General features: G+C 38.8%; 3 protein-coding genes, 1 non-coding gene and 2 pseudogenes across 8 annotated transcripts; 1 reads left to right on the top strand and 5 right to left on the bottom strand.

The window, feature by feature from the left end:
* The first annotated feature begins 11263 nt into the window (after positions 1 to 11263).
* On the top strand, positions 11264 to 336529 carry TEX11 (testis expressed 11). Its single transcript, XM_041740423.1, has 29 exons — positions 11264 to 11284; positions 11704 to 11859; positions 12548 to 12632; positions 16878 to 16957; positions 21961 to 22041; positions 22133 to 22252; positions 40598 to 40678; positions 68032 to 68117; positions 83955 to 84009; positions 87258 to 87353; positions 111124 to 111205; positions 120684 to 120762; positions 150338 to 150489; positions 153062 to 153147; positions 175864 to 176001; positions 203759 to 203861; positions 222996 to 223120; positions 224973 to 225058; positions 228049 to 228105; positions 237984 to 238024; positions 239277 to 239363; positions 248699 to 248769; positions 250205 to 250321; positions 272554 to 272626; positions 307893 to 308042; positions 309627 to 309735; positions 310647 to 310767; positions 335555 to 335719; positions 336318 to 336529. Exons 1-29 carry the CDS (start codon positions 11264 to 11266, stop codon positions 336387 to 336389), a joined length of 2775 nt encoding a protein of 924 aa, XP_041596357.1. The 3' UTR covers positions 336390 to 336529.
* Positions 179625 to 179731, bottom strand: LOC121483631. Its single transcript, XR_005985762.1, has one exon. It is a non-coding gene; the product is annotated as a U6 spliceosomal RNA (small nuclear RNA).
* Positions 184021 to 184818, bottom strand: LOC121482862 (ras-related protein Rab-32-like). Its single transcript, XM_041740854.1, has one exon. The coding sequence runs from the start codon at positions 184809 to 184811 to the stop codon at positions 184134 to 184136; it is 678 nt and encodes a 225-aa protein (XP_041596788.1). The 5' UTR covers positions 184812 to 184818; the 3' UTR covers positions 184021 to 184133.
* LOC121482859 lies at positions 221422 to 222443 on the bottom strand (annotated as a pseudogene).
* On the bottom strand, positions 300948 to 301788 carry LOC121482861 (annotated as a pseudogene).
* A 16825-nt stretch (positions 336530 to 353354) lies between the features above and the next one.
* Positions 353355 to 408233, bottom strand: DLG3 (discs large MAGUK scaffold protein 3). Of its 5 annotated transcripts, none has more exons than XM_041741840.1 (20): positions 407848 to 408233; positions 404494 to 404544; positions 403975 to 404099; positions 403586 to 403755; positions 403131 to 403267; positions 402653 to 402797; positions 401880 to 402039; positions 400118 to 400274; positions 399594 to 399696; positions 379990 to 380104; positions 366117 to 366293; positions 365818 to 365893; positions 364905 to 365004; positions 361190 to 361231; positions 359832 to 359882; positions 358862 to 358963; positions 358089 to 358261; positions 357578 to 357687; positions 356837 to 356928; positions 353355 to 355558 (listed from the first exon to the last, which is right to left on the bottom strand). In XM_041741840.1, exons 1-20 carry the CDS (start codon positions 408202 to 408204, stop codon positions 355452 to 355454), a joined length of 2550 nt encoding a protein of 849 aa, XP_041597774.1. In that variant the 5' UTR covers positions 408205 to 408233; the 3' UTR covers positions 353355 to 355451. The 5 variants fall into 5 exon arrangements, with proteins under 5 accessions (XP_041597774.1, XP_041597775.1, XP_041597776.1 ...); XM_041741841.1 differs by lacking the exon at positions 364905 to 365004 and adding an exon at positions 362968 to 363013; XM_041741842.1 differs by lacking the exons at positions 361190 to 361231; positions 364905 to 365004 and adding an exon at positions 362968 to 363013.
* Between the last annotated feature and the right edge of the window lie 10635 nt (positions 408234 to 418868).

Genomic DNA, 418868 nt, shown 5'->3' with positions numbered 1-418868 from the left:
GAAAAGTATAGAGAACAAGGTAATGAACACACTTGTATGCCTACCACTAAGTTTTGTTGAATCCTAACAGTTTGCTATATATGCTTCAGATAGTTCATTGTCTCAGAGAACTAAAAGATTACATGTACCAGTTTTTCATCTTTTAAAATTTTACATAAATTGTATGATTTTGTATGATTTTTTTCTGCAGTTTGTCTTTTTTTGCTTAGTATTGTGTTTTCTCACATGGATATTTTAGTTCTAGTTCATTTTTTTTCCATTTTTGTTTAGTACTATTACTTTAAATATAAGTATGCCACAATTTATTTACCCAGTGTCCATTGTTGGGTGTATAAGTTGTTTCAAATATTTAATATTATAAACAACAACACTGCAGTGAACATTGTGTTTCAGAGAGTTCAGCAGTTTTCTTTTTCTTTATTCTTGATTTTTAAAAGTAGTCTCTGGGCCAATGTGGGGCTCTAACTCACGATCCAAGATCAAGAGTCACATGCTGTATGGACCTCACCAGCCAGGTGCCCCTAGCAGGAGTTTTCAAACATTTTTGATTACCATCCATGGCAAGGAAATATATTTTACATCACATCCATACATTATATCAAAAGTTTAATGAAATAACCCTTATTACATGCAGTACACTATGACATTTTTATTAAAAAATAGTGGTTATGACCCACTAAATTTGCTTTTTTAAAAATTTTTTATTTATTTATGATAGTCACAGAAAGAGAGAGAGAGAGGCAGAGACATAGGCAGAGGGAGAAGCAGGCTCCATGCACTGGGAGCCTGATGTGGAATTTGATCCAGGGTCTCCGGGATCGCGCCCTGGGCCAAAGGCAGGCGCCAAACCCCTGCACCACCCAGGGATCCCCTAAATTTGCTTATTTTTTGAGCACTGGTGGGTGAGGCTTTAGTGCAGTTCTGTCAAATTGAAATAGTGCAAACACAAATACTTTTATATTTTTTATTTTTAAATATTTTTTATTTATTTTTAAAGATTTTATTTATTTATTCATGAGAAACAGAGAGAGAGAGGCAGAGACACAGGCAGAGGGAGAAGCAGGCTCCATGCAGGGAACCCAGGACTCAATCCCAGGTCTCCAGGATCATGCCCTGGGCTGAAGGCGGTGCTAAACCGTTAAGCCACCCAAGCTGCCCTACTTTTATATTTCTTAGGAGCCACATTAAAAAAGGCTAAATAGATTAAATTTTAACAATACAAATTATAGGGGCCTCCTGGCTGGCTCAGTCAGAAGAGCATGTGACTTGATCTCAGGATTGAGTATGAGTCCCTCACTGAGTAGGAGTCTCCACACATTGGGTGTAGAAGTTACTTAAATAAATAAACTAACTGAAAAAAAATACAAATTATGTAGCTCAATATATTTAAAATGTTATAATTTCATCATATAATCAATATAAAAGTTATTAATGAGATATTTTATGTCCTTTTTTTGTATAAAGTCTTTGAAGTCAGGTATGTATTTTATGCTTTAAAACATCTTATTTTGGACTTGCCTTGTTTCAAGTTCTCAGTAGTCACATGTGGCTAGTAGCTGTTCTGTAGTGGCAGTGCTGTTCTAGGTTATACATTTAGGAGTGGAGCTACTGGGCCAAAAGCTGTGAGTATCTTTAACTTTATAAATATTGCCAAATTGCTGTTCAGAGTAGTTTTTGCAATTTGTACTCCCTCTCCCTTTCTAAGAATTGGTATTGTTAGACTTAAGAGAAGTTGCAGGTGTGAAGGGTGTTGTTTTTATTATTTTATTTTAAGATTTTATTTATTTATTCATGAGAGACATAGGCAGAGGGGAGCCTGATGCAGGACTCGATCCCAGGACCCTGGGATCATGCCCTGAGCAGAAGGCAGACACTCAACCACTGAACCACACAGGCATCCCAAGTGTTGTTTTTAATTACCATTTTATTTTGGAATACTTTTAGATTTACAGAAAAATTACAAAAATAGTGCAGAGTTCCCATATAACCCCCAGCCAGTTTCATTTTCATTTATGTTACCATCTTCCATGAGTGTTGTTTAAATTTCCATTTCCCTGATAGTAGTATAAAGTTGGGTGTATTTTCATAGATTTATTGCCCATTTGTGTTTTCTATACATATAACCTTTTCAGTCAAGTTTTGTAAAAATAAACCACAAAAACAATGTGACAACTCTAGGTCATTTTCTTCTTAGGGAGAATTGACATTAACACCCACCTTTTTGTATCAATGGTTTAGGCAATTTCAAGACCAAGAAGAAATTGGTCTAAGTTACACCAGTTGGGGCAAAATAAGTGTGACTCCTTTTCTGCAGGCCAAATCTTCAACTATTTGAAGATATTGATGTCCCTTGGGAAGTCTCTTCTTCAGATTAAGCATTTTTTTTTTAGATTAAGTATTTTCTGTTCGTTTAGTCATTCTTTATATTCCATGGTTTCTAGTCCCCTTATCATCTTGTGTGCTGTTCTCTGAACATGCTCAATTTTTTCGTGTTATTCCTTAAAGTGTGGTACCCATAACAACACAATATTTTAGGTTTTGTATGATCAGCACAAAATAATCCTCTTTAGATTTAGGAGTGATCATCATTCTCTTATTTTTTTATTTTAATTTTTTAAAGTTTTTATTTATTTATTCATGAGAGACACAGAAAGGGAGTTAGAGACACAGACAGAGGGGAAGCAGGCTCCCTGCAGGGAGCCTGATGTGGGACACGATCCTGGGTCCCCAGGATCACGTCCCTGGCTGAAGGCAGTGCTAAACCGCTGAGCCACCCAGGCTGCTCTAAAGATTTATTTTAAAGAGAGAGAGAGATAGAGTGAGCACCAGTAGGGGAGGGGCAGAGGTAGTGGGAGAAAGAGAATCTCAAGCAGATTGCCTGCTGAGTGTGGAGCCCAACATGAGGCTTCATCCCAAGACCAACAAAATCATTACCTGAGCTGAAATCATAAGTTGGTAGCTTAACCAAATGAGCCACCCAGGCACCCCTTATTAAATATTTATTGAATGAATAGATGAAAGAACTCTTGACTATTCCAATCATATTGCTATCACCAGGGATGACCCTGTATATTTCTGATGGAGATTTGGAAATATGCATTGATACATTAGATAAAGCTTTGCTGTGTTATTCCCTCACTATTAAAAACAATTCATAAGAAAAAAACGTGAGGGGCGCCTGGGTGGCTTAGGTGGTTAAGCATCTGACTTGTGATTTCACCTCAGACCATGATCTGAGGGTTGTGAGATTGAGCCCTGTTTTGGGCTCCAGGCTTGGAGCCTGCTTGCGATTCTCTCTCCCCTTCTCCCTCTGCACCTCCCATCTCTCTCTCCTTCTGTAAAACAAAACCAAAAAACAATTCATAGGATGCTTGTTTATGACATTTTATTTAGCATTCCTCTAGTGTATTCTGTTAGGATTGGAAAGGCTAAAGATATCTTGTATGGAAAATTAGCCATTTTTAAATTATATTATACTTTTGATCTCTTTTGTAGGCAAATTTTATTTTATATATATTGTGTATAGTTTACAGTAGTTTATTTTTTTAAAGATTTATTTATTTATTCATGAGAGACAGAGAGAGACACACAGGGAGAGAGAGAGGCAGAGACACAGGCAGAGGGAGAAGCAGGCTCCATGCAGGGAGCCCAATGTGGGACTTGATCCCGTGACTCCAGGATCATGCCCTGGGCCGAAGGCAGACACTCAACCGCTGAGTCACCTAAGCATCCCTAGTTTACAATAGTTTAAAGATAAGAAACCACAGAGACAGTTTACTCAACTTAGACTCTTTCTTCAAATACCTCTTTTGGTAAGAGTTGCTAAAATGTACTCAGCCAGGGCACCTGGGTGGCTGAGTGGTTGAGTGTCTGCCTTCGGCCCAGGTCGTGATCCCGGGGTCCTGGGATCAAGTACTGCATCGGGCTCCCCACAGGGAGCCTGCTTCTCCCTCTGCCTATGTTTCTGTCTCTGTGTCTCTCATGAATAAATAAATAAAGTCTTAAAAAAAAGTAAAATGTACTCAGCCTAGCTAATGTACTTTAGCCTTCCAAATGTGTTGCTATAGTCTATCAACTGCATTCCCAACCTTTCCAAGTATTGTTTCTGGTCTGATTTAGATATGAATCTACTCGGCAAGTGTCTTGGATAAGTCTTTCTTCCAGTGCCTATCACATTGTTAATACTCAGTAAACAGAAATCAATAATTAAATTAAAGTTACTTAAATAGATAGAAATAGCCTTTGGTAACCATGGTAATTAAACCAGATCCTTGCTGAATAGAAGATTAATAAAAAAACAAACAGTGGGGCTCATATCTTGTCCATTGTAAATAATGTTGCAGTAAATATAGGTGTGCATATATCCTTTTGAATTAATTTCATTTTCTTTGGATAAATACCCAGTAGTGGAATTATTGGATCATATTTTTAATTTTTTGAGGAACCTCCATACAGTTTTCTGCAGTGGCTGTGCCAATATACATTCCCACCAATAATGTATGAGGTTTTCTTTTTCTTTCCTTTTCTTTAAGAGAGAAAACACACGCATCCATGCAAGCAAGGAGGGGGGTGGGGACAGGGGTAGAGGGAGAGATAATCTTTTTTAAAGACTTATTTATTATTATTCATTTTGAGAGAGAGAATGCACACGCACATGCTTGAGCAGGGGGAGGGTTAGAGGAGGTGGTTAGAGGAAGAGGGAAAGAATCCCAAGGAGACTCTACACTTACTGGGGAGCCTGAGATCATGACCTGAACTGAAACCAAAAGTTGGAGGTTTAACCAACTGAGCCACTCAGGTGTCCTGAGGGTTTCTTTTTCTCTACATCATTGTCAACATTTGTTATTTCTTGCCTTTTTGATTTTAGCCATTCTGACAGGTGTAATGAGTCCACTAATAGATGAATAGATAAGCAAGATGTGTACACACACAGTGGAATAACACAGCCATTAAAAGGATGAGGTTGTGCCATTTGTGACAACATGGATGGACCTGGAGGAGGGTATTATGCTAAGTGAAATAAGTCAGACTGAGGAAGACAAATACTATATGATTTCACTCATATGTGGAATCTAAAAAAAAATCACAAATGAATCAAGAAACAAAAAGCAGAATCAGAATCTGCAACACAGAACAATCTGATGGTTGCCATAGGGGAGGGTTGGAGGAGGGGGAAGGGCAAAATGGGTGAAGGGGAATGGGAGATACAGGCTTTCAGTTACAGAATTAATAAGTCATGGGAAAAAAAGGCACAAGATAAGGGATATAATCAATGATATTGTATGGTGAGATATGTATGGTGATATTGTATGGTGAGAGGTGGTAGTTATACTTTTATTTTAAAGAGAATTTTTTTTGTTTTGTTTTTTAGATTTTATTTTATTTTATTCATGAGAGACACACAGAGAGAGGCAGAGACCTAGGCAGAGGGAGAAGCAGCTTCTCCATGGGGAGCCTGACACGGGACTCAATCCCGGACTCCAGGATCACACCCTGAGCCAAAGGCAGATGCTCAACCACTGAGTCACCCAAGCATCCCACGGTGGTAGCTATACTTGTGGTACATAGAATAATGTTTAAACTGATTGTACACCTGAAACTAATGTAACATTATGTTAACTACACTGAAATAAAACTTAAATCTTCCACCAAAAACAACAACAGTAGGGCTCAGCTACAAAGGGTAGCAGTGTGTAATGAGAATAAAAGAGTAATATTTATAGATACTTGGCAAATTAGACGCTTAGGGATAGGATTGGATGAGTTGGCAAGTTGAGTTTGGTTATGGGCCTTGTATTACAAGAGTGTGAAAGATATAAAATACCTAAATTAATTGCATCATTTATACAGTGTGCATTTGGTTGAGAGGACAGAGTTGTGGCTCTTTTGAGGCATTCTTCCTACTGATGTAGTTTGACCAGAATTAAGCTGGGAATTACTTTTTGGTTAGCATTATATTGTAAGCTCTTGCGCCCCGCACCCCCCGCCCCCCAGCCAGTTGCCCTCCAAAACTTTATAGAGCTTTGTCTCCTGTTGAGCCCAGGCTTAAGTTTGCTCCAGTTTTGGAGCAAGTTTTGTCCAGGGCTGAAAACGATAGCAGTATTGTGGAGTAGGAAAGAAGTTGTTTTGAAGTGAAGTTCTATTGGCAATCAGATTTGGTATTTAACACGATATGGGCATATTCGAGATACCTGTTGAGCTTTGGAGCTAGCTGTATCATTTCTGTTTGTCATGATTTTCATGGAGTTAGCCTGTTCTGTGTCCTTTTCTAGTTGCCCTCCAGGACCAAGAAATATAATACACTGTTGTGAATAGTTCTCTTTGAATTGTGGTGCATGCAGTTCCATCTGACTTCTGCATTTTGACTTGTTGCTTGGATTCTCTCTCTCTCTTTTTAAAGATTTTATTTATTTGAGATAGAGGAGAAAGAGAGAGCAGAATGGGTGGGGAGGGGCAGAGGAGAAGGGAGAAGCAGATTCCTCACTGAACAGGGATGCCAGTTTGGGGCTTCATCCCCATGCAGGGCTCGATCCCCATGTGGGGTTCTCTCCCGATGCAGGGTTTGATCCTGGAACTCCAGGATCATGACCTGAACTGAGGGCAGACACTTAATGAAGGAGCCACCCAGGCACCCCACTGCTTGGATCCTTTTGTATACTGTGTTTAGCAGTTGGGACCTCCTGGAATATTGTATAAAAATGATTATCTCTCTGACCATAGAAAATACTATTTACAATGTGATTTTTAATCTCTGAGTAAATCTGTTTGCCTGAGTTTACCATGCCCTTTTGACACTGTTTGGATATTTGGCTATGCCCATTCAAACTAACCTCAGCTGGAATACTTTTTCTTAGCCCACAATTAGAATTATAACGTGGTACTCTTAATGGTGTTAGCTCATTTTTTCTCTCCCTGATGTTTTTTAGTTGTCAGTCTTGGTATATCACTTGCTTCAGGCCCTTCCTGATAGAGCTAGTATAGTGGAAAGTACAGGATTTCAAATTAGAAAGCCTGAATTCAAATCCTAGTTTGCTATTCTTTTTGTATCACGTTTGAGATTTGAGAAGTCACTACACTTGTTAAATTTCAGTTTCTGCATCTTATTAAATAAAAATATCTCCCTTGCAGAGTAGACTGATGATTGAGAATGCATGTAAAAATGCTTTGAGACTGTAAAGCACTATACAAATGTTAATTTTATTGTTATTTTGGTGTTTTTTCTCACTAAAGAAGTTGCAGATAATCATTGTGACTTGGTAGTAAAATCTTGAATTGACCTTGACCCTGACAGGTCTTTGAGCTGCTTTGGCTTTCAAATGACTGGTTGAACTGATGGAGGCCGCAGGGAGAGAATCCGCAGGACTTTTGATAGATTTTTTCCTATGTTGTAATGGTGGAAGCTCCCTTTCTCAAGGATAGGGAAAATGCTTATTTTATTTTTTTATTATACTGTACCTAGAATGCTGTCTACCAAATCAGAATTAATTGGTACTGGTTAACATGGCTTTCTCAATAGAGTGACCCCTTCAGGATGAATCTTATTTAAATTAAATTGACTGATATCATGGTGTAAATCATAGTTCATTTCAGTAGCTAGGAAGATAATTTAAGAATTTTCTTTCAAAATATACAATTTTGCTAGATATAACCTTAATACAGCATGTTGTCTTCAGATCTCAGGAATAGGCTGTATTTATAAAAACTCTTTCTTTTTTTTTTGTTTTTTGTTTTAATAAATTAATTTTTATTGGTGTTCAATTTACCAACATACAGAATAACACCCAGTGCTCATCCCGTCAAGTGTCCCCCTCAGTGCCCATCACCCATTCCCCCCCACCCCCGCCCTCCTCCCCTTCCACCACCCCTAGTTCGTTTCCCAGAGTTAGGAGTCTTTATGTTCTGTCTCCCTTCCTGATATTTCCCACACATTTCTTCTCCCTTCCTTTATATTCCTTTTCACTATTATTTATATTCCCCAAATGAATGAGAACATACACTGTTTGTCCTTCTCCGATTGACTTACTGCACTCAGCATAATACCTTCCAGTTCCATCCATGTTGAAGCAAATGGTGGGTATTTGTCGTTTCTAATGGCTGAGTAATATTCCATTGCATACATACACCACATCTTCTTTATCCATTCATCTTTCGATGGACACCGAGGCTCCTTCCACAGTTTGGCTATTGTGGACATTGCTGCTAGAAACATCAGGGTGCGGGTGTCCCGGAGTTTCATTGCATCTGAATCTTTGGGGTAAATCCCCAACAGTGTAATTGCTGGGTCGTAGGGCAGGTCTATTTTTAACTCTTTGAGGAACCTCCACACAGTTTTCCAGAGTGGCTGCACCAGTTCACATTCCCACCAACAGTGTAAGAGGGTTCCCTTTTCTCTGCATCCTCTCCAACTCTTTCTGAGCTTCTCCCAGAAGCAAGTCTCTCCTTCATAGTGTAAGTCAACCATTTAGCTATGCGATCTCTACTACTTACTCAGCTTTGCTGATTGCATTTTAACCTAAAGGACTGCAGTGCTGTCATTGCCTCAGCTGATATCAATCAAGTTATTCAGCTAAATTACATTGAAAATATGTTTTGAAAGGACCAGGATTATAGTGACAGAGAATGAATTATATAAAACATTAAGAAAACATTCACAAATCAAAATTAATGTCTTTACAATCTCATGTGTTATGTAACCACAAATAATAATTAGTAAAAATACTAAAGTATTTTTGAATTTTTTTAAAAAAAGGAACTCAAATTTATATTGGGTTTTCTTTTCAAAAACATTTCAAGAATGTGTTTTTAAATAATATTTGGGTTCTTAAAAATAATTTTTTAAAACATTTTATTTATTTATTCATGAGAGATACACACAGAGGCAGAGACACAGGCAGAGGGAGAAGCAGGCTCCTCACAGAGAGCCCAATGTGGAACTCATTCCCAGGACTGGGATCATACTCTGAGCCAAAGGCAAGATGTTCAACCAATGAGCCACTCAGGCATCCCTTAAAATTTATTTATTTATTCATTCATTCATTCATTCATTCATTCAAGAAACAGAAAGAGAGAGAGGCAGAGACACAGGCAGAGGAAGAAGCAGGCTCCATGGGGGGAGCCCTACATGGGATTCGATCCTGGGACTCCAGGATCATGTCCTGGGCCGAAGGCAGGCACTAAACTGCTGAGCCACCCGGGGATCCCCCCTTAAAAATAATTTTTAAACTTTCCTAATTATTTTTTATTGAGGTATATTTGATATACACCATTATATTAGTTTCAGGTGTATAGATAGCATAATGATTTGGTAATTGTACATATTGTGAAATGGTCACCACAAGTCTAGTTAACATCTGTCACCATGCATGGTTATAAATGTTTTTTCTTGTGATGAGAACTTTTTTGATTTACTCTTTTTGCAACTTTCAAATATGCAGTACAATATTATTAACTGTTGTTACCATGCTGTACATTATATCCCCAAGACTTATTTACTTTATTATTAGAAGCTTGTACCTATGACTCCCTTCACCCATTCTCACTCCCCCACCCCGGGCCGCCAGCAACCACCAATTTGTTCTCTGTATCTATGAGCTTGCTTTTTTTTTTTTTTTTTTTAAAGATTCCACATATAAGTGAGATTATATAATATTTATTTTTCTCTGACTTAAGTCACTTAACAAAAATGTCCTTAAGGTCCATTTATGTTGTCACAAATGGCAAAATTTCATTTACCTTTATGGTTGAGTAATATTCTATTATGTGTATGTATATACAGCACACTTTGTTTATTCATTCATCCTTTGATGTACACTTAAGTTGTTTCCATATTTTGGCTATTGTAAATAATAGCCAAATGCGATGAATGTTGGTGGGGGGGACATACATTTTTTCAAGTTAGTGCTTTCAGTTTCTTTGAATAAATACCCAGAAGTGGAATTGCTGGATCATATGGTAGGTCTGTTTTTGATTTTTTGAGTAACTTCCATACTGTTTTCTATAGTGGCTACACCAATTTACGTTCCCACCAATAGTGTACAGGGATTCCTTTTTCTTTACATCCTTGCCAACACTTTGTATATCTTGTCTTTTTTTTTAAAGTATAGGCTCCACACCCAATGTGGGGCTTGAACTCATGACCCTGAGATCAAGAGTCTCATGCTCTACCAGCTGAGCCAGCCAGGTGCCCCAGTTTCTTGTCTTTTTGTTATTAGTCATTCTAACAGGTGTGAGGTGCTAACTCCTCATGATTTATATTTTCATTTCCCTGATGACTAATGATTTGTTGAGTATCTTTTTAGGCACTTGTTGGCTTCTGTATGTCTTTGGAAAAATTTCCATTCAGATCCTCTGCTCATTTTAAAATTGGATTGTTTGTTTATTTGCTTTTGAATTATAGGAGTTCTTTATATATTTTGGATATTAACCCCCTATCAGATATATGATTTACAGGTATTTTCTCCCATTCTTAACTTTCCTAATTCTGTTATCAATATTTTGAGGGAGGGCTATAATATATATGCTTTTCAGCCTAATACTTGCCTAATTTTATAAGAATCAAGATATTTACTGTCAGTCTTTCCATGATCTATTTTATAGGAGTAGGGAAGCTTGAGGTTTTTCTTTTTGCATATTGTCACCTGAGTTGTACAAAATATGTATGGTATATTTTCCTTAATACCTCTACTCATGCAGTGGGTACTAAAGATTCCATGAGCTGTAAAAATATATTTGAGTATATTGGAGCATAATTTGCTTTGTAAAGTCTTTATTATTTTTTTATTAAGTAATCTTTATGCCCCACCTGGGGTTTGAACTCACAACCCTGAGATGAAGATTTGCATGCTCCAACTGAGCCAGCGTGGGCACCCCTTGCTTCATGAAGTCTTAATGTGAATCTATTTTCGGATGCTTAATTGAAAGTTTCTCATTTAGCAGGTTATTGTAGCATGTTAAAAATTCTTTCAGAAGGTACTCTTATAGTATTGTTATGAATATTAACATTCTTGCTAGTTGATGCTCAGAAATATTGTAAGAAATTAGAGACATGTAGAGGTTATGGAGACCTCTGTTACATGAGTTTGGAAAAACCTCAATTTGATAATATGAAAGGCATGAATTGTGATTTTACATCATGCTTCGGTTTTAAGGAATTCTATGGCCTAGTAAAATTCAGTTATATAGAGTCTGGAGCTCAGATTGTTTAGAAAATGGTGACATCATTTGTACAGATTCAATAACTGGTTAATATTGTTGCTAATTGGGCATGTCATTTTTTTCTCACAAAGTAAGGTCAAGACTTCAGAGCTAGCATATGTTAGTTAATATCTGTCTAATGCTTAAAAGTATTAATAAGTATTTGTGTTTTACAGGGCACATATCTAAGTTTCTTTTCAGAATTTCTACATTTCCTAGTTTTGAAGACTTTGTTAATTTCTATTTTGTAGTTTTAAGATGACCTATTTGTGAAGTGTGAGTGTATTTTATTTTCTGAGAATGAGTGATGATTAAGTTATAAACAAGTGACTCTCAAGGAATACAAATTTTATTTGAAAATTGTGCTCTACCTTTAGCTACACAAAATTTTGTCTCCAATTTAGTTTTACTCTAAGGATAATTCAAGTTTCTTCATGCCATATTCATTTTGCCAAAGATCTAGGAACATATTTTAAAATGATTTGCTACTTTTAGCCCATGATGATGTAGTTCATAGCCCTTTTATTATCCATTGTTATTTCAGAAATTGTTGAAAACCTAATTGTAAAAGATAATTCACCTAGCATACCCGAGGCAATTAACAGACTCTTCACTGACATAGCAAATATCAACAGGGAATCTATAGCTGAAATACAGGATGCTCAGGTTGGTATAAAATTAGTTTTGTTTGTGATAAATTTTTTGGAAACATTTTATTTTTAAGGAATCTCTACACCCAAAGTGGGTTCGATCTCACAACCCCCAGACCAAGAGTCACATGCTCCACTGACTGAGTCAGCCAGGTGCCCCTGATAAATTTTGATGATTCGCCATTTTAATTAATGTCCTATATAAGTAAAAAATAGTTTTCATGATTAACCATTATAAATACATCGAAATATATTTTTGGATTTTCAAGTCTAATGGCTTAATAACAACTAAAAGAATAAATGATACAAAGCAGCATAATTAATTGCTCAATTATGTAAAACTTAATGAATATAGGAATTCAAAGAGGAGAGAAATCATTGTAGACCGTAGTAGTTGCTGAAAGCTTCATGTATGTTCCTGGTGAGACTAAACTAGATTTGAGTTACATAAAGACAATGGGAAGAGGTTTTTAGGTAAAGCCAATAATACAAATAAAAGTGCATGGATAGGAATGAACAAATTGTGTTCTTGGGACGTTCGAATAACAGTGGGTACATTTTGAGGAAGCAAGGTAGAATGGGACTAGATTATGGAGGGCATGTAAATGACCCACAATTGTCATATAAGCATAAAACATGCAAGAAAAATATCATTGGAGGTGGACGGTATTTTAACTGGCTAAGAAAATGTTTCTCTTACCCAGGTTGAAGAAATGGCAGTAAACCTGTGGAACTGGGCAGTTACCAAGAGAGTAGATTTGGTTATAAGTGAAGAGCAGAAAGCTAAACGTACGTATACATTTTGTTACTTGTGTTATGAGTAGTAGTTTTATTATACATTAGTTTGTGTTCCTGAAGTTTAAATAATATTTTGACTAGTTCAGGATGGATATTTGTTAAAATAAAACTAAATAAAATGGTCCATACATAGAAGTTTCTTGAGCAAACATCCTGAATTTTATTTTTCTTTCAGAGATTAGCTCCTGCTTAATAACAACATCACTGCAATAAATAGTTTGATGGTAAATGACAAAGATGAGTAAAGGGTGGGAAAATGAGAACTTGAGGAAATATTAAAGGATATGGATTATTTTCCCTGAAAGAGATGATCAGAATCTTCATGATTCTGAAGGACTATCAAATTGTAGTTTCCTTTCTCTATTAAAAATAGAATGAGAAATATTGCTATGTGAGGGATTCAGGTTTAAAAATCAGTGAAGAATAATTTCCTCATGAGATGGATTGATGAACTTTGGACTGAGTTACTGAGAAAAATTATAGAAATTTTTTCTACCTGTGAGAGCAAACAAAAAGAATAACAAAACAAAACCCCCAAACCAAAGTCATCTACTTGGATACATTATATGTCGTTTACTGTCTGGCAGAGTTCTGGCGCTTTAGCTAAATGGCTGTGTCTAGAGTGCTGACAGTTACTAATTTCCACTGATAGCAACAGTTAATGCATTTATGGAAAGTATATTGCCCCATTATAAAGGGTATATCAAGGCAACAAGCCAAAACGTGAATCTCTGGACTGCCTGGCTTTGTAAGGACAAATGAATTTTGTTTGTATGCAGCAAGAAGAATTCATTGCTAAGTGTTTATCTTTATGAATATAAACAAAACTATGTACAATTTAAGTGTAGGTCTAGGGTACTTAGTGGTTAATATAGTCAGTAATATTCTTTTTAGTCCACTCTTCTATTAGGATGTTTAGAGAATAGTTCTGCCTCTTTAACTTTCAGATAAATGTTGATATTGCTTCTAGGAGCCTTTGATCCTGTAGTTATGGGGAGGGAAGAGTTAGAAATTTATCTGTTGGAGAAACTTAGTATATAGTCAAACTGTGTGATATTAAAATGTATTAATTCTAAATTCCTACTATTCTGTATATCAAGGAACATTGTTCTAGCTGTTTTTCACTACTTGTCGAATAGTAGAGATTTGGTGGATGGACCTCTCCCAATGTACGGACTCTGTGCATTAGACATTTGGGTGCCTATTCTGTGTATAATAATTTTAAGATACAGTGGAAAACAGAATATAGTTCAGGAAGCTTCTGATTTAAGAGTTTTATTCCAAAAATATGTTGATTAATCAGTGTGCCTGGATTATGATATGTGATGAAAGAGTTGTCAAGATTTATAAGCTACAATTTTTTGTTACTGGGAAGAATTATGGAACAATGAATGGAAACAGGAAAGCCAGAAGTAGAGGAATGAGTTGTAAATTTTAGTTGTAGACCTTTTGGATTTGAGGTGACAAGAAGTTTGGAAATATGAGACTGGAGCTTATGAGAAATGTCAAGTTGCTTAGATATTTGGTAGTTATTCACATGGAGGTGATTGTTGAAGCCACATGAGTAATTGAGTTCTCTGAGGGAGAAAATAAAGAGCAGCTATTCTTAAATACTGGTATGAGTAAGGATCCCCTGTGGAGTCTGTTAAAATGCAGATGCTCATGCCCCACCATTGGAGGCTTTGATTTATTAGTTGTAGGATAAAACTTGGGCATGTATATAATTTGAAAACTGTTCTTCTCATGCATACCAAATTTTAGGAACCAATGGTGTCAAGAGAAAAGAGTGAGATTTTTACCTTGACGTTAGCAGTTAAGGACTGTGAAGAAAAATAATGAGGCTAGGAGACCAAAAGTAACAGTCAAAATATTCTAGAGGAAACTCACTATCCATTTATTGAGTACCTACTCCTTATAGGATTGTCATAACCTTATTATGGCAGGCAGTAATTGAAAGGGACAAGGTAAGACTCCAGAACAAAAATACCAGGCATACATTATGCTTGAGGAGCTGGAAGAAATGGATAAACAATAAAAATAAAGAATTTACAAATGCCAGACAATACAACACTGTGTTGTCTGAAGTCAGTTGAAATATCAAACTTTGGGCACTGATGGAAGAGTAAGGCAGATGTAAGGAGTTGGGCAGCAAGCACCTAACCAAGATGTTTATAATATAGAGGGGATAAGAACAGGCTGGTGAAAAGACAAAGATAAAGCAGCAGCAGCAAAGAAAACATCTTTATGCTGAAGTAGCATTCTGTCTGGGCCTTAGCTGCCTTTGGCCCAAAGGCTTATTGAACAGCCAGATCAAGAATGTAGGGATGGGATGAAGGTCTTAGACTAAGGCATTTCCCATACAGAGGATACTGCGAGGTAAAGGAAGTAGCATTTTTTTTTAGAAAAGATTTTATTTATTTATTTGAGAGGGAGAGTGTGTGCTTATGTGCAAGCACATGTGAGCAGGGGGAGGAGCAGAGGGAGAGGAAAGAGAGAATCCCAAGCAGACTCTTTGCTTAGTGCAGAGCCTGATTTGAGGCTCATTCCCATGACCTTGACTGAGATCATGACCTGAGCTGAAACCAAGAATCAGAAGCTTAATGGACTGAGACATCCAGGTGCCCTGGAAATAGTATTTTTTTAAAAAAGTTATGATCATTGTGAAGTGTTGCTGTGAAGTCAGGGAAGGTGATCTTTGGGAGTGCAATTTTAATAAAATGGTAAGGATGCAGAACAGATTGTAGGGGCTTAAGGAGATAAATGAGTAACAAGAATTTAGAAGTAGTAGATGGATGGTTCAATTTAAGAAGTTTGGGGATCCCTGGGTGGCTCAGTGGTTTAGTGCCTGCCTTTGGCCCAGAGCATGATCCTGGGGTCCCGGGATCGAGTCCCACATCGGGCTCCCTCTGTGGAGCCTGCTTCTCCCTCTGCTTGTGTCTCTGCCCCCCCCCCCTTTCTGTGTCTCTCATGAATAAATAAATAAAATCTTAGAAAAAAGTTTGTCTTTGGGGACGTTTGGGTGGCTCAGTAGTTGAGTGTCTGCCTTCAGCTCAGGGTATCATCCTGGGGACCCAGGATCGAGTTCCGTGTCAGGCTCTCTGCATGGAGCCTGCTTCTCCTTTTGCCTATGTCTCTGCCTCTCTCTGCGTGTCTCCCATGAATAAATAAATAAAACCTTAAAAAAAAGAAGTTTGTCTTTGAAAAAAGAGAAGTGGGATAGAAGCTTGAAGCACAGTGGGGTTAGTTGATGTTTTTCAGGGAAGAGAGATACGTTTGAAGGTAGAAGGGAAGGAGTAAATTGAGAAGGAGGTACTGAAGATATCTTTGGAGAGGGAAAATGATTGAGAGATCAGGTTCCTTGAGAATACCAAAGAATTAGTAAACCTTAGAAAAAATAAAGGAGACATTTTTAAAACTGGAAATGCAAGACAAGGTACTATGATTAGGAGTTATTTTATTGGGAGTCTTTTTCAGAAACTTTATTAAAAGATGAATAGAATTGATATTTCATGATGGGTAATAAGAATCTGATTTCAGTTATCCCATAATTTCATCTGGGCAAATCTCTTTTACAGTGGAATATTAATTGAAAACAGTATTGAATGGCTGCTAAGATCTAACATCAAAGCAACTAGTTAGGTTATTTATGAAGTCATCTTTAAAAATTGGGCATGGTTTATGATGAGAGAATTCATGAAAAAAGAGGGCTTATAATTATTCAAACTTTCCTATTTTCAGGGAAAATGAACTGTATAATGAAGGTAACCTAATATATATTTTCTAAGTTATACTTCAAGAACTTTTACATCATCTACAGTTAAGAATATATTTAGAAAGATTCACTATTTAGGGGAATAATTTAAAACTATTCTCATGCTCAGAAATTTTGTAATATGTTGAATTGCTTTTGATTCCAGTTTTACTTAGAATTATTTTGCTATCAGCATAATACATACAAAAGCATCACATGGAACTAGGTATCTTCAATGAGTCTTGAGAATGTAAGACCTGCAGAACTTAAAGTTTGAAAATTAAATATCTTACTGGAGCATTAAGCAAATAATGCATTTTATATTTTTCAGCTCATTTACTTTTGATAATTGATTTTTTAAAATTGAGTTTACAGTTATGTTTTAACAAGACTGGTTTCACTTTGCTCCTCTTTTCTTTTTATAAGTGTATATAAAAGGAGAATGAATGTTTTGTGTTTATGGGTATCTGATTACTGTTTTGCAGTATGGCATGTTGCTTGCAAGTTGGTGTGCATGTGTGGAGGTTCAGCTGCTTCAGAAGAAGCCATTCGAAGACAGATTTTGGTAAGTCCTAATTAAATGAGGAGAAAAGTGCAGATCCAATGAGATAGTCCTTACTCTTATGAAGATGGTTGAAATTAGTGTGAACTGAGAAGAATGTTATATCCTTTAGTGCTATACATGTTCCTTTTATGATAATTGTACCTATTACAATTGTAGGTCTCAGCAGTACTATCATTATTGCAGTGATTCAGTAGACTAAGTTTTATTTTTTTTTTTATTTTTTTTTTATTTTTTTTTTTTAATTTTTATTTATTTATGATAGTCATACAGAGAGAGAGAGAGAGAGAGGCAGAGACACAGGCAGAGGGAGAAGCAGGCTCCATGCACCGGGAGCCCGATGTGGGATTCGATCCCGGGTCTCCAGGATCGCGCCCTGGGCCAAAGGCAGGCGCCAAACCGCTGCGCCACCCAGGGATCCCTAGACTAAGTTTTAAACTTAAATTCAGGAATTATGATAAGTCATAAAAAGTAATAGTTCTCTACTCCATCCTTCCCTACCTCTGTCTTGTTTCCTAGAAGCAAGTGTTTTTTTTTAAAGTGGAAAATATTTTTCCAGTGTTCTAAAATAGTATTTTATTGAAAAACTCAAATGTGCATACAAAATAGATAAGACAGTACGATGATTTCCCCATTTACCCATTACTCAGCTAGAGTAATCACCAATTCCTGATCACTCTTCTTTTCTGTATCTCCTCCAACAGCAAACCCCTGACCCCATGGATTATTTTGAAGATTTTATTTATTTATTCATGAGAGACAACAAAGAGAGAGACAGAGGCAGAGACACAGGCAGAGGGAGAAGCAGGCTCCATGCAGGGAGCCTGACATGGGACTCGATCCCAGGACTGCGGGATCATGCCCTGGGCTGAAGGCGGCACTAAACTACTGGGCCACCAGGGCTGCCCCCATGGATTATTTTGAAACAAATCCAAACTATATCATTTTGTTCATAAATATTTCAATATGTGTTTCTAAAAGACAAGGTGTCTTTTTAAAAAAAAGTACTTGAGAGAGAGAGAACATGAGTGGGGTGGAGGGATAGAGGGAGAAGGAGAAGTAGACTCCCTGCTGAGCAGGGAGCCTGTCTCTGGTTTGATCTCAGGACCCCAAGATCATGATCTGAGCCAAAAGCAGACGCTTAACCAGATGTTTAACCCACTGAGCCATCCAGGCGCCTTGACAAGGTGTCTTTTTTATTCAAACAAACCAAATGCCCATGGTCACACCTGCTAAAATTTAACAAAGATTTCCTAAAATCATCAAATATCCAGTCTTCGTCTCCTGCCTCCATGTTCCCACACTTTCAGACTCTTATATTCTCACTTTCTCTCTTGATCTTGCTTACTTATGTGCTCTCTCTTTGCTCTCCTTCCCTCTAATTGGTTCCTTAGAACCAGGATTAAAGGAAGTCTACACCTTGTATTTTATTAATATGTCTCTTTTAATTTATATGCTTCTTCCTCCTTTTTAAAAATCTGTTGAATACATATTTGTTGAAGAAACAAGGTTGTTTGTCTGATAGAGTTTCCTAAATTTTGGATTCTGATAACTGCATCTTCATGGTATCATTTAATATAGTCTTCTGTCTCCTGTTTTTCCTGTAAACAGGTAGGTAGATTTAGAAACATGATCTGATTCAGGTTCAGTTTTGTCAAGAAGAATTCATAGGCAGTATGGTATACTTCCATCGTATTAGTGTTCTTTGATGATTATTAGACCTATGTCCATTACTTCTGTAGGGGTTTACACATTCTACTTCTATATTCCTTCTTTATTAACTGGGATAGAGAGAAACTTACCTTTATCAACTATTTGGTTACTTTGAAGTGTACCTTTATAAGAGAGTCTTGACCTCTTCTTTTTTTTTAAGTTTCCAGAATGAATTGGGTCCCTAAACTCCTTAAATAGTTATCAGGTAGATACTTTTTTTTTAAAGTATCATTGTGAACTCTTGGATGTTAACATTTGTAATGCATTTCAATATATTTTAGTTATTATTCTTATTGAAGTACCTATCTTTGGCCAGAAGGAGCCTCTTGAAGTGATTCTGAAGCCTTTTGACACTACTCCAGTAATCTTTAATAGTGAAACTGAAACTGCAGTAAAATAAAATTTGATTTCTGATAAGATAACCAGTCTTATTTTGTATAGTTCCTGCCCTAGTCATTCCTCAAGAGAGCCCTATTTCCTTTTAGTGGAGAATGCTATTTAGAGACAACAATCTGGAAATTACAAGTGCTCATTGCTGCTGCATTGGTCTTTGTTTCTAGGCCTTTTTACTAGACAGAGCTATGAAATGTATATGTTTTTGAAAGAGAAAACATATAATGAGTAAATAGTGATTAAAAAAAGTTTAATTTTTAAAAAGATTTTAAAAATTTATTTATTCATGAGAGACACAGAGAGAGAGAGAGACAGACAGACAGACAGACAGCAAGAGAGAGAAGCAGGCTCCATGCAGGGACCCCGACGTGGGACTCTATCCTGGGTCTCCAGGATCGTGCCCTGGGCTGAAGGTGGCGCTAAACCGCTGAGCCATCTGGCTGCCCTATAATAATAAAATCTTGATTTGTCAGTTTTGTATGTGATCTATTTTTTTCTGCTATGACAGATGAAGATTTATCTTCTTATTATCTCTTACGTCCCTCTATTCCCCCTTTCAGTTTTTGTTAATTATATACTATTTTTAATTTATCTGATGGCAGCCTTTTTAAACTTTATTTTTTTTTTACTTTTTTACTTTTTTTTTTCTTTTTAAACTTTAAATGTAGTATATTGAAAATTTTTCTTGCTCCACCAATTTTGGAGAGTATATTTTTACTTTCTACCCTATGAGGATATCTGTACCTTTACATTCTCTCAGCCTTTCCCTTAACCTTTAACCTGTTAACTTCTAGTATTTGCATTTTTGGCTTTGTTGATTTCAAAGATAGAAAATTAAAAGTATTTTACTGTGACTACTCTATGATTCTGTGGGTAATGCTATTTCTCTTTGTTTCCATCTGTTCTCTTAATTTTATTTCCTTAAATATTCTGTTTGTTGAGTGTGATGTCTTTTCATGGTGTTGTTTTTCCTCAATTGTTTGGTGATTTTTGCTCACATTTGAGTTGAGATTCCTTGATAGTCTTTGAATACCGTATCACACTATTTACTCTAACCCGAATTCAGTGACTGGATGTTTTGCATTGGCCTGTGTTGTCAGCCACCTGGAACTCTATTTTTCTCCAGCCTAAGTGATTATACTCACTGTTCCTTCCTGGGGAGGAGGGAAGATACATCTTGGTGGGGAAGCCAGTTGCCTGATATTACTCCTATTCACATCCAGGAGGGTTCCATATTTTGCATTCTTGTGCATTTTGATATGTGCATTTTTTAAAATTAATTTTTATTGGTGTTCAATTTACCAACATACAGAAAAACACCCAGTGCTCATCCCGTCAAGTGTCCACCTCAGTGCCCGTCACCCATTCCCCTCCAACACCCGCCCTCCTCCCCCCTTCCACCACCCCTAGTTCGTTTCCCCGAGTTAGGAGTCTTTATGTTCTGTCTCCCTTCCTGATATTTCCCAACATTTCTTCTCCCTTCCTTTATATGTGCATTTTTGTTTCATCCCACTTGCTGTCTATTTTTAAGAGGTTCTTCATAATTTTAGGTCAACTGAAAATGCTCCTCATTTTCCAGGACTCTTATTGAATAAGAAAAATATGTGTATATCTTCTCTTATTTCTAAGGAATATATATATATATATATATATATATATATATACACATATATATATGTGTGTGTATATATACGTCCTTAAAGATTATTTGTATCATTATATATATTACATAATATATATAATTTCTAGGGATTTATAGTGCATCAAATTTATACTCAAAAATTTATATAAAAGTTTGTAGTATACATATATCCTACATGTTTATTTATAGTAAAATGTACAGTATATTATATATATTTTATACATGCACATATACACACACACATACACATCATTTCTGGGGATTTGTAGTAGAACAGAGTAGAGCTGTATAGTGTGTGCTCAATCCTCCATCTTGATTCAGTTCTTGTTTGCTTCCATAGCATTTGTGCATATAATATATCAACTATTTATTTAGATGTCTGTCAGTTGTAATATTGTGAACTTCTTTAGTGTGTCTGGCTTGTAAAGTATACTTAACAAACATTTGTTGGATTAATAAAAATTTTGTTAGAGATGTGTTTTTTTTTTAAAGATTTTACTCATTTATTCACAAGAGCCACACAGAGGGAGAGAGAGGCAGAGACACAGGCAGAGGGAGAAGCAGGCCCCCTGCAAGGAGCCCAATGTGGGACTTGATCCCAGATCCTGGGATCATGCTCTGAGCCAAAGGCAGACGATCAACAGCTGAGCCACCCAGGTGTCCTGAGATGTATTTTAAAAAAATATTTTATTTATTTATTTGAGAGACCGCATGAGAAAGAGCATGCATAAGCAGGGGGGAGGGGCAGAGGGAGAGGGAAAAGAAGGCCCCCACACTGAGCAGGGAGCCAGATGCAAGGTTCAATCCCAGGACCCTGGGATCATGACCCAAGCCAAAGTTAGACACTTAACTAACTGAGCCACATAGGCACCTCTAGAGATGTAATTAAAAACTAGAACCAAAGTGTGTTGAGTTATAATAATGCTTATTGTAAAACTTGCTTCAAGTGTATGAAGGATTAATTTTTCAGAACTTTCTGTTCCTATCTAAATTATCTCAATATTTTCTTTTAATAATTCTTAGAAGATGTGTTTTTGAGTCTATTAAGTTTTTGTTATTGCTTTTCTTGAGACCATTTCTTTTAAATTATATAGTTCAAAGCAAAACATAGAATTAATTAATAATTACTGTTATTTTTTTCTGGGTATTACACTACTGAATATCAACAGAGGATTAAATATTTTATCTAATACCCTTTTCAGCCAGTTTGGAGGAGTTGTGAATTGTTAAAAATTATTTTCTAACTTCTCTCTTCCAGATGAATATGAAAACAGGAAAAGGGTGGGTGGATGTTGGAAATGCTGTGATTGCTGATGAATTTTTTCAAGCTGCCATGGCTGTAAGTTACCATTGGTTTTTAGCTGCGGCAATTATTAGTAACAATTGTGGTTATTTTCATCATGACATTGTATTACGGTTTTATTTTTCAGGGCCTGGAGCAGTTACATGTCAAATTAATGCAGAGAAGCTCCACTGAGATACACATGGCTTTGCAAAAGATTGCCATGGAGAGGGACCTTTTCAAAGTGCTTTCTTACCAAGCAGAAGCAGTAGGTATCATAGTCACCATAGCCTTATAGTGGGGCATTTTGTATATGTAAATATAAAGTGATGATATAGAACTTATTAGAAGAAGGTCAAGTGTCATTGGCCTTTTATATAGGATATTATATTTGACCTTTTGTCTCCATTTTATATCTGAAAGTAACATTATTAATGGTGATTGGTATCTGTGTGGGGGTGGATGAACTCAGAAAGGCTAATATATAACTAAACATCATTTTCAATCACTGCATGTAATGTTTATCATTTATTTACAGCAGTAGCCTCGACTTGAAACACCTATCTATGACTCTCTTACTTCAGACAGTCTGTCTGAAATAGTAGCCTAAAATAGTAATCTTCTCATTGTTCCAGGTTGTTTACTGATATTTTCTAAAAGTCTGCTACTATCAGTGTTTAAAGTTGTACTTTACCCCTTTTTGGCTTGTGGGTTTCCTCCTTTGTCACCGTGCAGTTAGGTATTCATTTTTAGTTGACAAAATGTAGCCATGACAAGTTTGCTCTCTGTAATTATGTAACTCTAGAAATGAAAGAAACTATAAAAATCATATAGTATAATCCGCTTTATTTTTTCCTCTTTATTTTTTAACATTAACATTTTTATTGAGATATAATTCATTTACTATAAAATTCACACATTTTAAATGTACAATTCAGTGATTTAGTATATACACAGAATTGTGCAACATTCATATTAGTCAAGTGAGCAGGAGGAAGGAAATAATAAAGATTAGGGCAAAAATAAATGATATAGAAACTAAAAACATAGTAGTGTTGTGCCCAAGATTGCGAATCCGAGAAACCACCAAGGAGCTGACACCGATGCAAACACATGAGGGTTTATTTACAAGCTCAGGCTTGGGTCCAAGTACACCCAACACAGTGGAGCAGGAACTTGGACCCCGAGGCTAAAAGGCGTAGCAGCTTTATAGGGGCCAGTGGCCAATGGGATTGTAACATACGCAGAAAGTTGCACAGTCAATGGCGGTCCAAACGCAGGTGGCCAATTGAATTACGATTCACCTTATAGTGACCATTTGAACTGGCCTATCACTCTGGTCAGAATTGGCACGCAGTTTTGGCGGGCACAAGACGGGGTTACATTTTTATGAGCCGATTTCTGATAAGGGTGTGCCCAGTGGCTTGACTAGGGTGGGGCAGCGCCTTAAGCAATAAGCAGGTCATGTGGGGGTCATACAGGAGGTGGCAGGTGCAGCACAAGATGGAGTTAGTCCTGCTCTGCTTGTCCAGGGGTAGGGGATTTTTGCTACATTTCCTGGGTCCCACAGTAGAACCGATAGCGAAGCCAGGAGCTGGTTCTTTGAAAAGATTAATAATATTGATAAACTTCTAACCAGACTTATCAAAAAGAAAAGAGAAGAGCACCTGGGTGGCTTAGTGGTTGAGTGTCTGCCTTTGGCTCAAGTTGTGATCCCAGGGTCCTGGGATCGAGTTCCGCATCAGGCTCCATTGCAGGGAGCCTGCTTTTCCCTCTGCCTATGTCTCTGTCTCTCTGTATCTCTCATGAATAAATAAATAAAATCTTTAAAAAAAAGAAAAAAGACCCAAATAAATAAAATCATAAACGAGAGGAAAATAATAACCAATACCACAAAAGTACAATTATAGGAGAATATTATGAAAAACTATATGCCAACAAATTGGACAACCTAGAAGAAATGTTTAAATGCCTAGAAACCTACAAACTACCAAAATTGAAACAAGAAGAAAGAAAAATTCAACAGACTGATAACCAGTGAGGAAATTGAGTCAGTAATCGAAAAACTTCCAACAAATAAAAGTCCAGGCCCAGATAGATGCCTTCATAGGTGAATTCTACCAAACATCTAGAGAAATGTTAATCAGGGCACCTGGATGACTCAGTGAGTGGAACATGCAACTTTTAATCTCAGGGTTCTAAAGTTGAGCCTCACGTTAGGTGCAGAGATTACTACAAAATAAAATCTTTTTTAAAAAGGGAAGAGTCAATACCTATTCTTCTCAAACTATTCCAAAAAAAACAGAAAAAGAAAGAAAACTTCCAAATTCATTCTCTGAGGCCCTGATACCAAAACCAGATAAAGACCACTAAAAAAGAGAACTACAGGCCAATATCCCTGATGAACATGGTTGCAAAAATTCTCAACAGAATACAAGCAAACCAAATCCAACAATACATTAAAAAAATCATTCACCACAATCAAGTGGGATTTATTCCTGTGTTTCAATGCTGGTCAATATTTGCAAATCAATCAACATGATACACCACATTAAGGGTAAAAGAAAGCATAAGAACTATATGATTAAAAAAAAAGAACTATATGATCATTTCAGTCGATGCAGAAAAAGCATTTGACAAGTACAACATCTATTCATGATAAAAACCCTCAACAAAGTAGGTTTAGAGGGAACATACCTCAACATAATAAAGGCCATATATGAAAATCACACAGTTATTATCATCCTCAATGAGGAAAAATTGAGGGCTTTTTCTCTATGGTCAGGAACAAGACAGGGATGTCCAAGTCTCACCACTGCTATTTAACATAGTCCTGGAAGTCCTAGCCTCAGCAATCAGACAACAAAAAGAAAGAAAAGGCATCCACATTGGTAAATAAGATGTCAGATTTTCACTATTTGCAGATGATATGATATTGTATGTAGAAAACCCAAAAGACTCCTCCAAAAAACTGCTAGAACTGATACATAAATTTGGTAAAGTCACAGGATACAAAATTAACATACAGAATCTGTTGCTTTTCTATATACCAATAATGAAGCAGCAGAAAGAGAAATAAAGGAATCAATCCCATTTAGAATTACAAAAAACTATACCTGGGAAACAACCTAACCAAAGAGGTGAAAGACCCGTACTCTGAAAACTATAAAACACTGATGAAAGAAATTGAAGATGACACAAAGAAATGGAAAGACATTCCATGCTCACAGATTGGAAGAACAAATATTGTTAAAATGTCTATACCACCGGAAGCAATTTACACATTTAATGCATTCCCTATCAAAATACCATGACCATTTTTCCCAGAGTTAGAACAAACAATCCTAAAATTTGTATAGAGCCTCAAATAGCTAAAGCAATCCTGAATAATAAATGCAAAGCTGGAGGCATCAAAATTCTGGACTTTATTATTTATTTTTTAAAATTTTTATCTATTTATTCATGAGAGATACAGAGAGAAGCAGAGACATAGGCAGAGGGAGAAGCAGGCTCCCTGCAGGGAGCCCAATGTGGGACTCTGGGACCACATCCTGAGCAAAAGGCAAACGCTCAACTGCTCAGCCACCCAGGTGTGCCAACTGATTTGATTTAAAAAAAAGGTAGAGTGCGTGGGAGCATGTGAGGTGGAGGTGTAGAGGGAGAGGTAGAGAAAATCTTAAGCAGACTCCACACTGAGTGCAGAGCCCCACATGGGTTTCAATCCCAGGACCCTGAGATCATGACCTGAGCCAACACCTAGTGGAATATGTAACTGACTGTGCCACCCTGGCACCCCTTAACTAATGTGATTTTTAAAAAAATACTCCATTTATTCATTTGAGAGAACGAGAGAGAGCATGAGTGGTGTGTGTGTGTGGAGGGGAGCATTAGGAGAGGGAGAAGCAGACTGACATGGTGCTCAATCCCAGGACCCCAAGATTATGACCTGAGCTGAAGACAGATGCTTCACTGACTGAGCCATCTGGGGCCCCAACTAATGTGATTTTTAAAACCTTTTTATTTTGAAATAATTATAGATTAATAGAAAGTTGCACAAATATTATGAGAGTTCTGGAGTACCTTTCACCCATTTTTTTTCAGTGGTGACATCTTGTGTTAATATAGTGCAGTGTAAAACCAGGAGATAGACATTATTACAATCCATAGGCCTTATTCATATTTCACCAGTTTTATTTGATAAACTACATGTGTGTCTGTAGTTATTTTTTTATTAATAGATTTTTAAAATTTAAATTCAATTACTTAACATATAATGTATTATTAGTTTCAGTGGTAGAGGTCAGTGTTTCATTAGTCTTATGTAATACTCAGTGCTCATTCCATCACGTGCCCTCCTTAATGTCCATCATCCAGTTACCCTGTCCTCCTGCCCCCCAGCAACCCTCAGTTTGTTTCCTATGATTAAGAGTCTCTCATGGCTTGTCTCCTGATCTTATTTTGTTTTGTTTTATTTTTTCCTCTCTTCCCCTATGATCCTCTCTTTTGTTTCTTAAATATGTCTGTACTTTTATATAGTTTTATCACATGGGTAGATTCATGTAACTACCACTACCACAATCAAGATATAGAGCAATTCCATCACCACAAAGATCCCTTGTACTTCCTCTTTGTAGTTATACCATGGCCAATTCCCCCCATTCCCTATTTCAGGTAACTAACATTCTCCACCTCCATAATTTTGTCATTTGGGAATATTATATAAATAGAATCATAGTGTGTAACCTTTTGATAGTGCCTTTTTGAATTTAGCATGATTCCTTTGACTTCCATCCAAGTTTTGTGTTTTAGTAGTTTGTTCTTTATTTGTAAGTTGTATTCTATGGTATGGATGTACCACAGTTTATTTAGCCATTCACTATGGCAGGAATTTGGGTTGTTTCCATGCTTTTGGCTATTGCAAACAAAGTTGGCATGAACATTTTTTTAAAAAGATTTTACATATCTATTCAGAGAGAGAGAGAGAGAGAGAGGCAGGGACATAGGCAGAGGGAGAAGCAGGCTCATGCAGGGAGCCCGACGTGGGACTCGATCCCGGGTCTCCATCATCACACCCTGGGCTGAAGGTGGTACTAAACCACTGAGCCACCGGGGCTGCCCTGCATGAACATTTGTGTAGTTTTTGTGTGGACATAAATTTTCAGTTCTGTGGAATAAATGCCCAGGAGTGCAATCCCTGGGTAATCATTAGTGTATGTTTAGTAGTTTCTTTTTTTTAAAAGATTTTGTTTATTCATGAGAGAAACACAGAGAGAGGCTGAGACATAGGCAGAGGGAGAAGCAGGCTCCACGCAGGGAGCCCCATGCGGGACTCGATCCAGGCATCCCGGGATCACCACCCCCAGCCGAAGGCAGATGCCTAACCGCTGAGTCACTGAGGAGTCTCAGTAGTTTGTTTTTTAAGAAACAACCAAACTGTTTCTAGAGTAGCTGCGCCATTTTAATTCCCACAAGCAATGTATGGGAGATCCCATTTTCTGCATCCTTGCCAGCGTTTTGTATTGTGACTAATTTACTTTAGTTATTCTATTAGATGTCTAGTGATATTTCACCATGGTTTCAATTTGTACTTCCCTAATGGCTAATGATGTTGAACATTTTTTCATGTACTTATTTGCCATCTGTGTATTCTCTTAAGGGAAATGTTAGTTTGTGCTTCTTAGCTATTTTTTATTTGGTTGTTTGATTTTTTTTTTACTGTTGATTTTTGAGAATTATGTATTCTAGATTTGAGTGCCTTGTCAAATATGTATTTGTCTTTTCTTTTAATGGGTTGCAGAGCAAAAGTATTTAATTTTGATGAAGTTTAATCAATTATTTTTAATGGATTGTGCTACTAGTGTCATGTCTTAAAACTCTTCACCGAACTCTAGATCTGAAAGACTTTCTCCTGTAAGTTCTATAGCTTTACCTTTTATGTTTATTTTTTTATTTTTTAAAAAGATTTTTATTTATTTATTCATGAGAGACATACAGAGATAGAGAGAGAGAGAGGCAGAGACACAGGCAGAGGGAGGAGCAGGCCCCATGCAGGAAGCCTGACGTGGGACTCGATCCGGGGTCTCCAGGATCACACCCTGGGCTGAATGCGCTGCTAACCCGCTGAGCCACCAGGGCTGCCCCTACCTTTTATGTTTAAATCTATGATTGATTTTGAGTTAATTTTCTTTTTTAAATAGGCTCCACACCCAAAACAGAGCCGGATCTCACAACCCTGAGATCATGACCTTAGCTGAAATCAAGAGTCAGATGCTTAACCAGTGGTGGAGCCACCCAGGTGCCCTAGCATCATTTAAAAAAAAAAAAGACTATTCTTTCCTCATGGAATTGTCTTTGCACTACTATAAAAAAACAATTTGACTCTAAATGTAACGATTTAGGGATCCCTGGGTGGCGCAGCGGTTTGGCGCCTGCCTTTGGCCCAGGGCGCGATCCTGGAGACCCGGGATCGAATCCCATGTCAGGCTCCCGGTGCATGGAGCCTGCTTCTCCCTCTGCCTGTGTCTCTGCCTCTCTCTCTCTCTCTCTGTGTGACTATCATAAATAAATAAAAATTAAAAAAAAAATAAATGTAACGATTTATTTCTGGACTCTGTTTTATTCCATTGATTTTTATGTCCTATGTCACTGCCAGTCTCGATTACTATAGCTTTGTGTTAAATTTTGAAATGGGGAAGTGTGAGCCTTGCAACTTTGCTCTAATTTTTATAAATGTTTTTGTCTATTCTGGGTCCCTTACATTTCCATATAATTTAAAATGAGCATGTCAGTTTTTACAAAGCCTGGTAAAATTTTGATAGGAAATGCATTTGAATCGGTAGTTCAATTTAAAGGGTATTGACATCTTAAGAATATTAAGTCTTCTGATCTGTGAACATGGGATGTCTTTCCATTTTATTTAGGTCATTAATTTCTTTCAACAATGTTTTATAGATTTTAGTGTACAACTATTGCAGTTCTTTTGTTGAACTTATTCCTAATTATTTTGTATATTATTTAATTGGAGTTCCATTTGCCAAACATATAATAACACCCAGTTCTCATCCCATCAAGTGCCCCCCTCAGTGCCTTTCACCCAGTCACCCCATCCCCCGGCCCACCTCCCCTTCCACTACCCCTTGTTTATTTCCCAGAGTTAGGAGTCCTAATTATTTTTTTGATGTTAATTTAAATGGAAGTAATTTTTTAAAAGACTTATTTGAGAGAAAGAAAGAGCCTGTGTGTGCATGAGTGGGTGGAGGGGCAGAGGGAAAGAATCTTCAAGCAGAGTCCCCCTTGAGCACAGAGCCTGATGTGGGGCTGTATCTTATGACTCTGAGATCATGACTTGAGCTGAAACCGAGTCAGATGTTCAGTCGACTGAGAGACCCAGGTACTCCTTAAATGGAATTTCTTTCTTCTTTTTTTAATTTTAATTTTAATTTATTTATTCATGAGATACACAGAGAGACAGAGAGAGAGGCAGAAACATAGGCAGAGGGAGAAGCAGGCTTCCTGCAGGGAGCCCGACTGAGACTTCATCCCAGGACCCCGGGATCACGCCCTGAGCCAAAGGCAGACACTCAACCATTGAGCCACCCAGGCATCCTAGAATTAATATCTTAATTTCAGTTTTGGTTTACTCATGGCTAGTGGATAGAAATACAATAGATTTTTGTATTTCGTACTCTGTAACCTGGCTAAACTTGTTTATTCATTTTAATAGGTTTTTTTTTTGTGTATGTGTGTGTGGATTTCTGAGGACATTCTTTCTATACACAAGATCATATCATTTGAGAATAGGGATAATTTTATTTAGGAATTATATTTAGGAATAAATTTAACTAAAGTGTAAGACTGTACACTGAAAAATATAAAATATTGTTGAAAGAAATTAAGAAGGTCAAAATAAATGGAAAGTTAGCTTATATTCATGTAATGGAAGACTTAATATTGTTAAGATGACAGTATTCCCCAAAACTGATCTACAAACTTAATTCCATCCCTATCAAAATTCTTTTGCCTTGTCTTTTGTAGAAATTGATAAATTGATCCTAAAATTTATATGTTCATGATACCTGAAATAACTTGAAAAAGAACAAAAAGATTTTATAAAATAATAAAGTTAGGGGACTCACACTTATTAATTTCAAAACTTAACTGAGGTATCAAGACAGTGTGATTCTGGCATAAGGACAGACATACAGATAAGTGAGTTGAGAGTCCAGAAATAAACCCCTGCATTTATGGTCAAATACCCAAAAGAGATGAAAGCCTAGAGCTCTTTAGAAGAAAAAAAAGGTATAAATCTTTGTGCTGATTAGGCAATCATTTCTCTTTTAAAGCACATGCAAAGAAAAAAATTGCTAAATTGAACTTCATCAAAATTTAAAACTTTTGTTCATCAGAAGATACTATGAATAAAGTAAAAAAACAGAAAATATTTTTATGTAATATATCTGAGAATTGTCTAGCATCTAGAATATATAATGAGCTCTTAGAATTTAACAATGAAAAGACAACCTAAATTTAAAATTGGCAGAAAACTTGAATATATATTTCTCCATTGAAGATAAACACATGGCCAATAAGCACATGAAAAGATGCTCAACATTATTAGTCATTAGGGAAATGGAAATCAAAACCATAATGAGATGCTACTTCACACCCACTAAGGTATGTGAAATAATGAAAATGGAAAATAAGAACTTTGTAAGTAATTAATTGGAGAAGTTGGAACTCTCCTAACTACTGATGGGAATGTAAAATGGTATAACTGTTGTGGAGAGTAGTCTAAAAGTTCTTCAAAAAATTAAACATAAATCCTACTTGATTGTGGTGACTAATCCTTTTATTTATTTTTTAAGATTTTATTTATTTGAGAGAGCCCGTGGGCACATGCACATGGTGGGGAGGGGCAGTGGGAGAGGGAGAAGCAGGTTCCCCACTAAGCAGGGAACCAGATGTGGGGCTTGATTCCAGGATCCCAACCGAGATCATGACCTGAGTTGAAGGCAGGCGTCTTAGCCAACAGCCACCCAGGCACCCCATGAATAATCCTTTTAATATATTGTTGGATCCTATTGGTTAGTATCTTGGTGAGAATTTTTGCATCCATGTTCTTTTTTTTTAGAGGTTTTATTTATTTATTCATGAGAGACACAGAGAGAGGCAGAGACACAAGCAGAGGGAGAAGCAGGCTCCATGCAGGGAGCCCGATATGGGACTCAGTCCTGGGACTCCAGGATCATGCCTTGGGCCGAAGGCAGGTGCTAAACTGCTGAGCCACCCAGGTGTCCCTGCATCTATGTTCATCGGGGATATTGGTCTATAGTTCTCCTTTTTGGTGGGGTATTTGTCTGGTTTTGAGATCAAGGTAATGCTGGCCTCAGAGAAAGAATTTGGAAGTTTTCCTTCCATTTCTGTTTTTTTGAAACAGCTTCAGAAGAATAGGTATTAATTCTTCTTTAAATGTTTGGTAGAACTCCCCTGGGAAGCCATTTGGTCCTGGACTCTTGTTTATTGGGAGATTTCTGATTACTACTTCAATGTCCCCGGTGGTTATGGGTTTGTTCAAGTTTTCTATTTCTTCCTGTTTCAGTTTTGGTAGTTTATACATCTCTAGGAATGCATCCATTTCTTCCATTTTGCCTAATTTGTTGGCATGTAGTTGCTCGTAATATGTTCTTATAATTTTTTGTATTTCTTTGGTGTTGGTTGTGATCTCTCTTCTTTCATTCATGAGTTTATTTATTTGGGTCCTTTCTCTTTTCTTTTTGATAAGTGTGGCCAGGGGTTTATTGATCTCATTAATTCTTTAAAGAAATAGTTCCTAGTTTCATTGATCTGTTCTACTGTTCTTTTGGTTTGTATTTTATTGATTTCTACTCTAATCTTTATTAATTCTCCTCTCCTGCTGGGCTTAGGCTTTATTTGCTGCTGTTCTTTCTCCAGCTCCTTTAGGTGTAAGGTTAGGTTTGTATTTAAGATAGTTCTTGTTTTTTGAGAAGGACTTGTACTGCTATATACTTCCCTTGTAGGACACCTTTGCTGCAAACCAAAGGTTTTGAACAGTTGTGTTTTCATTTTCATTTGTTTCCATGAATTTTTATAATTTTTCTTTAATTTCCTGGTTGACCCAGCATTCTTTAGTAGAATGCTCTTTAACCTCTATTTCCAAATTTCCTCTTATGGAGTTCAAGTTTGAAGGCATTGTAGTCTGAAAATATGCAGAGAATGATCCCAGTATTTTGGTACTGGTTGAGACCTGATTTGTGACCTAATAGGTGATGTATTCTGGAGAATGTTCCATGTGCCCTCGAGAAGAATGTGTATTGTGTTGCTTTCGGATGGAATGCTCTGAATATGTCTGTGAAGTCCCATTTGGTCTGGTCCAGTGTGTCATTCAAAGCCCTTGTTTCCTTGTTGGTCTGCTTAGATAATCTGTCCATTGCAGTGAGTGTGGTGTTAAAGTCCCCTTCCATTATTATATTGTTAACATTGTGTTTCTTGGTTAATTTATTGGTTTATATAATTGGACACTCCCATGTTAGGGGCATAAATATTTACAATTATTAGATCTTCTTGTTGGATAGACCCTCTAATTATGATGTAGTGTCCTTCCTTATCTCTTATTATAGTCTTTGGTTTAAAATCTAATTTGTCTGATTTTGGGCAGCCCTGTTGGCCCAATGGTTTGGTGCTGCCTTTGGCCCGGGGTGTGATCCTGGAGACCCGGGATTGAGTCCCATGTCAGGCTCCTTGCATAGAGCCTGCTTTTCTCCCTCTCCCTCTCCCTCTGCCTGTGTCTCTGCCTTTCTCTCTCTCTCTCTCTCTCTCTCTGTCATGAATGAATAATGCAATCTTTAAAAAAAATCTAACTTGTCTGATATAAGGATTGCCACTCCAGCCTTCTTTTGCTGTCCATTAGCATGATAAATTGTTTTCTACCCCCTCACTTTCAATCTGGAGGTGTCTTTGATTCTAAAATGAGTCTCTTGCAGACAGCATATCAATAGGTCTTGTTGTTTATCCAATCTGATACCCTGTGTCATTTGATCAGGGCATTTAGCCCATTTACAATTATAGTAACTATTGAAAGATAGGAATTTAGTGTCATTGTGTCACCTGTAAAGTCACTATTTCTGTAAATAGTCTCTGTTTCTTTCTGGTCTGTTACTTTGGGCTCTCTTCACTTAAAGGATCCCCTTTAACATTTCTTGCAGGGCTGGTTTGGTGATCACAAATTCTTTTAGTTTCTGTCTGTCCTAGAAGCTCTTTATCTCTTCTTCTATTTTGAATGACAGCCTTGCTGGATAAAGTATTCTTGGTTGCATATTTTCCCGCATTCTGAATATGTGTGTGTGTGTGTATCTATATATCTATATATCTATATATCTATATATATCATGCCAGTCCTTTCTTTCCTGCCAGGTACTGATAGGTCTGCTGCCAGTCTAATGTTTCTACCCTTGTAGGTTAAGGACTTAATATTCCAAGCTGCTTTCAATATTTTCTCTTTTTCTCTGATATTTGCAAGCTTCACTATTCTATGTTGAGGTGTTGACCTATTTTTATTGATTTTGAGGGGGCACCTCTGTGCCTCCTGGATTTAAATGCCTGTTTGATTACCCAGATTAGGAAATTTCTCAGCTATAATTTGCTCAAATATACTTTCTACACCCTGCCTCCATTTCTTTTTCTGGGATCCCAATTATTCTAATATTGTTTCACTTTATGGTATCACTTGTCTCTCAGAGTCTCCCCTCATGATCCAGTCGTTCTTTATCTCACTTTTTCTCAGCTTCTTTTTTTCTACATGATTTTATCTTCTATATCACTAATTCTTTCTTCTGTATCATTTATCCTAGCAGTTAGAACCTCCATTTTTTATTACATCTGATTGTCTTTTTGATTTTGAATTGATTAGATTTTAGTTCCTTTATTCCTGCAGAAAGGGATTCTCTGTTGTCTTCTGTGCTTTTTTTCTTGCCCAGCTAGTATCTTTATAATCATTATTCTGAACTCTAGTTCTGACATTTAACTTATATCCATACTGATTAGGTCCCTGGCAGTCAGTACTGCCTCTTGTTCACTTTTTTGAGGGGAGTTTTTCCATCTTTTCATTCTGTTCAGAAGAGAATAGATGAACAAGAGAGCAAAATATTAAAATAGCAACAGTGGCTCTAGAGACATATACACTAAACTATCAGAAGAGATGCAAAACTAAAGGAAAATTCAAAAAAGAGAGTATAATCAGACAGGTGAACAGAACAGAGCAACATACTAGATCCTGGGTATATTTTGGTCTGCTTATTAGAAAACTAGATTCCAAAATTGTAAAGAAAATATATATATATACAAAAATAAAGTTAAATGCGATGAAAGGTTAGAATGTAACTGTAAAAATGAAAATGAAAGAAGACTTTAAAAAAGAGTTGATAAAATAAGAAATTGGTTGAAAAGGAAAAATTAAAATAAAATGGAAAGACTAAAGAATCATAAGAAAGAAACCACAAATTCTATATACCATTTCCCCTAGTGCTGAAGTTTTACAGTTCTCTATGATGGGTAATCTTGGTCTTAACTGGATATTCTTGCTGATCTTCTGGAGGAGGGGCCTGTCGTGCTGATTCTTCAGTGTTTTTGCCCCAGGTGGAATTGCATGCCATTGCCGGGCCCAGTATAAGCAGCTCTGGATTGCTCTATGTGGAAGTTATTCTCTGAAGGCTTTCCACACTGCTTTAGATGATGAGAATGAAAATGGCAGCCTCCCAATCTCCAGCCCTGGAGCTGAAAGATTGTGCCTCCCACTCTTCAGTGCACCCTTAGGGAAAAACAGTCAGTCACTCTTGTCTCCCTGGTTTCCATCCACACTCTGTGTTTCCCCAGCTTGTGACTAAGAGTTTTTATCTCAGGCGTGTGACCCCATTTTGGGAGACTCCTGTGGTGTGCACCTCACTGTTCTTCCTTGGGGGAAGAAAGAGGGGGCCTTGCTATGGTTCTGCTGCTTGCTGGAACTCTGCTTGGAGAGCAGTCTCCTGACCATGCCATGGTTCATGGTTTCTGGCAACATGGAGCTGAAAGTCCACTCTTGGGTTCACTGATTGCAGCCGGCTGGCTTCCCTGCTCTGATGCCTGGGAACTCTGCTGCGTTCAGGCACCCCTGTTGTTTTTGTAACCCCGGGGATCCCGAGACCACAGTGTCCCACCTAGGATTCTGCCCTGCTTCACCACCTTAGCACATATCAGCCAGGGACATCAATGGAGCAGACTTCTAAAAATTCTGATTTAGTTCTCTGCTGCTGTATCACTTTCTGGTAGCTGGCTTATGGAGGCTCCCTCCTCCCAAGGTTTATCTTCTGATATATCATCACCTCAGATTCACTTCTCCGCACCTCCTACCTTATAGAGAGTGGTCACTTTTTTATTTGTAGAATTGCAGCAATTCTTTTCTTACATCTCTGGTTGAGTTCACTGGTGTTCAGAATGATTTGATAGCTATCTAGCTGAATTCCAGGGACCAGATAAAACTAAGGTTCCCTACTCCTCCCTTATTTAAAGTCTAGTTAGTTATCATATATTGTTAAATTGGTTTCAGGTGTAGAATTTAGTGATTCATCACTTATATGTAATTGTCAGTGCTCATCACAACAAGTGTCCTCCTTAATGCCCATCACCCATTTAGCCTATCCCCCCACCTTCCCTCCAGAGAGGGAAGCTGATCAAGTCTCAGCTTCCCTCTCTTTTTTTCCCATTCCCTTATGTTCATCTGTTTTGTTTTTTAGATTCTACATATGAGTGAAATCATATGGTATTTGTCCTTCTCTGGCTGACTTATTTTGCTTAGCATAATAAATATTTTAAAAATTTATTTATTTGAGAGAGAGAGTGCAAGTGAGCATGAGCATGGGGGAGGGGTAGAGGGAGAAGCAGGCTCCCTACTCAGTCCCGCATCAGCAGGGAGCCTGATGTGGGACTCAATCCCAGTACCCTGGGATCATGACCCAAGCTGAAGGCAGAAGCTTAACCGACTGAATCACCCAGGTGCCCTTTACATCTCAGATTTAAATTCAACTAAAAGCAATGAAAACACTGGCAAAAGTTGTCAAAATGAACTTTATAGCTTCTTATTGAACTTTATTAGAAATTACAACTAGCTATAATCTAGATAAAAATCTCTTTGAGTCCTCAGTAGTTTTTAAGAGTTATAGGCCTCCTGAGACCAAAAACAAAATAAGAAGTATTGGTATAGGATTAGTCTGGAGCTGTGACTGGCAGCATCAATATCATCTTGGGTGAATGTCTGGGTGGATCAGCTAGTTAAGCATCTGACTCTTGGTTTCAGCATAGGTTGTGATCTCATGAATCATGGCATCAAGCCCTGTGTTGGGCTCCACACTCAGGTAGGAGTCTGCTTAAAGATTCTCTCCCTCTGCCCCTTCTCCCTAGTTGTGCACATGTGCATGCACTCTCTCAAATAAGTACATCTTAAAAAAATAAACGGTTATTTAAAAAAATCATCTGCGAACCTGTTAGAAATGCAAATTATTGGATTCCACTCTAGGCCTGAAGAATCATGAATTCTGGAGGTAGAGCTCAACAAAATGCATTTTAGCAAGCCTTTCTTATAATTCTGTTTCATGCTGAAATTTGAGAACGATTCATACTGCATATTGTGTCAGAATATTTGACAGAAGAAAAATTGAGTTGTAGCTACTCAGAGAAGGATGGTTAAGGGAAGGTTATGTTCAAAATAGAGTATATAATAAACATATTATAGGTTGAATATAAAAAGCCAGGGAGAAGAAGATTGGAGGAGTTGGTTAATGAGGAAGGGGATTAAGTTATGGGTCATATATCAAGAGATGGAAATGAATCTGATCAATATATATAGAGAGAGGGATAAACAAGCATTTATCTAGTGCCTGCTGTTTGTATGTATATATACATATATATGTCAATATGTATATAAGTTAATGCTCTGCAATAGAGATAAAAAGATCTATAACATTAGTGTGTAGTATCTCTTATAGGAGCTTAAGGTAAATTCTGTGGTAGATACACATGTGTAAACAGGTGCATTACAAGGTAATTGCTTTAAAAGACATATGAATGAAGTTCCACAGTGAAATACAATATGAGCAATTAACTGTGCTGTGACAATTCAGACTGTGAACTTTTTGGTAAGGAAAGGGGCACGAGGGGGATCCCTGGGTGGCTTAGCGGTTTAGCGCCTGCCTTTGGCCCAGAGCGTGATCCTGGAGTCCCAGGATCAAATCCCACGTTGGGCTCCCGGTGCATGGAGCCTGCTCCTCCCTCTCTCTCTGTCTCTCATGAAAGGATAAAATCTTTAAAAAAAAAACAAGGAAAGGGGCATAAGATGGGTATTTTATTATTATTATTTTAAAGATTTTATTTATTCATGAGAGACACAGAGAGAAAGAGAGGCAGAGGCACAGGCAGAGGGAGAAGCAGGCTCCATGCAGGGAGCCTGATGTGGGACTCCATCCCGGGATTCCAGGATCACGCCCTGGGCTGAAAACAGGTACTAAACTTCTGAGCCACCCAGGGATCCCCCAAGATGGGTATTTTAAATTGAAGAAGAGAATTAGATGTTGGATAAGGGAGCATATTGAATTTTGGTTAAGGTGGAAGGTGAAAGTAATTTTTGGGAGGGTTGCAGTAGGAGAATATAGCATATTATGGGAGTACTTTTGAAGAATGTGAAAAAAAAAGGCTTGAATATCTGAGTGGGAAATCTCCTTAGTAAATCAACAAAGAAAATATAATTTTTTATAATAATAATTTTTAAAAAAGATTTTATTTATTTGCAAGAGAGAGATAGCAACAGAGATAGTGAGAAAGAGTATGAGCAGGGAGGAGAGGGAGAAGCAGGCTCCCTGAGCAGGGAGCCTGACATGGGGCTTGATTCGAGGACCCTGGGATCATGACCTGAGCTGAAGGTAGATGCTTTACCAACTGAGCCACCCAGGTGCCCCAGAAAAATTAACTTTTACTGAGTATCCACTACGTACTTGACATGATGCTAGGAGTTGTAACATTTTTGATTGTTGAGCTGAAGTGAAGGTTTACTTGAAGTTAGCATAAATTTTTAATGGATCCATTCAGCATAATTTACTGTTGTTTGATTATTTTGTTATTATCACTTAGTAGTATATTAGGTGATGGTCAGTCTAGCATTTAATTTCTTGCATAAAAGTAATTACCCACTGATGTTTAGCAGTTCAGATTCAACCTTGTAGTTTTTCTTCTAACGAAGGGCAAACCTAAGTTCTCTGGTCCATAAAATACTTTATAGATCTGCTAGGATATGATTTCAAAGAGGCTTCCTCTCTTCAACAGGGAGTACCACATAACAGCAAATAACCTCTTTTATTACAATTCTTGGCACTAACTAATGGTAGCTTTGACTGCTAAAATTATTAACATTTTTCGTATGCTGTCTTTTTTAAGAAAGAGAGGAAGTGGGGGAGGAGCAAGGGGAGTGGGAGAGAGAATCTTAAGCAGGCTCCAATGCAGGGCTCCATCTCATGACCCTGAGATCATGACCTGAGCCAAAATCAAGAGTCAGACACTTAACCAAGTGATCCACCAGGCATCCCTTTTGTATACTGTCTTAAAGTTTACAAAATTCTTTCACATCTGTGATCTCATTTGATTCTCAATCCTATGTAGTAGATACTACTTATCCTTTCTTTACAGTTAAGGAAATTGAGACTCATAGAGGCTGTGACTTGCCTCACTTCACTGAGCAAAGAAGTAGAATTGTCAAATAACTGTGGTATACCTGAAACTAATATAACATTGTATGTCAACTGTATTTTGATTTAAAAAAAAGAAGAGGAGAAACTGGGAATCCAAAGCCCGTATTCTTTTTACTACATCAGTATATGCTGGGCATCATCCCAGATGTAATGAATCAGAATTTACAAGTGATGGGACCAGGGTATGTGATCTTTGAAGAGCTCCACTGGTGAGTCTGATGCTCGCCAGAGGTTGCTAGAGCATTACATCATGCTGCCTCTTCTTTAAGACTTCTTGTATCTGAATTCTCTATATTTTGGGTTTGAAATATTGATTTGTGGCCCAATAAAATGAATACATTTTCAAAACTAGCTTGAATTATTAGAGATTTCGTTTCCACTAAGGTAAAATCTGATTAGTGATGAATACTTTATAGATTTTTTTGCAGCATTATATTGCTTTATATAAGGACAGAAAGCATTTCTGATATGGGGTTTGTCACACAGCATTTCTCTTTTTTAAAAAAGACTTTTAAAAAATATTTCTATTTACTTCTTTATTTGAGAGAAAGAGAGAGTGTGAGCAGGGGGGAGGAGCAGAGGGAGAGGGAGAAGCAGAAGGAGAGGAGAAGCAGACTTCCTGCTGAGCAGGGAGCCCAACACGGGGCTTAAGCAGTTGCTTAATGGACTGAGCCACCCAGGCGTCCCTCAGCATTTCTCTTTTATGATAAGATTTCCTCCACCTTGAGAAATGAATCAGCAAGTATTCATCAATCATCTGTTTGCATAGATGTGAATATTATTTTGTAAACTCTAGATAATTGAGATTTGGCTTATTAATGCTCTAGTGTTTATAATTTATTTTTCTCTTTTACACAATCTAGCATTAAAGCCTTAGATGAGGGTATCTACTCAGCAAGATGTCAGGCTTAATATTCTGCAGGTAGATAGAAGAAAAAACTAAAGAGAAGCTGTCTTTTTACATTCTTAGTCTTTTATTCTCTCTGCTCAATTGTTTTCTTACCCAAAGCATAAGAATACTTGATTCCACATAAGAAAGAGAAAAGAACACAGCAAATATAGGGATTTTCCCCCTATGAAGTACTTCATAAAATTATTTTCTTATATATGTCTATGTTTTTTTTTAATATGCCGTGTCAGCTAAATTTTTAAACGACTGAAACAAGCTTCTTCTATAAGTGCCTAAGTAACGTGTGAATGATGTTTTCATTCATTTGAGGGTGTTCAATCAGAACAACAGAGCTGACAAGAATCTTAGAGATAATCTAGTACATTGTCCTCATTTTATGGATGAGGAAACTGAAACCATGAGAGTGTAAGGTTCAAGGTTATATATAAGAAACATCAGAGTAGCTCTTCTGACTCCAAGATAGGATTGCTCTTAGCTGCCTTAAATAGCAGATATTCACAGCAGTTCAGACTATGAAGTTACTGTGAGCCTGTTTTAGGACAAAAGACTCCCATTTAACATCCTTCTAATGTGGAGATAAATACTAATGTGGAGATAAATACAAGAGCTATTCAAGCTGGGGAAGCATCTGTTAGACATGGCATTATATTATAATATAATAACACAAGATTGTACACCAATTTTGCCATTTCCAGAAAAAAGTAAATGACTCCCAACACTATCAACTCTTGCGTTACCCAAGATAATTCTTACTTTTTGTATTTTGAGCTGGCTATTATGTTTAGCTAACCAGTGTTGCTAAAAAGTTTAGAAAACAAGTTAAGACTGTTTAACACGAGTTAAAAATATGTTAAAATTGACTTATAGATAAATCTTATTTCATTTTAACCAATTGATATATTTTTTTTCATTTTCTCAGGCAGTTGCTCAAGGGGATTTTCATAGAGCATATACATGTATGTTGCGCTGTAAGGATATGTTGATGAGGTTCCCCAAAATGGTGAGTGAAGTCTCTGCATTTATTCTCCAAGAGTTTAGAAATATGCTATATGAAGTTCTAGATAGAACTAGATACTTCATGCAACACTTTAGAGATTATATCTGAGGTCAGTTCTGCCCATTTAGCTGATCTTTGAAATATTTTCTTTGTTCTGTACTGGAAAGGGTATTTATTTATGTTTTTAAAGATTTTATATATTTATTCATGAGAGACACAGAGAGAGACAGAGACATAAGCAGAGGGAGAAGCAGTCTCCCCATGGGAAGCCTGATGCGGGACTCAATCCCAGGACCCTAGGATCACGACCTGAGCCAAAGGCAGAGGCTCAACCACTGAGCCACCCAGGTGCCCCAAGAAGTTAAAAAATTTTAAAGCAATTTCATATTTATAAAAATATTACAGTAATACAAAGAAAGACTCCTTTTACCCTTTGCACAGAGACCTCATTCAAGTTTCTCCAAACTATCGTGTATACAAAATGGAATCAATCTGGAATTGTACCTAGTCTCCTTCAAACTGGAACAATTCCTCACTTTAGCTTGACTTTCATGACTTTGGCAATTTTGAAGATTACTGACAACTCATTTTGTAGAATGTGACTTAGTTTTTTAATTAAAAATTTTTATTGAGATAAAATTGGTATATTGTGTAAGTTTGAAGTATATAGCATGTTGGTTTTATACACTTATATATTGCAATATGATTACTATATAATGTTAGCTAACACCTTTATTATGTCATAAAATCATTTTGTATTGAGAACAGTTAAGGTCTAGTCTCCTAGTAATTTTGAAATTTATAATACAGTGTTGTTTACTATGATTACTGTGTTGTGCATTAAATCTCCAGAACTTATTTATCTACTAATTGCAAGTTTCTACTCTTAACATCTCCCTAATTCCCCCACCATTTATTTGAGTTTGTTCAGAGCTTCCTCATGATTAGAACAAGTCATGAACCTGGGCCCAGAAAATCACTTAAGTGGTTTTATATTCTCCTCATGGCTTGCTATTGGGTGGCAGACAGTATTGATTTATTCTATTATTGGTGGTGCTAGTTTTGATCTCTTGATTTAAATGGTATTTTAAGGTTTCTTTACTATAAATGTATGTATTTTTTTCCCTGTGTTATTCATAAATATTTTGTGGGTTGATACTTTGAAATTATATGAAGTCCAATTTCTCATCCTTTCACCATCCATTGTTATTTCTTACCTAAATTAGTATTGTGATGGTTGACAACTGGCTATTTTGCTAATTCCATCTTTTTTTTTTTTTTTTTTTTTTTTTTTATTTTTTTTTATTTTTTTTTTTTATTATTTATTTATGATAGTCACAGAGAGAGAGAGAGGCAGAGACACAGGCAGAGGGAGAAGCAGGCTCCATGCACCGGGAGCCCGATGTGGGATTCGATCCCGGGTCTCCAGGATCGCGCCCTGGGCCAAAGGCAGGCGCCGAACCGCTGCGCCACCCAGGGATCCCTCCATCTTTTTTTCTATATATATTAGTTGACATTCTACTATAATTAAAAAAAATATTTTATTTATTTATTTGACACACACAGAGAGCACAAGCACGGGATGTGGCAGGCAGAGGGAGAGGGAGAAGCAGGCTCCCCACTGAGCAAGGAAGCCCGATGCAGGGCTCAATCCCAGGACTCTGGGGTCATGACTTGAGCCGAAGGTAGACACTTAACCAACTGAGCCACCCAAGTGCTCCTTGACATTCTACTATAAAACCTTTTTTTATTGTGGAAAAATATATATAACATAAAATGTGCCATTTTAACCATTTTTAAGCATGTAATTCATTGGCATTAAGTACATTCACAGTGTTATACAACCACCACCACTATCAGTTTTCAAAATTTTTCATCACTCCAAGTAGAAACTCTGTACTCATCACATTATCACTCCCTATTACCTCTTCTCCACAGTCTCTGATGTCCTCTAATCTACTTTTTATCTATGGACTTTCATGTTCTAGATATTCCATATAAGTGGAATCATATAATATTTCTTTTATGTCTGGCCTACTTAATTTAGCTTAATTTTTTTTAAGATTCACCCATGTTATAGCATGTATCAGAATTATATTCCCTTCTACAATTGAATCATATTTCATTGTATGTACATGCCACATTTTATGTATCCATTCATTAATTGATGGATACTTGGGTTGTTTCCACCTTTTGGCTATTGCAAATGTTGCTTCTGTGAACATTGATGTATAAATGTCTGTTTGAATCCAATCCAAATTCATATTTTTGTGAACTCTTGGGATTTTTTTAAGGTTAATTAATTTATTTATTTTAGAGAGACAGAATGAGTGCGGGGAGGGACAGAGGGAAAGGGAGAGAAGCAGACTCCTTCTGAGCACTGAGCCCAATATGGAGCTTGATCTCATGACCCTGAAATCATGACCTGAGCCAAAATCAAGAGTCAGATACTAAACCAACTGAGCCACTCAGGTGCCCCTTAAGCCCTTGTTTTTAATTCTCTTGGAAAAATATCTCGGACTGGAATTGTTGGGTCATATGGTAATTCTGTGTTTAACTCTTTGCAGAAGCAGCAAACTATTTTCTGCAGCAGCTGCACCATTTTACATTCCCGCCAGCAATGTATGAAGGTTCCAATTTTTCTATATCCTCACCAATATTTATTTTCCGGGAAATTTTAAAATTATTATAACCATCAGTAGGTATGCAGTGGTTTCTCATTATGCCTTTTATTTGCATTTACTTGATAACTAATTATTTTAAACATCTTTCCATGTGCTTATTGGGCATTTGTATATCTTCTTTAGAGAAATGTCTATTAAAGTCGGTATGCAGTGGTTTCTCATTATGCCTTTTATTTGCATTTACTTGATAACTATTTATTTTAAACATCTCTCCATGTGCTTATTGGGCATTTGTATATCTTCTTTAGAGAAATGTCTATTAAAGTCCATTGCCTATTTTTTCCTCTGCCTATTTTTTTGCCTATTTTTATTTAAAAATTTTTTTTAAAAGATTTTATTTATTCATTTGAGAGAGAGAGAGAAGGAACATGAGCAGGGGAAGAAGGAGAGGGAGAAGCAGATGCCCTGATGAACAGGGAGCCCTGTGCAAGGCTCAGTCCCAGGCCACTGGGAGCCAAAGGCAGACACTTAACTGACTAAGCCAATCAGGTGCCCCATCCTTTGCCTGTTTTTAAATTTGGTTGTTTGTCTTTTGGTTGTTGGATATTAAAGCCTTATATGATTTGCAAATATTTTTGCCCGTTCTGAGGGTTGTATTTCTACTCTCTTCATAGTGTCCTTTGATGCACAAAATTTTTAATTTTTTTAAAGATTTTATTTATTTATTCATGAGACACACACACACACACACACACACACACACACACACACACACACACAGAGGCCCAGCAGAGAGAGAAGCAGGCTCCATGCAGGGAGCCTGATGTGGGACTTGATCCTGGGACTCCGGGATCACACCCCAGGCTGAAGGCAGGTGCTTAACCGCTGAGCCACCCAGGCATCCCAAGTTTTTAATTTTGATTAAGTCCAGTTTAACTGTTGTTTTTCTTTTGTTGCCTATGCTTTTGGTGTCATTTAGGAAACTTGCCAAATCCAGGGTCATGAAGATTTTTGTGTTCCTTTGAGAGTTTTACAGCTTTGGCTCTTAAATTCAGGATTTTGATCGATTTTGAGTTAATTTTTCTGTGTGGTGTGAGGTAAAGGTCCAAGTTCATTATTTTGCATGTGGCTATCCAGTTATTCTAATACCATTTGAAGAGATTATTCTTTCCCCATATGGTCATCCACCCTTGTCAAAAACCAAATGACCATATATTTCAAACTTTATTTCTGTGCACTCAGTTTTGTTCTGTCAGTCTATATGTCTATTCATATGCCAGTACCCCACTATTCTGATTATTGTAGTTTTGTTCTGCTGTACATTTGAAGTTGGGGAAGTGTGAGACCTCCAACTTTGTTCTTCTATTTCAAGATTATTTTGGGTCTCCTGGGTCCCTTGAGATTTAATGTGAATTTTAGGATAGGTTTTTCCATTTCTTCAAAAACGGTCGTTGGGATTTTGATAGAGATTACACTGAATCTATCGTCATCTTGGATAGCATCGTCATCTTGTGATACTAAGTTTTCCAGTTGTAGGTGTGCTGACAATACTGACTCCATCTTTGTCCCTTAGTCTTGTTCATTGTCCCTTGTTCTTGTTCATGTCCATTCAGTGACCTCTCTTGGGGCTACATGTTTTTGGGCCCCTTGGAGATTAATACCTTAGAAATACCCACCAAAGCTGGAATGTGGGGAGGCTTGTTCTAGCTTCTTATGAATGTGTTAGAGATAGTATAGTCTTTTTCCCATCTTGATGAACACATACAGCTGTGATGTCTGTTAAATGTTAGTTCTTGGGAATCCCTGGGTGGCTCAGCGGTTTAAGTACCCGCCTTCGGCCCAGGGCATGATGCTGGAGACCTGGGATCGAGTCCCACATCAGGCTCCCTGCATGGAGCCTGCTTCTTCCTCTGCCTCTGTCTCTGCCTCTCTTTCTCTTTCTCTCTCTCTCTCTCTCTCTCTGTTTCTGTCTCTGTATCTCATGAATAAATAAAAATCTTAAAAATATGTGAGCTCTCAGGTGCATGCAAACTCTTTGAAGTGTATACAGACCCTTTGGTCTCACTACAGTGCACGCCCTTGTGTCCCCTTGCTCAATAAAATCTGTAGACTAAGGTCTAGACTTTATGGAGAATAGCTGCAGCTGCCCTGATCATCATCTGCCCAATCCTGTCAGTTACCCACCCTAAATAAAACTGTAAACTGTATGGAGTTGCCTATTTCATTTTTCAATCTCAAAGTGCCTTCTCAATTTGAAGGACAGTCTCTCCCCACCTTCTAACACCAATCCATGAACATAGGGATGTTTTTCCATTTATTTAAGTCTTCTTTAATTTATTTCAGCTATGTTTTGTGGTTTTCAGCCTACAATTCTGTACCTTTTTGGTTACATTTACTCCTAAATATTTTATTCTTTTTGATGATATTGGAAATGGAATTATTTTAATTTCCTTAATTGAGTATTCATTTCTAGTATATAGAAATACAACTGATTTTTGTGTGTTTTGTGACCTTCAGATTTGCTGAATTCACTTATTATCCATAAAAAGGCTTTTTAAAAGAAGATTCTTTAGTATGTTCTATATATAAGATCATGTCACATGGGAGTAGAGAGTTTTACTACTTCGTTTATAATCTGGATGCCTTCTGGTTTTTTTTTTCTTGTGTAATTGCTATAACTGTTACGTCTAATGTTTTGAATAAGAATGATGAACGCTGGCATCCTTGTATTATTATTGATCTTTTTTATTATTATTATTTTTAAATTTTATTTATTTATTCATATGAGAGAGAGGCAGAGGCACAGGCAGAGGGAGAAGCAGGCTACCTGTGGGGAGCCCGATGCAGGACTCAATCCCAGGACCCTGGGATCACGCCCTGAGCTGAAGGCAGATAGTCAACCACTGAGCCACTCAGGCATCCCTTATTCTTGATCTTAGAGGAAAAGCTTTTAGTTTTTGACCATTGAGTATGAGATTAGCTGTGGGTTTTTCATATGTAGCTTTTAAAAAAATATATTATTTATTTGAGAGAGAGAGAGAGAGAGCATCAGCAGGGGGAGAGAGAGAGAGAAAGAGGGAGAAGCAGATTCCCCACTAAGCAGGGACCCTGACATGGGGTTCAATCCCAGAATCCTGAGATCATGACCTGAGCTGAAGGCAGATGCTTAACCCACTGAGCCATCGAGGCACCCCCATATACAGCTGTTATTATGAGGAAGCTCCTTTCTGTTCCTAGTCTGAGTGATTTCATTGTGAGAGGTTGTAGGATTTGTGAAATACTTTTTTTTAGATCAATTTAAATTTTCATGTTTTTTTCTATAATTTTTGATATATCATTTTCTTTAAAAAGTTTTTTAATAGTATTTTCTCTGGATTTTGTTTTTTAATTTTTTTATTTTAAAGTTTCTATTTATTTATTTGACACAGAGAGAGCATGAGACAGCACAAGCAGGGAGAGAAGCAGAGGTAGAAGGAGCAGCAGACTCCCCACTGAGCAGAGAGCCTGATGCAGGGCTCGATCCCAGGACTCTGGGATCATGACCTGAGCTGAAGGTGGATGCTTAACTGGTTGAGCCACCCAGGCACCACATTATTTTCTTTTTTGAGAGAAGACTGCATATATCATATACATCATCATAAATATACTGCAGTGTATATTTCTTTTTTTTTAAGTAGACTCTACCTTCAACATGGAGCTCCAACTCATGGCCCTGAGATCAAGAGTCACTTTCTCTACCAACTAAGCTAGCCACATGACCTCAGTGTATATAATATAATAGAATATTTTCTCCCTTATAAACACAGAACAATGATCAAATTAAATAAATTTAACATTCATAAGCACTTTAATCTATAATCCATAGTCTAATTTGTTAATTCTCCAAATAGTTTACTTTATAGCATTTTGTTCTCCCCCCACAGCAGTCCAGGATCCAGTTCAGGATTATACTTTGCAATTAGTTGTCTCATCTCTTTACTATCCTTTAATCTGTCTTTATCTTTCACGAAATTGGCATTTTAAAAACAGCTTTATTGAGATACAGTAAATCATATACATTTAAATTTTCTAGTTTGATGACTTTTGTCGTATGTATATACACATGAAACCATCATCACAATATAGATTATGAGCCTTTCCATAACCCCCCCAAATTTTCTTTCATCTCCTGTTCCTCCTTCCCCACTCCCACCTTTTTACCCAGGCAGCCACTGATTGGTTTTTATCTTTATAGATGAGTTTGTATTTTTTTGAATTTTTATATAAATGGAATCATGATTTATCTCCTTTTATTTCATATAATGATTTCGAGATTCATCCATGTGCTTGTTTATGTCAGTAGTTTTTGTTTGTTTTGGTGGTGAAACAAGAAAGGAATTTATTTCAGTGAGGCCAATATTGGGAAGAGAGGGGGCTAGTATGTGAAAGACTGTCTCCCTAGTAGTTTGTTTGTTTGTTTTTTAAACTTTTATTTCTTTTTTAAAGATTTTATTTATTTATTCATGAGAGACACAGAGAGAGAGAGAAAGAGGCAGAGACACAGGCAGAGGGAGAAGCAGGCTCCATGCAGGGAGCCTGACGTGGGACTCGATCCCAAGATTCCGGGATCATGCCCTGGGCTGAAGGCAGACCCTGAACCACTGAGCCACCCACGCATCCCTAGTAGTTTGTTTTTTATTGCAGAGTTAAATTCCATTATATGGATAGATCACAATTAGTTTACCTATTCACCTGTAGATGGATATTTAGATTATTTCTAATTTTTAGCTCTTTTTAAAAATCTAATAAAATGAAATTGCTTTAAACATTCATGTATAAATCTTTTTGTGGACATGTGTTTTTATTCTAGGTATTCTAGGAGTGAAAGGCTGGGGTTATATACTAGTTGTATGTTAACATTTAAAATTTTTTTAATGTATATATTTATATAAATTTCAGGTATTCAACTTTACACTTTTTATATAGTAAAAAGTGATCAGCACAAGTTTAGTTACATCATCCTTCACCATATAATTGATCTCCTTTGTCTTTCTCTATCTGACTTATTTCACTTAGCATAATACAGGAGAATGGAGGAAAGAGAAAATAAAAACCAAAACAGGATTTCTGCACTGTCTAACTGAAACCAGAACTAGAGATACTTTCTCTGTGTGTACCACAGAATTTATGCTTAGTTTCTGGCTGCATTTATTTAGGCTATGGTGTACCAGAGGAAAAGAGTGATGAACTCACCAGCATCTTGGTATTACTTTGAATTCTGGTATTCTTCCCCAGTCTGCCTTCTACTGTTTTCTTTTCAGAGCCCTCAAATAGTTTCATGCAGTTGGTTTTATAGTTACATTAAGTGGGAGAGAAAGGATGGAATGTACTTATTCCATCTTATCTAGAACTAAGCTCGATTTATTTTGATGTCCTTTTCCCAGATTTTGCCACTAAACGCCCCTATAAATTGACTTCTATGCCTTTTTTTGACATATTGCCATCACCTGGAGTAAGTACTTCTTTCCTTTTTGTCTATGTAAAGTGTTCGAGTTCATCCTGTACTCCTCACTTAAGGCATGGAATTAGCTATTTCTCTCGGTTATTTTGGTTCCTTTTGGTGGAAACTGTTATTTAGAAGGCAGGATCTGGGCAGTAGGTGTGCTTACTGCTTTTGGGATGTCACTGGTGTTAGACCCTCTCAGTGAACAGAATGTATGTGTTTGTTTTTATTTATTCACACATTTGTATATATAGATACATATATATTTATATACAACATATAGTACATATATATGTTATTTATATGTACACACTCACATTTCCATCCATTATTTATCTGTAACATCTCTGTATAGCTATTTATCTATCCATGTATTTAATCTACTGAAAGCCATATGTTCAATTTCAGTCTAATGCCAAAATGTTCATCCTAATGTCTTCCCTTTCCATATTTCTAATTTTCTTCTCCAGTAATGAGTAACCTAGCTTCTATTATCCTTATTTTGCTTATTTAATTTAGTATCCCCTGTATATAACCAACTTCTCATCTTCTCTGCCACCCTCTCCACTGTGAGGATGCCTTCCTCTACCTGCTCATGCTGTGGCTCTTCATTTCTGTGCCTTCCTGTGTGGATGCACACTCTCCTTAACCTGCTCCAACACCCTATGCCTGGCTATTACTCCATGTAGATGCTTTCTTACCCTCCTCAGGCTCTGAGTCTCCATACTTGTCCCATGGGCGATGAACAACACATTCTTATACTAGCTAATCGCATGGAATCTTACCAGGGAAACCACTCAGTTCCAGAGTTTTTCCTTTCTGGGAAATAATAATACTATAAAAATAAATTCCTAAAATCCTGTAATTCAAGTGGCTATTCTTACAGAGAAGAGAAAGCACACAAAAACTGGGTACCAAAAAAAAAAAACTGGGTACCAGGAATAGCTGACGTGACATCAGGATGTCTCTAGTCCTTGGAAGAGGATTTTATGAAGCTCTAAAAAAAACAAAAACCAAAAAAACCTACTCTGAAGAAAGTTAAACTTAGTTAACTTCTGTTTTTTTTTAAACTGTAAATTTTATTTATTTATTTGAAACAGAGAGAGAGGGAGAGCACAAACAGGGGGAGTGGCAGGCAGAGGGAGATGGAGAAGCAGGCTTCCTGCTGAACAGGGAGCCTGATGAAGGGCTTGATTCCAGGACCCTGGGATCATGACCTCAGCTGAAGGTAGATGCTTGACTCACTGAGCCACCCAGGCTCCCCATTTAACTTCTATTTTAAAGTAAACGTATGCCACACAACACTTACAGGAACTTGATGGAGGTGTTGTAAAATTAAAGAAAGAAATGGTTAGAAATAACTGGTTTAATGTCTAGCTTTTATAGGTGCATAGTGAAAAATCAATTGATGGGAATAATTAGGACATAGTGGTATTTTGTTTAACTGAACTTTATTTAGTGAAAGTTAGAAAATTCTTCCACTTTGAGCATTTATTTAAAAAACTTTTGCATATACTTACCTACCTTGGTAAGCAGAACATAGAGACCCTCTTTTTGTATTCGAGACTCTTGTAATTACTCAAAACAAGACTTGTGATCTATGTACAACATTGTAGAAGGAGCTACTTCCTGGTGTGGCTAGTGGTGAGATATTTACTGCTCTGAAAATCAGTGTCCACAACTGTAAAATGAGTGTATAAAAACATAATCTCAAATGTTCCTTCAGTATAAAAATTCCTAGTGCTTGATTTAGAGAAGCCCTGGGCAATAGCTGGGAGTGTGTGTATATGTATTTTTTATAGCAAAAATTTCTTTTAGCAAATTGCTTACTTAATTATTTTACCTGTTTCTCCTCAAAGTTTGAGACTTTAGTTGGAATTTTTTCCCATTAGTTGATTCATGTGTTCAGCTTGTTTTTATCTTTTATTTCTATTTTCAGATTGCTCTAGAATTTATTTTTAGTATAGAATTTTTAGATCATTGTAAAACTTTTCATTTACACAAGGCAAGTGGCCAGTTGGTCTCTAAAATCATTTGAAGTAATTAGTTCAAGATTCATTTATATTTCATTGCTGCTCTGTTAGGGACCAAAGTTTCTAAATGAAATGTAGGCTGCCTAGACTTTATTACCATGATTTTATTCTCTTTTGCCTTTTTAAAGTTACCATTTTGTAGCCAAATATTTGAAACATATGATTTTACATAAGATTTTGTACATATCTCTCTGTATAAAAATCTAATCTCATGGCATACAATTGCATTATGCCTCTGGAAGTAAAATTCAGTTTTCTGCCAATTACAGGCTAGGTGGGATATAATTGCTTTCTCTGACCCTGTCCACCCACTGCTTTGTTTATCTGGGAGAGCATAAATCACTTAAGAGTATAAACTTTCATTCTATATTCAATAATCACTCATTGGAATCTTTGTGATGGCATGTTCCACTAAATTTTAACTGAATTTTATACTTTTTAAATAAATACCTACAGCATATGGAAAGCTTGACTGTAGTAAGGCTCTTTATTTATCCGTTAGAACACTAATGCTTTTAACAAACATCAGTATTTATTTTTAGTTCTGGCTGTTACTGTTACTGTTTTTTTTTAAGTTTATTTACTCATTTTAGAGACAAGGAGAGAGGGAGAGAGAGAGAGAACAGGGGTAGTGGGGAGAGGCAGAAAGAGTCTGAAGCTGAATCTGTGCTTAGCGCAGAGCTCCAGGTGGGTCTCGATTCTACAACCCTGAGACCATGACCAGAGTGAAACCAAGAGTTGGATGCTCAAATGACTATGCCACTTAGGCGCCCCAATCATTGTTATTTTTAAATATGTATGGTTTACTTTTTATTACAACTTTATATGTATAATTTTTATTTTTTATCCCTGTATATATGATCATCGTTTAATGAGGAAAATAGTTCTACAATTCTTGATAAAAAATCATGAGTCCCCTCCCCCCAAAATAAAATAAAATCATCACACCTTCACACACCATTTTTAAAAAAGATTATCTATTTATTCATGAAAGACACACAGAGAGAGGCAGAGACATAGGAACAGGGAGAAGCAGGCTTCCTGCAGGCAGACTGATCTGATGCGGGACTCAATCCCGACTCCAAGATCACGTCTGAGCTGAAGGCAGACGCTCAACTACTGAGCCACCCAGATGCCCCACCTCCTACACCAATTTTTAATCTTGCAGAACTACTTTCAGTTATTTTAGTTGGTTCTTTTGGTATTTACATTCATATCTCTGAATAGTGTTCTTATACTACTACTACTTGATGTTTTTTTACTACTTAGTTTTTTTTAGATTCAGGTATCATCTATTGACTTTCCACTTTAGAACATGAATTTAAATCCTTGTCAGCCTCCCCTCCCCTGCTACTCATATCTCTACTTCCACTCTCACTCTATCATCCCTATGTAGTTATGCCATAATTTTGGTTAGATTAATATTCAATGGTTATACTGCTATGTTTATGTAAATGTTGTTTGTAATTGAATCATATAAGGTACTATGAACAACTTTTTCTTCCCTGCACATTTTGTTTTCCCTGGAGTTAATTGGACCGGTTTTCCACATCAGTAAGTATTACATGTGCTTAATATGATCTCTTCCCAAATATTGTTTCTCCCCTAATTATGTAAACTTTTCAATATGTTAAAATATTTTAGTTATTTGATCATTTTCATTTGTTCAAGTAAATCTATCTCATAGTTTCTGATCTGCTCTAATATGGATAGGTTGCTGCCTAGGCATGTTACAGAATTGTTTGAGATATTCTTCCTCTATTGACTTGGGAATTCCCTTCAGTTCTCTATTAGGTTGGATCCCTATTTCTTGATTTCTGTGTCTTTTTGTGGTTTTACTCCATCATTTTTGTGGGGGCATATCCTGCAGTATCTTCTTGAGAATAGTTGCATGAGATATAAAATCATTTATTTATTTATTTATTTATTTATTTATTTATTTACTTTTTTTTTTTTAGAGTGAATGCATGAGAGCATGAGTGGGAGGGGCAGAGGGAGAGGGAGAGAGAGAATCTTAAGTAGACTCCATTCTGAGTGCTGAGCCTGATGCAGGGCTCAAACTCAGGACCCTGATTTTATTACCTGGACCAAAACCAGGAGTCGGATGCTTAATGGACTGTGCCACCCTGGTGCCCCTGAGATATAAATTTATTTAAAGACTTTGCATGTATAAATATATTTTATTTTACCATCACACTTAATATATAGTTTGACTAGATGTGGAACTATGGATTAGAAATAAAATAATTTTAAAGCTTCCATTTCATTGGTTTCTAGCTTCTGATGTTACTATTAAGAAACATGGTGGGTCTTTTAGTTTTTTTTCCAATATACTTATTTTTATTGAAGTAAAATTCATATAACAAAATTAACCATTTTAAAGTTTACAATTCAGCAGCACTTAGAATATTCACACTGCTATGCAACCATCACCTCTGTCTAGTTCCAAAACATTTTTGTCATCCTTAAAGGAAACCCCATACCATTAAGTAGTTGATCCTCATTCCTCCTTCTTCCCCAGTTGCTAGAAACCATTAATCTGTTTTCTGTCTCTATGGAGTGACCTATTGCAATATTCCATGGTATACGTATACCACATTTTGTTTATCCATTCATCTGCTGATGGACATTTGAGTTATAGCATCAACTATTATGAATAATGATGCTATAAACATTCATACATGTGTGATTTTTTAAACTTAAAAAAAAACTTTTGTTGAAGTGAAATTCACATGGTATAAAATTAACCATTTTAAAGTGAACAAGATCATTTAGTATATTCAAAATATTATGTAGCCATTGCTTCTATATAGTTCCAAAACATTTTTATTTTTTTAATAATACATTTATTTTTTATTGGTGTCCAATTTGCCAACATACAGAATAACACCCAGTGCTCATTCCGTCAAGTGCCCCTCTCAGTGTCCGCCACCCATTCACCCCCACCCTCCTCCCCTTCCACCACCCCTAGTTCGTTTCCCAGAGTTAGGAGTCTTTATGTTCTGTCTCCCTTTCTGACATTTCCTACCCATTTCTTCTCCCTTCCCTTCTATTCCCTTTCAGTATTATTTATATTCCCCAAATGAATGAGAACATATGTTTGTTCTTCTCCGATTGACTTATTTCACTCAGCATAATACCCTCCATCGAAAGATGAATGGATAAAGAAGATGTGGTTTATGTATACAATGGAATATTACTCAGCCATTAGAAATGACAAATACCCACCATTTGCATCAACATGGATGGAACTGGAGGGTATTATGCTGAGTGAAATAAGTCAAAACATTTTTATCATCCCAATGTAAAACTCTGTAACCATTAAGCAGTCACTCCCTATTGTTTACTCTCCCTAGATCCTGGCAGCCCCAAACTACTTTTCTATATCTATGGATTAAATTTTTTAAAAAAGATTTTATGTATTTATTCATGAGATACACACACACACACACACAGAGAGAGAGAGAGAGAGAGAGAGAGAGAGAGAGAGAGGCAGAGACACAAGCAGAAGGAGAAGCAGGCTCCATGCAGGGAGCCCAATGAGGGACTTGATCCCGGGACTCCAGGACCACGCCCTGGGTGGAAAGCAGGCACCAAACCACTAAGCCACCCAGGGATCCCCATATGGATTAAATTTTTATGGTTGAATAGCATTCCACTATATTGACATACCAGAATTTCTTTATCCATTCATTGGTTGATGGGCCTTGGGGGTTATTTCTACCTTCAGACTACTGTAAATAATATTGTTATAAACATTTGAGTACAAGTATTTAAGTACCTGTTTTCAATTCTTCTGGATATATATCTAGGACTGGAATTGCTGGGTCATATGATAATTCTATGTTCACCTTTTTAAAAAAGATTTTTTAAATTAATTTTTTAAAAATATTTTTTATTTAACAGAGAGAGAGAATGAAAGAAAGAGAGAGAAAACAGGAGCAGGGGGAAGGGAGGAAGGAGAGGGAGAAGGAGACTTCCCTTTGAACAGGGAGCCCTATGTGGGACTCCATCCAGGGACTTTGGGATCATGACCCGAGCTGAAGGCAGATGCTTAACCAACTGAGCCACCCAGGTACCCCTTTTTAAATTTGTTTTTAGAGAGAAAGAAAACATACACAGGGAGAGGGGCAAAAGGAGAGAGAGAAAGAGAGAGAGAGTTTTAAGAAGACTCCATGCTGAGCACAGAGCCCCATGCTTGATATTGTGACACTGAAATTATGACTTGAGGCAAAACCAAAAGTCAGATGCTTAACAGATTGTGCACTCAGGCACTCTTCTATGTTCAATTTTTTGATGAAGCATCTGTTTTCCACATTGGCTTACCATTTTGCATTCCCATCAGCAATGTACAAGGGTTCCAATTTTTTCACATCCTCATTAATGGTTGTTAATTTCCAATTTTTAAAAAAATATTTTATTTATTCATGAGATACAAAGAGACAGAGACATAGGCAGAGGGAAAAGCAGCTCCCTGTGGAGAGCCTGATGTGGAATTTGATCCCAGGACCCCGAGATCATGATGACCTGAGCCGAAGCAGACGCTCAACCTCTGAGCCACCCAGGCACCCTAATTTCCAACTTTTAAAGTTTTTTTTTTATAAGTTTTTATTTAAATTCTAGGTAGTTAACATATAGTTTAATATTGGTTTCAGGAGTAGAATTTAATGATTCATCACTTACACGTAACACCCAATGCTCATCATAACAAGTGCCCTCCTTAATACCAATCAGCTTTTAGCCCCTCAGCCACCCACTAGCAACCCTCAGTTTGTTCTCTATAGTTAAGAGTCTCTTATGGTTTGGATCCCTCTCTTTTTCTTTCCTTTCCTCCTCGTTCATCTGTTTTGTTTCCTTTTTTTAAAAAAAGATTTATTTAAAAAGTTATTTAAAATATTTATTTTTTAATATTTATTTATTTATGTATTTATGTATTTATTTATTTATTTATTTATTATTTCAGAGAGAGAGTGCAGTGGGAAGGGGCAGAGAGAGAGGGAGAGAGAGAATTTCAAGCAGACTTCCCATTGAGCATGGAGCCCACATGGGGCTCAATCCTAGGACCCTGAGTTTGAGGAGTATTTTTTTTTTTTGATGAGTTCTTAATATATTTTGGATACTAATCCTTTATCAGACAGGTCATTTGCAAATATCTTTTCCCATTCTGTAGGTTACCTTTTAGTTTTGTTGATTGTTTCCTTTTGCTGTGCAGAAGCTTTTTATCTTGATGAAGTCTCAATAGTTCATTTGGGCTTTTGTTTCCCTTGACTCTGCAGATTTTTCTAGTAAGAAGTTGCTATGGCCAATGTCAAAGAGGTTCCTACGCATGTTTTCCTTTAGTATTTTGATGGTTTTCTGTCTCACATTTAGGTCTGTCATCCATTTTGAGCTTATTATTGTGTATGGTGGTCCAGTTTCATTTTTTAACATGTTGGTATCTAGTTTTCTCAGCACCATTTGTTGATGAGACTGTCTTTTTTCCATTGAATATTCTTTCCTCCTTTGCCAAAGATTAGTTGACCATATAGTTGTGACTCCACTTCTGGGTTTTCGCTTCTGTTCTATTGATCTATGTGTCTGTTTTTGGCCAGTACCATACTGTCTTGATGACTACAGCTTTGTAATATAGCTTGATGTCTGGAATTGTGATGCGTCCAGCTTTGCTTTTCTTTTTTGAGGATTACTTTGGCTATTTGGGGCCTTTCGTGGTTGTTCCATATAAATTCTAGCATTATTTGTCCTAGCTCTGGGAAAAATGCTGGTGGTACTTTGATAAAGATTGCATTAAATGTGTAGATTTCTTTGGGTAGTGTAAACATTTTAACAGTGTTTGTTCTTCCAATCCATCAGCATGGAATTTTTCCCCATTTTTTTCTGTCCTTTTCAGTTTCTTTCTTTTAAAAAAGGTTTTATTTATTTATTTGACAGAGAGAGAGAGCGTGCACAAGTACGTGGTGGCAGGCAGAGGGAGAGGGAGAAGCAGGCTCCTCACTAAGTAGAGAGCCTGCTACTGGGCTTGATCCCAGGACCCTGGGATCCTGACTTGAGCTGAAGGCAGACACTTAACCAAAGGAGCCACCCAGGTGCCCCTCCTCTTCATTTTCTGAAAGCAGGTTCCTGAACAGATATTTGCTATACTCATGTATATTTCAGAATTATTTACAATAGCTAGGAGGTGGAACTCAAATGTCCATCAACGAATGGATTTTTTAAAAGGTGGTATACACATACAATTGAATATTATCAGCCTTTAAGAAAAAACATTTTGTTAAATGCTGTAGCATGGATGAACCTTGAGGACAGTATGCCAACAGAAATAAGACAGTGATAAAAATCCAAATATTGTATGATTCCATTTATATGAGGTATCTAAAGTAGTTAAACTTATAGAAACAGAAAGTAGCATGATAGTTGACAGGGTTTAGGAGAAGGGTTGGAAATGAGGAATTGATTAGTGGGTAAACAGTTTCAGTTTTGCAAGATGAAAACGTCCATAAATCTTTTGCACAACTATATGAGTATAGTTAAAACTATTAAATTTTACACTTAAAATTGATAAGATGGTGACTTTTGGTATGTGCTTTTTACAGCAATATTTTCCCTGTACTGTCATTATTGGAGTTTCAAAAGGGCAGAGATAATTGTGTGTACTCAGTCTGATGTCTTTTAAAAATTTTTTTTGATTAAAAAAATTTTTTTATTGGAGTTCAATTTGCCAACACATAGAATAACACCTAGTGCTCATCCCATCAAGTGCCTCCCTCATTGCCCATCACCCAGTCACCCCAGCCCCTGCCCACTTCCCCTTCCACTACCCCTTGTTCATTTCCCAGTTAGGTGTCTCTCATGTTTGTCACCCTCACTGATATTTTCACTCCTTTCCCTTTATTCCCTTTCACTAAGTTTTATATTCCCCAAATGAATTAGACCATATAATGTTTGTCCTTCTCTGATTGACTTATTTCACTCAGCATGATACCCTCCAGGTCCCTCCACGTTGAAGCAAATAGTGGGTATTTGTTGTTTCTAATGACTAATATTCCATTGTATACATAGACCACAGCTTCTTTATCCATTCATCTTTTGATGGACACCGAGGCTCCTTCCACAGTTTGGCTATTGTGGACATTGCTGCTATAAACATTGGGGTGTAGGTGTCCCGGTGTTTCACTACATCTGTATCTTTGGGGTAAATCCCCACCAGGGCAATTGCGGAGTCGTAGGGCAGATCTATTTTTAACTCTTTGAGAAACCTCCACACAGTTTTCCAGAGTGGCGTACCAGTTCACATTCCCACCAACAGTGCAAGAGGGTTCCCCTTTCTCCAAATCCTCTCCAACATTTGTTGTTTCCTGTCTTGTTAAGACACTGGTGTGAGGTGGTATCTCATTGTGGTTTTCATTTGTATTTCCCTGATGGCCAGTGATGCGGAGCATTTTCTCATGTGCTTGTTGGCCATGTCTATGTCTTCCTCTGTGAGATTTCTGTTCATGTCTTTTGCCCATTTCATGATTGGATTGTTTGTTTCTTTGCTGTTGAGTTTCATAAGTTCTTTATAGATCTTGGATGCTAGCCCTTTATCTGATATGTTATTTGCAAATATCTTCTCCCATTCTGTAGGTTGTCTTTTAGTTTTGTTGACTGTTGCTTTTGCTGTACAAAAGCTTCTTATCTTGATGAAGTCCCAATAATTCATTTTTGCTTTTGTTTCTCTTGCCTTCATGGATGTATCTTGCAAGAAGTTACTGTGGCCAAGTTCAAAAAGGGTGTTGCCTGTGTTCTCTAGGATTTTGATGGAATCTTGCCTCACATTTAGATCTTTCATCCATTTTGAGTTTATTTTTGTGTATGGTGTAAGAGAATGGTCTAGTTTCATTCTTCTGCATGTGGATGTCCAATTTTCCCAGCACCATTTATTGAAGAGACTGTCTTTTTTCCAGTGGATAGTCTTTCCTGGTTTGTCAAATATTAGTTGACCATAAAGTTGAGGGTCCACTTCTGGATTCTCTATTCTGTTTCATTGATCTATGTGTCTGTTTTTGTGCCAGTACCACACTGTCTTGATGACCACAGCTTTGTAGTATAACCTGAAATCTGGCATTGTGATGCCCCCGGCTCTGGTTTTCTTTTTTTAATATTCCCCTGACTATTCGGGGTCTTTTCTGATTCCACTCAAATCTTAAGATGATTTGTTCCAACTCTCTGAAGAAAGTCCATGGTGTTTTGATAGGGATTGCATTAAATGTGTAAACTGCCCTGGGTAACATCGACATTTTCACAATATTAATTCTTCCAATCCATGAGCATGGAATATTTTTCCATCTCTTTGTGTCTTCCTCAATTTCTTTCACAAGTGTTCTATAGTTTTTAGGGTATAGATCCTTGACCTCTTTGGTTAGGTTTATTCCTAGGTGTCTTATGCTTTTGGGTGCAATTGTAAATGGGATTGACTCCTTAAGTTCTCTTTTTTCAGTCTCATGGTAAGTATAGAAATGCCACTGATTTCTGGGCATTGATTTTGTATCCTGCCACACTGCCAAATTGCTGTATGAGTTCTAGCAATCTTGGTGGAGTCTTTTGGGTTTTCTCTGTACAGTATCATGTCATCTGCAAAGAGGGAGAGTTTGACTGCTTCTTTGCCAATTTGAATGCCTTTTATTTCTTTTTGTTGCCTGATTGCTGAGGCTAGGACTTCTAGTACTATGTTGAATAGCAGTGGTGAGAGTGGACATCCCTGTCTTGTTTCTGATCTTAGGGGAATGGCTCCCAGTGCTTCCCTATTGAGAATGATATTTGCTGTGGGCTTTTCGTAAATGGCTTTTAAGATGCTGAGGAATATTCCCTCTATCCTAACACTTTCAAGAGTTTTGATAAGGAATGGATGCTGTATTTTGGCAAAGGCTTTCTCTGCATCTATTAAGAGGATCATATGGTTCTTGTTTTTTCTCTTGCTGATATGATCAATCATATTGAATGCTTTATGAGTGTTGAACCAGCCTTGCATCCCAAGGATAAATCCCACTTGGTCATGGTGATTAATCTTCTTAATGTATTGTTGGATCCTCTTGGCTAGTATCTCTTTGAGAATTTTTGCATCTGTGTTCATCAGGGATATTGGTCTATAATTCTCCTTTTTGGTGGAGTCTTTGTCTGGTTTTGGAATTAAGGTGATGTTGGCCTCATAGAACGAGTTTGGAAGTACTCCATCTCTTTCTATCTTTCGGAACAGCTTTAGTAGAATATGTACGGTTTCTTCTTTAAACGTTTGATAGAATTCCCCTGGGAAGCCATCTGGCCCTGGACTTTTGTGTCTTGGGAGGCTTTTGATGACTGCTTCAATTTCCTCCCTGGTTATTGGCCTGTTCAGGTTTTCTATTTCTTCCTGTTCCAGTTTTGGTAGTTTGTGGTTTTCCAGAAATGCGTCCATTTCTTCTGGATTGCCTAATTTATTGGCGTATAGCTGCTCATAATAAGTTTTTAAAATTGTTTGTATTTCCTTGGTGTTGGTGGCAATCTCTCCTTTCTCATTCATGATTTTATTAATGTGAGTCTTTTATCTCTTCTTTTTAATAAGGCTGGCTAATGGTCTATCTAATTAATTCTTTCAAAGAACCAACTCCTGGTTTTGTTAATCTGTTCTACTGTTCTTCTGGTCTCTATTTCATTGAGTTCTGCTCGAATCTTTATTAATTCTCTTCTTCTGCTGGGTGTTGGATCTAGTTGCTGTTTTTTTTTCCAGCTCCTTTAGGTGCAAAGTTAGGTTTGTATTTGAGTTCTTTCCAGTTTTTGGATGGATGCCTGTATTGCAATATATTTCCCCCTCAGGACTGCTTTTGTTGTATCCCAAAGATTTTGAATGGTTGTACCTTCATTCTCATTAGTTTCCATGAATCTTTTTAATATTCCCTAATTTCCTGGTTGACCCTTTCATCTTTTAGCAGGATGGTCCTTAACCTCCACGTGTTTGAAATCCTTCCAAACTTCTTCTTGTGATTTAGTTCTAGTTTCAAAACATTATGGTCCAATAATATGCAGGGGATGATCCCAATCTTTTGGTATTGGTTAAGACCTGATTTGTGACCCAGTATGTGGTCTATTCTGGAGAAAGTTCCATGTGTACGTGAGAAGAATGTGTATTCATTTGAGTTTGGATGTAAAGTTCTGTAAATATCTGAAATCCATCTGGTCCAGTGTTTCATAAAGCTCTTTTTCCTTGGAGGTGTTGTGCTTAGAAGACCTGTTAATTGTAGAAAGCGCTATATTCAAGTCACCAAGTATATAAGTGTATTATTATCTAAGTATGTCTTAACTTTGGTTATTAATTGATTGATATACTTGGCGGCTCCCACATTCGGGGCATAAATATTCATGATTGTTAGGTCCTCTTGTTGGACAGATCCTTTAAGTATGATATAGTGTCCCTCTTCATCTCTCACTACAGTCTTCGGGGTAAATTTTAGTTTATCTGATATAAGGATGGCTACCCCTGCTTTCTTTTGAGGACCATTTGAATGGTAAATGGCTCTCCAACCTTTTATTTTCAGGCTGTAGGTGTCCTTCCGGCTAAAACGAGTCTCTTGAAGACAGCAAATAGATGGGTCCTGCTTTTTTATCCAGTCTGAAACCCTTCGTCTTTTGATGGGATCATTAAGCCCATTCACGTTCAGTTACTATTGAAAGATATGAATTTAGTGTCATCATGATACCTATTCAGTCCCTGTTTTTGTGGATTATTTCTTTGGGCGTCCTCTTTCTTTTACAGAGTCCCCCTTAATGTTTCTTGCAGAGCTGGTTTGGTGGCCACATGTTCTTTCAGTTTCTGCCTATCTTGGAAGCTGTTTATCTCTCCTTCTATTCTGAATGAGATCCTTGCTGGATAAAGTATTCTTGGCTGAGTTCTTCTCATCTAGGACCCTGAATATATCCTGCCAGCCCTTTCTGGCCTGCCAGGTCTCTGTGGAGAGGTCTGCTGTTATCCTAATGCTTCTCTCCATAGAAGTTAGGGATTTCTTGTCTCTTGCTGTTTTAAGGATCTTCTCTTTATCTTTGGAATTTGCAAGTTTCACTATTAAATGTGGAGGTGTTCAGCGGTTTTTATTGATTTTATGGGGGGAATCTCTCTATCTCCTGGATTTGAATTCCTGTTTCCCTTCCCAAGTTAGGGAAGTTCTCAGCTATGATTTGTTCAAATACAGTTTCTGGACCTCTGTCCCTTTCAGTGCCCTCGGGATCCCCAATTAAACGTAGATTGTTCCTTCTAAGGCTGTCATTTATTTCCCTTAACCTATCCTCATGATCTTTTAATTGTTTTTCTGTTTTTCCTCAGTTTCCCTCCTTGCCATCAACTTGTCTTTCATGTCACTCACTCGTTCTTCTACCTCGTTAACCTTTGTCATTAGGACCTCCAGTTTGAATTGCATCTCATTTAATCAATTTTTTATTGTGGCCTGATTAGATCTAAATTCTGCAGTCATGAACTCTTGAGTCCTTTATGCTTTTTTCTAGAGCCACCAGTAGCTTTATAATTGTGCTTCTGAATTGGCTTTCTGACATTGAATTGTAGTCCAAATTTTGTAACTCTGTGGGAGAGAGGACTGTTTCTGATTCTTTCTTTTGAGTTGAGTTTTCCTTCTAGTCATTTTGCTCAGTGCAGAGTGGCCAAAAGCAAGTTGTACTGGAAAAACGAGAAAAAGAGAGAGAGAAAAAAAAAACGTGTGTGTGTGTGTGTGTGTGTGTGTAAACAAACAGAAAACAAAAAACAATGGGGAGTATCCTCTGATTCTATATACTGTAAATCTCTGGACTTCCCCTGGAACTTTCCAGCGCTGCTTGGTCAATAACTTGCTTTTCCACTGTTCTTCTAGCTGGTCTTCTGGGGGAGGGGCCTGCTGTGCTGATTCTCAGGTGTGTGCACCTGGGGGAGCTGCCCTGCCCCCTGCCAGGTGCAGGGCTCAGTGGGAGTTGTTTATCCTGGGAGGCCCCTACTCAGTCCCAGGTACAAGGTGACACCAGGAGCAACAACAGTGGCGCGGCCAGCTATCCAGCCCTGAAGTCAGCTCCTGCAGTAACTACCGCAGCTCCCAGTCCGCAGGGGCCTGGATGCTCCGGGGGGTGGGGGGTGCCAGTCTGCACAGCTCGGGGCCGCCAGGGGGCAGGAGCGTCCTTGCTGTCCTGTGTCCTCCCGGCCTCCCCTGTTCTAGGGGGAGCACCGGATCTTGGGCTGTGTCTCCCAGCACCCTGGGCTCTGGGGCCTGCGTTGTTGGAATCATGTTCCTGGGGCCATGCAGCCCCCTCCGTGCGGAGCCCCCACCTGAGCTGCCACTGGAGCTGCTCCTGGGGCCCACCAGGCCCACGCTCCAGCCCTTTAGGGAGCTCCGTCGCGGGGTGTGGCGGGCTCTCCCCCGGGCGCAACTCCTCTGTTAGTGCCCTTGGGAGCCTGAGGGCATCCCCGCCGCTCCTGGGGTCCTGCCCGAGCTCCCTGCTAGCGCCTTTCCGTCCGGGAAGGTTGGTAAAGCTCCTGCTTCTCTGGGTCTGGGCTTCCTGTCCTGGGGGCACTCCCCGCTGGCCTTAGCCCGGCCCCTCCCCCTTGGATGCTTTTTTATTTCTTTATTATTATTTTTTTTTCCGTCTTCCTACCTTGATAGAAGTGCGAACTCTTCTCACTGTAGCATTCCAGGTGTTCTCTCTTTAAATCTCAGACCGAATTCATAGGTTTTCAGGATGATTTGAAAGTTATCTAGGTAAGTTGGTGGGGACGGGTGACTTGGGGACCCTACTCTTCCACCATCTTCCAGTCTGATGTTTGTAATAGGAACTTAATGCTGGCTTATTTTGGTTTGTTTTATATTGTTTTTTTTTTCTGTTTTGCTTCTCTGTTTTACTTTTTCCACATTCCTTTGGTTTAGATGAATCCCCTGTGGGTTTTTTAGAATTACATTTTTACTTATCTGTGTTTCCCAGTACTGTTTACTTATAAGTCCACCAGTCCTTTTAGGGTTCATCCCAATCCAATTTTGCCTGTCTTGATTATATTGCAAATATCCTATTTCCAAATAAGCTAACATTCACAGATAAACATTCCAGGTAAACATTAATTTTGGGAGGACATTATTAACCTAGTATAGTCTTCTTTTTTAAAGATTTATTTATTTGAGAGAGAGTGTGTATAAGCAAGGGAAGGGGCAGAGGGAGAGATTCTCAAGCAGGCTCCCTCCTGAGCATGTAGCCTGACTTGGGCCTCCATCTCTTAACCCTGAGATCATGACCTGAGCCAAAACCAAGAATTGGATGCTCAACTGACTGAGACACCCAGACACCCCTAGTCTTTTTTTTAGGATTTTGTTTTTAGGTAAGCTCTATACCAGATGTGAGGCTAGAACTCACAAGCCCAAGATCAAGACTCTCATGGTCCAATGACTGAGCCAGCCAGTCACCCCTAAACCTAGTATAGTCTTGGTAGGACAGGTCCTACTTTGTTCTTCTTCACCATTGTCTTAGCTTTTTTGAGACTTTGCTTTTCCATATTCATTTTAGAGATAGTTTGGTAAAAAGCTATTCGGATGTTGATTGAAATAGCATTGAATTTCTAGATTAATTTGGAGAGCATCACTATCTATATAGTTTTGAGTCTTCCTATCCATGAATGTGATAAATCCTAATTTATATAATTTTTATTTTTTATTTTTTTCTTTTTCTTTTTTTATTTTTTTTTATTTATGATAGTCACAGAGAGAGAGAGAGAGAGAGAGGCAGAGACACAGGCGGAGGGAGAAGCAGGCTCCATGCACCGGGAGCCTGATGTGGGATTCGATCCCGGGTCTCCAGGATCGCGCCCTGGGCCAAAGGCAGGAGCCAAACCGCTGCGCCACCCAGGGATCCCTAATTTATATAATTTTTAAAATGTATTTCAACAGTTTTGTACTTTTTCGTATAAAAATATTTCTTTTTTTTATAAAAATATTTCATATTCATTTGCTATCATAAGCTATAGCTCAGATTATATTTTCAAATTGTTATTGATGTATAAGAATTCAGCTGGTTTTATTTTTATTTTTATTTTTTAAAAGATTTTATTTATTTATTCATGAGAGACATAGGCAGAAGGAGAAGCAGGTTCCCTGCATGGAGCCTGATGCAGACTCGATCCCAGGACTCTGGGATCATGTCCTGAACCAAGGCAGACGCTCAACCACTGAGCCAGCCAGGTGGCTGCAGCTGCTTTTAAATGTTCATTTAATGAACAAGAGGTAGTGGAAGGGGAAGTGGGCGGGGGGCTGGGGTGACTGGGTGATGGGCAATGAGGGGGGCACTTGGCGGGATGAGCACTGGGTGTTATGCTATATGTTGGCAAATTGAACTCCAATAAAAAAAAGTGTTCATTTAATATCCAACAACTTTTCTGAACTCTTACTAATTTAAAAAAATTTCTATAAAATCTCTTGGATTGTTTGAGTTTTCATGTTTTTACCATTTCTTTCTTTTAGCTCTGGCTCTGTTGCTTTCTATTTCACATTGTAAATTATTAAAAGACAGACACCTTTCTTTAATGTGGTTTGGAGAATAAATGTACCTTGAACAGTATATGAAAATATATGAAAGGAGACTCTTACATAGTGTTTAGGGAAAAGAAAACTCTTGGTTTCTCACACAGAGTTAGTGCTGATAAAGGGAAAAACACATGTAGAGAGAGAGAGGAAAGGGCTGAATTAGAAGATTTATGATATATAACAAATCTTTCTGGCTTAGGTAATATAAACAAAATTAATGAATGTGAATTTAGGAATATCATCATACAGTTAAGTTAATATTGACTATATGGTACTTTGTCAGTTTAAACATTCTCTGATTTCAAAAGCCAAAATGCTAAATTTATTGGGGAAATTGAGCCAGTTTATTTAAGTCATTAATTCCTTTTAAATGAATGACATGTTAGCTCCTCTCTAACCTTTTGTTTTTTTTTTGTTTTTTTTTTTTCTCTCTAACCTTTTGGATCATTTCTTCTCATTATATGATTTCTTGCCATATACTTTCAGATCCCCTATCTAAACCTTAAGCTCATCAAAAACACAGTAAAAAATTCTATTGACCTTTAAAATAAAAATCATGAGTGTCCTAACAATATAGTTCTATCAACCCCCTTCCACATAAAATACAAACTCTGAACTCTGGATTTAAAGGTCATTTATTAGTAGCCTCATCTGGACAAAGATATAATTAAAAAAATAAAAATCATCCATATAATCTCATGTTGGCATTGTAAAGGAAGTATTCAGTTGGAGCTGTCTTTCTCAGGTGGTAGATTTAGCAGTGGCTGGAGGTTGTAGAGATCCCATGGGTCCTGGAGCTTCCATAAGTCCCTTTCTATATGGCCAATATAGCTACAGATTTCTAGATCTACCTTCTTTGTATTTTTTTCCCATTGTATATTGCTTGCAAAATGAGAGGTTAGAACTCCATGGAAGGCTGGGAAGATATTTTTTTATTTTATTTATTTTTTAAAAGACTTTATTTATTCATGAGAGACATAGAGAGAGAGATAGGCAGAGACACAAGCAGAGGGAGAAGCAGGGAGCCAGATGTGGGATGCGATCCTAGGTCTCCAGGATCAGGCCCTGGGCCAAAGGCAGCGCTAAACCACTGAGCCACCCGGGCTGCCCTGGGAAGATATTTTTAAAGAGATATTTTTATGAATCTTAGTACCTCATACCTCAGACAGGGTTTTTTGTCTGTTTTATTCACTGATTTATCTGTAATGACTGAAATATAGTGCCTGAGAGTTAGGAGATTGCTTCGTAAATATTGTTGAATGTAAAAATGATTGGGTGCATAGAGCAGTATTGGTGTTAAAAGATTTTTTTTGTCATCACATTGAAAATATGCTGTGGGTTTATTAAAAAGATATTTTAGTATTTTATAGCTTTGTTGTTGTAAGTTTGTTATTATTTTGTATTCTTTTTCCCTAGGAAGTAGTGTTTAATGTAAGCACACTTGAGGTATTGTGAGGGCAGAGACAAATCCTCGGAAATTGAATAAAGACTTAATACACTTAGATGTTCATCAAAAGTTTTATTTTCCGTTTTCTTCTGTACAAGTTAGTTACAGGCCTCTCTGCAGCAAGTGGATGTGAGCTGCATTATTCCAGTATAGCTGTATAATTGATGCGGCCCTGTGTGAACCTATGGGATCTGGGGCATGTAATGAGTTAAGCTTTTTCTGCTGAAATGTCAAGAATGCATTTAAGTACTTCTGGATTCTTGCCAGACCCACATTACCAAGACTATTCTTTATGTTAGATTCAAATATACAGTAGCTCTAAAGTGCTCAGGCGTGCATATTGAATTTCTTTCTGAATGTACTATAATTCAAAAGGAAACTTTTTTTGAAGGAAGACAGGTCTTTACACATTATTTATGAATAACTGGCCTCAGATCTTGGATTCTTAATTGAAGAAGTTTTACTCAGGTAAAACTTACAAAGGACTCCATTATATGTGTATAATCAGATTCTGGATAGATGATGTTTATAAACACTGAAGGGATATTTGGATAAATTATTTAAATTATTTAAAATTTTCTCTTAAGCTATTTCCCAGTATTTTGACAGATGAAAATTATGTAAGATATGGCACTGATGCAGAGACTGAGATGCTGACAGTCCATAAAAAGTGTTTTCCTATGGCACCATTCACATACTCATTCCTACTTTTATCTCAGTTGTAATTTATGTAAAGAAAACTTTTGTCAAAGAGGGTTCATTGAACTATTTCTAATAAGCACTATGACTAGACAATGTGTTGGACACATTTCAGAACTGCAAAAATTTTTAAAAGTTGTCTTGATTTTGAAAAAAAATCCCAATCCCCTTTTATGGTGATTTTTTTTCTTTGACTATACTCATTGGTCTAATGCCTCTTATTGGATCTGGCAACCTACAAAGGAGGTTGTCCTTTTGCTGGACAATGATTAAGTTTCCCATTTCCTCTTCCAAAGTAACTTTCAAGTTCTAACATTAATGTATTGTGTTACTTTTCCATATATAACTAATACCCCAACTGAGTGTTTTGTAGCTCCTCTTTATATAATTGGGAGGTTTTAATAAGGAATAGTGGGTTATTTTGATGTACAGAATACTTTATGTATGCCTTAAAGACCCTTGAACTATTACAAAGTTTTTAATGTTAAAGAAATAATAAATCTGACTTTTTTTTTAATATTGCAGACCGGATATCTTCACATTCTCTGTTACAACTTTGGAGTAGAAACCCACAAGCAGAATAAATATGAAGAAAGTTCTTTCTGGCTTAGGTAATATAAACAAAATTAATGAATGTGAATTTAGGAATATCATCATGCAGTTAGGTTAATATTGACTATATGGTACTTTGTCAGTTTAAACATTCTCTGATTTCAAAAGCCAACATGCTAAATTTATTTCATTTAACATGTGATGTTCATTCTTGTATGTTGCCAGTTGATAGGAAAATGTATTCTATTCTTAATATAATGTAAGAGTATGTTCTTTCATTCCTCCTTTGTATCTCCATCAAGAATATGAAAAATTGTTTTGCTTTGTTATATATTGGTGTCTGCCAACCTCAGAGTATAAGGGTGGGTGGGTAAAGAGTAGCATCAGGATGAGTTTGGGGAAACCAGGAAGAACTTGAGTTCTAGCCGTGGTTATTATATATGATTTTAATCTCTGCTTGATTATATTTTCCACCTCTTTTTGGGATATAAAAATAACTTGGTAATGTATTTTCAAATGCCCTGAAAAATCACATTTTAACGTATTTTAACACTACACATTTTAACGTAGTGTTAAGAAAACTATTGGGAGCAAAAATAATTATCAATGTTATTAACAATAGGAATTTTAGCACAGTGGATAGTCTTTCTAGTATTAGATGAACTCAGTCAAAATTTGAGTCATCTATGGCATCAGTGGGAAATTGGTAATACTGTGATACCTACTTTTTAGAATTATTGTACAGTTTAAATACATTGATGCATGTATTGTAGAGTGTTCAGTAACTTGCTTGGGAGACAGAAACGGTCAACAAATGGTAGCTATTGCTGCTATCTCTAGGTAATATGTTTGCTTTTTTACTATAAATGAACACTAATGTGGCAAGTCCACTAGTTTATTCTAATATTTATTACAGTGAAATCAAATGTGGATTACTTGTTGACTTCCCAAGTAACTATATCATAAAGAAAACAGCCAGATTTTCTGTCATATACTGCTAATATTTGGAAAATTTTTTCTTTGTGCTTTAATTATCTATGTGTTAAGAAAACTATTGGGAGCAGTTGGTTATACCATAGGAATAAATAGCTGCTAATTAAACACATTTCTCTATAAATTTTACACCAGAAGGAGGCAATGAAGAGTGAGTGTAGTTTCTTATAGGCTTAAGTCTTTTGAAAACAGTGACTAACTTAAGGTAGAGGTTATATACAATTTGAAAGTACCCATTCAGTCCTTTGTAAATACCACATTCATAAGTGCTTATTAACATTTTACTTTATGTTCTTTTAAATTTTTTTCACAGTTTTTAAAAGATCTTTTAATATGTTAAATGACAAGAAAGACATAAGAATCATTGAAATGCATTTGAAGAATTTAAGGAATTGAGTTTTTTCAAAATTGACTGTAAATAAGAAAAATTAATGGAATGAAACAGAGCCAAAGACTATGCATAGGGCAATTCCTAATTGGTGATCTCTTATTAGGGACAGTGGGATAAATTGGAAAAATGACAGAAGACATTTGAATTGGACAAAATCATGGAGAATTGGATAAACCCTGAAGATGTTCTATAAAAAATAATCTAGTTGATCTTAATAAGTGAAATATACCCTCCTTCTTTGACTTACAGGTCAGAGACTGCTTTAGATTCCTGAAGAGTCCTTTTGTAGGTTATATTGAGAGTATTTCTTAACCTTTTGTGTGAAAGCTCTGTGCTTTTTCCTTTTCAGAATCCAAAGAAAGCATGGTTTCTTCAGCATCCGTCTGAGACCATGATTACAGTTTATATTTTCTTTAAGAAACCTCACAACCTAAACTCAGTGCTGCTAGATTTTTTGGACGTGAATAAATAATTGGTTAAATAGTATGTTAGAGTAGGAGTAATTTTTGAGTTCCTCTTCTAACATTACTTTTAATTTCTCTAAAATTAATCTAAAACCTGTATCAGTTGGTAGCTAATGTAACTTGCTTCCTATTAGGAATCTTTTTTACTCTGCATGTAGTATCCTCATGTGAAGTGTGTCTTTTTCCTGCTTGTATAATACTTCTTGTATCTCTCATTGAATCAAAAGAGGAGAATTCAGCAAAAATTATACTACTGTTTTCTAAATTCATAGTGCTTTGAGTTAGTGAACCAGATTATGTAATTTCCATGTTGGGTTTAAAAATAGCTATTATGTTTACAATAGGGACAATATTTATGAAGTATTTTTATTTATCAATGCTTAGTCTTTACTGTAGTTATATAGGAATATATATCACCAGAGGTCTTTTTTAGACAATTCTACTTTTTTAAATATTTGATTTATTTATTCACGAGAGACACAGACAGAGAGGTAGAGACATATGCAGAGGGAGAAACAGGCTCCTCACAGGGAGCCTGATTCGGGACTCAATCCTGGACCCTGGGATCACACCTGGAGCCAAAGGCAGACACTCAACTGCTGAGCCACCCAGGTGTCCCATAGAAGATTCTATTTTTTTAAGTAATCCCTACTCACATGTGGGGCTCAAATTTACAACCCTGAGATTAGGAGTTGCATGCTTTACTGACTGAACCAGCCATGTGGCCCACCAGAAGTCTTCTAATAAGGAAATAACAAAGGAAATATGTGTGTGTTATGCACAAATGTTAATGATTCAGTAGATGAGCCCCGGAGAAATTTGTATCAGCTTGAATGCTACTTAATATTTATCCCTTTATTTTCCCTTTATCCTCAGCTCAAGATCTTGAGAATTTGACAATATTATTTATAGTCAGGCAGTGTGATCTAAGGAACAATCACAGAGCTAGCAGTAGAAAATCTGTTACTAATCAGTTGTATGACCTTGGGTCATGTGCTGCAATGTCTTTATCTGAAAAATGGGTACAATGTTATCTGTATTACAGGCTTGTAATAAAAATGACGTAAGTAATATAGTAGGACTTTAAAAAGTTAAGGGTATTATATAATCCTAGACTGATAAATTATTAACTATAAAAATCTTATGCAGGACCTATTTTAATAGTAAATGGAATGTATTAGCACCATCTTGTGGAAATATAATGAATTGTATAACAGCAATTTCTTCTTTAATAACAAGAAGATAGTTTACTGAAGCTAACACTTTAGAGCTGTAAGAATCTTTACAGATCATCTAATTCAGTAATTTTGGAACAATGTTCTCTAGTGTTCTCTGGTTCTTCCGGAACGCTTTTCAGAATCTCCATTAAGAGATAAAGGAAACTTAGCCACAATTCTCTAACATACCCATCTTGATTCAGAGAAGTTAGGCATTAATCATTTTGTTAAGTAGTATGTCTATGCAAGATTTTGTTTGAAAAAAAATGATTAGCTTGCTTACAGTTTGAAAATGATTGCCATAGGTCAATTTCATCTTGTATAGATAGGGAAATGCACAGTTAGAGAGGTTTATACAGCGGCACTTAGTTGGGACACTAGATCTCCAGTCTTTTAGGAATAGTCTTTCTCCAGAAGTCGGTAATGATGTTCCCTCTTTGATTCCTGATTTTGACTGAGTCTACTCTCTTCTTTTCTTGGTCAGTCTAGCTAAACATTTGTCAACTGTTGGCCCTTTTCAAAGCATCAACTTTTGGTTTTATTGGTTTTTCTCTATTGTTTTTCAGTTATTTAATTTAATTCCCCCTGTAATCTTTATGACTTTTCCCCTTTGTGCTTGCTTTAGATTTAGTTTGCTTTTTTCCCCCCATTTTCCTAACATGGAAAGTTGAGATCTTACTTCTCTTTTAATGTAAAATTTCCCCTAACCACTGCTTTCCATTCCATAAATTTCGGTATGTTGGGTTTTCCTGTTCACTCAGTTTAAGGTATTTTCTAATTTTCTCTTGTGATTTATTCTTTGACTTATTGGTTATTTAGGAGTGTGTTGTTTAATTTCTACATAAATTCTTGATTTCTAATTTAATTTCACGTAGATGGAGAACATACTTTCTGTGACTTTAATTCTGTTAAATCTACTGAGGATTTCTAATATGCTCTATTCTGAAGAATGTTCTATGTGCACTTGAGAAGAGGGTGTAGTCTGCTATTACTGGGTGGAGTATGATATAGATGTTGTTAGGTTAGTAGGTAGGTAGTGTCGTTCCAATCTTCTGTAATCCTTTTTGATATTTTGCCTAGTTGTCCTGTCTTCTTGAAAGCAGGGTATTGAAATCCTCAGCTGTCATTGTTGAATTGTGTCTTTCCATTCAGTTTTGTCAACCTTTATTTATGTATTATGGGGACTCTGTTGTTAGGTTTATATATGCTTTTAATTGTTATATCTTACTAATGAATTAGCCCTTTTATCATTTTAAAATATCCCTCTTTATCTCTAGTAGCATTTTTTTGTCTTAAAGTCTGATTGATATTAGTGTAGCCATGCTAGTCTTCTTATGGTTGCTGTATACATGGTATATCTTTTTCCATCCTTTACTTTCAATCTCTTTGTGTCTTTTAATTTAAAGTATGTTTTTTGTGAGGGTGCCTGGGTGGCACAGTTGGTTAAGTGTCCTGATTCTTGGTTTCAGCTCAGGATGTGATCTCAGGATTGTGAAATTGCTCCTTGCCTGGGGGCTCTGTGCTCAGTGCAGAGTCTACAAAGTTTCTCTCCCTCTCCCTTTGCCCTCCCCCCCCATGTGTGCGCTCTCTCTTTTAAATCAATCAATCAATATTTAATAAAAATAAAGTGTGTTTTGTGTTAGCAGCATATAGCTGGATCTTTTTTAAATAATCCAAACTGAAAATCTCTGATATTTGATTTTATTTAATCCATTCAGCCTTTTAATGTTGATTTATTGTTGGATTTATATCTGACATTTTGCTTTTGGTTTTCTACATGTCTCATGACTACTTACCTATTCCCTCTTTTCTTCCTTTACTACTTTCTCAAGTGAATATCTTTTGAAAATTAGTAAATTTATTTTTTGTTGTGGTAATGAATATATACAACATAAAATTTGCTATTTTAATTATTTTAAGTGTACAATTCAGGGGGATTAATTACATTCCCAATGTTGTTCAACCATCATTGCAAACTATTTCAAAACCTTTTTGAAAACTTTTTCATTACCTCAAATAGAAACTGTAATTTTTGAACACTAATTCCCCATTCTTCCTTCCCCCTTCTCCAGTCCCTGGTAATCTCTAATCTACTTTATATCTCTATGAATTTGCCTATCTTATATATTTCATGTAAGTGGAATCATACAGTATCTGTTCTTTTGTGTCTGGTATATTTTACTTAGGAGAATATTTTTCAAAGATTTTCCATGTTGTGACATGTATGAGAACTTAATTCTTTTTTTTTTTACCAATAATTTATTTTACTGTGATAAAATGTACATAACATAACATAAAGTTTACTACCATTTTAACCATTAAAAAATTTTTTTAGAGATTTTATTTATTTATTCATGAGAGAAACAGAGAGAGACAGAGAGAGACAGAGACAGAGACAGAGACACAGGCAGAGGGAGAAGCAGGCTCCCTGTAGGGAGCCCGATGTGGGACTTGATCCCGGGTCTCCAGGATCACGCCCTGGGCAGAAGGCAGCGCTAAACCGCTGAGCCACCCGGGCTGCTCCATTTTAACCATTTAAAAAAATATATTTTATTTATTTATTCATGAGAGACCCACAGAGAGAGGCAGAGACATAGGCAGAGGGAGAAGCAGGCTCCCTGCAGGGAGACCTACGTGGGACTCAATCCCAGGACCCCGGGATCACGACCTAAGCTGAAGGCAGACGCTCAACTGCTGAGCCACCCAGGCATCCCGATTTTAACCATTTTTAAGTGTACAATTCAGTGGTATTAAGTATACTCACAGCATTGAATAACCATTACCACTGTATTTCTAGAATGTTTTCATCGTCCTAAACAAATTCTGTACCCATTAAACAATAACTCCCCACTCCTTTCACCCCTGGTAACTGGTATTCTACTTTCTATCTCTATGACTTGGCATTTTCTAGGTTCCTCATATGAGTAAAGTCATACAATATTTGTCCTTTTTTTATATTTGTCCTTTTGTGTTTGGCTTATTAACATAGTGTTTTCAAGGTTCATCCATGTTGTAGCATGTATTGGTATTTCATTTTTTATGGGTTAATAATGTTCCATTTTATGGATTTAACACATTTGTTTATCCATTTAGCAGATGATGAACACTTGGGTTTTTTCCATCATTTTTGTTATTGTGAATAATACTACTATAAACACTGGTATATAAGTGTCTACGTGAGTCCCTGCTTTCACTTCTTTTGTGTATATACCTAGGAGTGGAGTTACTGGGTCTTATAAATGGGTATCTTATAGTATGCCATTTAAACAACAGGGGCAGCCCCAGTGGCTTAACAGTTTAGCGCTGCCTTCAGCCCAGGATGTGATCCTGGGGACCCGGAATTGAGTCCCATGTCGGGCTCCCTGCATGGAGCCTGCTTCTTCCTCTGCCTGTGTCTCTGCCTCTCTCTCTCTCTCTCTGCGTCTCTCATGGATAAATAATTAAAATCTTAAAACAAATAAATTGTTTAACAGTTTCTAAAATTATATATTCTTTGAGTTACTTTCCTGTGGTTGTTCTAGGGCTTATAATATACCTCTTAATTTACTAGACATTACTTCAGATTTATATTAACTTTCTACTGAAAGAAGTTTTAATTCTATATAACTATTCCCTTTTCTCTTTTTTTGCTAATATAATTATATGTGTTATGTCTACATATGTTTAAAAATTCAACAATACATGGTTGTAATTATTGCTTTATATAATATATACTTTAGAGAAGGCTAGTGAAAAAAGGAGAGCATAAATATTTTTATAGAGTTTGTTTATATATTAACCTTCTTACCAGTTTTGGTTATCTTCATTTATTCTAATAGATTTAAGTTACCATTTAGTGTTATTTCCTTAATCTAATTATAACTTTATTCCCACTCGCTTTTTGTGTTGTCATAGTAAAATTATCTTACATATGTGATGCCTCAACAATAAAATTTCATAGATACTTATATAGTTGCTTTTTAAATAAGGAAGGAAATGAGAAGAAATATGTAATCATATTGTCTTTTTTTTTTCATATTGTCTTTTATAATTATCTAAATAATTACTAACACTTTTTTTCATATGACTTCACATTAATGTCTGGTGTCATTTGCTTTCAACCTGAAGAATGTTCTTTCATGTTTCTTGTAAGGCAGATCAGCAAGAAATTCTCTCAGTTTTTGTTTATCTAGGAATGTATTTAGTTCTTCTTTTGAAAAATTGTTTCTCTAGATACAGGATTTTTAGTTGACAGTTTTTTCTCTTTAAGCACTTTAAATACGTCATCCCTGCTTTCTGGCACCCACTATTTGTGATGAAGAATTAGCTGTTAATCTGGTTTCTTTTGAAACAATTAATCATTTTTCTCTAACTGCTTTCAAGATTTTCTCTTTATCTTTGACTTTCAGTAATTGGACCATGATGTGTCTGGGTATGGATTTGTGTGTGTATGTATGTGTGAGCCTACTTGGATCCCATGAAGCTTCTTGGATGTGTAGATTATTGTTTTCCCTCAAATTTGGGAAGTTTTCAACCATCATTTTTTAAAATATATTTTCTAATTTTCTGTTTCTTTCTCTTGTTTCTCCACTTCTGGTACTCTCATGCATATGTTGTTGTGTTGAATGATGTCTGACAATCTTTGAAATTCTGTTCTTTTTTCCCCACTCTTTTTTTCCTGTTTGTTCCTCAGATTTGTATAATCACCATCAATCTATCTTCAAGTTTATATATTCTTTTTTTTTTTTTGCCTGCTCAAGTCTACTGTTGAGCTTCTAGTGAATTTTTCTTTTCAGTTATTTTACTTTTCAACTTCAGAATTTCCATTTGGTTCTTTTTAAAAATAATTTCTGTGATTAATTATTACACTCGTATTCTCTGTGTCATTGCATCATCATACCTTCCTGTAATTTTTTTTGAAGATTTTATTTATTCACGAGAGACTCAGAGAGAGAGGCAGAGACACAGGCAGACTAGAAGCAGGCTCCATGCAGGAAGTCCAATGCAGGACTTGACCTCGGGACCCCAGGATCACGCCCTGAGCTGAAGGCAGACGCCCAACCACTGAGCCACCTAGGCGTCCCCTTCCTTTAATTTTTTAAATATATAGTTTCCTATAGTTCTATAAACATTTATGATTAATACTTTGAAGTATTTTTCTACCCACTGCAACATCTGGGACCTCTCAGAGGCAGTTTCTGTTGCCTTCCTTTTATCCTCTGTATAAGTCACACTTTACTGTTTTATTGCATGTGTTGTAATATTTTGTTGAAAACTAGACATTTTGGGTAATATCTTACAGCAAGTATGGATATCAGTTTCATGCCTTTCTGGAACTTACTGTTCTTTTAATTGTTTGGTCATTTGGACTAACTCTGTGAGGTAAATTTTTCTCACAGGGTATGACCTCTAATGTTCCTGCTCAGGATTTTTCCCCTTGTTTTTGTCTTTTTATGGCTTTCTAGGCTTCACCTCTGCATCCACATAAGCCACTTATTGGTCAAGGGTTGTGTTTAAGGTCACTTAGCCAGTTAGATATTCACTCTTTGCAATTGGATATGTATTTGTCTTAGAGATTGTTTTCACAGTTTAGTGAATTAACTATTTTACCCTGCATTCAGCCAGGCCCTGATCATGCCTGAGAGGGCAGCCTTGAGCATGTGTACAATCTCTCAGACCCTCCAAATATGAGTACAGTTTGATTTTTGTAAAAGATTTTATTTATTTATTAGAGAGAGAGAGCAAGCACAAGCAAAGGGAGTGGCAGAGGCAGAGGGAGAGGAAGAAGAGGGCTCCCCAATGAGCAGGGAGCTGGATGTGGGGCTCGATCCCAGCACCTTGGGATCATGACCTGAGCCAAAGGCAGACGCTTAACTGACTGAGCCACCTAGGTACCCCATACTATTTGATTTTTTAATAAAAACATGTTTTTTAGAGTAGTTTTAGGTTTACAACACAATTGAGAGGAAGGTACAGAGATTTTCCACATATCTCTGATCCCACGTATTCAAAGCCTCTCCACTAATCAACATTACTCACCAGAATGATACATTTTTTACTAAGGATGAACTTACATTGACACATCATAATCCCCTAACTCTGTAGTTTCCCTCCAGGTTCACTCTTGCTGTTGTATATTCTCTACGTTTAGACAAATGTAAAATGACATATATCTACCATTATAGCATTTTAGTGTCATACAGAGTAGTTCTACTGCCCTAAAAATCCTCTGTGTTCTGCCTATTCATCCCTCCCTTTTCCCTAAACTCTATAAACCACTGATCTTTTTGGTCTCCATTGTTTTGCCTTTTCTGGAATGTTATATAGTTGGAATAATTTATTTTTGGTGCTGAATAATATTCCATTGTCTGGAGGTACCACAACTTATTTGTCCATTTTCCTAATGAAGGACGTCTTGGTTGCTTCCAATTTTTGTCAATTATGAATAAAACTGCCATAAACATATAAACATCTACATGCAGCATTTTGTCTGGATGTAAGTTTTCCATCCCTTTTGGTAACTACCAAGGAATGTGATTGCTGGATCATAGGGCAAGAGTATATTTAGTTTTGTAAGGAACTACCAAATTGCAAAGTGGCTGTACAATTTTATATTCCCACCAGCTATGTGTGAGACCTCTATTTCTCCATATTCTCACCAGTATTTTAGACTCAGTGTTTTAGACTTTGGCCATTCTGATAGGTATGTACTGGTATTTAATTTTTGTTTTAATATGCATTTTCCTCATGACATATGATGTGGAATATTTTTTCATAGGCTTATTTGCCATCTGTACATCTTTTTTTGTGAGGTATTTGTTAAGAACTTTGGATCATGTTTTAATTGGGTTATTTGTTTTTTTACTGTTGAGTTGTAAGAGGCTTTTCTGGGTATATTTTGGATATCAGTTTTTTATCAGATGTGTCTTTTGCAAATATTTTCTCTGTGGCTTGTCTTCTAATTCTCTTGATACTGTCTTTCACAAAGCAGAAGTTTTAATTTTTTTTATTTATTTAAAGATTTTATTTTTAAGTAATCTCTGCACCCAGCCTGAGGCTCAAACTTACAACTCTGAGATTGAGAGTTGCATGCTCTACCAACTAAGCCATCTAGGCAACCCAGAAGTTTTAAAATTTAATGAGATCTAGTATATCACTTTTCTCCCATGTATTGTTTCCTTGGTATTGTATCTAAAAAGGCATCAGAGGGGGCATGTGGCTGGATCACTCAGTAGAGCATGTGACTCTTGATTTTAGGGTTGTGAGTTCAAGCTCCACATTGGCCATGGAGCCTACTTAAGAAAATAAAAAAGAAATTAAATAAATTTAAAAAGCATCACAATACCTAAGTTCATCTAGGTTTTATCCTATGTTTTCTTCTAAAATTTTTATGATTTTGCACTTTGTATCTAGTTCTATGATTCATTTTGAGTTAAGTTTTGTGAAAGATGTAAGGTCTGTGTCTATATTCTTGTATGTCCAATTGTTCAAGTATCACTTGTTGAAGAGACTGTCTTTGATCCATTCTGTTGCCTTTGCTTCTTTGTCAAAGATGAGTTGAATGTATTTATGAGGGCCCTCTATTCTGTTCTACTAATCCATTTGTATTTTCTTTACGCCAATTTCTTTTTTAAAAAGATTTTATTTATTTATTCATGAGAGACACACAGAGAGAGAGAGGCAGAGACACAGGCAGAGGGAGAAGCAGGCTCCATGCAGGGAACCCGATGTGGGATTCTATCCTGGTACTCCAGGATCACGCCCTGGGCCGAAGGCAGGCGCTAAACCGCTGAGCCACCCAGGTGTCCCTTTAGCCAATTTCTTGATTACTGTAATAATGTACTAACTTGATTGCTGTAGCTTTTTAATTTTTTTAAATTTATTTATGATAGTCAGAGAGAGAGAGAGAGAGAGAGAGAGAGAGAGAGAGAGAGAGCGGCAGAGACACAGGCAGAGGGAGAAGCAGGCTCCATGCACCGGGAGCCCGATATGAGATTCGATCCCGGGTCTCCAGGATCGCGCCCTGGGCCAAAGGCAGGCGCCAAACCGCTGCACCACCCAGGGATCCCTGTAGCTTTTTTAAAAAATATTTTATTTATCTACTTGAGAGGGAGAGAGAGAGATAAAGCACACAAACAGGGAGGAAAAGGGAGAGGGAAAGGCAGATTGCCTGCTGAGCAGGGGATCTATCCCAGGACCATGGGATCATAGCCTGAGCCAAAGGCAGACATTTAACTCCCTGAACTACCCAGGTGCCCCGGTTGCTGTAGCTTTATTGTAAGTCTCGAAGTTGTGTAGTGGCAGTCCTGTCTTGCAATATTCTGTTACCTATTATCATCTCATTCTATTCCATAGAAATTTTAGAATGTTGAACCAGTCTTGCATACCTGAGATAAATCTCACTTTGTTATGTTTAGTTTTTTAAAATTACTGTTTGGGTTTGACTTGCTAATATTTTATTGAGGATTTTTACATCCATGTTCATGATATATATTGGTTCATAGTTTTCTTATAATATCTGACTGGTTTGGGGTATTATTAGGGTAATGCTGGCCTCACAGAATGAGTTAGTTAGGAAGTATTCCTTCTGCTTCTATTGTAAAGAGATTGCAGAGAGTTGACAATCATTTCTTCCTTAAATATTTAGTAGAATTTATCAGTGAACACATCTGGGCTTGATGCTTTTTGTTTTGGAATGTTGTTAATTTTTGATTCAATTTCTTTGATAGCTATGGGCCTATTTAAACTATTTCTTATTGTATGAGTTTTGGCTGCTTGTGCCTTTCAAGTAATTGGTCCATTTAATTTAGGTTATCAAATTTGTAGGCAGAGTTATTTATAGTATTTCTTTATTACTCTTTAAATTTTCATGGTATCTGTAGTGATATCCCTTCTTTCATTTCTGATATTAATAATTTGTGTCCTCTTTTTTTCTTAGCCTGGCTAGAGGCTTATCAATTTTACTGATTATTTCAAATACTTGTGTTTGGTTTCATTGATTTTTTTCTCTATTTTTAAAAAAGATTTTATTTATTCATCTTGTGAATAAATAAGACAGGGAGAGAGAGAGAGAGAGAGAGAGAGAGAGCATGAGGGGTGGGAGGGGGCAGAGAAAAGGGGCAGAGGGAGAAGCAGACTTCCTTCTGAGCAGGGAGCCTGATGTGGGACTCCATTCCAGGACCGTGAGATCATGACCCAAGCCAAAGGCAGATGCCCAACCGACTGGGCCACCCAGGTGCCCCAATTTCTCACTCTCTCTCTCTTTCTCTCTCTCTCTCTTTTTTTAAAGATTTGTTTGAGAGAGAGAGCATGAGAATAGAGGGATGGGCTGTACCCACATGTCTCGTTCCAGTGCTTGCTCCGTCTATTCAAATTGTTTTTTCTTTTTTCTTTTTGGTATTGTTGTGCCCAAGATCACGAATCCGAGAAACCACCACCAAGGAGCCGACACCGATGCAAACATACGAGGGTTTATTTACAGGCTCAAGCTTGGGTCCAAGTGTACCCGACACAACGGAGCAGGGACTTGGACCCCGAAGTGGGTTACAGCTGGGTTTTTTATAGGCTGGTCTAGGGGATTTCCAGAAGGGATGGAAGAATTCTAAGATGGGACTTTCTACCATGGGTGAGGGCTCTGTTGTCTTTCTGATATGGGATTACCTGCCGAGGACATTGAGGACATTTCTGCAGTTTTTCCCCTTAAAGTTCAGCTCTTATTCACAGGGACCTAAGATGGCTGTACTTGTGCTAATGCTAAACTTTAGGTGGGATGGCCTTAATTTTTCTCAGCCTCCACATTATGCCTTATAATTTTTTCTTGATAGCCTCACATGTACTGGGTAAAAGGAACTGCTGTAAATAGGCCTTTAGTAATGTGGTGGTTAGGTTTTGGGAGTGGGTAAGAGTTCTTTAGTTCTGTGTTTAGTTCTTAGTCCTTTGGTGAGTATATGCCTTTGGACTGTGAACTTCACAAGTATTTCTCAGTTTTTTACTCCACCCCTAGGTGGTATAGTGTGGCTAGAGTAGTCTAGGGTTGAGTATTTCTCTTCCCCAGGTAAATTGGGTTCTGATAATACCTCCAGGAGATAGACTCTAGTTAACTAGTTTCCCCTGAGGGCAGGCCTTCTTAAGAACAGATTGGTTCCTTATCATCAACTCCTGACAAAGCCCAAGAGGATTTTCTCTGATATTTACCATGGGAATCTTGAGCTCCTGGAGGTAAATCTGACAATATGGTGGGTATGCCCCTAAGACTATATTTTCCTAGTTTTAAACTTTCAGACTTGTTCACAATGAGCCTCCAGCAACCTGTTAGTTATTGTTCACAATTTCCTGCCTCAGCACTGGTTCTCTTGGCAGTTTCCACTGGTGAGTCCCTCCTGTGGTAAGCCACAATTCCTTGTCCATCTCTGGGGCGGGGGGCAGTAATTTGCCTTTTGTCCTCCCTTCTCTTATGGATGGATCCAATGACAGTTGTTGATTTTTTAGTCTTTTTCAGGTTTTTATTTGTTAGGACAAAGTAATGACTTCGAAGTTCCTTACATGTGTAACTGAAAACTGGAAGTGTGATTTGATTTTTAAGCTTGGCTTCCTTACTGTTGTTTTGGATCAGAGTAGCTACATTTTCAGTGTTTGGTAAGAGGTTCTGCTTAAGCCCCTTGAGCCACTCAGGCTCCGGGTTCTTTGCTGATGTATCTGTTTGTGCCTTCAGGAATGCTTTCGAGTCTGCTCCACATGTCCTTCTGATCCCTCCTGGGTGTGTGCAGCCTAGTGCATTTCGTACATAGCCTTCTGTATCTCCAGGGGCGAGTGTGAGCTCCTGAATTATTCTTCTTGGTTGCCTCTGTCCCTGGTTCTCTGTGTTAAAATTCTTGCTAATATGCTGTTTCACTTGTTGCTACTATTACCACGAGCTACCAACTCCCTCTTAATTACTTACCACCAAGATCTCCCTTGTTTTTGACAGTGCCCTTAGGCAGGAACTTCTTGCTCCATTCCAAATAAGTCAGTCTTCTCAGGCAGATATGCTGAGCTCTTTTTTCTTTATTGCCTATTTCTCCTCCCTGGGGAGAACCTTTGTGTCACACTACTGGAGTTGGTGGCAAGAGCATGGCTTGCTTCTCCTGGTGTAAGAGTGGATATTGGGGATATAGCCTCTGACCTTCTAAGCATATCCTCCTGGCATGGAGCCTCTGCTTAAGGAGCCAGTCTGGGTGAAAATTATTAGGGTCCCAGTATTCTTGACCTGTCATACCTGAGGTAGAGCCTTTACCATAAGAGTGAGAACTGAGTGGGGAAAGGAATACCCAGTCCTCTAATTTTGCCTGCCCAGAATAGCACTTACACAACACAGGCCTGGGGAGGATAAGAGAGGCTGGCATGCCTGTCCTTCCTAGGTGAAACCATAGCCTAAGAGTCTAGGAGCTGGATGGAAAGGGGATTACTACCTTCTTGATAGCACCCATCTGGAGTAGTTTTCATCACAGGGAGCTGATGTGGATAGGAGCAGATTGTGACTCAAATGCCACAGACTCTCACTGTTCTCACTGAGATTTAGTTGTTTTTTTTTTTTCCTTAAATAAATGTTTTTCCATTTGTCATATGCCCTTAGGAAAATTTCCAAAGACTTTAACTGGTTGGTTGTTTTAATGATTTTTCCAGGCAAATGGTTATATAACTGGGGAGAGGGTCCAAGAGCTCCTTATACCAGCATTGCAGAAATTTCATCCTCACTGGTTGTTTTAAAAGCTGGAAGTAGGTTTAATATACCAAAGGAGACCTCTGTGAGACAGAACTTAGAATCACTAGGCCAGTATTATATCCTTGTTAGTGATCTGAAAACTCAGTTTGGTAATTCTGTCTTTTAGTGTTTTTTTTTAAATATTTTTTTTATTTATTTATGATAGTCACAGAAAGAGAGAGGCAGAGACACAGGCAGAGGGAGAAGCAGGCTCCATGCACCGGGAGCCTGATGTGGGATTCGATCCCGGGTCTCCAGGATCGCGCCCTGGGCCAAAGGCAGGCGCCAAACCACTGCGCCACCCAGGGATCCCTCTTTTAGTATTTTTAAAAAGGAATATTTCAAAGTAATGTCTTCAATTTAGCTCATTTCACCAAAATTTTTTTGACATCTTTCCTTGGAATACCAATTTTATGGTGAATAATTTTTGTTTTGCTTTTTAGGTTTTAGGTTTTGAAACCCTGAGGCTCATGTTAATATATTATTTGTGGTTATCAGAATGTCCAATGGATAATATGGTTTGCTGATTAAAGCATAGACTGAAAATAAAATTTCTCTACTCCCCAACCCCTCACTCCCATTTTCAGTACCAAACTAGGAAATATTAGAAATCACTTAACTGCTAAATTGGTTCATTCAGCTGCAAAATGGAACTAATAGTGCCACACAAGGGTGTTGTGAAGCTTAATAAATATTGCTAAAGCATTTGTTTCTGTGAAAACTCCTGTATTTATTTTAAAAATATATTCATATTTCTTAGACTTTAAAATGTGCTCATTAAGAGCTCATATATACATGTAAGCTATTTTTAATGCAGTAAAATATTATATAGATAGTATACATTAAAGCACTATATACTATATATATCCAAATTGAAAAGAATAATAATATAGTGTTGATATATTGGCTGTACATCCTAAAGAAATTATGGTTTTCTACAGTTAGAATTGCTTTATATAATTGATATTTATGTATTAATTGGCTAATAATCTATTGTAGTGCAAAATAGAAAATTTGGAATAAAGTATAATTATGCCATGTTTTCTTAGTGATATATAATCTAAAAAATGAAATTTGAAATGAATATATATATATATATTTTTTAATGATAGCCAAAGCTATGATATTGGGAAGATGGATAAGAATTCTGTTGGGCCAGAAATGCTGGTAAGGATCATGTTAAATATTGTAGAAGTAGGTGGAAGAAATATATTTTATGTTATTGTTATTAAACTGTAATGGTCTGTCCCCACTTTGTGAGTAAATTATCCTTTGGGCACATCATTAATATCTCAGTACGTTAGTTTCTGTAAAATTGATATACTAATAGAATCTACCATACAGGTAGATTCTTATATCCAAGAGTTAATATATGTAAATGCTGGGAACAATTTTAGCTTTTAAAATTGCATGTTAAAATTTTTAGGGTTTTCCTTAACTACCCATATAGAATATGCTTAGTATGGAAGTTACTTTTAATATTTAATCGAGTAAAATATGATTAGGTAAATGAATGTGATGTAAAAGTAATTTAATATATGCCATAGCAAAATGGAATTTTGTTTGAATATCTATCTTTACTTCTTACCTTTACGGTATCTCAATCAAAATATCAATGAATACCTATATATATCTAGCCATATGATAGATGGGAAATAACAGAGAAGTATAAAACATGACTTCTACCTTTAAAAAGCTTATGTTTGAAGCATAAAACTAATACAAGTATTGAATGAATATTATTCAGCCTTGATATAGAAGGAAATTCTGGCACATGCTACAACATTGATGAACCTTGAGGATATTATTCTAAGTGAAATAAGCCATTCACAAAAAAGATAAATATTGTATGGTTCCATTTAAATAAAGTATTGCGAGTAGTCAAATTAATAGAAACGTAAAATAAAGTAGTAGTTGCAGCAGTTTGGAGGGAGGAGAATATTGGGGGAGCTATTGTTTAATGGGCATAGAGTTTCAATTTTGGAAGATTGAGAGTTCTGAAGATAGATGATGGTAAAGGCTGCACAACAGTGCAAATATACTTAATACTACTGAACCGTACACTTAAAAATGGTTAAGATAGTCAATTTTATGTGTATTTTAACACAATTGAAAATAATAAAAACATTGTTATAGTGTCACATCATGGCATATTATATGAGAATGAGAATAAATGAGCTACAGTAATTGCAACAATATGTATGTTCTCACATATAATGTTGCGTAAACAAAACAATTTATAAAGTAGTAGTACATACTGTATGACTCCATAAATGTAAATGCCAAAAGCAAGTAGAGCTAATGTACATGGTGTTGGAAGACAGGTAATTTGTTACCCTTTTTTGGAATAGTGTCTGAAGAGAGTCTTGAGGTAAGCCTGTTGCTGTTTAATGTTCTGTTTTTTTATTTATCTGTTGTTAACATACATGTGTTCACTTTGTGAAAATTCAGAGCTGTGCTCTTGAGATTTTTGAACTTTTTCGTATATATTGTATACTTCAATTAAAGTTTCAGGGCAGCCTGGGTGGCTCAGCGGTTTGGCGCCACCTTCAGCCCAGGGCGTGATCCCGGAGACCCGGAATCGAGTCCCACATGGGGCTCCCTCCATGGAGCCTGCTTCTCCCTCTGTCTGTGTCTCTGACTCTCTCTCTCTCTCTCATAAATAAATAAATAAATAAATAAATAAATAAATAAATAAATTCTTTTAAAAAAGTAAAGTTTCAAAAATAGATTCTAAAAACTAATACAACCGAGACAATTTAGGAAAAGTAAGTGTTAAACTGTGTGGTACAGTAAAGGGAAATGTCAGGGTTGGCTAGAGTAGCTGAAGAAGCATTCTGGTAGGAAGGCCTTGAAAAGTACAGTGAAAATGCAGGGAGAAGGGGATACCAGGCAAGGGATCTAGATGAGATGATGTCTGGAGGAGGAAAAAAGGATGGAAGACTACAGAGTTAATGTGATTGAAATGTAATATTTATGTTGTGAATTATGGAGAGGTAAGATTATGAAGTAGTTTATGTAGTTTTTCTTTCACACTAGCAGTACTTTATCAAGGTATAATTTATATATACTAAATTGCACAGATCTTAAGTGTATAGCCTGATGAATTTTAATATATCTAGATAGTCTTACGACTACCATGTATATCAAGATACAGAAATTTCCATGACCCTCAAAAGTTCCCTTGGCCCTTTCCGATTGACAGCCATTCATACTCTCAAGATGAAACAACTATTCTGACTTCTCTGGCTATAGATTATTTTTAGTTTTTCTTGAGCTTTGTATAAATGGAATAATATAGTATCTCCTGTTTTGTGTATGGCTTCTTTAACTTAACATAATGGTTTGAGATTCTTTCATAATAATAATAATAATAATAATAATAATGATATTAAGTATCTTGTATACATCTTACTTGACCTTAGTTTTTTAATTAAAAAAACTCAGAAATAGGACACCCTAACTATAATTTCTCTAGGTTTACAGAGCTTTAGTAAGTTAAGATTATCTTTCCCTGGTCCTACTGTCCCCTCATTATATTTAGAGGCAGATTCTTCATGGAAATAGAGCTCTTTCTTTCAAAATCTAAATCTGTAGTTAAATATATAAATGCTGACTAGAGTTACTCCCCTTATTAATGTAAACGTGGCTGGAGAAATGGGCTTAAATTCAGCAATACGTATTGATTTTAAAACTTAGCTGAGTTGTGAGAAACCTTTATAGGAAAGCATATCTATTCCTTTTTTTATAAAAGATTTTATTTATTTATTCATGAGAAACACAGAATGAGAGAGAGAGAGAGAGAGAGAGAGAGGCAGAGTGTACACAGGCAGAGGGAGAAGTAGGCTCCATGCAGAGAGCCCAACGTGGGACTCGATACCGAGTCTCCAGGATCAGGCCCTGGGCTGAAGGCTGCACTAAACCGCTGAGCCACCAGGCTGCCCTGTTCTACTAAAATGATGGTGTATGTGCTCTTGGTCCAATTGGTTAATCTCAACTACGCTGTAAAGTTTTTGAGAGAGGGATTATGTCTTTCTATTTATCTTTTTTGCTGGAGGTCTCAAGCAATGCTACCTATACTGTGGGCAGTAAGATTATTAAATATTGCTGTGCTATTGTTTCCTCTATTTTTAGAGTGGGAATTATAAAGTACTTCAATACTAAAACACTGTTAGGAAAATAATTATATTAACATAATTGTATTAAATTTAAATAAGCTATTATAAAATTCTTAGTATTTGGCATGGGCAGTTTAATGATGAGACGTATTCCAAGACTCTGTGGTTACCTAAGGAAATGCTATTTCATAATAGTGACTTAAGTTTGAGAAGATGCCCATCACTGTGTAAGTGCTAATCAGCTGCTGCATTGCAATTTAACCCTCAACTGAGTGCTTTTTTTTTTTTTAATTATAGGCTAAAGTTCTGCGGTTACTAGCTACTGCTTATGTGGATTGGGATGACCAAGAATATTATGATAAGGCTCTCAGTGCTATAAACCTAGCAAACAAGGTATAAGAGCGTTCTACTTTTGCATATAAGCTAATGCACTTTTTGGAGCTTCAATTCACATTTTGAAATGTAGTTTAGACATTTGCTTTGGTATTCCTACTTTTTTACTTAATTATTTGCTCTTTATTTTTAATGTAATCACATTACAATGGAAAATTAGAAGTAAAAAAGAAAATGGTGGTATTATTTATACTTAATAAAAACCAAAGTATGATTAAATTGCTTTGATTTAGTGGCAATTCACAGATGATACCAGATAAAACAAAAATGCTTTTCCCACATTAAGAGACCTATGTATTTCTTTTATTTTTCATGTGGTTACCAGAGGGGAGTTGGGTAGGGAGAGGGTGAAATAGGTAAAGGAATTTGAGAGATACAGACTTCCAGTAACAAAATAAATAAGTCATGGAGATGAAAAGTATAGCATAGAAAATATAATCAATAAAATTGTAAAAATGTCATTTGGTGATAGATGATGACTACACTTATTGTGGTGACTATTAAGTAATGTATAGAATTGTGGAATCACTATGTTGTAACACCTGAAACTAATATAATACTATGTTAATTATACTTCAATAAAACAAATATCCATTTTTTAGCATCAGATTGTTTCAATCTGTTCTGCACAGAAAGGAAAAAATAAAATATATTTTCTTAACAACAGACTTTTTGAAAAAAATTTCTTTTGCATGAAATGGAAAGGGTTCACTCTGCTGTGAATTTTTAGGATAAAGAAGGAAATGGTGATAAAATAGGCAGGTAATGGGATTTTGTTTAAAAAACAGTCAAGAGCTCCTGGGTGGCTCAGTCAGTTAAGTGCCTGACTGTCAATCTCAGCTCAGATCTTGGTGCTCAGGGTCCTGAGTTCAAGCCCTTCATTGCTGTGGAGGCTACTTTAAAAAAATCAGCCAATAAATAAAAAATATTAGTGGTTCACTTTCAGCTCACGTTCTTACATACATACATACATACATACATACATACATACATACATACATATATACCTCTACCCTTTTGGACAAAGAATATTGATAGGGTGATGACCATTTAAAAAGAGAGTTAGGGGTGCCTGGCTGGCTCAGTGGGTGGAACATGTGGCTATTGGTCTTGGGGTTGTGAGTTCAAGCCCCCCACATTGGGTATAGAGATTGCTTGAAAATAAATCTTTACTTTTCATTTATTTATTTATTTAAAGATTTTATTTATTTATTCATGAGAGACACAGTGAGGGGCAGAGAAATAGGCAGAGAGAGAAGCAGGCTCCTCGCAAGGAGCCTGATGTGGAACTTCATCCTGGACCCCAGGATCATGCCCTGAGCAGAAGGCAGACGCTTAACCACTGAGCCACCCAGGTGTCCCAAAAATAACAAATCTTTACATAAAAAAATAAAAAGAGAGTCATTTAGGATCAATGTATTTTATTTAATAAGGCAAATAATTATACTTTTTTCCAGTTTCAATTTAAATTCCAGTCAGCATACAGTGCAATATTAGTTTCAGGTATACAATGTAGTGATTGAACACTTCAGTACAATACCTGGTGCTTATTACAAGTACACTCCTTCATCCATCACCTATTTAACCCATCCCCTTCCCCACCTCCCCTCTGGTTTGTTCTCAATAGTTAAGAGTCTGTTTCTTGGTATGCTATTCATTATTTCTTTTCCTCTTTTGCTCATTTCTTTTGTTTCTTAAATTCCTATATGAGTGAAATCATATGGTATTTATCTTTCTCTAGCTCTAGCCACATCATGATAGATGTCGAATTTTCATTCTTTTTTATGATTGAGTAATATTTGTGTGTGTGTGTGTGTGTGTTTGTGTGTGTGTGTGTGTGTATGTGTATACACATACCACATCTTCTTTATCCATTCATCAATTGATGGATACTTGGTCTATTTCAGTATCTGGGGTATGGTGAGTAATGCGCTAAATATAAGGGTGCATATATCCCCCCTGAGTAAATACTTAGTAGTACAATTGCTGGATCCCAGGGTGGTTCTATTTTTAACTTTTTGAACCTCCTGCTTCTTTCCAGAGCAGCTGCACCAGTTTGCATTCCCACCAATAGTAAAAAAGGGTTCCTATTTCTCCACATCTTTGCCAGCCAACACTTGTTGTTTCTTGTGTTGTTGATGTTAGCCACTATGACAGGTGTGAGGTGATAATCTCACTGTAGTTTTGATTTGTATTTCCCTGATGAAGGGTGATGTTGAACATTTTTTCATGTGTCTGTTGCCAATCTGTATGTCTTATTTGGAGAAATGACTGTTCATGTCTTCTGCCCACTTTTTAATTGGATTATTCATTTTTGGGGTGTTGAGTTTTTAAAGATATGTCATGTATCAGATATGTCATTTGCAAATATTTTCTCCCATTCTGTAAGTTGCCATTTAGTTTTGTTGATTGTTTCCTTCTCTGTACAGAAGCTTTTTATTTTGATGAAATCCCAATAGTTTATATTTTTGCTTTTGGTTCCCTTGCCTCAGGAGACAGAACTAGAGAGAAAGCTGCTATGGCTGATGTCAGAGAAGTTACTATCTATGTTCTCCTCTAGGATTTTTATGGTTTTCTGTCTCACATTTACATCTTTCATCCATATTGAATTTATTTTTTGTATGGCATAAAAAAGTGGTCCAGTTCCATTCTGGCATGTTGCTCTCCAGTTTCCCCAACACCATTTGTTGAAGAGGCTGTCTTTTTTCCGATTGGATATTCTTTCATGATTTATCAAAGAATAGTTCACCATATGGTTGTGGGTCCATTTCTGGGTTCTCTCTTCTGTTCCATTGATCTGAGTGTCTGTTTTTGTGCTAGTACCATACTGTCCTGATCACTACAGCTTTGTAATATAACTTGTCCAGAATTGTGATGCTTCCAAGCTTTGATCTTCTTTCTCCAGGTTGTTTTGGCTATTTGGGGTCTTTGGTGGTTCCATACAGCTTTAGGATTATTTGTTATAGCTCTGTGAAAAATGCTGTTGGTATTTTATAGGGATAGTATTAAATGTGTAGATCTATTTGGGTAGTATAGATATTTAAACAATATTTGTCCTTCCAATTCATGAGCATGAAATGCCTTTCCATTTCTTTGTGTCATCTGCAATTTCTTTCATCATTGTTTTATAGCTTTCACAGTATAGGTCTTTTACCTCTTTGGTTAGGTTGTTTCTTAGGTAGTTTTTGGTGCAATTGTAAGTGGGATTGTTTTCTTATTTCTCTTTCTGCTGCTTCATTAGTGGTGTATAGAAATGCAACAGATTTCTGTATGTTGATTTTTGTATTCTGTGACTTTATAGAAATAGTTTATCAATTCTAGCAGCTTTTTGGTGGAATGTTTCAGGTTTTCTATATAGAGTATCAGGTCTTCTTTAAATGGTGAAAGTGTGATTTCTTCCTTGCCAATTTGATGCCTTTCTTTTTGTTTTGATGCCTGATTGCTGTGGCTAGCTCTTCCAGGACTCTGTTATATAACAGTGGTGAGAGGGCAGCCCAGGTGGCAGAGCAGTTTAGCTCTGCCTTCGGCCCAGTGTGTGATCCTGGAGACCTGGGATCAAGTCTCAGGACTTGAATGAATTTGGGAGTTTTCCTTCCTTTTTTATTTTTTGGAATAGTCTGAGAAGAATAAATATTAACTCTTCTTTAAATGTCTGGTAAAATTACCTGTGAAGCCATCTGGCCCTGGACTGTTGTTTGTTGGATGTTTTTTGATTACTGATTTAGTTGCTTTGCTTGGTTATCAGTTTGTTCAAGTTTTCTGTTTCTTCCTATTTCAGTTGTGGTAGTTTATGTTTCTAGGAATTAATCCTTTTCTTCCAGCTTGTCCAATTTGTTGGCATATAGTTTTTCATAATATTCTCTTATAATTATTTCTGTTTCTGTAGTGTTGGTTTATTTCTCCTGTCTCATTTGTGATTTCATTTATTTGGATCCTTTCTCTTTTCTTTTTTGATAAGTCTGGCTAGATGTTATCAATTTTATTAATTTTTTCAAAGAACCAGATCCTGGTTTCATTGATCTATTCCGTTGATTTTTTTAGTTTCTGTATCATTTATTTTTGCTCTAATCTTATTTCTGTCCTTTTGTTGGCTTTAGGCTTTGTTCTTTCTGTGGCTCCTTTAGGTGTAAGGTTAGGTTGTTTTTTAAGAATTTTCTTGATTCTTGAGATAGGTCTGTATTGCTAGGTACTTCCTTATTAGAACTGCTTTTGCTGCATCCTAAAGCTTTTGTACTGTTATGTTTTCAATTTCATTTGTTTGTTCTTTGATTTCCTGGTTGACTCATTCATTGTTTAGTAGCATGTTGTTTAACCTCATTTTTTTGTGGTCTTTCCAAATTTTTTTTTGTTGACTTGTAGTTTTAATAGTGTTGTTGTCAGAAAAGGTGCATAGTATGATTTCAGTCTGATTTGTATTTGATGAGGCTTGTTTTGTGACCTAATATGTGATCTATTCTGAGAATATTCCATGTGTACTTGAAAAGAATGTGTATTTTGCTATTTTAGAATGGAATGATCTGAATATATTTGTTAAGCCCATCAGGTCCAGTGTGTCATTCAGAGTCCTTGTCCATTGATGTGAGTGGGGTGTTAAAGTCCCCTACTATTATTGTATTATTATCAGTGAGTTCCTTTGTATTTGTTACTAACTGTTTTATGTATTTGGGTGCTCTCATGTTGGGTGCATAAATATTTACAATTGTTATTTTCTTGCTGGATTATCCCCTTATTATTATATAGTGCCTTTCTTTGTTGTTACAGTCTTTGTTTTAAAAGTCCAGTTTTTCTGATATACTATTTAATTTTTAAAAATCTAACCGTTTGTGTGATGGATGTTTCTCCATCCCCTTAATTTCAATCTGCAGGTGTCTTTAGGTCTAAAATGAGTCTCTTGTAAGCAACATTTAGATGGGACTTGTTTTCTTATCCATTCTGATACCCTATACCTTTATATTGGAGCATTTAGTCCATTTACATTTAAAGTAATTATTGATAGGTATGTATATAGTGCCATTTTATTCATCGTTTTTTCATTGTTTCTGGAGTTTATCTCTGCCCCTTTCTAGTCTTGTCACTTTTGGTCTTTCTTTCCCACTCAAAGGGTCCCCTTTAATATTACTTGCAGGGCTGGGTTAGTGGTCCTGAACTCCTTTAGTTTTTGTTTGGGAAACTCTTTATCTTTCCTTCTATTCTGAATGATAGCCTTGATAGATAGAATATTCTTAGCTACAGATTCTTCCCATTCAGTATGTTGAGTATATCATATCACTCCCTTCTGGCTTTTCATGTTGCTGTTGAGAAATCTCCAGCTAGCCTTATATGTTTTTTTTCTTGTAAGTTAAGGACTTCTTTTGTCTTGCCATTTAAAAATTTTTTTCCCTATCACTGTATTTTTCCGATTTAATTACAATATGTCTTGGTGTTGCCCTGCTTTTTTTGATTTTGATGGGAGTCCTCTGTGCCTCCTGGATTTGGCTCTCTTTCCTTTCCCAGATGAAGGAAGTTTTCAGCTATTTTTCTTGAAATAAATTTTCTGTTCCCCTTTTCTTCTTCTTCTAGAACTCTTATATAATATGAATGTTATGATTCATGGAACCACTGAGTTCCCTAGGTCTATTGTCATGTTGCATAATTCTTTCTTTTGTTCAGCTTTATTATTTTCCATTATTTTGTCTTCTAAGTCACTAATTTGTTCCTGTTTCTTCCAGCTTGCTGTTCATTGCATGAAGTCTGTTTTCAGTTTTGTTTATTGCATTCTTCATATCTGATTCTTTATGATTTTTAAATTTCATTTATTTATTTATTTAAAAAATTTAAATCTTAATTACCATACAGTGCAATATTGGAGTCTGGAGTAGAATTCAGTGATTCATTATTTACATATAACTCCCAGTGCTCATCACAAGTGTCCTCTTTAATATCCATTACCCATCTAGTCCATCCCCACTTATCTCCCACTATCAACCCTCAGTTTATTCTCTATTGTTAAGAATCTCTTCTGGTCTGTTTCCCTCTCTCCTTTTTAACCCCCTTTCCATATGTTCATCTGTTTTCTTTCTTAAATTCCACATATGAGTGAAATCATATAGTATTTGTCTTTCTATGACTTATTTCACTTAGCATAATATACTCTAGCTCCATCCATGTCATTGCAAATGGCAAGCATTCATTCTTCTTGATGGGTGAGTAATATTCCAGTGTGTGTGTGTGTGTGTGTGTGTGTGTGTGTGTGTGTGTGATAATGCTGCTATAAACATAGGGGTGCATGTACCCTTTTGAATCTGTATTTTTTGCATCCTTTGGCTAAATACCTAGTAATGCAATTGCTGGATTGTAGGGTAGCTCTATTTTTAACTTTTTGGGGAACCTCCATATGTTTTCCAGAGGGATTGCACCAGTTTGCATTCCCACCAACATTGCAAGAGGGTTCCTCTTTCTCTGCATGACTGATTATTTTTTAACTCTTTTATCACTGTGGTAAGGGTCTCACTGATGTCCTTTATTGTTTTCTCAAGTCCAATGAGTGTCCTTATGATTATTGCTGTAAATTCTTTATCAGCCATATTACTTCTGTCTGTTCTACTTAGATCTCTGACTGTGGCCTTATCTTGTTTCATTTTGGATAAATTCCTCTGTCCTTGCATTTTGTCCAAATCTCTGCCTTCTCTGTGTTAGAGAAGCCAGTTATGTCTCTTGTTCCTTCTTCAGTATGGCCTCTTCTCTCCCTTTAGTTCTGGAGTTTGTTCTGTCAGTTTTTAGGTTGACTTATGTATTTAGAATGACTTTTTAGTTATCTAGTTGTGTTCATATTAAGTGTTGAGCCTAGGGACCTCTTACTCCCCCGCTATCCTCCTCTCCTCTATATGGATACATTTTATTTATTTTTTATTTTTTAAAAATATTTTATTTATTTGTTTGACAGGGAGAGAGCACAAACAGGGGGAATAGCAGGCAGAGGGAGAAGGAGAAGCAGTTGAGTCCCTGATGTGGGACTCGATCCCAGACCCTGGTATCATGACCTGAGCCAAAGGCCCATTAAGCCAAAGGCTTAATTTACTGAGCCACCGAGGCATCCCTTTACAGATACATTAAAAGTTTTTTTCAGAAGACTAGAAGCATAAAAATAAATAGTTTTATTAACCAGAATATTAAATTTCCCAAACAGACCGTTTATTTTAATTATATTTTCCTGAAATTTATATCATGTGGATGGGATTATTTCATGCTGGAAACCTTTTTTAGGGAAAACTTTTTAAACATTAATTTTTTAATTAAAAATATTAATAGAAATAAACAGTTTCAAAAACACATGTTTTTTGTATTTGCTAAGATGCAATTTCCACCCCCTCTCCCTCAAAAAAAGGCCAGGAGAACTGAGAAGATTGCATACCAGCTATATGCCTTCTTGCCAGCACATATTATTCACTGGATGCAAAAGTTGCAGTTTTTATAGCAATTATTACTCTTATTCCTGAATTACCACATTTAATAGCCTAATTATTAATCCTGGACATAGCTAAATTGGGTGCATTAGGATTTCAGTGGCAATATATACTTGAAAATATTTTATTTAGTAATAATTTCAAACTTACAGAAAAGTTGCAAGAGTAAGAATAGTTCAAAGAACACCTATATATATGGGGTGTCTGGGTGGCATAATTGGCTAAGCTTCTGACTCTTGGTTTCAGCTCACGTCGTGATCTCAGGATCGAGGCCTGTGTTGGGCTCTGCTTAACATGGAATCTGCTTGAGATTCTCTCTCTGTCCTTCTGCCCCTCACTCTGCTCATGCTCACTCACTTGCTCACTCTCTCTGAAATAAGTAAATAAAATCTTTTAAAAATAACACCTATAAATACCCAGATTAATCTGTTATTCATATTTGTGTATTCTCTTTCCATGTTATTGAGGGACTATAATCCATAATATGTTCATATTATTGAGGGATTTAATATATATTATATGCCCACAATAATGAGCTTGACAGCATTTTTTCTTTTCAATATAGGATTATTCTAGAATCAGATATTCTATTTCTTTGTCATGTCTCCTTAGTCTCCTGTACTCTGGAACATTTCCATAACTTTTTTTTTTTTTTTTTACTTTGTGTCATTGACGTGTTTGCAGAATACGGTAGCTTTCCATCTTGTTTTAACTGAAAATTCTTCTATTTGAGATTTATCTCATGATTAGATTTGGTTTATATTTTTGTGACTGGAATATGATACAAATGATGATATTGTGTCACTTCTCAGGATATTTCATCTGGAAGCCCATGAGGTCCATCTATTCCTCATTGGTGATGTCAGTATTGATCACCTGGTCAAAGGTGTTGTCCAATTTCTTCATTGCATATTTAATATTTTCCCATGAAACATAATTAATGGGGAGACTTAAAAATTATGTATATACCCTGTTTCTCATTAAAATATCCCTTCAGAGTTAGTGCTCTTGCTTAAGTCAGTTTTATGATTGTTGCCAAATGATCATTTTTTAAAAATTTATTTTTAAGTAATCTTTACACCCGATGTGGGGCTCAAACTCACAACCCCTAGCATCAAGAGTCACATGCTCTACTGATTGAGCCAGCTAGGAACCCTGGCAAATGATCATTTTTTTGAACTTTAGCACTTTTTTGAACTTTAGCACCTCCACATTTACCAGTTGGCAATCAACATTCTAATGTAAGCAAGAATTTTCCCTTCTCCCATTATTTAATATTTATTTATTTATTTACTTACTTACTTATTGGTTTGTTTCATTTATTATCAGTATGGATTTGTGTATTCCTATTTTTTGACTGATTTATAATTATTCTTTTTAATTATCAGTTTTATTGAGATATAATTGACATACAATAAACTGCACATATTTAAGGAATAAAATTTGATGAGTTTTAACATGTGTATTTGTACCTGTGAAACAATCACAGTCAGGATTGTGCATATATATACATCACTCCTCAAAGTTTGTTCATGTCCTTTTGTCAGCCATCTCTCCCACTTTTCTTAAGTAACAGCCTGATCTGCTTTCTGCATCATAGATTAGTTTGCATTTTCTAGAGATTTATACAAATGGAATCATAGAGAATATATTGTTTTATATGGCTTCTTTCAGCATAATTCTGAGATTTATTCATGTTGTGTGTATGCATATTTCCTTATTGTTGAGTAATATCTCATTTTAGGGATATATACCATAGTTTCTTTTTAATCTACTTTGTGTTTATTATTATAGTTACTTCTGCTTCCATTGACTAATGTTGGCATGGTATATCTTGTGTCCTTTTCACCACTTGTCTTTATGTTTAAAGAGTATGTCTTGTAAGCTGCATATAGATTGATCTTGCTTTTTTTGTCAAATCTGACAATCTCTGCCTTTTAACTGCAGTGTTTAGAATGTTTACATATGATGTGACTATTGATATGGTTAAGTTTGAGTTTATTATCTTATTTATATTCTAATTGTCCCATTTATTCTTTATTCCCAATTTCTTCTCTTTCTACCTTCTTTTGGATTATTAGAATACTTATTCAAAATAGTTAATAAATGCAGTGTAATTTTTCCCATGAAACTCCTGGAGCAACCTCCTGGAGAATTTATACTGGAATATTATGAAAAGAGTCTAAGGATTGTCTAGAAGAATAAACAGTAAGACTAGCCAAGGAAATTTTGAAGAGTAATTAGAGAGGCCTTGTCACATCACATGTTATTTGAGTAATTTTTAAGATTTATTTTTATTTCTTTTATTGGCTTATTAGTTATAACTCTTTGTTTTGTTATTTTAGTGGTTTCTTTAGTGTTTATACTATATAGCTTATCTTGGTCTACCTTCATATGTCATCATAGTATACTTCCGTATCTCCCAGCCTGATCTTTATGCTGCTGTTTTTGTGTATTTTACTTTTACATATGATATAAAATTCATAATACAGCTTACTACTTTTGCTTGTATTGTGAATTTTCCTTTAAAAGAGATACAAATAATAAAGTTTTAGATATTTACACATGTAGTTACCATTTCAAATGATTTTTATTCCATTGTATATATCAAAGTTTCCATCTTATGTTATTTTTCTTCTGTTTGAAGAACATTATGTTAGGATTCTCCAGAGAAACCAATAGGAGATATCTATATTTATGTCTATCTGCATCTATACCTCTTTCTATCTATCTATCTATCTATCTATCTATCTATCTATCTATCTATCTATCTAGAAAGAGAGGGTTGAGGGGAGATGATAAGTAATTGGCTTACATCCTTATGGAGGCTGGTGAATCTTAAGATCTTCAAGCTGAGTTGATAAGCTAGAGACTTAGGAAAGCTGATAATGTAGTTACAGTCTGAATCTAGAGGCCCAAGAGTCAGGAGAACCAATTATATTTTCGAGGTTGAAGGCTGGCAAGCTTGAAACTCAAGAAGAGCCAGTGTTTTAGTTCTAGTCCAAAGGCAGACAAAAGCTAGAGTCCCAGTTCAAAATCCGTTAAGTCAAGAAGAGTTCTCTCTTACTCAGGGCAAGGTCAACCTTTTCTTTCTGTTCAAGCTTTCAGCTGATTAGATAGGTCCTACTCACATTGTGGAGAGCAATCTTCTTTACTCAGTCTACTGATTTAAATGTTAATATCATCCAGAAACAGAAAGACCCAGAATAATGTTTGACATACTATCTAGGTACTCTGTGACCCAGTCAAGTTGACACATAAAATTAACCATTACAGTACAAATACCTTTTAATGTTTCTTGTAGAGTGGCTGTACTGATGAGGACTCATTTCAAGATTTATATGTTTAGAAATGTCTTCATATTCTTTCTTTTAAAAAGCTTTATTTTGAAATAGTTATAGATTCATAGGAAGTTACAAAAGGTAGTATAAAGGAAGAAATAATAAAAGCAATAGTGGTTAGGATTCAGAAGAAAATTTTAACACCTCCCAGCAGATAGCACAAAGAAGTCCTGTGTACCCTTCCCCAAGTTTCCTCTAATGGTTACCTGCTATATTACTATAATATATCAAAAAAAGTAAATTGTCATTGGTATAATGTGTGTGTAGAGGTCTGTACCATTTTTATCCTATGTATAGATTCATGTAACTACCATAGCAGTAAGATACAGAAATATTTCATCACCCCAAACATTTCTCTCATGCTGCCCTTTTAATTCACACTCATACATGCTCCGCTCCTAAGCCCTCACAACCTCTATTTTTCATTACTATAATGTGTCATTCCAAGAATATTACATAAATGGAATTAAGGAGTTTGTGACCTTTTGAGATTGGCATTTTTCACTTAGCATAATACACTTGAAATCCATCCAACTTTTCCTGTGTATCAATAGTTGGTTTCTGGGATGCCTGGGTGGCTCAGCGGTTAAACATCTGCCTTTGGCTCAGGGTGTGATCCCAGGATCCAGGATCGAGTCCCACATCAGGCTCCCCGCGGGGAGCCTGCTTCTCCCTCTGCCTATGTCTCTGCCTCTCTCTTTCTGTGTCTCTCATGAATAAATAAATAAATCTTTAAAATAAATATTTGGTTTCTTTGATTGCTGAGTACTGCATGGTATAGATGGAATTGGTTTGTTTAACCATTCATCTATGAAAGGAAATGTTGGCTTTTTTCAGATTCTGGCTATTATAAATAAACCTGCTATGAATATTTGTGTATAGGTTTTTGTGTGGATGTAAGTTTTCATTTTTCTGGGATAAATGCCTAGATGTGCGATTTTGGTGTTATTTGGTTTTTAAGAAATTGCCAAACTCTTTCAAGAGTGAGTGGCTGTAATGGGGTGCGTGGGTGCCTCAGTCACTTGAGCCTCCAGTTCTTGGTTTCTGCTCAGGTCTTGATCTCAAGGTCAAGCCCCATGTTGGGGCTCCATGCTCAGTGCAGACTCTGCTTGAAATTCTCTCTGCCCCTCCCCCCATGCTCTCTCTCTCTTTCTCTAAAGTAAAAAAATAGATCTTAAATTAAAATTTGGTAGCTTTATGTTCCATAAGTTATTTTTAAAAATTTATTGGTACAATGAAATGAAGAAGTCTTGAGTGCTTCGACAAGCCCCAAAAGTACAAGCAAAAAAGGAAAATTAGATAAAATTTGGCTTCATTAAAATGAAGTTTTGCTTCAAATGTATTTAGTTTTGTAGGAGCTGAACCTTAGGAATGAATGACTCACAGTAAAGGATAAAAAGAACACATTAAAGATGTAAAATACCCCCTAGATTGGCAAAAAATTAAGTCTGATAATTCCAAGTATTGACAATGATGTGGAACATTGGGAATTCTCATCTACAACTGATGTCAGTGTAAAGCGGTATACCACTTTGGAATTGGAAGTATGAATCTTCCTTCTGTGTTCTTTGTAAAGAGTGTTTTAGCCATTTTAGAACTAGTTTAGAACTCCTGCATTTTCATGTGAATTTTGGGGTCATTTTGTCAACTTCTGCAAAGAACTTAATTTATTTCTTTATTTTATTCTTTTTTTTTTTTAATTAACTTTTATTGGTATTTAATTTACCAACATACAGAAAAACACCCAGTGCTCATCCCGTCAAGTGTCCACCTCAGTGCCCGTCACCCATTCCCCTCCAACACCCGCCCTCCTCCCCTTCCACCACCCCTAGTTCGTTTCCCCGAGTTAGGAGTCTCTATGTTCTGTCTCCCTTCCTGATATTTCCCAACATTTCTTTTCCCTTCCTTTATATTCCCATTCACTATTATTCATATTCCCCAAATGAATGATGCTACTATAAATGGAATTATTTTCTTACCTTCAATTTTGAAATGTTCATGGTTAGTATGTAGAAATACCATTGATTTTTAAAATACTGATGTTGGAATCTTTCTGAACTCATTTTTTAGCTTTAATAGGTTTTTATTAAATTTCTTAGGATTTTCTTATTTTAATTTTAATTATTGAAATATAATTGACATACAATGTTATATTGCTTTTGGGTGTACAACATAGTGATTCAAAAATTATATACATTACAAAATGCTCACCATAATAAGGGTGGTTAGCATTTGTCACCATAAAACATTGTTACAATATTCCCTACATTGTACTTTTCACCCCTATGACTTATTTTCTAATTGAAAGTTTGTACCTCTTAATCTCCTTCACCTATTCTGCCCTTGCCCTCACTTCCCTCCTCTCTAGCCATCAGGTTTGTTCTCTGTATTTATGAATCTGTTTCTGTTTATTTTGTTTTCTTTTGTTTTTGAGATTCCACATATAAGTGAAATTATATGGTATTTGTCTTTCTCTGAATTATTTCACAGCATAATATTCTCTAGGTCCATTCATGTTGTTGCAAATGGTCAGATATCATTTTTCCCCCAGCTTTATATAAGTGCATTATTTCTATTACAGCTTATTTTTAAAAATTTTAATTCTAATATATTTAATATATAGTGTTATATTAGACTTAGGGGTATAATATACTGACTCAATATATCTAAACATTATTCAGTGCTCATCATAAGTACTCTCTGGTTCCATTGATGTCATTGCAAATGGCAAGATTTCATTCTTTTTATGGATGAATAATGTGTGTGTGTGTGTGTGTGTGTGTGTGTGTGTGTATCACATCTTCTTCATCCATTCATCAATTGATGGACACCTGGTCTGTTTCAATGCTTTGTATATGTTAAGTAATGTTGCTGTAATATAATGTAGGGGTGCATGTATCCCTTTGAATTAGTGTTTTTGTATACTTCATGTATAAATACAGTAGTGTGATTGCTGGATCATATGGTGTTTCTATTTTTAACTTTCTGAGAAATCTCCATACTGTTTTCCAGAGTGGCTGCACCAGTTTGCATTCCCATCAACAGTACAGGAATGTTCTTTTTTCTCTGCATCCTCACCAATACCTGTTGTGTTGTTGATTTTAGCCATTCTAACAGGTGTGAGGTGATATCATTGTAGTTTTGATTTGTGTTTCTCTGATGATGAGTGATGTTGAGCATCTATTCATGTGTCTGTTACCCATTTGTATGTCATCTTTGGAGAAACATCTGACGATATCTTCTGCCCATTTTAAAAATTTGATTATTTGCTTTTGGGGTTTTGAGTTTTGTAAATTCTTTATATATCTAGGATATGACATTTGCAGATAATTTCTCCTATTCCATACGTTGCCTTTTAGTTTTGTTGATTGTTTCCTTTGCTGTGCAGAATATTTTTATTTTGATGTAATCCCAATAGTTCATTTTTGCTTTTGCTTCACAGAACCTATCTAAAAAACAGTTGCTATGGCTGATGTCAGAGAAGTTACTGCCTGTGCTCTCTTCTAGGATTTTTATGGTTTCCTATCTGATACTTGGGTCTTTCATTCATTTTGAATTTATTTATTTATTTATTGGAATTCGTTTGCCGACATATAGCATAACACCCAGAGCTCATCCCGTCCAATGCCCCCCTCAGTGCCTGTCACCCAGTCACCATATCCCCTGCCCACCTCCCTTACCACTACCCCCTGTTCGTTTCTCAGAGTTAGGGGTCTCTCATGTTCTGTCACCTTCACTGATATTTCCCACACATTTTCTCTACTTTCCACTTTATTCCCTTTTACTATTTTTTATATTCCCCAAATGAATGAGACCATATGATGTTTGTCCTTTTCCAATTGACTTTCTTCATTCAGGATAATACCCTCCAGTTCTATCCACATTGAAGCAAATGGTGGGTATTTGTCATTTCTAATGGCTGAGTAATATTCCATTGTATATAGAGGCCACATCTTCTTTATCCATTCATCTGTCGATGGACACTGAGGCTCCTTCCACAGTTTGGCTCTTGTGGACATTGCTGCTATAAACATTGGGGTGAAGGGGTCCTGCCATTTCACTGCATCTGTATCTTTGGGGTAAATCCCCAGCAGTGCAATTGCTGAGTCATAGGGCAGTTGCAGTTCTATTTTTAACTCTTTTTTAAAAAACTACAATGTTTTATTTATTTATTCCTGAGAGAAACAGAGAGAGAGAGAGAGAGAGAGAGAGAGAGAGGCAGAGACACAGGCAGAGGGAGAAGCAGTCTCCATCCAGGGAATCCAATGTGGGACTTGATCCCGGGTCCCCAGGGTCACGCCCTGAGCCAAAGGCAGGAGCTCAACTGCTAAGCCACCCAGGCGTCCCTATTTTTAACTCTTTGAGGAACCTCCACACAGTTTTCCAGAGTGACTGCACCAGTTCACATATCCACCAAGTGCAAAAGCATTCCCCTTTCTCCATATCCTCTCCAACATTTGTTGTTTCCTGCCTTGTTCTCACTGGTGTGAGGTGGTATCTCATTGTGCTTTTGATTTGTATTTCCCTGATGGCAAGTGATGCAGAGCATTTTCTCATGTGCTTGTTGGCCATCTCTGTGTCTCCTTTGGTAAAATTTCAGTTCATGTCTTTTGCCCATTTCATGATTGGATTGTTTGTTTCTTTGCTGTTGAGCTTAATAAGTTCTTTATAAATCTTGGATACTAGCCCTTTATCTGATAGGTTATTTGCAAATATCTTCTCCCATACTGTAGGTTGTCTTTTAGTTTTGTTGGCTGTTTCTTTTGAGGTGCAGAAGCTTTTAATCTTGATAAAGTCCCAATAGTTCATTTTTGCTTTTGTTTCCCGTGCCTCCATAGATGTATCTTGCAAGAAATTGCTGTGGCCAAGTTCAAAAAGGGTGTGGCCTGTGTTCTCCTCTAGGATTTTGATGGATTCTTGTCTCACATTTATTTATTTATTTATTTATTTATTTATTTATTTATTTATTTATTTTAAAGAATTGGTCATGAGTGTTTTTTTTTAAAGATTTTTATTTATTTATCCATGAGATACACACACACAGAGAGAGAGAGAGAGAGAGAGAGAGATTGGCAGAGACACAGGCAGAGGGAGACGCAGGCTCCATGCAGGGAGCCTGACATGGGACTCGATCCCGGGTCTCCAGGATCACACCCTGGGCTGAAGGTGGCGCTAAACCGCTGAGCCACCAGGGCTGCCCTTGTCTCACATTTAGATCTTTCATCCATTTTGAGTTTATCTTTGTGTCTGCTCTTTTCTGATTCCACACAAATCTTAAGATGATTTGTTCCAATTCTGTGAAGAAAGTCAGTGGTATTTTGACAGGGATTGCATTGAATGTGTAAATTGCCCTGGGTAGCATAGACATTTTCACAGTATTAATTCTTCCAATCCATAAGCATGGAATATTTTTCCATCTCTTTATGTCTTCCTCAATTTCAGAAGTCTTCTGTAGTTTTTTTTTAAGATTTTATTTATTTATTTATGACAGAGAGAGAGAGAGAGAGAGAGAGAGGCAGAGATGCAAGCAGAGGGAGAAGCAGCCTCCATGCCGGGAGCCCGATGTGGGACTCGACCCTGGGTCTCTAGGATCACACCCCGGGGTGAAGGCGGCGCCAAACTGCTGGGCCATCGGGGCTGCCTTCTTCTGTAGTTTTTAGGGTATAGATCCTTTACCTCTTTGGTGAGGTTTATTTCTAGGTATCTTATGCTTTTGGGTGCAATTGTAAATGGGATTGACTCCTTAAGTTCTCTTTCTTCAGTCTCATGGTTAGTGTATAGAAATGCCACTGATTTCTGGGCATTGATTTTGTATCCTGCCACACTGCCGAATTTCTGTATGAGTTCTAGCAATCTTGGGGTGGAGGCTTTTGAGTTTTCTGTACAGTATCATGTCATCTGCAAAGAGGGAGAGTTTGACTACTTCTTTGCCAATTTGAATGCCTTTTATTTCCTTTTGTTGCCTGATTGCTGAGGCTAGGACTTCTAGTACTATGTTGAATAGCAGTGGTGAGAGTGGACATCCCTGTCGTGGTCCTGATATTAGGGGAAAGGCTCCCAGTGCTTTCCCATTGAGAATGATATTTGCTGTGGGCTTTTCGTAAATGGCTTTTAAGGTGCTGAGGAATGTTCCCTCTATCCCTCCACTCTGAAGAGTTTTGATCAGGAATGGATGCTGTATTTTGTCAAATGCTTCCTTTGCATCTATTGAGAGGATCTTGTGGTTCTTGTTTTTTCTCTTGTTGATATGATCTATCACATTGATTGCTTTATGAGTGTTGAACCAGCCTTGCATCCCAAGGATAAATCCCACTTGGTCATGGTGAATATCTTCTTAATGTATTGTTGGATCCTATTGGCTAGTATCTTTTTGAGAATTTTTGCATCTGTGTTCATTAGGGATATTGGTCTATAATTCTCCTTTTTGGTGGGGTCTTTGTCTGGTTTTGGAATTAAGGTGATGCTAGCCTCATAGAACGAGCTTGGAAGTATCCATCTCTTTCTATCTTTTGGAACAGCTTTAGTAGAATAGGTCTTGTTTCTTCTTTAAACATTTTATAGAATTCCCCTGGGAAGCCATCTGGCCCTGGACTTTTGTGTCTTGGGAGGTTTTTGATGACTGCTTCAATTTCCTCCCTGGTTATTGGCCTGTTCAGGTTTTCTATTTCTTCCTGTTCCAGTGTTGCTAGTTTGTGGCTTTTCAGAAATGTGTCCATTTCTTCTGGATTGCCTAATTTATTGGCGTATAGCTGCTCATAATATGTTTTTAAAATCGTTTGTATTTCCTTGGTATTGGTTGTGATCTCTCCCCTTTCATTCATGATTTTATTAAGTAGAGTCTTTTCTCTTTTGTTTTTAATAAGGCTGGCTAGTGGTTTATCTATATTATTAATTCTTTCAAAGAACCAACTCCTGGTTTTGTTGATCTGTTCCACAGTTCTTCTGGTCTCTATTTCATTGAGTTCTGCTTGAATCTTTATTAACTCTCTTCTGCTGGGTGCAGGTTTTATTTGCTTTTCTTTCCCAGTTCCTTTAGGTGCAAGGTTAGTTTGAGTATTTGAGTTTTTTCAAATTTTTTGAGGGAGGCTTGTATTGTATGTATTTCCCTCTTAGGACCGTTTTTTTTTTTTTTTTTCTGTATCCCAAAGATTTTGAATGGTTGTATTTTTGTTCTCATTAGTTTCCATGAATCTTTTTAATTCTTTTCTAATTTCCTGGTTGACCCTTTCATCTTTTAGCAGGATGCTCTTTAACCTCCACGTGTTTGAGTTATACCAAATTTCTTCTTGTGACTGAGTTCAAGTTTCAAAGCATTATGCTCTGAAATATGCAAGGGACAATCCCAATCTTTTGGTATCGGTTGAGACGTGATTTGTGACCCAGTATGTGGTCTATTCTGGAGTAAGTTCCATGTGCACTTGAGAAGAATGTGGTATTCAGTTGCGTTTGGATGTAAAGTTCTGTAAATATCTGTGAAATCCATCTGGTCCAGTGTATCATTTAAAGGTCTTGATTTTTGGAGATGTTGTGCTTATTATATCTGTCATTTGCAGAAAGTGCCATGTTGAAGTCTCCCAGTATAAGTGTATTATTATCTAAGTATGTCTTTGGTTATTAATTGATTGATATACTTGGTATCTCCCACATAAGGAGTATAAATATTCATGATTGTTAGGTCCTCTTGTTGGATAGATCCTTTAAGTATGATATAGTGTCCCTTTTTATCTCTAACTATAGTCTTTGGGATAAACTTTAATTCATCTGATATGAGGAGTGCTACCCCTGCTTTCTTTTGAGGACCATTTGAATGGCAAATGGTTCTCCAACCTTTCATTTCTAGGCTGTAGGTGTCCTTAGGTCTAAAATTACTCTTGTAGACAGCAAATAGATGGGTATTGCTTTTTTATCCAGTCTGAAACCCTTCGTCTTTTGATGGGATCATTAAGCCCATTCACCTTCAGAGTTACTATTGAAAGATATGAATTTAGTGTCATCAAAATACCTTCAGTCCCTGTTTTTGTGGATTATTTCTTTGGGTGTCCTCTTTCTTTTCCAGAGTCCCCCTTAATATTTCTGGCAGAGCTGGTTTGGTGGTCACATATTCTTTCAGTTTTTGCCTATCTTGGAAGCTCTTTATCTCTCCTATTCTGAATGAGAGCCTTGCTGGATAAAGTATTCTTGGCTACATGTTCTTCTCACTTACGACCCTGAATATATCCTGCCAGCCCTTCCTGGCCTGCCAGGTTTCTGCGGACAGCTGTGCTGTTAATCTAATATTTCTCCCCATATAATTTAGGGATCTCTTGTCTCTTGCTGCTTTAAGGATTTTCTCTTTATCTTTGGAATTTGCAAGTTTCACTATTAAATGTCGAAGTGTTGAACGATTTTTATTGATTTTATAGGGGGGCCTCTCTATCTCCTGGATCTGAATGCCTGTTTCCTTCCCCAAATTAGGGAATTTGTCAGCTACGATTTGTTTTCATACGTTTTCTGGTCCTCTGTCCCTCTCCGTGCCCTCTGGAACCCCAATTAAATGGAGATTTTTCCTTCTGAGGCTGTCATTTATTTCCCTTAACCTTTCCTCATGGTCTTTTAATTGTTTTTCTCTTTTTTCCTCAGCTTCCTTCCTTGCCATCAAATTGTCTTCTATGTCATTCACTCGTTCTTCTACCTCTTTAACCCTCATCGTTAGGACCTCCATTTTGGATTGCATCTCATTTAATTGATTTTTAATTTCGGCCTGATTAGATCTACATTTTACAGTCATGAAATCTCTTGAACCCTGTATGCTTTTTTCCAGAGCCACCAGTAGCTTTATAATTGTGCTTCTGAATTGCCTTTCTAACCTCGAATTATAATCCAAATCTGTAACTCTGTGGGAGAGAGTACTGTTTCTGATTCTTTCTTTTGTGGTGAGGAGTTCTTTCTAGTTATTTTCCTCAGTGCAGAGTGGCTAAAAATGAGTTGTACTTGTTAGAAGCACAAACTCTTCTCCCTGTAGTGTTCCAGTTGTTGTCTCTTCAAATCTCAGGTCAAATTTGTAGGTTTTCAGGATGATTTGAAAGTTATCTAGGTAAGTTGGTGGGGACAGGTGACTTGGGGACCCTACTTCTCTGCCCTCTTACCCCACGCCTTGAATTTATTTTTGTGTATGACAAAAGAAAGTGGTCCCATTTCTTTCTTTTGCATGTTGCTCTCCAGTTTTCTCAGCACCATTTGTTGAAGAGACTGGCTTTTTCCTATTGGATATTCTTCCCTGCTTTGTTGAAGATCAATTGACCACGTAATAGTGGGTTTGTTTTTGGATTTTCTAGTTTGTTCCATTGATCTAAGTGTTTGTTTTTGTCAGTGCTATACTGTTTTGATTACTACAGCTTTATAATACAACTTAAGGTCCTGACTTGTTATGCCTCCAGCTTTGCTTTTCTTTTTCATGGTTTCTTTGGCTATTGGGAGTCTTTTGTGGTTTCATACAAATTTAGTATAATTTATTCTAGTTCTGTATAAAATACTATTGGTGTTTTGATAGGGAATAGAATTTTCAATGAGAGAGAGCACACACATGAGCAGGGGTGGGGGTGCAGAGAGAGAAGCAGACTCCCTGCTGAGTGGGGAGCCCGACATGGGGCTCAATCCTGGTACCCTGTAATCCTGACCTGAGCTGAAGGCAGATGCTTGACCAACTGAGCTGCCCAGGCACACTGGGAATAGGATTTTCTATATACAATATCATGTTATCTGCAAATAGAAATAATTTTACTTCTTCCAGTCAGGGTGCTTTTTATCTCTTTTTCTTCCTTAATTGCTAGGCAAACATGTCCATTACATTTTTGAATAGAAGTGGCAAGAGCAGACTTCTTTTGCTTGTTCCTGGTCATAGGGAGAAATCTTTTAGTATTTTACCATTTGGTATGGTGTTAGGTGTGAGTTTTTCATAGATGCCCTTTATCAGATTGAATAAGTGCCCTTCTATTCCAATTTTTTTGAGCATTGATAGAGTTACTTTTAAGATATTTATTTATTTATTTATTTACTTGAGAGAGTCAGAGTGAGAGAGTGAGTAAATTGGGAAGAACAAAGGGAAAGAGACAAGCAGACTCTATACTGAGCACAGAGTGTGACATGGGGCTTAATATCTTGACCCTGAGATCATGACCTGAGCCAAAATCAAAAGTCAGACACTTAACTGAGCCACCCAAGTGCACCATGATAGAGCTACTTTGGATAACAGTGTGACATTACTTGATAAATTTGAACTTAACCATATCCAACCACCCAGCAACTTCACTCCTATGTATATACTTTGGAAAAATGTTTTTGCATTTGTATGCTAGTAGAATTGTACAGAAACTAATGCCATGATTGTTCAAAATAGGAATTGGGTTGAAAATAACTTTGGTATCTAAATTAGAATAGGTAAATTTTGATATACTCATGCAATGGAATACCATGCAGTAGTTCTTCTCAAACTTGAGCATGCATAAATATTAACTAGTTTTCCTATTAAAACACAGTGTTCTTGAGGTACCTGGGTGGCTCAGTGGTTGAGCCTTTGGCTCAGGTCATGATCTCGGCTCCTAGGATCGAGTTCTGCATCAGGCTCCCTGCAGGGAACCTGCTATTCCCTCTGCCTATGCTTCTGTCTCTCTGTGTCTCCCAATAAATAAGTAAAATCTTAAAAAAACAAACAAAACACAGTGTTCTTATTTATTTTCTTACTAAACAAGTACTAGAATTTATGTTGAAATGGAAACTTTTCATAATGCAAATCAATAATAATTATTTTACCCATTTTCTTAAAAATAATACACACATATACACAATTTATAGGGCCTACCCATATTTTATGATTCGGTAGATTCATGGTGAAACCTGCATTTCTAATAAGTTTTTAGGTAATGCTGATGAAGGAATCCTTTTTGAGGACTATGGTATATAGTAATTAAAAGAAATAAATTCTCTGTATCAACATAAATGAATCTGAAAATCATGACATTGAATGAAAAAAGCAGTCCAAGAAGAATTTATATTTTGTTTAGGTAAAGTCAAATGCAGGCAAAACTAAACAATATATTGAGTATCTATAAAGAAGAGAAAGGGAATTACTGCACAAAATTCAGGGTGGTATTTACCTTTGTGGGGAAGACAGGGAGTTATAAATGGGCAGTAGTATACAGGCAGCCTGTAATGATTCTGTTCCTTTACCTGTGTGATTAGTGCATGGGTGTTTGTTTTATCATTATTCTGTAAACTATGCATATATTTTATATAATCATGTGTGTATGTGATAAACTTCACACTAAAATATGGCAAGATTATCTTTAAAGCTCGCCTGAAAACTGGATGACAAATAAGAGGCAGGATAAGTTAAGGAAGAGCTTCATAAGAGGCAGCATATTACAGTGGAAAAATTATGGCCTTTAGAGTCAGAAAGATCTGAATTCAAAATTCAACTCTTACCACTTACCAACTATGTCATTGTGTTACTCCATCTGGGCCTCAGATTTCTCATCTACAGAACAGCATTTATAGATACCTTGCCTTGAAAATTCGTTGTACCTGGATCCTTTTTTCCAGTAAGTGTTTGGCAAAAAGAAAAAAAGACAAGTAGAAATCTAAGGAATAAGAGTGAGAAACAACAGTGAGAAAAGTTACAGAAAAGACAAGGATATATATTTTTAAAGATTTTATTTATTTATTCATGAGAGACACAGAGAGAGAGGTAGAGACACAGGCAGAGGGAGAAGTAGGCTTCCCGAAAGGAGCACGGGGAGCCCAATGTGGGACTTGTTCCCAGGACCCCCTGACCATGCCCTGAGCTGAAGGCAGACATTCAAATGGTGGGCCACCCAGGCGTCCCAAGGATATTAATTATAGGGAGAAAGTTGATGGATTTAATGGATAGTCAGTTATGATTTCTGAAAGTGTAGTTTCAAGAGACAAGGATAGATCTATAGTGCAAATGTTCATAGAAGTGAATTGATGATTATACAATGAAAGCAAAGTATTGTCCATTCTCTGGAGTTGTTTGGTAATGAAATCAAAGGGAAAATCAGAATGTCAACTTGTGTGAGTGTAGTAGACTAAAGGAAAACAGATCCTGCCAAGCTCTTGAAGACCTGTACATCTCTGAAGATAAAAGGGAATTGAATCTAAGACCTATTCAAACAATGTCTGTTAGGAAATGTGTCAATGCAATAAATTAAAATTTGCAACCTTGGTTTATTATTTGTATTGATGGCATCTCTTTTCGCAAACCCTTTTAATACCAGTGCATACTTTCCCTAACTTTCCATTCTTAAGGCATTTCACACATAAATTGCTATATTATTTGCCACGTTTGGAACTAAAGAGTACAATGTTCATATAGAGGCTAAATGGCTTTGTAGAAAGAATGGTTGTCTTCTGTGGACCTATACTTCACTTTTAATCTGTGCCAGCTGTTTAAAGATGTATCCTGTCAGGCAAAAGTGGAAACAGGCAAGAGACCACAGATAGTGTAGAACCAGCTAACAAGGATTTGGAAAAACCATTTAGAGTACATTGTTATTAATAGTAAATATAACAGGTATATCCTATAGTGAAGAAAATATGTTTTCATTTTATTCAGCCAATGTTTCCAAAGGACCTCAGTTGTTATTAAAATCCCAAAAGAAAGGAAGTATAATTGACATGTGGAGTTTTACTCATCAAATCAAGAATGTGGCCTTACGTTCATGCAGTTTAAGTGTTGATCTTGCCATTAAATGCTTGCCACTCAATCAAATGTTTAAATATTTTTTCCTTGTGTTATTTCATTTAGATTAAATAAAATATCAGAAAATATCCTCAGGGATAAACTGGATTTTATGATCTGATCTTTTATAATTTCGATTTTCTTTGATCATGAGTCATTCTGCTATGGTTGACTAAAACAGGCAATTGCTTGAAAATTGTCTTTTACATTCTACAGTTTTAATGTCATTGTGATTTCTCTATTTAAAATAGGAACATTTAAATCCATCTGGGCTTTTCTTAAAGATGAAAATCCTCTTGAAGAGTGAAACAGCTAATGAAGAACTCCTTGAAGGTATCATCTCTGTGTGTGAAGAACACACAATTTTTAAATATCATTACCAGTTTGTTGAGTATAAGGTCTCTTATAGTATGCTAACAGTAAGTGCAATTTGATGGTGACTGAGAAGGAAATTGATCACATGAGAAAAAGAGAAGCTTGTTAGCTAGGAAGAAAAAGAAGAAAGCGAATAGTTGCAAATTTAATAGGTAGTTAAAAAGAGCTGAATAAAAATTATCAGGGTTTGTTTGTTGGTTTTTTCGTTTAGCAAAAATTGCAACTGCTCTTTTGAAGTTGTGCACCATTGAAAAAGATTAACTTTGGATGGAATAAGCCTTTGCTGTGCTTTGCTTTTTTTTTTTTTTTAAAGATTTTATTTAGTTATTCATGAGAGACAGAGAGAGAGAGAAGCAGAGACATAGGCAGAGGGAGAAGCAGACTCCATGCAGGGAGCCTGACGTGGGACTCTATCCTGGGTCTCTAGGATTAGGCCCTTGGCTAAAGGCGCTAAACCACTGAGCCACCCGGGCTGCCCAGTAATAACACTTTTTAATAAATAGGATAGTAATCAAATTTGGTAGTAGCTCTAAATTTAGTGCTAATTTAGTACTTTTGAAACTTTGTGACCTCTAGAATTTTAGCTAATCACTAAAAGACCTTAGAATCTTAAATATATAGAGGATTCTGTATCTCTAGGTAGCAGTATCATCTCAGTATACACAGGTTGAAAAATGTTAGGAACCAGGAAGACAGCTCCACTTTTATATAATTTATATTATATATAAATATAAATGTGGAGGTGACTCCATATGTCAATATGGGGGTGAGTAAACCAACTAACCAATTAGAGGAATAGGCTTAACTCAAACCAATACAATATAGGAAGAGCAGAGGGATTATGGAGTCACCTACTTTAAAGTTCATTAATTTTAGATTAGAATCCCCCATTACAATATTTATCAAAATGCAGATAAAAAGCAGAGTTTAAAATGAAATTATTCTTTACGCCCATATTGTTTTTATTTAATCCACTCTCTTGATTTTCAGAGTAATGAAGTCACAATGTCAGATTACAAATTAGGACACTTCCCTGATTCCACATTTTCTATACCTTAAAATATTATCTTTTATTTTGTTGTATTGAGAGAATGTATGAGGCTTGCATTTTTGTAGTCTGTTCATTTCTTTGCTAGTGGGAAGTACTTTAATCTTAGAATGGTCAATCTAACTGCTGGCATTAGAATTTCAGTGGTATTTTTTGTGGTAGAAAAAAGTGAAAAAAAATATACAGAAAATTTTTTTATTATGAAAGGGTAGCACGTACCCCTTAAGGAAACTTTTGGAAAATATTAGAAATATCCATAGTCTCACCATTCACTGGAATATAAGTTCCTTGACAATAGGGATTTTTGTGTATCTTGTTCACTGCTGGGTTCTTAACACCAAGCATACTTCCTGGCACACAGAATACACTTCTTAGGTATTTGGTAAATGAATAGTCTTAACACAGTCTTTTTCTAGCAGCTTGATAATTTATTTTCAAAATTTTCTCTATTTTGGTTAAATTTGTTTGTTTTATAGAATTTTGACCATATAGTACATTCAGGCTTTATTTTCTGATTTTTCACTTCCTAATCTTAGAAACATTTTTCATACTAGAACATATTTACTTTTTCTGTGTTATTTCATATTCAACACTTTTAATGGTTTTTGTAATAGTTTATCACCTGCTTATAGTGGACACTCAAGAATATATTTCCTTTTTATTATTATTATAATCTACTGATTTTAATATATTTGCTTATAGACATTTTCCATTATTGCAGATGACTTTTCAGAAGTACACTTTTTGCAGTAGAGGGAATATGTAATAATAACAGTAGCTGTCATTTATTGAATGCTTACTAAGTGCTAGGTACTTTGCTATGTAATTTACATTCATTATCTCATGTAATCCTCTCAAAAAACCTAAGAGATTAGTGATATATTCCCATTTTACAGATGACGCAACAAAGGCAGAGAAAAACTAGTAACTTCCCTGTAGCCATATAGGTGGCAGGTGGGTTTCATTTTTTTTAATAAATTAATTTTTTATTGGTGTTCAATTTACCAACATACAAAATAACACCCAGTGCTCATCCCATCAAGTGCCCCCCTCAGTGCCCGTCACCAATTCACCCCCACCCCCCGCCCTCCTCCCCTTCCACCACCCCTAGTTCATTTCCCAGAGTTAGGAGTCTTTATGTTCTGTCTCCTTTTCTGATATTTCCCACACATTTCTTCTCCCTTCCCTTATATTCCCTTTCACTATTATTTATGTTCCCCAAATGAATGAGAACATACACTGTTTGTCCTTCTCCGATTGACTTACTGCACTCAGCATAATACCCTCCCGTTCCATCCATGTTGAAGCAAATGGTGGGTATTTGTCATTTCTAATGGCTGAGTAATATTCCATTGTATACATAAACCACATCTTCTTTATCCATTCATCTTTCGATGGACACCAAGGATCCTTCCATAGTTCGGCTATTGTGGACATTGCTGCTAGAAACATCAGGGTGCAGGTGTCCCGGCGTTTCATTGCATCTGAATCTTTGCAGTAAATCCCCAACAGTGCAATTGCTGAGTCGTAGGGCAGGTCTATTTTTAACTCTTTGAGGAACCTCCACACAGTTTTCCAGAGTGGCTGCACCATTTTACATTCCCACCAACAGTGTGAGAGGCTTCCCTTTTCTCCGCATCCTCTCCAACATTTGTTGTTTCCTGCCTCGTTAATTTTCCCCATTCTCACTGGTGTGAGGTGGTATCTCATTGTGGTTTTGATTTGTATTTCCCTGATGGCAAGTGATGCAGACCATTTTCTCATGTGCATGTTGGCCATGTGTATGTCTTCCTCTGTGAGATTTCTCTTCATGTCTTTTGCCCATTTCATGATTGGATTGTTTGTTTCTTTGGTGTTGAGTTTAATAAGTTCTTTATACATTTTGGAAACTAGCCCTTTATCAGATATGTCATTTGCAAATATCTTCTCCCATTCTGTAGGTTGTCTTTTAGTTTTGTTGACTGTATCCTTTTTTTTTTTAATTAATTTTTATTGGTGTTCAATTTACCAACATACAGAACAACACCCAGTGCTCATCCCATCAAGTGTCCACCTCAGTGCCCGTCACCGATTCCCCTCCAACACCCGCCCTCCTCCCCTTCCACTACCCCTAGTTCGTTTCCCCGAGTTAGGAGTCTTTATGTTCTGTCTCCCTTCCTGATATTTCCCAACATTTCTTTTCCCTTCCTTTATATTCCCTTTCACTATTATTCATATTCCCCAAATGAATGAGAACATACACTGTTTGTCCTTCTCCGATTGACTTATTTCACTCAGCATAATACCCTCCAGTTCCATCCACGGTGAAGCAAATGGTGGGTATTTGTCGTTTCTAATTGCTGAGTAATATTCCATTGTATACATAAACCACATCTTCTTTATCCATTCATCTTTCGATGGACACCGAGGCTCCTTCCACAGTTTGGCTATTGTGGCCATTGCTGATAGAAACATCGGGGTGCAGGTGTCCCGACGTTTCATTGCATCTGAATCTTTGGGGTAAATCCCCAACAGTGCAATTGCTGGGTCGTAGGGCAGGTCTATTTTTAACTCTTTGAGGAACCTCCACACAGTTTTCCAGAGTGGCTGCACCAGTTCACATTCCCACCAACAGTGTAAGAGGGTTCCCTTTTCTCCGCATCCTCTCCAACATTTGTTGTTTCCTGCCTTGTTAATTTTCCCCATTCTCACTGGTGTGAGGTGGTATCTCATTGTGGTTTTGATTTGTATTTCCCTGATGGCAAGTGATGCAGAGCATTTTCTCATGTGCTTGTTGGCCATGTCCATGTCTTCCTCTGTGAGATTTCTCTTCATGTCTTTTGCCCATTTCATGATTGGATTGTTTGTTTCTTTGGTGTTGAGTTTAATAAGTTCTTTATAGATTTTGGAAACTAGCCCTTTATCTGATATGTCATTTGCAAATATCTTCTCCCATTCTGTAGGTTGTCTTTGAGTTTTGTTGACTGTATCCTTTGCTGTGCAAAAGCTTCTTATCTTGATGAAGTCCCAATAGTTCATTTTTGCTTTTGTTTCTTTTGCCTTCGTGGATGTATCTTGCAAGAAGTTACTGTGGCTGAGTTCAAAAAGGGTGTTGCCTGTGTTCTCCTCTAGGATTTTGATGGACTCTTGTCTCACATTTAGATCTTTCATCCATTTTGAGTTTATCTTTGTGTATGGTGAAGGAGAGTGGTCTAGTTTCATTCTTCTGCATGTGGATGTCCGATTTTCCCAGCACCATTTATTGAAGAGACTGTCTTTCTTCCAATGGATAGTCTTTCCTCCTTTATCGAATATTAGTTGACCATAAAGGTCAGGGTCCACTTCTGGGTTCTCTATTCTGTTCCATTGACCTATGTGTCTGTTTTTGTGCCAGTACCACACTGTCTTGATGACCACAGCTTTGTAGTACAACCTGAAATCTGGCATTGTGATGCGCCCAGCTATGGTTTTCTTTTGTAAAATTCCCCTGGCTATTCGGGGTCTTTTCTGATTCCACACAAATCTTAAAATAATTTGTTCTAACTCTCTGAAGAAAGTCCATGGTATTTTGATAGGGATTGCATTAAACGTGTAAATTGCCCTGGGTAACATTGACATTTTCACAATATTAATTCTGCCAATCCATGAGCATGGAATATTTTTCCATCTCTTTGTGCCTTCCTCAATTTCTTTCACAAGTGTTCTATAGTTTTTAGGGTATAGATCCTTTACCTCTTTGGTTAGGTTTATTCCTAGGTATCTTATGCTTTTGGATGCAATTGTAAATGGGATTGACTCCTTAATTTCTCTTTCTTCAGTCTCATTGTTAGTGTATAGAAATGCCATTGAATGCTGGGCATTGATTTTGTATTCTGCCACGCTACCAAATTGCTGTATGAGTTCTAGCAATCTTGGGGTGGAGGCTTTTGGGTTTTCTATGTAGAGTATCATGCCATCTGCGAAGAGGGAGAGTTTGACTTCTTTGCAAATTTGAATGCCTTTAATGTCTTTTTGTTGTCTGATTGCTGAGGCCAGGACTTCCAATAGTATGTTGAATAGCAGTGGTGGGAGTGGACATTCCTGTCTTGTTCCTGATCTTAGGGGAAAGGCTCCCAGTGCTTCCCCATTGAGAGTGATATTTGCTGTGGGCTTTTCGTAGATGGCTTTTAAGATGTCGAGGAAAGTTCCCTCTATCCCTACACTCTGAAGAGTTTTGATCAGGAATGGATGCTGTATTTTGTCAAATGCTTTCTCTGCATCTAATGAGAGGATCATATGGTTCTTGGTTTTTCTCTTGCTGATATGATGAATCACATTGATTGTTTTACGAGTGTTGAACCAGCCTTGTGTCCCGGGGATAAATCCTACTTGGTCATGGTGAATAATTTTCTTAATGTGTTGTTGGATCCTATTGGCTAGTATCTTGTTGAGAATTTTTGCATCTGTGTTCATAAGGGAATTGGTCTATAATTCTCCCTTTTGGTGGGGTCTTTGTCTGGTTTTGGAATTAAGGTGATGCTGGCCTCATAGAACAGATTTGGAAGTACTCCATCTCTTTCTGTCTTTCCACACAGCTTTAGTAGAATAGGTATGATTTCTTCTTTAAACGTTTGATAGAATTTCCCTGGGAAGCCATCTGGCCCTGGACTCTTGTGTCTTGGGAGGTTTTTGATGACTGTTTCAATTTCCTCCCTGGTTATTGGCCTGTTCAGGTTTTCCATTTCTTCCTGTTCCAGTTTTGGTAGTTTGTGGCTTTCCAGGAATGTGTCCATTTCTTCTAGATTGCATACTTTATTGGCGTAGAGGTGTTCATAATATGTTTTTAAAATCATTTATATTTCCTTGGTGTTGGTAGTGATCTCTCCTTTCTCATTCATGATTTTATTAATTTGAGTCTTCTCTCTCTTCTTTTTAATAAGGTTGGCTAATGGTTTATCTATCTTATTAATTCTTTCAAAGAACCAACTCCTGGTTCTGTTGATCTGTTCCACAGTTCTTCTGGTCTCGATTTCGTTGAGTTCTGCTTGAATCTTTATTAACTCTCTTCTTCTGCTGGGCGTAGGGTCCATTTGCTGTTTTTTCTCTAGCTCCTTTATGTGTAAGGTTAGCTTTTGTATTTGAGTTCTTTCCATTTTTTGAATGGATGCTTGTATGGAGATGTATTTCCCCCTTAGGACTGCTTTTGCTGCATCCCAAAGATTTTGAACAGTTGTATCTTCATTCTCCTTAGTTTCCATGAATCTTTTTAATTCTTTCTCAATTTCTTGGTTGGTCCTTTCATCTTTTAGCAGGATGGTACTTAACCTCCACGTGTTTGAGGTCCTTCCAAACTTCTTCTTGTGATTTAGTTCTAATTTCAAGGCATTATGGTCTGAGAATATGGAGGGGAGGATCCCAATCTTTTGGTATTGGTTCAGACCCGATTTGTGACCCAGGATGTGGTCTATTCTGGGGAAAGTTCCATGTGCACTTGAGAAGAATGTGTATTCAGTTGAGTTTAGATGTAAAGTTCTGTAGATATCTGTGAAATCCATCTGGTCCAGTGTATCATTTAAAGCTCTCGTTTCTTTGGAGATGTTGTGCTTAGAAGACCTATCGAGGGTAGAAAGAGCTAGATTGAAGTCACCAAGTATAAGTCACTTAGTATTATTATCTAAGTATTTCTTCAGTTTGGTTATTAATTGGTTTAAATATTTGGCAGCTCCCACATTCGGGGCATATATATTGAGGATTGTTAAGTCCTCTTGTTGGATAGATCCTTTAAGTATGAGATAGTGTCCCTCTTCATCTCTCACTATAGTGTTTAGGGTAAATTTTAGTTTATCTGATATAAGGATGGCTACCCCTGCTTTCTTTTGAGGACCAACTGAATGGTAAATGGTTCTCCAACCTTTTATTTTCAGGCCGTAGGTGTCCTTCTGTCTAAAACGAGTCTCTTGTAGACAGCAAATAGATGGGCCCTGCTTTTTTATCCAGTCTGAAACCCTGGGCCTTTTGATGGGGTCATTAAGCCTGTTCACGTTCAGAGTTAGTATTGACAGATATGAGTTTAGTGTCATCATGATATCTATTCAGTCCTTGTTTTTGTGGATTGTTCCACTGAACTTCTTCTTAAAGGGGAATTTTAAGAGTCCCCCTTAAAATTTCTTGCAGCGCTGGTTTGGAGGTCACATATTCTTTCAGTTCCTGCCTGTCTTGGAAGCTCTTTATCTCTCCTCCCATTTTGAATGAGAGCCTTGCTGGATAAAGTATTCTTGGTTGCATGTTCTTCTCATTTAGGACCCTGAATATATCCTGCCAGCCCTTTCTGGCCTGCCAGGTCTCTGTGGAGAGGTCTGCTGTTACCCTAATACTCCTCCCCATAAAAGTCAGGGATTTCTTGTCTCTTGCTGCTTTAAGGATCTTCTCTTTATCTTTGGAATTTGCCAGCTTCACTATTAAATATCGAGGTGTTGAATGGTTTTTGTTGATTTTAGGGGGGGATCTCTCTATTTCCTGGATCTGAATGCCTGTTTCCCTTCCCAGATTAGTAAAGTTTTCAGGATTTGTTCAAATACATATTCTGGCCCTCTGTCCCTTTCGGCGCCCTCGGGAACCCCAATTAAACGTAGGTTTTTCTTCCTCAGCTTCCCTCTTTGCCATCAACTTGTCTTCTATGTCACTTACTCGTTCTTCCACCTCGTTAACCTTCGTCGTTAGGACCTCTAGCTTGGATTGCATCTCATTCAATTGATTTTTAATTTCTGCCTGATTGGATCTAAATTCTGCAGTCATGAAGTCTCTTGAGTCCTTTATGCTTTTTTCTAGAACCACCAGTAGCTGTATCATAGTGCTTCTGAATTGGCTTTCTGACATTGAATTGTAATCCAGATTTTGTAACTCTGTGGGAGAGAGGACTGTTTCTGATTCTTTCTTTTGAGGTGAGGTTTTTCTTCTAGTCATTTTGCTCAGTGCAGAGGGGCCAAAAAGAAGTTGTATTGGGAAAAGGAGAAAGAGAGAGAGAGAGAAGGAAAGAAAAGAGAAAAAGAAAAAAGAAAAAGAAGAAAAAAAGGAAGAAAGAGAAGAAAAAGAGAAAGAAAACAGAAAGGTGAAAAAAAAAGGGGTGGGGGAAGCAATCAGAAATCAAAAAAAAAAAAAAAAACACGGGGGAGTATCTTCTGATTCTGTATACTTTAAGTCCTTTGACTTCCTCTGGAACCGGTCCGTCTAGCTGGTCTTCTGGGGGAAGGGCCTGCTGTGCTGATTTTCAGGTGTTAGCACTTGGGGGAGCTGCTCTGCCCCCTGCCTGGTGCAGGGCTCAGTGGGGGTTGTTTACTCCGTGAGGCCCCAGGAGGAACAGCCACAGTGGCTAGGGCAGCTCTATTTACCTGGATTCAGCCCCCGCAGTAACTCCGGGGCTCTCCGTCTACAGGGCCTGGAGGCTCTGGGGCGGGGCCGCTGATCTGCTCAGTTCCAGGCAGGAGCGTCCTTGCTGTCCTGGGCCCTCCTGGCCTCTGCCTGTCCCGGGGGAGGCCGGATCCTGGGCTGTGTCCCGGCGCCCTGTGCTCCGGGGCCTGCGCTGTTGGATTCGCGCTCCCGGCCGCGGCCGCGCAGCCTCCTCCACGGAGCCGCCGCCGGAGACCCTCCGACCTGCTCCGGGTCCCACCGTGTGCGCTGCAGCCCTTAGGGAGCTCGGCGCACTCTCCTGGGCGCGCAGGTGTCAGTTAGTGTCCCAGGGAGCCCGAGGGCATCCCCGCCCTCCTGGGTCCTGCTCTAACTCCCTGCGAGCCCCTTTCCACCCGGGAAGGTTGGTGCAGCTCCTGCTCCTCTGGGACGGGGCTCTCCTGTCCTGGGGGCTCTCACCGCGGCCTCAGCCCAGCTCCTCACGGGGGCCCTCCCCCTTGGAGGCCTTTTGTTTCTTTATTTCTTTCCCCGTCTTCCTACTTTGATAGAAGCGCGAACTCTTCTCACTGTAGCATTCCAGCTGTTCTCTGTTTAAATCTCAGGCCGAATTGGTAGATTTTCAGGATGATTTGAAGGTTATCTAGGTAATTTGGTGGGGACAGGTGATTTGGGGACCCTACTCTTCCGCCATCTTGCTCCTCCTTCTGGCAGGTGGGTTTCAAATATCTCTGACTTCAGGTATCAAGCTTTTAACCACTGTGTTCTTAGCATACAGTATTGCCAAGTTGCTTTTCAAAAAGATTGTACGAAGTTACTATGCCATCCATAGAAGAGCACCTGTTTCACTACATTCCAGCATTTGATGTTACTATTTTATAAAAAGATTTTGATAAATTATTAGGTATATGGCATGGTATATGGAAAATGTTTAGAAAGTTGATTTTGGACAGAGGGAAAGTATTGAAAGTTGCTAAGCTTCCTCAGAAATGAAACTGATATGATTATTTCATTTTTTATCTTTTTTAGCTGTCATGGAAATATTACATCTTGACATGTCTCTAGACTTTTGTCTGAATGTTGCTAAACTGCTGATGGATCATGAAAGGTACAGTAGAATTAGTTTTCTTTTCTCTAAAGACATATTTTTAAAGATTTTCTTTTTTTCAAAGGTTTTCATTGATATATATTGAGTATATCCATTTATATCCATCCGTATTCACAGAGCACCACATCTGCTATTGTGCTGATCAAATTAGAAGATGGAATTGCTTACTTAATGATTTAAATAGTCAATAGTCAAGTTAATTTTAAAATTTACCTTAAAATTTGAAAAATAAAATGAGAAAGGAATAACGTAGTCAGGGCTGTATAAAATAGGAGTTAGGCCTAAGTTAACCTACAGGGCAATGTCATGTAGAACAGGAAGGCATGAGCAAGTGCAGTTCTATGAGTAATACATCTCTCTGGCTCTCTTTTTATGGGATTATTAATGTCAAAAGGGACTTTCAAGTATTTACAGACCTCTTAATGGTTCCCAGTCTTCAGTATGCATCAGAATTACTAGGGAATAAGTACTTGAAAAGATGCCCAACATCATTAGCCATCAAGGAAGTACAAATCAAAACCACAATGAGAAACTACTTTGCACCCACTATGATGGCTGTATTCAAAAAGACAGATAACAGATGTTGGCAAGGATGTAGAGAAATTGTAACCTTCATAACACTAATGGTGGGAATGTAAAATTGTGCAGCATCTTTGGAAACAGTCTCTTAGTTCCTCAATAAGTTAAATAGAGTTACCTTATGACCCAACAATTCCACTCCTGAGTTAAATAGGAAAGGTATGTCCATAAAACACATGTGATGTTCATAGCAGCATTATGCTTAATGCTTTACTGTGGAAACAATCAAAATGTCTATTTTTTTAAAGATTTTGTTTATTCATGAAAGACAGAGAGAGCTCTCTGACAGAGACATAGGCAGAGGGAGAGGCAGGCTCCCTGTGGGAAGCCTGATGCAGAACTCGATCCCAGGACCCCAGGATCATGCCCTGAGCCGAAGGCAGATGCTCAACCACTGAGCCACCCAGGCATCCCTTATAATTATAATAATTATTATTATGTTTCTACAAAACTGAAGCACAAAATTTTTTCTTACATACAATTGATACACATTTTCCAGTAATTTCTAAGGCTAGTTCTGCCATGTGGTAACATCAAAATCTTTCACTTTACAGTTCTTCCCCACTTCATCCTAACATTGTTCATTAGTCTGATCACTTCTAGTTCATAAGTATGGTAACTGGAAATGAACACAATACTACAGATGTGGTCTAACCAAGAGTATCTACTTTTCATTTTTTAAATGTTCTAAACCTGCACTATCCAATATTGTAGCAACTAGCCACATATAGCTATTTAAATTTAAACTAGCTAAAATTAAGCAAAATAAAAAAATTTAGTCCCTTAGTCACCCTAGATACATTAGGTCTCATTAGCCACGTGTGGTGAATGGCTATAGCTTACTAAACAGTGCAGATAGAGGACAATTCCGTTATCATAGGAAGTTCAACTGAGCAGCCCTGTTCTGGAGCCTGTTTCTTTTAATGAAGCCAGTGTTAAGATTAGCTCTTTTCTCACAACCACAACACATAGTGAATTTACTGGGCTTAGAATATTAGGTGTTTGCCATATCAGTTGCTCTTATCTCTGAATTCCATGTTCTTTACTTTTATGATTGAATAAGTACCCAATGGCCACACTATAAGGAAAACTAGTTCTTTCCTGTTCTGTGTTTTTCTCATGTGGATTTTTTCTCTGTGAGTCTCCTTTACTACTTACACAAAACATTTCTTGTCACTAAATATGCGGAGGTTTTCCCCCACACCAAGCAGTTATCTGTGACACTAGTTGGGTGTCCTACAATTCAACTCAATTCTGACACTATCTACCTGGCGAATAGCATCAGATCCCACAGGTTAAGGGCTTGGTCTCACAAGACTGCCCCCTCCCCACATACTTCAGAAGCCAGTTGCAAGCCTAGGTTATCATCTGTTTTTGACCAATTGGATATATATATATATAGATCAGAGAGGTTCTAACACCTCCCTCCTCAGGTTCAATTAGTTTGTTAGAATGGCTCACAAAGGGCAGCCCGGGTGGCTCAGTGGTTTAGCACTGCCTTCAGCCCAGGGCGTGGTCCTGGAGTCCCGGGATCAAGTCCCACATCAGGCTCACTGCATGGAGCCTGCTTCTGTCTCTGCCTCTCTCTCTCTCTGCCTCTCTCTCTCTCTCTGTCTCTCATGAATAAATAAATGAAATCTTTAAAAAAAAAAAAAGAATGGCTCACAAAACTCAGGGAAACACTTAACTTATATTTACCAGTTTATTGAGGGATATGATAAAGGATACATATGAATAGCCAGATGAAGAGATACATAGGGCAAGGTCTGGGAGAATTTTGTGCACAAGCACTTCAGTGCATATGGAGTTGGGGTGTATTACCCTCCTGCTGTAAATGTGTTTACTAACCTGAAAACTCTCTGGACTCTGCATTTTTGGAGTTTCCATAGAGACCTCTATATGTAAGCATGATCAATTATTAATACTATTTCCAGTCCCTCTCCCCACTCTGGAGGATTTGAGGTAGAGCTAAAAATTCTAAGCTTCTAATCATGGCTTAATCTTTCGGGTGATAAGCCCCCATCCAGAAGCCACCCAGAGTAACCTCAATAGAATGAAAGATGTTGAATTTATAGGAGTTTTAGGAGCTCTGTGTCAGGGATGAGGTAAAAAACAAATATTGGAACAAGAGATGTTCTTAGTGTCTTATTAGGAAATGACGAGGGTTTTATATCTCTGTGCTAGGAACTGGGGGCAGAGATCAATATATATTTTCTATTATCCCACATAAATATTTTTAAAAGATTTTATTTATTCATGAGAGACACACAGAGAGAGAGAGGCAGAGACACAGGCAGAGAGAGAAGCAGGCTCCATGCAGGGAGCCTGATGCGGGACTCGATCTTGGGACCCCAGGGTCATGCCCTGGGCTGAAGGCAGACGCTCAACCATTGAGCCACCCAGGCGTCCCTATCCCACATATATTTTATAAGCTATTAAGTTTCAATCTAATTTTTATAGCATTTTTTTCAGTTCTAATCCTGTGAATTTTGATTCTGTCATATAGTGTTCTTAACTACTCTTTCCAGTTTATGTTATCTTCAGATTTTGTGGGCATTCCACCTGTCTTCATCTCACTCACAGTAGCAAACTTTCTCTTAAAGGACATGATAGTATATGTTTTAGATTTCTGGACCATGCAGTTTCTTTGTCTTCTAATTTTTTCTTCAAATTTTTATTTAAACTCTAGTTAACATGTAGTGTAATATTGGTTTCAGGAGTAGAATTCAGTAACTCATCAATTACACACAACACGCGGTACTCAACACAACAAATGCCCTCTTTAATACTCATCACCCATTTAGCCCATCCCCTGCCCACCTCCCCTTCATCAACCCCGAGTTTGTTCTCTATTGTTAGGGGTCTCTTATGTTTTGCTTTCCCCTCTTTTTCCCCCCCGCCTTCTCATACATTCATTTGTTTTGTTTCTTAAATTCCACATGCAAGTGAAATCATGGTATTTGTCTTTCTCTGACTTACTTCACTTGTATAATACTCAATTCTCCATCTACATCTTTGGAAATGGCAATATTTCATTCTTTTTATGGCTGGGTAATATTCCATTGTGTGTGTATATATATATAACACATCTTCTTTATCCACTCATCACTTGATGGACATTTGAGTTCTTTCCATAATTTAGCTATTGTTGGGGCACCTGGGTGGCTCAGTGGTTGAGTGTCTGCCTTTGGCTCAGGTCATGATCCTGGGGTCCTGGGATAGAGTCCCACATCAGCTCCCCATGGGGAGCCTGTTTCTCCCTCTGCCTATGTCTTTGACTCTCTAATGAATAAATAAATAAAATGTTTTTTTAAAATTTAGCTGTTGTTGATAATGCTGCTATAAACATGGGGGTACATGTGCCTAAAGAGTTTGCCATCTGTGTTCTCCTCTAGGATGTTGATCGTTCCTGTTTTACACTTAGGTAATTCATCCATTTTGAATTTATTTTTGTATATGATCTGAGAAAGTCATCCAGTTTCATTCTTCTACATGTTGCTGTTCATTTTTCCCAACACCATTTGTTGAAGAGATTGTCTTTTTTCCATTGGATATCCTTTGCTGCTTTGTTGAAGATTAATTGGCCATATAGTTGTGGGTTCATTTCTGGGTTTTCTGTCCTGTTCCATTGATCTAAGTGTCTGTTTTTGTGCCAATACTATACTGTCCTGATCACTATAGCTTTGTAATATAACTTGATGTCTGGAATCATGATGCTTCCAGCTTTGTTTTTCTCTATCAAGATTGCTTTGGCTATTTGCAGTCTTTGGTGGTTCCATACAAATTTTAGGATTGTTTGTTCTAATTCTGTGAGAAATATTGTTGGAATTTTAATAAGGATGGCATTAAATGTATAGATTGCTTTGGGTAGTGTAGAAATTTGAACACTGTTTTCCGATCCATGAGCATAGATTCCATTTCTTTGTGTCATCTTCAATTTCTTTCATCAGGTTTTATCTTTTTCAGGGTATAGATCTTTTACCTCTTTGTATAGGTTTATTCCTAGGTATCTTAAAGTTTTTGGTGCAATTGTAAATGGGATTGATTCCTTGTTTTTTCTTTCTGCTTCTTCATTATTGGTGTATAGGAATGCAGCTTATAGGTGTATAGGAATGCATACAGATTTCTCTAGGTTGATTTTATATCCTGCAACTTTGCTGAATTTGTGTATCAGTTCTAGCAATTTTTTGGTAGAGTCTTTCAGGTGTTCTACGTAGAGAATCATGTTATCTGCAAATAGTGAAAGTTTGACATCTTTCTTGATGATTTGGATGCCTTTTATTTCTTTCTGGTGTCTGATTATTGAGGCTAAGACTTCCAGTACTGTGTTAAATAACAATGGTGAGAGCGGACATCCCTGTCTTGTTCCTGACCATAGAGGAAAAGCTCTCAGTTTTTTTCCCCATTGAGGATGATATATATGTGTGGGTTTATTTCTGGGCTGTTTATTCTAGTCCATTAATCTATGTGTGTGTTTTCATACCAGTATCATACTATTTTGATTATTGTATTTTGTAGTATAGTGTGAGATCCAGGAGCATGATACCTCCAGCTTTATTCTTTTTCAAGATTGCTTTGGCTATTCAGGGTCATTTGTGGTTCTATATAAATTTTAGGATTCTTGTTCTACTTCTGTAAAAGAAAATGCCATTGGTATTCTTTTGTTATTTTTTTGATATCAGGGTAATACTGGCTTCATAAATAAGTTTCAGAGTGTCCCCTTCTCTCCAGTTTTTTGGAGGAATTTAAGAAGGACTGGCATTTATTCTTTAAATATTTAGTAGAATTTGAAAGTAAAGACATCTGATCCTGAGCTTTTCTTCGTTGGAAGATTTTTTTATTACTGCCTCAACATCTTTGCTAGTTATAGGTATGTAAGGTTTTCTATTTCTTTCTTTTTTTAAAAAACATTTTATTTATTCATGAGAGAGAGACAGAGAGAGAGAGAGAGAGAGGCAGAGACACAGGCAGAGGGAGAAGCAGGCTCCATGCAGGGAGCCCGACGTGGGACTTGATCCCGGGTTTCCAGGATCAGGCCCTGGGCTGAAGGCGGCGCTAAACCGCTGAGCCACCGGGCTGCCCAGGTTTTCTATTTCTTAATGATTCAGGCTTAGTAGATTTTTAGGAATTCATGCATTCCTTTTAGGTTATTCAGTTTGGTATGTAAGTTTTCATGGTAGTCCCTTAAAATTCTTTTAATTTCTGAGGTTGTAATGTCTTTTTTTTTTCATTTCTGATTTTATTCCTTTACTGTTTTTCTTAATCTAGTTAAAGATTTGTCACTTTTGTTTATCTTTTCAAAAACCCCAACTCTTCATTTCATTGATTTTTTTCTATTGTTTTTCTAGTCTCCATTTATTTCCTTTTTAAAAAAGATTTTATTTATTTGAGAGAGAAAGAGCAGGAGCAGGAGGAGAGGCAGAGGGAGAAGCAGACTCCCCACTGAGTAGGGAGCCTGACTCAAGGCTCAATCCCAGGACCCTGAGACCATGACCTGAGCCAAAGGCAGGCACTTAACGGACTGAGTCACCAGGCACCCCCTATTTCATTTATTTCTGCTATAATTTTGTAATTTCCTTCCTTCTGGTAGTTTTGTAGTTAGTTTCTTCTTTTTCCTATTACCTTTAGTTGTAAATTGGGTTGTTGATTTGAGATCTTTTTTGTTATTGAATGTAAGCATTTATGATATAAATTCATCCCTTAGCATGACTTTTTTCTGTTTACTGTAAGTTTTGATAGGTTTTATTTTCATTTTCATTGTCTTAAGTTTTTTCTAATTTCCCTTGTGATTTCTTCATTTCATTGGTTAACTGTATTGTTTAATTTCTACAAATCCTAAATTTTTTCAGTTTTTCAGTTTTTCAGTTTTTCTTCTGTTACTGATTTGTAACTTTTAGACTTTTGTCATCAGAAAAGATACTCTGTATGATGTCTATCTTTTAAAATCTATTGAGGGACACCTGGGTGACACAGTCAGTTGAGTTTCTGACTCCTGATTTTGACTCAGGTCATGATCCTCAGGGTCGTGAGGTAGAGCCCCATGTCATGCTCTGTAGTGGGCATGTAGCCTTCTTAAGATTCTTTCTCTCCCTCTCCCCACTGCCCTCCTCTTGCTCTCTCTGTCTCTCTCTCTTTGTAAAAACAAACAAATAACAAACAAACAAAAAAATAAATAAATACATCTGTTGAGACTAAATTTGTGGCCTAACATATGGTCTATCCTGGAAAATATTCCATGTGCACTTGAGAATAATGTGTATTCTGTTAGAATGTGCTATATATGCCTGTTGGTTTATTGTGTTGTTAAAGTCTTATATTTGTTACTTCTGTCTGGTTGTTCTACCCATTTTTGAGAGGAGATCTTGAAGTGTCCCACTATCTTTGAGTGCTGTTTTACCTTCAGTTGTCTTAAATTGATGGTCTATTATTAAGTATGTAAATATTAAGTATGTAAATATTTATATCTTTATGAAAAGATGTTATCTTTATTTATTTTTTAAAGATTTTATTTATTTATTCATGAAAGAGACAGAGAGAAAAGCAGAGACATAGCAGAGGGAGAAGCAGGTTCCATGCAGGGAGCCCAATGTGGGACTCGATCCGGGAACTGCAGGATCACACCCTGAGCCAAAAGCAGACGCTTAACCGCTGAGACACCCAGGCGTCCCAGATGTTATCTTTAAAGATGTAAATTGTTATATCTTCTTGCTTTATTGGATTTTTAATTAATACACAATGTCCTTCTTTGTCTTTCGTGCCTTTTTTTGATTTAAAGTCAATTTTGTCTGATACTATTATAACCACCCCTGCTCACTTTTGGTTACTATTTGCATGGAATATCTTTTTCCATCATTTCACTTTCTACCTATTTGTGTCTTTGAATCTAAAGTGTCTCCTCTGAACAGTATATCATTGGATTCTGTTTATCCATTCTTCCAATCTCTGCCTTGTGATTGGAGTTTCATGCATTTACATTTAAATAAATTACTTAAAAGGAATGATTTTTTGTTATTTTATTGTTTTATATATATCTCATAGGTGTTTTTTGGTCCCTCATTTCTTGAATACTATCTTTAAACCTGAAAAACTTTTTTCATCAGTTCTACATTCTAAAGGAATTTATTGCATAGCAAACAGTTTGCACATAAGTGGACCATGAGCTGGATATGTCCAGAAATGTGTTTCATAGGGATGAATTAAGTGCCAACATTTAACTATTTTAAATAAGAATCTGAATTTCTGAGTTCTCAAAAAAATTGAAAAATCTGGGAATACTTGGTCAGTATTCCCACTGAGCAGCAATTATTTGGAGCTAAGTGGCCATTGCTACCTTTAGACATGGAGCATGTATTCTCCAGTTAGACATAGTCCACACGCTTCCTTATTTTCTACCTTATTTTTTGTGTGTCAAGTTGTCACTTGTCTTTTTTTGTGTTGTTATTCTTATAGCAGATATAAGAGGAAAGTAAATGTTTATGCACCCACATCTCTTTTAAAAGTGAGAGAATGTAAGCAAGACTGAGAGGGCATTTCAAAAAAATAAGAGAGAACAAATTTCTTTGTGATGGAAATAAAAGATTCTGGTGTGTTTAATATACAAAGTGTGTCTGTGTCTAATGAATACAACTTACAAGCTCATTATAACACAATATAAAAAAAAATATATATAAAAAAAAAAATAAAAAAAAATAACACAATATAAAGTAGAAACTATGGCTAGTGTACAGAAAAGTGATATGAAAACTTACTGAATAAAATAAGCAATCCTGTTATAAAATGCAATTTTATGTTATATATTAAGGAAAAAGATTGCCCAGGAGTCAAACAGTTTTACAGATGACAGTTTACAAAAGAGTGTCTATTGAGAGGCATGAAATATATTAAGTTTCAAATGCAAATCTAATCTGAAACGCTGTTGGTTGGCACATTGAAGATATGGTTGGTAATTTATTGGACAGGTTGCTTTAAAAGGGTTATTTGTTTTTTGTTGTTCTTGTACAGGCAGAAGTAAATAAGTAAATTTACTTAGGTAAAAGAAGTAATAGGGATCCCTGGGTGGCGCAGCGGTTTGGCGCCTGCCTTTGGCCCAGGGCGCGATCCTGGAGACCCGGGATCGAATCCCACATCGGGCTCCCGGTGCATGGAGCCCGCTTCTCTCTCTGCCTGTGTCTCTGCCTCTCTCTCTCTCTCTCTGTGACTATCATAAATAAATAAAAATTAAAAAAAAAGAAGTAATAAAAAAGCGTATTTATTTGTGGTGTCAATGAGAATTTTGATATGACAGAACTTTTGAACACAGTTCCTGTGTTTTACAAATGTAATGTTGATTGGTCAACATAATTTATGTGACTACAGAAGATGTTTCTGCAGTGGCTAGTTATTAAAATAAATCTTGATTTGAAATTTAAATACAAAGTTGAGGTCTTTTTTAAGAGTGTAAGATGTCTATTAATTGTATAATTTACCAGGAAGCACTTTGTGCTAAAAAGCTAAAACTGAAACATATGAATGGATGGATATTGTTTTGTGGCTTCAACAGGGACTATTGCTTTGTTGGGTAAATTTTATGCATAATACAGTAGTTGCATCTATTTCTTGGAGGTTAGGGGGCTTATTGGATGAGGTGCTGTCAAAGGTTGGGTTGCCCTGGAGGCAAACTTAAGATTGTGTGTAGGTGAAGATAGTTTATTAAGGGGTGCTCTTAGGATTAATACCTATGAGGGGAAGAAAAGGAGGCTGGACTAGATAAAGGGAGAAATTGGGCTAATGTAAAGTCACAAGGCCTCAGCTTACCTCACCGAGAACTCTGGCTGGGATGGTCCTTTAGAATTATTCTTGGTTAGAATAAGATGGCCATGTCTTATAACCCAGTGTTGACTAGTCTTGGATACCAGCTGCCCTAGAAAGGGGGCATAAGCTTGCGTGAGATGGCTTTCTTTATTTAGGGTAATTTCTAGTTTTTAAAAAAGATTTTATTTTATTTATTAGAGAGAGAGCACAAGAGAGTGCACAAGTAGGGCAGGTGGCAGGCAGAGGGAGAGGGAAAAGTAAACCCCTTGCTGAGCAGGGAGCTAGATGGGGTGCTCTATCCCAGGACCCTGGGATCATGACCTGAGCCCAAAGCAGACGCTCAGCCAACTCAGCCACCCAGGTGCCCCTCTTCAGGGTAATTTCTAAAGAGCAATCTGGAAATAAACACTTCGGTCCTGAAGGGGAGATCTGTATGATGCAGCCCAGTATTCAAGACAAGGTGCTAAAGAGATGTTTTGAACTGTTTGAAAGAATTCAACTTGTTCGTGTCATCCACGAGAAAATCTCTGCCTCAGCTCAAAGACTTGACCTCTTGGGTGACTGTTGACAACTCATGTAAACACTCTGAATCTCTCTCTCTGAAATGCATTCATAAGTAATTACACAAATGTAAATTGTAATTCATATGTTCTTAGTGAAGTAATTTCTTTGGGTAACTCATTGGCAAAGAATAATCTGACTTACTTCTCTATGCTGAAATTGGCTTCCAGAGATAGAAGTGATTACCTAAACTACATATTCACAGATTGAATTCTTAAAATGTTTTCTCATTTCCAACATTATGATAATGAAAAGCTATTTATTTTGCCTTTTTCAATTAATGTGAATGAAGAACTACAAATTGAACTGTACTATAATATGGTATTGAATGCTAGACAACTTAGGCATATCAGATGTAATGGACATTAATTGCTTTTGGTCAGATGTCATTCATTCATTCTACTTTCTGACATCTCTTGATAGCAGTACCTGAATTTTCATGTAGACATCTACTTTTTCCCTGTCAGCCCATGTGGCTATTGACATATTGGTATAGAAGAGTTTCAGGTTTCTATTTCCCAATCAACAGAGAAATCAATTTCAAAAGGAAGAGTTGATAAATTAAGTATTTTTACTTTTAAATTTTAAATTTAAAGTATAGCTTCTAGGGACGCCTGGGTGGCTCAGCGGTTGAATGCCTGCCTTCGGCTCAGGGCATGATCCCGGGATCCGGGATTGAGTCCTGCATCGGGCTCCCTGCGAGGAACCTGCTTCTCCCTCTGCCTGTGTCTCTGCCTCTCTCTCTGTATCTGTCTCTCATGAATAAAAAAAAAAATCTTAAAAAAAATAAAGTATAGCTTCTATTTTCTTGTTTGTACTATGCTATGCCTTACCATTGTTCAGTTAATAATAAAGTTGCATTATATATCCGGCAGTTGCTTTTCCTTATAGTCTATTTTACTTATTTATGTTGCATAATTGGCATCTATAGACAGTATAGGGAGTTCAGAAGGGTCTGGCTGAGACCCTTCCTTTTGTACTGCTTTGAACTCACTTTTGAATATTACAGTAAAATGTTTTAGAGCTTGCTCAATTCTACACATTAAGTGAATTCCTGAAAAGTTCTGTTTAGAGAAATTTGATATAGCAAATAGTATTTTCCCATAGACTTAACATTAAAAAATAAAAATGACTTACTCCAAAACGTATTTGGCTCTAAGATATAATATAGTCATATTTAGGAATGTAGCATTTTATTTATTATATAATGGACAATGATAATAGTTTTATAGCAAAAGCATAAATATGTTTTATATAGAGAAGTTTATTTTAGAAATGAAAGCTAAGTGTGTAGAACATTAACTGTTAGAATGTAGTACATTAGAAAATGATGCACCTTGATGCAAAGATAAAATTTTGAACACACTGATGGATGGATGGAAATACCATGTCTCTTAAATGGCCTTTTTAAAAATTTTACCTTTTAATAGTCAAGCTTCATTAGAAGTTAATGTGCAGACAATTCTAGGTTACACACTTATGAGATCGTGGTAATGTGTGGTGCTATAATAAGGGAAGACCATATGCTTTAAATTGTAGAAAAGCAATGAGATGGCTTGATACTCTGTTATTATGAGTCGTTATTCTGAAATTGTTAGATTATATCTATTTACTCTCTGACTTTATCATTTAAGTAAACTTATCAAAAGATAAAATAAGACTAATTTAGCATGCCTTTTTCTGAACAAATCCTTGCTGTTTTATGTTAATGCTTCTTGGACTTTAATGTATATGTGATTAGCTCAAGACCTTGTGAAGATAGAGATTCTAATTCAGTAGGTCTGGGATGAAACTTGAGATCTACATTTCTAATAAGTTTCTATGTGATGCTGTTGCTGTTTGTCTGTGGACCTCATGTTGAGTAGCCACGTTTGGGAGTCTATTGCTCTCTTTGTTTAAAAAAAAATATATATATTATTATATATCTTTGAGATATATATAAAAATAATATATATTATATAATATACATTATATATAATATAATATTATACATTATATATTATACAAAATACTATGCAATATTATATTGTATAATATTTATATATTATTGTACAATATTATATAACTTTGTATAAATATTGTATATTATATAACTTTGAGATATATCTCAAAGTTTTCCATCTTCAGTCTTCATCACCCCTTTAGTTTTCTGTAATTTATCAAATACTTCTGTAATTTATTGAAAACCTCTATGGCTCAGTAGGCTCATCTGTAAACCCAGGGGTCCTGAACTGTTTTACAACAACTGAGTTACTATTACTGTCTTCTCACCTTGAGCTTTCTTTCTTTTCAAAATTTTTATCTGTTTTATTTTTTATTCTATAAACATACCATGAGTGTAATAAAATTTTAAAAGAAAAAAGATCATATCTAATCTTACCACTTTACCTTTTATTGGTAAAATGGCTCAGACCCTTCCTTTTGTACTGCTTGGGTAGGATTAATCAGTTACTGTTCATTCCAGTGACAAGAATACCTAATTAAATAATCAAACTAAATATTCTGAATTGGAACAAGACTACCAAGGTAGAGTCAGAAACCTTGAAATAAAGTGATGTAGAAAAGTCAGTGCAACAGATAAAAATATGAACAAGATTGTAGGAGATCAGATTGACATTGCCAAACTAAAATCAAGAATAGAGAAAAGCAAAATCAGGCTTCTAAATTCAAGATCAGAATTTTTGAAAGTCAGAATTAGATATAGGGAAACCAGTTTGTTTAGGCTCATCAAGTAAAAACAACAACAGCAACAGAAAGCCTTGTAGGTTAACTGCTTTGTTCCCAACATTCCTGTTATATAAGACCTGATGTTATTTTTAAATAGTTTTTGAACTCACTTTTGAATATTGGAATACAATGTTTTAGAGCTTGCTCAATTCTACACATTAAATGAATTCCTGAAAAGTTCTGTTTAGAGAAATTAGCAAATAGTATTTTTCCATAGACTTAACATTAAAAACTAAAAATGACTTACCTCCAAAATGTATTTGGCTCTAAGATACAATATAGTCATATTTAGGAATGTAGCACTTTATTTATGTATTTACTTATGTATTTATTTAAAAGAGAGAGAGCACACATATGCATGTGAGCAGGCAGAGTGGCAAAGGGAGAGGGAAAAGCAGACTCCCTGCTGAGTAAGGAGCCTGACTTGGGGCTCGATCCAAGGACCCTGGGATCATGACCTGGCTAAAGTCAGATGCTTAACTGACTAAGCCACCCAGGCACCCCAGGAATGCAGCATATTTTAAAAATCATATGTTTAAATGAAATTTATTCTTATGATAATATAAAACAACTACTTACATGGGTTGCAGAAATGGCATGCTAACTGAGATGAGTAAGATAATATCCTGAAAATCCAGGAAAAGAGACAAATATAATATTGAAGGCCTAATACTCTCAACATTAATTCCTTCCTGGGATAGATCTAAAACATTATCACCAGTCACTAAGAAATAAAAGCAAACAACTACTGGCTCCTGGGATTTAATTTAATCATGCTCACATGGATGTTCTCATCTAACAGCCACTATCAAAGCTGAGTTTGGTAAGAATTATCACCATAGTTCTTTCATCTGCTTTCCCATTTCAGATCAGATAAACATAGTTTATAGGGCATCCACTAGAATTATTTGTTTTAATAAAAATTATTAATGAGTTTATTAGAAAAATAATTACAGTCTGTAGGAAAGGAAATTGGTACAGAATATATACTCAGTTCTTGCATCTTTACTGTATTTGGTTTGGATAGATGGTTTATGTGTTTTTTTTCCCCCTGGGGAGGGGTTGGTTTTAGGGTGTTTGAGATGGGAAGAGGAATTAAAGGGATTTTTTAGAGTTGATTGCTTCTTGGAGATAAGTGTTTGATTTCCCTTAGTATATTGGATACATTTAAGTTCATTTTATCAACAAAAATTGTGCCTGGTGCAACATGTTGTCTGAGGTCTGGTTGGAGATAAAAAATATATAAAAAACAAACATTCCTCTAATGAATTTACAGTCTGCTACAGCAAGTTAAGCATATATATGATCAGTCAACTGACAATAAAAAGCAGGATATGAGAAGTGCATGGTATAGTTATAAATCCTATATGAATTTAGAGGAGGGAACAAAAGATCACTGTGGCTCTATTGATTAGAGAATGCTAAACGGAGGAGATAGGGACTTAGAAAATGTATAAGATCTGCATAGGTGAATGAATAGGGGATTCCTGGCAGGAAGATTAGAGTAAGCAAAAGTGTGAGCACAAGGCAGGTTTAGAGACAGTAATTTAGTCCAATTTAGTATCTTGTATGTAAAGAGCATCATATGGAAGTCATAAACACTTCACTTACAAGTCTTATTGGAAAGAGTGTATGTATAAAGATAACCATAAAAGATAGCACATAGAAAATGAGGATAACTGACTAATTAGTATAGGAATTCAGAAGAGGCCTAGATCATTAATGGACTGGGAACATTAGAAAGGGTTGAAGGTGAGACTTCATCTGGACTTTGAAGTTGGGAAAGAATTTAGTAAAGGAGTAAGAACACTTGTAGCAAGTAGGTGGGGGACAAAATAATCTAATATATGATTAATGCATTAGAGAGGCTAGGGCATACATACATTTTATATAAAAGCTGTAATGAGATACAAAATTAGGTATATTGGGGTCGTTTGTGAAAATCCTTGAAAATCAAGTTAAGAACTTTATGATACAGGCAAATGAGGACCCATTGAAGATTTTCAAAGAGGGTAGTGACATGCTAATGGAAACATGCAAGAAGTTGAGAGGGATGAGATTAGAAGTAGGGAAATAAATTAAGAGTCATCATAGGTAGGTCACATATAAAGTGATAAGAACCCGAATTAGGTTGATAGTAGTGGGAATTCATGCTTTCTCATCTGAGTTCCTACAGTGTACCAGTTATTTTGTCGCAGGGCATTAGAGATACAGAAATTAAATTATATATAGTCCTTGGTCTCAAGGAGATCACTGCCTAATGGGGAAGAATAGCTCATAATTATGAAACAAACACAATCAGAATATTTTAGTATTTCCAAAGAGGGCCTAGTAAGTAGATGATTTTTAAAGGTAAAACTATTCTTGTCTACATATTTGGCATTAAAATTATATTGTTTTGAGTTATTGTTCTGCCTTTTGCTGTTTTTGCCTTTTTTTCCCAGCCATGTTAGTAACTAATATGCCAGCCCCACACTATCTTCAGAACCTATTTTTTAGATAATCTATCTTTTTTTAGTTCACACAGTTAAGCTGTGAACTATCCAAAAACATTCTTGCCATAAACTATACAAATAAGGAATCTTACTCTCAGAGATTCTGGTATAGGAAATGGAGGGAAGTGATAAAAATGAAAGACATGAAAAATAAAAGTTGCAGACTTCAGTATCCCACTTTCAGTAAGCCAGACAGAAAATCTACAAGGAAACTTTGGACTTGAACCATATGTTAGACCAAATGGACTCAATAGACGTTTATAGAAGAATGTTCCATCAAACAGAAGCAGAATACACATTCTTTTCAAGTGCCCATGGAATATTCTCCAGGATAGATAGTATCACAAAATAAGTTTTAGCAAATTTGAGAAGATTGAAGTCATACCACGTATCTGCTCCATCACAATGATATGAAACTAGAAGTCAGCAACAAGAGGAAAGGAGGAAAATCTACAAATTTTCAACAGGAGTGTGAAATTAACATCACACTCTGAAATGACCAGTGGGTCAAAGCAGAAATCAAAAGGGAAATAAAAAATATCCCCAAACAAATGAAAATGGAAACAACACACCCAAACCCATGGGATGCTGCAAAAGCCATTCTGAAAGGGAAGTTTATAGTAATAAATGCACATATTAAGAAAATAGATCTCACACAAACAACCTAAGTTTATACTTTAGGGAACTAGAAAAAGAAAAAGCAAACTAAGCTCAAAGTTGTAGAAGAAGGGAAGTAACAAAGATCAGAGAAGAAATAAATGGAATAGAAACCAGAAAAGCGATAAAAAAGATCAATGAAATGAAGAGGTGGTTTTTTTTTTTTTCAAAAAGATAAACAAAACTGATACAAATTTAACTAGACTAAGAAAAAAGAGAAGGGCAGTCCCGGTGGCTCAGCGGTTTAGCGCCGCCTTCAGCCCAGGGCGTGATCCTGGTGACTGGAGATCAAGTCCCACGTCAGGCTCCCTGCATGGAGCCTGCTTCTCCCTTTGCCTTTGTCTCTGCGCCTCTCTCTCTCTCTCTCTCTCTGTCTCTCTCTGTGTCTCTCATGAATAAATGAAATCTTTAAAAAGAAAAAAGAGAAGCCAAAATCAGAAATGAAAGAGGAGACATTACAGTTGACACCACACAGATATAAAGAAGAGAATATTATGAAAAATTATATGCCAACAGCACAGCCCCGGTGGCACAGCAGTTTAGTGCCTCCTGCAGCCCGGGGTGTGGTCCTGGGGCCCTGGGATCGAGTCCCACGTTGGGCTCCCTCTTCTCCCTCTGCCTGTGTCTCTGCTTCTCTCTCTCTCTCTCTCTCTCTCTCTCTCTGTGTGTGTGTGTGTCTCTATGAATGAATAAATTAAAAATCTTTTAAAAAAATATATGCCAACAAATTGGATAAATTAGAAGAAATGGATAAAATCTTAGAAACATACAATGTACCAGGACTGAATTAGGAAGAAATAGAAAATCTGAACAGAACAATAATGAGTAGGGAGGTTGGATCAGTAATCAAAAACCTCCCAGGCAGAAATGCCAAGGATCAGATGGTTTGACTGGTGAATTCTACTGAACATTCAAAGAATTAATGTGAGTCCTTCTCAAACTCTTCCAAAAAACCGAAGAGGAGAGAATACTTCCAAACTCATTTTATGAGGCCAACATTACCCTGATAATTTGTAAGGGCACTGTAAGAAAACTATAGACCAGGCAGCCGGGTGGCTCAGCAGTTTAGCACCGCCTTCAGCCCAGGGCGTGATCCTGGAGTCCGGGATCGAGTCGAGTCTCATGTTGGGCTCCCTGCATGGAGCCTGCTTCTCCCTCTGCCTGTGCCTCTGCCTTTCTCTCTCTCTTTCTCTCTGTGTCTCTCATGAATAAATAAAATCTTTTTTTTAAAGAAAACTATAGACTAATACTCTTTTTTCCCCAAAATTTGTATTTAAATTCTAGTTAGTTAACATATAATGTAATGTTTCAGAAGTAGAATTTAGTGATTGATCACTTACATATGACTCCTAGTGCTCATCATAAGAAGTACCCTCCTTAATACCCATCACCCACCTAGCCTATCCCCCACCCACATCCCTTCATCAACCCTTAGTTTGTTTTCTATTATTAAGAGTCTCTTACAGTTTGCTTCTCTTTTTTTCCCATTTCCCATGTTCATTTGTTTTCTTTCCCAAATGCCACTTATGAGTGAAATCCTATGGTTTTTGAATAGACCCAGTACTCTTGATGAATATAGATGCAAATATTCTCAACAAAATATTAACAAACTGAATTCAACAACACATTAAAATGGTTAAACAGCATGACCAAGTGAGATTTATCCCTGGGATGGGAGGATGGTTTAACACATGCAAAGGAAAAAATGTGATTAATATAGTACACTAAAAGAATGAAAGATTAAAAAATCATGATTTTATGTCAGGGATGGGCAAAATAGGTGAAGAGGATTAAAGTATACAAACTTCTAGTTATAAAATAAATGAGACATAGGGATGCAATGTCCAACAAAGGAAATATAGTTAATAATATGTAGTATGTACATAGTATAGTGACAGAGGTTAGCTGGATTTAGCATGGTGATCACTTTGTAATGTATGTAACTGTTGAGTCACTATATTGTACATCTGAAACTAATATATTGTATCTCGACTACACAATAAAAAAAATCATTATTCTCCCAAGAGATGCAGAAAAAGTGTTTGACAGATTATATCCTTTTGTGATATAAAACCCTTAACAAATTGTGTATAGAAAGAACATACCTGTGTGAGAATTAAATAAATTAATTTGTGTAATATTCCTGAGACATAGTAAGCATTCAATAGACTTTGGCTATTACTACTTTTTAAAAAAGATTTTATTTATTTATTCATGAGAGACACAGACTGAGAGAGAGAGAGAGAGAGAGAGAGGTAGAGGCATAGGCAGAGGGAGAAGCAGGCTCCATGCAGGGAGCCCGATGTAGGACTTGATCCTGGAACTCCAGGATCACGCCCTGGGCCGAAGGCAGGTGCTAAACCACTGAGCCACCCAGGGATCCCCTGTACTACTTTTGAAGAAGTAGTAGAACTACTCCCCACAACCTTACAGAACTGATTTTTGCCATTACCTGAATAAGCCTAGAAGCTGATCCTTTTCTAGAGCCCCTGGATAAGAGCCCAAGCCAGCTAATACCTTGACTTGGCCTTTTGAGACCCTAAGCACAATTCCCAGGTAAGCCTGCCTAGATTTCTGACCTAAAGAATTGTGAAATAATAAGTGAGTGGGTTTTTTAAAGAAGATTTTATTTATTTTAGAGAGAGTGCACAAACAAGTGGGGGAGATGGATAGAGGGAGGGGGAGAGAGAGCCTCAAACAGATTCCATGCTGAGCATGGAACCCAATGTAGGACTTGATCCCACAACTGTGAGATCATGACCTGAACCAAAACCAAGAGCTGGATGCTTAACTGACTGAGGCATCCAGGAGCCCCAATAAATGGGTGTTTTAAGCTGCTAAATTTGTGGTAATTTGTTACAGCAACAAAGCCTCTGGTACTTCTGTAAATGAGAGGGTGAAAGAGGTTTAAATAAGTAAACTTTAAGATTCCTTCTAGCTCTAAATCCTATGAGTATAGGATTCTCATTAAGCTGCTAGTTTGTGAACTAACGTCTAACAATCATATAAATGGGATGGCCATGTAACACACATAAAATACTTTGCTGGATACATATCTTTAAAGGTTACATATGGCAAAGCTACAGGTTGGGGGACTCTGTAATGCCAGATTAACTAGATTGCTAAGTGGGTTTTTGTCAACTGCATTGCAAATAGTAGCAGCCAAAGCTGAGTTCTTTAGCTGTAGCCTAAAATTAGGGTTCAATGAAGAGGTTACTTTCTATGTGTAGGTTATTTGTATCCTTAAATGGAAATGATTATTATTATCAAACCAGAAGATCAATGATACCTATATGCCTACTAGCATTATAACAATTTATAGTTCTTAGTTTAAAGAACTATAAAGATTCCTTTAAAGATTCTGTTATATATCCTATATTTCTAACACATAAGGGATTCTCACAATTCATTACATTTGGCTAACATATCCTTTGTTTTTTATGAAACTAGCTCCAAGGAGCAGAGATTTTGATATTACCTGTACATGAGTACTTAGTACATCCTTAGAAATGTAACTGTTTTTAGAGCAGTCTCCAGGGTTCTCTGTGCAAGGTGACAGTGAGTTCATAATGGCAACTCTAGCTGGCCTTCCTGTCCATCTTTAGCAGTTATGCAAAGTAATGCCCAGTTTCCTTTATTTTCTTATTTTTTAAAAAAACAGCTTTATTGAGGTGTGACATATAATTCAATGCATATATTTAAAATAAGTGGACAATTCAATAAGTTTTGACATATATATACGTGATAGGTACCATATATTCATGTATAGACACACATTTGTAAAATATATAATATGTTCATATACATATGATGAATATATATGTTCATAAATGTGTATATACACATACATATAAGCATGCATGTTTATATACACACAAAATTACATGCACAGTTATGAACTCATCATAGTTACATATGAACTATGCTCAGTTATGAACATAGTTAATACCCCCAAATGATTCCTTGTAACTTCTTCTAATGCTTTCCTCCACCCAGCACCTCCTTCTTTTTTTTTTTTTTTTTCCAGCACCTCCTTCTTACCAGGCAACCATTGATCATTCATTGATGGTTTATGTCACAATAGGTAAGTTTGTATTTTTCAGAATTTTATATAGATGGAATCAGATTATTCCTTTTAGTGTGGCTTCTTTAACTCACCACATTTGCCTGAGATTCATCCATGTTGCTATGTCTATCAGTAGTTCATTCCCTTCAGGGCACTGGGTGGCTCAGTTGGTTAAGCCTCTGACTTTGTCTAAGGTCATGGTCTTGGGATCTGGGGATTGGGCCCCTGCTTCAGGCTCTGCATTTAGTGGGGAGTCTGCTTCTCTCTCTCCCTCTGCCCCTTCTCCTGCTTGTGCTCTATCCCTCTCTCAAATAAATAAATAAACAAATAAATAAAATCTTAAAAAATAATTCATTCCTTTCTATTGCTGAGTAGTAATTTGTTGTATGGATATACTGCAATTTGTTTATTCAGCTTTTAGTTATTTCCAGTTTGGGTCTATTACAAATAAAGTTGCTATGAATATTCACTCACATACTTTTGTATGGACATATACCTTTTCTTGGTAAATGCCTAGAAGTGAAATGGCTGATTTGGATGGTACGTATATGTCTAACTTTTTAAAAAAAACTGTCAGGTGTTTTTAAAAGTAGTTATAGCAATTTATATTCCCACCAGCAATGTATGAAAAGCACCAGTCCCTCCACATCCAGGCCTTTTTAATCTTAGTAGGTACAGAATGATATCTTGCATTCTTGTAATAACTAATAATGTTGAACATCTTTTCATATGCTTGCCATTTGTGCATCTTTTTTTGTGAAGTGTCTGTTCAGATCTTTTGCCCATGTAAAAAATTGGGTTGTTTTCTTAATATTGACTTAGTTCTTTACTCTGTAAACAAGATCTCTTACTAGATATATGATTTCCAAATATTTTCTGCCAGTCTATGGTTTCGGTTAAGGGTCTGCCTTCAGCTCAGGTCATGATCCTAGGATCCTGGGATTGAGCCCCATGTTGGGCTTTCTGCTCAGCCAGGAGTCTGTTTCTCCCTCTTCCTTTGCCCTTCCCCTGCTTGTGCTCTCTCTCTCTGTCTCTCTCTCTCTCTCTCTCAAATAAGTAAAATCTTCACACAAAAAAGAATAGAAGTTCTTAATTTGATGAAATCAAGTGTATCAGTTTTATCTTTTATGGAGGTTTTGGTGTCATATCAAAGAAATCTTTGCCTAACCTAGGCCACAAATAATTTATGTTTTTTGTTTGAAGTGTTTTGGGTTCTAGGTTTTGCATTTAGGTCTATGATCATTTGATTTAATTTTTGTATGTCTGTGCATTCTTGGAATAAATCCGCTTAGTTATGATGCATTATACTTCTTATATATTGTTGAATTTGTATATGTGCTGCTGAAGCAAGCACTATATAATGTTGAATTTGATTTGGTAAAATTTTGTTTAGAATTTTTGCATATATATTCATGACAGATACTGATTAATAGCTTTATTTTCTTATAATTTCTATATCTAATTTTTGTATTATGGTTAATGCTGGCCTCATAGAGTAAGTTGAGAAGTATAACCTCCCTTTCAATTTTCTGAAAGAGTTTATATTAAATTGACATTATTTCTTCCTTAAAGATTTGGTAGAATTAAACAGTGAAACTATTGGATCTGGAAGTTTCTTTGGTGGCAAGGCTTTTTACTACATACTCAGTTTCTCTAATATATACAGTGTTATTCATGTTACTGATTTCTTTTTGAGTGGGATTTGATAATTTGAGTCTTTGAGGAATTTATTTTATTGAACATGTCAAATATATTGCAGAAAGTTCTTTATAATATTCCCTTGTTAACCCTTTCAACATTTTAAAAAATCTGTAGTGATGTCAACTCTATTGTTCTTGACATTGGTAATTTGTACCTTCACATTTTTTTTGATTAGTCTAGCTGGAGATTTATCAGTTTTACTGAACTTCCCAAAGAAACAGCTATTCATTTCATTGATTACTGCTTTGAAGTTTATTTCTTAATTATACTTACTTTAGGTTGTTTTATTTTATTTTTAAAGGCTTTGTTTATTTATTCATGAGAGACAGAGAGAGAGAGAGAGAGGCAGAGACACAGTCAGAGGGAGAAGCAGGCTCCATGCAGGGAGCCCGATGTGGGACTCGATCCCGGGTCTCCAGGATCACGCCCTGGGCTGAAGTTGGCACTGAGCCACCCGGGGCTGCAAGGCTGTTTTTTTAAAAAAGATTTTATTTATTTATTCATGGGAGACAAAGAGAGGCAGAGACATAGGCAGAGGGAGAAGCAGGCTCCTGGGTCATGCCCTGAGCCGAAGGCAGATGCTAAACCACTGAGTCACCCAGGTGTCCCACTTTAGGTTGATTTATTCTTGCTCTTAGGATTCTTTTAAGATAGAAGATGATATGACTGACTTGAGATCTTTTTTTGTTGTTGTTAAGAACTTACTACTGTTAATTTTCCATGAAGCATCACTTTTTAGCAGCACAAATTTTAAACGTTTTCATCTTCTTTCAGTTCAAAATACATTCAGATTTCCCTTTTGATTTTCTTATTTAGTTCATGGGCTTTCTAGAAGTATGTTATCTAGTTTCCAAATATCTGAGCATTTTCCTAAAGATCTTTCTGTTATTGATCTCTAATTTAATTCCATGTGGCCAGAGAGCATACATTGTATAATTTGAGGGTTTTTTTGAAGATACTGAGACTTGTATTATAGCCCACAATCAAATCTATTTTGATAAATGTTCAATGTGCACTTGAGAATCAGATATATTTTTCTGTTTTGGGGTGGATTTTTATGTACAAGGATAGCTGTAGATTAATCGTAGATGTTCTTTATTGAGTCGAGGAAGTGACCTTCTCACCTTTTTGAGATGATAGTTTTTTAAAATCATGAATTGGTGTTGAGTTTTCTAATGTAAGCCTTTAATGATAAAAAAGAAAAAACTTCCCTCTCAGTGATGCTGTATCTGCCTCCCACAAATTTTGATACATTGTTTTCAGTTTTACTGGACTCTGCTTGTGGTATTGATTTCTATTTGATCCATGTTACCAGAGAAAACACTGTTTGTTTTTACTTCTTTTAAGTTTCTTAAGGTTTTTTTTTTTCTTGGCTCAGAATGGTTTCAACATATATTCTGTGGACACTTGGAAAGATTGTGTTTTCTGCTGCTGTTTGATGAAGTCTGCTGTAAATTCAGTTAGGTCCTGAGAGTTGATAAGTATGTATCTTAGCTAGTTTTTTTCTATTTCTTTGAATTTTTGAGAGGGAGTGTTGAAGTCACCAACTGGTGGACTTGTTTATTTCTTCCTCTAGTTTTATCAGGATTTGCTTCTTGTGCTTTGTAGTTGGGTGTGTGTGTACAGGTTTTATATGTTCCGTTTTATTAGTAATAATCAGGGCTAACAAAGGCTCCAAAGCAAAAGCAATAAAAGTAAAGATAAAAGACACCAGGACCAGAGTCTGAAGGAAAGACACCAGAAACAAGCTTCCAAGAGTTCCTTCTCAATAGAGTTGCACAGGACATGCTTAATTCCTCTAGCAATGAGTGTGACAACTTGTGTGAACCATTATTTACCAGAGAGCTCATTAGAGACTAAGTCCCAAGGCTTTAAATGGGGATGCTCATGTAGGTACTCCTCCCTAGCACATACTAAGATTCCAGACACCCAGAAGGGAAGTAGATGGAATATAAACCACTTTGTTTGCATAGTCTAGGCCACTCTTATTATTAAGGGAAAATTTTATATCAGTGTGGGGAACTATTTACCAGTCAAGTGACCAGAGGTCAGCCAGGGACCAATTTTTCAAGCAGGCCTTTCTTTTTTTCTTTGTCTTTATTTAAATTCCAATTAATTAACATTCAGTGTAATATTACTTTCAGGTGTACAATTTAGTGTTTCAACACTCACATACAACACCTGGTACTCCAAGTACACTCTTTATTCCCCATCACTTATTTCACCCATCTCCCCCACTTCCTCTGGTAACCATCAATTTGTTCTCTATACTAAGAATCTGTTTCTTGGTTTGCCTCTCTCTCTCCCTTTTTTCCCCCATGCTTGTTTTTTTTTTTTTTTTGCTTGTTTGTTTTATTTCTTAAATTCCACATATGAGTGAAATAATATGGTATCTTTCTCTATCTTATTTCACTTAGCATAATACTTTCCAGCTCCATCCATGTTGTTGCAAGTGGCAAGATTTCATTCTTTTTGACGGCTGAGTAATAATCCATTATATATATACACCACTTCTTCTTTATCCATTCATCAGTTGATGGACACTTGGGCTGTTTCTATAATTTGGCTATTGTATATAATGCTGCTATAAACAGCAGGGTGCATATATCCCTTTGAATTCATATTTTTGTGCTCTTTGGGTAAATACCTAGTAGTGTACTTGCTGGATCCTAGGGTAGTTCTATTTTTAACTTTTGAGGCACCTCTAAACTGTTTGCCAGAGTGGCTGCACCAGTTTGCATTCCCACCAACAGTGTAAGATGGTTCCCCTTTCTCCACATCTTTGCCAACACCTGTTGTTTCTTGTACACAAGAAGGCCTTTCTAAGTATAGGCAATCTCAGCCTTGCTGTGTGTACTCGTTTCTGCACCCTGTGTCATTTACTACTGTATATATTCTTACTAAAACATAAAGGTATAACTAATGTTGTATACACTCTAAAGGCTATGAATTCTGTAAGTTAGCACTTCTAAATCCTTTTTAATATTTTTAACCATATTTCAAGATTCTTTTTTTTTAATTTCAAGATTCTATATTTATGTATTTATCTACATTTTTATTTCATTACCCGAATTGCTATTTTTAGCCTCAAAAATCTTGTTTTGTATTTCTTTTCTTTTATTCTAATATAATAAATTTTATTTTTATCCTTCATTGTATTGTTTTCCTCTAACAATTGTTTCTTCTTTCAATTATATATTGGTAAAATACTCATTTTCCTTTACAGCTAATAGTTTAGTCACATAGCCTAAAAGAAACAAAGAAAGTAAAGAGCCATTGGCTTTCAGGAGGGGTTGTTGACGGGCCTGTTCTTTCCTTCAGATTCCTAAGGCTTGAGGGTTCCAGGGAAAAGGTAAAGAGAACATCATGCCCAAGTAACAGATTCCTGAGAGCTCACACTAAGAGGTGAGGGCTATGGCTAAGGGCTGGTTCTTAGAGAAAAGGGAAACTTGCTGAAAGTGTGGATCTGATAGAGGCAACAGAGAGAGCCTGTATTTGCTGCCAGGATCAGAACCTACCTATACTGAGCTGTGAGTGCTCTGAGTGGCCTGGTTGGGTGAGTGAAAGGACTTAAAGAAACATGGAAGGCCTGAGTCATCCTGTCTGCATCACTCTCTCTAGATGGAGAATTTGTAGATGGTGGCATATTCCTGGGAGCAGTTCATATGACTTTATTAGATACTAATTGTCAGCATTTATTTTTTTAAATTTTTTTAAAGCTTTTATTTATTTATTCACGACAGAGAGAGAGAGGCAGAGACAGGCAGAGGGAGAGGGAGAGGAGCAGGCTTCATGCAGGGAGCCTGATGTGGGACTTGATCTGGTGTCTCCAGGATCACATCCCGGGCCAAAGGTGGCGCCAAACCGCTGGGCCACTGGGGCTGCCTGTCAGCATTTATTTTGACCACATCTTTACCATTTGTACAGATCTCTTATGGAAGGAAGAGGAATCAATTTAAATGATTTATAGTTAATTTTAATTAATGAAAACACTTAATAGGGGAGTTAATTTTCCTTTGAGTCACATCTATGACCATTGTTACTGTGACCTTAAATATCATTTTCACAGAAAGTCAGTAGAAAACAATGGGGAAAACTCTGGGGTAAACAGACTTGGATTCAAATTCTGAATGCTTTTTTTGTTTCTATCTTATACATTTTATGGCCTTTCTGAGCCTAAACTGCAAAATGAGTATGCTGCAGCACACTTTATGGTATTAATATAAAAATATAATAAGATAGTAGGTGCTTAGCACACTACTTAGCATAGATCCTATACCCAGTATTTGTAACCTTTCATTACTTTCATTAATAATTCTCCTTATGCTGGTATGAGAAGGTTTCCTGACCTCATCTTTCTAAGAGCAGTATCTTGTATCATGCCATTAAATATTCCGCATCCGTAATGTTTGAAGAAAATTTGGCTTTTCATGAGAATGATTTTTATAGTTTTTAAGTCATTTTTCTCCTGAATTGATGACAGGAAAGGCCAAAATTGACAGCTGTATTTTCCTTTCTTATAGATTTATGTGTAAAGAAGAAATCTATGTTAAATGATTTATACCTATTATAGTTGTCTTCTGATATTTGGACAGAATTTTTTTCTTTTTCCTCTTTCTTTTTAGGTGTGAAGAATACCAGGAGAAAAGGGATAATAAAAGTTTAAAAATCAAGCAGAACTTGAGGCAAAGGCTTCTGATTTAAGATGGGCTGGCAGGGTATCAAATTGGCAAAAACTAAAGTTTCATTATATTAGATAGAGGATGCTGGTGGGAATTTCAGTTCTTATATGCACCTCCTGACATTTCCAGGTTGACAGCTTCTCCAGCACCCAGTCTTTTGGAGAACAAATTGACAGGGTCAAAATTTAAAGTACTCATACTCAGCTGTTTTAATCCTTGGTATTTATATGTTACACTTCACATGTTTACAAGCATATTTGCTGAACATTGCTTGTAATAGTGAAACATTGAAAGCATCTTGAATATCATCAATAGAGGAATAGATAAGAAAAGGTATCTCTATACAATAAAATATTATGTGGGAATTAAAAAGGGTAAGGTAAATCTGTACATAATGAACTTTAAGACATGGTATTGAGAGGAAAAGAAGCAAAGTATGCATAATATGTCATTTATATATTTTTAAAACTATGTTTCTATAAGTACAGACAGGCATATAAGTGTACCAGGAAAGGACTGAAAAGGATACTAATCTTAGAAGTGTCTACCTTTGAGAAAGAGACTGAGACTGGATAGGGGTCCACAGAAATGTAAGCTTTATCTTTACTATTTGCACCTTTTTATTTAGAAACAGTTTTTTAAAAAATCTGATTAAATACACATAATATTTATCATCTTAACTATTTTTAAGTGTGTGGTTCACTAGTGTTAAGTACATTCACGTTGTTTTGTAACCAGTCTCCAGAGCCCTTTTTCCATTTTGTAAAACTGAAACTCTGTGCCCACTGAATAACTCCTGAGTCCCCTTCCCCCCCAGTCCCATACACTAATCTACTTTCTGTCTCCATGAATGACTAGTATAGATACCCCATATTAGTGAAATTATACAGTATTTGTCTCTTTCTGACTGATGTATTTCACTTAACATAATGTTCTCAAAGTTCAACCATTTTGTAGCATGTGTCAGAATTTCCTCCCTTTTAAAGGCTGAATACTATTCCATTGTATGTATATACTATATTTCATTTATTTATTCATCTGTTGATGGAGACTTGGGCTACTTCCACTTTTTGGCTATTGTGAATAATAATATGAACATGGGTATACAAGTATTTCTTTGAGACCCTACTTCCAGTTATTTTGGGTTTATACGCAGAAATAGAATAATTGGATCCTATGGAAATTCTGTTTTTAATTTTTTAAAGGAATTGCTCTATTGTTTTTCATAATGGCTTATCACTTTACATTGCTACCAACAGTATATAAAGTTTCCAATTTTTTCACATCCTTGCCAATACTTGCTTTTTGTTTGTTTGTTTGTTTGTTTGTTTTTGATAGTAGCCATCCCAGTTGGTATAAGGTGGTATCTCATTGTGGTTTTTTTTTTTTTAATTTTTATTTATTTATGATAGAAAGAGAGAGAGACACAAGTAGAGGGAGAAGCAGGCTCCATGCACTGGGAGCCTGACGTGGGATTCGATCCCGGGTCTCCAGGATCGCGCCCTGGGCCAAAGGCAGGCGCCAAACCGCTGCGCCACCCAGGGATCCCTCATTGTGGTTTTGATTTGCATTTCCCTAATGATTTGTGATGTTGATTATCTTTTCATGTGATTATTGCCACTTGCGTATGTTTTTTGGAGAAATGTCTATTCAAGTTATTTGTCAGTTTTTAAATTAGGTTGTTTGCTTTTTTTGTTGAGTTTTAGGAGCTCTTTTATATTCTGTATATTAACCCTTTATCAGATATAATTTGCAAATATTTTCTCCATATTATTCCACAGGTAGCCTATTTCACTCTTTATATCTTTTAATACACAAAATTTTTTAATTTTAATGTAGTCCAATTTATCTAATTTATTGTTTTTTGCTTTTGTTACCTGTGATTTTGGTATCATATCCAAGAAATTATTACCAAACCCAGTGTTATGAAGATTTCCCCCTGTGTTGTTTTCTTCTAAAATTTTATACCTTAGTTCTTCTGTTTAGGTCATTTGATCCATTTTCAGTTTATTTTTGTATATGGTATAATAAAAACATCCGATTTCATTCTTTTGCATATGGATATCCATTTGTCCCAACACCATTTGTTGAAAAGACTGTTCTTTCCCCCACTGTATGGTCTTGGCACTCTTGTTGAAAATTATTTGATTATATATGAGATATTTTATTTCTGAACTCTGTTTTATTCCATTGGTGTATATATCTGTCTTTATGCCAGTACCACACTGTTTTGATTACCTTTGTAGTAAATTTTGAAACCAGGAATTGCTAGTCTTTCAGCTTTATTTGGAGTCCCTTGTAATTCCATATGAAGTTTAGGGAAGAGTTTTCCATTTCTGCAAAAAATGTTATTGGAGTTTTCATAGGGATTACATTTAACCTGTAGATTGCTTTGGTAGTTTTGGCTTCTGAAAAATATTAAGCCTTCCAATCCATGAATTATTTGCATTTTTAAAAAATCAGAATATACTGGTGTACTATTTGTATAATTAAGCATAAATAAAATTTTTAAAACAAGTTGTTGGGAGAGAGAACTGGTAAATTTCTTTTTCCTCTTTCAATTTTGTTGAGATATAATTGACATTCAGCACTGTATAAGCTTAAGGTGTCTGTTGTAATAACTTAAGGAGGTCAAAAGGTACAAACCTCTAGTTACAAGATAAATAAATACTGGGGATGTAATGTACACCATGACCATGGTCACAGCACTACTATATGATATATTTGAAAGTTACTAAGAGAATAGATCCTAAAAATTCTCATCACAAGGGACTAGTAAATTTCTAACATCAGTTCATGTGTCTTTACTGGATCTCATGTTCCAATTTTTATAAATTGGCATCAGTTCTTTTTTAAAAAAAAAAGGTTTTATTTATTTATTCATGAGAGACACAGAGAGAGGGCAGAGACATAGGCAGAGGGAGAAGCAGGCTCCATGCAGGGAGCCTGATGTGGGACTTGATCCCAGCTCTCCACAATCACGCCCTGAGCCAAAGGCAGAGGCTCAATCGTTGAGCCACCCAGATGTCCCAAATTGGCATCAGTTCTAAAGGAAAAAGCATAAATTAGATATTAAAAGAGAGATGATTATCTGACTATAGATGTTCATGACAAGAAAATGTGGCTTAATAAATTAAATAGAAATTGAATTAAATAATTTATTGTTAATAGGCTTATTTAGACATTTGGTGATATTATGTAAGCTCAGATATAGTTTTATCTTGCATGTTTTGCTCATTCTCAAATAAATTTTAAACCCATTGATCAAAAACCAGTTATTCCATTCATGCCATTTAAAATTGTGTCTCATTGAACAGAGAATCTGTTGGATTTTATTTCATGAAGATTATTTGTGAACATTTTAAGTCATCAGAAAATATTGGGAAAGCTTTACTGCTCTACATTGACATGCTTTTACAAAGAAAGGAAGAACTGCTTGCCAAGGAGAAGATTGAAGAAATGATTATAGGTCAGTAGGATTTCTACAGGTTTTAGAAAGGTGTTAATATGCATATAATTCTTAGATGTCACAGAAGTGGCAAAATTCTTAGATCACTGGATCCCTTTTTCTCAACTCCTTTTTTTTCTCCCTAATAGCCATTAGCTATAATACCTCATTGATCCAGATTCCACAAACTAGAATGAGAAACAGCAAAAATAGCAAAACATCAGCAAAAATGGACAAACTTCTGAGCTTAAATCTCTCTTGTAGTGAAAAATTGTGAGGTTAAAGGCCTAACTTCATGATTTCAGTGTGATCTCAAATAAGCTGTGTGCCTTCTGGCAAGTTAATAACGTCTCTGGATCTTGTTTTTTTCTAACTATAAAATAGAGGTTGTGAAATACATTCCTAGTTTTTTGTTTTTTGTTTTTTTTTTTTTACATTTTTTTTACATTCCTAGTTTTTAACTTCCTTTTTAGCCCCAGCATCCTTTTTGTCATGCAATCTTCTGTGAACCCTATCCTAAATAAAATAGATAATAGAGTTTCTCTGTTTAAGCAGAAATGTAGAGCCAAATTTCAGCATTCCCCTAACCCCCTGCCTTTCCATAGAACTCCAAACCCTGAAGAACACAGATAGGATGATCCCTTTCATAGAAAATTCTCACCCCAATACATCCTTCTAATTCTATACATATACAGATTTATAACAGAATTGATAGTCACTAAATGTTAATACTGGGCTTTATTCTGAGTTATGGCATTTTGGGTAACTTGTTGCCTTCTTTCTTTTTTTTAAGATTTTATTTTTTGAGAGCGAGAGAGAGTAAGAGCAGGAACATAGGGAGAGGGACAAGCAGACTCTATGCTGAGCATGAGCCTGACGTGGGGCTCAATCTCATGACCTCAAGACCATGACCTGAGCCAAAATCAAGTTGGATGCTCAACTCAGGCACTCCTTTCTTTATATTTTACCAGATTTCTCAAATAGGTATCATATTTTTATAAAAAGTCATTGATTTTTTTTAAAAAGAAATCTTTGGATTTCTAGGAGCCTTTGAACTTTAGATTCTACAAACCATATTTTATTGGTAATATGGTTCCTACAGATCCTCACTAAGAATCCAATTATTTTTAGACCCAATTTTGATATGCTTGATTATCTGTCTTTCTAACCAGACCATTTTAATGGTAGCATATTAGAAAGAGAGAAAGGGTCTACAGGGAAAGACATAGATAATCTAACCACAAGGGAGGAGAAAACTATAAATTTTATAGAACAGTTTCAAATATTTTTAAAAATATAGCAATCTGTATGATATAATAGTTACTTACCAAAGGCATCACTGTGATAAAATAATACAATAAAATACAATAGTTGTTAGTGTTATTGACCTTGAATGGGCAAGCAAAGATTAAGTTGTGCTTCAGAAAACTTAATCATTACATTTAGAAAAGCATAATTTAGGGGTACTTGGGTGGCTCAGTTGGTTAAGTGTATGTTGATTTTGGCTCAGGTCATGATGTTGGAGTGTGAGATCAAGCCCCATGTCAGGCTTCACATTCAATGAGGAGTCTACTTCTCTCTCTCTCTCTCTCTCTCTCTTTCTGCCCCTCCCCCTGCTCATGCTCTACTGCTCTCTCTCTGAAATAATATCTTTTAAAAAAGAAAAACATAATTTAAACACATAATTTTTACAAAAATTAAGAATTTAAATGAAATAATTTAGACTTTTAAAAGTAAAAATGTTTTATTTTTAATAAAAGTTAACTGTCAGCCAACCAGAAATGTGTTTATCCAAAATGACTAATTTTCTTAAGATTACAGTAGCCAGTTTTATCGTGATATCCAATTATAAACTTATGCTCTCAAAGTAATATTTTAAATAGGCACATTAAATATCATTTTACTCTCATGTGAATAATTTTATCTAAGCTATGGAACAACCTATGTTTGCTGACTGGGCTTTGGGGTCAGAGACTTTTAGTGTTCTTATCAAGACTTTTGTGGAAATTAGTAGTGCCAAAGGAGTAGAAGAGAGGGGATTTAGAATTCTATTGCAGTTTAAACTTTACCTTAATGTGTGCTAATGTATTTGAACCCTGTGTCTAGACCAGAAACAATCAGACGTGAATTACAATTTAAAGTAATAAAATTTATGTGTAAACATGGTCTTAAAGTATTTTACAAAGGCTTTAAGGTGTAATTGGCCTTTCTTGTGAACTTGATCTGATCTTGTTAGTATATAATAATATAAACACTTCTTATTAACGATTTTTAGCATTGCTGTCTGTTCATTCACAATAACATTAAAGCACCAGATGATGATCAAATTTGGAACATGGAAAATACATTAAAAAGAGGCTAACTGGCAAACTACCACAAATTGATAGGCGAATTACTGTGATTCTAGCAAACTCTGATTCTATTATATAATCAATTTTGCTAGTTAACCTAAAATTGATGATGAAAACCTGTCTGAATAGGATTTTGTTTGTAGCCATTACTTAAAGATTATAGGTTCTGAATATAGTTAGCACTCTTATTTAATGTAATAGATCTTGAGTTTTGTTTTTAGAGCCTCAGTTTTCATTTTCAGGTCAGCGAACAGGAAGACAACTGACAACCGAATTAGTGGTCTGTTTACACAACATTCTGTGGAAAAAAGCTGCCAGAAGTTTTGAGGTTTGGGAAGAATCTATATTCTTTATCTTCTTTCTCTAGTCTAACAAATAAGTATGTTCACTATAAAAATCATAGATCATCAAATATTTTAATAATCTGCTTAGGTCCCATCTATGTATTAAATATAAATAATGCAGAATGTTAATGAGCATTGTATAGGAATTCATTTAAAACCACTAAAAACAAAAACAAAAAACAAACCACTAAGATTGGTTCATCCCCATTGGGAGCTTACAGTGTAGGGAAATGACATGTCTGATATTAAGATATAGGAAAATAATTCATTTTAACATGACAAAAAAGAAAGTCGGAGCTTTATTCCCTTTAAAAAACTATGATTTGAAGCACAGAGGATTTGTAGTGTAGTGAAAATACTTTGAATGATATTGTGATGGTGGATACTTGTCATTATTCCTTTGTGTAAGCTCATAGTATATACTACCCTAAGAGTGAACCCTAATGTAAACTACGGACTTTGGGTGATTATGATGTGTCCATGTAAGTCCATCAAATGCAGTAAGTCTACCACTTTGGTAGAGGATGTTGATAAGGTGGGAGGCTTAGTGTGTGTGGCATCAGGAGGTATATGGCCAGTCTCTGTACATTTCTCTCAGTTTTACTGTGAACCTAAAATTGCTCTTTAAAAAAAGTTGTACAATTAAAAAATGCCAAAAAGTGGTAATTTTTTTTCTCACAAAACAATCCAGATTTACTGTAGAAAAGTTTGAAACCTCAGATATTTTTTTTAGGAAGTAAAGAATAGGGGCACCTGGCTGGCTCATTTTGTAGAGCATGTGATTCTTGATCTCAGGATCATGAGTTCAAGCCCCATGTTGGGTGAATTGCTTACCTAAAAAAAAGTAAAGAATAGTTGAGAGCATAAGCAGTAATTTCTCAGACATCAGTTGTAGCAACATTTTTCTAGATATGTCTCTTGAAGCAAGGGAAACAAAAGCAAAATTAAACCATTGGGACTGCATCAAAATAAAACGTTTCTGCACAGCAAAGGAAAGGATCAACAAAACTAAAAGGCAACCAACTGAATGGGAGAAGATATTTGCAAATGACACATCTGATAAAGGGCTAGTCCAAATATATGAAGAACTGACACAACTCAACACCACCCCCAAAATAATCCAATTAAAAAGTGGGTAGAAGACACGAACAGACATTTCTTCAAAGAAGACATCCAGATGGCCAACACATACATGAAAAGAGGCCCAGCATCACTCATCATTAGGGAAATACAAATCAAAACTACAATGAGATATCACCTCACTCCTGTCAGAATGGCTAAAATAAAAAAGACGAAAAAGAACAGGTGTTGGGGGGAACCCTGGGTGGTGCAGCGGTTTGGCGCCTGCCTTTGGCCCAGGGCGCGATCCTGGAGACCCGGGATCGAGTCCCACGTCGGGCTCCTGGTGCATGGAGCCTGCTTCTCCCTCTGCCTGTGTCTCTGCCTCTCTCTCTGTGTGTGTGACTATCATAAATAAAAAAAAAAAAAGAAAAAGAAAAAAAAAAGAACAGGTGTTGGTAAGGATGTGGAGAAAAAGGAACCTTCTTTCACTGTGGGAATGCAAATTGGTGCAGCTACTCTGGAAAACAGTATGGAAATTCCTCAAAAAGTCAACAATAGAGGGCATCTGGGTGGCTCAATGGTTGAGCATCTGCCTTTGGCTCTGGTAGTGATCTGGGCATCCTGGGATCGAGTCTCACATCAGGCTCCCTCCCCACAAGGAGTCTGCTTCTCCCTCTGCCTATGTCTCTGCCTCTCTCTTTGTATGTCTTTTATGAGTAAATAAATAAAATATTTTTTTAAAAAAAGTTAACAGTAGAACTGTCCTATGATGCAGTAATCATACTACTGGATGTCTCCCCCCAAAATATAAAAACACTAACTCAAAGGAATACACATATCCCTATGTTTATAGCAGCATTATTTATAATAGCCAAATTATGGAAGCAGTCCAAATGTCTACTGATAGATGAATGGATAAAGAAGATGTGGTATATATATATATATACAATGGAATATTACTCAGAAATAAAAATGAATGAAATTTTGCCATTTGCAATGGCATGAATGGAACTAGAGAGTATTATGCTAAGCAAAATCAGAGAAAGACAGATACCATATAATTTCACTCATGTGGAATTTAAGAAACAAAACAAATGAGCAAAGGAAAAAAAGAGAAATCAAGAAACAAACTCTTAACTATAGAGAACAAACTGATGATTGCCAAAAGGTAGGTGTGCGTGTCAGGGGGAATGGGTGAATTGGTGATCGGAATGTAGGAGTGCATTTGTCTTGATGAGCACTGGGTCATGTATGGAATTGATGAAGCACTACATTGTGCACCTGAAACTAATATAACACTCTATACTAACTATACTGGAATTAAGGTAAAAACTTACTGTAAAAAATGGGATGTATGGTTTTAAAAAGTTGTGATGGATTTCTACTTCTAACCAAAATGTAACAGAGATCATATTTATGTGCTTGCCTGAACAACTAGTCCCCCCACTGCCAACCTCCCTCCAAAGAAAAGAAAAAAGACAAAATACATGAAAAAGTGTTTTTTGAGACACTGGACATCAGGCAATGGAGAGTGATCTTTGGGCAATGGTAAATAAACAAGGTGAGGACTTCAATGGTGCAGCTTACTCTCTTGAGTTTCCAGGCTGTAGCACAAGAAGAGGAACTGAAATGGATGCCAGCAGCCTTCCTAATTTAAGGAGATGGAGTTGAGAGTCTAAGGAAACCAAAGCAGCTAGAGTTCACAGGATAGACCACCAGGAAGGAGAGCACAACTCAGAAAGAGACCTCTAGCAGTCAGAGAGTCCTCCTCCATTGTTTGGCCAAATACTAATTAGGACAATATGGGATGGAAGTACCTGGAGCCACGGGGGAATAGCCATCTAAAAATATTAGTGGGAACAGTGCCTGGCACTCACAACTGTCTGGAAATAGAGCCTGTTCATATTAGCCAGACAGAAAAACTTCTAATTTATGGGGGCATTGGGTAAAGAACTCAGATTGATCTTGTCTGAATGGTGGAGGATAATTAGCCCTATACTGAGAATTGTTCCAGACCTACCTAAAATATCAAAAGTATGACCTAAAAGGATGGAATTGATCCCAATAAGCTTAAGTGCTTCTCAGAGTAGAGGTCAAGAATATTTATCAGAATATCAAACTATTCAGCACCCAACAAGGTAAAGTATACAATATTTGGTATCTAATAATAAATTACCAAGTATATAGTGAGGCAGGAAAATACTTTATAATGAAGAGAATGAGCAATCACTAGAATCTGACAAAGTTGGCATTAACTGAACATTAAAATACCTCATTTAATTTTATTCCATATATTTAAAAAGTTGAGACATAGATATAAAAGATCCAAATCAAATTCCTAGAGATGAAAACTAGGTCTAGGATAAAAAATATATTGGATAGTATTAACATCAAATTAGTAAGGTAATCATACTACTGGATATCTCCAGTAGTATTAGTAAAGGTAAAGATACAGCAATAGAAGCCATCCAAAATAAACCACGTAGGGAAAAAAATTAAAATAGCATCACAAGCTATGAAAAGACATCAGGTAGCTCAATAGATGGGTAATTAGAATCCCCAAATGAGGAGAGAGCATATATGAAGAAATAATGCTTGAAAGCTTTAACATTTAATTAATTTTTAACGGTATATTTAAGATGTTTAGCAAACCTCAAACATAAGAAACACAGGGCGACCCGCGTGGCTCAGCGGTTTGGCGCCTGCCTTCAGCCCAGGGTGTGATCCTGGAGACCTGGGATCGAGTTCCACATCGGGCTCCCTGCATGGAGCCTGCTTCTCCTTCTGCCTGCGTCTCTGCCTCTCTCTCTGTGTCTCATTAATAAATAAATAAAATCTTAAAGAAAAAACATAAGAAACACAGATAAAACTAAACCATGGCACATAATAATCAAATTGCTCAAAACCAGTGATAACGAGAATATCTTAAAAGCAGCTGGAGAAAAATGACACGAATACATACAGAGGAGCAAATTAAGGATGACGTTGGATTTTTCAGGCAAGCAAGAACACAGTAGAGCAATATCTTTAATATAACAAAAAGTACCTGTAAATGTAGAATTATATGCACAGCACAAATACTGTTTAAAAATGAAAGTAGTTGATAGAAATGCAAAATAGTATGGCTGCTATATAAAGCAGTATTGTGGTTCCTCATAAAAATTAAAATAGAATTACCATATGATCCAACAATTCCAATTCTGGGTATATATCCAGAAGAATTGAAAGCAGAATTTATAATTCAAAAAAAGGAGACAAAGTAATATTATTTAATCTAAAAGAAGCAGAAAAAAGACGAAAAAGGGAACAAATTTAGGTAGAACAAATGGAAAACAAATAAGTAGGAAAATGACAGATTGAAATCTCAGCATATACAAAAATAACATTAAATTAAAATTATCTCAACTCTTCATTAAAAAACAGACATTGTCAAAATAGGTTAAAAAGTGAGACTCAACTTTTTTGACTGCTAAAAAGAAACACAGTTTAAATATGAAGATACAAATAGGTTACAAGTAAAAGAATGGGAAAAAACAGAGACATTATTCTAAAATTTATGTATAAAAGCAGAGGAATGAAAATAGCTGAAAATAATTCTGAGAAAAAGGAATAGAAAGGGAGGAATTACTCTATCTGATTTCAAGACTTATTATATAGCTATGGTAATCTTGACTGTGGTATTGTCAGAGAAACACATAGATCATTGGAACTCAGTGGAGAACACCAAAATAATCCCATAGGAATGTGCTCAACTTATTTTCAATAATATGCAAAAGGATTCAATGGAGGAAGAATGATATTCTCAATTAATAGTGTGTAATTGCACATCCACAAGCAAAAAAATTAATCTTGATCTAAATCTTATACTTTATACAATAATTAACTCAAAGAAGAATCAATAGCAAGAGTTAAACTGGAAAATTCACAAATATGTAGAAATTAAAGAACATACTCTTGAACAACCAGTGGGTGAAAGAAGAAATCAAAAGGGGTGGGTAAGGTGAGGTAAACCAGGCAACAGGCTTTTAACTGAGGCTTACTGGAGGGATGGAGGGTGGGACAATGGATTAAATAGGTGATAGGTATTATGTAGGGCACTTGTGATGAACACTGGGTGTTGTATGTAAGTAATGAATCACTAAATTCTACACCTGAAACTAATGTTACACTGCATGTTAACTAGCTGGAATTTAATTAAGAACTTGGAAATGGAAACATAAGATACCAAAATGCAAACAGATGCAACAAAAGTAGTTCTAAAAGGGAAGTGTATAGCGTGACAAATGCTTCAATAAACAATCTAGTACACTTATCTTGATGAGCACTGAGTAATTTATGGAATTGTTGAATCATTATATTAAACATGTGAAACTAATATAACACTTTAGGGAAACTACACTGGAATTAAATGAAAAGAAATAAAAATATAAAAAAAAGTAACCTGACTTTATACCTTATGGAACTAGAAAAAATATAACTAAGCCAAAGATAGCAGAGAACGGAAATAATAAAAAGCGGAGCAGAAATAAATGAAATAGAGATTAAAAAAACAGAAAATTTCAACAAAAATGAGAGTTGGTTTTTTGAAAAGATAAAATTGCAAATGTTTTAGTGAGATTAACCAAGAAAAAGATAGTGGGGAAAAAAAGCAGACTCAAATAAATAAAATTGGAAATGAAAGGGGAGACATTACAACTGATACCACATAAATACAAAGGATTGTAAGAAATTATAGTGAAAAATTATGTGACAAGTTGGATAATTTAGAAGAAATGGACAAATTTCTAGAAATATACAACCTACCTAGACTGAATCTTGAACAAACAGAAAATGTAAACAGATGAGTCAGGACATTGAATCAGTAACCAAAAATCTCCCAATAAAATAACGTCCAGGACCAAATGATTTCATTCGTAAATTCTACAAAACATTTGAAGGAGAATTAATGCTAATTGTTCTCAAACTCAAACTCATTCCAGACACTTCCAAACTAATTTTACATGGCCAACATTGCCCTAATACCAAAGCGAGACAAGGACACTATAAGAAAAAGTAACCACAGGCCAGTAATCCTGATGAACAAAATCCTCAACACAATACTAGCAAACTGGATTCAACAGCATATTAAAAGGATCTTATACAATGTCCAAGTAGGATTTTTCCCTGGAATGCAGGGAAGGTTAAACATATGTAAATCAGTAAATATGATACACCACATTGAATAGAATGAAGGATAAAAATCATATATGATAAAAAAATCATATATGATAATCTCAGTATATGCAGAAAAAACATTTAACAATATTTAACATCCTTAAAAAATATTCAACATTCTTTTATGATGAAAACTCTCAACAAATTAGGTATAAATGGAATGTACCTCAACATAATAAACGTCATACCTGACAAGCCCACTGCTAACCTCATACTCAAGGGTGAAAAACTGAAAACTTCATCAAAGATCAGGAACAAGACAAGGATGTTCATTCTTACCACTTCTATTCAACATAGTACTGAAGGTCCTACCCAGATCATTAGGCAAGAAAAAGAAAAGGCATCTAAATTGGAAAGGAAGAAGTAAAAATAAAAATATTCTACAAGGCTAGAAAATGAGGGCAAAGAAAGAAAATCAGTTGGAAAAGAGAATTCTGAAGTAATTTTAAATCTGTTTAGTAAAGAAATACAGGCCCTCTAAAAAAAGAGGGACGCCTGGGTGGCTCAGGGGTTGAGTGTTTGCCTTCGGCTCAGGGCATGATCCCACGGTCCTGGGATCGAGTTCTGCATCGGGCTCCCTGCAAGGAGCCTGTTTCTCCCTCTGCCTATGTCTTTGCCTCTGTCTGTATCTCTCATGAATAAATAAATAAAATATTAGAAAGGATAAAATAAAAAAGAAAAGAATGCCATTGTATTTTGCAGCACCTGATTTTATGGAGCAAAACAAGACATTTTGATATAGGAATACATTATGAAATGATCACCACAATCAAGCTAATTAACATATTCACCTCAAATAGTTAATTTGAGGTGGTGAAAACATTTAAGATTCATTTTCTTAGTAAATTTCAAGTATATAACACATTATTATAGATACGATGCAGTAACTTAGTTCTCTATAAATTACTCATTTAATAATTGAAAGTTTGTATCCCTTGACCAACATATCCTCAATTCCCCCAACTCCCAAACCCTGATAATCACCATCCTACTTTGTTTCTATGAGTTGACTTTGTTATATTCCACGTGTAAGTGACATCATGCAGTATTTGTCTTTCTCTGTCTGCCTTATTTCACTGAGCATAATGTATTTTAGATTCATCTGTGTTGTCACAAATGACAGATTTTCCTATAGATCTATTATTTTTATTTCTTTATTTGCTAATATTTTAAGATTTTTATTTTTTCTTTTCTTTTTTGTCTTTTCACATATATATATTATATATATATATATATATATATATTTTTTATTGGAGTTCAATTTGCCAAAATATACCATAACTCCCAGTGCTCATCCCATCAAATGCCCTCCCTCAGTGCCCATCATCCAGTCACCCCACCCCCCCCGGCCTCCTCCCTTTCTACCACCCCTAGTGCGTTTCCCAGAGTTAGGAGTTTCTCATGTTCTGTCTCCCTCTCTGATATTTCCCACTCATTTTTTCTCCTTTCTTCTTTATTCCCTTTCACTATTTTTTATATTCCCCAAATGAATGAGATCATATAATGTTTGTCCTTTTCCGATTGACTTATTTCACTCAGCATAATACCCTCCAGTTCCATCCACGTTGAAGCAAATGGTGGGTATTTGTCGTTTCTAATGGCTGAGTAATATTCCATTGTATACATAAACCACATCTTCTTTATCCATTCATCTTTCGATGGACACCGAGGCTCCTTCCACAGTTTAGCTATTGTGGACATTGCTGCTGTAAACATCGGGGTGCAGGTGTCCCAGCGTTTCACTGCATCTGTATCTTTGGGGTAAATACCCAGCAGTGCAATTGCTGGGTCATAGGGCAGATCTATTTTTAACTCCTTGAGGAACCTCCACACAGATTTCCAGAGTGGCTGTACCAGTTCACATTCCCACCAACAGTGCAAGAGGGTTCCCCTTTCTCCATATCCTCTCCAACATTTGTTTCCTGCCTTGTTAATTTTCTCCATTCTCACTGGTGGGAGGTGGTATCTCATTGTGGTTTTGATTTGTATTTCCCTGATGGCAAGTGATGCAGAGCATTTTCTCATGTGCTTGTTGGCCATGTCTATGTCTTCCTCTGTGAGATTTCTCTTCATGTCTTTTGCCCATTTCATGATTGGATTGTTTGTTTCTTTGCTGTTGAATTTAATAAGTTCTTTATAGATCTTGGATACTAGCCCTTTATCTGATATGTCATTTGCAAATATCTTCTCCCATTCTGTAAGCTGTCTTTTAGTTTTGTTGGCTGTTTCTTTTGCTGTGCAAAAAAGCTTCTTGTCTTGATTAAGTCCCAATAGTTTATTTTTGCTCTAGTTTCTCTTGCCTTCATGGATGTATCTTGCAAGAAGTTACTGTGGCCAAGTTCAAAAAGGGTGTTGCCTGTGTTCTCCTCTAGGATTTTGATGGAATCTTGTCTCACATTAAGATCTTTCATCCATTTTGAGTTTATCTTTGTGTCTGGTGTGTCTAGTTTCATTCTTCTTTATGTGGATGTCCAATTTTCCCAGCACCATTTTTTGAAGAGACTGTCCTTTTTCCAGTGGATAGTCATTCCTGCTTTGTCGAATATTAGTTGACCATAGAGTTGAGGGCCCATTTCTGGGTTCTCTATTCTGTTCCATTGATCTATCTGTCTGTTTTTGTGCCAGTACCACACTGTTTTAATGATCACAGCTTTGTAGTACAGCTTGAAATCCAGCATTGTGATGCCCCTGGCTTTACTTTTCCTTTCAATATTGCCCTGGTTATTTGGGGTCTTTTCTGATTCCACACAAATCTTAAGATGATTTGTTCCAACTCTGTGAAGAAAGTCCATGGTATTTTGATAGGGATTGCATTGAATGTGTACATTGCCCTGGGTAGCATTGACATTTTCACAATATTAATTCTGCCAATCCATGAGCATGGAATATTTTTCCATCTCTTTGTGTCTTCCTCAATTTCTTTCAGAAATCTTCTGTAGTTTTTAGGGTATAGATCCTTTACCTCTTTGGTTAGGTTTATTCCTAGGTATTTTAGGCTTTTGGATGTAATTTTAAATGGGATTGACTCCTTAATTTCTCTTTCTTCAGTTTCATTGTTAGTGTATAGAAATGCCACTGATTTCTGGACATTGATTTTCGTATCCTGCCACACTGCCAAATTGCTATATGAGTTCTAGCAATCTTGGGGTGGAGTCTTTTGGGTTTTCTCTGTACAGTATCATGTCATCTGCAAAGAGGGAGAGTTTGACTTCTTCTTTGCCAATTTGAATGCCTTTTATTTCCTTTTGTTGCCTGATTGCTGAGGCTAGGACTTCTAGTACTATGTTGAATAGCAGTGGTGAGAGTGGACGTCCCTGTCATGTTCCTGATCTTAGGGGAAAGGCTCCCAGTGTTTCCCCATTGAGAATGATATTTGCCGTGGGATTTTCATAGATGGCTTTTAAGGTGCTGAGGAATGTTTCCTCTATCCCTCCACTCTGAAGAGTTTTGATCAGGAATGGATGCTGTATTTTGGCAAATGCTTTCTCTGCATCTATTGAGAGGATCATATGGTTCTTGTTTTTTCCGTTGTTGATGTGATCTATCACACTGATTGTTTTACGATTGTGGAACCAGCCTTGAATCCCAGTGATAAATCCCACTTGGTCATGGTGAATAATTTTCTTAATGTAATGTTGGATCCTATTAGCTAGTATCTTGTTGAGAATTGTTGCATCTGTGTTCATCAGGGATATTGGTCTATAATTCTTCTTTTTGGTGGGGTCTTCATCTGGTTTTGGAATTACGGTGATGCTGGCCTCATAGAACGAGTTTGGAAGTATTCCATCCCTTTCTATCCTTCAGAACAGCTTTAGTAGAAAAGGTATTGTTTCTTCTTTAAACATTTGATAGAATTCCCCTGGGAAGCCATCTGGCCCTGGACTTCTGTGTCTTGGGAGGTTTTTGATGTCTGCTTCAATTTCCTCCCTGGTTATTGGCCTGTTCAGGTTTTCTATTTCTTCCTGTACCAGTGTTGGTAGTTTGTGGTTTTCCAAAAATGCATCCATTTCTCTTTTTTTTAAAGATTTATTTATTTATTTATAATAGATATGGGGGGGAGCAGAGACACAGGAGAAGGGAGAAGCAGGTTCCATGCTGGGAGCCCGTCGTGGGACTCGATCCCGGGACTCCAGGATTGCGCCCCGGGCCAAAGGCAGGCGCCAAACCGCTGAGCCACCCAGGGATCCCCTGCATCCATTTCTTATAGATTAACTAATTTATTGGTGTATGGCTGCTCATAATATGTTTTAAAAATCGTTTGTATTTCCTTGGTATTGGTTGTGATCTCTCTTCTTTCATTCGTGATTTTATTAATTTGAGTCTTCTCGGTTCTTTTTAATAAGGCCGGCTAATGATTTTCTATCTTGTTAATATTTTGAAGAACCAACTCTTGGTTTTGTTGATCTGTTCTACAGTTCTTCTGGTCTCTATTTCATTGAGTTCTACTCAAATCTTTATTAACTATCTTCTTCTCCTTGGTGTAGGTTTTATTTGCTGTTGTTTCTCCAGTTCCTTTAAGTGCAAGGTTAGCTAGTATATTTGAATTTTTTCCAATTTTTTGAGGGAGGCTTGTATTGTGAATTGTGATGTATTTCCTTCTTAGGACCACTTTTGCTGTATCCCAAAGATGTTGAATGGTTGTTTCTTCATTCTCATTAGTTTCCATGAATCTTTTTAATTCTTCTCTAATTTCCTGGTTGGCCCTTTCATCTTTTAGGAGGATGCTGTTTAACCTCCACGTGTTTGAGTTTATTCCAAATTTCCTCTTGTGATTGAGTTTTACTTTCAAAGCATTGTGATCTGAAAATATGCAGGGGATAATCTCAATCTTTTGGTTTTGGTTGAGACTTGATTTGTGACCCAGCATGTGGTCTATTCTGGAGAAAGTTCCATGTGCACTTGAGAAGATGTGTATTCAGTTGTGTTCGGATGTAAAGTTTTGTAAATATATATGAAATCCATCTGGTCAAGTGTTATCGTTTAAGGCCGTTGTTTCTTTAGTGATGTTCTTCTTAGAAAAACTGTCATGTGCAGAAAGTGCTGTGTTGAAGTCTCCTACTATTAGTGTATTATTATCTAAGTATATCTTTACTTTGGTTATTAATTGATTGATATATTTGGCAGCTCCCACATTAGGGGCATAAATATTCATGATTGTTAGGTCTTCTGGTTGGATAGACCCTTTAAGTATGATATAGTGTCCCTCTTAATCTCTTACTACAGTCTTTGGGATAAACTTTAATTTATCTGATAGGAGGATTGCTACCCCAGCTTTCTTTTGAGGACCATTTGAATGGAAAATGGTTCTCCAACCTTTGATTTTCAAGCTGTTCATTTCCTAGGTCTAAAATGAGTGTCTTGTAGACAGCCAATAGATGATTCTTGCTTTTTTATCCAGTTTGAACCCCTGTGTCTTTTGATGAGATCATTTAGCCCATTCATGTTCAGAGTGACTATTGAAAGATATGAATTTAGTGTCATCATAATACCTATTCAGTCCCTGTTTTTGTGGATCATTTCTTTGGACTTCCTCTTTCTTAACAGGGTCCCTCTTAATATTTCTTGCAGAGCTGGTTTGGTGGTCACATATTCTTTCAGTTTCTGCCTATCTTGGAAGCTCTTTATCTCTCCTTCTATTCTGGATGAGAGCATTGCTGGATAAAGTATTGGCTGCATGTTCTTCTCATTTAGGACCCTGAATATATCCTGTCAGCCCTTTCTGGCCTGCCAGGTCTTTATGGAGAGGTCTGCTGTTAATCTGATATTTCTCCCCATATAAGTTACGAATCTCTTGTCTCTCACTACTCTAAGGATTTTCTCTTTATCTTTGGAATTCGCAAGTTTCACTATTAAATGTCGAGATGTTAAATTGTTTTTATTATTTTGGAGGGGGACCGCTCTATCTCTTGGATCTGAATGCCTGTTTCCCTCCCCAAATTAGGGAAGTTCTCAGCTATGATTTGTTCAAATATGCTTTCTGGCCCTCTGTCCTTCTCAGCCTTTCCTGGAACCCCAATTATACGTAGATTGTTCTTCTGAACCTGTCATTTATTTCCCTTAACCTTTCCTCATGGTCTCTTAATTGTTTTTCTCTTTTTTTCTCAGCTTCCTTCCTTGCCATCAACTTATCTTCTATGTCACTCACTCTTTTTTCCACCTCATTAACCCTCATCATTAGGACCTCCAGTTTGGATTGCATCTCATTTAATTGGTTTTTAATTTTGGCCTGATTAGATCTAAATACTGCAGTCATGAAGTCTCTAGAATCCTTTATGCTTTTTTATAAAGCCACCAGTAGCTTTATAATTGTGCTTCTGAATTGGCTTTCTGACATTAAATTGTAATCCAAATTCTGTAACTCTGTGGGAGAGAATACTGTTTCTGATTCTTTCTTTTGTGGTGAATTCTTCCTTCTAGTCATTTTGCTCAGTGCAGAGTGGGTGTATGAGCAGGCTAAGTCAAGAATATCAACCACAACCTAAGTAAATTTCACCCGAGATGATTCTTGTTAGAAGCGAAAACCCTTCTCTCCATAGCATGCTGGCTGTTCTCTCTTTAATTCTTAGGTTGAATTTGTAGGTGTTCAGGATGTTTTGAAAGTTATCTAGGTAAGTTGGTGGGACCAGGTGAGTGAGTACCCCTACTCTTCACCATCTTGCCCCCCATCTTGCAGAATATTTTTAAACTCCCACTTTCAACACCGGAGAAAAATATAATCTTGACCCTAAATAGTCATGGGCAATGTTGAACCTACAGAGAGCACAGGTTTTTTTTTTTTTTTTTTTTTTTTTTTTTTTTTTTTTTTTTTTAGTGAAGAGTGTGTTTTATTCCATTTACACCCAAATGACTTCTGTTCTTCACTTAAAATGTGAAGCTTCTTTTAGAGGGTACAAGGGACTCATCTACCATACCTTGGTGTGCATGAGCAATCTGAGTTTTTTTAGCTTAAAAAAGTTTTTGTGTTTTAAAATATTTTATTTATTCATGAGAAACAGGGTCCCACAGAGAGAGGCAGAGACATAGACAGAGGGAAAAGCAGGCTCCTCGTAGGAGCCTGATGTGGGACTTGATCCCTGGACCAGGATCACGGCCTGAGCCAAAGACAGACACTTAACCACTGAGCCACCCAGGTGTTCAGTTTAGAAAAAATTACCCAGGTTATCTCTATCAGATTTTTCCTAATAGTGTCTTAGCATTGAAAATATGTTAGTGCCTCAAAAGTAAAAAAAAATTGTACTCAAACACAGTGGCACTTTATCATAATCGTGAAAAACTTGGAAATCAATGAAATATCCAACATTAAGAAAATCATTGTATATTAACTTAATTGAATGTTATATAACCCTTACATTGACAACTGTGAGGACTCCATAGTAATATAGATTAACATTTACCAAATAAAGTCAGATGGAAAGAATGGAACATGAAACTCCAATATAAGCTATGATTGTAACTATATACAAATATAAAAGGACAAAGTTAAAATGGAATGCAGAAAAATGAAAATAGCTATATTAGCATGGTAAATTATGAATTTATTCTAAAAATTTTTATCATTGTTTTAATAACTAAAATTGTATTTTGAGTTTTCTGGGGTTGTTTACCACCCCTCAGACTTTTCATCCCACATGCAGATGTTGTATGGAATACTACTCAGCCATCAAGAAATGAAATCTCGCCATTTGCAATGATGTGGATGGAACTAGAGGATATTATGCTAAGAGAAATAAGTTAATCAGTGAAAGAGAATTATAATATGATCTTACTTATATGTGGAATTTAAGAAACAAAACAGAGATGGGATGCCTGGGTGGCTTAGTAGTTTAGTGCCTGCCTTTGGCCCGGGGCATGATCATGGAGTCCCAGGATTGAGACCCACAGCAAGCTCCCTGCATGGAGCCTGCTTCTCCCTCTGCCTATGTCTCTGCCTCTCTCTCTCTGTGTCTCACGAATAAATAAATAATCTTTTTAAAAAAAGAAACAAAACAGAGGATCATATAGGAAGAGGAGAAAAGATAAAACAAGATGAAATCAGAGAGGGAAACAAAGCATAAGAGACTCTTAATCATAGGAATCAAACTGAGGGTCCCTGGAGGAGTAGTGGGTAGGGTATTGGGGTAACTGAGTGATGAATGTTAAGGACACCTGATGTAATGAGCACTGGGTATTAGGTAAGACTGATGAATCACTGACCTCTACCTCTGAAATTAATAATACATTATATGTTAATTAATTGAATTTAAATAAAAATTTAAAAATTTATTGAAGTATAATCAACACAATTTTAAGTGTACAATGTAATGATTAGGTATATGTATACGTTTTGAGTCCTAACTATTTATTTATTTAACATATTCATCACATTTTTTTTTACTGAGAACACTTAAGTTCTGTTCTCTTAGCAAAATTCAGTTATACAATCCAGTATTACCAGCTATAGTAATCATGTCATACATTAGATGACCTTTTTCATCTTATAACTGAAAGTTTATACCCTTTTACCTTTTTCATCTTATAACTGAAAGTTTATACCCTTTTACCACCCTTTCCCCATTTCCCCAACCCCAAGCCCCTCAAAACCACTATTCTATTCTCTGTTTCTAGAGTTTAACTGTTTTTTTTTCAAATTCCACAAATAAGTGATGATAACATGAAATATTTGTCTTTCTCTATCTGGCTTATTTTACCTAGCATATTGGTCCTCCAAATTCATTCTTGTCACAAATGGTAGGATGTCCCTCTTTTTATGGCTGAATAATATTCCATTGTGTACATATACCATATTTTATTTATCCATTCATCAGTAAATGGACACTTAGGTTGTTTCTGTACCTTGGCTATTTTGAATATTGCTGCAATGAATATAGAAGTAGAGATCTCTTTCAGATCATGATGTGGGATTGCTGGAGTATATGGTAGTTCTAATTTTAATTTGAGAAAGCTCTATACTGTTTTCCATGATAATCTTACCATTTTATATTCCAACCAACTGTATACAAGGTTTCTCTTTACTCTACTAGCATTTTTTATCCCTTTTCTTTTTGATGATATAACTCTAGTAGTTGTGAGATATATTTCATTGTGCTTTTGATTTGGATTTTCCATATTATTAGTGATGTTAAGCACCTTTTCTTCTACCTGCTGACCATTTGTATGTCTTTTTTAAAGATTTTTTAATTTATTTGAGAGAGACCATGAGCAGGGGGAGGGACAGTAGGAGAGAGGAGAGAATCCTCAGGCAGACTCCCAGCTGAGTGTGGAGTCCAACCTGGACCTTGATTTCACAACCCTAAGATTCATGATCTTGTGCTGAAATCAAGAGTCGAATGCTTGGTGTGCCTGGGTGGGTCAGTTGGTTAAGCGTCTGCCTTTGGCTCAGGTCATGATCCCAGAGTCCTGGGATTGAGGCCCACATCAGGCTTCGTGCACACTGGGAGCCTGCTTCTTCTCCCTCTCTTGCTCCGTCTACTTCTTCTCTTTCTCTCTCTGTCAAATGAATACATAAAATATATATATGTATTTTTTTAAAGAGTCAAATGCTTAACTGACTGAGCCATCCAGATGCCCCATATGTCTTCTTTGGAAAAATGTCTATTCAGGTTCTTTGCCCATTTTTATTTTTTTATTTTTTATTTTTTATTTTTAATTAATTTTTATTGGTGTTCAATTTACCAACATACAGAAAAACACCCAGTGCTCATCCCGTGAAGTGTCCCCCTCAGTGCCCGTCACCCATTCCCCTCCAACACCCGGCTCCTCCCCTTCCACCACCCCTAGTTCGTTTCCCCGAGTTAGGAGTCTTTATGTTCTGTCTCCCTTCCTGATATTTCCCAACATTCCTTTCCATTCCTTTATATTCCCTTTCACTATTATTTATATTCCCCAAATGAATGAGAACATACACTGTTTGTCCTTCTCCGATTGACTTATTTCACTCAGCATAATACCCTCCAGTTCCATCCACGTTGAAGCAAATGGTGGGTATTTGTCGTTTCTAATTGCTGAGTAATATTCCATTGTATACATAAACCACATCTTTTTTATCCATTCATCTTTCGATGGACACCGAGGCTCCTTCCACAGTTTGGCTATTGTGGCCATTGCTGCTAGAAACATCGGGGTGCAGGTCTCTCGGCGTTTCATTGCATCTGAATCTTTGGGGTAAATCCCTAACAGTGCAATTGCTGGGTCGTAGGGCAGGTCTATTTTTAACTCTTTGAGGAACCTCCACACAGTTTTCCAGAGTGGCTGCACCAGTTCACATTCCCACCAACAGTGTAAGAGGGTTCCCTTTTCGCCCATCCTCTCCAACATTTGTTGTTTCCTGCCTTGTTAATTTTCCCCATTCTCACTGGTGTGAGGTGGTATCTCATTGTGGTTTTGATTTGTATTTCCTTGATGGCAAGTGATGCAGAGAATTTTCTCATGTGCATGTTGGCAATGTCCATGTCTTCCTCTGTGAGATTTCTCTTCATGTCTTTTGCCCATTTCATGATTGGATTGTTTGTTTCTTGGGTGTTGAATTTAATAAGTTCTTTATAGATTTTGGAAACTAGCCCTTTATCTGATATGTCATTTGCAAATATCTTCTCCCATTCTGTAGGTTGTCTTTTAGTTTTGTTGACTGTATCCTTTGCTGTGCAAAAGCTTCTTATCTTGATGAACTCCCAATAGTTCATTTTTGCTTTTCTTTCTTTTGCCTTTGTGGATGTATCTTGCAAGAAGTTACTGTGGCCAAGTTCAAAAAGGGTGTTGCCTGTGTTCTCTTCTATGATTTTGATGAACTCTTCTCTCACATTTAGATCTCTCATCCATTTTGAGTTTATCTTTGTGTATGGTGAAAGAGAGTGGTCCAGTTTCATTCTTCTGCATGTGGATGTCCAATTTTCCCAGCACCATTTATTGAAGAGACTGTCTTTCTTCCAATGGATAGTCTTTCCTCCTTTATCGAATATTACTTGACCATAAAGTTCAGGGTCCACTTCTATATTCTCTATTCTGTTCCATTGATCTACGTGTCTGTTTTTGTGCCAGTACCACACTGTCTTGATGACCACAGCTTTGTAGAACAACCTGAAATCTGGCATTGTGATGCCCCCAGCTATGGTTTTCTTTTTTAAAATTCCCCTGGCTATTCGGGGTCTTTTCTGATTCCACACAAATCTTAAAATAATTTGTTCTAACTCTCTGAAGAAAGTCCATGGTATTTTGATAGAGATTGCATTAAAAGTGTAAATTGCCCTGGGTAACATTGACATTTTCACAATATTAATTCTGCCAATCCATGAGCATGGAATATTTTTCCATCTCTTTGTGTCTTCCTCAATTTCTTTCAGAAGTGTTCTATAGTTTTTAGGGTATAGATCTTTTACCTCTTTGTTTAGGTTTATTCCTAGGTATCTTATGCTTTTGGGTGCAATTGTAAATGGGATTGACTCCTTAAGTACTCTTTCTTCAGTCTCATTGTTAGTGTATAGAAATGCCATTGATTTCTGGGCATTGATTTTGTATCCTGCCACGCTACCAAATTGCTGTATGAGTTCTAGCAATCTTGGGGTGGAGGCTTTTGGGTTTTCTACGTAGAGTATCCTGTCATCGGCGAAGAGGGAGAGTTTGACTTCTTTGACAATTTGAATGCCTTTAATGTCTTTTTGTTGTCTGATTGCTGAGGCTAGGACTTCCAGAACTATGTTGAACAGCAGTGGTGAGAGTGGACATCCCTGTCTTGTTCCTTATCTTAGGGGAAAGGCTCCCAGTGCTTCCCCATTGAGAATGATATTTGCTGTGGGCTTTTCGTAAATGGCTTTTAAGATGTCGAGGAAAGTTCCCTCTATCCCAACACTCTGAAGGGTTTTGATGAGGAATGGATGCTGTATTTTGTCAAATGCTTTCTCTGCATCTGAGAGTATCATATGGTTCTTGGTTTTTCTCTTGCTGATATGATGAATCACATTGATGGTTTTACAAGTGTTGAACCAGCCTTGTGTCCCGGGGATGAATCCTAATTGGTCATGGTGAATAATTTTCTTAATGTGTTGTTGGATTCTATTGGCTAGTATCTTGTTGAGAATTTTTGCATCCATGTTCATCAGGGATATTGGTCTGTAATTCTCCTTTTTGGTGGGGTCTTTGTCTGGTTTCGGAATTAAGGTGATGCTGGCCTCATAGAACGGATTTGGAAGTACTCCATCTCTTTCTATCTTTCCAAACAGCTTTAGTAGAATAGGTATGATTTCTTCTTTAAACGTTTGATAGAATTCCCCTGGGAAGCCATCTGGCCCTGGACTCTTGTGTCTTGGGAGGTTTTTGATGACTGCTTCAATTTCCTCCCTGGTTATTGGCCTGTTCAGGTTTTCTATTTCTTCCTGTTCCAGTTTTGGTAGTTTGTGGCTTTCCAGGAATGCGTCCATTTCTTCTAGATTTCCTAATTTATTGGTGTAGAGCTGTTCATAATATGTTTTTAAAATTGCTTGTATTTCCTTGGTGTTGGTAGTGATCTCTCCTTTCTCATTCATGATTTTATTAATTTGAGTCTTCTCTCTCTTCTTTTTAATAAGGTTGGCTAATGGTTTATCTATCTTATTAATTCTTTCAAAGAACCAACTCCTGGTTCTGTTGATCTGTTCCACAGTTCTTTTGGTCTCGATTTCATTTAGTTCTGCTCGAATTTTAATTACCTGTCTTCTTCTGCTGGTGGTGGGGTCCATTTGTTGCTTTTTCTCTAGTTCCTTTATGTGTAAGGTGAGCTTTTGAATTTGAGTTCTTTCCAGTTTTTGAATGTATGCTTGTATTGCGATGTATTTCCCCCTCAGGACTGCTTTTGCTGCATCCCAAAGATTTTGAATGGTTGTATCTTCATTTTCATTAGTTTCCATGAATCTTTTTAATTCTTCCTTAATTTCCTGGTTGACCTTTTCATCTTTTAGCAGGATGGTCCTTAACCTCCACGTGTTGGAGGTCCTTCCAAACTTCTTGTTGTGATTAAGTTCTAATTTCAAGGCATTATGGTCTGAAAATATACAGGGGACTATCCCGATCTTTTGGTATCGGTTCAGACCCGATTTGTTACCCAGTATGTGGTCTATTCTGGAAAAAGTTCCATGTGCACTTGAGAAGAATGTGTATTCAGTTGAGTTTGGATGTAAAGTTCTGTAGATATCTGTGAAATCCATCTGGTCCAGTGTATCATTTAAAGCTCTCGTTTCTTTGGAGATGTTGTGCTTAGAAGATCTATCTAGTATAGAAAGAGCTAGATTGAAGTCACCAAGTATAAGTGTATTATTAACTAAGTATTTCTTCACTTTGGTTATTAATTGGTTTAAATATTTGGCAGCTCCCACATTCGGGGCATATATATTGAGGATTGTTAAGTCCTCTTGTTGGATAGATCCTTTGAGTATGAGATAGTGTCCCTCTTCATCTCTCACTATAGTCTTCGGGGTAAATTTTAATTTATCTGATATAAGGATGGCTACCCCTGCTTTCTTTTGAGGACCATTCGAATGGTAAATGGTTCTCCAACCTTTTATTTTCAGGCTACAGGTGTCCTTCTGTCTAAAATGAGTCTCTTGTAGACAGCAAATAGATGGGTCCTGCTTTTTTATCCAGTCTGACACCCTGCGCCTTTTGATGGGGTCATTAAGCCCGTTCACGTTCAGAGTTACTATTGACAGATATGAGTTTAGTGTCATCATATCTATTCAGTCCTTGTTTTTGTGGATTGTTCCACTGAACTTCTTAAAGGGGAATTTTAAGAGTCCCCCTTAAAATTTCTGGCAGAGCTGGTTTGGAGGTCACATATTCATTCAGTTCCTGCCTGTCTTGGAAGCTCTTTATCTCTCCTTCCATTTTGAATGAGAGCCTTGCTGGATAAAGTATTCTTGGTTGCATGTTCTTCTCATTTAGGACCCTGAATATATCCTGCCAGCCCTTTCTGGCCTGCCAGGTCTCTGTGGAGAGGTCTGCTGTTACCCTAATATTCCTCCCATAAAAGTCAGGGACTTTTTTTCTCTTGCTGCTTTAAGGATCTTCTCCTTATCTTTGGAATTTGCAAGCTTCACTATTAAATGTTGAGGTGTTGAACGGTTTTTGTTGATTTTAGGGGGGCGGATCTCTCTATTTCCTGGATCTGAATGCCTGTTTCCCTTCCCAGATTAGTAAAGTTTTCAGCTAGGATTTGTTCAAATACATATTCTGGCCCTCTGGCCCTTTCGGCGCCCTCGGGAACCCCAATTAAACGTAGGTTTTTCTTCCTCAGGCTGTCGTTTATTTCCCTTAATCTGTCTTCATGGTCTCTTAATTGTCTGTCTCTTTTTTCCTCAGTTTCCCTCTTTGCCATCAACTTGTCTTCTATGTCACTCACTCGTTCTTCCACCTCGTTAAGCTTCATCATTAGGACTTCTAGCTTGGATTGCATCTCATTTAATTGATTTTTAATTTCTGCAGTCATGAAGTCTCCTGAGTCCTTTGTGGTTTTTTCTAGAGCCACCAGCAGCTGTATAATAGTGCTTCTGAATTGGCTTTCTGACATTGAATTGTAATCCAGATTTTGTAACTCTGTGGGAGAGAGGGTTGTTTCTGATTCTTTTTTTTTTTTTATTCTTTTTTTTTGAGGTGAGGTTTTTCTTTTAGTCATTTTGGTCATTGCAGAGTGGCCAAAAACAAGTTGTATTGGGAAAAGGAGAAAAAGAGAAGGAAAGGAAAGAGAAAAAGAAGAAAAAAAAGGGGGAAAAGAGAAGAAAAAGAGAAAGAAAAAGAAAGAAAGGAGAAAAAAAGGGGGGTGGGGTGGGGGAAGCAATCAGAAATCAAGAAGAAAGAAAAAAAAAAAGCACAAAACAAAACAAAACAAACAAAAAAAACCACGGGGGAGTATCTTCCGATTCTGTACACTTTAAGTCCCTTGACTTCCCCTGGAACTGTTCCGTGTCGCTGGTCTTCTGGGGGAGGGGCCTGCTGTGCTGATTCTCAGGTGTTAGCACTTGGGGGAGCTGCTCTGCCCCTGCCTGGTGCAGGGCTCAGTGGGGGGTTGTTTACCCCATGAGGCCCCGGGAGGAAGCCACAGTGGCGGGGCGGCAGCTCTGGGAACCTGGATTCCTCCCCCGCAGTAGCTCCGGGGCTCTCCGTCTGCAGGGCCTGGGGGCTCCCGGGCGGGGCCGCTGATCTGCTCAGTTCCAGGCAGGAGCGTCCTCGCTGTCCTGGGGCCTCCTGGTCTCTGCCTGCCCCGGGGGAGGCCGGATCCCGGGCTGTGTCCCTGCGCCCTGTGCCCCGGGGCCTGCGCTGTTGGATTCGCGCTCCCGCCCCGCAGCCCCCTTCGCGGAGCCGCCGCCTGAGCCCCTCCAAGCTGCTCCCGGAGCCGCGCCGCCCCCTCCGCGCGGAGCTTCTTCCTCTGCCCGAGCCGCCACCGCTGAGCTGCTCTCGGAGCCCCGCAGCCCCCTCCGCGGAGCCGCAGCCCGAGCCCCTCCGAGCTGTTCCCGGAGCCGCGCCGACCCCTCCGCGCGGAGCTTCTTCCTCCGCCCGAGCCGCCGCTGAGCTGCTTCCGCAGCCCCGCAGCCCTCTCCACGGAGCCGCCGCCCGAGCCCCTCCGAGCTGCTCCGGGTCCCGCCGTGCACGCTGCAGGCCTTAGGGAGCTCTGCCCACTCTCCGGGGTGCAGTTCCTCTGTTACTGTCCCAGGGAGCCTGAGGGCGTCCCCGCCTTTCTGGGGATCCTGCTCCAATTCCCCGGGAGGCCTTTCCGCCCAGGAAGGTTGGTGCAGCTCCTGCTCCTCTGGGAAGGGGCTCTCCTGTCCTGGGGACACTCGCCCCGCCCTTAGCCCGGCTCCTCGCGGGGCCCCTCCCCCTTGGAGGCCTTTTGTTTATTTCTTTTTTCCGTCTTCCTACCTTGATCTAAGCGCGAACTCTTCTCACTGGAGCGTTCCAGCTGGTCTCTTTAAATCTCAGGCTGAATTCGTAGATTTTCAGGATGATTTGAAGGTTTTCTAGGTAATTTGTTGGGGACAGGTGATTTGGAGACCCTACTCTTCCACCATCTTGCCCCTCCCTCCCTCTTTGCCCATTTTTAAATTGTTTTTTTTTTCTATTGAGTTGTAGGAGTTCTTTGTATATTTTGGATATTAACCATCTATTGAATATATTGTTTGGAAGTATTTTCTCCCATTCCGTAGGTTGCCTTTTAATTTTGTTGATGGTTTCCGTGAAATTTCTAATATGGAGAAAGAAAATAGAATATCGATTACCACAATCTGCAACTCATACTGATCTAGACAGATCATAAAATGAACTTAGAACTCAGAGGGTGTTGTGTTTTGATTGTCTAAAAAAGAAAACAATACCATTTTAATTTTTTTTTTTTGTAGAGGTGACTTAGAAAAAATAAGGTCAAATGTAGAGATATCTCTGTAATTTTGTTATTTCTTTTTAACCTTTAGGTACAAAATTATGCTGATGCCCTAAACTGGTACTATTATTCTCTGAGATTTTATGCAACTGATCGTACAGATTTCAACTTGGCCAAACTGCGGAGGAACATGGCTTCCTGCTACCTTCATTTGAAACAACTTGATAAGGTGCTTTGATTCATCTATTTTTTTCAAAGGCAGGAAGTGTCCTGTGCAGTGGCAGGGAGATAGGTACAGTTTGGTGTGTCTTCTTGGCTATGAGATTAAGATATCTGAGTGTTTCTTCATAGAATATAAACTCAAATTGATACTTTCCTGAATTGTACACTGTAAACATGACTGATAGGAACTTCCCAGAAAGAGAGAATTTGAAAAACCATTAGTTCCACTACTTACTGGGTTTTGGGGGCACCTTTTTCTGAAAAGTAATATATCATTGGAACTTCTAAACCAAGTTGTTTGCTACTAACCACCTGCAGTATTGTCCTTTGAAGCAGACTAAATTATAAGGTACACTTTTATTGGTCAACCATTCAGTATGGGAAAATACTCAGATAAAATAGTCTTTCTTTTATGTACTGGGTTACCTATTGACTATCCAACCACTCTGGAAAATTTTTAGCAATTGATTATCAGAACAAAATTCTAGGAGGTGAATGAGATAAAAATCTATTTAAAGATTGAGCCATTCATACTTCCTAGAGCAATTGGAACATTTCTTTTTTGGGGTATCATAGTATACACATAAGTGGGAGAAGGTATTGGCTTGTGGAAGGACAAGTGAGAAGGACAAGTGTAGACCCAGATAAAATATGAAGGCTTTTGTTGCTTTTCAGGTTTTAATGACAAGTTTAGGGGAAAATATATGATTACTGGTTGTATTCCAGACATTTTCAAGTTTTTGTTTATTTTGAAGGGTTATTTGACTAAATACTTCAATTTTCTTTCAAAAGAATATTTACCATTTAGTTTGTATATTAAAAATTTATAGTCCTGGAAGAGAAGTTGAAGTATTACTTACTTAGTTCATGATATTTCAGCACAGCCTAGCATTTAAGTGTTTCAGAAAGATAATTGATGCCACTGTTTACTTAAAGACCTGAAAAAAAGATTATCACACAAATTTTCTGCATAAGATACCATTAACTATTTCAGAAAGATAATTGCTTACTGCTTAAAGATATAAAGGTGATCAGAAAGTTATTGTAAGTTTCATGATTTATGTTGGCCTGGCAGAATGGGAAGGACCTGCATTTGGAGTCAGATATGCCATTTGGATGATTGTCTTTTCAGGCCAAGGAAGGGTATCTGTTCTGCTATCTGTTCAGCTAATACAGATAGAAAGAGTGCAGTACAAGATACTGTGATAGTCTCTGAGGGGTTATAGACATGAACAAGACATAGTTGCCTTTGACTCAACCAAGAAGCTAGCCTCAGAGTATCCTAATGGGCAGATCTTTAAAGATTTTATTTATTTATTTGAGAGACAGCTCGCACAAGCAGGGAGGGGGGCAAAGAGAGAGGGAGAAGCAGACTCCCAGCTGAACAGGGAGCCCAAAATGCAGCTCCATCCCAGGGCCCTGAGATCAAGACCGGAGCCAAAGGCAGATGCTTAACTGACTAAGCCACCCAGGTGCACCTAGAATGTGAGGCTAGAATATGAGGTTGTTTTTAAGAGTGGAGGTTAGGCATAGGGGGCCAGGCTGAGATGCAGTTTCTAGGAGAATATGAAGTGAGTAGATAGAATCTTTCAAGACTTGAAGCAGTGCTTCTTTTTTTAAAGTAGCCTCAACACCCAGTGTGGGGCTTGAACTCAAGACTTTGAGATCAAGAGTCATGTGCTCCTCCGATTGAGTCAGCAAGGTGCCCTGAAACAATGCTTCTTAAGTCTCCTCTAACTAATGTCAAATTTGATCCTAGTATAGGACTAAGCCTATAATATGGAATTCAAATGGTATTAGTAAGAAGGTGAAGAAGAGGAGAGCAGGAAACCAGGCATGTCCTAATAGTGTATAATCAGTGTGTGATTATATCACTGAAGGCCAGATTGGTAGTAAAACCAAAAGTTATTTTCAGTATGTTCAAGATAATCTTGTTGATTACTGTTAGTGTATTTTTCTCTTTCATCCTTCTTGTCTTGAACTTAGCAAACATTGATTTGGTATCTTCCATATGTAGGGAATACTCTCTTAATGCACAAAGAGAAAGGTGAAAAGAAATTACACAATCCATTATATTTTACTATTTTACTATTCCCACCTTCCCTTGTTAATTTTCATTGTCAAATGCTTTTTTCACTTCTTCCCTTGAGCTACTTGAACATTGTTCAGAATAGTTTATGAAACCATGTTTACTGGACCTGCTTAAATTGTATGGTTTTTCAGCCGGGTAAAACTGACTCTTACTAATTTTCTGTCATATTCCTCACAAATTTTTTGTCCTCAAACCACCATGCCTTACCCTTCCCTTTAGCAAAATACTTTATCTTGTAATTTTCTGAACTCATAGCCACTCACATGAACTTCATCAACTTCTTTCTTTACTCTTCCTTTCTTCTTCTTATCTCTTAGAAGGAACTTTTTTTGAGAGCCTTCTCTACAATTCTCAACTTCAGCTTTTTAATATTTTTCTCTCAACTATTTCTTTCCCCATCACAACAATTATTCTGAGGTCTTCTTTATAAAAAAAAAAAACCTTCCTTCAATCTTGTCATCCTACTAAAATTATAGTTCTTTGTTCTTCATTTTATCACCAAACTTTTGAACCTAAAATTACTGCCAATATTTTCTCAGTGCCCATTTATTTTAAAAAATGGTTATTGACTATCTATGTTAAATACTATCCTAGGCCTTGGGATATAGTAATGAACAAAATAGACAAAACACCTACATTCATGGAGTTTATTATTCTCCTAGGACAGAAAATTTAAAAATGAATATTATGGTATATTACAGAGGTCAGCAAAATTTCTGTGAAGAGCCAAGTAGTAAATATTTTAGGTTTTCTATGTCATGCAATTCTCTGTTGCAACTATTCAACTCTGCTGTTATACCATGAAAACAGCCATAGACCATATGTAAACAAATTGGCATGGCTTTGTCCTAATAAAACTTTGTTATTTAGGAACACTGAAATTTAAATTTCATATAATTTTTGTGTGTCATAAAATATTATTCTTCTCGATTTTTTCAACCTTTGAAAAATATAAAACCCTTCTTAGCTTGTGAACTACAAAAATAGATGGTAGCTTAGAAGTGGTTCAAAGGCCATAGTTTGCTGACCCTGTTATATATTAAAGAGTGATGAGTACTAAGCAGGAAAGGGTGGTATTAAATGTTTTTTTTTTGTATTAAATGTTTTAGAAGAGGAATAAAGGTTGAAATTTTAGATAGGGTGGCCAAGAAGGCCTCAGTGAGAAGGTGGTTTTTGAGTAGAGACCTGAGGAAATGAGGGATCTAGCTAGCTATGTAGATATCTGGAAACAAAACAAAACAAAAACAAAAGCATAGCATTCCAAATAGCAGGAATAGCAAGTGCAAAGGTTGTGGGGATAAGAGCATACCTGGGGCATCTGAGGAATAGCAAAGGGACTAGTGTGACTTAAGCACAGGTAATATTAAGAAAAGTAGGAGCTGTGATCAGGGAAATAGTGGGGAGATGGATTATGTAAGAAAGATCTTATAGTTCATTGTAAAGATTTATCATTAACTCTAGGTGAGATGGGGAGCCATTGGGGAGCTCTGGGCAAAGAAATGACATGATTTGATTTGCATTCTATTTTAAAAATTTTTTAAAATATGGAACACTTCATGAATTCACATGTCATCCTTGTGCAGGGGCCATGCTAATCTTCTCTGTACTGTTCCAGTTTTAGTATATGTGCTGCCAAATTGAGCATGGTATGACCTTATGACCTGAATTTTAATAAGATCACTCTTACCACTGTATTGAATAGGCTAGGGTGAGTGCAAGGGTGGAAGCAGGAGACCATTTAGGAGGCCATTGAAATAATCTAGGCAAGAGATGAGGTGGCATAGACCAGGGTAGAATTGTGGATGGGGATCAGATTCTAGATAGATTATAAAAGTAAAGATGACAGAATTCCCCAACATACCAGATGTAAGATAGAAGAGAAAGAATAGACAAGACTGACTCTAAGGTTTTTGATTTTATCACCTACTGCTCTCTTGATGATTTTCACATCTTTGAATTTATAAACCGATCTTTTGAAGATCGCTAGTAACCTTTTAATGATCAAGTCCAATGATCTTTTCTTAGTCCTTCTTGTCCTCTGATCTCTCTAGCACAAAACAATGTAATACTGTCAACTATTTCATCCTTCTGGAAACTTTGTGTTTTGCTTCTATGACATCTTCTCTTAATCCTATTTATTGCTGTGGCTATTCCTTCTCTATTTCTGTTACTGGTTCTTTTCACCAAATAAATATTGGATGAGGGTAGGTATTATCTTTATCTTGTTATCTGGTTCACTATTTTATCCCTGACACCCACAACCATGCTTCATAGATGTTTTAATAAACATTTGTTGAGTGAATTTATTCTCTGGTCTCTTCTTTTTTTTTTTTTGTCTTCTGTACACTCTACTCCCAGTAATCCATCTTAGCTTCAATTCTTCATTCCTAAATCAATATGTGTAGCCCGGATCTTTCTCATAGCCCACATTCACTTTTTTACTATTTTGAGCATATCCAGTGATCTGAGACTGAAATTTTTAGATTCCTGGATTACTTCTTCCCATGTATTCATCATGTGCCACATCTGGTCAGTTCTACTTCTGCAGATTTTTGCCAGCTGTCTTCTCTCCCATCTTTACCTCTCTACTCTAGCCCAAGCTTTCATCATCTTTATCATTATTGGAATAATCTTCTAACCAATTACAGGGAGCCACTCAATAATCTTCAGTTACTCGCTATAAATAAAGACCAAATTCCTCGGTGCTTAAGGTCCTCCATAATCTAGAAATAACATAATCCTATTTTATTTCCATTACATGTATACTGTGTTTATCCTAAATTGGATTATTTGCAGCTTCCAAACCATGATCTATGCTTTTCTACTTCTGTACCTTTTTCCATGCTTCTCCATTGCAAATGACCTTTTCCCTGCATCTCTACCTTATGAAACTTTTTTATGACAGTCTTGGCTTGATAAGGAAATTTCTGAGTCTTGTTTTTCCTCTAGAACTTCATAACACCTCTGTTTATACCAAGGTACTCGTATTCTGCATTGTATTATAGTTATTTGTATACCTGACTTAGCCCCCTATTAGATTGCCACCTCCTTGAGACAAGGACCATATCTTACTTTATTTTCTCTGATAGCTAGCATAGAGCCTAATGTATAGTCAAAGAGACTCAATAAATACCTGTCGATTTCTTGTTTTTTTTTTAAACATATTTTTTTAAATTTTTTTTTATGATAGTCACAGAGAGAGAGAGAGAGAGAGAGAAAGAGAGGCAGAGACACAGGCAGAGGGAGAAGCAGGCTCCATACACCGGGAGCCCGACGTGGGATTCGATCCCGGGTCTCCAGGATCGCGCCCTGGGTCAAAGGCAGGCGCCAAACCGCTGCGCCACCCAGGGATCCGGATTTCTTGTGATTAAAGGAATTGCATTTGTTCATGTTGTTTCTGACCTTGCTACTGTGGATAATTGGAAACCAAAAGTGATCAAGAACTATGCTTGATTATTAGAACTGAAGGAGTTTACGTTATTTTAGAAATCACCCCATTAGACCTTTCTATAGCTCAGTTCCTTTCTTTTTGGAAGAGAGAAACACATTCTGTTTTATTCTGCTTTAAAATAAAATATTAAATCATAGGTCAGAAGTTAATTTGGATGAGTTAAAGGAGTTGGAGAATATATTCCTCTGAACTCTTAGTAGATTATGTTATGGATTCATTAGTTCATACATTTGGCAACATCTTCTTGAGATAGCAATTCTAAATATAATTAATTTCTTTGGTTTATTTTCAAAGGTATATATGTGTAAATTTTTCATTTCCATTATCCATTGAGAATATCTTCAGTACTATGTATGACACAATATTAAACTATGTAGTTTCATAGACATCATCTCTGACTTTGGGGAATTTATAGTATCTTAAGCCTGGTATCTTAAAAATTCTCAAAAATAATATAATAGGAGGAGGGGCAAGATGGCGGAAGAGTAGGGTCCCAAAATCACCTGTCCCCACCAAAATACCCTAGATAACCTTCAAATCATCCTGAAAATCTACGAATTTGGCCTGAGATTTAAAGAGAGAACAGCTGGAATGCTACAGTGAGAAGAGTTCGCGCTTCTATCAAGGTAGGAAGACGGGGAAAAAGAAATAAAGGAACAAAAGGCCTCCAAGGGGAAGGGGCCCCGCGAGGAACCAGACTGAGGCTGGGGCGAGTGTCCCCAGGACAGGAGAGCCCCGTCCTGGAGAAGCAGGAGCTGCACCAATCTTCCCGGGCGGAAAGGCGCCCGCAGGGAGTTAGAGCAGGACCCCAGGAGGGCGGGGATGCCCTCAGGCTCCCTGAGACACTAACAGACACCTGCACGCGCAGGAGAGTGCGCCGAGCTCCCTAAGGGCTGCAGCGCCCACACATTGACCCGGGAGCAGCTCGGAGGGGCTCGGGCGGTGGCTCCGCGGAGGGGGCTGCGCGGCTCCGGGAGCAGCTCGGCAGCGGCGGCTCGGGCAGAGGAAGAGGCTCCGTGCGGAGGGGGCTGCGTGGCTGGGAGCAGCTCGGAGGGGCTCGGGCGGCGGCTCCGCAGAGAGGTGGCTGCGCGGCCGGGAGCGCGAATCCAACAGAGCAGGCCCTGGAGCACAGGGCGCCGGGACATAGCCCAGGATCCAGCCTCCCCCCGGGACAGGCAGAGGCTGGGAGGGCCCAGGACAGCAAGGACGGTCCTGCCCCGGGCTGAGCAGATCAGCGGCCCCGCCCCGGAGTCTCCAGGCCCTGCAGACGGAGAGCCCCGGAGTTACTGCGGGGGCTGAATCCAGGTAAATAGAGCTGCCGTAGCCACTGTGGCTGTTCCTCCTGAGCCCTCACGGGGTAAACAACCCCCACTGAGCCCTGCACCAGGCAGGGGGCAGAGCAGCTCCCCCAAGTGCTAACACCTGAAAATCAGCACAGGAGGCCCCTCCCCCAGAAGACCAGCTAGACGGACCAGTTCCAGGGGAAGTCGAGGGACTTAAAGTATACAGAATCAGAAGATACTCCCCCGTGTTTTTTTTTTTTGTTTTTTCTTTTTTTTTTTTCAGTCAAAATATTTATTCTTTTCCTTAACTGGGTCAAATGGTAATACAAAAAATCATGAGGCTGCCTTAAGTTTCTCATGTGTTATACTTTAAATGTCCCAAACCTTACAGAAAACCACACATGACCTACTTTCCTTCATAATTCGTAATATGGAATCTCAGCTTTCATTGTATATGCTTTGAAGTAACTTCTCTCTGCAACCATTACTAATACAGATTTGCAAAAGACTAGTTCCAGTTAAGAGAGAATTGCAATGGTAATATCAGCCAGGCTCTTGGGTACAAAAACAAACACATGGGAGGATGAGGGAAAAAAGAAAGAACTAGAGAGAGAAGGACTGTTCATTTATGTTGTTTCCAACTGGCAGCAACTAGAGCCAGAAGGCCAATGTGGTGAGTGCTGCCTGAGTCCTTAGCAAGGACGTGCCACACTGTCGAGGACCCGTGAAATTCTAACACTTAAGGATAACAATTTTACATGAAGTACCAAAGTTTGAAGTAGGGAGGAAAATAAAACTGCAATACAAAAACTTCAAGCCTCATGTGTCTAACAGTCTACAGCCTCCATGGAGAGTGAGGACGGAATGTGGAGACAAAAACAGACCCATAACGTGACTGAGAGGCTGCAGGTGAGGCTTTATTACCACCCCAATGCTTTGGCTAAAAGGCACAACTTGGAAGTCTTACCAAATCCTGAGGGGCTGTCATTTAAAGAGATGTTACAGAGGATGTAAACATTATCCTGAATACATGGCAACCGCCCCAGAAGCCTAAGTGTTCATGCCACAGGGTGTGGGGCCACTGGCACAGCTACTTCTCTACACGCCCCATGTGGCCGCAGGCGCCCAGGGGTGTCCTCACAGTCGTTCCGTGCAGGGAAAAAGATTTACCCCCCTAGAAAAACTGGAGCATTTATTTAAAGTGCAGCCCTGGGAAGATTCACAGCACAGCACAGCCACCACCTTAGCCACCTCTCAGGACTCGCTCCAGCCCAGCTAGGCTGCATCCTGCACGCACAGAAGCAGCAGGCACATCAGCAACACTGGGACTTGCTCTCGGCGGTCAGGGTCTCCTGATCCAGTTTAACTTTGCCCGCGTCGTTTTCTTCATTAGGAAAGCTTTGGTGGTTGGCAAGAATATTCTCCACTAGGAACCGGGCTGCTTCATCTATGTTTATGTTATCCTTCGCAGAGGTTTCAAACCATCCAGTGAAACCATGTTCTTTGCAGAACTGGTCCATCTGAGGAGGACTCTGGCCACCATCCTTCTTTTGGTCACATTTATTAGCTAAAAGGACAGCAGGAATCGGGCTGCCATTTGGAAGATGAACTTTACTATCCAGATCACTTTTCCATTTTAAGACGGCCTCAAATGTGGAACCTCTCGATATATCAAAGACTACAAAAGCACCAACAGCTTCTTTGTAGTATACTCGGGTCATGTTGCCAAACCGCTCCTGCCCCGCGATGTCCCAGAGCTGCAGGCGCACCAGCGTCCGGTTGTCCCAGTTGAGGACCTTGAGGGCGAAGTCCACCCCGATGGTGGCGCGGTAGTGCTGGGAGAAGAGCTGGTGCACGTAGTGCTTGATGATGCTGGTCTTGCCCACGCCGAGCTCGCCGATGACCAGCACCTTGAAGAGGTGCTCGCGGGTCTCGGGCGCCGCGGCCGCCGCCGCCCCCAGGCCGGGATCCCCGGGCCCGCCGCCCGCCATGAGCGCCGCCGCCACCGCCGCCGCCTCCCGCCGCCCGACGGGTCACAGGACCCGGAACCGGCCGCCGCGGCCGCTGCACGGGGCAGGGAGGGAGGGCCGGGGGCTGGCCCGCGGGGAGGAGGACCCGGCGGCCCGGCAGCTTCCCGCCGCCGCCCGCCCCAGCTCCGCACTTCCTCCGCCGGGGCGTCCCCTCCGCGCCGGGGTGCGCGGCGCCCGGCCGCCCCCTGCTGGCGCTGCGGAGGCTGCCCCGAGCCGCAGGAGCCCGCCGCGGGGTGCGGGGGGAGAGGAGCGCCCGGGCCCGAGCGGACCTTTTTTTCTTTTTGATTTCTGATTGCTTCTCCCACCCCTTTTTTCACCTTTCGTTCTTTTTTCTTTCTCTTTTTCTTCTCTTTTTTCCTTTTTTTCTTCTTTTTCTTTTTTCTTTTTCTCTTTTCTTTCCTTCTCTCTCTCTCTTTTTCTCCTTTTCCCAATACAACTTCTTTTTGGCCCCTCTGCACTGAGCAAAATGATTAGAAGGAAAACCTCACCTCAAAAGAAAGAATCAGAAACAGTCCTCTCTCCCACAGAGTTACAAAATCTGGATTACAATTCAATGTCAGAAAGCCAATTCAGAAGCACTATGATACAGCTACTGGTGGCTCTAGAAAAAAGCATAAAGGACTCAAGAGACTTCATGACTGCAGAATTTAGATCCAATCAGGCAGAAATTAAAAATCAATTGAATGAGATGCAATCCAAGCTAGAAGTCCTAATGACGAAGGTTAACGAGGTGGAAGAACGAGTGAGTGACATAGAAGACAAGTTGATGGCAAAGAGGGAAGCTGAGGAAAAAAGAGACAGACAATTAAAAGACCATGAAGACAGATTAAGGGAAATAAACGACAGCCTGAGGAAGAAAAACCTACGTTTAATTGGGGTTCCCGAGGGCGCCGAAAGGGCCAGAGGGCCAGAATATGTATTTGAACAAATCCTAGCTGAAAACTTTACTAATCTGGGAAGGGAAACAGGCATTCAGATCCAGGAAATAGAGAGATCCCCCCTAAAATCAATAAAAACCGTTCAACAACTCGATATTTAATAGTGAAGCTGGCAAATTCCAAAGATAAAGAGAAGATCCTTAAAGCAGCAAGAGACAAGAAATCCCTGACTTTTATGGGGAGGAGTATTAGGGTAACAGCAGACCTCTCCACAGACCCCTGGCAGGCCAGAAAGGGCTGGCAGGATATATTCAGGGTCTAAATGAGAAGAACATGCAACCAAGAATACTTTATCCAGCAAGGCTCTCATTCAAAATGGAAGGAGAGATAAAGAGCTTCCAAGACAGGCAGGAACTGAAAGAATATGTAACCTCCAAACCAGCTCTGCAGGAAATTTTAAGGGGGACTCTTAAAATTCCCCTTTAAGAAGAAGTTCAGTGGAACAATCCACAAAAACAAGGACTGAATAGATATCATGATGACACTAAACTCATATCTGTCAATAGTAACTCTGAACGTGAACGGGCTTAATGACCCCATCAAAAGGCGCAGGGTGTCAGACTGGATAAAAAAGCAGGACCCATCTATTTGCTGTCTACAAGAGACTCATTTTAGACAGTAGGACACCTACAGCCTGAAAATAAAAGGTTGGAGAACCATTTACCATTCAGTTGGTCCTCAAAAGAAAGCAGGGGTAGCCATCCTTATATCAGATAAACTAAAATAAACCTCGAAGACTATAGTGAGAGATGAAGAGGGACACTATCTCATACTCAAAGGATCTATCCAACAAGAGGACTTAACAATCCTCAATATATATGCCCCGAATGTGGGAGCTGCCAAATATTTAAACCAATTAATAACCAAAGTGAAGAAATACTTAGTTAATAATACACTTATACTTGGTGACTTCAATCTAGCTCTTTCTACCCTCGATAGGTCTTCTAAGCACAACATCTCCAAAGAAACGAGAGCTTTAAATGATACACTGGACCAGATGGATTTCACAGATATCTACAGAACTTTACATCTAAACTCAACTGAATACACATTCTTCTCAAGTGCACATGGAACTTTCCCCAGAATAGACCACATACTGGGTCACAAATCGGGTCTGAACTGATACCAAAAGATTGGGATCGTCCCCTGCATATTCTCAAACCATAATGCCTTGAAATTAGAACTAAATCACAACAAGAAGTTTGGAAGGACCTCCAACACGTGGATATTAAGGACCATCCTGCTAAAAGATGAAAGGGCCAACCAAGAAATTAAGGAAGAATTAAAAAGATTCATGGAAACTAAGGAGAATGAAGATACAACCGTTCAAAATCTTTGGGATGCAGCAAAAGCAGTCCTAAGGGGGAAATACATCTCCATACAAGCATCCATTCAAAAAATGGAAAGAACTCAAATACAAAAGCTAACCTTACACATAAAGGAGCTAGAGAAAAAACAGCAAATGGACCCTACGCCCAGCAGAAGAAGAGAGTTAATTAAAATTCGAGCAGAACTCAACGAAATCGAAACCAGAATAACTGTGGAACAGATCAACAGAACCAGGAGTTGATTCTATGAAAGAATTAATAAGAGAGATAAACCATTAGCCAGCCTTATTAAAAAGAAGAGAGAGAAGACTCAAATTAATAAAATCATGAATGAGAAAGGAGAGATCACTACCAACACCAAGGAAATACAAACTATTTTAAAAACATTATGAACAGCTCTACGCCAATAAAGTAGGCAATCTAGAAGAAATGGACGCATTCCTGGAAAGCCACAAACTACCAAAACTGGAACAGGAAGAAATAGAAAACCTGAACAGGCCAATAACCAGGGAGGAAATTGAAGCAGTCATCAAAAACCTCCCAAGACACAAGAGTCCAGGGCCAGATGGCTTCCCAGGGGAATTCTATCAAACGTTTAAAGAAGAAACCATACCTATTCTACTAAAGCTGTATGGAAAGACAGAAAGAGATGGAGTACTTCCAAATTCGTTCTATGAGGCCAGCATCACCTTAATTCCGAAACCAGACAAAGACCCCACCAAAAAGGAGAATTATAGACCAATTCCCTGATGAACACAGATGCAAAAATTCTCAACAAGATACTAGCCAATAGGATCCAACAACACATTAAGAAAATTATTCACCATGACCAAGTAGGATTTATCGCCGGCTGGTTCAAGGCTGGTTCAACACTCGTAAAACAATCAATGTGATTCATCATATCAGCAAGAGAAAAACCTAGAACCATATGATCCTCTCATTAGATGCAGAGAAAGCATTTGACAAAATACAGCATCCATTCCTGATCAAAACTCTTCAGAGTGTAGGGATAGAGGGAACTTTCCTCGACATCTTAAAAGCCATCTATGAAAAGCCCACAGCAAATATCATTCTCAATGGGGAAACACTGGGAGCCTTTCCCCTAAGATCAGGAACAAGACAGGGATGTCCACTCTCACCACTGCTATTCAACATACTATTGGAAGTCCTAGCCTCAGCAGTCAGACAACAAAAAGGCATCAAAGGCATTTAAATTGGCAAAGAAGAAGTCAAACTCTCCCTCTTCACCAATGACATGATACTCTACATAGAAAACCCAAAAGGCTCCACCCCAAGATTGCTAGAACTCATACAGCAATTTGGTAGCGTGGTAGAATACAAAATCAATGCCCAGAAATCAATGGCATTTCTATACACTAACAATGAGACTGAAGAAAGAGAAATTAAGGAGTCAGTCCCATTTACAATTGCACCCAAAAGCATAAGATACCTAGGAATAAACCTAACCAAAGAGGTAAAAGATCTATACCCTAAAAACTATAGAACACTTGTGAAAGAAATTGAGGAAGACACAAAGAGATGGAAAAATATTCCATGCTCATGGATTGGCAGAATTAATATTGTGAAAACGTCAATGTTACCCAGGGCAATTTACACGTTTAATGCAATCCCTGTCAGAATACCATGGACTTTCTTCAGAGAGTTAGAACAAATTATTTTAAGATTTGAGTGGAATCAGAAAAGACCCCGAATAGCCAGGGGATTTTTAAAAAAGAAAACCATAGCTGGGCGCATCACAATGCCAGATTTCAGGTTGTTCTACAAAGCTGTGGTCATCAAGACAGTGTGGTACTGGCACGAAAACAGACACATAGGTCAGTGGAACAGAATAGAGAGCCCAGAATTGGACCCTGACCTTTATGGTCAACTAATATTCGATAAAGTAGGAAAGACTATCCATTGGAAGAAAGACAGTATCTTCAATAAATGGTGCTGGGAAAATTGGACATCCACATGCAGAAGAATGAAACTGGACCACTCTCTTTCACCATACACAAAGATAAACTCAAAATGTATGAGAGATCTAAATGTGAGACAAGATTCCATCAAAATCCTAGAGGAGAACACAGGCAACACCCTTTTTGAACTTGGTCAAGTAACTTCTTGCAAGATACATCCATGAAGGCAAAAGAAATAAAAGCAAAAATGAACTATTGGGACTTCATCAAGATAAGAAGCTTTTGAACAGCAAAGGATACAGTCAACAAAACAAAAGACAACCTACAGAATGGGAGAAGATATTTGCAAATGACATATCAGATAAAGGGCTAGTTTCCAAAATCTATAAAGAACTTATTAAACTCAACACCCAAGAAACAAACAATCCAATCATGAAATGGGCAAAAGACATGAAGAAAAATCTCACAGAGGAAGACATAGACATGGCCAACAAGCACATGAGAAAATGCTCCACATCACTTGCCATCAGGGAAATACAAATCAAAACCACAATGAGATACCACCTCACAACAGTGAGAATGGGGAAAATTAACCAGGCAGGAAACAACCAATGTCGGAGAGGATGTGGAATAAAGGGAAGCCTCTTACACTGTTGGTGGGAATGTGAACTGGTGCAGCCACTCTGGAAAACTGTGTGGAGGTTCCTCAAAGAGTTAAAAATAGACCTGCCCTACGACCCAGCAATTGCACTGTTGGGGATTTACCGCAAAGATTCAGATGCAATGAAATGCCGGGACACCTGCACCCCGATGTTTCTAGCAGCAATGTCCAAGAGCCAAACTGTGGAAGGAGCCTCGGTGTCCATCGAAAGATGAATGGATAAAGAAGATGTGGTTTATGTATACAATGGAATATTACTCAGCCATTAGAAACGACAAATACCCACCATTTGCTTCAACGTGGATGGAACTGGAGGGTATTATGCTGAGTGAGGTAAGTCAATCGGAGAAGGACAAACAGTGTATGTTCTCATTCATTTGGGGAATATAAATAATAGTGAAAGGGAATATAAGGGAAGGGAGAAGAAATGTGTGGGAAATATCAGAAAGGGAGACAGAACATAAAGACTCCTAACTCTGGGAAATGAACTAGGGGTGGTGGAAGGAGAGGAGGGCGGAGGGTGGGGGTGAATGGGTGATGGGCACTGAGGGGGACACTTCACGGGATGAGCACTGGGTGTTATTCTGTATGTTGGTAAATTGAACACCAATAAAAAATTAATTTACTTAAAAATAATAATATAATAAAATTAAGTGTGAGTCATAGGCTCAAATAGGCAGACTTTAGTATAGAGGAAATGAACTTGGGTTCTAAGTATAGGAACAGCTGATCACAACTTGATATCATGGGATTTTGCTGCAAATCATAATATCTTAATACCCTTAATTTTCATTAAGAGATGAAGAATGGATTGTTTTGGTGATAGTCTGTAGTAAAATTAATGGTAATGCATAATTGAGAACTCTTTAACTCAGTGTAGGAATCTCATCCTCAGCTTACAACTGCAATTTAGCTACATGGTTATCATTAGTACTACTATAGGTTGATGAAACTAAAGCACGATTTCAAAGCACAGCATAGCAGTAAGACTTATAACAGTTACAGGATGATACTGTTGGGGCACCTAGGTGGCTCAGTGCTTGAGTGTCTGCCTTCAGCTGAGGTCATGATCCCAGGGTCCTGGGATTGAGTCCCTCATCAGGCTCCCTGTGGGGTGCTGCTTCTGCCTATGTCTCTGCCTCTCTCCATGTGTCTTGAATAAATAGATAAAATCTAAGAAAAAAATGATACTTTTAATAGAGTATTTATATGACCTAAAGTGAAGACCACCACATCTCATGTGTTGGTTTTATATTCGTTCTGCTAACTATATGGAGTTCTAAAAAAAATCATGCCTTTCCATTGTAGTACTGAAAGTGACCTTGTGATCAGAAGTAAACTAGTAATGTTCACTAGGTGGCACTGTGGCCTTTGTTTCTATTATAACAGCTAGTCATTGATTTTGTGATGCTTTGGCCCGTGTAGCCATTCCCACAAATATATCTGTATGGATGTAAAAGAAAGCACTTAAGTAAACATTAGATGAAGGTCAGTTGTGGCTCATTCCTGATATAGCTATACCATAAAAATACCATAATTGAGGTTTTAAGTCAACAAATATTTATTGAATGCCTAATCTGTGCCTGGTATTATAGAATAAGTAGAATACATGATTCTTTCTATACATAAGCTTAAAATATTTTTATGGAAACAAGATTTATACATACAACATAATTACAAATTAATAAAAATGTATAATCAAGTATCAAATTATGTGATGAATATCATATGAATTTAGAATCAGAATATATAGATAAGGACCTTTGTGAATACTGATTGGGTATATATATATGACCTGAAGCTGAAAAGAGTAAGCAATATGTTAGAAGACAGGCAAATCTGAAGAGACCTCAATAGGCTGAAATGATGAGCCCATTTGGATAAGATGAAGACAAACAGAATAACAATATATCCCATACTTGGATCCCTAAAAACAACTGTACAAGAACAGAATAGATGAAATGTGGCTTAAGAGCAGCACATGTTTTGTGATGTTTTTAGTTGACTGTAAGCTCAACATCAGCCAGTAATGCTGAGAAAATTAATTCAAATTAGGTTGCATCATGGGGCGCCAGGGTGACTCAGTGGTTGAATGTCTCCCTTTGGCTCAGGTTGTGATCCCAGAGTCCTGGGATCAAGTCCCATGTCGTGCTCCCTGTGGGGAGCCTGCTTCTTCCCCTGCCTCTGTCTCTGCCTCTCTCTGTGTCTCTCATGAATAAATAAAATCTTTAAAAAAAAACAATTAGGTTGCATCAATAGAAATGTGAAGGAGTGATAATCACCCTGTATTCTGCTCTGGTTATAGCATACCTATAATACTGTGTAGGATTAAGAGGCAACACTTTTGAAGGAGGATATTGACAAACTCTAATGTGCCAAGGAGAAGGCACTCAGGATGGTAAGAGCCATCTTATTTGAAGAATAGTTAAAGGAAATATGGATGTTAAATTTGGAAAATGGAAGATTTAGGAGGAACATAATAGCTTTCTCCTAATATTTGAATGGCTATCAAGGAGTAAAATAATTAAATTTATTCCAGGCGCCTGGGTGGCTCCATCAGTCAAGCGTCTATCTTCGGCTCAAGTCATGACATTGGGCTCCCTGCTCAGTGGGGAGTCTGCTTCTCTCTTTGTCCCTCCTTCCTGCTCGTTATCTCTCTCTCATGCTCTCTCTCGCTCTCAAATAAATAAACAAAATATTTTTTAAAAATTAAATTTTTTCTGGGGATCCCTGTGTGGCTCAGTGGTTTTAGCGTCTGCCTTTGGCCCAGGGCGTGATCCTGGAGTCCCAGGATCGAGTCCCATGTCAGGCTGCCTGCATGGAGCCTGCTTCTCCCTCTGCCTGTGTCTCTGCCTCTTTCTCTCTCTCTGTCTCTCATGAAAAAATAAATAAAAATCTTAAAAAAATTAAATTTATTCTATGCCTATTTCCATGGGTGAGACATACAAGGAGTGAGATTTCAGGTCATCATAAGGAAACTATAATGATTAGACCTGTCTAAAACTGAAATGGATTTTATTAAAATATAGTAAATTCCCTCTCCCTGAAGGTATTTAAGCAGAGAGTGACTACTTGGTGTTAATGTTATAAAGAAGATTCAAGCATCAGAAGAATTTTTTTGACTAAGAGAATTTTAAGATCTAACATATTGCTCTAAGATATCATTATAATCTGGTAAAATCTATAATAGTCAAAGATTTTTTGGAGTTCATAAGTTCATAGATTATTGAATTATAGAACTGAAGGGATCCTTATAAATCATTATTAATTTACTTTAAAAATCAAATTTATCGAAGTATAATTTATACTAAGAAACACTCATTTTAAGTATACAGTTAGATAATTTTGACAAATATATGCCCTAGTGTACCTAACTACCCAATCCAGATACAGAATATTTTATTACCTTAAAAGATTTCCTTGTGTTTCTTCCAGGTCAATCTCCATCTCCATTCTCAGCCCCAGACAGTGACTAATATACTTTACATCACTATTGATTACATTTGTCTTTCCTAGAGTTTCATATACATGTAATTATACAGTATGTGCTTTTGGTTTTTGTTTTTGTTTTGGTCTGGACTTCAGTCATCATCATGTTTTGGAGAATCACTCATGTTGTTGCATATATCAATAGATTGTTCCTATTTATTCCTGAGTAGTATTACATTGTATGGATATGCCACGATTTATTTATCTGTTCATCTATTGATGACATTTTGGTTTTTCTAGTTTGAGGTTATCTTGAACAATGCTGCTATAAACATTCAAGGTAGAAGTCTTTGTGTGGATATTTGTTTTGATTTCTCTGAGGAAATATCCAGAGGTGGAATTGCTGGGTTATGTGATAACTATATTTTTAAGTTTATAAGAAATCACCAAACTGTTTTCCAAAGGAGTTGTACCATTTTACATTCCTGCCATCAATGGTGAATGTGCCAGTTCATTCACATCCTTGACAATATATGGTATTTTCAGTCCTTTCAGTTTCAACAATTCTAGTATGTGTATTATGGGTTTATTTTAACAAAGTCAATTTTATTATATTTTTCTTGTTTATTGTATCATTAGAAATCAATTGTAATTGATTTTTTAAATTATGGTAAAATATACAATTTTAACCATTTTTTAAAGATTTTATTTATTTGAGGGAGAGTGAGCAAGAGATAGCATAAGCAGGGGCAGAAGGAGAGGGAGAAGCAGACTCCCCACTAAGCAGGCAGCCCAAAGTGGGGCTCGATCCCAGGACCCTGAAATCATGACCTGAGCCGAAGGCAGACACTTAACTGACTGAGCCACCCATGTGCCCCTTAACCATTTAAGTGTACAGTTCTGTGGCATTAATACATACACAATATTCTGTATCCATCTCCAGAGCTCTTTTTATTATGCAAACTGACACTATGTGCCAATTATTAAACAATAACTCCTTACTTTCCTCAACCCCCAACCCCTGGCAACCAGAATTCTGTGTTCGATTTCTATGGCTTTGACTACTTTAGATACCTCACATAAGTAAAATCATATAATACTTGTTCATTTCTGACTGCCTTACACCACATAGCATAATGTCCTCAAGGTTCATCCATGTTGTGGCATGCATCAGAATTCCCTAACTTTTTAAGGCTCAGTGATACTCCACTGTGTGTGTGTGTGTGTGTGTATATATATATATATATATATATATATATATATATACCACTTTTCATTTATCCATCCGTCTGTGGATGCTTCCACCTTCTAGCTTTTGTAAATAAAATTGCTATCAACTAGATATACAAGTATCTGAGTCCCTGTGTTCAGTTCTTTTGTGTATATACCTAGGAATAGAATTGTGGAATTACATGGTAATTCTATGTTTAACATTTGAGAAACAGCCGCTGTTTTACATGATGGCTGTGTCATTTTATATTCCCACCAGAAAGCACAAGTGTCCTAATTTCTCTACATCCTGATCAACAATTGTTATTTCCTAGTTTTTTGATCATATCTATCCTAATGGGTATGAAGTAGTTTCTTGTATTTTTGCTTTGCATTTCCCTAATGAGCACTGATGTTGAGCATCTTCTCATGTGCTTATTGGCCATATAATTGGGCATTTTGTATATCTTCTCTGGAGAAATTCCAAGTCTTTCTGCCCATTTTTTAATTGGGTTGTTTATTTTAGAGTTGTTGAGTTGTAGGAGCCATTTAATATTCTGGATATTAACTTATTATCAATATATGATTTGCAAATATCTTCTTCTATTCTATGGATTGTCTTTTCCCTTTCTTGATAGTGTCCTTTGAAACACAAACATTTAAAAAAAAATTAAACACAAACATTTTGTGATTTTGATGAAGTCCAAATACCTATTTTTTATTTTGGTGCCTGTGCTTTTGGCATCATATCCAAGAATTTACCACCAAATCCAATGTCATGATTTCCCCTTAAGTTTTTGGTCTTTTTTTAAAAAAGATTTTATTTATTTATTCATGAGAGACACACAGAGAGAGGCAGAGACATAGGCAGAGGGAGAAACAGGCTCCCTGCAGGGAGCCCAATGTGGGACTCAGTCCCAGGACCCCAGGATCACAACCTGAGCCAAAGGCAGATGCTCAACCACTGAGCCACCCAGGTGCCCCTCCCCTTAAGTTTTCTCCTAAGACTTATAATTTTAGTTTTTCCATGTAGGTCTTTGATCCATTTTGAGTTAACGTTTTGTATCTGACTTCATTATTTTACATGTGGATATCCTATTTTCCCAACATCTTTTGTTGAAAAGGCTGTCCTCCTTCCATTGAATGGTCTTTGCACCCTAGTCTAACATCATTTGAACATATAATGTGAAGGGTTATTTCTGGGTTTTCTATCCTAATTCATTGGTCTGTATGTCTGTCCGTATGCAAGTATCACACTTTTAATTACTGTAGCTTTGTACTAAGTTTTGAAATTAGGAGGTGTGAGTCTTCCAAGATTGTTCTTTTCTTCCAAGATTTTTTTTTTGGCAACCTAGGGTCCCTTGAGATTACATATGAATTATAGGATTTTTTAAAAAAGCTCTATATAAAACAAAAATGGCATTGAGATGTTCATAAGGATTCAATTGATCTCTTTGGGTGTTTTCTTTTTTTAAAAAAATGCTTATCTTTTATTCTGAAAAAATATATGATTTTCACTATTTTTTAACTTTAAAATTTTCCCTTTTAACTTTTATAACATTTCCTAGTTTTATGTGTACAATATAGTAATTCAACACTTCCGTACTACACCCAGTGCTCATCACAAATGCACCCCTTAATTGCCATCACCTGTTTAACTCTTTGCTCCACCCACCTCCCTCTGGTAGTCCTCAGTTTGTTCTCTATAGTTAAAAAAAGAGTCTATTTCTTGGTTTGTCTACCCCTCTCTCCTTATTTTCCCTTTGCTTATTTGTTTTGTTTCTTTTTTTCCCTAGAGACAGAGCACAAATGGGATGGTGGAGGGGCAGAGGGAAAGGAAGAGAGAGAATCTTTTTTTTTTTTTTTTTTTTAAGAGAGAGAATCTTAAGCAGACTTCACCCAGGGCTTAATCTCACGACCCTAAGGATCATGACCTGAGCTGAAACTCAAGAGTCAGTCACTTAACTGACTAAACCACCCAGGTGCCCCACATATGTAGGTCTTCTTTGGAGAAATGTCTGCTTATGACTTTTGCCCATTTTTTGGTTGGAATATTTGTTTCTGGGGTGTTGAGTTTTATAACTTTTCTATATATTTTGGATACTAACCCTTTATTGGATATGTAATTTGCAAATATCTTTTCCCATTCTGTAGGTTGCCTTTTAGTTTTGTTGATTATTTTGTTTGCTCTGTGGACACTTTTTATTTTGATGTAGTCACAATAGGTTATTTTTACTTTTGTTTCCCTTGCCTCCAGGAACATACCTAGAAAGAAGTTGCTATGGCTGATGTCAAAGAGGTTTCTGCCTGTGTTCTCCTCTAGGATTTTTATGGTTTCAGGTCTCCATTTTGAATTTGGTTTTGTGTGTGCTGTAAGAAAGTGGTCTAGTTTCATTCTTCTGCATATTGCTGTCCAGTTTTCCCAACACCATTTGTTGAAGAGACTATCTTTTTTCCCATTGGATATTCTTTCATGATTCATCAAAGAATAGTTGACCATATTAGTTGTGGGTGCATTTCTGGGTTTTCTATTATGTTCCATTGACCTAAGTGTCTGTTTTTATGACAGTACCATACTATCCCGATCACTACAGCTCTGTAATATAACATGAAGTCAGAACTGTGATGCTTCCAAGCTCTGATCTTCTTTTCCAGGTTGCTTTGACTATTTGGGGACTTTGGTGGCTCCATACAAATTTTAGGTTTGTTTGTTCTAGCTCTGGGAAAAATATTCCTGACCATAGAGGAAAAGCTCTGTTTTTCCCCATTGAGGATGATGTTAGCTGTGGGTTATTCATATATGGCCTTTTTTATGTTGAGTTATGTTCCCTCTAACCCTACTTTCTTGAGGGCTTCTATCCTGAATGGATGTTGTACTTTGTCAGATGCTTTTTCTGTATCTATTGAGAGGATCATATTTTTTTTTTACCTTTCTTTTATTAATGTGGTCTATCACATTGATTGATTTGTGAATACTGAACCACCATTATAGCCCAGGAATAAATCCCACTTGATCCTGGTGAATGATTCTTTCAGTGTACTGTTGGATTTGGTTTGTTAGTATTTTATTGAGAATCTGCATCCATTATTCATCAAGGATACTGACCTCAATTTTTCTTTCTTTTTTAAAAAGATTTTATTTATTTATTCATGAGAGACACACAGAGACAGGCAGAGACATAGGCAGAGGGATACAGGCTCCATGCAGGAAGCCCAATGTGGGACTCAATCCCAGGACCCTGGGATCATGACCTGAGCCAAAAGCAGATGCTCAACCACTGAGCCACCCAGGCATCCCCTGGCCTCAATCTTTCCTTTTCAGTGGAGTCTTTATCTGGTTTTGGTATCAGGGTAATACTGGCTTCATAGAATGAATTTGGAAGTTTTGCTTCCTTTTCTATGTTTTGGAATAGTTTGAGAATATATGAAAAAGAGTATTAACTCTTTTTTAAGTGTTTGGTAAAATTTACCTGCAAAGCTATTTGATCCTGGACTTTTGTTTGTTAGGATATGTTTGATTATTCAATTTCTTTGCCACTTATTAGTCTATTCAAAGTATTCTATTTCTTCCTGTTGCAGTTTTGTTAATTTATATGTTTCTTGAAATTCATCTTTTTCTTCCAGGTTAGTGATGACTTTTTATTTTTTTATTATTTTTTTAAGTTTTATTTATTAATTTTTTGTATTTTTTTGGAGTTCGATTTGCCAACATATAGCATAACACCCATTGCTCATCCCGTCAAGTGCTCCCCTCAGTGCCCGTCACCCAGTCACCCCATTCCCCCTGTCCACCTCCCTTTTCACTACCCCTTGTTCGTTTCCCAGAGTTAGGAGTCTCTCATGTTCTGTCACCCTCTCTGATATTTCCCACTCATTTTCTCTCCTTTCCCCCTTTATTCCCTTTCACTATTTTTTATATTCCCCAAATGAATGAGATCATATAATGTTTGTCCTTCTCCGATTGACTTACTTCACTCAGCATAATACCCTCCAGTTCCATCCACATTGAAGCAAATGGTGAGTATTTGTTGTTTCTAATGGCTGAGTAATATTCCATTGTATACATAGACCACATCTTCTTTATCCATTCATCTTTCGAAGGACACCGAGGCTCCTCCATAGTTTGGCTATTGTGGCATTGCTGCTATAAACATTGGGGTGCAGCAATCCTGCCATTTCCCTGCATCTGTATCTTTGGGGTAAATCCCCAGAAGTGCAACTTCTGGGTCATAGGGCAGTTCTATTTTTAACTATTTGAAGAACCTCCACACAGTTTTCCAGAGTGGCTGTACCAGTTCACATTCCACCAACAGTGCAAGAGGGTTCCCCTTTCTCCGCATCCTCTCCAACATTTGTTGTTTCCTGTCTTGTTAATTTTCCCCATTCTCACTGGTGTGAGGTGGTAGCTCATTGTGGTTTTGATTTGTATTTCCCAGATGACCAGTGATGCAGAGTATTTTCTCGTGTGCTTGTTGGTCATAGCTGTGTCCCCTTTGGTAAAATTTCTGTTCATGTCTTTTGCCCATTTCATGATTGGATTGTTTGTTTCTTTACTGTTGAGCTTAATAAGTTCTTTCTAGATCTTGGATACTAGCCCTTTATCTGATATGTCATTTGCAAATATCTTCTCCCATTCTGTAGGTTGTCTTTTAGTTTTCTTGACTGTTTCTTTTTCTTTTTTAAAGATTGTATTTATTTATTCATGAGAGACACAGAGAGAGAATGAGAGGCAGAGACACAGGCAGAGAGAGAAGCAGGCCCCATGCAGGGAGCCCGACGCGGTACTCGATCCTGGGTCTCCAGGATCACCCCATGGACCGAAGGTGACGCTAAACTGCTGAGCTACCCGGGCTACCCTTGTTGACTGTTTCTTTTGCTGTACAGAAGCTTTTTATCTTGATTAAGTCCCAATAATTCATTTTTGCTTTTGTTTTCCTTGCCCTCATAGATGTATCTTGCAAGATGTTGCTGTGGCCAAGTTCAAAAAGGGTACTGCCTGGGATCCCTGGGTGGCGCAGCGGTTTGGCGCCTGCCTTTGGCCCAGGGCGCGATCCTGGAGACCCGGGATCGAATCCCACATCAGGCTCCCGGTGCATGGAGCCTGCTTCTCCCTCTGCCTATGTCTGCCTCTCTCTCTCTCTCTCTTTCTCTCTCCTCCTCCCCCACTCTGTGTCTCTCATGAATAAATAAAATCTTTAAAAAAAAAAAAAAAACCGAAAAGGGTACTGCCTATGTTCTCCTCTAGGATTTTGATGGATTCTTGTCTCACATTGAGATCTTTCCTCCATTTTGAGTTTATCTTTGTGTATGGTGTAAGAGAATGTCCTAGTTTCATTCTTCTGCACGTAGCTGTCCAATTTTCCCAGCACCATTTATTGAACAGGCTGTCCTTTTTCCAGTGCAGAGTTTTTCCTGCTTTGTCGAATATTAGTTGACCATAGAATTGAGGGCCCATTTCTGGGTTCTCTATTATGGTCCATCAATCTATGTGTCTGTTTTTGTGCCAGTACCACACTGTCTTGATGATCACAGCTTTGTAGTATAGCTTGAAATCCAGCATTGTGATGCCCCTGGCTTTGGTTTTCTTTTTCAATATTCCCCTGGCTATTTGGGGTCTTTTCTGATTCCACACAAATCTTAAGATGATTTGTTCCAACTCTGTGAAGAAAGTCCATGGTATTTTCATAGGGATTGTACTGAATGTATAAATTGCCCTGGGTAGCATTGACATTTTCACAATATTCTTCCAATCCATGAGCATGGAATATTTTTCCATCTCTTTGTGTCTTCCTCAATTTCTTTCAGAAGTCTTCTGTAGTTTTTAGGGTATAGATCCTTTACCTCTTTGGTTAGGTTTATTCCTTAGGTATCTTATGCTTTTGGGTGCAATTGTAAATGGGATTTACTCCTTAATTTCTCTTTCATCAGTTTTATTGGTAGTGATGACTTTTTAAAAACATAACACCAAAAGCACATTCGATGAAATTTAATTGGTACTTGGACATTATTAAAATTAGAAACCTCTATGTGAAAGATATTGTTAAGGAATGGAAACATAAGCCATACAGTGAGAGAAAATATTTACAAAACACATATTGGGTTAAAAAAATGATATCCAAAATATACAAAGAATTAAATAATAAGGCAAGAAAGAAAGACAAGAAATTATAAATTATAAAGTTATAATTTATAATTATGAACTATAAATTTGGGAAAAGACTTGAACAGATATCTTACTAAAGAAGACATATAGATGGCAAATAAGCATATAAAAACATTCTCAACATTATATTTCATCAAGAAAATGCAAATTAAAACAATACCACTACCCAACTGTTAAAATGGCTAAAATCTAAAACACTGACAAAACCAAATACTGGTGAAAATGTGGCAAAATTGAAATTCTCTTTCATTGCTAGTAAGAAAAATAATAGTAGAGCCATTTTGAAAGATTATTTCAGTTTCTTATAAAACTAGACATACTCTCACAACATGATCTAGTAATTGCCCTTCTTAGTATTTTATCCAAATGAACTGTAAGCTAATATCCACACAAAATCCTGCACATTACTCATAATTGTGAAAACTTAGAAGCAACCAAAATATCATTCAATAGGTTATAAAAATATAATAAAATTCAGAATACCCTTATTTTGTAATGATAGTTTGTAAATCACTTTTATCTCTACTATAAAAGTTAAAAACAATAATATTAAAAATAACTATAGCTATAAAAATTTGTTAACAGATTTACAATATAAAAAGATGTAAAGTGTGAGATGAATAGCATAAATGTGAGGAGAGAAGACGTAAAAGTGTAGTTTCTCTATGCATTTGAACATAAGTTGTTAACAGCTTAAAATAGACTGTTATATCTATAAGATGCTTTTCGTAAACCACATGGTAAGCACAAAGAAAAACCCATAGTACATACATAAAAGATAAATAAAAAGGAATAAAAGCATACCAATACAAGAATAAATTTTTTAAAAAGACAGCAAGGGGGAAAAAAGAACAAAGGAATTAAAAATTAAGAAAACAGTTAAGAAAATGGGAATAGTAGGTCTATACCTATCAAAATTACTTTAAATATAAATGGAAGAAATTCTCCAAAGACACAGAATAAATGGATTTTTAATAAAAAAAATTCCATCAGTATGCTGCCTACTAGAGACTAGCTTAGCTTTAAGGATATGCATGAACTGAAAGGGACTGAAAAAGATATTACATGCAAATGGTAAGGAAAAGAGAGCAGGAGTGGCTATAATTATATCAGATAAAATAAACTTTAGTCAGAATTGGTCACCAGAGACAAAGGTCACTCACTATATAGTGATAAAGGGGTCACCTCATCCAGAGGATATGACAATTGTAAATATATATACACTGAACATTAGAGCAACTAAATATTTAAAACTAATACTAACCAAAAAGATGCTCAGCATCACTAATCATCGGTAAAATGCACATTAAAACCATAGTGAGATACTATTTCACACCTGTCAGAATGGTTAATTCAAATACACAAGAAATAGCAACTTTTGACAAAGATGTGGAGAAAAAGGTACCCTCGTGCACTGTTGGTAGGAATGCAAATTGGCAGAGCAGCTATGGAAATCACTTTGGAGGTTCTTCAAAAATTAAAATTAGAATTACTATATGATCCAGTATTTCCATTACTGGATATTTACCCCGCCAAAAGGGAAAACATTAATTTGAAAATATTACACTCCTATGTTTATTGCAGCATTATTTACAATAACCAAGATTTGGAAGCAAACGAACTGTTCATTGATAGATGAATGAAGATGATGTGGTATATATACACTTGGAAATTATTCAGCCATAAAAAGGTATGAACTCTTGCCATTTGCAATACTATGGAAGGACCTAGAGAGTCTAGAGGATATAATATCAAGTGAAATAACTCAGAGAAAGACAAACATCATATGATTTCATCCATACATTATTTAACACATAAAACAACAACAAAAAAGGATACAGACAAAAAGAGACTCTTAAATACAGAGAACAAATTGGTGGTTGCCAGAGGAAAGGTGGGTTAGGGGGATAGGTGAAATAAAGGTGGTTAAGAGTACACTTATCTTGATGAGCACTGAGACATGTATAAAATTGTTGAATCATTATATTGTACACCTGAAACTAATATAACACTGTATATTAATTATACTTGAATTTAACAATAAACAAATAAAGCAAATGTTTAACAAACTGAAGGTAGTAATAGGCAGCAATTATAAATAGTAAAGGACTTCAACGCCCACTTTCAACAATGCATAGATCATGCAGACAGAAAAATAATATATAAATAGTGGACCTGAATAACACTATAGACCAAATGGACCTTACAAATACATATAGAATGTTCTATTTAACAGCACAAGAATACATATTTCTCTGAAGCACACATGGAACATTCTCCAGGATAGACCATATGTTGGGCTAGCAAGCAAGCTGTAACAAATTTGAGAAGATTGAAATCATATCAGATATCTTTTTCAAACACAATGGTAAAACCTGGAACTAAATATCCAGAGGAAAAACAATTCACATTGTTTCTCAACAATGCATGGAGGTTGAGAAACACATTCCTGAACAACCAATGCGTTAAAGAAGAAATCAAAAGGGAAATCGCAAAGTATTTTGTGACAAAAGGAAATGGAAACACAGCATATTCAAACTTACGGGATGCATCAAAAATTGTCCTCGGCAGAAAGTTTATAGTGATAAACACCTACATTAAAAAAAACTCAAATAATCTAACTTTACAACTCAAGGAATTAGAAAAAGAAGAAAAAAGTAAGCCTAGATTTGGGGGCTTAATGTAATTTGGTGCTGTAAATACACACCTCAGGGATTGGTTCTTTCTACCACATTTTGCTGTGTTCATCTCAGAACCAAAGTAACTTTCTTTGCAGTCTCCTGGGGATGCAGGTAGGTGTGGTTTAGTTCTGATTTGTACTTAGCCTAAGGGTATAGTCCCTTGAGTCTTGATACCTGTTTCCCTGACCTAGTGAGGTTCATTAAAACTAAAGGTGACATTTATTTAGATTTATAAATGTCCACCAGAAAAAAAGTGGCTCTAATTCTCTGCTTGTTTCTCTGGAACTTCACTTTCCTTAGAATTTACTATCTTGTAAGTTACTCTGGAATTGAAAAAAATGTTATCTAACATCTTTGTTTTCAGTTGGAGTGTTGGTCTGATGTATATCATGCACCTTATTTCTAGAAGCAGAATGCACAGTTTCTTTAGCATTTTAAGAGAACAGTTCTTTAAAGATTTTACTTAGATTCACGTCTTTTTATAATGAGTATCCTCAACCATTGTGACTATGTTAATACTATTAGTGAAATACAAGGTTTTATTACTTTTATAAAAGAGGGCCAATATTTCTTTTTTCAGGCTAAAGAGGCAGTGATAGAAGCTGAACAACGTGATCCTACAAATATTTTCACTCAATTTTATGTATTCAAGATTGCAGTTTTAGAGGGCAACTCTGGCAGAGGTATATTATTTATGAATTATATTTAATTATTAATATAAAGAATAATAATCCTCTTCTCCCATAAAGGAAAAAAAGATTGTTTTTAAGAGTGGAGTTATATGTTGTGTATTCTACCTTTCCTGTATAAAGATGATACAACCATGCAAAAAGGAAGTATGGGGTAAGAGAGAATTCACTGCAAACCCTTTTCAGTTGAGTTGTCTTAGATAATCAAAGTCTCCAGCTGACTTTTAAATATTTTCATTTATTTGGGAAGTTATTGGTGAGAGATTTGGCCTTGAAATGGAGTTTCTTGCTACAGAGTTGACAGTGCTGAAGTTGCTCACCTGAACTTCATCCCATTAGTACTGTCCCCTTTCCATTAAGTTAAGCATAGTTTCCTAGTTGATGTGTCTTTACACTCCTGTATCTTGATTTGGTTACAGATATGCCGTGTTGTGATATTACTCCCATTCAGCCCTCAGTGTAGCTGAGGATACCCTGAGGCAGCTTGAGCTCCAGACTGGTTCTCTCTTGTGAAGGTTATAAGTTGAGAAATTGATAGGTTTAAATTAATAGATCCAAACAGAATTTATACTAATCCGACTAAGCAACTGTTTATGAATACCTACTATGTGCAACAGACTCTGCTTTGCACTTCAAAAAAAGAAAGATAGTTTATTCTTCTTTGGAAAAGAAATGTTCCAAGATAGTAAAGTATACCTGTATATTAATTAAAGATTAGTAAATTGGAGTCAGTTCTTTATCAGGGTTTTTTTTTTTAAAGATTTTACTTATTTAAGATAGAAAGTACACACATGAGCAGGAGGAGGTTTAGAGGGAGAGGAAGAAGCAGACTCCCTGCTGAACAGGAAGCCCCATGTGGGACTCGATCCTAGGACCCCAGGATCATGACCTATGCCAAAGGCAGATGCTTAACCAACTGAGCTACCCAGGCATCCTTTATATTGTAGTCATGTCCATCATCAATTTTTTCATTAGAGACCTTTGGGAATTTGTTATATTTTATGTACTATGTTGAAAGATTAAAAAAATTTTAACTTTTTACCAACAGAAATGGCAAAAAAATAGATTTCCTATTAAAACTTTTAACATTCTATTAAAATAAATTTTTTACTTGTATTTATTTTTTAAAGATTTTTTAAATTTATTTATTCACACCAATAAAAATTAATTTATTAAAAAAATTTATTTATTCCTGAAAGACACATAGAGAGAGAGAGAGAGAAATAAAGAGAGAGAGAGGCAGAGGCAGAGGCAGAGGGAGAAGCAGGCTCCATGCAGGGAGCCTGATGTGGGACTCCTTCCAGGTCTCCAGGATCGCGCCCTGGGCTGAAGGTGGCACTAAACCGCTGAGCCACCTGGGCTGCCCATAAATTTTTTACTTTTTAAACATACCATCAGCTCAGTCTTTTTTTTCCCCCCTAGTTATCTGTGACCAAATGGTCACAAATTTTTAAAAAATTTTAAAGCCATGTTTGTTGATAATATATAGAATAAAACTTACTAGATTCTTTGAGGTTTATTTATATTAATAAATCTATGAGTTTTGACAAATGTATACAGTTATGTAACCACCATTACCATCATGATACAGAACAAAAAATTGCCTCAGGCTCCTTTATTGTCATTCCTTCCCACCACTTTTAGCCCTGGAAACAACTGAACTCATTTCTATCTCTGTATTTTTGCCTTCTCCAAAATGTCATATAAATGAGATCATACAGTATAAAGCTTTTTGAGCCTTTCTTTCACTTATCATAATGTATTCAAAACCCATTCATACTGTTGTGTTTCCATAGTTTGTTCTTCTTTATTGCCACAGTTTATTCATTCACCATTTGAAGTATATTTGGATGGTTTCCATTGTGAGCAAGTATGAATAAATGTGCTATAAATATCTGTTTACAGATTTTGTGTGATGATAAAATTTAACTTCTCTAGGATAAATATCTAGGAGTTGGATTTTTGGGTTGTATGATAGATACATGTTTAACTATCAGAAACTGCCAAGCTGTTTTTCTAAGTAGCTATACAATTTTACATTCTAACCAGTTATGTTTGAGTGTTCCAGGTGATCTGCTTGGAATTGTCCATTTAAAAAATACTTTACCCATTCTAATAGTTGATGTATATCAGCTTGGAATTGTCCATTTAAAATTCCTACTTGTCCGTTTAAAAAATACTTTACCCGTTCTAATAGTTGGGTAGTGGTATCTTACTGTGGTTTTAACTGTATTTCTGTAATGTCTAACATTTGAAATCCATATATCTTCTTTGGCAGAGTGTTGGTTTTTTTAAAAAAATATTTTATTTATTTATTCATGAGAGACATAGAGAGAGAGAGAAAGAGAGGCAGAGACACAGGCAGAGGGAGAAGCAGGCTCCATGCAGGGAGCCTGACCTGGGACTCAATCCCAGGTCTTCAGGATCCCATCCCAGGCCGAAGGTGCCGCTAAACTGCTGAGCCACTGGGGCTGCCCTGGCAGAGTGTTTATATAAATCTTTTGCCCAGTTTTCTATAGGGAACTTAGTTTTATTTTTTAAAAAAAGTTATCTCTAATATGTTTTATTCATCTTGTATCATAGTGGCTAGAACATAGGGAAGAAAAATATTTTAGTTACTAAGATATAGGGAACTTTGTTTTCTTATTGAATTTTGAAAGTTCTTTATACATTTTATTTTATTTTTATTTATTTTTTTGTATATTTTTTATTGGAGTTCGATTTGCCAACATATAGCATAACACCCAATGCTCATCACGTCAAGTGCTCCCCTCAGTGCCCATCATCCAGTCACCACAATGCCCTGCCCACCTCCCTTCCACCACCCCTTGTTCATTTCCCAGAATTAGGAGTCTCTCATGTTCTGTCACCCTCTCTGATATTTCCCACTCATTTTCTCTTCTTTCCGCTTTATTCCCTTTCACTATTTTTTATATTCCCCCAATGAATGAGACCATATAATGTTCGTCTTTCTCCAATTGACTTACTTCACTCAGCATAATACCCTCCAGCTCCATACACATTGAAGCAAATGGTGAGTATTTGTTGTTTCTAATGGCTGAGTAATATTCCACTGTATATATAGACCACATCTTCTTTATCCATTCATCTTTCAAAGGACACTGAGGCTCCTCCACAGTTTGGTTATTGTGGACATTGCTGCTATAAACATTGGGGTGCAGCTATCCTGCCGTTTTGCTGTATTTGTATCTTTGGGGTAAATCCCCAGCAGTGCAACTGCTGGGTTGTAGGGCAGATCTATTTTTAACTCTTTGAGGAACCTCCACACAGTTTTCCAGAGTGGCTGTACCAGTTCACATTCCCACCAACAGTGCAAGAGGGTTCCCGTTTCTCCACATCCTCTCCAAAATTTGTTGTTTCCTGTCTTGTTAATTTTCCCCATTCTCACTGGTGTGAGGTGGTATCTCATTGTGGTTTTGATTTGTATTTCCCTGATGGCCAATGATACGGAGCATTTTCTCATGTGCTTATTGCCATGTCTATGTCTTCCTCTGAAATTAATGTTCGTGTCTTTTGCCCATTTCATGATTGGATTATTAGTTTCTTTGCTGTTGAGCTTTTAAGTTTAAGAAGTTCTTTATAGATGATGGATACTAGCCCTTTATCTGATAGGTCATTTGCAAATATCTTCTCCCATTCTGTAGGTTGTCTTTTAATTTTGTTGACTGTTTCTTTTGCTGTGCAGAAGCTTTTTATCTTGATGAAGTCCCAATACTTCATTTTTGCTTTTGTTTCCCTTGCCTTCATAGATGTATCTTGCAAGAAGTTGCTGTGGCCAAGTTCAAAAAGGGTGTTGCCTGTGTTCTGCTCTTGGATTTTATTTTTTTTTAAATTCTTAATTATTTATGATAGTTACAAACAGAGAGAGAGAGAGAGAGAGGCAGAGACACAGGCTGAGGGAGAAGCAGTCTCCATGCACCGGGAGCCCGACGTGGGATTCGATCCCGGGTCTCCAGGATCGCGCTCTGGGCCAAAGGCAGGCGCTAAACCGCTGCGCCACCCAGGGATCCCCGCTCTTGGATTTTAATAGATTCTTGTCTCACACTGAGATCTTTCCTCCAATTTGAGTTTATCTTTGTGTCTGGTGTAAGAGAATGGTCTAGTTTCATTCTTCTGCACGTGGCTGTCCAATTTTTCCAGCACCTTTTATTGAAGAGACTGTCCTTTTTCTAGTGGATAATCTTTCCTGCTTTGTCAAAAATTAGTTGACCATAGAGTTGAGGGCCCATTTCTGGGTTCTCTGTTCTGTTCCATTGATCTATGTGTCTCTTTTTTGTGCCAATACCATGCTGTCTTGATGATTACAGCTTTGTAGTACAGCTTGAAATCCAGCATGGTGATGCCCCCGGCTCTGGTTTTCTTTTTCAATATTCCCCGGGCTATTTGGGGTCTTTTCTGATTCCACACAAATCTTAAGATGATTTGTTACAACTCTCTGAAGAAAGTCCATGGTATTTTGATAAGGATTACATTAAATGTGTAAATTGCCCTGGGTAGCATTGATATTTTCACAATATTAATTCTTCTAATCCATGAGCATGGAATATTTTAACATCTCTTTGTGTCTTCCCCAGTTTCTTTCAGTAGAGTTCCGTAGTTTAGGAACACTTAGGTTAGGCTTATTCCTAGGTATCTTATGCTTTTGGGTGCAATTGTAAATGGGATTGACTCCTTAAGTTCTCTTTATTCAGTCATTGGTAGTGTATAGAAATGCCACTGATTTCTGGGCATTGATTTTGCATCCTGCCACACTGCCAAATTGCTGTATGAGTTCTAGCAATCTTGGGGTGGAGTCTTTTGGGTTTTCTTTGTACAGTATCATGTCATCAGCAAAGAGGGAGAGTTTGACTTCTTCTTTGCTAATTTGATGCCTTTTATTTCTTTTTGTTGTCTGATTGCTGAGGCTAGTACTTTTAGTACTATGTTGAATAGCAGTGGTGAGAGTGGACATCCCTGTCTTGTTCCTGATCTTAGGGCAAAGGCTCCCAGTGTTTCCCCATTGAGAATGATATTTGCTGTGGGCTTTTTGTAGATGGCTTTTAACATGCTGAGGAATGTTCCCTCTATCCCTACACTCTGAAGAGTTTTGATCAGGAATGGATGCTGTATTTTGTCAAATGCTTTCTCTCCATCTATTGAGAGGATCTTGTGGTTCTTGTTTTTTCTCTTGTTGATATGATCTATCATGTTGATTGCTTTATGAGTGTTGAAACAGCCTTGCATCTCAGGGAAAAATCCTACTTTGTCATGGTGATTAATCTTCTAAAAATGTTTTTTTTAAATTTTTATTTATTTATGATAGTCACACAGAGAGAGAGAGAGAGAGGCAGAGACACAGGCAGAGAGAGAAGCAGGCTCCATGCACCGGGAGCCCGACATGGGATTCGATCCTGGGTCTCCAGGATTGCGCCCTGGGCCAAAGGCAGGCGCTAAACCACTGTGCCACCCAGGGATCCCTAATCTTCTTAATGTACTGTTGGATCCTATTGGCTTGTATCTTGTTGAGAATTGTTGCATCTGTGTTCATCAGGGATATTGGCCTATAATTCTCCTTTTTGATGGGGTCTTTGTCTGGTTTTGGCATTAAGGTGATGCTGGCCTCATAGAAAAGAGTCTGGACGCTGGGACACTTGCACCCCGATGTTTATAGCAGCAATGTCCACACTAGCTAAACTGTGGAAGGAGCCTCAGTGTCCATCGAAAGATGAATGGATAAAGAAGATGTGGTTTATGTATACAATGGAATATTACTCAGCCATTAGAAACGACAAATACCCACCATTTGCTTCAACATGGATGGAACTGGAGGGTATTATGCTGAGTGAAGTAAGTCAATCTGACAAGCACAAACATTATATGGTCTCATTCATTTGGGGAATATAAAAAATAGTGACAGGGAATAAAGGGGAAAGGAGAAAAAATGAGTGGGAAATATCAGAAAGGGAGACAGAACATGAGAGACTCCTAACTCTGGGAAATGAACTAGGGGTGAGGGTAGGGGATGTGGGCAAGGGGTGGGGGTGACTGGGTGACAGTCACTGAGGGGGGCACTTGATGGGATGAGCACTGGGTGTTATTCTATATGTTGGCAAATTGAACACCAGTAAAAAATAAATTTAAAAAAAAGAAAAGAGTTTGGAAGTATTTCATCCCTTTCTATCCTTTGGAACAGCATTAGTAGAACAGGTATTGTTTCTTCTTTAAACGTTTAATATAATTCCTCTGGGAAGCCATCTGGCCCTAGACTTTTGTGTCTTGGGAGGTTTTGATGACTGCTTCAATTTTGTCCCTGGTTATTGGCCTGTTCAGGTTTTCTATTTCTTCCTGTACCAGTGTTGGTAGTTTGGGGTTTTCCAGAAATGCATCCATTTCTTCTAGATTGCCTAATTTATTGGCGCATAGCTGCTCATAATATGTTTTTTTTTCATAATATGTTTTTAAAATCACTTGTATTGGGATCCCTGGGTGGCGCAGTGGTTTAGCGCCTGCCTTTGGCCCAGGGCGCGATCCTGGAGACCCGGGATCGAATCCCACGTCGGGCTCCCGGTGCATGGAGCCTGCTTCTCTCTCTGCCTGTGTCTCTGCCCCTCTCTCTCTCTGTGTGACTATCATAAATAAATAAAAATTAAAATCGCTTGTATTTCCTTGGTATTGGTTGTGATCTCTCCTCTTTCATTCATGATTTTATTAATTGGAGTCTTTTCTCTTTTGTTTTTAATAAGGCTGGCCAATGGTTTATCTATATTTTTTTTTAAGACTTATTTATTTATTCAGAGAGAGAGAGAGAGAGAGAGAGGCAGAGACACAGGCAGAGGAAGAAGCAGACTCCATGCAGGGAGCCTGATGTGGGACTTGATCCCAGGTCTCCAGGATCACACCTCGGGCTGCAGGCAGTGCTAAACCGCTGTGCCACCGGGGCTGCCCCTGGTTTATCTATCTTATTAATTCTTTCAAAGAACCAACTCCCGGATTTGATCTGTTCTACAGTTCTTCTGGTATCTATTTCATTGAGTTCTGCTCGAATCTTTATTAACTCTCTTCTTCTGCTTGGTGTAGGCTTTATTTGCTGTTCTTTCTCCAGTTCCTTTAGGTGTGCAAGGTTAGCTTGTGTATTTGAGGTTTTTCCAATTTTTTGACGGATGCTTATATTGTGATGTATTTCCCTCTTAGGACTGCTTTTGCTGTATCCCAAAGATTTTGAGTGATTGTATCTTCATTCTCATTAGTGTCCACGAATCTTTTTAATTCTTCTCTAGTTTCCTGGTTGACCCTTGATCTTTTAGCAGGATGCTCTTTAACCTCCACTTGTTTAAGTTTCTTCCAAAATTCTTCTTGTGATTGAGTTCAAGTTTCAAAGCATTATGGTCTGATAATATGCAGGGGAGTACCCCAATCTTTTGTTATCGGTTGAGAGCTGATTTGTGACCCAGTATGTGGTCTATTCTGGAGAAAGTTCCATGTGCACTTGAGAAGAATGTGTATTCGGTTGCGTTTGGATGTAAAGTTCTATAAATATCTGTGAAATCCATCTGGGCCAGTGTATCATTTAAAGCTCTTGTTTCTTTGGATATGTTGTCATTAGAATATCAGTCATTTGCAGAAAGTGCCATGTTGAAGATCCCAGTATTAGTGTATTATTATCTAAGTATGTCTTTGCTTTGGTTATTAATTGATTGATATACTTGGCTCTCCCACATTAAGGTCATAAATATTCATGATTGTTAGTTCCTCTTGTTAGATAGATCCTTTAAGTATGATATAGTGTCCTTCTTAATCTCTTACTACAGTCTTTGGGATAAACTTTAATTTATCTGATATGAGGATTGCTACCCCTGCTTTCTTTTGAGGACCATTTGAATGGTAAATGGTTCTCCAACCTTTCATTTTCAGGCTGTAGGTATGCTTAGGTCTAAAATGCTTCTCTTGTATTCAGCAAATAGATGGGTCTTGCTTTTTTATCCAGTCTGAAACCCTGCGTCTTTTGATAGGATCATTAAGACCATTCACATTCAAAATTAGTATTAAAAGATATGAATTTAGTGTCATCGTAATACCTATTCAGTCCCTGTTTTTGTGGATTGTTCCCTTGGACTTCCTCTTTCTATTACAGAATCCCCCTTAGTATTTCTTGCAGAGCCGGCTTGGTGGTCACATATTCTTTCAGTTTCTGCCTATTTTGGAAGCTCTTTATCTCTCCTTCTATTCTGAATGAGAGCCTTGCTGGATAAAGTATTGATTTTAGGGGGGGGACCTCTGTGTCTCATGGATCTGAATGCCTGTTTCCTTCCAGGCATTATTAGGGAAGTTCTCAGCTATGATTTGTTCAAATATGCTTTCTGGTCCTCTGTCCCTCTTGGCGCCCTCTGGAACCCCAATTAAAGATAGATTTTTCCTTCTGAGGCCGTCATTTATTTCCTTTAACTTTTCCTCATGGTCTTTTAATTTTTTCTATTTTTTCCTCAGCTTCCTTCCTTGCCATCAACTTGTATTCTATGTCACTCTTTTTTTTCCCCACTCTTTCTTCTACCTCATTAACCCTCATCGTTAGGACCTCCAGTTTGGATTGCATCTCATTTAATTGATTTTTAATTTTGGCCTGATTAGATCTAAATTTTGCAGTCATGAAGTCTCTTGAATCCTTTATGCTTTTTTCCAGAGCCATCAGTATCTTTATTTTATTTTATTTTTTAAAGATTTTTATTTATTTATTTATTCATGAGACACACACACAGAGAGAGAGAGAGAGAGAGAGAGAGAGAGAGAGATCAAGAGAGAGGCAGAGACACAGGCAGAGGGAGAAGCAGGCTCCATGCAGGAGCCTGACTTGAGACTCGATCCTGGGTCTCCGGGATCACACCCTGGGCTGTAGGCGGCACTAAACTGCTGTGCCACCGGGGCTGCCCCATCAGTATCTTTATAATTTTGCTTCTGAATTGTCTTTCTGACATCAAATTGTAATCCAAATTCTGTAACTCTGTGGGAGAGAGTACTGTTCCTGATTCTTTCTTCTGTGGTGAATTCTTGTCATTTTGCTCAGTGCAGAGTGGCTAAATACGAGTTGTACTTGTTAGAAGCACAAACCCTTCTCTCTGTAGCGTTCCAGCTGTTCTCTCTTTAAATCTCAGATGAATTCGTAGGTTTTCAGGATGATTTGAAAGTTACCTAGGTAAGTTGGTGGGGACAGGTGACTTGGGGTCCCTGCTCCTCTGCTATCTTGTCCCACCCTGCTCTTTAAATATTTTAGATACAAATTATCAGATGTATGTTTTATAATTTTTTCTTTTATTTTCTTATCAATGTCTTTCATGAGAAGTTTGATGCTTTATCTTTTTTCCTCTTTTATGGAATAGCTACGAAACCTTTACCTAATCTAAGGTAACAAAGATTTTTTTCCTGTGTTCTCTTCAAGAAATTTTATAAGTTTAAGTGTATGGTTAGTTCTGTGATCAATTTTATATATTAATTTTTGCACTTAAGGTATGAACCAAAGTTCATTCTTTTTGCACATGGCTATCTAATCATTCCAGCATCATTTTTTCAGCATTATTTATTTAAAAACTATCCTTTTTCAACTGAATTACCTTCCACATTTATTGAAATTAGTTGTCATATATGCATGTGGGTCTCCTTCTGGATTTTACATTCTCTTCCATTGTTCTGTTCATCTCTTCCTTATACCACTTCCACACTGTCTTAATTAGTTTAGCTGTATAATGAATTTGAAATCATGTAGTCAAAGGTCATAATTTTGCATGACTTGAATCCTTTTAAAAACGTTAAGTCTTATTCTGTTGCCCAGAATATTGTCTTTATTTGCAAATGTTCTATGTGCACTTGCAAAAAATGTATATTTTACTATTGTTTGAGTGTTCTATAAGCATTATTCAGTTCAAGCTGATTAATAGTGTAACGTGTACTACATCCTTGCTGATTTACTACTTTTTCTATCAGCTATTAAGAAAATATACTGAAATCTTTGAGTATAATTGTGGATCTCTTAATTTTTCCTTATAGTTCTTTAAAATTTTACTCCTTCAGTTTTGAAATTGTATCATTAGGTGTATAAACATTTAGGATTGTTATGTTCTTGTAATGAATTAATTCCTTTATCATCATGAATTAACCTTCTGTCATGTAATATTCTTTGCTCTGAAATCCATTTTGTCTGATATTAATATAGCCACTCCAACTTTCTTTTTTAATAGCTTTATAATTCCCCCACCAGAATATTCACTTATCTAAAGTATACAATTCTATAGCTTTTACTGTATCAGAGAATTAGACAACTATCCTCACAATCTAATTTCAGCACATTTTCAGCACTCCACAAAAGAATTTCGTACTCTTTAGCCATCATTCCCTCATTCTTCCCACACCTGTAGCCCTCGGCACACAGAACCTTATTTCAAGGGCAATCTCTTGATGACAAGAGAGAAATTTAATTGTGCAATCCTGTGAACGAGCAGTTCCATTCACAGAATGTATTGTAAAGAATAAGCATATGAGGGATGCCTGGGTGACTCAGTCAGTTAAGCCTCTGACTTTTGATTTCAGTTCAGGTCATGTTCTTGGGTTCGTGGGATTGAGCCCTGTGTTGGGCTTGAGCTCTGCACTTGTCATAGAGTCTGTTTGAGGATTCTTTCCCTCCCTCTGTCCCTTTCCTCTCATCCCCTCTTTCCCTCACCTCCCCCCCCTCAAAAAAAAAGAAGCATAGGATGCACAAAGATATACACAGGGATGTTCCTGAAGCACTATTACAGCAAAATACATAATTTATATCCCTTAGTAGGAAACTGTATTAATAAAATATTAGTATCCCAGCTTTCTTTCGATTACCTTTAACATAGTATATATTATTCCATGCATTTTCTTTTAACAATTTTGTCTTTATATTTAAATTGTGTTTCTTGTAGGTAGTCTATAGTTGAATGTTGCTTTCTTTCCTTCAGTGTGACTATCTGTCTTTCACTTGGGTTGTATAGACCATTTATATTTAACACGATTATTGATATGGTAAGGTTTAAATTTAGCATCTTGTCATTTGTCTTCTGTTTGTCCCACCTGTTCTTTGTTATCATTTTTCTTTTTTCTACTTTCTTTTGGATTTAGTATTTTTTATGATTACATTTATGTCATCTTTTAGCTTATTACCCATCTTTTGTTTTATTTTAATCATTAAGTTGTATAGTACATATATTTAACTTATTGTAGTCTACCTTTATGATATGTAATAGAAAGTAATATCACCATTCATTTTAAAATTTTATTGTTTTATATTCCATTTTATGAATGTACCAAAATGTATTTAACCCATCCATTATTTAATGGAATTTAGGTTGGCTGTATATTTTTATTCTACCTTTTTTTTCTTGAAATACAGAATTTTATTTAGAAACTGTTTAAAGTAGAAAAAAACGCTGTCAAGAAAAACCAGGTGGAAAATGGGTTCCCAATAAAATGGAATTTTAGGGCAACAAAAGTCTTAAAGGCCACAAAAGAGAAATAGCACCACTGTTATTTTGAACAATGGCTAGTTACTTGCATTTTTCAGCATTGGTAATCCCTGAATCTGGGTTTTCCTCTGAATTCCACACAGCATGCACTACACAACAATTTTATCATAAAATATCTGCTTTCTACACACATTTTAGGACAAGCTACCACCAGAAACAAATCAATACAAATTCATCAGGGGCTGAACAATCTCACTAGTGGGTGATACACATTTTGCAGAATTCTGCCAAACAAAGGAACTGAATAGGCTAGGGGCAAAGCAATGAAGAAGAGTTAAGGAATGAAATATTCTAAATATTAATAATTAATTAAGACATGGTACTGTATCTTCTGCAAAAGAAATTTAACATTTAGTATCACGCTAATGAATTTTGTCTCCAAAGAGATTAGTCCACTGGCAAAGTATTCCGATAACAGTGGACGGTGGTGGACAGCAGGTACGGAGAACACCCAGCCGTGCAGATCCTAATGTAGCAATGGCCTTCACTGGTCACTCCCTTTGCCAGAGGTCCAGAAAGAACTTGTAGTGTGATCACCTGCCTGCTGAACTTACACTCTAAGCAGCAAACTTTAAGGAGCCAAAAAGCAGTCCCCGGTGGGCAAGGAGAGCAGACAAGAGAAACATGTTCAATGTAAACTTAAAAGACAGTAAAATGGGACATGACTCCCATTGAAATCCCAGAGATGTGGACAATTCCCCAAAAGTAGTTGTTAGATTTAAAAACTGGACACACCTCATTCCCAAAAAAACACAATATATAGAAACTTCAGGGATAACTGGAAAAATCATCAGAGAAATGTTCAATGAAATTCAGGCTCTTCAACTCAAACATCTCAGGGCTAAAACACACCATCCAGGCAGCAATGCCTCTTGCTTCTTAGAGCAGGAATACAATTGGTTAAGGACACCAAATGGCTTTACAAAGCAACTTTTTAAACTTCCCTTTTGGAGCCAAGGTCTAGGTCTTTGAGGATTCAGGCAGCCCTGCAAGGCCTGTGAACAGCAGATTCCAAAGATCCAGAGGTCTGGTCCTTCCTTCCCAGACACCATGTCAGATACGTAAAATCTCCTGTCATGGTACATTTTATATTTTGAAATATGGAAACATGTTTTAAATACTCTTAAGACTCGTACAGCAATTTGGCAGTGTGGCAGGATACAAAATCAATGCCCAGAAATCAGTGGCATTTCTATACACTAATAATGAGACTGAAGAAAGAGAAATTAAGGAGTCAATCCCATTTACAATTACACCCAAAAGCATAAGATACCTAGGAATAACCTAACCAAAGAGGTAAAAGATCTATACCCTAAAAACTACAGAACACTTCTGAAAGAAATTGAGGATGACACAAAGAGATGGAAAAATATTCCATGCTCATGGATTGGCAGAATTAATATTGTGAAAATGTCAATGTTACCCAGGGCAATTTACACGTTTAATGCAATCCCTATCAAAATACCATGGACTTTCTTCAGAGAGTTAGAACAAATTATTTTAAGATTTGTGTGGAATCAGAAAAGACCCCGAATAGCCAGGGGAATTTTAACAAAGAAAACCATAGCTGGGGGCATCACAATGCCAGATTTCAGGTTGTACTACAAAGCTGTGGTCATCAAGACAGTGTGGTACTGGCACAAAAACAGACACATAGATCAATGGAACAGAATAGAGAACCCAGAAGTGGACCCTGAAATGTACGGTCATCTAATATTCGATAAAGGAGGAAAGACTATCCATTGGAAGAAAGACAGTCTCTTCAATAAATGGTGCTGGGAAAATTGGACATCCACATGCAGAAGAATGAAACTGGACCACTCTCTTTCACCATACACAAAGATAAACTCAAAATGGATGAGAGATCTAAATGTGAGACAAGATTCCATTAAAATCCTAGAGGAGAACACAGGCAACACCCTTTTTGAACTTGGCCACAGTAATTTCTTGCAAGATACATCCACAAAGGCAAAAGAAACAAAAGCAAAAATGAACTATTGGGACTTCATCAAGATAAGAAGCTTTTGCACAGCAAAGGATACAGTCAACAAAACTAAAAGACAACCTACAGAATGGGAGAAGATATTTGCAAATGACATATCAGATAAAGGGCTAGTTTCCAAAATCTATAAAGAACTTATTAAACTCAACACCAAAGAAACAAACAATCCAATCATGAAATGGGCAAAAGACATGAAGAGAAATCTCACAGAGGAAGACATGGACATGGCCAACATGCACATGAGAAAATGCTCTGCATCACTTGCCATCAGGGAAATACAAATCAAAACCACAATCAGATACCACCTCACACCAGTGAGAATGGGGAAAATTAACAAGGCAGGAAACAACAAATGTTGGAGAGGATGCGGAGAAAAGGGAACCCTCTTACACTGTTGGTGGGAATGTGAACTGGTGCAGCCACTCTGGAAAACTGTGTGGAGGTTCCTCAAAGAGTTAAAAATAGACCTGCCCTACGACCCAGCAATTGCACTGTTGGGGATTTACCCCAAAGATTCAGATGCAATGAAACGTCGGGACACCTGCACCCCGATGTTTCTATCAGCAATGGCCACAATAGCCAAACTGTGGAAGGAGCCTCGGTGTCCATGGAAAGATGAATGGATAAAGAAGATGTGGTTTATGTATACAATGGAATATTACTCAGCCATTAGAAACGACAAATACCCACCATTTGCTTCAACGTGGATGGAACTGGAGGGTATTATGCTGAGTGAAGTAAGTCAATCGGAGAAGGACAAACAGTGTATGTTCTCATTCATTTGGGGAATATGAATAATAGTGAAAGGGAATATAAAGGAAGGGAAAAGAAATGTTGGGAAATATCAGGAAGGGAGACAGAACATAAAGACTCCTAACTCGGGGAAACGAACTAGGGGTGGTGGAAGGGGAGGAGGGCGGGTGTTGGAGGGGAATGGGTGACGGGCACTGAGGTGGACACTTGACGGGATGAGCACTGGGTGTTTTTCTGTATGTTGGTATATTGAACACCAATAAAAGTTAATTAAAAAAAATGGTTCTGGGAAAATTGGACATCCACATGCAGAAGAATGAGACTAAACCACTCTCTTTCACCATACACAAAGATAAACTCAAAATGGATGAAAGATCTAAATGTGAGGCAAGATTCCATCAAAATCCTAGAGGAGAACACAGGCAACACCCTTTTTGAACTCGGCCACAGTAACTTCTTGCAAGATACATCCACGAAGGCAAAAGAAACAAAAGCAAAAATGAACTATTGGGACTTCATCAAGATAAGAAGCTTTTGCACAGCAAAGGATACAGTCAACAAAACTAAAAGACAACCTACAGAATGGGAGAAGATATTTGCAAATGACATATCAGATAAAGGGCTAGTTTCCAAAATCTGTAAAGAACTTATTAAACTCAACACCAAAGAAACAAACAATCCAATCATGAAATGGGCAAAAGACATGAAGAGAAATCTCACAGAGGAAGACATGGACATGGCCAACATGCACATGAGAAAATGCTCTGCATCACTTGCCATCAGGGAAATACAAATCAAAACCACAATCAGATACCACCTCACACCAGTGAGAATGGGGAAAATTAACAAGGCAGGAAACAACAAATGTTGGAGAGGATGCGGAGAAAAGGGAACCCTCTTACACTGTTGGTGGGAATGTGAACTGGTGCAGCCACTCTGGAAAACTGTGTGGAGGTTCCTCAAAGAGTTAAAAATAGACCTGCCCTACGACCCAGCAATTGCACTGTTGGGGATTTACCCCAAAGATTCAGATGCAATGAAACGTCGGGACACCTGCACCCCGATGTTTCTATCAGCAATGGCCACAATAGCCAAACTGTGGAAGGAGCCTCGGTGTCCATGGAAAGATGAATGGATAAAGAAGATGTGGTTTATGTATACAATGGAATATTACTCAGCCATTAGAAACGACAAATACCCACCATTTGCTTCAACGTGGATGGAACTGGAGGGTATTATGCTGAGTGAAGTAAGTCAATCGGAGAAGGACAAACAGTGTATGTTCTCATTCATTTGGGGAATATGAATAATAGTGAAAGGGAATATAAAGGAAGGGAAAAGAAATGTTGGGAAATATCAGGAAGGGAGACAGAACATAAAGACTCCTAACTCGGGGAAACGAACTAGGGGTGGTGGAAGGGGAGGAGGGCGGGTGTTGGAGGGGAATGGGTGACGGGCACTGAGGTGGACACTTGACGGGATGAGCACTGGGTGTTTTTCTGTATGTTGGTATATTGAACACCAATAAAAGTTAATTAAAAAAAATGGTTCTGGGAAAATTGGACATCCACATGCAGAAGAATGAGACTAAACCACTCTCTTTCACCATACACAAAGATAAACTCAAAATGGATGAAAGATCTAAATGTGAGGCAAGATTCCATCAAAATCCTAGAGGAGAACACAGGCAACACCCTTTTTGAACTCGGCCACAGTAACTTCTTGCAAGATACATCCACGAAGGCAAAAGAAACAAAAAAAAATTAACTATTGGGACTTCATCAAGATAAGAAGCTTTTGCACAAACAAAAAAAAAAAAAAAAAAAAAAAGAAGCTTTTGCACAGCAAAAGAAACAGTCAACAAACCTAAAAGACAACCTACAGAATGGGAGAAGATATTTGCAAATGACCTTTCAGATAAAGGGCTAGTTTCTAAGATCTATAAAGAACTTATGAAACTCAGCACCAAAGAAACAAACAATCCAATCATGAAATGGGCAAAAGACATGAACAGAGATCTCACAGAGGAAGACATAGACATGGCAACAAGAACATGAGAGAATGCTCTGCATCGCTGGTCATCAGGGAAATACAAATCAAAACCACAATGAGATACCACCTCACACCAGTGAGAATGGTGAAAATTAACAAGACAGGAAACAACACATGTTGGAGAGGATGTGGAGAAAGGGGAACCCTCCTGCACTGTTGGTGGGAATGTGAACTGGTGCAGCCACTCTGGAAAACTGTGTGGAGGTTCCTCAAAGAGTTAAAAATAGAACTGCCCTACGACCCAGCAATTGCACTGCTGGGGATTTATTTACCCCAAAGTGAAACGCTGGGACACCAGCACCCCGATGTTTATAGCAGCAATGTCCACAATAGCCACACTGTGGAAGGAGCCTCGGTGTCCATCGAAAGATGAATGGATAAAGAATATGTGGTTTATGTATACAATGGAATATTACTCAGCCATTAGAAACAACAAATACCCACCATTTGCTTCGACGTGGATAGAACTGGAGGGTATTATGCTGAGTGAAATAAGTCAATCGGAGAAGGACAAACATTATATGGTCTCATTCATTTGGGGAATATAAAAAATAGTGAAAGGGAATAAAGGGGAAAGGAAAAAAAGTGAGTGGGAAATATCAGAGAGGGAGACAGAACATGAGAAACTCCTAACTCTGGGAAATGAACTAGGGGTGGTAGAAAGGGAGGTGGGCGGGAGGTGGGGGTGACTGGGTGACAGCCACTGAGGGGGGCACTTGATGGGATGAGCACTGGTGTTATTGCTATAAGTTGGCAAATTGAACACGAATAAAAAATAAAGTTAAAAAATAAATAAATATTCTTAAGACATTTATTTATTAAAACATACTCTGCCAAGATTTCACATTAGCTTGAAATTCAAGTCAGTCTTTACATTTCTCTACTGAGGACTCCATCTCAGTGTATGACATAAAAGCACCTTCTCCAGCAGTGAGTGTTACCAGTGTCCACACAGTGAGCAACACGGTCAGCCTCTCTGTTCCTCCGGTGACCCAACTAGATGTTAATACTGCTCTGCTATAGGTTAGAAGCTCCTAACTCAAACTCATTGGAAAACGATGGAAACTTCTGCAAAGTGCACTTTAAGAAGAAGTACTGTTTGCTCATGAAAAGAAACCAGTGAATCCTCTAAGAATAATAAAAGGGGTCATTTTACAGTTAAGCACATGATTTGGAGTGAAGAATTCGGATGTTGCTCTGCTGGTCCAGGCTGTTAATACTCTTCTTGTTCCTCCTGTGAGCCCCCTTCATCAGGTATCACGAAGCCTTCATCTGTGGCATAGAGAATGTCCACAATCCTCTGCAATACAGAGTTGTTTTCCCCTTTGTCTCCTGGCAAATCAATTCAATGTTTCTTAGCTTTCCAAGGTAGAAATCTCTCTCTTTCTCCAAGTCTTTGACGGTAAGTTTCAATACATTGACCTGCTGCATCAATTCAGCTGCTTTGTCATCCCCGTTGCCCACACCAGGATTCTTTCGCACCACACCCGGGCCAGCCTTAGGGGTTGCAGTAGTTCCGTGTGTTGCAATGGACCTCTGTGGAGCTGCACTGCTAGAGCTGAGAGGTTTCTTCAGTTTGTTCAGAGCTGGAGCAACAAGGGAGGGAGCCACTGCAGTTTCTTGACCTTGTCTGGCAGCTACAGGGTCATAGTCTTTTCCATCATAGTTTGCATCAAAAAACTTCTTGAACCACTGAACAAATTAAAAATTGTCCTGAAGCTTTCCTTTTACTAATTTGTCCACAGGAATTATTTTGTCAACACCCATTCTCTTAAAACCTGCTTGTAGTATTTTGAAGTTCTGGATGTATTCATGCTCTAGTTTATTTTTTTTTATTTTTTTTAATTAATTTTTATTTATTTATGATAGTCACAGAGAGAGAGAGAGAGAGAGAGGCAGAGACATAGGCAGAGGGGGAAGCAGGCTCCATGCACCGGGAGCCTGATGTGGGATTCGATCCTGGGTCTCCAGGATCGCGCCCTGGGCCAAAGGCAGGCGCCAAACCACTGCGCCACCCAGGGATCCCTCATGCTCTAGTTTAGCCTGGAATTTCACTTTCTTCAAGGCAGTGGAGCCAGGGAACAGCATGTCCATAAACTGACAATAGGCAGCCCCTGAGCACAACTGTTCAATCTTTGTCAGATTCAGCTGCAGAGACTCATTGATCCAGGCCAGCATGTCATGTCGACTTAGGTTATCACTGGTGATGGATGTTGAGTATACGTTCACTGCCATCTTTGTCTCTTGGTCGGACTGTGTCCACTGCCTGTGCCTGGCTTTGGTTCTGTCTTCATCTCATTCAAACCACCCAAACTTTTTATTCTATCCTTAAAAAAAATTGCTGAACCAGAACTCCTTGGTGGCTCAGTGGTTGAGTGTCTGCCTTCAGCTCAGGGTGTGATCCCGGGGTCTAAGATCAAGTCCCATGTGGGGCTCCTTGAGGAGAGCCTACTTCTCCCTCTGCCTCTCTCTCTCTCTGTGTCTCTTATGAATAAATAAATAAAATATTTTAAAAAATGCTAACCATATTTGTATGTTTTTGTTCACTTTTGCAAGTATATCCATGGGGTAAATTCACAGGGGTGAATTGCTCAGTTGGGTATTTTTCTGACATTCAAGTCCTTGACATTTTAGCAATTTAGATGACTTTATGAAAATTAGCTAATATTTTAAAGGTATTAGTGCTCTTAATATTAGTTCCAAAGTCACTGTATTATAATTAACCATATATAGCTATTATCTTTGATAAGAATATCTCATTTTTTATATTATTTCCTTCCTTTTCAGCTTTGCAGGCAATTACTACTTTGGAGAAATTATTAATACCTGAAGATCCAAAAGAGAATGAGCTACTTACAGATAGAGATTCACGTGTCATGCTCCTCAGTATAGCTGCCCATTTTGCTCTCAAGGTAATTCTTATGTATTTATCTACAAGATTTTTACCTCTTTTCCATTTTGAGAGACAATTAATGGAACTATTTTAGAGGAATTTTCTACAAAGAAAAGAAATTAGTTGGTAGTTGGTGTGAGAAGTAGGATGAGAAGTTTGTTTGTTTGAGATGGAATGAATGAGAATGCTTATATGCTGATGGAAATGACCCAGTAAGAGAACAAAAAATTGACAGTGTGTAAGAAAAAAGAGAATTGTTAGAGCAATGTCCTTAAACAGGCGAGAGGTGATGGGCACAATTGTATAAATTCAGGGATTGGCTTTACAGAAGAAAATGGTTAGTTCATCCATGAAAGCAGTTGAGGAGTTAGAGTATGTGGTATGGTTCCTGGTGTACGAATAAATGTGGTAGTGGGAATCTGGAAGCTTTTTTCCTCACTGCTTCAGGTTTTTCAACAAAGTGGGAAACAAAGTCATTGCCTGAGAGTGAGAATGGGAGAGGAGGTGTTAGGGAGTTTGAGAAGATAAGACAAGGTGTAAACTAATCATGCAGGAAGGCAAGAAAGCAAATGACATGGTAGTGTGGGGTGCTTGCTTGCCCAGTAAGTATTAAGGCCTATTTGATGAAGTTTTAAAATAAAGAAATAGTTGAACAGGTTTTTATCCAGCCACCTTCAGCTCCATGGATATAGGCACAAAAGTCAGTAGAAAGTTGAATTTAACCAGGTTTAAGGTTTTGCTGGATGAATACAATGGAGCAAAAGAGGAGTAGCAAAATCAAGAAACAAGGAAGTGGTTATAATTAATCCCCATGGAATTTAAACTAAGCATGGAGGAGGATATCAAGGGGATGAAGGACAGTGAAAAATTTGTAGCATGAATGGATTGGAGGTCTAAGTGCAGTTGAAGGATTGCTGGAGTAATAGAAAGGAGTGAATTAGAAAGGTAGGAAATAGTAGTCAGTAGAATACATGAGACAGAGCAGGGTGCAGGACTAGAATGAGGAAGTGAGACACTTAAGGAAGCACTCACTTTCTGAGTCATGCAAGTGTAAAGTTGGTTCTTGCAGGAGTAGTTTTCAAGAAAATAACTTTGCAGTAGATAAGTCATCAAGAAATGAGAAGAAATGGCCTAAGAGCTGGTGGATCAGCACAATGAGGAATGGTGGGTGATACAGTCTGATGACAGGAAGTTCGAAGCTAGGGATTTAGGGAGGAAAAAGGAAGAATAATTTTAAAACATCAATGAAGAACAAAAATGACACCTGCTTCATCTCCAGGCCTAGGAGTAGAAGGGAGACAAAAGAAAAATTGCCACTACATGAGGGGGTTCTTTGGAAGCAATCCTTGATGGGATCTAGATTTCTATTACAGAAAGAATGTGGAGGGAAATTTCAGGGAAGAGGTTGCTCATAGAGAAGATTTTGATGATAATGAACTAAACTTCAGAGAGTGTACTAGAAAGATTGGGGGAGTTGGGGAGAAATGGGAAAAGAGAAAAAAGGGGATTTGTAAGAGCTTTGTGGAGACTGGGGTGCTAGAAATAATTTGGGGTCTGGGGTTCTTTCGGTTACTGCTAATGAACAGGGATAAAGAGCACAGTATTAATCCTAGTGCATTCATGGCAGTGTTGGCAAGTCTATGAGTATTTATGGATAGTGAGGAGTGGGTTTCTGGGGCCAAAATGAACCGATTGTCCTTTTGTCAATGAATTGTTTCTTCATTCTACCATCTTGAATTAGCTCTTTTGATAATATAAAATGAACAAGTTCAGATTTTTTTTTCTTGTCCTGGAAAGGACAGGAATATAGGTAACATTTTGTAAGTATCACTATGAGATGTAATTTAACATATTATATTTGTCTTTTTTAGAATGGACAACAAATTGTGGCAGGAAAAGCTTTGGAATATTTAGTTCAATATTCAGAAGATCCACAACAAGTCCTTACAGCTTTAAAGTAAGTAATTCATATCCTGTAGATGTGGAAGGATTTCTTGTTAATCTTAATCTTGGTCTATAAACTTTGTCAAAATAGTATTGATGTGATGTCATCAGGCCTACTATACCAATTGTTATTTTAAATTTTTTCAAGCCTTATTGAGATATAATTGACAGATAACATTGTATAAGTTTAAGGTGTATAACCTGATAATTTGATACATGCATATATTGTGAAATGGTTAACACAACAAAATTAGTTAAATTATTCATCACCTCATGAAATTACTATTTCTTTGTGTGTGGTAAGAACATTTAAGATTTAGTCTCTTCCCAACTTTCAAATATATAATACAGTCTTGTTAACTGTAGTCACCATGCTCTACATTAGATCCCCAGAACTTGTGCATCTTATAATTTGAAGTTTGTAACCTTTGACCAACATTTCCCCACTTCTTCCACACCTAGCTTCTAGCAAACACCATTCTATTCTGTTTCTGTTTTGCTTTTTAATTCTTAAAGATTCAATACATGAGTGAGATAATACATTATTTGTCTTTCTTTGTCTATCTTTCCACAATGCCTTCAAAGTCCATTCATGTCACAAAAGGCAGGATTTCCTTCTTTTATATGGCTGGTTGGCTCAGTCGGTTAAACATCTGACTCTTAATTTCAGCTCTAGTCGTGATCCTCAGGGCTGTGAGATCAAGCTCCACATTGGGCTCTGCATTGGGTGTGGAATCTGCTTGAGATTCTCTCTCTCTGCTTCTCCCCCTACTGGTGTGCTCTCTCTCTTTCTCCTGAATAAATAAATTTAAAAATATTCCTCTGTGTGTGTACAAATCAATTTTCTTTATCCATTCATCTATCAGTGGACACAAGTTGTTTCCATATCTTGGCTATTTTGAATAATGCTGCAATGAACATGAGGTTCAGATAGTTTTTCAAGATAGTGATTTTTTCCCTTGGATCTATACCCAAAAGTGGGATTGCTGGATCAAATGGTAGTTCTGTTTTTAATCTTTGAGGAAATTCCATACTGTTTTCCAGTGGCTGTACCAATTTATATTCCCACTAAGAATGTTGAAGGTTTCACTCTTTTCCACATCCTCACCAAAACTTATCTGTCTTTTTGATACTGGCCATTTTAACAGGTGTAAGGTGATACCTCATTGTGGTCTTGATTTGCATTTACCTGATGATTAATGATGTTCAACATCTTTTCATGTATTTGTTGACCATGCATGTCTTCTTTGGGAAAAAATGCCTATTTCAAGTCCCTTGCCCGTTTTAAAATCAGATTATTTGTTTTTTTTTCTTTTGAGTTGTATATGCTCCTTATTTGTTTTATATAGTAATCCCTCATCAGGTACATGGTTTGCAAATATTTTGTCTTATTCTACAGGTTGCCTTTTCATTTTGTTTCCTTTGCTATGCAGAAACTTTGTGGTTTGATGTAGTCCCACTTGTTTATTTTTGCTTGTACTTTGAGTGTTGTATCCAAAAAGTCATTGTCAAAGAGCTTTTCCCCTATGTTTTCTTTTAGGAGTTTTACTGGTTTCAGGTCTTAAGTGTTTTATCCATTTCGAGTTAACTTTTGTGAGCAGTAAGAGTTAGTAGCCCAATTTCATTTTTTGTGAGTGAATATTCAGTTTTACCAGCAGAATTTATTGAAAAGACTATCTTTCCCCCATTGAGTATTCTTTGTTCTCTTCTCAAATATTAGTTAACATCGTATATACATGGTTTATACATGGGTTTATTTCTGGGATCTCTATTCTATTCTTTTAGTCTATGTTACTATTTTTGTGTTGGTACCATGCTGCTTTGATTACTATAGCTTTGCAGTATAGTTTGAAACCAGGAAGTGTGAATGTTTCCAGCTTTATTATTCTTTCTCAAGGTTGCTTTGGCTATTCAGGGTATTTTGTGTTTCCATGATGAATTTTAGGATTTTTTTTCTATTTCTGTAAAAATTATGTTTGGAAATTTGATAGGGATACTTAAAGTTTTTTTAAAAAAAGGTATCAGTTGGGGTGCCTGGGTGGCTGAGTTGGTTAAGCCTCTGACTTTGGCTCAGGTCATGAACCCAGGGTCCTGGGATTAAGCCCCAAGTGGGATTTCTTGCTCAGTGGGGAGTCTGCTTCTCCCTCTCTGTCTGCCCCTCCCCCCTGCTGTGCACACATGCTCTTTTCTCTCAAATAAATATTTTTTTTAAAAGATATCAGTTGACTTGTTTTTCCCACTTTTCTCTTTCTGTGAAGGAAAATGGTTTATCAAAAGGGAACTTTTATATACAGTAGTGAGATAAAGGGTGAGGTTAGGACATGACAAACTCCTAATGATGTGACTGAGAATGTGTCAGTGGCAAATAATTGGAAATCAAAAGGATCTTATAGTGGTTCTCCTATTGGTCAACTACACTTGAGGCCATGGTTTTGAAAGGAAATGGAGTCACAGAAATAAATATCAAAGGAGTCTTGAGATACTTGCATGCCTTTGTCAGATAAATCTCTAAAATCATTCAGGATAGATGGTATTTTTTAAAAGATTTTTAGCACTTAAAACGTTATAAGCTACCTTATTTTGTCAGTTCGTTATTATGCTGTCAGATCCCCTTGAAAGAATGGTCACCCAGTTTATGTGGAACCCAAAGGCCAGTTTCATGTTCCTTAAGAAAAATATTAAGACTTGTACATCGTACCTGATGCTCTAGCAGATGACTTGGAGCAATGATATAAAGAGTGAAACTATTTAAGAATTTGTCATAAGCAGTACTTTTGTTTTTAAGTTACTTTCTTAAATTACTCTCCTAAATTACAAAATTGCATGTTTTCATTACAACCATTAAAACAATACAAAGATCTATAAGTAAAATTAAATTAGTCTCCTCTTTACCCTCTCTTTTCTCACTTTTGCCTCCCGGGATAATCAAGATTAGTAAGTTAGTAAAAATTCTTTCACATGTTTTTTCCTAAGCATCACTTTTTGTATTACTTTATCATACAGGTGTTTGTTTTGTCTAGTTTTCCCAAGAGTTTCTCAAATGCCAGAATCTGAAAACAAGTAAGTTATTTCCACAGAAATGATATATTTGCCATTAAGAAAATCATACTAACTTTCAATATAAATCTTAAGTTGTGAGATGTACAATATGGTGAATAAAATCAATACAGGCTCTGGGGCCAATCTTCCTCGGTTCATATCCTGGCTCTGCCACTTATTAGATGTGTAACCTGGGCTTTTGTTTCCACATCTGTAAATGAGAATATAGTAGTACTTACTTTATGGGGTTGCTGTGATGACTCGATGAATAAATATGTGAAAACACTTAGAAGAGTGCCTAGCACTTGCTAAGCCCTTAATAATGTTAGCTATCACTTTACTATGATATTGCATCTGTTTCCCCCCTTCTTAATATGAAACATATACAGTTATGTATCTTACTCTCCCACCGAAAAATATAACCTAGTCAGCTTGTTAATTGTGAATCTGTAGGGCTCAGTCGAAAATATTCAAATATTTTTCTGCTCAGTTTCTACGGCATAAGACATCAAGAGCTTAACAATTGGTGGAAGAATTGAGTCACCAATTTTTCATTAACGAAATTCCCTATCTCCTAATGATTTGAAAGAAAGCTCTATTCAAAGTCTTGATTAGGGATAACTTTCAGAGAAGTAATCACTCATCTCTATATTCTCTATTTAGATAAAAACTCTGTAAGAGTGTATCTCTATTTTGCTTTTGCGTTATATATAATTTGTATCTGGAGGTAATATTTTTTTTTTCAGTTAAAGTCTTTGGGAAATATCTGTGACTTAGATAATATTGGACTGATGACTTAACTTTTTTCGTGATATGAATTTTACCCAAGCATATATTTTACCTCTTCTTCACAGGCTCTATGGTACATTAGAAGGGAATGCAAACAAAGATAATGAGAAAACTGTAAATTTTAATAATGACCAAATATTTTATGATATAAACACATTAATTTTAGGCATATAATGATAATGTAGTTATGTTTTTAAAAAGAATCTTTATCTCTTAGAGACACATCCTAAAATATTTATAGATGAAATGATATGATGTCTAGAATTGGCTTCAAAACAATAGGGGAGGGAAAGGAATGGGTGGAAGTATGATTGAAATAATTGATAATGAGTTTAATAATTATTGAAGCTAGGTAATGGGTAAATGGGGAACCATTTGTCTATTAACATAGAAACATCTTGGAAATTTTCCACAATAAAAAGTTTAAAAATATAATGGCTGATGGCAGCTACACTTGTGGTAAGCAAAGTATACTGTATAGACTTGTCCAATCACTGTGTTGTACACCTGAAACTCATATAACATTATGCATTAACTACACTTCAATTTTCAAAATATTAAAAAGTCACTTAAATTCAGAGACTAAACATAGCTAATAGATTATAAGATTTCTTTGAGGACTAGGATTATTTGTATTTATCTTTGTATCTCTGGAACCTAGGACAGTATCTGAGACATAATAGCCAGTCAGTTTATTTAAATCACTGAATATCGGGCAGCCCGGGTGGCTCAGTGGTTTAGCGCTGCCTTCGGCCCAGGGTGTGATCCTGGGGACCGCGGATCAAGCCCCACATCAGGCTCCCTGTATGGAGCCTGCTTTTTCCTCTGCCTCTCTCTCTCTCTCTCTCTCTCTGTCTCTCATGAATAAATAAATAAAATCTTAAAAAAATAAATCACTGAATATCAGTCAGTTCTTTACAAGAAGATCCTTAGTACTGGTCTTAAAAAGCACTTCATGTTCTATGTAATTGTGGCATATAGTCAAACCTCAGTCATTAAAACCAATTTGGAGAGGGAGGGGCAAGATGGCGGAAGAGTAGGGTCCCCAAGTCACCTGTCCCCACCAAATTACCTAGATAACCTTCAAATCATCCTGAAAATCTACGAATTCGGTCTGAGATTTAAAGAGAGACCAGCTGGAATGCTACAGTGAGAAGAGTTCGCCCTTCTATCAAGGTAGGAAGATGGGGAAAAAGAAATAAAGAACCAAAAGGCCTCCAAGGGGGAGGGGCCCCGCGAGGAGCCGGGCTGAGGCCGGGGCGAGTGTCCCCAGGACAGGAGAGCCCCGTCCCGGAGAAGCAGGAGCTGCACCAATCTTCCCCGGCGGAAAGGCGCTCGCAGGGAGTTAGAGCAGCACCCAGGAGGGCGGGGATGCCCTCAGGCTCCCTGGGACACTAACAGGCACCTGCGCACCGGGGAGAGAGCGCCGAGCTCCCTAAAGGGCTGCAGCGCGCGCACGCATTGACCCGGAGCAGCTTGGAGGGGCTCGGGCGGCGGCTCCGCGGAGGGGGCTGCGCGGCTCCAGGAGCAGCTCGGAGGGGCTTCGGCAGGGGTTCCGCGGAGAGGCGGCTGCGCTGCCGGGAGCACGAATCCAACAGCGCAGGCCCGGGAGCACAGGGCGCCGGGACACAACCCAGGATCCGACCTCCCCCTGGGACAGGCAGAGGCCGGGAGGGCCCCGGACAGCAAGGACGCTCCTGCCCCGAGCTGAGCAGATCAGCGGCCCCGCCCCGGAGCATCCAGGCCCCTGTAGACAGAGAGCTCCATAGTTCCTGCGGGGGCTGAATTCAGGGCTCTAGAGCTGGCCGCAGCCACTGGGGTTGTTCCTCCTGGGGCCTCACGGGTAAACAACCCCCACTGAGCCCTGCACGAGACAGGGGGCAGAGCAGCTCCCCCAAGTGCTAACACCTGAAAATCAGCACAACAGGGCCCTCCCCCAGAAGACCAAATAGACAGACCAGTTCCAGGGGAAGTCAAGGGACTTAAAGTATACAGAAACAGAAGATACTCCCCCGTGTTTTTTTTTTTTTGCTTTTTGATTTCTGTTTGTTTCCCCCACACTTTTTTTCCTTTCTTTTTCCTTCTCTTATTCTTCACTTTTTTTCCTTTCTTTCCTCCTTTTTTCTTTTTTCTTTTTCTCTTTTCTTTCCTTCTTTCTCTCCTCTCTTTTTCTCCTTTTCCCAATACACCTTGTTTTTAGCCACTCTGCACTGAGCAAAATGACTACAAGGAAAACCTCACCTCAAAAGAAAGAATCAGAAACAGTCCTCTCTCCCACAGAGTTACAAAATCTGGATTACAATTCAATGTCAGAAAGCTAATTCAGAAGCACTATTATACAGCTACTGGTGGCTCCAGAAAAAAAGCATAAAGGGTTCAAGAGACTTCATGACTGCAGAATTTAGATCCAATCAGGCAGAAATTAAAAATCGATTGAATGAGATGCAATCCAAACTAGAAGTCTTAATGACGAGGGTTAACGAGGTGGAAGAACGAGTGAGTGACATAGAAGACAAGTTGATGGCAAAGAGGGAAACTGAGGAAAAAGAGACATACAATTAAAAGGCCATGAAGATAGATTAAGGGAAATAAACAACAGCCTGAGGAAGAAAAACGTACATTTAATAGGGATTCCCGAGGGCGCCGAAAGGGACAGAGGGACAGAGGGACAGAATATGTATTTGAACAAATCATAGCTGAAAACTTTCCTAATCTGGGAAGGGAAACAGGCATTCAGATCCAGGAAACAGAGAGATCCCCCCCCTAAAATCAATAAAAACCGTTTAACAGCTCGACATTTAATAGTTAAGCTGGCAAATTCCAAAGATAAAGAGAAGATCCTTAAAGCAGCAAGAGACAAGAAATCCCTGACGTTTATGGGGAGGAGTATTAGGGTAACAGCAGACCTCTCCACAGAGACCTGGCAGGCCAGAAAGGGCTGGCAGGATATATTCAGGGTCCTAAATGAGAAGAACATGCAACCAAGAATACTTTATCCAGCAAGGCTCTCATTCAAAATGGAAGGAGAGATAAAGAGCTTCCAAGACAGGCAGGAACCGAAAGAATATGTGACCTCCAAACCAGCTCTGCAAGAAATTTTAAGGGGGACTCTTAAAATTCCCCTTTAAGAAGAAGCCCAGTGGAACAATCCACAAAAACAAGGACTAAATAGATATCATGATGACAATAAACCCATATCTTTCAATAGTAACTCTGAATGTGAACGGGCTTAATGACCCCATCAAAAGGCACAGGGTTCCAGACTGGATAAAAGAGCAGGACCCATCTATTTGTTGTCTACAAGAGACTGATTTTAGACAGAAGGACACCTACAACCTGAAAATAAAAGGTTGGAGAACCATTTACCATTCTAATGGTCCTCAAAAGAAAGCAGGGGTAGCCATCCTTATATCAGATAAACTAAAATTAACCCCGAAGACTGTAGTGAGAGATAAAGAGGGACACTATCTCATACTTAAAGGATCTATCCAACAAGAGGACTTAACAATCCTCAATATATATGCCCCGAATGTGGGAGCTGCCAAATATATCAATCAATTAATAACCAAAGTGAAGAAACACTTAGATAATAATACACTTATACTTGGTGACTTCAATCTACCTCTTTCTACCCTCCATAGGTCTTCTAAGCACAACGACTCCAAAGAAACGAGAGCTTACTGGACCAGATGGATTTCACAGATATTTACAGAACTTTACATCCAAACTCAACTGAATACACATTCTTCTCAAGTGCACATGGAACTTTCTCCAGAATAGACCACATACTGCGTCACAAAACGGGTCTGAACCGATACCAAAAGATTGGGATCGTCCCCTGCATATTCTCAGACCATAATGCCTTGAAATTAGAACTAAATCACAACAAGAAGTTTGGAAAGACCTCAAACACGTGGAGGTTAAGGACCATCCTGCTAAAAGATGAAAGGGTCAACCAGGAGATTAAGGAAGAAATAAAAAGATTCATGGAAACTAAGGAGAATGAAGATACAACTGTTCAAAATCTTTGGGATGCAGCAAAAGCAGTCCTAAGGGGGAAATACATCTCCATACAAGCATCCATTCAAAAACTGGAAAGAACTCAAATACAAAAGCTAACCTTACACATAAAGGAGCTAGAGAAAAAACAGCAAAGAGATCCTACAGCCAGCAGAAGAAGAGAGTTAATAAAGATTCGAGCAGAACTCAACGAATCGAGACCAGAAGAACTGTGGAACAGATCAACAAAACCAGGAGTTGGTTCTTTGAAAGAATTAATAAGATAGATAAACCATTAGCCAGCCTTTTTAAAAAGAAGAGAGAGAAGACTCAAATTAATAAAATCATGAATGAGAAAGGAGAGATCACTACCAACACCAAGGAAATATAAACGATTTTAAAAACATATTATGAACAGCTCTACGCCAATAAATTAGGCAGTCTAGGAGAAATGGACTCATTCCTGGAAAGCCACAAACTACCAAAACTGGAACAGGAAGAAATAGAAAACCTGAACAGACCAATAACCAGGGAGGAAATTGAAGCAGTCATCAAAAACCTCCCAAGACACAAAAGTCCAGGGCCAGATGGCTTCCCTGGGGAATCCTATCAAATGTTTAAAGAAGAAACCATACCTATTCTACTAAAGCTGGTTGGAAAGATAGAAAGAGATGGAGTACTTCCAAATTCGTTCTATGAGGCCAGCATCACCTTAATTCCAAAACCAAAGACCCCACCAAAAAGGAGAATTATAGACCAATATCCCTGATGAACACAGATGCAAAAATTCTCAACAAGATACTAGCCAATAGGATCCAACAACACATTAAGAAAATTATTCACCATGACCAAGTAGGATTTATCCCCGGGACACAAGGCTGGTTCAACACTCGTAAAACAATCAATGTGATTCATCATATCAGCAAGAGATAAACCAAGAACCATATGATCCTCTCATTAGATGCAGAGAAAGCATTTGACAAAATACAGCATCCATTCCTGATCAAAACTCTTCAGAGTGTAGGGATAGAGGGAACATTCCTCAGCATGTTAAAAGCCATCTACAAAAAGCCCACAGCAAATATCATTCTCAATGGGGAAACACTGGAAGCCTTTGCCCTAAGATCAGGAACAAGATAGGAATGTCCACTCTCACCACTGCTATTCAACATAGTACTGGAAGTCCTCGCCTCAGCAATCAGATAACAAAAAGACATTAAAGGCATTCAAATTGGCAAAGAAGAAGTCAAACTCTCCCTCTTCACCAATGACATGATACTCTACGTAGAAAACCCAAACGTCTTCACCCCAAGATTGCTAGAACTCATACAGCAATTTGGTAGCGTGGCAGGATACAAAATCAATGCCCAGAAATCAGTGGCATTTCTATACACTAACAATGAGACTGAAGAAAGAGTACTTAAGGAGTCAATCCCATTTACAATTGCACCCAAAAGCATAAGATACCTAGGAATAAACCTCACCAAAGAGGTAAAGGATCTATACCCTAAAAACTACAGAACACTTGTGAAAGAAATTGAGGAAGACACAAAGAGATGGAAAAATATTCCATGCTCATGGATTGGAAGAATTAATATTGTGAAAATGTCAATGTTACCCAGGGAAATTTACACTTTTAATGCAATCCCTATTAAAATACCATGGACTTTGTTCAGAGAGTTAGAACAAATTATTTTAAGATTTGTGTGGAATCAGAAAAGACCCCGAATAGCCAGGGGAATTTTAACAAAGAAAACCATATCTGGGGGCATCACAATGCCAGATTTCAGGTTGTACTACAAAGCTGTGGTCATCAAGACAGTGTGGTACTGGCACAAAAACAGACACATAGATCAATGGAACAGAATAGAGAATATAGAAGTGGACCCTGAACTTTATGGTCAACTAATAGTCAATAAAGTAGGAAAGACTATCCATTGGAAGAAAGACAGTCTCTTCAATAAATGGTGCTGGGAAAATTGGACATCCACATGCAGAAGAATGAAACTAGACCACTCTCTTTCACCATACACAAAGATAAACTCAAAATGTATGAGAGATCTAAATGTGAGACAAGATTCCATCAAAATCCTAGAGGAGAACACAGGCAACACCCTTTTTGAACTCAGCCACAGTAACTTCTTGCAAGATACATCCACGAAGGCAAAAGAAACAAAAGCAAAAATGAACTATTGGGACTTCATCAAGATAAGAAGCTTTTGCACAGCAAACGATACAATCAACAAAACTAAAAGACAACCTACAGAATGGGAGAAGATATTTGCAAATGACATATCAGATAAAGGGCTAGTTTCCAAAATCTATAAAGAACTTATTAAACTCAACACCAAAGAAACAAACAATCCAATCATGAAATGGGCAAAAGACATGAAGAGAAATCTCACAGAGGAAGACATAGACATGGCCAACATGCACATGAGAAAATGCTCTGCATCACTTGCCATCAGGGAAATACAAATCAAAACCACAATGAGATACCACCTCACACCAGTGAGAATGGGGAAAATTAACAAGGCAGGAAACCACAAATGTTGGAGAGGATGGGGAGAAAAGGGAGCCCTCTTATACTGTTGGTGGGAATGTGAACTGGTGCAGCCACTCTGGAAAACTGTGTGGGGGTTCCTCAAAGAGTTAAAAATAGACCCGCTCTCCGACCCAGCAATTGCACTGCTTGGGATTTACCCCAAAGATACAGATGCAGTGAAATGCCGGGATACCTGCACCCCGATGTTTCTAGCAGCATTGTCCACAATATTCAAACTGTGGAAGGAGCCTCGGTGTCCATCGAAAGATGAATGGATAAAGAAGATGTGGTTTATGTATACAATGGAATATTATTCAGCCATTAGAAACGACAAATATCCACCATTTGCTTCAATGTGGCTGGATCTGGAGGGTATTATGCTGAGTGAAGTAAGTCAATCAGAGAAGGACAAACAGTGTATGTTCTCATTCATTTGGGGAATATAAATAATAGTGAAAGGGAATATAAGGGAAGGGAGAAGAAATGTGTGGGAAATATCAGAAAGAGAGAACATGAAGACTCCTAACTCTGGGAACGAACTAGGGGTGTTGGAAGGGGAGGAGGGTGGGGGCTGGGAGTGACTGCGTGACGGGCACTGAGGGGGGCACTTGACGGGATGAGCAGTGGGTGTTATTGTGTATGTTGGTAAATTGAACACCAATAAAAAATAAATTTATTATTAAAAAAATAAAATAAATATAATAAATAAAACCAATTTGGAAATGGGGAATGGAAAGGAATATTGTTTAAATTATTGATAAATTACAGAATAGTTTTAAAATATACTTTATGTATACAATGGAATATTACTCAGCAATTAGAAACGACAAATACCCACCATTTGCTTCAACGTGGATGGAACTGGAGGGTATTATGCTGAGTGAAATAAGTCAATCGGAGAGGGACAAACAGTGTATGTTCTCATTCATTTGGGGAATATGAATAATGGTGAAAGGGAATATAAAGGAAGGGAGAAGAAATGTTGGGAAATATCAGGAAGGGAGACAGAACATAAAGACTCCTAACTCAGGGAACGAACTAGGGGTGGTGGAAGGGGAGGAGGGCGGGTGTTGGAGGGGAAGGGGTGACGGGCACACTTGATGGGATGAGCACTGGGTGTTTTTCTGTATGTTGGTAAATTGAACACCAATAAAAATTAATTTAAAAAAATAAAATAAAAATATACTTTGATTATTTCCCAGTAAATATAGTCATAAAGAACATCTGCTAACAGTTTTTTGCAGATAGTAGTCAGGACCTAATTTAACAAACAGATTAATTTTTTTAAAGCCCAATTTAGTGGAAGAGTCACAGAATTAAGTTCCAGTTTGTTATTTCACTAACTCCAGTTCACATTAGTCAACAACTTGTTTAACTTCTCTCAGTTTTATTTTCTTCATCTGTTAAATTAAAAAAGCTAGACTGAATAATTTTTAAAGTTCCTTTCTCTTTAAAAATCCCATGGTTTTCATTAAGCGATATCTACCCAAGTATTATAGTAGCTCACATGCTTAAAAAAATTTAAAACTATTTGTTTCTTAAATAGACTATATACATCCCTTTTCAGGTCTTCATTTTTATTTATACTATTCATTTACATTAATGGGCCCTTACTAGATTATTTTATACAGTTACTGAATTAAATAAGTGAAGAAGTCAACTTTAGATGAGCTGAAAATCAAATCTGTAAAGTTTAAGAAGTTATTTTATGTAAACCAGACTTCTAATATTTACCTCTGAGAGAGTTGCTACTTTTCCTGAAGCACAGTCTTTATTATATAATACTAGAGATCCTCATGATAAGGCCAGTCTCAGAGTATACTCTACTTCCTGTTAACTTCCTTAGTTGAGCTGGCCAGTACTTCCATTCCATTCTTTTGTTTAATAAAAATGGCATATTTTCCTCTGTTAAAATTTACATACCTCTTAAAGAAGTTTGACAAAGGGTCAAGAGACCTGTGTAGTAGTCCTGAAATTGTCGTTAATTGCATGGCATTGGACACATCATCCCTCATTTCCAGATCTGTTTCCTCATCTGTAAAATGAAGGGTCTGGACAGGATAAGTGGTTTTTTAAATATATTCCTCAGAACCCTGGAAATTATGTGGCACTGCCTCAGGGACTTCAGGAAGGTGAGGCTTTAGGCCTCTACCCACCACTGATTGAAACAGAGCAGCTAAACTTCTAATTTATTAGATTTTCATTAAAGTTTATTTGGAACAAGGGTTCTAATTCCTCTTTAAAAAAAAAAAGCTTGAAAATCACAAAAATCACTGTCTGCTCTCAGATTCAAAGACCCTGTAATATAAAACCTTATCAGCCATTGAAATCCTTTGCTGAGAGTAGGAGTAAAAGGGGAAGAGAGAAAAAATGTGAGAGCACTGGGGAATGAGGAACAGTATCCTATACTGAGGAAAAATGTTGAAATGATAGGTTGGAGCCTTGACTAATATTAACCACAATTTTGCATTGTCTTTGTTTAGCTCTCTTGGGGTCTCATTTTGATACTTCCCTGTAGTAAAGGTTTGAAACAGTAGGATAACACTCTTTTCTTCTTATTTTTTAGAAAGAAAGAAATGGATAGACTTTTGACTTGCTTGAATACAGGTAAATATTTTCAGTCCTACATCTTGCCTCTATCTTCTATTAAATTCTCCAAGTACATGACTCAGACAGACTTCATGTTTGAGTTAAGCTTCATGCTTTTATTAATGTTTGCCATAGCAATCTACTTTAGTTTCTCTATTCCCAAGCAGAGAAAAGTTTGTCATCACTAACATTCATCTCCAAATGTGATTTTAGCTCTTTTTATTCCAATTTATTTTAAAGATATTTCCTTCCTTCCATCCTTCCTTCTTTCTATCCTTATTGCTACTTGATCCTAACCTAGAACAGGTGAAAAAGGATCATCATTCAAGCTAACATCCTAGCCACATCAAAATTTTTTTTGCCAACTCTGTGCTTTCTTACCCAGTGTCCCTTTTGCCTAACAGCTCTTCCTATTTACACTATCCAAGTACCTATTTTCTTATGTCCAAAACATCTTAGAAACTCTATGCTATTTATTACAATAGTTCAATTTTATACCTCAAATACGTTTCACTAAGGTGTTAAATGTAGCAAAGTGGTTTAGAAACCAAAGCTTTTAAACTTGGCTGGTTGGTATTCTTACCTTTCAGAAAGGTATGTGGTTCTGTAATAAATGTCTTGTGATGATGATAGCATGTCCTGGTTCTTTAATGTGCTTGCTGTGGGAGCTCAGTATTATGCCAATTTATACTCTCCTAGTTCTCAATCTCCATTTCAGTATTCTTAATGATTGTTTCTATTCTATTTCCTTTTTTTAGATTTTATTTATTTATTCATAGAGACACACACACAGGGAAAGAGAGAGGCAGAGACACAGGCAGAGGGAGAAGCAGGCACCATGCAGAGAGCCTGACATGGGACTCGATCCAGGGTCTCCAGGATCACACCCTGGGCTGCAGGCGGCCCTAAACCGCTGCGCCACTGGGGCTGCCCTCTATTCTATTTCCTTTCATGTAAATCCTATCATTCTACCTTAGGCAGAGAATGATTACTAAGTAAAATTTTAAATCTCTCCAAAGATGTATTTGTTCCCCAAAGTTTGAGTTATCTACTTCTTGGAGCCTTGGTAAAGTTGTCATTTTAATTACTTTTGGTACGTACCTGTGCATAAACACAGAAAAAGGACTTTCCAATTTCAAACTCACATTCGACTGTTTTTAAGACAGTATTAACAATTTTTTAAAAAAATAAAAATAAATTAAAAAAAAAAACAATTTTGCTAGAGTATAAAGTAAAAAACCTCAAGATAAAATCTTTCTGTTCATTGCAGCACTCCAGAAACTCGGTCAGTCTTTAAATGGAGAGGCCTTGAATTCAGACTCAAGGGCTAATGAAGCTCATTGGTTTCGAAAAATAGGTAAAAGGTTATTCTGTGATTATGGGAAACAATGTGGGGGTGGTAGAATCAGACATATGTGGATTCACAATCTGGCTCTTTTTTTTTTTAAAGATTGTATTTATTTATTTGAAAGAGAGAGAGAGATTGAGAGAGCAACCAGGGGGAGGAGCAGAGGGAGAGGGACAAGCAAACTTCGTATTGAGTACAGAGCCCAATGCAGGACCTGATCCCATGACCCTTGAGACCTGGACCTGAGCTGAAACCAAGAGTCGGACACTCAGCCAACTGAGCCATCCAGGCACCCCAAATTCTGGCTCTTTTATATGTAGCAATGGGTACAAGGATAACTTACTTAATTTCAGTTTTGTTATTTATAAAAGAGGAACAATTATACATACTTCAAAGGGCTAGTAAGGGTTTTAAATAAAGCTGTGTATATACCTGGGACATAGTAGGTACTCAATAAATGCTAGTTTTCTTTTTCTCTAGAAATGGGCCTAAGAATAAAATGACTTATAACTGCAGGTCCCCAAGGCTATGCTCCTAAATTTGGTCTGGAAAACTTACCTCTAAATTTGATTCGTCAAAAATGAACTACCTGTGGGGTACCTGGCTGGCTCAGTAAGTACAAAATGCAACTCTTGATCTCCAGGTCATGAGTTTGGCCCCATATTGGGCATAGATATTACATAAAAAATGAAAAATAAGGTATATGCAACAAAAATGGATGAATCTCACAAATTTAATGTTGAACAAAAGAAGTCAGATATTGATTCCATTTATATGTGGTAAAAGAAAGGCAAAATTAGTTTATGATATTAGAACTTAAGATAGTGGTTTCCCTTAAAGGGAGTTAGACTTGAAGAGGGGTGGTTGGGTTTCTTCTGAGTTTCTGGTAATGATCAAGGTCTGTCTTGATCTGGATTGGGTTACATTCTTTTTATTCACTTTGAAAATTCACCAAGCCATCCAATTATAAGTTGTGTAATTTACTTTATGTAGGCTTAATTTCAATAAAAAAAAAAAACACTTTAAAAATTGTGAGGTAATTGCTTCTCAGCCTTTTGGCTAAGATCAAGTATGAAAGTTGTGGCAGTTATTATAGTGATAAGTAATCAAGAGCAATTAAGCCGCAATGTCACAAAGCGGACTGGTTCAACATGAATCCTTTCCTGCTTTACAGGGTTTACTGGGACTCTCTCTAATCTAGGACAAAATGGAATAAACATAAAAATCTAGCTTCTAAGAAACGTATATAACTAATTGAAAATAACACACTTAAACTATAGAGAAGTTTGATGACTTTGATCTTTTGGAAGTTTGAAAAGTTATTTTCCAATACTTTTACTGAATTTTCACTTTAATTTTCCAACATGAAGATTATGCTGAATGTTGCCAAATGGGCCTTCCAATGTTCTATGGAAGATGTGAATCTTTACAACAATTTTCTTCAGCCTTTGACTCTAGTGTACTCTGTTCTTTGATGAACTTTTTTTCTTGTCAAGTTTTTATTTAAATTCTGGTTAGTTAGGATATATAGTGTAATATTCGTTTCAGGTGCAGAATTTAGCAATTCATCACCTATATACAACAACCAGCACTTATCACAACAACCAGCGCCTTACTTAATATCCATCACCTATTTAACCTATCCCCCTGCCCACCTCTCCTCCAGTAACTCACAGTCTATTTTCTGTAGTTAGGAGTCTGTTTCTTCATTTGCCGTCTTTTTCCCCCTATATTGATCTGTTTTGTTTCTTAAATTCTATAAATGAGGGAAATCATTTGGTCCTTGTCTTTCTCTGACTGAATTATTTCACTTAGCATAATACACTCTAGCTTCATCCACATTGTTGCAAATGGCAAGATTTCATTCTTCTTATGAATGAGTAATAATCCGTGTGTGTGTGTGTATGTGTGTGTGTGTGTGTGTGTGTGTATCTCACATCTTTATCCATTCATCAGTTGATGGACATTTGGGCTCTTTCCATAATTTGGCTATTGTAGATAAGGCTGGTATAAACATCAGGGTGCATGTATCCCTTTGAATCAGTATTTTTGTATTCCTCAAGTAAATATCTAGTAGTGCAGTTGCTGGATCATAGGACAGTTCTATTTTTAACTTTCTGATGAACCTTCATACTCTCTTCCAGAGTGGCTACACCACCTTGCATTCCCACGAATAGTGTAAGAAGGTTCTCCTTTCTCCACATCCTCTCTAACATCTGCTGTTTTCCTGTGTTGTTAATTTCAGCCATTCTGACTGATGGGAGGTGATACCTTATTGTAGTTTTGATTTGTATTTCCCTGATGATGCATGATGTTGAGTATCTTTTCATGTGTCTGTTGCCCATCTGTATCTCTTCTTTGGAAGAATGTCCATCCATGTCTTCTCATTTTTTAGCTGGATTATTTGTTTTTGGAGTGTTAAGTTCGGTAAGTTCTTTATGTATTTTGGATACAAGACCTTTATCAGATATATCATTTGCAAATATCTTCTCCCATTCCGTTCATTGCCTTTCAAGTGTTTCCTTCGATGTGCAGAAGCTTTTTATTTTTATAAAATCCCAATTGTTTTATTTTTGCTTTTGTTTCCCTTGCCTCCAGGGACATACTTAAAGAGCAGTTGCTTATGGCTGATGTCAAAAAGGTTGATGCCTGTGTTCTTCTCTAGGATTTTGCTGGTTTCCTGTCTCACATTTAGGTCTTCAATCCATTTTGAATTTATTTTTGTGTATTGCATAAGAAAGTGGTCCAGTTTCATCCTTTTGCACTTTGCTATCTAGTTTTCCCAACACCATTTGTTGAAGAGACTTTTTTCATTGAGTATTCTTTCCTGCTTTGTCAAAGATTAGTTGACCATATAGTTGTAGGTTCATTTCTGAGTCTTCTGTTCTGTTTCACTGATCTAAGTGTCTGTTTTTGTGCCAGTACCATACTGTCCTGATCTAGCTTTGTAATATAACTTGAAGTCTGAATTGTGATGCCTCCAGCTTTGTTTTCCTTTTCCAGGTTGCTTTGGCTATTTGAGGTCTCTAGTGATTCCCTACAGATTTTGGGTTTGTTTGTTATAGCTCTGGGAAAAATACTGGTGGTACATTGATAGGGATTGTATTAAATGTATAGATTGGTCTGGGTAGTATAAACATTTTAGCAATATTTTTTCTTCCAATCCATAAGCATAAAATGCCTTTCCATTTCTTTTTTTTCTTTTTTTTTAAGATTGTATTTATTTATTCATGAGAGACACAGAGAGAGAGCAAGGCAGAGACACAGGCAGAGGGAGAAGCAGGCTCCATGCAGGGAGCCCGATGTGGGACTCGATCCGGACACTCCAGGATCACGCCCTGGGCCGAAGGCAGACGCTAAACCACTGATTCACCCGGGCTGCCCCTGCCTTTCCATTTCTTTGTGTCATCTTTGATTTCTTTCATCAGGGTTTTATAGTTTTCAGGATACAGGTCTTTTACCTCTCTGGTTACGTTTATTCCTAGGTATCTTATAGTTTTTGGTGCAATTGTAAATGAGATCAATTCCTTGATTTATTTTTTTTAAGATTTTATTTTTTCATGAGAGAGAGAGAGGCAGAGACATAGGCAGAGGGAGAAGCAGGCTCCCTGTGGGGAATCCAATGCGAGACTCTATCCCAGGACCCTGGGATCCTAACCTGGGTCAAAGGCAGACACTCAACCATTGAGCCACCCAGGTGCCCCACTTCTTTGATTTCTTTTTTGCTTCTTCATTATTGGTGTATAGTAATGCAATAGATTTCTGTACATTGATTTTGTATCCCTTAATTTTACTAATGTTTCGTATCAGTTCTAGCAATTTTTTGGTAGAGTGTTTTGGGTTTTCCATATACAATATAATGATTTGTATGCCTTTTATTTCGTTGTGTTGTCTGATTGCTGAGTCTAGGACTTGGAGAACTATGTTAAATAACAGTGGTGATATCCTTGTCTTGTTCCTGACCATAGAGGAAAAGCTCTCAGTTTTTCCCCACTGAAGATGATGTTAGCTGTGGGTTTTTCAGATATGCTCTTTACTGAGATATGTTCTCTTTCCCTACTTTGTTGAGAGTTTTTAACATGAATGGATGTTATACTTTGTCAAATGCTTTTTCTGCATCTATTTAGAGGATCATATGGTTCTTATCCTTTCTTTTATTAATGTGGTGTATCATGTTAATTGACTTGGGAAAGTTAAGCCATACTTGCAGGCCAGGAACATATCCACTTGATTGTGGTAAGTGATTCTTTTAATATGCTGTTGTATTTGATTTCCTAGTATTTTGTTGAGAATTATTGCATCCGTGTTCATCAGAGATCCTGGCCTGTAGTATTCTTTTTTAGTAGAGTCTTTGGTTTTGGAATTAGGGTAATGCTGGCCTCATAGAGAATGAATTTGAAGTTTTCCTTTTCAATTTTTTGGAGTAGTTTGAGAAGAATAGGTATTAACTCTTGTTTAAATGTTTGGTAGAATTTTCCTGTGTGGCCATCTGGCCTGGGATTTTTATTTGTTGGGAGTTTTTTTTTTTTTCTTTTTTCTTTTTTTTTTTTAATTTAATTTTTATTTTTTTATTATTTATTTATGATAGTCATACAGAGAGAGAGAGAGGCAGAGACAAGGCAGAGACATAGGCAGAGGGAGAAGCAGGCTCCATGCACTGGGAGCCTGACGTGGGATTCGATCCCGGGTCTCCAGGATCGCGCCCTGGGCCAAAGGCAGGCGCCAAACCTCTGCGCCACCCAGGGATCCCTGTTGGGAGTTTTTAAATTACTGATTCAGTTTCTTTATTAGTTATCAGTCTGTTCTAATTTTTTATTTCTTTTTCAGTTTTGGTAATTTATGTGTTTCTAGAAATTAATCCATTTTTTCTAGGTTGTCCAATTTGTTGGCATATAATTTCTCATAAGATTCTCTTATAGTTTGTATTTCTGTGGTGTTGGTGGTTATTCTTCCTCTCTCATTTGTGATTTTCTTTATTTGAGTCCTTTCTCTTTTCTTTTTGATAAGTCTAGCGAGGTGTTTATCAATTCTATTACTTTTTTCAAAGAACCAGTACCTAGTTTCATTGACCTGTTCTTTTTTTTTTTAAGATTTATTTATTTATTTGAGAGAAAGAGAGAGAGAGTGCAAGCATAGGTTAGGTGCAGAGGAAGAGGGAGAGAGAGAATCATGGAACAATGAGGCCTCAATCTCAGGACCCCGAGATCACCACCTGAGCCAAAACCAAGGGTCGGATGCCCAACCCACTGAGCTGCCCAGATGCCCCTTCACTGATCTGCTCTACTGGCTTTTTAGTTTCCTTATGCTTTATTTCTGCTCTAATCTTTATTATTTCCCTTCTTCTGATGGCTTTAGGCTTCATTTGTTCTTTGTTCTTTTTCTAGCTCATTTAGGTTTAAGCTAAGCTGTTTATTTGAGATTTTCCTTGCTTCTTGAGGTAGGCCTATATTGCTATATCCTTCCCTCTGAGGACCACTTTTGCTACGTCCCAAAGTTTTTGGACTGTTGTGTTTTCATTTTCATTTGTTTCCATGTATTACCTGGTTGACCTATTTATTCTTTAGTAGCATGTTGTTTAATCTTCATGTATTGTGGTCCTCCTTAATTTTTTCTTCTGGTTGACTTGAAGTTTCAGTGTTTTGGTCAGAAAATATTCATGTTATGATCTGTCTTTTTGTACTTGTTGAGGCCTGATTTGACCTAGTGTGTGGTCTATTCTGGAGAATGTCCCATATGCACTCAAAAAGAATGTGTATTCTACTGCTTTAAGATGAAATGCTCTGAATATATCTGTTAAGTCCATTTGGTCCAGTGTGTAATTCAAAGCCATTGTTTTCTTCTTGATTTTCTCCTTAAATGGTCGGTCCATTGCTGTAAGTGGGGTATTAAAGTACCCTACTATTATTATATCATTACCAAGGAGTTCCTTTATGTTTGTTATTAATTGTTTTATATGTTTGGATGCTCCTATGTAGGATACATAAATATTAACAATTGTTATATCATCTTGCTGGATTCTTCCCTTTATTATTATATAGTGTCCTTCATTGTCCGTTGTTATATCTTTTTTAAAGTCCATTTTGTCTGTTATACATATTGCTATTCTAGTTTTAAAAAAAATATCCATTTATGTGATAGATGTTTCTCCATCCCCTCACTTTCAATCTCCTTGTGTCTTTAGGTCTAAAATGAGTCTCTTATAGGCAGCATATAGATGGGACTTGTTTTCTTATTCATTCTGACACCATATATCTTTTGATGGGAACATTTAGTCCATTTTACATTCACATTACTTATTGATAGGTATGTATTTGGTGTAATTTTATTCCTTGTTTTGTCATTGTTTCTGGAGATTTCCTCTGTTCCTATCTAGTCATTGTCACTTTTGGTCTTTCTTTCCCACTCAGATTCCCCTTTAATATTATTTGCAGGGCTGATTTAGTAGTCACAAACTCCTTTGGTTTTTGTTTGTCTGGGAAACTCTAACTCTCCTTCTATTCTGAATTATAGCCTTGCTGGATACAGTTTTCTTGGCTGCAGATAGTTCCCATTCAGCATATTGAATAGATCATGCCATTCTCTTCTGGCTTGCCAAGTTTCTGTGGAGAGATCCGCAACTAACCTTATGAGTCTTCCCTTATGAGTTAAGGACTTCTTTTGTCTTGATACTTTTAGGATTTTTTTAATCACCATTTTTTCCCCAATTTAATTACAATATGTCTTAGTGTTTGTCTGCTTTTATTGATATTAACGAGACTTCTCTGTGTCTTCTAGATTTGTATATCTGTTTCTTTCCCCATATTAGGGAGGTTCTCAATTATTATTTCCTCAAATAAATCTTCTGCCCCCTTTTTCCTTTCTTCTTCTTCTGGGACTCCTATGATATGAGTAGTATTATATTTGATGGAGTCACTGAATTCCCTAAGTCTGTTCTTGTGACCCATAACTTTTATTTTTCTCTTTTATGCAGTTTCATTATTCGCTATTATTCTAATTTTTATATCACTTATTTGTTTCTTTATGTCTTCTATCCTTGTGGTCATTATATCCACTTGGATCTGAATCTCAGTTACTGCACTTTTCATTTCTGACTGTTTTTTAACTCTTTTATCTCTAGGATAAGGGTCCCTGAAGTCATCCATGATCTTCTCAGTCCCAGCGTGTATCTTTAATGATTGTTTCTCTAAATTCTCCATCAGGCATATTGCTTATATCTGTCTCAATTACATCTCTGGCCATGACCTTTTCTTACTGTTTCCTTTGAGATGATTTCCTCTATTTTGGCATTTTGTCTGTTTCTGCCTTCTTCTCTGTATGCCTGTTATGTTTCCTGCTCCTAAGAGAAATGGCTGTATGAAGAAGAGGTCAGATAGTGTTCAGGGCCTGGGCACTTCAGGGAGTGTCTTTGATGTGTGCTGCATGCACTCTGCTGTTTTGGCTGCTTTATTCCTTAGGTCAGTTGTCTGCAGAGACATTTCTTGCCTGCAGGGGGCAGTGTTTGGACCTTAGCTAGAGTGTGGGGAGTTTTAATTAGGCAAGCTCTGGTCTGCTTATTAAATGGGACCTGATGCTACTTCCACTAGAACTGAAGAAGCCTTATGAATCTTTTTGGTTGGTAGATGAGGTTCGTGCTGAGGTTTCTGCTGGCCTTCTGGGGAAGGGGCCTGCTGCCCTGGGACTGAGGCACACTTGCCAGAGTAGGGCAGTACCAGCAGAGTCCAATGGGGGCAGGCTTGTTAGCAGGTTAGGAAGCCAGTGTTGATGCTGTTCTGTGCGGAGAGGCAGGGGAAAGAAATGGCACCAGCCAGCTCCTTTTCCCCTGGAGTGGGGTCTCCCTGCTGGCTGTTTTGAGGGAATCACTCCCAGAAGAGTGAATAATTTCCCTACATCCTAGCCATTTTTCTGATTGCTTTTTTCACTCTGTCAGCCTCCAGGTTCCTTGCCTGCCTGAAGCAGTGCAGTGCACTTAGGGCTCTATCCTAGCCAAGTCTGCTTACTATTAAAACTTCAAACTTTAGCGACCTGGTGTGGCAGGGATCTGCTTTTGTCTTCTGGAGGAGGATCTCCCTATGCTGGGGCTGATGCAGGTTTGACCCAGAATGGCAGCTGCTCCAGAGTACAAGAATGTGTGATTTGGAGCAGAGCCGGCTAAACAGCCAGTGTCCTGGGTAGCCGCCCTCAGCAGGTATCTCTGTGCCTGTGCTGAGGGGCAGGGGAGGGAAATGGCACCTGCTGGCTCACTCTTGTCCCTGGAGAAGCAACTTTTAGAATGACACCTTTCACAGATATGCTCCAAGAAAAGCAACAGTCTCTCCCCAGGTGCCAAAGGGAATCTTCAGATTGCCCTGCCGCCTCCAGGGATGCTTGCCTGCCTTCTCTCCAGGAATAAGGCAGCGCCCTCATAGCTCTATCCCAGCCATGCCCATGGACCTCTAAAACTCCAGTCTTTCAGCCTTGGTGGTGGCAAAGACTCACAAAAATCAGCCCCTCTCATTTCCCCAGCCATTGGCTTTGGGGACATGTTCTCCTTGTGCGTATCTCTGTGCACACCACTGTCTCTCACTTTTCTCAACCACCAGGGCTCCCTCCCCTCCACAGTATCCACTGCCTGTTTCTCCCCAAAACCACATTTCCACACTTCCTGCCTTCCTCAGCGTAGACTCTTTTTTCCCTCTGGTTGTGCAGTTTGTTCTGTCAGTCCTCGGGTCAATTTCTTGGGTATTTGGAATCATTTGATAGTTATTTAGCTGTGTTCAAAGGAGTAGGCAAGCTACCATCTTAGATCCCCACCTCTTTGCTGAATTTTAACATACTTTTATGAATTCTAGTGGTAAGCTCCTTGGTGGCCCTTATTTTTTAGATGGATCTATACTATACCAACTAAGAACGTATGGTATGTCCTCAGTTTTTATAAAAAGTGCAGCACTATTTCCATTAGTTATTGGCAAGAGTTGAAGATTGGGGGGATCCCTGGGTGGCTCAGCGGTTTGGTGCCTGCCTTTGGCCCAGGGCGCAATCCTGGAATCCCGGGATTGAGTCCTGCATCGGGCTCCCGGCATGGAGCCTGCTTCTTCCTCTGCCTGTGTCTCTGCCTCTCTCTCTCTCTCTCTCTCTCTCATGAATAAATAAATAAATAAATCTTTAAAAAGAGAGATTCGAATATTGGAATTGATAAAAGTCTCTAAATTTACCTGGAATAAAATTCTCTAAATATCTAAAGTTAGCTTTTTCAACCCAAGAAACTCCTCATTAGTATATTAATATTAAACATGCAGGTAGTGAAGATTATAATGGTACAAATTAGACAGATTTTTATAATTATATTATTTAATATTAACTTTCAGCTTGGAACTTGGCTGTGCAATGTGGCAAAGACCTGGTGACAATGAGAGAATTTTTCATCCTTTCTTATAAGGTGGGTCTCTTTTAGTAAGTATCTCATAAATAGACCACAACAAAAATATGACCACTGTGGCTATGGTCAAGGGCTAAATATAAAGTGGTATTAGCTTTTAATCTAGGAACTTTTAGAATACATATGTAAGCAGGAATCACCTAAGGAGTATTTGATCTCTATAGGATATAATGTGCAAATATGAGGCAGTTCTCCCCATACCACAGTATCACAAACAACCATCAGGGAGCCTAAAGTTCTACAATAAGAGATTTTTTTTAAAAGAATTCAGTCCCCCAGAGTCCTATATCAAAATACAACTCTCATTTTAGGAGAGGAATACTCTTAAGTTATCAACTAATAAAACGTTAGGAAGGTTTATAGATATATAGAAGTATAGAATAGGTATTTGGGGGACATGAGGATGTGAAAAGAATGCTAAGAATTTTGGGCCTAACTTATAATTTCTCCTAGAGCTAGTTCTGTGTGTAAGATTTTCTAAGCTTAATTGGCAATTATAAGCATTTTAAAATAGTCATTAGCCTTCAAGTTAGAGATTAAATGCCAGAAAGGAAACAATATTGATGAGAGAATAAAAGAAGAGAGAGACTAAGAATATCTCTCTTACACATTCAGGAGTACACCATGTGATACGTTGAGATCGATTAAATGTTAAGAGTTTTAGAACTGGAAAGAACTACAGAAATGATCTGGCATAACTCCCTCATTTTATATACTAGTAACCTTAGACCTAGAGAGATTGAGTGTTTTGAAATGCTGTTAATTCAATGACAGTAATGATTATGATCACTAAACATTTTGGGAGATTGAGAAATAGTCTTTGAAAGTTTAGGTATACTTGCCATTTAAATTAGGTGAAATAAATTAATTTTAGTTTGAACATTTGTGATAGCACTAATAGGGTTCTATGTAAGAATCCCAAGTAACCTAGAGGTTTATTGTAGTAAAAGCTGGGAGTTTTTTCTAAAGTTAGAGGACAAGGTTTAATGATGAGGTTATGCCTAATGCCTGTCAAGATTTGACATTGTCTCTTTCAACCAGGACAATATATGTGCTAATTTCAGCTCTCTTCAATACAAAGGGGAAATGTATTTGCCAGGGGAAAAAATCACTTACAAATTACAACATAAAGCAAGAAGTAAATCACTAGACAGAAATACAGGGCTAAATGACAGTACCTATCACTGGGAAGATAGGAAAATTGTGAAGAAATGGAGCTTTTTATCTCTAGAAAGGTCTTAAAAACAATGGAAAGTAATATAAAATTAAAACCATAAATCAGGGTTATAGTCTATATTGTTTTTAAGGTGAGATGTGTTTTTCCAGCTGAATTTTTCCATTCAGACAGGATGTTGCTGATTTTCATTCTGATTGTTTCTGTTCACCTGGCAGAATTCTCACAGTATTCATTGATGTTCTGGTTATTTCTTATCAGCTGTCCCAGTTTTGTCCTTCTGATCAAGTAATTTTGATTGCACAGAAAACATGTTTACTTATGGCAGCTGCAGTTGATCTAGAGCAAGGGAGAAAAGCTTCAACTGCTTTTGAACAGGTAATGTGCACCTTCATAGAATATACAAGAAAGAGTTTAGTGTGTTATTTGGTGTGTTTGCCTTCCCTGATGCAGTTCTTTCTGATTTTCTTTAAAGAATCCTTTCATCTTTTCCAGCAGCATCTTGATTTCAAAGGTTTGTAATGGTTCATTCCTTCCTAAGGAAGGGTCACATTTGGCTAAACCTCTTCTTTTAAAAAGATTGAATATCTCTTCTTTTAAAATGCCTCTTCCCATGGACTACTCTTTGCAAATCTGTTTTTAGATATTCTTCATCATCTCCATACAATCATATGTGGCCCACAAGAAACAGTTTTCTCTATTTTTGTTTCCTTTCACATATTCTCTAACAAAGAATTCATCTACCTCCACAGCTTCGATAGCCATTTGATCATTGGATTGTTTTTCTTCACTCTCATTACATTTGCTTTCTTTGACCCTTAAATATTTTATCAGTAACTCAGTTTTAACAAGAAGACAAAATTCCTACCTTTGCCTGAATTCCACTCTTAGCTTTGTAAACCTTACCCTTTTAGAAAAAGCCAACATCAACATCTCAGTCTCTCATAGACCAGAGTAAGTTTTTTACTGCCTTTCTTCCAAATAAAGAAAATTGTCTCTAAGTTGTACCACTAGCATTTTTGGTATGATTTTAAAATCTGGATCTCTCTGCTTTTTCTTTCTTACCTAGACAAAGAAAACTTCCCAATCTCCCATACTTGCCAGCTTTTCTTTCCAAATGGTATAAAATCCATCTTGCTGTTTATTTCCTTCCTTCTGTTAATTGCTTCTTTCATATGATTCTTCAGATCTGGAACAAACTGTCACCAGATCTCTGCCAACATATTTCCCTTCCTTTCTGTTCCCTTGTTGACTTCAACTCAAAAAACATTTGAGTATCAAGTACTCTGCCAGGTACTGGAGATAAAGAAGACAAAATCCTTAACCTTGAGGAGTAAAGGGACCTCTTTTTAGAAATCTTTCCATTTTAAAAGAATATGAGAAAAGAATCTATGTGTCCCAGAACAAAACCAAAAAGAATCATTTTGCTTCTTAAAAGTATGGGTAAATGTAATATTATTCTCAATAGAGTCCTTTGCTTTACTTAAAAAGGGTAATAAAAAAAAGTAGTAACATCTAGTTTTTGTATAGTGCTTTTAACCTTTTAAAAGTTTTTCCATTAGGGGCACCTGGGTGACTCAGTAGGTTGAGCATCCCACTCTTGCTTTTGGCTTAGGTCATGATCTCAGGGTTTTGAGATCAAGCCATGCATCAGACTCCGTGCTCAGTGGGGAGTCTGCTTGAGATTCTCTCCCTGTCTCCCTGTCCCTCCACTCCTCCCCCCACTTGCACATTCTCTCTCTCTCTCTCTCTCAAATAAATAAATAAACCTTTCTTAAAAAAAGTTTTTCCCTTAAAAATGGATAGTTCTGACTTTATTAAATTTTGTATCTTAATGAATAGAAATCAAATTGATGTGAGGGAAATTTCACAAGTACAGTCCTTAACTGTTTTGTTTGTTTCCAGCAGCTGTTCTTTTTTGCGTGTGTTCTTCCTCTTGCAAATGTTAATGGTCTCCAAGAACTCTAACCCAGTAACCCTTCTATAATCTTCTTTGCTTTTGAAAGAATATCTATTCAGATAATTGAAGATTCACTTTTGCCTTTCACCATCTAATTCTGGTCCCTGTAAATTAAACCATGGTGTTCTGCCTAAAGAAGACTTGTTGAATCCCGTTCTATTTATCTGCTCCTTGTTCTCTAAATGCCCATAAATTAGAGTATTTCCAAATAAGTAGATAGAATGTATAGTCTTATCAACATTGTCTCTACTCTCCTGAGTATGAGTTAGGCAGAACTGAGGAATGCTTTAAAATATATATAACAGTTGTAATATACCATTTGTGTGTGTGTGTGTGTGTGTGTGTGTGTGTATACACCACATCTTCTTATCCATTTATTTACCAGTGGACACTGGGTTGCTTCTGTATCTTGACTATTATAAAATAATACAACAATAAACATAAGGATGCATAGATCTTTTTGAATTAGTGTTTTTGTTTTCTTTGGTAAATACCCAGTGGTAGAATTACTGGATCATATGGTATTTCTCTATTTTTTTCAACCCCTTACATGTATAAACAAGTTTATTTATTTCAGGTGAAAATGAAATATGTACTTAAGTTCAACCAAAAGTGAGAACATATTAAAGCATACTATAACTAACACATGTTGTATAAGAATCTTACACTACTATGCTTTCAATTTTCCCTCCCATCTTTTGTACTATTGTTATTACACATTTTGCTTTTACATATGTTATAAACTCTCAATATATTATTCTTATTTTTGATTAGGCCATCTATTTCTTTTAAGAGCTATTAAATAGAAGTAAAATGCTCTTTATATTTATGTACATTTTAAGGGCTTCCTTGAATCTTCATTTCTTTGTGATCTAGATTACTGTCTGATATCCCATTCCTTCTGCTTCAAGAACTTTGACATTTTTTGTAGTGTAGATCTATTGAATTTCCCCAATCGTCTTCTGAAAAAGCATTTTTCCTTTATTTTTCAAACATAGTTTTGCTGTGTATAGAATTTAGAGCCATCAGTTCTTTTTAATTTTACCACTTTAAAGATGTCACTCCACTGTTGTTGGGCTTGCACAATTGCTGAGGAGTCTGTTAGCCTTGTCTTTGTTCTATATACAGGTATCTTTTTTTCCCTATTGACTGTCTATAAGACTTTCTTTTTATCTTTGTTTTGTAGCAGTTTGAATATAGTGTATCTAGGTTAAATTTTTTTAAAAAAACCCTTGTCATTCTCTTGAGTATTTTGCATCTATGGTTTGATGTGTTTGATTAACTTTGAAAAATTCTTGACTGTCTCTTCAAACATTTTTTTCTGTCCCAGATATCTCTCTTATCCTCCTAGGATTCAAATTACACATATAGTAGACTATATGATATTGTCCCACAAATCTTGTATATGTTTTGTTGTTTCATTTTTTTCCTCACTTTTTAAAAATGTAAATATTAACACACTACTGCACAAGCAAGGCAACAAATAAGAAATCAAATAGCAAATCAAAATATGTCTTGGGTGGGGGGATGGGGCAACCGGGTAACAGACATTAAGGAGGGCACATGATGAGATGAGCACTGGGTATTATACTATATGTTGGAAATTGAATTTAACTGAAATATATTAAAAAACAAAATATGTCTTAAAACAAATACTAAAAAAACACAGTATTCCAAAACCTATGGAGTGTAGCAAAAGTGGATTTTATTTTATTTTTTATTTTAAAAGTGGATTTTAGAGAGAAATTTATGCTGTAAATATTTGCATTAAGAAAATGTTTGAATAAACAATATCACACCACAAGGAACTAGATGAAGAAGAAATTTAGCAGAAGTTTAGTACAGGAAGGAAATAAAAAAGAAAAATCAGAAATAAATAGAGACTAGGATAAACAATAACATAACATTGAAAATAGTGCCCAGTTTTTTAAAAAAAATCGCAATATTTTAACTACATTAACTAAGAAAAGAGAGAAGCTAAAAAACCAAACTGGGAAAGGGAAGAGAAAATGATACAACGTACAACCACAGAAATACATAGTGTGATAACAGATTACTATAAATAAGTATATACAAATCAGATGACTTTGAAAAATAAAATCAGACAATTCCTAAAAACACACAAGTTACCAAGATTGAATCATGAATCTTTAATCCAAGACATAGGAAATCTTCTTATACTAATAACAAGAGTAAACATTGAATTAGGAATCAAAAATCTCCCAACATAGAAAAGCACCAGACTACATGATTTCATTGGCAAATTCTACGAGACCTTAAAAAAATAATTAATGACAGTTGTTATCAAAGTCTTAAAATAAAATAGAGGGACACATTCAAAATTATTCTGTGAGGCCAGTATTACCTTGATACCAAAGCAGGATAAAAACAATACAAGAACAAAAAAGTCCAGTTTCTACAATGTAAGTATTACTACTCTGATTTTCTCTTGACATCCATTTGCATGATAAATGTTTCTTCACCCTCTTACTTTTAATCTGCAAGTATCTTTAGGTCTAAAATGAGTCTCTTATTGACAGCATATAAATGGCGTGTCTTATTTTTTAATCCATTCTGATACCCTGTGTTTTTGATTGGAGCATTTAGTCCATTTACAAAGTAATTCTTGAGAGATAATAAGTATTTAGTGCTATTTTATTACTTGTTTTATCATTGTTCCTGGAGATTTTCTCTAACCCTTTCTTGTCTTTGTCACTTTTAGTTTCTCCTTTGCATGGAAAGAGTCCTCTTTAATATTTCTTGCAGGGCTGATTTATTTTTTTAAGATTATTTATTTATTTATTTATTTATTTATTTATTTATTCATGAGAGACACAGAAGGAGAGAGAGGCAGAGACACAGGCAGAAGGAGAAGCAGGCTCCATGCAGGGAGCCAGATATGGGACTCGATCTGAGGTCTCCAGGATCACACCCCAGGCTGAAGGCGGCACCAAACTGCTGAGCCACCGGGGCTGCCCTTGCAGGGCTGATTTAGTGGTCACAAACTCTTTTAGTTTTTGTTTGTCTGGGAAACTCTTTACCTTTCCTATTCTGAATGATAGCCTTTCTGGATACAGTATTCTTAGTTGCAGATTTTTCCCATTCAGCATATTGAATACATCATGCCACTCTTTTCTGACTTGCCAAGTTTCTGTTGAAAAATCTCCAGCTAGCCTTATGGGTTTTGCCTTGTAAATTAAGTGCTTCTTTTGTCTTCCTGCTTTTAAGATTTTTTCTTTATCACCATTTTTTTCCAATTTAATTACAACAGTCTTGGTGTTGGTCTGCTTTTGTTGATTTTGATAGGAGTTCTCTGTGCCTTCTAGATCTCGATGTTTGTTTCCTTCCTCAGATTAGGGAAGTTTTCTGTTATTGTTTCTTGAAATAAATTATCTTCCCACTTTTCTCTTTTTCTGGGACTCCTATAATATGAATGTTATTAGATTTCATGGAGTCACTGAGTTCCCTAAGTCTATTCTCATGTTACATAATTCTTCGTCTCTTCTGTTCAGCATCATTATTTTCTATTATTTTATCTGCTAGGTCACTAATTCATTCCTCTGCTTCTTCCAAGTTTTTGTTCATTGCATCAAGCCAGTTTTCAGTCTTGTTTATTTTACTCTTTATCTTTGATTCTTTTTTAACTCTTTTATCATTGTGGTAAGGATCTCACTGTTGTCTTTTATTCTTCTCTCAAGCCCAGTGAGTGTCCTTATGATTGTTGCTTTAAATTATCTGTAAGAGGGCAGCCCGGGTGGCTCAGCGGTTTAGTGCCACCTTCAGCCCAGGGCCTAATCCTGGAGACCCAGGATTGAGTCCCATGTCAGGCTCCCTGCATGGAGCCTGCTTCTCCCTCTACCTGTGTCTCTGCCTCTCTCTCTCTCTCTCTCATAGATAAATAAAATATTTTATAAATAAATTCTCGATGAGGGTCATCTAGGTGGCTCAGTCAGTTAAGCAATTGACTCTTGATTTCAGCTCAGGTCATGATCTTGGGATCATGAGATTGAGTCTCGTGTCAGGCTCTGGGGCTTAGAAGGGAGTCTGCCTGAGATTTTATTTTTCCCTCTACCTCACCCACCCCACTGTTTCTCTTTCTCCCTCTCTGTAAAATAAATGAATAAATAAAATCATTCTTTATCAGACGTGTTACTTACATCTATTTCACTTAGATCTATGGCTGTGGCTTTATCTTGTTTTTTCATTTGGATAAATTCCTCCATGTCAGAATATTGTCTAAATCTCTGCTTTCTTCTCTGTGTTAGAAAAGCCAAGTATGTCTCCTGTTCCTGAAAGTAATGTCCTTATGAATAAGAGGTCATGTCATGCACAGGACATGGTGCTTCACAGACTGTCTCTGGTGTGTGCTTTGTGCACTCTGATATTATGTTTTGGCTGCTCTACCTTTCAGGCTAGTCATCTGCAGAGGTTTTCCTTGCCTGCTGTGGGCAGCGTTTGGTCCCTGGCCTGTATGTGGCAAGTTTTAACTAGGTGTGCTCCAGTTTTCTTGTGAAATGACACCTGACACCAACTGCACCAGAACAGAGGCCCTGCAGAACCCTCTGGATGGGAGATATGGTGTGAGCAGGAACCTCTGTTGGTCTTCTGGGAGAGGGAGTTGCCATGCTGGGACTGAAGCAAGCTTGACTGAGAAGGGCAGTCCCACCACAGCAGAGGGTGGTACGGTTTTGTATAAACAAGTTAGGCAGCCAGTGTTCATGCTGAGCTGCTTCCCTCAAGTCATTCTGTGTTTATGCTGAGGGGCTGGGGAAGGAAATGGCACAGTCAGGTCTTTTCTTCCCAGAGAGGCCCAAAGGAATAATCTCCTGCTATGTGCCCCAGGCATTCTTCAGATCTCTATTTCCATGCTGTCTTACCCCTGTCTTCTTTCCAGGAGTGGCATAGTGCCCTCCAGTTTCTATCCCAGCCAGCCAATTAAGTGTCTAACTCTTAATTTCAGCTGAGGTCATGATCTCAGAGTTGTGGGATAGAGCTCCACACTCAGCAGGGAGTCTACTTGAGGATTATCTCCCCCTGTCCCCCCTTGCATGCACTCTCTTTCTCTAATAAATGAACAAATCTTAGAAAAAAATATACAGCCATTATAATTTATTGAGGAACTACATCTCTTTCCTGAAATGGGTTGCACAAACTACTGTTGACTGGACCAATCAGACTGATATCCTGTGTTTCTACAACCTGAGTGCTAAGAATGGTTTTTACATTTGTAAAAGGTTGTAAATGAAAATAAAGAAAAATATGTGAAAGATAGTTTGTGTGGCTGGCAAAGCCTAAAACATTTACTGCTTGTCCTTTTATGCAAAAGTATCTTGACCTCTATTGTAGATGATTTTTTAACAGACTTATTGAGGTATAATTAACATACCTTATGATTCACCCAATAAAGTAGACTTTAATGGTTTTTAGAATATTTAGGTTTGTGAAGCTATCAATACAATTTAATTTTTTAATACAATATAATTTTAAAACATTTTCATCACTCTAAAAAGATATCCCTTACCTATTAGCCATCACTCCCTATCCCAACCAGCAGCCCTGGGCAAACACTAATACGTTTTGTGTCTTTATTGATTTCCCTATTCTGGATATTTCATATAAATATTATCATATGTCTTAGTCTTTTCTGACTGGCTCCCTTTGTAATTTTTCAATAATGCTTAATATGTTCTTCATGTTGTGGTTTGGATCAGTACTCCATTCCCATTGATGCCTGAATGATATTCCATTGTATGAATATACCATATTTTGTTTATCCATTCATACATTGATGGATATTGAGTTTTTCCAATTTTAAGCTGTTACAAATAATGCTGTGATGAACATTCATGTACAAGTTTTGTATAGATTTCTGTTTTATTTTCCCTTGAGTATATAGCTAGGAGTGGAATTGCTAGGTTTTATGAGAACTGTGTGTTTAATCTTTTGAGGAACTACCAGAGTATTTTCCAAAGGAGCTATACCATTTTACATTCCCACCAGCACTGGACAGGGGTTCTACTTTCTCCACCTCCTTGGCACCACTTACTATTATGTCCTTTGGATTATGGCCATGCTAGTGTGTATGAAGTGCTATCTTATTGTAGTTTTTATTTGCATTTTTCCAAAACTGATGATATCTGACTAATAACAAAAGATATGTACTTATTTGCCATTTATATATATTCTTTGGAAAATGTCTGTTCAGATTTTTTGACCATTTTTAATAGGGTTCTTTGTTGTCTTCAGTTCTAATAGTTGTTTTATATTCTAGGTAGTAGACTCTTCTCAGATAATAATTTGCAATTTATTCTTTCATTATGTGGGTTGTTTTTTCCCTTTCTTACCAGTGTCCTATGAAACACATTTTTAATTTTAGTGATGCTCATTTTATTTATTTTGTTGTTGTTGCTTATGCTTTTAATGTCAGTGTTTAAGACTATTGCCTAATCAAAAATCATTAAGATTCACCCCTATGTTTCTTCTAACAGTTTTATATTTTTAATTGTTACATTCAGGTATATATATTTCTTAAATATATATATATAATATATAATATATATAATATATATATATATAGTACAACACTGAGTGCTCATCCCGTCAAGTGCGCCCCTTAATGTCTGTCACCCAGTCACCCCATCCCACCGCCCACGTCCCCTTCGACTACCCATTGTTAGTTTCCCAGAGATAGGAGTCTCTCATGTTTTCTCACCCTCTCTAATTTTTCCCACTCATTTTCCCTACTTTCCACTATAATCCCTTTCACTATTTCTTATATTCCCTGTATGAGTGAAACCATATAATGATTGTCCTTCTCCAATTGACTTGTTTCACTCAGCAGAATACCTTCCAGTTCCATCCACATCGAAGCAAATGGTGGGCATTCATCCTTTCTAATGGCTGAGTAATATTCCATTGCGTATATATATATACCACATCTTCTTGATCCATTCATCTGTTGAAGGCCAACGAGGCTCCTTCCACAGTGTGGCTGTTGTGGACATTGCTCTTATAAACATTGGAATGAAGATGTCCCAGTGTTTCACTGCATCTGTATCTTTGGGGTAAGTACCCAGTAGTGCAATTGCTGGGTCATAGGGTAGCTCTATTTTTAACTCTTTGAGGAACCTCCACACTTTTCCAGAGTAGCTGTACCAGTTCACATTCCTACCAACAGTGCAAGAGGGTTCCCCTTTCTCCACATCCTCTCCAACATTTGTTGTTTCCTGTCTTGTTAATTTTCACCATTCTCACTGGAGTGAGGTGGTATCTCATTGTGGTTTTGATTTGTATTTCCCTGATGGCAAGTGATGCGGAGCATTTTCTCGTGTGCTTGTTGGCCATGTCTATGTCTTCCTTTGTGAACTTTCAGTTCATGTCTTTTGCCCATTTCATGATTGGGTTGTTTGTTTCTTTGCTGTTGAGTCTCATAAGTTCTTTATAGATTGTGGATACTAGCCCTTTATCTGATATGTCATTTGCAAATATCTTCTCCCATTCTGTAGGTTGTCTTTTAGTTTTGCTGACTTTTTCTTCTGCTGTGCAGAAGTTTTTAATCTTGATTAAGTCCCAATACTTCATTTTTGCTTTTGTTTCCCTTGCCTTCATAGATGTATCTTGCAAGAAGCTGCTGTGTCCAAGTTCAAAACGGGTGTTGCCTGTGTTCTCCTCTAGGATTTTGATGGAATCTTGTCTCACATTTAAATCTTTCCTCCATTTTGAGTTTATCTTTGTGTATGGTGTAACAGAATGGTCTTGTTGCATTCTTTTGCACGTAGCTATCTAGTTTTCCCAGCACCGTTTTTTGAGGAGACTGTCATTTTTCCAGTGGATAGTCTTTCCTGCTTTGTCGAAAATTAGTTGACCATAGAGTTGAGGGCCCATTTCTGGGTTCTCTATTCTGGTCCATTGATCTATGTGTCTGTTTTTGTGCCGGTACCACACTGTCTTGATGATTACAACTTTGTCTTGAGGTACAGCTTGAAATCCAGCATTGTGATGCCCCTGGCTTTGGTTTTCTTTTTCAATACTCCCCTGACTATTCGGGGTCTTTTCTGATTCCACACAAATCTTAAGATGATTTTTTCCAACTCTGTGAAGAAAGTCCATGGTATTTTGATAGGGATTCCATTGAACGTGTAAATTGCCCTGGGTAACATTGACATTTTCACAATATTAATTCTTCCAATCCATGAGCATGGAATATTTTTCCATCTCTTTGTGTCTTCCTCAATTTCTTTCAGAAGTTTTCTGTAGTTTTTATGGTATAGATCCTTAACCTCTTTGGTTAGGCTTATTCCTAGGTATCTTATGCTTTTGGGTGCAATTGTAAATGGGCTTGACTCCTTAATTTCTCTCTCTTCAGTGTCATTGTTAGTGTCTAGAAATGCCACTGATTTCTGGGCATTGATTTTTGTATCCTGCCACACTGCCAAATTGCTGTATGAGTTCTCTGGGGTGGAGTCTTTTGGGTTTTCTCTGTACAGTATCATGTCATCTGCAAAAAGGAAGAGTTTCACTTCTTTGCCAATTTGAATGCCTTTTATTTCCTTTTGTTACCTGATTGCTGACGCTAGGACTTCTAGTACTATGTTGAATAGCAATGGTGAGAGTGGACATCCCTGTCTTGTTCCTGATCTTAGTGGAAAGGCTCCCAGTATTTCCCCATTGAGAATGATATTTGCTGTGGGCTTTTCATAGGTAGCTTTTAAGATGCTGAGGATTGTTTCTTCTATCCCTACACTTTCAAGAGTTTTGATCAGGAATGGATGCTGTATTTTGGCAAATGCTTTCTCTGTGTCTATTGAGAGGATCATGTGGTTCTTTTTTTTTTCTGTTGTTGATGTGATCTATCACGTTGATTGTTTTACGAGTGTTGAACCAACCTTGCATCCCAGGGATAAATCCCACTTGGTCATGGTGATTAATCTTCTTAATGTACTGTTGGATCCTCTTAGCTAGTATCTTATTGAGAATTTTTGCATCTGTGTTCATAAGGGACATTGGTCTATAATTCTCCTCTTTGGTGGGGTCTTTGTCGGGTTTTGGAATCAAGGTGATACTGGCCTCATAAAACCAGTTTGGAAGTACTCCATCCCTTTCTATCTTTCGGAACAGCTTTCATAGAATAAGTATTTTTTCTTCTTTAAACGTTTGATAGAATTCCCCTCAGAAGCCATCTGGCCCTGGACTTTGTGTCTTGGAAGGTTTTTGATGACTGCTTCAATTTCCTCCCTGGTTATTGGCCTGTTCAGGTTTTCTATTTAATCCTGTTCCAGTTTTGGTATTTTGTAGCTTTCCAGAAATGCATCCATTTCTTGTAGATTGCCTACTTTGTTTACATAATACGTTTTTAAAATCGTTTGTATTTCCTTGATATTGGTTGTGATCTCTCCTCTTTTGTTCGGGATTTTATTAATTTGAGTCCTTTTTCTTTTAAATAAGGCTGGCTAATGGTTTATCTATCTTATTAATCCTTTTAAAGAACCAACTCCTGGTTTTGTCGATCTGTTTTACAGTTCTTCTGGTCTGTATTTCATTGAGTTCTGCTCGAATCTATATTAACTCTCTTCTGACTGGTGTAGGTTTTACTTTCTGTTCTTTCTCCAATTCCTTTAGGTGCGAGGTTAGCTTGTCTATTTGGGTTTTTTCCAGTTTTTTGAGGGTGGATTGTATTGCGATGTATTTCCCCCTCAGGACCACTTTTGCTGTATCCCAAAGATTTTGAACAGTTGTATCTTCATTTTCATTATTTTCCAGGAATCTTTTTAATTCTTCTCTAATTTCCTGGTTAACACATTCATCTTTTAGGAGGATGCTCTTTAACCTCCACGTGTTTGAGTTTCTTCCAAATTTCTTCTTGTGGTTGCATTCTAGTTTCAAAGCATTATGGTCTGAAAATATGCAGGGGATTGGTATCGTTTGAGACCTGATTTGTGACCCAGTGGGTGGTCTATTCTGGAGAAAGTTCCGTGTGCACTTGAGAAGAATGTGTATTCAGTTGCGTTTGGATGCAAAGTTCTGTAAATATCTGTGAAATCCATCTGGTCCAATATATCATTTATGGCCCTTGTTTCTTTGGTGATGTTGTGCTTAGAAGATCAGTCATTTGCAGAAAGTGCCATGTTGAAGTCTCCTACTATTAGTGTATTATTATCTAAGTATGTCTTTACTTTGGTTATTAATTGATATACTTGGCAGCTCCCACATTAGGGGCATAAATATTCATGATTGTTAGGTCTTCTTGTTGGATAGACCCTTTAAGTATGATATATGTCCCTCATCATCTCTTACTACAATCTGGTATAAACTTAATTTATCTGATAGGAGGATTGCTTCTCCAGCTTTCTTTTGAGGACCATTTGAATGGAAAATGGTTCTCCAAACTTTCATTTTTCAGGCAGGAGGTGTCTTTAGGTCTAAAATGAGTCTGTTGTAGACAGCAAGTAGATGGGTCTTACTTTTTTATTGAGTCTGAAACCCTGCGTCTTTTGATGGAATCATTTATCCCATTCACGTTCAGAGTAACTATTGAACGATATGAATTTAGTGTCATCATGATACCTATTCAGTCCCTGTTTTTGTGGATTGTTTCCTTGGACTTCCTCTTTCTTTTACAGAGTCCCCCTTAATATTTCTTACAGAGCTGGTTTGGTGGTCACATATTCTTTCAGTTTCTGCCTATCTTGGAAGCTCTTTATCTCTCCTTCTATTCTGAATGAGAGCCTTACTGGATAAAGCATTCTTGGCTGCATGTTCTTCTCATTTAGTACCCTGAAAATATCCTGCCAGTCCTTTCTGGCCTGCCAGGTCTCTATGAAGAGGTCTGCTGTTAATCTGATATTTCTTCCCATATAAGTTAAGAATCTCTTGTCTCTTGCTGCTTTAAGGATTTTCTCTTTATCTTTGGAATTTGCAAGTTTCACTATTAAATGTCGAGTTGTTGAATGGTTTTTATTTATTTTGGGGGTGGAACCTCTCTATCTCCTGGATATGGATGCCTGTTTCCCTCCCCAAATTAGGGAAGTTCTCAGCTATGATTTGTTCAAATATACTTTCTAGTCCTCTCTCCCTCTCCATATCTTCTGGAACCCCTATTATATGTAGATTTTTCCTTCTGAGGCTGTCGTTTATTTCCTTTAACCTTTCCTCATGGTCCCTTGTTTTTCTCTTTTTCCCTCAGCTTCCTTCCTTGCCATCAACTTGTCTTCTATGTCGCTCACTCTTTCTTCCACCTCATTAGCCCTAGCCATTAGGCCCTCCAGTTTGGATTACATCTCATTTAATTGTTTTTTTTTTTTATTTTAGCCTGATTAGATCTCAATTCTGTAGTAATGAAGTCTCTAGAGTCCTTTATGCTTTTTTTCCAGAGCCACAAGTAGCTTTATAATTGTGCTTCTGAATAGGCTTTCTGAATAGGCTTTCAGCGTTTTGAAATCCATATTCTGTAACTCTGTGGCAGAGAGTACTGTTTCTGATTCTTTCTTTTGTGGTGAGTTCTTCCTTCTAGTGATTTTGTCCAGTGCCGAGTGGCTGTATGAGTGGGCTAAGTCAAGAATATCAACTTCAAACTACATAAATTCCACCCTAGATGATCCTGACAAGGTCAGAGACCAGAAAATGTAAAAGAGGATCAGAACATAATAAAAAGGACCACCAAAGTGAAAAAAATTTTAAAACAAAGTAGTAAAAAATAAAAGGCCAAAAATCCCAAAGAAAAAGAAAAAAAACAGAAGTAAAGAGGACAAAGAAAAAAACGGGGGAGGAACTGGGACATGTTGCTGGTGAATAAGTGGTAGTGGAGGGAGAATGTAGTCTACCTGAGGGGTCCTAGAGTGTGATCCTCTTGGTTCTGAGTGTATTAAGTTCTATATGTGAGAAGATGCTCAAACCCAAACTTATATAAACCAGCAATACTTGTAGAAAGCCCCAAAATGTATCACCAAAACATAAACCAGATGAAAGAGGGGGGAAGAATGGGAATATAAAGAGAATATAATCTCACAGAATGAACCAGCATGGTATTCCACTTGGTTCTGGGTGTATGCTCATCATGTTTTAGAAAGCATTAACTTCTGCCATTGTAGAACAAAATGAGGCAATGAAAACAAAAAAACCCAAAACAAAAGCCCGTATCTTGTATATGTCCCAAAATTAAATTTAATATATTGAAGGGAATCCAGAAGTGAAAAATATATCTAAGACACCTAATTGTAGAAATATGAAAGTTAAAAAGGAAGAAACTTAAAATTGAAGAGCTGGTAAAATATTGTAGTTAAGGTGGGAAAAGAGAAAAAATATTAGAAATTTTTAGTCTGATATAAAAATGAGTTGTAATGGAAAAAGGAAAATAAAATAAAAGGGGGACCCTCTAGTTCTATATACTATAGTCCCTCAATTTTCCCTTGGTTGTGGAGCTTTCCAGTGCTGCTTGGTCAAGAACTTGCTCTTCCCTTGTTCTTCCACCTGTCTTCTGGGGGAGGGGGTCTGCTGTTGGATCTCAGGTGTGTGTGCCTGGGTGGAGATGCCCATCCCCTGCTGGGTGCCAGGCTCAGTGTGAGCTGTTTATCCTGTGAGGCCTTTGTTCCCTGGCGGTTACACCTCTCCCAGGTACAAGGTGAAACAAGGAGGAAAGACAGCAATGGTGGTGGCCAGACTTCCAGTTCTGGAGTCAGCTCCCCATGAGTAACTAACCGCAGTCTCCCAGTCCACACTGGCCTAGATGCTCCTGGGGGCCATTACAGGTGCACTGATCTGCACAGCTTGGGAGACCCCATTGGTAGGAAAGTTCTTGCTCTCCTGTGCCCTCCCTGCTTCTAAGTGTCCCAGAGGGAATGCAGGATTGCTGGCTTTGTTCCCTTAGGCGCCCTGGGATCTGGGGCCCTGTGCTGCTCAAACCACACTCCTGGGGGGTGCGACTCCCAAAGAGAACAGGACATAGCCACCTCTGTCTGGAACCAGCCCGCCTAACCTACTGGCTTCTCCCAGATACCCTGAAGGCTGCGGCACTGCAGCCCTTTACCAAGACCCGTTCACGGTTTGCAGTGGGCTTCCCCCTAGGATCACCTCTTCTAATAGTGAATCCAGGAATCTGGAGGCTTCACTGCCCCTCCTGTGATGCTGCCCAATTTCCCTGCTAAGCACTTTTCCATCCATGAAAAATCTGGTGTGGATTTTTAAAGTTCCTGCTTCTCCAGGGCTGGGATTTCCCGTCCTGGAAGCTTTTGCAGCTCAGCTTTAGCCCAGGGGCTCCTCGTGTGCCCCTCCCCCACTTTATTATTTTTTTATATTTTTTTTTCAGCCTTCCTATCTTGTTAGAAGTAAAATTTTTTTTCTCTGTGGTGTTCTGACTGTTCTCTTTATTTTTTTTATTTTTTTAAAAGATTTTATTTATTTATTCATGAGAGGCACAGAGAGAGAGAGAGGCAGAGATACAGGCAGAGAGAGAAGCAGGCTCCATGCAGGGAGCCTGATGTGGGACTCGATCCCGGGCCTCCAGGATCACACCCCAGGCTGAAGGCAGGCACTAAACCACTGAGCAATCCAGGGATCCCCCTGTTCTCACTTTAAATCTCAGGTTGAATTCATAGGTGTTCAGGATGTTTTGAAAGTTATCTAGGTAAGTTGGTGGGACCAGGTGAGTTGAGGACTCCTACTCTTCTGCTATCTTAGCCTGCCCTCAGATATATCCATTTTTAGTTAATTTTTGTGTATGGTGTGAGATAGGGGTCCCCCTTCATTTTTTTGCATTTGAATATTCAGTTGTCCCAGGGCCATTTGTTGAAAACATTTTCCCCGTTGAATTATCTTGTCACCCTTGTTAAAAATCAAATGGCCATAAATAAGATTATTTCTAGTCCACTGATGTCTCTCTCTATTCTATGGCAAAACCACACTGTTTTAATTATTATAGCTTTGTAGTAAGTTTTATAAGAAGGATGTGTTAGTCTTCCAATTTTGTTCTTTTTCAAAATTGTTTTTGCTACTGGGGTCTTTTGAGTTTCTATATGTATGTTGGGATCAAGTTGTTAATTTCTGCAAAGAAGCCAGCTAGGATTTTGATAGGGATTGCACTGAACCTGTAGGTCAGTTTGGAGAGTATTACGATCTTTAACAGTATTAAGTCTTATTACTGATGAACATAGCATGTCTTTCCTATTCATTTAGGTTTCAATTTCTTTCAACAATGTTTTGTGGTTTTCAGAGTATATTTTTACTTCTTTTTTGTAGTCTAGATTTTTAATTTCTGAGTCAGTTTCAGTAGTTTATGTGTCTGGAAATATGTCCATTATAATTTAAGTTACCTAATTTTTTGACTTACAGTTGTTCATAGTATTCTCTTATAATCATCTTTTTTATTTCTGTAAGTTTTGTAATTATGCCCCTGCTTTCTCTCCTAATTTTAGTCATTTGTGTCTTCTCTTTCTTTTCTTGACCATTTTATACAACATTTTTTAAACTGTGTTGGTTTTTCCTGAACCAACTTTGGTTTCTTTTATTCTCCCATTTTTCTGGTCTGTATTTCATTAATTCCCACTCTAATCTTTATAATTTTATTCCTTCTGGTTGCTTAAGTTTTAGTTTGCTTTTTTTCCAGTGTCTTACAGTGCAAGTTTAGCTTAGTGATTTGATGTCTTTCTTCATTTTGTAATATCAGTTTTTATACCTATACATTTCCTTCTAAGCACTGTGGCTTAATCTGTTGGAAATACTATAGATTTAGGGGACACATTCAGATCCATAGCATTCCTCCCTTGACCCACAAAATTCATGTCCTCATACAAAATACCATTCATTCCATCTCAACAGCTCTAAACACCTTGACTCATTCTAGCATTGACTCAGAAGTCTAAGTCCAAAGTTTCATCTAAACCAGATATGAGTTAAGACAAAGTACAATTCATCCTGAGGCAAATTGCTTTCTATCTATGAACCTGTAAAATCAAACAAGTTACATCTTCCAAAATACAATGGTGAGACAGGAATAGGGTAGATCTTCCCATTTAAAAAGGAGAAATAGGAAAAAAAGAAGTTAATGGGTTCGAGGTAAATCCAAAACCTAATAGAGTAAATAACATTAAACACCAAGGCTTAAGAACAATCCTCCTTGTGTCATATTCTGGACCCACTGGGGCTGCATTTGGGCCCCCAAGCCTCTCAGCCTCACCCACGTGATTCTGCCAGGTGTAGCCCATACTACAGCTTTCATGGATTAAGGTTCCTGCTGGAATCCCTCACAGTAGCTGTGCTGTCCTGAGGTGAAAAACTCCCCTGGGCATTGCCCCTAATTGGGTCCTCCTACAATAGCCCCACCTCCACAGAGGCTCTTTGGGCTCCAAAGGTTCCTGGAGCATTCTTTGAAATCTAGGTTGAAGCAGCTATGCTCCCAGCTCTTGCACTCTGTACACCATGAGGACACCAAGGTGATAACTTCCCAAAGTTTTTAACCTGTGCCCTCTGGAGGGGCAGTGGTAGCAGCCTGCACTGCACTTGGAGTGGCTGTAAAACATGACACCAGAATTTGAGAAGGAGAGCCAGGGAGGTAAGGTGGCACTGGGTAGCTATGGCTCCTCCTTTGAAATCATTCTGCCACTTGGCCATGCATTCTGGAGCCTGTGATGGGAGGGCCAGTCCCTAAGAACTCTAAACTGCCTCAGTTCATTCTTCCATTGCTTTGGACAATAGGTTCTGGTTAGATGGCTGACCAATCTCCCCATTGTCTTGGTCTGAATAGCTCCTAGCTTCTGTTGAGATGGTTGAGCCACAGCATTCTCCTTATCAAATTCAGCCCTACCCTTAGTGTTCTCTTCCATATTAGCCTTCTTATTTCTTTCAATATAGATAGGCTGAAATTTTTCCAAATTTTTAAATTGTGCTTCCTTTTTTTCAGATTTTACTTATTTATTTGATAAAGCACTTGAGAGAGCAAGCACAAGCGGGTTAAGGGCAGAGGGAGAGAGAGAAGCAGACTGCCCACTGAGCAGGGAGCCTGATGCTGGGTATCCTAGGACCCTGGGATCATGACCTAAGCTGAAGGCCAATGCTTAACTGAGTAACCCAAGCACCCCTCTGCTTCCTTTTTGATTAGCATTTCCACCTTTAAATCATTTTTCTTCTTATATTTTACTATAAGTATTCAAGAAATTTGCTGAACTTATTCAACACTTTGCTTAGAAATTTCTTTAGCTAAATATCCAATTTCACCACTCACAAGTATTACCTTCTATAAAACACTAGGACATAAACACAGTCCCGCCAAGCTCTTTGCTATCTTGTAACAAGGATGGCCTTTCCTCCAATTTCCATTGTTCCTCATTTCCATCTGAGACCTCATCAGAATGACCTTCAATGTCTGTATTTCTACCAACATTCTCTTCACAGTATTCTCAGACTGTTCTCTGAAAAAGTTGATCTCTGCTTCTCTTCTCTTCTTTTTCTTGGTCTTCATGTAATGAGGGCACAGGGATTCAAGAGCACTTTGCTCTGGGAGTCCCAGACAGACTACATTTGGTCATTCACCACTGACAAGATCCAAAGGCAGAGATATGAGTGGTGGTGAAATAAGAAAGGAATTTATTTCAGTGAGGCCAACATCAGAAGACCGCAGATTAGTGTCTCAAAGACTGTTTCCAAAATGCTGAAAATAATTCTAGGTTTATATAGGGAAAACCTGGAACAAAGGTCAATATGTATATGAAGGTTCAGTCATTGTCTTGGGGTCAGTCACATGGGGTCTTGCTAGCTCAGGGCAATCTTTATTGCTTGAGAGGGTGGTGTGTTTCCCATCACTAGCTGCTGTCCTCTTTCAAATTATAAGAATTGCCCTTAACCATTCATTCACAGCAGTGTAGACTTTTTCTAGCTCGCACCTCCAAACTCTTCCAGCTTCTATTCATTACACAGTTCCAAAACTCCTTCCACCGGGATGCCTGGGTGACTCAGCATTGAGCGTCTGCCTTTGGCTTAAGGCAAGATCCTGGAGTCCCGGGACTCGATGCTCCCTGCATGGAGCCTGCTTCTCCCTCTGCCTATGTCTCTGCCTCTCTGTCTCTCTGGACAATAGGACAATAGTATCTCTGTCTCTGTCTCTCTCTGTCTCTCTCTGTCTCTCTATCTCATGAATAAATAAAGCCTTTAAAAAAACTGCTTCCATATTTTTAGGTATTTGTTACAGAAGCACCCTACTTTCATTGCCAGTTTTCTGTCTTTGTCTATTCAGACTGCTATAACAAAACACAGACTGGGAAGCTTATAAACAACAGAAATTTATTTCTCATAGTTCCAGAGGCTAGAAGTCCAAGTTCAGGGTACTAGCATGATAGTGTTTGCACCTTCTTACTGTGTCTTCACGTGATGGAAAGGGCTAAGGATCTTCTTAGAACCTCTTATAAAAGACACAGATCCCATTCCTGAGGGCTCCACCTCTGTAACTTTAGCACCTCCTAAAGGTCCCACCTACTAATACCTGTGCCTTTGAGGTTTAAGATTTCAACATATGAATTGGTTGAGGGGGACACATTCAGACAATAGCATACTGCTTGAGCAGCATCCCATAAGTTTTGATATGTTGTGTTTTTTCATTCATCTCAAATCATTTTTAAATTTTTGTTGTGATTTCTTCTTTGACCCATTGTTTATTTAATAATCCCTTATTTAATATCCACATTTTTGCAAATTTCCCAAACTTTACTATCTTAGGATTTCTAAGCTTATTCCACTATGGTCAGACTACATAGTTTGTTGAATTTCATGTTATTTTAACTTTCACTGATGTTTATATTGCTGCCTAGCATATGGTCTATTCTGGAGAAAGTGCTTGAGAATAAGTTGTGTGCTTCTTGGGTTGGTGGTATGGTCTTTGGATATCTGTTAGGTATAAAAACAATAGTTTTATACAATTGCTTTTTAAAACAAGTAAGAGAAGAAAGATATATATTTATATACCCTTTTATAATTAATTACATAATTATTACATAATTACTTTTACCAGTGTACTTTTTTTCATTTGAATTCAGATTACTGGGATCCCTGGGTGGCGCAGCGGTTTGGCGCCTGCCTTTGGCCCAGGGCGCGATCCTGGAGACCCGGGATCGAATCCCACGTCAGGCTCCCGGTGCATGGAGCCTGCTTCTCCTCTGCCTCTCTCTCTCTCTCTCTCTGTATGACTATCATAAATAAATAATAATAATAAAAAAATTAAAAAAAAAAAAAAGCTGTGAATTCAGATTACTATCTAATGTCATTTGTTTTCAGCCTGAAGAACTTCTCTTAGTGTTTTTATAAAATGGTTCTGCTAGCAATAAATTCTATCAGATTTTGTTTATCTGGGAATTTTTTTTTTGCTTTCAGTTCTGAAAAATAGTTTTGCTGGATATTAGATTGTTGGGTAACTGTTATTTTCTTTCATCATATTGAATATGTTATCCCACTGCCTTCTTTATTGAGATTCTGTTATTTGCTGAGACATTGTCATCAAACCTTTGTTAAAGTATTATTTTCTTTTGTTTGAATATATTTAAAATAAGTGTTTTGGGGGGCACCCAGGTGGCTCAGTGGCTGAGCATCTATCTGCCTTTGGCTCAGGTCATGATCCTGTGGTCCTGGGATTGAGTCCAGCATTGGGCTCCCCATAGGGAGCCTGCTTCTCCCTCCGCCTTTGTCTCTGCCTCTCTCTGTGTGTCTTTCATGAATCAATAAAAAAAATAGCTACTTTGAAATCTTTGTCTACTAAGTTCAGCATCTAGACCTTGTCAGCCAATTCCTGTTGCTTTTTTCCCTGCATTTGGGTCATACTTTATCATTTTTTTGCATATCTCACATTTTCTGTTGAAAACTGGGCATTCTAGATAATATATTGAAACATCTTTGAATACTCATTACCCCCCTGTGGTTTGTTGTTGTTAATACTTGCTTGCTTATTGGTTTAATGCCTTGGCTGGGCTAGTTCAGTGAAATCTATTTCCCGCAGCTATACACAAGTGTCCAGCTTCTGATATCACTCCTTAGAGGTCTTTGCCTGTGGTATCACCCTGTCCCCTCCTCTACAAAGGGATGAAAGTGGTTTTAGCAGGGTTATTTTTAAATTTCTCTTCCCATCATTGATATCTGTGTTAACTTCTGAATGGTCTTCTGTTGGCATCACACCCAGATGTTAATCTTGACTAATTACTAGAGTGTTTGCTTTGTGTGTGGGGTGTGTGTGTGTGTGTGTGTGTGTGTGTGTCAGAGAGAGAGAGAGAGAGAGAGAGAGCACAAGTGCATGTGTGTGTTTAAAAATGCTTTGGGGCATAAATTGTTCAACAGTTTGATAAAATTAATGTAAGGCCCCTTTGAATTGGTAGGGATCTTCTCAGTTTTCTCTTACTCTGGTTCCTCCATAAACTTCTGGCTGATCCTTTGTGTTGCATGTTGATATCATTGAGCTATCAGCCTCTTTATAAGTACTGAACACCAGAATCTACATTTTTTTTTGTAGTGGCCTTAGACTTGAACTTCCCCAAGCTGTGTTCCAATTAAAATCAGTCATGTTAGACAGAGATACAGAGCTCACTCTTCTAATGACCTGCCTCTCCTCTTCATAAGAAGTTTTATATCACTCTTTTGGAGCTGCAGGTAGGGATGTGGCACATTTCTATTGGCCTGACAGTACAGCTCTCTGAGTAAGGGGCTGGGCAGGAGTCATAGTCCCTGGCATTCTGAGCTTGCCTCCCCCAGCAGGGAAACCTTGGCCTATAAGCAAGCTGAAGTGAGGGCAATTGAGACCCAATAATTGTAATATTCCATGCCTGGTTATAGGGACTGGGTAGAGGAAGAGAGGTCCAGGCCTCTCATTTGTGCTTGTTTATAATAGAGCTCCTACAATACAAACCTGAGGGAGGAGGATGAGAAGTGCTGACAGCATGCCCCTTCTGGAAATCCCTAGCCTAGAAGCTAAGAATAGAGGGAGCCCAGTCTTCTTGGCCACACCCACCTAAAGTAGCACTCACACTGAGCTGGGGGTGGTTGGTGAGCAGATCATGGTTCAAATATCATGGGTGCTTACTGTCTTACTGAGACATAGTAGATTTCCTGAAATAGATATTTCTCCATTTTCTTTTTGCCCTTTGAGGAATTTCCTGAGACTTTACATGATTGTGTTTTATAATTCACCAGTTAGGGTTGTTTTGCTAGGGAGAGGGTTCATGGAACTCCTCATACCACCATTCTAGAACTGCTACTCTTCTGTCCAAGATTATTAAAAAAATTGATAGTGCTCAAGATTTTCTATTTAATCCTCATTTTCTGGGACATTAAGAAAAATACAAATAGGGGCACCGAGGTGGCTCAGTCAGTTAAGCATCTGCCCTTGGCTCAGGTCATGATCCCAGGGTCCTGAGATTGGGCTCCCTGCTCAGGGGGGAGTCTGCTTCTCCCTCTCTTTCTGCCCCTCCTCTGCTCATGCTCTCTCACTCTCTCTCTCTCACAATAAATATATAAAATCTTAAAGAAAAATACAAATAGAGATTAATATTTTTATATCAATTATAAAATGTTCAGTTTAAATTCATTTTTCTATCATTTTATTTTAACTGCTTGTAATGAATATTATTTTAATTTGCTTAAAGTTTTGTCTGGTTAAGATTAATTTTCTCATTGCGTTGTTGCCAAATAGACCAGATTACTGAATCGTGCCCTTGAGCAGATCCATAAATGCAGAGACACCTGGAATCTCCTGAAAGAAACAGGTACAGTGGGAACTGGGACTTTGGTAACAGTTATGAAAGGCATTTCAAGTCTGGATAACCCAGTCTTTATTATTAGAAATTTGTGCCACTTCAGTACTTGATAACCAGTCAAATGATTCTTTGAGGACTAACTTTTCCCTACTGTATGTCTGTACTTTGAGTCTCTGACACACTGCTTGGAGTAAGGATATTTTTTACTTTGTTTTTTATGGAAGTATAGTATTGAGTATAAAAAAGTATCATTATTTTTCAGTATGACATTATTGCCCTTAGGTCACTAGATTTCATGTCAAATTTAATCAAGCTCTAATTCTGAGTAAATGTAGGCTTTAAGAGCCTTCTAAACCATAATCATATCAGATACTGTTAGCATCTTTTTATGAAATAAAGTAGTAGTAAACCTTTTAAAGTTATATAGTAACTTGTTACTATTTCTTCATTAAAGATAGTATTGGTTTTAGGTTTAGACATTTTTTTTATGTTTCGTCCATCTGTTTCTATTTTAATTAGAATTTTTAAGAATCAATATTGAGGGATCCCTGGGTGGCGCAGCGGTTTGGCGCCTGCCTTTGGCCCAGGGCGCGATCCTGGAGACCCGGGATCGAGTCCCACGTCGGGCTCCCGGTGCATAGAGCCTGCTTCTCCCTCTGCCTGTGTCTCTGCCTCTCTCTCTCTCTCTGTGACTATCATAAATAAATTTAAAATTTTTTTTAAAAAAATAAAAAAGAATCAACATTGAATTGAATTACATGGCTTTTCAGCTTCTGTAAAGATAACCATATGTTTTTTCTCTTTTGAAGTATTAATATATTGAATTAAAATAATAGATTTCCAAAATCAAGTCATCATTGTATTTCTAGAATAAACCCTATTTGATCATTGTATGTTATTACAAATGTTGATGTACTTGGTTTCCTAAAATTTAGAAATTATTGGTTTCTTATTTTATTTTTGTGTATATGTGATATCTTTGATGGATTTTGGTAGTGAACTACAGGAATTATAAGGAAGAATATAAACATAAAATTTAATTCACCTTTCTCAATCTATGATAGTCATTTAAAGGAATAAAAACAACAAAAAGAAAGGATAGAGAATACCTAAATAACGTTTATAGAAGATTTAATAGAAATATATGCTAGCCTGAAAATAGAAAACTCATCTTCTGTTTATGTGTCCATTGAACATTTAAAAAATTGATCATAAGGAAAACCTGAATAAATTCCAAGACATAGAAATAAGACAATGTTATCTGATCACAATGCAATAAAACAAGGAATTGATGGAATCAGAAAACAAACCCTTAATCACTTGAACATTTTAAAATACAGGAACTAAAAAATACCTAGAAAATGCTGGTCTTGAAAATACATTAGAACAGAATCTAAAGTGCTGAAGCAGTTCTCAGAGCAAAATTCATAGCTTCAATGACTTTTATTTATAAAGTATGTCAGAATGCTGTCCACTGAAAAGTCAATTTCTTCTTTCTAGGAACATAGCTGGACCACTTCTATGTCTGTATATTTCTATATCTGTATCTCTAGATGTCATTACAGAATTGAACCTTAAAACAGTGAGATCTACTCTATGTGAATTAGAATTAATTAAAATCTAAAACACTGACACCACCAAATGCTGGCAAGTATGTAGAGCAACAGGAAACTTACTCATTGCTGGCAGGAATGCAAAATGGTATAGACACTTAGAAGACAGTTTGGTACTTTCTTACAAAACTCTTACTATAGGGATGCCCAAGTGGCTCAGCAGTTGAGCCTTTGGCTTGGGATGTGATCCCGGAGTCCCAGGATCAAGTCCCACATTGGGCTCCCTACATAGAATCTGCTTGTCCCTCTGCCTATGTCTCTGCCTCTCTCTCTCTGTGACTCTCATGAATAAATAAATAAAATATTTTTTAAAAACTCTTACTATACATTCCAGTAACTGTGCTTCTTGGTATTTACACAAATAAATTGGAAACTTATATGCATGCAAAGACTTACACATGGATGTTTATAGAAGCTTTATTCATAATTGCCTAAACTTAGAATCAGCCAAGATACCCTTCAGTAGGTGAATGGATAAATAATAAATGTGCTATGTCCAAAAATGAAATATTAATCAAAGATAAGAAAAAATGAGCTATTAAGCCATGAAAATTCATGGAGGAATTTTTTACAAAATTTATTTATTTATTTATTTTAGAGATAGAGTAAGGGGAGGGGCAGAGGGAAGGAGAGAAAATCCTGAAGGAGACTCCCCTGCTGAGCATAGGCCTCCCTGCTGAGCACAGAGCCCAATGTGGGGGGGGTCTATCCCAGGACTGCGAGATCATGACCTGAACCAAAATCAAGAGTCGGCCCCTTAACTGAGCTCACTGAGATGCCCCATGGAGGAATCTTAATATTATTAATTAACTAATATTATTAAATCAAAGAAGCCAATCTGAAAAGGCTACATACTACACAATTGTGACTCTATGATATTCCAGTAAAGTCAAAACTATGGAGAAAATAAAAGGATCACTGGTTGACAGAGGTTAGTTGAGGAGGGAAGGATGAATAGATACCACATAGGGAATTTTTAGGGCAGTGGAACTATTCTGTATGATATTACAGTGGTAGATACATTTGTCATTATACCCATAAATGTACCCATAAATGTAAATATACATTATGTATACCCGTAAATGTAAATATGGGTTTTTGTCAAAACCCATAAAATGTACAACATCAAGAGTGAACACTAATGTAACCATGGACTTTGGGTGAAAATGATGTGTCACTGTAGGTTCACTGATTGTAACAAATGTAGCACTATGGCAGGGGGTGTCAGTAGTGGGGGATGTTCTTTGTGGGGGTTGGTTGGTATATGTGGGAACTCTCTGTACTCTCCACCCAATTTTGCTGTGAACCTAAAACTTATTTAAAAAAATACCTATTACCAAAAACAAGAGATAGAAGTGCTGAAAAAGATATGGAGAAAAGGGAATCCTGTGCACATTGATGGAAATGTATAATTGATGCAGTCACTATAGAACACAGTATGGAGGTTCCTCAAAAAATAAAAAATAGAATGATCTGAGGACACTTGGATGGCTCAGTTGGTTAAGCGTCTGCCTTTGGATCAGGTCATGATCCCAGGGTCCTGGGATAGAGCCACACATCAGGCTTCCTGCTCCACAGGGAGCCTTCTCCTTCTCCTTCTGCCTGCCACTTCCCCTGCTTGTGTGCTCTCTCTGTCAAATAAATAAAATCTTTAAAAAAATAAAAATAGAATGATCTAGAAATTTTCCTTCTGGATATATATCCAAAGGAAATGAAGTCACTAACTCAGAGATATCTGCACCCCTATATTCATTGCAACACATTCACAGTTGGCAAGACACAAATAATCTAAGTGTCCATCAAAAGATCAATGGGTAAAGAAAATGTGATGTATGTCAATATGTATATACAGTGAAACATTCAGCCTTAAAAAAGATGGAAATGCTGCCATTTGTGATGACATGAATGAACCTAGAGGGCATTATGCTAAATGAAATAAGTCAGAGAACTGTTTTTGAACAATTGTTTTTATTTCGTTATTTCAATTTTCTTCCTTAGAGGCTTCATATGTTTGGATCTCCTTTGCCTGTCTTCCAAATGTGTCATTTTCTCTCTTTTTAGTTTTAATTTCCATTTTCATTTTTTTAAACACATGTCAAAGATTTTATTTAACTCATTAATTAAAGGAACCACTGAGATGTTACAGATGGTTCAAAGGAGAGTTAAAAGACACACACAGGCAATTAGGAAGTGAAATTTACAAGTATATGCAAAATTGAATTGTGTGTTTTGTTATCTTTTGCCATTCCAAAGCTAAGACACCAGAGCCAAGAACCCCTCTCTCTACCAGATTTCACCTGTAACATCTATAATTCAGAGGAAAGTCATCTTTTCTGAAGGTCCCTGAAATTTACATACGGTTCCCAGCCTCTTGAAAGTGAACTCCCTACCTGGAAGCCTGTAAATCAGGTCCAGAATAATTCCCTGAGGGGACTTTGTAGGCATGTGCTCCAAAAAGTTGAGATAAAATCAACCTTATACCTTAAAATTATCTTATCATACCTGATTAAATGACTGTCATTCTCAAGTATGATACTCCATGTAAGGTCTTGGTTGCACAATTTGTCCGTTTATATCTTGGTTTTTAAAAAAGGCAACAGAATTGATTTTTAGGTTTAGGTTTTGATGCTCTTGTATATAGGATTAAATGGACTAGCAGATCATGAGTACATCCCCATCACCTATATAACCCATCACCTCACTATCCTCTCCTCTTGTAACCATCAGATTGTTCTCTATAATTGAGTCTGTTTCTTGCTTTATCTCTCTCTTGTTTTTTCCATTTTCTTGTTTGTTTTGTTTCTCAAATTCCACAAATGAGTGAAATCATATGGTATTTGTCTTTCAACTGTTGTATAAAAATCTAGAGTATTCAAGCTTAAACCTGATCTACTGTCAAGTCTCTGTAACCATGATAAATAAGTGTAAAAACATATAAACTTTGTTTAAAAGATAAAAGATTTTTTTAAAAGGACAGATTCTTATACAACCAATGTAAATAACCATATTGCCATGAAAGGTAAGGAGACTTCACAAACATTTCTGAATTCAGAAGGAGGGGTAAGATAGGGAAGAGGTAAATAAGAATCGCATTGCTTTAAAATATTTGAATTTAGTTTACAGAAACAGTGTCTACTAAATTGTTTTGAGTTACAAATAATTTATAAAGAAAAAGGATTTTTTCATATATTCAGAAAATAAAATAGTAAAACAACATCAACATCAACAACATTCCAAATACATAACCACAATAAAATTTCCCTCATCAATTTATTCAGTCCTATGTAATTGCTGTTCTGCTGGATCTTGGGTCAGTAGTCTGCTTTTATAAAACTATACTTTTAGACTAGAAAAAAAACCTGGAAATCCTCACTGAGTGCACTGGTCTGGTCTCAAAGTTGTCTATGCAATGTCAACTTATAAACCTGTAACCAAGAGTCTCTTCTGACTTGTTAACAGTTTGAAGTACTTGGTATATAGTCCTTTTCTGTGAGGCTCTTAGACCATCTTTGTTAAATACACAAACTCTTGCCTGTCGCTTATAGCAGAGTCTTCAGGCAAACATTAGAGTAAAACAAAAACTGTACATTACCGAGATTTAATGGCTATGGTTAATTTAGTAAGGTAACCAATAATATCAGAATGGTACGAAGGTAAAATTCTTTGTTGGAGTATAGCATATAACTTATGTCATAAGAGTTTTTAACTGTGGGACGCCTGGGTAGCTCAGCAGTTGGGCTTGGCTCATGTCGTGATACCAGGATCCGAGATCGAGTCCTGCATCGGGCTCCCTGCGAGGAGCCTGCTTCTCCCTCTGCCTATGTCTCTGCTTCTCTCTGTGTCTCTCATGAATAAATAAATAAAATCCTAAATAAATAAATAAAATTTATAAATATATATATAAATTAAATATATAAATATATAAAAATAAAATATATTTAAATAAAATATATTTAATTTATATTTATTTCATTATATTTTAATTAGAATTATATATTTATTAAATTTGTTAAAATATATGACATGTAAAATTATATATAATATATAATTTATTAAAATTATATTTTATTATATTTACTAAATATATTTTAATATATTTATTTAGGTAAATTAAATATATTAAAATTAAATTAGTATGTATTATATATATACATAAAATATAAAATTATATTACAATTAAATTATATTTATATAAATTTATATAAATAAAACATAAAATTTGCCATTTTAGCCATTTTATGCATATTGTTCAGTGGCATTAGTTATATTCACAATGTTGTGAAATCTACCTATTTCCAAAACTTCTCATCACCCCTAACAAACTCTGTACCTGTTAAGAAATAACTCTACATCCCCTTTCTCCCAGCCCCTGGTAATTTCTAATGGTACTGTCTCTAGGATTTTGCTTATTCTAGATATTTCATATAAGTGGAATCATAATATATTTGTCCTTTTGTAACTGGCTTATTTCACTTAGCATAGTGTTCTTAAAGTTCACCCATGTTTTGACAAATCAGTACTTGCATTCTTTTTTTATGACTGAAAGTATTCCATTATATGAATATACCACAATTTGTTTATCCATTCATCTGTTAGTGAACACTTGGGTTGTTTTCATCTTTTGGCTATTGTGAATAATGCTGGTGTGAACATTGGTGCACAAGTATCTGCTTGAGTCCCTGCTTTCAATGTTTTGTCTATATCTAGGAGTTGAATTGCTGGGTCATATGATAATATAATGTTTAACTTTTTGCAGAACTGCCAAACTGTTTTCCGCAGCAGCCGCACCATTATACATTCCCACAAGCACTGAATGAGAGTTCTAATTTCTTTACTTGCTAGCCACCACTTTCTATTATGTCTTTGGATTACATTCTATTGAGTATGAAATGGTATCTTATTGTTATTATTTGCATTTGTCTAATGAGTAATGATGTGGAATGACTTTTCATGTGTTTATTGACCATTTATATATCTTATTTGGAAAATAAACACTTGTCTGTCACATCCTTTGCCCATTTAATCAAGTTGTTTATCTTTTTATCGTTGCATTGTATTAAACCTAAAAAAGAAAAACCTGAAGTTCTTTTCTCCTCCTGTGTCTTTCTTTCCTGTGTGTCTTCTTTACTATCACAGAGACTACTTCACTTCTGACACTTCTGGTTATAAATGTGTTGAGGTCCGCCCCTACCCCCCCACAAGTAATTCTCTGTAACATCAGCTGAGTATCCTACAATTCAACTCAATTCTGACACAGTCTACCCAGAGATATAGCCTTAGGTCCCACAGATTATGGGTATAGTCCCACAATACTGGCCCCCAACCATTTCATACACCAGTCACAAGCCCAAGTTGTCACCTGGGTTTCTGACCAACCGGTTATACATTGGAGGTTCCAATAGCTCTCACCTTGGATTTGATTAGCAGAAGTGATTTTTGCCTGTTGATCTTGTACCCTGCCACTTTCTTGCCCTTTTCTTTCTTGTGGATTCATTGGGATCTTCTGTACATATATGGGATCATGTCATCTGTAAACAGTGATAGTTTTGCTTCTTCCTTTCTAATGTGGATGCCTTTTATTTCTTTTGTTCTTCTTTTTTCTTTTCCTAATTTCCCTAATTAGAACATCCAATAGGGTGTTGAGTAGCTGCAGAGAAAGCAGGCATTCTTTTGTTGTTTCTAATCTTAAGGATAAAGCCTCAGTCTTTCACAATTGACTGTGATACCTGTAAGTTTTTTTGTAAATGTTCTCTATTAGGCTAGTATATTCCCTTCTAGTCCTACTTTACAGCATAGTTTTTTTTTTCTTTATCATGAAAAGATTCTTTTCACAGATTCAATTTTTTTCCTATTCTGTTTCTTTATTATTTCTTTCTGGTAGATTTGGGTTTAGCTTGCTCTTCTTATTACTCAAGGTTTCAAGTTAGATTGTTGGGGATCCCTGGGTGGCTCAGCGGTTTAGCGCCTGCCTTTGGCCCAGGGTGCGATCCTGGGGTCCCAGGATTGAGTCCCACACCAGGCTCCCAGTATGGAGCCTGCTTCTCCCTCCTCCTGTGTCTCTGCCTCTCTCTCTGTGTCTATAATAAATAAATAAATCTTTAAAAAAATAAAGTTAGATTGTTGTTTTAAAATCTTTATTATTTTAAATGTAGGTATTTATAGCTATAGATTTCCCTCTGAATACTGCCTGCCCACATCCCATAAGTTTTGGTATGTTGTGTCTTTGTTTTCATTCATTTCTACATATTTTCTAATTTCTCTTGTGATTTTTTTCCTTTGGCCCATTGATTATTTAAGAGTATGTTGTTTAATTTCCACATATTTATGAATTTTCCACTTTCTGTTATAAATTTCTAGCTTTATTCTTTTGTGGTAAGAGAATATACTTTATGTGATTTCAGTCTTATTAAATTTATTGAGACTTGTTTTGTAGCCACCTACATGTTCTATACTGGAGAATATTCCATGAGCACTTGAGAAGAAAGTGATTTGTGCTGTTGTTGGGTGGAGTATTTTCTATATGCTTGTTAGGCCTAGTTGGTTTATATTGTTGTTCACATCCTCTATTTCCTTGTTGATGCTCTATCTTGATATTATGTCCATTTCTGAAAAAAAATATGAGTTATAATTAGTGTTTCTCTTGAAGTTTTACTCTCAACATAGTCAATAATATTCAGGAACTTCTCATAAGGTATACAATTTCTGAAAATTTTATGTTAATAATTTTTTACTTCTAAAAATTGAATATAAGGAAAGCTAAGCATTTCTTCGGATTTTGCAACTCTTGTCATACAATTCTTAAACAATAGTAACCCATCAAATGAACGTAATTCTCACATTTCTGTCTTTATGGAGAGAAAGAACAATTTTTGCTTTTTTCCAGGGTCTCTTTTAGAAACCTCAAAGATAGGGGTTTTTTAAAGATTTTATTTATTTATTCATGAGAGACACACACAGAGAGAGAGGCAGAGACACAGGCAGAGGAAGAAGCAGGCTCCATGCAGGGAGTCCGACGTGAAACTCGATCCCAGGTCTCCGGGATCAGGCCCTGGGCTGAAAGTGGCGCTAAACCACTGAGCCACCCGGGCTGCCCTCAAAGATAGTTTTAAGTTTAAAAGATATCCTAAAAACTTTATATTTTTTATAACAGGGATATGACTTTTTGGAAGGCAAAATCAAGAGTTGTCAGAGATAATTTAGGTACTTGATTAAGATAGGATCATGGATGCCTCAGAAACACTTTATTACCTATCTAAGCAAAATGACATCAAAACATTTTTAAAAGAATCATAGGAGGTAACAGTTTTAAAGAACTTTAGCTCTTTGGTAAATGAGGAAACTTTGTTCTTTGTTTGCCATTAAATGGTCTAGAATAAAGACATAATAAAGAACATAAAGATCAGAAAATTATTCTGGTAAAACAAAATCTGCTATCTAGGCAGATTACACAGAAAATAAAAAATAACATTTCTTATTACAAGTGAAGGCATTAATCAGTAAACCAAGCAAGCCCATCAAAATCAAGATAATTTTGCTACATTTTAAATACAATACAGGGCTTTATCTCAGACTCACATTTAAGCCAGGTCAAACAAAATTTACTTTCCAAATCAGTCCTTCATTATATGTTCTTTTATATTCTGAAACAAACTGACAATCTTTTTGGTGATCTGCCAGGTCAAAACTATTTTCTTAATACTAACATAGGTTGTTTTCCAGTCTGTGTGACATGTGATACTGTAATAGATGGAATACAGAAGTATATATGAGAATCTAGCTATTTCTACTAAGTCAGATTAAGGAACTTTTCAAAAATTTTCAACAATCTTCTCACTGATTTTGAAATATAATTTTTTTATTTTTTATTTCTTTAAAAGATTTTATTTATTTATTCCTGAGAGACACAGAGAGAGAGAGAGGCATAGACAGAGGGAGAAGCAGGCTCCATGCAGGGAGCCCAATGTGGAACTCCGTCGCCGGACTGCAGGATCACACCCTGAGCCAAAGACAGATGCTCAACCACTGAGCCACCCAGGCATCCCGAGGTGTAATTTTTTTAAAGATTGACATTAGCATTCAATTTTTGTCTCAAATAAGTTCAGTCAATAAATATATATATATATTTAAATTTTCTGTTCTGATTTCTCATATGGCAGTTATTGATAGATATAATCTGCATATGAAAAACCTCTTTTGGAGGTTTTTCCTCTTTTGGAGGAAGCACCTGGGTGTCTCAGTTAAGAATCTGCCTTCAGCTCAGGTCATGATCTTGAGGTTCTGGAATGGAGCCATGCTAGCCATGGCGGGCTCCCTGTTCAGTGGGGAGTTTGCTTCTACCTCTCACTCTGCCCCTACCCCAAGCCCCTGCAGGAGTGTGCTTGCACACACACACACTCTTTCTCCCTCTCAAATAAAGTCTTTTTTTGAAAAAAAAACTTCACAAACTCGGAACGCCTGGGTGGCTCAGCGGTTGAGCGTTTGCCTTCAGCTCAGGGCATGATCCCAGAGTGTCAGGATGGAGTCCTGCATCAGGCTCCCTGCAGGGAGCCTGCTTCTCCCTCTGCCTATGTCTCTGCCTCTCTCTCTCTCCCTCTCATGAATAAATAAATAAAATCTTAAAAAAAATTTTCACAAAATCTCTTTGAAAGTTCTTATTTTTTTCAGAGCACAAAGAGATCCTAAAAACAGAAGTTTGAGAACCATTGCTTTAGGAATAAACTACATTTTCCTTTAAAAACAAAAACATATATCCATTTGTTACTATTGCTCATAATATAATGTTAACCACTTTTAATTGTAACTTTTAACCAAAATAATTTTTATTTCAAAAATAAAATGTGGAGGGGTGCAGTTGAGAACCATCTCTTACTCATAAGCATTATAGCAAATTAGCAGAATTCATGAGCATACATAGCATAGCTTTCTGTGGTCATGATGAAGTTTTGGAATATAGTTGAGGTCCGGAGCCGATGGCCAAGAAAGAATTCTTGAGACATCTTTGGTGCAAAATGGTGGTTTTATTAAAGCACTAGGACAGGACCCGTGGGAGGAAGAGCTGCTGCCCCAGGCCTGTGAGGAGTGCCTGATTATATATCTGGGAGTTGGGAGGGGTTTGAGGATAGCATACTCTCTAAGGAATTTTGGAAGCAAGATTTCCAGGACCTTGAGGGGGCTAGCTATTGTTGGGAAAAGGTCACTTATTACCATCTAATAAAACCTGAGTCATGAGCCCCTTCAGATGTATATCAGTGAGCCATGTGCTTGGAGGATGATTGCCAACCGTATCATGGGGGTTTAGAGATAAAGGGAAATTTCTAAAGGAATTTTTAGATGTTAAAGTAGACTTACAAGATCCTGGGGATCAGGCTAAGATTTATTAGCGTTTTGCCCTTAGCAAAGCATGAACATTGAGGCAGTTGAGTCTGTAGAGGAATGTCCCTTTGCCTGTGTCAAGGACTTGTCAATGTGCTGACCCAAGCTCGTGCCTTGCCCTCAGCTAGCCCTGTGTTCCCCCATCAGCCACACCCATTCTTTTAAAAAGTAAAAATGAATACATTCAGTAACATGACCCAAAGATATCAATCACCTCTCTATAGCATAAAAGTAAGAAGCAATAGTATAAAACTTAAATCTATGCTTTGTAATCAATATTTAAGTATTTGATTTTACTTAGAATTTATCTTTTTATCCAGTAATTATTTATTAATTGACTCAATTTAATAGTAGTCTAGTATTTTAAGTTAACTAAATGTCTTATAAATTATCTTAAATCTGGGGCAGCCGGGTGGCTCAGTGGTTTAGCACCACTTTCAGTCTAATGCTTGATCCTGGAGACCCAGGATCGAGTCCCACATTGGGCTCCCTGCATGGAGCCTGCTTCTCCCTCTGCCTCTTTCTCTCTCATGAATGAATGAATGAATGAATGAATACATAAAATTTTCTTAAATCTAACCTACTACAGCACATAGTTACAGCTGAAACTAAGTTTGTCAGAACAATGATTCTGTTTTAGTTTCAGTTTGAATTGAATACATTTTACATTTTTTACAATGTTAAATGTTATATATAAGAACTGTATAACATTTAATCAGTAAACCTGTATACATTTAGGAAAAATAGACCCAAGTAAAATTAAATGTGTGCTTGTTTTTATACTTTATACAAATAAACCACAAAAAAAACTAGCTTTTTCTTTTAAACCAAAATTAACCTAATCTTGCTTGCCAAATTTTACCTTAACTTTGGAATCTTAAAATATTTCTGAGTTGGCAGATTTTTTTATAAGAATACTTCTATGGCACCTGGATGGCTCAGTGGTTGAAGCCCAGGTCCTGGGATTAAGTCCTAAATCAAGCTCCCCGCAGGAAGCCTACTTCTCCCTCTGCCTATGTCTCTGCCTCTCGGTCTCTCATGAATAAATAAAATCTAAAAAAAATACTCCTGGTTTAGCACATTTAAAACATTGTAAGTTTAACTTCATTTTTGTGAGAATTTTAAGAATATTTGTATACAAGTGCTTACTTATGTGTGTAAACCAGAACAGAGCTCCTTTAGCATAGAAGACTTTATAATCTAATTTGTAGAGACCAGCCAGAGATGGGAAAACATTTCACATTCACGTGATGTGAGGTCAAGGCTTTTCTCCATTATTGACACATAGACATAGAGAACTTAAGGATTCAGAACTACAGCTTCAGCTACAGGTCAAGAGTAAACACAGAAACTCACCAGTCCAGATATCAGAGTGCTGTTCTCCCTCCCAGCAAGCATGAAATAATTGTTTAATTTGAGCTCAAAATGGGTAAAAAGAATAACAAAAAGGAATAACAAATTAAATTGTCTGTTGTTCCTTACCCAGAGATGTAATCCATTATTACATTTACTTAACAAATTTTCAGACCATTGCTGGAACCAGGGTGGGGAATGACTTATTGGTTGTATACAAACCAGAAACAACATAAACTTGACAGAAAAGGAAAAAATATTCATCAAAGTTTTGTTGGCACTTGAAATTCAATCGAGGAACCAAGAGAAGATGAATTCAAGCAGTCCATGACTTTCACTTTACCAGCAACACAATTTACCCGGTTTTGTATCCATTAGGCGTTTTGGTCAATGATTTTTTAAAGATACAACCATGACTCTTGTATGAATATGAAATGAACATGTGCTTAAGATTTTATTTAACTCATTAATTGATAAGCCTGAAGACTTTAGAACCAATTTCTATTTTCATTTCATTTTGTTTTTCTCTTCTTTTCTTTCTTTTTTTAAAGATTTTATTTATTTATTCATGAGAGACACAGAGAGAGAGAGGCAGAGACACAAGCAGCGGGAGAAGCAGGCTCCGTACAGGGAGCCTGACATGGGACTCGATTCTGGGTCTCCAGGATCAGGCCCTGGGCTGAAGGTGGCACTAAACAGCTGAGCCACCTGGGCTGCCCTTTCTCTTGTTTTCTATGTCCTGTTTATCCAGCAATGTCTCTTTTCCTTCTTTCAATTTTACCTTTATTTCTGTGATGGTTTTATTTTTTATCCTTTCCTTTTTTTATTTCTAAAATGGCCAATATTTCATTTTCTTTTATCTATTGGCCATTCTTGAGCTCTTAAATCCCTGCCTTATATTCTGACTTTATAGACATGATTCCTTAATTAATATTTTGAAATTCAGGCTGACATATTTGATTATGATTTTATTCTGCTTTATAACAATAGGTCTCTAGTAAGAATTCTCCACCTACCATTCTTTTTTCCTATTCCTCTCATTTCATTTTCAAGTAGCATCTTATACTGTTATTTCTTACATCTTTTTAAAAGTTTTATTCTGTTGTGGTAAGAACAGTTAACATGAGATCTGTCTTCTTAACAAAGTATTAAGTGTACAAATATAGTATTGTTTACTATAGGTACTGTGTTGTACAGCAGATCTCTATAATGTATTCATCTTGTTTAGCTCTAAGTTCTCATGCCCCAGCTCCTAGCAACCACCATTCCACTCTTTGATTCTATGAATTTGACTCTTTTAGCTATCTCATATAAGTATTTGTCCTCTGACTGGCTTATTTTACTTAATGTAATGTCCTCAAGGTTCATCCATGTTGTCACATATTGAAGAATTTTCTTCCTTTTTAAGGCTAAATAGTATTCTGTTACATGTACATACCACATTTTCTTTATCTATTCATCCCTCAATGGATATTTTCATTGTTTTCATATCTTGGCTATCTCTTCAAGATTCTGACATGAATTATTTCAGATAAATACCAGAAGTGAGATTGCTAGATCATATAGTAGTTCTATTTTTAATTTTTTGAGGAACCTCTATTGTTTTCTATAATGACACCATTTTGGATTCCAACTAACAATGTACAAGGGTCCAATTTCTCCACATCATCACTTATTTTTTTTATTTATTATAGTCACAGAGAGAGAGAGAGAGAGAGAGAGAGAGAGAGAGAGAGGCAGAGACACAGGCAGAGGAAGAAGCAGGCTCCATGCACCGGGAGCCCGACGCGGGATTCGATCCCGGGTCTCCAGGATTGCGCCCCAGGCCAAAGGCAGGCGCTAAACCGCTGCACCACCCAGGGATCCCCCATCACTTATTTTTTTAAAAAAAAAATATGTAATAGTCTTCCTGACAAGTGTGCGTGATATCTCATTGTGGTTTTTGCTTTTTAGATTTTGAGTAATCTCTATACCCAATATAAAATCTCAAGCCCAAGATCAAGAGTCACATGTTCTACTAACTGAGCCAGCCAGGCATCCCTTGTTGTGGTTTTGATTTGCATTTATGTGATGATTAGTGATGTTGAACATCTTTTCATATACCTGTTGGCCATTTGTATATCTTCTTTGGGGAAATATCTATTCATGTCTTTAGCTCATTTTTAAATTGGGTTATTAGTTTTTGCTATTGAGTTGTGGTAACTTATCCTTAATTAAGGTACTTTTTACAACTATTTGCAAGAGATTCATGTGGAAAGGAGACCAGGGGCATGATTCAGGCTTGTAGAAATTAATACTTAGGATGATCTGGGGTTGTTATGCACATTATTTTTTTATAGTCTCTACATTTTCCCAGCCAGTGGATATAGGCAGCTATAGCTCTCGTAATACGGAGATTCTTCTCCACCGTCTCACTGACCAGCTGTGTACTCTTCAGCCCTTTATCTTCTCCCTTTCACAACGAGACCAAATCCAGACATGTTCCCTCCACTAGCCTATAAATTCTGTTTTTGTTGTTGGTAAAGAAGTGTACCTTGGAGTGTGCCCCTCACTTTGGAGTGTTATACTTTTGCTGGCCTTTGCTGATACTCAGTTTTTATCTTTAAAACATAAGTGTGGGGGATCCCTGGGGGGCTCAGCAGTTAAGCACCTGGCTTCGGCCCAGGGCATGATCCCAGAGACTCAGAATCGAGTCCTGCATCGGGCTCCCTGCATGGAGCCTGATTCTCCCTCCTCCTGTGTCTCTGCCTCTCTCTCTCTCATGAATAAATAAATAAAATCTTTAAAAAAAATAAGTGTGTATGCATATTTATGTGCACATATAATATGTGCACTATATGCACTATAAGCTCCATGAGGAAATATAATCTGTTTTTGCTTATCTTTGTGTATCCAATACCTAGCACATTCATGATATTGGTTCATGCATGAATGAACAGAAGAACATATGTATTACACACACATACACACATATAAGAATGCATATATCATATATAAAGTATTATAAGACACATTAAACTCAACATTTGCTACTGCTATCTCTTAGGATAGGATTTAGTGAGTTTGGGAGATTTACTTTTTATTTTACTCCTATTGTTTGACTTTTTCAGTGAATATGTAGTACTTTAATAAAAAAATATATACATGACATGATACTCTATACAGAAAACCTGAAAGACTCCACCAAAAACTCCTAGAACTGATTCACAAATTCAGTAAAATAGCAGAATGCAAAATCAATGTACAAAAATCTGTTGTATTTTTATACACCAATAATGAAACAGCAGAAAGAGAAATTAAGGAATCAGTCCTGTTTACAGTTGCATCAAAAGCAATAAGATACCTAGGAAACAACCTAACCAAAGAGATGAAGACCTATACTCTGAAAACTATAAAACATTGATGAAAAAAATTTAAGATTATATGAAAAAATGGAAATACATTCCATGCTTATGAATTAGAAGAACAAATATTGTTAAAATGTGTGTATTACCAAAACAGTGTACACATTTAATGCATTTCCTATCAAAATAACACCAGCTAGAAAAAAAACTATTTTAAAATTTGTATGGAGCCATAAAAGACCCTGAATAGGGAAAGGAACCTTGAAAAAGAAAAGCAAAGCTGGAGGCATTACAAATTCTAGACTTTAAGTTATATTACAAAGCTGTAATGATCAGGACAGTGGTGGTATTGGCACAAAAATAGACACATAGGTTAATGGAACAGAATAGAAAACCCAGAAATGAGTCCACAACTATATGGTTAGTTCATCTTCGACAAAGCAGGAAAGAATATCCAACAGAAAGAAGATGGTGTCTTCAACAAATGCTATTGGGAAAACTGAACAGCAACACGGAAAAGAATGAAAATGGACCACTTTCTTATACCATACACAAAAATAAATTCAAAATGGATTAAAGACCTAAATGTGAGGCCTGAAACTATAAAAATCTTAGAAGGGAACCCAGGCAGTAACCTCTTTGACATCAGTCATGGCAACTTCTTTCTAGATATGTCTCCTGAGGCAAGGAAACAAAAAAATAATAATAAACTGTTGGGACTTCATCAAAATAAAAAGCTTCTGTAGAGCAAAGAAAACAATCAACAAAACTAAAAAAGCAACCTACAGAATGGGACAAGATATTTGCAAATGACATATCCAATAAAGGGTTAGTATCCAAAATATATAAAGAACTTGTAAACCTCAATACCTGAAAAACAAATAATACAATGTAAAAATGAGCAGAGACATTTTTCACTTTTTTTTTTTAAGAAAGAGAGCACGCACACATGAGCAGCATGGGTGGAGGCGCAGAAGGAGAGGGAGAGAGAATAGTAAGCAAGCTCCCTGCCCAGAATGGAGCCCAACGTGGGTCTCCATCTCATGACCCTAAGATCATCATCTGAGCCAACATTAAGAATTGGGTGCTTATGGGATGCCTGGGTGGCTCAGTGGTTGAGCGTCTGCCTTCAGCTCAGACAGGATCCCGGAGTTCTGGGATCGAGTCCCACATCAGGCTCCCTGCATGGAGCCTGCTTCTCCTCCCTCTGCCTATGTCTCTGCCTCTTTCTGTGTCTCTTGTGAATAAATAAATAAAATCTTAAAAAGAAAGGAATTGGGTGCTTAATGACTGAGCCACCAAAGTGCTTCTGAAGAGACATTTTTCCAAAGGAGACATACAGATGGCCACAGACCATGAAAAGATGCTCAATATCATTCATCATCAGGGAAATACAAATCAAAACTACAATGAGATACCACCTTATACCTGTCGGAATGGCTAAAATCAACAACATAAGAAACAACAGGTATTGGTGAGGATGTGGAGAAAGAGGAACCCACTTAACACTGTTGGTAGGAATTCAAACTGGTGCAGCCACTCTGGAAAACAATATAGAGGTTCCTCAGACAGTTAAAAATGGAATTACCCTGGGACCCACAATTGCACTACTAGGTATTTACCCAAAGAATACAAACATACAAATTCAAGGGGATACATGCACTCCAATGTTTATAGCAATCTTATCTACTATAGCCAAATTATGGAAACAGCCCTAGTATCCATTGACTGATGAATAGATAAAGAAGTAGTGTGTATATATATTTATATATATAAATATTTATATGTAATTATATAAAATATAATTATATTACATATTATTACATATATAATATGTCATTATAAAATATATTTATATATATATACATAAAAGGAATTCATGAATGAAATCTTGCCATTTACAACAGTGTGGATGGAACTAGATAGTATTATCCTAAGTGAAATAATTTAATCAAAGAAAGACAAATAACACATGATTTCACTCATATGTGGAATTTAAAAAGCAAAACAAATAAGCATAGGGAAAAAGAGAGAGAGGCAAACCAAGAAACAGACTCTTAACTATAGAGAACAAACTGATGATTACCAGAGGGGAGATGGATGGGGGAATGGGTTAAATAGGTGTTAGGGATTAAGGAGTGCACTTGTGCTAAGCACTGGGTATTGTATTGAAATGTTGAATCACTATACTGTACACCTGCAAGTAATATTACATGGTATGTTAACTAACTGGACTTTAAATTTTAAAAAAATTTTTAAATAAATGATATAGGATCTCAGTATTTAAAAAAAACACATCTTGTTACCTTTGAGGTTTACATACGTGGTATTGATATATATGCTCAACCTGTTGATTGAGATTAAACTTTGATTAAGATTAACTTTAAGATTAAACTGGAAGGTAGGGGCAGAAATTATTGGGAAGTTGTTTCAGATCATTCTGTTTATTGATGTAATTCCCAAGTTTAAACATAAGATGTTTATTTTAAAAAGAATGGGATAGGGAGAAAATACATTTAGATAAAATGAATTTGACTTGTTAAAAGTTTATATTTCTTAATACTGGGTATTTCTAATGAAATAATGCCTAAAAATATGAGCCCAGCTTGTGAGTAATGTAAATAAATAATTAAGCTACCAACTGTAAACAGACAAAGTAAGGGAAAGTGCAAAGCTGGTAAATCATAAGCTTCTGAAGCAAAATTGGAAAATGCCAACCTTTTAAAAATCTATTCCAAATCAAAGTTAATTAAGAACTATATAAACAGTGATTGAAATCTTAATACTATAGAAATTAGCTTTTATAAAAGCATTATCCCTGACATGCCATGATATTAGTGACCTAAGGAAAGCAGCTTATTCCATTCATTTCATAAAGTCTTTATTAAATGCCAAGTACTACTCAGCATTGTGGAGACATAGAAAAATGTGTTGTTGTCTCTGTTCTCAAGAAATTTGCAGTTAAGAAAGGAGGTAAGAAACATTATTCATTACATATACACAGAGCGAAATGAAAAAACTTTGGTAATAGACATATAAAGTGTATAGGACCACAGAGCAAGAAATGATCCACTCTAAAAGGTAATATTTAAACTTACTCTTGGAGGGATCCCTGGGTGGCGCAGTGGTTTAGCGCCTGCCTTTGGCCCAGGGCGCGATCCTGGAGACCCGGGATCGAATCCCACGTCAGGCTCCCGGTGCATGGAGCCTGCTTCTCCCTCTGCCTGTGTCTCTGCCTCTCTCTCTCTCACTGTGTGCCTATCATAAATAAATAAAAATTAAAAAAAAAAATTTAAAAAATAAAAATAAAAATAAACTTACTCTTGGAAAAAATGAGTGGGAAATATCAGAAAGGGAGACAGAACATGAGAGACTCCTAACTCTGGGAAACGAATAAGGGGTGGTGGAAAGGGAGGTGGGCGGGGGGTGGGGGTGACCGGGTGACAGGCACTGAGGGGGGCACCTAATAGAATGAGCACTGGATGTTATGCTCTATGTTGGCAAATTGAACTCCAATGGAAAAAAATAAAATAAAATAAACTTACTCTTGAAGAATTATTAGGATTTAATAGTTAGAAAAGGAAGTAGAAGGTATTAAAAGCTGTAGGAACTAAACAAAAGCCAGGTGTATAAGAGAACATTGTAAGTTTTGGAGTTGTCTTTTATTCAGGATTTATATAGTGAGAGGTGAAGCTGAGAGTCGTGTGATTCATGGTGTGCCCTTTCCAAACAATAAATCAGGCCAGCAGTATTTTCTTAGTCCAAGCTACCTCATCTCTCATCTGGACCACTGTAATAGTTTCCCAGCTATCCTCTCTGCTCCCACTTTTGCTTCCTATGTAAATCCAGCAGCCACGTAGCAGTCAGGGTATTTATAAGTCAGATCATGTCAGTCCTATTTATTTTGTGCTTCCTATTTATTTGGACTTAAAATAAAATTCAAAGTCATTTCCGTGATCTACAGGCCATGAATTATCTGGCCCTTGGTTACCTCTCTTTCCTCATCTCGCATCATTCTGCCTCTCAGCTCACTATACTCTAGTCCTACTGTATCAATAATACTTAGTATTTTCCTACCTCTGGGCCTTTGTATTTGCCATTCCTTTTTCTTAGAACATTCTTTTCCTGGATGTTCATATGGCTTGCTCCCCCACATCCTCTGTTCAAGTGTTACTCCCTACCTTTGATCTTTCCTGACCGCACTCTTTCTAAAATAGCAATGTCCATTAGTACCTCCATAACCTATATATATTTTTTACAAACACTCATCTCCACTTGATATTATAATAGATATTGTTTCTCTCCCCAACTAGAATCTAAATTCCACGTAGGCAGAAAATTTGTCATATTCATTCTTTATTTCTACCTCCTAAAACTACCTGGTACATACTAGGGTTTAATAAATATGTACTGAATAAAATACTGCTATGACACCAGAAATTCTATCATTAGAGAGTCATTCATTTGAGTATTAGAGTGTTTGGTATTTGAGAGCCTTCTATGCAAGAGTCATTGAGAAAGCTCACAATTTAAGTCATTATCAGTTTGTAGTTTGGGAGAGGAACATTTAGAAAAAAAAATACCTTAATAAAGATTCAACTTGGGATATAGGTATAGGACAGAGAAGGACAGGTTAGGTGCCCAGGAAAAGAAAAACGAGATGTAAGAGAAAGTAGGGATTATACCAAAGATGACTGCTTATGATTATAAGACACTTCAAATCTTTCTAACACAAGGAAGGTTACAGGTTTCTTAATCAGTCTTTCCGGCTCCTTTTTAGGGTCTCCAATGAAGAACTTAACTTCTAAATGTTGCTAAGAATATCCTTGCAATTATACTCTACATAAAATGTTAAGGCTAGAAGTAATCTTAGTCGTTAGATTTCTTAAAGCTATTTGTTTTATAATATGAGTAAATCTTTTATTTCAAAATCATGAAGATGGAGAAAAGCCTTTAGTTATTTTTTGAGTCATTGCAAATTTCACTTACCACAAGTGCTATAATTTTGACCTAGTATAAAGTATTCATCAAATGTCATCATTGAATGTCTTCATGGCAGAGTATACCTCCTGAGAGCTTTAAAACAAAACCCAGTATGAATCCTCTACCAACAGAAAGGCAGATCAGCTGACAGGATGGGGATCATCTATGCTTTATATATTTATAAATTATGATCTCCTCAACCCAGACCTGGAAGGATCATTTTAAATTATCCAAATGCAGTAGATAAAAGATATCACTTATCAAAGCTCATGTTGGAGTTATCTGTTTACTTACACCAAAACTAGGATTAAATGATTATTCCTTCATCAGGCATCCTTTGCTTGGTCCCTCCATTGGCTTAATAATTAGCAGTCAGTCATGGCTTGCTTTTGGCTCATAGATTAGTTCTCAGTGGATAATAAATTCTCAGAGATAATAGTTTTGTGATTAGCCAAGAGAAAAAGCAATTGGAGCTGATATTCAGGCACATTAAACAAATCCATTGAGTGGATTTTCTAGTGTACATTTTGGGTCAGGTCTTAGGCTACAGAAATAGAAGAACCTGAATTTAAGATTATTTCTCCAAAGGAAATTAAACAATCATCTGGAGATACCCAAGTATCTAAAACAATCATCTGGAGATACCCAAGTATCTAAAAAATCATCTGGAGATACCCAAGGTCCTAAAAAATCTTCAATTTTGGCAGCATTCTATTTGAATTATGCCTCATAGGCAACAGAAGTTTACCCTGGCAATACAAAAGAAAGCCCTAATGGCAGTGAGTAGGGATTTTTATTACAGAACTATGAAGTCACTAAAGAAATGGGGATGCCTGGGTGACTCAGAAGTTGAGTGTCTGCCTTTGGCCCAGGGCATGATCCTGCAGTCCCGGGATCGAGTCCCATATCGGGCTCCCTGCATGGAGCTTGCTTCTCCCTCTGCCTATATCTCTGCGCCTCTCTCTCTCTCTCTTTCTCTCTCTCTCTCTCTCTCTCTCTCTCTCTCTCTCTCTCTCTCATGAATAAATAAATAAAATCTTTTAAAAAAATGAAAGAAAGAAAGAAATGTAGCATGGGTCACAAGTTCAGGAGACACGTTTGTTATGGTTCCCAGATATTTATGGTGACCTATACTATTCCTTCTCCCAAATGCCTGACCTAATTAGAAATGTCATTCAATAGACATTTTTCCAAAGAAGACATACATATGGCCTATAGACACAAGAAAAGATGCTCAACATCACTCATCATCAGAGAAATACAAATCAAAACCACAATGAGATACTATGTCACACCTGTCAGAATGGTAAAATTAACAACACAGAAAACAACAGATGTTGATGAGGATGCAGAGAAAGGGGAACCCTCTTACACTCTTGGTGAGAAAGCAAACTGAAGACACTCTGGAAGGTCCTCAAAAAGTGAAAAATAGAGCTGCCCTATGATCCAGCAAGTGCACTACTAGGTATTTACCCAAAGAATACAAAAATACAGATTTGAAGAGGTACATGCATCCTGATGTTTGTAGCAGCATTATCAACAGTAGACAAACTATGGAAGGAGCCCAAATATCTATTGACTGATGAATGGATAAAGAAGATGTGGTATGTATGTGCAATGGAATATTAATCAGCCATCAAAAAGAATGAACTCTTCCTTTTTGCAAAGATGTGGATGGAGCTAGAATATATTATGCTAAGTGAAATAAGTCAGTCAGAAAAAGACAAATGCCATATGATATCACACATATGTGGAATTTAAGAAACAAAACAAATAAACATACGGAAGGGGAAAAAAAGAGAGAAGAGGGGAGGGAAACAAACCATACCACGACTCTTAATGATAGAGGAAAAATGAAGGGTTGATGGAGGGAGGTGAGTGGGGGATGGGCTAGACAGGGGATGGATATTAAGAAGGACACGTGTTATGGTGAGCACTGGGTGTTCTGTTAAGTGTTGAATCACTGAATTCTACTTCTGAAACTAGTATTACACTGTATGTTAACTAGACTTTAAATAAAAATTTGGAAAGAAAAGGAATGTCATGTAAGTCTCCTTGTACCTGACATATTTTTTTGTACATTATAGTTTTCTTTTATGAAAACACAGATGTGAATCTGGAAAATTTTCCATACAATTATCTTGGCACAATGACACAGTAAAGTGTCACAGTAAAGTGTGTATAATAGCTCACCTACAGACATTTATTATTGATTTCTAGAAGGATTCCCAAACTTTAAACTTCATTTCATTCCTGATATGTATATAAAACAATACACCTATTAACTATAGAAAACACATTCTTTCCAGGTGCTCTTGTAACATTTACCAAAATAGATTATACGCTAGATCAAAAGTAAGTCTCAACAAATTTCAAAGGATTGCATCTCAGAAAGTATATTCTCCTCTTTTAAAGATGTTATTTATTTATTCATGAGAGACACAGAGAGAGAGGCAGAGATGTAGGCAGAGGTAGAAGCAGGCTCCTTGCAGGGAGCTGGATGCAGGACTCAATCCCAGACCAAGATCATGCCCTGAGCAGAAGGCAGGCACTCAACCGCTGAGCCACCCAGGTGTCCCAGAAAGTATATTCTCTGAACAAAGTAAATGAGAAGTCAGCAACAGAAAGATGATTAGAAAACTCCCACTGTTGAAAACCTAGAAGAAATACTTCCACATAACCCATCAGTTGAAGAAGAAATCAAACAAAATTATGGAATTATTGAACTTAACATAAATGAAAAAATATGACATCAAAACTTGTGATATATTACTAAAATAAGGGGAAATAACTTTAAATGCACATACTAGAAAAGATGAAGAATTGAAAATCAATTATCTTAACTTCTGGCTCAAATATAGAGAAATAACAGCAAATTAAACCCAAGGAAGGTAGAAGGAAAAATATAACCAAGAAAAGAGAGGAAAACAAACAGCACACATGCAAGAGAAAATCAAAAGCCAAAAGTTGATTCTTTGGATGGATTACTACAATTGAATGCCAAGCTAGATGGACCAATAAATAAAAATAAAAGACACAAATTATTAATATCAGTAATTCAAAAGTAGACGTTACTACAAATCTTTCTGAAGATCTAAATTTAATCTAAAAATACAAAAGAACACTATGAATAACTCTATCCCAATAAATTTGGCAATCTTGACAAAATTGACAAGTTATTTAAAAAGTACACCTATGACAATTGGCCCAAGGAGAATCTGAATAGTCCTATTTAGAATATTTTAATAGTGCTATACCTGTTAAAGAAATTTATTTATTTATTTTAAAGATTTTATTTATTTTATTTTATTTTTTTAGATTTTATTTTTTTATACATGAGAGACACAGAGAGAAAGGCAGAGACACAGGCAGAGGGAGAAGAAGGCTCCATGCAGGGAGCCCAATGTGGGAACTCAATACTGGGACTCCATCCCAGGACTCCAGGATCACACCCCAGGCCAAAGACAGGCACTAAACCGTTGAGCCACCCAGGGATCCCCCCTGTTAAAGAATTTAATCTTAAATACCTTCTCACAAAGAAAATGGCTTTACTGTTATGAATTCTTCAAATACATAAGAAAGAAATAATAGCAACCCTGTAAAAACATCTCTTATAGAAAATAGATAAAAAGGTAATGCATTGATTTTATGAGACCAGCATGACTCTGATGACAAAATGTGACAAAGACATTTCAAGCAAAAGAAAAATATATAGGTAAAAATATTCAATGATAGATGCAAAAATCCTAAAATTTTAGAATACTGAATCTAATAATATATAAAAAGAATAATATAGAATTGTGATATAAATTATCAAGTAGGGTTTAACCCAATAATCCAACGTTTAAAAAACATATCCAAAATGGTTTGTTATATCTCAGTTTTATTTTAAAGTTTTAAAAATAAATGAATTTTGGGGTGTCTAGGTGGCATAGTAAGTTCCCAACTACTGGGTTTGGCTCAGGTCATGATCTCAGAGTTGTGAGTTTGAGCCCTGCATTAGGCTCCAAGCTTAGTGTGGAGTCTGCCTGAGACTGCCTCCTTCTCCCTCAGCAGCCCTCTCTAAAAAATGAATAAATCTAAAAAATAAAAAATAAAATAAAATAAAATAAAAAATGAATAAATCTTTCAAGAATGAATTTGGTATGGCTGCTGGGTACAGGTCAATATACAAAAATTAATTGTATTTCTGTGTACTAGCAAGAAATAACTGGAATAATGAACTTCTAAAATACCATTTTTAACAGCATCAAAACCCATCAGATGTTTAATAATCTAGTGAAAGATGCAGAGGACTTCTACAATGAAAACTACAAAACAGTGAAACATTGCTGAGAGGAAAAATTTAAAGTCCTAAATAAATGAGAATATATACCATATTCATGGACTAGAAGACTCAATTTTGTTAAAACACCAATTTTCCCAATTTGAGCTATAGTCTCAAGACAGTCCCAATCAAAATCTCAGCTGATTTATTTGTGGAAGTTGACAGGATGATATTAAAATTTCTATAGAGATGAAAGGACAATTTTTAAAAAGATGAGTAGAGTCTGAGAACATACACAACAGAATAGAGTCCAAAATAGTATCCAGAAAGACTCAAGACTCACACATAATTTTATTTATGAGAAAGGTGCCAGTGCTTTTCAGTGGTGAAAGAAATTTTTTAATAATAAATGGTGCGGGAACAATTAAGCACCATGGGAAAAAATAAACCTTGATCCTCCTCCCACCAAACATTGATTTGAGATGGATCATAGTGAAAGGTACAACAATAAGATTTCTAAAAAGAATAGGATAATATAAATAGGAGAATATCTTCATGACCCTGGAGACACACAAAAAATTACCAACACACAAAAATTACCAAGAAAATATTGGTAAAGTGGATTTCATTACAATTGAGAACTTCAGTTTGTCAAAAGATACGATCAAAATTGAGAAAAGACAAGCCATAAACAGGAAAAAGATGTGTTAATACATAAGTCTGAGAAATTCCAGAGTATTAAAGAAAGAACTCTTAAAACTCAACAAGAAAAAACAACCCAGCAAAAAGATGGGCAAAAGAATTAAATAAGAACTTCACAGAAGATATACAAATGATCAACAAGCAAAAGAAAAATGTTCAGCATCATTACTCATCAGACAATTCCTATTAACACTACAATGAGGGATCACTGCACACTCACTGAAATAGCTTAAATTAATATACCAAGTGTTAGTAAGGATGGGAAGCAACTGGACTTCTGATACATTGCTGGTGGAAATGTAAATTGGTACAGCCACTTTGGAAAACCATTTGGCAGTATCTGCTAAAATCAAACATGCTTGTTATAACCCAGCAATCCCTCTCCTAAGTATATACTCAGGTGAAATGAATGTATCTGTTTACCATAATATGTATGAGAATGTTCAAGACCACTCTATTCATAAAAGCTAAAGATTTGTAAACTCTCGTGTCATCAACAGGAAGATGGAATTAAATAAACTGTGGTACATTCATACAATAGAATAAATACTACAAGTCAAAAAAATGAATATACTTCTGACACATAGAAAAATATAGATGAATATCATAGACATCTTGAAGAAAAAAAGTCAGGCACAAAGGAATATCACACAGGGTAAAAATTCATTTTAAAAAACAACTTTATTGAGATATATAATCAACTGCCGTATAATCCACACATTAAAGTATATAATTCAGTGGATTTTAGTATATTCACCAATATATACAACCACCACCAACAATCAATTTTAGAACATTTCATCACTTCAAAAAGAAACCCCCATCACATTCCATTACCCTGCATTACCCCCAGGAGCCCTGTGCAACCACTAATCTACTTTGTGCCTCTCTAGATTCGCATGTTTTGGAAATTTTAAATAAATAGAATCATATAATATATGGACTTTGTAACTGATTTCTTTCACTTGATGTAACATGTTCAGAGTTCATCCATGTTATGGCATGTATCAGTATTTCATTCCATTTTATGGTCAAATAATATTTCATTGTATGGATTTACCACATTTAAAAAAATCCATCAGTTGGTGGTATTGGAGTTTTCATCTTTTGGCTACTATGAATAATGCTGCTGTAGACATTTGTAAATAAGTTTTTGTGTAGACATGTTTTTATTTCTCTTGGGTAGACCTAGGTCATACGGTAACTGTATTTTAATCATTTGAGAAGCTGAAGGAATGTTTTCCAAGGTGGTTGTGTACCATTTTATATTGTCATCAATATAATATAGTGTGAGGCTTCGGATTTCTCCACCTCCACGCCAATACTTGGGTTTTTTTTATTTATTTATTCATGAGAGACACACACAGAGAGAGAAGCAGAGACATAGACAGAGGGAGAAGCAGGCTCCAATCAGGGAGCCCAATGTGGGACTCTGTCTCGGGACTCCAGGATCACGCCCTGGACTGAAGGCAGGCGCTAAACCGCTGAGCCACCCAGGCATCCCGCCAATACTTGTATTATCTGACTTTTTCTTTCTAGCCATTCTAGTGAGTGCAGAGTGATATCCCATTTTGGTTTTGATTTTTCTGATGAATGATTTTCCAGATAACTAATGATGTTGAGCATGTTTTCATATATTTATTGGTCATTTGTGTATATTGTGTATTCAGACTGCTTCCCCAATTTAAATTGGATTGTCTTTTTATTACTAAGTCATAAATCCTTTACATATTTTAGATACAAGTCCCTGATCAGATTTGTGACTTGAAAATATTTTCTCTCATTCTGTGGGTTGTCTTTTCCCTTTCTTGATAGTGTCTTTTGAAGCACACATTTTTTTTAAAACTTTAATGAAGTACAATTTATTTTTCTTTTGTTCCCCATGCCTTTGTTATCATATGTAAGAATCAACTGCCAAATTCAGAGTCATGAATGTTTATTCCTTTCTTTTCTTCTGAAAAGTTTTATACTTTTAGCTCTTACATTTAGTTCTTTGATCCATTTTGAGTGAATTTTTGTATGTGGTATGAGGTAAGAGTCTGACTTCATTTTTTTCCATGTGGCTATCCAATTGTTTCAGAACCATTTTAAAAAAATATTCTTTCCACATTGGATGATCTTTGCCTCCTTGTGGAAAATTAGTTGATCTTACACACATGGTTTTATTTCTGAATTGTCAATTCTATCGCATTGATATGTATGTCTGTACTTATGCCAGTACCACACTGTTTTAATTATCATTGCTTTATAGTAAGGTTTGAAATTAGGAAGTGTTGGTCCTCCAAATTTGTTCTTTTTCAAAGTCATTTTTGTTATTTTGGGTTCCTTGAATTTCCGTATGAATTTTAGGATCAGCCTGACAATTTCTGAAGAAAGAAAAAAAGCCAGCTGGGATTCTTTTTTTTTTTTTTCAGGTGAAACAATTTTATTTCACAGTTGTCTTTAAAACCACAAAGACACTATGTTCTTCATATAAAAACATTAGTACAGATAACTATACTTTCTAGAAAATGATTATATAGATCCTCTCAAAGAAAAATGCACACCATTATATGGTTCAGACAAGTTACTTGGGAAAAACACATCTGGACCGATTCCTAAAACATACCAGAAGACCACGCCACATCTTTTGGTTCAAAGTATAGATTACTGTCATCAGTAAGGGCTCCTGCATTCTTACATATTTGATAATACGCATATAGACCGGTTTGTGACTTAATGCTCCATTGGTTCATCAGCCTTTTCTGCAGGTTCATCAGCAGGTTGAGCAGGCTGTGCCTTTCTCTGTGGTCTTTCTTCAAGACCTTCCAGGAACGGAGATACATCATCATCATAAATCGTAAACTCCAAATCTTTACCAACAATTCCAATGGAAACATTCTTTGTAGTTAGGTCCTGTTCTGCAGGAAGTGTCTCTCGTAAGGCATGCAGACCATGTTTAACCAGTTCATTCAAATTGCACTCCATAAACCCAGACATATGTCTCTCCAAGTAAGTACGAGCTGATTGAGAACGGGCTCAAATGGACATGGCTCTACAGTCAAAATAGTTGGCAGATGGACAGGTTTGGAAAATGTGAGGGCCCATATCATCATAACCAGCAATGAGCAGTCCAACACCATATGGTCTCCGGCCATACCGTTGTGTTGGTATCTGGGTCTTGCTTCCAATTAGAGATACAAGACGAGACACAGGAAGAGGTCTGTCAAATACAAATCTGGAATCCAAACACTCTTGGCGCATAAAATTACATAACAGTCTAGCATCAGCAGTAAGTCCCGCAATTGAGATACCAATATGGTTATCAACATGAAGAATTTTCTTCTGATGAGCTGCAAGCTCTGACTGTGCTCTCTTCAATGCAACCAACACTGCATGGGTTTTTGATTTCAGACCAACTGTGGCTGAACCTTGTTTGACAGCTTCCATTGCATATTCAATTTGATGAATCCTGCCCTGAGGGCTCCAAACAGTGACGTCATTGTCATACTGGTTGCGAAACATGGTTCCGGCGCGGGTCCCTCTGCGGCCTCCGGCAGAGGTGGCGGCTTCAGGAGCGCGGCCCGCCAGCTGGGATTCTGATAGGGATTGTGTTGAATCTGTAGATCATTTGAGGGAGCATTGCCATCTTAACAAAGTTAAGTCTTTTAATCTATGAACATGGAATATTTTTCCATTTATTTACATCTTTAATTTCTTTCAGTGATGTTTTATAATTTTTATTGTACAAGTCCTGCACATCTTTTAATTTATTCCTAAGTATTTCATTGATTCTGATGCTATTGTAAATATTGTAAATTTTAACTTAATTTTATTTTCAGTTTGCTTATTGCTATTTTATAGAACTAGAATTGATTTTTTATACTGAGCTTAAGCTTGTTTATTAGTTCTAATGGTATTTTCCTGAATTCCCTAGGAATCTTATTTACAAGATCACATCCTGTACAAATAGAGATAGTTTCACTGTTTCTTTTCCAGTCTTGATGTCTTTTATTTCTTTATCTCACCTAATTTCTTTGACTAGAACTTCCAGTACAATGTTGAATAGCAGTGGTGAAAGTGAGAATCCTTTTCTTGTTCTATATCTTAGAAAGAATCCAGTCTTTCCCTAGTAAGTGTGTTTTTAGGTGTGGATTTTTTAGATATGCCCTTTATCAGACTGATGAAGTTCTATTCTACTTAATTGTTTTTATCATGAAAGTATATTGGATTTTGTCAAATGCCTTCCTGCCTCTGGAGAACATCATATAATTTTTGTTTCTTACTGATGTGGTATATTGCATTAATTGATTTTCACTTGTAAAAGCAACCTTGCATTTCTGGAATAAATTCCACTTGTTCATATTGTATAAGTCTTTCCTGTGTTGCTGAATTCAGTATACTAGTATTTTGTTGGGAATTTTTTAGTTTATATTCCTAAGAGATATTTGCTTATTATTTTCCTTATTTGTGACATCTTTGGTTTTTGGTATCACAGTATTACTGGCATCATAGAATTAGTTAGGAAGTGTTCCATCCCCTTCTATTATTTTAAAGGTTGATTTATTTATTTTAGAGAGAGAGTGTGTGTGCTCAAGTGGGGGAAGGGCAGAGGGAGAGAAGCTCAAGCAGGCTTCATGCTAAGCATGGAGCCAGACACAGATCTCAATCCCATGACCCTGAGATCACAACCTTAGCCAAAATCAAGAGTTGGAAGCTCAACCAAGTGAGCTACCCAGGTACCCCATCCACTTCTATTTTTAAAAGAATTTGTGAGGATTAATATTAATTCTTTAAATGTCTGGTACAGTCCATTGGTGAAGCTGTTTAGGCCTGGGATTTTCTTTTTTTATAGTTTCTAAAACTATTTAAACTACTTTATTCATTATAAGTCTGTTTAGATTGTCTGTTTCTTTGTAAAATCCATTTCAGTAGTTTTTCTTTCTAGGAAATTGTCCATTTTATACAGGTTATCTAATTTATTGGCATACAGTTGTTCATAGCAGTCCTTTGTAATCTTTTTCATTTCTCTAAGGTTGGTAGTAATATCTCCTTTTTCACTTCTACTGATCTTTTCAAAGAACCAGCTTCTGATCTCATTAATTTTTTCTAATGTTTTCCTATTCTCTAATTTATTCATTTTCACTCCAATCTTTATTATTCTCTACCTTCCACTCGTTTGGGTTATTTTGGTCTTAACTAAGGTAGAAGTTTAGATTATTGATTTGAGATATTTCTTCTTTCTTAATGTAAGTGCTTATAGATATAAATTTTCCTCTAGGTGCTACTTTAGCTGCATCCCATTTGTTTTGGTGTATTGTGTCTTCATTTTTATTCATTTCAAAGTATTTTCTGATTTTTCATTTGATTTATTTTTTTGACCCATTGGTTGTTTAAGGGTGTGTTTATTATTTTTCATATATTTATGCATTTCCCCAATTTTTTTCTGTTATTAACTTGTAATTTCATCATATTATGGCCACAGAACATACTTTGCATTATTTTATACTTTGAAATTTATTTTTTTTTAATTTTTTTTATTTATTTATGATAGTCACAGAGAGAGAGAGAGAGAGGCAGAGACACAGGCGGAGGGAGAAGCAGGCTCCATGCACCGGGAGCCTGATGTGGGATTCGATCCCGGGTCTCCAGGATCGCGCCCTGGGCCAAAGGCAGGCGCCAAACCACTGCGCCACCCAGGGATCCCCTACTTTGAAATTTATTGAAGTTTGTTTTATGACCTAGCATATGTCTATCCTAGAGAATAGTCTCTGTGCACTTGAGAAGAACATATATTCTGCAGCTGTTTGGGAGAGTGTTCTTATAGATATCTGTTAGATCTAGTTGGCTTACAGTGTTTTCCTTTTTTAAATTTCCTTATTGATCTTCTGTCTAGTTGTTTTAAGTATAATTCATTTTTTTGAAGTTTAAGAACATCAACTACTGATAATGAACACTCAACTACCAATAATCGCCTTAAATATAAATGGTCTAAATCAGAGGTTAGGGTACTTTTCTTAAAGTTCCAATAGTGAATATTATAGGCTAGCATATCTTGGACACTACTACTCAACTCTGCCATTGTCACAGGAATACATGGACCATCTTTAAACAAAGGACATGATTGTGTTCAAACAAAACTTTATTTATTTAGTTTTATTTAGCCAGCCCACAGATTGTAGTTTGCTCACCCCTGGTCTAAACACACCAATTAAGAGATGAAAAGTGTCAGATTGAGTTAAAAAATCAAGACCCAACTACATACTGTCTACACACACACAAAAAAACCACTTAAATATGAAGACATATGCAGGTTAAGAATAAGAGGAATTGAAAAAGATACACTATGCAAATGCTAATAAAAAGAAAGCTGGAATGACTTTATTAATATCTAGCAAAGACAGCTTAGAACAAGGAATATTACTCAGGATAAAGAGAGACAGTGAAAAAGTGATCAATTAAACATGACAAAATAACTATCCTAAATATGTAATGTACCTAACAAAAGAGCTTTAAAATACATGAAGCAAAAACTGATAGAAATGAAAGGTGGAATAGGAAAATCCATAACCACAGCTGGAAATTTCAATACTCATTCCTCAGGAATCAATAGAATAGGTTAACAGATAATCAGTAAGGATGTAGAAGACATGAACAACACTATCAACCATCTTGACCTAATTGACATTTATAGAATGCTCTACCCTATAATAGCAGAATACTTACTTCTTTTTTCAAATGCACACAAGAACATTCATCACCATTGGCCATATTCTGAACCATAAAATAAACTTCAAAAAATGCAAAAGTATTGAAATCATACAAAGTACTTTCTCTGACCGTAATGGAATTAAATTATAAAACTATAATAGAGAGCCATCTGTAAAATTTCCAAATGTTTGGAAATTAAACTTTTCAGTAATCTAATGGGTCCAAGAGCAAGTCACAAAAGGAAATCAGGATAGTTTGATTGGAATGAAAATGAAAATACACATATAAAAATTTATAGAATACAGCTAAAGCAGTGTTCAGACAAAAATTTATTGAATTAGAAAAAGAAATTCTCAAATAATCTAAGCCTTCACCTTAAGAAACTAGAAAAAAGGGATGCCTGGGTGGCTCAGTGGTTGAACGTCTGCCTTCAGCTCAGGGCATAATCCCAAGTTTCCAGGATCGAGTCCCACATCGGGCTCTCTGCATGGAGCCTGCTTCTCCCTCAAGAAAAGAAGCTAGAAAAAATAGCAAATTAAAACCCAATCAACTAGAACAAAGAAATAAGAGCAGAAATCAATAAAATTTAAAACAGAGGTGCCTGGCTGGCTCAGTTGCTCAGAGTGCAACTGATCTTAGGATGTGAGTTTGAACCTCACATTGGGTGTAGAGGTTACTTAGAAATAAGTCTTAAAAATAAAAATAAGTTAAAACCAGAAAATAATAGATAAAATCAATGAAATCAAAAACTATGTTGTTATTGTTGTTGTTTTGAGAAGATAAGTACAATTGAGAAACCTCTACCCAGACAGATAAAGACACAAATTAAGAGTATCACAGATGAAAATAGAGGGTACCTGGGTGGCTCAGCCAGTTAAGCATCTGCCTTTGGCACAGGTCATGATCCCAACGTCCTAGGATCAAGTTCTGCATCAGGCTCCCTACTCAAAGAGAGTCTGTATCTCCCTCTCCCATGACCTCCCCTGCACATTGCTTGTGCTCTTTCTCTCTCTCTCTAAAATAAATGAAATCTTTTTTAAAAATGAAAATAGAGACATCACTACAAATCCTGCAGACATTTAAAAAGATGATAGAGAATTATTCTGAACAAGCTTTATGCCTATGACTTTGACAGTTTAGTTGAAATGGACAAATTCCTTGAAAGTCACAAACTAAACAAAGCTCCTTCAAGAAGAAATAGATAATCTGAATAGTCCTATATACCCATTGAATTTGTAGTTTTAAATCCTGTAACAAAGAAAACTCCAGTAGGGAATTCTACTGAGCATTTAAAGACATAATATCAATTTTATACAGACCCTTCCAGAAAGAAGAGGGCATACTTCTCAGCTCATTGTATGAGATCATTTTTACCCTGATACCAATACCAGACAAAATATGAGAAAAGTATGGACCAATATTCCTCATGAAAATAGCTGCAGAAATCCTCAACAAGATATTAGCAAGTTGAATTTAGTAAAATTTAAAAAGGATTATAGACCATGGGATGCCTGGGTGGCTGGGTAGTTGAGTATCTGCCTTTGGGTCAAGGCATGATCCTGGAGTTCTGGGATTGAGTCCCACATCAGGCTCCCTTCATGAAGCCTGCTTCTCTGCCCTCTGCCTGTGTCTCTGCCCCGCCCCCCTCTCCGTGTCTCTCGTGAATAAATAAAATCTTAAAAAAAAAAAAGATAATACACCATAACCAAGTGAGGTTTATCCTAGGTTCAACATTGTAAACTCAATTAATTTACCATACAATAGATTAAATGAACAGATTGAACATCCATTTATGATTTAAAAAGAAACTCTGAGCAAACTAAAAATAGTAGGGAAGTTTCTCAACCTGATAAAGGGTATCTACAAAAATAAAACTACAGTTAATATCATATTTAATGATGAAAGACTGAGTGCTTTCTCTCTAAGGGCAGGAACAAGTCAATAATGTCTACTCTCACTCCTGTTCAACATCATCTTAGAAGTCCTAGCCAGTGCAATAAGATAAGCAAGAGAATGGAAAAAAAAAGTGAAAAAGAAGAAATAAAACCACCTCTATTTGCAGATGAGATGATTGTCTACATAGAAAATCCCAAAGAATCTACAAAAAAGTTACTGTAATTAATAAATGAGTTTAGTAAGTTACAGAAAACAAGGCCAAATATTCAAAAATCAGTTATAAAAAATCAATTATATTTCTGTGTACTAGCACGACATTCAAGAATGGGCAATAATAATCAATAGTGAAAGAAATCAAAATAGTTGTTAACTCTGCTAAGGTAATATTGACTTGGAAGGGAGCACAAGTTGTTGGAAGTATTCTGTATCATGATCTGGGTAGTGGTCATGGTTTAAATATATATAAAAATTCAACAAGGTTCTTGTTTGAGATTAACATGCTTTATTCAATTTATTGTATATTTACTATACCTCAAAACTTTTTTAAAAAAAAGTTCAGTCTAACAAGGATGCATGAAAACCATCTCATACTGTGTGGTATATGCCATCTGATACAAGTTTCTGCCCATGGTGATACCTGAGAAATACTGTTGACTGACTAAATGAAACAATTTGGAAACTCTCTTTTACTTAGCTTAAAATAAAACCACAGTTAGTTTATACAGTACTGTATTTTTTGGCTAACTCAGTCATTAAAGTGAGGCAGATAAACATTGGATTCGGATTAGATAGTAAAAGGACTTTTTCAGGCTATTTTGGAACATCATGGCAATACTTTCAGGAAATGTAGGCAGTGCTACTGAATGCATTATGGGGTGCACAAAGTGTTGATGAGTTTATAGATTTAAAAATGTAAAAATTCTGTATACAGAAGCTAGGACAACCTTCAGATTATAAATAGAATTAATTTTCCTCAACAGAAAAATCTCAGAAGAGAGATTAGAATAGAATAATAAAATGTAAGTAGGGATAATATTGCATTTTTGCCTCCTTAGGGGACTTCTCAAGTGATCCATGTGAGACATTGCTTCTGCTGTATGAGTTTGAAGTTAAAGCCAAAATGAATGATCCATTACTTGACAGCTTCCTGGAATCAGTATGGGAACTGCCTCATTTAGAAAGTAAAACATTTGAAACAATTGCATGTAAGTGCTATATTTATGTTTTTGGAAGATTGTTATCCATTTAGATTGTACTACTTTTTATTCTCTCTGTTCTTTATTCTTTAACTTCAGGTAGGAAATGCTTCCTTATAGCACTTTGTTTCTCCCTCTCTAATGGCATTCTTGAACTTTCGTGTATTATAATCACTAGTGCATTTATCTTTTTCTTTATATGAGATGCTCCTTGGGTCATGAAAAATAATTGCTTGTATATGTTGTACTTAGAAACCCGAGTAAAGTGCATTATCCATAATAAGTGCCTATGCTAGGTATGGAATTGAATTATGTAACTACACAATAGGGGGAGCTTGAATTTTAGAAAGTTAGTTTTATTCAGCTAGACAGAAATGATAGTCAGCTGCTTCACTAATCAAAGGTGATGCAATCTTAGCAACTTATTAAAGTGTACAAAGAGGGCACCTGGCTGGCTCAGTCAATAGAACATGTGACTCTTGATCTTGGGGTCATAGGTTTGAGCCCCACGTTGGGTATAGAGACTACTTAAAAATAAAATCTTAAAAATAAAATGTATAAAGTACTAGTAATACTTTTAACATAATTGCCACTCTCAAATTTCTGATTCGGCTATGAGTAAGTAGTATTTGGGGTCCCAGAACCTTATAGAGATATGCTGCAGGAAATGGCCTAATTATTTTCCCTTTTTTTCCCAAACTCTTACCCTCCTTTGGAGCCTGTATGTGGTTAATAAAGTTATTACATAGCCCCAAGTGCACAAAGGTCACATTTGCCTTTCCTTATCTTGCAAGACAAAATTCCTAGAGACAATGAGCAGGTGGTCTATCCTTTATGGACATGTGATGGTGACCACTTCTTATATAATGGATCTTCAATTACAGAGGTCTGGTAAATGTATTTGGAAGTTCTAGGGCTTGTTATCTCTGACACTCACTCTCATGTCAAGTGTTTCCTGTTTTTAGCATCAGACCAAAAGAATATATTGCAGTATAAATCTGTTTTTGATTATTGCCCTTTTACTGATCTACTTTTTGTTTCCATCCTTATGTGCCCTTCCTTGACTCTGGTTCATAAGATTATTGCTTTACGTATGTGGCCATGTACAGGGTCACAGAAACGGTAGGCTGTCTATTGATGTCTGTGGAAGAGAAGATGACCCTGGTGACCCTACTATGTTACTGTGCCCAGAATCTATAACCTATGTCCAAAAGCTACCATGGATTCATCATTCCATAAAATAACATTTTTAAGAGTTTTTTTGTCTGTTGATTGGTTTGTGTTAATCTGTTCCAGGCCAGTTTTATTAAAGAGAGCAAGTTGTAGCCTGAGATGAAAACTGATAGGGGCAGCCCAGGTGGCTCAGCGGTGTGGTGCCGCCTTCAGCCCAGGGCATGATCCTAGGGACCCGGAATCGAGTCCCGCATGGGGCTCCCTGCATGGAGTCTGCTTCTCCCTCTGCCTGTGTCTCTGCCTCTCTCTCTTTCTCTCTCTCTGTGTCTCTCATGAATAAATAAATAAAATCCTTTAAAAAAAAGAAAACTGATAGATGAGATTATGGTGCTCATAGCCTTTTTTCTTTCCTTCCTATAGCATTAGCAGTGGAAATGCCTGCACACTATCCTTCCATTGCTCTGAAGGCCTTGAAGGAGGCTTTATTGCTCTATAAAAAGAAAGAATCAATTGATGTTTTGAAATACAGGTTAGTAAATGTAACTTAACATTGAATCTTAGGCTTTTTGATAGCCAAAAGAGCTATAGTCAATGCCCCATAAATTATCAGTCATATTCAACTAGTCCAACTTAAAAGATGATCAGGGGCATGCCTATAACTCCTGAACTCAAAAGCCCTCAAAAACCGCTCCATATTTAGAGTTGTATTATAGAACAAGAATTAATTAGCTATGTGAAGGAGTCTGGATTTCCCAAAAGAGAAAGGAGCAAAGCTGTTTCTTTATGTGAGACTATGTATACGATAAAATTACTAAGTCTCTTTCAGAGATTAATACAACAAACACCAATGTATTCACCACCCAGATTTAACAAATGTTAACATTTTGCAATATTTGCCCCAGGTGTTTTTTTCTAAGCACTTTTCTTTAAGGACCAATAAGTGCCATACATCATAATACAAAATGTTATTTATTAGAGATTTTATGTTTTCTATGCCTAGACATGGGGGAAAATGATATGTGATTTTTCTATGGAAAACTTTATTACAGTCTTTCTTTTCTGAGACATGAGAGACAGTTCTCCTGGAATTATTCCCAGTTTAAATCCCAAATTCCCTTGCCCATCTGAGGGTGTAATGAGATGCTTTAAAGTGCCTATGGATTGAACCAACTCATAAAATACAATAAACAGCTACAACTCCTTAGTGCAGGAAACTAAAAAAAGGTGAAAGACGACCATAGGCATAATAAAAAGGATTGGTCAGCCCCTTTTATAGCTTCAAAAATCTGTCTTCTGAGGTTGGAGGCCAGATAAAAAGGAGAGAAGAACAGAAGCGTTTTGAAGCTCGTAGTCTGGGATGAGGTCCAGATTTTACTTATCTTAGCTATGAAGCCAATGATTTATTTCCTTATGGGATGAGTTTTCTCATTTTGATTTCAGCAAATGTATGCACAACTTGATTAACCTGTTAGTGCCAGATGGGGTGCCAAGTACAGAACTCTGTCCCCTGGAAGAAGTTTGGGGTTATTTCGAAGATGCTCTGAGCCTTATTAGCCACACCGTAAGTCAGTGATATTAAGCTATCAGCTAATTTTAAAGACTTGTCTTCTGTGTTAGAAATTACATAGAATAATGCTTTCTAATATGACTTTTAGGGTAAATAAATTCACATTACAATATACTTACACACTAAAATTTCCCTGGGTTTATAAAATGTAAATAGTTAAAAGTAGAAAATTTCTGATACAAGTATACTATGGGTTTTTTTTTTATACTATGGATTATTAAGTGAAAATAGCAGTACCACCTGGCATTTTAGATTACTTTGTGTTTTCAAAACCTGGTGAAATTGTTACTTCTCCTGTGATATTAACCCTTTGAAAAACCTTTTTCTTAAAGATTTTATTTATTTATTCATGAGAGACAGAGAGAGAGAGGCAGAGACACAGGCAGAGGGAGAAGCAGGCTGGCTCCCTGTGGGGAGCCTGATGTGGGACTCGATCCCAGACCCCGGGATCATGACTTGAGCCAAAAGCAGATGCTCAACTACTGAGGCCACCCAGGTACCCCCACCCCCTTTGAAAAAGCTTATTGTTATTCCTTCCATTTCTCTGAGGCAGGTAATAGAAGGAACACTGAGGACCAATTTTTGTCCCTCTTCTGTTGATTGTTTTTCTTTTCAGCACAGGTTTATTCAGTGATTTTTAAAATAGCTTTATTGAGGTGTAATATACATACCATGAAATGCAGCCTTTGTATGTATACCATTTGGTGATTGTGGTAAGTTTATAGAGTTAATGCAACTGTCACCACGATCCAGTTTTAGAATATTTCCATTACCCCCAAAGTTTCCTCTCACCTATTTGCAGTCAACCCTTGTTTCCCACCTTAAGGCCCAGGCAACCACTGATCTGCCTTCTATCTCTGTAGATTTTCTTTTTCTGGACACTTCATATGAATGAAACCATGTATCTTGTGACCTCTTATGCCTGGCTTCTTTCAATTTAGCATAATATTTTTGAGGCTTATCCATGTAGCATGTATCAGTATTTTAAACCTTCCTATTGCTGAATAAATAGGATATAACCATATTAATGGTATCCATATACTTAATGGATATATCACATTTTCTTTATCCACTCACTAGTTGGTAGACATTTGAGTTGGTTCCACTTTTTAGCTATTATGAATAATACTGCTATGACATTTGTATACAAGTCTTTGTGTGGACCTGTATTTTCAGTTCTCTTGCATACATGAATTTCTGGGTCATATGGTAACTTTATGTTTAACTTTTTGAGGAGCTACAATCTGTTTCCCAAAGTGGTTGCATTATTTTACATTCCTACCAGCAGTATATGTGGGTTCTAATTTCTCCACATCCTCATCAGCACTGACTATTGTCCATCTTTTTCATTATAGCCATTTTAATGGGTACACAGTGGTAGCTCATTGTGGTTTTGATTTGCATTTCCTTGATGGCTAATGGTGTTGATAATTTTTTTATGTGTTCATTGACCATTTGTATGCCTTCTTTGGAAAAATGTCTATTCAACTATTTTCCCATTTAAAAAATTGAGTTCTTGTTGCGTTGTAAGAGTTACTTATGTATTCTAAGTACAAAGTCTTTATCAAATATACAATTTGTAAATATTTTCTCACAATCTTTGGCTTGTCTTTTCATTTTCTTAATGATATTATTTAAAAAGAAAAAGTTTAAGTTTTGATGAAGTCTACTTTATCACTTTTTTCTTTTATGGTTCATGTTTTGGTCATGATAAGAAATCTTTATGTATCTCAAATTTTGAAAGATTTTCTCCTGTATTTTCTTATAGACGTTTTTATACATTTATCTCTAACATATAGGTTTATGAGCCATTTTTAATTGTTTTGTTTATGGTGTAAGGTAAGGATCTCTTATTTGTTTGATTTTCCATATGAATATCCCTCCTGTGCTGTTTGACTTCGGTTTTCTCAGTTGTAGGAAATAATACTTACTCTGACTCTCACAATGAAGTTTTAAAGATCAATTAAAATAATATGTATTGTAAACTTCACAGCTCATACACATGTAAAGTGGTATTGTTATTATAAAGAAGCTATAAAATGTTAAAGTTAAATTGCTTCCTTAAGGTCATATTAAAGTCATTATTTGAGTTGATGTTAAGAACTGAGGATCTTGACTCTGCTTTGGGCTCAGTTGCCTCTTCATATAAAAATATGTACAAACCATAGCAGATGGTGGAACAGTATAAAAGGGTAACAACCTGGTACAAACCAGCATCAACTTCAAAACCTAGAATTCTCCCCGAGCTATGTAATTATGACCTGTGTGAATTTTATTTTATTTTATTTTATTTTAATTTTTATTTATTTATTCATGAGAGAGACACAGAGAGAGAGAGAGAGAGGCAGAGACACAGGCAGAGAGAGAAGCAGGCTCCATGCAGGGAACCCGACATGGAACTCCATCCCAGGTCTCCAGCATCACGCCCTGGGCTGAAGGTGGCGCTAAACCGCTGAGCCACCCGGGCTGCCCTTAAGTTTTAAAAAAACATTAGCATTGGACATTTCTTTTGGGAAGAAGAGAAAATTCTATTTCTAAGCCATGAGCCTCATCTGGACCTTCAGATGTGTTCACCATAGTAACTAATACAAACTAAAATTAAATTGTACTGTAAATCCAAATTGATCTATTTCCATAGTCTCTATATAAGGCCTAAACTACTCTGAGTATTTTTTTGCCACTTTTATTCTATCTATTACTGTTTCATCTCCCTGGTTCTTGGATTTCCTGCTAGAGACATTAATGTTTTTCTACTTTTTTGACAAGTCTCACATCCATTGTTGCTCATCCCCTGAAACATGGTGAGATAGTTCATTTCTTATGCAGAGATTAATTTAATAATCCTGTTGGCTCCTTATATAATATATGTTGCTTTTTCCTGTTTGATTGAATGTGCTATGTATCTCTTTTGTTTTAAATGCCTGGAAGAAAATTCTGCCCTTGGTTGACTTTTATAATGACCAGTTAGTCATTCATTATTTATTGAGCTATTTATCAAGTGCCTCCATACTCTGGCAAAATGGCTGTTGCACAAATATAAAACCTCACATCTCAAAGTACCTTGCTTTACATTTTACAAAGCATTCTTACATCCATTATTCCATACAATCCCTTCCCCCACCGCCAGCAATAGTGTGGAGAGTGCTGTTATTATCCTTGACAAATCCTTACAAGTGAGGAAATTTTTAAGTTTGAAAAAAAGTCAAGTTACCCTGTTGGTGGTATCATGGTGAGCATAGCTGCCTTCCAAAAAAAGTCGAGTTACCAATGTGACTAAGTTCATTTGGATAATGGATGAGAGTCAGGACTAGAACTCCAGTCATCTGACCTTACTTCCAGGGCTCTTTCCACCAGAACACACATCTTTACCTGCTCTTGCTAAGATTCAGTTCAAAGGAGAGGCTCAACTTGGTGTTCAGAAGCTACTGCCAATGAAAAATCAGGAAGGATGACTGACTTGTGTGCTTAAACAGGCAAGCCTATATATAGTAGGTTCATATTCTAGATTATCTTTAAGAGAAAATAGATTGCTCTGTTTTTTTTCTTAATTGAAATTTTATTTTGAAATAATTGTAGATTCGCATGCAGTTGTAAGAAAGAACACAAGAGATCTTATATATGCTTTTCCCAGTTTCCCCAATGGTAACATCTCATAAAACAATATCACAACCAGGATGTTGACATTATTAGTCAAGATACAGAACTTCTCCATCACAAGGATACCTCAATGTTGCCCTTCTCTAGTTCCTACCTACTTCTTTCCTACCCCAGGTCCTCCTTAATCCCTGGCAACCACTAGTCTGTTATTAATTTCTATAATTTTGTCATTTCCATAGTGTTCTATATATTGATCATACAGTATCTAATTTTTGAATTTTGGAATCATATAGTGTACAACATTTTGAGATTGGCTTTTTCAGTCAGCAGAATTCTCTGGAGATTCATCAAGTTACAAGTTGTTGCGTGTATGCTTGTCATTGTTTTTTATTGCAGAGTAGTATTCCATGCTATGGATAAACTGGTACTACAGTTCACTTAACCATTCACTCATTGAAGGACACCTGGGTTGTTTCCAGTTTGGGGCTATGACAAATAAAGCTGCTGTAAACAGGCTTTAGTGTGAACGTGAGTCTTCAGTTCTCTGGGATAGTACCTAAGAAGGCAATTTGCTGGCTCATATGGTAATTGCATGTTTAGATTTTAAAGAAATTGTGTCCAGAGCGTCCATAATTTTTTACATTCTTGCCAGAAATGTGTGAATAATCCAGAATCTCTACATCTTTGTCAATATTTGGTGTTGTCACTATTGTTTTTATTTTAGCCCTTCTGATAGGTGTGTCACAAATCTTATTGTGGTTTTAATTTGTGTTTCCCTAACAGTTAATGATGCTAACCATCTTTTCATGTGCTTATTTGCTGTCTGTATATCCTCTCGTTGAAATGTCTGTTTGTATCTTTTGTCTATTTTGTAATTGGATTGTTGCTTGTTTACTGTTAAGTCTTGAGAGTTCTTTATATAGTCTACATTCTAGTCAGACATGTGGTTTGAAAATACTTTCTCCCAGTTGCAGCTTGTCTTCTTACCAGCTTAACAAGGTCTTTCACAGAACAAAAGGTTTTTTTGGGTTTTTTTTTGTTTTGTTTTTTTAGAACGAAAGTTTTTAATTTGTCCATTTCATCAACTTCATCTTACTGATCCTACTTTTGGTGTCAAGTACATTGTAGAACTCCTTGCACAGCTACATCCCAAAGATGTTCCCCTGTTCCTCTGTTGTTGTTGTTGTTGTTGTTGTTTAAGTTTTATAGTTTTCTGTTTTACATTTAAGCTTATAATACACTTTAAGTTAATTTGTGTACGAGGTGTGAGATTTAGATTACGGTTCATTTTGCCTATGCACGTCTATTGTTCTAGCATCATTTTCTTGACAATGCTGTCTTTCCTCCAATAAATTGCTTTTGTACTTTTGACAGCAATCAGTTGGACATATTCAGGTGAGTCTATTGCTGGGCTCTATATTCTCTTCTCAAAGTGTCTATGCCTCTGCCAATATCACACAGTCCTGATTACTGTGACTATACAACAAGTCTTAAAATCAGGTAGAGTGATTCCATCCACTTTATTCTTTTGCAAAATTTAGATGTTTTAGTTCCTTTGCTTTTACATGTTTATTTTAGAATAATCTTGTCCATGTCTACAAATATTTTTTCTGGGATTTTGATAGGAATTGCATTGAACAGTATTCATTTCTTAGGACTGCCATTGCAAATTACCACAAACTGCTTATAACAGAAACTTATTCTCTCACAGTTCTGGAGGCTAGAAGTCTGAAATCAAGGTGTCAACAAAGCCATACTCTTTGAAGCCTCTAGGGGGAGGATCCTTCCTTGCCTCTTCCTAGCTTCTAGTGGTTTCTGACAAAGTTTGGCATTCCTTGGCTTATATATTCATCACTGCAATTTCTATCTCTGTCATCACATGGAATTCTTCTTACGAGTCTCTTGTTTTTCTTCTCTCTTGTCATCAGGACACCAGCCATTATTGGATTAAGGGTCCATCCTACTCCAGTATGATCTCATCTTAACTTAATTACCTCTGCAACGACCCTGTTTCCAAAAATGGACACATTCTGAGGTTCCAGGAAGAACATGAATTTTGAGGGACACTATCCAACTCAGTGTAGTATATATATATCAAGAATTGACATCTTTAGTTATACCTCAACTGAAAAAGAATTGACATCTTTATTATATTGAATCTTCCAATGCATGAACAGAGTACATCTCTTTATTTGGATTTTTTTATCTCTTTGGTTAGCATTATGTACTTTTCAGCATACAAATCCTGTACATGTTTTGTTATTTTTTAAAGATTTTTATTTATTCATGAAAGAGACACAGAGAGAGGCAGAGACACAGGCAGAGGGAGAAGCAGGCTCCCTGCAGGGAGCCGGACATGGAACTTGATCCTGGGACTCCAGGATCATGCCCTGGGCCGAAGGCAGGTACTAAACCACTGAGCCACCCAGGGATTCCTGTTTTGTTATTTTTATACTGAAGTATTTCAGATTTTTTGAGCGATTGTAAATGGTGTCCATGTGTTAACTTCTAATATAGTTGACTCTTGAACATGGGAAATAGGGGTACCTAACATTGCACAGTCAAAAAAAATCTATGTATAACTTTTGACTCCTCAAAAACTTAACTATTAATAGCTTACTATTGTTGGGAAGCCTTACCAATAACATATTCAATTAACACATATTTTATATGTTACATGTATTATATACTGTATTCCTACAGTAAAGGGAGCTATAGAAACAAAAATGTTATTAAGAAAATCATATGGAAGAGGAAAACATTTACAGTACTATACTGAATGTATCAAAAAAAAATCCGTATATAAATATACCTGTAACGTTCAAACCCATGTTGTTCAAGGGTCAACTGTATAAAGAAATACAATAGATTTTTGTGTGTTTGTCTTGAATCCTACAACCTTGCTGAACAGACTCATTTCTGGGATTTGGGGAGGAAAGATTCCTTAGGATTTTCTATGTAAACAATTATGCCATCTGCAAATAGGGTCAGATTTGCTGTTGATTTGCTGTTTGGTTTGTTTTAGGGTCTTTCTTTTCTTTTTTATTGAAGTATAATTAACAAAGTGTTCATTTCAGGTGTATAATACAACAATACAGCAATTTTATGCATTACCCAATGCTCATCAAGATAAATGTACTCTTAGTCTCCTTTCTGAAATAGGGACAGTTTTATTTCTTCTTTTCCACTACATATGCCTTCTCTTTCCTTTTCTTATTGTACTAATTAGAGCTTTCAGCACTATGTTAAGAGTGGTGAGGGTGGGTATTCTTTCCTTATTCACTATCAGGGGGAAAGTATTCAGTCTTTCACCATTAAGTATAATGTTAGCTGTAGGTTTTTGTAGAGATTCTTTATTAACTGAGGAAGCTCCCCACTCCCATTTTTTTTCCTGATTTCTATAATGAATGACTGTTGAATTTTGTCACATGCTTTTCCTGCATCACTTGGTATAATCAAATGACTTTTCTTCTGTATAATATAGTGAACTACATTGGCTGATTTTGAATGTTAAACCAGCCTTGCATCCTTGGAATAAACCCCACATGGTCATGGTGTGTAATTCCTTTTATATGTTGATTAATTCTATTTTCTAATGTTTTTATTAACGATTTTTCATCTATATCTATGAGGGATATTGGCCTATAGTTTTCTTTTTGTATACTGCCATTGTCTGCTTTTGGTATCAAGGTAATACTAACTTATAATAATGAATTGAAATATGTTCCCTTCTCTTCCATCATTTTGGAAAAGGTTGTATAGATTTTATGTTCATACTTTTCTGAATGTTTGATAGAACTCTCCAGTGAAATTATCTGGGCCTGAATATATTTTTAAGTGATGTTAAATTACAAATTCTCTTTCCTCAATAGTTACAGAGCTGTTCAAATTATCTATTTTATATTGGGTGAGTTGTGATAATTCGTGTTTTTCAGTGAAGTGACCCAATTTATCTAAGTTGTCAAATTTTTGTGTATAGCAGTCTTTGTGTTATTCCCTTATTATTCTTTCAATATGTGCAGGGTCTATAGTGATATCCACTATTTCATTAATTAGTCTTCCCTTTTTTTTCTCTGTCATTCTTGGTAGAAGTTAGTAAGTTTTATCCATCTTGTCAAGGAACCCGCTCCTCCATTGATTTTCTCTATTTTCTTTGTGTTTTCAGTTTTGTTGATTACTGCTCTTTATTATTTACTTTGTTCTACTTGCTTTGCACTCAGTTTGCTCTTTTTCTAGGCTCCTTAGATGAGAACTTAGATTATTAATTTGAGACTGTTTCTCTTTTTTTCTAATGTATGTATTTTAAGGCTGTAAAATTTGTAAGGAAATGTAAATTTCCCTGTCAGGGATACCTGGGTAGCTCAGCGGTTAAGCATCTACCTTTGGCTCAGGGCGTGATCCCAGAGTCCCAGGATCTCGTCCCACTTTGGGCTCCCTGCATGGAGCATGCTTCTCCCTCTGCCTGTGTCTCTGCCTCTCTCTCTGTGTCTCTCATGAATAAATAAATAAAATCTTAATAATAAAATAATAAAATCTTAAAAATTTCCTTGTCAGTACTACTTTAACTGTATCCTACAAATTTTGCTATGTTGTATTTTCACTTTCAGTTATTTCATTCTATTTTATTTCTCTTAAGACTTCCTCTTCGGCTCATGAATTACTTAGAAATGTGTTTAGTTTCTAAGTGTTTACAGATTTTCCTATTATCTTTCTGTTATTGAACCCTAATATTATTGCATTGTTGTCAGAGAACACGGCTTGTATGATTTCAGTTATTTAAATTTTTTGAGATGTATTTTATGGATTAGCATGTGATCTATCTTAATATATGTTCCACAAACACTTGAAAAGAATTGTATCCTGTACTTATTAGGAGAATTGTTCCATAAATATTGATTAGATCCCACTGGTTGATGGTGTTGCCAAATTCTTATATATCTTTGCTGATTTTCAAACTAGTAGTTCTGTTACTGGCTGAGCAGGCATGTTGAAATCTCAAACTACAACTGGAATAATTTAGCTCTCCTTTCACTCCTATTGGTTTTTCCTTCACATATTTTGTGACTGTGTTGTTAGATGCATATACATTTATGATTGCTATATCTTCTTTGTAGAGTGACCTTTTTATCAGTATCTTTCTGTTTATCTGGTGATTTTCTTTGCTCTCAAATCTACAATCACTAATATTAATTTGCCACTCCTGTTATCTTTTAATTAATGTTACATGATATATTGTTTCCATCTTTTTACTTTAATCCTGCCTATAATTGTATATTTGAAGTGAATATCTTGTAGACAGCATATACACAGCACATTTTTTAGTCCACTTTGCTAATCTCTTTTAATCAGTATATTTAGATCACTAATCTGTTAGAGCATAATCTGCAACTTCATTTTTTTGTTTTGTTTGTTTTGTTCTCTCTGCTTTTCATTTCTCTTCTCTCTTTCCTGCCTTCCTGTGGATTACTTGAACATTTTCTATAATTCCATTTTGCTTCATCTGTAGTGTTATTAACTGTATTCTTTGTATAGCTTTTTTTAGTGGTTTCATTAGATATTGTGGAATGTGGGTGTGTATAAGACCTATTACTACTGTCCACTGCTGTCATCATGTTACCAGTTCAAGTATAGAAACTTTACTTCTCTTTACCCTACCCCACCTATAATTGTCCTAAATTTTTCTGTATGTACATTTAGAGCCAGATTAATGTTATAATTTTCACTTCAACCTTCAGCCAATACTCAAAGGGAGAAGGAAAGCTTATTGTATTTACCTATATAAAAAATAGGTTTACCATTTTCTTTTTTCCTTTTTGATTTTGCAAGATTCTTTTCTTATCATTTCTGTTTGGAGAGCTTCCTTTAGCCATTTTTTTAAGATTTTTAAAATTTATTTATGACAGATACAGAGAGAGAGGGGGGCAGAGACACAGGCAGAGGGAGAGAGAGAAGCAGGCTCCATGCAGGGAGCCTGACATGGGACTCGATCCCGGGTCACCAGGATCATACCCCGGGCCGAAGGCAGCACTTAACTGCTGGGCCATGCACTTAAACCGCTGAGCCACCTTGCTGCCCTAGCCATTTTTTCAAGTAGGCTCCATGCCCAACGTGGGGCTTGAACTCATGACTCTGAGATTGAGAGTCACATGCTTTACTGACTGAGCAAGCCAGGAACTGTGCCTTTAGCCATCTTTAGCCAAAGATCTGTTGATAAATTCTCATAGTTTCCCTTTTTCTGATAAAGTCTCTATCTCTCTGTCATTCCCAAAAGACATTTTTGTTGGTTAAGACATTTTTGTTTGTAGGATTCCAGGTTGATGATCCTTTTCTTTCAGTACTTCAGAAATATTGTGCCACTTCTCTCTGGCCTCCAGGGTTTCTGGTGAGAAATTTACTAACTTGTTTTCTCCCTATAAATAAAGTGTTGTTTTTCTTTGACTGCCTTCAATATTTGTTCTTTGTCTTTAGTTTCCAAAACTGGACTATGATGTCTCTTGGGTGGATTTCTTTGAGTTTATATTGTTTGGGATTCACTCAGCCTTGTGAATCTGTAAGTTTATATCTTTTGCCAAATTTGGTATCTTTTAACACATAATTTCTTTGAGTGCTTTTTTGGCCCCACCCTCTTTGTCCTCTCTTTCCAAGACTTTGATGACAGGAAGGTTAAAACTGTTCTCATTGTCCCACAAGTCCCTGGTGGCTTTATTATCTCATTTTTTATCTATTTCCTTCTGTTGTTCCAATTGAGTAATTTCTGTTGTTCTTTGAGTTCACTGATCTTTCCTCTGCCTCTTCCATTCTCCTGTTGAACCTCTTCATTGAGGTCTTTTTTCCCTTTTTAAAAATTTGTTAGTGGTTTATTTATCAAGAGAAACTATTCCATAACCCCAATATTCATGTTTCATAATTCAGGAACACAAGTCAGTGACAAACTTCAATGGAACTCAACCTAAAAAATTATTTACATTTCAGAATCACTTTGCACTCTGAAAGATACCACCCTTCTTCATCTCTCTCCTCAAAATCTTTCATGGAATCATAATTTCTGTAGAAATCTGCAATCTTGCTTGGTTCGGCCACAGCAAACTTATAGAAAACTGCAACCCCCAGGGATACAGCAAATGTTCCAACATATGAAATCACAGACGCTTGGCCAAAAGGCCTCACATATAAGGTTTCCTCAAAGCACTGGAAGTCATGGTAGTTATTCTCCTCAACACCAACCTCAAATCCAACATCTTTCCTAACTGATAACTCATGGAGGTTTTTATTTCAGCTATTAAATTTTTCAGTTCTAAAATTTCCACATGTTCTTTTTAAAAATATTTTATTTATTTATTTATTTATTTATTTATTTATTTATTTATTTATTCATTCATTCATTCATGAGAGACAGAGAGAGGCAGAGACATAGGCAGAAGGAGAAGCAGGCTCCTTGTGGTGAGCCTGACGTGGGACTCAATCCCAGTACCCTGGGATCACAACCTGAGCCAAAGGCAAATGTTCAACCACTGAGCCACCCAAGTGCCCCCCATATGTTTTTTTTTAAATATCTTCTCGGGTTTTGCTGAGACTTTCTATTTTTTTCTATGAAGTATGTACATTATGGAAGCATTTTTATGATGGTTCTTCTTTTAAATTTTTTATTTAAATTCCAGTTAACATACAGTGTAATATTAGCTTTAGATGTGCAATTTAGTGATTCAGCACTTCAGTACAGCACCTGGTGCTCGTCACAAGTATCCTTAATCCCCATCACCTATTGAACCCATCCCCTCACCCACCTCCTCTCTGGTAACCATCAGTTCTCTATAGCTAAGAGTCTGTTTCCTGGTTTGCCTCTCTCTTTTTTCCCCCATGATCATCAGTTTTATTTCTTAAATTACACAGATGAGTGAGGTCATATGGTATTTGTCTTTCTATGACTAATTTATTTCACTTAGCATATAATACTCTAGCTCCATCCACATTGTTGCAAATGGCAAGATTTCATTCTTTTTGATGGCTGAGTAAATGTTGAGTTGAATCAGTTCTTCATAGATCTTGGATACTAGCCCTTTATCTGACACATCATTTGCAAATATCTTCTCCCATTCTGTAGGTTGTCTTTTAGTTTTGTTGACTGTTTCCTTTGCTCTGCAAAAGCTTCTTATCTTGATGAAGTCCCAATAGTTCATTTTTGCTTTTGTTTCTTTTGCCTTCGTGGATGTATCTTGCCAGAAGTTACTGTGGCCAAGTTCAAAAAGGGTGTTGCCTGTGTTCTCCTCTAGGATTTTGATGGGATCTTGTCTCACATTTAGATCTTTCATCCATTTTGAGTTTATCTTTGTGTATGGTGCAAGAGAGTGGTCTAGTTTCATTCTTTATTTTTCACTTTTTAAGGAACCTCCATACTGTTTTCCAGAGAAGCTGTACCAGTTTACATTCCCATGAACTGTGCCAAAGGGTTCCCCTTTCTCTGCATCCTTGCTAACATCTGTTGTTTCCTAAGTTGTTAATTTTAGCCATTCTGACAGGTGTGATGTGGTATCTCACTACGGTTTTGATTTGTATTTCCCTGATGATAAGTGATGTAGAACATCTTTTCATTTGTTTGTTGGCCATCTGTATATCTTTAGAAAAATGTCTCTTTATATCTTCTGCTCATTTTTTAAATTGGATTATTTTTGCTTTGGATGTTGAATTTTACAAGTTCTTTATATATTTTGAATACTAAACCTTTATCAGATATGTCATATGCAAATATCTTCTCCCATTCCATAGGTTGCCTTTTAATTTTGTTGATTGTTTGCTTCACTGTGTTATGATGGTTACCTTAAAATCTTTGTCAGATATTGTAACATTTCTGTCATCTTGGTGTTGGCATCAATTGGTTGTGTTTTTTTCATTCAGTTTGAGTTTTTTCTAGTTCTTAGTATGATGAGTAATTTTTTATTGAAACCTGGACATCTTATTTTTTATTTTTATTTTTAAAGATTTTATTTATTTATTCATGAGAGACACAGAAAGAGAAGCAGAAACATAGGCAGGGGGAGAAGCAGGCTCCCTGCTGGGATTCCTCTGACACTGCTATGCCAGGGAAGAATTTGGCCTTGTTACTTCAGGTGGAAATAGACCCTCAGGTTCCCCACTTGATCTCCATTGATACTCAAGGTGAAGGATTTCTTGCTTCTGCTGGGTGGAGATGATGCCCCACATGGTCTCTACTAACATCATGGCGGAGGTGGCCTCATTATCTGCTGGGTGATGGTTAACGTCCTGCCTCTTTACAAATGTTTGCAGACTTTGTTTCTCCTTTGTTTCATCTTCTCTGGGGGTGGAAATATAGATTCCACAGATACCTCAGAGGGTAGGGGAATGCCTCATTACCAGCTGTTGAGGATGAAAGTCTTGTCTCCCTATCTGACATTCTCTAATACCATGCAGACAGTGGTTGGGGTGCCTCCTTACACCCTCACAAGGATAGAAATTTAGGCTCCCCACTTGGCTTTTGCTGGAGTGGGTGGGGCTGGGACCACAGTTTTTTCTGTGATGTTTAGCTGTAATAAAATAGTTAATGTCAAAAAAAAAAAATAAAAAATAAAAAAATAAAATAAAATAAAATAGTTAATGTCTTAAGGTTTTTGGTCTTGCACTGGTGCCCTTTTCCTGGTCCTGTCTAGAGAGAACAGACTTTTCTTGGGGCTATCATTTGGCTATGCCTATTGGCATCTCTAGCACCAACTCTCAGATATATGAAATAATTGAAAACCCAGGGAACTCAACACTGTATCATTTCTTGTCCCCAAGGTCCCTAGCCAGTCTCTCTTCTTCTCTCTACCTTTCAGAGTCTTCTTATATTTGTTTTATGAATAATGTCTTTTTGAAGTCTTCTTATGGTTATTTTATAATGTCTAGTATTATAGTTATACTTAGTAGGAGGAATAGGGATAAGTACATCTACTCCATTGCATAGAAATGGAAGTTCTCTGGTTCATTTTTATGATCATACAGAAACATAGATAATAGAGGGAAATCCCTACACTTAAAAGGGAAAAACCAAACCTCACAGCTGACATCAGAGTCGCAGAAAGTCACAAAGGCATGTTGCATAACTGGCAAGAAGCCCAGAAGAAAGCAGTCTCTTTTCTTTTACAAAGGAAGCTAAGGTTATTCAGACTACTGAGCTCCACTTTCTATGAGTTTGCTCCTCAGAGTCTGGTCCATGGACCAGCAGCATCAGCATCCCCTGGGAGCTTTGTAAGAAGTGTAGAATCTCAGGCTCCATCCCAGCCCAACTGAATCAGAATCTCCATTTTAACAATATCCTCAAATGACTTATATGCACTGTAAAATTTGAGAAATACTGCTTACTCGTTTGTTAATATCATCTTTTCATATTTGGTCTTCTAGTTCAATTGACAGAATTATTACTTTTGCCAATCTTTATAGCTTATAAGCAAGACTTAGTATCTAAAGGAAATGAAGGGTAAAGATTCATTCATTGACTGATAGAATTTAGAACTGAAATTAATGATCTTTAAGGGCATCTATTTCAATTTTATTATTTTGTAAACTGAGGCCTTGAAAGATTAAAGATTACACAAACTCATGCAACTCTGTAACAGCAAAGCTGAAAATTGAACCTGGTGCACTTTCTTCATAGTACAATGGTCCTTGGGTTTTCCTTCATCTAAATCTTTCTTCTTCCAAGCTTCACATCTCCTTGTAGCTGGAATTGAGGTTAATGTAAAAATATCTTTGATCCAGGCTTGGATATCATGTCTCTTCTGGATTTCTATAGTTAGTTTCCTAAGTGGTCTCTAACTCTTTCTTCTCTTCTCCAGTTATACCTGTTCATCCTTATTAAATGTATCTCCCTAAAACACAAACGTTGTTATATCACTCCTTTTTCCTCAAGTCTCCTTCCCCCACCCGCCCCAAATCTCTGATAGCTCTGCATTTTCTAAGTCCTTACCCTCACTCCCAAGGTTATCTATAACTTCATCCAACCCTCCCCCAAAGACAGAGATTTTCCCACACAATTATAGGCAATATTCTCCTTATTATCAATCTTCACCTCTTCTCCCTTCTTCCTCTTAGAACAAAAGCAACAACATGTGCCTCACTAATCATTTTTGTGGAAGTCTCATTTTCTCCCACTACCTTTCTCTCAGCAAAAGAAGGAACTAAGAGGTGCCTGGGTGGTTCAGTTGGTTGAGTGTTTGCCTTCGGCTCAGGTCATGATCTCAGGGTCCTGGGATCGAGACACATGTCAGGCTCCCTGCTTCTCCCTCTCCTACCACAGCTCCTCCTCCTTGTGCTAGTTCTCTCTCTCTCTCTCTCTCTCTCTCTCTCTCTCTCTCTGTTAAATCAATAAAATCTTTAAAAAAAGAACTAAATTACCTGAATCCTTGCTTCCTGTTATCACTCGGTACTTTTTCCACATCATCTTCCTGCTGCTTCTCTTCACTTAAAATCTGTGTCTTCTGTCTCTTCATTATCAGTGTTGTCATGAACTAGCACATTCTGAGCCCAATTTTTCTTTCCTTGGTTAACTTCAGTTTATTATCCTAAGTGACCTTGACATCCATGTTATCAAATTCATCCACTTCCCCAGGGTTGTTTTAAATTTTTTTCACTTCTCAGTGTTTTGTTCTTCTTCAGCCACTGCCTGTACCACATATAAGCTCCACTTCTAAGATTGTCAACTCAGGTTTTCTAGTTACTATAATCTTACTTCCCCAGACCTATTCTTTGCTCTCACATAGACTTCAAATAACTCAACTCTTTCCATTCTCTTCTAGTCCAGTATAACCACATTCCTTTTTTCCTTTTCTTTCTTTCTTTCTTTTTTCTTTGATCATACCTGCTATTTCATTTTTTCCTAGCCTAGTGATCCACCACCATCAGTTCTTCTGTTAATCAGCAGAATCACTAGAGAAAAATATAGAACTGTCCAATACAAATTCATGTTAAACTTTAAATGGGTTCTTATCACTGCTCATAAATCCTTTCTTTCCTATCAAGTTTTTTGCAAACTCAAGTAAAATGGCTACTTCAAGCCTTTTCTGTTCTCATAAGAAGCCTTTCCTACTTTCATAAAAACTTAGAACTGCTTTATGATGACCCCAGTACATGGTCTCATCATATCTTTTTAATTGAAAAGATTAAGGACATCATGTATAAGTTCCCCCACTGGCCCATGTCTCAACCATAATATTCTGCCATTGTACTTATTTACTCATCTTAACCTTTTTCTGAAGAGAGATTCCCTCAGCCTTATACCTCCTGAAGCACGTTACCAGCTCTCCATTATTTTCAGTCTCTGTCTTTCTACAGATCTTTCCTTTCTGCTCTAAAAATGTCATAGGTCTCCAACAAATGGAATATATACCATGTTCCTGAATGTGAAGGCTTATTAATAGGACTCAGTTTACCTAAATTCAATCAAAATAAAAATCTCATAGGATTTCTTAGTAGGATTTTTTTAAATGAAACTCGATAATTCTAAAATTCTTCCCCCAAAGAAAATAAGCCATAACCGCCAGTGCATCTTTGAAAAAAAGACTTGTCTGATCAAATATAAGTACTATAAAGTGTTACTAATTTTGAAAGTATGACATTAAACAAAAACACAAATAATAATAGAAGAGGATAGAGCCAAGAAAAAGACCCACATTGTATGAGAATGTAGTACGCAATGAAGGAAGTATATCAAATCATTGAGAGAAAGATGGTCTATTTAAAAAATGACATTAGGACAATTTAAAAAGTAAAGCTAAATCCTTATCTTTAAACTGAAAGACGGTATAACACAATGGTTGAACACAAACTTTGGAGCCAGACTGCCTGTTGAAAATCTGGCTACACCATTTATTAGCTGTATGACCTTGGTCATAACACCTAACTCTCTATCTCCTCATCTATAAAATAAAGATAATAATAGTACCTACTTTACAGTGTTATTAGTAATATTAAATAATATGTGTGAGTACTTAGGTGTTTAGCACATAATAAGTAGTATGTAAGTGGTAAATATTCATACTGTTTTTTACCTCATACCATGCACAAAAATAAAGACCAAAAGAAAGAATATCCAGATGGATTAAAGAGCTAAACAGGATGGGCACCTGGGTGGCTCAGTCATTTAGGCCGCTGACTTTTGATTTCGGCTCAGGACATGGTCTTGGGGTCCTGGGATTGAGCCCCAAGTGAGGCACTAAGTGGGGAGTCAGCTTGAGACTTTGCTCTCTGCCCCTACCCCAGCATTCATGCTTTCTCTCTCTCTCCCTCCCAAATCAATAAATAAATCATTTTTTAAAATATTGTGGGGCACCTGGGTGGCTCAGTCCGTTGGGATCTGACTCTTGATTTCAGCTGGGGTTGTGGTCTCAGTATCATGGGATTAATCCCCATATCTACTTGGGATGCTCTCATTCCCTCTTCCTCTGCCCCTTTCCCCACTCTCATGCTCTCTCTCTCAAATGAATAAATAAATATTTAAAAAATAAAACAACATAAAATCAAAACTATAAAGATATTAGGAGAAAATGTAGAAAAATAGTTTTTTTTTAATTATGAGATGGAAAGGACCCATCCAGAAACTGATACAGAAAAAAGATAGATTGTTACATAAATTTTATTAAATATTTTATTTATTTATTTGACAGAGAGAGAGAGCAAGCACAAACAAGGGAAACAGCAGAGGGAGAAAGAGACTTAGGCTCCCCACTGAGCAGGGAGCCCAATGTGGGGCTTGATCCCAGGACTGTAAGGCAGACACTTAACCAACTGAGCCACCTAGGCACCCCTCAGTTACATAAATTAATAAATGACCCAAGATAACACAGAAAGCTTTAAAATAAGCCACAGACTTGGATAAAATATTTGGAGCATTTTTATTTTTATTTATTTTTTATTTGAGTATAGTTGACACACAATGTTACATTAGTTTCAGATGTACAACTTAATGATTTGACAAGTTTATATATTATATTATGTTCAGAAAAAGTGTAGCTACTATCTGTCCCATTACATCACTATTACAATATCATTTACTGTTTTCCTTATGCTATGCCTTTTATTCCTGTGACTTCCATAACTGGAAGCCTGTATCTCTTTCTCCTCTTTATCCATTTTGCCCAACCCCTATTTGCCTCCACTTTAGCAATCATTCATTGTCTATATCTATAAGTCTGATCCCGCTTTTTGTTTGTTTATTCATTTGTTGTTTGGATTTTTTTATTTATGAGTATAATCATATGGTATTTGTCTTTCTCAGTCTGATTTATGTCACTTAGTATAATACCTTCCAGATCCATCCATCCATGTTGTCTCAGGTAGCACACTCTCACCCTTTTTTTATGGCTGAGAAATGTGTGTGTGTGTGTGTACACATACACACCACTTTCCTTATCCATTTGTCTGTCAGCAGACACATAGGTTGCTTTCATATCTTGGCTATCATGATACAGTAAGCATAGAGGTGCATATATCTTTTTGAATTAGTGTTTTTGTTTTCTTTGGGTAAATACCCAATTGTGGAATTATTGGATCATATGGTATTTCCATTTTTAATTTTTTGAGGGACCTCTATACTGTTTTCCACAGTGGCTGCACCAGTTTGTATTCCCACTGATGCATAAGGGTTCCTTTTTCTCCACATCCTCACCTACACTTATTATTTCTTGTCATTTTTATTTTAGCCATTCCAACTGCTAAAAGGTGATATCTCTTTGTAGTTTTGATTTGCATTTCCCTCATGATGAGTGATGTTGAACATCTTTTCATGTGTCTGTTGACCATCTGTATGTCTTCTTTAGAAAATGTCTACTCAGGTCCTCTGTCCATTTTTAAAGCATTTTTTAAAAATTTCATTTATTTATTCATGAGAGAGAGAGAGGTAGAGACACAGGCAGAGGGAGAAGCAGACTCCATGCAGGGTGCCTGACGTGGGACTTGATCCCGGGTCTCCAGGACCACGACCTGGGCCGAAGGTGGCGCTAAACCTCTGAACCACCCGGGCTGCCCCTCTGTCCATTTTTAAAACAGATTGTTTTTTAGGGGTTGAGTTATGTATATTTTTTATATATTTTGGATATTAACACCTTATCAGATATACCATTTGCAGATAACTTACCCCATTCATCAGGTTGTCTTTTTATTTTGTTGATGGCTTCCATGCTGTGCAAAAGCTTTTTATTTTAATATAGTCCCAATAGTTTATTTTTGCTTTTGTTTTCCTGACCTTAGGAAACATCTAGAAAAATGTTGCTATGGCTGATGTCAGAGAAAGTACTGCCTGTGTTCTCTTCTAGGATATTTTTTTAAATTATTTATTTGAGAGAGAGAAAAAGCACAAGTGGGCAGGAGGGGCAGAAAGAGAGGAGAAGCAGACTCTCTGCTGAACACAGAGCCCAATATGTGGCTTGATCCCAGCTCCCTGGGATCATGACCTGAGCCAAAGGCAGACACTTAACCAACTGAGCCACCCAGGTGCCCCTCTTCCAGGATTTTTATGATTTTAGGTCTCACATTTAGGTCTTTAATCCATTTTGAATTTAATTTTGTGTATGGTGTTAGACACTGGTCCAGTTTCATTCTTCTATGTGTGGCTGTCCAGTTTTCCCAGCACTGTTTATTGAAAATACTTTTTTCCCTATTGTATATTCTTACCTCCTTTGTCATAGGTTAGTTGACCATTTAATCATGGCTTTATTTCTAGGGTCCCTATTCTGCTCCATTGATCTATGTGTCCATTTTTAAATTAAAAATCAGTAAGAAAAAGATTACCAGCCCCAGAAAAAGGGCAAAACTATGACTAGGTAAGCTACAAAAGACTTTCAGTTGGCTAATAAACACATACAAAAGTTGTTCAATCACAGAATTAATCAAGGAAATCTATGTAAACGAAAATTTTTGTTGTTGTTAACATCAGACGAAAATGGAGAGGTTTTCACTAAATTAGAGGGTGTGCTTGGGAAAATATGAAAAATATAGAAGGTAACCAGTCAAAGGAATACTCAGTCAGGAGTGAGTGCCCCTGGCTTCTATTCTCATCTGTGCCACAAACACACGATGTGGTCCTGGGCAGATGACACTGAATCTCTTGGCCTCAGTTTCCTTAGAAGGAGGTTTCTAGAGATTTCCACCTCTGTAATGGCAGTATGAGAATCTGAATGGACATGTTCCTGAGGAAAAGAACCATACTGGTGTAAATTATAGAAAAAAACAACTAGGGGAGCCTGGGTGGCTCAGTTGGTTAAGAGTCTGACTCTTGATTTCGACTCAGGTCATGATCTCAGGGTCATGAGCTTGAGCCCCAGGTCAGGCTCCTTACTAAGCAGGGAGACTGCTTGAGGATTCTCTCCCTTTGCCCCTTCCCTCGCCTGCTCACTCTCTCTGTTTCTCTCTCTCAAACAAAAATAAATAAATCTTCAAAAAAAGAAAAAGAAAGAAAAACAACTATTTAAAGTCTTTGGAAATTATTTTAAAAACATATAGAAAATGAAAAAAGATCTATTCAAGAAAATTTGTTAAATCTTAGTAAGAACCTTGAGAGTTGGTGCTACTTGAGCCATGACCCACTGGCTCCCTGCCCCACCCCCAGCTCAGCATGATGGAAGCTCCACTCCAGGAAACTGGCCAAGGAAATAATACTCCCACTCCCCTAAGCCTCCCAGTCAAAGGATATGATGTCCCACAAAGAACAACAGGCTGCCAGCACTTATTATCCCACCTTCAGCTCTAAGGTACAGAGGCTAAATTTTTAGCAAGTATGGCCAAAAGAGTGAGGCCTCCCTTCCTTTTCCCAGCCCCACTTATAGGGCAAAGGATCTACCTCAGGCAAATCAGACCACTGGGGCCCTTGCCCCAGCTAACTCTTAGGGCAGAGGTTCCCCACCCAAAGAGGCAAGCCAAACACCAGAGACTACCACCTTACCCAATACCCTGCTCTAAGAGCAGGTATATCACTCAGTAGAAAGGGGTCCACTGTCCCCCTCCTCAAAGCTCTGTAGCAGAAGCTCAGAGATTCTTCCCCCAGGTAAGGGCAGTCTATAAGAATAGAGGCTGTGTCCTGAGATTAACATAAGAAGCTTCACATGAGGGGAACAGACTTTACTACAAAAAGGAGTGAATTACCGGCACATGCTACAACATGGATGGATCTTGAAAGCATTACGCTAAGTGAAAGACACTGGTTATAAAGGACTACATACTGTGTGACTCTGTTTACCTGAAATGTCCAGAATAGGCCAGTCCATAAGAGAGAGAAATGAGATTAGTGGTTGCCCAGGGGTGTAGGGGGAGTTTTAGGAGATATGGGAACTGACTAATGGGTATGGGATTCCCTCTAAAGGGGATAAAAGTGTTCTAAAATTAATTGTGGCGATGATTACAGAACTCTGTGAATATGCTAAAAACCATTGAATCATGCACTTTAAACAGGTAAATTGTATGGCACATGAATTATATCTCAATAAAACTGATGTACACAATAATCACTTCAGGAACCCTGAGGAGAGAACCTAAAAAGACAGGCATTTGTGTTCCTAACACCTACAGTTTTGTTAGAGATATATATGACTGCTGTATTTATTAATATTGTTGAGAACAGAAGAAACTAGCTTCAATTATGAGCCCCAGAAAGAGCCGATACCTCTGTTTACCATCATTGACTTGTATTTCACCTAGGCCAGTCTGTGTCACTTTGGGGTGAGTACTGCACTGATGCATTACTTTGTTAAAGATTGATTCTCCCAAGCAATGCTGGACATGAGGGCAGCTAATACAAAGGAAAATAAAACTCCTGTGGCGTTTCCTAGTTCATTGAATGGCACCATCATTCTTCCAGTTGCTCAAGCCAGACATCTAAGATTCATCCCCCATTTCTAGTATATAATGAAATCCTGTCAATTCTGACTCCTAAATATCTCAGATTCATTCACCTCTTCCCATCTTCCACCATCACCAAACTAGTTCAAGTTATCATCTTTACCTCAGCTACTGCAGGAAACATTAAGCTGGTCTCCTTTCATTCATCTCTTGCTTTCTTACATACTTTTCTCCATCCAGTGACCAGAATGATGTTTTAAATTTTCAAAACTGTAACCCCACTTAATCTTCTGTAGTTTCCCATTGCTCTTAAAGACCAAAATTCCAGGGGCACCTGGATGGCTCAGTGGTTGAACATCTGCCTTTGGCTCAGGTCGTGATGCCAGGGTCCTGGGATTGAGTCCCGCTTCCCGTGGGGAGCCTGCTTCTCCCTCTATCTATGTCTCCACCTCTCTCTGTGTGTCTCTCATGAATAAATACATAAAATCTTTTTTAAAAAAAGACCAAAATTTTGAATGTGGCCTACAAGGCTCTGCTTCCCTGTCTGTTCTTATCTCGATCCACTCTTTCCCTCACTCTCTGCCTTGTTAGCCACACTGTATTCAGCAGTGTTATGAGTTACCATTACCAACTGCTAGACAAACCTAATGGCTTCTTTCTTTACCCTGGCCTTCATTATCGACCACTGCTTCTTCACTGAAATTCTTTGTCCTTTATTTTCACACTGCTCTTCTGTGTTATCTTTTCACTCATACCACCCAACTGTGAACATTTCCATTATTCTCCACTCTTCTGTTCTCTATAATTCTGTCTTTCAAGTGAATTGATACATTTCAAGTATTACCTAAGTTCCAGTCCATATCTGCAACAGCCTACCTATCTTCCAAATGATCTACATACCCTGGACGAAGCACAGTCACATGACTTCTTTTCTTTAAAACTTTCTAAAACACTTAATGAACTAATGTGCATCAAACTGCTCCAAGAGGATATATGTAGAATGCAGCATGTCCGAGACATATTTGACTAAAGAACCCTGTTGTTACTGACCATCTGTTTTTCATGACACTAATGTTCTGAGGAAAAGCACTTAGGAAATACTTAGGTAGACCTATCCTACATTTCTGGTCCTATTTCCCACTAATTTCCCTACATAAACTGCCTGCTTAGGCCAAACAAGTATTAGCCCCCACTCCAATCCCCCAAGACATGCACAACCTCAAGCACAGTCCAGGTCTTTATTTGTTCTGTTCTGCCCACATGGAATCCCTTCTCTCTCTCTCTCTCTCTCTCTCTCAGTCTCTCTCTCTCTCTCTCTCTCTATATATATATATATATATATGAAGATTTATATATATATAAAAGATTTATATATATATAAAATTTGTATTGAGATATAATTCATATAGCATAAAACCCACAATTTTAAAGTCTACAGTTCAGTGGTTCTTAGTATGATTTCTCTCTGCCCTTGTCCTTGACAAGCACCAATCTGCTTCTCTTGCTTTTGCCTTCTGTGGAGATTTCATATACTCTCTGTATATCTGAATCCTACTCATCTACCCTAAGGCCATGTTTGTTTGTTCAGTCATTTGTTCATCCATTTGGTTGAAATCACAACACTGTCAGACACTGTGCCAAGCTGTGACTATACAAAGATAGATGCCATGGTACCTTCAAGGAACTCCCTGCCCTAGTGGAGGAGACAGACAATACGATATTATAAAGTTCTGTGGTAGTGCTATGAACAAAGGGCCATAGGAACAAAGTGGTGTGGATAATAAATGGTGGAGGGGGGCAGGGAATGTCTCATGGAGGAGGGAGACTTTGGTTGTTGATTCATTTGCTCATTCATTCATTCATTCATGCATTGATGACATAAATTCAACCATCTGGCAGAGGAGATAAACATGTAAACACTGTCAAAGCAATGTGATAGAAGTTGTATTAGAGGAACATAAAGCTTGCTATGGGAGCAGAGAGAAAGGAGTACCTAACTGTGCTTGTGAATTTGAAGAAAATGTAGATGTTTACCAAGTAGACAGGGACAGGGATGGCATTTCAAGCAGAGACTAGACTTCCTCTGACTGCACCAGTCTAATGCTCATTTTTTAAAAACTGAATTAGAGTACCTAATGCCTCTGTTACTCTGACTAGCCCTTAATCACATACCTTGTGTGGTCCTCTTTGTACATTGGATGCCTTGTCTCCCCAAAGGCAACTATGTCTCCTTTAGTATAAGAGCTTTGTCCCTCTTAGCACCCTCATTCTCAGAGTGTTTAATGCAGTGATTTCCATAGACCCAAATGAGTAAAAGAATTTCAGCTGAGATGTCATTGACACTCCCAAGAAACTGCAGCCCAAGTCTTCTATCACATTTCCCCCTTCTGGGGCCTGTTGTATAGATGAAGGGCTTTAACCTGGATTGAGCACATGAATGCTGCCTTTGTGGTCCATCTCCTATATAAGAACTTGGAAAGTAGCTCCTCAGACTAATCCCTTTCATTATTGCAAAATCTTATGATCAGCCATGTTAAATACTATGCTTAGGTGAAGGGACCATCTTAGAAATGGGCCCTTTTGTTCATAGCTAAGTACAAATTGTCAACACAAAAGACTAATATTTTGTTTAAATTACAATTGGTTGACTTTAAATAAAACCAATTACCCTCCAAAATCAGTTTTCGCCTTAAAAGCAAAAACTGAGATTTCCCGGAGAAGGAATTCTGCCTCAAGACTGTAACATTAAAATCCTGCCGGAGTCTCCAGGCTGCTGGCTTGCCCTACAGATTTCAGACTCAAGATTACAACATCAACTCTTACCTGAATATACAGCCTGCTGGCCTCCCCTACAGATTTCCAACTTGCCAGCCCCCACAATTGTGTGAGCCAATTCCTTAAAATAATGATATATGTAACACCTAAAGATGAATATAATTTCTATTCTAAATACACACTGATTGAGGTCAAGGAAATGAACAGATTCAATAAAAACTACTTCTTGACAAGCTTCTCTGAGAAGTAGAGATAGATACTGGGGAGATAATTGACTGAGGACAGCACTAAGGGGAGCCCCAAACATGATACAGGGTTTTATCCTATGTCAGGGAGACCAATACTCAGTCCAGGCGGGCCTCAGTGCTTTTTCAGTTTAAATATCACTTCATGAGGTCTTGCTCTGGAGCATTCTACAGCTGACAAACCTTCAAGATGCTCTCCTCCTACTCTCAAGGAGTTCTGGCTCCTTCCCTGGTGTTAGCAGAGTACCCATTGTTTGTTTAATAATAATGGGACACAGCAGTAATATAGTCAGTGCTACAAGGACTGTGACAGTAATAACTGTAAACCCACTGTTCTTGGATTTCAGAAAGGCTACCCAGAAACAGAGATTCTCTGGCTGATGATCAAGTCCTGGAATACTGGAATATTTATGTTTGGCAGGAACAAGTATGTATCTGCAGAAAAATGGTGTGGCCTAGCATTGCGTTTTCTTGACCGCCTTGGCTCCCTCAAGAGAAGCTATGAAACTCAGGTGAGGAAGGGAAAGGGCTACAGGTGGATGGTATGACACGGAGGGGAAGAGAGGTTCTATCTGGGCAACCAGTTATAACTCAGTCCTTCCTTCCTTGGCTGGAAAATGATTCTGATCATTGTTCCTCTCAGTGATTCCATAGAACTGCAAGACTTAGAGGACTGTATACAGTAATGCCCTAGAGTGAAAACTAGGAAGGATGGTGAACAGGGGGGGAGCCTAGGAATATCAAATGGAATCTAAGAAGAATGCCAAGATAGAGCTCTGGAAAGATGCATCACTATCAATGCCAGTGCAAGTAGGGAAGGACTAGATACTGTGCAAACAGTGACTATGAAGGTATTTTCTCCAGGAAGTAGTCTGAGTTGCAGACTTCTGGGCCACTGGCTAACCAGGAGATGCTTATTGGGGGGGGGGAGTCTTGCCACCAAATAAGAGCAAAGGATATTTTACGTTTTAAGCTCCTGCTCCCTTATAATAGCTGCCTGTCCTAGTAAATGGACCTAGTGCAATGAGGGTCCCTCTTCCTTAAGAATCTGGGATACTGTGCCACATTTCCTTTTTTATCAAGAAATCTATTTGCTGTTCTCTTTCCCAGATGAATATTCTGTATAGTGAGCTGGTGGAAGCATTAGATAGAAAGAAGCGTTCACTTTTTAATGAAGAGTGAGAAGTGCTGGAACATGGAATATGAGCAAGCAAGCTGACAACAGCCTGCAAAGGATGCATGGTCCGGAGACACTGAATATTTAAATTCTTGCCAGACTTCCTCCTTAGCTTTTGTTTGTTTTCTCAGGCTCCATTTTCATGTTGTTTAAATGACACTTTCTAAAATTAAAGCGTTTTGACTTTTACTGCGGTGACCAGCTCATTTCTGGGGGACAAATAAATTTTCCAAGGTGCTAAGGATGTTATATATTGAAAGAGCCCACATGAGAGCAATATGACTCATGCCCCGTGTGAACAGAAGGAAATGTTCATCCGAGTCCAACACAGGTTGCATTTCATTCCAGAAGTGCTCAAATTCCCACTACCTGAAGATAACAGAACCATGGATTCTTCATCAGAAGGTGGACCTGAGTCACTATTGGGCCCAGAGTTGATCAGACTCATAAACTGGCTTGATGACCTCACTTGATGAGAATGGGTTGTCCAGTCTCTGTCAGAGCATATCCTATGATAGAGAACTCGCAAGATAGCTCAATTCCTCTTTTTTGCCCTTTGGTAAAAAGCCCTTCCTCAAACTGAACAGAAATTTGTCTCCCTGTAGTAATCTGCTCTCCCTGTCCCAGATGCCCTGTGGAGAACTGAAGACAGAAGTCAGGCTCCTTCCCGTCCTCCTGGCTTTTTCTTCTGGTCGGACATCCCTAGACCCCTCAGCTGTTCCTCATCTGATACAGGCCCCTCACCCTCCAGGAGCCAATTCCCATGTTCCAGTGAGGTCTGATCCATGTAGAGGTCAGCAACCTCATTCTGGCTAGACTTACAGTAGTGTACTATGAGATCACCTTGGCTTTCCTCCCCCAGTTGATTTGTATTAACATTGTTTAAGTTTTGATTTCGAAATAGTTTCAACTTACAGAAAAGAGGCAGATAAGCACAAAGAACTGCATACATCCTTCACCCAGCTTCCCTGTGTCAACATTTCACCACATCGCTTTATCATTCTCTTTGTGTTTCTTTCTAAACCATTTGAGATTAATTTACAGACCTCTTGCTCTGTTGCCCCTTAATACCTCAGTGTATTTCCTAGAAACAAGGATATTTTCCTACAGGACCATAGCTGAACCATCAAAATTAGGAAATTAACAATGATGCAATTCTACCATCTAATCTACAGACCCCAGTCAGATCTCACCGACTGTCCTAATACAGCACTTCCTAAATTCAGAATCCTAAATTGCATTGAGTTGTCTCTTTCATCTCCTACAAACAGAAATAGTTTCTCATTCTCTCCTTCTCTCTCATGACCTTGACATTTCTGAAGAGCACAAGCTAATTACTTTGTAGCATGAACCTCAGCTCTGGTTTGTTTCTAATGATTAGATTCATCCTGTGCATTTTTGGAAGGTCTGCAACAAAATTGTTGTTTTTCTTGACGCATTGTACCAACAGGCACACAATGTCAATTTGCCCCTTACTGGTTAAGGTTAAGGTGGCAACCTTAGTAATTAATAAGTAATTCTGAAATACATTGTGGAAGATAATTTGAGGCTGGATTTTCTTTCCTCATTAAACTTTAAACCTCATAAACCTTCTAAACTTCTAAACCTCATTAAACTTCCTAGTTGTAGCACCCGTTGATGAGTCTTGCCTGAATCCATTTTTTACCATGATGATTGCTAAATGTTGATTTTTTAAATTTCCATCATTCCCACTTCATTTATTAATTGGTGGTTGTTAGGTGGAACATTTTCTTCTCCCCCACTTATTGTTCATATTTTTAAATGTTTTTTAAGATTTTATTTATTTATTCATGATAGACACAGGGAGAGAGGCAGAGACCTAGGCAGAGGGAGAAGCAGACTCCCTGCAGGGAGCCCTATGTGGGACTTGATCCTGGATCATCTTGAGCCAAAGGCAGATGCTCAACCACTGAGCCACCCAGGCATCCCCTTTTTAAATGTCTTAACACAGACTGATAAATTTCTATTTTATTCAAAAAAATATAATCCACTGTATCATTTTTTAAGAAACTTTATTTTCTGTCAGCCTTAATTCCATTTTGTTTGCCTTTGTGGAAGAGCAACTTAAGACCACTCCGTGATTGTTCCTACCCATTCAGTGGCCTGAGGAGTGGAAGCTGTGAACCAGCCTTCAGTAGGCAACTTCTGAATAAGCACAGAGGGCATCTGCATGTCTTCAGACCAGTCTGCGACTTCAGGCTGTGAAGTTCCTGTGAATTCAGGAACTAGAACCATCCATTCACCTTGAAATTCCTGTATAGCCTTTTCAGTGGTGGCCTGTACTTCCTTTTCAATCTCTTCAAGATCTCTGTAGAGGTAGAGATCAGGCCTGACCTCCCATAGGTGTTCACAAGAGATGGTGCCATGCATGCACAGAACTTCTGTATCATTATTTTGCTGCTCAGAGCTGGCTCCTATGACCTTTTGACATGTCCCCACCATTTTTTGAGCACTTCCTTGCTTTGTGTCACAGTAAGATGTTCCAGGCTCTTGTTGCACTTTCCCTGCCCCAGCACTGAAATCAGTAACTTCTCCAAAGATTTCTGGTTCCTTTTAATTGAGAATGGTATGATAGCCAGTGCCCAAGTTCTGGGGCACTCATTATTCAGTCATCATTGTTTCTAGGTCCTCTCGGTGGACAGAGCTAGGAAGTAGTATCCAGAGATCTTTATTTTTTTTAAGTCATCTGTACACCCAGCGTGGGGCCCAAACTCATGACCTCGAGATCAAAAATTGCATATTCTACTAAGCCAGCCAGGCACCCCCCCCCCCCGCAGGAGCTAGGAGATAACTGTGCATCTGTGTATATACACATACACATATATGTGCATATCTATAGATACATAGATATAGATAGAGTTGACCCTGGATAGAGGGTGTCAATCCCTGAGCAAAAAACCCACATACAATTTTTTGACTCCTTAAAATTTCACTACTACGTGTATATGTATGTATACACACACACATGTAAAACAGAGTTAATACTGGGTGCCTGGGTGGCTCAGTCGGTTAAGCAGCTACTTCTTGGTTTCAGCGTGGATGGTGATCTCGAGGTCCTGGGAATGAGCCCTGCTTCATATTCTCTCTCCCTCTGCCCCTCCCACTCATGCACATGCTATCTCACTCAAATAAGTAAATAAATCTTTTTTAAAAAACCTGAATTCATACTGATACCTCCATGTATCAATCCAACACCAGAGAATTTGTCCTAGCCTTCTTTCCCTTCCATATTTGCAACTCTCTCTTCCAACATTAAGAAGCCTGGCTCCTGTGAACCTCAAATATCCACTTATGTGCTCAATCTCCCTGTTTGAGAACACACTCCCAACTATGTGGCTGTCTCCAGTCCTAACCCTCCAGGCCTGACCATGAGGGCTGCCCCTTTGACAAGACCTGGAAAACACACCAACCAAGCCACTGGCTAAGCCCACCACCTAGCTAGCAAGGGCATTGAGTTCCTAGCTGAGTCCCTGCCAAGGGGGAAGGCCAAGGGACTGTGGTCAAGGGACCACAGTTTGTATTTAAGCAGGCATTTCATATTATTGACTTACTGGTTACTCTCCCTCGCCTTTACCTTAGCTTATTCCTACTTAGCTTTGAGAAGTCAGCTCAAGTGTCAGTTCCTCAGAGAAACCTTCCCTGACCAGGCCAGGTTCCTTTCTCATATGCTCTCCTAGTGCTCGTTTTTATTTTATTTTATTTGAGAGAAAGAGTGAGCATGAGAAAGAGCATGAGCAGGGGGGGAGGGGCAGAGGGAGAAGCAGGCTCCCCGCTGAGCTGAGCAGGGAGCCCAATATGGAGCTCGATCCCGGGACCCTGGGTTCATGACCTGAACTGAATGGCAGACGCTTAACCAACTGAGCCACCCAGGCGCCCCTAGCACTTGATTTTATTCATCACAGTTTGTCAATATATATTTGTGGACTAAATTTGATTAATAACTGTCTCTTCCGATAGTGTTTAAGTTCCAGAAAGGCAGACAGTGTCCTGGTTTTCCTCACCACTGTATATTCCCAACACAGTACCTGGCACTTTCAGTAGACAGTTGTTGAAAGAATGAATGAAAACTTTTTTCATACCTTCCTGCCATTAATTAATGTCTTGCTGTACTTCCAAGTTTTTTCCTCTGAGTGCATTCATCTATTAAATTTCTCTTGCCAGTTCTTTTTGGGTAGAGTCTATCTGTATTATGTCATTATCCCTCTCAGACTTACCTTATCTGAATATTTGGTCAGCATGCCATCTAATGTGTTTATCCAAGTATAAAACATCCTGAATAGGAGAGGGTGGAGACAAAGCTTGGTAACAGGCCTTGCAGTCTTACCTCCAAGTTTATTCATTCACGCAACAAATACTTTCTGAGCACTTTCTACCATGTATGTACTGGGCACTACAATAGGTGCTGGGGATAAAGTGAACAAGATAAAGGGTAAAGTCTATTGTGATGAGCTTACCTCACATTACAGTGGGGGTGACAGATAGCAAACTAGTATATAAATAACATTGATCCACTAATTAGCAGACTTTGGGATGACCATTCACCCATTCAATAACTGTACTGTCTACGGTTCCCAAACTTTTTCATGAGGATATCAAGAGTGACTTTGTCCATCAGTGCCTTACTGGAATCCAGATACACTACATCTACAATTTCCCCTGCTTTACTCATTTATTTACATTACTAAGCTCACTTCCTAGTCTGTCTTGAGCTATCCTTAAATAAAGGGCTTTCTAAACCTTTTGTGATCACCTGCTCCCTTCTAGGTGGCATGCAAGCCATCCCTTCCCATAATGTATTCTAGAAACTTGCCTGTGATTAAGATGAAACCTGTCTAAAGCTCGTGATGCCTACTATCTTACCTTTAAAAAGGAGTATATGTCCTTTTCTAGGTGTCCAGAATATTTCGTATTCCCCCTTGGCTCCACAAAGGTTACAACATGTCCTCTACAGGTTCCTCTCAACATCCTGAAATATAGTTTGTCTGGGTCAAGGGACTCAAAATCATTTAAAGCACCTTGATGCTTTTTTAGAACTTGTGCAGTTACTCTGATACTTCCCTCTGAGTAATGTCTGCTTGACTCTTTCCAAGTTAATGAACAGAATTTGTAGGGTAGAGCAGACCCAAAGCAAAGTAGGAGTTGAAGAGGTCTTCTTTATCTTTGTTCATTTCATTTTTTATTTTATACCTTGTGGCACTACTGAAATTCCTTCTGCATGTGCCTGTAATTTTAAAAACTAATTTTAGTTAAAACATATTATCTGCCCCAACTTGCAGACTTCAAAGGCCTTCTTCACTTGCGTTTTGATGCAAACAAAAGTGAAAACAGCCTCTTTTCTTACTCCTAGAATTAGTTCATTTTGGGTCAGGCTTTCCCGATAGGATTTTGGCAGTTCTGTGTTACTCTTACATATTCAGCATTGGTTAGATGCCCTTCTTTCCATCTTTGTCATGGCTCATCATCAAAGATCAAAGAATTCTCTGTGCATTTACATCATTTTCTTTAGATACCTTTCCTTTTATTTCCTCATTAAAATATTTCACAATTACTTGGTCAGAATTTAGTTTCTAAGAGCCTCTCACCCTTTTAGAAGGATAGCCAAACAGAAGTGCCAGAAAACTAACAAGTAATGCATACCTGCTAGATGCTAAGCACTTCACATGTGCTATCTCACCTAATTGTCATAGCAAGCCCAGGAAGTAGGCAGTGGCCTTCTATTATTGTGCCTTCCTTCTCTCTTTCTCCCTCCCTCCCTTGTCATTTCTGCAGAAAACTGAAGCTCAGAAAGTTTAAGTAACTTAACCAAGGTCACACAGCTGGAAGAAGGCAGAATTGTGATTTACAGGTAGATCTATTTGGACCACTGCTTTTTCTTTGCCCTCGTGCTACCTTTCTTTTCTCTAAGCCCTTTGAGGTCTGCCTTTTTAAGTTCTAGGGCAAAATGCCTTGCTATGTCCAGCTTATGCTCTGGCAAACTCAGCTTTTTAGGTTGCCGTTCAAATTTCCACTTCACCAATCAGTTCTTCATTACTGGTTAGATTGGGACCTGAAGAACAAACAATCCCTCTTGATTTCTTTACTTTCAGAGGGGTAGTATTGTCAGCAAGACAAGCAGATAATTTCTAAATGTTCTGCCTTTAGGCAAGTGAAACTTATGACAACTCTGGACAAAGTCCCTCATTGCTGCGAGACCTTGCCCTGTGCCATTTTTGTGCTCTGCACCAAGAATACATCATCAACTTCCCCCATTCTGTAGGCTGCCGTGTGATGTATTTACACTGTATTCCACCTGTTCTTTTCTTTTAACATCAACAAAACTCTGTTGCAGGTGCTGTCCTCATGTTTGTGGATTTCTATGAAGATAGCACTATGTCACCTCCCATCCTCAAGGCCATCCTTCTTCTTTCTTTAAAGAAAAGATTTAGGGACGCCTGAGTGGCTCAGTGGTTGAGTGTCTGCCTTTGACTCAGGGCATGATTCTGGGATCCGGGATCGAGTTCCACGTCGGGCTCCTTGCAGGGAGACTGCTTCTCCCTCTGCCTGTGTCTCTGCCTCTGTGTATCTCATGAATAAATAAATAAAATCTTTTAAAAGATAAGACTTGAATGGGAACAATGGCTGCAAAAACAGTGATGGTGAATGTGAGGACTACTACAGGTGCATACTCTGAGACGATGCTGAGGTTTCAGTTCTGGGTGGGAGAATGTTTTAACAGCATCAGATAGGGCAGGCAGGTTGATGAGTAAATAAAAGATTTATTTATTTTAGAGAGAGAGAGCGGGGGGAGGGGCAGGAGGAGAGGGAGGGAGAGAGAATCCCAAGCAGACTCCCTGCAGAGCAGAGTCTGATACAAGGCTAAATCCTATGACCCTAAGATCAGGGTCTGAGCTGAAACCAAGAGTCAAATGCTCACTGACTGAGCCACCAGGCACCCCAAGGCCATCGCTCTTCATAAGAATGTGCTCCTCCTGGTGCCAAATTCCAGTTGTAAGTTTCATTCCTCCAAGTCTTAATGAGTTAAAATTCCAACTTTACTTCATAATGTTAGGTTGAGCCATATGAAGTTGCCATTTTTATAGGCCCAAGGTGGTAGAATATTGGCAATTTCATATCATTCAAGCCAACACATATGCTGTACATTGATGCAGAAATACCTTAAGCCGTAAGTTCGGTCTATGGCTCTTTTCACAGATGGACTCTTCTGTGACTGAATGGGCACCTCTTACAGTAGTGTTCTTGTACTTGATATCATCCATAGTAATTGATTTTATAATACTATCAGGACATTTTTCTGCTTTCCCCTCCATTTTCTTTTTTTTAATAATAAATTTATTTTGTATTGGTGTTCAATTTGCCAACATACAGAATAACACCCAGTGCTCATCCCATCAAGTGCCCCCCTCAGTGCCCGCCACCCAGTCACCCCCACCCCCTGCCCTCCTCCCCTTCCACCACCCTTAGTTCGTTTCCCAGAGTTAGGAGTCTTCCATGTTCTGTCTCCCTTTCTGATATTTCCTACCCATTTCTTCTCCCTTCCCCTCTATTCCCTTTCACTATTATTTATATTCCCCAAATGAATGAGACCATATAATGTTTGTCCTTCTCCGATTGACTTACTTCACTCAGCATAATACCCTCCAGGTCCATCCACGTTGAAGCAAATGGTGGGTATTTGTCATTTATAATGGCTGAGTAATATTCCATTGTATACAATGTATAGACCACATCTTCTTTATCCATTCATCTTTCGATGGACACCGAGGCTCCTTCCACAGTTTGACTATTGTGGACATTGCTGCTAGAAACATCGGGGTGCAGGTGTCCCGGCGTTTCACTGCATCTGTATCTTTGGGGTAAATCCCCAGCAGTCCAATTGCTGGGTCGTAGGGCAGAACTATTTTTAACTCTTTGAGGAACCTCCACACAGTTCTCCAGAGTGGCTGCACCAGTTCACATTCCCACCAACAGTGTAAGAGGGTTCCCTTTTCTCCGCATCCTCTCCAACATTTGTTGTTTCCTGCCTTGTTAATTTTCCCCATTCTGACTGGTGTGAGGTGGTATCTCATTGTGGTTTTGATTTGTATTTCCCTGATGGCAAGTGGTGCAGAGTATTTTCTCATGTGCGTGTTGGCCATGTCTATGTCTTCCTCTGTGAGATTTCTCTTCATGTCTTTTGCCCATTTCATGATTGGATTGTTTGTTTCTTTGCTGTTGAGCTTAATAAGTTCTTTATAGATCTTGGAAACTAGCCCTTTATCTGATACGTCATTTGCAAATATCTTCTCCCATTCTGTAGGTTGTCTTTTAGTTTTGTTGATTGTATCCTTTGCTGTGCAAAAGCTTCTTATCTTGATGAGGTCCCAATAGTTCATTTTTGCTTTTGTTTCTTTTGCCTTCGTGGATGTATCTTGCAAGAAGTTGCTGTGGCCAAGTTCAAAAAGGGTGTTGCCCGTGTTCTCCTCTAGGATTTTTATGGAATCTTGTCTCACATTTAGATCTTTCATCCATTTTGAGTTTATCTTTGTGTATGGTGAAAGAGAGTGGTCTAGTTTCATTCTTCTGCATGTGGCTGTCCAATTTTCCCAGCACCATTTATTGAAGAGACTGTCTTTCTTCCAGTGGATAGTCTTTCCTCCTTTGTCGAATATTAGTTGACCATAAAGTTGAGGGTCCACTTCTGGATTCTCTATTCTGTTCTTTCCCCTCCATTTTTGATTTCAAGTTCTCTTGAGCAGATCGCAAGGCTCTGGGTAAACATATTTTTTAGTTATCGTAGAGAACTCTGTCCATAGCCAAGAGCCCAACAATCTAGTATTTTAAACTCTGGTCCAGACAAATCTTATTCTAAAATCCCATCTCTATAGGCCGCCATTTCCTCTTCCACATATTCTTTTCTATTCCAAAGTACCAGTTTTCTTTTGTAAGAAGAAAACACCACATGGTCCCCCAAGTCCTTGAATTTTCTGCCCATAGCTACATAGTCCTTGAAGATGATGTCCATGTCTCCTTTGGTGGATGGGCTCCTCACCCTTACGGGGCGGGGGGATCCCTGTTAGATTAAGAGGTGGAGGAAGGTCAGGGGTGCCTGGTTGGCTCAGTTGGGAGAACATGCAACTCTTGATCTCAGGGTTGTGAGTTAGAGCACCATGCTGGGTGTAGAGATTAAATAAAATATTTAAAAAATAAGAAGTGGAGACAGGTGGAAATGGGCAGCATTTGTTTGATGTGATGGCTTTCCCAAGCTCTCTGTTAAGCTGCAATGAGAATACATGATCAAAGAAAATCTTCCTATGGCCCCTCCATATTGTCAATGGGGAAGCCACATATTCATTCATCTGTTTGTTCATTTATTCATTTAGCTTTTCATTCATTCATCTGTCTAACCAAGCAATGACTATTTGTGGTCTGGACCCAGATCTTGTTCTCACTGAGCTTATAGTCTAGTAAAGGAAGAGGTTAAAATTGCAATTACTGTCTTAGAGTTATTACACTTTTAAAGGTAGAATACCAGTGTTATGAAAGTGAGGGTAAACTGCTGAGATTCCAAAGGAGGGGATGAAAAAGAACTTTGTGGAGAAGGTTGAACTGGACTTTAAAGATGCATAGGATTTGGACATAAGGAATGAGGGGAAAGGTATTTCTGGCCATAAAAAAGAAAGAAAAATGACAGTATGACAAAAGCACGTAATCTTTCATCCAAGGAGCAGTGAATGGTTCTGTTTCTTTGCAGCGTAGAGTGTTTAAAGGGGAATGGTGGGGAAAAGCTAGGTTGGAGCCAGATTAGGGAGGATCTCAAATGTCTGGGTAAAGAGTTTGGTCTTTATTCTGTAAGCCACTGAAGGAATCTGAGCTGGGGAGTTATAGGGTCAGAGACAGTTCTAGTAATATTAATTTAGGCAACAGTAGGTACATTGGGTTGGAGAGGGAAGAATCTAGAGGAAGGAAGACTAATATGGAGGCCATTGTCATCTCCCTATTTCATCCTTTTATAAAGCCACATATTTTCATTAACAGCACTCATCAGTTTAAATATATATGTATGTAGGTAATTATTTGTTTAATGTCTATCTCCTTGACAGTGAGCTCTCTAAGGGCAGAGACTTACCCGTTTTGGTCACTACTGTACCCTCAGGGCTTGATACATAGAATTATGTGTTTATTGAATGAAAATAATGAAGAATTGATGGGGTGCCTGGGTGACTCAGTAGTTGAGCATCTGCCTTTGGCTTAGGTCGTGGTCCCAGGGTCCTGGGATGGAGCCCCGCATCGGGCTCCCCGTGGGAAGCCTGCTTCTCCCTCTGCCTATGTCTCTGTGTGTCTCTCATGAACAAATAAATAAAATCTTTTAAAAGATAATGAAGACTTGAATGGAAACAATGGCTGCAAAAACAGTGATGGTGTATGTGAGGACTACTACAGGTGCATACTCTGAGACGATGCTGAGGTTTCAGTTCTGGGTGGGAGAATGTTTTAATAGCGTCAGATAGGGCAGGCAGGTTGATGAGTATGAGGCCCGTGGAGGTAGGAGATCTGGTAGCTTAGAAGCCATACTGACTTTTGAGAGCACGGTTCCAATGGCATGGTGAGGGCAAAAGGCAGACTGCAGAAACAAACCTCGATGGGAGGTGGTGCGAGCTAGATGAAGCAGTGTAACAGAGCAGCACGCACCCCAGAACCAAGTCGCTTGGGTTCAAATCCTTGCTCTTCGAAGCACTTACTAGCTGTACGACCTCTGGCAAATTGCTCACCCTCTCCACGCCCCAGTTTCTTCACCTGTAAAATGTCTATAACAATAGTCACTGAGTTTTTGGGAAGAGCAGAGGAGTAAATGAATGTGCAAAATTCTTAGAGTGAAGCTGGATATGTAATAAGTGCTTTTGAATGTTTGCAACTCTTCGACGCTTGCCCTGCGGTAGGTAACATATTCCCTGGCACCTGCTAAGTCTGGACTCCCTCTGGTCGTCCTCTCGTGCTCCAGGAGATCTGTATTAACAGCCTCCTGGAAGGGTTTCCTGCTTATTCTGGGGCAGCTCCAGTGATGGCAGTTCTTAACTTCTTTTTGTTTTACATTCTTCTGCTCCTTGTAGTCTTGACTGTGGTCTTTATTCCCCTCTACCTTCCCTACTGTTTGTCATTTCTTCTCCAGAATTATCCAGTTCACTTCTGATGGTGTGGACCCTGGTAGCACCCTTGTTTCCTCCTTTGACATTCCTCTACTTAACAGCAGGGTGATTGATCATTTGAGAATCTTTGAACCTTTACCTCCTGGCTTTTCCTCTTTCTTTCTTTCTTTCTTTCTTTCTTTCTTTCTTTCTTTCTTTCTTTCTTTTCTTTCTTTCTTTCTTTCTTTCTTTCTTTCTTTCTTTCTTTCTTTCTTTTCTTCTTTCTTTTCTTTCTCTCCCTCCTTCTTTCTTTCTCTCTTTATTTTTTTTTGTATTTTTCCCCTCAGTCTACCTAGGAATACCTTATCATCTCTGATAAACCAAAAGACAGAGGTTGTTTGCAAACCTTTCTACTTCTTCAAGAAGAGTCAAAAGTCGAAAAGCTTGCGTTTAGTGGTACAAACACAAAGCCCACTGAATTGCTCCGACTGCAAGACATAGCTGGTCTGTCATTGCTGGCAGGCCACTGGGATGGTCTCCATTCCTCCTGGTTGGAGTTCTCCTGCCCTTGCACGCAGCCACCCACACACCCCCCTCATGCTCATCTTAGATAGCCATCACCAGGAAATCCCTCTGGGAACTGCTACCTGCCACAGTGGGGCACCTGAAGCCTCCTTACGAGGGCATTGGGCAGCTCGTTTGGCATACCATTCTCCTCTTTCCCTAGCACCATTTCTTTGCCCAGCTGTAAGTAATCAGAATCTGCACCATGCTTTGTGACATTCCCCCCCCCACCACCTTTTTTTAAGCTGTCCCGGAATCCTACCCCTCTTTCCAGCTGGGAAAAGGACATTTCCCCTGTTCTAGTCCACCCATCTTTTCTGGGTCCTTTACTCTCTCACAGCAGGCATCTGGCCTCTGTGTGTGTGTGTGTAATGTTTAATAGTGTAGAAACCTAATGTGCTCAGGTGCCATGATCTTTGGCAGCTCTATTTAAACCTCCGTCATCTGCATCAGTGTTCCTTCAGGTTTTTTGAACTGAAAAGTCGCAAAAGGCATGGACTTTCTCTTTGTGGATTTGTAGTGCACGTCCTTTAGAATTCTCTTTTATCACCACTGATAGGAGAGGCCTTAGAGCTCATCTGTGCAACTTCCTCATGTTTTAGATTTAGAAAGTGAGGTCCAGAAAGAGGAAGTTCACCCCGCAATCGTTTACTGAGCATCTGGCACATATTAGCTGCTGCGATGGAAGCAAAGATATCAGATGCAACCCCAGCCTTCCAGAAGATATAATGGACAGCTAGCTACCATGAAAGGAAGAACAGGGTAAGTTCCATGGAACCTGCAAGAGTAGTGCGAAGGACAGCAAGGGGAAAGCTCTGTCTGGAGTGACCAGTGACATCATCATGGAAAATGGCATTTGAGCCAGAGCCTAAAGGTTTCATAGACGTGGGGATTAGAAACACTCCAGACAGAGGCCCAGCTCACAGGTAAAAAGGCAAATGGTCTAGGTTGGTTGGTACAGAAACCCCAGGACATAATCCCAGATGAGCAGATTGGGGCAGTGGAGGATGGTAAATACTTCCTTCTACTGCATCCTACACCCCCTCCTCCACCAGTCTGATCCTACTAATCTTGCAGATCTCAACCTGAATGTCACCTCCTCCAAGAAGACTTCCCGAGGCACCTTCTCTCAGGCAGGTCCCCACACTAGATTTATCCTCTGTTGCTATATCCTACAGATGCCCTTCATAGCATTCAGCCTAATGTGTAATGATATACTCAGTCACTGACTTGTTTGCTGCCCTCCCCCTACTAGATTAAGGCTCTTGGGAACAGGGACCATGTTCTTTGACTTGCCATTGTGTTTTCAGCATTGCACACAGGGCCTATCACTAAGTGCTCACCAAGCTGTGGCTCTTGCTATCACGGGGATAGGGACAGTGATGATGGAAACAAAGGACCAAACGGAACAGATACCTTAAAGAATTGACAGGTTCTGGTAAGAGGTTGGATATGATGACCAAAGGAGATAGATCAAGTCTGGGGCCCAGGTGCCTAGGAGAAGGGTGGCACTTCGGAGGTGGGAAGAGAATGAGTGAAGAAGTCCAGGAAGAAGTGAAGTGGTCCAGAGAGAAATGACCTCAATGGTGAGAGCAGAGACATGGCACTTTCATCCGTCCACCAGGTCAAGGCTCTGAACCTCATGCTGGGGAGGTTGTGGCTGAACTTGAGAGCTTTCTGCTGCTCAACAAGCATTCTGAATGAGTGCATAGTCAGGAAGTGGTGGCAGAGCAGGGGGACTGTTTAACTCTTGGTGAGAAGTCAGCAGAGCGAAAAGCAGGAGAAGGGGCTAAAGGAGAGGAAATGGTTGGAGACGAAAAGGAGTCCTAATGGCACAAGATCCCAGAGGAAGCTGTGGGCACTTCAGAATGGAAGCTCTCTGTAAAACACAACAGAAAAGTTCTATTCAGCACGGGTGTGGGCCTCGTGGAATCTCTCCTCAGCAGGGCCGAGCCCAAGACTAGTGCATCCCTCCTTTTGCACCTCACACCTGCTGCATGACAAATACTGTGCTGCAGGCACGATGAATGGGGCTGTTTGTGCTCTTGAAGAGGAGTCGAGGGCAGGAAGACAGAAGGAGATAAGGACAAGAAAATGTTCCGAGTGTGGCAAAGTGAGAGGCGACCCAGAGGCTCCCACTTGGAAGCATAAGTAGTGCAGCCCAAACAGCCTGTGTCTGACTCGGTTCTACTGCTTAAGAGCTGTGCGCCTGCCTTTTGTGCCTGGGTCTCCTCACCTGGGAAAGTACGTAATGTGAGCATCTACCTCGTAGGGCTGTTTGGTGCACTAAGTAAAAGGGGTAAAGCCCTTAGCACACTGCCCCTCACGTAGGGAGTACGAAATCAACCTCAGCTGTTACAATGACCAAAGGTCTTGCATGGGGTCTCTGGGCGCAAAGGAGGGGACAGTGAGATCGACCTAAGAGGTGGAAGGGAAGAGGAGGTACTTCAGGAAAGGCAGCGTGGTTGGGGAGGGGGAACTCTTGAACTGAGTGTTAAAAATATTAAGGGGAGTTTTCCAGGTAAGCAAAATGGGGCAGCAGCACTGGGCAGAAAGAGAAGTCTGAGCAAAAACACGGGGCTGGGGACACCTGGGTGGCTCAGCAGTTGAGCGTCTGCTTTCAGCTCAGGTCGTGATCCCGGGGTCCTGGGATCGAGTCCCACATCAGGCTCCCCACAGGGCACCTTCTTTTCCCTCTGCCTATGTCTCTGCCTCTCTCTGTGTGTCTCTCATGAATAAATAAAATCTTATAAAAACAAAAACATGGGGCCATGGTGTTCAGGGCTGGGATGGATGGACGCAGCAAAAGATGAGGTAGGAGAGAAAGGCCAAGGCCTGGCAGTAGAGGGGCCTGTGGTAAGGAGCTTGAACCGCTCCCTGTGGGTACCAGGACCCCAAGGGAGCAGGGAGCATAAATGGCCAGTTCTGTGGGCTAGTGGTGGAAGGCTGTGGAGACAGGAAGGCCAGTCAGGAGAACACCATCTGGCACATGCCCGGGAGCAGACAGGGCTGAAGGCTGGTCCTCAAACTACCTGCTTCCCAGTCCTTCCAAGTCCACTGGAAGCTTCCAGTTGGGGCACAGTGGCGGGGTGAGGACAGGACACACAGGTAGTTCATTTGTCCTGATGTGAGAGGCCCCAGCGGGTGTCACATGGTGACAGTGGGCACGGCTCTGTGGAGGCAAATCCGTTGGTCTTCACTGCAAAAGCATCTCCTCTCTTCTCTGACGGAGCGCACAGGACCAAGGCCCTGTTCAAGGGGGGGGTGGGGTGGGACAGAGCCAAGGCACACTGGGGCCAGGTCTGTTCTCTCTTCTAGGTGATGGGGACAGGCTTTCCCACGTGTGGAATTTGTTTTTATTTTTTTTTCCACGTGTGGAATTTGACCCTCGGGAAGTTATTTGTGTGGTGGCAAAGTGTCAGCCAAGGAACAGACTGCCCTGATAGGAGGATCAGTGGGACTGAGGCCATGAACTCCTAGGCCAGAGCGGGCATGAAGGGCGGGACCTGGGAATGCTGAGGCCGAACAGACCGTGCGTGCGGGCTGGGACAGCCTGGTGTGCTCCTCCCCAACTTGGACGCTCACTGTTTGGATTGGATCGCCCTGAGACAGCTAGCGGCTCTGTCAGCACCCACTCGTCTCACTGCCACAAGGGTTTCCCACGCCTCGGGCTTCCAGGGCTTGGCAGCGGGCAAGCAAGCACTGGCCCTACGGAAAGGGCTCTACTGTCCTTTAGCACCCGCCTTTCTGCTCAAGGCCGGTGTCCTTTCACAGTCTCATCCTGTTGTACTTGACCCTTGATCTCCAGGCTCTCCCCCCCCCCCCGCCCGACCCCACCGCCTCTGCCTCCTCAGCTCGGTCCTGGAGCACGACTGTTTCAGATAAAGATTTTGGCCTTGTTAGGAAATGGCCTTCAGAGTAGGCCGGCAATACAGATCCGAACAAATCTTTTTCGTCATTGTATCACCCTAGGAATGTTTTCATTTCAGGTCTGTCAGAGAAGAAATCGAGACATGCTTAGCAAGCCGACTTGTCAGCGGCAGGACCTGGGGGATATCCTGGCATTGCCTCGAGGAGATGAAGAGATGGGGCTCTAGCAATCTGGCCACCACAGAGCTTAGGGTCAGGGCGTGCCTACCTCGGGGGTTTCTGAGTTGCTCAGTATCTTCCCCCTGGGGCTGAGTTTTCTTTGGCTGAGCCTCCCTAGGAGGAACAGCAGCTGCCGAGACAGACTGAGCCTCAACAGAGTGGGGTGACAGGGCCTTGGCACCTGGGAGCTGGACTCCCTTAAGCCCTCCAGGAGCACTTTGGGGACTCCTTTTTATCAGGCTATGATTCTAGCAAATGAGAGGACATGTCAAAGGAAGCCCCCTGCAAACTGTAAAGCGCCACAAACGGGTAAGGAGTCTCCTTCCTGTGGCTCAGCGCACACACGTCAGGGCTTCTCTTTCGATCAGTCATGTCTCTTGACCATGATCATGGACGGGGGTGGCTCCTCAGGCTATTGCACAGAAGTCGCTTTGCCATCGGCCGTGTCCCACGTCCCTGCTCTCAGTGCTCCTCCTCTCTCTTCAGGGGGCCTGCCACCTGCTCTGCCAACTAGGACCTACCCTGGACCCGTCTCTCCCATTTTCCCGAGCTCAGTGCTTTCTGGAAAGCCCGGGAGCTGGCAGGCCAAGCTTGTCCATGCCATATTTGTTACTCAGCTCCTTACTGCTAGTTTGGCCCCTGCTTTTTCTAGCAAACGTCTTTGCTGCAGCAAGCATTGCCCATCTTGGCAACCTTTTGGAAAAATGTCGGCATCTTGCCACCAAGAATATGGACATGCCTCATACCTCGTCAGTTCTGGGGGACAGGGTTTGGGGCCACAGCAGAAGACCAAGCGTATAGCCCCCACGAAGGAACTGGTACAAACATAGTAGTCTAGAACCATCCAGAGGAATACCTGACTCAGTCAGCTGATGGTCACAAAATCCGGAGTCTCCTGAAGATTTTTTTGAGAGAGAGCGTGTGTGCATGACTGCAAGTGGGGGTGTGGTGGGGGGTAAGGCAGAGGGGCAGACGGAGAGACAAGCAGACCCCACACTGAGCCCCATGTGGGACCTGACCTCACGACCCATGAAACCCTGACGGGAGCCGAAATCAAAAGTCCGATGCTTAACTGAGCCACCCCAGCACCCCTGAGTAGAGAGCCTTTTGGGCCCCAAAGGTTTGAGACTTCTTCCTATGGCTGTGCTGCCACCCTCCCTTCTCAACTCCTTCAAGAAGGTCTCTGAGCCACAGTTCATTGCAACTATCATTTATTAAAAAATATATGTCTCCTTGGAAGGAACACTGGTAAACCAACTAGTGTCATGCTTACTTTGAATCTTGATTTCCTTCCCTGGGAGGGGCAGAGGGTTGAGCATCATTCAGAGGATACATCACTTAACATCAGAGAAGTCACCATTCCCGGCTCACCCCCCTCCTCACCAGAATCACCATTGGCCATCGCTTCATCACTCATTGCCTTCAATCCAGTGTACTGCCCAGGTGAAGCTGCTGCTCTTTCTTTACCCTCATTCTGGACCCCACACTGTACAGTTAGCCTCATTATGCTGGTAGGAGAACTGTTAACACATTTCCTAAATGCGGCTGGTGGCACTCGGAGAGTTTTCGACATGGTGTTTGCACTGCTCACAACACTGCGGACTAGGGAGCAACGGACTGGATCCCAAGGCCAAGCACATGCATGTTCTCCCCAGTGTCCCACCCAGCGAGTGGGTAAAGGAGGCTTGATGGCATCCAGGGAGTGTGGCAGGGTGGGCCCGAGCCACAGCTGCTGCCTACACTTGCATGGTCAGAGAAAACCTCCCTTGACCGTAGTCACAGCCTTCTGACTCTGGGAAAAAAAAAAACCCACGGCTTCCCGTCTCACCAGCAAGGGAATCTTAGCTCCATGGGGTCACACAGAAGGCCTGAAAATCTTTCTGCCTGAAGAAACAGTCAGCTACCAGCTGTTGGTGCATGTGCTGGGGTAGGGCATATGGAGCAGCTGCAAAAAAAAAACCCAGATCCAACTTCTCATTACATGGCTGGCCAAGCCCAGGGCCGTCCTGCTGTCCGAGCGTGGACAGCAAGTGACTCCCTGTCACCGTTGGGGGGGTCCCACCAAGGAGCCTGGGGGAGTCCAGCACGTTCCCTGCACGAGTAAAGGGACGTGCTCCCACCCAGAGCCCTGGCTCCCCCCTCTGCTGCCTGGACAGCCATGCCTGCTCACCTCCTTTCACAAGGCCCGGCTCCTCCACAATGTCAATAAGCCTTTACAACACTGTCAATTGGAGTCTACGCATTCACTTAAATAGTAAAAGTAAAATTTGGAATAATGAAAAGGCTGACACGGTAGCACAACATGGTTTTGGTTTAACAGCAGCTTAAAAATGAACAAAAAGGAAACCTCTCATGCAGACACATCAGGTGGCATAGAACAATAGGCAATTTAATCTGGAGCACTGTTAGCCATTCTCTTGCTTTCTGCACACGGACTGACTCCATCTCCGGGGCAGCAGCTGTTTCAGGGTCAAGTGTCCACCCCTCTCACCCGAGGAAAGGCCCTCTGGCTGACCCCGCCGAAGAGAAAAGCCCAGCTTTCAAGAGAATGACCGAATGTGAGTGCCCCTGGTACAGCACTTACTACCACTTTTGATACCTCCCCAACCAGTTGGGATATAAGATGCCATCTGATTGGAATATGAAAATTAAAGCATTTCTCTAATAACACAGTACCATTGATGAAGTCTCCATAAATTTTCTAGTCTGAGTGTGTGTGAATATATATATATTATATGAGAGTGTATAATATATATATATAATAATTTCTATATATTTTATATAAATTACATATATATATCTATATATAAATAAGATACTTTCTGTCGCCATACGTTGCACCGTTCAGCACTGCGTGATGGCAGCACAAGAGGCCAAAATGCCCGGGGGCATCTCAGCACGCGGCACACTGAGCTCGCTTCACAAGCCGTGCAGCTGTCCGGAGCCTGGCTTTCCAGCAGTCCTCCTCTCTTCTCGTCACTTCTGCTTGGTTTTTATGAAAACAATGACTCTGATGGATTTGCACCTGTGCTAGCGCTTGGGAAAGGTCCATGCAGGAATGGGCACAGTCACATGATGAGTGAGATGGCATCATCCCAAAAAATAAACTAAAACAAAATGAAGATTTAAAAAAACAGAACAGGACTAGAAAACTCAATTTTTGGGACATATCTAAAAAAGGGGACAAGAACAGTAGTCATTTGTTCTCCTGGTGGGGACAGGACTGAAGAGGGAGGAGGGAAGAGGGACTTGATGTCTTCTGTTCACAAGAGAGTGCTTGGTGGGGATTCTTCAGAGTTTTTCAGGGGATGGGACCCAAATGTAGTGCCCAGACTGGTCCTCGATGATTTGTTTGATCTTGTTGTAAATCTCTTCCAGTGAGTCACCCTGTACAATGGCTAAAGTGGAGAGGAAAATGGAATTGTTAGTGTGCTCCACAGCACCCCGAACCCAGCAATCTAGCCTGCCCCATCACCCTACAGCTCAGCCTGGCCGAGATGCCCACGTGGATGCGGACTCTGGTTTCACCAGCCTGTGAGCCTAGGGCCAGGAGGGAAAAGGGCAGGTGCTAGAAGCCCACAGCTCAAGGTCACCTCACTGAGACAGTGAGACTAAGTGGCAACGAACAAGAAAATGTATTGTTCAAACAACGTTTACTGAGCACCCCTTAAATGCCAGACTTTGCAGCTCCCATTGCTCTTGGCAGCCATGAAGCCAGCAGCTGGTCACTGTAAATGGCCTCCGTAGAAGATCTGGAAAATCCCAGTTATCCAGAGAACCAAAAAAACCATTTCTAGCAAGAGGCAGTGCTCCTGGGGTCATGACTTCTGCTCTACATCAGAGGTTGGCCCGGCAAACAAGGACATAGATGTTAACAGTAAATGGAGCTCTAAAACCCAGGGTCTGAGAGTGTGGCTACGAATTCTTCCCCCGCTTTACCCAGCAGCACTACCAGCTGGGGTTTACTCAGTACTAACCTGCACATAAATGTCATTGTACTTTTTTTTCAATTTTTTCCTTTAAATTCTAGTTGGTTAACATATAGTGTAATATCAATTTCAGGAGTAGAATTTTGTGATTCATCACTTACAAACAATACCCAGTGCTCATCTCAACAGGGATGACACCCTCCCTAATCCCTGCCATCCACCTACCCACCCCCACCCACCTCCCTGTGACTCTACTTTAAAGGTAAGCAACAGATGACATAGAAACTTTAACAATCTTTTAGGAACTGACCTTGTAAAATAGGTGGCCATATAACACACACATACACAAACACAGTGACAGACAACTTGAAGACCACACTGAGGAATCATCATCATCAACACCTAAAACATGTGAAACCTAGTACTAGATGGAGGGTAGGGAAGGAGTTGAGAGAGAGAGAGAGAGAGAGAGAGAGAGAGAGAGAGAGAGAAGCAAAGTAACAGATCTACAATCTGGGATAGGAAGAGAAGACGAATAAAATGATCCAAGGCAGCAGTTGGTGGTGGTGGTTGATACTACAAACTGGCTAAACTCCTCCAGCTGGATGGAAGGAACTTGAGTATTCTGGAAAGATCTGATCTCCAAAGCATCCAAAAAGTCTGTGCAGGGTATCTAAGCCTTCTGGAGACACTTAAAGTTGTCTGGCTGGTCCCACGTTACCTGAGCTGGGCAGCAGGTATTCTCACCTGTGAAGTATTCTCCAAACTCCTGCTCCAGTTTCATAGCTTTGTCATAGATCTTATTTGCTTGTTCGTATGTCTGCCGTCGGTTCATTTCCCTGCCAAAGACAGAGGAGAAAAATGATACCAAACTGGATTCTATGTAGTTTTGTTTGTTTGTTTTGTTTTGTTTTGTTTGTTTTTTTTAGCAAGTGAGCATGAGCTGTGGTGGGAGGGGAGGAGGGCAGGGGCTGAGGGAGAGAACAACTTTTTTTTTTTAAGAGTTATTTATTTACTTTAGAGACAGCACAAGTGGTGGGAGGGGCAGACAGAGGATCTCTAGCAGACTCCCCACTAAGTGTGGAGCCCGAAGTGGGGCTCCATCTCAGGGCCCTGGGATCATGACCTGAGCAGAAATCAAGAGTCAGATGGTCAACAGACTGAGCCATCCAGGTGCCCCCCAGATTCTACATTTTGATTAACATAAAGGATTGCCCCCAGGTTCCCTAAAAATCTGCTTAGCTGCCCTGAGAGTAACAGTTGCCCATGGCTCAACATCTTCCTCAAACCTTCCAGGTTTAAAAGTGCAACTGGAATACATGTGCGTGGACACTCAAATCAGAAGGAGCCCTGGGTGACCAGCCAGGGTGCAGACTTTCCTCTGAGCTTCTACCAGGTCTTACCCCTGCCCAGCAAATCAGTTTATTTTTTGGTTCCTTTCCAGGGCCCTCTCCTAGCTGGGAGAGTCTGAGTCTTGCAAATACTTACATAAGTGCTTCAATGGATTTGGGCTTGATGAAAATGGCTATGGGGTAAAGTTGTGCTTGCTGCAGCCTCTTGATAGCATTGCCAGAAACATCTAAGATACAGTGCTTGCCCTGAAAAGGCAAAGATTCTTTATCAGCTTGCCCAGTTCCAGTCTACCCAGCCCCAGGCCCTTACCCAGTGGCAACCCAAACATCTGGCTGAGAGGAAGCCAGGACCACTCTGAGAGGCCTAGAAGATTCTACCCCTGAGGCAACACCCAGGCCCCCATTTTGCTCCTACTAGCCAGAAAAGGCCACATCTACAGAGGGGTCCGTATTCACGCCGGTGACAAGCTGGGGTGAGTTGCATGGAGATGGCCAGCCACCTCTATGCAGGGCCTGGGAACATGCAGAGCCGGCACAGCTTTGGTCAGCAGTGCCATTCAGCAGGCCCTGTGCTGAAAGGAAGAGGACCCTAACAGAATGTCAGCAGGAACCCTTCAGTTTTTCCTTTGAGGGTTATCCTCTCTTACCCTCTCTGCAACTGCCCGCACTGACTGAATGCTGGTCCCATAGAGATTATCATTAAATTGGCCTGCTTCAATGAACTTGTTGTCCTGAATATCCTTCTCCATTTGTTCTCGGGAGACCACAAAGTGGTAGTCTTGTCCATCCACCTCATTATCACGTCGAGGCCGAGTGGTATCTGAAGGAAGAGAGGAGATGCTATATGGCCCAAGGACAATGACTTGCCCCAGGCCAAAAGAGATGACATGTTCCTCTCTCACCAGGGTCCCAGGGCCACTCCAGTATTTTCCAGGTGAGCATGTGGGGTGGCGGGAAGGGAAGTAGCTTGAAAGAAGTTTTTCTTGCCTACTTCTCTTATAACCACCAGGTCTCACACACAGGGAGCTATCTGCTTTACACTGGACCAGAAAGGTATAGTTTCCTAGGCCGTAACCTGGCAGAAGATGCCAAATGTGGGACAGGAGCCAGCAAACCTAACAAGCTGTCCACAGGGCTAGGCTAACACCACTTGGACTGGGCCCCCAGTAGTCCAATTCTCCCTGACCCTCCTCACTTAAACTTTTCTCCAAGGGAGGAAGCAGGCCAACCTGATGGCTTAGGCCTCTCAACCCCATCAGCCTTGTGAAAATCTACTGCTGCCTAATCTCTTCCAGAGCGTTACATACACCCTTGTTCCCAGAGAACCCTAGAACCTGCCCCAGACCCCTTCCGTAAAACATCAGAGTAATAGTTCCCAGGGCACTAAGGCCTCCCTTCCAAAACCTTCCTGGGCTCTTACGCGGCACACAGGATCCAAATTTATGTGGGAACTCCGATATCAGGTCATCGTTGACTCTGTCCTTCATTGGGCCCAGGATGATCACAGGTCTTGCATAGTGAACTGGACAAAGAGAGCATGGAGGTCATGAGCAAGGCCTCCCACCAGACAGCCTGTTCTACCTCCAAGTCTGCCTAGAGCACTGAGGCTCTGGAGCTGCCACTCAGGGCAGTGTTCACAGCCATTTTCTGGCTTTTAAATACAAAGACATCAAAGGGCTTTTAATTGGAAAATATCTAAATCCAAGGCAAGTCTGAAATCAGAAGCATCTTCCCTCCCAACGGATTTGGGAGAAATCTCTGCATGGGCACCAGCAGCTAAGCAAGGTTTTTTTTTTTTGTTTTTTTTTTTGTTTTTTTTTTTGTTTTTTTTAGCAAGGTTTTTTCTAAGGAGCCACTACAGGGAGGGACTGGGACCTTTGTTTAGGCAATGGTCACAGCCACTGAAACTGATCCTTGCCATCTTTGTAAACCTGTCCTATCCTCTGGAAGGCATCTTGGCAGCAACAAAGGTAGAGTGAGGGGTGCACACTGGGTTTCCTTCCCCCTTTTCTTTTTTTTTAAGATTTTATTTATTTACTTGAGAGACAGGTGAGAGAGAGCATGAGCAGGGATGGGGGGCAGGCAGAGGGAGAAGCAAGCTCCCTGCTGAGCAGAGAGCACGACATGGGGCTCGATCCCAGGATGACCCAAGCTGAAGGCAGACGCTTAACTGACTGAGCCACAGGCGCCCCTCTTCCACCTTTTCTCTAACACTAGGAAGGCATAGAAGAGAAGAAGATGCCCAGGGGCCAGATGTGCAATAAGCCAATGAGTAGGATGTGCCTTCCTACTCCCTCATGTTCTTCCCTCTATTGATGCCACCAACCCCGGTGTTGGGCCCCATGACCACGAAACTAGCTTGAAGGCAAGACTCTCAGATGGCGGCTTACTTTCTTGCCGTGTCACTGGCTCATATGACAAAATTGCATCCTCTTGTCCTTCTGCAACAAAAAAGGGAGACATGTTAGCACTTTATAATCTGCCTATGTCCTGGTCCCCCTACAACATCCACCTCACCCCACCTCTGCCTTGTCAAGTGGTACTTGTTACCACCTGCCATGTGGCCCTATCTGCTACCCATTGGCAAGAAAGCATAGAAGCCCTTCACCACCCCTGGAACAGGAGTCAGGAGTCCTCTCATCCAACAAAACATAGCTGACCAAAGAGACAAGACCCAGAAGCCGTGAAGCCTCCACCAAAAACCACCCCAATTTCTCAGGAACTGTTCTTACAGGTAACTGTCAACTATGCTCAACTACCCTCTTGCTTCGGTAAGAACCATGGGGAAGCTTTAACTCGTTGAGAAACACTGCCCATGTCCCCTAATCTGTAGGCAGGGGAGTCAGGGTACTCATGCAGGCCCCCCAAGTTGCAGACTGACTTTGCCCTTTTAAGGGTTTACCTACACACCCCCCTACACTGGAAGAAATATCCAAAGGACTCAAGGCTGGGCTAAGGTCCCCAGTGCCCTTTATGAGCAATGCTGAGCCCTGCTCTCTCCTCATGGTAGAGCTCCATATATCCTAACAATTGTTAACTTTTCCTAAAATAGTCACCAAACCACTTGGTTCTGGGCGCCTGGAGGTCCCAAGTGGCTGATGGCAGTGCTGGGGAAGGCAGTATTTGCATCAAGTCCCAGGATGCTTGCTCATAGGCTTCCTCTGAGCCTAAGACCCGTGGGCAGATTGTATAAGTCCTCTAGCCACAGTTTGCCAGAGGCCAGTGTTCCCAAAGTTCATGGGGTTCCAAATGTGGCTTCTGTGGCTTGATCATGGGATCTCTGGAGGAGAACTGGGCAGTTACCTGATCACTTAACCCAGCAAAAAGACAAAAGACACCGAGGCTTAACCCAGGAGGTCCTAGAGACCTGGAAAGGCAATTCAGGACAATATCCCACAGGAGCCATTTGTTGGTCTCTAGGCAAGTCTGTAAAAAAGGCAGCATTTACAGCCCAGGATGCCCATGGCAGGGATTTACTTACTGGCAGCTCACCCTTCCCAGGGCCCCGGGGACAGCTTTAAGCCAGGTCCTGACCCGAAGTGCAGGCCTTATACTCTCCTTTAATTCATGGCCCAAACCCCACCCCATAAGGACAAAATGGCCACAGCATTTCCAGGATCTCAAAGTGTACGTGGCTAAAAGAAGCACTAGCCTCTGAACAGATATGGCAGCCATGCAACAGTGGAATGAGGATGGCTGGGACACGTAGTGGAGCCACACAACATGGGGGAGAATGACACACACTTACTGGAACTGCTTTCGCTGTCACTGGTGTTGGATGTCACTCCCTCTGCAAGCCAACAAGAAAGAAGACTCTGATTCAGAACACACCACTGAGAGGTCACACGCGGCACAAAACTCAAATCCTCTAGGAGGCAAGACACTGAGCTGCCACCGAGTCAGGCCACAGGAGGCCTGCCACATCCAGGCTACCAAGTGGGAGGCAGAGCTCCAACCTTGAGCCCCTGGCCACCTCATTCTTGTCCCCAGAGCCCTCTCAGTCTGCCAAATCCCTCCCTAATGCTACAAGTCTTCCATCCTTTGGCAGCATCCTCTTCGTCTGAATCCAGAGAACTGACTTGGATGGTTTCCAAATCCTATCTCAAAACACATCTCCCAAGACTAACAATAGGAAAGGAAAGGCAGTGACAGTGGCAAAGAGAAGTCCAGGGACCAGGCTGCTCTTGAATCTCCTCCCCAGGCAGAGCCCGTGAAGTACAGAGTTGGGCAGTGCTCCAGAACTAAGAGGCTAACCAATGGCTGGGTTGGAGCTGTCAACAGGGAATGATGCTCTGACAGTTCAGTAGGACCAACAGCCCTCCTGCCACCACTATCACGTAGCCTCCTTCTCCTAGCTTGGCCTAGTGGTGAGGGAAGATGCTCCTCTGTCCACATTAAGACAGACATGTCAAAACACAGAAACAATGGACACAGAACACTTGTAGGCCAAGACAGCCATCCTGTCTCAGACCACTGTGCCTACCCTCATCAAAGTGTGGGCACAGCAGCCACACTCAAAGGAGGCACAAGGTACTGTGTGGCCCAAACAAAGCTCACCACTCCCAAGACGACAGGCAAATGAAGATGAAGCACAAACACAACAAACTATGGACAGAGACACTGCTCGTTTCAGCCAAGATGACACTGCTCCAGACTGTGATATGCTGTGGCCCCCGTAGGAAGAACTGGATGAGTCGCTGCCCAAGGCTGGTTCCTGACCCTCTGAGGAAGCTCCTTTACCTTCACGCCTTTATTACTTATTGAAGGAGAGTATACACTGACAGAACCTGCCTGCCACAGCCATGTGTATGTGCCCCTCTGTGCACGAGGGAGGTGCTGCTAAGATGCTGTCATCGTGGTCCCTTCATATTTCACTCTTGAATTATTTTCCAGAGAGGAGAGGTTAGAGTTTTCCCTAGCTAAGGCACTAAATACATATATGGTCCATAAATGCTGCTGAGACCCCCCCTGCCCCAACTAGCTTAGACCCTTAGAGATGTTCCATGGAAAGCCAGCCCATGGCTGTTTCCTGAGGCCCCTGAACCTGCTGGGATGTCCCAGATGCACGATGGGTAAAGGGCTTCACAGTACTCTTGCCCCTAGTTAGAGAGACTGAAACAGCTCATTCCTAAGCCCAATTCTTTAGTGCTGTGTCACTGGGAGAAGCCAACCAGCAGGCACCCCTCACCTCAATAATAGGCTAGAGATGAGCTGAGTGGTCATCCCTGGGGAGGTGCTTCTTGCCCACCTCATTTCTGAGGCAGGGCGCCAGGATGGCTCCCCACCCCTTCAAGGTACAAAAGGGAAACACAGACATGAATGATGGGCTTTTATCAGGGTGCCAGTGATCCAGAGCGAAAGTTGTGACATTCAGAGTCACTTGTTCCACCTCCTGCTGTGGTGTCAGAGTTCTCACAACACTGTCCTCCCCTCCCCCTTGCCCTCACCCAACGTTCCCTACACCCCCAACCCCAGCATCTCCACTCATGCCAGAAATACAGTTAGTGGTGTGTAAGTTTGACTTACTCAGATTCTTTGCTCCATAATAATCGTCACTTAACCCAGGGAAGTCCTGATTTCACAGACAGGAAGGACAAAGTGAGAGGGAGAAAGGGAGGGAGGGAGGGAGGGAGGGAGGGAGGGAGGGAGGGAGGGAGGGAAGGAAAGAATTGGGACAAAAGAGAAAATAGAGAAAAAAAGACAAGGGGAAGGAAGAATAGAGAGCCAGGTGAGCATTAGTGACAGGAGTATGAAATACTGTGAAGCCCTATAATCATAGTGGGGTTAAGAACGTTGCTATAGAAAGAATGCCCCGGGTCGGACAAGATCCCTGTGCTTCATACTGCCCGACTTGCTGCTGGAGAGCCTCAGAGTGGACTACCTTTCTGAGGTGGTCTATAGTCTATAGCCTGACAGGACAGGACAGGACAGGCGACTTTCTAAGGCTTAGAGTCCCTGCTTTGGTTGACTTGTAGTTGCAGAGCCCCGGTCTCTGGCTCTGCCCCTGTAATCACCATTTCCCTGAGGGAGCACAAGAGAGCTAGCAGAATCACCATCATCCCAAGGAGCTTTTGCCTAGTACTGACTCTGTCCAAACCCTTCAGGGAAAGCTTCACGTAGTCTCAGCTATGGCCTTCAAAGCTGACCGGAGTTGTGCAGACCACAGGGGATGAGATCAGCTTCTGGAGAATAAGCACTAGGCAAGTTTCAACTCTCACCCGACAGGCAACCCCTGACCCTCAGAGCTGGGCCACGCAACAGCGAACCCTCCTCAGGCTAGATCCAGCACAGAGGTTCCGGGGCTGATCCAATGAACTGTGGTTACCTCACATCAGACCCTCTCTTATTGCTCACGAGCAGAACCAACTGCACATGGTACTTCTTACTGTGCTACCCAGGATTATGACCCATAACCCTCCATTTGGAGGAAGGTACCCTTGGATCTACTAGCTATCGCTCCAGATGGCAAGACCTGCGTAGACCATGACCATGAATCCGGCTGGCCTAGACAAAGTCAGTCTCCTGTCAGTCCCAACAGCCCAGGACCCCAAGGCCTCTCTTTGTGAGGCAGGAGAAGAGAGGTTTACAATTCACCACAAGCCATATGAGAAGTATTTCACCACTTTGACCTGGTGTGTAAGGTTAGGGTCAGCAATTCATTTCTGAGGCATATGGTAGAATACACATATTTCTCAGGATTATATTGGTTCTTAAAAGTCCATTTAGCCTAGCTTCTGGCCTTTTCTACTGTTTACTGTTGTTCAATAAATTTTTATTTAGACAATGTTGAGTAATCCCCCTTGCACATCAATTCCTTTAAGCAGGAAGGATTTTATTTTGAAGGCTGGCTCTGGAATCACTCTGGGATAACAGTGAGCCTATTGGAGCTGTGTGGGCATCCAGGGTGCATATGCACATGCATGTAATTCAAGAAGCAGGTCCAACTCCAGGTGTCCAGGGAAGAAAAGGCTCTTCTCTTAACGTAGATGAGTAAAGTTAGGGAAAGAAATCACAGGAGGAAGAAGCCAGGAGAGCAACTCGGAGTCCCTAGACCTGGTTCTCTTGAAAAACCATTCTTCTAAACCTGACACTGTGGCTGAAAACTGCTCATCACTTCCACAGGAGAGCTTCACCGGACCCCCAACGTCAGTGTCAGGGGAGTCCTGGTAGGCCAGCTTTGGAACCAGTTGGTCCTTAGAACTTCCAACATTCTTTCAGAGTGAGCAGCTGGATAAGAGAGACCCAATATCTCCCTGTGCAGGCCAATTTCTATGCTGACTCCGCAAATAAGCAAGTATGCACGCGCACACATGCACACATGAACAGATAGACAGGGACACACACACACACACACACACACACACACACACACTTTCCCCCATCTTCTCATTAGGGGAGGTGCAAATGAGGAAGAGAGGGTGGGGCTGTGGGCAGTCTGCTCTCTGTACCCTGCTGCTACTTACGTTCCTGTATGCTGCTCTCCTGGGCCATGTTTTCTTTGCTCTTGTAAAATGGAAACTTTCGAGAGAGGCGGAAACTCTTTTTACGTTTCGTTTTGATCGACTGTGAAAGAACATGAAGATGGAGGGGAAGGACAGAAGAAAAAAAAAACAGAACAATGGATTTTAAAGCATGCAAGAAAAACTAAAATGGAGACAATGGTGAGCTAAATAAAAGACCATCTCTCACAAATGGAGTCTATGAGATTAAATGAAAGTTGATGTAGGAGGAAATTATGTTTACAGGAAAATGTTGTAGGGATGTTAGAGGTTTCTACCTAATCCAGACTCACAGCACTCACTGGCACTTTCTAAAGGACAAAGGTCACTGTAGCCTCCTGGACACATCCCTAAGGTGCCACTGATACACACAGAGTCATCTACTCCGTGTCTCTCTTACCTCTACTGCTCCAAAAGCTCTTTGGCCTACAAAGCTCATAGAAGAAAAGGGGTGAATGACTGAGCCCTCATGCCTTGTTGGTCTGAGGGGTGGTCAGAGCTCTGAGGCTGACCTTCCTTGCTGGATAACAAGGCCAGGTTCTGTTCAGGGTCTCCACAGCTCTGACAGGGTCTGCGGCCAGGGAGATACCCACAAGTGGCTTCATGTGCCCAGAACAAGTCAGCCTTCCAGACAGTCGAACTCCAACACATCTTCAAGAGCCAGTAACCCAGGGGGTTAGGAGTACAGACAGGACACAGAGTTTGAGTGCCCTCTCCCTGCTTTCTGAAAAGCAGTCAGTGTTCTGATAGGACAGAGCCAGCCCCCTGAAAAAGAGATATTCTGTTGTGCTCCCCAGTTCTCTTATCCAGCAGACAGACTCCAAGCTTCTTACTCCTCTTCTCATATTGGCTGACTTCCTTGGGGATCCCTACTTACCCTGTTAGACTCAATCATCCCCGTCCTGGCATGGAACTTCACGGTTTTCAATCGAGCTCTTTCTTTCTTTTCCACCCTGTTTTGGAGTCAGAAAGAAGTCCTGTTACTTACTGCCAGTGCATGGTCTCAGCAGCCACTTTTTGGCTCACTGAGTCATAACCATGTCTTAAGCACCAATTCTCTAACAGAGGAATAATAAAGCACATTCATTGCTCTCAAGCAACTTATAGTATAATAGGTAAAAAAGAAATCAATACCAGGAAGAGGGCAAGGAAGACCTCACGAGCATGACAACTCACCTCTTCTTACTGGGGATCACACCGATTTGCTCACTTTCTCCATGTGGGGTCACCAATCTTGCCTGCCACCACTCATCATCAGATGCATTAATGACATGCAGAATGTCACCATAGGAGAAGCTGAGCCCCTGGCTTGGCAGACAGCTGTCCCGAGTTCGATCATAATCAAACAGGGCCCTGAAATGCACAGCGAAAGATGAAGTCCTCATCCTAACCCTAAATGCCAGGAGTCTGACTCTCCTGGAAGGATGGCAGAGGACAGCCAATGCAGATAGTCAGCACAGACCTACCAGCCTCAGAACAGACCAGAGGGAATTCTCCAGGAGATTGCATCCTTCGTTCGGTCTCGATGTCGTAGATATGTGCCTCTTCTCAAAGAAATATCCCACTCTCCCAAGAAGGGGAATAAGAGAATCTCTTTCATGAACCCCCACGGTCTCTAAGCTTCTAGACACAAGGTGGAAGTCCAAAGGAGAACATACTCAACAGTCCTCCCCCTCACCCACATCCTAAGGAAACAAGTTGGGTCTACCAAAAGGCTTTCTCAGTTTACAAACATATCTTCAAAAGGTAGTTGAAGGCAGAACATAAAAATGTTAACTACAGTCTCAAACAATGAATGGTAAATGCTGCAGAGACACAAAAGAGAAAAGGACCCTGTGTCCTGGAACAACTAAGGAAAAAGCAAAGACTGACATTCATCCACACAATGATAAAGTTGAAAAGGACCCTACAAAGAAGTCTCTTCATTCAGTCTCTCAGTCTCTCACTCTTACATAGAGGGAGAGGGGGGCTCAGGGAAGAATAATGTGACCCAGATCACATACCTATCTAAGGTATGACCCAGATCACATACCTATCTCCTCCTAGGATGGAGGCCAGCTCCTCTGACAAGACATGCAGAGTGCTAAAGGAGAAGGTGGGAAAAGGTGGGCTTGAGGAAGAGGAGGAGCCCAACCTGGCTGCCACTGGGAGTCCTAGGAAATGAGGTTAGAAATAAAGGCCTGGGGCAAATTTTGGAAGGTCCTGAATATATCTGATCCACTGGCCCCTGAAACTTGAGAGTAGGAAAGTGACATGTCAAAAGAGCCTTAGGAACATGAATCCACCCTCACACCTAACAGGGTAATCATGGAGTGGGATGGGGTGGATTTGAAGGTAAATTTAAATCAAAACTACAAACTCAAAGGATCCACCACTGACTCTGGCTCCAGTGAAGCTGGCTCTTCAAAACTAGCTTCTAGCTTCAGGAAACAAACTCACCTATATGAAAGTCTACTTTTCTCAGACACTGGATCTCTGCTCACAAAGTCACTGCGAATTGGTGATTTCGGTGAGAAGTTTGGATTTTTCTACTCGAGATCTAGGGTCTGACTCTTTTTTATATTCTCTGTTAGCACTTTTGTACACACAGACCAGTGCATTTCCAGAACTAGTTCCAAGATTTAGAATTCTCCCTGTGGTGTGGTAGTCTGTGGCTCAGCTGCAAAGTAAAACACACTATTTCCCCATGTGCAGCCCCAAATGAAATACAAAATGTAGTAAAACTGTGCAGAGTGAAATACCCATCTACTTTTTAAACTTCTTGAAAGAGAATTCCTAAAAAATCAGTATCAGGGGCGCCTGGGTGGCTTAGTCGGTCAAGCAGCTGCCCCCGGCTCAGGTCACAGTCCCGGTGTCCTGGGATCAAACCCTGCATCGGGCTCCCTGCTCAGTGGGGAGTCTGAGTCTCCCTCTCCCTCTGCTGCTCTTCCTGGTTGTGCTCTCTCTCTCTACCAAATCAATAAATAAAATCTTAAAAAAATAAATCAGTATCAGATTATTTGACAATGAAAATACCCAAACTCTGACACAAAGCCCTTTATCTTCCTCAATTTATGCACTCGAAGCAGTAAGGAGGGAGGCTGAGGCCAGCAGATCAAGGAAGCACTCTGCCCAAGAGGTTCTTCCCTGGTTCTGTGTGACAGGATCAAATTGGAATGCATTTACCCTGCATTCAAAACGGAGTTTCCTAAAGCATGTTCCTACGAAGATGTCCATGGTGAAGACCTTCTAAGTGACCACAAGAAACACTAAATGGCATTCTGGGCTTCACAGATTAAAACAAATATAGTCAAGAAAAGAAAAGAACTTGGATTAAGCACAAATTAGTTTGGAGAGGGAAGAAGGAAGATGTTAAAATAAATGAGAAGAGATTAGGATGAGGCTGTAGGACACTAGAGAGCTTACCGGTGAAAATCCAGAGACAACCCCACAGAACCATATCTGACCTTTGCCAACAGCAGTAAGAAGCTGGAGCACATGATAAAGTTGATATAGACGTGTTTTCTGGATGTCAGGAATCCAATTATTGGTAATTTTTTAAACACCTGAGGTTAAAATAAAACTAATGTGCCAATTCACTTCCAAGAGGAATTTCAGAAACCTTACCATATGAAACCTTACCATATTAAAACACATATACCGCGAGCTAAGTAAAAACAGTAAGTGTGGATCCAAGTCACCAAGAATGCCAGCAGTGAGCACTGCACACCAGAGTGACACCATCTGCTTTGTTTTTACCCACAGGCACATGTTCCTTTTACTACTTTACTTCAAAAAAATGTAAGTCAATATAAAAAGAAACTGCTTTCATATATTTTTGCTGTTTCTTTTTCTTTTCTGACACCTTTCTAAATAACTGCTGCTTGTTGCTATTTGTTGCATCACTTTTAAAAAAACATTTTAGACATTATATATTGGTTTTCTTTTTTTAATGTATATTTATTTTTTATTGGAGTTTGATTTGCCAACATATAGTATAACACCCAGTGCTCATCCCGTTGAAAGATGAATATATATTGGTTTTCAATAGCACTCACCTATCCTTTTGACCCTGTCCTCCCAATTTAGTTATATCACATTTCGAGGATAAGCAATATTTATTTTTACATTATGATGTAAATAGTTTCCTTGGATGACTACCCCTACCTTCCTATAAGGTTTTTCTATGGTTTCTTTCCTCCCAGAAATACTGAACTTTTCATCTGATTATTTTTTTACATCCTTATCATTTCATAGCTCCATTATTTAACACAGGCAGGGTTATTTAGATTTACTATTTCTTTTTGCTATAGCCAAAATATTTGGAAGCATTCTCCTCTATAGAGCCAGAAAAGGGAAGAATAGGAAAAGGATTAATTTTTTGCATGTTATTATAGTGTTTGAGATTTTATACTATTCATATGCATTAATTTCATCAAAAAATTATATCAATAAGTTCATTATGGAATATTTGAAAAACAAAGTCTAAACAGAAAAATCACACTGAATATAACTCAGAACCATTCTTCATACTGTTGTGTTACTGTATAATATTCTGTAATAAATACACAAAAAAACAGATTTCACTGAGATGGAAACACGGTGTGTAGGTACAATTTAGCAACCTTAGTGGTCACTTGAAATTGTATCATTAATATTTCCCATACCATTAACTAGTCATCAAAACTTATATATATTTTTTATTTTAAAGATTTTTATTTATTTATTCATGAGAGACACAGAGAGAGAGAGGCAGAGACACAGGCAGAGGGAGAAGCAGGCTCCATGCAGGGAGCCTGACGTGGGACTTGATCCTGGGTCTCCAGGATCACATCCTAGGGCTGAAGGCGGCACTAAACTGCTGAACCACCAGGGCTGCCTAATACTAATATTTTTAAAGATGATATAATATTCTATTCTTAAGGGTATTCATTAATTAAACAAGTATTTTTGAGCATCTAATATGCTCAGGCACTCTTCTGAGCACTTGAGAGAAAAAAAGAGAAAGAAAGCATCTGACTTAAGTCATTTACTTCTGGTAAAGAACATGTTTGGCTCTAAGTTCCATGGCAAACAAGGCAAAAAAGGGGCTATCTCCCAATAAAAGTGATCCCCAAGTCTATCTGGATTTTCTTTGATGAATCTGTGGATGAGGGACACTGAACAACAGAATAAACAATGTTTTTAAACTATGATTTTGTATACATAGACCACATCTTCTATCCATTCATCTTTTGATGGACACCGAGGCTCCTTCCATATTTTGGCTATTGTGGACGTTGCTGTTATAAACATTGGGGTGCAGGTGTCATGCTGTTTCACTGCATCTGTATCTTTGAGGTAAATCCCCAGCAGTGCAATTGCTGGGTCGTAGGGCAGGTCTATTTTTAACTCTTTCAGGAACCTCCACACAGTTTTCCAGAGTGGCTGCACCAGTTCACATTCCCACCAACAGTGCAAGAGGGTTCCCTTTTCTCCGCATCCTCTCCAACATTTGTTGTTTCCTGCCTTGTTAATTTTCCCCATTCTGACTGGTGTGAGGTGGTATCTCATTATGGTTTTGATTTGTATTTCCCTGATGGCCAGTGATGTGGAGCATTTTCTCATGTGCATGTTGGCCATGTCCATGTCTTCCTCTGTGAGATTTCTCTCCATGTCTTTTGCCCATTTCATGGAATATTACTCAGCCATTAGAAAGGACAAATACCCACCATTTGCTTCAACGTGGATGGAACTGGAGGGTATTATGCTGAGTGCAGTAAGTCAATCGGAGAAGGACAAACAGTGTATGTCCTCATTCATTTGGGGAATATAAATAATAGTGAAAGGGAATATAAAGGAATGGAGAAGAAATGTGTGGGAAATATCAGGAAGGGAGACAGAACATAAAGACTCCTAACTCTGGGAAACGAACTAGGGGTGGTGGAAGGGGAGGAGGGCGGGGGGTGGGGGTGAATGGGTGACGGGCACTGAGGGGGACACTTGACGGGATGAGCACTGGGTGTTATTCTGTATGTTGGTAAATTGAACACCAATAAAAAATAATTTATTAAAAAAATAAAAATAAAAAATAAATAAACTATGATTTTGTTAAAGACATAGCAGCACATTTGAATTTGAAATAAAAGAAAAAGGATTTGAAGCTCTGAACTAAAATAACATCATTTTCAGCTGAGAATGTAAAATGAATGAACAAGAATTTACTTTTCTCGGGATGCCCACCCAGGTGCCTCAACGGTTGGGTGCCCACCTTCAGCTCAGGTCGTGATCCCGGGATCCGGGATCCGGTCCTGCATCGGGCTCCCTGAGGGGAGCCTGCTTCTCCCTCTGCCTGTGTCTCTCGTGAATAAATAAATAAATATTTTTTTAAAAGAATTTACTTTTCCTTCAATCAGAACTACAAATGGAAGAAGAGCTTGGCAGGACATTAGAGCCCCAGAGGTCTCAAAGTTTCTTTCCAGCTCTAGCATTTCATAAGCATAAGTCTTTCCTATGTCTTCTCTACCAGGTTAAATATGCCCAGTTCCCTCACCAGTCGACTCTTCCACAGTCGTGGTGGTGATTTCTTCTCCAAATCCAAAATGGGGATTTTCTCTAAATCCACTTTTTCTCTTTTCCTGCTGAAATTTTATTTCACTATGAGCTAAAAAACTTCCTCAGAGATGACAGAAAGCAGGCCCAGAGGTGCATAGGGCCTCCCTCATCTAGAGTTGTGTGGTAGAAAACTCTCACACCTTTGTTCCTTTATTTAAACATTCACTTTGTCTACTTTGTGTGGGGCACTGTGTTTGACAGATGGGAGACCCAGAAGCAAAAGAAGTCCTGGCCTTGCAGAGTACACTGGCTGAGTATGTTGTAGTGAGAGGCACAAATGCAAGATAAGCCACGGCCTAAAAGCATTCAGAGGGAACATAGGTCACACCCAGTTTGGGGAAGCTATAAGGAGGGGTTGACTTTTGAACTGGCCCTCAGTGAAGGTTCAGGATTTCAAGAGGGAGATGGGGAGACGCCCTTCTGGCTAGAAAGAACCACGTGAGCAAAGGCTTAGAGGCAAGTAACCCAGGGTGTGCAGCAGGGTCAGCAGCACCCATATTTGGCGGCAGTGCAAGGCACTCAGTCTACAGTCCAGCTAAGGAGTCTGGCATTCACTTAGTAGGCCTTGTGAGACCAATTTCATGGTCTCAGCTTGTCATTAGCATGCTAAACTTGCACGTGAAGGTATAATTGAAAGAGAACAAGGGTGCCTGGCTGCCTCAGTCGGTAAAACACATGACTCTTGATCTCAGGGTTGTGAGTTCAAGCCCCACGTTAGGCATAGAGCTTACTTAAAAAAAAATAAGAAAAAAAAAAAAAACTAAGAACAGGCTGAGTAGTAAAGTCAAACCACCTTTCAAATGATATATATTTCATGTAATCAAAAAAAAAGTATTAAATTAGACCTTAATGAATTTTGGGAGCACCTGGGCAGCACAATCAGTGAAGCATCTAACTCCTGATTTTGGCTCAGGTCATGAGCTCAGGGTTGTGAGATCGAGCCCCGAGTTAGCCTCTGTGCTGAGTACAGAGTCCGCTTCAATTTCTCTCTCCTTTTGCCCCTCTCGCCACCCCCCCTCTCTAAAATAAATAAATATTTAAAAAATTTAAATTTATTTTGAAAAAGTATCAACTGCCTACTTGAGATCTTTAAGAAGCATGCTTAACTGTGGCCATCTAGCAGTGACAATCTCTCTTAGGAACAGCCTGGAACCTAAAAGTGACAGGGACTGGCTAAATGCCTCAGGTTGGAACTAGTAAGAGGATGAAGGAGCACCTTTCTCCACAGTATGGATATATCCTCTTATCTACTACCCCTTTTAATCCTTAGGGCAAGCACTAGAGAAAGTCAAGGTAGATACCATACCATCCCTTTTAAATCAGATTGAACCACTGTCCCAAAACTGAAATCCTACACATGCAAGGCCCAGATGACATAGAAACAAAACTTTTCATCCTCTGACTCAAAAAGAATGAGCAGAAAAAGAAGAAAGAATAAAAGAAAGCAATACTTATTTGTCTCCAGACACCTAAAACCACATTTAACCACTCTGGTACCTTGGTCCCACCCTGTGTATATGAGTTTATTGACAAGATGGTGTATTGGGAGACTAGAAGCCTCAGAAACCTCTTATTATTTCTGGGTCTAGATAAAAAACATTTCATGAAAGCCTCCGACTTGAGGACTGGTCAGTTCAGAGGGAAGCACTATGTCAAGAGAGAACAAAGCTTGTGGAAATATTACCATCTAAAGCCTAAGATCACAGTAAATGGTCTACATTAAAAGATTATTCTTCAACCCTGAATATGCTCCTCCTTGGTTATGGCCATACACCTCTGTGAAGCAAGGGGAAAGCCAGATCCTGGGTTTTCCTGCAACTTCTCAAACACGGCCAGGCAAGAAAAACACCAATTTCTCTTAAAAGCAGGGCAGAGACTGGCCCAGAGAAAATGTGGTATGTAAAAACAAAGCGAAAGTGGGCAATGAAGCAGCCTTCTGGAGCCAAGTCACACCAGCATGAAAAGCAGATGCTCGTTTCCCAGGGTCTGCAGGTTGGAGTTCCCGAGCTGAAGCTTTAAATGGAGCTGCCTATCTTCCTAAGGAGAAAACACTGCCAAAGGTCTTGAAAGATATGTTGTATAAATGGTGACCTTTCAAACAGTATCCCCTAAGAGCTGTGTGTACCTGCCCACATAATACACGTGCTCTGGGGGACTTTGCCTAATCTTCCCTTCAGCTGGGACCTCACTGCCAGACTGGAAAGCAGGAAGATAATCAGCTCAAAGTAAACAGATTACCAGGCCAAAGTCTCTGCAGTTCAGATCCTAAATTGTGAGGTTTGGGTCTAAAAGATCCAGATAAATCAGAAGCACCTGGTATAGCCACCTTGAAGTCTTGGTGAACAGGAATGCAAAGAAAATGGCAAATACCTGGGAAACTGGTCAGGCAGGTTTCTCAAAACAAAGTAAACAAGAGCACTCTAGCACTTTAGCCTCAAAGACATGTGGCTGCTCCTGCTGCACTGACCTAGCAGGGCTCCAGCCATCTGTGTGGCTTGGGGTGGGGGTAGGGTGGGGTGCTTTGCCAGTCCCCTCTCACCCTCATCAGCATCCCAGAGGCCCAGCCCAAATTCCACCCTTCTCTGTGACCCTGCCCATTCCAAATTTCTTTCTTCCAAATTCATACTATGTATTTAGCAATGACCTTTCTTAATGTTTTCTACTTATGGCTATTTAACTCTTGTAGTTTTAAAATCTTTCATAGTATATCACCAAGGGGGAAGCCCTTTTAGGACTAAGGCCATGTCTGATGCTCACGAATGCTGGAGGAGATCAGGTTGGGGGAGCAGGGCACCAAATACCCTCTCAGTTACTCTCCAGTTGCTATCACTCAGAGAGTTCGCCCACTGCACTTCCCTCCCATATCAGTCAGGGTCTAAGACATTGCTTTCTTCCTTTGGTCAGTGTTCTGAGCTGAATGTTTGTGTTCCACCAAATTCATACATCAAGGTCCTAACCTTCAAGGTGATAGTATTTGGAGATGGAGCTCTTGGGAGGTAATTTGGTTTGGATGAGGTCATAATGGAAATAGTTCCCCTATGAGAAGAGGAAAAAATAAGATCTCTCTCTCTCTCCTTGCACATGCCCAGGAAAGGCCAGGTGAGGACAGAGCAAGAAGGTGGCCATCTACAAGCCAGGAAAGTTGGAGGGGGTTGGTGCTCACCAGAACCTGAACCTGCTGGCACCTAGATCTTGGACTTCCAAATGTCTAGAACTGTGAGAAATAAATGTCTGTTCTTTAAGCCACCCAGTGTATGGTACTCTGCTATAGCAGCCTAAGCTATAGAAAGTACCAGATAAAAGGCACATATTATTTGAAAATCAGCAGCTCATCCCTTTCCTGGTCCATATGAAGCACGCACCAAGAGCCATAAAGCAACAGTCACTCATCAGCTCTTGATCTTACTGCGAGAATTAAAATTGTGAGCAGCTTCTGAAAAGCAACCTAAAAGCCCAAACTTGAGTACTCAGGTCGACATAAGGTGGGTCATCACAAGAGACACAAGTGCAGTTGACATCAAGTCAGGTCTTCCAGGTACTCTTTGCAGAAGGGAACATGGATAACAAGGAAGGGCACTGTTCTCCTTAGTTTACTTCAAAGTTTCAGGCCTTAAAGGTCAATTATGACATTAGAGGGGCAGTCAAGGACCCATAATATGTGAACATTTGGGGTCACAACACCTGTTGGGCCATCTGAGGGGATTAGGAGCCCAGGTCCAGGACTGCTGTCTGGGGAATATACTCTAGCAACAGGCAGTTAGAGAATCAATGATACAGTACACTCTGCCCCACCCTCAGGTAGCCCTGAACACTACGGAAATTGCTGTTGCATTTGGAGATGTTTATTATTGTCACCCCCAAATTCTGTCAGATAGTGAAGCCTTCCAAAATCACCTCACTGGCATTTTAACCCACTATTGAAACTCATTAATGAACAAGGCAAAGTCAGGCTCTCCTAAGCACCACCCTGGGCTCTAAGCACAAGACAGGTATATGATTAATGTCTGCTCCTTGACAAGAAGTAGCATTCTCCAGCCTTCTTTGATGACCAAACCAATATTTCTTATATGCTTTCTGGAATGCAGACTACAGATGCCCCAACATGATTTCCTTCCTAGAATGGGAAGAAGACTGAGATGGTAGATGACCAACCAGGAGGCCAGGGCTCCCCTGATGGTATCCTGTGGCTGTGAAGAACATACCCAGCCTAGCCGGAAGAGACTTGCAAAACCTATTTCTGCAAATATACTACTGAGCCTCTTGGCAACCTTTGGAGGACAAGGTCTTTCATTCATTCATTCATTCATTCAAGAAATAAATGAAAAAACATCTAAGTTTAGAACTTGGAGGTCCCTGGAAGTCTCACCTACCCAGTGTCTTTTTTGTACTACCTTCACATCAGAATTACCTGAGTTAAACACCCAATCACCCTGACCCTGAGCAAGAGGCTCAAGAGAGGCATATTTCTGTGGACTTTTCCAGTATGGAAGGCAAATTCACTAGCATAGCAAAAGCCCTGGAGTGGGCAGAAAGATGGCCTCTGCTCATCCTTCCTATACTGTTTAAGAGATGAGTCTAGTCTGGTGAAGGATGGGGAAGGCCCTGTGCTTTCCTACCTTCCACGTGGTAGCAGCTAATGTAAGTGTAATGTTCAGTTGCTCAAGTGAAATGGAAATAAATACCTATTGTGACAAACAAGTGGTTATTCCCGAGTGTTTTGACTGCTTGTTAAAAACATACATTTCCCCAAACCCAATGAAGCCAAATAGATAAAAAGAGGAGCCCGTGGATCTGTATTTTTACTAGCATGCCAGCTGATTCCCATCAGCAAGTTTGGGAATGTTGAAAGAACCATGCTCTATGGTCAGAACAACTGGGCTGAAATTCCAGTTTTGGAACTTCAAGGCTGTCTAAAGTCTCTGTTTTCTCATCTGTAAAATGAGAATAATGTCTACTTTGCAGTATTATTTAAAGGATTTTAACTACAACTGAAAGAGAATAACAAAGGCCCTAATGCATAGATGTCGCCTGTTTCCCTTTATCCTGAAGACATCATGGAACTGCTGAAAACTTCTGATTAGATTATGTCCAGATTGTTGCTTTAGCTTCAAGCCTCTCTGGTAACATCCTGGCAAGGCGGTGTCCAGCCTCTTCTGTAACATCTCCAGTAACAAAAGATCAAATTTACTACCTCCGGATGCAGTTCATTCTGTTTTCAGACAGTCTTAATCATTAGGTCTTTCTTCCTTCTGTTGAGATGAGATCTGCCTTAGGTGACAGAACAAATCTAATCCCTTTTCCACATGATAGGTTGATGCAATTAACTTAGATAAGGAAATTGAGGAGCAGCAGGTACATGTGTGTTATGAGGGGGTTTCAATTTTGAGCAACACCACTTGTTTTGAGGCACTGGGAGTGCAGTTCATGCACATGTCCAGCACGTAGTTGATATGCAGGTCTGGAGTTCACTAAAGGGATCAAGGATGTCATTTATACAACAAGAGGATCTGAATCTGAAAATAAATGACTATAATTTAGGGGGCAGAGCTAATAAAAGACATTGAGGAATGGTTACCAAGGTAGGAAGAGAGCTTTTAAAGAAGCAAGTGGGTAATTCGTGGTAACAAATATAGTGAAGAGGTCAGACCAATGGCAAAGAATCGGTGAACCATTCACTGAATCTGATGACTAAGAAATCATTGTGGATCCCTGACAGAATTGGGCTTCTGCTCCTCTGGAGCCTTCCGGAGTTGCTTGGAACCCCACCACCATGCTGAAAAGCAGATGCACACTTCCTTTCCTACTGAAAGAGAGGTGATCTGAAGACATAGCAGGAGCAAGCACAGATGACTCCAACATTTCCCAAACTGGATTTAAGACAGGCTTCTCCAAATAAGGCTCCCATGCTCCTATCTTTTGGTGGACCTCTGCCTAGTACAGTCCCTCCCCTGGATATGAATCACAGCACTCTATTTTCCTCTGTTCAATACTGCATTTGCCCAACTTACTGAACCACTGATTTTGCACACACAATACTTATTAACATCATGAGGAACTAGTGTTTCCTGGCACATAATTTGGCACATGTGGTGAGCAAAAGAGAGAACAGTTTAAGGTGCTATTGGTATCAAAGGGATTTTTTTTTCTTTTTAAGAATGGAAGAAACTCGGGCAGCCCTGGTGGTTCAGAGGTTTGGCGCTGCCTTTACCCCAGGGTGTGATCCTGGAAACCCGGGATCGAGTCCCACATCGGGCTCCCTGCATGGAGCCTGCTTCTCCCTCTGCCTGTGTCTCTGCCTCTCTCTCTCTCTCTCTCTCATGAATAAATAAATAAAAATCTTTAAATAAAAAAAGAATGGAAGAAATTCGAATATGTTTACATGCTAATGAAAAGGAACAAAGTGTAGAATGAAAGAATGGCAAACAGGCACGAAAGAAACAGAGCAAGCCAGGCTCTGATAGAAAGGTTAGGTTAGAAAAAGACCTCACACCTCACTGCTTTGGCCATAAAACACTTCCCTTGACTAAGTCTAGTGATCACAAATGTTCATTATTCTAAAACATACTTACTTTCCTCAGAGGACACTGATGTTATCTAGATGAGGTTAAGGGCAGATTATATAAACCATAGAAACTGATTCACTAGAACAGAGTTTCTACCCTCCTACCAGAGTTAGACACAATGTATCCCTTTCCCAGGGCTAGAGAAGGGTGTTCCAGGTCTTTTAGGTCTTCCAGGTCAGGAGCTAATGCCCCACTTCCATTACCCAGGCAGGGAGAGCTCTAGCACAGGATAGGTGGAGAAAGGAAATCTAAAAATAAAGCTCTCCGAAGAAACTGTCTTGCCTAAAGAGCAACTTCCCACGCACACTGGAGTGGCACATCTGCGGGGGCTGGCAGCACGGGAACGGAACAATCCTGACCAAGTCACAGAAGTATTACCCTTTTGCTGGGGGCAACAGCACATTTCTGCTTCCCCCATCAGTGCCCCAGTGTCTAGGCTACAGACCCAGAGCAAGGGCTTTGTGACAGAAAATAGGAGACCGAAAAGATCACCAGAAACTAGTCCAGCCTTCCTCTAGCTCAGGTAGCCCTGAACATTACAGAAATTGCTGTTGCATTTGGAGATGTTTATTATTGTCACCCCTAAATTCTGTCTGATAGTGAAGCCCGCCAAAATCACCTCACTGCATGGAGCCTCACTGGCATTTTAACCCAGTAGGAGGTAAGCACAGCAAATGTGAAGAAAGCTGCTCTCAACAAACAAGTAGTTGAGGGGTCATTTTTCAAAAAAGAACCATGAGGGTTCTAGTGGGCTTCAGACTCAAAGCTGGGCTCCCTCAGCTCCACTCCCTCCAGTAGGGCCAGGGACTACCAACTGAGAGAAAAGAAAATCAACACTGTGAGACAAACTGCAATGGGCATCTATATCCACTGGCTATCTTCAAGTCAAACCCCAAAGGCAGAGCAGCAATCCCATTGCCAGGCAATTAATGTAGCCTTCCCTCCTAACCCCCCAGCAGGTATCAGAGGCCAGTAGAGAACGTTCACCCCAAAAGTGTAATACAACCCCACACCTAAGCATTAAACACACACACACACACACACACACACACACAAAGCTGTCTTTGGGTCAGGGGAGTAATCCCACCACTAAGGATTTTAACCTTGGAGAGATACCATGTACTTGCACCATACTGTTTGGAGTTTTGCCAAGAAGCTAGGGCAGGAAGAAGAAAACTATTCTTACTTCTACAAGGAGTTCATAGTGTTCACTTAGCAGTCCAACTCCCCAAGAGGTTTGTACTTTTGACCTGACAAAGTATTATAATGTGTCAAAAGTTCAACCTTGGACAGTACTGCAGAATAGCTTTCAGCAGCAATACAGTCAATGCTATATATCCGTTCCCTCCACCCACCCTTCCTGGGGACCATACACCATCCCATCCCATCATGTCCCAGGATTCAGACACAGCAGACTAGCACAGCAGAGAGGAAGAAAACACCATTTTTTAAAAAGACTCAGAAGCAGCAACCTGTCAGTTATTTGGTCTCTTACAAGACCCTGTACCGGAACACAGTGATAGTTGATATGCTCAGATACAAATGCTGATGTCTACTGCATATGTGGAAGGGGGGTATGCCAAGTTTTCCCCTCAAATCACAGATTGCAAGCAGAGTACTCTGAACATTTGAGTGCTATTTGAATGCTGACTAGCAACAATCACCCAGCAGTCTTTCACAATTAGAGCAAACTGAAATTTTCTCATACTGAGTCATTCATGAGCAAAGAGGAAGAAGCCAGCTCACAGAAGAGACACTGACCATAAAGTACACAACCTGAGCATACAGTGCAAAATGCTGCTTTAGTACTGGGAGTACACACTCCCTACCCCACTAGTTAAACAGGAAGGGCTGTGTTGGCACAGAGCTCTCCTCAGGCAGCACAAGGCCTGGTGCTCAGAATTGTGACTTACCTGACATACAAAGACCTCTTCTCACTTGTTCGGAGGGATCCAGACCCAGAGCTCATGCTGCTGTTCATCATTTGTTCTCGCAAGTCATGTATCTTTGATTCAAAACGACTGTACTCTGTCAGGGAGACAAGGGAAAAGACAGGAAAAGAATGAACCCAAGGAACTGCACCAAGCCTGTGTGCCAGTGGCTAGAGAGCCAGAAGGACACTGGGCTTTTTCAAAGCAGCCAGAGTCAGTGCAGTCAATCTTTGCTTTGATAAGCAGAGTCCCTCCTCCAAGCACAGACAGACATCTTTCCACTCCCAGACTAATAGAAGGAAGAAACATACCTGAAAAAGGAGTAACATTTGGATATATCAAATGGAAAAAGCTTTTATCTGCCTTGAAATTTCACTGATCCTTGAAAAAACAATTGGAGAGAGGTTCCAGTGCAGCCTTCATAAATCTTTAGAGCAGGCACTAAGGCCCAAGGAGAGCAGATGGGAAAATAGACTTTCCCAAAAAAGTGGATGGCAGAGAACAGATGGCCCTGAGACACGGCGGAGGGGCTGGAAAGGGCCTGAGGCTATAATATCACTGTTAGGAAAGGAAGATGATTTGTTTCTAGATGACTTTTTTTTTTTATTTTGGAGGGGGAGACTGGAACCCAGTACACAAAGGTAAAAACAAACCTCACAATAAGATGAGAAGATCACATCTTCCAAGTTATTTCCCTTTTAACAAACAGGATCTTTGGCTTCAGTAACAAACATTAAAACAGAAATTCTCCCAAACCGGTAAGTCGGCTGTCACCTTTCTCCTCCAAAATCATCTAGTTCATGGGGTTCTAAGTCCATATGCCCAGCTTTATAGCCCACTAACACCATCACAACAGCCTTGAAACAGCCTTATCACTCTGGAAAGGCAACTCCAGGTTTACACCCAACTTAAGAAAACCTGAGAGAGGAAAATTAATTCTAGCTCTACAATTACTATAAAAGTTTTTTTTTTAAATAGGGGTCCTTTGCTGTGACATTTTCCTAGTACATTTCCTGGTACATGATATTTACATTTGCCCCCCCCCCAACACACAACAATTGTTAAGGTCTATAATTGCTGCATAAAATGGGATATATCTAAAGCACATGCTGTGGAAATAGTAGAAAATAGTCCTACCTCATTATGAAAATATTTCAAAGGAAGACAAAATTTATAGTAGGGGTTGAAGGTTGTGGAACTGCTTTAAAAAAACAAACCTACTTCCAGGGAAAAAGAATTCCACAAAAGCATTTTCATGTACCAAGTGGGCTGGCAAGAAGCATCCCCATCTAGTCTGTATGATTCTACAGGCAGAAAACAAAACACCTGTTCCAACACCTGACACTACCATTCCCTCAGCAAAGCAACCTGACCTTCAGCTAGGTATAAAGGGAAATGCTAAAAAGCCTTAAGGGGAGGGAATGGAGTTCTAACTCACACAAATATCCTCAATAAAGTTTATTTTTGTTCACTCTGGTACCAATGAAGCCAACTGATTAAATTCATGTGTTCTTTCATTCATCATGCACCAGTGTTATGATTTGTCCTCATTACCTACTCCCATTCCTGAAATCCTGCAGGAAGCAGTTAAGTCACTGACTCACCCATTAAGTGTTGGAGGGAAAAGACAGCAGCTGGACAGTGTCCCTGTTCTGAGGGTTACAAGGCAACACATCAATATCAATGAGGCGTCGCAATCTAAATGTAGAGGGTGGCGACCGATCTGTCATAGAGGCCCCGGACTGCCCATGAGTGCAGCAGTGGGGCTGTCTACCTCTCTGCCTGCCCAAGGAACTAGCCCTACTCCAGGGCTCAGCCCTCCACCCTGGCCTGCTAGTTGGCTGCTTTCTGGTCCTCCTCCTCACTCACCGGCTAGGAGGAGAAGTTGATGAGACAAAGAGATTTTTGACCAGGCAGCCCTTTCTAATGGGGGAAGATAAAGAAGGCAGAAATAGCCATTGAACCCAGAAAAAAATATACCAAATCTATCCTTAAGCCATTTCCCCCCCTCTCACAACTTGTTTATATATTCCCTTCTTTGGAATTGACTTGCCCGCTGAACTCCAACTTAGCAGCAGATCATAGCAGTTGCTTAGTAACTACATTTCTTAAAAAAAAAAAAAATCCTTTAAAAAACAACCACCCAACCACTATTTCCTCAAAGCTCCTAATCCAAGGTTGATAATGCTGGGCTAGAGGGACCACTTAAAATAGACTACAAAAAGAGAACAAGGCTGTTGCTTTAAGGAATCCACTTTCTGTTTTCTATGGGCTACTAAGCTTTCAAGTCTATTAAATTGTGTTTTATTCATTTTTTCCCACTCAGATGATCCCCTCAGAGTTCCAGCTGCTCATCAGTCTCTGGCTTTATTTCTAGAATTATCTAATGTCCACTAGGCACAGAGTAGCCTCTGAATAAATTATTGTTGGGTAAATGAGGAGCAAATTAGAAAACTGTGCCCAAGTTGATGCTTCTGTTCTCAAACTAATAAACCTAATGGTTTATTTAACTGATGGTTGCCAGCTTCACTGAGGGCTTGGGAAGGTGTAGTTAAGAAGTATTACCACTCACTTTTATTTCCAAGGTTAACTGTTGGGAGTAATTGGGGTATATGGTTTTTAAACATCTTTATGTGATGTTAAAAACCCACGGTAGGCACCTGATTAACAGACTTTGTTTACAACAAAGAAAAATAATAAATCTAACAAAAAACATTTAGAATAGTCTTTAAGATAGATGGCACCTCATCAGAATACTAGAAAACATCATTTTCCAAGGACAGAAGCTTCACTTAAAAAGCATCTGAATTCTAAGACCTCACGGTCCCTCCTCCTCTTCCACTTATAAATAACTAAGGAAGCCATCGCTAGAAGGCATCTCCTAGGCTGCTCACTGCCTAGTCACTGCCCACCAGACCAGCCTCCAACCCAAAGGGTCCACTTCAAATAGGTTACTTTAAAGAAACAACACTAAAAAAAAAAAAAAGAAAGAAACAACACTTATTAAAGTCTCAAGTCTACTGACCTATGTTTTATTCATTTTCTCCCATTCAGATGAACCCAACCATGTGTGATCCACAAAGATATCCATGGTGAGGTTCCCTTTGCTAATCATGGAGAGAGAAATGAGGGGGTGGGGGCACAATCAGACATCATTCCCTGAAACAGAGTTTATCACTGACCACCAGGGGTGCCTCTGAAAGAGCAGGATTTTGGATCCAACCAAGACACACTGACTCAGAATCTATTGAGGGATGCCTGGGTGGCTCAGCAGTTGAGCATCTGCCTTTGACACAGGGCTTGATCCTTGAGTCCCAGGATCAAGTCCCACATTGGGCTTCCTGCATGGAGCCTGCTTCTCCCTCTCCCTACGTCACTGCCTCTCTCTCTCTCTCTCTCTCTCTCTCTCTCTCTCTCTCTCTCCCTCCCTGTCTCTCATGAATAAATAAATAAAAACTTTTAAAAAATCTATTGAGCAGGCCCAGGAATCTGCAATTTACTAAGCATCAAGGTGATTCTGATGTCCAATAAGGTTTGAAACTGCTGGTCTTGACTTACAAAATTGAGTTTTGTTTTATTAGTTAAGGGAAAAGATAAGGTAAGTATCCTGTAGCATGTATCATATCAGAAGGAAGATAGGGCCAGAGGGCTGGAAAACTCTCAAAAAAAAAAATTGCCAATACAGTTGCAAATCCTGCAGGAAAGTGCTAGAGGCCTCTGTCCAATGTGTCTACAAAGAAAGCTGATGAATTTATACTTTATGAGAGGCACATGATTTTTAAAAATCTTTAACTACTTCCTTTAGACATTCCTGTATCACTTCCCCCCCCCACTACCCAAAAGTAACCTGTTAGTGTTTCTAGCATGTATCCTTCCATGTATATATTATTTATATACATATACTCACAACTCACACAAAGTCACATAAATCTACTTTTTTCATCCTCTAATAGGTCATGGAAACCCATCCTTGTCAGTACAGAGACCTATTTCATTCTTTTTAATAGCTGCATAGTATTTCACACTATGGATAGACCATAATTTATTCAGTCATATCCCAACTGATGTACATTTAAATTGTTTACAATTTTTAATATCACCACCAATGCTGCACTATGTATTTGTATGGGCATTTCTATAGAATAGACTCAAAGTGAAACTGCAGGGTCAAATTATACACACTCACAAAAACATTTGATTAGCACTACCAAGTAGAAACCCAACCTTCTGAAACCTTTCTGACTGGAGGTTGAGGACAAACTGCTATTCTAAAGCTTCCAGCAGCTTTTCCATTTCTGAAGAAGTGGAGGCAGAACTTACCTTTGAGGACAGATTGCTCTTTTGTTTGGGGAAAAACACTTCAATGAGCCTTTTGGTTTTGCAAAAGTAAAGGCAAGACTGTAATGGGTAAGAGTCAAAGACAAAGAGGAAGCTCAAATATTCCCTTCTGCATAACCACAGAAAAGGTCAGCCTCCCGTGGGTGGAGTTGCTGGGTCAAAGGACTTGCTCTGCCATCTATCTGAGGCTCTACACACCGCTTTCTTTCTAATTTTCATTGTTGTTGCCTTACTAGTAATTTTGCCTCTTCATTTTCTCTTAACTACCCTAAGAGTGATGGAAAGAAATTACTGAAAGATTTTAAGTAAAGGAATGACTTGTTCAGGGGTGTGTGTGTGTACCACGTGGGCTACTGAGGGGGGATAAAGTATGCTTGGTGCCTCACATGTAGATTTATTTATTTTTAAGATTTTATTTATTTATTTGAGAGAGTGCGTGTGCATGAGCAGGGAGGAGGGGCAGAGGGAGAAGAAGAAGCGGACTCCTTCCTGAGAAGGGAGCCTGGCAGTGGGCTCGATCCCAGGACCTTGGGACGCTGACCTGAGCTGATGGCAGACACTTAACCAACTGAGCCACCCAGGCACCCTCATGTGTAGATTTAAGTTTAACAGTAGAGCGCCACACTTTCTCTTTTTGTCTAGCCCTACAGCCCCTACCATAAGTAGTCCCTGCTTTTACATCAGCCAAACCAGCCAGCCCTGAGCCTCTGCTCAAGTATGTTCAATGTTGGGAAGCTCTCTATTCCTTCATTATTAGACTACACTATTCAAGAGAAAATTCTTGGTTTAAGGGCCATCTCTTTTGCCAGCTGGTCCTAATTGTGGTGTTTAAAACAATATAAAACATGATGGATCTCTTCTTCATAATAGTAGGAAGGAACAGTTTAAAGGTCAAACAACTGGGAAAACTTGGAACAGGTTCCAAGAATACTAAATAAGCCTGAATAAAAGGTAGAGTGTGAACAGGAGAAGGTGGGTGATGGAAGGCTGGGGACTAGATGGTTAGAGTTTGAGATAAGACTTTTCTTACTAAGCTAGGGGAACCACCGTTAAGTGTTTAAATAGGGACGTGATACAATCAGAACTAGGTTTGGGCGAACATTATTCTGGGAATGTAATATAGAATGGAGGACAGAGAGAAAGATAACAGTGACCAAGAACCTCTTCTACTGGTAGAGACAATGAGTTAAAAGGCCTGACATTGCAGGAGGGCAACTGAGAATACAAAGGGACAAGAATCAAGAAATATGTTGGAACTGGATGAGATAAAATTTGACATCTGATTGGATGAAGGGATCAAAGGCAACTTCTGAGTTTTTTCCCCGAAACACCAGGAAAAAGTGGGATAATATTAGCCACAATAGAGAATAGTCACCATGTCCTCAAAATAAGCTACTCCTTCTCCAGGCTAGATATTGTTACTTCCATAAGTTTTCTTTATCTAACATGGTTTCCAGACCCTGTACTACTTCTCCCTTTTAAAATCTAGTGCCCCCTTGACAGGATGAGCACTGGGTGTTATTCTGTATGTTGGCAAATTGAACACCAATAAAAAATACATTTATTATTTAAAAAAATAATAATAAAAAAAATAAAATCTAGTGCCCAGAATTTGTGGTGATGTCATTTCCTTTACAAAATTATAAGCTCCTTGATGTGGTTTTTTTTTTCCTTCTCAAAGTTTGGCAACCAGCACCCTTGTTGAGTCAACAAACTTTTATTGAATGTGTTAATTCATGATAGAGATCTGATAGGACAAACCTGGACACTAATTCTCAAGTTCTGGCTCCTCAGGAACTAATTAAGAAAAAATACAAAACTTTCTCCTTCCACCCACCCCAAAATGCCAAAAACTGACCAAAAAACCACAAACCATTTATGTAAAACACTGACATATCAGAGGTTTCAAGATCTACTTAATAGCCTAATAAAGCATCAAAGAGGACTGAAACTACAATGTTCACTAATATGAACTGGACACAAAGCCAAGCCTCCCTTCTAGTCAGACTTTGCTCTCGGGATGCCTGAGTGGCTCAGCAGTTGAGTGTCTGCCTCAGCCCTCACATTGGGCTCCTTGCAGGGAGCCTGCTTCTCCCCCTGCCTGTGTCTCTGCCTCTCTCTCTCTGTGTGTATGTGTCTCTCATGAATAAATAAAATCTTTTAAAAAAATAAGACCTTGCTCCCAAATCCATCTACCTTCCTAAGGACAAAATGTCTTCTTCTCAGGGTGTGCCTGGGTGGCTCAGTCAGTTAATCATCTGACTCTTGATTTTGGCTCAGGTCATGATCTCAGGGTCATGAGACCAAGCCCGGTGTTGGGATCCAAACTGATCATGGGGCCTGCCTAAGAGTCTCTCTGTCCTTCTCCCTCTACCTACCCCTCACTCTAAAAAAAAACTTTTCAGAATAAAAAAATGACATTTGTCATTAATTTGGAAAAGCTGAAAGGGGCTCAGTTTCTTAACCCACAGGAAATTTATTTGGGGGGCAGCCCGGGTTGCTCAGCGGTTTAGCACCACCTGCAGCCCGGGGCGTGATCCTGGAGACCTGGGATCGAGTCCCACATCGGGCTCCCTGCATGGAGCCTGCTTCTCCCTCTGCCGGTGTCTTTGCCTCTCCCTCTCTCTGTGTGTCTCATGAATAAATAAATAAAATCTTTTAAAAAAAGAAATTTATTTGGGTCTATTTGATGATGATTAGGAAAATGTGGTAGAGATGGGAAATAAATGGTAGCAACAAAGGGTACTTATTCCGCAAGTGGTATGGACTACCAATGATTTGAATGACGATCTAAAAAAGGAAATGCTATAAAATAAAATAAAAACCATGCCTATCAAATTTGGAAATGACAACAAAGCTGGGGAGACAACTGGTGACAGACTTGAGACACACAGATTGTGACAGGTAGCAACAATGGAAAGAACACAAAGTAAAGAAGTGTAACTTCCTGACCTTGAGTCCCAGTATAAATACTGAGCAGAGAAGACAGGGCTGAATAACTGCACTTGTATTGATTAGCTATAAACTCCAGATAAGTCAATAGCTGTCCAAAGGCTCATTTGTTCTTACAGAAGTACCAGTGTTCAAATCTCAAACTCCTACAGTTCTTGTTTGCCATTAGCTGAGCTGCCCTGAGCTCAAGGAAATCACCCACTGTGAAAAATTACAGAACCGTGGTGGAAATGAAGTGACAACCTCATGAGAGAGTCACAGACTTTGATGAGTATGAATGGTATTTTAGGTTTCTATAGTTGCGTTTGGAGTGCAAACCCTCAGGATGTGTCTGAATTAACAAGCATCTGTCCCAACAATATAGCTCACAGTTACAAAAGAAATGGATGGAGCTGATCTGAAAGAAAAAGAAAAGAAAAAAAGAAAAGAAAAGAAAAGAAAAGAAAAGAAAAGAAAAGAAAAGAAAAGAAAAGAAAAGAAAAGAAAAGAAAAGAATGAAGCCGAAAGTAAAGTAAGTCCATCGAGAAGATATCTGTTGGTGTGGAGTTAAGTATACGAATAGCCAAAAAGCACGTTTCTAGGAATCACAAACGAACGAGTCTCGAAAAATAATATGAAGCCTATTACTTGGGTTAGTTTTTAATTATGGGGTCTACTATTTAAAGAATCTAAGACCTCTAAAACCACAGTTCCTCAGGTCCCTTCTAATTTTGACATAATTATGATTTTATGACCAAATCAATGAGGCCCATAAGGAATCAAACCTAGGACTAGTCTAATTTAATTTTTTTTAAATATCTATGTGTATATAGAGAGATATATAGAGAGATACACCTTTTAGTTACAACCTGTTCTATAACTTGCTTTTCCTACTCATAATGTATCTCAGAGATGGTTCCCTATCACTGCTTTTTCTTTTAATACTTCAGTTCTTCAGTTTTTTTTAAATTTTTTTATTTATTTATGATAGTCACAGAGAGAGAGAGAGAGAGAGAGAGAGAGAGAGAGAGAGAGAGAGAATGGCAGAGACACAGGCAGAGGGAGAAGCAGGCTCCATGCACCGGGAGCCCGATGTGGGATTCGATCCCGGGTCTCCAGGATCGTGCCCTGGGCCAAAGGCAGGCGCCAAACCGCTGTGCCACCCAGGGATCCCTCTAATTTAATTTTTAAATACGATCCAGAAGAGGGAAATCTTCGTGTCTGCAACTGATCCTAAGTTCTCTGGGTCAAAAAGTAATACCAAATCAATGGGTAGAAATTTCAAAGAAAAATTCTTAAGGCTATGTGAGAGGACAGAAGAGTGGCAAACAGGGCTCAGAATGAGCAAATACTGCTTGAAGAAAAATAATTTCAGCTCTACTTTTAGAACAATGGGCTCGGTATGATCACTAACCCAGAACAGAAACCTCAGTGTCCTTGTTCTGGTCCCTACACTGCCACAATGTGCTTCCTCAGCCATACACACACACACACACACACACATACACACACACACACACACAGATAGCCAGGGTTCGGGATAGCATCTTGATGCTGGAAATAAAACAGAAAACAAGACATGCCAGATCAGCATGCCATAAAAGATTCCAGTTTAGCCCTTTTGATGGATATTTCTGTCCCCCAAAGAGCTTATTAGTGAGGATGCAAGAAGAGCTACTGATCGAAAGTACTATACTACATGAAGGTTTCATTACATTCAGCTGCCTGGTCTGAAATGAGTAGAATTGAGAAATGCTTTGATCTCACATCAAGCAAAGAAACAGTTATTCACAGGACCTTGCCATTGGTCCTTCTCACCTATCCCAGATGACCTGGCAGATCAGGATAAAAGCCTCAAATGGAGCCTTTTGTCTATTTCAAAGGAACCTCATATAGCATATTCAAATGCAAGATTAACAAAGCCTTTAGCTCCTTTAACCCATAAACCAAATTGTATGTAAGAACCACCCCCAAGACAAAGCACCTTATCCAGAAAACATAAGAATGAAGACAAAAGTATACCTTTCCCTGCGCTCAAAGTAGTGGGCAATCTCATTCATAACAATCTTTCCCACTTAACAGAGATGCTGCAACACAGTGATTGAAACAACATTTTAGGACTAAGCTTACTAACTTGAGTTAATATAACTGATTTCTACATTTTACCAGGTCAATCGAGAGGCTAGAGTCAAATGTTCTTCACAGTAGTCACTCTGACAGGATCACAAATCCACTGACAATCCCTACTGGGGTATCAACTGAATCTTTTGAGTCAAATTTCTATGGGAGGAACCCAGAAAATGGGACCCAGGGAAAGACTCTTCCTGTTACTGTGGTCATTTTTCAATAACTGATAATCCCAGAGTAAAATATTAAAGAACAGAATAAGATACCCAAAAATCCAAATTGTGTGTGTGTGTGTGTGTGTGTGTGTTTGTGTGCGTGTAATAAAGGTGGCATGACAAAACAGTAGGGAAATGATGGATTATTTACACTTAATAAATGGTACTGAGGTAATTCATTAAACATTTGGAACACAAATAGGGTACTATCCTACCTGATATCATAAATAAATTCCAGGCAGGTTAAGGTTTTAAGTGTTAAAACAAAAACATTAAATAGCTAGAATAAAACAAAAGTGAACGTTTATTTACTCTCAGGACAGATGCTAAAGGTACAAAAGAAAACACCGATAGACTTGACTACATAAAAACATAAAATATCTGTACATCAAAATAAAGTAAAAAAGCAAACTACGGGGCACCTGGCTGACTCAGTCAGTTAAGCATCTGGTTTGGGTCATAATCCCAGGGTCCTGGGATCGAGTCCCGCATTGGGGTCCCTGCTCAGTGGGGCGTCTGCTTCTCCGTCTACCCCTCCCTCCTGCTTGTGTTCTCTCAAATAAATAAATAAATAAAATCTTTTAAAAAAAGAAAACCACAAACTGGGAAAAATCTTTGTAATATACATGACAAAGAATTAATATTCTAACTACATTTAAGCTTATACACACCAATAAGAACTGATGAACACGGACCAGTGAACATATACATGCACACATACATACACATGTTCAGTTCTATCATTAAAAAAGAAATAAAAATTAAAATGAGTTAAGTAACATTTTTTAGCTATCAAATTTGCGGAGATTTTAAAAAAATAACACTCCATGTTAGCAAGATCTCAAACTACATACCCTTTATACTGTTGGTGGAGGTGGAGACCAATTTGGCAAAATGTATCAAGTCTTAAACATGTTCATACCCTTTGGACCAATAATCCCACACCAAGGAATTCATTCTGAAGAAGCAATACTAGATTCACATAAAGCCTCATAAGAGGATATCCATCAGTGTTATTTATAAGATAAAAATTGGAAACAACCTAATGTCCACCAAAAAGGCATGGGTCACATGAATTATGGCACACACATGATGAAATATTATTTAACTATTAAAAACCATTTCAATAAGATATTCATGACATATGGTAAGTTAAAAGAAAGGATATAAAACTGTTTAAATCAATGATTCTGGGATGCCTGGGTAGCTTGGCAGTTGAGCGTCTACCTTTGGCTCAGGGTGTGATCCCAGGGTTCCAGGATTGAGTCCCACATTGGGCTCCCTGCATGGAGCCTGCTTCTCCCTCTGCCTGTGTCTCTCATGAATAAATAAATAAAATCTAAAAAAAAAAGTGTTAAGTGTTTGACTCTTGGTTTATACTCAGGTCATGATCTCATAGGTCACTGGATCAAGCCCCTTGTGTCTGGTTCCATGCTCAGCAGGGAGTCTGAAGATGCTCTCCCTCTGCCCCTCCCCCAACTTGCATACATACACATTAATCCATGCTCTCTCTAAAATAAATAAATCTTTCTTTAAAAATCTAGTCTGGAATTTAACTCAAGATTTGCAAAATTCTTCCTCCCTTGTGAAAATCTGAAGAATGTGTATGTAAACCAGACCCTTAATGTACATATTTGTACAAAATATATTAGTTTTCTTCTTTTGGTCTATTCAAATTTTTTTTCATTTGCTTTTATTGAAGTTCAATTTGCCAACATATAGTATAACACCCAGTGATGAGGAGGGCACTTGATGGTCTATTCACATTTTTATCACTTAATTTCATCAAGTGGAAAAATCCCCAAATCTCTAGGGCCTTTGCTTTTTAAAAGATATCTAAATTCAATGAAAAGTAAATGAAGGTCCATTTCAAGAGAATGAAAGTCTCATCACAGGAAAGAAGAGGGGAGACAAGACCCTTATTAAAGCAAGACAGTTATTAGCTCAAAACTTTGTGATTCAATAACAGTCTAGGTACAAATATAACTGTAAATTGAGTTTTCAACTCAATTCCATTTATCTGACACAAAATTTGAGGTAGAAGAAACATTAGAGATCATTTTGCACAGTCCCCTCATTTTATAGATCAGAAAATTAAGGCTCAAAGAAATTGACTAGCATGAGATCATTGAGCTAACTTAAAGTCAGAACTAGGGTACCAGGTGGCTCCATTGGTTAAACATCCAACTCTTGATTTCAGCTCAGGTCATGATCTCAGAGTTGTTAGATTGATTCCTATGTCAAGCTCCATGTGCAGAGTGGAGCCTGCTTAAGATTCTCTCTCTCTCTTTCTCCCCATTTCTGTCCTCCCCCCCCCAAAAAGATAAAGTAACAACTAAAACCCAGGGCCTTGGCTCCTCCTCCAAGATAATTCCCATAGGATTTAATGACTTAGCATTTATACACACACTCATTATACACACACACACACACACACACACACATATAACTTATATGTATATTCTTAACATAAGAGAGCAAAAACTATTTTTTCAGCAACAATGACAGGCCCAAATTATTCTACTTCTCCTATATCTCTTTAAAACAATAAAACTATTTCCCTATTACAGAATATAAGGCTACATCTTTAAATAAATCAACAGTGTAAATAAAAGGGTCAAGATTTCAACAAGCAATAGATTGAATTAAAAGGAAATCTTAAGTTGTAACTAAATAAATAATTCATTCTCATCACTATACATTATTCTAGTCATTCTCCCCTATCGGGAAAACTGACATTTTATAGGATTTTGTCTCAAACCGCCTAACAAGGCGAAGAACGCACCTGCCTAGCTAGGTACAGAATACTTTGCCAACTCTAGCTACAATGTTCCTGGGCTACATGAAGATAGAAAATCCCAGCACAAACACACACATCTGTATAGGCAAAACTGGGAAGAAAGGTAACATTTTTTTTCTCTTCTAAGTTTATCTCCTAAGTTTACAAACTTTAGGGTAGGCCTAAAAGGGTGCAGCCACTTTGGGAAAATGTTTGGCAGTTCCTCCAAAATGTTAAATGTTAAGTTACCTTATGACCCAGTAATTCCATTCCTAGGGATGTGTGTATGTGTATTTATCTCCAAGAGAGATTGAAAACATGACCACACAAAAATTTGTCTATGCATGTTCACAGGAGTATTCATAATAGTCAAAAGGCAGAAACAAGTCAAATGTTCATCAGTTGATGAATACATAAACAAAATGTGATAAAGTCAGAGAACAGAATATTATTCATCCATAAAAAAGAACGAAGTACTGATACATGTTACAACATGAATGAACCTAGAGAATATTATGCTACATGAAAGAAGGCATACACAAAAGACTACATTTGGCATGATTCCATTTATATGAACCAGCCAGAAAAAGTAACTTTAGCCCAGGGCTAGGGAAAGGGAGAAGTTGGAGGAAATGGGGAGTGACAATGGGACAGGGCTCCTTTCTGAGGTGAGGAAAATGCTCTAAACTTGATTGTGGTGACAGTTGCACCACTCAACATTCTAAAGAACACTGAACTGTATGCTTTAAATGGGTGAATTGTAGGGTATGTGAATAAGCTGGTATTTTTTTTGGCGGGGGGGGGAGGGCTGATGGGCCCTATCACTTTTATAAGGTCAGCATTCCTAGCTAAAATGATCTACACCTAAGCCTTCAGCCCCTCCAGCACTCAGCGATAAGAATAAAAGGTAGTCCCTTATCCTCCTGGTTCCCTCTAATCACTTGAGTAATAACAAAGTTGGCCTACTCTGGTCTGAGACAATTTAGAAATAGGGTGAGAATCAAATCAGGGGATGGAGCAAAGCAAAAATGAATGGGAAACAATAAGCACATTAAAGATGCTCAATGTCATTAGCCACTAGGGAAATGCAAATGAAAACCCCCAGATATTACTTCATACCCATCAGGATGGCTAAAATAAAAAAGACTGGCATTAACAAGGGTTGGTGAGGATGTGGAGAAAGCGGAACCCTCACTCTGCTGGTGGGAATGTGAGGCGGTGTAGCTGCTATGGAAAACAGCCGAGCCATTTCTCAAAAGGTTAAACATAGAGTTGCCGTATGATCCAGTAAGTATACATACCCAAAAGAAATGAAAACACATGTCATTGCAAAAATTTGCATATGGATGCTCATAGAGCATTATTCATAATAGATGCAAAGTGGAAACAACCCAATATCTGTCAAGTGATGAATGGATAAACATGTGTTATATGCATATAATAGAATATTATTCACCCAGAAACAGAAATGAAGTACTAATACATGCTACAACACAGATGAACCTTGAGAACATTATGTTAAGTGAAAATAGCCAGTCACAAAAGACCATATAGTATATGAATCCAATTATATGAAATGTCCAGAATAGGCAAATATATAAGAGACAAGAAGTAGGTTAGTAGTTGCCTAGTACTCAGGGAGATGGGGAGTCTGGGCAGTAGGAGGTGGTTATACCTAAAGGGTAGTTTTCTTTCTGGTTGATGAAAATATTCTAAAATCTATTATGGTGGTGGCTGCAGAACTCTTTGAATATTCTAAACACTACTGAATTGCACCCTTAACTGAGTGAACTATAAGGTCATAAAAAAATGAATGACAAATATTCCATTTCCCTTGAAGAAATGAGAAATGCTACTTACTGAATTAATTTTCTTAAGCCTGCAAACATTTGCGATTATAGTTAAAGCAAACCAGCTCCCATCTTTTCATTCCTCCTGGGTTCCCCAACAATTATCATTCTGTAGTAGTCTACCAAAGTCCACTTTCTTTTCATAAGGAGTCTGTAGGTCTCCCTCAGGCTTCTAACAGCCCCTCTACTCCCTGATTACTTCCTCCTTTGGTATAGGAATTTGGGAGTTTTTACAAGACTAAAAAGCAGACATTCAGCAGTGGTTTCACTCCATTTATTAACAGCTTCTGGCACCTGAAGAATCTTAGAGCAGTATTTTTTGCTGTGTCTAGATGTATCTGGGTAGGAAGAGGGGGTTTGCAATTTCTCTTCTGTGACGGGAGGTAGTTGTGGCCTGAAGGCAAAAGCCCTGGACCTGAAGTTCTCAGGGAAATCTGACTTCAAACTTTGATTCTGCCCTCTTCTGGCAGTGGGACCTTGAGCAAGTCACTCAACCTCTCTGACCCTCACCTTCCTCATCTCTAAAATGGGGATGATACCACCTATCCCCCAGGGATATCCTGAAGATTGATGCTTACAAAAACATCCGGATCACAGAGATACTCATGAATTCAGTAGAACAAACCATGGGACAGGCTCTAGTCTATGTGGGGGGAACACGAACATGAATACAAAATGAGCTGCCTTTAAATTGTTCAGCGCAGAAATGCTGTTAACAGGACTTCATTTTCTGCCTTCCCTATACAGCCTTCTTTTAGGATAGCAAAATGAGTTTCAGGAGTTGAATTCTTTGCCTTGATAAACCTTCACCTCTGTGCTCTCAAGAGAGATCATGCTGATAGGGTAGCAGCTATGGTTACATCTTTCATTCTCAAACAGGGGGAGATGGGATGGTTATTTAAATGTTACAGGAAAAATATTACTTTTACACTTTCAAGTTATTATCATCACTGATCCTTCATTCTTTCAGGCCTTACCTGAAGGCATTTCCATGGCGAAAGTGTGCTTATTCAGCACTTTAAAATAAGTACGGAAAACTCATTCTCTCCCAGTCCTTTATGCCCAGCATGTCCAGATTTACATGCCAAGTGAAAAGACTGGTCATAAAAGATCAATTCCCAGTTTAGCTAACTTAGTGACCAATTTCTGACTCACCTTCTGATTTGGGGCTCAGGTTTAACTCTAAAAACAAAAGGACTTTCCAGAAAAATACTAGCTTAGCTTATAAATAGAGGCTGAAACAAAGTAACTGGTGGGGGGTGGGGGTTGGAATGTAGGAAATAGTTTCTAAATTAAAATGTTATAACATGAAGCCTGTACTTCCCTTGGTGGAGCAATTTCACAAATCACAGAAAAATATTCTTCATTTTAGAATAGATTGGGAGAGAGCCTTTGCCAAGAGTCAGTTAAATTTTCAATTTGAATTTTAAGCAGGATTATACATGCCCAAGAACATCATGCTATTTTTAACTAATAGGTAGGATTGCTATGTCCACAACAGTTTGGAGCAATCAAGAGTGAAACTATTAAATAGCATCTCTCACTGTGGTACCTTATCATTTAGCACTTCTATTTCTATTTTAATATTTTCCAAAGCTTCATTGTAAAAATTCTTGTAAAGCACCCATGCTAGGCACAATACAAAGTTCAAACTGATAGACATGGTTTCTATCTTCATTATGCATTTAACCCACACTGAACAAATCAGATATATGAAAGAATTTCAAACTTAAAGCATTCCCATCAAACTGCCATCCAGCCCCTAAGTGCCCAGGGGAGGTACACTAGGAAGCAACTGTCCTACACTTAACACCGTTTCAGTGCTTAAATCCTCTCAATGTTTTAAAAGAGGAGGGTAATGAAAATTTTCTAAAATTGACTGTGACGCTGGGTATACAACTCAGTGGATACACTAAAAACCAATGAATTATACACCTAAATGGGTGAATTGTATGGTATATGAATAATATCTCAAGCCGTTAACAAAAAGAAAAATTCTTTTTACTCTGTTCTTATTAGTCAAAGCTATGTTTTAAGCTCTCATGCTAAATGCTATCTAGCTAAAGGCTGCATTGGCTTGGCAACGGAGCTCAGTAGTCACTATGGAGGTCACTCTAATCTACCCCTGCCCGTACATCTTTCTTCCCCTAGTCTCTTATTTATTTCCCCAGTCCCTTTCTTGTTCCTCCAATCCAACTAGGTCTTAGGTCTCTCAGGTATTCCCAAGCATGGTTTGTCCCAGCTGGTGGACCTCTGACTTAAACCAATTGCTGACTACCTCCCATCCCCCTCGTCCCCTGGCAACTTTCCCTTCATGACCTTAGATAAGTCATGCCCTTGCTCTCTTGTTGCTGTTCCGGTTTGCACAAAGACGGGTTGGATGGAGTACGCAAACCTTAACAGGTCCCACGTTCTATGTGAAAATAATACAAATAATGAACACTTACATGGTTCGTAGCATGCAAAGTCTCTGCCATTTTGGTCAAAAGACATTTAATTGGATAATTCCTTTTGTAAGTGGCCATGTAGTTTTCTGAAGAACAGTATTTAATGTATTCATAAAATGATCAACATGGAGTCCTTATTTTTAAAAGCTATCATTTTATCAAAGAAAATTTAGAGCCCAACACCAAATGTTTGATAGTTCCTCTGGACCTGTCTCTGAGGGTCTATTTTCAAATGGAACAACAACAAAAAGCTTTTTGCGTGTTGGACCCCTGCTAGATTTACCAAAGCAAAGAAAGAAATAAGATTGGAGTGGCAGAGCCTTACCAACACTGGTTCAATAAATCCTAAGAAAGGCTTTGTTTGGGCAGTGGTAGAGAGACCTAACATGAGACGGCACCTCAACATACATTATAAACTCTCAGAAATACGCTCAGAGAGCAATAAACGCTGGCAGGAATGAATTTCTTTATCCTGGACAACTTGCAGCTTTTTATCCAAACCAGTTACATACTCCCAAGAAAACTCAGAGAAATATGTAGTCATCAGTTTCCAACATATTACCACCAAATACACAGTATTGTCTCCATGTGCCCAACATCACAGAGCAAAACCAAAAGAAACACATCAATTTCATACACACACACACACACACACACACACACACACACACAAATATCCAGGAGAAACCATTTTCTTTGCAGAACCTACCGTTGTCTAAGTTGTGGGCATGACGTGATAAATATCGGTTGCTAAAAAAACCAGATGGATAGCTCTTCACTGAGAAGCGAAAAGTATATGCAGAAATTAAACAAACAATAACCCCAAGGTGTGTTTCTTGTCATTAACTGAATGCCAACATGAAGAGACTAGTGTCCATTTGTTTATTTATTCATGAGAGAGAGAGAGAGAGAGGCAGAGACACAGGCAGAAGGAGAAGCAGGCTCCATGCAGGGAGCCCGATGCGGGACTCGATTCTGGGTCTCCAGGATCATGCCCTGGACTGAAGGCAGCGCTAAACCGCTGAGCCACCAGGGCGTCCCGGGCTAGCGTCTATTTGCATCCCTCTGTCCAGTGACCTGTGACCAATAAGTTCTCCTGTTAGTTACCTCCCCGCACTTCTGCCCCTATCAAAGAAGCCTAGAGCAGAAGATGGCAGGCCCCTCTCTTCTTCCCCTTCAGGCCCTCGGCCTGAAGCACTTAACAGGAGTGGGGGGCCGGGAAGGACAAAGGTAGGTGCGTTCGATGCCCCACAGCTCTGCGACAGGGCTCCCGGCCTCTCCGCCTCTCATCACGGAAACAGAGCACCTGCCCAGGAGAGGTCTCTTCTTCCACTTTAGTAACTGTCCCGCGGGGCCTAGGTGTCCAAAGAGTCCAGGGCTGCAGCCCCAAGGGACAAAGGCTGGGCTTACAAAGCGGGGGTGGGGGGGTGGGGAGAAGTCGGGAGCGGTAAGAAAACCCTAGCAAACAAAAGCGGGGTGGGTGGTGGGTGGGGTGGGGTCCTGAGAATACCAAGCCAATCTAGGGTGTTCCCAGAGGTAGCCAGGTTTGGCGGATTAATGTATGTGGGGGAGGGGGGCGGTCAGAAAATTCCTCTGAGTTAAGGGATTAGGGAGCTGCAGGGACGTAGCAGTCAGTTGGGAGGAGGCTGAGGGGAGGGCTGAAGTCCCGGGGTGAAAAGAGGCACAGCTCGTAAATAGGGAGAGGTGATGGCAAAGAGGTGAGGGCCACACACGGCTCAGTGGCGGGAGAGCAGGCACTCGGCCCCGGGCGGCTCTCCCCTAGGAGAGGGGCTCAAAGGTGGCGCACCACACGGGCTGGGGGCGTGCAGCGAAGGGATTCCGGCGAGAGCGCAGAGTTGGGGCGCAGTGTTGGAAAAGAGAGTTTGAGAACAGAACCGTAGAGAGGCTAGGGGGTACTGCGAGGGGGGGGCCTGACCCTGGTCCGCCCCAGCTCACCTGGCGCCGGGTCAGAGTCCGGGTCTAGTGCTGAGAAAGCGCCACTCCTGCCAGCCCCTCCGTCCCGCGCGGGAGACCACGGACACAAAGCGGGACGCGGGAGGAGGGGAGATAGGGAGGAGGGAAGGGGAGGGGAGGAAGGAGGAGGAGACGCCTGAGGCTCGCGGGGGGGGCGAGGAGAGGCGCCCGTCGCCCTCCGCCTGGGTCACGGGGCGGGGCGTGCAGCTGAAGGCCGCGCTCGGCCAGCCAATGGCCACCCCGCCGGCTGGCTGACTGGGGCGCGCCATCCGGCAGCTCACCTCCGCACCTGGGCCTTCCTTGGCTGGCCCCAGCCAATCAAACGCCTACATTTGCATACCCAGCCCAGCCCTGCTCCCTGAGAACACAAAGAAGGCCCCTCCCGTAGGGGGAGGGGGCCCACCCCTGACTGCCTACCGCGACTGCATAACATCACCTTTCCAGTGTGTTTATGGATCTTTCACAGTCACCCTGATGAGAGGAAGGAAGAGGGGGTCCTAGGAGTTTGGACCAAGATGTCCTAAGAAGGCAGATTTCTTGTCCCTGAGGTCCATCTAACCAGGAGCTACTCTTCTCCAGTTCCACCTCACACATTTACATCCCTTCGCATTTGAGCCCTGAGTCTCCGCCCCTCTCCCCCTCCCCTTTTTCCTAGTCGCCCCAATCTGTTTCCTTCCATAGGGCTGCTGCCCACTATTGGCCTTCTGCTGAACTGCCGCCCTGATCAGCAGGCTCTGAGCACAGCCTTAGATGCTCCAAAGCTGCCCAAACCATCACCTGTCCAGAGGGAAAACGAGAGAGGAAGAGGTTACTGCCCTAAGGCAGAAGGGACCTGATCACGTAGCTTTTGGTACCTATTATGGCAAAAAGCCAACACTAAAGTCTAAATTCCCCAAATCATCTTGTCCAAACCTTCATCTCCTACCTTCAGGTCTGTACTGGGCCACAATGGTGACTGACTGGCCAGCCCGTTTCAGAGCAGCTGCAGCCTGCTCGTGAGTTGCATTCCTCAGGTTCACGCCATTCACCTATCCAAAGAGAGGAGCTATGAGCCACCCCGAAAGCAAGAAAGGTGGTCTTCTGTCATGGGAGTTAGGAGACGGAGATGGTCAGCCCATCCCTAAGCCTACTCAGATGCATTTCTCAGTATCCCATCCTTGACCCTAAGACAAGACCTAAACAATATGAAATCTCTAGTGTAATAATTATCTTTGTGGGGGTCAAATGCCAACCAGGGTTAAGATCCAAAACACATTCATTTTCTCCTTAAGGATAAGCCTGGGCTCCGTCCCTGGCACTCCCTAAAGTCACATATAAAAAGAATATAAGTTTTCTCCAGCTCAGCCTTCTTCCATCTCAAGAAGCATTCCTTGGAGAAAGCAAGATCTCCCCTCCTCCCTTTTAGATTGGCACAGCTCCCATCCTCCCACCTCTCCTTTGTCCCCTCACCGATAAGATCCGGTCTCCCCTGCGCAGCTCCCCACTCAGGTCAGCTGGGCCTCCTGCCAGGATGAAGGAGACAAAAATGCCTTCTCCATCCTCTCCTCCTACGATGTTGAAGCCCAGGCCAGTGGAGCCCTTGTGCAGTATGATCTTGCGGGGCTCTCTGGTGGAAAAGAAGTAAAAGGGTAAGGATGAGGTGGATATAAGCCAGCCTAGAGCAAGGCCTGCACTGCTGGAGAATGACTTAGGTCCCTATATGTGATACCCTGTTGCTTCCTTTCTCTCCTGAAACCTGCTTGGCTGCTGTTTTCTGCCAGGTGCCAAGTTTCAGTTCCTCTTCCCTCCCTTCTTCCTGAGGGCTTGGAGTCAGCTTCCCAGTGGACGATCCTCTCCTCTCTTGGTTCAACACACCCCTACCCTGTCTAAAGACCTCAGAGCCCATTCACTCTCATCCTCTTTTTCCCCAGATTCTCCTATCCTACCACTGGCGTAATGGACTGGGGGCCGCACCAAGGGGAACCAGTTAGGGGCACTGGAAATCAGCCTGGGCTTGATTGCACTCACCATCCCCAGAATGTACTTACTTTACACATGCTTCTCCAACAGTCTCAAAATTCCACCCACCAACTCTGACCCCTCCTACCTTCCCCAGTGACAGATAAGGTCACCAGCTACTCCTGTGTGCCCTTACCAGGTGATGTGGGAGACAGATAAAGAAATCCCAGGTCCCCAGAGGGAGCTTAGGAACCTAACTGAAGAGAGTTAACACATGAAAACTCCAACTGCAACTAACCATGTCTAAGGAATCCCTCTAGAAATGGTCAGTGTCATCAGGTGAGAGCTACAGCTGCTCTTGTACATCCATACAACCTGACACCCCACACTCTTGCCTGGTCCACCGCCTTCCCTTTAAGCATCTTTCATCAGAAGAGCCCCAAGTCCAAGACTCCTTTTGTTACTCCCCAGTCTTGGGTGTGAGGCTCCCTCCCAGAGTCCCAGATGCTCTTGCTCACATCCTTCCTCTCCTCCTACCTGGCATCCCCTCCAGGCCGCAGGGAGCGGAGCGGCCAGGCCCACCTCTGTGAAGCCCTCCTCCAGGCCGAGGCCGAGCCTAAGCCCAGAGCCAAGCCGGGGCCGGAGAACTTGCATGCCCCCTCCATGGCTCCTCCAGCTCTCCCCTCCGTCTGCCTACCCTTCCGGCTTCCACTGCAGCCTGCCCAGCAGCCTACCAGGCCCCACCCCGCAGCAAACCTGTCCCCCAGAACCCTGGCCTGCCCGACCAGTTCCACGGCCCGCCTGGCCGAAGCAGCCGCCAGAATGGGGCGGGGCCTTTCCCTGGGAGGCCACTGGGCCTGCCAGCCTCCCAGCGTCCTGACAACCCCACCGGCTCAACAGCTTTTTCCCCCTCTAATTTAGAACGACTGCATCAGAGGGACAGCCACTGTCTCCGGGAAGGAAACCGCCCCCCACCCGGCAGCTTCCACCTCCTCGGCCCCCTAAACGCTCCACCCCACCTTTTCTCTGTACTTTCGGGTCGGGGCCACACACTTGGCACTCCCCCTGATGGTAGAACTTGTCCTTGCAGCTATCTCTGGCCCTTCCCAGGGCCCTAAGGGCTGGGAGAGGGCCTCAGACCCCAGAGAGAAGTGATGAGGGCTTAATCCTCTTCAAAGCCATACTACAAAGAGACCAGTGGCTAGCTAGAAACGAATTCCTATCGTCCTCATCCCTATGTGGGATAAAGGTGTGTGTAGGGGGGCGGTCTTACCTGGTGAAGTCCTCCTCAGCCAGCAGGTGCCTAGGGATAGGAGAGTAGCGGGCAGGGGGAACCTGAGGAGGAGTAGGGTAGCTGACCTTGCTCTCCACAGCCCCAAGATAACCCAGGCTGGAATTATGGCTTATGTGGTTGTCAGCCAAGGTAGTAAAAGCTGGAATCAAGGAAGGGAGAGAAAGTTCAAAGACCATTCCCTGGAGGTCCCTACCTGATCTGATCCCCATCAAGGACTGTGCTCCAACACCCCACCTGGAATGCAAAAGCCACCAAGGGATGCAAATTCCTCAGGACTCTCCTCCCTTCTCACTACCCTGCCCCCCCTCCAGGTTCCTCCTCCACAGTCCCTTTCTGAATCCTGGGCTCACTCCTGTGAGTCTTAGAAAGAGCTAAAGTCAAGCAGTCTACAAAGAAAGGCATGACTAGAGGTGTGACTAATAATAATCCTTCACATCTCTATAGCCTAATACAGTTTTCCAAGGGCTTTCTTGTCCATGATCTCATTTGATCCTTGCAGCTGTCCTATGAGGAAGGTAGCACATATATCATTAGCTCCTTTTTGCCAAAGAAGAAACTAAAGACAGGTGAAAGGGACTCGTCCAAGGGCACCCAGCTATAAGGGATGGAGCTGGGATCTGGATCAGTTCTCCTGAGCATTAGTCCTCTTCTCTCTCTCTCTCTCTCTCTGAACAGGGCATTTTAATTATTTCCCCTCCAGAAACCAGGGGGCAGGGGTTTCAAGGCTAGGGACAGGGTGGATGGGTACGTACTGCTGGCGTAGTCAGGGGGTGCATACATGTCGTTGAGGTGGAGGCTGCCTGGCTTGGCCACCTTCAGGTAGACCATATCAGATGTGTTCTTCAGTGAAGCCACCGCTTCCTCATGCCTCACATCCTGCAGATTGGTGTTGTTCACCTAGAAGAGGTAAGGCCTTAGGGCTGGCACTTGGGAGAAGGGAGGGCCTCTCCAGGGAACCCTGAAGGGTACCCTGTCACTGAAATTCCACAGTACTCTTTCTACCAGAGGCCCAGTATGGTTCTATGAGAGGTGAAGAAGCAAAAGATGGCAGTAGAGCAGGTGAGGGAGTGCCATCCACGAAAAGAACTAGGGCCTTGGTATCTGAGTACACACAACCCAGATGATGCTCTTGAAATTCCCCACAATGCTGATTCCTGAGTGAGGTTCAGGTGGAGTGTGAGGCTACTAGAGCCCCACCTACCATTTGGGCATCCCCAAAGGCTGTCTCACCGCCAGCAGCCGATCCCCGATCTGTAGGCGTCCGTCCTTCTGAGCAGCACCCCCCTCGATGATCTTGGTGATATAGATGCTGTTGTCTCCTGGGATGTGCTGGTTGCCAATCCCCCCAGCAATGCTGAAACCCAGGCCTGGTTGGGGGCCCGAAGGGAGTGGGAGAGGGCCACAAGGAGAAGTTAGAGTGCTCAGTCAATCCCAGACCCATCTCCCCACTGCAGCCAACCCACTGGCACCCCCCCCCAACCCCCTGAAGGAGCTTTCCCTCCCCAGGAATCCCAAACACTAGGCTGCCATCCCCAGGTCAGTAAAGATGAATGAGATGTGAAGTCAATAAAGAAGTCTATGAGTCAGAACAGGGAGTCAGGCAAGGAGTAAGGCTGTCCCCTTCCATTTCCTACAACGTCAACCAGGGGCCTCTGGCCAGAGTACAGGAACCCAGAGGGCCATACCTTTGGGCCCTTTAAGCAGGTTGACCTCCATGATGGTCTCAGGTGGGGGCTGTCTCCTCCGCACCACCAAGCGCACCACAGGGCCCGCCTCCTTCAGCGCCTCCACCGCCCGGCTGTGCACCACCTCTGATACGTCCACCTCATTCACCCTCAGCACACAGTCATTCACCCTGCAGAGGAAGCCCAAGAGGCATGACACCCTGCCACTGCTCCTCCACCCCCTCTCCCACCACCTCTTCTTCCTTCCCTTCCTGCCCCTCCCCTGCCCACTCTGAGATCTAATGAAAGGGTCATCCTGCCTGGCAGCCCTCTTCCTCTCATCTCCATCCTGCCCCCACTACCCTCCTCCCCCCCCCTGCCCCCGGGGCCCTGCTTTCAAGCCACCTCACCCCAGCCTCCCGTCCATGGCAGCTGCTCCACCAGGGATGATCTTGGTAATAAAGATGCCAGGGTCATCAGGGACATGGGGGTTGTCGATGCCACCTGCAATGCTGAAGCCAAGGCCAGAATTGCCCTGCAGAAGGGGGCAGAGGGGCACAGTCTGCTCACTCAGAGGGCATGAGGAAGGGTTCTTGATTTCCCCACTTCCCCCAACCCTCCAGAGCTTGTGCTCCAGGCCTCAGAGGGAGCTGGCACACAGCTTCCCAGGCTGTGCTCATGATCTGGCATAGAGGCCTCAGCAAAGCCATCCCTTTCCCAATTTCCTAGGCCTCAGCAAGCAAGGTCAATTAATATTCATTAGTTGTTTGGTTGATTGATACAGTATGCAGCTTCTGAGGGCCACTGTTTCCCCATACTCTCAATGCAAGTCCCCCACCATGAGTCCTGAAGCTGAGGCTCAGGGCCCTTCTGTTTCCTGGTCTGAACCCTCCCCTCTCCCTTGCATCCTGACCCACTGGCAGACTCACCCGCTCAAGTACTATTTCCTCATACTTGAACATGCCATCACTGCCATTCACCTAGGGGGAGACACAGGCAATTCCCTGAGTTCCTCCTGCCCCCATCCCCACCCATCTGCCCCCTGGTCAACCTGCTCCTCCTCCACACCCCCAAAGAGTGGGAGCCTGCATTGACCCCAGGACACCTCTTAGCCACAGATGGGGACAGGCTGATTCTGAGGAGGCCACACCCCTCCCTCACTTCCAGCCATATCAGGCCAAACCCATTTAGCCCAGATCAATTGTCTGGGACTGAGCCAGCCAGTGGTGCACTCACTGGCCTTGGAGTTCACTAGGAGGGTTGCACCACTGGCTTAAGGGGAGTGTCAGAAATGGAACACAGTAGGCAAACCATGCCACACCTAGCATCCATGGGAACACCCAGTGGCCTTGATGGAGGGACCTATTCCCCTTGTGAATCGTAGCTTTCCCTGACTTAGGGATCAGAGACTCCCACTGTGTTAGAACTGGTAGGACAGCAGACACCATCTTGTCCAACCTCCCTCATGTGACAGATGGTGACACCGAGGCCTAGGGAGGACACAGGTTGTACCTCAGAGCGCACTGGGAGTTAGTGGCAGAGCAGGGGCTAGAACCTGGATCTCCAGGTATTCTTTTGATTAAATCAAGCTGCCAAGGCCACTGATGTTTTGGCCACTCATCCCCTTCCCTAGCAGAACTCCCAGGAAATGGAAAATTGTACCCTTCAGAATACCCCAGGAACCCTCATTCTATATCTCCTCTGTGTCCCCAGGAACCCAATTCTTCAAATGGGTGGAAGGAGTCAAAGTCCGAACCTGCTTCGTACCAAGAGGCTTTTGATCTTGAACCCTTTGTGTTTCCCAGCAGAAAAAGTCAGGGTAGGATCTGGGTGGGAGTCAGAGGCAAAGTCAGGGGTGGGATAGGAGCAGAGTGGACACAGTTCCCCAGGAGGGAGAAGCTGATAACCTGTGGACTGACTGGCAGCAGAGCCCATGGCCTTCAATATATAGTAGCCATGGGAGAAGTGAGGGGAAGGAGATGGAAACAAGCATTGTTCTGACCAACCCACCAAACTGGTCTCCCAGACAAGACATAACTTTTGACCATTGTCAAGAGAAAATGTGATTCTGGACAGACAAGTAGTAACTGCTTCCTGGCTCCCACTCTCATCCCCAAGAATGGAGGAACTTCCTTGCCTCTCTCTCCGGGTAACCCAGCACCCCTCCTCCATCTTCCTCTGGCTGTGTTACCCCTTTCCTGACCCCTGGTGTCCTCCTCTGAAGGGAGCTGCAAACCTAAGGTGGGGGCTCCTTCGTGTGTCCTGCTCTGTTCCCCACTCCATTGTAGCTTTGGCTTGGGAAAACAGAGAGGGCACAGGTAGTACTGGCTAGCCATGCCTCCACCTTTGCAGGGCCTGCCCCCTGTACTTTATGCCCTGCAGCCCTGGGAGGTGGTAGGAGGACTCCAGCTGCAGCCCCACTCTAGTTCCTGATCCCAGGAGGAAGAACCAATGGCTTTTCAGAGCTCCCAAACCAAAACAGCTGCCTGGAGTAAGATGCAACAGACACACAGGCAAAAGGACACCCATACAGCCCTTCTGTGCATCTGGGGTACCATGTGTGCCCACATGTGATAAGCCATGCTTCAAGCCCAGCTCCAGCAAGAACCAGAGGCTCCAGCCTCCCACTTCCCTGCTCAGGGACCCTGCTCCCAGGACCAGGAGCCATCTGGGGATCATCCCTGGCAAAGAAACCTTAACCAACTGGCCCAGCCTTGGGACTGGCACCTATCTGCCAGTTGAGTAGGATAAGCATGAGGGAGTGTTTGCAAGGGTAGGGCCCCAGGATACAGGAAAAAAGAAGGAGGGGGACTCACTAGAGAGGACAAAGAGCCAAGGTAAGGGAAAAGGGAAGCAGTGATTGTGGACAGACAAAAGACCAGAACTGAGGAACTGAGGACTCCTCTCCCTAGGAAGTCCCCACCTTTGCTTCTGAGTGAGAGCACATTCTATTCCCAGAGGAGGACAGAGGCGGACAGAACGGTCACCAGCTTGGGGCAGGCAGCACCTGCCCTCGACAGCAAAGCCTCTGTCTCCTCTCTCCCTAACCTGGGGGCTGCAGAGCCAAATAACCAGACAGGCCCTCCGCTATGCATGCCAAGGACCTGGCTCTGTCGGCCCAGCCTCCATTTTGCTGCTTCTCCCACAGATGCTCCTTCCATTTTCTAAGCTGGCAGTTTAGACTGGGAGTGGAAGCCGGAGTTGTGCCCAGCACCCAAGGGGTTCCCAAACTGTGCCAAGTCAGGGCTTGGGGGCCAAGTTCTCTCACATCTGGAGGTACCCAAGGGGGACATGCCCCGCTGGGGCCAGTCTTGCACCAGGGCAGCTGCCCCTTCTTGGCTCCAGGCACCATGCTTGCTCTAGAGCGAAGAAGCTTGCTTTAGTCCCCCCACCCCCTACCTTTGGGCCCCCCCAGCACACACACTTCAGAGCTGCTTGGACAAAAGATTCCGTCCTTCTCAGCAGCCTCTCAGCCTTGTTTGGGACGTGTCTCTTGCCTCCTCTCCCTCCCCTCCTTTGCCTGTCAAGTGCCTCTCACCAGGGACACCACACACACACACACACACACACACACACAGGCACATGCATGCACACACTTAAGCTACGTGCTCACACACATATACATGTAGCTACACACACAGGCAAACACAGCTGTCCCTGCAGCCTCATCTAGAGAGAGACACCTCCACATTCAGAGAGACATCCCCACATGTCCATGTGCACATTCACACACAAAGGGACTGGGACAGAAAAGGACTCATGGCACTGAAGGATAAAGCTCAACCAGCTGGGAACATGGGCTCCTCTACATAGATTCACAGGAGCTCCATTGCCTTCCTCCACACACCTTAACATACATACACACATATGTCCCCCCTACGCAGAACACCATGCCCCCTCCTCCCCCCCCCATGGAAGCACACACCACACACAGCCCCCGCAGAACCTCCCGCCCCCTGTCAGACACAGAGAGGCTACTAAACCTCTGCACTGAGGCAAACCCAGTCCCCCTCACAGAAAAATGTACCCCTCCGCCATACTTTCACCTCCTGACACACACAGCTCCTCCCAATCCCCTCCAAATGGAGACCCCCAAACAGACACACACAGAGAAGCACACATTTCCAACCGCCTCTCTTAGCTCAGGTGAAATGCTAAGGCTCGGAGTCCACTGGCTTGAAGCCTCCAGGAATCCCTGCTGCACCCCCAGGCCTCTAGGCCCCCACTCTCCAGCCTCCCCCACCATCCCCCCCGCCCCCCCCCTCCGCACTGCTGGTCCATACCTGCTCATACCAGTCCCGGTTGGTACAGGTGCACTCGGGCCACCAGCTGGGGCCACTTCCGTTGAGTTTGGGTGTGCTCTTGCCTGGGACTGGCTTAGGGGGCACTGGCCCCACATCCCGGCCAGTGGGGATGAGCTTGGCCTTGGCGCGGGGGGTGGGGGTAGCCCCCGCCTGTGAAGGCAGGGTCTGCGAGCTGTAGCCCCCATAGCCCGCGCTGGTTCCATTGCCCCCACCTGGCCCGTAGGGGTCGGGCACCTGCCAGTCCCCATAGCCAGGAGGCTCGAGGCGCCGCAGGGCAGCCAGGCGGGTCACCTCATAGCACTCGGGGCATTTACAGCAGTGCTGGTGCTTGTGCATGGCACTGCCCCCCGCTGCCCGGACACCCCAGCCCACGCCGGTTTCCACGCCGCCGCCGCCGCCGCCGCCGCCGCTGCCGCCGGACTCCCGGGCACACTCACACTGCTCGGACCAGGAAGGAGGGGGCACCCGTGGGGGCGCTCGGGCTGAGCGGGGCCTGGGGCCGGGCGGGCGTCCCGGGGCTTCTGCCCCCACGCTGCCCCGCACCCACGGCTCCCCCTCCAGCACTGGCGGCTCCGTGTCGCCCGTCGTGGCTCCTGGGCTCAGGCCCAGCGGCAAAGAAGAAGCGGGAGCCTGGGCAGAGGCTGGATGCTGAGAGGACCGCTCCTGCACTGGTCCCCAGGATGGATCTGAGTGGAGTCAAGAGCATCTCTCCCTGGCTCCCTTCTCAGTTGATTCCAGCCAATCAGCGTGCAGAGTCAGGCAGCGGCAGCGGCAGCGGCAGGAATGCTAAACAGCGGCTCCTTAAAGGAACAGAGGCAGTGGCGACCCCAGGCTCAGCCCCAGCTCCCCAGATATCTGGGGTACGGCCGACCCTAAAGCAGGGACGGGGGATTTGGGCCACGGGGGAGCTCAGCCCCTGATCTAGTGCCCCCACATCTCCAATTCCCACCCGTCCTCCGCCCACTCCACCCCACCCCACTTCCAAGAGGGAGTTGCAGGGAGATACTCAATGGGTCCCTGGGCTTGCTCTGAGCTGGGGCTAGCAGAAGTAAAGACTTGAAGCAGCAGAACGGACCAAAGGGATGTTGGAGCAGGGCAAGGAAGGTGATCTTTCTTAACAGGGGACCACGGAAGAGGGCAGCATATGTGGCTACTCTCCTGTCAGTGCCTCTTCCTTGGGACTATTGTTCTCTCAACCTCTAGGCCTAAAATGACCGCAATCTCACACTTGACCTGCTTCCATCACTAGTGAGGGACTCAAGCCTAGAACAGGAGGAGGAAAGGAAAGCTCTGAGCTCTTGTCCCCGGCCCAGAGGCTCCTGTCTCTTTCCCCGTACTCCTGCATGGTTATGATGGGAGAAAGAGCTTTAGGATGCCAAGAGGAAAGAAGAGTCCAGGGCAGAAGGAAAGGTAAGAAGAGATCTGAACTTAGAGAAACTGTTCCAGGGGGCCTGGAGAAGAACTTAGGAATTCCTGTCTGAGGACATCTCCTTAGCCTCCCTGGCTCAGCCTGTTGGGGGATGGAGGAAGGTGATATTCAGGGAAAACTATCTCTTTTTGATGTTCTTCTTTTGTCCCTAGCTACCAACTATTGAGTCTTTACAAAGTCCTAAGTGCTTTACATTCAAACGAAACCCCTACCAAGGTGTTACTATCCTTATCTTAATTTCACTAATCAAGAAATTGGGGCTCAGAGATGTTAATACAGCTGGAAGTGACAGAATCAGGATGCAGAGCGTGGCTATTTGATTCAAGAATCCATACTCTGAACCACCCTGGTACAACAGCTCTATTCTAAGTTCTCCCGTAGGATGTAGATCTCAGTTCAATTCAACAAACATTCATTGCACACCTACTCTATGCAAGACCTCAGCCTAAGTCCTAGAGATACAGAAGTTCATTCTTAATTCAATAAACATTTATCTAACTAACACTTGCTATGTGCAGACACTGTTCTAGGATTTGGGGATATAGCAACAAACAGAACAAAACAATAAATCCCTGCCCATGGGGAGCTTACATTCTAGTGAGAGGATATAGACAAAACCCAGCATAATAAATAAGAGAATTATATAATATATAAGATGCTGTGGGGAAAAAAGAAAAGTCAATCAGAGAAGAGGGTGTTGGGAATGCTAGAGGAGGATGCCGGGTTGTGATCATCTTTCTTCAAGTTTTTTTTACCTCTACATTTTAATACAAAAATTATCAAACATACAGAAAATTGAAAGAATTTTACAGGGAACAAACACCACCTAGATTCTCATTAACATTTGCTATACTTGCTTTATCATATATCCTCCACATATTCTTTCCAACTTTTTTTTCCAACTTTTTTTTAAAAATGAAAATTCACAAACATACGGAAATGTTGACAGAATAGTACAATGAGCATCAATATATCTTTCTCATAGACTCAGCAACTGTTACTGTCTTGTTATATTTGCTCTATCATCTATCATGTAGCTACATTGTTTTCTGAACCATTCGAATGTGTTACAGATTTCATCACACTTCTCCCCTATTACTTCAGCATACATCTTGTATTCTCCTACATGACCACAGTATTATTATGGCATCTAAGAAAATTAGCAATAATTTCATATCATCCAATAGCATCTAATGTCTAGTCTATATTCAAATTTCTCCAAATTTGTCTTTTATAGTTTAACATCAGAATCTAATCAAGGCTCCCCCATTGCCTTTGTATCTTTAACCACGTTTAATCTAGAACAGGGACGCCTGGGTGGCTCAGCAGTTGAGCATCTACCTTCAGCTCAGGGCGTGATCCCAGAATCTGGGATGGAGTCCCACATCAGGCTCCCTGCATGGAGCCTGCTTCTCCCTCTGCCTGTGTCTCTGCCTCTCTCTCTCTCTCTCTCTCTCTCTCTCTCTCTCTCTCTGTGTGTGTGTGTCTCTCATGAATAAATACATAAAATTTTTATTGGAGTTCAATTTTCCAACAGATAGCATAACACCCAGTGCTCATCCCGCCAAGTGCCCCCCTCAATGCCCATCACCCAGTCACCCCAACCCCCTGCCCACCTCCCTTTCCACTACCCCTTGTTCGTTTCCCAGAGTTAGGTGTCAATAAATAAAATCTTTAAAAAATCTAGAACAGCTCCAATCTTTAAAAAAAACCCACTCTTTAAAAATTATTACAGATTTACAAGGAAGTTGCATAGTACAGAGGGGGCCTATGTACCCTTCGCCCAGTTTTCCCTCAATGATTACATCTTACATAATTATAGTACAATATCAAAATGAGGAAATTGACATTGGCACAATGTGGGTATAGTTCTAAGCCATTTTACCACATGTGGAGATGGCTGTAACAACCGCTGCAACAAAGATACAGAATTATTTTTTCATGACAGAGATCTACTTGTCAACATTTTATCAGGCTGAGGGAAGTATAGAAACCTCACCTCCCTTTAAATACCTTTACCATGTTCCATTTATACTATAGTATTGTATGGTTGTCTTAAATATTTCCTCTGCATATATTGAGCTCCACATCAATGTTATATTTATTGCTTCAAGTATCAAACATAATTCAGACATCTTAAGAGAAGGAAAGTCTATTGTGTGTACTTCCATTTTTACTCATTAAATTTTTTCTTCTTTCCTGACGTTCGACGATTTCTTCTTTTATCATTTTCTTTCTGTTTTGAAAATTGCCTTTAACTATATTTTTAGGGTTGGTCTGCTGGTGATGTAATCTATCTCTTAGCTTCCCTTTTTCTGAGGGTAACTTGACTTCCCCCTTATTTCCAAAAGGTATTGCTAGGTAAAGCATTTGGGGTTGACAGTTCTTTTCTTTCAACAGTTGAAATATGTTGTGCCACTTTCTTCTGGCCTTCATGGTTTCTGATGAAAGATCCACCCACATTTGAATTGTTTTTCCTCTGTAAGTCAGGTGTTGTTTCTCTCTTGTTGTTTTCAAGATTTTCTCTGTCTTGTTTTCAAAAGTTGGGTTATGATGTATCTTGGCATGGGTTTCTTTGGGTTTATCTAGTTTGGGTTTTGTTCAGCTTTAATTTGTAGGTTTTATCTTTTGCCAAATTTGGGAGATTTTCAGCCATTATTTCTTGAGGCCCCTTTTGGCCGCCACCTTCTTTCTCTTCTCATTCTTGGACTCCAATGACACAAATGTTATGTCTTAGGGGATAGTTACCATATGTCTCTGAAGCACCATTCATTTTTTAAAAATCCGATTTTCCCATTGTTGTTCAGATTGGGTAATTTCTTTTTTTAAAAAAAAGGTTTATTTAACTGAGAGAGAGAGAGAGAGAATGAGAGCATGGGGCCAGGAGGGGTAGAGGGAGAGGGAGAGAATCTCAAGCAGACTCCCCACTGAGCACAGAGCCCACTGTGGCATGATCTTATGACTTTGAGATCACTACCTGAGCTGAAATCAAGAGTTGGATGCTTAACCAACTGAGCCACCCAGGTGCCCCCAGAGTGGGTAATTTCTAAAGTTCTATTTTCAAATTTGCTGATGCTTTCCTCTGTCCCATCCATCCTGTTGATAAGTCCTTCCACTGATTTTTTGGGTTTGGTTATTGTATTCTTTGATTCTAAAATTTCAGTGTGATTCTTGATTGTATTTCCTATTTTTTTCCTAAGACTTTTTTTAAAATTTGTTTCAACCTTGTTTGTAATTGCTCATTGAAGCATTTTTTATGTTGGCCACTTTAGAATCCTTGTCAGATTGTTGAAAGCTGTTTTTAATCTTGGTATTGGCACCTGTGGATTATTTCTCATTCAAGTTGAGGGTGTCCTGTTTCCTAGTATGATGAGTGATTTTTTATTACATCCTACACATTTTTGGATATTATGTTATGAGACTCTGGCTCTTATTTAAATCTTGTTTTTGGTAGGCTTCTTCTGACACTGTTGACATCAATGGAAGGGGCCACTGCCTGGTTACTGTCAGGTAGGGACAGAAGTTCAAGTTCCCCCAGTGGTGTTAGTTAATAATGGAGACAGAAGCTCCTCCTTGCTGCTGGAAATTTCCACTCCCCACTAGACCTCCACAGATACCTCCCCTGAGGGGTTGAAGTACATCTTTTCTGCTCCCCAGATGGCTTCCAATGACCATGGGTGGGGGTACAGGTAGAGGCAAGGATGGTAGAGCAGTGGACTGGGAGGGGAGGAGAGAGAGCACAGCAGCAAAAGTCCTGACTACACTACGCTTCCTCTGACACTCTGATATCATCCAGTAGGGAGATGAAGCCATGTTACTCTGGGGAGATGGAAGTCCAGGCTCCCTATTCAGCCTTTTCTGACACCACCCTGGAGAATGTTGGGGAAGCCTAGTAAAAGTAGAAGTCTGGGTTTCAATTTGGACTTTACTGGCATGGGTGAGGCTGCAGTTCTTTTCTGTGATGTTTGGTTACAGTAGAGTGGTTATTGTTTAAGAGTTTTCCATTTCCAGTTCACGGCTGAGCTCCCCATTTCCTGGTCTTTTGGCTAGAGAGAGCAGGCTTTTTCCTTTTAAGATTTTATTTATTCATGAGAGAGACAGACAGACAGACAGACACAGGCAGAGGGAGAAGCAGGCTCCATTCCATGCAGGGAGCCTGACGTGGGACTCAATCTTGGGTCTCCAGGATCACACCCTGGGCTGAAGGCAGCACTAAACCACTGAGCCAACCAGGCTGCCCGAGAAAGCAGGTTTTTATTGAGGCTTTTTGGTCTGTGCCCATTGGCATTTCCAGGTTGCTGGCTTCTCCAGCATCAGTCTGTGATATATGAGGCAACAAGAAAACCTAGGGAACTCACCACCTTGAGTTCAGGTCACTGGGGTTCCTAATAAGTCTACTCTTTCCTCCTTCTTTCAGAGTCTTCTTACATTTGTTTTTATATATAATGTCCAGAATCTTAGCTGTAGTTAGCAAGAAGGGAGAAGTTTATCTACTCAAGCTGGGTCCAGAAGCAGAAGTCTCTCATCTTTTTTTTTTTTTTTTTAATTAACGACGCTGATGTTTTGAGGAGTACAAGTCAGTTGTTTGCTGACTATCCCACCTTCTGAACTTGTCTTTTTCCCCCTCATGGTGTCATTTATTTCATTCCTCTATACCCTATATTTACTGCAAACTGGAAATTAGAATAGAGGCATCTTAAATAGGTTGGTCAGGATAGGCCCCACTAAGAAGGTGACATTTGATCAAAGACTTGAGTGGAGGTGAGGAAGTGAGCCATATGGAAGAGTATACCTCATAAGGGAACAGCCAGTGCAGAGGTCCTGGGTAAGTAGTACCCCAGGCTTGCCAAGGAACAGCAAAGAGGAGCAAGTGGCCAGAGAATAATGAGGGAGGAGAAGAGTACCAGGAGATGAGATCAGAGGTTTAGTAGAGAATAAGGTCGTATGGGGCCAGTAGGCCATTGTAAGGATTTTGGCTTTACCCTGAGATACATGGGGAGCCATTGAAGGATTTTGTGCAGAGAACTAACATGATCTGACTTGGGTTTAGCAAGATCACTCTGGCTTCTGTGTGGATAAATAGACCACAGAGGACAGGGATGGAAGCAATGAGACCAGTTAGGATGCTTCTGCAGTGATCCCTGTGAAAGATGATAATAATATGGACCAAGGTGGTTGCATTGGAAGTGATAGGAAATGGTTGGATTCTGGATGTACAGGTGTCCTCCACTTTTCAAAAGTTTGCATTACACCCCTTTGGGTTTTTTTAAAGATTTTATCTGTTTATTTGACAGAGAGAGACAAGCAGGGGGAGTGGCAGGCAGAGGGAGAGGGAGAAGCAGGCTCCCCGCTGAGCAGGAAGCCCAACTCGGGACTCGATCTCAGGACTCTGGGATCATGACCTGAGCCAAAAGCAGATACTTAACTGACTGAGCCACCCAGGCACCCCCACCACTCTGCTTTTAAGAAAGACCTGCATCAGTACCTATTTCCACTAACTGAAGGAAATCCAAAAAGGATTTGTGCTTTTATATTAAAAAGGGTATTAAAAAAGTGAAAATAGCATTCAGCATTTGTTTTGCAGTGAGCAGCTATAGAGGCAACAAGCACCAAGGGCAGCAGCAAGAGCCTGGCCAAGCTCTTTCCTGGGGAACACCACTCAGTATCTCAGCATCAAGTCACCATAGCTTTGAGCTGTGTCTGTGAGCATCTGTGCTTTCTTGTCATTTATTTTGTGCGTTCCTTAGGAAGATGTGCCCTAAGGTATCAGAAAAGCCTAAGATAGGTTATTTTTTGGGGTCTGGGAATGCTCAACATTTTTTCCATATACATTAATGGTAATTGCTTTTTTGCCATTTCAGCGTATGAAAGGTTTCAGAGGAACCCGTATTTTGAAAAGAAAGTCACTAAGATTTACTGACAGAATGGATATGAGGTGTGGTTCCAAGGATTTTTTGGCCAGAGCAACTGGAAAGGTGAAACTGCCCTGGACTGAGATGAGGACAGCTTTAGGAGTGGCCATTCTTTTATGGGGGAAAAGATCAGATGCACAGATTTGGACGTGTTGAGTTTGAGGTGTCTCTTAGACACCCAGAGGGAGATGAATAGTGAACACTGTAAATAGCCCTGTCGCGGAGTTAGAGAAATGGAAATGTGGAAGCAGATCATTACCATTCCTGTGAAGAGTGCTGTTTCAGAGGGGTGCTCAGAAAAGCAAGGTATCAACTCTACTTGTTGGGGGAGGACTTAAGAGGAGTTTTACAAAGGAGAGGACATTTTTAGTTTGATCCTGACAGGCGGTTCATTAGGTAGTGAAAAGACAGAGAGGTGTCTTTTTACCTATATCCTTAGACCCTGGCACACAATGGTCACTCAGTCAGACCCAACACGGTCACTAGTCGTGTGACCTTGAACATTCTCTGAGCTTTAGTTTCTTTACTTGTGAAATGGAAATAATCATGGGGCTTTTGTGAGGATTAAATGTAAAACACTTTGCCCATTCCCTGGTACACAACGGGTTAGGGTTAGTTATTATTGTTGAACAAACAAAGGAATTAATATCTTTCTTTTTGACCAAGTCTAGGCTAGGCTGGTAACCCAGGAGCTTGAAATCTTTTATATGCTCAGCAGCTTGACAACATTGAGTGCTAGACTCTTTTTTCCACACCCTAAAAGTGGCTCAGAAAAAAAGTCCCCTATAGCCCAGGCCCTCTGAACTACTCTGATTGAGGCATAAGCATGGCTAAACCTGGAGAGAATGGAGAGGGTTAAACATGCCTTCCCCAAGCCCCATCTCTACTGACTGCTTCTCTCTCGCTTCCTCGTTCTCTCCCTCTTACTCTCTCCTTCTCTCCCTTCCTCTCTCTTATATCTTTTCATTTTTAATGAATATGAGTAAAATCTCTTTAGAATCATAGTGAGCCCACTCACTCCAGAGAGACTCAGACTGGACTGGGTTGGTGAAGCTGGGAGGACTCGGTCAATCCTGAGATGCTTTGACTCTTGGCACACCCTTGCGACTGCTAGAACTCCAGCCCGAGGCCCCAGGGAGACAGGCGCCCCCTACAGGTCCAAAGCAGCCCCACGCCCCTGCAGGTGGCTGTGGTTGCTAGGCAACCAGGCGGCCTGCGCAGAGACTGAAGCCACCAAGGAGTAGAAGGCAAGGGGATTTGGGAGGAGCAGAGAGACCATTTCTCATCCCATCCACCATCTCTCTGCAAAATGACCTGGTTGGGGCAGGGCGGCCTGCTGCTGTCTGATAATCTGGGCTCATTCTTGAAGGTAGAGCTGTGTACAAAGCAGACAGATTTTGTGGGTGGAGAAACAATCAGCCTTGTCCCAAAGCCCTCTGGTTCCACCTGAGAGCTGAAGATCTGGGTCGCTTGAAGGCAGTTTCTGGTTTACAAGTAAGACCATTGCTGTGGGTGTGCATCCTTCGTGAATGGGAATTCTAGCAAATTGGGTGTGGGTGGGAATAATTTTAGTGATTAGTCCAGCAAAGGATTAAGGTTTCCCCATCATTCCTGATGTATGGATTAGGGAATTCCTACTTTTTTAAAAAAATATTTTGTTTACTGGAGAGAGGGAGAGAGGGGGAGAGAGAGAGAGAGAATGAGAACGAGTGAGGAGGGGGCGGGGAGGGGTCAGGGAGGTGCAAAGGGAGAGGGAGAAACAGACTCCTGGCTGAGCAGGGAGCCAGCCCAGGGGCTCAGGGCTAGATCACAGGATCCCGGAAGGCAGACGCTTAATGGACTGAGCCACCCTGGGAATTCCTACTTTATCCATTGAAATAAAAATTTCCATAGAAATGCCGATATATAAAGGATCATTCATATCTTGGTGGTGCTAAGTTTCTCAGTGGCTTTCCTAAATTAGGTTTCTCTATGGAGTTGGGAGAGATCCTGAGGTCTGCTGACTCCTGCAAGTAGGGACTGAACCCTACAAGAGGGAAAGAAATAAAAAGAAAATCGGCAGGTGGTAAACACAGAATTCAGCAGTTTCCTAGTACTGTGTGGAGTTTGAGGCTAGCAAATTCTCAGCTCAGTGCCCCCTCTCTTAGGACCATGCTGAAGCACCTCATCCTTAAGAGGGCCTTTGGGGCCCAGAAACCCACAGCTTTTCTTTCTAGTAACTTGGTATTCTGGCCCAAGAATAGGTCCAGGCCACGCCAAGGCTGTAGCCACAATATCTGTTCTACTTAGGACTCCTGTCTTCACTCTCAGCTAGTACAACAGGAGGTTCATTGTGGCAGAACCCCAAGCCACGGCAAACTGAGGGGAGAACTGTGCCTAGGAGTCTTATCGTGGGCCTTCTCTAAAGAGTTCCAAGGTAGAGATATCAGGCTGAGGTACTGGTAGGCAGAGAGGTCCTGGTTCAGCCACTGCCTTTCTCCACTACATCTCCACAGGGCATGGTGACAGAGGGAGGCTCCTTGATCCCTGTGCTTCTAAACTGAACTGGGTCGGGGCTGTGTCTCAGCTCTATTAATAGCCCCCTAGCCCAGCCTGCTAGCCCCAAACCCGGATGCCAGGAGCTGTGAGTCAGCAGCTAAAAATAACGGAGAGCAACTGCACCCCAACCCCAATGAGCAGCTCTCTGAGGCCCTCCTCCCTCAAGTTTTTGTCAGTCCCAGTCTCCAGCCCAGGGTGTCATAGAAGTTAAGTGTGCCATAGCTGTCCAGTCCTCCTAGAAAGCCAGTAAGGATAAGCGGTGGCAGCGTCAGGGCTGAGGACTCACGGCTAGGGTCCAGGGGTAAGGAGTGAGGGTCTGGGACTAGGTCCTGACACTCTGGCCCGGAGTCTGGACTCTGAGGTTACAGGACTGCAGCTGAAAGCCTGGAAGCTGAGAAGTTGAGGCCAAGGGGGTTGGACAGTCTGGAGATTGTCAGGACTGGGTTGGAAGAGGAGGGGAGGAAGAGGCTGCAGGGCTGCGGGGCTGGACACCTGGGAGGGGACAGAAAAGTAGGGGTGCGGGGTGGAGGTACACGCTGAGAGGTAAGAGCCTGGCGGTACCGGACAGTCTGGGCACCTCCGAGCTGCGGCTGGCAGACGGTCAGATTGAGGGGCGGATCAGGAATAGGGAAAACGAAGGAAATGCATCTTGAAAGGGTAGTGTGTGAAGGAGCCCTGCCCGCGACAAGGCGGGGTGGACGCCCGAGGAGAGTGGGACCAGACAGCGGCCGCGGCATTGGCTCCCGGGGCGCCTACTTCCTCCCAGGCCTTCGCGCGCCGGTACCCCCGCCCACCGCGCCAGCTGCAGGCCAGGTATGTTGGCTTGGACCACTGCCTGTGTACGTATGTGTATGTGTATGCATGGAGGGGGCGGGCGGCGAGAAGGGAAGGGGCGGGCCTGGGAGGAGGAGGGGGCTGGAATACAAATTCAAACTCGCTTCCGTCAATCCCGAGACCGGAAGTGGTCGGGGCATCTTGGGAATTGTAGTTCCAGGGGCTGCCTTGCCATCCAGTAGGGTCTTGTCTGGAAATGGTAGTGCTGTCCCGGGTCCCAGTCTGGTGAGAGAGGAGGAATTGAGAACCGACCCTTCTGACCTCGCCAGCGTCTTAATCCGATTTCC

This window comes from Vulpes lagopus, chromosome X, assembly GCF_018345385.1.
Source record: "Vulpes lagopus strain Blue_001 chromosome X, ASM1834538v1, whole genome shotgun sequence".
Taxonomy (NCBI): domain Eukaryota; kingdom Metazoa; phylum Chordata; class Mammalia; order Carnivora; family Canidae; genus Vulpes; species Vulpes lagopus.
The sequence above is the reverse complement of the archived record's forward strand: the minus strand, read 5'-3'. Positions and strand labels throughout refer to the sequence as shown.

Bases quoted from the DNA above. Each gene is read 5' to 3' on its own strand.
- DLG3 (XM_041741840.1), bottom strand. From the start codon at position 408,204: ATGCACAAGCACCAGCACTGCTGTAAATGCCCCGAGTGCTATGAGGTG. The intron at 404,545-407,847 runs GTATGGACCAGC...GTCTCCCCCTAG, and splicing joins ACCGGGACTGGTATGAGCAG to GTGAATGGCAGTGATGGCAT. The intron at 399,697-400,117 runs GTGAGGGGACAA...CTCTTTGGATAG, and splicing joins GGGGAGACCGGATCTTATCG to GTGAATGGCGTGAACCTGAG.
- LOC121482862 (XM_041740854.1), bottom strand. From the start codon at position 184,811: ATGGCGGGCGGCGGGCCCGGGGATCCCGGCCTGGGGGCGGCGGCGGCC.
- TEX11 (XM_041740423.1), top strand. From the start codon at position 11,264: ATGTCATTTTTTTCTCACAAA. The intron at 248,770-250,204 runs GTGGGTCTCTTT...ATTTCTTATCAG, and splicing joins TTTTCATCCTTTCTTATAAG to CTGTCCCAGTTTTGTCCTTC. The intron at 272,627-307,892 runs GTACAGTGGGAA...TTGCCTCCTTAG, and splicing joins GAATCTCCTGAAAGAAACAG to GGGACTTCTCAAGTGATCCA.